Source organism: Pristiophorus japonicus, chromosome 13, assembly GCF_044704955.1.
Source record: "Pristiophorus japonicus isolate sPriJap1 chromosome 13, sPriJap1.hap1, whole genome shotgun sequence".
Classification (NCBI taxonomy): Eukaryota; Metazoa; Chordata; class Chondrichthyes; family Pristiophoridae; genus Pristiophorus; species Pristiophorus japonicus.
In genome coordinates, this window is record NC_091989.1 from 711,292 (window position 1) to 1,288,007 (window position 576,716).

The 576,716-nt window shown below is 47.1% G+C and overlaps 2 protein-coding genes across 2 annotated transcripts in view; both read right to left on the reverse strand.

Moving 5' to 3' along the window:
• The window catches only part of pcloa (piccolo presynaptic cytomatrix protein a), a 677,428-nt gene extending 658,573 nt beyond the window's left edge, over nucleotides 1–18,855 (reverse strand). The window contains exon 1 of the mRNA XM_070898375.1: nucleotides 18,460–18,855. Coding sequence (XP_070754476.1) covers nucleotides 18,460–18,855 — 396 coding nt within the window. The remainder of the gene's footprint in view (nucleotides 1–18,459) is intronic.
• A 116,453-nt stretch (nucleotides 18,856–135,308) lies between these two features.
• On the reverse strand, nucleotides 135,309–430,916 carry LOC139277933 (semaphorin-3E-like). Its single transcript, XM_070896556.1, has 18 exons — nucleotides 430,802–430,916; nucleotides 291,575–291,735; nucleotides 278,590–278,652; nucleotides 276,412–276,531; nucleotides 231,538–231,631; nucleotides 195,737–195,853; nucleotides 187,963–188,105; nucleotides 184,260–184,374; nucleotides 169,906–169,975; nucleotides 166,585–166,729; nucleotides 158,690–158,921; nucleotides 156,419–156,510; nucleotides 156,269–156,310; nucleotides 153,529–153,695; nucleotides 144,353–144,355; nucleotides 142,397–142,464; nucleotides 141,078–141,217; nucleotides 135,309–136,119 (listed from the first exon to the last, which is right to left on the reverse strand). Exons 1-18 carry the CDS (start codon nucleotides 430,914–430,916, stop codon nucleotides 135,661–135,663), a joined length of 2,346 nt encoding a protein of 781 aa, XP_070752657.1. The 3' UTR covers nucleotides 135,309–135,660.
• Nucleotides 430,917–576,716: the final 145,800 nt, after the last annotated feature.

Below are 576,716 nucleotides of genomic sequence, written 5' to 3' on the forward strand. Positions count from 1 at the left end.
ATTTACCAGAATGGTTCCAGGGATGAGGGACTTCAGTTATGAGAACAGATCGGAGAAGCTGAGGTTGTTCTCCTTAGAACAAAGAAAGTTAAGGGGAGATTTAATAGAGGTATTAAAAATTATGAGGAGCATTGATATAGTAGATAGGGAGAAACAGTTTCCACCGGCAGATGGGTCAATGAGCAGAGGACACGGATTCAAGAAAATTGGCAAAAAAGCCGGGGGTGGGGGGGGGAACGTGATGACATCTTTTTCTGCAGCGAGTTGTTACGATGTAGAATGCACCATGTGAAGGGTGGTGGGTGCAGACTAAATAGCAAATTGGATATATACCTAAAAAGGAAAATGTTCAGGGTTATGGGGCGGGGGGAGTGGGACTAATGGGATCCCTCTTTCAAAAAGCCAGCACGGGCACGATGGGCCAAATGGCCTCCTGTGCTGCAAGATGCTATATTGGTTGGAGTGCTATAATTGGCCACAATACACTGAGGCTGGGAAGGGAAAAATAAATCAGGCAGATTTCTCTTCCCTGATCCACGTCTAATGAACATTGTTGGAAGGTGTGTGTGAAGCCATTGGGCAAGGACAAAGTGGAATGGACTGTAATGTATATGGAGGGGAGCAGTGATTTATCTTAGTGCATACATGGGAAGGTTTTAAAACTTTATTATATTAATATTATTCAATTTTTCTTCACTTACAATATCGATTTTGTATTTTATTGTTCCTCCGCAGTGTGTCCTGTATGTAATTCAAAATGTGACATTGATGGTTTACCAATGGCCAGACTTACCCTTTTGAAATCCATGCTGATTATTCATGGTTATATTTTTGGTTTCTAGATGTTCTTCAATTATCTCTTTTAGTAGGGATTCCATTATTTTTCCAACAACCAATGTTAAACTGACTGGTCTATAATTCCCTGGACATTTTCTATCCCCCTTGCTAAATATAGGTATTACATTAGCTATCTGCCACTACTCTGGCACCATATCTTTTTCTAATGAATTATTAAGTATGTGTAGCAATGCCTCTGCTGTCTCTTCCCTACATTCTTTTAAAATGTGAGGATGCAATCCATCCGGACCAGGGGTTTTATCCTCGGAGTTTGATTAGTTTATTTAATATATCCCCTCTTTTTATTTTAAATGCACTTATCTCATTAGTAATCTCATCATTCAATGTTATGTCCACCTGTTCTATCTCCCTGGTAAATACTGAAGCAAAATAATGATTTAATATTTTTGCCATCTCTCTATTGTTACCTGTGGTATTATCCGATCTATCCCTTAATGGCCCTATTCCCATCCCAACCTTCCTCTCAATTTGCATTTATACAAGACCTTTAACACAGTAAAATGTCCCAAGGCACTCTACAGGAGCGATGGTCAAACAAAACTGGACACCGAGCCACTTAAGGAAATATTAGGACAAGTTGACCAAAAGCTTGGTCAAAGAGGTAGGTTTTAAGGAGCGTCTTAAAGGAGGAAAGAGAGGAGAGAGGCAAAGAGGTTTAGGGAGGGAAACAGAAGTTACAGGACTAAGTTACAGGCTTTATTCATTCTACTTCTAATGTAGTTTATCTATTATTATTAGTTCAAGAGTCTAAAAGCTTAATCCATAGCAAATCCAGTCTATCTGAATCAGCAAAACCTGGAGCGATTAAAACACGTGAGAGTCTTACCAGAGGGTCGTTTACATCACCAGTTTCAAAAAACAAATCTAAATTTGTCTCTGTCCATTTGTCTTTATATTAAAGTATCCTCAACAAATACACACTAGTGACACTGTGGCCGAAAGCAGGTTGGAAGATTATGGATTATTTCACAGTATATAATGAGTGACGCTAAAATATACTTTGGCAGCAGTCTTGTCTGTATCAGAAGGCTGTGGGTTCAAGCCCCAGTCCAAAGACTTGAACACAAAATCTAGGCTGACACTTCAGTGCAGTGCTGAGGGAGTACGGCACTGTCAGAGGTGCCGTCTTTTATGTGAGATGTTAAACCAAAGCCTTGTCTGCTCTCTCAGATGAATGTAAAACATCCCATGGCACTATAAAGAGCAGGGGAGTTCTCCACGGTATCCTGGCCAATATTTATCCCTCGGCCTGGAGTCACTATGTCCTCGCATGAGGAAGTTCCTGGCCTGTACAGTGCACATCCCTCTAGTGGCACAGCTGTTGCCAGAGGTTGACCATGGGGAAATTACATAAGAACATAAGAAATATGAGCAGGAGTAGGCCATGCGGCCCCTCGAGCCTGCTCTGTCATTTAATACGAACATGGCTGATCTGATCATGGACTCAGCTCCATTTCCCCGCCCGCTCCCCATAACCCCTTATCGTTTAAGAAAGTGTCTATTTCTGTCTTAAATTTATTCAATGCCCCAGCTTCCACAGCTCTCTGAAGCAGTGAATTCCAGATTTACAACCCTCAGAAGAAATTTCTCCTCATCTCGGTTTTAAATGGGCGGCAACTTATTCTAAGATCATGCCCCCTAGTTCTAGTCTTCTCCATCAGTGGAAACATCCACTTTGTCAAGACCCCTCATAATCTTATACGTTTTGATAAGATCACCTCTCATTCTTCTGAATTCCAATGAGTAGAGGCCCAACTTACTCAACATTTCCTCATAAGTCAACCCCCTCATCCCCGGAATCAACCGAGTGAACTTTCTCTGAACTGCCTCCAAAGCAAGTATATCCTTTCATAAATATGGAAACCAAAATTGCACGCAGTATTCCAGGTGTGGCCTCACCAATACTCTGTACAGCTTTAACAAGACTTCCCTGTTTTAATATTCTATCCCCTTTGCAATAAAGGCCAAGATACCATTGGTCTTCCTGATCATTTGCTATATTTGCATACTAACCTTTTGTGTTTCATGCACAAGTACTCCCAGGTCCCGCTGTACTGCAGCACTTTGCAATCTTTCTCTATTTAAATAATAACTTGCTCTTTGATTTTTTTCTGCCAAAGTGTATGACCTCACACTTTCCAACATTATACTCCATCTGCCAAATTTTTGCCCACTCACTTAACCTGTCTATGTCCTTTTGCAGATTTCATGTGTCCTCCTCACATATTGCTTTTCCTCCCATCTTTGTATTGTCAGCAAACTTGGCTACATTACACTCAGTCCCTTCTTCCAAAACGTTAAAATAGATTGTAAATATTTGGGGTCCCAGCACTGATCCCTGTGGCACCCCACTAGTTACTGGTTGCCAACCAGAGAATGAATCATTTATCCCGACTCTCTGTTTTCTGTTCGTTAGCCAATCCTCTATCCATGCTAATATATTACCCCCAACCCCGTTAAATGTTATCTTGTGCAGATTCATGAGCACAAATCTGCGGAACGTCAGTCTAATATTGCAGCACCCCCGTATGTCCTGTTTTCTTGTAAAACATAAAATAAACAAATCTCAATCATTTTGCAAGTCTAAATTGGCCTTGTGTCAACAATTTTGGTATTTTCTTGTGCGGAGAAGGGAAATCGAGTCAATAATTGCAATAATGGGAATAGTTATCGGCATAGTTACAGTCACATGCTTCTGAGTGAAAATAAATACTCTCGTCGGTTAAGACGAAAACAGGTCCGGTTACACTGATGCTGCTTTATATTTCACGAGGATTCTCTTCACAGTCCATTGAAATACCTGCAACAATCTGAGGTCTGTTGATTGTCACGGTCAGTCTGGACTGGGGCTTGACCCAGATACTTGCACTGGACTTAAAACCCAGACACAAGGAATGGTCACAGACACTAGGAATGGTCACAGACACTCCACAACATGTTAAATTTGATTCAGAAATGGAATCAAATAAGCCAATCCCAATTTTCACAATGTTGTTCAAAATTATACTTCCTGTGAAACTTACTGGAAACGTCTTTCCTCACCACTTTTCCAATACTATCAAAGTGGCTCCACTCAAACACAACATTCTGGTTTAGCATGCAATAAAACTCTATTTTACATGATAGAATATAGATTGTGTACAATATAGCAGAGGTGACATGAATAAATATATTTTTAAATTGATAATTTTTAAATTTACATATACTCAAACTACATGTCCAATTAAGTTCTGAGTCAAGCTCTACAAAAACAGCACTGTAGTGAAATCTAATTAATTCCATGTTTTGACACACCTTAGAATAGAATCATAGAATGGTTACCACATGGAAGGCCATTCGGCCCATCGAGCCCGTGCCAACTCTCAGCCAGTCCCCCTCCCCCAGCAATTTTTTTTCTTTTCAGATACTTAGCCAATTCCCTTTTGAAAGCCACGATTGAGTCTGCCTCCACCACCCTCTCAGGCAGCGCATTCCAGATCCTAACCACTCGCTGCGTAAAAACGTTTTTTTTCTTACATCACCTTTGGTTCTTTTGCCAATCACCTTAAATCTGTGTCCTCTAGTTCTCGACCCTTCCGCCAATGGGAACAGTTTCTCTCTATCGACTCTGACCAGACCCTTCATGACTTTGAACACCTCGATCAAATCTCCCTTTAATCTTCTCTGCTCCAAGGAGAACAACCCCAGCTTCTCCAGTCTATCCATGTAACTGAAGTCCCTCATCCCTGGAACCATTCTCATAAATCTTTTCTGCACCCTCTCCAAGGCCTTCACATCATTCCTAAAGTGTGGTGCCCAGAATTGGACAAAACCAGTGTTTTATACAGGTTCATCATAATTTCCACACTTTCTTGCTCCTTCATTGCTGAATTCTAAAATCCTCCCAGTCCTCAGACTTACTGCTCTTTTTGGCAACATTAGAATCCTCTTCCTTTGATCTAATACTATCTTTAACTTCTCTTATTCGGCAAGGTTGGGCCACTTTTCCTGTGGGGTTTTTGTGCCGAAAGGAATGTAGGTTTGTATGCTAGCTATTGCTTGTCTACTGTCATACCTTGTAATGTAGTTTCTCAATCTACCTTAGTCCACTCACCCCTCATACCTACATAGTTTGCTTTGTTTAGATTTAAGAGCCTAGTTTTGGATTTAACTAAATCACTTTCAAACTCAATATAAAACTGTTACATGCACCTAATTTCCTGATTTATACTGTGCTGTACATTACCACGACTGTTTGGGGGCCTATAAACAACTCCCACCAATGTTTTATGCTCTTTGCTGTTTCTTAGCTCCACCCAAACTGATTATACTTCTTGATTTTTCAAGCCAAGATCCTTTCTCTCTCCTGTCTTTATCCCATTCTTTATCAGGGCTACCCCTCCTCCTTTCCATTTTGACGATCTCTTCTAAACGTGAAGTATCCTGGACTATTTAGTTCCCAACCTTGGTCACTTTGCAACCACATCTCCATAAAGGTTATTCGATCGAATCTAATCATTTCTATTTGCGCTATTAATTCATCTATTTTGTTGTGAATGCTTCACACACTCAGATATTGTGCCTTTAGCTTTGACCTTTTTCTATTTTTCACGGATGTCACCTTAGTCTCCTGACTGTCTTACAACTCATCAACTCCCAACTGTCCAGCCTTTGGTCCTCCATTCACCGTGACATCCCTGCAGCTTCCGATCTGCTCAATCACACGCTCACCACCACCTTTGATACCCTAGTCCCTGTTATAACAATTACTCTCTCTCACACATAAGAACATAAGACTGTTAAGGCCATTTCCCTGGTACAGCTTAGATCTTCGCTCCCTTATGTCCAAGGGGCGTAGACTTGAACGGATATTGCGGACAACTAGTTCATCATTCACCGCCAGATCTAACTGAAACACAAAACATTATTGGGTCCTGCTCTCATCTGCCAAAATCACTCACTATTCCAGAACCATTCTGGAATGTAAAGATAAACCCCGGTTTCTATTCTCTATGCTAACCGTCTTTTTAAACCTCTCTCCCCAGTCTCCACCCTCACCTCCGACAATAAGTGTGAGGAGCTCATGGACTTCTTTGTCACTAAGATTGAGACCATCCATTTGGCCGCCTCTGCCTCTTCCCTTCCTTCCCCTAGCCCACGAGGTCAAACTTCCTCAAAGGAAGCCCCCTGCCCGAGCCCTGACCTCACATCTCTCTTCAGTTTCTCTCCGATCTCCCCGCATGACCTCTCCGAGCTCACCCTGTTCATGAGACCTACTTCCTGCTCCCTTGACCCTATTCCCACCAAACTGCTGACCACCCAACTTCCTTTTCTGGCTTCCATTCTTATCCATCTAGTCGTAGTCAGAGAATCACCTGCAACGGCTTCTCTTCCCGCCCCCGCATCGTTACCTCTGGTGTCCCCCAAGGATCTATCCTTGGCCCCTCCTATTTCTCATTTACATGTTGCCTCTTGGTGACATCATCCGAAAACACAGCATCAGTTTCCACATGTACGCTGATGACACCCAGCTCTACCTCACCAACCCTTCTCTCGACCCCTCCAAGGTCTCTAAAGTGTCAGACTGCTTGTCCGACATCCAGTTCTGGATGAGCAGAAATTTTCGCCAATTGAATATTCCGTTTCCTAGATACTGACTGCATCCATCGCCACAACTTCTGTCTGAGACTAAACCAGACTGTTCGCAACCTCGGTCTCATATTTGACCCTGAAATTACCTTTCGACCACAAGTGCGCAGCATATCTAAGACCGCCTATTTCCACCTCCGTAACATCGTCTGTCTCTGCCCTTGCCTCAGCTCATCCGCTGCTGAAACCCTCATCCATGCCTTTGTTACCTCTAGACTGAACTGTTCCAACACACTCATGGCTGGCCTCCCACAATCTACCCTACGTAAACTAGAGCTGATCCAAAAAGCGGCAGCCCATGTCCTAACTCGCACCAAGTCCTGCTCACCCATCACCCCCCTGTGCTCGCTGACCTACATTGGCTGCCAGTTAAGCAATGTCTCGATTTTAAAATTCTCATCCTTGTTTTCAAATCCCTCCATGGCCTCACCCCTCCCTATCTCTGTAATCTCCTCCAGCCCCACAAATCCCCCACCCACCCCCCCATCGAGATGTCTGCGCTCCTCTAATTCTGCCTGCCTGAGCATCCCTGATTGAGCGATTTACAACCATTGACAGCCATGCCTTGTGTTGCCTGAGCCCCAAGCTCTGGAATTCCCTCCCTAAACCTCTCCATTTATTTTTCCTTCTTCAAGACACTCCTTAAAAAAACCTCTTTGACCAAGCTTTTGGTCACCTGCGCTAATTTCTCCTTAGCATCAAATACTTTATCTCATAATATTCCTGTGAAGCGCCTTAGGACGTTTCACGACATTAAAGATGCTATATAAATACAAGTTGTTGTTGGTCACTGATGCCCTATTACCTTTGTTACTCTTTGTCCCTTCCTGACCCACTCTGCTTATTTTTACCCAAAACTCTGCCCTGGAGCAGTGACATTTCTCGTGCTCTTTCTTGAATCCACCGCCCCCAACCCCCCCTCCACCCCCCGTTTGAAGCTCTGCCATTGCCCAAGTTATTCGATTCACCAGGACACTGGTCCCAGCACGGTTTAAGTGAAGCCCATCCCAACAGAACAGCTTCCTCTTTCCCCAGTACTGGTGCCAGTGCCCCATGAAGTGAAACTCCTGCCTCTCACACCAATCTGTGAGCCACGCATTTAACTTTCTAATCTATTTATCTAATTGGCACATGGCTCGGCTAACAATCCAGAGATTATCTTTGAGGTTCTGTTTTTTAATTTGGACCCCAACTCCTCAAACTCTCTCAACAGAACCGTATTCAGAATTCTACCTATGTCGTTAGTTCCTACATGGACCACGATAACTAGATCCGCCCCTTCCAATTCCAAGTTTTCTCCAGCCGTGAGATGATGTCTTTAACCCTGGCACCGGGCAGACAACACAACCTCTGGAACTCCCGGTCACGGCTGCAGAGAACAGTACCTATCCCTCAGACTATACTGTTTATGTTGCTCCCAAGCATCTGCCCACCTCATTCTCGTGCTGACTTGGGATGAATTGTTGGAACATTCGCCCTCCCTCGGGGGGAACTCCAGGCTCTGCTCCGCCCTGAACATCACAGCTGGGATTAGGAAATTGGTACCATGGGAAACGGCCACGCTTCTAATTCCTCAAACCAGTCAGAGCAGCAGTTTGCAGCATGCCGTTTTAATTTAGTTTAAAACAAAAATGACACACTGATTATCGCAGATGCAAATGTTACTGGCTAATCTATTAATTGCAATCATTTCAATAATTAATCATTTCACATGGAGCATGTTATAAAGTAGCAGCAGTCAGAAGGACTAGGTTAGCCGTCCCTCAGTTTTTGGGACACAAGCTTGAATCCAGCTCAGAATGACTAAATTACAGACTCCTGGATGAAAGTTTCCTACATGAAGTTGGTGTGTATAGTCTCAGCAGAATCCTGAGTAAGTCCAAACTACTGGACTGGTAACCTCATTCAGAACAGTAACTAGGATGTTTGGTGTGGGAAATAGAGAAGGCTTACCGGTGTGTGCAGGGGAAAGCAGTTTGATGCACACTGGGGGAAGCTGCTCTGTGATGCAATGATCAATGTTCTTTGAAAAGGATTTCTCGCCCTGTCGTTGGAGCAGGGTACAGAGGATGTTTGTGTCAAACCCATGTTATACTGGACGTGAGAGCGCTTCATGTTATCAGTGGCAAAAAGTGGAACGTATTCCACTTCCCAATGCCTACAAGCCTTGACTGAGCGGAGAAAAGGTATGGCAAACACTCAAGTTTCCAACTTGGCCTTGTTGTGTTCATTCCCGATTGGTTTGGTGCAGCTCACAGGACAGGCAATTAGGACCCTGCAGGAGCTATTCACAGTTGCTCTATTCAGGCTGGTTCATGCCAGTTTGGGATACCATTTTGGGTTGTATAAAAGCACAATTAATTAAGTTAAGTTACATTACTCCTGGCTCAGTTTGTCAGTTATTTACATACACAACATAATTTGACGGTGAGGATGATTCAAATTAAACTCCCTACAACACCCCGCCACCCCCCCCCAACCGCCTTTCCTCTCTACAACCGGGGACCCTCCAATTCCATGGCCGAGAAGGATAAAAAGTTTTTCTACAGCAATCACAGCGAGTGGGTTAGATGGTGACAACTTAACACCAGCTCGCCACCGTGCAATACTTATCCACTGCCTTGGCACTGAAGGCCAACACATCTTTGACCAAATCGAAGACACAGAGTCCTACGACAAAGCGGAAAGCGCCCTAGAGAAATATTTTGGGCCAAAGAAAAGTATCATGATGGAGAAATACCAATTTCATCAAAGGGGGCAAGGGAACAGTGAACCAAACAATTGATAATTTCATTAACTGAACTGGCCGCTACGTGTAACTTTGGAGCACTCAGAGGAAATGATCAGGGATCAAATTATTGAAAAAACAACGATCGCCCACATTCGGGAACGCTTGCTAATGGAGGATGACAAATTGACATTGGACAAAGCAACTAATTTGGCCATCCAAATCGAATCAGTGCTTTCCGATTCAAAAGCAATCAGATCCCCTGCTCCCCCTGTGCAACAGACTGCAGCTACAGCCCTTGTGCAAGGTGTTCGTCCAAAGCGGAAATCACAGCAGAGACCCAGGGCTAGTAATAAGCCACCCATTTTGGATCGCGGGCCTAACTTCCTATCTGTCTCAAGGACTTTGTCTGTACATAGACTGTGGCTTTAAAAAGGGGGGAAATATGTTGTGTTCATACTCTAGTTATTTGTTATAGCTCACAGGACAGGCATTAGGACCCTGCGGGAGCTATTCACTGTTGCTGCACTCATGCTGGTGTGGGGACTCCATTTTGGGTTGTATAAAAGCACAGTGAAGTTAAGTTACATTACTCCGGGCTCAGTTTGTCAGTTAGTTACATGTACACAACAGTCCTGACTGTTGATAAAGTGCCTCAGGAGAGAACTGCAGCTGGAGTGAAAGTTCTTTGGACAAAATAAGTTAATTGGATAACTGGAATTTTTTGAGGATGTTTCCAGTAGAGTGGACAAGGGAGAATCAGTTGATGTGGTGTATTTGGACTTTCAGAAGGCTTTCGACAAGGTCCAACACAAGAGATTAATGTGCAAAGTTAAAGCACATGGGATTGGGGGTAGTGTGCTGACATGGATTGAGAACTGGTTGGCAGACAGGAAGCAAAGAGTAGGAGTAAATGGGTACTTTTCAGAATGGCAGGCAGTGACTAATGGGGTACCGCAAGGTTCTGTGCTGGGGCTCCAGCTGTTTACATTGTACATTAATGATTTAGACCAGGGGATTAAATGTAGAATCTCCAAATTTGCAGATGACACTAAGTTGGGTGGCAGTGTGAGCTGCAAGGAGGATGCTATGAGGCTGCAGAGTGATTTGGATAGGTTAGGTGAGTGGGCAAATGCATGGCAGATGAAGTATAATGTGGATAAATGTGAGGTTATCCACTTTGGTGGTAAAAACAGAGAGACAGACTATTATCTGAATGGTGACAGATTAGGAAAAGGGGAGATGCAATGAGACCTGGGTGTCATGGTACATCAGTCATTGAAGGTTGGCATGCAGGTACAGCAGGCAGTTAAGAAAGCAAATGGCATGTTGGCCTTCATAGCGAGGGGATTGGAGTACAGGGGCAGGGAGGTGTTGCTACAGTTGTACAGGGCATTGGTGAGGCCACACCTGGAGTATTGTGTACAGTTTTGGTCTCCTAACTTGAGGAAGGACATTCTTGCTATTGAGGGAGTGCAGTGAAGGTTCACCAGACTGATTCCCGGGATGGCGGGACTGACACATCAAGAAAGACTGGATCAACTGGGCTTGTATTCACTGGAGTTCAGAAGAGTGAGAGGGGATCTCATGGAAACATTTAAAATTCTGATGGGTTTAGACAGGTTAGATACAGGAAGAATGTTCCCAATGTTGGGGAAGTCCAGAACCAGGGGACACAGTCTAAGGATAAGGGGTAAGCCATTTAGGACCGAGATGAGGAGAAACTTCTTCACCCAGAGAGTGGTGAACCTGTGGAATTCTCTACCACAGAAAGTTGTTGAGGCCAATTCACTAAATATATTCAAAAAGGGAGTTAGATGTAGTCCTTACTACTAGGGGGATCAAGGGGTATGGCAAGAAAGCAGGAATGGGGTACTGAAGTTGCATGTTCAGCCATGAACTCATTGAATGGCGTTGCAGGCTCGAAGGGCCTACTCCTGCACCTATTTTCTATGTTTCTAAACTGTCTAATTATGGGAGGCAGATCAGTCGTGATCAATGGCAGCAATCGTACAGGCACAGTTGTGACCAGTTACGCACCTCGGCCACCCAAGTTCGATTAAAGTTATGCAAACACTTTCAGATGATACTCAGCTGTTAGGGAAAATGAGTTTGTGTGGGAAGTAATGTTATTGCTTCGATATGAGCACTTTCAGATACCACAGAGACTATTGGTGCGAAATGGTTATTGGACAACATACGTGAGTAGGTGTAGAAATTTGTAGCTTGTTGGGAGATGCTGCACTCTGCTGAACCAATAGTTATCTCATGTTTCACCAGAAAGCAGTAACATTTGGAGAAATAGGCAAAGACTGAGCAACTTGGCAGATGCATTCAAAACAAAATGTAATGCAGAGAAATGTAAAGTGATACAAACGATAGCAAGAGTAATAAATATTGCAGTGGCCTGAAGCAGTGGAACACACAGTCTGATCTTCCACATCACTGCATTGTTCTCAGCCTCAGTGCTGTGGGAAAATGCCATGGGACCTATTAACCACGGGACGGGAGGAACATTAGAGACCACTTCTTGAGTTTTGAATGGTCAATGCAGGGCAGCATTACTGGAGAGCTGGTAACAAGGTGAGCCACTTGATCTCTTGGTCAGTCCCTGCCAGGGAGTCCAGTGGACATTTTTTTTTAAACTAGCAAATATGTTTGCCTAATTAAGAGCATATTAATATTTAAGTCAAGAAAAAAAGATCGAGGTATGAGAATTGTCCAAAAACTGAAAACAGTGCTATAATGTTGGACAGCGATCAGATGTTAAATAAATGGATCCATAGAACATAAGCACCAGAAAGCGATGCCGACTGTTTAGCCTGTCGGATTGCTTTGGGCTGTAGTCACTGTACTTAAAATACGTATAAGGAAGTATCAGACACTCCACAAATCATGGGAGAGTACGTGCAGCTGTGGTCAATGCACTGATAGAAGGGACAGAGGCAATGGAAATAATTCAGAAGACAACAAGGAAGTTCACGGGGTTGGGAGCACTATTTTAGCATGGATAGAGGATTGGCGAAGTAACAGAGAGTTGGGATAAATGGGTCATTTTCAGGTTCGCAAACTGTAAACTAGTGGGGTGCCAGAGGGATCAGTGCTGGGGCCTCAACTATATTAATGACTTGGATGAAGGGACCGAGTGTAATGTAGCCAAACTTGCTGATGATACAAAGATAGGTGGGAAAGCAAGTTGTGAGGAGGACGCAAAGGTTCAAAAAGGGATATAGAGAAGACTAAGTGAGTGGACAAAAATTTGGCAGATGGAGTATAATATGGGACAATGTGAGGTTATCCACTTTGGTAGGAAAAATAAAAAAGCAAATTACTTAAATGTGGAGAGATTACAAAATGCTGCAGTACAGAGGGATCTGGAGGTCCTTGCACATGAAACACAAAAAGTTAGCATGCAGGTACAGCAAGTAATTCGGCAAAAATGGAATGTTGGCCTTTATTGCATGGGGATGGAGTATAAAAGCAGAGAAGTCCTGTTACAACTGTACAGGGCATTGGTGAGGCCACACCTGGAGTACTGCTTACAGTTTTGGTCTCCTTTAGCTTCACCATTATTCTTACCACAAAATTTGGCACAATGTGTTTAGCACAGAAGGGAAACTAAGCTTCATGAAGGCAGCATGAACAGAAGAGACATGGGAGATCCATTTATAGAGGTGATAGTGAGCCAATCACATCAATAGTTGGAGGACGAAGAATTAAGCCTTCAAAATACAACAGGTAAAAGCTGTATGTTTGACATGGTACAGACAACAAATGATCAGTGGAAAGTTGAAAGGTGAAAGGAACTAGATTTTTATTGCCCTGTGTAGCATGGATAGGAGATTAAGATGTGATGATTCCGTTATTGCACTGCCATAGGAATGGAGGATATGATCATAGTGTGCAATCTGAAAGACATTATGAATGTTGAATGGTGAATGGAATCAATAGAAAGAGAATGGAGACAGTTGAATGATTGTAGGATCAAATTGGACGCCGAGGTTGCGAACAGTCTGGTTCAGCCTCAGACAGTAGCCAGGGAGGCATTGCAAAACGATTGATCGGCTTTCTAGTGTAACACTCCAGTAGTGCATTATATAGGGGGAAATCATCAGGAGAACATCTAATAAACATTTTGGCAATCAAGGACTAGATTAGATTTTTCTAGGTGATGAATAATTTGAGAATTAACAGCTGTTTCCACACGTCTACAAAATGCTAATTTCTCAAAACGGATATTTGTTGTTCATTAGTACATAAAATAAGGCACCCCTTGGAAGATGAAATATTGAATGTATTTGTATGCATAAATTCAAAGGCACAATACTGGAATGTAGACAGAAAGCTAATGAATATACTGTACAAACAATGGCCAATATTCTATCCACATCCACATTATAACCCTCACATTCCCACATTATAATTATAAATATGAGAATGGGGCAAAACACCAATAAGATCCTTTATTCCCATCTGCTAATACCACATAGATTGAATCGTTGAGTACATTCAAGGGTGAGATCGATAGATTTTTGGACTTTCGGGGAGTTAAGGGGCATGGGAGTTGGACGAGAATGTGGCGTTCAGGTCAAAGATCAGCCATGATCTTATTGAATGGCGGAGCAGGCTCGAGAGGCCGTATGGCCTTCACCTTCTCCTATTTTGTATGTTCTTATAGATACGTCTACTGTTAGAATGTAAAGCAAGTTACCATTGACTGGAGTGGAAGAATATGTTTTGAATGCAAAGTAAAATGCACATATCTGATTCAATGTTTCTGCTTAAACTTGGCATCTTTGGTGCAGGAGATTTTATATGGTCCATCCATGTATTTTCTTATTTGCTCTTTCCTTGTGTTAAATAGCAAGTTTACACAAAAAATGTTTTTAGTGTTGAGGACTTCTGTCTACAGGACGAGCTGCACACTTGCACTCCTGAACTGGTGACCATCACATATCAGCATTCCAGCAAACAGTGATATTAATAAGACCATTCTCTGGCCAATGAATAACAGAGCCAAGGAGAACAGGAAAAGCCCAAGTTCAATCCCATCTGTGTATTGTTAATCCATCTGACAGGACGACAGTAAAGGTGCTTGAATTGACTCTACTCATGGGGTGAGGAGGGGAACATCAGCAAGGATTCCTGCTCCTGATTACTATTCAATAGCCCCTGCTAGAAACCGAGTTTGTGTGTTAATGTCAGCTGTGGACAGGGTCAGTTGCACCCACGATCAGATACTCTGCCAGCACTCAGTGCCAAGGCTCCCACACCAATAATATCCACTAGTCAGCTACCAGAGAGCACCTGTGCAACCATACTCCAGCAAGGCAGCAATATCTTCAGGAAAGGAGGGGAGGGCATTATTTTGTGGAATGCAGGTTGGTATAGTCAAGATTTGGGAACAGGGAGAAAGATACTGGAGTCATTTACTACCATGTGGAGGATTTGTATAGAGAATATTGTTCCCTCATCCCATCCGAGATCCTGCCAGATATCCATTCAACCTGGTGCAGGACTTGCATCTCCATACAGGTCTCAAATGGCCTGAAGACTGGGGAGTGCAATACGGGTGAGAAAGGGTTGATGGTGGATAGACAATGGCAAACATTTATAGTTCACATGGATGAACTTCAACAATTGTACATCCCTGTCTGGAGTAAAAATAAAACAGGGAAGGTGGCGCAACTGTGGCTAACAAGGGAAATTAAGGATAGTGTTAGATCCAAGGAAGAGGCATATAAATTGGCCAGAAAAAGCAACAAACCTGAGGACTGGGAGAAATTTAGAATTCAGTAGAGGAGGACAACGGGTTTAATTAGGAGGGGGAAAATAGAGTACGAGAGGAAGCTTGCCGGGAACATAAAAACTGACTGCAAAAGCTTCTATAGATATGTGAAGAGAAAGAGATTAGTGAAGACAAACATAGGTCCCTTGCAGTTGGACTCAGGTGAATTTATAATGGGGAACAAAGAAATGGCAGACCAATTGAACAAATACTTTGGTTCTGTCTTCACGAAGGAAGACACAAATAACCTTCCGGATGTACTAGGGGACCGAGGGTCTAGTGAGAAGGAGGAACTGAAGGATATCCTTATTAGGTGGGAAATTGTGTTGGGGAAATTGATGGGATTGAAGGCCGATAAATCCCCAGGGCCTGATAGTCTACATCCCAGATACTGAAGGAAGTGGTCCCAGAAATAGTGGATGCATTGGTGATCATTTTCCAACAGTCTATCAACTCTGGATCAGTTCCTATGGACTGGAGGGTAGCTAATGTAACACCACTTGTTAAAAAAGGGAGAGAAAACAGGTAATTATAGACCGGTTAGCCTGACATCAGTAGTGGGGAAAATGTTGGAATCAATGATTAAGGATGAAATAGCAGCACATTTGAAAAGCAGTGACAGGATTGGTCCAAGTCAGCATGGATTTATGAAAGGGAAATCATGCTTGACAAATCTTATGGAATTTTTTGAGGATGTAACTAGTAGAGTGGACAAGGGAGAACCAGTGGATGTGTTGTATTTGAACTTTCAAAAGGTCTTTGACAAGGTCCCACATAAGAGATTGGTGTGCAACATCAAAGCACATGGTATTGGGGGTAATGTACTGGCGTGAATAGAGAATTGGTTGGCAGACAGGAAGCAGAGAGTCGGGATAAACGGGTCCTTTTCGGAATGGGAAACAGTGACTAGTGGAGTGCCGCAGGGCTCAGTGCAGGGACCCCAGCTCTTTACAATATATATTAATGATTTGAATGAAGGAATTGAGTGTAATATCTCTAAGTTTGCAGATGACACTAAACTGGGTGGCGGTGTGAGCTGTGAGGAGAATGCTAAGAGGCTGCAGGGTAACTTGGACAGGTTAGGTGAGTGGGCAAATGCAGTATAATATAGATAAATGTGAGGTTATCCACTTTGGGGGCAAAAACACAAAGGCAGAATATTATCTGAATGGCGGCAGATTAGGAAAAGGGGAGGTGCAACGAGACCTGGGTGTCATGGTTCATCAGTCATTGAAAGTTGGCATGCAGGTACAGCAGGCGGTGAAGAAGACAAATGGCATGTTGGCCTTCATAGCTAGGGGATTTGAGTATAGGAGCAGGAAGGTCTTACTGCAATTGTACAGGGTCTTGGTGAGGCTTCACCTGGAATAATGTGTTCAGTTTTGGTCTCCTAATCTGAGGAAGGACGTTCTTGCTATTGAGGGAGTACAGCGAAGGTTCACCAGACTGATTCCAGGGATGGCTGGACTGACATATGAGGAGGGACTGATTCAACTGGGCCTTTATACACTGGAGTTTAGGAGGATGAGAGGGGATCTCATAGAAATGTATAAGATTCTGATGGGACGGGACAGGTTAGATGCGGGAAGAATGTTCCCGGTGTTGGGGAAGTCCAGAACCAGGGGACACAGTCTTAGGATAAGGGGTAAGCCATTTAGGACTGAGATGAGGAGAAACTTCTTCACTCAGAGAGTTGTTAACCTGTGGAATTCCCTGCCGCAGAGAGTTGTTGATGCCAGTTCATTGGATATATTCAAAAAGGAGTTAGATATGGCCCTTACGGCTAAAGGGATCAAGGGGTATGGAGAGAAAGCAGGAAAGGGGTACTGAGGGAATGATCAGCCATGATCTTATTGAATGGTGGTGCAGGCTCGAAGGGCCGAATGGCCGACTCCTGCACCTATTTTCTATGTTTCTATGTAAATTTGCTAGCCTTGTGGCCTTTTATTCGACGATATTTCGTCTTTTTTGAAAGAAAAAGCAGTTAACCTAAATTGGCTAAAATTCTTTCAGCGATTTGCTGGATAAGTGAATGTTTTGTGTTTTTTTATATTTTTTCCAATTGTGTGTGTGTTTCCCCCACCCCCCCAGGGCCTGCCTTTTTAATGGCAATCGGCCTCGGACCAAAGTTGGTAAGGACCGCGGTTTCCACCGTGAATCCTCGTGCAACGTGATTTTTATCGTCGGGCACATTTTTTTTCCCAATTTTAGGCCTTTAAAAAATACCGATATTTTAACGGAAAAATACTGAAAAAATCGCAATCGCCAAAAGACCAATTTCTAGCCCTTTAAAGTAGCAAACCTTAAAATGAAATTCGCAATGCAAATAAAATATTGATAAATTATGCAATAACTTATGGTGCTACTCTATATATTGGAATTAAATCTCTGCAGATTTACAAGTGTGGAGACAGTTGAAATGGAGCAGGCTCGAGGGGCCGTGTGGCCTGCTCCGGGTCCGAGTTGTTATGTTCCAAAGCGGCCTGACCCACTGATCAGGGTCCATGCTGCAATGCATTCCCCGGATTGAAGACACGATGCAATGTGCTTGAAATGCAAATGAGGGTTTTACAACCGAGGGCTCAAACCCAAAATAGCGTCCAACCAAGGCACGTGACTTTCAAATGACTACAGGTTCCGAGCGCCTGATTTGCACCAGATTCTCGGGTGGTTCCTGATCAGATTAACGGCCCGACTGTCCCCACCAAAGGAGCAGGTGGAGGACAGCAACTCTGCAATTACAACCGGGAAATATCAACTGCAGTGCAGGGTGTAACTGCCCCAAAGATATATATATCAGAGAGAGAGAGAGATTCTATATACACACACAATATACAGCTAGTGCAGGGTGTAACTGCCCCAAAGATATATATATCAGAGAGAGAGAGAGAGATTCTATATACACACACAATATACAGCTAGCGCAGGGTGCAACTACCCCAAAGATATATATATCAGAGAGAGAGAGAGAGATTCTATATACACACACAATATACAGCTAGTGCAGGGTGCAACTACCCCAAAGATATAACATTCTATATATACACAATATCAGAGAGAGATACAATATACAGCCAATGTAAGGGTGGAACTGCCCCAAAGAGATAGATATAGATATATAGAGAGAGACAGGCAATATTTCGCCATTGCAGGGTGTCAGTGATCGCCCCAAGCCCAGTACTCCGGGAATCTATCCCCATGGTGGTTGCACTGTGTGGGGAACAGTGTCTGAGGGTGATGCTTCATTCTGCCCGCACCGCACACGGTTTAATCTGCCCGGGGGGAGCTGCAGGGCACCACACGGGACAATATTCTCACTGATCATTCATTCATTCATAGTTCACCATTTTTCCCCGCTTCGCTGCCTGGGCGGGCAGAGCGGGCTGTGCTGGTCCGGTCCGGGCAATGCTCGCTCACTCTCTCTCTCTCTCACTCACTCACTCTCTCACTCACTCACCTGGGTGATGTGTGGGTTGGGGTTAAAGCCACACTGGCTGCACACCACAAGCTGGCATTGTGTGCACTGCTGGCAATTGGAGGTGTCCGGGAGCAGCTCTGTGATGGTGCAGACTGGGCACAGGGTGTTCCTGGGCACAGGAGCTATCTGTGGTACTGAATATTGCTGGGGCTGCTTGTGCTGCGGGCCCGGGGCCGGGGGTCTAACGCCTCGCTCCTCCGCCTTCACCGACTGTTGCGAGGCGGATTTGACGGGCGCTCGCTGCGCCGGTTCCGGCTTGGGAGCCGCTTTCTGCTTCCTGGCCGCCTCGTCGCCCTCAGGCTTGGAGTCGAAGAGGTTGAATTTGTTGACGACCGAGGACAGAGGGTTGCCCTCGGAAAGGAAGCTGGGCATCATGTTGGCCTCGCCGTGCTGTTCCGGCGGCGGGGAGCCGAGCGGGGGTCGCCCCCGGGGGCTGCGCCGTGTCTCTAGCCCCGCACCGGCCTCGTCTCTGTCTCCGCCATCCGCCCCGGGCTCCCTGCAACAACACAGAGTATCAGAGACCCACCGTCAGAGACAATACCCCACACACACACCGTCAGAGACCCCCCCCCCCCAAACACACAGAGCATGAGACCCACCGCCAGAGACAATACCCCACACACACACCGTCAGAGACCCCCCCCCAAACACACAGAGACCCTCCCCCAACACACAGACCGTCAGAGACCCTCCCCCCCCCGACACACACACACACACAGACCGTCAGACCCCCCCCGACACACACACACAGACCGTCAGACCCCCCCCGACACACACACACACACACACAACACACAGACCGTCAGACCCCCCTCACACACACACACACAGACCGTCAGACCCCCCCCCCCCACACACACACACACACACACACAGACCGTCAGACCCCCCCCGACACACACACACAGACCGTCAGACCCCCCCCCGACACACACACACACACACACAGACCGTCAGACCCCCCCCCCCCCCCACCCACACACACACACACACACACACACACACAGACCGTCAGACCCCCCTCACACACACACACACACACAGACCGTCAGACCCCCCCCCCCACCCACACACACAGACCGTCAGACCCCCCCCCCCACCCACACACACAGACCGTCAGACCCCCCCCCCCACCCACACACACAGACCGTCAGACCCCCCCCCCCCACCCACACACACACACACACACACACACACACAGACCGTCAGACCCCCCCCCCCCACCCCACCCACACACACACACACACACACACACAGACCGTCAGACCCCCCCCCCCCACCACACACACACACACACAGAGCCGGGAACACACACAGCGGCATTTTATGTCGGGCGCCTCACAGATGACTCCCCGCCATCCATTTTACAGAATATTGTGTCACTCTCTCCCAGACACACATCGATCGGAAATTTTCAGCATCAAACGGCGGCATTACCTTAAACACAGAATCAAATATTCCGCCTAATCAGTGCCCAGAAAAAGCGCTCAATGTGGAACGCTCAATCCCCGCAGCCGCTCTCTGCACACCCCGGGCTCTCGCAGCCGCCAGTGTCAGTGTCCCGGTCCGGTCCCTTCACACCGAGCGAGGGCAGCGCCACTCAACCAATGCCGGCTCCCAGCACAGGATGGCCAAACCCCAGACAGTCGCTGCACTCTGCAAACCTCCCTCCCCATCAGCAACATGCAACTCCGGCTCTGAGCATTGTGCAGGCAGCCCGCACATCCAGCGCTCCCTCCCTCCCGCAGGCTCCGCAATCGCGCAGCGCCTTACGTTCAGGCAATGCACTCTCTCAGGCACTGGGGGCTCGCTCATTCACCCTGTGCACAGCCTGGCCCTGAGCGACACATCCATTGTGGCACACTCAACACACGTCAGCCACAAAGCACAACACACCCCAACACCCCCTCCCCAACACTCCACACCCCAACACTCCACACCCCGCACCCCGCACCCCAACATCCCGCTCCCCAACACTCCGCACCCCAACATCCCGCTCCCCAACACTCCACACCCCAACATCCCCTCCCCAACACTCCACACCCCGCACCCCAACATCCCGTTCCCCAACACCCCGCCCCCAACATCCCGCACCCCAACACTCCACACCCCGCTCCCCAACACTCCACACCCCAACATCCCGCTCCCCAACACTCCACACCCCGCTCCCCAACACCCCGCTCCCCAACACTCCACACCCCACACCCCAACATCCCGCTCCCCAACACTCCGCACCCCAACATCCCGCTCCCCAACACTCCACACCCCACACCCCACCATCCCGCTCCCCAACACTCCGCACCCCAACATCCCGCTCCCCAACACTCCACACCGCAACATCCCCTCCCCAACACTCCGCACCCCAACATCCCGCTCCCCAACACTCCACACCCCGCTCCCCAACATCCCGCACCCCAACACTCCACACCCCGCACCCCAACACCCCACTCCCCAACACTCCGCACCCCAACATCCCGCTCCCCAACACTCCACACCCCAACATCCCCTCCCCAACACTCCACACCCCGCACCCCAACATCCCGCTCCCCAACACTCCACACCCCGCTCCCCAACACCCCGCTCCCCAACACTCCACACCCCACACCCCAACATCCCGCTCCCCAACACTCCGCACCCCAACATCCCGCTCCCCAACACTCCACACCCCACACCCCAGCATCCCGCTCCCCAACACTCCGCACCCCAACATCCCGCTCCCCAACACTCCACACCGCAACATCCCCTCCCCAACACTCCGCACCCCAACATCCCGCTCACCAACACTCCACACCCCGCTCCCCAACATCCCGCACCCCAACACTCCACACCCCGCACCCCAACACCCCACTCCCCAACACTCCGCACCCCAACATCCCGCTCCCCAACACTCCACACCCCAACATCCCCTCCCCAACACTCCACACCCCGCACCCCAACATCCCGCTCCCCAAAACTCCACACACCGCTCCCCAACACCACCTCCCCAACATCCCGCTCCCCAACATCCCGCACCCCACCGACCACACCCCAAACCCCCCCCACTCCCACACCCCTCAACACCCCCCACTCCCACACCCCTCAACACCCCCCCCCACTCCCACACCCCTCAACACCCCCCCCACTCCCACACCCACACCCCTCAACACCCCCCCCCCCCACACCCCCACCCCCAAACACCCCCCCATCCCCGCACTCCCATCCATCAACACCACCCTTCCCCGCACTCCCACCCCCCCATCCCCGCACTCCCACCCCTCAACACCCCCCCATCCCCGCACTCCCACCCCTCAACACCCTCCATCCCCGCACTCCCACCCCCGCACTCCCACCCCCCAACACCCCCCCCGCACTCCCACCCCCCAACACCCCCCCCGCACTCCCACCCCCCAACACCCCCCCATCCCCGCACTCCCACCCCTCAACACCCCCCTTTCCCGCACTCCCACCCCTCCCCCCCGCACTCCCACCCCCCTTCCCCGCACTCCCACCCCCCAACACCCCCCATCCCCGCAACACCCCCCATCCCCGCACTCCCACCCCCCAACACCCCCCATCCCCGCACTCCCACCCCCCAACACCCCCCTCCCCGCACTCCCACCCCCCAACACCCCCCCATCCCCGCACTCCCACCCCCCATCCCCGCACTCCCACCCCCCAACACCCCCCCTCCCACCCCCCAACACCCCCCCATCCCCGCACTCCCACCCCCCATCCCCGCACTCCCACCCCCCAACACCCCCCATCCCCGCACTCCCACCCCCCAACACCCCCCCATCCCCGCACTCCCACCCCCCAACACCCCCCATCCCCGCACTCCCACACTCCCACCCCCCATCCCCGCACTCCCACCCCCCAACACCCCCCATCCCCGCACTCCCACCCCCCAACACCCCCCCATCCCCGCACTCCCACCCCCCAACACACCCCCATCCCCGCACTCCCACCACCCAACACCCCCCCATCCCCGCACTCCCACCCCCCAACACCCCCCCATCCCCGCACTCCCACCCCCCAACACCCCCCCATCCCCGCACTCCCACCCCCCAACACCCCCCCATCCCCGCACTCCCACCCCCCAACACCCCCCCATCCCCGCACTCCCACCCCCCAACACCCCCCCATTCCCGCACTCCCACCCCCTAACACCCCCCTATCCCCGCACTCCCACCCCCCAACACCCCCATCCCCACACTCCTACCCCCCAACACCCCCCCTATCCCAGCACTCCTACCCCCCAACACCCCCCATCCCCACACTCCCACCCCCCAACACCCCCCATCCCCCAACACCCCCCCATCCCCCAACACCCCCCATCCCCCAACACCCCCCCCATCCCCGCACTCCCACCCCCCCCAACACCCCCCCATCCCCGCACTCCCACCCCCCAACACCCCCCCATCCCCGCACTCCCACCCCCCAACACCCCCCCATCCCCGCACTCCCACCCCACAACACCCCCCCATCCCCGCACTCCCACCCCCCAACACCCCCCCATCCCCGCACTCCCGCCCCCCAACACCCCCCCATCTCCGCACTCCCGCCCCCCAACACCCCCCCATCCCCGCACTCCCGCCCCCCAACACCCCTCATCCCCGCACTCCCACCCATCCCCGCACTCCCACCCCCCAACACCCCCCCATCCCCGCACTCCCACCCCCCAACACCCCCCCATCCCCGCACTCCCACCCCCCAACACCCCCCCCATCCCCGCACTCCCACCCCCCCCCCATCCCCGCACTCCCACCCCCCCCCATCCCCGCACTCCCACCCCCCCCATCCCCGCACTCCCACCCCCCCCATCCCCGCACTCCCACCCCCCAACACCCCCCATCCCCACACTCCCACCCCCCAACACCCCCCATCCCCGCACTCCCACCCCCCAACACCCCCCCATCCCCGCACTCCCACCCCCCAACACCCCCCCATCCCCGCACTCCCACCCCCCCATCCCCGCACTCCCACCCCCCAACACCCCCCCATCTCCGCACTCCCACCCCCCAACACCCCCCCATCCCCGCACTCCCACCCCCCAACACCCCCCATCCCCGCACTCCCAGCCCCCAACACCCCCCCATCCCCGCACTCCCACCCCCCAACACCCCCCCATCCCCGCACTCCCACCCCCCCATCCCCGCACTCCCACCCCCCAACACCCCCCCATCCCCGCACTCCCACCCCCCAACACCCCCCCATCCCCGCACTCCCACCCCCCAACACCCCCCCATCCCCGCACTCCCACCCCCCAACACCCCCCCATCCCCGCACTCCCACCCCCCAACACCCCCCCATCCCCGCACTCCCACCCCCCAACACCCCCCCATCCCCGCACTCCCACCCCCCCATCCCCGCACTCCCACCCCCCCATCCCCGCACTCCCACCCCCCAACACCCCCCCATCCCCGCACTCCCACCCCCCAACACCCCCCCATCCCCGCACTCCCACCCCCCAACACCCCGCACTCCCACCCCCCAACACCCCGCACTCCCACCCCCCAACACCCCCCCCTCCCACCCCCCAACACCCCCCCATCCCCGCACTCCCACCCCCCAACACCCCCCATCCCCGCACTCCCCATCCCCGCACTCCCACCCCCCAACACCCCCCATCCCCGCACTCCCCATCCCCGCACTCCCACCCCCCAACACCCCCCCATCCCCGCACTCCCACCCCCCAACACCCCCCATCCCCGCACTCCCCATCCCCGCACTCCCACCCCCCAACACCCCCCCATCCCCGCACTCCCACCCCCCAACACCCCCACATCCCCGCACTCCCACCCCCCAACACCCCCCCATCCCCGCACTCCCACCCCCCAACATCCCCCCATCCCCGCACTCCCACCCCCCAACACCCCCCATCCCCGCACTCCCACCCTCCAACACCCCCCCCATCCCCGCACTCCCACCCCCCAACACCCCCCCATCCCCGCACTCCCACCCCCCAACACACCCCCCATCCCCGCACTCCCACCCCCCAACACCCCGCACTCCCACCCCCCAACACCCCCCCTCCAACACCCCCCCATCCCCGCACTCCCACCCCTCAACACCCGCCCCCCAGGCACTCCAACATACACACAATCAACACCCCCACCCCACAAAGACTAACACCTCACACACCCCACCCCAGACCACAAACATTAATACCCCGACATACCCCCCCCCCCCCACACACACACACACACACACACACCCCCACCCCCCAATAGGGCGCCTGTTGCTGGGTAGAGCAGGGTCTGGACGTGCCTCAGTGCGGAGGGGACCTTCACAGCCCCCTGGGCCCGCCACATTACAGCCGCGATCTGTTTTCTCTCATCCTCCGTCAGTTGGCTCAGATCAGCATCACTTTGTGGAGGGACGTGGAGGCCTGTCAGACCTGCTGCGGCTAGCTGTCCCTCTCCCCCGACCTCCACACTCTGCTCATTCCCCATGGCTTTTGTTGCCTTTCTGATTATTGGAAATGTTTATTTTGCAGATTCTGTGCTTGCTCTGCCATGTTGCCCATGCCTTCCTCTCTCGCTGCCCCTGTTTCTAATATCTACACATTTCTCCTGCATCCGCAGCACGCATGCCCCGAGCAGGTAATCGCCCCTTGATCTCCTGCCAAAAGCTTTTAAAGCTGTAGCGAGCCTGTCTGTTAAATGTCTGGTGTTCATGCTGCAAACCACCGTGCTCATACCGGACACCGCTCCTGCACACTTCACAATCGGGAGCCAGTGCTGATTTTGAAGTGATGGTCTCTAATTCCTCGCAATATCAGACGCTCCCATTGCTGCTAGAGGTTTCTGCCTGGAAGGCCACTCCCTCGGCACAAACACATGACTCTTCAAAACAGGTGTTTGAATCTTTACCATAAGCCAGCTCCGATATACAACGTTAACTTAGTCAAATGGCTCAAGTGAATGTCGTATCTCAAGATCATCACATTCTGAGTGCAAGGTACTTCGGGGCGTGCAGAGGACACGAGGCGCTGGATGCATGCAAGTTTATCTTTATGTTCTCTAAAAGCAGCTCATAAAAACTCATACTGTTAAACTGAGAAACAAAATATGAGAAGTGAACCGGATTCTCGTTTACCAGCGAGACTTGTACTTGATGCAAACATTCCTCCCACGGAGAACAAAGTTTCACTTCTGAAATTTTATAAATTCTCTCTACAGATAACTAGTTCCAAATTGAGATTTGAATCGATTCTAATCCCACAACTGTAGAGGAGCACATTCGGGGTACAACAGGTTTTACAGGTACAAACCTAGTCATTGAATTGTCAGAGCTGATTCATTGATTATCAATTTACACTTTAATCAGTGGGTTCTGGGTGTGATCCATGTGTGTCCATGGCTACATATATCCATTCCCCCCTCCCCCACCCCCCCATACATAGACCATTTGTATGGCTCAACACCTGCATGTGCATACATGTACAGAGAGAAAGAACAAAAAACCATAGGAATAATTACATCACTGTTTGGATTCTGCAGTAGAAACATAGAAACATAGAAAATAGGTGCAGGAGTAGACCATTTGGCCCTTCTAGCCTGCACCACCATTCAATGAGTTCATGGCTGAACATGCAACTTCAGTCCCCCATTCCTGCTTTCTCGCCATACCCCTTGATCCCCCTAGTAGTAAGGACTACATCTAACTCTTTTTTGAATATATTTAGTGAATTGGCCTCAACAACTTTCTGTGGTAGAGAATTCCACAGGTTCACCACTCTCTGGGTGAAGAAGTTCCTCCTCATCTCGGTCCTAAATGGCTTACCCCTTATCCTTAGACTGTGACCCCTGGTTCTGGACTTCCCCAACATTGGGAACATTCTTCCTGCATCTAACCTGTTTAAACTCATCAGAATTTTAAACATTTCTATGAGGTCCCCTCTCATTCTTCTGAACTCCAGTGAATACAAGTTCAGTTGATCCAGTCTTTCTTGATAGGTCAGTCTTGCCATCCCGGGAATCAGTCTGGTGAACCTTCACTGCACTCCCTCAATAGCAAGAATGTCCTTCCTCAGGTTAGGAGACCAAAACTGTACACAATACTCCAGGTGTGGCCTCACCAATGCCCTGTACAACTGTAGCAACACCTCCCCGCCCCTTTACTCAAATCCCCTCGCTATGAAGGCCAACATGCCATTTGCTTTCTTAACCGCCTGCTGTACCTGCATGCCAACCTTCAATGACTGATGTACCATGACACCCAGGTCTCGTTGCACCTCCCCTTTTCCTAATCTGTCACCATTCAGATAATAGTCTGTCTCTCTGTTTTTACCACCAAAGTGGATAACCTCACATTTAACCACATTATACTTCATCTGCCATGCATTTGCCCACTCACCTAACCTATCCAAGTCGCTCTGCAGCCTCATAGCATCCTCCTCGCAGCTCACACTGCCACCTAACTTAGTGTCATCCGCAAATTTGGAGATACTACATTTAATCCCCTCGTCTAAATCATTAATTTACAGTGTAAACAGCTGGGGCCCCAGCACAGAACCTTGCGGTACCCCACTAGTCACCGCCTGCCATTCTGAAAAGTACCCATTTACTCCTACTCTTTGCTTCCTGTCTGACAACAAGTTCTCAATCCATGTCAGCACACTACCCCCAATCCCATGTGCTTTAACTTTGCACATTAATCTTTTGTGTGGGACCTTGTCAAAAGCCTTCTGAAAGTCCAAATATACCACATCAACTGGTTCTCCCTTGTCCACTCTACTGGAAACATCCTCAAAAAATTCGAGAAGATTTGTCAAGCATGATTTCCCTTTCATAAATCCATGTTGACTTGGATCTATCATGTCACCTGTTTCCAAATGCGCTGCTATGACATCCTTAATAATTGATTCCATCATTTTACCCACTACTGATGTCAGGCTTGCCGGTCTATAATTCCCTGTTTTCTCTCTCCCTCCTTTTTTAAAAAGTGGGGTTACATTGGCTACCCTCCACTCGATAGGAACTGATCCAGAGTCAATGGAATGTTGGAAAATGACTGTCAATGCATCTGCTATTTCCAAGGCCACCTCCTTAAGTACTCTGGGATGCAATCCATCAGGCCCTGGGGATTTATCGGCCTTCAATCCCATTAATTTCCCCAACACAATTTGCTGACTAATAAGGATTTCCCTCAGTTCCTCCTCCTTACTAGACCCTCTGACACCTTTTATATCCGGAAGGTTGTTGGTGTCCTCCTTAGTGAATACCGAACCAAAGTACTTGTTCAATTGGTCCGCCATTTCTTTGTTCCCCGTTATGACTTCCCCTGATTCTGACTGCAGGGGACCTACGTTTGTCTTTACTAACCTTTTTCTCTTTACATATCTATAGAAACTTTTGCAATCTGTCTTCATGTTCCCTGCAAGCTTCTTCTCGTACTCCATTTTCCCTGCCCTAATCAAACCCTTTGTCCTCCTCTGCTGAGTTCTAAATTTCTCCCAGTCTCCGGGTTCACTGCTATTTCTGGCCAATTTGTATGCCACTTCCTTGGATTTAATATCATCCCTGATTTCCCTTGATAGCCACGGTTGAGCCACCTTCCCTTTTTTATTTTTACGACAGACAGGAATGTACAATTGTTGTAGTTCATTCATGCGGTCTCTAAATGTCTGCCATTGCCCATCCACAGTCAACCCCTTCAGTATCATTTGCCAATCAATCCTAGCTAATTCACGCCTCATACCTTCAAAGTTACCCTTCTTTAAGTTCTGGACCATGATCTCTGAATTAACTGTTTCATTCTCCATCCTAATGCAGAATTCCACCATATTATGGTCACTCTTCCCCAAGGGGCCTCGCACAACGGTATTGCTAATTAATCCTCTCTCATTACACAACACCCAGTCTAAGATGGCCCCCCCCTAGTTGGTTCCTCGACATATTGGTCGAGAAAACCATCCCTTATGCACTCCAGGAAATCCTCCTCCACTGTATTGCTTCCAGTTTGGTTAGCCCAATCTATGTGCATATTAAAGTCACCCATTATAACTGCTGCACCCTTATTACATGCACCCCTAATTTCCTGTTTGATGCCCTCCCCAACATTACTACTACTGTTTGGAGGTCTGTACACAACTCCCACTAACATTTTTTGCCCTTTGGTGTTCTGCAGTTCTACCCATATAGATTCCACATCATCCAAGCTAATGTCCATTCTAACTATTGCATTAATCTCTTCCTTATCCTTCCTGAATGTTGAATACCCCTGGATGTTGAGTTCCCAGCCCTGATCATCCTGGAGCCACGTCTCCGTAATCCCAATCACATCATATTTGTTAACATCTATTTGCACAGTTAATTCATCCACCTTATTACGGATACTCCTTGCATTAAGACACAAAGCCTTCAGGCTTGTTTTTTTAACACCTTTTTCCTTTTAGAATTTTGCTGTACAGTGGCCCTTTTTGTTTTTTGTCTTGGGTTTCTCTGCCCTCCACTTTTCCTCATCTCCTTTCTGTCTTTTGCTTTTGTCTCCTTTTTGTTTCCCTCTGTCTCCCTGCATCGATTCCCATCCCCCTGCCATATTAGTTTAACTCCTCCCCAACAGCACTAGCAAACACTCCCCCTAGGACATTGGTTCCGGTCCTGCCCAGGTGCAGGCCATCCGCTTTGTACTGGTCCCATCTCCCCCAGAACCGGTTCCAATGCCCCAGGAATTTGAATCCCTCCCTGCTGCACCACTGCTCAAGCCATGTATTCATCTGCGCTATCCTGCGATTCCTACTCTGACTAGCACGTGGCACTGGTAGCAATCCCGAGATTACTACTTTTGAGGTCCTACTTTTTAATTTAGCTCCTAGCTCCTTCAATTAGTTTCGTAGGACCTCATCCCTTTTTTTTTTACCTATGTCATTGGTACCAATGTGCACCACGACAACTGGCTGTTCTCCCTCCTTTTTTAGAATGTCCTGCACCCGCTCAGAGACATCCTTGACCCTTGCACCAAGGAGGCAACATACAATCCTGGAGTCTCGGTTGTTGCCGCAGAAACGCCTATCTATTCCCCTTACAATTGAATCCCCTATCACTATCGCTCTCCCACTCTTTTTCCTCCCCTCCTGTTCAACAGAGCCAGCCACGGTGCCATGAACTTGGCTGCTGCTGCCCTCCCCTGATGAGTCATCCCCCTAAACAGTACTCAAAACGGTGTATCTGTTTTGCAGGGGAATGACCACAGGGGACCCCTGCACTACCTTCCTTGCACTGCTCTTCCTGCTGGTCTTCCATTCCCTATCTGGCTGTGGACACTTCACCTGCGGTAAGACCAACTCGCTACACATGCTACTCACGTCATTCTCAGCATCGTGGATGCTCCAGAGTGAACCCACCCTCAGCTCCAACTCTGCAATGCGGTCCGTCAGGAGCTGGAGGCGGATACACTTCCCGCACACGTAGTCGTCAGGAACACCGGAAGTGTCCCTGAGTTCCCACATGGTACAGGAGAAGCATAACACGTGACCGAGCTGTCCTGTCATGACTTAACCCTTAGATAGGCAACAACAATGCTAAGGTTTACTCACTGTTATCGAAGAGAAGAAAGAAAAACTACTCACCAATCACCAGCCAATCACTTACCCCCTTGGCTGTGATGTCACCTTTCTGTTTCTTTCTACTTCTTTTTTGCCTTCTCCCTGTAGCTGCACAAGTACGCCTCTCGCTGCCGCTGGGCCTTTTATAGGCCTCCGACCCCGGACTCGCGCCTCACCAACTGCCGCCGCCTCTCGCTGCCGCTGGGCCTTTTATCGGCCTCCGACAGTAATGGAACAAGTACATTTTACAGGTAAGGTACATACGTGGTATCACAGTCTTGCCCCTGGAGTGTAGGTGCAGGTAGGTGGGGACGCTAATTCCAGAGTAACCGGACTGTGTCCAGGTTGACTGATGGCAGCACTGCGCCCCCTGCCAGCTAGGTGGGCTCGGATAGCTCACCTGGCTGAGTCTCAGGGCCTGTGCCGTTGCCATGTGGTGGGCAAAGCCATAGGAGTGTGTGGCCTCCCTGTCCTCCTCTGAGGGCTGTGGTGTCTCCCTTCTGCCCTTCAGCGATAGTGGGAGCCTGGTCATCCCAGGTCCCGTTGGGAGGGCTGGAGGGTGCTAGCCTCTTGCTCCTGGTACTGCCCTGGTGGCCAGAGAGGTAGAGCCGATCAGGGTCTGGGTACCAGTAGTGGTGCCTTTGCAGTCTGCAGATCACTGCCCTGCAGCTGGTATGCTCTCTCTGTGTGTGGCCACGCTCCCTGGGGCATCGCATTTGTCCCGGAGGTGCAGGCTACATGATCGGGTCGCCCGCTGGACCTGGGTGCTTCTGATGGGAGGTTGCCCTTGGTTTTGTCAGCGTGCATGTAGAACCCGGCATCGCACATCGTTACTTCATTTACTGTCATACTACATTGGTTCTGACCGCAATCGCCTGACTTAACATGGTTAGTTACATTTACATGCTTGCATTTGTCAATTACATCGCTTCAATGTGTATCACCGGCATCGCTATATAAAGAGTGGAACTGTCCCTTTTAATTGTGATAGGTTGCCGCTCTCCTTTAAGAGGGCCTTGCAATCTTTACCCCAATCTGGTTCGCTGCTCGGCATCACGTGTTGCTCCATCAACGCTGCCCCTCGTGATCTAGCCATCGCCATCTTTACTTCAGACATTTCACCTCATGGTTCGGGCGCCATCTTCTTTCTCTCCACGAGGTAGGCTGCGGTGATCCTTTTCTCCCCAGGTTCTGCCACAGAAACAGGGAAGTTGTCTTCTGCGCTGATTCTCTTCCTCCGGAGTCCTGCCACTGGAGCCTGGAAGGTGAGGTCGGATCGTTTGGGCTGGATCATCTCGCCGTTGGGTTGAGCGGTCTGTGTCGTCTCCACGCAGTCGAATTGAGCGGCTGGTTTCTTAATTACTGTGCTGGATCCAACTTCGGGGCCGCGTAGGACATCAATCACTGGAGGCTGGAGGTTCTCCCAGCTCCAACGGATCTGTTTCATCCATCTTCTTCCTAGCAGCGTTGGACCATCACCAGCAACAATCCACAAAGGGAACTGGTGCATCGCGCCACCATGGGACACCTGGACATCCACGCTGCCAACAACTGGGATGGTGTCGTTTGTGTAGGTGAGCAGCTTCACTTGGATCGGGATCATTTCAGGTCGTTCGATTGGATTGTCACAGAGTTTCTCAAAGGTCGCCTGATTCATCAGTGATTGGCTCGCCCCTGTGTCCACCTCCATCGTGACTGGAACATCGTTGATTTCAACTTCCATTTTCAGTGGGGAACTCTCAGTGGAGCAGGTAAACACTCCGTACACCTCAGCATGAGGCTGAGCTGCCTCATGGACACTCTCTTCAGCGTTGCTGGAGTCCAGATGATCGGCCAACTCTTCATCGACTCGGTGAGTACAATTACTCATGCACGTTCACTGGAGGTGGCCCTTCGTGTTACAGCCTTTGCAAGTATAGTCTTTGTAGTGGCACTGGTGGGCCCTTTGATTTCCAGCACAGCGCCATGTGGCGGACTCAGGATTGTGGGATTCGGGGTTCTGTTCTCTCTTCCCTGAGAGAGACTGCGTGCAGCAGCCTTGCCTCTAAAAGGCACCAGTCGGTTCAGTACTTGCTGGGTTAGAGTCCTGGGGGTGAGACAACCACTTGGAATCGCAGGCCGAGGCCATGAAAACCTGACTCACATTAATTGCCTTCTGCAGGTTGACCGTGGTGTCCGCGGAGAGCAACCTGTGGAGAAGGCCCTCGTGGCCGATTCCAATAACGAAGATGTGCCGCAGTGCTTCGGTGAGGTGGTCGCCAAAATCACACGGTGCAGCCAATCGTCTGAGGTCTGCAGCATATTTTGTGGTTTCTTTGGCCTTCGGGCCGCCGATGTGTGTAGAACCGGTGTCTGGCTGTGAGGATGCTCCCTTTAGGGTTGAGCTGTTCCTGTATCATCGTTATGAGCTCCACATATGTTTTGGTCATTGTCTTCTTTGGGGCTAGCAGGTCCCTGATGAGGCCATAGACGGTGGGCCCACAACTGCTGAGCAGTATAGCTCTGCACTTATCGGCCAGCGGGGTCGGTGTGTCTCCCGCCAGGTCGTTCGCAATAAACACGTGTTCGAGCCTTTCCTCAAAGGCCTCCCAATCTGCCCCATCAGCGAATTGTTGAAATGTGCCAAGGTTAGCCATTTTTGCGTGGAAATTCATAATCTCGTCGGCAGTTATTGTGTCTGTAAGCAGTCTGTAAGTTGACTCTGCAAGGTAAGGTGTGGTGACCTTAGTCCATTTATTACAGCTCCTGAACGAGGGTACAGCATGGTGAGCTCCCTTTTATACCTGGTTACCTGTCGTGTACAGGTGACCCTGAGGTCTCCACCAGTTGCACCCTCTGGTGGTACAGGCATAGTGTATACAGTGTGAAGGAACATCCAGTAATCTTATGTAACTGTACATTGAGTGTACAGGGAACATACTTGTATTATACATACACAACAACCCCACTCCTACACTCACTCCTACTACCCAATGTGTCTCATTTATAAATCTACATCCATATGTTTAATTCCCTCACGGCCTTACCTCACCCCGTCCCTGCCTCCCCACCCCACCCCATCCCAGCCACCTTCTCCAATCCTTTGAGAACTCTGCGTTCCTCCAGCTCTCACCACTTGTACATATCCCACTCTTCGCCCCACAGTTAGTGGCCGTGCCTTGGGCTCGAATTCCCCCCTAAATATTACAACAGTAAAGTACTTCATTGGCTGTAAAGCACTTCGGGATGTCCTGAGGTCGTGAAAGGTGCTATATAAATGCAAATCTTCCTTTCTCAAATCTATCCAAAATCCTCTCCTCCTTTCCGACTCTCTCTCAAATCCAGTTTTTGGTTACCCCTCCTGCTGTCTTTCTTTGGCTCAGAGCCCAGTTTGGTCTGATTAACCCTCTTTGGGACTTTTTGTTACATTAACGCCACTGTAGAAGCAAGTTGTTGTCGGTTGCCTGAATTAAAAGCTTTGACAATTCAATCTCCACTTTCTTTCAACATCTTTTAGAAAGATACAAAGGAACTCTTACAGGTTAAGGGAATATACAATTTTGCCTTTCAATTCCTGTAAACACACAGATTGCATGCTGGAAAACTGCACGAACTGCATATGCTCAAAATCCACTGAGCTCTGGCCAACGATTGTGAAATAAAAATCTTCAGTTAGTTAACAAATACTTCACTGATGTATTAAAAGTCACACAAGACAATCAGTGTGTAAATCGAATCACCTTATTTTTGAATGTTTTTTTTGATTAAAACCTCAGTTTTGGACTGAATTTTAGTGAGTAAAAATGGATGATGGCTTTTTTGAAAAATATATTTTGAGTGATTCGATTGGCTTATCAACAGTGACGGTGTTAACTTGTCCCAATGGGTTTTTTCTTCATAAAGAAAGAAAGACTTGCATTTATATTGTGCCTTTCTCGACCACCGGACATTAGAACCAATGAAGCACTTTTGGAATGTGGTCACTGTTGTAATGTGGGAAACATGCAGCCAATTTGCACTCAGCAAGCTCCCACAAACAGCAATGTGGTCATGACCAGATAATCTGTTTTTATTATGTTGATAACATTGAGATAAAAGCATTACCAAAAAATCATGACAACAGAAAGTAAGGGTTGTGGACAGGAGTGTGTACATGTATAACATTTTTAATAAGATACTGTTTGACTCTTATAACTAAGACTATATTCTAAGACTAGATGCATTAACATAGCCAACTATCAACCAAGGGGGCCTAGTCAAACTGAGATAAAATTAATGGCACATCTGAAAAGAATGTCCTCGTGTCTTTTCTGGCTTGCTCCATAGTAAGCAAAACTGTTTCCCCAGGCTGTTGATTACACAGGTATTACAGAATGCACAGCACAGAAACAGGCCATTTGGCCCCACAGGTCCATGGGGTGTTCATGCTCCACACAGGATTCCTCCCACCTTGCTTTATCTCACCCCATCATCATATCCTTCTATTCCTTTCTCCCTCATGTACAGCTTCCAATGCGGTAGCAAGTTCCAAATTCGCACTACTTTTTGAGTAAAGAAGTTTCTCCTCCTTGGATTTATCAGTGACTATTTTATAGTTATGACCATATATATTTCTAGCCTTCCCTCGCCTGCACATGGTCCATTTCTGATTCTTCCCTTCCATTTCTCGGCTTCCCTATCTCAATTTCTGCGAATCATCTTCTTACGCAGTCCCTCAGAGTTGAGGATGACTTGCTTCCACACTAAAAATGAGTTCTCAGGTGACAGAGTCCGATGCGAGCATTCTGAAAAGGGAGGGTGAACAGTCAGTTGTCATGGTGCACATAGGTACCAATGATATAGGTAAAAAAACAGGATGAGATCCTACAAGATGAAATTTAGGGAGCTAGGAGCTAAATTAAAAAGTAGGACCTCAAAAGTAGTAATCTCAGAATTGCTACCAGTGCCATGTGCTAGTCAGAGTAGGAATCGCAGGATAGCTCAGATGAATACGTGGCTTGAGGAGTGGTGCACAAGGGAGGGATTCAAATTCATGGGATATTGGAACCGGTTCTGGGGGAGGTGAGACCAGTACAAAGCGGACGGTGTGCACCTGGGCAGGACTGGAACCAATGTCCCAGAGGGAGTGTTTGCTAGTGCTGTTGGGGAGGAGTCAAACTAATATGGCAGGGGGATGGGAACCTATGCAGGGAGACAGAGGGAAGTAGAATGGGGGCAGAAGCAAAAAATAGAAAGAAGAAAAGTAAAAGTGGAGGGCAGAGAAACCTAAGGTACAAAGCAAAAAGGGCCACATTACAGCAAAATTCTAAAAGGGCAAAGTGTGTTAGAAAGTCAAGCCTGAAGGCTCTGTGCCTCAATGCGAGGAGTATTCGGAATAAGGTGGACGAATTAACTGCACAGATAGCAGTTAATGGGTATGATGTAATTGGCATCACGGAGACATGGCTCCAGGGTAACCAAGGCTGGGAATTCAACATCCAGGGGTAGTCAACATTTACGAAGGATAGACAGAAAGGAAAAGGGGGCGGGATGGCATTGCTGGTTAAAGAGGAAATTAATGCAATAGTAAGAAGGGACATTAGCCTGGATGATGTGGAATCGTTATGGGTGGAGCTACGGAATACCAAAGGGCAGAAAATGCTAGTGGGAGTTGTGTCCAAATCACCAAACAGTAGTAGTGAGGTTGGGGACAGCATCAAACAAGAAATAAGGGATGTGTGCAATAAAGGTACAGTAGTTATCAGGGGCGACTTTAATCTACGTATTGATTGGGCCAACCAAACTGATAGCAATGTGGTGGAGGAGGATTTCCTGGAGTGCATTAGGGATGGTTTTCTAGACCAATATGTCGAGGAACCAACTAGGGAGCTAGCTATCCTAGACTGGGTGATGTGTAATGAGAAAGGACTAATTAGCAATCTTGTTGTGCGAGGCTTCTTGGGGAAGAGTGACCATAATATGGTAGAATTGTTTATTAAGGTGGAGAGTGTCACAGTGAATTCAGAAACTAGGGTCCTGAACTTAAGGAAAGGTAACTTTGATGGTTTGAGGCGAGAATTGGCTAGAATAGACTGGCAAATGATACTTAAAGGGTTGACGGTGGATAGGCAATGGCAAACATTTAAAGATCACATGGATGAACTTCAGCAATTGTACATCCCTGTCTGGAGTAAAAATAAAATGGGGAAGGTGGCTCAACCGTGGCTAACAAGGGAAATTAAGGATAGTGTTAAATCCAAGGCAGAGGCATATAAATTGGCCAGAAAAAGCAGCAAACCTGAGGACTGGGAGAAATTTAGAATTCAGCAGAGGAGGACAAAGGATCTAATTAGGAGTGGGAAAATAGAGTATGAGAGGAAGCTTGCCGGGAACATAAAAACTGACTGCAAAAGCTTCTATAGATATGTGAAGAGAAAAAGATTAGTGAGGACAAACGTAGGTCACTTGCAGTCGGATTCAGGTGAATTTATAATGGGGAACAAAGAAATGGCAGACCAGTTGAACAAATACTTTGGTTCTGTCTTCACGAAGGAAGACACAAATAACCTTCTGGAAGTACTAGGGAACTGAGTGTCTAGTGAGAAGGAGGGACTGAAGGAAATCTTTATTAGGTGGGAAATTGTGTTAGGGAAATTGATGGGATTGAAGGCCGATAAATCCCCGGGGCCTGATAGTCTGCATACCAGAGTACTTAAGGATGTGGCCCTAGAAAGAGTGGATGCATTGGTGATCATTTTCCAATAGTCTATCGACTCTGGATCAGTTCCTAAGGACTGGAGGGTAGCTAAAGCAACACCACTTTTTAAAAAAGGAGAGAGAAAACGGGTAATTATAGACCGGTTAGGCTGACGTCACTAGCGGGGAAAATGTTGGAATTAAGGATGAAGTAGCAGTGCATTTGGAAAGCAATGACAGGATCGGTCCAAGTCAGCATGGATTTGTGAAAGGGAAATCATGCTTGATGAATCTTCTGAAATTTTTTGAGGATGTAACTAGCAGAGTAGACAAGGGAGAACCAGTGGATGTGGTGTATTTGGAATTTCAAAAGGCTTTTAACAAGGTCCCGCACAAGAGATTGGTGTGCAAAATTAAAGCGTATGGTATTGGGGGTAATGTACTGATGTGGATAGAGAACTGGTTGGCAGACAGGAAGCAGAGAGTCGGGATAAGCTGGTCCTTTTCAGAATGGCAGGCAGTGACTAGTGGAGTGCCGCAGGGCTCAGTGCTGGGACCCCAGTTTTTTACAATATACATTAATGATTTAGATGAAGGAATTGAGTGTAATATCTCCAAGTTTGCAGATGACATTAAACTGGATGCCGATTTGAGCTGTGAGGAGGACTCAAAGAGGCTGCAGGGTGACTTGGACAGGTTAGGTGAGTGGGCAAATGCATGGCAGATGCAGTATAATGTGGATAAATGTGAGGTTATCCACTTTGGGAGCAAAAACACGAAGGCAGAATATTATCTGAATGGCGGCAGATTAGGAAAAGGAGAGGTGCAACGAAACCTGGGTGTCATGGTTCATCAGTCATTGAAAGTTGGCATGCAGGTACAGCAGGTGGTGAAAAAGGCAAATGGTATGTTGGCCTTCATAGCTAGGGGATTTGAGTATAGGAGCAGGGAGGTCTTACTGCATTTGTACAGGGCCTTAGTGAGGGTTCACCTTGAATATTGTGTTCAGTTTTGGTCTCCTAATCTAAGGAAGGATGTTCTTGCTATTGAGGGAGTGGAACGAAGGTTCACCAGACTGATTCCAGGGATGGCTGGACTGTCACATGAGGATCAACTGGGCATTTATTCACTGGAGTTTAGAAGGATGAGAGGGGATCGCATAGAAACATATAAGATTCTGATGGGACTGGACAGGTTAGATGCGATAAGAATGTTCCCTATGTTGGGGAAGTTCAGAACCAGGGGACATTGTTTTCGGATAAGGGGTAGGTCATTTAGGACTGAGATGAGGAGAAACTTCTTCACAGAGTTGTTAACCTGTGGAATTCCCTGCCACAGAGAGTCGTTGATGCCAGTTAATTGGATATATTGAAGAGGGAGTTATATCTAGCCCTGACGGCTAAAGGGATCAAGGGGTTTGGAGAGAATGCAGGAGTGGGGTACTGAGGGAATGATCAGCCATGATATTGAATGGTGATGCAGGCTCGAAGGGCCGAATGGCCTACTCCTGCACCTATTTTCTATGTTTCTATGTTTCTACAGTCTCTGTCACAGCTGGGGCAGACAGTGGTTGAAGGGTCATTGGTTGAAGGGACGGGAGGGTGGGGTACTTGAGTTGTCATGCGCTCCTTCCGTTGTGTGCGCTTGGCCTCTGCTTACCCCCTGGCGAAGAGACTCGAGGTGTTCGGTGCTTTCCCGGACGCTTCTCCTCCACTTTGGCTGGTCTCGGGCCAGGGATTTCCAGGTGCCGGTGGGGATGTTACATTTTTTCAAGGAGGCTTTGAGGGTGTCCTTCAAGCGTTTCCTCTGCCCACCTCGGCTCATTTGCCGTGTCCGAGCTCCGAGTAGAGCACTTGTTTTGGGAGTCTCGTGTCAGGCATGCAGACGATGTGGCCTGCCCAATGGAGCTGATCGAGTGTGGTCAGTGTTTCGATGCTGGGGATGTTGGCCTGAGAGAGAACACTGACGTTGGTGCGTCTATCCTGCCAATGGATTTGCAGGATCTTGCAGAGGCAGCATTGGTGGTACTTCTCCAGTGCAAATGGAATGTTAGCCTTTATTGCAAGGGTGATAAAGTATAAAAGCAGAGAAGTCCTGCTACAACTGTACAGGGTATTGGTGAGGCCACACTGGAGTACTGCGTACAGTTTTGGTCTGCGTATTTAAGGAAGGATATACTTGCATTGGAGGCTGTTCAGAGAAAGTTCACTAGGATGATTCTGGAGATGAGGGGGTTGACTTATGAAGATAGGTGGAGTAGGTTGGGCCTATACACGTTAGAGTTCAGAAGAATGAGAGGTGATCTTATCGAAACACATAAGATAATGAGGGGCTCAACAAGGTGAATGCAGAGAGGATATTTCCACTCATAGGAGAAACTAAAACTAGGGGACATAGTCTCAGAATTAGGGGTCGCCCATTTAAAACTGGGATGAGGAGGAATTTCTTTTCCGATGATTGTAAACCTGTGGAATTCTCTGCCCCAGTGAGCTGTGGAGGCTGGGTCATTGAATATATTTAAGGTGGAGGTAGACAGATTTTTGCGTGATAAGGGAATAAAGGATTCTGAGGAGTGGACAGGGAAGTGGAGCTGAGTCCATGATCAGATCAGCCATGATCTTACTGAATGGCAGAGCAGGCTCGAGGGGCCAAATGGTCTACTCCTGCTCCTATTTCTTATGTTCCCACTAATCTTGGCCACTTTGTATGCCATTGTTTTCAGTTTGATACCATCCCTTATTTCCTTAGTTAGCAGTTCCGTTCATTGCATTGGAGATTGGAGCTCCAGTACTGGCTTGCATTGCAGAGGAGTGAGGTTTCTTCAGACATACCAACCTCTTCTATTACAGATCAATAGCTGAGGATGTGAAGGAGGAAGAAAGAGCTTGTATTTGTTTAGCACATTTCACCATCTCTAGATGTCCCAAAACACCAGTCTGTGTGGTACTTTTGAAATGTAGTCAATGTTGTAATGTTGCAGCGAAGAGGGACGTCATCAAGGTCCAGGTCAGTGATTGGAGCGTGGGCAGGTACAGCAGGAGTGGCGAGAGATTGTAGATGGATGTGATCGGGGCCCAGGAGCGGCAAGAGTTCAGGGCCCAGAAGAGGCAAGGGCCCAGGGGCAGCACGGGCCAGCCCACACTGCGATATGTGTACGCACTAAGTCCGTGCAGCAGAGCTGGTCTCCAATCGTCTTGGGTATTCCTTGCCACTGGACCAAGACCTCGCTCTGTCAAGCCCGTGTGGTGGCTGGTGTGCAACGGCCACCCCACGTTAAAAAAATCCATGCACAGACAGCTTCCAATATGTAGTTCTGGACCGAGAATATTAGGTCCTTCATTGAAACACCTGTGAACTCACCCCTTTTTGGCGTGGAAGCAAGTCATCCTCGTTTCGAGGGATCACCAATGATGATGATGAGTTAGCCATGAATGGTATTTCCTTCTCTTATTGTCTTTCCTTCTCACTGGAATATATTTTTGTTGTAAGTTATGAAATAGCTCCTTTAAATGTCTGCCACTGCTTATCAACCGTCTTACACTTCAATCTATTTTCCCAGTCCACTTCAGTCATCTCTGCCTTCATACCTTTTTAATCACCAGGCTATGATCACTCTTTCCTAGAGGATCCTTTACTATGAGATCATTTATTAATCCTGTCTCATTGCACAGTAGCAAATCCAGGATAGCCTGCTCCCTGGTTGGTTCCGCAACATACTGTTCAAGAAAACCATCCTGGATACACTCTATGAACTCTTCCTCAAGGCTACCTGACGTTCCAGGTCCCGAACTTCATCTTAAAGAGTAGAAGATGCCTGTGCGTGTATTCTTGTAATGTGGGGTGACTGTTGCACACCAGCTATCCCACGGGCTTGACAAAGCAAGTCTGGGTCCAGTGGCAAGGTGATCCAGGACGACTGGAGACCATGCATGAGCCTAGTGTGTACACACACACATACACATACACACACACACACACCTCCAGGACTGTAATCCTTACCTTACCAAAGGTTGATGTATTCTGGTCCCTTTCTAGCAGCCTGGGTTCGAATTCCACTTCTGACATTACTAGTAATAGGCTGTCAACCAACATCTACCACAAGCCCACTGATTCCCACAACTATCTGGACTACACTTCCTTCCACCCCGCTTCCTGTAAGGACTCATTCCAGTCGCCCAGTTTCTCTGTCTCTGTTGCATCTGTTCTAATGACAAGTGCTTCCAATATGTCTTCCTTTTTCCTCAACCGAGGATTCTTCTCCACGGTTGTTGACAGGGCCCTCGACCGTGTCCATCCCATTTACAGAACTTCTGCTCTCATCCTTTCCCCTCCCTCCCAAAATCACAATAGGATTCTCCTTGTCCTCACCTTCCACCTCACCAGCCTTCACATTCAACGAATCATCCTCTGCTATTTCTTGCACCTCAACCTTGATCCCAGCCCCAAAACCATCTTCCCCTCCCCTCCCATTTCAGCATTCCTAAGGGTCCGTTCCATCCGTGACACCCTGGTCCACTCCCCACCCCATGGCACCTTCCCGTGCAAGCACAGGAGATGCAACAGCTCTTTACAGATGAGCACTGTTGGTCCCAACCATCTACCCCAGTGATTGAGACGGTATTGGGATCTCCCGACCATCCTACCCCCGTGATTGTGTATTGGGATCTCCCGACCATCCTACCCCCGTGATTGTGTATTGGGATCTCCCGACCATCCTACCCCCGTGATTGTGTATTGGGATCTCCCGACCATCCTACCCCCGTGATTGTGTATTGGGATCTCCCGACCATCCTACCCCCGTGATTGTGTATTGGGATCTCCCGACCATCATACCCCCGTGATTGTGTATTGGGATCTCCCGACCATCCTACCCCCGTGATTGTGTATTGGGATCTCCCAACCATCCTACACCCGTGATTGTGTATTGGGATCTCCCGACCATCCTACCCCCGTGATTGTGTATTGGGATCTCCCGACCATCCTACACCCGTGATTGTGTATTGGGATCTCCCGACCATCATACCCCCGTGATTGTGTATTGGGATCTCCCGACCATCCTACCCCCGTGATTGTGTATTGGGATCTCCCGACCATCCTACAGCCGTGATTGTGTATTGGGATCTCCCGACCATCATACCCCCGTGATTGTGTATTGGGATCTCCCGACCATCCTACCCCCGTGATTGAGTGTATTGGGATCTCCCGACCATCATACCCCTGTGATTGTGTATTGGGATCTCCCGACCATCATACCCCCGTGATTGAGTGTATTGGGATCTCCCGACCATCCTACCCCCGTGATTGAGTGTATTGGGATCTCCCGACCATCATACCCCCGTGATTGAGTGTATTGGGATCTCCCGACCATCATACCCCCGTGATTGAGTGTATTGGGATCTTCAGTTGCCATGATTAATTGACGATGAGAAGTAAATGCATAAATATCAGGAATGAGAAAAGTTACAATTTAAGTATTTAAGACATATCTCCAAAATATTCCAGCATTCACATTATCAAAAGCTTACTGTACCACACACATTCACCCTGGAGGATGAGGGAATAATAAAATGGCTTTACAAGTAGATGTAAAGAAATCCTTTGCCTGCGGTGTTCTGGTCTATCTTCCCACTTGAGGTTTCGTAGTGGCAAATAGCTTTGATGGAGCAATGACAAGAACCATGTTAACATGAATTGTCCATCGAGAGAGATAATTGCAGTATTATTTATAGCTAGATTGCATAGCTTAACAGAACAGTATATTACTAATGGATCACCTGTGATGTTGCTCATAACAAAATTGGAATCTGGATTGGAGATGTGAGATCAGATATTCCCTTTCGGAAATGGTGCAAATAATTGCGTCCTTGAGTCAATTACAGGAGAATTGTTGCTGCTGTTTGAGATTTACAGCTACCTACTCCTCTCCTTGGGGAAACGTAAGGTTATTTGAAAGTCAGAATAACAACAGTGCCTTTAATGTAGTAACCCCCCCCCCCCCCCCCCCAGGCACTTGACAGGACGGTAATGGGCAATAGGAAATAACCTCCCTTAAGATCGCTTCATTGTGATTTGTTGTTTTTTTATACAGAGTATGATGTCCAAGTATGACCAATGTTCCAAATGCAAAATTTTATATGCTAGCAGCCCTCCCTGACATTGTTCACCGTGGTTCAGAGAATGGACTTGAAATTGTCCCTTTCTGCGACGCTCCCAACCTCCCCTTTAACCTCCGTCCCGTGAGCGGATGTCACGACCTGCGAGGACACCGCTTGCAGCAGCTTCACGGGGCACAGGGAATATCCACCACGGGGCGGAAAAGGGTTGACATTTGGCGCTATAAGGTCACTGCAAGCGCCAATAACATCATCACCGGTTGTGTAGCAGCCCGGGGCGTTACCATGGCAGTGCCTCCGCTAACTCTCGCACAATTTCGCGGGAGCTTGTATCGCCCAACCCAGGCAAAAAGTGTTTCACGTCCTGTTGTTGCCCCCGGAGGCACTAATAGCGTCGCAAAAAGGGGAAATTTCGACCCCATTATATTATCAGGGTCAATGATTTATGCCGATTGAATGTGCCAAGTTGATTTTTCTAACATTGTATTCTGGAGTTTTGGAGATATTTTCAGGCTCACATTACGTGATTATGTTTTTGTGGAAATTATTAGCTTGGTGGCCATGACTGATACAGGTTTATTTCTTTAGCTATATACTAAATTTTAACCTTTACCCTTTTTTAAAGCTCATGATGTTCCTGGTTGCAGGAATATGGGAGGCACGTAGCAGTACTGGAGTAGGGCAGGATTTGGGGTTAGGGTTTGGGGCATGGTGCTGGGGTATGAGTGCCCAAGATGGAGTCTTTTTGGATAGGCTTGGGAAGAGCAGACTGACATTGGGGTCTCGGAGTATTGGAGAGGAAGTGCTTAGGTCTGGGAGTTCTGAGAAAGAGAGGGGGTTTGTAGGAGCAGGGCATCTGTGGTATACTGCATGTATCAGGAGAATAGCCTCAGGTACAGGAACGCTGGGGTGGTGATGGCAATGTGTGGGTGCATAGAGGAAGGGGTTTGCTGGGATGTGGCCATACTGAAGCCATACTTTTACACGTGCTGTGATGGTCATGCTGGGTGCTGCACCGGGTATTCCACGATATTGCTTACAGTACATCAGATGGTGTTTAATCTGGGCAAAGCTCATGCCCAGACAATGCGTAATGTTTCAGTCCATTGCGAAGTAACGCTGAGTCCCTTTAAGGCATTGAGTCTAATTGCTATTAGGTGATGTGACCGTTTAATTGCTGTATTGCTACGGGTCACTACTCTGTATTGATGAGGCAAATCGGACATGGCACACTTTCAGGCTTCGGTGCAAACTATTTTGTATTAATTCACGGGATGTGGGCATCGCTGGCAATGCCGGCATTTATTGCCCATCCCTAATTGCCCCTTGAGAAGATGGTGGTGAGCCGCCTTGAACCGCTGCAGTCCGTGTGGTGAAGGTGCTCCCACAGTGCTGTTAGGGAGGGAGTTCCAGGATTGTGACCCAGTGACGATAAAGGAACGGCCGATATATTTCCAAGTCAGGATGGCGTGTGACTCGGAGGGAAAATTGCCGGTGGTGGTGTCCCCATGCACCTACTGGCCTTGTCCTTCTAGGTGGTAGAGGTCGCGGGTTTGGAAGGTGCTGCCGAAGAAACCTTGGCGAGTTGCTGCAGTACATCTTGTAGATGGTGCACACTGCAGCCACGGTGCGCCGGTGGTGGAGGGAGTGAATGTTGAAGGTGGTGGATGGGGTGCCAATCATGTGGGCTGCTTTGTCCTGGATGGTGTCGATCTTCTTGAGTGTTGTTAGAGCTGCACTCATCCAGGCAAGTGGAGAGTGTTCCATCACACTCCTGACTTGTGCCTTGTAGATGGGGAGTCAGGAGGTGAGACACTCTCCACAGAATACCCAGCCTCTGACCTGCTCTTGTAGCCACAGTATTTATGTGACTGGTCCAGTTAAGTGCCAGGCCACACAAGTTCCAAGCAATGACCATCTCCAACAAGAGCAAGTCTAACCACCTCCCCTTGACATTCAACGGCATTACCATCAGCAAATCCCCCACCATCATCCACAGAGAGTTGATGTTGCCAGTTCGTTAGATATATTCAAGAGGGAGTTAGATATGGCCCTTATGGCTAAAGGGATCAAGGGGTATGGAGAGAAAGCAGGAAAGGGGTACTGAGGGAATGATCAGCCATGATCTTGTTGAATGGTGGAGCAGGCTCGAAGGGCCGAGTGGACTACTCTTGCACCTATTTCCCATGTTTCTATGTCTATGTTTGATGTCAAGGGCAGTCACTCTCACCTCACCTCTGGATTTCAGCTCTTTTGTCCATGTTTGGACCAAGGCTGTAAAGAGGTCTGGAGCCGAGTGTTCCTGATGGAGCCCAAACTGGGCATGAATGAGCAGGTTACATAAGAACATAAGAAATAGGAACAGGAGTAGGCCATGCGGCCCCTCGAGCCTGCTCCACCATTCAATAAGATCATGGCTGATCTGATCATGGACTCAGCTCCACTTCCCTGCCTACTCCCCATAACCCCTTATTCCCTTATCGTTTAAGAAACTGTCTATTTCTGTCCAAAATGTATTTAATGTCCCAGCTTCCACAGCTCTCTGAGGCAGCGAATTCCACAGATTTACAACCCTCTGAGAGAAGAAATTTCTCCTCATCTCAGTTCTAAATGGGCGGCCCCTTATTCTAAGATTATGTCCTCTAGTTCTAGTCTCCCCCACGAGTGGAAACATCCTCTCTGCATCCACCTTGTCCAGCCCCCTCATAATCTTATACGTTTCGATAAGATCAGCTCTCATTCTTCTGAAGTCCAATGAGTAGAGGCCCAACCTACTCAACCTTTCCTCATAAGTCATCCCCAGAATCAACCTTGTGAACCTTTTCTGAATTGCCTCCAAAGCAAGCATATCCTTTCGGAAATATGGAAACCAAAATTGCACGCAGTATTCCAGGTGTGGCCTCACCAATACCCTGTACAACTGTAGCAAGACTTCCCTGCTTTTATATTCCATCCCCTTTGCAATAAAGGCCAAAATTCCATTGGCCTTCCTGATCACTTGCTGTACATGCATACTATCCTTTTGTGTTTCATGCACAAGTACCCCCAGGTCCTGCTGTACTGTGGCACTTTGCAAACTTTCTCCATTTAAATAATAACTTGCTCTTTGATTTTGTTCTGCCAAAGTGCATGACTTCACACTTTCCAACATTATATTTAATTTCCCAAATTTTTGCCCGCTCACTTAGGTTATTGGTGAGTAAGTGCCACTTGATAGCACTGTCGACAACACTTTCCATCACTTTGCTGATGATTGAGAGTAGACTGATGGGGTGATAATTCGCTGGATTGGATTTGTCCTGCTTTTTGTGGACAGGACATACCTGGGCAGTTTTACACTTTGTCAGGTTGATGTCAATGTTGTAGACGTAATGAGACAGCTTAGCTAGATGCGTAGTTGGTTCTGGAGCACAAGTCTTCAGCACAACAGCCGGGATATTGTTGGGGATCATTGCCTTTGGTGTATCCAGTGTGCTCAGCCGTTTCTTGATATCACATGGAGTGAATTAAATTGGTTGAAGACTGGATTCTGTAATGGTGGGGACCTGAGGAGGAGGCCGATATGAATCATCTACTTGGCACCTCTGGCTGATGATGGTTGCAAAGGCTTCAACCTTGTCTTTAGCACTCACGTGCTGGGCTCCAGCACGTTGGGAATGGCGATTCGAGTTATTTTCAATTGCTTGGGGCATTTTTTTTGAAGTGTGATTGAAAGATTTATCGTATGACACTTGAAATCTGATTGATAAGAAATACATAGAAACATCGAAAGTAGGTGCAGGAGTAGGCCATTCGGCCCTTAGAGCCTGCACCGCCATTCAATATGATCATGGCTGATCATGCAACCTCAGTACCCCATTCTTGCTTTCTCTCCATACCTCTTGACCCCTTTAGCCATAAGGGCAACATCTAACTCCCTTTTGAATATATCTAACGAACTGGCCACAACAACTTTCTGTGGTAGAGAATTCCACAGGTTCACAATTCTCTGAGTGAAGAAGTTTCTCCTTATCTCAGTCCTAAATGGCTTACCCCTTATCCGTAGACTGTGACCCCTGGTTCTGGACTTCCCATAACATCGGGAACATTCTTCCTGCATCTAACCTGTCCAGTCCCGTCAGAATGTTATATGGTTCTATGAGTTCCCCTCTCATTCTTCTAGATTCCATTGAATATAAGCCTAATCAATCCAATCTTTCTTCATATGTCAGTCCTGTCATCCCGGGAATCAGTCTGGTGAACCTTCGCTGCACTCCCTCAATAGCAAGAATGTCCTTCCTCAGATTAGGAGACCAAAACTGAACACAATATTCAAGGTGAGGCCTCACCAAGGCCTTGTACAACTGCAGTAAGACCTCCCTGCTCCTATACTCAAATCCTCTCGCCATGAAGGCCAACATGCCATTTGCCACCTTCACTGCTTGCTGTACCTGTATGCCAACTTTCAATGACTGATGTACCATGACACCCCGATCTCGTTGCACCTCCCCTTTTAATAATCTGCCACCATTCAGATAATATTCTGCCTTCCTGTTTTTGCCACCAAAGTGGATAACCTCACATTTATCTACATTATACCGCATCTGTCATGTATTTGCCCACTCACCTAACCTGTCCAAGTCACCCTGCAGCCTCTTCGCATCCTCCTCACAGCTTACACTGCCACCCAGCTTAGTGTCATCTGCAAACTTGGAGATATTACACTCAATTCCTTTGTCTAAATCATTAATGTATGTTGTAAGTAGCTGGGGTCCCAGCACTGAACCTTGCGGCACCCCTCTTGTCACTGCCTGCCATTCTGAAAAGGACCCGTTTATCCCGACTCTTTGCTTCCTGTCTGCCAACCAGTTCTCTATCCACGTCAGTACATTACCCCCAATACCATGTGCTTTAATCTCTTGTGTAGGACTTTGTCAAAAGCCTTTTGAAAGTCTAAATACACCACATCCGCTGGCTCCCCCTTGTCCACTCTACTAATTACATCCTCAAATAATTCTAGAAGATTTGTCAATCATGATTTCCCTTTCATAATTCCATGCTGACTTGGACCGATCCTGTCACTGCTTTCCAAATGCGCTGCTATTACATCTTTAATAATTGATTCCAACATTTTCCCCACCACCGATGTCAGGCTGATTGGCCTATAATTCCCTGTTTTATCTCTCCCTCCTTTTTTAAAAAGTAGGGTTACATTAGCTACCCTCCAATCCAGAGGAACTGATCCAGAGTCCATAGAATGTTGGAAAATGATCACCAATGTATTTGCTATTTCTCGGACCACTTCCTTAAGTACTCTGGGATGCAGACTATCAGGCCCTGGGGATTTATTGGCCTTAAATCTCATCAATTTTCCTAACACAATTTGCTGACTAATAAGGATTTCCTTTAGTTCCTCCTTCTCGCTGGACCCTCGGTCCCCTAGTATTTCCAGAAGGTTATTTGTGCCTTCCTTAGTGAAGACAGAACTAAAGTATTTATTCAATTGATCTGCCATTTCTTTGTTCCCCATTATAAATTTTCCAGATTCTGACTGTAAGGGACCTACATTTTTCTTCACTAATCTTTTTCTCTTCACGTATCTGTAGAAGCTTTTGCAGTCAATTTTTATGTTCCCTGAAAACTTACTCTCATATTCTATTTTCCCCCTCCTAATTAAACCTTTGTCCTCTTCTGCTGAATTCTAAATTTCTCCCAATCCTCAGCATGCAAGTGGTCATATTTTTGTTACATTTCTAGTGGATCTTCATTGTGTTGCTCAGGTTTGGCCAGACAATATGCTCTATGTTCTATATAACAGTGTGTTTGGAGGACCACTGATCCACTGTGATTGAAAACGTCATTGTCTTTTTGTTAGTGTTTTGGGTCTAAAAATATTAGGAGGGGGGTGTCACGAGATCTGGGAGCATTGGGCTGCATGATGCGCCTGGAACAACTGGGAAGGGGATCGCGAGATTGGGAAGCACTTGTGAAGAGGCACCAAATTGTGCTAGAACAGTGACATTTGGAGGCGGGTCTGCTGTCAATATATAATAGATTGACAGCAGGACTAGATCCCGCTATTTACCTGCATCCATGTCAGTTTCAGCGCTTTACAGACCCAAAACCACCAGCAGGCCATTCAATTGACATGGGTAAGAGCTTTGTAAAAGGTACCTAAACAGCATTTTACCCTCTACTTATCATTTTTCTAGCTTTTTCATGAGTTTCATGGCGCTCGGGGATCACGTCAGGTATGTAGGTCCGGTTTTCAGCGACTCTCCATTCTTCTGAATAGGTGACAAACTGGTATAAATGCTACCATTTCACAGCTGTTCAGTTTCCAATGTTAGAAGCTGGATTTGGAATACACTTCAACTTTAGGAAGGTTGGAAGTGTTTGGAGTAAACACTCTATCCACTGTCACCTCTGGAGCAACCTCCCTCACCTTTGATAGATTGCTTCTGTCATCTGAACTTCAGCTGCCATCTATTCCATCAGCATTGGTGCCCTTGAAAAAATCTCACCTTAGTCCTCAGAATCCCACCACGATCAGCCACAACACCAACATCATTAGGCATCAAAGCATTCCTGCAATGCCCAACCCAAACCTTTCACACACATCACCATTGCGGGGCGTACCGTTATGTCTCACCATTCATTATAGCTCATTAAGCCACTTTTAAAGGTGATCACAAATCTGTTCAAGAACGCAAAGTGTTGAAATAAAGATTTCAATGTTTGGCAACACATCAACAGAAACTTCACATGAACATTGGTTAAAAGACTCGAGGGCTTACCCTTGTCTGTTGTATGATTGGACAAGGATGAGGGTGAGTGTGAAGGGGGCTTGTGAGATGGGGATGTGATAATGTAGATAGAGAGAGAAAGTTGGTGTGAGTAAGGATGTGCAGAGTAGGGTAGGGAAGGTAGAGTGATGGGGTTGTGATGAGTAGCACAGCAGGATGAGGTTGAGTGTGGTTTGCAGTAATGTTTCGTGATTTACTGAGATCATTGAACGGTTTGCTCCACTGCAGCCTGGTCCTCCTGACCACATCCCTGCGTGTGCCTTCCTGTGCAATGTGCAACCAAGCTGTGTTGGTCTCCTGGGGAGGTCTCTTCTGCCATTTGGAAAGGAAGAGAACCTCCCTGCTTGCTCTGACTCCCTCCATAAGCATCTGGAGGGAGTGATGGGAGAGCCTGAGTATAGCCGTTCCCCTCTATGCAGTGATTGTCAGCGATTGCACACCTCAATTCTTGTAGGTGGGGTGTTGGGGTGGGTGGGGTGTTGGGGTGGGTGCGGTGTTGGGGTGGGTGAGGTGCTGGGGGTGGGGTGTTGGGTGGGTTGGTGTGTGGGGTGGGGTGTTGGGTGCTGGGTGGGTGTGGTGTTGGGGTGGGTGGGGTGCTGGGTGTTCAGTGGGGTGGGGTGCTGGGTGGGCTTGGGTGTTGGGTGGTTTGGATGGGGTGCTTGGTGGGGTGGGGTGTTGGGTGGGGTTGGGTGCTGGGTACTAGGTGCTGGGCGGGGTGTAGAAACCAGTGCCGTGATAGAAGAGGCTGCTTGTCGGTGAGGGGTGACGATGTGGGTGAAGGTTTGAATGTGGGGGGGCAGGGCTGGGCAGGGGCTGCGAGATGCAGCAAGCGAGAATGTGGGGTGAGGTACAGTGTGTGATAGAGCAGCAGGAGCATTGAGTGTGGAACAGCAGACGGTCCAGGATCCAGCTGGGAGTCACCGTGGGCAGGGTGGGACTCTGGGCACCTGGTAGGGTGGCAGAGGGCTGCTGCCAGGAACTGGGTACACAGAGCCTCTGCCCTGCCCACTGGCAGATGGTCCAGGTGTGAGAATACAGCAGACAATGGGACTTCAAAAGAAAAGAGTTTGGAATTAAATAAAGAGACCCACTATCAGGCCTGGAAAAGAAAATGACAGCAGGAGAGGAGTGCCTGGGTGCATTAGAAGGGCTGGGGTGGGAGGTGTTCCTGCGGAGAGCTGCGGGTGATTGGATTACCTGAGGGAGAGTTGGGAGTCACCACTGGGAAGACTATCACAGTATCTAGTCAGCCAATCATGGATAAGTATAATTAATAACACAGCGCTGCTTAGCCTGTCGACTCAGCCAAGCTCTAAATAATAAATAGGAGAAATAGAAAGATAGGAAAGTGTAACAGGTATGTGTGGGTTACAGGAAGTGATGATACGTGCAATGTTCTCTGTATAGACGGAGATCAGTACCAGTCTGCACCCTGCCGACAGCAGACAAAAGACTGCCAGCAATTCTGTGACAGTCTATGGTGGGCTTTAATTACAAGTACAAACACTGATTGTCCGAGGAGTAATTATCCTCAAGAATCCTTTTAATTGGTTACCTTTCACGACATAAAGTATATTCAATAAACGTTTAATTATTTACTTGGACTCTCTGATCTGAGGACTATAATTAATTAAAACATTCTGTCATTGAAAGAAAGGAATAATCATTTTAAAAGAATAATTATTAATAGTTCCTTCCTCGCCACCCCCCTCACAGCTGAAGGTAGTAACATCGTGCTGGTTATATGAACAACCCATCAAACACTGCTCGCCCAATGCGACATTTAAAAAGATGAATGCAGTTCCTGGTTGCTAAAAATGTCATCTTCAAACCAATTTCAAGTTTTGAGCTTACAGATTTTTATCTCCCTTCAATTACTCTCAAATTTGCTCCAATATTTTAAATAATTTAATCACAAACCATCAGTATAAATTTCGGCCGTTTGCTCTGATTAATTACAAACAATCTCTGTGAGCATCTACCAAATGCGTTGGTCACTGAAGCATTTTTTTATCAATCTATAAGATCATCAAAACCTCCAGCGTATTTTGGTTTAGGCAAAGAGGCAGTAAATTGCTTTATTTCTTCCCGAACTAACTGCTGTCAGAAATTGATAATTCACAATATTGAGTCTGGCTTGGAACTGCTCACAGTCTGTATCCAGGCTTATGTTTTAAGCCCATCTTGATTAGATGTGGACATCGCTGGCAAGGCCGGCATTTATTGCCAATCCCTAATTGCCCTCGAGAAGGTGGTGAGCTGCTGTTCTTCGTAGTGGCTTGGTATAACGGAGTGTCTCGCTGGGCCATTCCAGAGGGCAGTTAAGAGTCAAGCACATCGCTGTGGGCCAGGAATCACATGTAGGCCAGACCGGGTAAGGACAGCAGATTTCCTTCCCTAAAGGACACCAGTGAACCATTACAACAATCTAATAGTTTCATGGTCACTAGCTTTTTATTCCAGATTTATTTAATTAACTGAATTTAAATTCCCCAGCTGCCGTGGTGGGATTTTGAACTTATGTCTCCGGATCATTAGCCCAGGCCTCTGGATTATTAGTCCAGTAACATAACCACTATGCTATTGTTCCAGGTAATTTATAAGTCTCAGAATGACGCATCGACTGCCAATTAGCGGCACCTATAATACCGGAGATCCATTTAATACACATTTTGAACTGACCAGAGAGCAGAACTTTCTTTGGGTGAAATCGCATCCTGATTACAGAGAAATGTGTCCAATGGTAAACCGTGAGGCGGCTTTTTATTCAAAGCCGCGGCTACTTTTCAAACAATAGACTTTATTTTAGGGGAAATCACAACGGCCTCACCAATAACAATCTTCTGTCCTGACTGCTGGGGACAACCACACAGGTAAATACCCACATGCATGCCCTGATCTCTTTGTGCCCGGACCCTCTATACCTGTGTTAAAATAGAAGAGAGGGGGATTTAACGTGTGCACTATGGGCCCGATTTTAACTCCAGGCCTGAGTTAAAATTGCAGTCGGGTTTCAATTATGTCATCGAGCCGCCACATGTTGTGTAATGAGGGACCCTGCTGGCTCTGGGCGGGTGTCCTTGCCCGCAGATGTTGCGATCCTGGCAGTTTTTGGGCAGGTCCGAGCCAGGGCGACTGCAACTGCCCGCCCACCCGGCAGGTTAACGCTGAGCGCGCAGGGTTAAAATCGTCCCCCTGCGTGTTTGTATGATAACATTGTCCACAATAATTTCCAGACTATTAATAACTATTTTGAATGTAGTTTGATTATTTTTCATTGAGTTGTAAGTGTAACTCTGACCACAGGCTGGAGTTTGTTAGCTCGACATTAAAAGCTGATCCTTCCTTACAATGCCTAAATCACAGCAATTCATTTTTTCCAGAAATGATTAGTTCGGATGAAGGAACAAATATGTGTCAAATTACAATGTGCCAATTTAAAAATAAATGTCTTCGAACTTGCTGAGCAGTGCCGAGAGTCTTTCAGTTACAACAAAGACCACGGTAGCCTTTTGGTGAGGTTTTTGCACTTTGAGAAATGTCTCCACTTGAATGTTTAACCGGGAATATTCCGATACTTAAAAAAACTGTCTGTTGGGGGAATGGATGTTGTGGAATAGAACACCTCCCAGTGTTAGATTCAAGCACTTCCAAGCAGATGTCGGATAAAGCTCCCGTACTCTATCTCCACAGCATTCCTCAGCTACCGAAGGCCCGACTATTCTAGTGCAACCGTTTTTCCAGTTCCCGCATGAGTCACATTCGACTTTCGGAATAAGTTTGCCAATTAGTGTCAGTTCTGAGCTATAGACACATGGAACCAGAGGGAGACCAACCCAAATGTATATCACAGAGGACCCGTACAGCCAGAGGTGGCAGAGATCCCATCACCTGGGCTCTCAATCCAGCTCTCAAAGGCAAAAGGCCAGTGTCTGATCCATTGCTGCACCCAGTTCTGTTCTCTTTCTTTCAAAAGGTTTGTGAACATGAAGAATATACACGCTCAGAAAAATCTACATAAACTTTCCGTTCGTCTAGTCCCTACTGAAACCCGGTTCTTGTTTCTGTCTACCAGGATTAGGTTCAGACACGTTTACCTCTAACCTTACTGGACATTGGCCATCGCTCATCAATGAGGTTTCCAAGCTGATGGTCATACCACTGATAATGGAATCAAATGAAAATGACATCCCACAGCCAATTGCATGAGCGTGAGGCCCACATCACTTTGCTGACTCTTTACTGCGATGGCAATTGGCCACATCCATGAAAGTGGATGATCTGGGTAACCAATCCCACTGTAACAATGTGTGTATTTTTGATATTGATGGAAACCAGGAGGGTTTAAATGTTTCTATTATTGAAAAAGAAGGAGACGGCAGTGTCGTTATTTGAGTGCCGGCTTTCCTCGGTGGGTACAGGTGATGCCGACCGGCCACCCAATCAAAGTGCTCAGAGCCTCGAACCCATTCTTCTGGTTGGGCCTCATTTTAATACAATTGTTGAGCTCCCGGCATCCAATGAGCACTTTCTGCAGTGCACCAATGGGGGGGCGGGAGATCCGGGAGCATTGTTGGCGGTGCACCAATGGGGGGGGGGTGGGAGATCCGGGAGCACAGTAGGCAGTGCACCAATGGGGGGGCGGGAGATCCGGGAGCATTGTTGGCGGTGCACCAATGGGGGGGGGGGGGGTGGGAGATCCGGGAGCATTGTTGGCGGTGCACCAATGGGGGGGGGTGGGAGATCCGGGAGCACAGTAGGCAGTGCACCAATGGGGGGGGGGTGGGAGATCCGGGAGCATTGTTGGCGGTGCACCAATGGGGGGGGGGGGGGTGGGAGATCCGGGAGCACAGTAGGCAGTGCACCAATGGGGGGGGGGTGGTGGGAGATCCGGGAGCATTGTTGGCGGTGCACCAATGGGGGGGTGGGAGATTTGGGAGCACAGTAGGCAGTGCACCAATGGGGGGGTGGGAGATCCTGCCACCCCTCCAGCATCGTGGGGGGGAAGGGGGGCGGTGGTAATATCTGTGGGGCCAGGAGGAGCATTGATCATTAAAAACACCAGGTCTTTGGTCTGGCCTTCAGTGGAGGCGGCAGCAATAATATTGCTCTGAGGACAGTCGAGACTGTGTCCCACAAATGCAAACTGAAATCTTTGGGGAATCCAGGTCAGACTGCAGGGGTTGAATGAAGAGTCACTCATTAGGAAGTTCCAATTCTGTGTTCAGGACCAGGTGACCGATAGAGATTCAGCCATTTTGTTTCTTGGCATCAGTGGAAATGAGATAAATGTGTTCATGTTTGCCTGACCTTCCAGTCTCCTCACCTGGGCTGCATAAACAATGTCAGGCATATGGTTCCAATCTTGTGTGCAAGATTTCTGTCTTGCTTATGATTTGCAGTTTATATAACATAAATTGCCATACAACATTGCAGTAGAATACAGGACTTTTGAAATTAATTTTTGGTGGTGCTTGTCATAAAAATACTAAATTCTGTGACCCGTCACATTAAAGTGTTACCTGCTTTTAGTCACTGATCTGTTTCCATCCTTAAGAATTTTTAGGAGCAGACAAAGACCATGAATGCTAGAACAGTTTCCTTTTTCATTGATCAACCCCACATATTGTCTTCTAGATATTAGGGGAAGAAGAGATCTTCTCAAGAAGACGTCTTAATGCATTCATGATGATTTCTAGGGGTTTCTACCAAACCGGAGAAATGTTTTCCTCCGATCACTCAATCCCTTCTCCCTTTAGAAATGTATCCAATTGTTTCTCTGAACCGTCCTCTTCAGTGACCTTCCCTGGCAGATTATTCCACAAACTTATCCTTTGGGAGGGAAAATTCCACTGGATTTCGCTTCTTCCTCGTTTTTAGCTTGTTTCCTCGAGTATTTGAATTCTTTTATCATATCCATCATTAGAGTAAACAATTTGCATAGATCGATTTTGACAATTGCTGTCATAATCCTGAAAATCCCAATTAGACCCGTTGAAATCTCCGCTTTCCAAAGAGGCCAAGCATGCTTTCCTGAACTGTTCCTCATGATTTCAATTCTTGGTCCGTGGAATAACCTTTGTGTTTGTGACTTTACCCTTTCAAGGATGAGAATATTTTCTGAAGCAGATCTCCACACAATAATCAGATGGCCCGAGAGCTTAGACCCTGGAATACAACCTCTTTAGCTGGCACTCTCTCCCACTGTCTGTAATGCACTATTTGTTTTTTGACCAATCTGCTGAAGAGGAACATTGTGCTGATGGTTTTAGATTTATTCACTGTAATCCCTCGATCTCTTTGTAGTTTCACAGCTCCCTGATATACTTCCCATTTGATTACGATAAACCTCCGGACCATTCTTATAATCCATTTTCTGAACTCGATTTGTTCTACTCAATCTTTCAAAAACTCAATATTTCTGTGTCACGCTCCTTTTTTCATACCTTCGTGATAATTTCAGCTCTGATGATATGATCACTTGCGCCTTCAATGCTGCAATGCTTCTGCCTTGTGTATCACCCGGGTTAGTGTTATTTAGATCCAGAGCACCGTTGCGATTTAACAACCTGAACAAGGAAACACTCGCGTACTACCTCAAGACACACACATTCTGTGCTGTTTTCTCAGTTGATAGCCGAGTGAGTGAACCCCACCTGCATGACTAACATTATGATACCAGACCTACCTGTCTGTCTATCTTCTCCTTATCCAGGAAGTCCATAATAACCACCAATTACTACCTTTTTATTTTACTATCTTTTTCTTCAGTCCAAACTGCTAGTGTTGTATCAGATCAGACATGTCCTCCTACACCAATCCTCAAGCTGCTTTGTTACTACATTAGATTACACGGGATATACGGCACAGAAACAGGCCATTTGGCCCAACCAGTCCATGCCGGTGTTTATGCTCCACTCGAGCCTCCTCCCGTCTTTCCTCATCTAAATCTATCAGCATAACCCTCTATTCCCTTCTCCCTCATATGTTTGTCCAGCCTCCCCTTAAATACATCGATACTATTCGCCTCAACCCCTCCCTGTGGCAGTGAGTTCCACATTCTCACCACTCTCTGGGTAAAGAAGTTTCTTCTGAATTCCCTATCTTATTTCTTGGTGACTAATCTTATATTGATGGTCTCTAGTTATGCTCTTCCCCACAAAGGGGCGTGGACACGATAGGCCGAAATAGCCTCCTTCTGTGCTGTAAATTTCTATAATAAGTGGAAACACTCTCTAGTAACTCCATCAAAACCTTTCATAATTTTAAAGATCTCTATTAGATCATCCCTCAGCCTTTTTTCAAGAGAAAGGAGACCCAGCCTGTTCATCCTTTCCTGATATGTATACCCTTGCATTTCTGGTATCATCCTTGTAAATCTTCTCTGCACCCTCTCCAATGGCTCTATATCCTTTTTACAGAATACTTGCCTTTATTAGCCGAGGCATAGAATACAAGCAGGGAGGTTAAGCTTGAACTGTACAAAACTCTAGTTAGGCCACAGCTAGAGTACTGCGTGCATTTCTGGTCACCACGTTACAGGAAAGATGTGATTGTACTAGAGAGGGTACAGAGGAGATTTACGAGGATGTTGCCTGGACTGGAGAATTTTAGCTATGAGGAAAAATTGGGGGGCTGAAATTGCCCACTGTCCGCCACAGTGCATGGAGCAGCCCATCGAGAGAAATTCAGCACATTGTGCTTTTGTTTGAAATGGCCTCATTATCGAGCTGGAAGTGGGGGCAGGGCAGAGTAGCCGACGCTTGAAGTCATCAGCACCATGCTGATGTCATCGCGCTGGTGCATCACAATGTCCTTCCCCTTCAGTTCAAGGGGAGGGCCGCTGCAAACTCTGCAACCACTTCAGTAGCAAACACTGGGCCACCAGGGAAGGTTTCGGCCGGACCAGCAGCCTAGCACCCAAGAGTCTAGCCAACCCGTGGGCATCATAGTCGGCACGACCTGGCTGTTGGCCGACAAATATTATTAACATGGCGTCCGCTGCACTGCGCCCATCCCATGGGGGAAAGCTGTTGGTGGCACCAACTGGCGGCAGCGGGGCAATATCCCACGCGGAGTGGAAAGGGGATCGCCGTTGGTCGGTGAGGGGGTCTGCGTGTGCCCGACAAAGTGGGAGCACGGGTGGCGTGGTAGCGATTACCGTTGAAAAACCCAGGTAGGGCAATTTCAAAAAAGGTCTTTATTCCACACCGACTAGGCGGAGAGTCATTAGCGACCCCGGGCTGCCTCTTTGAGGCAGTCTGGGCTCTTTAAGGGGGCAATTTCAGCCTCTATATCTTCATATTCTCCCATATCATGCACTCCCCTGCTGTCCATTTACTTAATGTATGCCTCTTTCATTACCTTCAATTGTTCCTTTTATAGAAACATAGAAAATAGGTGCAGGAGTAGGCCATTCAGCCCTTCTAGCCTGCACCGCCATTCAATGAGTTCATGGCTGAACATGAAACTTCAGTACCCCCTTCCTGCTTTCTCGCCATACCCCTTGATCCCCCGAGTAGTAAGGACTTCATCTAACTCCCTTTTGAATATATTTAGTGAATTGGCCTCAACTACTTTCTGTGGTAGAGAATTCCACAGGTTCACCACTCTCTGGGTGAAGAAGTTTCTCCTCATCTCGGTCCTAAATGGCTTACCCCTTATCCTTAGACTGTTACCCCTGGTTCTGGACTTCCCCAATATTGGGAACATTCTTCCTGCATCTAACCTGTCTAAACCCGTCAGAATTTTAAACGTTTCTATGAGGTCTCCTCTCATTCTTCTGAACTCCAGTGAATACAAGCCCAGTTGATCCAGTCTTTTTTGATAGGTCAGTCCCACCATCCCGGGAATCAGTCTGGTGAATCTTCGCTGCACTCCCTCAATAGCAAGAATGTCCTTCCTCAAGTTAGGAGACCAAAACTGTACACAATACTCCAGGTGTGGCCTCACCAAGGCCCTGTACAACTGTAGCAACACCTCCCTGCCCCTGTACTCAAATCCCCTCGCTATGAAGGCCAACATGCCATTTGCTTTCTTAACCGCTTGCTGTACCTGCATGCCAACCTTCAATGACTGATGTACCATGACACCCAGGTCTCGTTGCACCTTCCCTTTTCCTAACCTGTCACCATTCAGATAATAGTCTGTCTCTCTGTTTTTACCACCAAAGTGGATAACCTCACATTTATCCACATTATACTTCATCTGCCATTAATTTGCCCACTCACCTAACCTATCCAAGTCACTCTGCAGCCTCATAGCATCCTCCTCGCAGCTCACACTGCCACCCAACTTAGTGTCATCTGCAAATTTGGAGATACTACATTTAATCCCCTCGTCTAAATCATTAATGTACAATGTAAACAGCTGGGGCCCCAGCACAGAACCTTGCGGTACCCCACTAGTCACTGCCTGCCCTTCTGAAAAGTACCCATTTACTCCTACTCTTTGCTTCCTGTCTGACAACCAGTTCTCAATCCACGTCAGCACACTACCCCCAATCCCATGTGCTTTAACTTTGCACATTAATCTCTTATGTGGGACCTTGTCAAAAGCCTTCTGAAAGTCCAAATATACCACATCAACTGGTTCTCCTTTGTCCACTTTACTGGAAACATCCTCAAAAAATTCCAGAAGATTTGTCAAGCATGATTTCCCTTTCACAAATCCATGCTGACTTGGACCTATCATGTCACCATTTTCCAAATGCGTTGCTATGACATCCTTAATAATTGATTCCATCATTTTACCCACTACTGAGGTCAGGCTGACCGGTCTATAATTCCCTGCTTTCTCTCTCCCTTCTTTTTTAAAAAGTGGGGTTACATTGGCTACCCTCCACTCGATAGGAACTGATCCAGAGTCAATGGAATGTTGGAAAATTACTGTCAATGCATCCGCTATTTCCAAGGCCACCTCCTTAAGTACTCTGGGATGCAGTCCATCAGGCCCTGGGGATTTATCGGCCTTCAATCCCATCAATTTCCCCAACACAATTTCCCGACTAATAAAGATTTCCCTCAGTTCCTCCTCCTTACTAGACCCTCTGACCCCTTTTATATCTGGAAGGTTGTTTGTGTCCTCCTTAGTGAATACCGAACCAAAGTACCTTTATTGATCCATGGAGTCACATTAGTGTTTCGTTTGTTCTTTCCTTTTAGCAGAATCTATTTTTTCTGGACCCTGTTGAACACTATTTTAACTGTTTCCCTTTGCTGGTCTACATCATTAATTGCCAATATTGTTGGCCATTTCATTTTCCCGATTTCTACTCTCAGCCTTTCAAAATCTGCTTTTCTCCAATCTATTATCCTAGTTTTTGTCAGGCTTGTGGCCTTTTCAATTATTATCTTAAACCATATTATATTATGATCACTATTGTCTAGATGTTACCCTACTTTTACTTATCTTATCTGTTCTGGTTCATTCCCCATTACTAGATCCAATAGCGAATCTTCCCTTGTTGGGCTTCTTACATACTGGGTTAGAAAGGACTCCTGTACACACTGTAGGAACTCCATTCCCTATCCCTTTACCTACCTCTTCTGTACAATTAATATCCTGGTAATTAAAATCCCCCATGAATGTTATTTTGTGTTTTTTACTAATTTCCCTAATTTGTCTGCATATTCCTTCCTCCACTTCCCTTCCACTATTAGGTGGTCTGTAGCCAACATCTATTAGTGTGATTGATCTTTCATTATCTTTTATCTCTTATCTCTCTCCACGTGGATTCTATTTCTGTCTTGTTGATAACTGCGTCACATTTTTCTACTGCCGTTATGTTATCCCTGATAAGTACAGCTACTCCACCTCCCCTTTTCCTCTCTCTATTTTTCCTAAATATGTTATACCATGCAATGTTTAATTCCCAGTCCTGATTTATCTGTAGCCATGTCTCAGTAATCCCTACTATGTCTGGTTCTTCGCAATGCATGAATGCCTCCAGCTGCCCTGTGTTATTACGGACACTGTATGCATTGCTGTACAGACAGTTTAACTCACTTTTAATAGCAGTACTTCTCACTTTATTTAGTCTCTTGTTCTATAGCTCTATTTATTCGCTGGTCATGTCCTCCCTTACTTTAGTCTGTCCATGCTCCCCTTTCCTGTTTCATTTATATTTAGGCGTGTTTCGTTTCTTGTAGAGCCCTACACCATCTTACTAGTTCAAAGCCTTTGCCACCTCCCTACTTACCCTTTCCGCTAGGACACGGGTCCCCTCCCAGTTCAGGTGGAGCCTGTCCCATCGGTACAGCTCCTTCCTGTCCCAGACCTCGTGCCAGTGTCCCATGAAAGGCATCGCTCTTTCCCACACCAGCCCTTTAACCACGTGTTAACTCTCCTGATCTGTCTGTCACTGTTCCAATTTGCACATGGCTCAGGCAGTAATCCAAAGATTATTACCCTTGAGGTCCTGCTTTTTAATTTAGCTCCTAACTCCTTAGATTCCCTGAGCAGGACCTCTTGACTGTTCCTACCCGTGTCGATTGTTCCGACTATCACTATCCTGTTTCCAGTAACCCTTTATTGTAATTTCCCGGTGAATGTTCGTGTTTAATCATGTCTGTTTCACTTCATCTTCAGCAAGTTTCTAATTCCCAAACCTGCTTCAGAAACTTCTGTTCTTTGTATAAAAATAGCCTTTCTTTCTCCGTTTTTAGCATTTCTCTCTTTTTGCCTTTTGTGATTTCTCCACATTTGTTTGTAAATATTTGTCCTTGTGGTCCAGGGTTCCTGCATGGTGTTACTGCAGCCCCAGAAATTAGTACACAAAATAATGGTAGGAAGTTACTGCCTTCCCTGGAAGAACCCAAAATATATCCCTTTTCCTGCATTTTCCAAGCAAGTTATGAGTTTTTTGTGTGCCACTGACTGTGTCTCTCAATGTTGTTGATTCCCACATGTTCAGTCCACTCCTGCTCCTCGTACAAACTAATTCACCATCTCATAAATAAATAAATAAAGACGCATTTATATAGCGCCTTTCATGACCACCGAATGGCCCAAAGTGCTTTACAGCCAGTGAATTACTTTTTGGAGTGCAAACACTGTTGTAATGTAGGAAACGTGGCAGCCAATTTGCGTACAGCAAGCTCCCACACACAGCAATGTGATAATGATCAGATCATCTGTTTTTCAGTGATGTTGGTTGAGGGATAATTATTGACCCCAGGACACTGGAGTGAACTCCCCTGCTCTTCGAAATAGTGTCATGGGATCTTTTACATCCACCTGAGAGAGCAGATGGTGCTTTGGTTTAATGTCTCATCTGAAAGAGGGCCCCTCCGACAGTGCGGCGCTCCCTCAGTACTGCCCCTCCGACAGTGCGGCGCTCCCTCAGTACTGCCCCTCTGACAGTGCGGCGCTCCCTCAGTACTGCCCCTCTGACAGTGCGGCGCTCCCTCAGTACTGCCCCTCCGACAGTGCGGCGCTCCCTCAGTACTGCCCCTCTGACAGTGCAGTGCTCCCTCAGTACTGCCCCTCTGACAGTACTGCGCTTCCAACTGTGCAGTGCACTGGGGTGTTGGCCTAGATTTCCTGGCAGATAAGTCGTTCCCCTGTTAGCCTTATTTTAATGGCAGAAGGAGCTGTTCACATAACGCACCAGAAAATCTCCTACCACCATTACCTCTCTTCACTTTCTCACTGCTCTCTTGATTATTCCATGAGCGGTTCCACTCCCCTGCCCCACCTCAGCAACACCTTCAGTGTTGTCCAATATACGGGATCTGGTAGACACTCCAATTCCCTGCATTACTCCCCTGATTTCCCCACTTCACTCACTGCTTCCTCTCAGTGCCCCATCAGCCTGACGCTTCCTCCTCTCCTATTTCCCCAGACATATCTTCCTCGTCCACCCTCTCATCTGTCATAGTCAGCTGAATTCAATACCCACTGATCTCTCAATGCACAGCTACCCTCTCTCCAACGCTGCAATCCATTCCCTTAGAACCTTAATTAGTAGCAAAAATCCTATTGAACTCTCAGTAGCACTGAGCATACACAGTGATATAACAACAACTTGCATTTATATAGTACCTTTAACATCGTAAACTGTTCCATGGCGTGTGATACAAGCAGATTGCGGAACTAATTTCCCACTGCCTTTCATATGTCACACTAATTTGAAAAGAAGTCACCATTTAATCACCTAGGGACGTTTTACTATATTAAAGGCGCTATATAAATGCAAATTGTTATTCCAATGATCGCTACGTTGTTTTGAAAAAGGAAGAAGCGGTCACTTACCGGCACTTGTCTTTCACTTCAGGTGACTTCTGGAAGAATTATCTGATTGCAGTACCTGGTGAAAAATGAGCTCGAGATGCACTCATATGCGCATTACCACTTGCGTTTAATCATATCATTTATATTAACAACAGATAAAATGCAGTAAAATGCCGCCTTCACTTCATGGCTTCTCTTGTGAGGTAGAAGATAAACCAAGTGTTGCATTTCCGTGGGGAGACGGGCAGGCAAGTCGCAAGGCTTTTATCTCCAGGCAAACTCTCTCTGTTCTATTGTCTACACTGCTGCAGGAGTACAGTCATGGTAACGGCACAGTCTATAAATGAATAATGAGATACCTGATCCAGTTTGAGCTGCACAAAGCATCAGGTGAACTATTTGTAGGGACTGTTTATTTCAAGTCCCTGCTTAAGATGATACAAGAAGAGGTCTTGGAAACAACCTTTAAAAGTTCAAAGATCCACTTCAGTCGCTCTCGTAAAAGTATAATGGAGATTAACTGACATCTGACAAATTAAGATGGAATATTAATAAATAAATATTAATGTGATGTACTCCATCATTACTCTTATTCCCTCAGTATAATCCTCCCATTGCAAATGCATAAAAATATAATCTTAGTCTTTTCCCTATTGCCTAAAACTTAAGGAAGTGGTCCTAGAAATAGTGGATGCATTGGTGATCATTTTCCAACAGTCTATCGACTCTGGATCAGTTCCTATGGACTGGAGGGTAGCTAATGTAACACCACTTTTTAAAAAAGGAGGGAGAGAAAAAATGGGGAATTATAGACCGGTTAGCCTGACATCAGTAGTGGGGAAAGTGTTGGAATCAATTATTAAGGATGAAATAGCAGCGCATTTGGAAAGCAGTGACAGGATTGGTCCAAGTCAGCATGGATTTATGAAAGGGAAATTATGCTTGACAAATTTTTTGGAATTTTTTGAGGATGTAACTAGTAGAGTGGACAAGGGAGAACCAGTGGATGTGGTGTATTTGGACTTTAAAAAGGCTTTTGACAAGGTCCCACACAAGCGATTGGTGTGCAAAATCAAAGCACATGATATTGGAGGTAATGTACTGACGTGGATAGAGAACTGGTTGGCAGACAGGAAGCAGAGAGTCGGGATAAACGGGTCCTTTTCAGAATGCCAGGCAGTGACTAGTGGAGTGCCGGAGGGCTCAGTGCTGGGACCCCAGCTCTTTACAATATACATTAATGATTTAGATGATGGAATTGAGTGTAATATCTCCAACTTTGCAGATGACACTAAACTGGGTGGCTGTGAGGAGGACGCTAATAGACTGCAGGGTGACTTGGACAGGTTAGGCAAGTGGGAAAAATACATGGCAGATGCAGTATAATGTGGATAAATGTGAGGTTATCCGCTTTGGGGGCAAAAAAACGAAGGCAGAATATTAGCTGAACGGCTGCAGATTAGGAAAAGGGGAAGTGCAGTGAGACCTGGGTGTCATGGTTCATCAGTCCTTGAAAGTTGGCATGCAGGTACAGCAGGCGGTGAAGAAGGCAAATGGTATGTTGGCCTTTGTAGCTAGGGGATTTGAGTATAGGAGCAGGGAGGTTTTTCTGCAGTTGTACAGGGCCTTGGTGAAGCCTCACCTGGAATATTGTGTTCAGTTTTGGTCTCCTAATCTGAGGAAGGATGTTCTTGCTATTGAGGGAGTGCAGCGAAGGTTCACCAGACTGATTCCAGGGATGGCTGGACTGACATATCAGGAGAGACTGGATCAACTGGGCCTTTATACACTGGAGTTTAGAAGGATGAGAGGGGATCTCATAGAAACATATACGATTCTGACAGGATCGGACAGGTTAGATGCGGGTACAATGTTCCTGATGTTGGGGAAGTCCAGAACCAGGGGACGACAGTCTTAGGATAAGGGGCAGGCCATTTAAGACTGAGATGAGGAGAAACTTCTTCACTCAGAGAGTTGTTAACCTGTGGAATTCCCTGCCGCAGAGAGTTGTTAAGGCCAGTTCATTGGATATATTCAAGAGGGAGTTCGATATGGCCCTTACGGCTAAAGGGATCAAGGGGTATGGAGAGAAAGCAGGAAAGGGATACTGAAAGAATGATCAGTCATGATCTTATTGAATGGTGGTGCAGGCTCGAAGGGCCGAATGGCCTACTCCTGCACATATTTTCTATGTTTCTGTGTTTCTATGTTTAAATAGTTTTCTCTCTTTCTCCAAAATCTTGCCGTGCTCTCCACGAGCCAGACACCATCCGTTGCTGTGGGGGTGGAAACTCAACCAGTCTTTGTGCCTCCTCCAGTGCTGTTCTGTGGTTGGCCTGTCAGAAGAGTATGTCTTGAGGTTACTCCCACTACACTTTCCAATTGTGTGAGATGTGTTCATTCCAGTGGAAATGATGGGAAAAGTGGTCTATCACACGAAGCATATCACGATATAATATCTTGCTTTTGCTGATTCACTTTCCTGAGCTTTCCAATAATGAACAGACTAAAAGAACAGGATGAGTGTTTTTTGCAAGGCCTTTGCCAACGCAAATCTGAGTAAGGTGCAGCAGAGAGACTTACCGTGATTGCAGATAAATCAATGTGAATGGTCTAGAGACGTTTATTAATGACTTGGAGTGTTGTGGAAATCATGCTGCCGTGATCTTGATGGATGAGATAAGCTCTAAAGTCTAAACTCTAATTCTTCTATAACTGGACAGCCAGAAAGCTGGCTAATTTGTCACTATGTTCATCGTATAGCTGCTTAGTGTAGTTCAATAAATCCTCTGCTCTGATGGTTAGGAGGCATGAGAGCAGGTCAGACAATGGTTCGTTGTGTACACTCTCTGTAGAGTTAATCTTATCCTCAAGCTCCATTGTTTAACAAAATTGGTCGTCTTTCAATCTTCTGACAAGTAAAAGCAATAATTTGGTGCATTAGGATCTTAGTTTCCAACAGCAATGATAGCGATACTTCTGGGGAAGCATTAATGGCAAAAATAAAATCAATTACTTACAAATTCAGTTCATCTAGCAACAAGAACTGAACTGTCAGAATCCTAGGCTGCAAGTTTGCCGGTGCTCAATGGATGAGATGGGTGGTGGGTCAGTCGGGAACCTGCTGTCAAAACGCGACAATGGCATTTCCCCCAGTCAGCAGCGGGGAACCCAATTCAAATCATTAGTGGCCTGTTTACAGCCACTTAACAACGCTTTGTTCCCCAGCTTTTTGATTTTGACAGGTCGCCCACTAATTTCCCGCTGTGCCTAGGCTTCCTTTGTGAAGCTGAGGCGGGAGGTCATTGGCCATTGGCCAATGATTCAGCTGATGAGTTGATAGCTTCAAATGTTAAGCTCCCAGCTGATTGAGAAATGTTCCCTTAACCACTAGCTTCTCTAAACTATTTCCATTACAGATTCAGAATGCTGTAAGGCTTTACGCAAGTCGTGCGGTCTGACCTCATTACCTCTCTCACCATTGACAAATTGCTTCTGCCATCTCTATTTCACCTACCATCTATTCCATCAGCATTGGTGCACATTGTACTCTCTCACCTTGGTCCTCAGAATCTGACCAGGACCAGCCTTAACACCATTATCACCCGACACACCCAACAGCACTAAACGTCTCCGCAATCACCTGATGCTGCACAGGACACAGGGCATCAGCAACTTGCCATATTGATGCCAGGGATGCCCCACCATGGCCACATTTACTTCACTTGACGCTGTACACCCTGGCTGTCACATGATGCACCAGGTTGGCACCACCCCACACCGACAACATAAAGCATCCCTACAATGCCCAAGCCATTCCTTTCACACCCATCACCATTGCGGGGGGTAACGTTATGTCTCATCATTCACTACAACTCAGTAAGCCACTTCCAAAGGAGAGCACAAATCTGTCCAAGAACACAAAGTGGTGAAAATAAAGTTTTCAATGTTTGAAAACAACATTAACAAAAAAATCACGTAAGCATTGGCGAAAACACACAGGTGCCTACCCTTGTGCGTTGTTTGTTGGTGTGATTGGACTAGGATGAGGGTGAGTGTGAGGGCTGGCTAGTGAGATGGGGAAGTGACAATATAGATAGAGAGGGATGGGTGGGGGTGCAAGGTCAGTTGGTGTGAGTAAGGATGTGCAGGAGTAGGGTAGGGAAGGCAGAGTGATGGGGATGTGGGATGTGGCACAGCAGGATGAGGTTGAATGTGGTTTGCAGTAACATTTCGTGATCTACTGAGATCATTGAAAGGTTTGTGCCACTGCAGCCTGGTCCTCCTGACCACATCCCTGCGTGTGCCCTCCAGTGCAATGTGCAACCAGGCTGCATTGGTGTCCTGGAGAGATCTGTTCCGCCCATGGGAAGGGAAGAGAACCTCCCTGCGTGCTGTGACTATCTCCATAAGCATCTGGAGGGAGTGATGGGAGAGCCTGGGTGCAGCCCGGCCCCTCTGTGCTGATAGTCAGTGTTTGCAGCACCTCAATGCTGTAGACCACAGACAGCACAACAATCAATTTGCGCATGGTCCCTTTAAGGAAACCGGCTGATGACGCGTCAGCAAAGGATGTCATCAGACCCGTTGCCTTCAATTGGCCAGGAAGCACGCTGAGCAGAGCTTAACCAGCCCAATCAGGAGAAAGTCGAATTGGCAGCCAGGACCCACCCCTGACGTCGCCTGCAACAGACCCGCCGAGGTGGGGAAAATCACGGCCGTAGATTCATAGACATTTACAGCACAGGGGCGGCCATTCGGCCCATCGTGTTTGTGCCGGATGTAATATCTTGTTCATAGTATAGTCAGGTTAGGTTCTGTTTGTGGAGGGTGATTACTTAACTCCAACACTGAATCACTGGGCATGAATTTATCTTGATCTGGTTTGCTTGGGCCTTAAAGCCGCCAAATCGGCAATCCCTGAGACCCACAGGAGGCGGCCACACAAAGGTCAGTAACAAACTGTGGAGCCAGGAGAACAGGAATGTTGCTGGCCTTCACTGTCCTCCTCCCCCCCACCCACACCCCGCCAGGCTCCTTGCCAGCTGCGATTCACCAATCTAGGACCCAGCGCACTGCCCCCTGGGATGTGAAGGTGCCCCAGGACGCCAATCCTGTCCCAATGACGTGGTCTATTTCACGCTGCTGCTTGCCACCGCTGGGTTCACGTTGAACTTTGTCTGTGAACCAGATCCTACCCATGTGCCATTTCACAGGTTGGACATCCTGTTCCTCGGAGGCCTTTCCCCCCCCCCCCCCCCCATGCTGTTTTTGGCTCTGATTGTGTTTTCTGTGGTAAAAGGAATATCAAAAATTGCCGGAGACGTTTTATGCCATTGCTGTGCTCCATTCTGCAAATCATGCTTAGGATGAGATGTATGGGACTGCACCAGACAGATGCAGATAGCCCCTGTGGGATGGGGATGGCAACAGATGCCTCTCCTGGAGGTGACAGTGTTCCCATGATATATTGCTGCTCTCTCCCTTGGTGCTAGAAGTCACAGGGGAGGAAGGTGCTGTCGGAGTAAACGCAATGAGTTGCTGCAGTGCATTCGCAGTGCACCGGGAGCGTACACTGGGACACCGGGAATGTACATTGATGCACCGGGAGCGTGTAGTCAGTCTAGCAGCAGGGCGCTGATCAAGCAGACTGCTTTTGTCCTGGATGACGTTGAGCTGTTTGTGTGTGGTTGCATTTGCACTCATCGAGGCAAGTGGTGGGTGTTCCATCGCACTCCTCACTTAGAGCATTATAGATGATGGAGCGTTGAGATGTCGGAAGGGGAGCCACTCATTCAAGAATATCCAAGCCTACCTTGCAAGTAGCCACGGTGTTGTTACAGCTGGTCCCGATCAGCTTTCGGCCAGAGGTGACACCCAAGATGTTGATGGTGGGGACTATGCTGTGGGCTGCCTCGAGTTGTTCCATTATCACAGGAGATGTAAATGTAGCTGAACTGTGTGGCAACGAAGGAATTCTGGAAGTAATATCTGGAATTAAGATGACCCCCAACCATCCATCGTTCTGTGTGTCGCGCATGATTCCAAACACTGCTGGGTTTCCCTTGGACCCCGATTGATCTTAGTTTTTCCAAGTTTCCCTGATGCCACATTCAGTCCAGAGCTGCCTTAATGCTGAGGGCAACGACTCTCATCGCTTCTCTGACAGCTCTTGTATACATATCTGAGCCCATGATCAGATCAGCCATCCTCTTATTGAATGGCGGAACAGGCTCGAGGGGCCAAATGGCCGACTCCTGCTCCTATTTCTTATGCTCTTATGAATCAAGGCTGATGAGGTCTGGAGTTGAGTGGTTCGGGCAGAACCTGAAGTGAACAGGAACAGGGCGAGCAGCTGATTGCAGTGGTGGTCGGGTACTTCCTCCTGCGTTCCTGCTCGCTGCCATTTTCACATGTTTTTTAGTTGCAGCAGAGATGTCTACGTGTAAAGTTATGCTATACTGAAGTCATTAGGCGAAAAGGAGTGTTGAGTGAGCTGGAGAGTTGACGAGCTATACTCACCCTTGCTGCTCTTGCAAGACCATCAACCTCTTCCTCCATTGCACCTCGGTCATTGGGCTTATGCTGCTGACACCGACACTTCAGCTGCCTTTGTCCAGGCCTGCCTCACACTGGCCTTGAGGATACTGAGCAACAGTTACTCTGTCCTGGCCCTCACCTGCAGGGAAAAGGAGAGAGGGCTGCCTTGCCCTCTGTGCTGCCACCATCTGATCCAGCATTCTTCCAGTAAAGATCAAAGTGGGTACCATGACCTGACTTCAAGATGTGTATCTCCCTTTAAATAGGCATCAGGAGGCAGGACAGTGATTGGCTGCAGCAGGTGGGCGGGCTGCCGTATTGCCAACACAATCGGGAGGGCAGTCCATGGGTCTGAGTAATGAAGCCTGGGAGATAATGGCAGGGCGGGGGCTTCCTGCCCCACCCCCACCCCCACCTCACCCGCACCTCATCCCCGCCCTCATCCCCTATCCCTCCCTCACCCCCACCATGCTCTCTCCCCACCCCCCACCCCCCATGGACTTTAAATCAGCTCTGAAAGGTTATTGCCAAAATACTCATCTGTTAAAGGAATTAGTCTTTGTCGAGTGGTCCGACAGATAATGCCTGGCGGAGACACAGCCAGGACATTAAGTGTTGGGAACAGAACAAGGATGATGAATTAGCAATGAAATGTGTCGCATTCCAAGTAATCTTATTTTAATGTAGAACTCATTTGTTTTAACAATACTGAAGAGCTTTCTTGGTAATCATTTGGTGAGATAAAGAATTAATTCACATTTAAAGAATTCAACCCGACTTCAGCCTGTGGCTGAGATGCCAATATCAATTCAGTGATAAGGACATTCGAAACCTTGAACCAAGAAAGACATTCAGCCCATCGAACACTCTCATGCCACGGACCACATTCCATTTTCCTTATAATGGGAGTTACCCGAGTTATTGCAACTCCTTTGGGAAGTTCTGAACTTTTTTTTCACTGACCTGCAAAGATAATCAAGCAAACCTGGAATATCTAACCTTACACTCCATTATTCATTTCTGGTGACTCGCTTTCCACATCTGACATTTCCATGGCCCAGCACCAGAGGTCCAATAGTGTTCCACACAGTAACTGATCATTTGTCTGCAGTTATCTTTGTAACGTTCAAACACATTCCAAGCAGAAATTTGGCCAGCTTTTTAAGGAGCATTGAGTGTTTTTCATTGTTTGCTGCTTATGTTGTTCCCGATATTGGGGAAGTCCAGAGCCAGGGGACACAGTCTAAGGATAAGGGGTAAGCCATATAGGACCGAGATGAGGATAAACTTTTTCACCCAGAGAATTGTGAACCTGTGGAATTCTCTGCCACAGAAAGTTGTTACGTCCAGTTCATTGGACATATTCAAAAGGGAATTAGATGTGACCCTTACTGTCATGTATGTAACCACAATGTAACACCACTGTATTACTGTATACACTCAACTTAGATTCGCACCTTTACCACAAGGGGTGAACTTGTGGGAGACACTCCTTACCTGATCACTCAGGTATAAAAAGGGAGGTCCCATGCATCACCTTTGGAGTTCTATGAATAAAGAGTTCAGGTCACAGAGTGACCTTGTCCCCAGAAGGTGCCTCGTGTAGTTTCATGCTGTAAAGTAAGGACTTTACACTTACGGCTAAAGGGATCAGGGGGTATGGAGAGAAGGCTGGGGTGGGATACTGAGGTTGAATGATCAGCCATGATCATATTGAATGGTGGTGCAGGCTCAAAGGGCCAAGAGTACTCCTGCACCTATTTTCTATGTTTCTATGTTCTCTGGGAGGGGAAAAATCACACTTTGAATCATTTGTTTCACTTGAAGATTATTAACGTTATGTCGAACCATAAATTGTAATCTGGGGAAGAGGTAGATGATTTATTTCTAGATAGGAATTTCCTGTCACAAAGCTCTTCATGTAGAAGGGCATTTGGTGATCCTGGTTTGTCGTTCCTCGGTAATACTCACTGCAGGATATAATTCCTTTTCTTGTCCTACAAATTTGTAGGCCACACCTGGAGTATTGTGAACAGTTTTGGTCTCCTAACGTGAGGAAGGGCATTCTTGCTATTGAGGGAGTGCAGCGAAGGTTCACCAGACTGATTCCCGGGATGGCGGGACTGACCTATCAAGAAAGACTGGATCAACTGGGCTTGTATTCACTGGAGTTCAGAAGAATGAGAGGGGACCTCATAGAAACGTTTAAAATTCTGACGGGGTTAGACAGGTTAGATGCAGGAAGAATGTTCCCAATGTTGGGGAAGTCCAGAACCAGGGGGCACAGTCTAAGGATAAGGGGGAAGCCATTTAGGACCGAGATGAGGAGGAATTTCCTCACCCAGAGAGTGGTGAACCTGTGGAATTCTCTACCACAGAAAGTTGTTGAGGCCAATTCACTAAATATATTCAAAAAGGAGTTAGATGAAGTCCTTACTACTAGGGGAATCAAGGGGTATGGTGAGAAAGCAGGAATGGGGTACTGAAGTTGCATGTTCAGCCATGAACTCATTGAATGGCGGTGCAGGCTAGAAGGGCCGAATGGCCTACTGCTGCAGCTATTTTCTATGTTTCTATGTTTCTATGTACTTCCCTCTACCTACTTTAGACTTTGCCGGGGTGTAAAGTATGTGCTTCATGGGTTATTTGCTTAGGAATTCATAGCAACACATTTGCTATTAAGAACTAGATGGGTTATTAACAAAGGTTTAACAATCATACTACACATTACCAGTTCATCCATTAAGCTCACAACTGCATACCTCATCGTGGATGACCTAGACCTAACTGGCTAGGGTTTTATTCAGTCTTCTGAACACCATGTGACTGGCCAAGTCACTCACAATGCAACAGCTCTACAACTATTTCTGTAAAATATTAAAACAATTGCCCCCTTTTGTAAGGGCACTACAATCCACAAATTAACAATGCAACCTTATCAAATCAAATTAAAATTTGATTGCCGGGGGTGATGATGCACTCCAGTCCCTCCGGTGCCCACCTCTTGCGGAAGGCCACAAGCATACCGGTGGACACCGCGTGCTCCATCTCCAGGGACACCCTGGCTCGCACGTAACAGTGGAAGAGAGGCAGGCAGTTGGGTTGAATGACCCCCTTGATCGCCCACTGCCTGGACCGGTTAATGGCCACCTTGGCCAGGCCCAGGTGCAGTCCTACGAGGAGGCCCTCCGACCTGCCCGCTCCCCTCCGCACAGGGTGCCCAAAGATCAGGACCGTGGGACTGAAGTGCAGACAAAAATTGAGGAGCAGCCCCTTTAAATAGTGGAAGGGCTGCAACCTCACACAATGTATATAGACAAAGAACATGGACTCCTCCAGACCGCAGAAATTGCAGGTGGCCTGGGAGTCACTGAAGCGACTTAAAAACTTATTGCACGGGATTGCTCTGTGCAACACCCTCCAGGCCAAGTCCCCAATAAATAGAGGGAAGACTCCTGCATAGAGAAAACCATTAGGGACCCGCACCTCCTCCGGATGGCAAGCTGGTGTGCCCTGGCGTGTCCGGACCGCAGATAAATTGGCAAAATGGAGGGTGTGCAAGAGCAGCCGTACAGGAATCCTCTCTGTGCAGAACTGAAAGGGCAACAGCTCTCCAAACATGTGAGTATCCTCACAGGCGCATACATCACACGGGGCCCGGTCACACAGGCTGGTTGTCCTCCAAAACTTTTATATGTGAAGGATGGGAAGTTATTTTATCTCGTAGTTTCATAGCCTAATTGTGACTTCAACAATATCCACATCCAGATGTGCAGCAGTGAATACTGGAAAGTACCCTTCCTATATGTCCTTACTATACAGTATAAATGCACACGAGGCCCATACTTGAGAGAAGGTCACTCTGTGACCAGTTACCTTTATTACCAAGACCTCAAGTGATGGAGGTGGGTGGAGCTTCCCCTTTTATACCTGAAAGTCCAGGTTAGGAGTGTCTCCCACAACTGCACCCCTTGTGGTCAATGTTCTCAAGGTGTACAACTTAGGTCAGCTTATACATGGGTTACAATGATAGTTGAATACATGACACTTCCCTAGTGCAAGGACACGGGGTAAATTATAGCGCCCTTTGTGTGACCAGCATGACTGATCAGAAAAAAGGTAATGCTCCCAAACTCTTGCTTTATAAAATACAAAGCAAGCTGCCATATTATGCTCGTGCCTGCTTATTGCACCATTGATCAAAGACCAACACAGACTGACATTAAGGTCAACACCATTTTAATTATCGAGAAGGCCTTCTAAAACATTTTTATGTGAATTGCTTCATTTCCAGTTTTGATTGTACTGAGTTCTTTCAGAAATGTGCTGCGTGAACTCAGCATGGGTTCCAATCATTTGTTGTGCATTGGCTGTCTCTGAAAAATACCGTGAGCTTCTCTCTGGCTGAACTGCTTGTTATCTGTTGTTGCAAAACACCATGTACCTTCAATCTAACAATATTTAATTATTGGCCAATCTGTAATGAAAAGATAACACATTTACTATTAACTCATCTAAAAAAAAAAGCTATATACCCAAAAGATACCAACAGTGTTTTAAACCAATTTAATTAGTAGCTGACACAAAATCGTATATCTTACTTATCATTTTTTCTGTAAGTTAAAAGAAGTGCTTTATATTGTTCTACAAACATAAGTAAATTAATAAGTATTGGGTAAGGTCCTGAACAAATTATTGACTTCAATTACCCAAATACTGTTAGTTTTTAATCTAATATTTATTCTCTGCGAATAAATATCTTTGCAATTACAAAGCAATGAGGTGCAAATGGTAAGTGAACGATGAACTCCCGAAAGGATTAGACGTGATATTTCCTTTGATAAAACTAGTGAGGAAAGAAAATGATGTGTCTGCATTGTGAGCTCTGTAGGTCCCTGCTCTGGATCCAGTGCTGCTCACACTGATGTCGTTTATTCATCAATGCCAAGAACAACTTGTATTTATATATCGTCTTTAATGTAGTAAAATGTCCCAAGATGCTTCACAGGAGTCTTATCGATAGAAAATTGACAACGAGCCGCGTAAGGAGATATTAGGGTTGGCGAAAGAGAAAGAAAGTCTTGCATTTATATAGCGCCTTTCACAGCCACCAGACGTCTCAAAGCGTTTTACAGCCAATGAAGTTCTTTTGGAGTGTAGTCACAGTTGTAATGTGGGAAACATGGCAGCCAATTTGCACACAGTAAGCTCCCACAAACAGCAATGTGATAATGACCAGGGCAATTTCGCCCCTGGGTCTCTAGCTATTAATTTTTCTGATGCTTTAGAAAGCAAGAATAACTAATTGTAGGAATAAGATATATATGGGTTTCCCTTGTTCTCTGTGGCACGGTAATTTTCAAACTGCCTGGGAAAGTTGAACCTGATTCTTCTGCAATGTCTTACTTGGGACTTCAGCCAGAGTCTGGAGAAATAAATGTTGGTCACAAATGTGAGGTGTTGGATGGGACAGGCTTTGTCTAAAGCAAACTGATTCCAACGTCATTGCAGAGAAAGCAAATCGGCAGTAGGGATGGGTATCAATACAAACCAAATTAATCATAAGGGATCGGCTCAGTGCAGAAGGAATAAAATCTTGGAGTTATAGATATATGCAAAGAGAGAGACCACTGACATTAGTGACATTTTCGAAATGTGACTGATGGCAGCTGATGACAAAGAGTGGAGAGGGTATAAAATGTTTCAGGAAGATAGAGCTCCAACCGATGCTTAGTTACCCAGTGGGCATCGTCTGATCATGTTCAGCAATGTACGGGCGAGGAGAGGTTCCTGGAATATGTACTCCAGAAGGTGTTTACCTCATCGAGTGAGGGCAATATGGAAGCAGAGGAATTAATGATCTGTTGTCTTCCATGTGTCGTGGTAAGAAACATAATGGAATAGGTTAAAAAAGGAACACGTTCAGCCCAAAGTTATGGTTCGTGCTAGAAGCAGCAAGATATTAAAGAGGTCGTAACTAAAGGCTTGTAGGATGAGATTGAGGAGTTTGGACTAAAGCAAAAGAGCAAGACCTCAATGGGTGTATCTCGGGACTTACCCTGATGTCACGCCTTAGGCTACGTGGGAAATCTGTGGCTTAAAAATTGGAGCAAAATCATAGGCCCCGATATTGGTGGCCTTACCGCCCACTGCCGCTGAGTACTGCTGCCATTTTCCTCTCTCCCAGTTTCCACTTGGGCTGGAGCGGGTGAGAAGGGAGCACCGCCAGGAACCGCTCACTTACGTCCTCTGGCGGCCGAGTAGCGCAAGTGGCCTTCCACTGCCGAGATGCCAGATTGGTGCGTGCGTGATTTGGTGGGAGTCAGCAGGGGGAAGGGCCGCTGCCTGGATACTCTTCTTACCCCGACGGTAAGTATGATGACCTGCAAAAGAAGGTTAGTGAACATCTTAAAAAAACATTTTTTACAGCATCTTACCTGGATGGGGTCCTCTGAAGGTGTTGCGGTATGTTTTTTTGGGAATGTTGTTTACTTTTCAGAGTTTCCCCCCCCCATCCCTGGGCCCGACTCCATCCTCAGCGGCACTTGGGCAGCAAGCTCATTTGCCGCCGAGATTGAGAGCTCCCGCCTGTTGCCGTCCAGATTGACGGCGTAAGCCGTTATTTTGCCGCTGGGCGCTACCACCACCACTTTTAGAGGAATCTTCCTGGCAAAGTACTGCCCGGGGTCTCGGCGACTATTGGCAGTCCTTTGGGCAGCACTTGGATGGGCCATATAGCTCATGAAAAGTGGGGCCATAGAAATTTACAGCACGGAAGGAGGCCAATTTGGCCCATTGTGTCCGTGCCAGGCGACAAAGAGCTATCCAGCTTAATCCCACTTTCGAGCTCTTGGTCTGTAGCCCTGTAGGTTACAGTGCTGCACATGGTTACTGCACAACATAAAAGTTCATGGGGTTAGTGGAAAATATTAGCATGGATAGAGGATTGGCTAACTAACAGAAAAGAGAGTCGGGATAAATGGGTCATTTTCCGGTTGGCAACCAGTAACTAGTGGGGTGTCGCAGGAGTCGGTGCTGGGGCCTCAACTATTTAATGATTTGGATGAAGAGACCGAGTGTAATGTAGCCAGGTTTGCTGATGATATAAAGATGGGTGGGAAAGCAATTGTGAGAAGGACACACAAAATCTGCAAAGGGATATAGACAGGCTAAGTTAGTGGGCAAAAATTTGACAGATGGCGAATAATGTGGGAAAGTGTGAGGTTATCCACTTTGGCAGAAAAAATAAAAAAGCAAATTATTATTTAAATAGAGAAATATTACACAATGCTGCAGTACAGTGGGACCTAGGAGTTCTTGTGCATGAAACACAAAAAGTTAGCATGCAGGCACAGCAAGTGATCAGAAAGGCAAATGGAATGTTGTTCTTTATTGCAAGGGGGATAGAGTATAAAAGCAGAGAAGTCCTGCTACAACTGTACAGGGTATTGGTGAGGCCACACCTGGAGTACTGCGTACAGTTTTGGTTTCCATATTTACGAAAGGATATACTTGCTTTGGAGGCAGGTCAGAGAAGGTGCACTAGGTTGATTCCGGGGATGAGGGGTTTGACTTCTGAGAAAAGTTTGAGTAGGTTGGGCCTCTACTCATTGGAATTCAGAAGAATGAGAGGTGATCTTATCGAAACCTATAAGATTATGAGGGGGCTTGACAAGGTGGATGCAGAGAGGATGTTTCCACTGATGGGGGAGACTAGAACTAGGGGGCACGATCTTAGAATAAGGGGCCGCCCATTTAAAACTGAGATGAGGAGAAATTTCTTCTGAGGGTTGTAAATCTGTGGAATTCTCTGCCCCAGAGAGTAGTGGGTGCTGGGACATTGAATAAATTTAATATAGAAATAGACAGTTTCTAAAATGATAAGGGTATAAGGGGTTATGGGGAGCGGGAGGGGAAGTGGAGCTGAGTCCATGATCAGATCAGCCATAATTTTATTAAATGGTGGAGCAGGCTCGAGGGGCCGAATGGCCTACTCCTGTTCCTATTTCTTATGTTCTTATTTGGCCCCTCGAGCCTGCTCCGCCATTCAATAAGATCATGGCTGATCCAATCATTGGCTCAGCTCCACTTCCCTGCCCGCCCCCCCCATAACCCTTTACTGCCTTATCGCTCAAAAATCTGTCTATCTCCACCTTAAATATATTCAATGACCCAGCCTCCATAGCTCTCTGAGGCAGAGAATTCCACAGATTTACAACCCTCTGAGAGAAAAAATTCCTCCTCATCTCAGTTTTAAATGGGCGGCCCCTTATTTTGAGACTATGTCCCCTAGTTTAGTTTCCCCTATGAGTAGAAATATTCTCACTGCATCCACCTTGTCGAGCCCTCTCATTATCTTATGTGTTTCGATAAGATCACCTCTCATTCTTTTGAACTACAATGTGTATAGGCCCAACCTACTCAACCTATCCCCATAAGTCAATCCCCTCATTTCTGGAATCAACCTAGTGAACCTTCTCTGAACAACCTCCAATGCAAGTATATCCTTCTTTAAATACGGAGACCAAAACTGTACGCAGTACTCCAGGTGTGACCTTGCAAATACCCTGTCTAGTTGTAGCAGGACTTCTCTGCTTTTATTTTCCATCCCACTTGCAATAAAGGCCAACGTTCCATTTGTCTTCCTGATTACTTGCTGTACCTGCATACTAACTTTTTGTGTTTCATGCACAAGGACCCCCAGGTCCCTCTGTACTGCAGCACTTTGCAATTTTTCTCTATTTAAAATATAATTTGCTTTTCTATTATTTCTGACAAAGTTGATAACCTCACATTTTCCCACATTATACTCCATCTGCCAAATTTTTGCCCAATCACTTAGCCTGTCTATATCCCTTTGTAGACTTTTTATGTCCTCCTCACAATTTGTTTTCCCACCCATCTTTGTATCATCAGCAAACTTGGCTACAATACACTCGGTCCCTTCATCCAAGTCATTAATATAGATTGTAAATAGTTGAGGCCCCAGCACCGATCCCTGCGGCACCCCACTATTTACTGTTTGCCAATCGGAAAATGACTCCCGACTCTTTGGTTTCTGTTAGCATGGATAGAGGATTGGCTAACTAATATATAACCCCCAACCTCGTGAACTTTTATCGTGCAGTAACCTTTCATGTGGTAACTTATCGAATGCTTTCTGGAAATCCAAATACACCACATCCCCCTTATCACCTTGCTCGTTACATCCTCAAAGAACTCCAGCAAATTTGTCAAACATGATTTCCCTTTCATAAAACCATGCTGACTCTGCTTGATTGAATTATGCTTTTCCAAATGTCCCGCTACTGCTTCCTTAATAATGGACTCCAGCACTTTCCCAACGACAGATGTTAGGCTAACTGGTCTGTAGTTTCCTGCTTTTTGTCTGGCTCCTTTTTAGGGTTCACAAGGTTTAATTCTGAGATGAAGGGTTTAAATTATGAAGATAAGTTGAGTAGGTTGGGTCTATACACATTGGAGTTTAGAGCAATTGTAGGTGATCTTATTGAAGCATGTAAGATAATGATGGGGCTCGACAAGGTAGATGCAGAGAGGATGTTTCCACCCATGGGGGAATATAGAATTCGGGGGGCTTAGTTTCATAAGGGGTCGCCCAATCAAAACTAAAATGAGGAGGAATTTCTTCTGACGGTTGTAAATCTGTGGAATTCTCTGACCCAGAGAGCTGTTGTAGAATTTACCAATATCTCGCAAAGATTCCAGGTTCCTTTCCCCTACAGAGGAGAAGAATCCCTTTCTGGGCTTTTAAAATGAGTTTAAAGGGGCAGACGAAGCCTGCGGGGGATAAAAGGGGATGCATTCATGGAGACCCCCCCCCCCCCCAGTGTTTGGACTCATAGGAAAGGGAATTCAAAATGGACCTAAATTACAGAAGCTTGAGATCCCCTAAACATCTATGGGAAGGAGCATATCAATTTTAAGATTCTACAACATTTTGGCTGCGAAAAAGAGTTACCAAATACAGGAGGTGGAGCCAACGTCTGAAGCAAATCCATGTATTAAGGATCCCAGACTGTCTGGGGGAACTATTCACCCCCTAAGAGATAATGGAATTACCCAATCAAGCACAATGGAAATCATGGTCAGAAAAACTGGACAATCCTAGAACAATGCAAACCTAGTGATAGCACATTCTCACACCCTAATCGAGTTACTGCTGACAAAGGAGACATTTGAAAAAAAATGGACAGAACAGTTTAAACAGAGCCCAAGAGATTTGATGGGAGATAACAGAGCCTTTTTTTGGGGGATATATCTATCTCCCAGTTTTACAAGGAAAGACTAGCAGAAGACAGACTCGAACAAAGACACAGATGGGAACACAGAGACAGACACAAGCAGCCGGAGTGAAGAAATGGAATAGTGAAGGAACCTACAAGAAATCGTCAAGGACCGACTGAGCACGAGGCCCACGAAATGGAAGGTTGTCAGCAACCAAATTGACAAACCCGGGCCACCACAACCAGCGAAACGACCAACCGAAACCAACTCAGCAAAAACCGAAGAATCGACATTTATTCAGCTACAATCTACAATCTACTTCTGAACGGCTAACTGGTGAGAAATTACCTAAAAGGACTAACTAAAACTAAAGAAAGTGGGTACTTACCCCATACATCCAAAACGCAACTTAGCGCATCAACGGACGCACCCCAACGGAAGACTACGCAGTCCGAAGTCCTCTCCTCCATCCGGGGTGCGGCTCGCCTAGAAGGCCAAGTGCAGCGAACCCCGAAACCGTGATTCACCGGCAACTGTCTAAAGGGATTGGTGAGCATAGCCCCTGAACCCTCAGAGCTATAACTTAGTTAGTTAGGGGAATTGGGAGGGTGGGGGGGAGGCTGGGATAACTTGTGTAAATGTATCGGCATTCTCCTTTTTACCCCATTTAGAGTTTAAGCTGTATTCTTTTCCCCACAGGCTGTAATTTGACATTTTATTCAATGTGTTGTACCCTTCAGTGTGTATTCGTCTGTGTGTGTGTGTTATTAAAGGTGTGCCTTTTACTTCTTTTTAAACACAATAAAGCCATACGTGCTTCCTACCTTGAAACTGATTGTCTGTCCAAGTCTGTCACAGTCCCTTCATAATTCCAGTGTCTAGAACCAAGGGTGTGGGAATGATTCGGAGCCGCTCATATAAGGTCAGAAGGGAAAGCTGACCCCCTGCAAACCACCCCTTACACTGTGGAGGCTGGGTCATTGAATATATTTAAGGTGGAGATAGACAGATTTTGAACGATAAGAGAGTGAAGGGTTATGGGGAGCGGGCGGGGAAGTGGAACCGAGTCCATGATCGGATCAGCCATGATCGTATTAAATGGCGGAGCAGGCTCGAGGGGCCGTATGGCCTACTCCTATTCCTATTTCTTATGTTATGTTCTTACTTCAAGTGCACATCCATGTATTTTTAAATGCGATGAGGGTTTCTGCCTCTACCACACTTTCAGAGAGTGAATTCCAGACTCCCATCACGCTCTGGGTGAAGACATTTCCCCTCCAATCCCCTTTAAACCTCTTGCCGATTACTTTAAATCTATATCCCCTAGTTGTTGACCCCTCTGCTAAGGAAAACAGGTCCTTCCTATCCACTCTATCCAGGCCCCTCATAATTTTAGACACCTCAATAAGGTCTCCCCTCAGCCTCCTCTGTTCCAAAGAAAACAACCCCAGCCTATCCAATCTTTCTTCATAGATAAAATTCTCCAGTCCAGGCAACATCCTCGTAAATCTCCTCTGTGCCCTCTCTAGTGCAATCACATCTTTCCTGTAATGCGGTGGCCAGAACTGCATGCAGTACTCTAGCTGTGGCCTAACCAGTGTTTTATACAGTTCGAGCATAATCTCCCTGCTTTGGTAATCTATGCCTCGGCTAATAATGGCAAGCATTCCATATTCCTTCTTAACCACCTTATCTACCAGACCTGCTTCCTTCAGGGATCTGTGGACCTGCACTCCAAGGTCCCTTTGTTCCTCTACACTTCTCAGTGTCCTACCATTTAATGTTTATTCCCTTTCCTTGTTAACCCTCCCCAAATGCATTACCTCACACTTCTCTGGATTGAATTCCATTTGCCACAGTTCTGCCCACCTGACCAGTTCATTGATATCTTCCTGCAGTTTACAGCTTTCTTCTTTATTATCAACCACACAGGTGATTTTTGTATCATCTGCAAACTTCTTAATCATACGCCCCTATATTTAAGTCTAATTCATTGATGTATATCACAACAAGCAAGGGACCCAGTACTGAGCCCTGCGGAACCCCACTGGAAACAGCCTTCTAGTCACAAAAACACCCATCAACCATTACCCTTTGCTTCCTATCTTTGAACCAGTTCTGGATCCAACTTGCAACTTTGCCTTGGATCCATGGACTTTTACTTTTGTGACCAGTCTGCCATGTGGGACCTTATCCAAAGCCTTGCTAATGTCCATATACACTACATCGTACGCACTACCCTCATCGACCTTCCTGGTTAGCTCCTCAAACAATTCAATCAGGTTAGTCAGACACAACCTTCCCTTAACAAATCCATGCTGACTGTCCTTGATTAATCCATGTCTTTCTAAATAAAGATTTATCCTGTCCCTCAGAATTGTTTCCAAAAGGGACAGTCACAGATTGCTGTGCTAATTGTGCAAATGGTGGAACTGGTGGAAGCTGTACAAAGGTATTTAGACTGATTCAAGAAATGTAAAGAATAAAATTGGGGAAGTAAAAGCAATAATTGTGTAACAGAAAAACCATTGTTGGTTGAACTAAAAGATGGCTTCACCCAAAGCACGACTGGGAACAAAGAAAAAAATAATGCAATCCAAAATAAATGTATTTAATTAGAGAGAGCCCCACAGCAGAGCTCTGAAGGAGGATGTAGCCTAAATTGTTTGGGAGGAGACTGGGTGGAAAGATTAACTGATTAAACGATAGAGCCACAGTTGGAAATATTTGAGTGTGAAATTGATTCAACAACATCTCAAAACATCCTGCGGTAGAAAGGTTATCAGGACCTGATCTGCATATTTAAAGAAGGACCCCACCAGATTCGGGCTGGTGTCCATAACACCTGCAATTTAAAATTAAAAATATGCGGGATTGAGGTGGGAAGCCAGAGGGTAAGCTTCCTTGTTCATTTTAACTGCTCCCCCCACCCCCCCCCAACCCAGATTGCCCAGGTGAGGGGAGTTAAAATTGCACCCCACCCCACAGGGTAACCGCTGTATTGTCGCGGGAGAAACGCTGATAAAATGCAACAAATTCTCGACTATTAGGGGCAAGGTTAAAACACTCACTTTGTCCATTGTTCTTGAAGACTATATCAGTCATTGTGATCAGATCGCAATAAATTACACAATCCATAGTCAATATTGCACTATTAGGCTTAACAAGATTCATGCCATAGTAATCTAGTTTATCTAATATTCTCGTGTAATACAAAAACTATAACAAAGGTTACAGTAAAAATCAGATAACAAAAGAATTGTATTTGTGTTGCATACAAAAGTGGCCAAGCTCGCTGACAGAATGAAGAGAATCTAGATCAGTGACCTAGTTAAGTCAGTTATGCTCTAGTGGGCTCCTCCTACAGTTTATGTACTTACAATTCTCTGCATAGGAACAGTTAAAAGTTACCAATCATGTGTTTTCTCATTACTGGGTGAGTATATTTAATGTCCATACAGTTTGTGCAATGAGGCCTTCAGCTGGCTGGAAGTATATATTTGCAAAGCAGCACCAATAATTAGGGCATTCAGCATGCCATTACTTGGATGAGAGTTGAGATTCAGCCTGTCAGTTCCACGGAGCTGAATGTCTGTTGATGGCAGCGCTCTCCTGCTGGCACTGAGCCTGCTGGGAATATTACAGCTCAATGAAATGTGTTCGAAACCAATTGTTGCTGGGCAAAAGACAATTTAATCAATTCATGAAAAAACTTCAGTTTTGTGGGAAACACATGATTATATCCTTCAGTATTAATACATTTCTCATATTCTCAAATGCCTGATCAGGATCAGACAGATTTAATGCAGCTAAATCCCTTCTTTCTGGACTGGATGAAGAATCAATTTGGAAATGAATAATATTGATGCTGAATGAGAATGATTGACATCACCATATCCTCACTTCATAAAAATCTTTCAGCTCACTGAAAATTCTTAAGGCGTTATAATAATTTTCATTAACTGAAATCCTATTTTGCTTGGAGTCTTTTCTGACTAAATATAGTTTGATGTTGCGACATTTGAGGTTATGAATGTTTAGATTATTTTTGCTCCTATTGTTTCAGCAGGCATTATATTTTGACATAGTAGTACATTGATCAAACCAGCATTAATATTTACATGGGTCAAAGCTTAAAGCAATTTAGTTTTAAACGTGAAACAGATTAGATAGATTGATTCTATTTTGTGCAACAATGAGTTGAGTTGAAATCGCTGAGGAAGATTTATTTGCTTTTGGCTGTGTTTCTGTCACCCAATATCTGCATTCCTTTCCGTCTTTAGAATCTGATTCTCCTTCCCTGATGCTTCAGTTTGACAAAATTAATCATGGATCTCCCACTGGCCACATCCATTGGCTCTTAGTCTAAAAATACATTCCTGAGGGATGCCAGCTGTATAGACACTTCAGATAGTATTCAGCAGTAATTGCGTTTGTTTAGCAGTGTCTTGCTAATGGGTCATGTACTAACCCATCGCTTCTTAATTTGTCATCGGTGGTCGGACACCAGTGGTTGCTGATATTGTTCAAAGTTACTCTGCTCACAAGTGGAAATTAGCAACTTGGAATAAGAACAAAAATAGGGCCATTTGGTCCCTTGAGCCTGCTCCGCCATTCAATAAGATCATGGCTGATCTTCGACCTCAACTCCACGTTTCCGCCCGATCTCCATATCCCTTGATTCCCCTAGACTCCAAAAATCTATCGATCTCAGCCTTGAATATATTCGGAGACAGCATCTACAGCCCTCTGGGGCAGAGAATTCCAAAGATTCACCCCCTTCTGAGTGAAGAAATTCCTCTTCATCTCAGTCTGAATTGGCCAACTGCTTATCCTTAGACTGTGACCCCTGGTTCTAGACTCCCCAGCCCGGGGGAAACAACCTCTCAGCATCTACCCTGTCAATCTCCCTCAGAATCCTGTGTGTTTCAATGAGATCCCCTTACACAAAATGAACAGCCATACCTTCATGTTTTGCGGAGTATTTGGTTGCTTAGGCCCACTCACAGTCCTTCAACTTATTGAGCACAAGATTATGTCTTGTGAAGTTTTGTGAATTGTTTCACCACTGGGCAAGGCATAAAACGGCAAGTCCCAGGTTTGAATAACTTGGTTACAAATTTCAGAGCCATGTCTTCCACCGTTTAGCTGGAACCTGCAATCGTGGCATCGGACAGAGGAAGCAGGTACGCAACTGCGATCCTATTCATTTTCTGAATGAAAGCAACCTCAACATTGATCCTTTGCCCACGGTGCAATAATAATCAGACTTCAAATGTGGTTCGTCCATTTGGTGAAATAAGCCAAAAAGGTGTGTGGTGCTTTTGGTGGGATATAAGTGTTGGAGGGAAATTTGGAGGCTTTATATCTTAGTACAGGAATATAACCCAAGCATTTTATAATCTTAGTACAGGAGTGTAACTTGAGCACTTTATAATCCTAGTGTTGGAGTACAATTGGGCACATCATAGTCTTGGTGTTGATGGTTTTTAAAGCTAGAGGGACTGTTTCCCTATTTTGCCCAACATTGAACAATGCCCCCAGCGGAGTGGAGCTCTGCACATTTGTATAAGCACATCTACCTCCTGACGGCAGAGTAAGGCACGATGCACAGTATAATTCAGGTTTTGCTCCTTGCACTTTACAGATCCGAAACAATGGTTCCTGAGCGATTTGGACCAGTCATAGCATGTCAAGGTTCAGAACATTCAATGCTGCCTGTAATGTTACATGGATATTGCGGAGATCTACGTTTAGAAGTTGGGAGGGGCGGGGGGAGGGCCGAGGTGCAGGGATGGGGGGGGGCAAGGTGCGGGGTGGGGGGGGCGAGGTGCAGGGGTGGGGGTCAAGGGGGAGGGGCGAAGTGCGGGGTGGGGGAAGGCGAGGTGCAGGGGTGGGGGTTCAAGGTGGGAGGGGCGAAGTGCGGGGTGGGGGGGGCGAGGTGCACGGGTGAGGGAGGGGGCGAGGTGCATGGGTGGGGGTCAAGGTGGGAGGGGAGAAGTGCGGGGTGGGGGAGAGAATTAGAAGAACATTTTCAGAACTTTCTCTCAGGAGATTGAACGGATTGGGTGGAGTCGGTGACGGAATGGATTATACAGGGTCTGTGGAAGGGATGCCCTGATGGGCTGAATGGCCTTTGTGACGGTCACACACTCCCACCTACACACTAGTCTGGGTGTGCACATGTCCCTGTTCACTAGCGGCAGACTTCCATTTTAATTGACTTGCCCAGTGATAAGCAAAATCAATTCTAATTCCAATTTGATAGCTCCTGCTGTGAAGCCTCCAATTTATTTTGTTCATGATTCGGAGGTTTGGCTTCGTGCAATCCATAAAATGAAATAAAAGCTGTGAATGAAAAAAGAGGATTGCATTATCTAGTTATAACCGAACAGAATGGCGTGTGAGCAGAAGGGGCTGTCTAATGCTGAGAGAGGAGGCTGTGCCAGGTTTGTGCCAGCTGCAGGTTTATGATGTGACTTGTTGCTGCTGGAGGTTGTGAGTTGGCTCAGTGCTGGCGAATTACAGGCTGTCTGAGGGGGCAGCTATGGGTCAGACAGGTCGGGGCTTGCCTGTTGGTCATTTTGGTTGGCTTGCTCTAAAGATCCAATGTGATCACTCTGGGCAGGTTTAAACCGGGGGTCTTTCTAATCTCCATTTCACGCTTTTCACCGTAGAGGTGATTCCACTCATGGTCAGGGCATTGGGCTCTGTACTGTAGTTCTATCTCTGCCCTGTATTCAATGCAAGCGTGGCATCCTCATTGTGGGCACACAATACCACTGGTCGGGTTTGGGAGTGACCGATGTACTTTGTTTAATATTTTAGGTCACATTTTTAATATTTATGTAGTTTTCTTTTGGTTGTTGCTATTAACTCTTTAAAACTAAAAGTAACTTCTGGATTTAGCACATGCACATCCGAACATGGAAATGCTGAAGTTGTGGTCGGTTATTCACAGCTCCGACACCCTGCACTGTGACCCCTCCCCACAGAGCTGTGTGACCCCCGCCCCCCAACCCCCCCAACGGAGCCGTGACCCCTCCCCCCCCCCGGAGCCGGCAATCAGCCACATCTGGGAAACGGGCTTTTTGTGGTGATATCGCTGTTGTACACCCCATTACAAGTTAGGCCTTGTGGGATGACGTGTAACAGGGGTGTTAACAGTGCATTGACTGGTAAACAAACATTATTCATTTTAATTTTGTAGAGTGTCAAACTTATCCATTTTAATAAATATACAATTTTTAAGAAATTTCCAAAAACATTTTGTTGTTATATTTTTTAGAGTTTGTTCTTTATTTCAGATTAACCTTTCTCCCATGTGGGAGCCCCAATCTTTGTTTTGTTTTGTAAAATTTTTTAAAAGTCACAATAAAAGGATCTCCTTCACTTCCTGATTCCCGGTCTGTGAAAATTCTGCGTTGTGATTGGCTGCTCAGACGCAGCAGCTCGCGTTAGGGATTCCCCATTAACTCGCACTGATCTCGACTGAACGCCGGAAAAGCCGAACTTCTCACCACGGAGATCGTGAGACCTTTGTGCGAAGCTTTCTTCCGGCCCAGCAGTGAGCACCTTTGCTTCCCCACCGACAGCAAATTATGGGCCAAGGTGTTTGTTGAACTTTATCCAGATCTTTCATTAGTTTAAAAACCCTCAATCTTCTCTTCAGCAAAACAAAAACAATTTAGTTGCTTCAACCTTCATTCTCCCTGCTTTTGGAAATTGGTTTTGGTGGCAGTGGTGGATGAGGGTTTAATGTCTTCAAATAACATTTCTTTCTCTGCTATTTTAAGTCACCGTTAACCCATTTCCTGTAACTGGATGAGCATCTCTGCTGCACTGTTGAGGATTTGTATCGGTAGCATTCATTTCCAAGCTCCAATTCCCAAGATGGGAACATCTGAAATATTAACTGGAAGACACTGATTTCTGAATTGCTTTTGGGATTCTCTTTCTTTCAATGAATCTTTGTGCTGAGGGTTTGTGTGTTAATCAGAATGAGGACATTGGTGCTCGCCCATGGAAACGTTCCCATTTCAGGCACTCACTGGCAACATCCAGTATTCTGGGGTCGGGTCACACGGTAACTCTCTGCTCGGCCCAACACTGTATTTCAGCCTCCACCCCAGAACAGCTTCTACTACATCAACCCTTCGTGTAAGAGAGATAGCCAACTTCCTGCCAATTGGAGGCAGTTTGGTGCAGTGGGTTCATAAAATCATCGAACAATACCGCACAGAAGGAGGCCATTCGGCCCATCGTGCCTGTGCCAGCTCTCTGGTAGACCGATTCAATCAGTCCCACTCCCTGAGCTCCTTCCCCGTAGCCCTGTAATTTCTCCCCTTCAAGTATTGATCCAATTGCCTTTTGAAAGTCACTATTGAATCTGCTTTCAGGCAGCGCGTTCCCGATCACAACAACTCACTGTAAAAAGTTTTTCCTCATCTCGGCCCTAGTTCTTTTGCCAATCACCTTAAGTCTGTGTCCTTTGGCCGTTTCTCCTCATTTACTCAATCAAACCCTTCAAGAGTTTAAACATCGCTATCAAATCTCCTCTTAACCTTCTGTTAATATGTTGATGTTATTTATTTGATGTTAATGAGCATCAATGTGACTGGGACTCCCGCCCGCTGCTGCTATTTGCTGGTCGCTTGAGGTGATCCTCTTCACTCACAGGACTCTCTGATGGTGGCGGTACCCTGAGAGCTGTCCTTCAGCTGGGAGATTCCTGCATATTAACGGGAATGAAGCCCCCGCGGGGGAAGTGCTGAACTGGAAGATTTCCCTCAGGTACCCCGCTCTCCAGCACCTCGGGGCCTGCAACACCCCCACACCCACATCACGGTGGGGAGATTGCAATCAAGGCCGAGGAGGGAGGGAGGGAGATTGTGGACTCCTCCTGTACACATCCTCACAGTGTAGTGACAGAGGGACAGGAACAACCTAGTGAGGCACTCCATCCCCGTGTATCACTCATGATCAGGAGACACCCTCACAAGGCGATGGAAAGGATTCGGACACCTTAAACTGATAGCTGGCTTGAGACCCTGAGTGATGAGAGGCTGTGGAGATTGGCAGTGTTTACATTTGGAAAGGGAGCACTCAGCAGAGAATGTGGTGAAGTATTCATGAATAAATACTCTTATTGAAGGATTCAAGAGGTTGTAGAGAAATTGAAACCTAATATGTTTCATATAGTCTCAATTCTCAGTAAGGGGACATGGAATCCTATCCGGAGAGGAACGGTGAACAGTTCTTAACTTCACAGAGGCAATGGTGCAATGGGACTGTCCAGGAAGGCTGTGCAGACAGACTAAGTTCAAAATCCATGAGAGAACATGAAGGATATTTGCTGAGTGAAGCAACTGATGGAGAGAGTGAGAGAGAGATGTATAATATTATCTGGACTTTAGAATCCTGTTGTATCATAATGGCTTCTTCTGGCATATTCCTGATTAATATAGCTGCATTTATTGTATCTCACAACTTCACCTTGGGGGGCGGCACGTCCGTGCCCGGGCAACAGAAGGCACGGCCACCAGTGGTTGAGCGATTATTATCAGGGATGCTCAGGAGGGCAGAATTAGAGGAGCATAAATATCTTGTGGGCTGGGGGTGGGTTTGTGGGGCTGGAGCTGGAGGAGATTACAGAGATAGGGAGGGACAAGGCCATGGAGGGGTTTGATAAAGCTGGGAACAGAGCTTTGTTGTGCTGTTCTGCAGGTGAAGCAGTCCACAGTTATGTGCAATACTTTCAGAAAATGAATACCTGAATGGCTGTGATGTAACTGTGTGAAAGATCAATAGATATTTTATGCCAAAGAAAGAAATGTGTTGCAATAAGCCAAGAACCCAGTGAGACTTTGGACATGTGCCATGAGCAGCTCAGAGCGCATGCCACATGTGAATCCAATGATATGGATGAGAGAAATTCTCAGATTAACCGAAACTGCATATCCTTGAGCTTACACAGATGCACATTGCAGGACCCCAATGTTGTCTGACGGAATTTGACGAAAGCTTTAGAAATATCATAAATCCAGGCTCCAGGCATTGATCAAACAACAATGGGGCAATTTTCACCTTTGGGGGAAACAGGCTGAGTACGTCGCTTTACACAACCCGTCTGATTTCCATTTCTACTGACAGCAGCCTGCTGCATATCTCTGACACATTCCTGTATAATGTAGCTTAAAGATGGAGGGGCAACATTGCTATAATTTGTAACCCCGTTAGCGCCTCTGAGGGGGCGCTGCTGACTCCCGGGAAATTGCCGACGAGTTTGCGGAGGGGCTGACATGGCAGCGCAGTGACCCCTCACCGCCCCACGCTGACCCTTTACTGCCCGGCAGGAGAACTTGCCCCTCAGGCCGTGTGGCTAGCACGAGAGGATGTCAGCACCAGCTTCCTGTGTCGTTTGTCGGCCGACTCTCGGGTCCGGCTCTAACGATGGTGGGCCTGGCGTGGTCCGGGCCGCTATCATACTGCCCGGTGCTCTGTCCTGGGTGCGGGGCTGCAGGCCTAGGGCCGTTGGAGGCCATGCAGAGTGCGCAGCAGACTAATCCTTTAAGCAAAGCGGCAGGGCATTGAAGCGCGTCAGCGCTACGTGGAACATTCTCCTCGCGCTGCTTTCATCGCCCCAGTGGCCTCTCGGGACCCACCCCCAAAAGGAATTGGCACACGGGAGATTGCACTCCACTTCCTTTCAGGGGCAGTGCGGGCAATTCCACCTTAGGGGGCGGCACGTCCGTGCCGGGCGCTTAAACTCCCGGCCCTGGAAGCTTATGTCCCGATCTGAGTGCGGAGCAATTTCATCCCCAAAGAGTTCCACCCCAAAAAAGGAAGTCTTCAAAATAAAATACATTCCTATTGTGCAACAGCAATGACAGAGACACAGGCCGTTTATTGTTGGTGATGTGGTATTGTTGGGCCAGACATTTTCGTTGAAAAAAGGATCTGACAGAAGATGACAGTGTTCAGGGAGCAAAGGTCACACATCAACCAGGAGCTGAGCATATGAGCTGAACTACCTGGCCACTCTTCATATGCTGCAAGTGACAGGACGGGACATAATGTAGAACACAAAGGGACAGAACATAAATACCAGGAACCAACGCTACATGCTGTGACTGGAGATCAAACCAAACATCTGGCCAGAGGCAAAAGCTGCAGTTCCGAAATGCTGCAGCTGTAAATCAGCAGACAGCTCAGGAACAGACTGCACCTGGAACTCGGTACGAGGAAAACCATGGCATGTGACCAAACACAGCCAGGGAACAATGCGACCAAACACAGCCTGGGAACAGTGCGACCAAACACAGCCTGGGAACAACGCGACCAAACGCAGCCTGGGAACAGTGCGACCAAACACAGCCTGGGAACAACGCGACCAAACGCAGCCAGGGAACAGTGCGACCAAACACAGCCTGGGAACAACGCGACCAAACGCAACCAGGGAACAGTGCGATCAAACACAGCCTTGGAACAACGCGACCAAACGCAGCCAGGGAACAGTGCGACCAAACGCAGCCAGGGAACAGTGCGACCAAACACAGCCTGGGAACAACGCGACCAAACGCAGCCAGGGAACAGTGCGACCAAACACAGCCAGGGAACAATGCGATCAAACACTGCGACCAAACGCAGCCAGGGAACACTGCGACCAAACAATGCGATGAAACACAGCCAGGGAACACTGCGACCAAACACAGCCAGGGAACAATGCGATCAAACAATGCGATGAAACATAACCAGGGAACAATGCGATCAAACAATGCGACCAAACGCAGCCAGGGAACAATGCGATCAAACACTGCGACCAAATGCAGCCAGGGAACACTGCGACCAAACAATGCGATGAAACACAGCCAGGGAACACTGCGACCAAACACAGCCAGGGAACAATGCGATCAAACAATGCGATGAAACACAGCCAGGGAACAATGCGATCAAACAATGCGACCAAACGCAGCCAGGGAACAGTGTGACCAAACACAGCCAGGGAACAACGCGATCAAACATTGCGACCAAACGCAGCCAGGGAACAATGCGACCAAACACTGCGACCAAACACTGCCAGGGAACAATGCGATCAAACACTGCGACCAAACACTGCCAGGGAACAATGCGATCAAACACTGCGACCAAACACAGCCAGGGAACAATGCGATCAAACAATGCGACCAAACACAGCCAGGGAACAATGCGACCAAACGCAGCCAGGGAACACTGCGACCAAACACAGTCAGGGAACAATGCGATCAAACAATGCAATCAAACACAGCCAGGGAACACTGCGATCAAACACAGCCAGGGAACAATGCGATCAAACACTGCGACCACACACTGAAAGGGAACAATGCGATCAAACAATGCGACCAAACATAGCCAGGGAACAATGCGATCAAACACAGCCAGGGAACAATGCGATCAAACACTGCGACCAAACACAGTCAGGGAACAATGCGATCAAAAATGCAATCAAACACAGCCAGGGAACACTGCGACCAAACATAGCCAGGGAACAATGCGATCAAACAATGCGATCAAACACAGCCAGGGAACAATGCGATCAAACACAGCCAGGGAACAATGCGATCAAACACAGCCAGGAAACAATGCGACCAAACACAGCCAGGGAACAATGCGATCAAACACAGCCAGGAAACAATGCAATCAAACACAGCCAGGAAACAATACGATGGAACATAGCCAGGGAACAATGCGATTAAACAATGCGACCAAACACAGCCAGGGAACAATGCGATCAAACACAGCCAGGGAACAATGCAATCAAACACAGCCTGGGAACAATGCGATCAAAGAATGCGATCAAACACAGCCAGGGAACAATGCGATCAAACACTGCGACCAAACACAGCCAGGGAACAATGCGACCAAACACAGCCAGGGAACAATGCGACCAAACACTGCGACCAAACGCAGCCAGGGAACAGTGCGACCAAACACAGCCAGGGAACACTGCGACCAAACACAGCCAGGGAACAGTGCGATCAAACAATGCGACCAAACACAGCCAGGGTAAAATGCGATCAAACACAGCCAGGAAGCAATGCAACCAAACACAGCCAGGGAACAATGCGATCAAACAATGCGATCAAACACAGCCAGAGAACAGTGCGATCAAACAATGCGACCAAACACAGCCAGGGTAAAATGCGATCAAACACAGCCAGGGAACAATGCGATCAAACAATGCGATCAAACACAGCCAGGGAACAATGCGATCAAACACAGCCAGGAAACAATGCGACCAAACACAGCCAGGAAACAATGCGATCAAACAATGCGACCAAACACAGCCAGGGAACAGTGGACCAAACAATGCGATGAAACACAGCCAGGGAACAATGCGACCAAACACAGCCAGGGAACAATGCGATCAAACATTGCGACCAAACACAGCCAGGGAACAATGCGATCAAACAATGCGACCAAACACAGCCAGGGAACAATGCGATCAAACACAGCCAGGGAACAATGCGACCCTAATACAGCCAGGGAACAATGCGACCTAATACAGCCAGGGAACAATGCGATCAAACACAGCCAGGGAACAATACGACCAAACACAGACAGGGATCAATGCGATCAAACACTGCGACCAAACACAGCCAGGGAACAATGCAATCAAACACTGCGACCAAACACAGCCAGGGAACAGTGCGACCAAACAATGCGACCAAACACAGCCAGGAAACAATGCGATCAAACACAGCCAGGGAACAACGCGACCAAACACAGCCAGGAAACAATGCGATCAAACACAGCCAGGGAACAATGCGATCAAACAATGTGATCAAACACAGCCAGGGAACAATGCGATCAAACAATGAGACCAAACACAGCCAGGGAACAATGCGATCAAACACAGCCAGGGAACAATGCTATAAAACAATGTGATCAAACACAGCCAGGGAACAATGCGACCAAACACAGCCAGGGAACAATGCAATCAAACACAGCCAGGGAACAATGCAATCAAACACTGCGACCAAACACAGCCAGGGAACAATGCGACCAAACACAGACAGGGAACAATGCGACCAAACACAGCCAGGGTACAGTGCGACCAAACACAGACAGGGAACAATGCGACCAAACACTGCGACCAAACACAGCCAGGGAACAATGCAAATAAAACAGGCCACACCAATACTGACTGTTATGTATGTAAACTTTACTAGTGTGTAAGACTTGCCACCAGGGGGCGCACCTGTGGGAGACCCAAGGGTCACCTGCACACCCTGGGCAAGCAGGTATAAAAGGCAGTCTACCATGCTGCTTCCTCACTCTGGAGTTACAATAAAGGGACCAAGGTCACAACAGTTTGAGCTGACAGTGTACAGTCTTGTGGAGTTATTCTGAATATAACACCAACTTATTCAATGTAGGCAATGGAAGAGACTTCCATCCCCCTCGCACCACATTTCTGTGCATGAATGGGTCGGACCAGGACACAAATCCCCATCCGTTACTAACCCAGATATTCGAGGTTTGATGGCATGGCATTAACTCCCAGGCACCACCATTGGTGGCTGTGCCTTCAGCTGCTCAGGCCCTGACCCCTGGCATTCTCCTTAAATCTGTCCAGTCCTCCTTCCTCCTTTAAGCCGCTACTTAAAACCGACCTCTTCGGCCAAGCTTTTGGTCACCTGTCCTAGCATCTCCTTTAGGCTCGGTGCCAAATTTTGTATTTTTTTGATAACTCTCCTGTGACACGCTTTGGGACGTTTTATTATGTTAAAGGCGCTATATAAATATAAGTTGTTTATGATCTATATGTTTGAAAATATTCTGCGGGGTGCATGCCTTCTGCCCAACAAACCTGACTTCCTGTTGTCCCAATTTTGAGCCACACTTTTTTGTCAATGATCGCACTTCAGGAAACATTTGCAATTTTGCTTTTTCAAAGCCTTCTTGCAATCTTGCTAGAAATAGCGCGCACACTTTTCACAAACCCAGATACGATTTTTGCTGCATGTACCCATCGCAGGAACTCTCCCACTTGTGCTTTTCCTCGTGACTCGATACTGTTTCCCCGAGCATTCCTTGTGCAAATAAGCAACATCAAACAAAGAAATGATTCAGTAAAATATTTGGGAAGGATCAATATATGGCAATAGAAGGGTTTGCGTTGCTCCAAGGCATGTTGCAAAGAGACTGCACTTGTATTAAACGCCACAACTAATCCCAGTCAGTATTGAGTTCAAGCTGAATAATGACACTCATCCTTCACAAACACAAATGCAATTGCACTGCCCTGCGGAAGTCCCATTAACCCCCAATGCAGACCGACAGCGCTGTATGACAAAACAGTCAGACTCTTGCTTCGGACTGGACTGCACTCCGTGTGAAGCACAAATATAAATGACATTTCTCCAAGAAATTAAATCAGTACCATTCTCTAACAGACCAGAACAGCACTTGAGGCGACAGAATGTGATGAATCAAAAATGGAGTTTCTCTCCCCCTCCTCTCCCCGATGGCTGAAACATAATACTACCGCAAGCTTATGTCCCACCATTACAGCTACTTATTATGTGCCTGCCGATGTTAAAGGACTCCCAGGGTCTCCCACTATGGTGGTTGGTGCATCCTGCAGGTGGCCCATGATACAGCCAGTGATGGTCATGGAAGAGAAGGGGATGTTGGTGATGTGATTCTGTGAATACAACAATGTCCATCTGTGGGATAGCTCTCCAGGTGTTAGTGAGGAGGACACTACAGGGGCAACTGGGCTGAGATAGCTTTAGTCTTATTCTGGTGAAATGCCTGGATCATTGTTGCTAGGTATGTCCAATTTTCTTCCTAGTATGGTTATTTGCAACTGGGTGGCTTGCTTGGTCACGTCAGAAGAGATTAGGGGCTGGAATTTCACCGACTCACCGCCACCTTTCACCAGCTGGTGCCGGGTCTCATGGCGCATGCCATATTCATGTCCGCCTTTGTGCTGCCGGTGACTGGCAGCGCCCTGAAAGAAAAAAGTGGTGACGTCAATCGGCATGCAACAGCGACTAAATGTCACCAACGCGCACTTCAACCCCAGCGCTGGGTCCTAAGCACACCAGGTTAACCTTGTGTTGGTGGCTGGGAATGTCATCCATTTTCTTTTGTTTTTGTTCTTCATCACTCTCCTCTCTTCCTTCTTGGTCACCCATTGGCTGGGCAGGCTGCATTTCTTGCGAGTGTGAAATGAGGAAGGCACAAGGGTGGAGTTGTGGTGAGGGGAGAGTGGAAATGCTTGAGGTGCATGCCAGAAGGTGGATACCAGCATCTTGTCTCCTTTCAGCCCCGTCACCGGCCAAGGGCTCAGTTATGCCCCTGCCAAGAATGGCCTGCACCGTCTCCTGCACTGGGGGGAGGCAAGGAATGGGAGAAGTGCCTCATGATTGGTGCAGATTGTTGGTAGTTGAGTGACTGCGGGTCGTGCATTGAGCAATATGTGAGACCAGTGATGCAGTTGGTAGGAGACAGCTTTTGAAGATGCATTCACTGACCTTGACCAGTGGCCTGAGGTCATGAAGCTTCTCTGGGCACTGGAGCCAGATGGTGGGGCAACACTGCTGGCCGTGACAGCCTTGGTGATGTGGTCCCACATCGTTCTTTCTGGAGAGTCTCCTGGCCCCTGTGGTTAGAGGGCCGCTCTTGCAGTGTTGGCCCCCTGCACAAAGGAAGGATGCCCCTTCCCCAGCTTGCTGAGCCACTTGCGTTAGTGCTTTCCCCATTTGTTGAGGTTAGGAAGGCACTTCAGCTTTAAGAGCAATATTCGCATTAGGTACTTTTTTTAACAAAGTATTTTTAAAAGGCAGAAAGGGCTGAAAACTGCATTTTTTCACGTCAGTTTAATTTGTATTGTTTCAGTGTGCATGGCCCCTTTAATTCTCAGGCCTCTTCATTGCCCACAACTCCTTGTGAGCTCCATAGCCTCGACTCCAGAGATTGTGGGAATGCTGGACCTGGACAGAATTGCCAGCAGGGCGGCTTTGCACGGAATATAAGTGTTGCGCCATCAATTTCCATCCCCCAGGCAAACTTTGCCCCTATGTGTTGCCGCCCTTTTCAGCCGCTGCTAACTACTTTGCTGGCGAACACGAATTTCTCCCCCCAAGAGTCGACTACATAGTGTGTAAAGGAACCATATACATGCTTCTTTGCTGAAGGACATAAGTGAATGAGTTGGGTTTTTGCAACAAATTACCAGATGCTTTTTGGTGGGATTTGAATTCATGACCTATGGAATGCTGGTCTAGTTGCATAAACTCTAGGCTAGCAAACCAGTTTATCTCACCGATCCTGGTTACTGGTTTAAGTTTGTTTATTTTGTGTGCACCCTCTTTTGGTTATATTTGTTTCATTTGTTTCTGATGGTTTGTCTGAGTGGATCCTAAACATGCACCGGCAGAATTGCGCCACAGTAGGGAAATTGTTACTGACAACTGCCTCCTCCTTTCATCATCTTCCAGCTTCCTGTGTCCAGTACAGGTTACCCTGACTGGATAGCGTAAGGCTGAAAGTCCGAGTCGAGGTATGAAGATACCTCTTTCATCATTGACAGATGTTGGAACCTTCACAGGCATTGCAGATTGTCCCCAGAAAGGTATTGGGGAAAACAACGACACCACCAGCAAGTATTCAGCCTGTCTTTGCTCTTGTCTGAGGCCAGGACATCAGTCTATCTATAGTAAGGCCAGAGGTTGTATAAGTTCAGACGGAAAGCAACGCCATGGGATCCATGCAGTGGGTCGTTGTGGGTTTATACTTCCTTTCATCTTTCCCAAAAAGGTCCCATGGCAATTCAAAGCTATAGTTACAGAAATGGGAAACAGTCATTGACTGACTAAAATTGGACCACAAGAAACTGTGAAGCCCAAGAGGAGGGACAATTAGCCCTGGCCCTGGCAGTAGGTTGTACTTACATGCAGGTACAGCAAGCAATGAGAAAGGCAAATGGTATGTTAGCTTTTGTTTCAAAGGGATTAGAGTATAAGAGTAACAAAGTCTTACAACAATTATGCAGGGCATTGGTGAGGTCACACCTGGAGTACTGTGTACAGTTCTGGTCTCCTTAACTAAGGAAAGAGATACTCGCCTCAGAGGGAGTGCAGCGGAAGTTCACCAGGCTGGTTCCTGGGATGAGTGGACTGCCTTATGAGGAGAGATTAAGTAGTAGAGGCCTATATTTCTGAGAGTTTAGAAGAATCAGAGATGATCTAATTGAAACATGTACAATTCTTAAGGGGATTGACATGGTTAATGCTCAGAAGATGTTTCCCCCAGGCTGGAGAGTCTAGAACCAGGGGTCACAGCCTCAGGATCAGGGGTCGGCCATTTAGGACTGAGACGAGGAGGCATTTTTTCACTCAGAAGGTGGTGAATCTTTGGAATTCTCTGCTCCAGAGGGCTGTGAATGTTCAGTCACTGAGTATATTCAAGACAGAGGTCGATAGATTTTTGGGAACAAAGGCAATTAGTGGATATGGGGATTGGGCGGGAAAGTGGAGTTGAGGTCAAAGATCAGCCATGATCTTATTGAATGGCGGAGCAGGCTCGAGGGCCCAATGGCCGATTCCTGCTCCTAATTCTTGTGTTCTTATGTAGGCGGAGGAAAAGTCCAGACAGATCTATTAAAATGCCTGCAGGTCCTGTATTGTTTTAATGCAAACTGTTTTGGATCGCCTGGTGTGATAAAGTACTATTTAAATGCAAATTCTTTTTCTTGGATTAAGTAAAAATAAAGAACTTGCATCTATGTAGCAATTTTTTTATCCTGAGGACAGCCCAAAGTGCTTCGTAGCCAATGAGCTGTGTTTTTGAAAGTGTAATCACTGTTGTAATGTAGAGAAATGTGTCAGAGTTTGCACATAGCAAGATCCCACAAGCTGCGATGAGAGAAATGACCAGATCACTTGTTTTAGTGATGTTAGTCATGGGATAAATATTGGCCAGGACACCAAGAGAATGCCCGTACTCTTTGAATAATGCCATGGAATATGTTACATCCCCTGTGAGGGTTTAATGTCTGATCCAAAACACGGCACTGCCAGCAGTGCTGCACCCCCTCAGTACTTCGTCTAGATTATGTGCTCTCGAGTGGTGCTTGAACCCATGACCTTTGGGCTGATGGATTTGTCAAGCTGACAAGTGGTGGCACCCTGGAATTATTTCATTATTATATCATTCCGTTATTTGAAAGACCTGCTGCTCACTGTGTTGCAGATTGGTTGGCCCATCGCTATGGTGGGTTCTTCTGATGACTGAGAGAAACCCTTTCTGTTGGAAAACATTGGAAGATAACACGAGGAGCACCTGAAGCAGTCTACACTCCCCTCGGAAACAATGAGCATGTGATTAGTTCTCGGGGCCGCACAGTGAGTCGAGGGGAAGGTATGCTGGAAATGCATGAATGAACGGAAGCCCGTCACTTTGGTTGTCACCGGGTTAGACGTGCAACTTCACAGACAATGAGATTTAAGATGTGAAAGATGCCGCCAGTGCTTTGCAGGCTGCTTGGTAAAAGTCACGGCAGACGGCCTCCTTTGTGTATGGTGCCACCTTTGCTTTGAGCGGGTGCCAATGAAAGATTCACTACCATGGCATACTTCCTCAGTCTGGAGAACATTTTCCCCAGTTGCTCCCAAAAGTATTGCACAGAGGAAACAACTTTGGTCCGATTGGCCACCTCTTGCTAAGCCAGCTGCACTGTAGTTCTGTTAAAAGGGTTCCCAATCGTTTCAACCATGGGTACTTTCCCAAGTGCCACGCCTTCCAGCAGGCCTTCCAGCAGGCCCTCCAGCAGGCCTTCCAGCAGGCCCTCCAGCTGGCCCTCTGGGAGAGGGAAGGTCCTGCTGCTTGTCCGGCCGTCTGCTGGCCCGAACTTCCAACCTTCACCATAACCTGTGCCCAGGACCGGTTCGTTTTGGGCCGATCATAAAACAGGCCAAAAATGTGTTGATCGCCTGAAGATTCTGGTCACGGAGAAACACAGAAGGGCTACAATTTTGGGATCCTAACTGAAGCATAGTAATGTTTAACTTAAAAATGTTTGAATCCATTTGGCGCTCTTGATAATGTGCAACAATACAGATGATCATCTATGGATTAAAAATGATAAATTACATTGGCCGCAGTAGCTGTAAGGGTAAAGAATTATATAACGCAAAGCCGTTTCCATCAAATACATAACACACAAAGTGATCAGACCCGCAGCATAGCGTACTGCTCCCGCTGAGTTACAAGCTGGCATGTTCATGCCTCTCACACTCACTTATGTTGGAGCTTATGTTAAGTCGAGCTCTGTCTGCCTGCTCTGATCATTCAAGTGGATGTTAAAGATTCAATGTTAATATTTGAGGAAAAGCAGGGAGTTCTCCTCGAGCCAACATTCTTCCTCAACCAATATAGCCAAGAGCAGATTAACCAGTTCTTCATCTACTTAGTGTTTGTTTGAAGAGCAGTGAGAGATCGTGGCGGAGGTGCAGCGAATGAGGGTACGGGGCCCAGAAGAGCCGAGGGCCCAGGGACAGCACGGGCCCAGCCCACACTGCGATATGTGCGCGCACTAGGTCTGTGCAGCAGAGCAGGTCTCCAGTCGTCCTGGTTAACCCTTGCCACTGGATAAAGGCTGAGCTCTGTCAAGCCCGTGTGGTGGCTGGTGTGCAACGGCACGTTAAAAAAAATCCATGCACAGTCATCTTCCACCCCCTCAACTGGAGTTCAGGACTGGAACATCGGGTCCTTCATTAAAACATCCGTGAACTCGTGGAAGCAAGTCATCCTCGCTCGAGGAACTGCCTGTGATAATGATGATGTTTGTTGGATTTAGTAAGTATATATGATAACTGCTACGTTTGCCTACATGAGGGTCACTGGGCTAAAAATCCGCTTGCCCCCGAAACGGGCGAGAGGATCGTGGTACACGATCAACCCGCCCCTGTTCAAAGTGATGCACTGTCTGGGTAAGAGAGTGAGAGCTCCAATTTCTCCAATGCAGCACTCGAGGTCTTGGTGCAGGGGGTGTATATGAGGAAAGAGGTGCTGTTTCCACAGGGGGCCCACCAAATGCTCCAGGCAAATACATACATTCCAATGGGAGTGTTTTGCAACACCATGTATTCAGCATTTCTACCACCACCAGAGGGCGTTTATGTTGGAGTCCCAAGGAATCCCAACATCCCTTGGGAGCACTGTATATACGCAGGCCTCCCATGCTGTACCAGCACTCTGGACTCCGAATAAAGAGACTAAGGTCACACTTACTCAAGTCTACAGTACTCAGTCACATTGCTTTATTCGAGACATAACAGGGAGAATATAGCTTCTGGTTAATGCCAGCAGCATAGCCTTGAGGACCTGGACGCAGTGCAAGAAGAAGTTAATGACCTCACAGGAATAGTCGGTCAGCGAATTTATATTGAAATGCCATATCCCACCATCTGCACCACGAGCCTCACACGCTGCTCGATTCACCACACCCCCACCATTCATCTACTGACAGTCACAACCAAACATGACTCCTGCCTCAGCCACTCACCACCACTGCAAGCCTCACACCCACATCTTGCACACACTGTCAGCTATTCAACCACAACCGGAATATCGCTCAAACACATTGCACCACACTCACTGACACACTTTCCTTTCTCTTGCAGGTCAAGGTGGCTCACAACCGGTGTCAACAGTGGGAACAGGCGCACCTGCATAAGCAGACGCCCATGGAGAAGGTGCTGGCCATTATTGGGAGGGCCATTGCTGAGCCCGTGGTCAGCAGCGGGGCAGAAAGAATCCCAGATGCTGCTATCCACATACGTAATCATCCTTCTCAAATCGCACTTCCCCCTCATCCCGCAATCACTTCTGATTTACAAGCTGCACATGGTACAAGCGTGCACCAGAACCCTACCCTTGTGCCTTTCTCCTTTCAGATAGCCAAGAAGAGCCTCCAGGCGCTGGTGGAGGAGCATGCACTGACGATGAGGACACTGCACTGTCACTGATCTCACACTCGCAGCCACCAGCTCAGATACTGACCCTGCACATAGAGGATCGGTTAGACACGGGATCTGCACGTGGTGAGACACCAGGCATGAGTGGCCTGCAGCCCGAGCAGGGTGCCAGGGTAGCACAGGTGACACCCGGAGGGTGAGGTTGCACACGAGTTCGACTGCAGAGGACTCAGATGATGACTACAGACGACTGCTGATGGGTCTGCACAGTGAACTGTTTGGTGCTTTGGCAGGCCTGGCAGAAAGCCTGAGTGCAACGTCAAGGACTCCGGCTCCGACCTTGCACCGGGCTTTGGGCAGAACCTGCAGCCCACCCTTTCCAGCCTGGAGGAGGAGGACAACTCCATCAGCGCACTGTGGGCCCAGCCACGATTCAGCGTCTGATGGCTGATGTCCCAGCTTCCATTGTAGCAACCCAACGTCTGAGTGCTGCAGTGGAAGCTCAGATTGCTGCCATCATCGCTGGGTTTACCAGTGTGGAGAGGGGCTTGCAGGGTGTCACCGTGTTCCAGTGATCTGACCCCCAACAGATGGCTAGGAATGCTGAGGGGCCACCCTGGGGGAGTGGCAGTGTCTCCGTGGAGCACGAACCTGCTAACCTCTCTCAGGATCACAGCATTCGTCCTCCCACCACTGCCACTCCGCCAGTGCCCTTGCTGTTGACAGCCCGTCCAGATTGCTGCTGCCCATGCAGCGGTGGTGCAGTCTGCAACCGGGCCTTCTAGGCCCAGAGCTGCTCGAGGTCATCCGGCAAGGCCACCTGTAGTGTCCCCACTGAAGGTTAGCAGCCTTTCAGCAGCCTTGCTGCAACCACCGGGGTAGCACTGTGTAGAATCACTGGGACAGGCAAAGGCAGGTGGGAGGCAGGCATTAAGGAAGTGCACGAGGGTGATTAGTTGACTTTTCTGTGTAATATTGGATGAATTGATGGATAAAGTTGTATTGAAATGTTTATTTTGTGATGGCTCTTATTTCATCATAGTGGTCAAGAGGGCGCTATGATGGTCAGTAACTGAGGGAAGGGAAGGTGTGGGACTATTGTTGAATGGGGAATTGGGATTGCATTCACTGGTACCGCTGTCAATAACGGACAGCCCAGGCGGAAAGGGCCTGTCTGGGTTGGCTCCTCCCTTCCACTTCCTCATCCTCCTCCTCCTCCTGGTGGCAAGGGCTGTGCCCTTATGATGGTGAGGTTGTGGAATGTGTAGCACGCAATGACGAATCTCGAGATGTGTTCTGGTGAGTACTGCAGGGCTCCTCCAGTGCGGTCCAGGCAGCAGAAGCGTTGTTTGAGGTCTCCAATGGTCTGCTCTATCTGATTCGGTGTGGCAACATGGCTCTCACTGTACACATGCACCCACCTGTGCTTTGGTTGGGGTGTGGAGTCATGAACCAGGTGCTCAGCAGATGAGCTTTATCACACACTAACCTCCCACTGGTTTGTCGTTGTTGCTCAAAGTCCGAGGGAACAGTGGACTGGCGATGGCACCGGGCATTCACTGCCATGTTGTGCTGAGCTTGGTCACATTCACTGCGTGGTTGCCTTTGCGATTGTGGCACATGCAGAGCTACGTGCCTGCTGTCAATTGCAGCCAGCACAGTGGGGAAGCCCGCTATCCTGACACGTGCACACTCCGTCTGCTTTCCTCTGGCCAGAGAGAAGACAATGAAGTCGCTCTCCAGGCATAACGAGCGTGTGTCACCTCTCTCACGCCCCAGTGGATGACGAACCCAGAGATGTTACAGGTGTCGCCTGCTCAGCCTGGAAGGATCCTAACACGAGAGAGTTCAGGGACACAGTCACCGTCACAGCCTCTGGCAGCATTGTCCATGCCCTGGAGTGAGGCTGCAGGGCTGGCTGCAAGAGGCGCAGATGCCTCACACACTGCTCCTGGCTCAGGCTGAGGCCAGAGAATTGCTTTCGGAAGACCCTAGGTGGGTCGGGCTCCTGCTGAGAGCTCTAGTCTCTCTCCGCTTCCTCCCTCTGCGAGCAGCTTGTTCCCTTCACTGCCTCTGCTCCATCCCCGTGTCATGCTGCAGGCCAAGGGGGATGAGAATTAGAGCCCCCGGGACTGGGAGCAAGTGGTCTGACCCTTGAAGTCAGATCCAAGGCCTTCTCCGCTTGCAGTACCCCTCGATGTCACCTCACCACCATTAAACAACTCTGGAAAGCACCAAACACTCCCACAAATGTACACAGAGCTAGTGGAAATTAATCATCAATTAACCTGGCAGTGGTTGCTGATCCCTTTAACTATCGCTGCTGCTGAACGCATGTCCAGCTGTGCGAGGTTAAGACCGGGCGTTAGCTCCAACGTTGAGGACGAAAATGGCAGCACTACTGTCAAATTAGCATTGCACACTGATTGGCGTCACAACATATTCCGGCGCGTGCTTCTAATGCCCGCTCTCTCCACGATGGCGCCCACACAGCAGGCACCGCCAAGTGCCCCAAAATCGGTCGCTACTGAGCCGAATTTCTAGCCCAGTTTCAAAAATTATTCATTTTCGGTGAAGCATTTTGGGATGTTTGCGAACGATGATCAGATGGTTAGTAGATACAAGTTTTTAAAAGGGTATAAGGACTATTGCAGACTTTGTTGGCTTTGCTGTGCTTGAACCAATTTAGTCTCCAGTGCTGGATTCCCAGTTGGCAGAGTCGAGTTTCAATCTAAATACATTTATATCTGCACTCCAACACGATGAGACATTTCATCAGTCGCAGCCAAGCTTCCCTGGGAGCTGGAGAGAACCTGGTGAGGGCTCCTTCCCCTCCCACTCATTACATCATTGGCACTCTCCCTGAAAGCTGCCTCCCTTTCCCCACCCCACCCAGCATGAGCTTCTTTGCATTAAAACAATGAGCATGAATCTTACCACACATGCCGATGTGAAGCGTTTCAGTCTCCCCACGTATTTGCCTGATGCTGGGCGAAATTTCCTCTGTGCGCTATACAAACATGGGCACAGTTTCATAAGCACATAAAAAATAGCAGCAGGAGTCGGCCGTTTGGCCCCTCGAGCCTGCTCCGCCATTTAATAAGATCATGGCTGATATCATGGACTCAGCTTCACTTCCCCGCCCGCTCCCCATAACCCTTTACTCCCCTGTCGCTAACAAATCTGTCTATCGCCACCTTAAATATATTTAATGATCCAACCTCCACAGCTCTCTGGGGCAGAGAATTCCACAGATTTACAACCCTCTGAGAGAAGAAATTCCTCCTCATCTCAGTTTTAAATGGGCGGCCCCTGATTCTGAGACTATGTTCCCTAGTTTTAGTTTCCCCTATGAGTTGAACTATCCTCTCTGCATCCACCTTGCTGAGCCCCCCCATTATCTTACATGTTTCGATAAGATCACCTCTCATTCTTCTGAACTCCAATGAGTATAGTCACAACCTACTCAATCTATCTTTATAAGTCATCCTCCTCATCTCTGGATTCAACCTAGTGAACTTTCTCTGAACTACCTCCAATGCAAGTATATTCATTAAATACAGAGACCAAAACTGTACGCAATACTCCAGGTGTGGCCTCACCATGTACAGTTGTAGCAGGACTTCTCTGCTTTTATACTCTATCCCCCTTGCAATAAAGGCCAGCATTCCATTTGCCTTCCTGATAACTTGCTGTACCTGCATACTAACTTTTTGAGTTTCATGCACAAGGACCCCCAGGTCTTTCTGTACTGCAGCATTTTGCATTTTTCTCCATTTAAATTATAATTTGCTTTTCTATTTTTTTCTGCCAAAGTGGATAACCTCACATTTTACCACATTATAATCCAGTTGCCAAATTTTTGCCCACTCACTGTTTATATCCCTTTGCAGATTTTTTGTACCCTCCTCACAACTTGCTTTCCCACCCATCTTTGTATCATCAGCAAACTTGGCTACATTACACTTGGTCTCTTCATCCAAGTCATTAATATAGATTGTAAATAGTTGAGGCTCCAGCACTGATCCCTGCGGTACCCCACTAGTTACTGTTTGCCAACCGGAAAATGACCCACTTATCTCGACTCTCTGTTTTCTGTTAGTTAACCAATCCTCTATCCATGCTAATATATTACCCCCAACCCGTGAACTTTTATCTTGTGCAGTAACCTTTTGTGTGGCACCTTATCGAATGCCTTCTGGAAATCCAAATACACCACATCCACTGGTTCCCCCTTATCCGTCATGACGCTGAATGTAGAGAGAGACCCTTTCACCATGGAGACTTCAAGTTTAGCTTCAGGGTTTTAAAGAAAAATACCGAGAAACGCCGCACAACCTTTTGGTGCGAATCAGATGAATGTGACCAGTATTGTGGTGAAGGCAATCTTTTATTTTGTTTGTTTTCCATCTGAAGAAAAGGTGATCAATAACTCTCAAATGTTCAGCTTCTGATGTGGTTGCACTTGCTGGCTGTGTCACTGAATCACTGCTCCATTCATGGCTGCCTTACTCAGAATGGAATAATTTCTGTTATTATGTTCGAAGCACAGCAGGTATTCGCAAATAGAACTCTGAGATGTAACCTGATGTGTTGGCAAGGTCATTGAGCCTGTAATTATTGCCAGTTAATGTCTTTTAATGAGATGTATGAAATTTCTCTGACACTTTATAAAATCTATCTCAGAAAGAAATGAATTTATTATCATGCGTAGGATATTGAGTAGGTAAATAAGCTGGCTCGTGTGGGAACAGTGAGGGGTTAGGCAGGAAAAGAGAAAACACGAGAAGGTTTGTACAGGCTGATATTTGAGGGAGACCACTTGTTGATCCAGCTTAATTCTGTCTTCAGCGATGAATCTCCTTACTCACACTGTACGGATTGTGTGTGAGGATATATATTTTAATGTCACATATTGAGATCCATTTCACATTCATGGATGTTTCGATATATTTCTTGAACTGATTCCCTTGAGTGAAAAAACAAAATGATTGTGAATCACCCGTTGTTTTCCTCCATTATGGAAAAAGCTATGGCAAAGTGTTTACTGCAAAAGCAAGATTTATCTTGTAAAGCTCAGAAAAAACTGCAAAGTAAACGTGAAACAAGGACCCGGATGTTATGGTGGTAATAACAGCAAAGCTGTCAGCATTTGCCATAATTGCCCCTCTGAAACACCCTAACTTCAGGATTTAGCGCGTGTGCAGATAAAGGCAAAAATCCTGAAGTTGTGGTCAGTATTTCCGTGCTCGGCTTTTGGCGCAGAGCCAACAATCAGTGAAATCAGTTACATTGAGTTAAAACTAGAATGCAACTCACCCTAGAATCTTGATGGTGAATTTTCCAGGCTTGGTCCACTGAGGCTGTGTGTGACGGGCACAGAGATGCCAATTGTCTTGAGATTTGCGCAAATTCCCTTTTGAAAGCAGTGATTGAGTCTGCTTCCACCACCCTCTCAGGTCGTGCATTCCAGATCCTAACCACTCGCTGCGTAAAAAGGTTTTCCTCATGTCGCCTTTGGTTCTTCTGCCAGTCGCCTTAAATCTGTGTCCTCTGGTTCTCGACCCTTCCACCAATGGGAACAGTTTCTCTCGATCTACTCTGTCCAGACCCCTCATGATTTTGAACACCTCTATCAAATCTACCCTCAACCTTCTCTGCTCCAAGGAGAACAACCCTAGCTTCTCCAGTCCATCCACGTCACTGAAGTCCCTCATCCCTGGAACCATTCTCGTAAATCTTTCCTGCACCCTCTCTAAGGCCTTCACATCCTTCCTAAAGTGTGGTGCCCAGAATTGGACACAATACTCCAGTTGAGGCCGAACCAGTGTTTTATAAAGGTTCATCATAACTTCCTTGCTTTTGTACTCTCTGCCTCTATTTATGAAGCCCAGGATCCCGTAAATTTTTTAACCGCTTTCTCGACCTGCCCTACCACTTTCAGCGATTTGTGTACATACCCCCCCAGTTCTCTCTGTTCATGCACCCCCTTTAGGATTGTACCCTTTAGTTTATATTGCCTCTCCTCGTTCTTCCTACCAAAATGTAGCACTTTGCACTTTTCTGCATTAAATTTCATCTGCCCCGTGTCCGCCCATTGTACCAGCCTGTCTGTGTCCTCTAGAAATCTATCACTATCCTCCTCACTATTCACTAGACTTCCAAATTTTGTGTCATCTGCAAGTTTTGAAATTGTGCCCTGTACACCCACATCCAAGTCATTAATATATATCAAAACGTCCACCTCCATAATATCACCTGCCTCCATCTCTATCGCCACTGAAACCCGTATCCGTGGCTTGGGCACGCCCAGCCTTGACTTTCCCAATGCTCTCCGGATTGGCCTCCCATCCTGCACCCTCCATAAACTTTAACTTGTTCACAGCTCCCCTGCATATATCATATGCCTGCACCAAATCCCATCTTCCATCATGCCTGTCTCTGCTGACCATACATTAGAAACAGAGAAAATAGGTGCAGAAGGAGGCCATCTGGCCCTTCGAGCCTGCACCACCATTCAATAAGATTATGGCTGATCATTCACCTCCGTACTTCTTTCGTACTCTCTCTCCATACTTCTTGATTCCTTTAGCCATAAGGGTCATATCTAACTCCCTCTTGAATATATCCAATGAACTGGCCTCAACAACTTTCTGCGGTAGAGAATTCCACAGGTTAACAACTCTCTGAGTGAAGATGTTTTTCCTCATCTCAGTCCTAAATGGCTTACCCCTTATCCTTAGACTGTGACCCCTGGTTCTGGACTTCCCCACATCAAAAACATTCTTCCTGCATCTAACCTGTCCAGTCTCGTCAGAATTTTATATGTTTCTATGAGACCCCCTCTCATCCTTCTAAACTCCAGTGAATATAGGACCAGTCGATCCAGTCTCTCCTCATGTCAGTCCTGCCATCCCGGGAACCTTCGCTGCACTCCCTCAATAGCAAGAACGTCCTTCCTCAGATTAGGAGACCAAAACTGAACACAATATTCCAGGTGAGGCCTCAAAAGGCCCTGTACAACTGCAGTAAGACCTCCCTGCTCCTATACACAAATCCTCTAGCTATGAAGGCCAACATGCCATTTGCCGCCTTCACCGCCTGCTGTACCTGCATGCCAACTTTCAATGACTGATGTACCATGACACCCAGGTCTCGTTGCACCTCCTCTTTTCCTAATCTGTCACCATTCAGATAATATACTGCCTCGTGTTTTTGCCCCCAAAGTAAAAAACCTCACATTTATCCACATTATACTGCATTTGCCATGCATTTGCCCACTCACCTAACCTGTCCAAGTCACCTTGTATCCTCTTAGCATCCTCCGCTTAGTGTCATCTGCATACTTGGAGATATTACACTCAATTCCTTCATCTAAATCATTGATGTATATTTTAAATAGCTGAGGTACCAGCACTGAACCCTGCAGCATCCCACTGGTCACTGCATGCCATTCTGAAAAGGACCCGTTTATCCCAATCTCTGCTTCCTGTCTGCCAACCAGTTCTCTATCCACGTCAGTACATTACCCCCAAAACCATGTGCTTTAATTTTGCACAAGAATCTCTTGTGTGGGACCTTGTCAAAAGCCTTTTGAAAATCCAAATACACCACATCCATTGGTTCTCCCTTGTCCACTCTACTAGTTACATCCTCAAAAAATTCTAGAAGATTTGTCAAGCATGATTTCCCTTTTATAAATCCAGGCTGACTTGGACCAATCCTGTCACTGCTTTCCAAATGCGCTGCTATTTCATTTTTAGTAATTGATTCCAACATTTTCCCCACTACTGATATCAGGCTAACCGGTCTATAATTATCCGTTTTCTCTCTCCCTCCTTTTTTAAAAAAGTGATGTTACATTAGCTACCCTCCAGTCCATAGGAACTGATCCAGAGTTGATAGACTGTTGGAAAATGGTTACCAATGCATCCACTATTTCTAGGGCCACTTCCTTAAGTACTCTAGGATGCAGACTATCAGGCCCTGGGGATTTATCAGCCTTCAATCCCATCAATTTCCCTAACACAATTTCCCGCCTAATAAGGATATCCTTCAGTTCCTCTTTCTCACTAGACCCTTGGTCCCCTAGTATTTCCGGAAGTTTATTTGTGTTTTCCTTCGTGAAGACAGAACCAAAGTATTTGTTCAACTGGTCTGCCATTTCTTTGTTCCCCATTATAAATTCACCTGATTCTGACTGTAAGAGACCTATGTTTGTCTTCACTAATCTTTTTCTCTTCACATATCTATAGAAGCTTTTGCAGTCAGTATTTATGTTCCCAGCAAGCTTCCTCTCATACTCTATTTTCCCCCTCCTAATTAAACCCTTTGTCCTCCTCTGCTGAATTCTAAATTTCTTCCAGTCCTCAGGTTTGCTTCTTTTTCTGGCCAATTTATATGCCTCTTCCCTGGATCTAACACTATCCTTAATTTCCCTTGTTAGCCACGGTTGAGCCACCTTCCCTGTTTTATTTTTACTCCAGACAGGGATGTACAATTGTTGAAGTTCATCCATGTGATCTTTAAATGTTTGCCATTGCTTATCCACCGTCCGCCTTTTAAGTATCCTTCGCCAGTCTATTCTAACCAATTCACATCTCATACCATCGAAGTTACCTTTCCTTAAGTTCAGGACCCTAGTCCCTGAATTAGCTGTGTCACTCTCCATCCTAATAAAGAATTCTACCATATTATGGTCACTCTTCCCCAAGGGGCCTCGTACAACAAGATTGCTAATTAGTCCTTTCTTATTACACATCACCCAGTCTAGGATCGCCACCCCTCTACTTGGTTCCTCCACATATTGGTCTAGAAAACCATCCCTAATACACTTCAGGAAATCTTCCTCCACCGTATTGCTACCAGTTTGGTTTGCCCAATCTATATTTAGATTAAAGTCGCCCATGATAACTGATGTACCTTCATTGCACGCATCCTTAATTTCTTGTTTGATGCTGTCCCCAACCTCACTACTACTTTTTGGTGGTCTGTAAACAACTCCCACTAGAGTTTTCTACCTTTTGGTATTCCACAGCTCTACCCATACAGGTTCCACATCATCCAAGCTAATGTCCTTCCTTACTATTGTGTTAATTTCCTCTTTAACCAGCAACACTACCCCACCTCCTTTTCCTTTCTGTCTATCCTTCCTGAATGTTGAATACCCCTGGATGTTGAGTTCCCAGCCTTGGCCACCCTGGAGCCATGTTTCCGTGATGCCAATTACATCATATTCATTAATTGCCTCCTGTGCAGTTAATTTGTCCACCTTATTCCGAATACTCCTCGCATTGAGGCATAGAGCCTTCAGGCTTGTCTTTTTAACACACTTTGCCCCTTTAGAATTTTGATGTAATGTGGCCCTTTTTGATTTTTGCCTTCGGTTTCTCTGCCCTCCACTTTTATTTTTCTTCTTTCTATCTTTTGCTTCTGCCCCCATTCTACTTCCCTCTGTCTCCCTGCATGGGTTCACATCCCTCTGCCATATTAGTTTAAACCCTTCCCGACAACACTCGCAAACACTCCCCCTAGGACATTGCTTCCGGTCCTGCCCTGGTGCAGGCGGTCCGGTTTGTACTGGTCCCACCACCCCCAGAACCGGTTCCAATGTCCCAGGAATTTGAATCCCTCCCTTCTGCACCACTCCTCACGCCACGTATTCATATGAGCTATCCTGCGATTCCTACTCTGACTAGCACGTGGCACTGGTAGCAATCCTGAGATTACTACCTTTTGAGGTCCTACTTTTTAATTGAACTCCTAGCTCCCTAAATTCAGCTTGTAGGACCTCATCCCATTTTTTTACCTATATCGTTGGTACCTATATGCACCATGACAACTGGCTGTTCACCCTCCCCCTCCAAAATGCCCTGCACCCGCTCTGAGTCATCCTTGACCCTTGCACCAGGGAGCAACATACCATCCTGGAGTCTCGATTGCGGTCGTAGAAACGTCTATCTATTCCCCTTACAATTGAATCCCCTATCACTATCGCTCTCCCACTCTTTTTCCCTGCCCTCCTGTGCAGCAGAGCCAGCCACGTTGCCATGAACTTGGCTGCTGCTGCCCTCCCCTGATGAATCATCCCCCCAACAGTACCCAAAGCGGTGTATCTGTTTTGGAGGGGTTTGACCGCAGGGGACCCTTGCACTATCTTCCTTCCACTTCTCTTTCTGCTGGTCACCCATTCCCTATCTGGCTGTGTACCCTTTACCTGTGGTGTGTCCAACTCACTTAACATGCTATTCACGACATCCTCAGCATTGCGGATGCTCCAGAGTGAATCCACCCACAGCTCCAGAGCCACAACGCGGTCTGTCAGATGCTGCAGCAGGATACACTTCCTGCACATGTAGTCGTCAGGGACATATAGCACAGAAGGAGCATGACATATGTCCAAGCTCTCCTGCCATGACTTTACCCTTAGATTAACTTAATTTGGCAACAATGCTAAAGGTTACCTACTGATAAAGGAAAAGAAAAAGAACAACTACTCACCAATCACCAGCCAATCACTTACCCACTTGGCTGTGACGACACCCTTTGATTTCTTTCTTTTTTTTTTGCCTTCTCTCCCAGTCCCTCAACACCTCAAAACTAAAATTCTCATCCTCATTTCAGTCCCTTCACTGTCTCACCTCTCCCTATCTCTGTAACCTCGTCTGGCCCTACAAGACCCACCCAGCCCAAACTCTCCCTTCTTCTCACTCTGGCCTCTTGTGCATCCCTTCATCTCACGATTGGCCTTGTCTTCGATGCCTCTCTAAACTTCACAACATCTTGTCCTTTGAGACCCTCCTTAAAACTCACCTCTTTTGACAAGCTTTTAGTTACTTTGCTGAGAGCTCTTCTTTGATTTGCTGTTTGTTTTCTTGGTAACACCTTGGTGATGTTCTATGGGATGTGTTTCTACGTTGAAGGTGCAATATAAATTCATGTTGTTGTTAGAGCTGAGAAAGGCAATTGCTGACTTAGCTCGCAAAATTAAACCATCAGTTTATGGTAAGTAAAGGCAAGTAGCAGGGTGGGGGTGCAAGTGGTATGGGGGTGTGCGTGCTGAAACATCTATCCTGGACATCAAGAACCAAAACACCAAGCAATGAGAATTTTTTTTAAAGCACCTTTATTTCTAATTCGAGTTTTGGAGAGGAGATTGATTGTGTGAGAACTGACTGCCTGCCTTGTCCAGCTTGAGAGACCGTAGGTGGTTGGCCACCTGGCCTGATTTTCTGTCCCATTGATGTCAATGTTATAGTTAATCGGGATGTATGACGGGTAGTTGAACCAATATCGCCTCGTTTTACACTATCGGCTGAAGTTAAAATGACCCGCACTGACTTCCCCATCAGATCAGTCTTGTATTTGATTCGTGATGTGTTACACTCGGTACTTTTGCTTTTATAAGAACATAAGAACATAAGAACATAAGAACATAAGAACATAAGAATTAGGAACAGGAGTAGGCCATCTAGCCTCTCGAGCCTGCTCTGCCATTCAACAAGGTCATGGCTGATCTGGCCGTGGACTCAGCTCCACTTACCCGCCCGCTCCCCATAACCCTTAATTCCCTTATTGGTTAAAAATCTATCTATCTGTGACTTTAATAGATTCAATGAGCTAGCCTCAACTGCTTTCTTGGGCAGAGAATTCCACAGATTCACAACCCTCTGGGAGAAGAAATTCCTTCTCAACTCGGTTTTAAATTGTCTCCCCCGTATTTTGAGGCTGTGCCCCCTAGTTCTAGTCTCCCCGACCAGTGGAAACAACCTCTCTGCCTCTATCTTGTCTATCCCTTTCATGATTTTAAATGTTTCTATAAGATCACCCCTCATCCTTCTGAACTCCAACGAGTAAAGACCCAGTCTACTCAATCTATCATCATAAGGTAACCCCCTCATCTCCGGAATCAGCCTAGTGAATCGTCTCTGTACCCCCTCCAAAGCTAGTATATCCTTCCTTAAGTAAGGTGACCAAAACTGCACGCAGTACTCCAGGTGCGGCCTCACCAATACCCTATACAGTTGCAGCAGGACCTCCCTGCTTTTGTACTCCATCCTTCTCGCAATGAAGGCCAACATTCCATTCGCCTTCCTGATTACCTGCTGCACCTGCAAACTAACTTTTTGGGATTCCAAAAAGAGTTTCATGCACAAGGACCCCCAGGTCCCTCTGCACCACAGCATGTTGTAATTTCTCCCTATTCAAATAATATTCCCTTTTACTGATTTTTTTTCAAAGGTGGATGACCTCACACTTTCCGACATTTAATTCCAGCTGCCAAACCTTAGCCCATTCGCTTAACCTAACTAAATCTCTTTGCAGCTTCTCTGTGTCCTCTATACAACCCGCTTTCCCACAAATCTTTGTGTCATCTGCAAAATTTTGTTACACTACACATGATCAATATTTTATCGTCAAAGGAGAACTAAAACTAACTGATAAATGCCCACGAGGTGACAGATAACTTGTTTATCACCAGCTGAGTTCAGGCTGTAAACTGGATGCGTCCAATTTGGAGTTTTAAAAATCAGTTGTCAGTCCATTAGACCGCCCTTTGTTGGAGCTGGTTAGAGCTACAAGTGTCATATATTCTCATTACACTCTCCTGTGATGGATAGGGAAGTCTTATTGTTACCACCTACATTTTAATAAATAAACGTTACAGACAGCCTGGTGGAACAGACACACAGTGTCCTTCAGATGCTGGGAATTGCAGAACAGTCCACAACGTACTGTGGAAACACACTCTTTGACTCCCCTCACTATCTAAACTCACTTCCCATTTCAAAACATTCTAAACCCATCATTGCGAAAGTTATGCTTTGTGTGTTTTACTTCTTGTGTTTGTCACACAAATGAAGGAATATTGAGCATAGCTGCAGCTTAAGCCACAACTAATTCGCACCCACTCCCATTGTAACTCATTACTTTTACATGTTTACAGTGAGTTTTGATTTTCACTGAAGAATCTGAATTGTGGAATATAATCCCAAGAATTATAAAAATCCTGAAATCCAATGTAACCATCACATTCAACATGGAAAATGTCCAGCAGATCTCTGGGGAGCCACCTTATAATGACAGGTGCGTTATTCTATGTAACGCAATTTGTGTATTGTTCTACAGCTAAGGTGCAAATCTATTTAACTTCATCTGGGCAAAAGTCTAATTGTTGTAAATTAGCAAATCCTAAAGTCAAATTAGTGATAATTGTTCTAAAGCAAAACACTGCGGATGCTAGAAAACTGGAATAAAGCACTCATCAGGTCAGTCTGCGTCTGTGACGTTAGGCGTTTGTAAAATCACAGCTCCAGCTTGGAAGAAACCATGATAAACCTAAAATAACAATAGTCACCTGTACATACCTTGTATTTTGCCAAGCGCGGTGAGTGACTCACCTCCTGACTCCCCAAAGCCTTTCCACCATCTACAAGGCACAAGTCAGGAGTGTGATGGAATACTCTCCACTTGCCTGGATGGGTGCAGCTCCAACAACACTCAAAAAGCTCGTCACCATCCAGGACAAAGCAACCGCTTGATCGGCTCCCCATCCACCACCTTCAACATTCACTCCCTCCACCACCGGCGCACCGTGGCTGCAGTGTGTACCATCTACAAGATGCATTGCAGCAACTCGCCAAGGCTTCTTCGGCAGCACCTCCCATACCCGCGACCTCTACCACCTAGTCGGATAAGGGTAGCAGGGGCATGGGAGCACCATCAACCTCTTGTTTAACCCCTTGTAACCTGTATCACACCACCACCAGAGGGCCTATCTGTTGGATTCCCAAGGTATCCCAGCATCCCTTGGGAGCACAGTATATAGGCAGGCCACCCACAAAGTACCTGCACTCCGGAGTCTTATTAAAGGAGCTAAGGTCACACTTGCTCATTGTACACAGTATTCAGTTTCATCCTTTATTATGAGCATAACAATTGGCGATGAGGTAACGAACAACCACGTGAAAATGCAAAGCACAGTTGGTATCCTGGAGAAGTTCTCAGAAGGGGACAGTTGGGAGGCCTTCGTGGAGAGACTCGACCAATACTTCATGGCCAACGAGCTGGAAGGGGACGAGAATGCTGCCAAATGAAGGGCGATCCTCCTCACTGTCTGTGGGGCAACAACCTATGACCTCATGAAGAATCTTCTAGCCCCGGCAAAACCAACAGAGAAATCCTATGAAGAATTGTGTATGCTGGTCCTGGAGCACCTAAATCCTAAGGAAAGCATTTTGATGGCGAGATATCAGTTCTACACGTGTCAACGATCGGAGGGCCAGGAAGTGGCGAACTATGTCGCCGAACTAAGGCGCCTCACAGGACATTGCGAATTTGAGGGATTCCTAGAGCAAATGCTGAGAGACTTTTTAGTACTGGGCATCGGACATGAGACAATCCTTCGCAAACTGTTGACTGTAGAAACTCCGTGTCTAAGTAAAGCCGTAACGATAACCCAGGCATTTATGTCCACCAGCGACAACACCAAACAGATTTCGCAGAGTAAAGAGGTTTCGGCCAGTACTGTGCATAAAGTAACATCGGTTTTGAGCAGAAATATACATGGCAGAACGTACACACCGGCTGCTGCTGCCTGACCTCAGATGACCCAGAGTCCGCCATCAATCATTAATGCGAGGCAGTTAACACCTGGTGGACCTAAATGCCTGGGCTATCGTTATGGCTTTACTTAGACACGGAGTTTCTACAGTCAACAGTTTGCGAAGGATTGTCTCATGGCCAATGCCCAGTACTAAAAAGTCTCTCAGCATTTGTTCTAGGAATCCCTCAAATTCGCAATGTCCTGTGAGGCACGTTAAGAGCGTTAACACCTTGTTGGCACTGTGGAGGTGATCATCGGTCACATCAATGCCGCTTCAAGCACTGTGCGTGCAACGGTTGCAGAACAATGGGACGCCTCCAGCGAATGTGCAGGCGAGCTGCAAACCCTGCAAACCACCACATTATAGAGGAAAATCGATCCACTGGAGATCAGGCTGAATTGGAGACTCGTACAGAGGAGGCAGAAGTGTACGGGGTACACACGTTCACTACGAAAGTCCACCAATAATGTTGAAAGTTGAACTGAACGGAATTCCAGTATCTATGGAACGGGACACGGTGCGAGTCAGTCCATAATGAGCAAAAAGGCACACAGGCCCAAGCTCAGTCCCATTCACACCAAACTAAGGACTTATACCAAGGAACTAATTCCTGTAATTGGCAGTGCAGAAGTCAAGGTCTCCTATGATGGAGCAGTAGACGAACTCCTGCTGTAGATTGTGCCAGGGGATGGTCCCACATTGTTTGGCAGAAGCTTGCTGGGAAAAATCCGCTGGAACTGGGATGGCATCCGAGTATTTTTGTCCGTCGACGACACCTCATGCCCAGGTTCTGAGCAAGTTCCCATCGTTGTTCGAGTCAGGAATTGGAAGCTTCTCAGGTGCGAAAGTGCAGATCCATTTGGTTCCCGGTACGCGACCCATTCACCACAAGGCACGGACGGTACCGTACATGATGTGTGAGAAAGTAGAAATTGAGCTGGACAGGCTGCAGTGAGAAGGCATCATCATGCCGGTGGAATTCAACGAGTGGGCCAGTCCAATTGTCCCGGCACTTAAAGAGGATGGCACAGTTAGAATTTGTGGGGATTATAAAGTAATGATTAACTGTTTTTTGCTACAGGACCAGTACCCGCTACCCAAGGTAGACAACCTATTTGCGACCCTGGCTAGAGGGAAGACGTTCACCAAGCTGGACCTGACCTCGGTCTACATGACGCAGGAGCTGGAGAAGTCTTTGAAAGGGCTTACCTGCATCAACACGCACAAAGGTCTGTTCATCTATAACAGGTGCCTATTTGGGATTCGGTCGGCCGTGGTAATCTTCCAACGGAACGTGGAGAGCCTGCTAAAGTCGGTTCCTCGCACCATGGTTTTCCAGGACGACATACCCGTTATAGGTCGGAACACCATTGAGCACTTGAAGAATCTGGAAGAGGTTCTTAGTCAGTTGGATCGCGTGGGGCTCAGGTTGAAACGCTCGAAGTGTGTTTTCCTGGTGCTGGAGGTCGAGTTCTTGGGAAGAAGAATCGCAGCAGACGGCATCAGACCCACCGACGCCGAGACGGAGGCCATCAAGAATGCGCCGAGACCACAGAACGTGACGGAGCTGCGGTCGTTCCTGGGACTCCTTAACTATTTTGGTAATTTCCTACCTGGGTTAAGCACCCCGTTAGAACCCCTACATGAGCTACTGCTCAAGGGAGATGACTGGGTATGGGGGAATTCACAAGAGGCTTCCTTTAAGAAAGCCAGAAATCTGTTGTGTTCAAACAAACTGCTTGTCCTGTATAACCCTTGTAAAAGATGAATGTTGGCTTGCGATGCATTGTCATACGGGGTCGGGTATGTGTTACAACAGGCTAACGAATTGGGGATTTTGCAACCGGTCACGTATGCGTCCAGGAGTTTGTCCAAGGCCGAAAAGGCTTACAGCATGATTGAAAAAGAGGCTCTGGCGTGCGGTTACGGGGTTAAAAAAAAAAATGCATCAGTACTTATTTGGCCTCAAGTTTGAGCTTGAAACTGACCACAAGCCGCTCATATCATTGTTCTCTGAGAGCAAAGGGATTAACACCAATGGCTCTGCCTGCATCCAAAGATGGGCACTCACGCCATCGGCATACAACTATGTAATCCGCCACAGACCAGGCATAGAGAACTGTGCAGATGCTCTCAGTTGGCTACCATTGCCCACCACCGGGGTGGAAATGGCACAGCCAGCGGACTTGCTCATGGTCATGGAGGCATTCGAGAACGAAAAGTCCCCCGTTACGGCCCGCCAGATCAGGACCTGGACCAGCCAGGATCCTTTACTGTCCTTGGTAAAAAACTGTGTCCTCCATGGGAGCTGGTCCAGTGTCCCAGCGGAGATGCAGGAGGCGATTAAGCCATTCCACTGTGCTTCACCAGTGCTGAATTCAAGGAATTCATGACCCGCAATGGGATCAAACACGTCACATCTGCCCTGTTCAAGCCCGCATCCAATGGCCAGGCAGAACGAGCAGTTCAGACCACCAAGCAAAGCTTGAAATGCGTGTCGGAAGGCTCCCTGCAGACCCGGCTGTCCCGAGTGCTATTCGGCTACCGTACCAGACCCCACTCATTCATCGGGGTTCTCCCAGCCGAGTTGCTTATGAAAAGGGCACTAAAAACAAGGCTCTCTCTTGTCCACCCTGATCTCCCTGATCACGTGGAGGGCAAACGGCATCAACAGAGTGTGTACCCTGACCGCGCAAATTTGTCACGCGATATTGAGATCAATGATCCTGTGTTTGTGTTCAGTTATGGACGTGATCCCAAATGGCTCACTGGCAAATTCACAGCCAAAGAGAGGAATAGGGTGTTTCACGTCAAATTGACCAATGGACAAACGTATAGAAAACATTCAGACCAAATCAAATTGCGGTTCATCAACAGCTACAAAAAACCCGAAGAAGACACTACCAACTTTGACCCTCCAACACACACACAAGTGGCAACTGACATCATGTAGACAGTCCCTCGGAATCGAGGAGGAATTGCTTCCACTCCCAAAGTGAGTTCTTTGATGGCTGAACAATCCAACACGAGAGTCACAGACCCTGTTACAAGTGGGACAGATATTTGTCGGGGGAAGGGGTGGGTGGGGCTGGTTTGCCGCGCGCTCCTTCCGCTGTCTGCGCTTGACCTCTTCATGCTCCTTGCATCGAGACTCGAAGAGCTTAATGCCCTCCCGGATGGACTTTCTCCACCTCGGGCGATCTGTGGCCAGGGTCTCCCAGGTGTCAGTGGTGATGTCGCACTTTACCAGGGAGGCTTTGAGGGTGTCCTTGTAACGTTTCCGCTGTCCTCCTTTGGCTCATTTACCATGAAGGAGCTCCGCATAAAGCATTTGCTTACGGAGTCTTGTATCTGGCATGCGAACAATGTGGCCTCCCCAGCGAAGCTGATCGAGTGTGGTCAGTGCCTCAATACTGGGGAGGTTAGCCTGGACGAGCATACTGATGTTGGTGCACCTGTCCTCCCAGGAGATTTGCAGGATGTTGCGGAGATATCGTTGGTGATATATCTCCAGCGACTTGAGGTGCCTTTGATACATCGTCCATGCCTCTGATCCATACAGACCATGAGCTTGGTGGTAGATTTGAGGGCCTGGTCTTCAAACACTCTTTTCCTCAGATGGCCGAGGGTTGCACTGGCGCACTGGAGGCGATGCTGAATCTCCGCATCAATGTCTGCCTTTGTTGATAAGAGGCTCCCGAGGTATGGGAAATGGTCCACGTTGTCCAGGGCCACACCGTGGATCTTGATGACTGGGGGGCAGTGCTGTACGGCGATGACAGGCTGGTGAAGGACCTTTGTCTTACGGATGTTAAGCGTAAGGCCCATGCTTTTATATGCCTCAGTGAATACATCGACTATATCCTGGAGTTCAGACTCTGAATGTACACAGACGCAGGCATCGTCCGTATACTGTAACTCAACGACAGAGGTTGGGGTGATCTTGGACCTGGCCTGGAGGCGGTGTAGGTTAAACAGCTTCCCACTGGTTCTGTAGTTTAATTCCACTCCAGCGGGGAACTTGTTGATTTTGAGGTGGAGTATGGTGGTGAGGAAGATTGAGAAGAGGGTTGGAGCGATAACGCACCCTGTTTGACCCCGGTCCGGACGTGAATTGGGTCTGTAATGGATCCGTTGGTAAGGATCACGGCCTGCATGTCATCGTGATGCAGGCGAAGGATGTTGACAAACTTTTGCGGGCATCTGAAACGGAGGAGGACGCTCCATTGTCCCTCACGGTTGACAGTGTCAAAGGCCTTTGTAAGATCGAAAAAGGCCATGTATAAGCGCTGGCGCTGCTGCCTGCATTTTTCCTGCAACTGGCGAGCTGCAAAGATCATGTCTGTTGTGTCCCGTAGGGGACGAAATCCACATTGTGATTCCGGGAGGAGCTCCTCGGCCACAGGGAGAAGACGATTGAGGAGAACTCGAGCGACAACTTTCCCAGTGGCTGAAAGCAGGGAGAATCCCCTGTAGTTGCTGCAGTCGGACTTGTCCCCTTTTTTAAAAATGGTCACGATCACTGCATCTCTCAGATCTCCCGACATGCTCTCCTCCCTCCAGATGAGAGAGATGAGGTCATGTATCCGTGCCAACAGCGCCTCAGCAGGGATTCCATCCGCACCCGTAGCCTTGTTGTTCTTGAGCTGTTTTATGGCTTTGCCAACCTCGTGCAAGTGGCAACTGACATCATGTTTGACTACGAAGCCGAACTCTCTCCATCCCCATCAGCCCAGCAATGCTGTCTGCCCAACAGCCCAGTGAAGAACTGACCAACTCACTCACACCCACATTTGTACCGAGATGATCAACAAGGGAGCGAGAAATCCCAGATTGTCTCACCTTGTAAATAAGTGTACTGTTGACTTCACGGGGGAGTGATGTTATATATTGAACCTCTTGTAACCTGTATTACACCACCACCAGAGGGCCCACCTGTTGGAGTCCCAAGGAATCCCAGCATCCCTTGGGAGCACGGTATATAAGCAGGCCACCTACGAGGTACCTGCACTCTGGAGTCGCATTAAAGGAGCTAAGGTCACACTTGCTCATTGTACACAGAACTCAGTTTCATCCTTTATTATGAGCATAACAACCTCTACATTCCCCTCCAAGTTACACACCATCCCGACTTGGAAATATATCGGCCGTTCCTTCATCGTCGCTGGGTCAAAATCCTGGAACTCCCTCCCTAACAGCACTGTGGGAGCACCTTCACCACACGGACTGCAGCGGTTCCAGAAGACGGCTCACCACCACCTTTTCAAGGGGCAATTAGGGATGGGCAATAAATGCTGGTCTTGCCAGCGATGCCCATATCCAATCCTTTCTTAGCTAAATCTGCAGAATTGAGGCACAAATTGGCCATAGCTCAGACTTGGGACCACCAAATCTACACGGCATTGTGAGCAAACATTAATCTGCTGAAACCACACAGCTCCCCAGAACACCGAACTGGTAAGGTTCCAATGCTTTTCCAAGTGGGACTATCTGAATGGTCAATCATCGAGAGTGCTCTGGAGTACTGCGGACCTGTCCCACTCTGGGATTAGACTCTGCCAGCAAAAGCTGATTCAGCTTGAATCTTCCGTCACTGGGATCCTCACCTTGGAGTCAACTCGATTCCAAAGAAATTCTGCTTACCCACTCCCACCCGAACTGAGAAAGAAATGATAAGGATTTATCCCAACTATACCAGTGGTGTATGATTTATGCATTTTTTTTCACTGCTAGTCTTACAATTCTTGAGGGATTTATTTTTGGTGAAATATCAAACTGCGTGTCTGAGTTCTGGAATTTTTTGAAACATCAACCTGATAATGTACAGAATATAACAGAATATTACACTGTGCTTGGCATATTCCAGTTATTCACTGGTCAACAAATTCTTCATAATTAATTTATAATTACGGTTCTTAATAACTTGTGGTTTTCACAATCCTAGAATGATAATTGGAATGCTGTATGTTCCACAGTTAATTAAACTAACTCAGTGGGCAGCACTCTCTCACCTCGGAGTCAGAGGGTTGTGGGTTTAATTCCCACTCCAGGGACTTGAGCACAAAATCTAGGCTGACACTCCAGTGCAGTGCTGAGGGAGTGCTGCACTGTCAGAGATGCCGTCATTCGGATGAAATCTTAAGCCGAGCCCCTGTCTTCCCTCTCGAATGGATGTAAAATATCTCATGACCACTATTGAAAGAAGAGCTGGGAGATCTCCATGATGTCCTGGCCAAAATTTATTCCTCAACCAACATCACTAAAAATAGCTCATCTGGTAATCATCACATTGCTGTTTGGGGGAGCTTGCTGTGCGCAAATTGACTGCCCTGTTTTCCTTAAATTACAACAGTGACTACACATGTCTCACAGACATGACAGGTGCTATAAACACAAGTTATAAAACCCAGTAGTTACATTGAATAAGATGCAACTTGCTCTATTGTGGTGGAAGGTGAGGATGGAGTCTGCTGGAGCAAAGATAAACTAAGTGTTATATTCTCAATAGAGTCAGAAGAACACAGTCCTTTGACTTCTCAAAAGTCATTCCAACTTTGTGTTTTGTTGCATAAAGATAGAAAGTATGCCAGGAGAGACTTCCACATTGTACAGTGCTGAAGGAGTATATTAAGTTTATAATTGTTGGGATTTGGGGCTAGACTTTTCATTGGTATCACTATTGCCCATATATGTGCGATATTTCCGGTGCTAGTGGTTCATTTTTCAGAACCACCGGAATATCGCCCATTTTAAAAACCATTAGTTTCGCCTTTTTAATTTGGGCGACAGCGGTAGCGATGTGAAATGGGCGATAGCAATGTAATCAGTCGAGCATGGCCAGCATCCATAGCAACGGCCGTTCTGCGCGTGCACGTTTTTTTTCCAGACAATTAACTTTTCACGCGATTCGGGAGGTCACGGGTCATCTGTGTATGCTCAGAAGACAAAAGGAGGGAGAGAGAGAGAGAGAGAGCACATTTTTGTCTTTTGAGCCTGGCATTGAAGGTTGTGTAACTCGAGGCTGAGAGAATACCGATCTGATACTTATTTTCCAAAAAAATGGAAATGGATTATGAAGAATCCGGAGTGAGTGATGTGGGTGAGGTGGCAGATGTGGGTGAGGAGAGTGATTTGACGGAGGTTGAGTGGAGAAGGAAGTCAAAACACTTCTCTGATGAGGCGAAGGCAGCCCTGGTTCACGAGGTGGAGACTCGGTGGGGCCAATTAACCCGGGGCGGGCGTGGACATGTTTACTGACCGACATGAGACCAGCAGTTTGGGAAGCGATGAGGTGCATGAATTCCTGCCTCGGGGTTGTCTCTCTCCTAGTAGGTTGACGTTTAGCCAAGACGTAATCTTTAAATCGGGAGCCCAAAACTTCACTGTGAACATTCACGAGAAATGTTACCCTACACCACTGGGAGCTCAGTGACAGGTGCATCCCAGACAACTATTGGGTATCGCAGGAGAGATGAGAACTACGTCGACCCCTACCCAAGAAGAGCAGGAGAGTTCTCCGAGTGTCCTGGCCAGCATTTATCCTTCAACCAACATTACTAAAAATAGATTATCTCGTTAATTATTTGGGAGACCTTGCTATGCACACTGCCTTGTTTCCTTATATTATAACAGTGACTAAATTTCAAAAGTACTTCATTGTTTTTGAAGTATGTTGGGATGTATTGCGGTCATGAAAGGCACTATATAAATGCAAGGTCTTTTGAACTCCTTCAAAAGCATAAACATGTTCTTTATAATTGCATTCATTATTTCAGTACATGTATTCCAGAGAAGGAATTACAATGGCAGAAACTATTCTGGAATAAATGAGAATAGTATATCTACTTCAGTTATTTACCGAAGCTTTCATTCTAATTTACTGAGCTATGTTTATTAATAATTATTCAAATAGACAATTTGAGGCATAGGATATGGATGTTCCCGAAGATCTAAGCTGCCTGGTACAGAGAGTGAAAAGGACACTGTTCGGTGCAATCTGGAGATTCATTGAACTTACACAAGGAACCCAGCTGCTTAAAAGCTGGGGGGAAGAATTTAATTTGCTGATATCTATTTGCTTTCTCAGCAGGTTGCAACAATGTGAAATATATAATCTCCTGTCAGATTATCTTTGATGGGCGGAATTCACAGAAATGCATCCTGAATGGTGGTTCGTATTTATTTATAATCATCTTTGCAGTTTGATTTTAAGATTTAATTTTGTTTTCTTTAATTCTCTTCATTGTGATTCCTTGAATATTGGATGTGCTCAAATCAACCAAACGTTAGATGACACACAATACCTAATGTTTTATAGCCAAAGCTCCTTTTTATATGGTGAAATAATTGAATTATACATAAACGTTCAGCGGTGCAGCTTCAAGTATCTCCATCCTTCAGACGAGTACTGCACCATGCTGAGTTACATATTTCCAACTTTCATGAATTGATGGGAAATGATGATTTCCACATTCTCCCCATCGCGCTCGGAGGTTCTCGCCTGAGGTGACCAGTTGCCATTGTTTACATACAGAGGCATTTTCTCATCTGCTGAGGGAATGGAAACGGAAAATCTAAATGTCACTTTGGTGTGGAAAAAGCATCTTCTGAGGTTGCGAATTTGACTTGCCGAGTCAAAGAGTTGCTGCCTCAGTATTTCTTAAAACCAATGCAGTCAATGCCTGGTCAAGGGGGTTAACATCTCCACTGCCAGTGTAATGGGAAAGTTCCAATACTGGGGAACAGTTCCTCTATTCGCTATTTGTAGCAAATGTGCATCTAAAGACCCCGTAACAGCCAGTGCTGGACGTACCACCCTGGCAATGCTCGCTGCTGCATTGCTGGGGCCTTGGCAATGCTGGCCCAACAACAACAACTTGTATTTATATAGCACCTTTTAATGTAGTGAAACGTCCCAAGGCACTCACAGGAGTGTTATAAGACAAAAAAATTGACACCAAGCCACATAAGGAGAAATTAGGGCAGGTGACCAAAAGCTTGGTCAAAGAGGTAGGTTTTAAGGAGCGTCTTGAAGGAGGAAAGAGAGTTAGAGAGGCGGAGAGGTTTAGGGAGGGAGTTCTAGAGCTTGGGGCACAGGCAACAGAAGGCACGGCCACTGATAGTGGAGTGATTATAATCAGGGATGCTCAAGAGGGCAGAATTAAAGGAGCACAGACATCTCAGGGTTGTGGGGCTGGAGGAGATTACAGAGATAGGGAGGGGCTAGACCACGGAGGGATTTGAAAACAAAGATGCGAATTTTGAAATCGAGGCGTTGCTTAACCAGAAGCCAATGTAGGTCAGCGAGCACAGGGGGGATGGGTGAGTGGGACTCGGTGTGAGTTAGGACACGGGGCAGCCGAGTTTTGGATGAGCTCTGGTTTACGTAGGGTAGAATGTGGGAGGCCAGCCAGGAGTGAGTCGGAATAGACCAGGCTCCTGCCTGTTTTAGTTGGGAGCCACATTCAAATTGTGGGCCTATGACGTTAATAAGACCCGAAAGCAAATTTCAGTTAACAATGCGCAGAGTGAGCGCTGCTCTCACTATTCCCATTGCTACCAGGCATTGAGTGGCCCAACCAACCGCCCTGAAAAGGACCAGTTCAGGCCACTTGGGAAAAGTGAAGTTTTATAGAAAATAGGTGCAGGAGTAGGCCATTCGGTCCTTTGAGCCTGCACCACCATTCAATATGATCATGGCTGATCATGCAACTTCAGTACCCCATTCCTGCTTTCTCTCCATACTCCTTTAGCCGTAAGGGCCACATCTAACTCCCTTTTGAATATATCCAACGAACTGGACTCAACAATTTTCTGTGGTAGAGAATTCCACAGGTTCACAATTCTCTGAGTGAAGAAGTTTCTCCTCATCTCAGTCCAAAATGGCTTACCCCTTATCCGTAGACTATGTCCCCTGGTTCTGGACTTCCCCAACATCGGGAACATTCTTCCTTCCTGACCAATCATTTTGTTTTGATTTTTGTGGGGCCAGGAAACCCCACCCAGGTTAAAAGTTCCAGCTTGGCCCTGCATGGAAGATCGGTGTTCCCGCTCTCTTCCTGAAGTGCTTACAGCTTGTTGACCCACGATGTCTCTCTGGTCTCCTCAGGGACTTTGCTTGGTTGCCAGGTGGTGCGATCATGCTGCCCACCCAAAGTCCACCCAAACTTACAATCAATTCCAATGTGTTCATTATTTTACTATAAAAGGTTAACAACAGAAATATCCCTGGACTGTGGCCATGAAGAGGACCCAATGGGGTAGAGAGTATATCCAGTGAGGATGTGAAGCACACACAAGCCAGACTCCAGCCCTTGTATGTGCTGAGTTCGGTGAGCTGAGGTGGGATGGCAATAGGCCGGCCTCTTCCCTTGGCTCGGGGAAGGAGATTCACCAAGATCTCCTGTTCCAGATTGCTGGACATGTGCATTCAATGTCCAATGGGTGTGAACATGATTTGGCTCAGTTATAACGCACCTTGTGGTTGAATAGCCTACTGATGCTCACCATCAAAGCTCACCGATGAAGAATAGATACTTGGCACTCATTGAACTCAGAAAGTAGGCAACATCATCAAGAGAAGACAGGGAAACCAGACCTATTTCTGGGGTGATTTGTGAGCCAGCTAACTACCTCGATGCTTGTTATTGTTAATTATTCCACAGTCCTGTCTAATCAATGGTGATCTGTAACGCAATATAATTCTTATGCAGCAATATAATTGTTATACCAGACAGAATTAACTTGCAACATATGGGGGTGAAATTGCCCCGATTTTCAAGAGCTGTTAGCGCCCCCTGGGGGCTCTCGGGCGCTAGTTAAAGGGGAGGGCACCGGCTGGCATCGTTTTCGGATTGCCGAGTGGCGGGTCGGCTCCAGGATGGCGGCTCTGGGGTGGTCTGTGCTGCTATCGTGCAGCGCGGTGCTCCGTATTGATGGCCCAGTCACATGCTGCCCTGGATGCTCAGTGGAGGCCGTGCAGTGCGCACAGCGGCCCACGCCATTAATTGAAGCATTCGTGTAGTGCCTTGGGGACCGCCCCCAAAGGCAGTGGAGTGAGCAATATTGGGCTCCGCTCCCTGTGAGGGGCGGGAAGCCGAATTCATAGTGGGGGAAGGACTTCCCTGCCAACTACAGGAAGTCCCGGCCCAGATGGTCGCCTAAATCGCGGTGCAGCGTGATTTCGCCCCATAATTTCCTGTATCTTGTGCTCTGCAGAGAGTGGTAATTCCTACAAATAACCCATTGGAGATTCAGATTGTAAAAAGTCAGGGCCTAGAAATCCAGGTTGTTAGCGCCCCTGGGGTGCAAAAGGCTTCTTGCCCGGGAACGGTGCCGCAAACGACTCCAGCTAAATGTGTCAGGGGTCTAGCCGCGGCGGTAACCCATAGTGCCCTGCTCCGCTGTGCCAGCGATGAGAAAATCCACCCGCTAGTGCCCCAGAAAGGAAGAGGAGGGCGGTATTTTGCGCTCCTTTCGGGGGCAGTAACCCCAATATTTCACAAGAGGCTAGATGTCTGTGCCTGACGCAAAGTCTCACTCCTCGTGTCCCCGTAAAGAGCGCGATGGAATTTTCCCCCCCAGGTGTGTTATACTTTCCAAATCACCCACCACGTGTGAGGTGAAGCTAAATGACCATTCTGGGGGGCACCCAGAGACAACTTGTTATATACCTTTCCTTGTAGCCTGGCCATCTTTGTGTTTATTGAGGACTTTCTTACTGAATCATTACTGACCAATGAATACTCTGTACGATATTTAAGGATTTATTTAAATGCAACTGAAATTCCCGAACTGACTAGATCAATCTAAACTAGTATGATTCTGAAATTTGTTGAAATTTTGTTTATTTTCCCACTTTTGATCTAACTGTGTGTAACCTACTGATGCTACTTCTGACTGTTAGACCAGAGTTAGTGATCCTCATTGATGCAATCTGTGTACTCGAAATCAGTTAAAGCACCACTCAAACAGCACTTGGATTAGAGGCAAGACTTACCTCCCAAGTCGTCTCTGCATGTGTGGACTTCAGAGAATGATAGAAATTTACAGCACGGAAGGAGGCCATTCGGCCCATTGTATCCACACTGGCCAACAAAGAGCTACCCAGCCTAATCCCACTTTCCAGCTCTTGGCTCGTAGCCTTTTAGGTTACAGCACTTCAAGTGCACATCCAAGTACTTTTTCAATGTGGTGAGGGTATCTGCCTCTACCACGCTTTCAGGCAGTGAGTTCCAGACCCCCACCACCCTCTCGGTTAAAATATTTCTCCTCAAATCCCCACTAAACATCCTACCACTTACTTTAAATCTATGCCCCCTGGTTATTGACCACTCTGCTAAGGGAAATAGGTCCTTCCGATCCACTCTATCCAGGTCCCTCATAATTTTATACACCTCAATCAGGTCTCCCTTCAGCCTCCAAGTTCCAAAGAAAACAACCCCAGCCTATCCAATCTTTCCTCATCGCTAAAATTCTCCAGTCCAGGCAACATCCTTTTAAATCTCCTGTGTACCCTCTCCAGTGCAATCACATCTTTCCTGTAATGTGGTGACCAAAATTGCATGGAGTATTCTAGCTGTGGCCTAACTATTGTTTTATGCAGTTCAGTATAACCTCCCTGCTCTTATAGTCCATGCCTCGGCTAATAAAGGCAAGTATTCCGTATGCCTTCTTAACCACCTTATCTACCTGGCCTGCTACCTTCAGGGATCAGTGGACATGCACTCCAAGGTCCCTCTGTTCCTATACACTTCTCAGTGTCCTACACAGGCAACTCTAGATTATCGTTGCTGGTTAAAGGGGAAAATAATGCAATAGTAAGGAAGGACATTAGCTTGGATGATGTGGAATCGGTATGAGTGGAGCTACGGAATACGGAAAACACTAGTAGGAGTTGTGTATAGACCACCAAACAGTAGTAGTGAGGTTGGGGATAGCATCAAACAAGAAATAAGGGACGCGTGAAATAAAGGTACAGCAGTTATCATGGGCGACTTTAATCTACATATTGATTGGGCTAACCAAACTGGTAGCAATGTGGTGGAGGAGGATTTCCTGGAGTATATTAGGGATGGTTTTCTAGACCAATATGTCGAGGAACCAACTAGAGGGCTGGCCATCCTAGACTGGGTAATGTGTAATGAGAAAGGACTAATTAGCAATCTTCTGCGAGGCCCCTTGGGGAAGAGTGACCATAATATGGTAGAATTCTTTGTTAAAATGGAGAGTGACACAGTTAATTCAGAGACTAGGGTCCTGAACTTAAGGAAAGGTAACTTCGATGGTATGAGACGTGAATTGGCTAGAATAGACTGGCGAGTGATACTTAAAGGGTTGACGGTGGATAGGCAATGGCAAACATTTAAAGATCACGTGGATGAACTTCAACAATTGTACATCCCTGTCTGGAGTAAAAATAAAACGAGGAAGGTGGCTCAACTGTGGCTAACAAGGGAAATTAAGGATAGTGTTAAATCCAAGGAAGAGGCATATAAATTGGCCATAAAAAGCAGCAAACCTGAGGACTGGAAGAATTTTTAATTCAGCAGAGGAGGACAAAGGGTTTAATTAGGAGGGGGAAAATAGAGTATGAGAGGAAGCTTGCTGGGAACATAAAAACTGACTGCAAAAACTTTTATAGATATGTGAAAAGAAAAAGATTAGAGAAGACAAACATAGGTCCCTTGCAGTCAGATTCAGGTGAATTTATAATGGGGAACAAAGAAATGGCAGGCCAGTTCAACAAATACTTTGGTTCTGTCTTTACAAAGGAAGACACAAATAACGTTCTGGAAATACTAGGGGACCGAGGGTCTAGTGAGAAGGAGGAACTGAAGGAAATCCTTATTAGGCGGGAAATTGTGTTAGGGAAATTGATGGGATTGAAGGCTGATAAATCCCTTGGGCCTGATAGTCTGCATCCCAGAGTACTTATGGAAGTGGCCCTAGAAATAGTGGATGCATTGGTGATCATTTTCCAACAGCCTATCAACTCTGGATTAGTTCCTATGGACTGGAGGGTAGCTAATGTAACACCACTTTTAAAAAAAGGAGGGAGAGAGAAAACGGGTAATTATAGACCACTTAGCCTGACATCAGTAGTGGGGAAAATGTTGGAATCGATTATTAAATATGAAATAGCAGTGCATTTGGGAAGCAGTGACAGGATTGGTCCAAGTCAGCATGGATTTATGAAAGGGAAATCATGCTTGACAAAACTTCTAAGAATTTTTTGAGGATGTAACTAGTAGAGTGGACAAGGGAGAACCAGTGGATGTGGTGTATTTGGACTTTCAAAAGGCTTTTGACAAGGTTCCACACAAGAGAATGGTGGGATAAACGGGTCTTTTTCAGAATGGCAGGCAGTGACTAGTGGGGTGCTGCAGGGCTCAGTGCTGGGACCCCAGCTATTTACAATATACATTAATGATTTAGATGAAGGAATTGAGTGTAATATCTCCAAGTTTGCAGATGACACTAAACTGGGTGGTGGTGTGAGCTGTGAGGAGGATGCTAAGAGGCTGCAGCGTGACTTGGACAGGTTAGGTGAGTGGGCAAATGCATGGCAGATGCAGTATAATGTGGATAAATGTGAGGTTATCCACTTTGATGGCAAAAACACAAAGGCAGAATATTATCTGAATGGTGGCAGATTAGGAAAAGGGGAGGTGCAACGAGACCTGGGTGTCATGGTTCATCAGTCATTGAAAGTTGACATGCAGGTACAGTAGGCAGTGAAGAAGGCAAATGGTATGTTGGCCTTCATAGCGAGGGGATTTGAATGTAGGAGCAGGGAGGTCTTACTGCAGCTGTACAGGTCCTTGGTGAGGCCTCACCTGGAATATTGTGTTCAGTTTTGGTCAAATCTGAGGAAGGAAATTCTTGCTATTGAGGGAGTGCAGTGAAGGTTCACCAGAGTGATTCCCGGGATGGCTGGACTGATATATGAGGAGAGACTGGATCAACTGGGCCTTTATTCATTGGCGTTTAGAAGGATGAGAGGGGATCTCATAGAAACATATAAAATTCTGACGGGACTCGACAGGCTAGATGCGGGAAGAATGTTCCCGATGTTGGGGAAGTCCAGAACCAGGGGACACAGTCTAAGGATACGAGATAGGCCATTTAGGACTGAGATGAGGTGAAGCTTCTTCACTCAGAGAGTTGCTAACCTGTGGAATTCTCTACCACAGAGCGTTGTTGATGCCAGTTCGTTGGATATATTCAAGAGGGAGTTAGATATGGCCCTTACGGCTAAAGGGATCAAAGGGTATGGAGAGAAAGCAGGAAAGGGGTACTGAGGGAATGATCAGCCATGATCTTATTGAATGGCGGTGCAGGCTTGAAGGGCCGAATGGCCTACTCCTGCACCTATTTTCTATGTTTCTATCCTCACACGGATGCAACGGGAAACCGTTGTAACGGTATTTAAAATTCTCTGTGTGTGACGTCACTTTAAAACTCTGATGTTCCTTTGATGCTCGCACACAGATCCACTGCCTGTCGAGCCTGCATTTGCCGCGCTGTTTTTAAGCGCTCTGCCTTGCCTCAGCTCCCGCTGCTGCTCCCACACAGGTCCACTGCCTCTCGTAATTCATTAAAATGCCATGAACAGTCACAGGATGTAATCAACAAGCCTAATGTTCTTTAGATCTAGAGGACGAGAATTCAAGGATTAGAAGATACGCTACAGCTGTTGGTTAGAGCATACCTGCAGTTACTTTAAGCATTAAATGTAATGTCAACTCCCTCTAACGGCAAAATCGTTTAACCAGCACAGCCCAATCCCCGAGGGACCCGGATAATTGAGAGTTGCCTGCATTTATTGTTTATTTCCTTGGCTTGTTGGACCTCCCCAAATGCATTACCTCACACTTATCCGAATTGATTTCGATTTGCCACTGTTCTGCCCAGCTGATCAGTCCATTGATATCTTCCTGCAGTCCGCAGCTTTCTTCTTCCTTATCAATCACACAGCCAATTTTTGTATCATCTGCAAACTTCTTAATCGCACGCCCTACATTCAAGTCTGAATAATTGATATATACCACAAAAAGCAATGGACCTAGTACTGAGTCCTGCGGAACCCGCTGGAAACAGCTTTCCAGTCACACAAACACCCAGCAACCTCTGCTTCCTGCCTCTGAGCCAATTTTGGATCCAACTTGCCACTTTGCCCAGGATCCCATAGGCTTTTACTTTCGTGACCAGTCTGCCATGTGGGACCTTATCAAAAGCCTTGCTAAAATCCATATACACTACATCATACGCACTGCCCTCATCGACCCTCCTGGTTGCCTTCTCGAAAAATTCAATCAAGTTAGTCAGACACAACCTTCCCTTAACAAATCCATGCTAACTGTCCTTGATTAATTCGTGTTTTTCTAAATTAAGTTTTATCCTGTGTCTCAGAATTGTTTCTAATAATTTTTCCACCACCCAAGTTGCGCGGTCTATCCCTTTCTCCCTTCTTAAACAAAGGTACAACATTAGCAGTCCTCTAGTCCTCTGGCACCACACCAGAAGCCAGACAGGATTGGAAAATGATGGTCAGAGCCTCTGCTATTTCCTCTCTTGCTTCTCTTAACCTGGGATACAGTTAATCTGGGCCTGGGGATTTATCCACTTTCAAAGCTGCTAAACCCCTTAATACTTCCTCTCTCACTATGTTTATTTCATCTAATATTTCACACTCCTCCTCCCTGATTGCAATGTCTACATCGCCCCTCTCATTTATGAAAGCAGACGCAAATTATTCATTAAGTACCATACCCACATCTTCCGCCTCCACACACACATTACCTTTATGGTCTCTAATGGCCCCCACTCTTTCTTTAGTTATCCTCGTGCCCTTAATGTATTTATAAAACATCCTTGGGTTTTCCTTGCCAAAATGTTTTCATGCTCTCTCTTTGCTTTCCTAATTTCCTTTTTAATTGCATCCCTGCACTTTCTGTACTCCTCTTGTGTTTCTGCAGTATTGAGCCCTCGGTATCTTCCCTTGTTTTCTTTATCCCACACTGTATGCCGCTTGGTATCCAGGGGGTTCTAGATTTGTTGGCCCCACCCTTTTTCTTTAAGGGAACATACTTGTTCTGAACCCTCAGGATCTCCTCCTTGAATGCCTCCCACTGCTCTGACACTGATTTATCTTCCAGTAGCTGTTTCCAGTGAACTTTGGCCAAATCACATCTCAACTTAGTAAAATTGGCTTTTACCCAATGGAGAACTTTTATTTATGGTCTATCTTTGTCCTTTTCCATAACTACTCTGTATCTAACTGAATTATGATCACGAGCACCAAAATGCTCTCCCACTCATACCCCTTTCACCTGCCCAGCTTCATTCCCTAAAACAAAGTCCAGAACCGCCCCCTTCCTTATTGGGCTTTCTACGTACTGGCTAAAAAAGTTCTCCTGAAATTGACACGGTATTAGGACTATTGTTTTTCTTATATATAAATAATTTGGACTTGGTTATAGGGAGGCTAATTTCAATGTTTGTGGATGATACAAATTTGGTAATGTAGTAAATAATGAACAGGATCGTAGCAGACTTCAGAGGACATAATGATTGGGCAGACACACGGCAGCTGCAGTTTAATGTGGATAAGTGTGAATTGCTGCCCTTTGGAACATCATGGAGAAGCAGAATCTAAATGGCACTATTTTGAGGGGGTGAAAGTAGGGAGAAACTATTTCCTCCGTTAAGTGGGTCAGTAACCAGAAGTTACCAATTAAAAATAATAAAATAATTGGCAAAAGAACTAAAGGGGAAATGAGAAATGTTTCCACACACGGGGTTTTTAAGATGTGGAACCCTCAGCCTGAATGAGATTCCATAGGAACTTTCAAAAGGCAATTGGACATGTACGTGAAGAGGACTAATTTGCAGGGTTATGGGGAAAGGGCAGGAGGAGGTGGGACTAATTGGATCACTCTTTCAAAGAACTGGCACAGGCATGCTGGACTGAATGGCTTCCCTCTGTGCTGTGTTGTTCTATGATTCTATCTGCATCGCCCAATGTTCAGCTGGTACACCTGTTATACTGAACTCCACAACAAAGCTTTGCACTTGCACACTTGGGCATAAATCCCGGGGTGCCTAATGTTATTATTGGGAGACCATGTGAGGACACAATCACTTCACTTAAAATATTAGAAATAGCCAAAGGGATGTTTATAAGGTTCCTTGAAGTTCCACAGTAGTACTTGGCCAATTTCACAATGTGACTTGTACCAGGCTGGTTACCTACTGGAGAGAATCTCAACACTTGGCTGAATGCACGAGGGAGTCAGATCGTTCAGATAACTCTCGAGTTCTATTGCCGCTTTTATGTCATTGTTCTTCAGAAACTGTTCAACATAAAAGTTATAGTATATCTGCAGCTCAATAAACACTTCAGTCTTGCTTCAGTTTTGTTTTTCAGCATTCAAATATTAAAAGGTGAAAAATGCAACTGATCATAGCTTTCACATGAACTTTGAATATCCTATAGAAAATATAAAGGACATGTTCTGTATTGTAATTCCCTGGTTCTTTTGCCTTGAACAAGGCAATTTTCTCTCTCGTGTAATGAGTAGATCCTGGTTGTATTTAATAAAATGTAATTAACAAAAAGCAAACATTGGGATTTTAATCAAGAAGAATAAAGAGACAAAAAGAATCAAATTCAGCCAATCCCTCTCAAACATCAATTAATAACTTGTTCTGGTCTATTTTGTAAACGTTCGTTTGCCAATGCATTCATATCTCAATAGGTATTCTGTGAATATTTAAAAACTAACATAACAGCAATTCATATTTGGATATAAACATGTTACCCACCTGGTATTTATTATATTATAATAGCTGTTTTTTAATTGTCAAATAAAGCCACGGGTTAGTCGAAGATTAGCATTTCTCTCTTCATTTGATCTTTGCTCTAATTGAAATTGTTTTAATGTTGACTGTCATTCAAAGTAATATAGAAAGTTGTATTTAATTAACTATATTTGTTAAAGGAACCTTAATTGGTGCAGAAAGCCAAAAGTAATGTGTATCATTTTTATCATGAAGGTGCCACGAGCAAGTGAAGCGTTTCAAAAAACAAAATAAAGACTTGCCATATTGTCACAGAGATAATTTAATAATTTTGTTAAAACATTAACCCAACGACAAGTGTATTAGAAAGACCTTAAAATATTGGAGAATCAGCAGCTGTGGCACGATGGAGATAACTACCTGGGGTTAATTGAGAAGCTCTGCGGAATTATATACAACACTGGACCTGAATCTTAAAAAGCATGTTAACTCTAAAGCATACACCTTATGATGTTAACAGCACCAGTGACACACACACCGTGGATTAATGAACGTTTAAGCTCTGGAATTCAATTGTGTAAAATAGATACCTGTAGTGCATCTTGTAAACAAGACATATGTTTCCTAAAACATTCCTCTGACCCTTTTAACACAATTATATCATCCCGTTTTGTCTTAAAACACTGAAATGTTTATAGTCTCTCCTCATGTGTCTAAAACATGTCTTGGTGTTCTCCGGTGCTGTGACTGAGCCCGAGGTTTCAGTTTTCTCTCCTGCACGCTGCTGTACCTCCATTTATTCCCGGCTCCTTTGTTCTTCTTTCTCTTCTTCTCAGTGCACCACATTTTCTGGCAGTACTCCTCCACCCGCTGGAAGTTGCTGTAACCGATCAGCTGGAGGAACTCTTTGTACCAGGGTCTTGTTCCTTGATGGCTGCCATGTTGTACCGCGCAGGGCATTTTGCGGGGTGCCTCCTCTTCATCGTCTTTGTGAAATATACCGTCAATCTGCTCCTCTTCCAACACATCCAGCCGGATTTTTGTTACGGTCTGTATGAAGCCATGTTCCCTTGCTTTGCACAAGTATGTCCCAGCATCCATTCGGTGCAGTTTGAGAAACAGCAGCCCCAGGTCTGTTTTAATCACCCGATCATCGGTTTTGACCTATAAGTATATCAAAATAAGAAAGTCCTTTCAATAGAGTTCTGATGAGGCTTGTATAGCCTTCAGGATAGAACCAGAGGTCATCAACATGGAGCATATTCAGTGGAGTACTAGATTAATGGACACAATCTGATTAATACCATTACAACTAAAACACAACAAAGAGAAAAAAATGTGGGCAGGGGTTATGGTCTGAAATTGTTGAACTCGATGTTGGGTCCAGAAGGCTGTAAAGAGCCTAATCGAAAGATGAGGTGCTGTTCCTCGAGCTTGCATTGAGCTTCGTTGGAACAGTGTAGGAGGCCGAGGACGGAGAGGTCAGAGTGGGAGTGGAGCGGGGAATTAGTGACAGGCGACCGGAAGCTCAGGGTCACACTTACAGACTGAACGGAGGTGTTCCACAAAGCAGTCACCCAATCTACACTTGGTCTCCCCAATGTAGCAGCGAATACAGTATACTGCATTGAAAGAAGCACAAGTAAATCGCTGTTTCACCTGGAAGGAGTGTTTGGGGCCCTGGACAGTGGGAAGGGAGGGGGTAAAAGGGCAGGTGTTGTATCTCCTGCACTTGCACGGGACGGTGCCGTGGGAAGGGGAGGGGTGCCTGCGGAATGGACCAGGGAGTCGCGGGGGGAGCAGTCCCTTCGGAACGCTGAGCGGCGAGGGGAGGGGGAGATGTGATTGGTGGTGGGATCACGCTGGAGGTGGCGGAGGATGATCCGTTGAACGAGGAGGCTGGTGGGGTGAAAGGTGAGGTGTTGTCAGAACAGATGTGACGGAGACGGAGAAACTGTGAGAATGGAATGGAGTCCTTACAGGATGTGGGTGGGAGGAAGTGTGTAGTCCAGGGAGCTGTGGGAGTCAGTGGGCTTATAGTGGATACTGGTCGAAAGCCTAGCCCCAGAGATGGAGACGGAGAAGTCGAGGAAGGGTCGGGAAGAGTCGGAGATGGATCATGTGAAGGTGGGGGAAGGGTGGAAATTGGATGGAAAGTGAATGGAATTTTCATGTTCAGGGCGAGAGCAGGAAACGGCATCAATACAGTCATCAATGTTCCAGAAAAAGTGGTGAGGGAGGGGACCCCAGTAAGACTGAAACAAAGAATATTCCACATATCCCATGAAAAGGCAGGCATAGCTAGGGCCCATGCGGGTTCCCATAGCAACACCTTTAATTCAGCTCACTTTCTCCAAATTAAAGGAGAAGTTGTTCAATGTGAGAACAAGTTCAGCTGGGCAGAGGAGGGTGGGGGATGGGGACTGGTTGGGCCTGTGCTCGAGGAAGAAGCGGAACGCCCTCAGGCCATCCTGGTGGGGGATGGAAGTGTAGAGGGATTGGACGCCCATGGTGAAAAGGAGACGGTTAGGGCTGGGAAAGTGGAAACTGTTAAAGTGACGGAGGACATCGGAGGAGTCACGAATGTAGGTGTGAATAGAGTGGGCACGGGGAGGAAAAGGAAAAATAGAGTTGAGATAGGAAGAAATAAGTTGTGTGGGGCAAGAACAGGCTAAAACGATGGGTCTACCGGGCCAGTCCTGTTTGTGGATCTTGGGAAGGAGGTAGAAGTGGGCTGTGTGGGGTTGGGGAACTATGAGGTTGGTGGTTGTGGAGGGAAGATCTCCAGAGGAGATGAGGTCAGTGACGGTCAGGGAAACGATGGCTTGATGTTCAGTGGTGGGTCATGCAAGGTAGAGGTCAGTTCGCGAAACAACAACAGCGCCACCCTGGTCAGCAGGTTTGATGACAAGGTTGGGGTTGGATCTGAGCGAGCGGAGTGCTGCAAGTTCAGAGGAAGGGAGGTTGGAGTGAGTGAGGGGAGCAGAGAAATTGAGACGGCCGATGTCCCACTGGAAGTTTGCAATGAAGAGGTCTAGAGAGGGTGAGAGGCCAGAGGGAGGGGTCCAGGAAGAGCGAGAATTTTGAAAACAGGAGAAAGGGTCAGCTGTGCGGGGGGAAGACTCCTGGCTGAAGAAGTGGGATAGAGGCGAAGGTGGCGGAAAGAGAGCTCAGCATCGTGCCGAGCTCGAAATTTATTGAGGTGGGGGTAAGGGATGAAGCTCAGGACTGATCGTTCGGGGTCAGAGAGGGGAAGGTCAGAGGGCATAGTGAAAACATGGCAGGAGGTGAGATTGGATGGGATCAGAGGGAAGGAAAGATGAAGGAGGTTCTGGAGGGACGTTGGTGTCCAAGAGTTGTTGAAGTTTATGATCCCTGACACCTGAAAGGAAGGAAAAAGGTTTTTTGTTAAAGTGTTGGATGAGGCGAAGGATGAAATGGAATTAATACCATGATTCCTTTCACAACAATATTTCTGGTGTCTCATTTCAAGAGAATGTTTCAGTCACTCTCCTCTATGTACACTCAGTGCATCTATTTAACATTGAAATTGGGGTCATTGAATTTTAGCAAAATGATTTCCTTCATTAAAGTAGTGGGACAAAGGAATTTCATGCAAACATGCTCAGTTTTGGTACATTAATGATCAAATCATCTCATTTCAAGCAGTATTATGTTGTTTGACAAAATATTTACATCATTTATATATTCTCAGCAAATATTTCAAAGTGCATAAGAATTCAGATGACTCTTAAACAAATAATATTTGAAGATATGACAATGTCAGTATTGCTGAGCAACATTTTAAGGATGGAACGACCAAAATATTCCACCAATATATCCAGGCAGTTGAGTATTTTAGATTCTGTCAGGGTATGAAGCCATTGTCCTAACATTATTTAACTATCGTGCGATATAAATCTTTATCATTCTATTTTTTTTTCTTAGTAATATTTACTAGAGGGGTGCAAGACACTTTTAGTCTGGGGGAGGGAGGGGAGGGGAGGGGAGGGGGGGTTACCGTCTCCTTGGAAACTGCCCGGGAGTTTGCTGTGTGCGGTGACCACGCTCCGACCCCTCACGGTCCCGACCCCTCACCGACCCCTCGACCCCTCACCGCCCCGCGCTGACCCCTCACCGCCTCGACCCCACAACCCCTCACCACCCGCCCCGACCCCTCAACCCCTCCCCATCCCGACCCGACCCCACAACCCCGGGGAGGAAATTGCCCCGTGGGCTGCAAAGCTGGCCGACATCCACTCTCGGGGCGCTCCTTAACGTGGCGGGTGCCAGTGCCCCGGGCCGCCATCTTTTTCATCTGCCGACTCTCGGGCAGGCTTGACCATGGCGGCCCAGCGTGGTCTGGACCGCCATTGTGCAGCGCGGCACTCTGTTTGGGTGCTGGGCTGCTGCCCTGGGAGCCCAGTGGAGGCCACGCAGAGTGCACAGCGGCCCTCCCCTTTAACCGAAGAGGAGGGGCTTGAAGCGCATCAGTGCTGTACGGAGCATCCGCCTAGGGCTTCCCTCACAGCCCCAGTATTGCTCCGGGAACCACCCCCAAAGGAAGTGGATTGTGTGAGACCGCGCTCCAACTCCTTTGAGGAGCAGTAAGGGCAATTCCACGGCGGCGGGACGGGGTGAGGTGGGCGGGGGGGGGGGGGAATTCTGTGCTGGGCACGGAATGTTTGGCCCCAGAAGATTACCGCCCCCCGGTAAGTTCATCCTCGAGTCTTGCTGTGATTTGTTTTCATGTTTATGACCTTCCATTTCAAAATGGCACCTTGATCAATAATCTGTTTGTTGTATAGCAGCTAAGTATGCTCAACATACCATCGCCTCACCGATTACAGTGCTAGCGTCCGAAGCACTGGACTGTAAGTGAAAGAAACATGGCGTATCAATGACCAGCACCCAACATAAAGAGGCAAAAATGAGTATAAATACAACAGAATAAAAGAATTGGAAATAATGAAACAAATGGCATCCATGTAAAACAAGACTCAAGTGAAACGGTTGTTGGTGTGTCGTGGAGAATTGTGTCCGTATTTCCACAGCGAGGTGGTCAGTGGTCGGGGTGCCCTGAGTGAGAGTGACCAACTGACATGGCTTTGAGGAAGAAATGCTAAGGCAAAGGCCTCATAGGAAACTAATGCCAGGAAGGGTGGCTAATGATCTGATAACTGTGAAAATTCAAATTAACTGATCTATTTGTCCAGACTCTTGGGTTTAAGTTGAGCAAAGATGTTTACGAGATATGGCATGTCGGGTTATATTCACTTGGAAGATGAATCTGAGTATGTGGAGATGCTATTAACTCAAAATGGAAAAGCTTGTAAAATGATTAAACATGATCCTCATCCAAATTAATTGAGGCATTTACCCCGTTTGTCTTGGGAAGGTTGGTAAATGTCACACGAAGCCTCATGAATACAAATAAACATCACTGGAAACAATTCCCCCAAACCGCGGGATATATCTGACATCTGCACTTGGTGCCAAAACCAATCCCATGAAATGACATTTGTTGTCAATAGTTCAAAGGGTGTAACATTTCCGAGTGCATGTCAGTTTGGAATAGTCTCATATTCTGATAGGTTCATTTATCACACATTTATCTGTATTATTTTTTTTCAACAGCTCAATATTTGGCTTGATCTTAACACCAGTTTTATCAATAGCTCCAGCTTCAATCTCCATCAAGGTTGCGTTTATGTGACAATTGTTGAGTTGGTGTAAAGTGATTCCATTTCACACCAGTATAGCAGCCTGACCCCAGAGTCACTCCCGGTCTGACCCCAGAGTCGCTCCCGGTCTGACCCCAGAGTCGCTCCCGGTCTGACCCCAGAGTGAGGCGCACTGAGACTCCCTGGAAAGGGGTGTTTCACTGATACTAAACTTATATGAATGCTCAAAAATTGATAAAATTAAAAGTAGAATCAGACAGGTTTACAAACTGTTGCCACCATGTACTTGAACAACGCAGATTTAGCAATACCCGTGATCAGCACATGCTGGATCACAAAGCAACTCCAAAATAATGCTCAACATTATTTGAGCTTATGTAAAATTTATTATTTTTAGCATTTTAATCTAGGGAAATATTTAGCTGACAAATAACTTACCTCATCTTGTGCCATATTATGGGAACTTTCCACGACCCACAAGACTTTAGCCTGTGGCGACCTGGGGCTGCACTCCAACAAGGTACTGTTTTTCTCAATACCATATAATAGTCTTTCCTCCGCTTTTGTAACTGTCTCGTCTGAGTCATGGAAGAAAAGACACAAGCGTTTTGTATTTATAAGCACTAAGGTACCAGTGATGAATATAAGATGATATTTAAACTTTTAGCATCACACCATCAAACCTAACTCACTTCCACAAACCCTCTTTCACCTGGTACTGAGACCACAGATTTCGTGACTTACAGAATTCACGTATTGCTGATAAATATCTATCATAATGGAGTAAACCAAAACTGTACGTTGTATTAATTTTAGACAATGTGTTTTATTAAAAGACAGATTGCATTTCTCTGGCATCTTTCACGACCACTGGATGTCCCAAAGCGCTTTACAGCCAATGAAGTACTTTGTGAAGTGCAGTCATTGTTGTAATGTAGGAAACATGGCAGCCAATTTGCGTACAGCAAGCTCCCACAAACAGCAATGCGATAACGAGCAGATAATCTGTTTTAGGTGTTGGTAAAGGGATAAATATTGGTCGGGGGAGAACTCTTCTGCTCATCACCGAATTAATACCACAGGATCTTTAACATTTATCTGAGAGAGTAGACAGGGCCTCGGTTTAACATCTCATCCGAAAGATGCACCTCCGACAGTGCAGCGCTCCCTCAGCACTGCACTGGAGTGACTGACGAGATTTTGTGCTCAAGTCTCTGGAGTGGGACTTGATCCCACAACCTGCTGAAACACTGTTTCTGACCAGTGTGATCCATCTCTGATGAAAGTGAAAAATAATAGCACCTCTCTCCAGGCGTATTATAGACACATCCAGGGGTGGAAACTGTGTGGACATTTCGATCTACAGACAAACAGCACCGGTCTTGAACATTTCACTGACCGAATGACATGACACCAGTGGGTTGACCAGTGAACTATTACATTACTCTTGCAATATTGTGCAATATTTCAGACTTATTCCACAGTTCCAATATCCTTACATTGTCAGTTTCAAGAAGATCTTGATTTGAAATTAAGGTGGGTCCAAACATTCGACATGTGGAGTATACTTTCAGAGACATCTTGCCAGGTATCAGAGAGATGACTTTGATAGCAGGAAGTTGTATGGAAGTGAGATATTTCAAATAAAAAAGGGAATATTATTGGGGTGAAAGCAGTCAGGAAACATGGAGAATGGGTTTTAGAAACAATCAGCCAGCCAGTGTTACAACAACTTTAGCCATTGGGTGGTCACATACCGTTATGTTGCTGGCCGAGGCACTGCTGAACTGCATCACCATGTCGAATATCTTGTCTACGGAAACGCCTGCAGGAAAGGGATGGAGGTGATATTTTATTATTCAAGGTTGCACAATCTTCTGATATCTTAAGGTACATTACTTCCAATGCATTTTCTTAAAATGAGGTTTCATAAATCTATGCCAATAAGTGCAGATATAATTCTTCTCCCATATAGTGGAGGAGTCATCGAACTGATATTAATTCAACATTTCGGCCTATTTCATATCATGAGACTTCCGGTCAAATTTCATCTCAATTGGGAAGCCTGTGTTTGAAATAAATATATAAATAATAATGTTTGATTGGGAAAAGGGTAATGAAAGTGAGGCATTTTATGGGTGATACAAGTACTGTAGCACATAACAATGTCAGGTTGGGTTGGGTTTTGAAGTTACCGGCCAGGCAGAAGTGGAGGGCTTGGGATTTTGATTTTTAAAACTATAATTACCCCCAGGCTCCTAACCCATCCATTTTTTCATCTTAAAATTCCCACCAATGTGTCATTGGAAAAGACCTAGCACCATACTATCCTTTGTAAACTGTAGTGGGAGTTTAACACCTACATATAAAGTGAAAATAGTTCTGTGAAAATTGTAGATGATGGAAGCTAAACGTGCAGCTCATGGTGATGTCGTTTCTCAATGGGCCTCCTCACCAGCGCAGCTATTTCCTGGACACACAGAAGGAATAAATGCTTCTTGTGTGTACTATAAAAGGCAAGCACTTAATCGAGGGATGAGTTCGGTTTGTGTGCTGTCCTTTCTTCACTCTGGACGAGGCAACTAACTGAGCCAAAGTATTTCTCATTTGAGAAGCAAGTTCCATCATGATTACAGAATCATCGGATGTTACAGCGCACACACTGGTCACTCCGTCCATCGAGTTTCTGCCAATATATATCACCACACGAGCCACCCAGCCTCTGTTCCTGCTCACTCCCCACACCTTTTAACATCCTTCTTTCTCAAGCAATTATCAAACTCTCTTTTTAAAATCATGTATGGACTCTGCCTCAGCAATGTTTTTTGGCAGATAATTCCACATTCTAATCACCCTCGGTGCAAAGAATTATTTTTGCATGCCTGCTTTAATTCTTAGTGATTATTTTAAATTTATGCCTCTTCATTATTGCCATTGGAAACAACCTATCGTTATTTGCCTGATCATAACCTTCCTGATTGGGAACATGTCGATCAGGTCACCCTTTAACCTTGGTTCCAGTGAAAGCTCTAACTTCTCGGGTCTGTACTCATTCCAAGAACCATTTCTCCCCGGCAACACCGAGTAAATCTAGGCTGCACCTTTTCCGTTGTTTCATTACCCTTCTTACACTGATGTCCAAACCGTATGCAACATTCCAACTGATGGCTGTGTAGTGGGGATGAGGGGGTTGACTTATGAGGAAAGGTTGAGTAGGTTGGGCCTCTACTCATTGGAATTCAGAAGAATGAGAGGTGATCTTATCGAAACATATAAGATTATGAGGGGGCTTGACAAGGTGGATGCAGAGAGACTAGAACTCGGGGGCATGATCTTAGAATAAGGGGCCGCCCATTTAAAACTGAGATGAGGAGGAATTTCTTCTCTCAGAGGGTTGTAAATCTGTGGACTTCGCTGTCTCAGAGAGCTGTGGAAGCTGGGACATTGAATAAATTTAAGATAGAAATAGACAGTTTCTTAAACGATAATGGAATATGGGGTTATGGGGAATGGGCAGGGAAGTGGAGCTGAGTCCATGATCAGATCAGCCATGATGGTATTAAATGGCGGAGCAGGCTCGAGGGGCCGTATGGCCCACTCCTGATCCTATTTCTTATGTTCTTATGACTCGCTTCTGACCTCCTTTCATCACTTTCAGTTAATCAGACAAGACATCAGATATTCCAAAATGACATAAATGTATAATCTTTCACCTACTGTGTGTACATTATGCAGAACCTAATATTGCAGTAATGTCTCTTGAGATAGATACTGCTCTTATAAGTGTTGTTGAGATAGTTCAAACAGATTACTAATGGGAACAGATGGAAACTGGTATTACAGGTGATCAGAAGATCGTTACTATACTAAGCTCAATTGACAGGCTCTGCTGCTCAGGGGGTTTCGCAGATAAAGTACACAAAGTTAAAATTAACTTTGTTAGTCTATGAGCAAGTGCTTGTGTGTGTGTATGGACACAGATGTGTTCAGTCAGTGGGAGATGGGGAGAATGTTTTTACACAGAGAATTGTTGTGATCGGGAACGCGCTGCCTGAAAGGGCGGTGGGAGCAGATTCAATAGTAATTTTCAAAAGTGAATTGGATAAATACTGGAAGGGGAAAATGTACCGGGCTGTGAGGAAAGAGCGGGGGTGGGACTAATCGGATCGTTCTTTCCGAGAGCCGACACAGGCACGACGGGCCGAATGGCCGGCTCCCCTGCTGCAAGATTCTATGAAATGTCCCTCACTGCTTCATAAATAAATATCAGTTAAAACAAGGCTGAGGGAGACTATGACGTGTGACTGAAAGCTAATCAAAGAGATGGGTTTAGCGGCTGTGACGAGGGAGATCGATGAGAGGGTTGAAGTGGATGGAAGCTCGGTCACTAATGATGGGATAAAGCAACGGGATTGCATAGAAGGCTAGAGTCAGAGGTACATAATGTCAGGAGGCTACGTAAAGCTGGAGGAGATTGCAGGGTAGGGAGAGATTTATAGACCTGGGCGAGGATTTTGAGCTTAATGTGTTGGGAGATGGGGAACCTGAGCTGGTCAGTGAAGGGGTGGGGGATGGACGAACAGGATTTAGTGTGCGACAGGAAATGAATGGTATAGTTTTGGACCAATGGGAGTTGCTGGCCGGTGGCTGATGGGATGCCAGAAAGGCAAGTACTTGTCTAGGGGGGTTGCGGAGGCAGTAATATTGCGGAGGAGTAATTAAGCTGTTTTAGTGATAGGATGTCGGTATTAAAGCTCATCTCAGAGTTAAGCAGGAGACCAAGATAATCTATTTGGTTTGGCCTGTGGTCAGGGAATGGAATCAGTGCAAGGGGTTGGAATGGGGGCCAAAGGCGATAGTTTCAGTCTTCCCGGAGGAAGGTGATTCATCCAAGGTTTAATTTTGGGAAAGCAGTCTAGCACCACACATGAACCAAAGTTTCCTCCAGTTTAATGTTGACAGAAATAAACCTGTCTGTCCCCTCTGGCTCCTTCCAGCTTCCTGACGCCTCTGGTTTCTTGTCGATGTCTTGGCTGCCACTCGGAAGTTGGAGATATGGAACCTTGGTGCAACGCTTGATGCCAGACTCTGTTATTCCTCACAAGGATATACTTGCTGTGAAGGCAGTTCAGAGACGGTTCACTCGGTTGATTCCGGAGATGAGGGGGTTGACTTATGAGGAAAGATTGAGTAGATTGGGCCTCTACTCATTGGAATTCAGAAGAATGAGAGGTGATCTTACGAAAAGTATAAGATTATGAGGGGGCTTGACAAGGTGGATGCAGAGAGGATGTTTCTACTGATGTGGGAGACTTGAACTAGAGGGCATAATCTTAGAATAAGGGGCTGCCCATTTAAAACTGAGATGAGGAGAAATTTCTTCTCTCAGAGGGTTGTAAATCTGTGGAATTCGCTGCTTTAGAGAACTGTGGAAGCTGGGACATTGGATAACTTTAAGACAGGAAATAGACAGTTTCTTAAACGATAAGGGATTAAGGGGTTGAGCAGTGGTGCAGCAGGGAGGGATTCAAATTCCTGGGGCATTGGAACAGGTTCTGGGGGAGGTGGGACCAGTACAAACCGGACAGTCTGCACCTGGGCAGGACCGGAACCAATGTCCTAGGGGGAGTGTTTGCTAGTGCTGTTGGGGAGGAGTTAAACTAATATGGCAGGGGGATGGGAACCAATGCAGGGAGTTTGAGGGAAACAAAATGGAGATAAAAGCAAAAGACAGAAAGGAGATGAGTAAAAGTGGAGGGCAGAGAAACCCAAAGCAAAAACCAAAAAGGGCCACTGTACAGCAAAATTCTAAAGGGTCAAAGTTTAATAAAAAGGCAAGCATGAAAGCTCGGTGCCTCAGTGCAAGGAGTATTCGGAACCTAGGACAGGGCTCTGAGCTAGTTAGAGTGGGTGAGAGCTCAGATGAACAGGACCCCAAGAAAGAATGCAAAAGGCAGGAGGCAACAGAGCAGAGTAGCACTGGGGTAAGTGTAAACCACAAGGTGATAGGAAGGGACAATATGTATGAATATAAAGGGGCTGCAGGAGGGGTCAAAACTAAAAATCATGGTTTAAAAACTAGTATTAAAACACTCTACCTAAATGCACGCAGCATTCGAAATAAAGTAAATGAGTTGACGGCACAAATCATTACAAATGGGTATGATTTGGTGGCCATTACGTGGTTGCAGGTTGGCCAAGACTGGGAATTAAACATGCAGGGGTATCTGACAATTTGGAAAGATAGACAAGAAGGGGTAATAAAGGATGATATCAGGGCAGTTGTGAGAGATGATATTGACTCGAATGAACAAAATGTTGAATCATTGTGGGTGGAGATTAGAGATAGTAAAGGGAAAAAGTCACTGATGGGCGTAGTTTATAGGCCCCCAAATAATAACTTCACGGTGGGACGGGCAATAATCAAGGGAATAATGGAGGCATGTGAAAAAGGAACGGCAGTAAGCATGGGGGATTTTAACCTACATATCGATTGGTCAAATCAAATCGCACGGGGTAGCCTTGAGGAGGAATTCATAGAATGCATACGGAATTGTTTCATAGAACAGTATGTTACAGAACCGACAAGGGAGCAAACTATCTTAGATCTGGTCCTGTGTAATGAGACAGGAATAATAAACGATCTCCTAGTAAAAGATCCTCTCGGAATGAGTGATCACAGTATGGTTGAGTTTGTAATACAGATTGAGGGTGAGGAAATAGTGTCTCAAACGAGCGTACTATGCTTAAACAAAGGGGACTACAGTGGGATGAGGGCAGAGTTGGCTAAAGTAGACTGGAAACACAGACTAAATGGTGGCACAATTGAGGAACAGTGGAGGACTTTTAAGGAGCTCTTTCACAGTGCTCAACAAAAATATATTCCAGTGAAAAAGGACGGTAAGAGAAGGGATAACCAGCCGTGAATAACCAAGGAAATAAAGGAGAGTATCAAATGAAAAAACTAATGCGTAGTTAGTGGGAAACTAGAAGATTGGGAAAATTTTAAACGACAGCAAAGAATGACTGAGAAAGCAATAAAGAAAGGAAAGATAGATTACGAAAGTAAACTTGCGCAAAACATAAAAACAGATAGTAAAAGCTTTTACCGATATATAAAACGGAAAAGAGTGACTAAAGTAAATGTTGGTCCCTTAGAAGATGAGAAGGGGGATTTAATAATGGGAAATGTGGAAATGGCTGAGACCTTAAACAATTATTTTGCTTCGGTCTTCACAGTTGAAGACACAAAAACCATGCCAAAAATTGCTGGTCATAGGAATGTGGGAAGGGAGGACCTTGAGACAATCACTGTCACTAGGGAGGTAGTGTTGGACAGGCTAATGGGACTCAAGGTAGACAAGTCCCCTGGTCCTGATGAAATGCATCCCAGGGTATTAAAAGAGATGGCAGAAGTTATAGCAGATGCATTCGTTATAATCTACCAAAATTCTCTGGACTCTGGGGAGTTACCAGCGGATTGGAAAGCAGCTAATGTAACGCTTCTGTTTAAAAAAGGGGACAGACAAAAGGCAGGTAACTATAGGCCAGTTAGTTTAACATCTGTAGTGGGGAAAATGCTTGAAGCTATCATTAAGGAAGAAATAGTGGGACATCTAGATAGGAATAGTGCAATCAAGCAGACGCAACATGGATTCATGAAGGGGAAATCATGTTTAACTAATTTATTGGAATTCTTTGAGGATATAACGAGCATGGTGGATAGAGGTGTACCGATGGATGTGGTGTATTTAGATTTCCAAAAGGCATTTGATAAGGTGCCACGCAAAAGGTTACTGCAGAAGATAAAGGTACGCGGAGTCAGAGGAAATGTATTAGCATGGATAGAGAATTGGCTGGCGAACAGAAAGCAGAGAGTCGGGATAAATGGGTCCTTTTCGGGTTGGAAATCGGTGGTTAGTGGTGTGCCACATGGATCGGTGCTGGGACCACAACTGTTTACAATATACATAAATGACCTGAAAGAGGGGACAGAGTGTAGTGTAACAAAATTTGCAGATGACACAAAGATTAGTGGGAAAGCAGGTTGTGTAGAGGACACAGAGAGGCTGCAAAGAGATTTAGATAGGTTAAGCGAATGGGCTAAGGTTTGGCAGATGGAATACAATGTCGGAAAATGTGAGGTCATCCACCTTGGGAAACAAAACAGTAAAAGGGAATATTATTTGAATGGGGAGAAATTACAACATGCTGCGGTGCAGAGGGACCTGGGGGTCCTGGTTCATGAATCCCAAAAAGTTAGTTTGCAGATGCAGCAGGTAATCAGGAAGGCGAATGGAATGTTGGCCTTAATTGCGAGAGGGATGACGTACAAAAGCAGGGAGGTCCTGCTGCAACTTTATAGGGTATTGGTGAGGCCGCACCTGGAGTACTGCATGCAGTTTTGGTCACCTTTCTTAAGGAAGGATATACTAGCTTTGGAGCGGGTTCAGAGACGATTCACTAGGCTGATTCCGGAGATGAGGGGGTTACCTTATGATTATAGATTGAGTAGACTGGGTCTTTACTCGTTGGAGTTCAGAAGGATGAGGGGTGATCTTATAGAAACATTTAAAATAATGAGCGGGATAGATAAGATAGAGGCAAAGAGGTTTTTTCCACTGGTTGGGGAGACTAGAACTGGGGGGCACAGCCTCAAAATACGGGGGAGCCAATTTAAAACCGAGTTGAGAAGGAATTTCTTCTCCCAGAGGGTTGTGAATCTGTGGAATTCTCTGCTCAAGGAAGCAGTTGAGGCTAGCTCATTGAATGTATTCAAATCAGAGAAAGACATATTTTTAACCAATAAGGGAATTAAGGGTTTAGGGGAGCGGGCGGGTAAGTGGAGCTGAGTCCATGATCAGATCAGCCATGATCTTATTAAATGGTGGAGCAGGCTCAAGGGGCTGTATGGCCGACTCCTGCTCCTATTTCTTATGTTCTTATCCTTTCCACTACCAACATTGCTTTGTCCCACCCCTTCGCCACTGTCTGCTTTTACCCTGACTACTTTCCTCACTGCCTTTGTCACTGGAGGCCTCTCCCTTTCACAATGAGCTCAGGATGTTGCGTCCAGCAACCTTGGCATGTACAAAGTGCCGCACTTCCATTAGCTCCGTGCTTGCCAAGTTCCACAACCTTCAAATCCTCAAAGATTTCCCCTCAAGATCCTTGCCCTCAGTGTTTATACCTCCCTGTGGGCCTCCTCCAGCCCCTGCGGGACACTGGGGTGCTCCTTCGACTTCAGTTTTGGGGCAACTCGCAGAAGCACCATCCCTGTGCTCTGGAACTCTCTCTCTGGATCCTTAACCTTGCATCCTCATCTCCCAACTTTCCAAAACCTTTCTCCACTTCCCCACACTTCTCTCTCTTTGTTTTCTTGCTCTACGATTGGCATCTCTTGCATTTTTGAGACATCACCCGGTCTATAAGGAGCTGTGGAAATGCTAATTGTTGTGGAAATTAGAGTTTTCAATTCATATTTTCATTTTGAGTACCCAAAGTGGTTAATTTTCTTAAAGTAATTAAGGATGCACTGCAGATCCAATGGTCAATAAATCCACCCAATGCTCAAATCAATTAGATTATCACAATCGCCAGAGTTGAGTTTTTGGCGATGTTAATGGAGGCGGACCTGCAGTGTAGTGGACGATGGGCGAGGACCAACACTGGGTGTAGTGGACGATGGGCGAGGACCAACACTGGGTGTAGTGGACGATGGGCGAGGACCAACACTGGGTGTAGTGGACAATGGGTCAGGACCAACACTGGGTGTAGTGGACGATGACCAACACTGGGTGTAGTGGACGATGGGCGAGGACCAACACTGGGTGTAGTGGACGATGGGTGAGGACCAACACTGGGTGTAGTGGACGATGGGCGAGGACCAACACTGGGTGTAGTGGACGATGGGCGAGGACCAACACTGGGTGTAGTGGACGATGGGCGAGGACCAACACTGAGTGTAGTGGACGATGGGTCAGGACCAACACTGGGTGTAGTGGACGATGGGCGAGGACCAACACTGGGTGTAGTGGACGATGAGAAAGGACCAACACTGGGTGTAGTGGACGATGGGCAAGGACCAACACTGGGTGTAGTGGACGATGAGACAGGACCAACACTGGGTGTAGTGGACGATGAGACAGGACCAACACTGGGTGTAGTGGACGATGAGACAGGACCAACACTGGGTGTAGTGGACGATGAGACAGGACCAACACTGGGTGTAGTGGACGATGAGACAGGACCAACACTGGGTGTAGTGGACGATGAGACAGGACCAACACTGGGTGTAGTGGACGATGAGACAGGACCAACACTGGGTGTAGTGGACGATGAGACAGGACCAACACTGGGTGTAGTGGACGATGAGACAGGACCAACACTGGGTGTAGTGGACGATGAGATAGGACCAACACCGGGTGTAGTGGACGATGAGATAGGACCAACACTGGGTGTAGTGGACGATGGGTCAGGACCAACACTGGGTGTATTGGACGATGAGATAGGACCAACACTGAGTGTCGTGGACGATGGGTCAGGACCAACACTAAGTGTAGTGGACGATGAGATAGGACCAACACTGAGTGTAGTGGACGATGAGATAGGACCAACACTGAGTGTAGTGGACGATGAGATAGGACCAACACTGAGTGTCGTGGACGATGGGTCAGGACCAACACTAAGTGTAGTGGACGATGAGATAGGACCAACACTGAGTGTAGTGGACGATGAGATAGGACCAACACTGGGTGTAGTGGACGATGGGCGAGGACCAACACTGAGTGTAGTGGACGATGATGGCCGGGTTCTCCATGGGACAGGACCAACATTGCCACCTTCAGCTCAGCAGCTGCTACTGCAGCCGGCCACAAATTACAATATAAAGTTTTGACCCATTGATGCACCAAAGTACTTCTTAAATATATTTGAAGATTACAAAATATTTCCAGGTCTTTGACAGCAGGTGCACTTTCCTCTAATTAATTACAACTTCATTCGGAGAAGACGGAATATTGCTGTCAACTATTCCTGTTACAGCTTCACTTGTTTTCACAACCAGTTTTTCTGATATTTCTGGACTAATTATGCATCTGTCTATTTATAATTAACAGCAAGTTGGGGGATGGGTTGTTTGCTTTCTGACAATTGTCAATTCCATCATTTTCAATCTGATACCCAAAATCAGATGGGGGCATCAGCAGCCTTGACCTAAGACAACGTAGACAGTTTAACGTCCTCCTCTGGTGAGAGGGGACCATATTTAAGGATTTGAGCCACCTACATATATTGGCCACTTGTCTGACATCAACAAAGAGAGTACGGACATACTTTGTGAGAAAAACATCAGCTGTGACAGAGAGACACTGTCCGTAGTGTTTACAATTTCAGGGCAAGAATTGTATCTCAATCCAACAATCTTTGAGCTGGTCCAATGGCAGGTATTCATAAACTAACTCAGTCACTTGATTTGTTTTACACTGGATTCCAATGATTCATGTTTCTATTTACGTATGCATATATATTTACATTATACATATACCTATAAACATAATACATTATACATATACCTGTACACCTATATATGAAGAGAGCTTACACACATATCATCAAACAAATTACGTACAAACTCTCCAGGCAACCTGCAGCTCGGTAATATCGAGGAGAGGATTCTATGTTTTACAATAAGAAAGTTTTGTCCAATTTCAGAGATATAGTGCTTCATGGAAAAGCTTATACAGAGTCCAGGGACCTCCATCTTACATCTACACTGACCCACATTGCCACTCGGTCTCCCAATTCCTCCAATTAAACATTCTCATCCTCGAGTTTAAATCACATGGCTTTGTCCCTCTAATCTCAGTAATCTCCACTAGCCCTATATTCACCCAGAACTTTTTCTTCCTCCGAATCTGGCCTCTAGTGCCTCCCCCTTAGCCCTACCATTGGCCGAGCATTCAGACACTGAGGTCTCGCGCTCCGAAATTCCCAACGCCTTTACACCCCCCTCTTTTCCTCTACCCGTGTAAAACACAGCTTTCTCACCGAGGTGGCCATGTCGAACATTTCCTTCTCTGGCCCAGTTTCAGTGTTGGTCTGATTGAGCCGCTGTGACATAGCTTGGGATGTGCCTGGTGTCAAAGTCCAGCATCAATGCAAACTGTTGCTGTTACTCTGCTTTCGACAAGCCTCAAAGAATATTCCTTGAACATTATAGAGAACCTGCATGTTTTATTTGTATCTCTGACAATATGAAGTGGTCTGAATGGAGAGGTTTGGATGACATTATACAGACACTGCCATACGGCAGATCCTTAATAAACCCGCATTAGTCAGGGACATTTGCTGGCGATGGGAGGGATCATGGCATCCAACACACCCACGAAACTCTCTGCAATTCTATGTTTCTAACATGGAACATATTCAGTCACTATCAAATAGTAGCCCAATGGTAAATGGACGGAATTGCAGAATGTGATCCATAAAACACTGATACAAATCCTCTGAATAAAAATGTAACTTAGCCTCACTCGGTCACTGCGAGCCAGTGCTGCTCATTCTGGAATATTTCCACTCTCATCTCTGAGGGTTTTCTCATCTCCTTGTCTACTTGCACCAAGGATCATGAACAGAGCAATGATAGGTAATGCAATATTCTCATCACGTTAACCACTAAAAATGTTCTACCTTATAATAAAACGCACTTAAAGGCTGGTCTAAAAATAGCCATCGCACTTGATACGCCAAAAACATTCTCCGAGAACGAACAGCGAGTTTGTGAAGGTTCTATTCCTGGAACCAGATCCTGTTGACAATATCCACAGCTCTGCATTAATAGCCTAGCTCACATTACATGTAGCCGGTGTAGCTAAAAGAAGCCAGTTACCTTTTTGTAGGTGTCCCGGATGGGTAATACCTGGTACAGGACACTCCATCCCAGGCACAGTACGGGTCTCTGGCCAAGCAACAGTCAGTGCAGGCAGACCCATACATATCGCACTGATGGAGCTTCACCTGAGCAATGCCCGATTTGCAGCCAACATACAAGCTTTGCTATAGTAAAAGGAAAGAAAAGGAAGTATTCAGGCCCTTCAAACAGGTGATTAATTCCTTCAAACAATGAATGTTAGAAAATGTCGGTGACGACAACACACTGGGTTGTCTGCAGCCTGCACAGACACACAGACAAACCGATGTGACATCTACCGTATATACTCGCGTATCCTGCGATCTCGCGTATCATGCGACCCCTAAATTTTCGTCCCCAAAACATGATTTTACCAAATATCTCATGCATCATGCGAGTCACTTTTTTGAGATCGAATACAGACCTTAACATGAAACATCGAGTGGATTCTGCTGTGAAAGCTGTTCGCGAATCGAACACCGATACAGCAATCGTTCCAGCTGGTTTGACTAGCGTCGTTCAGCCACAGCCTCTACTGTGTTTGGGAGTTGTGGGTGGCGGAGGTCGGGTCGCCGGGGGGTGGGGTGAAGAGGAGGTCGGGTTGGGTCACCGGGGGGAAGCGGAGGTCGGGTTGCCGGTTGGGGGGGGGGGGGGGGGGTAGTTGGGGGAGCGGAGGTCGGGTCGGATCCGGTCCGGTCTCTTTCCTCCCCCCCCCCCCCCAACCTCCGCGACTCTCTCTCCCCCCCTGACCTCCGCGACTCTCTCTCATCCCCCCCGATACAGTACAAGCGACAATAGAGGCTGCAATCCAGCCCAGGAGATACCTGCCGAGATTCAGCGTGGATACGGTCTGCTTAACAGCCTAACAGCCTAATCTTGGCCAGCACTTCACACCAGCAAATTTTGTATCTCGCGTATCATGCGACCCCCCAAATTTAGGTTACAATTTAGGTCTTGAAAAGTCGCATGATACGCGAGTATATACGGTAATTAAAAAAATTACAAATGCTGAAAATAAGAAATAGGAGCAGGAGTCGGCCATTCGGTCCCTCGAGCCTGCTCCGCCATTCAATAAGATCATGGCTAATCTTCTACCTCAACTCCACTTTCCCGCCCGAACCCCATCTCCCTTGGCTTCCCTAGAGTTCAAACATCTATGGATCTCAGCCTGGACTATACTGAGAGACTCAGCATCCACAGCCCGCTGGGGCAGAGAATTCTAAACATTCACAAATCTGAAATGAAAACAGCAAAAGTTGGGAATACACAGCAGGTCCATCAGCACCTTAAAGAGAAAAAGCATTTGACGGTTCGGGTGAGGATCCTGCTCAGGCGCTGACAGGAGGTCCAGACCCGAAACATTAATCTGTACTTTGTTCCTCAGACACTCAGTGACCTTCTGCATAATTCCAGCATTGTCTGTCTGAACTTGGCGGGGATAGCTTTTAGCTTCTGCCCAAAATGAGCCTGAATTCGCCACTGCCTGAAATCGGTTTTGTTCAAGGTGTTGGTTGCCTTGGTGTTTGCTTTTTGTGGCAGGTCACGTGACCCCCATCGTCCAACAGGGGGACCCTTCAATGGCTGCTGATCCCAATGGCCCTCCATGTGTGAAGGACCATCTCAGATGGGGTCATTATTTCCAATCCCGTGTGTGCATGCTTTGTGGAAAAGCACCTACTGTCCATTGAAACCACAATCTGGAGATTCAGTTCCAGGAATTATCTATTATTGCTCATTAAGATCACTTTCTGATCTTTGCTTCCACCACATTTGCACATCCCCAAGTTTGCAGATGACACTAAGCTGCGTGGTGGTGTGAGCTGTGAGGAGGATGCTAAGAGACTGCAGGGTGACTTGGACAGGTTAGGTGAGTGGGCAAATGCATGGCACATGCAGTATAATGTGAGGTTAACCACTTTGGTGGCAAAAACAGGAAGACAGAATATTATCTGAATGGTGACAGATTAGGAAAAGGGGAGGTGCAATGAGACCTGGGTGTCATGGTACATCAGTCATTGAAGGTTGACATGCAGGTACAGCAGGCAGTGAAGAAGGCAAATGGCATGTTGGCCTTCATAGCTAGAGGATTTGAGTATAGGACCAGGGAGGTCTTACTGCAGTTGTACAGGGCCTTGGTGAGGCTACACCTAGAATATTGTGTTCAGTTTTGGTCTCCTAATCTGTGGAAGGACATTCTTGGTATTGAGGGAGTACAGCGAAGGTTCACCAGATTGATTCCCGGGATGGCAGGACTGACATATGAGGAGAGACTGGATCAGCTGGGCTTGTATCCACTGGAGTTTAGAAGAATGAGAGGGGATCGCATAGAAACGTATAAATTTCTGATGGGATTGGACAGGTTAGAGGCAGGAAGAATGTTGCCGATGTTGGGGAGTTCCAGAAGCAGGGGTCACAGTCTAAGAATAAGGGGTAAGCCATTTAGGACTGAGATGAGGAGAAACTTCTTCACTCAGAAAGTTGTTAATCTGTGGAATTCTCTACCGCAGAGAGTTGTTGATGCCAGTTCATTGGATATATTCAAAAGGGAGTTAGCTATGGCCCTTACGGCTAAAGGGATCAAGGGGTATGGAGAGAAAGCAGGAAAGGGATACTGAGGGAATGATCAGTCATGATCATATTGAATGGTGGTGCAGGCTCAAAGGGCCGAATGGCCTACTCCTGCACCTATTTTCTATGTTTCTATGTTTCTAACTCTTACCCGTTTAACGGAGAGCTCCATAGCGATAATTGGAATCGGCACCTGAAATGGAAATCAGTGTCCCAATTACTTGGAGCTCATCAATATTCACTGTCAGCAGTGCAAAGGAGCCCGAGAATACCAACACAGAAAGTACATGTACTTTCTTACCTTAAATACTTGCAGCTCCTCCAACACCACCTCCTCCATCGTTTCAGTTTCCTTATTGTAAATTGTAATAATTTTTAACACCACCCCTGCATCTGTGGAAGGAAAGAAAGCTTTCATTAAATATTTTTAAAAGTCATTTCAAAGCAAATTACTGCCAGATATATTTCAATTAGTAGCTTTATTTTGCTTGGGAAGTATTCACTGGTTTGAAGTTTTATTGAACCTGAATCCTAAGAATGCCGGAAAATGGCGGTAGTGCCTGTCCGCTGTGGTTACGCACTGCCTTTCTGAGTAGGGTTCCGCGATGGGTGGCTAGAGTGCCTGCCTGCTTCAGGTGGGAGGCCAGTTGCACTATGCCGGGCCTCTCTGACGTGCTCTGCACACGCTCCTTCATTTGTTGAGCGGCCTGATCGACAGTCCTTGAACAGACGGCCAGAAGCCACTCAGACAGCTGACGCAGTCTCTTTTGACCGTTGGTGTTTATTGGGGCCAGGAGCAGGACTGGTCCTCCAGAGCCCAGTAACTGCCTGTTCATGGCCCCGCCTCAGGCCCCCCTCTCTGGATCCCCTCACCCCTCCCCCAGCCAAGCAGCTTCACATCACAGCCGGCCTCCTCACTCACTCACTGCCACATGTAACGCGGCCGGGGTAACCCGGGGATAACGAGGTCACGCGGGGGTCACAGGTAGTTGGTCCAAATGCAATTTACAATAAATGAAAACCCACCAAAACGGCAACTTTGGTTCAATCCAATTGGCCTGAATTTGTCCCGTTAACAGTCGCAAACATGCTGAATCAATGAGAAAATTACGTAAGTTGAGATCAATTTGTGACCAGAGAGTAGGTACTGCCTCCTCCGGAAGCTGCATTAAGACGTGTTCTCACAGTAAGAACTCACTCCATCGAGCGCTCGGCCCAATCTGTGCCCAGGTCCGAAAGGAGGAGAGACTTTTGCACATTGTGTCTTCAACAGGAACAGGAGGCCCATTCAGCCCCTCGAGCCTGTTACACAGGAACAGGAGGAGTCCCATTCAGCCCCTCGAGCCTGTTACACAGGAACAGGAGGAGTCCCATTCAGCCCCTCGAACCTGTTACACAGGAACAGGAGGAGGCCCATTCAGCCCCTCGAGCCTGTTCCGCCATTCAATGGGATCACGGCTGATCTGCGACCTAACTCCATAGACCTGCCTTTGGCCCGTGTCCATTAATACCTTTGGTTAACACAAGTCTATCAATCTCAGATTTAAAATTAACAATTGATCTAGCATCAATTACCGTTTGCGGGAGAGAGTTCCAAACTTCTACCGCCTTGTGTGTGTAGAAGTGTTTTCTAATTTCACTCTTGAAAGGTCTGGCTCTAATTTTTAGACTGTGCCCCTAGTCCCAGACTCCCCAATCTCTCTCTCGACCCGATCTGATCCATTAACCAATCAGATCGCCCCTTAATCTTCTACATTCCAGGGAGTACAAACCAGTTTGTGTAATCTCCCCTCGTGACTTAACCCTTGGAGGCCAGGTATCATTTTGGTAAACCCACGCGGCACTCCCTCCAAGGCCAATATACCTCCCTAAGGTGTGGGACACAGAACAGCTCACAGTGCTCCAGATGTGGTCTAACCAGAGCTTTGTACAGCTGCAGCATAACCTCTACCCCCTTGTACTCGAGTCCTCGAGATATAAAGGCCAGTGTTCCATTAGCCTTTGTGATTATTTTCTGTAATTGTTCATGACATTTAATGATCGATGTACCTGGACCCACAAGTCTCTTTGGGCCTGCACAGTTTTTAGCCTTTCACTATTTAGAAAGTACACTGTTCTGTCCTTTTTTGGTCCAAACTGGATGACCTCACATTTGCCGACATTGAAATCCATTTGCCACAATTTTGCCCATTCACTAATCTGTCGATATCCCGCTGTCATTTCATGCTTCCCTCTACAATGCCGCCTATCTTTGTGTCATCGTCAAAGTTGGATATATGACTTTCTATGTCATCATCTAAGTCATTAATACATACTGTGAATAGTTAAGGCCCCAACACAGATCCCTGCGGGACCCCACTAGTCACATCCAGCCAATTGGAGAACCTACCCTTTGTCCCCACTCTCTGTCTCCTGCCGCTCAGTCAGTTTCCTAACCAGGTCAGTAATTCGCCTTCAGTTCCATGGGTTTCAACCTTAGTTAACAGTCTCTTATGTGGGACTTTATCAAATGCCTTGCACCCTAACATTTCATCCTAATTTCCACAGCACTGTCCTGTAAACTCTCCTTTACCTGTGCCGATAAACAGGACATCATATTGACCATCTTCGGCCTCCACACGGTCAACCACAATCTGCTCCAGGTTATGTTTCCCATCGACCCTCAGCAGCTCCGGCCTCTTGTGCACAGGACGGATTGGCTGGTACATAATGGGATGACTGCGCACGAAGCGAAGGACATCGTCTGGGTAATCCTTTGTCGTGCGATATGTGCTTCCAGGAGGGGCATTAATCTGACTGGCACACTGCAACGCAGACCAAAGCATTCACCAGTTATTGTCTCTAGTCACAAACGATTCATCCATTTTGCCATGTGGACTTTGCACAAAGTGTCCCATAAAATCAAACCAACACACATCCTTTTGCCCATTTGAGCATAAATCATGTCTACTACAACATACAAATGAAGAATCACATTTTTTTGGAATAACACACAATCTGGCTGCTAAATAAGCAGCTTCACTTTATTCCAGTTATGCATTGTAATGCAGTGGGAATTCAAGTCACATCAGACAAGATGTTTATCGTCGATGCACTGACTCTTGTATAATGGACCAGTTGGTCAGTTTTACCATTTCAGAATCAAACACTTTGCTGCTGTGGTGGGTTCGGCATTGAAGCTGCATAGCTCCCCTAACGGTAAAGCACGCACAATCCTCAGTCGATCTGTACAGCGGTCAATGCCCAGTCGATCTGTACAATGCTCAGTCGATCTGTACAATGCCCAGTCGATCTGTACAATGCCCAGTCGATCTGTACAATGCCCAGTCGATCTGTACAATGCCCAGTCGATCTGTACAATGCCCAGTCGATCTGTACAAGGCTCAGTCGATCTGTACAAGGCTCAGTCGATCTGTACAATGCCCAGTCGATCTGTACAATGCCCAGTCGATCTGTACAATGCCCAGTCGATCTGTACAATGCCCAGCCAGTGACCATATTGAAGCCACATGATCAGCTCGACTCTCTCTGGATTAGAACAGGGCAAGACCCTGCCTTGTGTTTCCGCACCGGATAGTGACCCTTGCTGGGCAGCCTGGTGCTGAACAGCCCATTTGTGGACATCAGGTGGGAAAAGGAATGTTCTAGACTGTGATGGCATCCTGGGGCAAGCAATGTGCCAATACTCGTGGGGTGGGTGGGTGGATTTTAACTGAGAGCTGGATCGGTGCGTGTGGGGGGGAGGGAGGGGGAATAATGAATAGCCACTGGTGGGGCTATGGAGGGTGAGCACTGATCTGGAGCCTTCATCCCTGCTCAAATCTGGGCCTTCGGGAGGAGGGCAGGAAAATATAAATTAAACTCGGACTAACTGCGCAAATTATTAGCGGGACTAAAGTGAGTTAAATAAATCCGTTTTGTGTGTGACTCCGCTCAATACAAGATGGGAATAGTCTGCAGAAAGGAACCTTTTCAATTTGAAACCCAAACATTCCTGGATTGGGAACATCACGGACCAGACTCCAGGCAAGGCTGCGTCACATTAACTGTAGAATGGTGTGTGAGATTAACAGGCCATTCCCATTATCCACATTCTCGATCCTATAGATCCATTCTGGTACAACAGTTAAAATGAATGGAAATCATATTTGTTTGCAGATTGGTAAATGCTTATATCTGCCGGTACTTTCACTGGACATGCCCAAACACTTCATTTAGATAATAAGCAGCTACCTGAGAGGAGGCCGTCACCCCTTCTGTTGGGACCTGATCCCCCGAGTGAAACAGTAGTTTATTAAACCATCGAAAAGGAGTTAGATGTAGTCCTTACTACTAAGGGGATCAAGGGGTATGGCGAGAAAGCAGGAATGGGGTACTGAAGTTGCATGTTCAGCCATGAACTCATTGAATGGTGGTGCAGGCTCGAAGGGCCGAATGGCCTACTCCTGCACCTATTTTCTATGTCTATGTTTCTATGAACCATCATGCCCTCCAGCCCCTGAAAACAAATCTAACCAAATAGAATATTTTGATGTGTATAAATACGATGCAATTATAGATTTCAGGGAAATAGTTTAAACCGCTTTACATCTTTCCCCAACACAGGAGCTTGCGATGTTTGAGGGTCGAGGTTGCTGTTTGTAGGGCTCTCTCAATATGCTGTTTCAAAGTTGCCCTCGAAACCTGCGTTTATATTGTGCGAGTCTTGTGGGAATACACTGGTCAGGATTCGCTGACATCAGCAACCAGGAAGATTCATTGTTACCTGATCTTCCTGACAACTAGCCAGAGCAATCCCAACAAGTCTCGTTTTACAGAGGATTACACGGGATATATGTCCAAGAAACAGGCCATTCGGCCCAACCAGTCCATGCTGGCGTTTATGCCCCACTCGAGCCTCCTCCCATCTTTGCTCATCTAAATCTATCAGCATAACCCTCTATTCCCTTCTCCCTCATGTTTGTCCAGCCTCCCCTTAAATGCGTCGATACTATTCACCTCAACCCCTCCCTGTGGCAGCGAGTTCCACATTCTCACCGCTCTCTGGGTAAAGAAGTTTCTCTGAATTTGACTATCTTATATTGATGGCCTTGTTTTGAGTTATTTTGAGTTGTAGCTGGCTGAGTGAAACATAGAAACAGAGAAATTTACAGCATAGGAGGAGGCCATTTCGGCCCATCGTGTCCGCACCGGCCGACAAAAAGTCACACGGCCCTCGGTCAGCAGTCCCAAAGGTTACATATAAACCCATGAACAATGATGGAAAGGCAAAGAGCACCCAGCCCAACCAGTCCACCTCACACAACTGCGACACCCCATATACTGAAACAGTCTACACTCCACCCCAACCAGAGTCATGTGATCTCCTGGGAGAGGCAAAAACCAGATAAAAACTCAGAACAATTTAGGGAGAAAAAATGTGAGAAAATACCTCTCCGACCCATCCAGGCGATCGACACTAGTCCAGGAGATCACGCTGGCCGTATTCTATTCCCTGCAGTACTTACCATTATATCTGCGCCATCCAATGAAAGGTCATCCAGTCTAATCCCAATTACCAGCTCTAGGTCCGTAACCCTGCAGGTTACTGCACTTTAAGTGCCCATCCAACCATCTCTTAAAAGTGGTGAGGGTTTCTGCATCTACCACTCTTCCAGGCAGCGAGTTCCAGATCCCCACAACCCTCTGCGTAAAGAAGCCTCCCCTCAAATCCCCTCTAAACCTTCCACCAACCACCTTAAGACTATGCCCCCTCCACCAATGGAAATAGACCCTTACTATCCACTATGTCCAGGCCCCTCAATATTTTGTACACCTCAATGAGGTCTCCTCCCAACCTCCTCTGTTCCAAGGAGAACAAACCCAGCCTATCCAATCTGTCCTCATAACTAAGATTCTCCATTCCAGGCAGCATCCGAGTAAATCTCCTCTGCACCCTATCTCGTGCAATCATGTCCTTCCTATAATACGGTGACCAGAACTGCACGCAGTACTCCAGCTGTGGCCTAACAAAGTATTATACAATTTAAGCATAACCTCCCTGCTCTTATATTCTATGCCTCGGCCAATAAAGGCAAGCATTCCGTATGCCTTCTCAACCACCTTATCCACCTGGCCTGCTACTTTCAGGGATCTGTGGACAAGCACTCCAAGGTTCCTTTGCTCTTCTACACTATTGTGACCTACCGCTTAATGTGTATACCCTTTCCTTATTAGCCCTCCCAAAGTGCATCACCTCACACTTCTCTGAATTAAATTCCATTTGCCACTGCTCTGCCCACCTGACCAGTAGATGGCTATCCTCCTGCAGCCCATGACTTTCCTCTTCAGTATCAACCACAGGTGTTGGGGCCGGAACCAGTGGGACCTGCTTTTCCGCACACCTTGTGGGACGAGGGCTGGGCTTCACTTGGACAGTCTGGGTCACAAACCTGGGACAGTGGGGAATTAAGCCTGCACCGCCCCCCCCACAAACTGCTACATTTTACAAAGCAGCAATAGTGTTTGTACTGAACAAAAATGGAAGTCTGGGAGTCAGGCAGACGGCTGATTGTGAAATAACTTGATCAATCGCGATACATTGTATAAAACAGAAAGAAAGTAATTAACGGTTATTTTAACAATGTTATTTGAATTTCCCTCAATTTAAAAAAAAAACAACAAATTTGCTGATGTTTCAGTGCTTTGCTTCACAGGTGCCTTTCAGACATGGCTAGCAGCTCTGTGCAGTTGTGACTTCCCTTTGGATGAAGCTCACTAAGTGAACAAGGGATGTCTGTAACATGGGGAGACCGGACATTGTAATAGAATTGCAGGGACATTGCTTAGAATCAGTTTATATTTTGTAACGGCAAACAACATTTTTAGGAGAAAGTGTTTTCCCGATAAACATTAAAATCAAGCCTGATAAGCTCTCCAATTGGACAGGAGCAATTAGCATATGCTGGAGAAGAGACAAGAGACATGTGTCAGATGTCCCAGTGACAACCGATCAGCTCTGGTGTACCTGGTGCTTCCCTCTTGGGGCAGCTCTCATTCGGGTATGTGCGGACTCTTGCTCAGCCTGAATGGCGATCCTCTTCCGTCAACGTGATTCGAAAGCTGAGTCCCAGCCAGAACCGACAGACTGAACTGTTTACCTGTCGGGACCAGCATGGAAACTCGGGAAAATGGTGATTCCATGCAATGTATCGCGAGATGACCAAAGATGGAGTAGTGAGTGTGTCACCTGAGTGGGTACAGGGGGGAAATCGCCCCTTATATTGTCGAGGGTACTGGGGGGTGAGAGGGGGAACTTGCCCCTTATATTGTCGAGGGTAGTGGGGGGTGAGAGGGGGAACTTGCCCCTTATATTGTTGAGGGTAGCAGGGGGTGAGAGGCAGCGAGGAACGAGAAATGGCCTTGTTCTGTTAATTACGTTTTAAAAGGACTAAGGAGGGTTACACCCAGTTGCTATGAATCTAATGCCGGTAAATCGTGTTGTTGACTCAGTGGAACACAGACAGTCTGTTGGAACAGGTTGTGCCTTTTGACCTGTTTATTACGGAGCCCCCTTGTGGTTCCGCTGAGAATGTAATATTCTCAGGATTATAAAGAAGATACTTCGGCCACTGGAAGGTTAATAAACTAACTGGCCCACAGCAAAGGATTGTCTCTGGCCTTTCAGAGGTTTATAAATTCACTTGGATTTCCTCCGATTAGTGATCAGAGCAAAGTTGTACATTTTCTTTTTGAATAGGTTTATGCTTTCTCTAGAAATGCTGGCATGATTGAAGTTCCATTGAGGTTTGTACAATGTCACGACACGTAGTGACTAGAGAAATAATCCCCCCCAAATGTGGCTAAAATATAATTGAGAATAAATGAGTGAGACGCCTATGGAGACAGATTTACTGCCCATTCTGCTGTTATACATTTTCACATCGGGGAAAGTCAAGTATAAGAAATAATTAACCTCCAGCACTAGAAAGTGTGATGATTTTAATGTATCTGGATATTCGTTTCCTGCACAAAGTTTACAGCATTGCGGTCACTGTCCTCGGGAGTGCACTGATCAATAATTAGCGTATGACGTATTTTAGGATTTTACTCAAACAACTACTCATGGAGTAACGATACAAATGCTTTGTTAATGTGAACTCTTAGGGCCTGAAATTCATCATATTACCGCCCACATTCCCTCCGACGGTAAATTCATCAGATATTTACCGCCGGTGGTAGTCGATACTGCCTGCCCTTCGGAGAAGATCCCAAAACGCAAATTCGATCAGTAAGATCCATTTACCGCTAGACCTAAATACCGTCCTGAAAAGTAAGGTCTTAGCTGGCTTAAGCGGACAGTACGGATGCCATTTTGAAAATGGGAATATTTGATGAAAGGCTGCAGGAGACGGAAGAGGAGGACAAGGAGTTTCGAACAGAAGTCAGCCCAGAACGGAACCTTGAGGGGCACCACTACCCACTTCCAAACACTCTTAAATGCTGGCTTTAACAACTTCCCTCTTTTCGCCCTTCTAACCAATCTTTAAATCCAGTTTGCTGCTCCTCAAGTCCCTGATTCCACATCCCTTGATCTTCACCAGTGATCATCTCCTGTGAGATAGCTTATCAGAGGTTTCCCTAAAGTCCATTCTCTGTGTTTCCCCGATATTACCACATCACACATTCTGTGAAATCTGTCCAGAGCGATCGTTCCTTTTGAAATTCCTGCTGGCAACTTCGAACTATTTTCTCTCTCAATATTTGGTAATTTCATCCTGAATTAATGACACTAAACGTTTCTCTACCACCGATGTTAAGCTAACTGGCCCTGTAGTTATGTCTTCCTGTGTCTGCCCACAATGCTCTGGACATCAGGTGTTCAAGCCTCCAACGTATTCGAACACTTCCCATTCATTCCGTGCACATTTCCTCATCCAAGTACAAAATCATCTTCCCAGTTAGTTTTTTTTCATGTTTTTATTAAATAAAGTTGGTCACTAAGAGTTAGCAGTACATTTTAGAAGTCTTAAAGACAGACATAATCGTGTTGCTCTTTTGTGTTGTTTGGATATTTAATTGGTCCATGGCGAGAGTGTTGGAACTGCAGCCCTCGGACCACATACAGCCCTGGTCGCTGGCAACACAGCCCTCGACTCCCTCCCGGGCAACTCCTTTATATTTATGCTTCTGTTTCTTCTTCGTTGGTTTGTCCTGTTTGAATTGTGAGGGTCTGGAGATTTGGGAAAGTGCTGCTCTTGGTGCTGTCGCCTAATTGCTGGCTAAATCCAGTATTGGCTAAATCCAGCACCGGCTAAATTAAATTAATACAAATAGGAATGTAGATTTAAGCTACGTATGGCCCTGGAGCCCATGGTATACATCTATATGGCCCACAAATATAAAAGATAGGCTGCCCCTAGTCAATGGTACAAAGATCTCTTGAGGTTGTTCTTAACTTTGGAACTTTCCAAAAAACTGACCTAGTGTACTGGTGCTGAGCGTTTGGGATTGGTGTTCGGTGTGGTGTGACGCAGTACAGCAGGTACACTGGCTGTAGTGTCACGGGAAGGGTCGCGCTTTGATCGCGCATGCGCAGAGCTCGACCTCCGATCTTTGCTGAATCTAATGGCCTGCACCACCCGCTCCCGTCCGCTACATCCTGCCCCCGCTCCCACCCACCAGCCCCGCTCCCGCCCCCACTCCCACCCGGCCCCACCCACTGCACCCCGCTCCCGCCCCCGCTACACCCCACCCCCGACCACTACACCCCGCTACACACCATCCCCTCCCACTACATTACCACCAAAGTCGACCTGGAGGATCTGAGCAGGAGCGGGCGGTAAAAACCACGAACCGCCCGAATACCACCGAGAAACGGGTGGCTACGGGACATCATCAATTTCAGGCCCTGAGCCGTTAAATTCTGCATTCTGAATCCTACATCAGTTATCTTTGAGCATATTTGTATGATTTCAATAATGAGACAAGTGTAAAATACTGTTTACCTTCACTCTCAGAACGTTGAATTCACAGAAGAATGTGCCTGTGGTACGAATGATGTGTGTATTAGTTAATGCTGGTTAGACTCCCGATGTTCAGGTATTTCACTCCTGTTACCTGTCACTTCAGTTTGGAGGGCAGTGGACTGAGCCAGTGCCAGTTATTCCCAGGTACTGTTTTATAACCAATGACTGGGACCTATGTGAGACCAGCGCTTGGTGACACTCGTGTACAGCCTCTGCCTGGAGCCTTCCCGAGGCTGAAGTTGGGAATCAATTACAGAGAATCACTCCAAGCCACAATACACTGCCTCCTAAATTCACCGTGTCACTAAGTATTATACTACATCTGCAAACCGCTGACTGTTTAAATTCATGCTTGCGTGAAATGCTTACGTGGTACATTCATTTGCTATTCATAATTCTTTGGGTTTCTTTACATTTTTTGCACAAATAAAATATTAATTTCAGTGCAGACTCCACTTACACAGCCTGGTCTTGGGTAAGGCACCTTTCCCTCATAAGCTGCCCAGTGATACTCAGGTCCCTCTTTATGTGCGTAGGGTCCATTAAATGCTTCTCGGATAGCAGACATGTGATACACACAAACAGCATAGCCCTGGAATACATTGCTGTAACAAAGAGTATGAATTAATAGTCTCAGTATCAATATACTTTTAAAGACTTGCATTTCTGTCGCACTTTTCACAACATCAGGATGTCACAAAGCGTTTTACAGCCAATTCAGTACCGTTAATGTGTAGTCGTCGTTGTAATGTAGGAAACACAGAAGTCAATTTGAGCACAGCAAGCTCCCACAAATGCAAGTCTTTTTTAATATGCATTTAAAAGTACAGGAACTCTCTATATTTCTATCTAAGCTACTTACATAAGAACATAAGAAATAGGAGCAGGAGTAGGCTACCTGGCCCCTCGAGCCTGCTCTGCATTCAATAAGATCATGGCTGATCTGATCATGGACTCAGCTCCACTTCCCCGCCTACTCCCCATAACCTTTTATTCCATTATCTCTCAAAAATCTGTCTATCTCCACCTTAAATATATTCAATGACCCAGCCTCCACAGCTCTCTGAGGCAGAGAATTCCACAGATTTACAACCCTCTGAGAGAAGAAATTCCTCCTCATCTCAGTTTTAAATGGGAGGTCCCTTATTCTGAGACTATGTCCCCTAGTTTAAGTTTCCCCTATGAGTGGAAATATCCTCTCTGCATCCACCTTGTCAAGCCCCCTCATTATCTTTTTTGTTTCGATAAGATCACCTCTCATTCTTCTAAACTCCAATGTGTATTGGCCCAACCTACTCAACCTATCTTCATAAGTCAACCCCCTCATCTCCGGAATCAATCTAGTGAACCTTCTCTGAACAGCCTCCAATGTAAGTATATCCTTCCTTAAATACGGAGACCAAAACTGTATGCAGTACTCCAGGTGTGGCTTCACCAATACCCTGTACAGTTGTAGCAGGACTTCCCTGCTTTTATACTCTATCCCCCTTGCAATAAAGGCCAACATTCCATTTGCCTTCCTGATTCCTTGCTGTACCTGCATATTAACTTAGTTTGGGCATTGCCTGAATGCTCATGGTGCTTTACCAATGTGCCTTATTATGGTGTGTAATACATCGGTTTGTACATGAGCTTCCTCCCACGGTGAGTTTTCAGTGGCGGTTGGTATAAGAGATAAGTTGGCCTAGAAATTCGGGTCGCTTGCACTTCTACTTTCCCACCCCCAGGGGGCACTAACAAGCGCGGCGCCGCTAACAAATCCCATTAAATTCCGCAGGAGTTTAGTGGCGGTGGTAATTGTTAGCGCCGTGCTCCGCTGCATCGTCAATAACAACATCACCATGCGCGGTGCCGCGGAACAAACATTGGGGAGCGCCCCCTGATGCTGTGGCGGGCGGCATCAGCAACATGTTCAGGTGACACAACCCTCCGCTTGTGGGGCGATAGTTTAAAGGAGGTGTCGGCCAGTGAAAAAACCCTCCTAACGGCAGCGCTACGCTGCGCGCGCTCCCTACGCGTACACTCCGCTCACGTTATTTTGTGCTCCACTTCCTCTTGGGGGCAGTTATCCTAAGTTCGTGAGTGGGGCATGATTATCGTGCCCGGCGCAGAATGTCCCACACACCCCCAGGGTGTTACCGCCCAAAACAGGGGGCAACGGAATATCACCCCCTAGGTGCTCCTGCTCACGGAGAGAAAGTTAGGAAGGAGGGCCAACAGGCAATGGTTGTGATGGCTCACTATCAAGTGCCAGCGGCAGAATGATCGGGACAGGTCTGTCATTGGGACACAGAACAAAAATACACGTTGTGAAGTGGGAGGATTAAAATAGTTTGATACTAAAAATGGAGCGAAATCAACTATATTTTTGCTATTTGAAGAAATAACACATCAAGTGCTTGACATACTTTCCTTCTGTGTTCCCTTTAAGCTGCTTTAAGGACAGTTTTCAGATTGTGAGGCTTTTTGCTAATTCAGTCAAATTTACACTCTGTTCAATCGTTGGCTCCGCTGACGATGGTGGGGTATAACATTGGTCTGGGTGTAAGTACAGCTCCCTCGCACACCGAGAGGTCTGAGACTTCCTGCAGTGTGTCAGCACTAAGGTTCGAGTTTGCATTGCGCACAGTATAGTTCCAGAGTGCTCTGACGCTGCAATTTAAACTGGGTGCTGCGTACTTTGCAAACTTATTTTGCAATGTTTTTCTCATTGTGAAAGTGGATGGGTTCCTCCCCACACTCTCCCGACATTCACAACTTAGCGACTAGGTAGCACCCATCGGCAGAGCGGCTTTGTGCCTGACCGTGGAGCCCCAGGACCCAGCGGGCACCGCGGGGAGCAGGGGGAGCCCCCCCACCGTGGGGAGCAGGGGGAGTCCCCCCACCGTGGGGAGCAGAGTGAGCCCCCCCCACCGTGGGGAGCAGAGTGAGCCCCCCCCACCGTGGGGAGCAGGGGGAGCCGGCTGGAGAGCGCGACGAGGGCAAAGCGAGCGACACAGCATCCCATGTAACGGATTGGTTGGCGATTCTTGGTGTGAGGTGGACCCAGTGGCTGGTTCGGGGCCCAGAACAGGCCAGAGGTGGGAGGGCGGCCGGAGGTCAGAGGTCAGAGGACAGCTTAAAGTTCTGCCTGGAGCAACAAGAAGTGAACATAAGGTGTCGAGAGGGGAAGTGATTGAGATGCTGAGGCATGTTGACCATGAATCAATACAAGCACAGGGCTTGCAGGAGGCCATGAAGCTTATTCCCTCTCTGGGTCTGGGCCAGTCGCTCTAATGGTGTCACAGACTAGGCTGTAAGAGGATGTGCCAGAGGTATTACACTGTGCTGCATTAGCCGGAAATCCGCGATATCCTGAGCCAATTAACCTGAACACCCACATTAATGGGAAATGGGAAACTAAGCCCAACAAAGATTTGCAAATATCAGACTGTGCGGTGAAAGGATTCTTGGTCCAGATCAGATCCAGGTTTGCCTGAGCTAGATTTTAAACTGCAAAAATGCCATTTTTTGAGTTATGAGGGCGCCACGATATACACTCATCCATGGAGGGAAAGATGAAGACAAAGTGGTTTTGTATTTTTTTTAAATCTCTTGTTGCTGGTTTCAATATTCACCAATTTCTGTGTCAGCGAAATCAGCCAAAGGGATAACAATAAAAAGGCATAACTTCAGCCTGTACCAGAGTAACATGATTCCCCCTCATGTCTTAACTTGATCCTTCAAACGCCCATCAGAAAGGCCAATTACACAGGAATTGCCACCAGGAGATGGTGCTCACCTTGTCGTTCTGAACAAGACGTAGATGTCTGGGTTTTTATGATCTCTGGTCTGCAACAGAAACACGTCCTCTGTAAAACAGAAATGGCAAAGGAATTACAGAGAATGCAGCAATAAGCTGTGTTACTCTACGAAGGTCACAACCGCACCCAGGAGCTGATGGAAGTCGCCCTTTCCCCAAGGATTGGACGATGAAGGTGCTCACCCTCGGAGACAGAAACAAGCAACAGTTGGTAGTAACGGTTACCCCTCCTCCCTCACTCGGTTACCCCTCCCCTCCCTCACTAGGTTACCCCTCCCCTCCCTCACTAGGTTACCCCTCCTCCATCGCTAGGTTAACCCTCCTCCCTCACTAGTTTCCCCCCCTCCATCGCTAGGTTACCCCGCCTCCCTCACTCGGTTACCCCTCCTCCCTCACTAGTTTCCCCCCCTCCATCGCTAGGTTACCCCTCCTCCCTCACTCGTTAGTAAGTTTCGGGCTCTTTGCTCTAGCCGATGAGACCGAAGAGTAAGGCAGGTAAACAAATAAAGAAGCATACTCGCTCATTGCCGTGCAGACTTTGGATACAAGGAGGAAAATCCATACAACTAACAAAGCAAAGGGTGTCTGGGTGTTCGGATTGGAACAATTTGTTTCAAGCAATTCTAATTGGTCTATCATTCTATCAAGTAGTTGAGGCCAATTCACTAAATATATTCAAAAGGGATTTAGATGAAGTCCTTACTACTCGGGGGATCAAGGGGTATGGCGTGAAAGCAGGAAGTGGGTACTGAAGTTTCATGTTCAGCCATGAACTCGTTGAATGGCGGTGCAGGCTAGAAGGGCTGAATGGCCTGCTCCTGCACCTATTTTCTATGTTTCTATGTTTCTATTCTTGACCTGAAAATATTATTGCCTGTAGATAATGGAACCTTTAATTTTGCATCTTATTACAACAGCATAAAATATATGCAAATAATGGTTTTAAAAGTGTATATATTCGAGCCTGGCAGCTGCAGATGGCTCACGTGGATGGAGGAGGCAGAAGTGCTTGTTAATGTGAGTATTATCCAATATACCTCGACGGAAGCTTTTACATAAATAAAAAAAGAGACTTGCGTTTATATAGCGCCTTTCACAACCTCAGGACACCGCAAAGTGCTTCACAGCCAATGAAGTACTTTTGAAGCGTAGTCACTGTTTAAATGTAGGAAATGTGGCAGCCAATTTGCACACAGCAAGCTCCCACAAACAGCAATGTTTTAGTGATGTTGATTGAGGATTAAATATTGGCCAGGACACATGTCGCTGCCTGCTGGTTCCATGTAAACTCTTGCCTTTGCAGACCAGGCCCAGTTTACTATTCGCCTTGTTCAAGGAAGAAATGTGAGGAACAATAGAAAAAGCAAATGTTTTTCTGACACGTGTTTGACTCGGCACCAAGGGCTACTTCTGTCCATAAACTAGGTAAATATTTCTGCTCGTTCTCACCAGTACTCCTTCATTTCAAATAGATTTTGCTGGCTGTGCCAATGCCACCCGTCACAAACTCCAATGCCCCCAATGGCTCATGTTTCCTGTTATATATGTAAACTTGTACTTGCTCTGTACAGCCACCAGAGGGCTCATCCCCTGGAGTCCCAAGGGATCCCATAATCCCTTGGGAGCACAGGTATTTAAGGAAGCCTCACAGGTTGGAGAGGCACTCTGGAGACCTGCAATAAAAGACTAAGGTCACATGTTACTTTGAGCTCAGTCTGACTCTTTCTACATACACAACATTTCCGACTGCACAAAGCCTCACAAAGACATCATCCACAGCGTTATCACGCACCATGGCAAAATGGCCTCAACATCCTTGTCCTTGTTTTCAATTTCCTCCACGGCCTCAATCCTCCCAACCTCAGTGACCTCCTCCAGTTGTATGCACCTTCCCTTCCGCTAACCCCAGTTGCTGCTTGACTCCCACCCCCAATTCACCAATAGACACTGTTCCTTTGGTCAGAACATCATAAAAGAACATAAGAAATAGGAGCAGGAGGAGGAGGCCATTCAGCCCCTCGAGGCTGCTCCGCCATTCAATATGATCATGCCACAACTCCACGTTCCCGCCCGATCCCCATATTCCCTTGCTTTCTTTAGTATCCAAAAATCTATCGATCTCTGTCTTGGATATTGTCAATGTGCCTCTGCCCACCGCCATTCGCTTCATAAACCACTTCTCCCTCATTCCTTACTTCCTCCTTTCAGAAGGCTTCCAAAGTTCTTGCCTTTGGCTGTCATTTCCCCCTCCTTTTTACATGTTTGGCATCTGCCTCGGGCAACATGCTAGGCTCAGGCACGTGTGAGGTGAACTATAAAAGCAGATGTCGCTGTTTTAACAATTTACCGGCTGTGACTTAGCTCTGCGAATTATCACAGGCAATCACAGGGAAGCCATGAACATCGTGCATTCTCAACAACTGGACACGAGTACATTAGATCAGTCATCTGACATAATCTCTTACACTTAACTTCAACCCAAACTCATCAAGGTATTGTATGTCCCATTTAAAGGTGATCGGAACTTCCAGTTCAGTGTTTGGATCAGTGGTCTGCCTTTGTTGCCTCCTCGATAATGTACTGCATGAGAAAAGTATTCAATCTTATTAAAGATTAAATTCCCCAATGCTGTGGTCTTGGCTTTTTATCCATTTATTATTTTTTCTCAAGATTATAGACACTCTTTGTTTTGGCAAGCAGCCAGGAAAACCATTTAAGTGAGTCAGCAGAAGCAATAAGATGCTTCAATCTTGAAAGGATTAAGGAGTTGATGTCGGTTACAATAAGTAAGAGGATTATCTATAGGCCAGGGGATAGCCTGCAGGTACACTTTTGGAAAAGTTACTGTCTAGACATTCGATCAGTTTCTTGAGTGGGTTGTCATGAGATGTCAAAAATACAAGCTGAACCCGGGGGGGGGGAGCGGGTGGTTTGGAGGGGGGAGGTGGGAGAGGAGAAAGGTGGGAGAGGAGAAAGCGGTGGGGGGGGTTGTTTGGAGGGGGGGGGGGGGGGAGAAAGCGGGGGGGGGGGGGTTTGAAGGGGGGGTGGGGGGGGGAGGTGGGAGAGGAGAAAGCGGGGGGGGGGGAGTTGGGGGGGTTGTTTGGAGGGAGTGAGGGATTTGGGGGAGTGAGGGGAGAGTGTGGGAGGTGGGGGGGGCGGAGAGAAACGAGTGCGGGGGTAGTATGGGGAGTGCGGGGGGGAGGGGCTGGGGGTCGGAGTGTGGGGGGGGCGAGGGAGGAATGTTTTCTCTGTGCTCGGTGCAGCAAAAACAAAAGGGCCATTTATGAAGAAGGAGGGGTCTAAATGCAGTGTCTCGGAACGACCCGTTTGTGGAATCCCGTGGCTGCCACTTTGTGGGCAACTGGCCGCCCCGACCAAAATACAGCTCGGGGATTGTTCGGTCTGGGCCCGATTCCACCCCAGTGCTGATAACCACCGCAAACACATCATCAGAACATGCACCCCGCCCTCCCTCACCCCAGCCCCCCCTCGCCCCCGCCCTCCCTCGCCCCAGCTCTCCCTCGCCGCCCTCCCTCACCCCCTCCCTCCCACAACACCGCCCCCCCCCTCGCCTCCGCCCTCCCACCGCTCTCCCTCACCTGAAAAATAAACCGACATGCAGCTCACAAAATGGACACCCCGCCGTGCGCCCGACAGCTTTCCCCAACGGTGCAGGGTATCCGCAGTGAGTGCAGCCCAGCAGCACGGCAGCCCTTCAAGGGGAGGGCCCACTGCCGCGGCCGCCATTTATTTATTTTTGCCGGCCGACTTTCCGAGTGGCCGGTGAGGCAAATGCCCCGGGTTCGGCTGGGCCGCCAATGGGCAGCCTGGCACACACCCCCCCGTACCCCCTCTCTTGGGTGCCAGGCCGCTGGCCTGGCCCGGCCCAAACCCTCCCTGTTGGCCCAGTGGCCGAAGACGCAAACTGACCGATTCTCTCCCCTTTAACGGAGGGAGGAGTGACAGTGGTGGAGTCCCGGTCCGATCCAGATTCAGCCCCCCAGCCTAACTTCCTGTCCATCCCCCGCCCCCCCCCCCAGCCTGACTTCCTGTCCATCCCCCGCCCCCCAGCCTGACTTCCTGTCCATCCCCAGCCTGACTTCCTGTCCATCCCCCGCCCCCCAGCCTGACTTCCTGTCCATCCCCCGCCCCCCAGCCTGACTTCCTGTCCATCCCCCGCCCCCCAGCCTGACTTCCTGTCCATCCCCCGCCCCCACTGTGACCCACTCTCGGTGGGACTTTGAAATTTCAAAGTCCTGAAAATCGATCAGAAGGCCGCCTCATGGATCCCAGCGGTAAAAACTCACAGGTGCACCAGCTTTCTTGCGCGACTGAATTTCCGCCCCAGAATCTCTTACCCACCTCCCCAAGAAGTCCAATTGTTACAAACAGAAATATGTTTTATCTGCCCACTTCTGTATGTGATAGCGATATTGGGGGTGACATTGCCCCGCGCCCCATTTGGGGCGCATCATTTGAATTAAATAAAAATTTATGGCCCGGCGAGAAGAGGTTACTGACTCATGTCTTTAAAATGAGAAAAATTGTTGGGGCAGCAGCGAGGCGCTCTGCATCACCTCGGGGCGCGGTGGGGGTGGGCGGGATGGAAGTGGGGGTGGTGTTGGGAGCGGGGGCAGGGGGTGGGTGGGGGCGGGGGTTGGTGTTCGGGACGGGGCGGAGCGGGGGCGGGGAGGGGTCAGTATTGGAGAGGCGGGGCGGGGAAGGGGCGGGGTGTGGAGGAGGCGATGTCACTCAGTGCTGATGATGTCACCACATCCCTCCCCCTCAGTTAAAGGGGCAGGCCGCTGCAAGCTGTGCAGCCATGTTAGTGATGCCCACTGGGCCACCAGGGAGGGTTTCGGCCAGGCCAGCGGCCGCCATTGTTGGACCGACTGAAAAGTCGTTCGGAAAAAAAAAATGGCGGTCACAGCGCAAAGCCCTGCCCTTTATGGGCGGACTGCAAAGCCCCGCGCCAACCTCGCTCCCGTGGCTCGCAATGGGGTCAGCGCGGGGCGAGTAGTGGTCGGCGCACAGGGTTATGATGTCATCGCCATGTGCGCCACCTGCCCTCGCACGAAAAGTCCTTATCGCCCCATTAGCGCCTCCCAGAGCTGCTTACGGGTATTTCGGAAAGGGGCAATTTTGGCCACATTAGCAATTGAGGTTTTTAAGATTTTCAATGAATTTGCATCAACATCAAAGAATTCAAGCTACGATTCCATACTTATCCTGTTTTATGGCAAAGAAGGAAGCACCTTAGCTTCAACCTGTTTTCAGCCAACATCTTCTGACATCTCCATGTTTGAGGGTAATTTGCTGTCCCTCCCTGTCTCAGCTTCCTCACATATTTACCTCCAAACCTTGTTGCAAAAGCAGCAATTACTGTCTCGACCTTAGTCAACAGAACTCAAACTGGTCCACAGAAGGTGCCTGAGAGTAGTTGATTGAGGGGAGGTCTTTGGGCAGGTCCACATGTCCAATGCCTGTGTTGCTACACTGTCGGGACAAATGCCACAAATATCCCAGTTACCCAGAATCACCACCTGGGGAAATATGCCGATATGTTTTGATGATTTTCTCCCTATTTCTAAATGCTGTTTTACCCCCATTTTGTAATTGTTGATTAATTTATTATATTTTTCAGATTACAAAATATGCTAATCAAGGAAGATATGTGTATCAAACAATGTTTTGTAAATTTATCCTGAATACAGATTTAAAAGGATGTTAAATAAATGCCTTCATGATTGGCGTTGATAAATGCTATGTATAATTTCCCTACAGAATTCATGGCTTCGGTTTCCGAACCGATTTTTTGCCAAAAGGTTTAGAATGTTATATTTCTTTTTGTTTATATATTAATTGCATTTACCTCTGTCCCTTTCCTTTATACTTCCATCGTCATCCGACATCCACTTGGCAGAAAAGTGTAGCTAGCTGATGGTCTCGGGTGTCTATTGATGCAATGGGGTTAGTCAGTAGAAGGTATAAAGCTGTGGCTTGTGGGTAACTGCATGGGAATGTGTGGGTGTGGATCAGGGTTGTAACTCTTGCTGCAGTGGCACACTGACAATACAGGACTGTTTCTGTACAGCTTTAGAATGTTTCGGTTTCAGATCAAAAGTGTCTCTCTGTTTATCTGTTCTTGCAGGACTGCAAAATAATTCTTAGTATTGTGACACTTTCCAAATGTGAATGGGTTATGGGAGAGATTTCTATTGAATATGTGAAGGAGAGAATGCACAGACTGTTTGGATTGAAATACTGCGGGAGGGGTTTGGTATATTACTGCAAACATTCCTTCATTAGTTCCAGATTGGTTGGCCAACAGCATAGGCTTAAGATACTTTAATATATGCAAGGTTGCTGCAGTGAGAGAAATTACTGTTGTTATCCCTAATCATTATCCCCATCACTAATAAGCTGTGTTTTTCCAACACGAGCTGGGTGCTCATTATGTCAGAATATGACTGAGTAAAGCAGAGTATTACTCCCAAACCCTGTGCTACGTGAGCCATCTCCTGCCATGGTGTCTTTATTCTGGTTTGCAAAGGACAGCTGTCTCCAGATGCTGTGAATAAATAATTCAACTGCAGGCAATTAATGCAGTTTACATGATTCCATCATTTAGTGCCAAATTGCAATGGTGAGCCAAAATTTCACACAGCCTACCATTCCCAAGATGATGTATTTTTAAAACGCAATTATAAGAATTCTGTTATAAGAACTCTATTATGTTGGATTCAGAAAACCATTTAAAGCATCAGTGAAGGTTAATCTGCTGATCTATTTTTGATTTTGTATAATCTTACTTCTTAATAAACCTTGGCAATAGTTTTTAGCCTGAGCTATAAAGTCTGGCACAGGATGTTTTGCATTGTTTTGAGTCAATGCCTTTAAAAGAGGAAGAATAATGGAAAAGAATAAGATAGGCTGTGATGAAGTGCTATGATTGTGGAGATCTGGCACAATCCTCCCAGTGCCTGTAGTCCAGGCTCAGTGAGCACCAGTGTAAAGGTGCTTTTACATTGGCTTTAGTGATGAACTAGCCCCTCCACTCCTGAAGCTAAGGCTTTCTGCAGCTCCCAATAGCATTAAAGTCAATTTTACAGATTTACTATTAGCGGCTCATGTTTTACCATGTCTTCCTGTTTGTTGGCCTCTCTGAATCCGGCACGGTCACTTTGAGGTCGATGCTGGCTGTTTGAGACCTGTGTGTCAGGGACCATCATCAGCCTGTTGCCTAATTATCCCTCAACCAATGTCGCTAAAACAGAGTATCTGCTCATTATCACATTGCTGTTTGTGGGAGCTTGTTGTGCACAAATTGGCTGCCGCATTTCCTACAGTACAGCAGTGACTACAAAAGTACTTCATTGGCTGTAAAACACTTTGGGATGTCCTGAGGTCAGGAAAGGTGCTTCATAGATGCAAGTCCTATTTTATTTTTAATCTTACTAAAGCCAATATAAAAGTAGCCTAAATGTGTCTTTTGTCTCCACTCATTGGGTATTCCTAATGCCCAGCTGGGATCAGCGACTTGCCATCAGTGGAAATCTGGGGTACAAACTCACATCAAACCACTCCTTGGCACAGACCATGCCATCCTCAATCTTCACTCATTGTATGTTCTCACGGCTACAATGCGGCAGATGCGTGTTGGGACAGGAGATGCCACAATGCTGACTGACTTATTATGGCCAGCGCCTTAAGTTAGGCCCCCAGGAAATCTAGGCACGGAGCTAAGCGATGGGATGTTGGCACAAAACTGGCACTTCGATATGTATGGGGGTCGATTGTTATCCGGAGAGGGTTTCCCGTGATCGAAGGTGAGGACCAGCGTGAAACACACACACTGTTTAAACTTTAGTCACTGGGGAGGGAGCTAGAAATTAATTGGTGTGAAGGAGCCAATACGGCGGGCACATTCTGCACTGGAAGTGCAGCGTCTGACAGCGTCTGAAGCATAGACAGCCAGGGCTGTACTGAAACAGGCGTTAGGCCCTTTGCTAATGCAAATAGAGGCCCCGAACTCCTGGTTCAGGACACCTTCCCAAAATTGGGCTGCCATGTGTCAGGATAACCAGGTTCTTAAAGGGACTGCTGGAGGCCACCATCAAAAAGGTAAGTTTATTCAAATTACTTATTTCAATGTCGAGGCTGAAGGAGCAGGAGCAGGAGACCATTGCCAGCCTGTCCTCCCTGCCCCCCCCAACTCCGCACTCTTAATGCATCACCTGCCCTGCCTCCCCTCCCGCACACACACCCCACCTGGGCTCTTGCAGCAGGCTTCCAATATTCAATTAACTGCGGCCCGAGGTCCGATATTGGACGTGTTTTGAACCGACTAGTCCCAGCATGGACTATTCCATTTCATCCTCGGGGTATTAAATCAAAAAGCACTTTTTCGCACCAAGAGGAGTTTAATCGGGATCTCTTGCCCCAAAAAGGCTGTGGTGCTGGGGGTAAATTGGTGCTTAGAAGACTGAAATCAATCAAGAGATATGGAGATGGGCAGGTACATAGAGTTGTAGCACAGATTGGCCATTATCTGAAAGCATGGTGGAATACGCTCGAGGGGCTGAATGACATGATCCTGGAGTACTGTGGACAGTTTTGGTCTCCTTACCTAAGGAAGGATATATTTCCCATTGAGGGAGTGCAACGAAGGTTCACCAAAGTGATTCATAGGATGGGTGGATTGTCCTTTGAGGAGAGATTGGGTAGACTAGGCCAACATTCTCTCGAGTTTAAAAGAAAGAAAGATGATCTCATTGAAACATACAACATTCTTACAGGGATTGACAGGATAGATGCAGGGAGGATGTTTCCCCCGGGCTGGGGAGTCTAGAACCAGGGGTCACAGTCTCAGAATAAGGGGCCGGCCATTTAGGACTGAGAGGGTGGTGAATCTTTGGAATATCCTACCCGAGTGTTTTGGAGGCTCAGTCTTTGAGTATATTCAAGGCTGAGATCGATAGATTTTTGGACTCGAGTGGAATCAAGGGATATGGGGATCAGGCGGGAAAGTGGAGTTGAGGTCGATGATCAGCCAAGGTCTTATTGAATGGTGGAGCAGGCTCAAGGGGCTGAATGGCCGACTTCTGCTCCTATTCTTTATGTTTTCATGAGATCTGTCACTCAGTATTTGCACAGCGAATGAAGGCCTCCAACCGGGATCCTACGTGCCTCCGGGACCAACAGGTTGATTTGTAGATTTTTTCCGGGTCTGAGGCGGTCGTTCGAAGGAAGCCTCTGACCACAATTTTAGCCCCATTAGGTTGCCCCTCGCATCCAACAGTGGATTTGGAATTGAGGATATAGTAAGCCCATCCCCATTTGTGGCTGCATGTATTGGCTGCCTGTTTCTCGCCCGTCAATGGGGCATATGGCCATTGTACCATTGGGCGGGGTGGGGGGGGCATGGTGGGGGAGGATGGGGGGCGGCGGGTTGGGGGGGATGGCGGGGTGGGATGACATGGTGGGGGAGGTGGGCAGTGTAGTCGTCCCATTGCTCTGCCTGATACAACTTTCAGGAAGGTATGTAAATGGGCGAGCAGTTATAGGCCGATTGCAATTTTCCCAGTACTAGAGGATCCAGCGGAGGCTGTTCTACAAACAGGAGTGTTGACAGCTGCTCCTCCTCCCAGTCCTCCCCGCCCACTCCCCCACCGTCCAGCTCAGTGTGGGACCCTCCGCTTGCTGCCTGCACTTCACCTCATTCAAATCGGGCGCACAGAGGAAACTGTTCCGGCCTTCCGCCGCCCGATTCGGGTGGAAGTCGAAGAATCCCCGCAGTGCGTGTTTACCCCAAATACAGCGCCAATGGGATAAGGGATCGGGACCTGGCTGTCTGGGCCCTGCCCACTCTGAGGACAATGTTTCTATGCCGATTTGGATGTTGAAATTCGGGGTCAACGAGATTAGACTAACGTCATGACCACTCTTTAACAAATTTTAACTGAAGCAGGGTGTGCATGAACAGAGAGACCGGGGGGTATATGGGCATAAATCATTGAATGTGGCGGGGCAGGTCGAGAAATCAGTTAAAAAAAGTGTGCAGGATCCTGGACTTCAGAAATAGAGGCATAGAGTACAAAAGCAAGGAAACATAGAAACATAGAAAATAGGTGCAGGAGTAGGCAATTCGGCCTTCGAGCCTGCACCACCATTCAATAGCTGATCATTCCCCTCAGTATACCTTTCCCACTTTCTTTCCATACCCCTTGATCCCCTTAGTCATAAGGGCCATATCTAACTCGCTCTTGAATATATCCAATGAACTGGCATCAACAACTTTCTGCGGCAGGGAATTCCGTAGGTTAACAACTCTCTGAGTGAAGAAATTTCTCCTCATCTCAGTCCTAAATGGCATACCCCTTATCCTAAGATTGTGTCCCCTGGTTCTGGACTTCCCCAACATCGGGAACATTCTACCTGCATCTAACCTGTCCCATCCCGTCAGAATCTTATATGTTTCTATGAGACCTCCTCTCATCCTTCTAAACTCCAATGTATAAAGGCCCAGTTGATCCAGTCTCTCCTCAAATGTCAGTCCAGCCATCCCGGGAATCAGTCTGGTGAACCTTCGCTGCACTCCCTCAATAGCAAGAACGTCCTTCCTCAGATTAGGAGACCAAAACTGAACACAATACTCCAGGTGAGGCCTCACCAAGGCCCTGTACAATTGCAGCAAGACCTCTCTGCTCCTATACTCAAATCCCCCAGCTATGAAGGCCAACATACCATTTGCCTTCTTCACCGCCTGCTGTACCTGCATGCCAACTTTCAATGACTGATGAACCATGACACCCAGGTCTCGTTGCACCTCCCCTTTTCCTAATCTGCCGCCATTCAGATAATATTGTGTCTTTGGTGTTTGCCCCAAAGTGGATAACCTCACATTTATCCACATTATACTGCATCTCCATGCATTTGCCCACTCACCAAACCTGTCCAAGTCACCCTGCAGCCTCTTAGCGTCCCCCTCACAGCTCACACCGTCACCCAGTTTAGTGTCATCTGCAAACTTGGAGATATTACACTCAATTCCTTCATCTAAAATCATTGATGTGTATTGTAAAGAGCTGGGGTCCCAGCACTGAGCCCTGCGGCACTCCACTAGTCACTGCCTGCCATTCTGAAAAGGACCCGTTAATCCTGACTCTCTGCTTCCTGTCTGCCAACCAGTTCTCTATCCACATCAGTATATTACCCCCAATACCATGTGCTTTGATTTTGCACACCAATCTCTTGTGCGGGACCTTTTCAAAAGCTTTTTGAAAGTCCAAATGCACCACATCCATACTGGTTCTCCCTTGTCCACTCTGCTAGTTACATCCTCAAAAATTCCAGAAGATTCATCAAGCATGATTTGCCTGTTATAAATCCATGCTGACTTGGACCGATCCTGTCACTGCTTTCCAAATGCGGTGCTATTTCATCCTTAATGATTGATTCCAACATTTTCCCCACTACTGATGCCAGGCTAACCGGTCTATAATTACCCGTTTTCTCTTTCCCTCCTTTTTAAAAAGTGGTGTTACATTAGCTACCCTCCAGTCCATAGGAACTGATCCAGAGTCGATAGACCATTGGAAAATTATCACCAATGCATCCACTATTTCTAGGGCCACTTCCTTAAGTACTCTGGTATGCAGACTATCAGGCCCCGGGTTTTTATCGGCCTTCAATCCCATCAATTTCCCTAATACAATTTCCCGTCTAATCAGGATATCCTTCAGTTTCTCCTTCTTACTAGATCCACTGTCCCCAGTACATTCGGAAGGTTATTTGTGTCTTCCTTCGTGAAGACAGAACCGAAGTATTGGTTCAATTGGTCTGCCATTTCTTTGTTCCGCATTATAAATTCACCTGAATCCGACTGCAAGGGACCTACATTTGTCTTCACTAATCTATTTCTCTTCACATATTTGTAGAAACTTTTGCAGTCAGTTTTTATGTTCCCTGCAAGCTTCCTCTTGAACTCTATTTTCCCCCTTTTAATTAAACTCTTCGTCATCCTCTGCTGAATTCTAAATTTCTCCCAGTCTTCAGGTTTGTTGCTTTTTCGAGCCAATTTATATGCCTCTGCCTTGGCTTTAACACGATCCTTAATTTCTCTTGTTAGCCATGGTTGAGCCACCTTCCCCGTTTTATTTTTACTCCAGACAGGGATGTACAATTGCTGAAGTTCATCCATGTGATCTTTAAATGTTTGCCATTGCTAATCCACCGTCAACCCTTTAAGTATCATTCGCCAGTCTATTCTAGCCAATTCACGCCTCATACCATCGAAGTTATCTTTCCTTAAGTTCAGGACCTAGTTTCCGAATTAACTTTGTCACTCTCCATCTTAATAAAGAATTCTACCATATTATGGTCACTCTTCCCCAAGGGGCCTCGCACAACAAAATTGCTAATTAGTCCCTTCTCATTACACATCACCCAGGCTAGGATGGCCAGCTCTCTGGTTGGTTCCTCGACATATTGGTCCAGAAAACCATCCCTAATACACTCCAGGAAATCCTCCTGCACCGCATTGCTACCAGTTAGGTTAGCCCAATCAATATGTAGATTAAAGTCGCCCATGATTACTGCTGTACCTTTATTGCACACATCCCTTATTTCTTGTTTGATGCTGTCCCCAACCTCACTACTAGTATTTGCTGGCCTATACACAACTCCCACTAGCGTTTTCTGCCCTTTGGTATTCCGTAGCTCCACCCATACCGATTCCACATCATCCAAGCTAATGTTCTTTCTTACAATTGCATTGATTTCCTCTTTAACCAGCAACACCACCCCACCTCCTTTTCCTTTCTGTCTATCCTTCCTAAATGCTGAATACCCTTGGATGTTGAGTTCCCAGCCTCGGTCACCCTGGAGCCATGTCTCCGTGATGCCAATCACATCATATCCATTAACTGCTATCTGCACAGTTAATTCATCCACCTTATTCCGAATACTCCTTGCATTGAGGCACAGAGCCTTCAGGCTAGTCTTTTTAACACACTTTGTCCCTTTAGAATTTTGCTGTAATGTGGCCCTTTTTGATTTTTGCCTTGGGTTTCTCTGCCCTCCACTTTTACTATTCTCCTTTCTCTCTTTTGCTTCTGACTCCATTTTATTTCCCTCTGTCTCCCTACATATGTTCCCATCCCCCTGCCATATTAGTTTAACTCCTCCCCAATGAGCAAACACTCCCCCTCGGACATTGGTTCTGGTCCTGCCCAGGTGCAGACCGTTCGGTTTGTACTGGTCCCACCTCCCCCAGAACCAATTCCAATGTCCCAGGAATTTGAATCCCTCCCTGCTGCACCACTGCTCAAACCACGTATTCATCTGAGCTATCCTGCGATTCCTACTTTGACTAGCCCATGGCACTGGTAGCAATCCCGAGATTACTACTTTTGAGGTCCTACTTTTTAAATTTAACTCCTGGTTCCCTAAATTCGTCTCGTAGGACCTCATCCCATTTTTTACCTATATCATTGGTACCTATATGCACCACGACAACTGGCTGTTCACCCTCCCTTTTTAGAATGTCCTGCACCCGCTCCGAGACATCCTTGACCCTTGCACCAGGGAGGCAATATAGCATCCTGGAGTCTTGGTTGCGGCCAAGTTATGATGAACCTGTATAAAACACTGGTTCGCCCTCAACTGGAGTACTGTGTCCAATTCTGGGCACCACACTTTAGGAAGGATGTGAAGGCCTTAGAGAGGGAGCAGAAAAGATTGACGAGAATGGTTCCAGGGATGATGGACTTCAGTGACGTGAATAGACTGGAGAAGCTGGGGTTGTTCTCCTTGGAGCAGAGAAGGTTGAGAGGAGATTTGATCGAGGTGTTCAAAATCATGAGAGGTCTGGACAGAGTAGATCGAGAGAAACTGTTCCCATTGGTGGAAGGGTCAGGAACCAGAGGACACAGATTTAAGGCGATTGGCAGAAGAACCAAAGGCGACATGAGGAAAAATGTTTTTACGCAGCGAGTGGTTGGGATCTGGAATGTGCTGCCTGAGCGGGTAGTGGAGGCAGACTCAATCGTGGCTTTCAAACGGGAATTGGATAAGTACCTGAAGGGAATTTTCAGGGCTCCGAGGAAAGGGCGGGGGAGGGGGACTGGCTGAGGTGCTCCTGTGCTGTAACCGTTCTGTGATTCTATGATTTAAATGGGACTAATTGGACAGCTCGTTCAAAGGGGGCTGCCACACGATCGATGGGCAGAAAGGCCTCATTCTGTGCTGTATGATTCTATCAGCGGGCCTTCACATTTTTACTAATCTCACCTGAATCCCATCTGCATTGCCGGCAGTCATACTGCACTTACCCATTTGATCAAAATGCGTGTCAATGCCATTCGGTCCCTGCACTGAGCACATCAGCCGGCTTTTGACAAATGTGCTCCACTTGTTCACCAACACTCGTTGGCCTCCAATGTCATTCTGAGGAGAAACACATCTGCAAATTAACATATCAATACCTCATCAGGGAATCATCAGCATCATTTATTTTTATCCTTCCACTTAAACTCATTATTGTTGTGATGGAAATGTGCATTAATTAATGCTACAGTTACGCTGATAAAGCCGGTGAGGGGGGATTGAATTAAAATCAAATAAATTCAGCAGAGCCATTCATCATTTCATTTGGTATTGATTTGAACACATTGGCTGTACACAGCCCTGCTCTGAATAAACGATTCCAACAGATCCTCAATATAAAATCTCGGCTGTGAATATTTACAGTACAGACGGACTTTAAATGAATTCCAGATTTCTAGAGGGATTAAAGTTAATTAGTAAAGTGCAGGTTTTCTGATATCAGAATTCTGAAAGGAATCCGTGGTCTGTTTGCTCGCTCGCTCACGAGTTGAAATGATTTTCTTGCGATCAGCGGTGCGGATAGGCGGCGATGTCATTCAAGACGGAAATGTGTCCAGATTCATTGCTGACGGAAATATGTCTCTCGGGGTTATAAGTCTCGCGTTTGGCAAATATGGAACGTGAATGTAATAGGAGAGCAGATAGTGAGCTGAATAAAACGTTCAGTTTACCATAGCTACATATAACAACAAATATTGCCACAGAATGTGGGGGGAAGGAGAATATTGGATATTTCTTATCTTTTGAAATGTGGTATTGTATTAATTCTGAATTTCAAAGTGTCTTTTGAAAAGTTATCCAAGCTCGAGACTGAGAGAAAAGAAAGGAACATTGGGGCTGGATTTCAGGCTCTTCTGTTTTTGCGGCGAAATCGGCGTTGGGGCGGGACAAATCCCGGCCAGGAATAGTTTGTGCTTTAGACAGACATTCTCACCATCTGGGCCCTGCGCCAGGGCGCAGCGCGAAGGGAGGCGTTGTGCAACGTTCGTGGTGTAAGGATGGCAAACTCCCGCGCTAAAGTGCCGGGCCGTGAGCGCTCCGAGAGAGGCCGGGGGAACCTTAAACACAAAACCGTTCCCAGAACATCGCCCACCACCACGACACAAATCGCTGAATATATTAAAAGCACCAACCCTCGCACTGACCATTACCGACTTTACCGTCCTCACCGCCCCGGTTTCCCAGGGGTCAGTGTGAGATGTGATTCCAGGCGGATGGGGCGGTGCCGTGACCAGAGGCGTTACATACCCGGCGCAGCTCTCCCCGGCGGTGCTGCTCAGTGTCACCGCAAAACTGAGCGGAGGATCGCGGCCGGACGCTGGAGACCTCGCCGTCCCGTTTCACACCGCTCCGGGGCGAGACCCCGGGCACAAAGGACCCGAACATCCGGCCCGTGGATTTATACCTTGCCTGTTTTAGTGATGTTAATTGGGGGATAAATATTGCCAGAACACCGGGGATAACTCCGCTCTTCTTTGAAATAGTGCCATGGGATCTTTTACATCAATCTGAGAGAGCAGACGGGCCTCGGTTTTACATCTGATCTGAAAGACAGCATCTCCAACAGTGCGGCACTCCCTCAGTACTGTCCCTCCGACAGTGCGGCACTCCCTCAGTACTGTCCCTCCGACAGTGCGGCGCTCCCTCAGTACTGCCCCTCCGACAGTGCGGCGCTCCCTCAGTACTGCCCCTCCGACAGTGCGGCGCTCCCTCAGTACTGCCCCTCCGACAGTGCGGCGTTCCCTCAGTACTGCCCCTCCGACAGTGCGGCACTCCCTCAGTACTGCCCCTCCGACAGTGCGGCGCTCCCTCAGTACTGCCCCTCCGACAGTGCTGCGCTCCCTCAGTACTGTCCCTCCGACAGTGCGGCACTCCCTCAGTACTGTCCCTCCAACAGTGCGGCGCTCCCTCAGTACTGTCCCTCCGGTCCCTCCGACAGTGCAGCGCTCCCTCAGTACTGTCCCTCCGACAGTGCGGCCATCCCTCAGTTCTGCCCCTCCGACAGTGTGGCACTCCATCAGTACTGCCCCTCTGACAGTGCGGCGTTCCCTCTGTACTGCCCCTCCGACAGTGCGGCGTTCCCTCAGTACTGCCCCTCCGACAGTGCGGCACTCCCTGAGTACTGCCCCTCCGACAGTGCGGCACTCCCTCAGTACTGCGCCTCTGACAGTGCGGCACTCCCTCAGCACTGCCCCTCCGACAGTGTAGTACTCCCTCAGCACTGCCCCTCCAACAGTGCAGCACTCCCTCAGCACTGCCCCTCCAACAGTGCGGCGTTCCCTCAGTACTGCCCCTCCGACAGTGCGGCGCTCCCTCAGTACTGCCCCTCCGACAGTGCGGCGCTCCCTCAGTACTGCCCCTCCGACAGTGCGGCGTTCCCTCAGTACTGCCCCTCCGACAGTGCGGCACTCCCTCAGTACTGCCCCTCCGACAGTGCGGCGCTCCCTCAGTACTGCCCCTCCGACAGTGCTGCACTCCCTCAGTACTGTCCCTCCGACAGTGCGGCACTCCCTCAGTACTGTCCCTCCAACAGTGCAGCGCTCCCTCAGTACTGTCCCTCCGGTCCCTCCGACAGTGCAGCGCTCCCTCAGTACTGTCCCTCCGACAGTGCGGCCATCCCTCAGTTCTGCCCCTCCGACAGTGTGGCACTCCATCAGTACTGCCCCTCTGACAGTGCGGCGTTCCCTCTGTACTGCCCCTCCGACAGTGCGGCGTTCCCTCAGTACTGCCCCTCCGACAGTGCGGCACTCCCTGAGTACTGCCCCTCCGACAGTGCGGCACTCCCTCAGTACTGCGCCTCTGACAGTGCGGCACTCCCTCAGCACTGCCCCTCCGACAGTGTAGCACTCCCTCAGCACTGCCCCTCCAACAGTGCAGCACTCCCTCAGCACTGCCCCTCCAACAGTGCGGCGCTCCCTCAGTACTGCCCCTCCGACAGTGCGGCACTCCCTCAATAATGCCCCTCTGAGAGTGCGGCGCTCCCTCAGTACTTTTTCAACTTGAAGGTGTTGGAGATGTGGAACCAGCGAAGGACATGGTTGCACTTGCTGTGCTCTCCTGGGGCAAACATTCCAACCTGGAGGAAGCAATGTTTGAATTGTGGTCCTGGTTCTGTGTGGTCTGGGTTGCTAACACTGTAGTCTGGGCCTGACTGGAAAAACCAAACCTCCCCTCTTGGGGTTTAGTGACCCGTAAAGCTATAATTGGGTCTGAGAAAGGGTCTTGCTCTCCATTAATAAGCAGTTATTGAAAAATGCTACTTGTGAGATTTTGAAATGTTTTTTGTAAAGTAAGAGACATGGGAAAAGTCATTGACCATTTTGTATTTGAAAGGAAATTGAAAGCGGGTCTGATGAAGAGATGCCTGGATCTGTACTGTTTTGTGTTTAGGTTGTGTTTCCATTCTTTGGGCAGAGTGAGTATGGAGAGCAGGAAACATCTGTGTAATTTCTGATGTTACTTCCAGCGGCTTGTATTGGGTCAACAATGTGTTCACTTCTTTGTTCTTCTGGTTAACTGTTTTTTAAATTAATTAACAAATTTGAATTTGAATTAAGTTATAAAATGTTAGTTTTGTTCAGACGCCAGGTGGGATATTTTGTCACGGGTGTGATGAGCATCGGCAGTTAATGGCAGGCACTCCCTTACCGCACACAGCCGTCCCACTCTGGAGTAAATGGCGAGGTCCCCTCCCTCAGCTTCCAGGGCCTTCTCGGTGAAGAAAAAGTAAACTTTGTCATCATCTGTATCTTCATTATCAGCAATCAGGTGAGCTGCCACAAACTTGGGCTCTGTCAGGAAATGTAATTATTCATCTTAGTGACATACTTCGGAAGGATAATATATTTTTAGAAGCATAATATAGGTGGCTCTTCCAGACGTGATGGAGCTTGTGCCGAGAATCCGAGCCACTTAATCCTACTGTCAATGCTTTATGCATTTCCCTGCTGTATTACTGTTGATTTACTGACGTAGTCCCATGTTCGAGTTACGTCACTCAAATATCAAAAGATTGCGGTTGAAGCCATTTACTGACATGCAAATTGTTACATTTTAATGTTAAAGAACTAATCACCAGCTCCGTGTTAACATTAAACTCATTGAGGAAAATCTTCTAAAAAGGTGATTTGCACCTATTACACTGCCACGCTGAAATAATGAGACTATTTGCTCGAGGAAGTCCCACACTGCTTGCCTAAGTGTGATTCAGACGACCTCGTTCCTAAGCGACACGGCAGAGTTTGCAAACTGGAAATGTGCGGTATAAGAAATAATTGAATATTCACTTATATTTTTTATTATGGCTCTTCCTGTAAACTTCTCTATGCAAGTTCTCCTCTTTACATTAGACATGCCAAATCTTACACAGGATATGGAAGCATTGTATCTTGCTAATTTTATAAAATTCTAAAATAAATCAAACAAAATGAATAAATTAGCCTCGTGATCTCCAGCAGAATGATCAAGGAGTTAACTGAGTGATCAGGTGATAAATGATGTGTGCTTGGTATCAGTGACAGCGATGTTGCTACAGCAGCGTAGGAATCTTTCTCTCCCACATACCCAGTATTGGAAATTATTTTAGCTTCACTCTACCTTTTATGAACGAAAGAGAAACCTTTTGTAGCACACAGTCCATTTAACCATTCCCAACATGTCTGAATCATCATAGGCAGTCCCTCGGAATCGAGGCAGACTTGCTTCCACTCAAAGTGAGTTCTCAGGTGACTGAACAGTCCAATACGGGAATTTCAGTCTCTGTCACAGGTGGGACAGACAGTGGTTGAAGGAAGGGGTGGGTGGGGAGTCTGGTTTGCCGCACGCTCCTTCCGCTTGGGTGAATGTTTGAATAATCAATGTACAAAGGTAGAAAGGCCAAAGCTGCCTACGCAGCAGGTGGGACCTGATACTATTTAACTGCAAACAGGTTGTGCTAATGTTAAAGAACGAATTCACTGCCGAGTGACATTTGGTCAGTGTGGACAGCAGGGGTTTTCAAACCTTCCTGTGTGGGGTTCCCCTCCCAGAGACCACCCTTTTCTAAATTCCAAAGACAATACCAGCTACCCAAACTAAAGCAATGCTATCATTGCAGAACAAAATCGGTAAACAGCAACAGAAATAATGTGCCGATAAACCAATCGATACAGAAATCCGATACACCGATCGAAATGTGCCGACTTTGCCGTGGTGTGGTGTGGGGTGAGACTGGTCTGCGGGGCCCGAAAGCTCCGTGTTAACTCAATGCCTTGCCTCAGAGTTTGAACCTGGAGAAAGCACTGTGTGAACACAAGGTTACTAACGCGTTCTGCTCGATCCAGAGAGCCTGGTTGTGGAGTTGCTCTTTAGAAAGTTCTAAAATGTAAAGCAAACACCAAGAAGATTATTTTGTCCATTCCCCTGTGTGCTTCATGAAATGGCAGTAGATTTAATGAAAACACAAAGTTAATTTAATGGTCTACTTTTGCCAGGGACATGAGCACAGGTTGGAGATAGCCTTCCGACAGCATTGGCTGACTGTATACTGACCGTGCACCAAGTAATGCTCCGGAGAACTTTACACAATCACTTGTCAGAACTCATGGTATTATACCAACCAATTCTCTCGTTCATTCTTTGACATAGGAATTACGAAGAATGTACAGCACACAAACAGGCCTTTCGGCCCATCTGGTCCGTGCCGGGGTTTATGCTCCACACCAGCCCCCTCCCACCCCTCTACATCTCACCCTATCACCATATCCTTCTGTTCATTTCACAGTCATGTGCTAATCCAGGAGGAAAAATTCTCCTGTAGCTAGAACCATAGCTGGTTGTTTGATGCACTGCAAGGCCATTGCCCCCGGGTCTCCCTTACTGTGTCAGGCAACATGTCACTGACTGATTGTGAACATCGATGTAAAGGCCTCGGAGAGGGAGCACTAAACATTTAACAGAATGCACCATGAGTGACTTCCTGAAGTATTCATTTATAGAGGAGCTTTTATTGGCTAAAAAATCTTGTGACATTTACTAGATTTTGCATAAATCTTTCAACTTTTCAAAGTTCTGTGATTTAGATAAGGAAGATATTTCTTGTAATAAGGTTTAAAAAAAAAGCTCAGAATGATTGTTGGTACAAATGTATCGAGAATGATGGAAGTTGATTTTGGAGACAATACTGATAGTGTGTGTTGGGGAAGGGGGATCTGTACCTGGTGGTATTGGAAGGAGGAGCAGATGGATTGAGGAGTAACAGTCAGGGGGGGGCAGAGTGGGCTTGACTGATTGCTTCGGCTTTATCCCCATCTGGTTTCACGGTTCTGTTTTTTGAATAAAATGAGCTTTAAAGGGTTGCATACAGAAAATATTGCGTAATATAAATCAGCAACATGAAAGGAAAGAAAATGAAGGGTTTTCTGAGGGTCTTTGGTTAACTGCTGTCTGACTTGTGAGGATTATATATTGAACGTTGCTGATGGATGGAATATGTTTTACAAGAAAAATGGTCTTGTATGTGTGTGGAAATGTGTTTAGTCAGCACTGATCAAGTGAGCTGCTTCAAGGACATGAATTCACCTCACTTTACGATCAAAGATTTCTGGATAGTCCGTCAGTGCTTTTCGGCTGCCAGGTTATATCTCATTAATAATTTTGCTCTTTCATGACGGACTCCCCAGAAATCCCCAGCATTTCTCCCAGATACAGCAATAATGTCGGACACTCCAGGGGCCCCGGCATTTCTCCCAGAGATACAGCAATAATGTCGGACACTCCAGGGGCCCCAGCATTTCTCCCAGAGATACAGCAATAATGTCGGACACTCCAGGGGCCCCGGCATTTCTCCCAGATACAGCAATAATGTCGGACACTCCAGGGGCCCCGGCATTTCTCCCAGATACAGCAATAATGTCGGACACTCCAGGGGCCCCAGCATTTCTCCCAGAGATACAGCAATAATGGTTAAATATTCCCAAATTCAGGTCATTACTAGTGTTGTGTTTTATAATTCTGGATCATGTCCAGGCCTAGAATATTGCAATAATCACTTATATTACTTTATGTTGAAATATCGTAATGTGTGTTATATTAATTTTGTGATCATGTGTTACAAATGCCCAGAATGTAATATTATTTATTTGGGGTTTTGGGGCCTACTTGTCCAGCTTCTGAAGTGCTGGACGCTAACCGAAATCACAGCTGCTGGAAGCTGGGATGAAGTATATTTACTGCCCCAACACTGTCTGTGCCATAACGTGTAAGTTTTGAACATTTTTATTACCATATTGGTTCTTATCTGTAGTTGTTAAGACTGTTAACACTGTCATCACAATTGACAGCACTCCCTTGCCACAACCTTTGAACTCTTGGTGATCTGAAATTGAGATGTGAGATTACCGAGTGACATGGACATCTCTGGGCACTTGGCTGCTAAGTTCTCTCTTTTTTTAACCTTGTTTAAATTAATGATTGGTCCTGGAACTTTCCAATAACGTTGTTTTACATCACCTCGCTCTGCAGGCTGATGATCATGGTTCCATGGTGTGTTTCCAGCTTGGCCTCGGAACTACAACAGTAGCTGCCGTGTGTGTGAACGGGGCCGTGTGCGCGATCGATGCCCCGGGTAAAAGTGGCAGCTTAGGAATCATTCTGTCGCTATAATAAAAATCAAGTTCCTGCAACAGGTCATAGCTTCTTCTGTTCAATACCATCACTGAAAGACCATGACAGACAACAACAAGCTCCCTGTAAATAGATACCAAACACACGAAACTATAGTGGCACGCGACTAATACAGGCAGAGAAATTCCACACAAGCTGAAAATTCAAAAGAAGGCCTGTACACCCAGAATTTCGGACATTATGAGCTTTTCAGGGGTCAATGGGATGCTGCTGGGACAGACAAACTCCCAGCAATCGTTACATAAAAACACAGAAATATAGAAAATAGGTGCAGGAATAGGCCCTTCAAGCCTGCACCACCGTTCAATATGATCGTCGCCGATAATGTAACTTCAGTACCCCAGTGTCGCCCTCTCTCCATATTCTTGATCCCGTAAGGGCCACATCGAACTCGCTTTGGAATTACAGCCGTTTTCAAAAGAGCAACTGACGGCGTTCTCTGTAACCATGCCATGTTTCTAAACATTGCTCCCATTTCTCTCCCTTTCTCCACTGGGCATTGCCCCTGACACCCGCTGGGCATTGCCCCTCACCCTGCTGGGCATTGCCCCTAACACCCCGCTGGGCATTGCCCCTAACACCCCGCTGGGCATTGCCCCTAACACCCGCTGGGCATTGCCCCTAACACACCTACAATACTTTGCCCAAATGCACATTCTTTATGCGTGAGCCTAGTCAAACTATTTGACCATGGGGATAGCATGATTGAGCCTGTAGTGCAGTCACGGCCTGATTCCTTGTTGTGTCATGTGGCATGTGACTTTGTGCTGCTTCTGTGTATGGCTGATCCCCAATAAGGGAGTAGAGCCTATGTCGATATAGTAAAGCATGAACTGTAGAAAGTGATGAAATGATGGGCATAATGGGCTTTTTTACTTCACAGCATCCTGATGTGCGATGTTCTGACAGATGAACTTTATATCGTCTTGTAGTAATGCTGCATAGAATTTTTTTTTTAGAAATTTACAGCGAGGAAGGAGGCCATTCGGCCCATTGTGTCCGCGCCAGCCGACAAAGAGCCGCTTTGTCCCACTTTCCAGCTCTGGGTCCGTAGCCCTGTAGGTTACAGCACTTCAAGTGCACATCCAAGTACTTTTTAAATGTGGTGACGGTTTCTGCCTCTACCACCCTTTCAGGCAATGAGTTCCAGACCCCCACCACCCTCTGGGTGAAGAAATTTCCCCTCATATCTCCTCTAAACCTCTCCCAATTACTTTAAATCCATGTCCCCTGGTTGTTGACCCCTCTTCCAAGGGAAACAGGTCCTTCCTATCCACTCTATCCAGGCCCCTCATAATTGTATACACATCAATCAGGTCTCCCCTCAGACTCCTCTGTTTCAAGGAAAACAGACCCAGCATCTCCAACCTTTCCTCATTGCCAAAATTCTCCAGTCCAGGCAACATTCTTCTAAATCTCCTCTGCACCCTTTCCAGTACAATCACATCTTTCCTGTAATGTGGTGACCAGAACTGCACACAGTACTTCAGCTGTGGCCTAACCAGTGTTTTATACAATTCAAGCATAAATCCCCTGCTCTTGTATTCCATGCCTCGACTAGTAAAGGCAAGTATTCCATATGCCGCCTTATCCACCTTATCTACCTGGCCTACTACCTTTAGGGATCTGTGGACCTGCACTCCAAGGTCCCTTTGTTCCTCTATATTTCTCAGTGTCCTACCATTTAATGTGTATTCCCTTGCCGTGTTAGACCTCCCCAAATGCATTACCTCACACTTCTCTGGATTGAATTCCATTTGCCACTGTTCTGCCCACCTGACCAGTTCATTGATATCTTCCTGCAGTCTGCAGTTTTCTTCTTCATTATCAACCACACAGGTGATTTTTGTATCATCTGCAAACTTCTTATTCATGCAAGTCGAAGTCATTGATATATACCACAAAAAGCAAGGGACCCAGTACTGAGCCCTGCGGAATCCCACTGGATACAGCCCTCCAGTCACAAAAGCATCCATCAACCATTACCCTTTGCGACCTGCCTCTGAGCCAATGTTGCATCTCCATGATCCGCGGTAGTTGACTGAAGTAGTGATGAGAAATAGTGGACGTATTCCCTTGATTATGGTTCCCTGTTCAACACACATCTCTAACACATTGAACATGGCAGCTAAGTTACTGGGTTCCATTTCATAATATAAGTTAAGAAGCGCTGTAAATTGTTTTGAGAGAGATGGAATAAGAATTAATTATCCTGCTTCAAGTGGGCTGCAGTTATCCCCGTGTTCCCTTTCCTGTGCCCGGCTCCCAGTGCAGAGCGCCCACATTCATCGACTTCATCAGGACAATGCTCCGATTTGTGTATTGATTAACTTTTATACGTCATTGGGGAAACTTCCACAAATGTTAAATGAGAGTGTTACAGGAAACGGTATTATATAAGTCACAGCTTACTGTATTATATGAGTCATAGATTACTGTATTATATAAGTCACAGATTACTGTATCTGGTGCGAGTTCCGATTGAGAAAGAAAGGATTGCTGCGTTTAAATATTGAGAATTATTCCCAGCAAATTTAGGAGCAGTTGAATCGTACAATATGCTCAGATATCAGACCCATAAATATTTTCCAGTGTTAGTTTCAATTTGAGAGCATTTGTAATTAGAAAACCTAAACTGAGCCACTTACATATTCCAGTTTCCCCCTTGTTGTGGTCGGGAAGACTTTATGTCATTGCATGTTCTGCTTATCTGTTAATGAAAGCACTGAATCCCCATGCTACAAATTTGGGTGTGCAGCAAATATTTCTCAGGTCCCCTGGTGTCAGCCTATATGTTTTATTTGTATTGGCGTTGACTCACTCTGCCCTGTATTTACTTACACAGAATTAAATATCTTTTACAGCACAGACACAGGCCGTTCGGCCCAACAGGTCTGTGCCCGTGCCTCCTCCCACCCATTCCCTTCTCCCTCATGTCTTTATCCAACTTCCCTTTAAAGGCATCTATTCTATTCGGCTCAGCTATGTTTATTGGAGCTAGTCGAGGACATAATCTTCAGAGATATTCTCCACTTTCTCCTATGTTACTCTCAATTACTCTCATTGCCATCTTTGTATCTCTGTTTTGACTTTAACTCTTTGTCTCATCCTTTCTGGAGATCAGCCCTTCCCATCTCCTGTGTAATCACAGGTTCAATCCAACACCCGAGCCCCTCTGTCAGGTCTTGGAATCACCGGCCCTTGGCCCCTAGTGATAAAAATGCAGCTCCCTGTCTGGGTGAGTCTGGGATGAACAGTTAGCTCTGATTGAGGATAGGCACACTCGATGTTCCAGCACATGATGCCATGTCGATAATCAGCCCCTTCAGCCCTCGAGGTTTTATAGTTACTCTAGGGAGAGGTGAGTGAGGGGGAGTAGAGGGAGAGAGGAGAGGGGGTGGTGAGGGAACAGGGAGGGAGGAGGAGATGAGGGAATTGGGAGGGAGGGAGAGATGAGTCCATGATCAGATCAGCCATGGTTGTATTAATTGGCGGAGCAGGCTCGAGGAGCCATATGGCCTACTCCTGCTCCTATTTCTTATGTTCTTATTTAAGCCCAAATTGTAATCTTTGGAAACAGAAATGGAGCAGAAAAACAATCGAGTAGTTTCAACTGCAGCAAAACTGTGATCAATGAGTCACAATCTGCGCGTCTCGTCTCCCAGAGAATCCAAGCTAGGATCTTGCCTGAACTTCCCTTTGTACTGTACAGGCCGCTGATTAGTATTAACTGAATTTGGGATCAAGTGTAAAGGATTACCTTTCAGCAATCGTTGATCGTGCTCAGTTCTGGTTGTGGATCGATAGCCCAAGCTTCTAAAGATTGCAGGATCTTCTCCAAAAAAGTCCGTGTAGAGGCCGATGTACAACTGCCCATCTAAAGCACACAAAGTTTAGACGATGTTTTACAAGTTGCTGACAAATATAATTTTTTATGTTTCTCTCTTCCTATAACTCTCTGCTTTTCTCCTGCTCTTTTTTCTGTTTTCCATCTCCCTCCAGGTCTGTCTCTCTTTCTCTCGTTACTTTCACTGCATCTCTTTCTCACCCTTTCTGTAAATTCCTCTGCCTTGTCTGTTTCTGTACATTTCTCACTGTAGCTGTAGGCCGCTCATGAGAGCTGCTTTACCGATTTATTGACCTTAATCTTTTACTTTTTTTAGAAAGAGTAGGGGATTGGCCTGAGGTGTCAACAGGTTAAAGCTGGGAGAGACCTGTCTGCAAAGCACGAGTGTTAGAGAACATGGGCTGGGATCGGTAGGGGGGCTTATACTGGGGGCCGTTACACAGGGGGCCGTTAAACTGGGGGCAGATATTATTGTGTTCCTAACACAGATGAGACTGCACATAGGGAGGTTAAAGTAACAGTGACCTCAGTCTTTATTAAGACACTCCAGAGTGAGGAATAGGCCTTAGGTGCCGGTTTATATACAGTGCTCCCAAGGGATGCTGGGATCCCTTGGGACTTCAGAGGATGCGCTTCTGGTGGCGGAACATGGGAGTGCATGCTTTACAGATACACCAGTTATACCGGGGGCCGCTAATACTGGGGGCCGCTAATACTGTGGTCCGCTTATACTGGGGGTGCTTACATTGGGGGCTGTTATACTGGGGCCGTTATACTGGGGGGGGGGGGGACTGGGGGAGGTGATTGGGGGGTGAATGTGCAGGTAGATGGTGTGGATTGTACTGTTCAGCCATCTAAGAACTCATGCTAAGTGGAAGCAGGTCTTCCTCGATTCCGAGGGACTGCCTATGATGATGATGAGTTAGTGTGGCACACACAGAGGTTCTGATCTTTCAGCCCCCCTCCAAACTAATTTGGGGACTTGGGAATTGGAGGTGGGCTGGAGGGGGGGGGGGGGGCAGGGGGTGTGGGGAGGAGATGGCCCTGCAGCCAAAGCATGCGGCGTAGATCGAAGGTGTGTGGAGGGGTGCCTGGTGCACGGGGCACAGCGGGAAGCCCGGTGACTTCTCAAACTCCTTGGTGAGAGGCAGCAGAGCTGGGCTACATGGGGAGGGTCTCCCTGGGATAGACAGAGTGGAGCTGGAGCACAATGGATAGGTCTGGGACACAGTGGAGTAGGAGGTCCTGCTGGGCCCAGTTACTGGGCTGGGGCTGGGCCCAGTTCCTGAGCTGGGCTGGGGCTGGGCCGGGGCCGAGCCCAGTTCCTGGGCTGGGCCGGGGCCGGGCCCAGTTCCTGGGCTGAGACGGGGCTGGGCAGTGAATGGGTGATTAATGGAGGGAAGGATTAGGGAACTGCAATAGGTTGACTTTTTCCCTGTGTTATGATTGGTCCATTCTAACCATGTGATATTGTCAACCTCGGCACTAATCAGCAATACACTGCAATATTGCAGAATCACAGATAAAAAACATTAAGGGGTGAAACTGCACCTTGTTATAGACCATTAGCATTTCCGGGGGCTAATGGGATGGAATGAGGTTATTGTCTGGGGGAAGGGGTCACCCGATAGTGCCTCTGGGGAAATTGCCCCGGAGATTTGGGGGCGTTATGCCGATATTGGAGCGCCCCGCGATTAACACCTCGGGCTGGTGCATGCTGACAATTCCGTCATCACCATGTACACCGACCCCTCACCGCCCCACGGGGGAAATTGCCCCACGGGCCGCGAGACTGGCAGATATCCACCGCCGGTGTGCCCCTTAAAGGGGAGGCCGTTTGTGCCGTGGGCTGCCATATTGTTCTGTCGGCCCGACAATAACGGCCCTCGCCTCGACCGGCAGCCCAGCGCTCCGCTATGGGATGGCCTGTTTGGGGGCGTCCCTGGGGGCCCACCAGCGTTACTCGGAGCATGGTGTCGTTGCCAGCAGGATGCTGGGATCCAGAGCGGGATGCTGGACTGTGCTGTCACTCTGGGACAACCCCGCCACCAAGCATCTCCAATTGTGTTCCACCTCCGTTGACGGGTGGAAGGCTGAATTCCATACCAGGGGCTGAATTTCCGGGCCGGGTGATATATATCCCGGCCCCGGAGTGTTACCGCCACCAAACAGGGTGCGGGGTAATTTCACCCTCTCACAATTTTCATTTAATTTGTTGATCATTTAATTCATTTTATATTTTTCTATGTAATTGTCCACCTCTGACCTTAACTCCCGACAAGACCGATGGTGAACAAGTTACAGATTTCATGCAACTCTGAATTATTGGATGAATTGTAAAGATTTATAATCTGAAATCCCCCTTGCTGCTGATGAATGAAATTATTATATTAATTCATAAACGATGTTTTCAGCTTTCTCAGCACCAGAGGTTAGGATGGTGGAGGATTCCCAGAGTTGGATCTGCCTAAAGGTGAATGGTTCATTGCTCCTGGGCCACATCTGACCTTTGCCCTTCAACATCAAACCTGTCCCACATGCAATGCACATGAAATGCAATTGTTTTCCAGGAGCAATGTTTGTTTGAATTGTTTGTTGTATGATGAGTTTATCCAATCCTGTTACGATCCAGTGAGTATGTGGAAGAATGCTCGAGTTCTGTTGCAGATGGGAATTCACGTTTAGAGACATCAATCAGGGCTCGAAACATGTGCAAGGAAAGCATCCACATTGGGAAAATGGACACCACCTGAACATAAGAGTAAAGTTCAGAAAAGTGACTGAAGGCAGGTTGATGTGGAGTCTAGGGGGCCGCAATTGGCCCCCGCTGGAAATGGGGTGCACCTCCCCTGGTTCCACTGACTTTACCGGCGCAGTTGTTACGGTGACCTCCCGCTCTTTGGCTCTTTTTTTTTCGGCAGACTGGAAGTCGGTGACAATGGGGGCAGTGAGCGGCGGTTCGCAGTCCAGAGGGGCGGACGTTGGGAGCGGATGAGGTGCCCGCCGCTGTCACTCGTGATATCGCGGTGCTGCGTCACCACGCGCTCCCCTTCACTATGCGATTCTTGGGCCGACATGGCAGTCAGCGTACAAAAAACAACATGGCGGCCACGGCAGTGCACCCTCTCCTTTAACGGGAGTCGCACCGCCATTTTAGAAGGACTCCAAGCTCAGTGCAGCGGCAGGAACAGCAGCTTTTGGAACCGTTTGATGAGGGCAAGATTTCTTTGCCAGAATTTCGCCATCAGAGGGGAACATCGGTGGTGCGTGTTCTGATGACGCACTTAGGATGGATCGGCAGCAGGGGGGCGGGGTGGGATGAGCGGGTCACCACAGCGCTACCACGGACGGAATTTTCAAAATGGTGGCCATTCCACTCGCAGCGTGGCCGCTGATTTCTGGCAGTAACGGGCCTTAAGGGAACGGGTAATTTCGGCCCCTAGATGTCTGCAGAGCAGAATGAAAACAGGGTCTTGGAATCGTGCTAAGCTGCAAAGTCCCTAGTTTGGTTTCTGGTTTCAGGATGTTCGGCGAGTTTGAATCAATCAGTTCACTGCAGAGATTTGTTGGTTGTTCACAATTACCGTAGATCATTCGAGATGGAACCTTGGCCAGCATTGAGCAGCTCCACAAAGTAGGACTATGTTACTGAACATTCCACGGGGATGGATTCCTCTGTGTAGGGTCATCATTAATGTGCTCTTTATAAATGAGGTTACAATTTTATTCTGCGCAATAGCCCGAGGAAAGTTCCCCCTCCCCCCACCCCCTCCCTTCTCCCCATGTGTCAAATGTCAATGTAAATGAAGGAAGGCATTCTTGAAATGATTTACTTTATTGCTTTAACCAGATGTCCACTGTTGGCCAGGACACCAGGATGGTTTGTGCTGCAACCTTTCCCATAGCACCATCAATGCCACTCTTCAACTGAACATATATTCCTGACTATACATGTCAGCCGTGGCTCAGTGGGCACCACTCGCCTCTGAGTGAGAAGGTTGTGGGTTCAAGTCCCACGCCAGAGACTTTGAGCACATATATCTAGGCTGACACTCCCAGTGCACTGTCGGAGGGGCAGTACTGAGGGAGCGCCGTACTGTTGGTGGGGCAGTACTGAGGGAGCACCGCACTGTCGGAGGGGCAGTACTGAGGGAGCGCCGCACTGTCGGAGGGGCAGTACTGAGGGAGCGCTGCACTGTCGGAGGTGCCGTTTTTCGAATGAGATGTTAAACCGATGCTCCTTTTGCTCTCTCAAGTGAGCGTAAAAGATCCCACGGCCATTATTGGAAGAAGAGCAGGGGAGTTCTCCCCAGTGTCCTGGGCCAATATTTATCCCTCAATCAACATCACTAAAGAAACAGATTATCTGGTCATTATCACATTGCTGTGGGAGCTTGCTGTGCACAATTTGGCTGCCACGTTTCCCACATTACAACAGTGACCACTCTTCAAAAGTACCTCATTGGCTGAAATATATTTTAGGACATTTTGAGTTCATGAAAGACGCTATAGAAATGCAGGACTCTCTGTTTCCTTTTTACTCGTGTTTTGATCAGACACCTCCTCCCGGGACAGTAGTTGTCTATTAGAGCAGTGCCCCAATGAGCAGCCCATCGGGAAACTGCCAGGACTTACCATGAGGCCATTGGCGGTCAGGAAATCTAGTGGAAACGCTGTTAGAGACCACCACAGAGAATTATTCTTAAATTAATTAAGTTTAAACTAACAGTATTTCTTTTCTGTGGCCTATTTTATACTTCCAATGTTAATTATAAAAATATTCCCTGTAAACTCTGTTTTCCTGAACATTAAAAGCAATATTTCTGTGATTCACACAGCAGATCGTTTAAATAGATTACTATGATTTTCAGCTACGATACTTTTCCAGTTAAAGCGAAAGATACTTTTTCCAAGCACAATCTATTTTGTTCCTTTTGCACAAGGATAACCCGGAACATATGTCAGTAATTGTGTAATGTAGAATGTTTTTAAATGTTGTACAATGCAACTGAAAGAGATACTACCTTATTAATCAAAATGACAATATTAAAAGTCTAGTGCCACTGGGATTGACTGTTTTTCAGAATGAAATATTATCCAGGTGTTGTCACCAGTTTTCTGCCCCATATGAAGTCAGTGTAGCAACGATGGTCTCTGCGATGGTTTTATTAACCAGTGTGTCTGGCTCAATACAGGCAAAATTGAAGCCATAAAATTCGACTCCTGCCAGCAACTCTGCGATTCTGGGTCTAACTCTCTCACCACCTTGGCTTGTTCCCATAAACTGAGTACAGTGGTGTGTGACATCATTGGCCTGTTTCAGCCTGAGCTCAACCATCTGTGTCACGCACTGCGTCACGTACGTGTCGGTCTCCAACCGGCCAGCAGGTTGCCCACACATACCAGCTAAACCCTCTTCCACATGTTCATCATCTCCGGGATTGATTTATCGAACGCTCTACCTGCACCCCTCACTAACCCAGAACCCCACAGCTCCAGCACACTCCCAGCACTAAGCCCAGCACACTCACCCCCGTGACCTTGCAAAGCTCCATTGGCTCCGGCACTATCTTATTGCACCCTGACCTTCCCGAGACGCCCCTCTCAGCCCTTGCCCTGTATCATTGATTGTTCCCCTCTCCCGCCAACTCAGCAGCAGATCTATCGTAGCTCATCTCCAAAATTCTCTTCCAGAACCACTCTGCCTTGATTGCATATTATCGTCACCTGAATTCCTTTTTATGCCTCGTGTTCATCTATCCGCCTTGTAAAGTGCCCGGAGATGCTCTTTTCAACGAGCAGCACTATATACAGTAGGTCGTTGTTCTCATACCTTCAGTAAATGGAGCAAAATACAAATAGGAAACGTGGCGATCTGGCGTTTTGTCAAAGGGATAAATTGGTTCATGTGGAAAGAGAAACAGGAGGACCAATCATCCAACTGCTCACATCTCATATGATCAAGAAATGCATTGAGAGAAAACTAGAAGGAGGTTGCTGTCTTGATCCTCATCATAGGCGATCCCTCGAAACGAGGATGACTTGCTTCCACGCCAAAATGGAATAAGTTTACAGATGTTTCAATGAAGGACCTAATATTCCTGATCCCGAACTACATCCTGAAGGGTGGAAGATGCCTGTGCATGGATGTTTTTAACGTGGGGTGACCGTTGCACACCAGCCACCACACGGGCTTGACAGAGCGAGGTCTTGGTCCAGTGGCAAGGGTTACCCAGGACGACTGGAGACCTGCTCTGCTGCACGGACCTAGTGCGCACATATCGCAGTGTGGGCTGGCCCGTGCTGCCTCTGGGCCCTCGCCTCTCCTGGGCCCCGGTCACTTCCTTCTACAGACTCTCGCCGCTCCTTCGCCCCTCCTGCTGTGCCTGCCCGCACTGCAATCAGCGACCTGGCTTCACAGCCATCGCCCTCCTGCAGCAGCACACGTTGCTCCCTGCAGTGGTATACCGCTGCACGCTGCTCCCTCTAATGCAGCCTTTCAATCACAGTAAATCCTCTTTACTTCACTAACATGGCCTTTTGATGGAAGAGAGTTTAAGGCACAGCGAGAGGTGGATGAATTTCCTGGTGTATAAACTACGTAGTAATTTCCTTTAGTGAGAATATTCGGGTGGATGTGAGTTACAACACGTACCCCGAGTTTGCTCACATTTTCTGAGTCTTCCTATGATCCACCCGCTAGCCTCGTTGGCATATGTCCGAGCCAGTGGTACACAGGCGCGCGTTCCCTGGGTATGTTCCAACAGCGGGGAGCAGCGTCGTTTGTGAGGCAGCGTCGGGAGGCCTATAAAGGCCAGGCGCGTCAGTGAGGCGGCAGTCGGAGGAGCTCGGGCAGTACGGGGGCGTCGGGAGCCTATAAAGGCCCAGAGCGTCAGTGAGGCGGCAGTCGGAGGAGCTCGGGCAGTACGGGGGTGTCGGGAACCTATAAAGGCCCAGCACATCAGTGAGGTGGCAGTCGGAGGGGCTCGGGCAGTACGGAGGCGTCGGGAGGCCTATAAAGGCCCAGCACATCAGTGAGGCGGCAGTCGGAGGGGCTCGGGCAGTACGGGGGGCGTCGGGAGCCTATAAAGGCCCAGCACATCAGTGAGGCGGCAGTCGGAGGGGCTCAGGCAGTACGGGGGGCGTCGGGAGCCTATAAAGGCCAGGCGTGTCAGTGAGGCGGCAGTCGGAGGAGCTCGGACAGTACGGGGGTGTCGGGAGCCTATAAAGGCCCAGAGCGTCAGTGAGGCGGCAGTCGGAGGGGCTCGGACAGTACGGGGGCGTCGGGAGCCTATAAAGGCCCAGAGCGTCAGTGAGGCGGCAGTCGGAGGAGCTCGGGCAGTACAGGGGGCGTCGGGAGCCTATAAAGGCCCAGCTGGTGCAGCTGCAGCAGGGTGAGAAGTCAAAAAAGTAGAAAGAAATCGAAAAGTGACATCACAGCCAAGGGGGTAAGTGATTGGCTGGTGATTGGTAAATAGTTTTTCTTTTTCTTTATCAGTAAGTAACCTTTAGCATTGTTGTTGCCAAATTAAGTTTATCTAAGGATTAAGTCATGGCAGGAAAGCTTGGACACATGTTATGCTCCTCCTGCACTATGTGGGAAGACAGGGACGCTTCCGGTGTCCCGAACGACTATGTGTGCGGGAAGTGCATCTGCCTGCAGCTCCTGACGGACTGCATTGCGGCACTGGAGCTGCGGGTGGATTCGCTCTGGAGCATCCACGATGCTGAGAATGACGTGAATAGCATGTTTAGTGAGTTGGTCTTACTGCAGGTAAAGGGTCCACAGCCAGATAGGGAATGGGTGACCAACAGGAAGAGCAGTGCAAGGAAGGTAGTGCAGGGGTCCCCTGCGGTCATCCCTCTGCAAAACAGATACACCGTTTTGAGTACTGTTGAGGGGGATGACTCATCAGGGGAGAGCAGCAGCAACCAGGTTCATGGCACCGTGGCTGGCTCTGCTGCACAGGAGGGCAGGAAAAAGAGTGGGAGAGCGATAGTGATAGGGAATTCAATTGTAAGGGGAATAGATCGACGTTTCTGCGGCCGCAACCGAGACTCAAAGATGGTATGTTGCCTACCTGGTGCAAGGATGTCTTGGAGCGGGTGCAGGACGTTCTGAAAAGGGAGGGTGAACAGCCAGTTGTTGTGGTGCACATTGGTACCAAAGATATAGGTAAAAAACGGGATGAGGTCCTACAAGAAGAATTTATGGAGCTAGGAGCTAAATTTCAAAAGTAGGACCTCAAAAGTAGTAATCTCAGGATTGCTACCAGTGCCACATGCTAGTCAGAGTAGGAATCGCAGGATAGCGCAGATGAATACATGGCTTAAGGAGTGGTGCAGCAGGGAGGGATTCAAATTCCTGGGACATTTGAACCGGTTCTGGGGGAGGTGGGACCAGTACAAACCGAACGGTCTGCACCTGGGCAGGACTGGAACCAATGTCCGAGGGGGAGTGTTTGCTAGTGCTGTTGGGGAGGAGTTAAACTAATATGGCAGGGGGATGGGAACCTATGTAGGGAGACAGAGGGAAGTAAAATGAGGGCAGAAGCAAAAGATAGAAAGAAGAAAAGTAAAAGTGGAGGGCAGAGAAACCTAAGGCAAAAAGCAAAAAGGGCCACATTACAGCAAAATTTGAAAGGGGCAAAGCATGTTAGAAAGACGAGCCTAAAGGCTTTGTGCCTCAATGCGAGGAGTATTCGGAATAAGGTGGACAAATTAACTGCGCGGACAGCAGTTAACGGATATGATGTAATTGGCATCACGGAGACATGGCTCCAGGGTGACCAAGGCTGGGAACTCAACATCCAGGGGTATTCAACATTTAGGAAGGATAGACAGAGAGGAAAAGGAGGTGGGGTGGCGTTGCTGGTTAAAGAGGAAATTAATGCAATAGTAAGAAAGGACATTAGGCTGGATGATGTGGAATCTGTATGGGTGGAGCTACGGATTACCAAAGGGCAGAAAACGCTAGTGGGAGTTGTGTACAGACCACCAAACAGTAGTAGTAAGGTTGGGAACAGCATCAAACAAGAAATTAGGGATGCATGCAATAAAGGTACAGCAATTATCATGGGTGACTTTAATCTACATATTGATTGGGCTAACCAAACTGGTAGCGATGCAGTGGAGGAGGATTTCCTGGAGTGTATTAGGGATGGTTTTCTAGACCAATATGTCGAGGAACCAACCAGAGAGCCGACCATCCTAGACTGGGTGATGTGTAATGAGAAAGGACTAATTAGCAATCTTGTTGTGCGAGGCTCCTTGGGGTAGATTGACCATAACATTCTTTATTCTTTATTAAAATGGAGAGTGACACAGTTAATTCAAAAACTAGGGTCCTGAACTTAAGGAAAGGTAACTTCGATGGTATGAGGCGTGAATTGGCTAGAATAGACTGGCAAATGATACTTAAAGGGTTGACGGTGGATTAGCAATGGCAAACATTTAAAGATCACATGGATGAACTTCAGCAATTGTACATCCCTGTCTGGAGTAAAAATAAAAATGGGAAGGTGGCTCAACCGTGGCTAACAAGGGAAATTAAGGATAGTGTTAAATCCAAGGAAGAGGCATATAAATTGGCCAGAAAAAGCAACAAACCTGAGGACTGGGAGAAATTTAGAATTCAGCAGAGGAGGACAAAGGATTTAATTTAGAGGGGGATAATAGAGTACGAGAAGAAGCTTGCCGGGAACATAAAAACTGACGGCAAAAGCTTCTATAGATATGTGAAGAGAAAAAGATTAGTGAAGACAAATGTAGGTCCCTTGCAGTTGGATTCAGGTGAATTTATAATGGGGAACAAAGAAATGGCAGACCAATTGAACAAATACTTTGGTTCTGTGTGCATGAAGGAAGACAAATAACCTTCCGGACATACTAGGGGACCGAGGGCCTAGTGAGAAGGAGAAACTGAAGGATATCCTTATTAGGCGGGAAATTGTGTTAGGGAAATTGATGGGATTGAAGGCCGATAAATCCCCGGGGCCTGATAATCTGCATCCCAGAGTAGTTAAGGAAGTGGCCCTAGAAATAGTGGATGCATTGGTGATCATTTTCCAACGGTCTATCGACTCGGGATCAGTTCCTAGGGACTGGAGGGTAGCTAATATAACACCACTTTTTCAAAAGTGAAGAAGAGAGAAAGCAGGTAATTATAGACCGGTTAGCCTGACATCAGTAGTGGGGAAAATGTTGGAATCAGTTATTAAGGATGAAATAGCAGTGCATTTGGAAAGCAGTGACAGGATCAGTCCAAGTCAGCATGGATTTATGAAGGGAAATCATGCTTGACAAATCTTCTGGAATTTTTTGAGGATGTAACTAGTAAAGTGGACAAGGGAGAACCAGTGGATGTGGTGTATTTGGACTTTCAAAAGGCTTTTGACAAGGTCCCACACAAGAGATTGGTGTGCAAAATCAAAGCACATGGTATTGCGGGTAATATACTGATGTGGATAGAGAACTAGTTGACAGGAAGCAGAGAGTCGGGATAAACGGGTCCTTTTCAAAATGGCAGGCAGTGACTTGTGGAGTGCTGCAGAACTCAGTGCTGGGACCCCAGCTATTTACAAATATACATCAATGATTTAGATGAAGGAATTGAGTGTAATATCTTCAAGTTTGCAGATGACACTAAACTGGGTGGCAATGTGAGCTGTGAGGGGGACGCTAAGAGGCTGCAGGATGACTTGGACAATTAGGTGAGTGGGCAAATGCATGGCAGATGCAGTATAATGTGGATAAATGTGAGGTTATCCACTTTGGGGGCAAAAATGCGAAGACAGAATATTAGCTGAATGGCGGCAGATTTGGAAAAGGGGAGGTGCAACGAGACCTGGGTGTCATGGTTCATCAGTCATTGAAAGTTGGCATGCAGGTACAGCAGGCGGTGAAGAAGGCAAATGGTATGTCGGCCTTCATAGCTAGGGGATTTGAGTATAGGAGCAGGGAGGTCTTACTGCTGTTGTACAGAGCCTTGGTGAGACCTCACCTGGAATATTGTGTTCAGTTTTGGTCTCCTAATCTGAGGAAGGACGTTCTTGCTATTGAGGGAGTGCAGCGAAGGTTCACCAGACTGATTCCTGGGATGGCAGGACTGACATATGAGGAGAGACTGGATCAACTGGGCCTTTATACACTGGAGTTTAGAAGGATGAGAGGGGATCTCATAGAAACATATCAGATTCTAACAGGATGGGACAGGTTAGATGCGGGTAGAATGTTCCTGATGTTGGGGAAGTCCAGAACCAGGGGACACAGTCTTAGGATAAGGGGTAGGCCATTTAGGACTGAGATGAGGAGAAATTTCTTCACTCAGAGAGTTGTTAACCTGTGGAATTCCCTGCCGCAGAGAATTGTTGATGCCAGTTCATTGGATATATTCAAGAGGGAGTTAGATGTGGCCCTTACGGGTAAAGGGATCAAGGGGTATGGAGAGAAAGCAGGAAATGGGTACTGAGGGAATGATCAGCCACGATCTTATTGAATGGCGGTGCAGGCTCGAAGGGCCGAATGACCTACTTCTGCACCTATTTTCTATGTTTCTATGTTTCTAAATAACTCTGGGTAACGTAGACCGAGAGTTGAGAGGCCAGAATCAGCTGATGCATGCGGAAGTGAGGAGTTGCTGACACAGGGGAGACTGGACATTGCGAATATAGATTTGTTCACTTATTGACACCTGGGGCAGAAATTCACCCCCGCCATTTCTCCTGTGTTCTCACCGCCGCGATGGGTGACGTGGCCTCCTGCGCAAAATTCAGCTCTTTGGCGTTTTTTTCGAGCAGAGCAGAAGTTGGTCATAATGGGGGCGGCAGTGCGGCGGTGAGCACACTCGAGGGGCGGTAGTGTGGCAGTGAGCACACTCGAGGGGCGGTAGTGCGTCGGTGAACACACTCGAGGGGCAGTAATGCGGCGGTGAGCACACTCGAGGGGCGGAAGTGCGGCGGTGAGCACACTCGAGGGGCGGAAGCGCGGCAGTGAACACACTCGAGGGGCGGCAGTGAGCACACTCGAGGGGCAATCGTGCGGCGGTGAGCACACTCGAGGGGCGGTAGTGCGGCGGTGAGCACACTCGAGGGGCGGTAGTGCGGCGGTGAGCACACTCGAGGGGCAATCGTGCGGCGGTGAGCACACTCGAGGGGCGGAAGCGCGGCAGTGAACACACTCGAGGGGCGGCAGTGAGCACACTCGAGGGGCGGTAGTGCGGCGGTGAGCACACTCGAGGGGCAATCGTGCGGCGGTGAGCACACTCGAGGGGCAATCGTGCGGCAGGGAGCACACTCGAGGGGCGGAAGTGTGGCAGTGAACACACTCGAGGGGCAATCGTGTGGCGGTGAACACACTCGAGGGGCGGTAGTGCGGCAGTGAACACACTCGAGGGGCGGAAGTGCGGCAGTGAACACACGAGGGGCAATCGTGTGGCGGTGAGCACACTCGAGGGGCGGTAGTGCGGCGGTGAGCACACTCGAGGGGCAATCGTGCGGCGGTGAGCACACTCGAGGGGCGGTAGTGCGGCGGTGAACACACTCGAGGGGCAATCGTGTGGCGGTGAGCACACTCGAGGGGCAATCGTGCGGCGGTGAGCACACACGAGGGGCAATCGTGCGGCGGTGAGCACACTCGAGGGGCGGAAGTGTGGCAGTGAACACACTCGAGGGGCGGTAGTGCGGCGGTGAACACACTCGAGGGGCGGAAGTGTGGCAGTGAACACACTCGAGGGGCGGTAGTGCGGCAGTGAACACACTCGAGGGGCGGCAGTGTGGCAGGGAGCACACTCGAGGGGCGGCAGTGTGGCAGTGAACACACTCGAGGGGCGGCAGTGTGGCAGGGAGCACACTCGAGGGGCGGTAGTGCGACAGTGAACACACTCGAGGGGCGGTAGTGCGACAGTGAACACACTTGAGGGGCGGCAGTGAGTACACTCGAGGGGCGGCAGTGCGGCAGTGAACACACTCGAAGGGCGGCAGTGAGCACACTCGAGGGGCGGCAGTGCGGCAGTGAACACACTCGAGGGGCGGTAGTGCGGCAGGGAGCACACTCGAGGGGCGGCAGTGTGGCAGTGAACACACTCGAGGGGCGGTAGTGCGGCAGGGAGCACACTCGAGGGGCGGCAGTGTGGCGGTGAACACACTCGAGGGGCGGTAGTGCGGCAGGGAGCACACTCGAGGGGCGGCAGTGTGGCAGTGAACACACTCGAGGGGCGGTAGTGCGGCAGTGAACACACTCGAGGGGCGGTAGTGCGGCAGTGAACACACTCGAGGGGCGGTAGTGCGGCAGGGAGCACACTCGAGGGGCGGCAGTGTGGCAGTGAACACACTCGAGGGGCGGTAGTGCGGCAGTGAACACACTCGAGGGGCGGTAGTGCGGCAGTGAACACACTCGAGGGGCGGCAGTGAACACACTCGAGGGGCGGCAGTGTGGCAGTGAACACACTCGAGGGGCGGTAGTGCGGCAGGGAGCACACTCGAGGGGCGGCAGTGCGGCGGTGAACACACTCGAGGGGCGGTAGTGCGGCAGGGAGCACACTCGAGGGGCAGTAGTGTGGCAGGAAGCACACTCGAGGGGCGGCAGTGCGGCAGTGAGTACACTTGAGGGGCGGCAGTGCGGCAGGGAGCACACTCGAGGGGCGGCAGTGAGTACACTCGAGGGGTGGTAGTGCAGCAGTGAACACACTCGAGGGGCGGTAGTGTGGCAGGGAGTACACTCGAGTGTGGCAGTGAACACACTCGAGGGGCGGTAGTGCGGCAGTGAACACACTCGAGGGGCGGTAGTGCGGCAGGGAGCACACTCGAGGGGCGGTAGTGTGGCAGGGAGTACACTCGAGGGGCGGTAGTGTGGCGGACGGAATCTCTGCTGCTCATGACATCATCACGAGTGTGTATCATCACATCTTTCCCCTTCACTTAAAGGGGCAGGTCGCTGCGAGCTCTGCCATTATTTTAATTCGGTTCACTGAACCACCAGGGAGGGTTTCGGCCGGGCCAGTGGCCTGGCACCCAAGAGGGGATGGCAGGCTGCCCGTTGGTGGTCCGGCCGAACCCGGGGGCATAATTGTCAGCCCAACCTGGAAGTCGGCTGAAAAATAAAATAAGATGGCGGCCGCAGCAGTGCGCCCACCCCTCTAATCACGGCCGCACCGCCATTTTGCACACACGGCAAACACCGTGCACGGGGGCACCTCACAGCGGGCACAAGGTTTTTTTCCTGAATTTTGTTAGCGGGCGGGAGATCGACGGTGTGCACATTGATGATGCAGTGAGAAGGGTCGGTGGCAGTGGGGCGGAAATGGGGAACTCCAGAAATACGCCCGAGGAGTATTTCTCGAGCAGCCATGCGACTCCACCCCGTGGCCGCTGCTCTCTGGCGGTAACAGGCCTTATTGGGAGGCTGAATTTTGGCCTCCCTGGGCTTGCTTCTCACCCAGTCAGGTTTTTGGGTCGATCTCAGCCCCACGCGCCCGCTGACTGCACACACAGGATATGTTCTACCTTCACAGGGTAGCTAATGTAACACCACTTTTCAAAAAAGGAGGGAGAGAGAAAGCAGGTAATTATAGACCAGTTAGCCTGACATCAGTAATGGGGAAAATGTTGGAATCAATTATTAAAGATGAAATAGCAGCACATTTGGAAAGCAGTGACAGGATCTGTCCAAGTCAGCATGGATTTATGAAAGCATGCTCGACAAAGCTTCTAGAATTTTTTGAGGATGTAACTAGTAGAGTGGACAAGGGAGAACCAGTGGATGTGGTGTATTTGGACTTTCAAAAGGCATTTGACAATGTCTCACAGAAGAGATTGGTGTGCAAAATTAAAGCACATGATATTGGTGGTAATGTACTGACATGGATGGAGAACTTGTTGGCAGACAGGAAGCAGAGAGTCGGAATAAACGGGTCCTTTTCAGAATGGCAGGCAGTGACTAGTGGGGTGCCGCAGGGCTCAGTGCTGGGACCCCAGCTATTTACAATATACATCAATGATTTAGATGAAGGAATTGAATGTAATATCTCCAAGTTTGCAGATGACACTAAGCTGGGTGGCTGTGTGAGCTGTGAGGAGGATGCGAAGAGGCTGCAGAGTGACTTGGACAGGTTAGGTGAGTGGGCAAATGCATGGCAGATGCAGTATAATGTGGATAAATGTGAGGTTATCTACTTTGGTGGCAAAAACAGGAAGACAGAACATTATCTGAATGGTGACAGATTCGGAAAAGGGGAGGTGCAACGAGACCTGGATGTCATGGTACATCAGTCATTGAAGTTTGGCATGCAGGTACAGCAGGCGGTGAAGAAGGCAAATGGCATGTTGGCCTTCATAGCTAGAGGATTTGAGTATAGGAGCAGGGAGGTCTTACTGCAGTTGTACAGGACCTAGGTGAGGCCTCACCTGGAATATTGTGTTCAGTTTTGGTCTCCTATTCTGAAGAAGGACATTCTTGCTATTGAGGGAGTACAGCGAAGGTTCACCAGATTGATTCCCGGGATGGCAGGACTGACATATGAGGAGAAACTGGATCAACTGGGCTTGTATCCACTGGAGTTTAGAAGAATGAGAGGGGCTCTCATAGAAACATATAAAATTCTGACGGGATTGGACAGGTTAGAGGCAGGAAAAATGTTCCCGTTGCTGGAGAGTTCCAGAACCAGGCTCACAGTCTAAGGATAAGGGGTAAGCCATTTAGGACCATGATGAGGAGAAACTTGTGAACCTGTGGATTTCTCTACCACAGAGACTTGTTGAGGCCAGTTTGTTAGATATATTCAAGAGGGAGTTAGATATGGCCCTTACGGCCAAAGGGATCAAGGGGTATGGCGAGAAAGCAGGAAAGGGGTACTGAGGTGAATGATCAGCTATGATCTTATTGAATGATACTGCACCTATTTTCTATGTTTCTATGTTTACAAACCCTGGAATTAAACTCACTTCCTTTTTGTTTATTTTATAATCAGAAATGCTAAAGCTTCAGTTTTCCATGAGTGAGTCAATGCAATTAGATTTCTCTCCATTGGGAATATATCAGCAATTATGCTCATTTTGTGCCTCTTGTACCAGAACAGCCACTTAACTCGTCAAGGATTTAAACTGGCTCTGGAGAATGGGAAACAGCAGCAAGTTAACTCAGTGATGAAGTTGTAACTTTTCTCGACCTTGAAAGGCTGATTTATAGTTCTCGATATCAGAACCAAAGCATTTGTTGTGTGCATGTAATCAACCTTTTGAGTCCAGATATTAGAAAGCTTCTTCAGCTGCTTCATTAATGATCTTCCCTCCATCATAAGGTCAGAAGTAGGGATGTTCGCTGATGATTGCACAGTGTTCAATTCCATTCGCAACTCCTCAGATAGTGATGCATTCCATGTGTCTCAATGCGAGGAGCATTCGCAATAAGGTGGACGAATTAACTGTGCAGATAGCTGTTAACAGATATGATGTAATTGGGATTACTGAGACATGGCTCCAGGATGATCAGGGCTGGGAACTCAACATCCAGAGGTATTCAATATTCAGGAAGGATAGACAGAATGGAAAAGGAGGTAGGGTGGCGTTGCTGGTTAAAGAGGAGATTAACGCAATAGTAAGGAAGGACATTAGCTTGGATGATATGGAATCTGTATGGGTAGAGCTGCAGAACACCAAAGGGCAGAAAATGTTAGTGGGAGTTGTGTACAGACCACCAAACAGTAGTTGTGAGGTTGGGGAGGGCATCAAACAGGAAATTAGGGATGCGTGCAATAAAGGTACAGCAGTTATCACAGGTGACTTTAATCTGCACATAGATTGGGTTAACCAAACTGGTAGCAATACAGTGGAGGAGGATTTCCTGGAGTGTATAAGGGATGGTTTTCTAGGCCAATACATCGAGGAACCAACTAGAGAGCAGGCCATCCTAGACTGGGTGTTGTGTAATGAGAGAGGATTAATTAACAATCTTGTTGTGCAAGGCCCCTTGGGGAAGAGTGACCATAATATGGTAGAATTCTTCATTAAGATGGAGAGTGACACAGTTAATTGAGAGACGAGAGTCCTGAACTTAAAGAAAAGTAACTTCGATGGTATGAGACGTGAATTGGCTAGGATAGACTGGCGAATGATACTTAAAGGGTCGATGGTGGATAAGCAATGACAAACATTTAAAGATCACATGGATGAACTTCAACAATTGTACATCCCTGTCTGGCGTAAAAATAAAACGGGGAAGGTGGCTCAACCGTGGATAATAAGGGAAATTAGGGATAGTGTTAAATCCAAGGAAGAGGCATATAAATTGGCCAGAAAAAGCAGCAAACCTGAGGACTGGGAGAAATTTAGAATTCAACAGAGGAGGACAAAGGGTTTAATTAGGAGGGGAAAATAGAGTATGAGAGTAAGCTTGCATGGAAAACTGACTGCAAAAGCTTCTATAGATATGTGAAGAGAAAAAGATTTAGTGAAGACAAACGTAGACCCTTGCATTCAGAATCCGGTGAATTTGTAATGGGGAACAAAGAAATGGCAAACCAATTGAACAAATACTTTGGTTCTGTCTTCACTAAGGAAGACACAAATAACCTTTCGGAAATACTAGGGGACCGAGGGTCTAGCGATAAGAGGACCTGAAGGAAATCTTTGTTAGTCAGGAAATAGTGTTCAGGAAATTGATGGGACTGAAGGCTGATAGATCCCTGGGGCCTGATAGTCTGCATCCCAGAGTACTTAAGGAAGTGGCCCTAGAAATAGTGGATGCATTGGTGGTCATTTTCCAATATTCTATAGACTCTGGATCAGTTCCTATGGATTGGAGAGTAGCTAATGTAACCGCACTTTTTAAAAAAGGACGGAGAGAGAAAACAGGTAAGTATAGACTGGTTTGCCTGGCATCGGTAGTGGGGAAAATGTTGGAATCAATTCTTAAAGATGTAATAGCAGCGCATTTGGAATGCAGTGACAGGATTGGTCCGATTCAGCATGGATTTATGAAGGGGAAGTCATGCTTGACAAATCTTCCAGAATTTTTTGAGGATGTAACTAGTGGAGTGGACAAGGGGGAACCAGTGGATGTGATGTATTTAGACTTTCAAAAGGCATTTGACAAGGTCCCACACAAGAGATTAGTGTGCAAAATTAAGGCACATGGTATTGCAGGTAATATATTGACGTGGATAGAGAACTGGTTGGCAGACAGGAAGTAAAGAGGAATAAACGGGTCCTTTTCAGAATAGCAGGCAGTGACTAGTGGGGTGCTGCAAGGTTCAGTGCTGGGACCCCAGCTATTTACAATATACATTCATGATTTAGACGAAGGAACTGAATGTAATATCTCCAAGTTGCAAATGACACTAAGCTGGGTGGCGGTGTGAGCTGTGAGGAGGATGCTAAGAGGCTGCAGAGTGACTTGGACAGGTTAGGTGAGTGGGCAAATGCATGGCAAATGCAGCATAATGTAGATAAATGTGAGGTTATCCACTTTGATGGCAAAAACACGAAGGCAGAATATTATCTGAATGGTGACAGATTAGAAAAAGGGGAGGTGCAATGAGACCTGGGTGTCATGGTACATCAGTTGTTGAAAGTTGGCATGCAGGTACAGCAGGCGGTGAAGAAGGCAAATGGTATGTTGGCCTTCATAGCGAGAGGATTTGAGTATAGGAGCAGGGAGATGTTACTGCAGTTGTACAGGGCCTTGGTGAGGCCACACCTTGAATATTGTGTACAATTTTGGTCTCTTAATCTGAGGAAGGACATTCTTGCTATTGAGGGAGTGTAGCAAAGGTTCACCAGACTGATTCCTGGGATGGCAGGACTGACATATAAAGAAAGACTGGATCGACTAGGCTTATATTCACTGGAATTTAGAAGAATGAAAAGGGATCTCATAGAAACATATAAAATTCTGTTGAGATGGGACATGTTAGATGCAGGAAGAATGTTCCCGATGTTGGGGAAGTCCAGAACCAGGGGACATAGTCCAAGGTTAAGTGGTAAGCCATTTAGGACCGTGATGAGGAGAAACTTCTTCACTCAGAGAATTGTGAACCTGTGGAATTCTCTACCGCAGAAAGTTGTTGATGCCATTTCGTTAGATATATTCAAAAGGGAGTTAGATGTGGCCCTTCCGGCTAAAGGGATCAAGGGGTATGGAGAGAAAGCAGGAATGGAGTACTGAAGTTGCAAAAATGATCAGCCATGATCATATTGAATGGTGGTGCAGGCTTGAAGGGCAGAATGGCCTACTCCTGCACCTATTTTCTATGTTTCTATGCCTGTAGTCAGCAAAACCTGGATGACATTCAACCTTGGGCTGATAAGTGGCAGTACGATTCGCACCACACACGTGCCAGGCAATGACTATCTCCAACAAACGCGAGTCTAACCACCGCCCTTGACATTTAACAGAATTACCATCGCCGAATCCCGTAACACCTTGGGGGTCACCATTGACCAGAAACTTAACTGGACCAGCCACATGAATACTGTGACAACAAGAGCAGGTCAGAGGCTGGGTATTCTGCGGCAAGTGTCTCACCTCCTGACTTCCCAAAGCCCTTCTACCATCTACAAGGCACAAGTCAGGAGTGTGATGGAATACTCTCCACTTGCCTGGATGGGTGCAGCTCCAACAACGCTCAAGAAGCTCGACATCATCCAGGACAAAGCAGCCGTTTGATTGGCTCCCCATCCACCACCTTCAACACTCACTCCCTCCACCACCGGCGCACCGTGGCTGCAGTGTGCACCATCTACAAGATGCACTGCAGCAACTCGCCAAGTTTTGAAAATTGTGTGCACCATTTACCATGTCTTGTAAATTATATTTAAACACTTTGGTCTAGAAATTGCATAGCACCCTGTTTGGGGGGATAACTTTTCAGGGGGTGCAAAAGTATTGCCGGGCAGAAAAGATTTGCTTCAGCCGGGCACTTCCGCTGTAGTGATCCAAGAGGGAAGTGGCGCGTTACATCAAGCGCTAACCACTTCTCTCAGGCCGTTAAAGGGAGTGTGTGGGGCGATGGTGGCAGAGCGCTGAGCAACGTTCGGGGCAGCGCTGCCCGATTCACAGGCTCCTCCCCTCGCTTATAGGGAGGGGCCAATGCTGCGCTGAATCTTCGGGCTGTGTGTGTTGGGCCATGGCACCTGTGCAGCCCCGAGCACTTCAAGAGAGCCGGACTGAGCGATAGCGGGGGCAAGAGAAAGCAGTGCGTGGAATAAAGTTTGCCCTACCTGACCTCCAAGGCCTTGAATTACCGCTCCCCAAGCGGCCGGCCAAGTTGGCAATGCCTCCTGCCGCCTGGCGATGCTGCAGGGGGCGGGACCGAATATCGCATCTGGGGCGGTAACGGGGCGCAAGACAGTGAGGCGATGAGTGTTAGCGCCAGCGCAAAACCGCCAGGATAATTTGTGGGCATCGATGATTTTGCCGCTCTTGGTTGGTAAGCTCTTAGCACCTGCAGGGGGCGGTAACGGGATGCTAACGGGAACCGCAAACCAGGCCAATGTCTCCCCCTTTGTGCTTTACTTAAATATCTAAAGTAGAGATTCCAACTTCTTATCAATAAGAATTGAAAGCACAGCTTAGCAATACATTGGAACAATTAACCAATTTCCTGCTCATCAGCCGAAGTGCAGTGAGCGGAGTGTGCTCTTGGTTAAAGTTGATGAGTGCAACAATAAACTATTAATGGCAGTAGGTGGGTGAGCACATAGTCTCCACTGGAACGTATGGTTCCGGCAGCATTACCTGCCGATGCTGACACTGAATACGTTAATATCGCAGTTACACCAACAGCAATGTTCGTCATCAGTTCCGCCAAAACCCTCAGCTGCTCCACCGTCCAATTCATTGCCTCTCAGTGGGTGAGTTAATTTCCTCGGTGGTAAACTGCTGAATCTTTCTCACAAGGCTTTCTTCAAAATCAAATGCCCAAGAATTTCTCTCCCCCTTTTCTGGCTGTAAAACGAGTCGAGCAGAGGAGACAACAACGGGCCATTTCAGTTTATCTCCCATTTCATCTCCACAATCATTGCCCTAACTTGCACCGAGTCCCGCTCACCCATCACCCTGTGCTCACTCATCGACATTGGCTCTCGGTTAAGCAACGCCTCAATTGAAAAATTCTCATCCTTGTATTCACATACCTCCATGGACTTGCCCCTCCCTATCTCTGTAATAGACTTTTTAAAATAGGAGGGAGAGAGAAAACAGGGAATTATGGACCGGTCAGCCTGACATCAGTAGTGGATAAAATGATGGAATCAATTATTAAGGATGCCATAGCAGCGCATTTGGAAAGAGGTGACATGATAGGTCCAAGTCAGCATGGATTTGTGAAAGGGAAATCATGCTTGACAAATCTTCTGGAATTTTTTGAGGATGTTTCCAGTAGAGTGGACAAGGGAGAACCAGTTGATGCAGTGTATTTGGACTTTCAGAAGGCTATCGACAAGGTCCCACACAAGAGAGTAATGTGCAAAGTTAAAGCACATGGGATTGGGGGTAGTGTGCTGACATGGATTGAGAACTGGTTGGCAGACAGGAAGCAAAGAGTAGGAGTAAATGGGTACTTTTCAGAATGGCAGGCAGTGACTAGTGGGGTACCACAAGGTTCTGTGCTGGGGCCCCAGCTGTTTACATTGTACGTTAATGATTTAGACGAGGGGATTAAATGTAGTATCTCCAAATTTGCGGATGACACGAAATTGGGTGGCAGTGTGAGCTGCGAGGAGGATGCTATGAGGCTGCAGAGTGACTTGGATAGGTTAGGTGAGTGGGCAAATGCATGGCAGATGAAGTATAATGTGGATAAATGTGAGGTTATCCACTTTGGTGGTAAAAACAGAGAGACAGACTATTATCTGAATGGTGACAGATTAGGAAAAGGGGAGGTGCAACGAGACCTGGGTGTCATGGTACATCAGTCATTGAAGGTTGGCATGCAAGTACAGCAGGCGGTGAAGAAAGCAAATGGCATGTTGGCCTTCATAGCGAGGGGATTTGAGTACAGGGGCAGGGAGGTGTTACTACAGTTGTACAGGGCCTTGGTGAGGCCACACCTGGAGTATTGTGTACAGTTTTGGTCTCCTAACTTGAGGAAGGACATTCTTGCTATTGAGGGAGTGCAGCGAAGGTTCACCAGACTGATTCCCGGGATGGCGGGACTGACATATCAAGAAAGACTGGATCAACTGGGCTTGTATTCACTGGAGTTCAGAAGAATGAGAGGAGATCTCATAGAAACGCTTAAAATTCTGACGGGTTTAGACAGGTTAGATGCAGGAAGAATGTTCCCAATGTTGGGGAAGTCCAGAACCAGGGGTCACAGTCTAAGGATAAGGGGTAAGCCATTTAGGACTGAGATGAGGAGAAACTTCTTCACCCAGAGAGTGGTGAACCTGTGGAATTCTCTACCACAGAAAGTTGTTGAGGCCAATTCACTAAATATATTCAAAAAGGAGTCAGATGTAGTCCTTACGACTAGGGGGATCAAGGGGTATGGCGAGAAAGCAGGAATGGGGTACTGAAGTTGCATGTTCAGCCATGAACTTATTGAATGGCGGTGCAGGCTAGAAGGGCCGAATGGCCTACTCCTGCACCTATTTTCTATGTTTCTATGTTAATCTCCTCCAGCCCCACAACCCCCTGAGATGTCTGCGCTCCTCTAATTCTGCCCTCCTGAGCATCCCTGATTATAATCGCTCCACCAACAGTGGCCATGCCTTCAGCTGCCTGGGCCCCAAGCTCTGGAATTCCCTCCCTAAACCTCGCTACCTCTCTACATCTCTTTCCTCATTTAAGACACTCCTTAAGATCTACCTCTTTGACCAAGTCACCTGCCTTAATTTCTCCTTATGTGGCTTGGTGTCAGATTTTGATTAATAACTCTCCTGTGAAGCGCCTTGGGACATTCCATTATATTAAAGGGGCTATATAAATACAAGCTGTTGTTAAAATAATAACACAGTGGAACTCAGGCCCCAGTTGTGTCTCCAGAATCTTATCTCACTGTCTTGTCAACCCACTTACACTGAATACTTCAATGGTGTTCACTGGTCAGTTATTCCATGAGCCTATTGCCCGCCAATATAAACATTTCTCTGATTTCTCTTCTTACTCCGACCTGCCTGATTGTGTGGTTGAACCGTTTGGCAGAGTGGACAATTTGCCCCGATTATCATGACCAACCTCCTTCAGAATCTTGACACCATCACAGTCAACCCAAACATTCCTGTTTCTCAAACAGCACATCCACCTTTCACAATCTTTCCTCATAACCGGGATTCCAATAACTGATTAATCTTAATACTGGATTTTATTCTATACTTTTCACACCACAGTTAACAAGAACATGCCTTGTGCTTTACCGATTAGTGATTGTGAAATGCGGTGCTTGTCACGTAGTCAAACGCAGCACCCATTTTACAGAGAAAAGAGTGCCAGTTATCTCAGTGATGAATGACCAGTTAATCTACTTTGGGTGGTGTTGGCTGAGAGAAGAATGTTTTGTATTTCCTTCCTCAAATAGTTGTGTGTGAATTTTAATATCCACCTAAACTGGCAGGTGGAACCTCAACTTACCATCTCACTGGAAGGGTGACACTGATTACAATTCAGCACTCTCTCTGCAATACTCAAGCCTAGCAATGGAACTTTGACTCTCAACCTTTGACTCAGAGGTGAGAATGCTACTAACGGAGCTAAGCTGACATTCTTTCTAGTTAATAATGTCATAAATTACTTTTGGTCTCCTTACCTAAGAAAGAATATACTTGCCATGGAGGGATTGCAACGAAGGTTCACCAGACTGATTCCTGGGATGGGGGGATTGTACTATGAGGAGAGATTGAGTAGACAAGGCCTATATTTTCTATATTGTATGTTTGAAATCAATTTCTACTGTTGCTAACTGTAGGTGTAATAAGTATGAGTTTAGAAGAATGAGAGGTGATCTCATTGAAACACAAAGAATTCTTACAGGGCTTGACAGGGTAGATGCTGAGAGATTGTTTCCCCCGGCCTGGGGAGTCTAGAACCAGGGGTCACAGTCTCAGGATAAGGGGTCGGCCATTTAGGACTGAGATGAGGAGAAATTTCTTCACTCAGAGGGTGGTGAATCTTTGGAATTCTCTGCCCCAGAGGGCTGTGGAGGCTCAGTCGTTGAGTATATTCAAGACAAAGATCGATAAATTTTTGGATATTAAGGGAATCAGGGGAGATGGGGACAATGCAGGAAAGTAGAGTTGAGGTCGAAGATCAGCCATGATCTCATTGAATGGCGGAGCAGGCTCGAGGGGCCGAATAGTTGACTCCTGCTCCTAATTCTTTTGTTCTTACTGCAGTCGACCAAACGTTGAATGGAACTTACCAAGAATATAAGTCAAGAGCAATTACTATAGGGGCTCGAGTTCCTGAGCTCTGGGATTAGTTTCTGCTTTCTCATCGGTATTATCAGCTAGTTACTTAATTATTTTAATGCACTCATCATGATGCATTTATGGGGAAGCTAGAAAAACACATGAGGGTGAAAGGAAGAGAAGGTTTTGCTGAAGGGCAAGATGAAGAGGGGTGGGAGGAAGCTCGTGTGGAGCAGAAACACTGACAGTGACCCGATGGGCCGAATGGCCGGGTACTGTGCTGTAAATACTGTGTGAACAGGAATCATGATTGTATGTTTGAAATCAATTTCTACTGTTGCTAACTGTAGGTGTAATAAGTGTGATTTGAAGATCTGTTCATTACATAAATACAATATTTCCCCAGTTGTTCGGTCCATACAAAGCTATATTCTCATCCCCTGAGGTTAAAATTCAAAGCCTTTTCTAGGGCTCTGTCCCAACCCAAAAATAACACTCTCCTGGGAATTGTCAGCTCTGCAGGTACCCGGGGGAACAACAGGGTCTCCTGATGCTTACAAATAAACAACAGAAAATGCAGGTTAAAAAGTGAATGACGTAAAGTGAAATATCTTCACCCAGAGGGTGGTGGGGGTCTGGAACTCACTGCCTGAAAGGATAGTGGAGGCAGAAACCCTCACCACATTTAAAAACTACTTGGATATCGGTGAAGTGCCGTAATCTACAGGGCTACGGACCAAGAGCTGGAAAGTGGGATTAGGCTAGGTAGCTGTTGGTCGGCCGGCGCAGACACGATGGGCCGAATGGCATCCTCCTGTGCTGTAAATAGAATAAGTTCGAATTAACAGGCAATGAAATGCATTGCCATATTAAACTTTGTCTAGTGTGTTTTCATAGAAGGTTGCGGCACAGAAGGAGGCCATTCAGTTCACTGCTTTCATTTCCACTGTAGAATGGGATGTTGGGGGGTCAATTGCAGTAACATTTAAGGAAACTCAAGCTTTTGCTCCATCTCAGAATATTCTTCCTTGGTCATTTACAAAGTTTCACCATTAGGTGCTGCTCATACATACAGTTAATGAGGCTATTCCGTAGGGTTTTCAGTCAATCGCCAAACCACTATCGAAGAATCTCTCACGGCTTTGAAATGTAGTTTCACTGACAGCTTATTTCACAGCGCGCAGTTTGGAGAATTTATAACAGTCTCCAGCTGAAGTTTATATTGTGCAAGAGTAAATCGAATTAACGTATTGCAGAGCAGTGGCTGTGTGAGGGTATATTGTATTACATCCTGCTCTTCACTGTAAAGGTCCCCATTCTCAAACAAATATGTGAGCAAACCTTTCTGAGATTGTTTCCCAAAGACACCAGACAACAATGTCCATCAAAGCGTGGGATGACGGCACTGCCAGTGGAGTACTTCTTGGAAGCTCAAAGTCAGCTTCAAACATTCAAACCAGGTGTAGCGTAAAACTCCCAGTGCCTGGCCTCAGGGATTGCTCTTTTCACCCGTATAACGGCATCGTAAATATGTTCAAATAGAATGCTTATAATTTTGCTGCACATAATGGCGGGGATTTCGCCAACAGAGGCGATTCCATGCAGGCAGCACTGGTGCAGTGTGGGAAACCGCTCCAAACTGCAGCCCGCACGCCCCCTTCAACCTTCCGTGGCTGGGCTTTAGCCCGCCAATTAACTGGAAGCGGGTCTGATGATGTCATCTGATGACGCGTCATCAGCCAGTTTCCTTAAAGGGACCATTCCCATCTGTTTTTGGACAGTTGTACTGTCAGTATTTTGCAGCATTGAGCTGCTGCTAACACGGAGAAACACTGCACAAAGCTGCACGGCTACACCCAGGCTCTCCTATCGCTCCCTGCCATATGCAGACTGCAGGGAGTCCTCGTCCCTTCCCATGGGCGGAACAGACCTCCCCAGGAGACCAACGCAGCCTGGTTGCACATTGCACAGGAGGGCACACGCAGGGATGTGGTCAGGAGGACCAGGCTGCAGTGGCACAAACCTTTCAATGATCTCAGTAGATCACGAAACGTTACTGCAAACCACACTCAACATCATCCTGCTGTACCACATCCCACATCCCCATCACTCTGCCTTCCCTACCCTACTCCTGCACATCCTTACTCACACCAACTGACCTTGCACCCCCACCCATCCCTCTCTATCTATATTGTCACTTCCCCATCTCAATAGCCAACCCTCACACTCACCCTCATCCTAGTCCAATCACACCAACAAACAATGCACAAGGGTAGGCACCTGGGTCCTTTAGCCAATGTTCATATATAGTTAATGTTGATGTGTTGTCAAACATTGAAATCTTTATTTTCAGGACTTTGCATTCTTGGACAGATTTGTGCTCTCCTTTGGAAGTGTCTTAGTGAGTTGCAGTGAATGATGAGACATAATGGTACCCCCCACAATGGTGATGAGTGTGAAAGGAATGGGTTGTACATTGTAGGGATGCTTTATGTTGTCGGTGTGGGGTGGTGCCAACCTGGTGCATCATGTGGCAGCCAGGGTGTACAGCGTCAAGTGAAGTAAATGTGGCCATGGTGGGCCATCCCTGGTGTCCCGGGCAGCAATGTGGTCGGGTGCTGATAGCCTGTGTCCTGTGCAGCATCAGGTAGTTGCAGAGAAGGTTGGTGTTGTTGGTGCTGCTGGTGTGCCTGGTGCTGCTGGTGTTGGGGCTGAGCGTGGTGGGATTCTAAGGACCAAGGTGAGATTTTTTCAAGGGCATCGATGCTGCTGGAATAGATGGCAGGTGAGGTTGAGATGACACAAGTGATTTGTCAGTGGTGAGAGAGGTTGCTCCAAGGGGGTGACAGTGAATAGAGAGTTCACTGCAAACACTACCAAATCGCATAGAGCTCAAATGTCTCTTCCAAATCCTGAAGGCTTCAGCTTTTGACATTGGAAAGTGAACAGCTGTGAAATGGTAGCTTTGATACCCTTCTGCAGCTGTCAACTAACCAAAGCAATAAAGTTACTGAGAACCCGACACAATTACCTGGCGTGAAACTCGAGGGTCAGCAAACTCGTTAAAAGGTTGGTAAAATTGTACGTGCTTTTAAACCTCTTAACTCGCATTTAAGTACTTTTAATGATATTAATGACCTGTCCTGCCGCTTACTGTCGGGTCTGCGATCTGAACGCCGATCTGACAGCTGAGAAACTCACACGGAGGCGGGTTCAGAGCGGGATCCCGCCCTGTCAATCACAGCCATTCTGACAGCGGGCCCACCTCCAAACCCACACTGGCAGGGCGGGGACAATGCCGGCCAATGAGTGTGCCTTGACCCTAAGCTCAGAAGAGCATCATCTACTTTACTGGCGTATCAATCCCCACAACTATCGTCCTTAAGGCTAGTGTCGGTAAATTAAGCGGTTTAGCTTCCACTTTGTGCAGTTTTTAGTGCATTGGTTATAGCATTGATCTTACATTCTAATGATACTGTTGATAAATGAGTATCAGACTATCACTGGCAGGATGGACTGCAGATGTGTTAATAAGTGTGCTAACAAAACTCACAAGAAATGAAACTTCTGAGCCTCAATTGTGCTGAACTTATAACGAGTTTGTATTCTGGACTGACAACTACTAGAAGCTGGGTTTGGACTGGACAAACTCCTTAAATAAGGCTTATTTATCTTTATTGCAAATGTGTTTTTCGCCTGATCACACTAGACTATCCGCTAATGATATAATGGGTTGAATTTCAGTCATATTCTTTGCTCGATCTGTGAATGTAATCCTAGGCTACAATCTGGTATTGATATTGCTGTTCTATTCTTATTAAATATAATTGCAATTAAAATGTATGTACTGTCTGACTCCGCAGACTGATGGTACCAATTAGCCTTTCGTGCTGTTTGTAATGTTTCTGTATTATATCGAGAACTGGCTCCGTCACTGAGCCATTCCTCTCCAATGTTCTATCCCATGAAAGGACATTGGAAAATCATTACAATTCTGACCCTTAACTCTGTGTGCAAAGCTCTGTGGCATTGTGTTCGAGAAACCACGGCACTGCCGATACTGTGGCGTTGTGTCTGAGAACCCACGGCACTGCCGATACTGTGGCGTTGTGTCTGAGAACCCACGGCACTGCCGATACTGTGGCGTTGTGTCTGAGAACCCACGGCACTGCCGATACTGTGGTATTATATCTGAGAGCCCACGGCACTGCCGATACTGTGGCGTTGTGTCTGAGAACGCTCGGCACTGCCGATACTGTGGTATTATATCTGAGAACGCTCGGCACTGCCGATACTGTGGCGTTGTGTCTGAGAATGCTCGGCACTGCCGACACTGTGGCGTTGTGTCTGAGAATGCTCGGCACTACCGATATTGCTCTGCATACAAACAAGATAAATAAAAATACTGCTCTTGAATTTTGACGTATTCGGTAGATGTCCGAATTGATTGGCCATGCAGGTAATGCAGACGTTCATGTTTCAAAGAGGACTCTTGGACCCTAAGGTCTTCTCCATAAGACATACATCACTGAGATGCTTCACAATGTGGGAATGCACATCGCAAACCACAACAGGTAAGTGTTTTTCCTCTACAGTAGTACCTGGTCTATTATGAATTACAGACATATATAAATCATGCAGTTATGCTGAAAGAGAACCATTTTGGCACCAGAGAGTGGAATCCAGCACTGTACCAATCAAAGGCAACTGCCTCGTTTTTGCTATAAGATTACTGTATCTTTTGGTTTGGAACCATGGGGCCGGGGCAGTTAACCGGTAAGTCTCTGAGTATTTGCTGGTGACAGGAACCTTGCCTGCTGCCAGTGCACTTCAGACAATGACCTCCAGCATGCAGGGCATCACCAGGGCTGGAAAGAGTAGGAGAGATGACATAAATCAGGAAGCAGTGGTCTGCAGATACACAGCCCAATCAGCAGCTCTATATGTGTATATCTCCCCCCACCTTCAGATAGTTAGTAGGTGAGGTAATTGGTGGCTGTGCCTTCAGCAGCCTCGGCCCGAAGCTCTGTAATTCCCTCTCTCATTCTCTGCACCTCTCTATCTCTCTCTCCACCTTTAAGACGCTTCTTAAAACCTACCTCTTTGACCAATCCCTGACCCAATATTTCCTTACGGGCTCGGTGTCAAATATTGTTTGATAATGCTCCTGTGAAGTGCCTTGGCATGTTTTACTATGCCAAAGGCACTATATAGATGCAAGTTGTTGTTGTATTACAACGCGTCTCAGTCTGGTCTGCCCACGGCTTGACACAGAGTGCTGCAGTAACCACGGCTACTCAGAACTATTGCAACAGCTGCAGCAGTAGTTCTTATAAGAATGAATAATTTTCTGGGACTTGCACTGAGTGATTTCTGAGACTCACTGAAGGAAAGCTGCAGGTGGGAGCCAGTATTCAAAACCTTTTAATAAATCGTTATCTGCTGCATAAATCACCATTTCTGTTACTTCTCTCAGCACTCGAACCATGACCAAAGTCAGATAAGTATCTGCTATAGAATTCATGCCAGAATGAATTTACAAATGTAGCATATCATCAGCTTGGTGTCCATTACACAAGGCAGGGCTGTGTCATCACTGCAGAAAGTATAAAATAAAAATAGGAGGCCTGCATATTGCGGCAGGACTAACAGTGAGGCTATCAACGGTCGCAGTTATTAAGGAGTAAATCGTACAGCAGCTTCCGGAGTCCACACAAGTGCAGCTGAAGGTGTAAATCCAGAAGTTACCCCGTTCCTCCACAAGCTTTGCTACACTGCTACCTCGCCGAGAGATTCAACATTCACACACATGCAGGGCATGAAGTTGCCATGCGTCTCCTCCTGATACCCACTAAATATGCCAAATAAAGTTAGGGCTGGTGCATTCAGGTGTAAGTGAATGTTTAACAGTGTGATCAGTCATAATTGCTGCCAAACAACTTCTCTGGTCCTGAAAATTAACTTTAGCAAATGTGGAGTCTCATTTCTTCAGAATTTAATTATTGTTGGAGATTTAGAAGAAAGAACAATAATTTTGTTTTTACTTTTTCTCTCTGTACCTTTTATCCCTATATGTGACTCCAGACCCACAGCAATGTGGTTGCCTCCCTGAATTACCCTCTGAAATGGCCTAGCAAGCCACTTGGGCAATTACATCCCGTGAATGAATTTTAAAAATCTGACACAGAATATAAGTGTCCTGTTTCCCCCCCCCCCCCCCCGACCATCAGTCTGAGACCAGGGCATGACAAGTGATTTAAAACAATGGCACTTAACTGATATTGTTGCTTCAGCCATAGTTACAAAAATATTACTGTGCAAATATTCATAACTTTATTTAAAGGGTTTGACATCTAAAAGGTGTCCATTGTTCTAATTAGGCACAGCGTCCAAAATTCAGCTACCCATCCTTCATCATTTTGATCCTTGAAATATGGCTTTTACTCGTCATTTTTTTTTAAGCAGAAATTATTTCACTGGAGAATAGAGAACGTCTGGTTGTTTCATGGTTTTACAAATATAGTTAATCAGTGGGGCAGAACAAGAATGGTTGTGAGTCTTTTGCATGTGGGAGATAACTTTGTGTTAATAATCTGTGAAGAGCGAGCTAAGCTAGTTTATTCCTGGGGGATTTGTGAATCGGAACACGATATCTAGGTGCCAGCGAGGAGCAGCACTCAATGAGAACGTGTGTTGGAGAATTTGGGCTAAAATGCTGGAGCCTTGTCTCTGGCTGACATTCCCACTGAGTGCATGTTCCTCACTGGGAGCTGGGTGACCCAGTGAGGGAGCTGGGTGACCCCGAGAGCATTATGTAACACACGTACACGCTGAACGCTATTATTTCCAAATAATTTAAGAAAAGATTATTCCAGATGTTCAGAATGCTTGTTTTCTAATCTTACTTAATTGTGAAATTATCATCTACACAAAAAATGACATTCTCGATTTGTTCCTTTCTGAGCACTTCTGCTGGCCTGAGATTTTGCCCTCCATCATTTTCCAATAATTGAAGAATCTGTTGCTGCTGGGGGTGGGGAGAAGCGATAGCCCCTTCCATAAAGATTTAGGTACCATATGATCATGTGCACAGCAACATATTGAACGCCTGGTTTCAGGCACCTGGTTTTGAGTTTGAACATTCTGCAACCATTCAGGGTTAAAACAACAGTAGCATCTCATTGAGCCACAATCTGGGAGCAAATGTATTTCATATTTTGCTACTTTCTTTGCCAAGAACATGATGCAAAATATGTAAAAAGGAAGATGGGAAACAATAATAAGACAAGGCCACTTGGAGATCTTTGAGATAACAGTCTTTGAGAGTGGGATAAATAATACTTTACTCTGGAATTAAATATTAATAAAGGGATCTCTGGAAATCCCAAACAAGTTGCCATTGGAGAAAGGTCAGCAGCACTGAAATTTGTATATTTATTTTGTATCCTTGGCGCTAACAGTGTGCAGGAGAGATATTCCTGGAGGAACATTGAACACTGATGGGTAATGCAGACTCTTAGCCACACACACAAGTGACTCGCTTGCCACATTATTCTTTCCTCTCTCTCTCTCTCTCTCCCCATCAATATTATTTTTTATGAGCTCCACAAATCATTGAATAGTGAGAGTTGTGAACATTGCCGATATCTCTGAGGTAATGTAAATGCATATGAAACGTGAAAAATAATGATTCTGTTTACTAACTCTGTCATCCTTCCCCTCTGGAATACTGACTGTTCATCTGGAATCATTCAACATTGTTACCGTGCAGGGGGACGGAAGGTTTCAGAGGAGGGATGAGTATCAGGAACGGCTGCCCACATTTGACTTACCTTGGAGATATACATTTCATTGTTATTTTTATAGCGACTGATATTACACGGCAGAAGAAATGAAAACATAGAGCTATAAGAATGATCTGTACAGCAATTATTTCAACCTTACGAAGCACGGCGAAACCTTCTTGCATTGTACAAAGGTAACAATGAATATTCGAGTCACTAACAGAAATACATCACAACTTGAACAGTAAATCTTTCAATGCTTTAAAAAACCTATCATCATTAAATAATTCCAGCTGTCAACTTGTCTTCATAGAAAGATAGAAACATAGAAAATAGGTGCAGGAGCGGGTCATTCGGCCCTTCGAGCCTGCACCGCCATTCAATATTATCATGGCTGATCATGCAACTTCAGTACCCTTTCCTGCTTTCTCTCCATACCCCCTGATCCCTTTAGCTGTAAGGGCAACATTTAACTCCCTTTTGAATATATCCAACGAACTGGCCTCAACAACTTTCTGTGGTAGAGAATTCCACAGGTTTACAATTCTCTGGGTGGAAAAAGTTTCTCCTCATCTCAGTTCTATATGGTTTACCTCTTATCCTTAGACTGTGACCCCTGGTTCTGGACTTCCCCAACATCGGGAACATTCTTCCTGCATCTAACCTGTCCAATCCCGTCAGAATTTTATATGCTTCTATCAGATCCCCTCTCATTCATCTAAATTCCAGTGAATATAAGCCTAGTCGGTCCAGTCTTTCTTCATATGTCAGTCCTGCCATCCTGGAAATCAGTCTGGTGAACCTTTGCTGCACGCACTGAAAAGCAAGAATGTCCTTCCTCAGATTAGGAGACCAAATCTGCACACAATATTCAAGGTGTGGTCTCACCAAGGCCCCGTACAACTGCAGCAAGACCTCCCTGTTCCTATACTCAAATCCTCTCGCTAGGAAGGCCAACATGACCGGGAGAATGCAAACTGAGGGTAGAATTTGCCCCGCTTTCAAACAGTATTGGACATAGTAAATAGAATATTGCGTTACTAGCATTATTTCATCCTTGGGAATAACCCATAACTTACACTTGTGGATTGGAGGTATGTGTGTGTGAAACAGCCCAGAAATAAATTGTTACTGGTGCAATATCCACTTTTCATAATTTTTGCTGCCAAATCATAGAAACAGATTGGAACAAATTTATCTCGGATTCAGAGATCTATACATGGCAGTGAGCTCTGATTGTAACATGGAAACTGGTAACGTTTCAGAGACAGAGGCCGGTATCTTCCCGAATGTCAGTGGGCGGGATCGGTGGGAAAGTGTTTTTTTTATTGATAGCGGATCAGGAACTCGCTGTCAACCTGCCGCAGCGCACCTCTGCCCATGCCGGATCTGAGCGCTGGGCAGACCTGACCGGCAGTGGCGGACAACCCAATTATAATCATTATAATGTACTTAGTGGACCCTCACAGGCTTTTTGAACTTGCATTTTTACTTTAACTTCATGGCTACGGGAACCACACTGTTCGGGGACCACGGCTGTCAGCCTGAGGCAGGAGTTCAGTGGCCATTGCTCCAACTGATTCCTTGACAGCATCAAATGTACAGTAAAAGCTCCCACCTGACAGATCATCACTTTCCTCAGCCACAAGCTGTTTCTCAGTCCATTTCCAGCATAGATTCTGCAGGTTTTCCACTTTCCACTCTCCATCCACTCTCGCCTCATTGGAAGAATTCTCTCAACATTCATTGATTGCTTTTGTCATCTCTACTTCACCTAAGATTTATTCCATCAACATGGGTGCCCTTTATACTCTCTCACCTTGGTCCTCAGAATCCAACCATGATCAGCGCCAACACCAGCATCACCACCAACAACACCAACCTTCTCCGCAATCACCTGATGCTGCACAGGACACAGGCCATCAGCACCCGACCACATTGCTGCCCGGGACACCAGGGATGCCCCACCATGGCCACATTTACTTCACTTGACGCTGTACACCCTGGCTGCCACATGATGCACCAGGTTGGCACCACCCCACACCGACAACATAAAGCATCCCTACAATGCCCAATCCATTCCTTTCACACTCATCACCATTGTGGGGGGTACCATTATGTCTCATCATTCACTGCAACTCACTTCCAAAGGTGCACACAAATCTGTCCAAGAACACAAAGTGTTGAAATTAAAGGTTTTAATGTTTGACAGCACATTAACAGAAACTTTACATGAACATTGGATAAAGGACCCTTGTGTTGTTAGTTGGCATGATTGCATTAGGATGAGGCTGAGTGTGAGGGGTGGCTAGTGAGATGGGGAAGTGACAATGTAGAGAGACAGAGGGATGGGTGGAGGTGCAAGATAAGTTGGTGTGAGTAAGGATGTGCAGGAGTAGGGTAAGGAAGGCAGAGTGATGGGGATGTGATGAGTGGCACAGCAGGATGAGGTTGAGTGTGGTTTGCAGTAACGTTTCGTGATCTACTGAGATCATTGAAAGGTTTGTGTCACTGCAGCCTGGTCCTCCTGACCACATCCCTGCTTGTGCCCTCCTGTGCAATGTGCAACCAGGCTGCATTGGTCTTCTGGGGAGGTCTGTTCTGCCCATGGGAAGGCAAGAGAACCTCCCTGCATGCTGTGACTCCCTCCATAAGCATCTGGAGGGAGTGATGGGAGAGCCTGGGTACAGCCATGCTCCTCTGTGCTGATAGTCAGTGTTTGCAGCACCTCAATGCTGTAGACCACTGACGGCACAACTATCAAAATGAATGTGGACATGGTCCCTTTAAGGAAACTGGCTGATGACGCGTTGTGAATGATGTTACCAGACCCGCTTCTTGTAATTGGCCGAGAAACACGCTGGGTGGAGCTTAACAAGCCCATTCAACGTAAGTTCATTTTAGGCAGCGGATGGAGCCAGTGCAGGGCAGTGACCCGCCACTGATATCGTCAACACCGGACCCGCCGAGGTTGGCAACATCCTGGCTCATGAGTTCAAATCTTCCCAGGGCAGTTTAAGAATTCGAATTCCGTTTTTAAAAAGCTTTTATGAATCTGTAAATAAAAAAACAAGTTGGTATCAGTAAAAGTGACCATGAAGCTGTCAGATTGCCATAAATATCTGTTGCTTCACTGATGTCCTTTGGAGAAGGAAACCTGCTGTGTGGCCACATTGTGACTGCAATGCTGCATCAACATGATTGACTCTGATCTGCCCTGAAATGGCCTTACAACTGATGGGCTTTGATCAAACCCCGACATTTCAAGAGGCCCTTGGCCACCTTCTCAGGGCTCTGTGGGTTGGCAAAAAATGCCGGCCATGCCAGCGACACCCATGTCCCGAGAATGTCCCGAAAATTGCCTCTTCAGCCCTCACGGAGGAGTATGTTTTTCGAGTCACCACTGCAGCATACTTGGAAAATATAGATCATAATGTCCATTTCAAGGGCCTTCCTTGAGAAGTGATTCCCGAACTCGATTAATCTTTGAAACAGTTGCATTTAAATTGCATTCCCTTGTCTGAATCAAGGTTGCCAATTGAAAGTCGAGCTGTGTTATCTCGCTCACTGATTGCTAACATTTACTTACCAACCAAAGTGGAGGTACAAGATTTGCTTGGGTCGTAAGGGCACTTGTTTCGGCCATACTCAACCGGCTGAGACTCCAGCTTGAAGACTCGGTCCTGTAAATGTAATAAGGAAACAAACAAATTAATAGCCGCTTATAATTCAATTAAACAGAGACAGAATCACCAACATGGGACTAACGGGACAAATTCTTCCTCTGCATCAAATGCCAGGAACACACATTTTATAATTACGTACTCTCAGCTCATAGGAAAACTATTAAAATGAATGGACAGAAATTGCAGATGGGTGTGTGTAATTTTGCAATATGTGTTGTTGGCATATGTTGCGAGAACTAACATGGAATTTTAACTCTCAATTGTCAAGTTATTTAATACTTTACATTCAGGGGAAAATACCTCGGGTCACGAGCCAGTGTAACGAAGTAAGATTCGGGAAGCTGAAATCTACAATCTCAAAGCAAGGCTAGAAATTCTGTCGCAGCCCGTTTCGGGTGATAACTTTTGAACAGTGAGAAAAATATCGCTGGCCGACAATTCCGAGAACTCCAGCTTTAGCGCTCCATGAAGGAAGTGGAGCTAAATCAAGCGCGAAGCACTTCTCCCAGGGTGCTAAAGTGTGTGAGGGCGTTAGCGACAGAGCGCTGAGCAGTGCTGCCGACATCACAGGCTCCTCCCCTCGCTTATAGGGAGGGGCCAATGATGGTTTACAACATTCTCCTACACAGCTCTGTGGGGCCAGGGGGCTGCACGACTGCCAGTATAGCCCCGATCACTCAGAGCGGAGGGCTGAGCCATCGCGCAGCAATACTGGACTGGTGCGAAGAAGTTTGCTCTGCCTGCCCACCATCGCTGTCTTTAAATATCACTCCGCGAGCGGTCGGCCGAGGTGACACCGCCTCCTGTTGCTGCCATTGTTGACGCCCGGAGATGCTGCAGGGGGCGGGACCGAATATTGTTGAGTTAATATTTTTGAATTCTAAATTGGTTGCAGTTGTAAAGTGATAATTACCGCACTAAACTAAATGGGCACGTGATTTATTCTGATTTAATTTACCGGACAGTAACGGGGTGCTGCGCACCGAATGATGTCATGATCTAGGTGGATCAATGATCAATAAGACTGAGGCGATGAGTGTTAGTGCCAGCACACAACCACCAGGGAAGTTCACTTTGGGGGAGAAATTCAGCTGCTTTGCGCCTCCCGTTATTGCCTGTAGGGGGCGGTAACGGGACGCTAATGGGTTAGCAACCGGCCGTGGAGAATCCACCGACACCTGTTTTTAGCTGCACGGATCATTCCTCAGCTCTCTGCCGCTAACCTGTTTTTAAACTACTTCTCACTAATGTGAAGTTGGCGGGTGTCGGTGAATTTGCCGAGCCCGGTCGCTAACCCCTTAGCGTCCCATTACCGCCCCCTGCAGGCGCTAACTTGAGGGGTAAAGCAGCCGAATTTCTCCCCCATGTGTCTCCAGGGGATGTATATAAAATATTAATGGCAGAAGACTGACAGACATTGGTAAGAAGTAGTTTAAAAACAGATTATTTGGAAGACTTGCTTTGCTCAGAGAACGATAAATGTATGAATCGGCCAGCTGGGTAGAGGCAGAAACATTGAGGTGTTGCAAGTTAGGCTGCAGGTTGTAATGGGAGAATTGGAATACAGAGCGTCTTTGGATTGAACGAGCTTTCCTTCTCCTTTCCTGTTGTGTATACCTTTCCTTATGGTGTCAGTCGTAATTACAAGGTCCAGCTTGAGCAAAACTTGGGTTTTTGAATCGCGTGCTCTGAATATGTATATGTTTGAAACTTGGAAAGGACAGCGTTGGATTTTGTTCCAATACTTTGTATATTATAGAGAAGTACTTTGTATATTATAGAGAAGTACTTTGTATATTATAGAGAAGTACTTTGTATTTTATAGAGAAGTACTTTGTATTTTATAGAGAAGTACTTTGTATATTATAGAGAAGTAGCCACAGATTCCAGTGACAAATTCAGGACTTTGACATTATCTTATAAACACTAATAAGAGTTCTTTGTTCAGTTTCAAAGTTTGTGTAGACTTTGCTAAGGGCTTCATGACGTACGGCATTAACCATTACTACATCTTGAGACCTTGCTTCTGTTTTGTTACTCCCTGCGTCAGGGGGCGCAGCGGGAAGGGAGGCGAGGACACCTTTCGGGGCGCAAGGATGGGAAACTCGGCAACTCAAGTGCCGGGCCGTGAGCGCCGGGTCGCGGGGGGACCTTAAACACAAACCATTCCCAGAACGTTGCCCACACCACCATGACACAAATCGCTGAATATACGCAGGCGAGACCCCGAGCACAAAGGACCCAAACATCCGGCCCTTATGCTGAAAATTCCTTTCGAAAGCGTAACCTATTCCCGACGGGTAATTTTCCTGTCCGCCTCCGTTTTCACCCCGAGAACAGATGAGCCTAAAATCCAGCCCTTAGTGTACAATTAGCCCGCAAAATATATCAACCAAATGGGATTGTTTTTGTGCCTATAAACAGCATGAAAATACCATATTAATATTTTGACATTCCTTTTACAAACACTTCTCACTAAATGTATCCACTGACAGATCACGACAGTGCTAAGTGGTTTAATTTCCTGGCTTGCTTTCTGTTGATTTTGTTGGAACGTGTGCCGTGGGCAGGTCAGAACTTTTCATGGAACTGAAAGTTAGACAAACCGGTGCTCGAAAGGGAGAGGTTAGTAGTCACTGAATCATCCAGAACCCCGCACTTCAGGGCAGGATACTCTTCAATGTCTCTTGCTGATAGATTGCTGAATCATTTAATGTTAACGCATTGACAAAATGATTTGTGATTTATTTCAGTATAACCCAGTTGCCTGGATTAGACAGTTCTGGTTGAAGAGCAAGAGCAAGTTGCATGTTTTCTATCAAACAGCATTTGCAAAGATGAGTCTTTGGCCATTGTTAATGCAGAGTGTTCATCAGTTTCCAATTCTTCTCCAAGCAGAACAGCATGGTTAATATTTTATGATGTTTAAGACTTTCCTCCAATACTCATATGGTCTTTCAGAATCTTATTAAAATTAATATTTGTCGCCTTACATTGATACTGTATTTGAAAAACTACAGAATTTGGTAGAAATGACTGTTGTAATTGTACGAACGTATCGTGCTCATACAGAACACCTTCCTATTTTAGCTGAAGATAAATAAACTAACAGCGCCATTAGTGGCAGGGGTTTTTTCCCGAAAACATTTTTACCTTTTGGAAAGGGCCAGTGCTTTTTTTAAAAGAAATGTTCGGCACACAGTTTTTGTTTGCTTAAGAAAGAGATGAATGATCCTGTCCTCAGGATGTCCCACAGCACTTTACAACCAGCAGGTTAGTTTTTTTGAAGTGCAGCCACTGTTGTAAACACAGCAACTTGGGTATAGCAGAGTCCCACAGTCACCAGTTTCTGATAGTGTTGGTTGACAGAGGAATGTTGGCCAATGTCTCGGGAGAATCCCCTGCTTCTCCACAAATAATGTCACAGGAATGTTTACATCTGCAGGCACGGCCTTGGTTCAACATTTCATTTTAAAGGCAGCAGGGCTGATTCTAACTGCCGCTGGGATCTCTCTCTCTCTCTCTCTCTCTCTCTCTCCCACCCAATCTCTCTCTCCCTCTCCCCCTCTCCCTCTCCCTCTCCCCCTCTCCCTCTCTCTCCCTCGCCCCCCCCATCTCTCCCTCTCCCTCTCTCTCTCTCTCTCTCTCTCTCTCTCCCATCCCTCGCCCCCAGTCTCTCCCCCTCGCTCCCAGTCTCTCGCCTCCAGTCTCTCCCCCTCGCCCCCAGTCTCTCCCCCTCATCCCAGTCTCTCGCCTCCAGTCTCTCCCCCTCACCTCCAGTCTCTCCCCCTCGCTGAGGGCAAGATCATTCATCTCTTTCTTAAGCAAACAAAAACTGTGTGGCGAACATTTCTTTAAAAAAAAGCACTGGCCCTTTCCAAAAGGTAAAAATGTTTTCTGGACAAACGGAGAACACAAGTTTCTACCCCTGTCACTAATGGCGCTGTTAGTTGATTTATCTTCGTCAGCTAAAATAGGGAGGTGTTCTGTATGAGCATGGTACGTTCGTACAATTACAACAGTCATTTCTACCAAATTCTGTAGCTTTTCAAATACAGTATCAATGCTATCATCGACCCACCTCCACCAAAACCAGGGGGTTCTTTTCATTCTCAGATTTATGGGAATGGAGCGGGAAAAAGAGCCTCCACCTTTCCTGCAGATCGGGGAATGTTAATATTCCCGAGTATCCGTGACAATACAGCACTCAGTTAGCACTGCACCCAAATGTCAGCCTGAGATGTGAGCTGAAATTTCCAGTGGGTTCACTCCACCTGACCGAATCGCTGACATATCCCAGACTGGTTCAGCACTGAGCATGTTGGCAGCTGAGCCTAGCTGACCCGAAATAGTCACATTAAATAGTGCTGACAGATCCCATGATGCCATCATATAAATAGTAATAAAATGCATCATCACATCACATTGTTAGATTGGGATAATAATTGCTCTGTTTACTAGGTGTAGCAAAATGATAAATATGTCGGGGCAGAATTTGCGGTGGGTATAATGGCATGCCCTCGGAGTGCACCGACATATTGCCTTTCAAATGCACAGCAAGTTTGGGATTTCCACATGCGCTAAATCCTGATCATGTGATCTGTCAAGTTCCGAATTAACAGAACATCCGCTCCGAATGTATTACCCTCAGCGCCGGCACAGAGTTGGGCAAATTGCCCACCAACTGCCCAGCAATTAGGCATGAACATTTCTCGCCTAAAGGGACACCAATCATGATAAATCTTCATCTGATGCTTTTTTGGTTCAAATTGCTATAAATATGTTTGCCCTTTACACTGAGCATGCCCGATGGATTAGTAAACCCCCAAAAGTTCAGTATGTACATCTAGACCGGGGGCAAGGGGGAGACCCGGTGCGAGGGGGAGACTGGGGTTGGGAGGGAGAGAAACCGACGGGGGGGAGAGAGAGAGACCGGGGGTGGGGGGAGGGAGAGAAATCGGGGGTGGGGGGGGGGGGGGGGAGAGAGAGAGACCGGGGCGAGAAATGAGGAGAGCGGGGGCAAGAGATGGGGAGAGCGGGGGCGGAAGAGCGGGGGCGAGAGAGAGGGAGAGCGGGTGTTATGTATTGTCCAGGTACATTAAATGTATGGTTACAATGGTGCACCACAGAGGGCGCTGTGGTAGGAGACCTGGAAGTACCTGCAAGACAGAGTATAAAAGGCTGCCCACCACACCTGCGAGGCACTCTGGAGTTACACAATAAAGGACTGAGGTCACAGCAGTTACTACAACACCAGACTGTGTGGAGTCAGTGATTTGCGTGCTACATACATCACATTGGCGATGAGGACACGGACGAACTTCACGCAACCATGGCCACTCTGGGCTCGCTAAAGGATTTTACAGTGGGTAATGATTGGGAGGCCTTTACGAAAAGGCTCGAGTACTACTTTATAAGCAAACGACCTGACGGAGGACACGAACACACTGAGAGAGAAGCATAAGGCGATATTGCTGTCCAGTTGTGGCAATGAGGTTTACTGTCTCGTCAGGGATTTGCTGGCCCCCGCGAGCACCAAGGACAAGTCATATGAGGAGCTGATCGCACTCATTTGTGACCAACTGAAATCGAAGGAGAGCATCCTCACGGCCAGGCACAAATTCTACCACCACTGCAGACCTGAGGGCCAGGATGTCACCAAATATGCTGTGGACATCAGGAGACTCGCGGCGCCGTGTGATTTTGGCGCACACCTTGACGAGGCGTTGCAAGACATTTTTGTTGTGGGGATTGGCCATGAAGGTTTCCTTCACAAGCTGCTATCCGCTGAACGTACAGTCACCATGAAGCAAGCCATCACCATCAGCTGGGCGTTTATGACCTCGACTTGCAGCACCAAGCTGATGATCCACACGGTCTCGAACCCGGCAGGCACTGTCCACAGGATAGCGCCCGTCACGGACAAAACTGCAGAACGTGGCTCTGCCCAGGGCAGAGAGCACGGACCTCGGGATCCTGGAACTCAGAGTCCGCCGAGGGGGCTAATCGAATAGCACCATGCTGGCGCTGTGGAGGAAGCCATGGGGCTCACCGGTGCAGGTTTGCGGAGTATACATGCAATACCTGCCGCACGAAAGGCCACCTTCAGCGTATGTGCAAAAGAAACCTGACTCACTGTGTGGCTGAGGAGATGGGGAATGATCTGTTATCCAGCGAGGAGCAGGCAGAAGAAGATGATGCGTTTGGACTATATACTTGTACCAACGATTCGGTCCCAGTGGTTTTGGAAGTCAAGATTAACGGAGTCCCAGTGAATATGGAAGTGGACACTGGATCGGGTCAGTCGCTGATGAGTCAGGAAACTTTTGATAAACTGTGGATCAACCCAGCTGCACGACCCAAGCTGGTCCCGGTCACGGTGAAGCTGCGTACCTACACCAAGGAACTGATCCCTGTTCTTGGCAGAGCGGATGTACAGGTATCTCACGGTGGCGAGACACACGGTTTACCTTTGTGGATCATTGCAGGCGATGGGCCGATGCTACTCGGCAGGAGGTAGATGGGGAAGGTCCGTGGGAGCTGGGAAGACTTCATTCCTCCACAGACCGCTGTCCCCCGTGTTCCCAAAGAGCAGCGCCGACCGAGCTGGAGGAGAAAGAAGGGCTTCGATGGGCTGCACCAGCAGGCACTGTTGGCCTGCAGGCAGAGGCTGGTTCCGGAGGATGCGGTGGTGCGGGGGCCGGTGCGTTGTGGCTCCCCGGTACGGTCGAAGTGTGGTGGGTCCAGAGAGAGTCGAGAGCGAACTGGTAGGCAGCAGCAGGCTAGAGTTCAGCAGGGAAACCAACCTCGCAAGAGGGTCCGGAGAAGGAAAGCTGTTCATCGGCGGTCTAAACCTCGACACAGATGAACAGGCCCTGGAAGAAGTGCTCTCCAGGTACGGGCAGGTCTCCGAGATGTGAGTGATCACGGACACCCAAGCGTCCCGCGGTTTCGGCTTCAGCACAAATGTTCTTGGCCGTTTTTTTTTGCTGACACCTAATCCTTCTTTAAACTCAACCCCATCCACAACTGCATGAAGAGAGTAACATGTCATGCCAGAAGCCTCTGAATCTCCACCTCTTGGAAATGCAGACGGCATCCTCTGCGCTTGCAAAACAGATGTAGAGCAGAAACGGGATTCACATTTTCCTTCTCAAACTCGTTCAGCAGTGCGGTCAAGCCACTCACATCCTCAATTGTTCAGTAATTGTAGGAAGCTCCTCCTCAACAAAATGAGCGTTTAACCTACGCCTTTTCTGTACCATTTCTTCAGGCACACTACGTCTCTTTTGGCTTGGAACCTCCTTTTCTGTAATCGGCTGCAACTGTTGGCGGAGTTATTTCTAGGTAAAGGGGCACAGCGAGCTCAAGATGGTGGCGAGCCTCATGGCAGCAGAAGTCTGCAGAAAAAGGCAAGCAGAGCACCTAAAATGGCGGCGCCCAGTGGAAGCCTCATGGGAACAACAAGATGGCATCTTAAAAGGGAAATGTACCTGGGAGTCTTAAAAGGGCCTTACACCATTGGCGGTCCCCACAAAGAAACTTTTGTAAGGCAAGAGCGAGTCTAAATGAGTAATGTGATTTGTATAATGGCGTGATTTAAGACAGGAGTTAATATTTTGATGCTGAAATGATCACTGTGTTTAAAATGATGGGTGATTTACGAAAAGAGTTAATACCACGAGGTACAAGTAAAAAGGTTAATGGATCTGTGACTAACATGACTAATGGACTAATGCAATTGCCGATTTTATTTGATTCATGCAATGGTTCAGCAGCAGCAGATGAGCCGCAAAGGCGAATACATTCTGAGAACAGAGGCAACGCACTAGTTGCAATACCCTGTCTCAGTGCAGCCCATTACCTCGGGCAAAAAGGGGCAGTATACCACCACCGTACCTCACCCAGTGGAGCTGGGATTAAATAATTGTTCAGTGTACCTGCAACCTTTTGTTATAATTCTTCAATGCATCTATATGTACCATACAAATGCATTGTCTATGTATACCTGCTTTCTGTTGGAGGTTATGCTCGTGTACTTCATCACTCATGTAAGGACTGCAAACAGCACGTGCTTGCACCGGATCGCAAGCATAATTTCCACATGGGGGAGAAGAGGGAAGTGAAATGTCATGGACTCTCACTCACAAATCAACCAGGACGAACAAGGCCGAGGTTACCGGCAATGGCTTTTGGAACTGGGGGGGAAGTGAGATGTTATGTATTGTCCAGGTACACTAAATGTATGGTTACAATGGTGCGCCACAGAGGGCGCTGTGGTGGGAGACCTGGAAGTACCTGCAAGACAGAGTATAAATGGCTGCCCACCACACCTGAGAGGCACTCTGGAGTTACACAATAAAGGACTAAGGTCAGAGCAGTTACTACAACACCAGACTGTGTGGAGTCAGTGATTTGAGTGCTACATACATCACAGCAGTGGCAAGAGGGAGGGAGAGCGGGGGCGAGAGGGAGGGAGAGACTTGGGATGGGGAAGATACTGGGGGGGGGGGGGGGGGGGTGAGACCTGTTTGCTGATTGGAGCACCGTCCCATGTGACCCCAGGTACACTCACGCACACAGTGCGCCCTGGGATCTGTGAACAACTCCGCAGCATCTGACAGCAGCATCTCGGAGCAGGGTTCCCAGCGGGTCAGTGTGCATTCGGTTCAGAGGTCGGCGGCACACTCCGCAGCCAAGCCACCAGCCAGTTTCAGGGCCATCCTATTTGAATGGATTTACAATGTTGCTGCACAGAGATTACGAGGAACATGACTCCTGTCATGTGTCACTGCGAGACCCGTTTTCTGACTGGTTCAGTTGGCTGGGTGAGGTAATGGGATCGATAATGTCGCTGACGTGAGCAACATCACAAACTTAAACTGACAATCCTGATAACCCTTCAAACCGCTGAGTGAAATACATGGATTGGGGGAAGTGGTTTTTACAAGGAGCCACGAAGCAATGCTACCAATGCTGCAAGTTACAGGGTGTCTCCAGCTATCTGAAGGCTGCTTTTGCCATCATGTCTTCTCAAAGGGTGGCGTTTCCTATCACCTTTACTTCCTGTTTTTGAGTAATATACTCACAATGACACATTTGATTTAATCTTTGTTTCATTAGGATTTGTTACGCAGATTTCTTTACCAAACTACAGAAAACCGAGACAGAATATTTATTTATTATATATTATTGGTACCATTCCCTCACTTTCCACGACAAGCAGCTTCCGTCATCTCTCAGTGCCCCACCCTGCTTCCATCTCTCTGTGCACCCCCCCCTCCCCCCCACTTTGTCCATCCTATTACAGTGAATGTGCCCAGAGAAAGCATTTTGATTGGTCTTTATGAAGGTGACATTAACTTCGGCAGGGGCAGAAAGGACCAATGGAGAGGGAGGAGGGAGGGGTGTATAATGGGCGTGTCACACCTCCGCTGAGCCTGAACTTTACCCCCAGTGTCTTTTGTTAATTATCTCTCTCTTCCTGTTGGCTTGCCTCACATTCTGTTTTGCACCATTTCGACAATATTCATCTTAGTCCCGGCTTTGATGTTATCACAGAGAGCTTTATCCAAAGTTATATAATCTCTCTGTGAAGCCCCAGCCTTCAATGCACTTTGTCTCCTGACTGGAATCTAATGGTTTGTCCATTTTCGCTCGTTGTGTAAATATTTCCCAGTGATGATGGATCTTTACCTCTTTTGCCTTGGTAACTCTGCCAACTTTTCTTTCTGTTAAATCTGAGCAAGGCCCTTCATTATCTCACTACTTTTCCAGTCAAATGTCCTTGTCCTTGACTTTTGCCTTTTCCTATACAAAGCATAATTATATTGTGCTGCTATATTTATGGGTTCCAGATCTTGGTCACTGTAGAAAGGTAGCAGTTTATATTCCAAATACCAGATGCCTTCAATCAAGGTTTGGATTTACGTCCGTGAATGATAAATGACTCAACGATCTAATCGAGACTTGAGCTGAGATTTTATCCCTTGGTGGGAGTCGTGCTCCTGCTCCCCCAGGTCCACAAGGAAACTTTTCTGGACCTTTTCTGGCCCAGGATCCACTTTCCGCCCAGTGGGGCGAGCTTCCCCTCGCCGTCGTGGGTCAAAACTGCAGTTGACCTCTGATGACCAATTTACATATTTAAGTCGGATCTTCTGCTGGATATCCCACAAGCCTGCTACAAACAGCAGGCGAAAATTACATCCCCTGGGACGGCAGCAGGACCAGGCCATATAGGGTTAAAGTCAGGCCTCTGGTTTGGAACACGCGTGAGGTGAGACCCGAGCCACTTCACCGCACTGACCGAGGACCCACTTCACCGCACTGACCGTTCACCGGACTGACCACGGTACCACTTCACCACACTGACCGTTCACCGCACTGACCGAGGAGCCACTTCACCGCACCAACCGTTCACCGGACTGACCACGGAACCACTTCACCACACTGACCGAGGACCCACTTCACCGCACTGATTGTTCACCGGACTGACCACGGAACCACTTCACCGCACTGACCGAGGACCCACTTCACCGCACTGACTGTTCACCGCACTGACTGTTCACCGCACTGACTGTTCACCGCACTGACCGCAGACCCACTTCACCGCATTGACCGTTCACCGCACTGACCGAGGAGCTGGTGCTGGACGAAGAAAACATAGAAACATAGAAAATAGGTGCAGGAGCAGGCCATTCGGCCCTTCGAGCCTGCACCACCATTCAATAAGATCATGGCTGATCATTCCCTCAGTACCCCTTTCCTGCTTTCTCTCCATACCCCTTGATCCCTTTAGCCGTAAGGGCCATATCTAACTCCCTCTTGAATATGTCCAATGAACTGGCCTCAACAACTCTCTGCGGCAGGGAATTCCACAGGTTAACAATTCTCTGAGTGAAGAAGTTTCTCATCATCTCAGTCCTAAATGGACTACCCCTTATCCTAAGACTGTGTGCCCTGGTTCTGGACTTCCCCAACATCAGGAACATTCGTCCCGCATCTAACCTATCCCGTCCCATCAGAATCTTATATGTTTCTATGAGATCCCCTCTCATCCTTCTAAACTCCAGTGTATAAAGGCCCAGTTGATCCAGTCTCTCCTCATATGTCAGTCCCGCCATACCGGGAAGGATGGTAGTGTGAGAAATGTAAACCGGCTGGTCAAGTGGGGAGCGGTTTAAGAACAATGATCAGTGCGGCACACTATGGACTTTGAAGCACTGTAAATATTGTGGAAATGGACCATAAAAAGATCAGGAAACTAGCTTTTATAGCTAATAGACTTCGAAAACTAAAGCACATTTTTGTTGAAATACTCCTCCAGAAATGGCATTCCTCTGCTGAAGGCATTCTGGAAACTTTACCCAGAATGAATCAAGTCTTTGATTTTGAGTATTTATTTTACAGATCAGGCTCACTAATTAATCCTGACAGATCAAGACACCAGTAAGTGCCGAGGCTTCATTACCTGCCCCATCTGCTGTTTTTATTGGGTGCATTAGAATGTGGCCAGTGCACCTTGTGTAACTGGAGAACGGTCCCAACGGTTGAATCAACATGATGTTGGTCGGGATAGAGTTTAACAGCACTGCTGACTTCTGCATAGCCCCATAATTTAAAGCTGGATATTATTCAAAGTTGCACCCTGATTGAATATTCAATCATATAATAACAATGTATTCATAAGACGGGCTGAAGGTTTATTTTCACTGTAACTTAGCCAGCGAGCTGACTGAAGGTTCTGAATGAAAAGGATGGATTACCTCCTCACATGTTTCCTATCATCTCCCTGAGAAAAAAAACAGTGCCCATTCCTGAACTTTCCATTTAAACTGTTCTCAACACAAAAACAACTTTCATATTGATAATAGACCAATTCTTACAACAATTTTAAGTGAAATGAACCGTTTCAGTTTACAGAAATGCTGTACAACATCGTTCCCAATACCATTCATAAAAAGCAACTTGGCCAAGGGAATTGGGAGAAAGCCCATAACTCATTTACTGTCTGTGATCAATAACAGTATTTCTCATTATGAACTGAAATATAAAAATTGAAAATCCGGCTCATGTACATGTCGCCACTGACTTGGTGACTAACTGTGCTTCTTTGAAAGATTTTCCAACATTAATCTGTTGGACAAATTTTGCAAGTGTCTCTCTTGACTGAAGCCAAGGATTGGAGAGTCATGCTCGAGATCTTCTCATTGTAAACCAGAACATTGTGAAGACCATGAATTGAATGTGCCAACGTTCGCATCCAGTACTCTGGTCTGCTGTCCGGTCAGACCCTCACAGAACTTGCCCGCACCTGAAGCTAATAACGCGGATTAACATCGGCAAGTTCAGCAACCAATTTGCATAGTTGGCTGATACCATTGAACAGAAGCACCTAAATTTTAAATTATTTTCAGAATTTAGGTGGTCCCTAAGATGAGTTTCCGTGAGTGCAGCCCGCAATGTGCTTGAGGGTAAATCAATCCTACAGAAGGGGGCCTCAAATAAGCATTGGGCCCCGTGTTTGCGTAGGTAAAGAGTCTAACACCTTCTGCAGGCATAGGTAAAGGAAGCCTCTAGATTGTCCTTACCCAATATGGCGGGTGATGCACTTCCGGCCGGGAATGTGTGCTTCATGCCTGCTATATTGTGAGTAGAACATAAGAACATAAGAATTAGGAACAGGAGTAGGCCATCTAGCCCCTCGAGCCTGCTCCGCCATTCAACAAGATCACGGCTGATCTGGTCGTGGACTCAGCTCCACTTACCCGCCCGTTCCCCGTAACCCTTAATTCCCTTATTGGTTAAAAATCTATCTATCTGTGACTTGAATATATTCAATGAGCTAGCCTCAACTGCTTCCTTGGGCAGAGAATTCCACAGATTCACAACCCTCTGGGAGAAGAAATTCCTTCTCAACTCGGTTTTAAATTGGCTCCCCCGTATTTTGAGGTTGTGCCCCCCTAGTTCTAGTCTCCCCAACCAGTGAAAACAACCTCTCTGCCTCTATCTTGTCTAGCCCTTTCATTATTTTAAATGTTTCGAAAAGATCACCCCTCATCCTTCTGAACTCCAACGAGTAAAGACCCAGTCTACTCAATCTATCATCATAAGGTAACCCTCTCATCTCTGGAATCAGCCTCGTGAATCATCTCTGTACCCCCTCCAAAGCCAGTATATCCTTCCTTAAGTAAGGTGACCAAAACTGCACGCAGTACTCCAGGTGCGGCCTCACCAATACCCTATAAAGTTGCAGAAGGACCTCCCTGCTTTTGTACTCCATCCCTCTCGCAATGAAGGCCAACATTCCATTCGCCTTCCTGATTACCTGCTGCACCTGCAAACTAACTTTTTGGGATTCATGCAATGGTTTCATGCACAAGGACCCCCAGGTCCCTCTGCACCACAGCATGTTGTAATTTCTCCCCATTCAAATAATATTCCCTTTTACTGTTTTTTTTTTTTCCCCAAGGTGGATGACCTCACACTTTCCAACATTGTATTCCATCTGCCAAACCTTAGCCCATTCGCTTAACCTATCTAAATCTCTTTGCAGCCTTTCTGTGTCCTCTATACAACCTGCTTTCCCACTAATCTGCAAATTTTGTTACACTACACTCTGTCCCCACTTCCAGGTCATCTATGTATATTGTAAACAGTTGTGGTCCCAGCACCGATCCCTGTGGCACACCACTAACCACCGATTTCCAACCTGAAAAGGACCCATTTATCCCGACTCTCTGCTTTCTGTGAGCCAGCCAATTCTCTATCTATGCTAATACATTTCCTCTGACTCCGCGTACCCTTATCTTCTGCAGTAACCTTTTGTGTGGCACCTTATCGAATGCCTTTTGAAAATCTAAATACACCACAGTCATCGGTACACCTCTATCCACCATGCTCGTTATATCCTCAAAGAATTCCAGTAAATTAGTTAAACATGATTTCCCCTTCATGAATCCATGCTGCGTTTGCTTGATTGCACTATTCCTATCTAGATGTCCCGCTATTTCTTCCTTAATGATAGTTTCAAGCATTTTCCCCACTACAGATGTTAAACTAACCGGCCTAGAGTTACCTGCCTTTTATCTGCCCCCTTTTTTAAACAGAGACGTTACATTAGCTGCTTTCCAATCCGCTGGTACCTCCCCAGAGTCCAGAGACTTTTGGTAGATTATAACGAATGCATCTGCTATAACTTCCGCCATCTCTTTTAATACCCTGGGATGCATTTCATCAGGACCAGGGGACTTGTCTACCTTGAGTCCCATTAGCCTGTCCAGCACTACCCTCCTAGTGATAGTGATTCTCTCAAGGTCCCCTGGTTGGGGAGACTAGAACTAGGGGGCACAGCCTCAAAATATGGGGGAGCCAATTTAAAACCGAGATGAGAAGGAATTTCTTCTCCCAGAGGGTTGTGAATCTGTGGAATTCTCTGCCCAAGGAAGCAGTTGAGGCTAGCTCATTGAATGTATTCAAGTCACAGATAGATAGATTTTTAACCAATAAGGGAATTAAGGGTTACGGGGAGTGGGCGGTTAAGTGGAGCTGAGTCCACGGCCAGATCAGCCATGATCTTATTGAATGGCGGAGCAGACTCGAGGGGCTAGATGGCCTACTCCTGTTCCTAATTTTTATGTTCTTATGTTCTTCCCACATTCCTGTGACCAGCAATTTTTGGCATGGGTTTTGTGTCTTCCACTGTGAAGACCGAAGTAAAATAATTGTTTAAGGTCTCAGCCATTTCCACATTTCCCATAATTAAATCCCCCTTCTCATCTTCTAAGGGACCAACATTTACTTTAGTCACTCTTTTCCGTTTTATATATCGGTAAAAGCTTTTACTATCTGTTTTTATGTTTTGCACAAGTTTACTTTCATAATCTATCTTTCCTTTCTTTATTGCTTTCTTAGTCATTCTTTGCTGTCGTTTAAAATTTTCCCAATCTTCTAGTTTCCCACTAACCTTGGCCACCTTATACGCATTGGTTTTTAATTTGATACTCTCCTTTATTTCCTTGGTTATCCATGGCTGGTCATCCCTTCTCTTGCCGCCCTTCTTTTTCACTGGAATATATTTTTGTTGAGCACTATGAAAGAGCTCCTTAGAAGTCCTCCACTGTTCCTCAATTGTGCCACCGATTAGTCTGTGTTTCCAGTCTACTTTAGCCAACTCTGCCCTCATCCCACTGTAGTCCCCTTTGTTTAAGCATAGTATGCTCGCTTGAGACACTACTTCCTCATCCTCAATCTGTATTACAAATTCAACCATACTGTGATCACTCATTCCGAGAGGATCTTTTACTCGGAGATCGTTTATTATTCCTGCTTCATTACACAGGACCAGATCTAAGATAGCTTGCTCCTTTGTCGGTTCTGTAACATACTGTTCTAAGAAACAATCCCGTATGCATTCTATGAATTCCTCCTCCAGGCTACCCCGTGCGATTTGATTTGACCAATCGATATGTAGGTTAAAATCCCCCATGATTACTGCCGTTCCTTTTTCACATGCCTCCATTATTCCCTTGATTATTGCCCTCCCCATCGTGAAGTTATTATTTGGGGGCCTATAAACTACACCCACCAGTGACTTTTACCCCTTACTATCTCTAATCTCCACCCACAATGATTCAACATTTTGTTCATTAGAGCCAATATCGTCTCTCACAACTGCCCTGATATCATCCTTTATTAACAGAGCTACCCCACCTCCTTTCCCTTCTTGTCTATCTTTCCGAATCGTCAGATACCCCTGTATGTTTAATTCCCAGTCTTGGCCACCCTGCAACCACGTTTCTGTAATGGCCACCAAATCATACCCATTTGTATTGATTTGTGCCGTCAACTCATTTACTTTATTTCGAATGCTGCGTGCGTTTAGGTAGAGTGTTTTAATACTAGTTTTTAAACCATGATTTTTAGTTTTGGCCCCTCCTGCAGCCCCTTTATATTCAGTGGCCCTTTTTGTTTTTTGCCTTGGGTTTCTCTGCCCTCCACTTTTACTCATCTCATTTCTGTCTTTTGCTTTTGTCTCCTTTTTGTTTCCCTCTGTCTCCCTGCATTGGTTCCCATCCCCCTGCCTTATTAGTTTAACTCCTCCCCAACAGCACTAGCGAACACTCCCCCTAGGACATTGGTTCCGGTCCTGCCCAGGTGCAGACCGTCCGGTTTGTACTGGTCCCACCTCCCCCAGAACCGGTTCCAATGCCCCAGGAATTTGAATCCCTCCCTGCTGCACCATTGCTCAAGCCACGTATTCATCTGAGCTATCCTGCGATTCCTACTCTGACTAGCACGTGGCACTGGTAGCAATCCCGAGATTACTACTTTTGAGGTCCTACGTTTTAATTTAGCTCCTAGCTCCTTAAATTCGTCTTGTAGGACCTCATCCCTTTTTTTACCTATATCCTTGGTACCAATGTGCACCACGACAACTGGCTGTTCTCCCTCCCTTTTCAGAATGTCCTGCGCCCGCTCCGAGACATCCTTGACCCTTGCACCAGGGAGGCAACATACCATCCTGGAGTCTCGGTTGCGGCCGCAGAAACACCTATCTATTCCTCTTACAATCGAATCCCCTATCACTATCGCTCTCCCACTCATTTTCCTGCCCTCCTGTGCAGCAGAGCCAGCCACGGTGCCATGAACTTGGCTGCTGCTGCCCTCCCCTGATGAGTCATCCCCCTCAACAGTACTCAAAATGGTGTATCTGTTTTGCAGGGGGATGACCACAGGGGACCCCTGCACTATCTTCCTTGCACTGCTCTTCCTGCTAGTCTTCCATTCCTAGCTAGCTGTGGACCCTTCACCTGGGGTAAGACCAACTCGCTAAACGTGCTACTCACGTCATTCTCAGCATCGTGGATGCTCCAGAGTGAATCCACCCTCAGCTCCAATTCCGCAACGCGGTCCGTCAGGAGCTGGAGGTGGACACATTTCCCACACACGTAGTCGTTCGGGACACCGGAAGTGTCCCCGAGTTCCCACGTGGTACAGGAGGAGCATATCATGTGACCAAGCTCTCCTGCCATGTCTTAACCCTTAGATACACTTAAATTGGCAACAACAATGTTAAAGTTTACTCACTGTTATAGAAGAGAAAAAAGAAAAACTACTCACCAATCCAGCCAATCACTTACCCCCTTGGCTGTGATGTCACATTTCTGTTTCTTTCTACTTCTTTTTTGCCTTCTCCCTGTAGCTGCACAAGTCACGCCTCTCACTGCCGCTGGGCCTTTTATAGGCCTCACCAACGATCTCCCGACGCTGCTCCCGACTGCCGCCGACGTTGGGCCCCGGACTCTCTGCTGTGCCTTTTATAGGCCTCACCAACGAAGTAGGAAACGGCTAACCCCAATGATGGAGAGTCAGTAATGAGGGGTCAACAATTTCAAATTGTCAGAGAGTAAAGCAAAGGGTCATGGTTGATGGATGTTTTTGTGACTGGAAGGATGTTTCCAGTGGGGTTCCGCAGGGCTCAATGCTGGATCCCTTGCTTTTTGTGGTATACATCAATGATCCATACTTGAATATGGGTGTATGATTAAGAAGTTTGCAGATTATACTAAAATCGCCGATGTGGTTGATAATGAAGAAGAAAGCTGTGGACTGCAGGAAGATATCAATGAACTGGTCAGGTGGGCAGAACAGTGGCAAATGGAATTTAACCTGGAGAAGTGTGAGGTAATGCATTTGGGGAGGTCTAACAAGGAAGGGGATGGTATGACATTGAAAACTGCAAAGGATCAAAGGGACCTTGGAGTGCATGTCCACAGATCCCTGAAGGTAGCAGGCCAGGTAGATAAGGTAATTAAGAAGGCATATGGAATGCTTGCCTTTATTAGCTGAGGCATAGAATACAAGAGCTTGAAATGTATAAATCACACATTACAGGAAGGATGTGATTGCACTGGAGAGGGCACAGAGGAAATTTACAAGGATGTTCCCGGGAGTGGAGAATCTTAGCTATGAGGACAGATTGGATAGGCTGGATTTGTTTTCCTTGGAACAAAGGAGGCTGAGGGGAGACCTGATTGAGGTGTATAAAATTATGAGGGTCCTAGGTATAGTGGATAGGACGAACCTATTTCCCTTAGCAGAGGGGTCAACAAACAGGGGGCATAAATGTAAAGTATTTGGTAGAAGGTTTAGAGGTGATTTGAAGGACAATTTCTTCACCCAGAGGGTGGTGGGGGTCTGGAACTCACTGCCTGAAAGGGTGGTAGAGGCAGAAACCCTCACCACATTTAAAAAGTATTTGAATGTACACTTGAAGTGCCGTAACCTACAAGGTTACGGACCGAGAGCTGGAAAGTGGGATTAGGCTGGATAGCTCTTTGTCGACCGGCACGGACATGATGGGCCGAATGGCCTCTTTCTGTGCTGTAAATTTCTATGATTCTATGAGCGAGTTTAGGAGAAATGGCTTTAGACAGAGGGTGACTGAAACATGGAGAGCTTTGTCACAGCGAGTGGTTAAGGCAAGATCCACTGCATCTTTTATAGGAAAATTGGATAGATATTTGATGAGAGAAAGGTACATGGCCATGGGGAGACTGCGGAGCAGTGGGTTTAGTTCTGGCTTGCTCGAACCAGGAATTACAATGGCCCCAATGGCCCTATTCTATGGTGTATATTACCATGGTTATTGGCCTCTGTTTAGTAATTCCTGATGAGAAAGTAGATGACCTTTGCTCAGTATTACCTCATGGGAAGCTCAGTGAAACAGACAGCGCACGAGTGCAGAATTGTAGATTGTGACCACAACTGACCTCCTCACAGTGCGGATTTGGAGCATCAAATGCCACATGACCACTCTGCCCATCAATCCCCATTTAATTTAATTTCAATTTTTTTTTGCTCCTGTGTTACTTCATAAGCTCAGCTCCTCGACAAAATATGGGACATAAGAATACAAGAATTTTTAGTATCAATAAGATGATCCTTTCTCAAAGACAAACTCCACCTACAATATGCTTCAATCTATTCTCTTTATACTGTCCTGTTCAATGACAACTCTGTTACACTGTCAGTGAAAAGGTTCCTTTTGCCGGCCTTTCAAGCTCTGGGACTTCTTCATTTATTACAGTCAGCGGGTGTAATTGACAAGTATATAATTAAAATATTAGCAAGTTTGTATTATAAAAAATAAACCATTCATAACTCAACAAAAATATATCCCAATGAGAATGAGAATGGCTAACTAAGGAAATAAGGGAGGGTAGATGGAGTATAATGTGGGAAAATGTGAGGTTATCCACTTTGGCAGAAAACAATAGAAAAGCAAATTATAATTTAAATGGAGAAAAATTGCAAAGTGCTGCAGTACAGAGGGACCTGGGGGTCCTTGTGCATGAAACACAAAAGGTTAGTATGCAGGTACAGCAAGTGATTAGGAAGGCAAATGGAATGTTGGTCTTTATTGCAAGGGGGATAGAGTATAAAACCAGAGAAGTCCTGCTACAACTGTACAGGGTATTGGTGAGGCCACACCTGGAGTACTGCATTCAGTTTTGGTCTCCGTATTTAAGGAAGGATATACTTGCATTAGAGGCTGTTCAGAGAAGGTTCACTAGGTTGATTCCAGAGATGAGGGGGTTGACTTATGAAGATAGGTTGAGCAGGTTGGGCCTCTACACATTGGAGTTCAGAAGAATGAGAGGTGATCTTATTGAAACATATAAGATAATGAGGGGGCTCGACAAGGTGGATGCAGAGAGGATGTTTCCATTCATAGGGGAAACTAAAACTAGGGGACATAGTCTCAGAATAAGGAGCTGCCCATTTAAAACTGAGATGAGGAGGAATTTCTTCTCTGAGGGTTGTAAATCTATGGAATTCTCTGCCCCAGAGAGCTGTGGAGGCTGGGTCATTGAATATATTTAAGGTGGAGATAGACAGATTTTTGAGCGATAAGGGGTTATGGGGAGCGGACAGGGAAGTGGAGCTGAGTCCATGATCAGATCAGCCATGATCTTATTGAATGGCGGAGCAGGCTCGAGGGGCCAAGTGGCCGACTCCTGCTCCTATTTCTTATGTTCTTATTTTGAAAATCATAGAATCGTACAACACATTTGGCCCATCGTGTCTGTGCCGGCTCTTTGGTAGAGCTACCAATTAGTCCCACTCCCCTCGCTCTTTCCCGGAAATTTTTTCCTTTTCAAGTATTTATCCCATTTCCTTTTGAAAGATACAGTTGAATCTGCTACCACTGCCCTTTCAGGCAGCGCGTTCCAGATCACAACAACTCGCTGTGTAAAAACATTCGTCTCATCTCACGCCCTGGCGTTATTTCCAGTAGTTTAAAATCTGTGCCCTCTGGTTACCGGCACTTCTGCCACTGGAAACAGTTGCTCCGATCTGCTCCATCAAAACCACTCATCAATTTGAACATGTATATTAAATCTCCTCTTAACTTTCTCTGCTCTGAGGAGGACAATCCCAGCTTCTCCAGTCTCACCCTGGAACTGAAGTTCCTCATCCCTGGAACCATTCTCGTCAATCTCCCTCTGCTCCCTCTCCGAGGCCTTCACATCCTCCCGAAAGTGCGGGGCCCAGAATTACACACAATACTCCAGCTGGGGCCCAACCCGTGATTTTGAAAGGTTTAGCATAACTTTCTTGCTTTTGTACGATATACGGCTATTCCTAAATAAATAAATAATTTAAAAAATTATTTTAAAATAAATTTAAATTAGTTAAAAAAAGGAAAAGTGTTCTTGCATATCATAAATATGTATTTTGTTGTCAAGTACAATTATTTCTCTTCACATGTACTGGCAGAGCCAGCCATGTTAAGTAGAGGCCTGATGATGTAAATGCGTTTGACCCGCAGTATCGAACAGGGTTGCACAAGTTGCACCAGTAATGGTTACAGCAGCAATTGTCGATCGCAGACCGACACGCAATTAGTCTCCTGGAAACTCGCAGAGCAACACCCCAACAAAAGCAAACATATCAGAGACACCATCAAATGTTTTGTTTATCTTGCTTGAGGATTTTTTAACATAAATATTACCAAAACAATTAACCAGTGAACAGTTTAAAAAGTTGCAATAGTTTATTGAGTGGAACGCGGCTGACAGTGCAGTATGTGGGGCTGAGTTAATCCGACATCTATTATTTACATTTAGGGGCTAAGAAGTTGCTTGAGAATCTGGTAAACTGTTTTCAGCTTCTGTTTTACCATTTGTCTTTCATCTTATTGATATCCTCCCCATCTCCCTTTTCCCCTTCTCCCCTTTCCCCCTCCTCCCTTTTCTCCTTGCCACCCCACTTTGCCCTCCCTTCCCCTTGCCCCTACTCCACCCCCTCGCCTCTCTTGCCCCCACCCTCCACGTTCCCTTCTCGCCTCGCTCCCCCTTCAGCTTGTCCTTTCCCTGTCCCCCCTCGCCACCCCTCCTTTCTCCCACCCCACACACACACACACACACACACACACCCACACCCCCACACACACACACACACACACCCCACACACAACCACACCCACACCCACACCCACACACACACACACACACATATACACACACACACACACACACACACAACCACACACACACACACACACACACACATATACACACACACACACACACACACACACACACAGACACCTTTGCGGAATAATGGAAAACAGATGTTCAGCTACTTCAGCATCATTCGTTTCTTGGACATCCGCAAAGACTGAACTGTAATGCCCTTAAAGAAAAAGGGTGGGGCGAACAAATCTCAAGCCCCCGGGATGTCAAGGGACATACAGGATAAGATAAAGACAAAAGGGAAACTTATGACAGATACCGAGAACTCAACACTGCAGAAACTCTAGAGGAGTATAAGAATTGCAGGGGTGCAATTAAAAAAGATATCAGGAAAGCAAAGAGAGAGAAAGAATGTTGACAAGTAAAAATCAGGGAAAGCCCAAAGATGATTTATAAATACATTAAGAGCAAGAGGATGACAAGAGAAAGAGTGGGGCCTTTTAGAGACGGTAAAGGAAATATGTGTGTGGAGGCAGAAGACATGAGTATGGTTCTTAATGAATACTTTGCATCTGTTTTCACAAAAGAGAGGGGCGATGCAGACATTGCAATGAGGGAGGAGGAGTGTGAAATATTAGACGAGATAAACATAGTGAGAGAGGAAGTATTAAAGGGTTTAGCAGTTTTGAAAGTGGATAAATCCCCAGGCCCGAATGAAATGTACCCGAGGCTGTTAAGAGAAGCAAAAGAGGAAATAGCAGAGGATCTGACCATCATTTTCCAATCCTCTCTGGCTACAGGTGTGGTGCCAGAGGACTGGAGGACTGTTAATGTTGTACCTTTGTTTAAAAAGGGACAAAGGGATAGACCCGAATAATTGCAGGCCAGTCAGCCTAACCTCAGTGGTCAGAAAATTAATGGAAAAATTCTGAGTGACAGGATAAATCGTCATTTGGAAAGACATGGATTAATCAAGGACAATCAGCAGGAATTGGTTAAGGGAAGGTTGTGTCTGACTAATTTGATTGCATTTTTTGAGGAGGTAACCAGGAGGGTCGATGAGGGCAGTGTATATGATGTGGTGTATATAGATTTTAACAAAGCTTTTGATAGGGTCCCACATGGCAAAGTGGCAAGTTGGATCCAAAATTGGCTGAGAGGCAGGAAGCAAAGGGTTGCTGGGTGTTTTTGTGACTGGAAGGTTGTATCCAGAGGGGCTCCACAGGGCTCAGTACTGGGTCCCTTGCTTTTTGTGGTATATATCAATGACTTGGACTTGAATGTTGGGGGTATGAAGAAGAAGTTTGCAGACGGCACTAAAATTGGCCGTGTGGTTGATAACGAAAAAGAAAGCTGCGGACTGCAGGATGATATCAATGAACTGGCAGAACAGTGGCAAATGGAATTCAATCCAGATAAGTGAGAGGTAATGCATTTGGGGAGGTCTAACAAGGCAAGGGAATACACATTAAATGGTACGACACTAAGAAGTGTAGAAGAACAAAGGGACCTGGAAGAACAAAGGGACCTGGGAGTGCAGGTTCACAGATCCCTGAAGGTAGCAGACCAGCTAGATAAGGTGGTTAAGAAGGCATATGGAATACTTGCCTTTATTAGTCGAGTCATGGAATACAAGAGCGAGGACATTATGCTTGAACTATATAAAACACTGGTTAAGCCACAGCTGGAGTACTGCGTGCAGTTCTGGTCACCACATTACAGGAAAGATGTGATTGCACTGGAAAGGGTGCAGGGGAGATTTACAAGAATGTTGCCTGGACTGGAGAATTTTGGCTATGAGGAAAGTTTGGATAGGCTGGGTTTGTTTTCTTTTGAACAGAGGAGGCTGAGGGGAGACCTGTTTGAGGTGTATAAAATTATGAGGGGCCTGAATACAGTGGATAGGAAGGACCTGTTTCCCTTGGCAGAGGGGTCAACAACCAGGTGGGCACAGATTTAAAGTAAATGGGGGGAGGTTTAGAGGAGATATGAGGGGAAATGTCTTCACCCAGAGGGTGGTGGGGGTCTGGAACTCACTGCCTGAAAGGGTGGCAGAGGCAGAAACTCTCACCACATGTAAAAAGTACTTGGATGTGCGCTTGAAGTGTTGTAACCTACAGGGCTACGGACTCAGAGCTGAAAAGGGGGATAGCTCTTGGTCAGCCAGCGTGGACACGTTGGGCTGAAATGGCCTCCTTCCGTGCTGTAAATTTCTAAGATTCTATGATGCAACGTGAATTGGAAGCTACCTTCAATAAATCTCCTGGACCTGATGGCTTGCATACTAGGGTCTTAAGAGAAGTAGCGGCAGGGATAATGGATGCTTTGGTTGTAATTTACCAAAATTCCCTGGATTCTGGGGAGGTCCCAGCAGATTGGAAAACTGCAAATGTAACGCCCTTTGCAAAAAAGGAGGCAGACAAAAAGCATGAAATTATAGACCAGTTAGCCTGACATCTGTGGTTGGGAAAATGTTGGAGACCATTATTAAAGTAGCAGGACATTTGGAAAAGCATAATTCAGTCAGGCAGAGTCAGCATGGATTTATGAAGGAGAAGTCATGTCTGACAAATTTGCTGGAATTCTTTGAGGATGTAACGAACAGGATGAATAAAGGGGAACCAGTGGATGTGGTGTATTTGGACTTCCAGAAGGCATTTGACCAGGTGCCATATAAAAGGTTACTGCACAAGATAAAAGTTCACGGGGTTGGGGGTAATATATTAGCATGGATAGAGGATTGGTTAACTAACAGAAAAGAGAGAGTACGGATAAATGGTTCATTCTCTGGTTGGCAATCAGTAACTAGTGGGGTGCCACAGGGATCAGTGCTGGGACCCCAACTATTTACAATCTATATTAACGACTTGGATGAAGGGATTGAGTGTAACGTAGCCAAGTTTGCTGATGATATAAAGATGGGAGAAAAAGCAATGTGTGAGGAGGACACAAACAATCTGCAAAAGGTCATAGACAGACTAAGTGAGTGGGCAAAAATTTGGCAGATGGAGTATAATGTTGGAAAGTGTGAGGTTATGCACTTTGGCAGAAAAAAAATCGAAGAGCAAATTATTTAAAGGAGAAAAATTGCAAAGTGCCGCAGTACAGCGGGACTTGGGGGTACTTGTGCATGAAACACAAGATGCAGGTGCAGGTACAGCAAGTGATCAGGAAGGCCAATGGAATCTTGGCCTTTATTGCAAAGGGGATGGAGTAGAAAAGCAGGGAAGTCTTGCTACAGTTATACAGGGTATTGGTGAGGACACACCTGGAATACTGCGTGCAGTTTTGTTTTCCATATTTACGAAAGGATATACTTACATAGAGAAGGTTCACTAGGTTGATTCTGGGGATGAGGGGGTTGACTTATGAGGAAAGGTTGAGTAGGTTGGGCCTCTACTCATTGGAATTCAGAAGAATGAGAGGTGATCTTATCGAAACGTATAAGATTATGAGGGAGCTTGACAATGTGGATGCAGAGAGGATGTTTCTACTGATGGGGAGACTAGAACTAGGGGGCATAATCTGAGAATAAGAGGCCGCCCATTTAAAACAGAGATGAGGAGGAATTTCTTCTCTGAGGGTTGTAAATCTGTGAAATTCGCTGCCTCAGAGAGCTGTAGAAGTTGGGTCATTGAATAAATTTGAGAGACAGTTTCTTAACCGATAAGGGAATACGTGGTTATGGAGAACTGGCAGGGAAGTGGACCTGAGTCTATGATCGGATCAGCCATGACAGTATTAAATGGCGGAGCAGGATCGAGGGGCCATATGGCCTACTCCTGCTCCTATTTCTTATGTTCTTATGTAATAATACACCATGTTGGGAATCCCCAACACAGTGCTGCAGTGACGTCAACAAGCTGTCTAAGCAGCTAATCTCATTGTAGAATTTTCACAGACTGCAAACCAGGAAATAAAAAGCAGTAGTTAGCCTCATTTTAAAAAAATGAGAGTGAAATAAAGATTGTGACTTTCACATGTGATAAGGTAACACTTGAAATATCATGAACTTTTTTTTAAAGTTTTTAAAAAATTAAAATCATAATGAGAAATTTGACACTCCACAAATATAAAAGATATGTATTTCAAGGCCACAACATTTGTGAGCAGTGAATATGATGTTAAAACCCCAGTTATACCTATTCCATCAAGGTCTAACTTTTAATGAAGAGTTTTACAGCGATATTACTGTGGAAAAGCCCATGTTTCTATCAGTTTCACTGATTTAATTGATTACCGGCAATGGGGGCGGGGGGAAGGAGCGTGGGGGTGGGGGAGGGGGTGTTTACAACGCAGCCGGTGTCGGGGCAGTGAATGACTGACCACAACTTCAGAATTTCCACTTTTCGATGCACATCCGTTCCTTCCCGAACTTATGTTGAGTTTCGGAGGGTAATGACAGTGAACGTTGACTGTTTGCCATCATTACCCACCTCAAAGTCCGGGCCAATGGGTTCCTAGCTTGCTGTTTCTCTCCTGCCACGCTATAACTTTCAGTTTCTCTCATGTGATCAGCTCATACTATAAAGAACTACAGCAGCTGGATCAATACAAGCAGCAGGGCACCAGTCTGTAGTTAGCTGACTCCAAAATGGTAACCTTAAATCACAAGCATTTTCATAGTAAGGAACTACTTAATCAAAAAAAATGTCCCGTTGATTTAAATGGTTGTGGAATGCTGGACCTAGTCCTGAGCAGTGATTATTGCCCATTGATAAACCGCTCCTCACTGGTGCTGACAGCAGCACAGGGAACCAATTTAAGAGACAGAGGGAAGGGATTGTGCGGCCCTGGAACAGCAGCGATTGTCGCTTGAACCTTGAGCAATTGAGTGAGGATCGATGGTTGAGCTTGGCAAGGCACTTTCAGATGATCTTTCTAGAACTGACAAGCTCCTTTTTTCTGGCTATTTATTTAACTTGGCATGTACATCTCTAACCCAACCGAAGAACTTACAAGAAAATACATTGAAGTGACAGCCAGGGTAATAGCTGTACATGTGAGTCTCAACTGAACATTTATAGAGTGTGTCCGTAAGAAAAAAAAACATAGTGGGGGCGAAATTGCCCCTCCACCCGATCGGGGGCCGGGACATTTATCGCCCGGTCTGGAAGTTGCGCCCCTCCCGTGGAATTGGGCGTTGCGCCGCTCAAAGGAATTGGAACGCTGTCTCCGGCACTCTGCTAGCTTAGGGGGCGGGTCCCGGGACGGTAGCGCGATGCGGAGTCCAGTACTACACGGTTCCGTGTCGCGCTGACGTGCTGCAACCCGCCTCCCCTTCAATTAAAGGGAATGGTCACTGCACACTCTACATGGCCCTTTGGTGGCTGCCACTGGGTCCCAAGTGAAATGAGGGCCTGAGCCCCATGTCCCCAGGGACATGAGAGACTGAGCCCCAGGGAAATGAGAGATTGAGCCCCAGGGAAATGAGGGCCTGGGCCCCATGGCCCCAGGGACATGAGGGACTGAGCCCCAGGAACATGAGGGACTGGGCCCCAGGGACAAGAGAGACTGGGCCCCAGGGACAAGAGAGACTGGGCCCCAGGGACAAGAGAGACTGAGCCCCAGGGAAATGAGAGACTGAGCCCCAGGGAAATGAGAGACTGAGCCCCAGGGAAATGAGAGACTGGGCCCCAGGGACACGGGCTTGACAGAGCTAGGTCTTTATCCAGTGGCAAGGGTTAACCAGGACAACTGGAGACCTGCTCTGCTGCACGGACCTAGTGCACACACAGATCGCAGTGTGGGCTGGCCCGTGCTGCCCCTGGGCCCTCAGCTCTTCTGGGCCCCGTACCTTCATTCACCGCCCCTCCACTACGATCTCTCGCCGCTCCTCCATCACAAACATTCGCCGCACCTCCGTCACGATCACCCACAATCCCTCATCACTCCTCCGCCCTGACCTTTCCGCTCCTCTGCTGTACCAGGGCCCCGCTGATGCTCCTGTCCACGCTCCAAACGGCGACCTGGGTTCTGATGGCATGACCCAGTTGCCCACCTCGAAGCTGTTGCACATTTGTGTCGGCTCGCACTGGAAGCTGCAGTGGCTTCAGCTCTATAGCCCCGGCCTGTGGTGGTGTTCTCGCGCAGGTCGAGATGGCCCAATTTTATACACCTCAGTAAGGTCTTCCCTCAGTCTTTTCTGTTCAAAGAAAACAACCCCAGCCTATCCAATCTTTCTTCATAGCTAAAATTCTCCAGTTTGGGCAACATCCTCGTAAATCTCCTCTGTACCCTATCTAGTGCAATCACATCTTTCCTGTAATGTGGTGACCAAACCAGTATGGATGAAAGGATATAGTTGCATTGGAGGCAGTTCAGAGAAGGTTCACTAGGTTGATTCCGGAGATGAGGGGGTTGACTTATGAAGATAGGTTGAGTAGGTTGGGCCTCTACTCATTGGAGTTCAGAAGAATGAGAGGTGATCTTATCGAAACATATAAGATAATGAGGGGGCTCGACAAGGTGGATGCAGAGAGGATATTTCCACTCATAGGGGAAACTAAAACTAGGTGGCAAAGTCTCAGAATAAGGGGCCACCCATTTAAAACTGAAATGAGGAGAAATTTCTTCTCTCAGAGGGTTGTAAATCTGTGGAATTCTCTGCCCCAGAGAGCTATGGAAGCTGGGTCATTGAATATATTTAAGGCGGAGATAGACAGATTTTTAAGTGATAAGGGAATAAAGGGTTATGGGGAGCAGGCAGGGAAGTGGAGTTGAGTCCATGATCAGATCAGCCACGATCTTATTAAATGGTGGAGCAGGCTCGAGGGGCCAAATGGCCTACTCCTGCTCCTATTTCTTATGTTCTTATGTAGAACTGCATGCAGTACTCTAACTGTGGCCTAACTAGTGGTTTATAGAGTTCTAGCATAATCTCCCTCCTATTGTATTCTGTGCCTCAGCTAATAAAGGCAAGCATTCCATATGCCTTCTTAACCACCTTATCTACCTGGCCTGCTACCTTCAGGGATTTGTGGACATGTATTCCCAGGTCCCTCTGTTCCTCTACATTTCTCAGTGTCCTACCATTTAATGTGTATTCCCTTGCCTTCTTAGCCCTCCCCAAGTGCATTACCTCACACTTCTTTGGTTTGAATTCCATTTGCCACTGTTCTAACCAGTTCATTGATATCTTCTTGCGGTCTATAGCTTTCTTCTTCATTATCAACCACATGGCCAATTTTTGTATCATCAGCAAATGTTTTAATAATACCCTGTACATTCAGGTCCAAATCATTGATATATATCACAAAAAGCAAGGGACCTTGTACTGATCCCTGGGAGCACCTCTCCCCGGATCTGGAGTGCCACTGATATCGTATCGGTCCGCTCTGTTGAGGGGTGGAAGGTACGAATTCTGAATCGGGGGCTGAACTTCCGGGCCGGGTGATAAATGTCCTGGCCCCAGAACGTTACCGTCTCCAAACGGGGCGCGGAGCAATTTCGCCCCAAAGTTTGTTGTCAGCTTCTTTTAAGTTTCTTATTTTGTCTCTATGTTGTCTGTGACATGATTACATTGTAAACTGCACTGATGGGCAAATGGAATAAAAGAATGTGTGGCGGGGGGGGTTGGGATGTTGGGGTGTGGGTTGTGCGGGGGGGGGGATGGATGTGGGGTGTGGGGGGGGATGGATGTGGGGTGTGGCGGGGGGGGTGTGTGTGTGGGGGGGGGAATTGATGTGGGGTGTGGGTGTGTGGGGGGGTGTGGGTGTGTGGGGGGGGTGTGTGTGTGGGGGGGGGAATGGATGTGGGGTGGGTGTGTGGGGGGGGGGATGGATGTGGGGTGTGTGTGTGTGTGTGTGTGGGGGGGGTGTGGGGGGGGGAGTGTGTGTGGGGGGGGGGAGTGTGTGTGGGGGGGGGGGGAATGGATGTGGGGTGTGGGGTGTGTGTGTGTGGGGGGGGGGGAATGGGTGTGGGGTGTGTGTGTGGGGGGGGGGAATGGATGTGGGGTGTGGGGGGGCTGTGTGTGTGGGGGGGGGGGGATGCTGGGTGAAGGAGAACTCCTGCAACATTGTAAAACCTCCCAGACTGGAACGATTCTGCTGCCTCCTTTACTGAAGCATTGTTCCAGTCGGGATCGCTGAGCTGTGATCAGGAGCAGCACCGTGAGCTATGGACACCTGACATTACTCTAGCGGAGACTGGTTAATGAAATACAGGCGACTGAGGCATCCACCTGGTCCCTGGGGCTCAGTCACTTACTGGATGAATGTGCTGAGCCATCAGGGGCGCTCAGAATGAAGATGCTTAGTAGGGTTAATAACTTTTTCTCCTTCAGTGCTTTATTTTGCTCTGAAGTATGTTCAGCGGCTGCACAGCCCACTTGCAATCAGCACCATTTCCCTCGCCGGTTGTTAAGGCGAGAGATTTTTACGGCGGCCCATATTTTCACACTTGATGCATAAGCTCTGGAGGTAACCCTTTCTTGCGTTTACTCATTTCAGTGCTCCTCTGCAGAGCCCAATCCATCAAACGGACCGCTGTACACTCTCAGATTTTCAATCTCCTTGTTGTTTTTGTGGAATTTACTGACCCACAGAGTACTGTAAAAGAACTCATTATTCTCCAGGCAGAGATGGACGTATCTACAAGCTGCACAATGGCACACTTCAGTGAACATTTTTCTCATTTGCACACTTCCTTCTGTTGAGGCAAAATCAAAATACTGCAGATGCTGGAAATCTGTAATAAGAACAAAAGATGGGGAATAACCCATGTGGAATATAAACACATTTCCAGTTTGAACTCCCAATGACTCCTGGCATTTGAAAGAGTTACGGACACAAAGCGGGGGATGTGGGCTAACACACTACACAGGACAGGCACAATGGGCCAAATGGCCTCCTGTGTTATAAGTTTCTATGATTCGATGATTCTAATATCCAAGTACCAAGACCACTGTCAAAAATAAGGTGGCAGGTTCGCAGGACACAAGGGATAGTCCTGCTTACATACCTGACCTGATCCTCACTGCCAGATCCAAACTAATAGTGACAGGATCGGACCTGAATAATGTTTGCGATCTCGCTGCGACAGTACTAGGCATAGCACCTCAACCAGCATGTTATCTTCCAATGTGACTCAACAGGATCCCCATCAGGTTTTTGGGTCATTATACAAGTATTAATACTTTCAGATGCATTTATTACACTTAAAATATCAAACAAAACAAGCTTTCTTCATAGTTTTCTGAATAGAAACTAGCTTTGATCCTCTCTGTCACCAGCAGTCAGAAATTGCTGAACTGGAAAGCCGGATGCAGCAAGCACTGGCAATTCATATGTTATGCCTTTTTTCTTATTCTATTGCATATCATTTTAGCTTCGGAATGGTTCCTGTAATATGTTGGTAGATAAACATGAATTACAGAGCTCTTGCCCCAGTGAGTGCTGCCTATTTCATTAACAGTGAATAGATGAATCGGTAATTCACTGTTTGTGTGTGTTACAGTTACTTTGCATCGAAAGGATTGAATGTCACGTTAGAATGTAAAGTGCTTTTTGTGCTGCTACATCAAGTACAGATATGGCGAGATCTCAAAGACGCACAGGAAGTATGGAATTGCCTTATTTGTTGTCTAGAATTATCGCCATTGCTGTCAGTTGTGCTTTCTGCTATTCTTGTTTACCTTGTAGGGTTCTCTCATCATTCTGCAGACAGACAGAACATCTCCTTTCCATCAAACTTAGTTTTCAGAGGGTTAAAGCTGCATGCAGCATCAACTGTACGTGCACAATTGAGCACCTTGACAATGGATCTTAATTCCATAACAGGATCAATGTTTGCCTCAAACATTCACTCACTGCACCACCGCCACACCGTGGCTGCATTGTGTACAATTTACAAGATGCACTGCATTTAGAAGGATAAGTCCCCTCCCAGTCACACACCATCCTGACTTGGAAATATATCGGCCGTTCCTTCATCGTCACTGGGTCACAATCCTGGAACACCCTCCCTAACAGCACTGTGGGAGCACCTTCACCACACGGACTGCAGCGGTTCAAGAAGGTGGCTCACCACCACCTTCTCAAGGGGCAATTAGGGATGGGCAATAAATGCCGGCCTTGTCAGTGACACTCACATTTCATGAATGAATAAAAAAGTGAGGATATTGAACTGAGCACCATCACTTCCCTTACATTGCCTTAATCTGGTTATCTGAAGGTGTTAAGTATACTCGATACTAATCATTCTTTGGTGAGTACCTAACCAATTGATAAACTTTAAGTCAACAATGATAAAATTAAAATTTCCATAAATCCATGTGCCGATTTCCATGAATGAAAAGCAGAGTTCAGCAAGCACGAGTATTAAATGTAACAATCCTAATCACACTGAATTTATGACTAAAGGTATTTGAAACTATTATTTAATGAACAAAAAAATGTAAAATCTTGCAGATGCTGAGCTGAGTTTCTGCGGTTTGACAGGAAACGAGGTATTATTCTCACATGGCATACCCCAAGAATGAGGTGAATGTGTGTTTTATGAAATAAATGTCTCCCTGTGGAAGGCCTGGGTCTAGTGCTCAGACCTGTAATAGGGCACACCTCACAAAGCGCATGTACGGAGCAAAGTGCAACTACATTAACTTCAGGATATGACACATGATGGAAAGTGATTCCCAAGTATTGTCTGGGAAAGTATTGGCTTCAAAGTTAAGAGAAACCTGTTATTTATGTTTTTGGTAATTTCAGTAGACAGGGCAGACGAGAGCTACTTGCCAGATACCTTCTCCAACTAATAAATCCCTTTGAGTGGCTGTGGATTGGAGATAGACTAAAGTAATCACTTTCATGAAAGTCACTGCAGTCCTTCCTCCTGGGATTTATTGGGAATCCATCGCAGCAATAATGAGAGAGCAGAACACTGTGGGTGCTGGAAATCTGCAATTAAAACAAAGTGCTGGAAATACTCAGCGGGTCAGGCAGTGTCTGTGGAGAGAAACAGAATTAACGGGCTGGATTTTTCCGCCCTCGGCGGGTCCCGCCTGCTTTGTGAAATGACTTCCCCTTATTGGTTAAGCCTCGCCCAGTACCTTTCCCAGCCAATTGAAGGAAGCGGGTCGAATGATGTCATTTGATGAAGCGTCATCAGCCGCTTTCCTTAAAGGGACCATGCCCACATTTATTTTGACAGTTGTGCTATCAGTGTTCTACAGCATTGAGGGGCACTGCTGCACCCAGGCTCTCCCATCACTCCCTCCAGATGCTTATAGAGATAGTCACAGCACGCAGGGAGGTTCTCTTCCCTTCCCATGGGCGGAACAGATCTCCCCAGGAGACCAACGCAGTCTGGTTGCACATTGCACAGGAGGGCACAAGCAGAGATGTGGTCAGGAGCACCAGGCTGCAGTGGCACAAACCTTTCAATGATCTCAGATGATCACGAAATGTTACTGCAAACCACACTTAACCTTATCCTGCTGTGCCTCTCATCACATCCCCATCACTCTGCCTTCCCTACCCTACTCCTGCACATCCTTACTCACACCAACTTACCTTGCACCCCCACCCATCCCTCTCTCCATCTACATTATCACTTCCCCATCTCACTGGCCACCTCTCACACTCACCTCATCCTAGTCCAATCATACCAGCTAACAACACACAAGATTAGGCACTGTATTTTAGCCAATGTTCCTGTGAATTTTTTGTTAACGTGGTGTCAAACATTGAAATCTTTATGTTCAACACGTTGCTTTCTTGGACAGATTTGTGTGCACCTTTGAAAGTGGCTTAGTGAGTTGCAGTGAATGGTGAGACATAACGTTACCCCACCCTGCAATGGTGACGGGTGTGAAAAGAATGGCTTGGGCATTGATTGTAGGGATGCTTTATGCAGTTGATGTGGGGTGGTGCTAACCTGGTGAATCATGCGGCAGCCAGGGTGTACAGTGTCAAGTGAAGTAAATGTGACCATGGTGGGGCCATCCCTGGCAGCAATGTGATTGGGTGGTAATGCCCTGTGTCCTGTGCAGCATCAGGTGATTGCGGAGAAGGTTTGTGTGATTGTTGGTGCTGCTGGTGTGCCTGGTGCTGCTGGTGTTGGGGATGATCATGGTGGGATTCTAAGGACCAAGGTGAGAGAGTTTCAAGGGCACCAATGCTGATGGAATAGATGGCAGATGCAGTAGAGATGACAGAAGCGATTTGTCACGGTGGGAGAGGTAGTGAGGTTACACTGGATGGAGATTTGTGTAAGAACTTGGAGCATCCTGACTCTGTGGAAATGCAGTTTAAAGAAGCTAGTGCTTAAGGAAACATTTCTCAATCAGCTAGCTGAGGGCTTTGACTTGATATTTGAAGCGGTCAACTCATCAGCTGAAACAATGGCCACTGCCCTCCCGCCTCAGCTTCATAGGCAAGGTCTACGGCACAGCAAGAAATCGGTGGGTGACTTGTCAAAATTTTAAAAAGCATTGTTAAATGGCTATAAACAAGCCACTAATGATTTCAATTGCCTTCCCTGCCGCTGGGTGTCGGGTCTGCTCAGTGCTGGCAGACCTGACGTTTCGGAAAGGTTCGTGGCGGCCAGCTGACAGCAGGGTCCTGAGATGTAACAGGTTTTAAGCAAGTGCAGAGGCAGGGGGAGGGGAGGAAAGAACAAAAGGGAAGGTCTGTGATAGGGTGGAAGGCAGGAGAGATTAAATGACAAAAGATATGATGGTGCGAGGCAGAAGGAGACGGTAATGGGACGAGTAAAGAAACAACTGATGGGTCGCGAGGGGGTGTAAATGGGAATAGCAGCAACAGCTGCTATCTGAAAAAATGGGGGAAGAGGTTATGATCTGAAATTGTTGACTTCAGTGCAAGCTCGAGGAACAGTACCTCGGCCTCAATTTTCCCCAGTTATCTGCGCCGCTTTTTTGGCGTAAATCAAAATCTCCAAGTTTCCCCAAAGTTTCTGCACCAGCATAACTCAGTTAGTTGCGATTTTTTTAGGTTAGTATTTTTTTTATGTCATACGGGGCGTAACCTGATATCTGCGCCAGTTTTTCACATTTAAGCAAGTTTGGCCAACTTACATTTTCCTAGGATGGCGTATGTCACCACTCCCAAAAACCTTCTGGGCACATTAGAAAAACCAGCGTACATTAAAAAATCGACGCAGAAAGACGCCATTATTTTTGGGCAAAGTTTTGGAGGAGTCAGGAAGTCAAAGAATATATATCACGAAGCTTCATTTTTTCAAAGTGAAAAGGGAGAAATGGAAGTCTAATGCAGTTCTTTATTTTTGATTATTTTTTAAAATACCAGGCCACCACCGAACGTCTCCTCACCGGGCTCGAGGGTCGGAGTGTCGGTCGCCAGAATCGCTCCCTCGCCCGGCCACAGGGGCTCGGGGCTCGGTTTCAAAAGAAGCCCGGGGGGGGGGTGGGTGGAAGCCGAACTGAAGGGATGAGAACCCTTAGACATACAGCAGCTTCAAAAGAAGCCTGGGGGATAGTGGACAGTGAGCCCGTGTCCGGGTGAGGGAGCGATTCTGCTGACCGACCCTCGAGCCTGGTGAGGAGACGTTCGGTCGGTGGTGTGGTGCTGCTTTGAAAAAAATCCAAAAATTAAAGAATTGCATTAGAGTTCGTTGCCCCAACTGTCTTCATTGAATGCCTAGCTTCCCGTTCTAAGCAAGCCTATTGCGCATGCGCAGACCAGGGTGTGGTCCATACCAGGGTGGTGACCTTGGGGAGAGAGAGAAAAAAGAAGGTTTAAGTCCTCTGTCCTGTTTTGAGCTTCTTGTAAAGCTACAATTTAATTATGGGAGCAATAATGACAATGCCATACTGCGTGCAAGCCTTCTGCATGAAGGTGCTGTGGAGGAGACGATTGATTAGATGGCCAGGAATCGCTACAAGTTCAGTGACCTCATCAACGATCGTCACTATTCTACAGCGTATGTTCATGAAGTGTGGCCTCCCAGAGGTCACAGTCACTGACAATGGACCACAGTTTGTGTCCGAACAGTTCACGGATTTTCTCACTCGTCGGTACAATCCTCAAACCATGGAGGTGTTGAGCGATTTAACCGCGACATCATATACGGTTTGAAAGCCGGCCTCGCAGCAGGCCAAACAATCGATGAAGGGGTTCAAAACATTCTCTGCACATACCGTTCGACAAAGCACTCACTAACGGGGAAGACACCCGCTGAGCCCATAATTGGGCGAAATCTTTGCTGGCTACTGGACATTCTCAAAACCTCAGCCAAACCTAGCACGAAGATAACCACACTCGGATCCCAGGTTTCGGAACAGCAACGAAAAGCGAAGTCGTATACTGACGCAAAACAATGCGCTCAAAAGCCCCAACTGAAGGATGGAGAGTGGGTCAGAGTTAAGCGCCCAAACCAGAGTCATAAGCTTGCATCTTCACTTTCGCCTCCACAACAGATCGGGCGAAAGTTCAGCACTCACATGTACCAGCTCCATGATAGAACTCGATGGAATGCTCGTAGTCTGATCCCAACTCACAGGCCAACAAACCAGCAGGATGGAACAGAGGCACCGTTCTGTTTCCCAACCAAAAACCTTGATCAAACATCACAAGCTCCATGCTGGTCTCAGCATATCAGAACATGGCCTGGCTATCTCAGGGCCTTCGTCTGTACATAGACTGTGTTTTCAAAAGGGGGGAAATATTTTGTGTTCATACTCTTTGTTTGTTGTACAAACTTTCACAGGACGGGCATTAGGACCCTGCGGGAGCTATTCACAGTTGCTGTACACATGCTGGTTTATGCTGGTTTGTGGATACCATTTTGAGAGTTGCTATCGAGCACTCAGCTAAGTTACCTTACTCCTGTTTCAGTTAGTCTGTTTATTTACATACACAACACCGTTCACAATCTCAACAAGTTGCAAAGTGCTTCCTAGTCAATGAATGATTTGAAGTGTAGTCGCTGTTGTTTTGAAGGGGTAGAAGGTGGTTGAAGGCATACAATAAGTGCACAAAAAGCAGGACTCCACAGATAACGTGTTTGGGCAGTGTTGGTGAGGCTGGGACACCAGTGGAATTCCCTGTCTTTCCTCAAATGGTGCCATGGGATCTTTTGCCTCCACTTGAGCAGGCAAATAGGACCTCAGGTTAGCATCTCTCCTGAACGAAACAGCACTCCCGCAACTCCAATGTCCAGTTATCAGCCTAGGTTACGTGCTCAAGTCCTGGAATGGGGCTTGAACCCAAAGCCTTCTGGCTCAGGGGTGAGGAAATCTGACACTATGATTCGCTCGGCCTTTTGTCAGGTCCGCCTCTCTCAAGATTTAGGGAGGAGACAGTGGTTGGTGTCATTGCAACAAGGCGCTCTCTCCAGCTTGCCCATCGTCACAATCGGGCGAGACTGAGTGACCCGGAGCCTAGGGCTTTAAACTGTTGGTTTTACTTACAGAATCGTTGTGCCAAATGGGCTATTCATTATAGGTAATAAAAATCCACCGGGTCAGCCCCTCATGAGCCACGTATACGATTAGGAGTTTTACAAACCAACTTTATCAATAGGGATATTTTATTTTACCATTCCTAATGTCTGTGGCAACATTTTATGCTGACAGTAAAGTAGTTATCAAAGTTAGAATTATTTAAATGTTAATCTCAAAAATGTAATGTTAAAATAACACGGTCAGATAGTTTGCCACTGAATTCAAGAGTTACATCACTGCAAATCTCATCTTTCTTTCACACAAAGAATATTATAGCAAGTGCTGCAAATTCTTCGCCTGGTCTGTGGGATAAAAAGGATAAACATGTAATGACTCAATAAATCAGAAAAATACATTTTTCTCTCGCTTTAACTGTCAAACATTCTTATCACCTAGCTTTGGATTTTCAATGACAATAATACCTGGCAGCACAATGCTTTGTATTTATATTGCCAATGTTCGCAACTTGCACACTCTAGTCCAAGCACACTCCGCAGTTTTCCGACGTTAATAATTCACGATTTGGCCAATAAAATTTTATCGAATTTTACATCGGGAAAAGGCGGCTGAGAGTCCCAGATAACAAAACATTCTATTTTTATGCCCTCGTAAATCTGACCTGTAACTTGCCACTCTGACAGAATGCTACATCTCATGTTCCGGGACTTGTTTGTATTTGTAAAGAAATTTTACACAATGCATACAGTGCCTTTTTATTTACATTTCCAATGTTTCACCCTTATTTTGTTTTGCTACAGGCTCTCTGGCCAAGGTGCTGTCCTTGTGAAGACGATCTGCCTGGTGTTGTGTTCCAAGGCTGATGTTTTCCTGGTCTGGAGGAGTTTGAGGAAACACTCTGCTCCATTCCTGCCTATGGGGCAGGGAAAGGTCGGAGGTCGCACCTTTGCTGTGTGGCGTCGACTGGAGACATTCAAAAAAATCTCTCGAGTCTACATTAATTTCAAAATGATTTGAAATATCAACTTATATACATCACAAACCTGACTTTTTACTCTTTTTATAGAAACATAGAAACACAGAAAATAGGTGCAGGAGTAGGCCATTCGGCCCTTCTAGCCTGCACCGCCATTCAATGAGTTCATGGCTGAACATGCAACTTCAGTACCCCATTCCTGCTTTCTCGCCATACCCCTTGATCCCCCGAGTAGTAAGGACTACATCTAACTCCCTTTTGAATATATTTAGTGAATTGGCCTCAACTACTTTCTGTGGTAGAGAATTCCACAGGTTCACCACTCTCTGGGTGAAGAAGTTTCTCCTCATCTCGGTCCTAAATGGCTTACCCCTTATTCTTAGACTGTGACCCCTGGTTCTGGACTTCCCCAACATTGGGAACATTCTTCCTGCATCTAACCTGTCCAACCCCGTCAGAATTTTAAACGTTTCTATGAGGTCCCCTCTCATTCGTCTGAACTCGTGAGCGGAGGGAAGCCTCCAACAGCAACCGATCGGTGGTGGGCGTGGAGTGTAGAGTGTAATCATTAGCCCTTTAGAAATAGCCGATGATTTCCACACCTTTACAGGTAAAATATGATCACATTACATAGTGTACTAGAGCAACGATTACCTGGCTAGATATCTTGCCCGCTGGACGCACATGTCGGCACAGGGGGAGATGTTCCTTCCATGGAAATACAATAACCTTCGAACCCACTGCAGCAGGGTCTTCCGTACCCTGGGGAAAGTTATTGGGGAGGACAGGTGAGCGTGTCTGCTCTGTTCGTTCTCCACCACCTTCCTGATGCATCTGTCTTTGCTCACGGAGTGGGAACCGGTGTCCTGCATCGTCCCTCGTCGAGGCAGGACTGCCAGCAAGGTGCCACACAACAGAGTTCCTGCCAGCTCCAGCACTGGTGGCCATGGAGCAGGCGTACGGTACTGCCAGCTGGCCAAATTGGGGCCCACCACCGATCGGTTGCTGTCGGAGGCTTTCCTCCGCTCACTGTCAGGTATCCGAGCTACGCCAACACTGGAGTCTGTGCCCGTCCATCGTATTTAATTATCTTTCACCTTGAGAATTCTGACAGGGCCCGGGGCCATGAACAGTAGTCCTGCCCCGCCGTGTCATGGCAGCACTGTCAGACCAATATTGCAGCTCTTGTGTTCAGCACAGCTCTGGACCGCAGCATTTGGGCTGAGTGTAACAAGACACAGAATTGGTGTCACACTGCACGTCCTCCACACGATAGAATGCAGACTCGGTGAAATAGCTCACAGGACCAAGATAATGAGCATGCAGTCTCACTATCACAGCCCACATGCCTATTATAACAGATCAGAAGCTCAGTGGAGCATCCTGCGGACCTATTAAGGCACTGAGCAGCCTCAGTATAACGGTTATGTGCTCACAACATTGGTCACCAGGAGCCTCCACAGGCAGAGTCAGGGTCACGATCCAACACACAAGGGTAATGTGGGACAGCACTGCAGCACTGCATAATCGGCTCGGTTTGTTTCAACTATCTGTTGAATTTATTTGCAACATTAACACATTACAGAAGTAAATTGCAGTTCCTTGGTATCTGTGAAGGGTTTCGTTACATGAAGAACTTGGGCCTAGAAATTCAACTCATTTGTGTGACCGCGGTAACTGGGCGCAAATTCCTTACCGCCCGGGCGGGGCGCTGACATCAACTCCCGCCATACCGGCACGCGCCCTGATCTCCTGCGCCCGGAGATCGTGACCTCATCGCCGCGCGCATCGCCCATCAGCGCCATGGACCCGGAATTGACCGACGGCAAAAGGAGGCACGGATCGGGCGGTTGGCTGTTACTGGGGTTTCCCGCTGCTGCTCCGGTTTATTCGCGGAGTCCTTGCCGCGATGGCTCAGCCCGGTACTCTGCCGATCGCGTGGCCCCCCGCTCCCCGCAGGTCCAGCCCGGTACTCTTCCGATCGCACGGCCCCCCACCCCCCCTCTCCCCGCAGGTCCAGCCCGGCACTCTGCCGATCGCGTGGCTCCCCACTCCCCGCAGGTCCAGCCCGGTACTCTGCCGATCGCGTGGCCCCCCGCTCCGCGGTGGTCCAGCCCGGCACTCTGCCGATCGCGTGGCTCCCCACTCCCCGCGGGTCCAGCCCGGTACTCTGCCGATCGCGTGGCCCCCCGCTCCCCGCAGGTCCAGCCCGGCACTCTGCCGATCGCGTGGCTCCCCACTCCCCGCAGGTCCAGCCCGGTACTCTGCCGATCGCGTGGCCCCCCGCTCCGCGGTGGTCCAGCCCGGCACTCTGCCGATCGCGTGGCTCCCCACTCCCCGCGGGTCCAGCCCGGTACTCTGCCGATCGCGTGGCCCCCCGCTCCCCGCAGGTCCAGCCCGGCACTCTGCCGATCGCGTGGCCCCCCGCTCCGCGGTGGTCCAGGTCGGTCCTGTTTCACTTTGCAGAGTCAGTAGCGTGGGCCCTTTGGGTAAGGGAGGGGCCCCTCGGACATGGCAGTGCTGCACGGCCCAGTGTGCACCGCTGCTGAGGCACCGCCCCACTAACGCTCCCGGACGGAAGCGGAGCGTTTGATTTAGCTCTCCTCTTCCTTCCGGGGTCGGTAACCCAAATTTTTGGAGAGGAGCGAGACTTCAGCGCCTGGTGTTAATTCTTACACCTTCCAACTGTTACCTCCCCCGAACAGGGCGATACTGAATATCTACCCGTTGGAATATTATGTGATGGTTTGGGTAACTTTGCATGGAGGGGGAGTAATGCTTTAGACTGAGATCGGGGAGAAGTGGCAGAACTTAAAACAGTAAAATATGAGGGCAGACTGACAAAATTGTATTTATAATTAGAATTGTAAAAAACAATTATGAGGTACTGATATCATTGATGAAAGTAATTGTGACAAAACTCCAATTGTAAACCAGGGAACAGGAACTAGAAGCTCGCAGTCTCGTGTGTGACTGTACGAGGAATGCTGAACACCATTTCAGTGTTTCGTTTACCCATTTAAAATAAACAGGTTGAAGCAGCAGACTTTGGAATATCCTCCAAGTGCAGTAGGTCAGGTAACGTCGCCACCAGTCACTTCGAGATTCAGCTTCCAGAAAACAGTCTCTTTGCGACAAAGTCGCAGAGTGAAATCGATTCCCGCGAAGCTTGGTAATTCTGTGCTGAGTAACTCCTGGGGAGAGGAGCTACACAAACGACGATTGCAAAAGCATTGGCAATCTCGATCTGCCCAGCTCCGGCCGCCAGTCCCCCCGTCCCCCCGAGCACAATAATGGAATCTGTACAGCACACCAGGTGGGAGCTGGAGGTTAGCTCGATGTACCGCGGATTTTAGTTTCATTGCTTCTGGGATCAAGGATTGATTTCTGTTTCATCGTAAGCTTTAGCTGTGCTTACTCAGCTTCCAGGCAATTAACTCTGTTTGGGGAAGTGCATCATTGCACATTGAGCACACGCTGCCAGAAGCTGTCAGCTTATCCGGCAAAATGGGCCCTTCTTTTCTACAATCATTTTCTTATACGTTCTTGTGTAATACGTTCTAGCACGATTGGACGCTGCCCGGACTATGAAGGGCCCAATACGGCGCGCAGGAAGCGTGCGCCTTACCGGCCGGAGATACGCAGCTACCATCTTGGTTACAGAGGATGCACACCAGCTGATTGGGAGGAGCAGGAGGAGGGGGAGGAGGAGGTCACCAGTGTCCCGAGCTCCCAGGGCAGCTCATCGAGGAGTGGATCCCCGGAACCAGATCTCCTATCCCCTATGCACCAACAGTCCAACAATCCTGAGCACTGTCCTGACAACCACCATCCCATTGGTTTCCTTTAGTTCAGATTGATGGGTCTTACCCTAAAACTTCACACCAAAGACAAGCACCATGCAGAACCACCCTTGTGCTAGCCCTGTGCAATGGCTTGCGACGTTGGAGCTGGACTGGTCCATGCTTCATGACAAGTGTTCCGTCGGCCACACCCATCAGCCTTCCTCCCTCAAAGTCAGCATCTGAGTCCCCTGCAGCAGGAGGCGAGGCAGTAGTGAGTGTGTGAGAATGAGGAGCAGGGGGCATGCTGAATTGTGGGGCGGCTCGGAGTGTCATCAGGTTACTAAGTACATTTGTAAAAAATATATTGAAATTAATATGTCCTTACTATACAGTATAAATGCACACGAGGCCCATGCTTGAGAGAAGGTCACTCTGTGACCAGTTACCTTTATTAGCCAGCACTGAAGTGATGAAGGTGGGTGGAGCTTTCCCTTTTATACCTGACAGTCCAGGTTAGGAGTGTCTCCCACAAGTTCACCACCTGGTGGTCAGTGTTCTCACGGTGTACAACTTAGGTCAGATTATACATGGGTTACAATGACAGTTAAATACATGACAGAAATGAGTCATGGAGATCACTAAATATATTCATTGTACATCTCTGAATTGTTGACTCAGTCAAATGCACCATTTCCCGTGGTGTTGTTATGAATATACTTGTTTTCCTCAAAATGAAGCAATGATACTAACACAAGCTGGAGTTTATTTCAGTTATGGGGAAAGACAGCACACAGTCAGATCTTTGATCACTCAGTCTACCACTCCGAGTCGGAGCATTTGCTGTCATTAAAGTTTCCTAAAACAGCGTTTCACTGCCATCTGAACTTAATAAATAATTTCAAACTGAATTTTAAATCAGAAACATTTATGAGTTTGAGAAACAGCCCGATCTTCCCCACATAGAAGCAGACTTGGGATATGAATACATTGCACTGCCTTGATTATAGGAGAGTTAATCTCGGGAGCTGTAAACTCAGGGAGCTTTGTCGTTTATTAAATACAAAGAACTTCTGCCTCAATCTGAACATCAGGAAACAAATCATCTGCGATACTCCAGCCTGAAGACAATTAATGGCGACGGGAACCTTGGGGCAGGAATAGCAACAGAATTCGAGACGAGATTCTGAGTCTGTGAGAAGCAACAAAAGGCGGGATTGTTATCGAGTTGTGAGTTTTCAGAAATACTGAATTGTTTGACCAGATAAGAACTAATTACTGTCCCAAACCCGGCCATGTTGGCCAGTGCAGAAAGTCTGAAGACGCTGGGGCTGAAATTCAGGCACGCCACAAACCCTGGCGCACTGACGATTCGTACCTGGTTTTACCGCCGCACGGGAAGAGGTCGCCTCCTGATCGATATTCAGGTCTTTATTGTTTTTTTATCGACAAGACCGGAAATGGGTCATAATTGGGGCGGTAAGTGCTGGTGAGGGGTGGGAGTGGGGCCGGACCGAGTCTCCGCCGCTGTCACTCAGCGACGGAGCGATGGTGACATCACAGCGCGTGTGCGTCACCACATCTCTCCCCGCATTTAAAGGGGAGGGAATCGGCGAATCTTCAGCTTCAGCCACAGGACCACCAGGGAGGGTTTGGGCCGGGCCAACGGCCTGACATCCAAGAGGGGGTGTGGGGGGGAGCCGGGCTGCCTGTTGGCGGCCCGGCCAAACCCGGGTAATAATTGGCCGGCCGATTGGGAAGTTGGTCGGCAAAAATAAAAACATGGTGGTGGCGGCAGTGCGCCCTCCCCTTGAAGGGCCGCCGCACTGCCGGAGTCACAGACAAAGCTGTCGGGGCACCACACGGCCGAGCAAAGGTTTTTGGAGGTAGGTTTGGGGCGGAGTGTGCTGGAGGTGCGGGGAGCGGCGGTGTGCGCTTTGATGATGCGCTTGCGGCAGTTGGCAGCAGCGGGGCGGAATTAGGGACAGGCCGAAAAATCCCCATCGCCTGCAATGCAGTGCCACTCGAGTCCGTCGCCGCAAATTTTGCCCCACACTGTGAAGTAGCTTTTGCGTTAATTTTATTGTGGATTTCGAGGAATGTTTTAGACAGTTGTCGATGTACCTATAACTCTGTTTTCACTGATAATTTCTTCACAATCCATCCAAGATCAACTATTGAACATACAAGACCTGAAATGGTGAGGAAGATACGACTGTACAAACATTTCATTCATTCACCTCAAATTCCTCTCTCTGCTGCTGAGGGCCCCACAGCATCAGTTCAGACCCAGCATTTAATCTGTTGGTTTAACATATTTCTTCCGGACATTTGGGCTTTCTCTGTTGCTATAGAATTACTTTAATAAATATGGCAGTGCCAAACCCATCAAAAATGCTGCCTGCAAAGCCCGAATGATTATAAGCCATGTTTTTGTCTGGCTCCAGTGAGCAATATCTCACAACCAGGCCTTTCCTAGCAGGGTGTAGGCTAGGAGCGTGCCCGGGTTAGAAGTGTAAACCGCAGGGCTGGATTTTAGGCTTTTCTGAATGTTGGGTGGGAAAGTTAGCGGGCGGGAATAGTTTGCGCTATATTAAGAAATTTTCACCATCTGGGCCCTGCGTCAGGTGCCCAGGGCGAAGGGAGGTGTACCACCTTCGAGGCTCAAAAAAGGGAAACTCGTGAAGTAAAGTGCCGGGCCGTGAGCACTGAGAGAGCCCGGGGGAGGAGGGGAAGGGGGGTGGGGAGAACGTTAAAACCATTCCCAGAACATCGCCCACCACCACGACACAAATCGCACAATATATTAAAAGCACCAACCCTCGCACTGACCATTACCGACTTTACTGTCCTCACCGCCCCGGCAGGGCGGGACCGCGCCGGTTTCCCAGGGGTCAGTGTGAGATGTGATTCCAGGCGGATGGGGCGGTGCCGTGACCAGAGGCGTTACATACCCGGCGCAGCTCTCCCCGGCGGTGCTGCTCAGTGTCACCGCAAAACTGAGCGGAGGATCGCGGCCGGACGCTGGAGACCTCGCCGTCCCGTTTCACACCGCTCCGGGGCGAGACCCCGGGCACAAAGGACCCAAACATCCGACCCGTGGCCTTACACTGCCCAGGGCGGCATGTTTCACACCGCGATTTGCTCTCCCTTACCTCGGCCCAACGACCCACTCTGATAAAGGCACAGCCTGGATCAAATGCCCCTGTCCCACATGCCAGCAGGTGAGTCCGATTGTATGTATGAAGAACACGGATAAAATTTGCACATTCAGACTGCAGAAAAAGAAAATGAATGATATAAAACAGTGGGAGGATACTTTCTAGACATTGAGCTAATTTAGCTCTTAACAGTAAGATATATAATAATTAAACAACAACATTATTCATATATTGCAGTGAAACGTCCCAAGGCGCTTATTATAAATCAAAACATTTGACACCGAACCGCGCAAGGAGAAATTAGAACAGGTGACCAAAAGCTTGGTCAAAGAGGTAGGTTTTATGGAGCGTCTTGGAGGAAAGAGAGGTTGAGAGGCGGAGAGGTTTAGGGAGGGAGTTCCAGAGCTTGGGGCCCAGGCAACAGAAGGCACGGCCACCAATGGTTGAGCGATTATAATCAGGGATGCTCAGGAGGGCAGAATTAGAGGGGCACAGACATCTCAAAAATGCCATTTTTACTAATTAAAATACAGAATTAAATTAAACAATTTTAAAATATGACGAATTTCGAGGTGGTACTTATGGTTTTAAAGCTTAGTTTGATTAGCCTGAAACTTCGGCACCGAAAGATGAATCAAAAACCCGGATAAAATGCAATAAAACTCTAAAATGCGAAACTTAATCTACAAGCTGAAAAAATTACAAGATTATAGAAACTTTGCTCACTTTTGCTCTCTCCACAAATATTCAGGGCAACTCACAGCTCACACATACACACACACTCACACACACTCACACACACTCACACACACATGCACACTCACACTCACACTCGCATACACTCCTCATCATCATAGGTAGTCCCTCGAAACGAAAATAGATGAGTTCACAGGTGTTTCAATGAAGGACCTGATATTCCAGATCTCAGACTACATGTTGAAGGGTGGAAGATGCCTGTGCATGGATTTTTTGCACACCAACCACTACACGGGCTTGACAGAGCTAGGTCTTGGTCCAGTGGCAAGGGACCCAGTGCGCACACATATCGCAGTGTGGGCTGGCCCGTGCTGCCCCTGGGCCCTCGCCTCTTCTGGGCCTCGATCACATCCCTCTGCAATCTCTCTCACTCACTCACTCTCACACACACACACACACACACACACACACTCTCTCACACACACACACCCTACTGGATTTTTATGACTTGCTCCGATTCCTAATGAAATCCACAGTTTTCTGATATTAGGCATTTGCTCATTGCAGAATTTTCTAATGTTTTTGAATCGGAGAGTAAAATGAACTGTAAAGGTGAGGAGGCCTTTTATCCAGGAGCCTCATCTGCCCAGATGCCTGTGCATTGGCAGGTCGTCTCCTCGAACCCAAGACCCGCGGCCAAGAAAGGCAGGCATCCAAAAACAATGTAAATATTGTAACTCCCGACAAACCATTTCAAGTATCGTTTGCTTTTTTTAAATCGCTAATTTCTCAGAATGAAATATCAAGTATTTTTCCTTTCCTATCAACTTCATCTCTGGGTTTATGTGGTCAGATAGAGTCCGCAGGCATTGTGCCCAGTGTCAGCACGGAGTAACTGAACGCCTGTATCTATCGTTCTGAAATAATTTTTTTACATTGGAAAATTAGAGTCCGTCACTTTAATTGCTTTAGAATTTTTCACTGGCATAAAGCCAGAGAACCACAGACATTTACAACAGAGAGGGAGGTCATTTGTGTGTGCCAGGACTTTGCTCAATCAATCCAATACTAGTGTTACTGCCCTGTGGCCTCTCCCCACAGCCCTGGCACCTGGCACCTGGCACCTGATATCAGAACATCAAGTCAAAGGGGTTCTGCGGCAAACATTTGTTTTGGCTTGTTTGCAAACACAGAGTGAAAACCTGAGTGAAATGCTTCATTGCATCAGGACATGTCCCATTCTTCACTTTCCCAGAAATAAAACATCTTTTCTCATGACAACAGTGAACTTTAAGACAGGATTCTGAAAATGTGTGTCCTCACCAGTCTTTAACTGGTGCCCCACTTCTCCCTATCCTTGGAGATAATAGCTGTGCCTCATTTATCAAATTGTTTACACTTTGCACGGTTAAACATTTATTCACTTTATAAACAAGGAACTTCTCTTTTAGATTTGATGAGATGATGAGAACGTACCACCGAGTCCCTGCCTTTCATACTGCATCCTTCTGTCTGGCTGGGTGTGCTAGGCCAGTGAATCTGAAACCGGAGAAAGAAAACAATGGTGATTAGAAAAACACACGCTCATCTCCCAGGGCCGAGCAAATTCAGAAAGCTGGATCCTCTCCCAGCACCACAGGCCAAGTGAACAGAACAACATAAGAAGTAGGAGCAGGAGCAGACCATTCAGCCCCTCGAGCCTGCTCCGCCATTCAATAAGATCATGGCTGATCTTCTACCTCAACACCACCTTCCTGCACTATCCCCATATCACTCGATTCCCTTAATATCCAAAAATTTATCGATCTCAGCCTTGAATATACTCAAAGACTGAGCCTCCACAGTCCTCTGGGGCAGAGAATTCCAGAGACTCAACCCCCTCTGAGTGAAGAAATTCTCCTCATCTCAATCCTAAATGGCTGACCACTTATCCTGAGACTGTGACCCCTGGTTCTAGACTCTCCAGCCAGGGGTAAACATCCTCCCTGCATCTACCCTGTCAAGCCCTGTAAGAATTTTGTATGTTTCAATATAACTTGCTCTTAAGAAAAAGGACCTTTCATATTTTTAACATTCTTATTTTTCACAAACTTCTTCTATTACTAGTCATCCATCTAAATTCTCCAAATTGTTCAAAAACGTTAAAAAGCTGTTCAGGTCAGTTTGTTTGTCACATAGGATGATGCAGAGTTACCCCTTTAAATTGGCACTGTCGATATTTGGAACGTTGAAAGATGTTACAGTGTCAAACCTGCAGGTATTTGATGTCGGTCGACCTTTCAAACCGCTGCAAGTTTTGCAATAATGATTTTAAACCTTTTCAATTCAATATCTCACATTTCTGAAATTGTTCAGAACCGATATTATGGAAGTGGTGATGAGTCACTGCAAACAGTAAACCTTGCTGTGTGTTTTGGGAAACAATGCTGCCCCTTTAGGATTAATTCTTACTGTAAATGCAGTTTGGTTTGCGAGAAATGACATTGCACATGGGCAGAGTGGTCGGGGCACTGAGTGATACTGGAGAGCCCAGAACTGGAGATCTGAGCAACCGGCAAATCAATCGTAGTCACAGAGTTCAGGGGAAGAAATAATCAGCACTCAGGGTTCACTTGAAAGTCAATTTTTGAGCTGCAGGATGATTTTATTTTAGCTGTTTTACTCCTTCTATTGTGAAAACACAGACTCTCGTTTCAAGGTATCTGCTCGTCAAGTGCAGCCCAAACTGCAAACGGTTTGGAACAACCTGCACGTGTTACTCTAATAAATAACTCACAACGAATGTCTCCTGTGTTACTGGAGAATTTTCCTTTTTGTCTTTCTTGCTGATCGGTGTGTCTGTAATGGAAATCTCCGCAATCTTTATTCAACATGGAAAATGGGAGCTACGGGTTGATCTTATCGGAGTGCGCCACGTAAGGGTTACAGGAAAGCTGCCATTATGCATTAGCTGCTGTGCAGTGCTGTTGATCGCAGGAAGTGTGGAAAGGTAACTTCAGTGGTGGGTTGACTCGGGACAACTACAGCAAGAACTCTCAGTAACATCACCATTAAAATCCACCTCTGCTTATTGCAATGTAAATAAGTATATTGTGTCTGTGTTTTAACAGTAACAAACCCATCCAGCTGTGAATCAACTGAGTACACTGGGTATACCATTTTTCAATTTAGCATGAAATTAAAATATGACAAATATATTATTTTGCGCTTTTATTTTCAAGTGACTCTTTTCCAGAATTTTAAAATAATTTTAAAATATCAGCAGTTCTGAAGTAAAGTAGCAGTGGAGTGTGAGTGATTTATGAGGGGTCAAAATTTGACTTTGTATGCTGCCCATTACCATGCACAGGAGAAGGCGAACGACCATCGATGGTAAGTGGCGTCTGTGCCCCGGCATAAATTCAGAGGGTGCCAAGAGATTCACCACACGTGGTGAGGTCACCCAGCGTGCAACACCTCCCTGGCACCTCTGTCGCGATATTTGCTTTGGACGGTTGCCGTACCGACAGGCGGTCGTACAGCCTGAAACAGCGGTGGTTAAACAGTGGAACTCGGGCGGAATCGCCCAGAAAGGAAGGCAAACTTTTCTCTTTATTTATTTCTGCATCTTTTCATTAGTTTTAAGAGTTGCGGAAGTTTGTGTGTGGATCGGAGAAGTTTCAGTTATTTTTTTTTCTTCACGTTTTTTTGTAGCGTGGCGGCAGTCTCTGGGTGGGGAAATTCCGTCAGCCCCCTGAGCTCCCGCCTGAAGGTGAATGTGCAACGCCTCCTTTAGTGTTGCTCTCTCATCTTCGGGCGTAAGAACTGAATTTAGAACTTTGAGGCTGCGTCTAACGTCCGGCGCTACAATCAGCATTTGGGCAGTAACACCTTCTCAAACAGGGCGGGGCCGGATTTTGACCCCTGAATGTGGGCAAGTATTGAAACTGCTCAAGTAACTGACCGAACAGCCAGTAATGAATTGAATGAAAGAAGTGCGTGTTTGATAGAAGTGTAGGAGATGTGTTACTGAGTGAAAATAGCTTTTATGATGTCTGCCCATTTTAAGGTCTTTTACCCTTGAATGAGAATCTCACCAATCTTACTCTACTTTTTAAAAATTAACCAATCACGAAGAATTGCAATGTACTATTTGGATTTTTTTCATATTTGTTCATGGAATATAGATAGTGCTGCCAGGATGAGAGAAGTTACTGGTCCCCAGTTGCCCTGAGGAGGCGGTGGAGGGCCTTCTCCTGGAATGACTGCCCTCACCGCGGTGATGGAGTGCCGATGATACGGTTAGGAAGGTAATTCCAGGATACTGACCCAGTGATGGAAATATACATCCAAGTGTTGGAGTTCCAGCTGATGGTGTTGCCAGAGCACTGCCGTTCTTGTCCTTTACTGCAGAGTTCAGGAGAGGAAGGTGTTGTTAAAGTAACTGAGAGTTGCTGCAGTGCATCCTATAACTCACATGTATTGCACCGGGGACATGTGATGTGGATACTGAGTCCAGTAGCAGGGACCCCGGTCAGGCAAACTGCTCAGTCCTGGAGTTCCTGGCTCCACCGATCGTGGGTGAGAGGTGAGGAATCGATCACACTCCTGATCAGAGCCTTGCAGGTAGTGGAGAGGCATTGAGGAGTTAGCAGCTACACCGTTCCCTGCACAAATCCAGCATCGGCCTTGTTCTTGTGTCCCTGCTGCTGCTGGGGCTGGGCCACTTGTACGTCTGGTCAATGATGAGCCACAAGATGTTGATAGCGGTGAGATGGGCATTACCCGGTACGTGTGTGGGGTGAGTTACCCAAACCTGGGGATCTGGGGAGTTGTGAATGGAGCTGAACAGCCCCCCTCCCCCCCTCAGTATCCGCCCTCCGCCCCCTCAGTAACCCCCCACTCCCCCCCCTCAGTAACACCCCTCCCCTCCTCAGTAACCCCCGCCCTCCCCGCCTCAGTAACCCCCCCCATCCCGCCCTCAGTAACCCCCCCTCAGTAACTCCCCCCTCCCACCTCAGTAACTCCCCCCTCTTGCCCTCAGTAACCCCCCCTCCTGCCCTCAGTAACCCCCCCTCAGTAACTCCCCCCTCCCCCCTCAGTAACGCCCCCCTCCCCCCTCAGTAACCCCCCCTCCTGCCCTCAGTAACCCCCCCTCAGTAACTCCCCCCTCAGTAACTCCCCCCTCCCCCCTCAGTAACTCCCCCCTCCCCCCTCAGTAACGCCCCCCTTAGCGCAATCAGTGAAGCAGCATCGGAGGTTGTCTGTGTTGGGGTCACGTCCCTCAGGGGTTTTTCCTCACCCTGTGGGATTTTAAGCCGTGAGACGGTTTAAACATCACTGGGGCAATTGGCTTGAATAGAGGGGGGACGAGGGGAGAGCGAGGGGAGAGAAAGGGGGGGTGCGAGGGGAGAGAAAGGGGGAGGCGAGGGGAGAGGGGAGGGGGGCAAGGAGAGGGGAGAGAGAGGGGGCGAGGGGAGAGAGAGGGGGCGAGGGGAGAGAGAGGGAGTGCGAGGTGAGAGAGGGCGAGGGGAGAGGGAGGGCGAAGGGAGAGAGGGCGAGGTGAGAGAGGGCGAGGGGAGAGAGAGGGGGTGAGGAGAGAGGAGGGGAGGGGCAGAGGGTCAAGAGTGTAACTTCAGTGTATAGCGCCCTCTAGCTGGGAGGTATAGCACCTTCGATCTGTATGAGGAATAGCATTTTAACTACAGATGGCTGAATGATCTCCAGAATAAAGAGAGTTAAATTTAACTTATGAGTTGTTCAAGAGACTATAAAATACAGAGAGTGGGGGAGGGGGTGCGGAGGAGAGATCTGTCACCAAAAGAGACCCAAACAGTTTCTTTACTTTCCTTGTGGGGCCAGAAGAAGCAGGCATGCTCCCCTGGAGGTCACATGGAAGGTTATGGCCTCTCCTTGCCCCGAGCAGTGCTATAGTTGGGACATTTGGTTCTCTCGCACTGGGGGGGGGTGGGGGGGGAGCTGATCGCACTGCCGGTGACTAGCAATGGATTGTGGGTACAAACACCAAACGTGCCGAGTTGCAAGTGGGTCAGGTTGATCAGCGGGTGAAGGGACGAGACGCCACACCTGTGGTCTCACTCATCCTCTGGGTGTTGGCTGAAGGTTCACACATGGAACGTGAAGCGAGGCTGCTCTGACCCGTGTACACCATTGTGATTCTTCTTTCAGATTTACAGCCCTTTTTCTCTCAGATATATTTGTTGATTCTGTTGGATTTGGGAAGAAAATATTTGGCAATGCCGTACATTTGGCACTCAGCAGGTGGTGTGCTGAGCAAGACCCTGTCATTAACCCTGTCACTGCTACAGATTTCACAAGGGGGCATTGTTAGGGACATCGGCCTTTTTAAGAAGTGATCCCAGCAAAGCCTGTCACATATTATTCTGATATCAGTGCTTATTGTGGTCACTAGATTAAAAAAAGACAATTTGTAATGCTCTCCAGAATTGTCACCTTGGATAGAAATATTGAGAACCTTGGACAATGGAGCCAGATTATTATTGCTTCAGCCATGGCTCAGTGGGCAGCACCCTCGCCTTGGAGTCAGGAGGTTGTGGGTTCAAATCCACTCTAAGGACTTGAGCACAAGTCTAGGCTGACACTCAGTGCAGTGCTGAGGGAGTGCTGCACTATTGAGGTGCCGTCTTTCAGATGAGACGTTAAACCGAGGCCCCATCTGCTCTCTCAAGTGGACGTAAAAAATCCTATGGTACTATTTCGAAGAAGAGCAGGGGAGTTATTCCCCACTGTCCTGTCCAATATTTATCCCGCAACCAACATCATTAAAACAGATTATCTGGTCATTATCACATTGCAGTTTGTGGGAGCTTGCTGTGCACAAATTGGCTGCCGCGTTTCCCATACTGCAACACTGACTACACTTCAAATAGTAGTTTATTGGCTGTAAGCACTCTGAGTTGTCCGGTGGTCGTGAAAGGAGCTATAAAAATGCAAGTCTTTCTTTAGCCAGCAACCAGGTGTTTGACTGATTCAGAAGACAGCAGGTCCACGTTCTGGGGTTAGCCATTGGTCAGACGTGTTCAGGTTCCAGTCCTGGGGTTAGCCATTGGTCAGACGTGTTCAGGTTTCAGTCCTGGGATTAGCCATTGGTCAGATGTGTTCAGGTTCCAGTCCTGGGGTGAGCCATTGGTCAGACGTGTTCAGGTTCCAGTCCTGGGGTGAGCCATTGGTCAGATGTGTTCAGGTTCCAGTCCTGGAGTGAGCCATTGGTCAGATGTGTTCAGGTTCCGGTCCTGGAGTGAGCCATTGGTCAGATGTGTTCAGGTTCCGGTCCTGGAGTGAGCCATTGGTCAGACATGTTCAGGTTCCAGTCCTGGGGTGAGCCATTGGTCAGATGTGTTCAGGTTCCGGTCCTGGAGTGAGCCATTGGTCAGACATGTTCAGGTTCCAGTCCTGGGGTTAGCCATTGGTAAGATGTGTTCAGGTTCCAGTCCTGGGGTGAGCCATTGGTCAGACGTGTTCAGGTTCCAGTCCTGGAGTGAGCCATTGGTCAGACATGTTCAGGTTCCAGTCCTTGGGTGAGCCATTGGTCAGATGTGTTCAGGTTCCAGTCCTGGAGTGAGCCATTGGTCAGACATGTTCAGGTTCCAGTCCTGGGGTGAGCCATTGGTCAGACATGTTCAGGTTCCAGTCCTGGGGTGAGCCATTGGTCAGATGTGTTCAGGTTCCAGTCCTGGAGTGAGCCATTGGTCAGACATGTTCAGGTTCCAGTCCTGGGGTGAGCCATTGGTCAGATGTGTTCAGGTTCCAGTCCTGGAGTGAGCCATTGGTCAGACATGTTCAGGTTCCAGTCCTGGGGTGAGCCATTGGTCAGACGTGTTCAGGTTCAGCTCCATGGGCTGCCAGCACACAATACTATTCGTGTTCCATTCTCTTGGGCTATTTGTCACTCAATATGCTGGAGCGTTTAGGTTTTTTGTTGAAACTAATTATGTTTGAGTGACAGAAAGATTTTTGTGCCAGGGCCACCCATAACTAACACATGCAATGGTTTGTGTCCACAGTCTGTCATCGGAACATGTTTGGGCTCAAGCCGCAGTGTTGTAACACTCACAGATTGCTGTCCGTGTACTGCCTGTGACTGAAACACGCTTTGGGTTTAAAAGCCAAGACGCACTTCCATTTGTACACACTGAGCTCAAGGTCCCAGGGCTGATGTTTATTTAAAGGTGCTGAGCTTCTAGCTCCCCACAGGAAACGCTTATCTCACTTGGCTCAGTGTGCACAGCCCTTGATCGATTGGTGATGAGAACATTGGAGAATGGGGGAACTGGACATTTAACCACTCACTCTATAGGAACACAGCAGGGTGTGGAGACTGCCGGTTAAAACATTTTCAACTCTTCGAAGACACGGGAGGTCATTTCCAACTGCTGCCCATGTAAAACTGGCCTTGGGGGCGATGCCCATACAGAAAGCGCCCAGTATTCCTCTCCATTGATCGCACTCGACCCCTGACCCCAGCTTCATGCTCCAGTGCAAAGTTCATGCTTTCTTCAGGCTTCTGGGAAATCAAACCAACTCGCTCCTACTTTGGGTATGTCTGCCTCAAGAAGCTGGGCTTCTTTATTTTCCTCCACACTAAAACTTTTCCTTCAACCACTCTCAATGGTTAAGCCCGGGTTTGTGGCTGACTGAGATTAGAATGTTGTTCTGATATCTGGCCATGTGATTCTAACACAAAAGCAAAATACTGCGGATGCTGGAAATCTGAAATGTAAACAGCGAATGCTGGGAATACTCAGCGGGTCAGGCAGCATCTGTGGAGAGAGAAACAGAGTTAACGTTTCAGATCTGTGACCCTTCACCAGAACATCAGGTGGCCGGCCTGAAACATTAACTCTGTTTCTCTCTCCACAGACGCTGCCTGACCCGCTGAGTATTCCCAGCATTCTCTGTATTTATGTGATTCTACGTCTTAGATAGGACGCATGAAAAAATTTGTCTGACAATGGTTCTTCTCTAATCTCCAACTCGCAACCCTTGGGGTCAGTTTACCTGTTCCTGGCCCTGGCGATATTGGCTCAGCTAGGTCCACCACACAGAGGGAAATCAGTCGGGAGGATTGCAAACCCAGCTCGGATTTTCCATCCAATAATTAAAATGTGCCCAATATTTCCAGGGGCAGGAACGGCCTCAAATCTGTGGAACCGCTGCTGCCCCCCAGTCTCTCCCTCCTCCTACAATCTGTGGACATCTAAAACCCATGTTCAGTATCACTTAACTGTTGCTTCTCGAGTAATGCAAGTTTCCCCACTCCTCTTTGCTTTGGTGATGCGGTCTTATACCATAAACTGTGGCCTTTTATCCCGGTTAGAATCATAGAAGTTTACAGCACGGAAGGAGGCCATTCGGCCCATCATGTCCGTGCCGGCCGACAGAGCCATCCAGTCTAATCCCACTTTCCAGCTCTAGGCCCATAGCCCTGTAGGTTACTGCACTTCAGGTGCACATCTAAGCACTTTTTTAATGTGGTGAGGGTTTCTGCCTCTACCATCCTTTCAGGCAGTGAGTTCCAGACCCTCACAACCCAATGAGTGTAGAAATTTCCCTCAAATCCCCTCTAAACCTCCCTCTAATTACTTTAAATCTATGTCCCCTGGTTATTGACCCCTCTGCTAAGGGAAACAGATCCTTCCTATCCATTCTATCCAGGTCCCTCATAATTTTATATACCTCAATTAGGTCTCCCCTCAGCCTCCTCTGTTCCAGAGAAAATAACCCCAGCCTATCCAATCTTTCCTCATAGCTAAAATTCTCCAGTCGAAACAACATCCTTGTAAACCTCCTCTGTACCCTCTTTAGTGCAATCACATCTTTCCTGTAATGTGGTGACCAGAACTGCATGCAGTACTCCAGCTGTGGCCTAACCAGTATTTTATACAGTTCAAGCATTACCTCCCTGCTCTTGTATTCCAAGCCTCGGCTAATAAAGGCAAGTATTTCATATGCCTTCTTAACCACCTTATCTACCTGGCCTGATACTTTCAGGGATCTGTGGACCTGCACTCCCAGGTCCTTTTGTTCCTCTACACTTCTCAGTGTCCTACCATTTAATGTGTATTCCCTTGCCTCGTTAGCCCTTCCCAAATACATTACCTCACATTTATCCGAATGGAATTCCATTTGCCACTGTTCTGCCCACCTGACCAGTTGATTGATATCTTCCTGCAGTCTGCAGCTTCCTTCTTCATTATCAACCATACGGCCGATTTTAGTACCATCTGCAAACTTCTTAATCATACCCCCTACATTCAAATCTAAATCATTGATATATACCACAAAATGCAAGGGACCCAGTACGGAGCCCTGCGGAACCCCACTGGATACAGCCTTCCAATCACAATTGACCATTATCCTTTGCTTCCTGACTCTGAGCCAATTTTGGATCTAACTTGCCACTTTGCCCTGGATCCCATGGGCTTTTACTTTCATGACCAGTCTGCCATGTGGGACCTTATCAAAAGCCTTGCTAAACTCCATATACACTGCATCACACGCACTGCCCTCATCGACCCTCCTGGTTACCTCCTCGAAAAATTCAATCAAGTTTTTCAGACACGACCGTCCCTTAACAAATCCACGCTGACTGACCTTGACTAATCCGTATCTTTCTAAATGAAGATTTATCCTATCCCTCAGAATTGTTTCCAATAATTTTTTCACCACCGAGGTTAGGCTGACTGGCCTGTAATTATTGGTCTATCCCGTTCTTCCTTTTTAAACAAAGGTACGACATTAGCAATCCTCCAGTCCTCTGGCACCACACCTGAAGCCAGAGAGGATTGGAAAATGATGGTCAGAGCCTCTGCTATTTCCTCTCTTGCTTCTCTTAACAGCCTGGGATACATTTCATCCGGGCCTGGGGATTTAGCCACTTTCAAAGATGCTAAACTCTTTAATACTTCCCCTCTTGCTATGTTTATTTCATGTAATATTGCACACTCATTACAATGTCTGCATCGCCCCTCTCTTTTGTAAAAACAGGTCGCTGCGCACTGTGATGATGTCATCGACGGCACAGTGGAGCGGTCGCTACCGGTTACCGCCACCGCTAAACTCCCGACGAACTTAACGGGAGTCGTTAGTGGCGCCGTGCCCAGTGAAAAGTCGTTAGTGGAAGGGTACCGGGCACAAACGGGAAGCACAAATGACCCGAATTTCTCCCCGAGTGTTGCAGCTGGAGGCAATATATATACGTATAGCGGGCACATCGCGCTAGTGCCAATGTGCACGTTCTAAACGCTGGAGACGGTACTGATCCCTCCGGACAGTCAGTCAGAGACAGGCCAGGGGCACATTAATGGCTCCCATTTGCATCTTTCCAAATTCTAGTCAGTTACTTGTTCACCTAAACAAATCAGTTCAACATGTAATTCCCTAAATCCTGGAATCGAACCAGTGTAAATATCAGATTTATGATCCTTTAAGCTGTTCTAAATTCTCCTATTAACTTCTGACCTGTGGTGTGTGGGCTTGTGCCAGGCAGTGCAATGAGGGGGAGATTCGGTGTAATAGAGAAATACAATTCTCTAACATTTATGCTTTTATAGCATTGCAACCTGCCTACTCAACAGTTAGTGGGTTTACTGAGTACTTTAAACCCATTAGAAACTCATAAAAAGTGCAGTTACATTTATAGACTCTGGATCATTTTCTCTCGTCTGAACTATCCAGACATTGCCGACCAGGAGAATTCTCTATACACAGTGGGCCCAGCACCTGTGCATTGTCTGATGGTAGGACACAGGGCATTGGTTAGCCTGGTCTGAATATTAAGCTGTTGCTAAATTGAAATAGAGAATAGGACAGTCGATAGTGCATGAAGGTGGGTGCAGAGGGTGCAGGTCGCATGTTGAGCTAGTGGCAGGTCCCTGACAGCAGTTGGGAATAATATCTGAAGGGAGTACCTTCTCTCGCCTTGCCGTCAGCCGGTAACCGGACTGGCAGGTTGGAATAAAGATGGCACAGAGGGTGACTGATCACGAGTGCTGCCCAGACGCCGGGCACAGAACCAGGTGATTCGCTGCCAGTGGGCACAAGCAAGCAGGACACCAGGGAGGGCAGTCCCTTTTTATTCCGATGTCAGGAAGGTGATGGGGAGCACACACAGCAATGTGGGTGCTGGGACTCCGGGGAGCCCGCAATATGGGTGCTGGGACCCCGGGGAGCCTGCAATATGGGTGCTGGGATCCCGGGGAGCCCGCAATGTGGGTGCTGGGACCCCGGGGAGCCCGCAATGTGGGTGCTGGGACCCCGGGGAGCTTGCAATGTGGGTGCTGGGACCCCGGGGAGCTCGCAATGTGGGTGCTGGGACCCAGGGGAGCTCGCAATGTGGGTGCTGGGACCCCGGGGAGCCTGCAATGTGGGTGCTGGGACCCAGGGGAGCTCGCAATGTGGGTGCTGGGACCCCGGGGAGCTCGCAATGTGGGTGCTAGGACCCTGTGGAGCCCACAATGTGGTACAGCCAATGCCCCCCTATCCTGCGTCATCCTGTCCATCAGGGAAATGATGTTCCTCTTGGCGTAGAGAGTTTGGGTGACGTTCCGGACACAGAGGTACACAGCATGCTGGGAGATGTCAATGATGGCAGCTGCTGCATGATGGAACGGGTCTGTTGTATAAATGCTCAGAGCCACAGTGACCCTGACAGCCTCAGCCAGTGCTGTGCATAGCCAGCTGTGAGGTTCCGCTGGTGCCAGCAGTGCTTGTTTTTTTATTTTATTTATTTATTTATTTATTTTTTTATTTTTTTAATTAATTCGTAGCCAATCGTTCCAATTCTTTGTCAAATCACAAACGCCAGAGGTCACCTTGCACATGCCAAGGATCACTCTGCGCCAATGCTCTTAGCCAAAAGGCCTAGAGCCACTGCACCGTTCCTGGAAGTACTGCAATACCAGGTTCGTGCCATGGAGGTGGATGGGTCAAGCCACCCCACACACCTCTGTGGAGGTGGATGGGTCAAGCCACCCCATCCACCTCCTGTTTCCAAAAAAGCAAGCATATACCTTCCTGACCAGGGAGAAACCACCCGGAGGTCATGGTGGCTGGTCAGGTCAGTTACGCATGATCTTAGCCAAAAGGCGCAGTGCTTGTTGCTAACCCTCCTGGTGAAGTGAAGGTTGCTGACACACTGCTCCTCAGTGAAGGAGGTCGGAGACGTGTTCTGTGAAAACCTGTTGTGGGTCTGGCTTCCCACCCAGTGCCTTCCTCCTCCCTCATCCGCCAGCCGCCCCTGTTCTCTCCTGTCTCACTCACTCCTCCGCCAGCCGCCCCTGCTCTCTCCTGTCTCACTCATTCCTCCCTCGTCTGCCAGCCGCTCCTGCTCTCTCCTGTCTCACTCACTCCTCCCTCGTCCGCCCCTGCTCTCTCCTGTCTCACTCACTCCTCCGCCAGCCGCCTCTGCTCTCTCCTGTCTCACTCATTCCTCCCTCGTCTGCCAGCCGCTCCTGCTCTCTCCTGTCTCACTCACTCCTCCCCCTCATCCTCCAGCTCCAAAGGCAGATCGACCAGACCACCCAGGACTGAAAGCAGACAAAAGCAGTCCAGCAAAAAACCAGTCCACCGATGTCAGAATTCCATGCCTGCCAGCAGAGAATAGGCCAAATAAATACCAAGAAGTTAATGAGCAGCTGCTAGGGGCAAACTGCAATTAACATGTTTGGAGCGACAGGTCCTTTAAATATCGCTGCTGCAGGCTCCTTGTTGTTGAGCGAGTTTATCACAGAGTCTGGCACTGGGGCGGAACCATTTCACAAATGAGTTCTGTAACAAGCGTCGGACATTTAATTAAATATTAGAACGGGTTTTTAACACTTGCACCATCGCCATGGAGCCCATGGAGCAGCACCATCCAATAAGACGGGAGGCGAACCTCCGGCACACAATGAGTGAATGCGTGCTGCCCCGAATGGTACCCATTGTACGCCTGTGAAATGGACCCTGCTTGACCGAATTTCTAGGCCAGTAGATTTAAATCAGTTTGTTTCGTTTTTAAGAAAGACTTGCATTTCTATAGCGCCTTTCACAACCACCGGAAGTCCCAAAGCAATTTACAGCCAATGAAGCACTTTTGGAGTGTAGTCGCTGTTGTAATGTGGGAAACGCAGCAGCCAATTTGTGCACAGCAAGCTCCCACACACAACAATGTGACAATGACCAGATAATCTGTTTTATATACCAGTTAAAGAATGCTGAATTATGTCCTTCAGAGTTATAATTAAAATTACGCACCTTAGGACATGCAGCAAGATTATCGAATATCATGTCTATAGTACAATTGTTATCTCAGAAAAACTATTGATGTGTTTGACGATTTGATCCTTTGACCTGATTTCCCAAATGTCGAGCCAGTGTAAAGTGAAGCAGAAGTTACGGAGGAATGATTCCCACCGTGGACAGGCCCCCAAGCTTGGGCAGGAAGTTTGAACTACCTTACCTCACGGTAATCCTGATCCACGCTCTCCAAGCTGAGCGAATACACCAGGTCTCGCCCTCCCACAAACAGACGCTCCTGATACTCATCCAACAGCACCGTCCGCAGCTCCAGGAATCCTCGAGGGCCATGGAACATCGTGGTCCTGTTCAGCTCCCACAACTCTGGAACAAAAAAACACAAGGATCAGATTGTAAATAAACTCTGGAGATTGAGCCAAGAGTCAGCTGGAGCAGCGAGAGCACTTGTCAACAGTCTGGGGTCAAGTCCCACTGCAGAGGCTGCAGGACTCAATCTCCCCGACACTCCAGTGCACTCGAGCAAGTTCTGCATTGTCAGAGGGGCTGTGTTTCACAGGAGTCCCATCTACCTGAGGGGGCCTTTGGCCCATCATTCACCCTCCAGCCATCACCAGCTAAACCGGTTTCTGGCCATTTCTCTCATTTACTGTTTGACGTGTAATCGCTGTCATTTTGTAGACAAAGTAATTCATTAGCTGTGATCACTTTACAACATCCTGGGGATGTGAAAGTGAAGGTTCTTCTTTGTGTAAAGATAAATCTCTATTGTTTTTATGTTCTCTTGATAAGGAAATGAGAAAGCAATTAGTTTCTCATTATTGGACGGCTGGTGATTTGCAGAAAATGCTGGACAGGCTGTAAGTCTGTAACCGGCAGCAAAATAAATCCTGATATCATGGCTGAACAAAGTGTGTGTGGGAAATCTCACCGTTCACAAGATGGATATGGCTCAGGATAGTCACTCGGCCCATCTCAGCCTATCCGTGCAGAACCAACCTCCCACCTCCCCACCACACCACCTAACTTCCTGAAATAAAGCGACAACTTCTTCCCGGACATCAGTTTTGCCTTTTGCTCGAATCTGGGTGTGAACCCGGTATAGCATGTCCTGCACACGCCTGATCAGGCACCAAGTAACACTCTGAACACTCCATGTATCTCAGGCTATAAACTGTGGGTCAGGTTTATATCATTAACAGGAGGATAAATCAGTGACTTAACTTACAAACTGTGTTTCAAAATATCAAAATGTCTTCAAACGTCACCAATTGCTCATGACTTGGAACACACGGATGTAAGGAAAAGCTTTGTGTGGCCTTGACCATAAACAGCTGGCCTGCTCTGGCCTTGACCATAAACAGCTGGCCTGCTCTGGCCTTGACCATAAACAGCTGGCCTGCTCTGGCCTTGACCATAAACAGGTGGCCTGCTCTAGCCTTGACCATAAACAGCTGGCCTGCTCTGGCCTTGACCATAAACAGCTGGCCTGCTCTGGCCTTGCCCATAAACAGCTGGCCCGCTCCAGTTTTGCCCATAAACAGCTGGCCTGCTCTGCCCTTGCCCATAAACAGCTGGCCTGCTCCAGCCGTGACTATAAGCAGCTGGCCTGCTCTGACCTTGACCATAAGCAGCTGGCCTGCTCCAGCCGTGACTATAAGCAGCTGGCCTGCTCTGACCTTGACCATAAGCAGCTGGCCTGCTCCAGCCTTGACCATAAGCAGCTGGCCTGCTCTGGTCTTGACCATAAACAGCTGGCCTGCTCTGGCCTTGACCATAAACAGCTGGCCTGCTCTGGCCTTGACCATAAACAGCTGGCCTGCTCTGGCCTTGACCATAAACAGCTGGCCTGCTCCAGCCTTGACCATAAACAGAAGGCCTGCTCTGGCCTTGACCATAAACAGCTGGCCTGCTCTGGCCTTGACCATAAACAGCTGGCCTGCTCCAGCCTTGACCATAAACAGCTGGCCTGCTCTGGCCTTGACCATAAACAGCTAGCCTGCTCTGGCCTTGCCACAGTCTGATGAGAACCGATCAGAACGAGTGAATTGGGGAGGTGTTCTCCAATGATACTGTACCGGGATCGCACTCACAACATCAGCCTCTGGCTCGAGTGGTCTATCAGAACATATCGAGTATCAGCGCTCGCTCCCTCAGAAACCGGTCTAACAATTACTATAATGATCAACAGCTACTGGGGCTTCATTGTAATTCTCAATCATGAAAATGCCTTCCATCACCTCAGTGACTCACAATAAACTAATTAAGTTACCACCAAATGCAGCAATGCATTCTCCACGTGATGCTTCCTGTTACTGTTCTCAAATCTCTTTGTACCATTAAAATTGAACAATGCCCATGTTGTTAATTCATGCCACGAACAAATTGTGCAACAAAAATGATGCAATATTTGAAGAAAAATTATGGACAGCTGGCCCAAAGTGGGTCCAAATGTTGGAATGTGCTCCAATATTGCCCCTGCCCCGGTGAGCAGGCGCTGTGGGTCCTGTGGTGTTGTTTGTGTTTGAGTACCTGTACATGCGCTCAGGGGTCAGTGAGAGCAGGCCGACATGTGGAAGCGAGCGGCATGCAGCTTCCTGCGTCTTTAGTCAACTTACGGCGGGTCATTGTGCAATGTAAATGATGTTTGGAAACAGGACTGTCCAAAAGCTGGTGCCATTTCAGAGAATCAGAGCCATTTAAGGCACAGGAGGAGGCCATTTGGCCCATCGTGTCCGTGCTATTTCTGTAAATTACGAACATGCGAACAATGACGAATGGTAAAGACCCTCTGGTCCATCGAGCCTGTCCCACACAATCCCGATACCTTGTGTATCACAACTTATACACTCCACCCCACCCCAAACCACGTGATCTCCTGGGAGAGGCAAAAAAACCAGATAATTAACCCAGGCCAATTTGGGGAAAAAATCTGAGAAATTTCTCTCCGACCCATCTCGACGATCGAAACTAGTCCAGGAGATCACTCTGGCTTTGAATTCCCTGCAGTACCGACCTTCTGTAAGAGGTGATCTCTGCCACAGCCAGAAACAAATCCAGCTTTTGCTTGAAGGAGTTCAGCAAGTCTGCATTCACCACGTGAGAGGGCACCTTGTTCCAGAGGTCCACTGTTCTCTGGGAGAAGAACCACCTCCTGACATCTAACCTAGATCTAGCCTTACACACAACTTAACTTTGTGCCCCTGGTCCTGCCTAACCTATTTAATTCAAATAAATGGTCAGCTGGCACACTATCTATTCCCTTCATTATCTTATAAACCTCAATCACATCGCCCTAAGTCTATGCTGCTTTAAGGTAAAGAGTCCCAATTCTTTTAACCTATCTTGATAAATAAGATGCTTTAGACTTGGAATTAGTCTGGTGGCCCTCTTCTGCACCCTTTCCAGAGCCTCAATATCACCCACCATGGGAAAGCGGGTTGTGTAGAGGACACAGAGAGGCTGCAAAGAGATTTAGGTAGGTTAAGCGAATGGGCTAAGGTTTGGCAGATGGAATACAATGTCGGCAAGTGTGAGGTCATCCACCTTGGGAAAAAAAACAGTAAAAAGGAATATTATTTGAATGGGGAGAAATTACAACATGCTGCAGTGCAGAGGGACCTGGGGGTCCTTGTGCATGAATCCCAAAAAGTTAGTTTGCAGGTGCAGCAGGTAATCAGGAAGGCGAATGGAATGTTGGACTTCATTGCCAGAGGGATGGAATACAAAAGCAGGGAGGTCCTTCTGTATTGGTGAGGCCGCACCTGGAGTACTGCGTGCAGTTTTGGTTACCTTACTTAAGGAAGGATATACTGGCTTTGGAGGGGGTACAGAGACGATTCACTAGACTGATTCCGGAGATGAGGGAGTTACCTTATGATGATAGATTGAGTAGACTGGGTCTTTACTCGTTGGAGTTCAGAAGGATGAGGTGTGATCTTATAGCAACATTTAAAACAATGAAAGGGATAGACAAGATAGAGGCAGAGAGGTTGTTTCCACTGGTCGGGGAGACTAGAACTAGGGGGCACAGCCTCAAAATACGGGGGAGCCAATTTAAAACCGAGTTGAGAAGGAATTTCTTCTCCCAGAGGGTTGTGAATCTGTGGAATTCTCTGCCCAAGGAAGCAGTTGAGGCTAGCTCATTGAATGTATTCAAATCACAGATAGATAGATTTTTAACCAATAAGGGAATTAAGGGTTACGGGGAGCGGGCGGGTAAGTGGAGCTGAGTCCACGGCCAGATCAGCCATGATCTTGTTGAATGGCGGAGCAGGCTCGAGGGGCCAGATGGCCTACTCCTGTTCCTAATTCTTATGTTCTTATAACCCTGCACTTATCCAAGTTATATATCAGTTCCCAATGATATTATTTGAATTATTCAAAATTGGGCCATCCAAATCCTGAATGCCAATGCTCACCCCAATTAAATGAACTGTTTAATTCCCCACACATCTACATTACCATTCAAGAGTTTCAAATATTTCTCCCTTACTTCTCATGTAAACCTATTTAAAACAACAACTTGTATTTATATAGAGCCTTTAACTTCGTGAAACGTCCCAAGGTGCTTTACACGAGTATTATGAGACAAAAGATTTACCTGAATAAATTTACATAAATCAGCTTGTTTCCAGGGATATTTGATATGTTTACATACTTTATCTAATCAATGGGATCACAGACGTTGATTGGCCTGACAGACACAGACAGAATTGCTCCGGGCAGTCACATTAACAAAGAATGAAAGGGCCTCACTGGTCAACGCTTCGTGTTCTGTTTTTAGAGAACTGTCCAAAGACAGAAAGATAGACTCGTGTTTCTCCAGCATTTTCCACCATCTCAGGACCTCACAAAGCGCTTTACAGCCGATGAGCTAAGTTTTTGGAGTGTAGTCACTGTTGCAATGAAGGAAAAGACATGCACATCATTCTCGGTACAGAGGAGTTGCAATCTTGCTCTGCTCTATGGACACGGCTTCATTTCGTGTCATTTAATGAAACAATCGTTTTTCAAAAGGCTCACAAATCCAAGCTTTGTTAGATCGAGTGTCACGGGTGGGGGAGCATCCGAATACTTTGTTTCTTGTGTTACCCAGTTACTGATTGTAGGCCACATATAAAAAGCTCGACCCCACTACTACCAATACTCGAGCATTAACAGGACAATCAGATTGGGACAAAAGCAAAATACTGCAGACCGTGGACATCCAAAATAAACACTGAAAATACTGGAAGCACTCAGCAGGTCAGGCAGCCTCTGTGGATAGAGACAGATGTCGATGACCTTTCATCAGAAAGGGATATTGGGAACGTGTTTAGCATGGCGCAGGGTTTTATACTCATTTGTTCTTTGGCATTTTTTCTCCACTTGCCCCCTGTTCCTCATCCTTCTATGGGTGAATCATAGAATCGTAGAAATTTACAGCACGGAAGGAGGCCATTTTGGCCCATCATGTCCATGCCAGCCAACAAGAGGCTATCCAGCCTGATCCCACTTTCCCGCTCTCGGTCAGTAGGCCTGTAGGTTACAGTATTTCAAGCGCATATCCAAGTACTTGTTTAATGTGGTGAGGGTTTCTGCCTCTATCGAGGATCCATGTAGACTATGCGGGCCCATTCCTAGGCAAAATGTTTTTGGTTGTCATGGACGCTTACTCAAAATGGATTGAATATGCAATAATGTCTATAAGCACATCCACGGCCACCATTCAAAACCTACGAGCCATGTTTGCCACACACGGCTCGCCTGATGTCTTAGTCAGCGAGAATGGTGCTTCACCAGTGCTGAATTCAAGAAATTAATGACCCGCAACGGGATCAAAGATGTCACATCTGCCCCATTCAAGCCCGCATCGAACGGTCGGGCAGAACGGGCAGTTCAGACCATCAAGCAAAGCTTGAAACGTGTCGGAAGGCTCCCTGCAGACCCGGTTGTTCCAAGTGCTGCTCCAGCTACCGCACCAGACCCCACTCACTCATTGGGATTCCCCCAGCTGAGCTGGTCAATGAAAAGGGTGCTTAAAACAAGGCTCTCTCTTGTCCACCCTGATCTCCATGATCACGTGGAGGGCAAGTGGCATCAACAAAGCATGTACAGTGATCGCGCAAATTTGTCACCCGATATTGAGATCAATGATCCGGTGTTTGTGCTCAATTATGGACATGGTCCCAAATGGCTCGCTGGCACGGTCACAGCCAAAGAGGGAAGTAGGGTGTTTCAGGTCAAATTGGCCAAAGGACACATGCACAGAAAACACTTGGACCAAATCAAATTGTGGTTCACCAATAGTTACGAACAACCCGAAGAGGACACCACCAACTTTGACCCTCCAACACACACACACACACACACACACACACACGTGGCAACTGACATCACAGTCGACGACTAAACTGAACTCATCATCCCCAGCAGCCCAGCAAGGCCGGCTGCCCAATAGCCCAGTGAAGAAGTGACCAACCCACCCACTCCCGCATTTGTATCGAGACAATCGACAAGGGAGCGCAAAGCCCCAGATTGTCTCACCTTGTAAATAAGTGTACTGTTGACTTTATGGGGGAGTGATGTTATGTATTTAACCCTTTGTAACCTGCATCACACCTGGCCACCAGAGGGCCTACCTGTAGGAGTCCCAAAGGATCCCAGCATCCCTTGGGAGCACAGTATATAAGCAGGCCACCCACGAGGTACCTGCACTCTGGAACCTTAATAAAGGAGCTAAGGTCACACTTGCACATTACACACAGTACTCAGTCTGACCATTTATTATGAGTGTAACACAAAGTATTCATTATTCTTGATATTCTTGATACCCATCCAACAGCACGGTACACACATCCCAGCAATGGCTTCCCTCGCTAAACAGCTCGTGCCAGCACTGTGCTCAGGCTCGAATTTGGCAGCAATTCTCTCCTGTCCTCAAAAGGCTTTTGGCTCCTTCCCCAGCTGCTGATTCCCTCCTCCTTCGTGAGAAATCTCACAGCAGGGTGAGGGGCCAGCAGCGTGAGGGGGTCTTCAATCATTTGGGGCAATAACTCAGAGCCGAGTGCAGCAGGAGGAGTGCGGATGGGGGAGGTGGGCAGGGTCTGGACGGGCCGACAATGTATTCCAGGGGCTCGGGTCAGAGCTGATCGGCTGGATTCACACCTCAGCCTAATGCTTACTCACCTCTGAAATGGAACATTCCACAACTATGGAAGGCTTTGAGAGAATAATAGTGAATAGTTATTTCAATGACTGGTATATTTGTAACAAGAGGGCATTGACTCAGGATTACAACTCAAAGAACAGAAGGGAAGTCAGAAGATTTTATTTCACAAAGGATGTTATTGGGCTGGATTCTTCTGTCAAAATAACAGTGAGGCTAATGACACTCGCCATTACAGCAACTTCAGGCGAGGGCAGATGTGAGGTTAAAGGCGGATATCCAACGTTGCTGACCGATGTACTGCTCCACCGTTAGCTTCGTGAAAACAGCATCTCGCTGCTGCCTCGCCACGGAACGGCGTGATGTTGCTGTATTTGTGCGGTAGATACAAACTAAACTCGTCACAGAAAGTTACGTATTGTCATTTCAATCCAAGTACGCTTTAAACAATGTGATAAATGTTCATTACTGCCAAACGCACTCTCTGGCTCTGACAATTAACCATTACCAGTGTGGTGTCTCATTCCTTCAGATGTTAATTGTTTTTGGAGATTTTAAAATGTAAAATTTAATGTTTTTAACTTTTCCTTTCTGACTCTTTTTCCTCATTCTCTTAATCCAATCTTTCTTTCCCTCTCTTTATTTCTCTCTCTGATTTGACATTGAATTTACCCGCTCTAACTTTACTTCCTGCTCAGTCCTTGCACTGTTAATTTCACAATCCTTCAGTCGGATTGGCTAAAGAGATGCCCAGTTACTTGCCTGGTTTCCCTCAGCTCACACTTTCAGCAACTTGTCACCTAAATTTACAAGGGCAAGAGTATGCAACATAATATGAAAAGGAATTGGATAATTATTTAATAAGAAAGAATATAAAAGTTTATGGGGAAAGAATGAGAAAAGGGAATTTGAATAGATGGCTTCACTTGAAGAGCCAGCACCAACACAGGTTCAATGGTCTGAATGACCTCCTTCTGTGCTGTCATTTCGATTATGCTATTCTATGTTTAATTGGATAATGTGCAAAGAATAGGGAAAATATAGAAGCATTTAGACAATCTCATCCCATAGATCACCGTTCCAATAAGGAGTGTAAATCAGTAGCACCGATCCCACGGAGTAGGCAAAGAGCATTATCAGTAGTCCCAGGTCATTGTGACGGTCACAACAGTGTCTGCTCAGCGAGGATACCTAATGGCACAAGCTCTTTATTAAAATTTGAGAAATCTAGGTGAAAGGCCGGAGTTCATAGTGCAGATCAACACCAACCCTAAAAAGAGAAAACACAACCTATTTTGGAGGTACCCTAAAAATAAAATAAAATACCTAATTTTGGAAAACAAAGAAAAATATTCACTTTAACAAGAACTAGACTAGCATTCGTGAATCAGTTTCTGTCTAGTAACCACTTGCTCAGGATCCCTACACCCCATGGCTCAGTCTGGGGTCCTTATACCCTATAACTCAGTCTGGGGTCCCTACACCCTATAACTCAGTCTGGGGTCCCTAAACCCTATAACTCAGTCTGGGGTCCCTACACCCCATGGCTCAGTCTGGGGTCCCTACACCCTATAACTCAGTCTGAGGTCCCTACACCCTATAACTCAGTCTGGGGTCCCTACACCTTATAACTCAATCTGGGATCCCTACACCCCATGGCTCAGTCTGGGGTCCCTCCATCCTGTAACTTAGTCTGGTATCCCTAAACCCCATGGCTCAGACTGGGGTCCCTACATCCTACAACTCAGTCTGGTGTCCCTAAACCCCATGGCTCAGTCTGGGGACTCAACACCCTATAACTCAGTCTGGGGTCCCTACACCCTATAACTCAGTCTGGGGTCTCTATACCCTATAACTCAGTCTAGTGTCCCTGTCCCTGCACCCTATAACTCAGTCTGGGGACCCTATCACTCAGTCTATATGAAGTCACTATTAACGTACGGTGCCCTCATTACAAAGTTCATTGTATTAATTTTTTATTAAAAAAAAGAGTATTTTTCCCTGCATTGGTGGAAGTACAGAGACTAAAACTGTCTTTCTTGTTTTGTAGTTTATAATAAGAATGTGGCTTCAAAAGTGAATAGAATATCTTGGGATTAAGACTTAACTGATTTTAACAGGAAATTTCTACACAATTTGTTTTTCAAAGAGTTTGTAAACTACTCTGTACAAGGAAGTATGGGCTGATTTATTTTTTCAACCAATTTTGTACATATATTAAACACTGAGTGAGTTGTGATCAAACCCGCTCCTTCAGCCCCTTCGCCATGCCTGCTGATTTTTTAAATCTTTCCCTTCAGTTTGTTGAAAGTTGGATTATTTGCCAATATTTGAAGCAAAACTGTTGCTCTGCAGCATTTTTAATGCACCATTTTTTCCAGACATTAAGGCAATGACCTCTCAATAATGTCTCCCTTCACTTTACAGTGACACGAATAAACCATTATCGCTAGTACACGAGCGTGTTATCACCTGCCAGTGCAGGTTGGCTGCAATTAGATTGGGCCAATTGTAGACTACAGTTTGGTGAAACACAGGCTGCTACGCGGCCCTGTGTTGTAATGCAGCCTCCGTGCCATTTGGAAACGGCATCAATGGATCCAGGAAGTGCAATGGGGAGAGCTCGTTCTGGCAGGCTCTGTTGCAATTCACTACACAACTGAATCAATGTAAGCCCGCTGAGATCACTGTGTGGGCCCTTTCAGGGTCTGACTCTGCTAAATGCTGGCCCTGAATTACCACAGACTATGGGCCACTGGAACTTCATCGTACGTGCAGCAGAAACCCCGTCTCCGATACACTTCTGACAAAGTTATAGCGTCGCAGACAGAAAGCCCGAGGGAATTCAGGCTCTCTGCTACAGCTTCACCATGGCAAAAAGTTCACCTCTGAATTCTAACCAAGGGGGCGGGGGAGAGAGGAGAACAGGAGGTGGAAGGAGGGAGGGAGGGAAGGAGGGGAGGAGGAGGGGGGGAAGGGGAGCGAGCTGGAAGGGTGTAGGACTTAGTCAATGTCAATAGATTTGTTTGAACTAGTCACGCCTCTAGCCAAGCTGTTCCAGTACAGCTACAACACTGGCAGCGATCTGACAATGTGGAAAACTGCCCAGGTATGTCCCGCCCACAAAAAGCAGGACACATCCAATCCGGCCAATGCTATCAAGCAGCACTTACTCACCAATACTACGACTGGGCAGTCCCTCGTGACGAGGATGACGCTTTTCACACCCAAAACAAAAAGGATGGGTTCACAGGTGTTACAATGGGTTATATGTTGAAGGCTGGAAGATGCCTATGGGTGGATTTTTTTTTTTTAAGTGGGGTGGCCATTGCACACCAGCCACCATACGGGCTTGACAGAGCGAGGTCTTGGTCCAGTGGTAAGGGTTAACCAGGATGACTGGAGACCAGCTCTGCTGTGCCTTCCCTGGGCCCCGACCCAGCTGCTGTTAAATGCTGCGCCGCCGCCCCCCCCCCCGCTGGGCTCGACCTCTGCCCCCCTCGCCGGGCCGACCTTCGCCCCCTCGCCGGGATCGACCTCTGCCCCCCTCGCCGGGCCGACCTTCGCCCCCTCGCCGGGATCGACCTCTGGCCCCCTCGCCGGGATCGACCTCTGCCCCCCTCGCCGGGCCGACCTTCGCCCCCTCGCCGGGATCGACCTCTGCCCCCCTCGCCGGGCCGACCTTCGCCCCCTCGCCGGGATCGACCTCTGCCCCCCTCGCCGGGCCGACCTTCGCCCCCTTGCCAGGCTCGACCTCCGCCCCCCCCTCGCCGGGATCGACCTCTGGCCCCCTTGCCGGCATCGACCTCTGCCCCCTTGCCAGGCTCGACCTCCGCCCCCCCCTCGCCGGGATCGACCTCTGGCCCCCTCGCCGGGATCGACCTCTGCCCCCCTCGCCGGGCCGACCTTCGCCCCCTTGCCAGGCTCGACCTCCGCCCCCCCCTCGCCGGGATCGACCTCTGCCCCCCTCGCCGGGATCGACCTCTGCCCCCCTCGCCGGGATCGACCTCTGCCCCCCTCGCCGGGATCGACCTCTGCCCCCCTCGCCGGGATCGACCTCCGCCCCCCTCGCCGGGATCGACCTTCGCCCCCTCGCCGGGATCGACCTCTGCCCCCCTCGCCGGGATCGACCTCTGCCCCTCTCGCCGGGATCGACCTCTGCCCCCCTCGCCGGGATCGACCTCCGCCCCCCTCGCCGGGATCGACCTTCGCCCCCTCGCCGGGATCGACCTCTGGCCCCCTCGCCGGGATCGACCTTCGCCCCCTCGCCAGGCTCGACCTCCGCCCCCCCCCTCGCCGGGATCGACCTTCGCCCCCTCGCCGGGATCGACCTCTGGCCCCCTCGCCGGGATCGACCTCTGGCCCCCTCGCCGGGATCGACCTTCGCCCCCTCGCCGGGATCGACCTCTGCCCCCCTCGCCGGGATCGACCTCTGGCCCCCTCGCCGGGATCGACCTCTGCCCCCCTCGCCGGGATCGACCTTCGCCCCCTCGCCGGGATCGACCTCTGCCCCCCTCGCCGGGATCGACCTCTGGCCCCCTCGCCGGGATCGACCTTCGCCCCCTCGCCGGGATCGACCTTCGCCCCCTCGCCGGGATCGACCTTTGCCGGGCCTGGCCCTCAGCCACTACTCACCAATAACCTGCTCACCGATGCTCAGTTTGGGTTCTGCCAGAATCACTCGGCTTCAGCCCTTATTACAACCTTCATCCAAACATGGACAAAAGAGCTGAATTCCAATGGCGAGGTGAGAGTGGAAGCATCTGACCGAGTGTGCCATCAAGGAGCCCGAGTAAAACTGAAGTCAATGGGAATCGGGGAAAACTCTCCACTGGCTGGAGTCACACCGAGTACAAAGGAAGAGGGTTGTGGTGGTTGGGGGTCAATCATCTCAGTCACAGGGCATCGCTGCAGGAGTTCCTCAGGGCAGTGTCCTAGGCCCAACCATCTTCAACTGCTTCATCAATGACAGAGAAACATAGAAACATAGAAAATAGGTGCAGGAGTAGGCCATTCGGCCCTTCGAGCCTGCACCGCCATTCAATAAGATCATGGCTGAACATGTAACTTCAGTACCCCATTCCTGCTTTCTCACCATACCCCTTGAGCCCTTTAGCCGTAAGGGCCACATCTAACTTCCTCTTGAAAATATCCAATGAATTGGCATCAACAACTCTCTGCGGCAGGGAATTCCACAGGTTAACAACTCTGAGTGAAGAAGTTTCTCCTCATCTCAGTCCTAAATGGCCTGCCCCTTAACCTAAGATTGTGTCCCCTGGTTCTGGACTTCCCCAACATCGGGAACATTCTTCCCGCATCTAACCTGTCCCGTCCCATCAGAATTTTATACGTTTCTATTAGATCCCCTCTCATTCTTCTAAATTCCAATGTATAAAGGCCAAGTTGATCCAGTCTCTCCTCATATGTCAGTTCTGCCATCCCGGGAATCAGTCTGGTGAACCTTTGCTGCACTCCCTCACTAGCAAGAACGTCCTTCCTCAGATTAGGAGACCAAAACTGAACACAATATTTCAGGTGAGGCCTCACCAGGGCACTGTACAACTGCAGTAAGACCTCCCTGCTCCTATACTTAAATCCCCTAGCTGTGAAGGCCAACATGCCATTTGCCTTCTTCACCGCCTGTTGTACCTGCATGCCAACTTTCAATGACTGATGTACCATGACACCCAGGTCTCGTTGCACCTCCCCTTTTCCTAATCTGTCACCATTCAGATAATATTCTGCCTTCGTGTTTTTTCCACCAAAGTGGATAACCTCACATTTATCCACATTATACTGCATCTGCCATGCATTTGCCCACTCACCTAACCTGTCCAAATCACCCTGCAGCCTCTTTGCATCCTCCTCACAAGTCACACCGCCACCCAGTTTAGTGTCATCTGCAAACTTGGAGATATTACACTCAATTCCTGCATTCAAATGGTGTCCAGCACTGAACCTTGTGGCACTCCACTATTCACTGCCTTCCATTCCGAAAAGGACCCGTTTATCCCGACTCTCTGCTTCCTGTCTGCCAACCAATTCTCTATCCACGCCAGTACATTACCCCCCATACCATGTGCTTTGATTTTGCACATCAATCTCTTATGTGGGACCTTGTCAAAGGCCTTTTGAAAGTCCAAATACACCACATCCACAGGTTCTCCCTTGTCCACTCTAATAGTTACATCCTCAAAAAATTCCAGAAGATTTGTCAAGCATGATTTCCCTCCATCATAAGGTCAGAAGTGGGGACATTCACTGATGACTGCACAGTGTTCAGTTTCATTCACAACTCCTCAGATAATGGAGCAGTCCGTGCCCACATGCAGCAAGACCTGGATGACATTCAGGCTTGGGCTGATAAATGGCAAATAACATTTATACCACACAAGTGCCAGGCAGTGTGCACCATCTACAAGATGCACTGCAGCAACTCGCCAAGGCTTCTTCGGCAGCACCTCCCAAACCCGCGACCTCTACCACCTAGAAGGACAAGGGCAACAGACGCATGGGAACACCACCACCTCCACGTTCCCCTCCGAGTCACACACCATCCTGACTTGGAAATATATCGGCCGTTCCTTCATCGTCGCTGGGTCACAATCCTGGAACTCCCTCCCTAACAGCACTGTGGGAGCACCTTCACCACACGGACTGCAGCGGTTCAAAAAGGTGGCTTACCACCACCTCAAGGGGCAATTAGGGATGGGCAATAAATACCGGCCTTGCCAGCGATGCCCACATCCTGGAATGAAAAAAAAATCAGAGTTCTTTGAAATCATTGAATGGTCAGCTGTAATAATGTGGTTTTACCATCGCTGTATTCGTGTACCTGCATTTTACTAGTTATATAAAAAGCTGCATTTGTGAGATTGAATATTATAATACAAAACATTATAGAGCTTCTGCTCCACAACCTCGGCTTAACGTCTCATCCGAAAGACGACACCTCCGACAGTGTGGCACTCCCTCTGTACTGCCCCTCCAACAGTGCGGAGCTCCCTCAGTACTGCCCCTTCGACAGTGTGGCACTTCCTCAGTACTGCCCCTCCAACAGTGCGGCACTCCCTCAGTACTGCCCCTCCGACAGTGCGGTACTCCCTCAGTACTGGCCCTCCGACAGTGCGGCATTTTCTCCGTACTGACCCTCCGACAGTGCGGCGCTCCCTCAGTACTGCCCCTCCCACAGTGCGGGGCTCCCTCAGTACTGCCCCTCCGACAGTGCGGCACTCCCTCAGTACTGCCCCTCCGACAGTGCGGCACTCCCTCAGTACCGCCCCTCCGACAGTGCGGCACTCCCTCAGTACTGCCCCTCCGACAGTGCGGCACTTTCTCAGTACTGCCCCTCCGACAGTGCGGCACTTTCTCAGTACTGCCCCTCCGACAGTGCGGCACTCCCTCAGTACTGCCCCTCCGACAGTGCGGCACTCCCTCAGCACTGCCCCTCCGCAGCACTGCCCCTCTGACAGTGCGGCGCTCCCTCAGCACAGTCCCTCCGACAGTGCGGCGCTCCCTCAGCACTGTCCCTCCGACAGTGCAGCACTCCCTCAGCACTGCTCTGGAGTGTCAGCCTAGATATTTGTGCTCAAGTTCCTGGAGTGGGACTTGAACCCACAACCTTCTGACCTCGAGGTGAGTGTGCTGCCCACTGAGTCATGGCTGGCCCTATAACTCATGCTGGCGCTGACTGCCTATAGAGGGAAAGTCTTGTGTTACACAGCACTAACATTCATTACTATGAAAAGTGCCAAACTGATGGAAAATAATCCAGACATTATAATATCAATGTTGGATTTTTGTGCTGGGTCTGTTGCATGCAAGGAGGTGCGAGAATGGTCTGGCTACGACTGACTCACCCTGTCTGCTGCGGTCTGATGGATGCTGGCTTGTGACTACAATTCCCCACACAGCGTTGTGAGGGCGAGGTGTTGAGTGAAGGGCAGACTGTGGAGGGCAGTGGGTGAGAGCTCTTTCCGGGACCCTCCCTCCTCTCGCTTGTTTAGTTTGGAAGCAGTAAGGGTAGTGTGTTGCATACATGTACAAGGGAGCTCTGGCCGAGTGGGCGCTGGGAAAAAATCAATCCTTCACCAATAGTGAAAAAAATACAAAGTTATAATAATGTAACCTTTAGATAGAATAGAATACCATCCATGTCATTTATTTAATGTAAAACCACAAAATGCTTATTTTTGGATCACGGATGTGACTGCAATACCTTGTGTGTAGGTTCTCTGCAGGCTGAGCGAGATCCCGGCCAGGGAAGGTGGATAGGATTTGTACGGCCATAGATTCAATGGTTCTGATGATACACCTCATGCCTGATGCACCTTGATTGGATTAGCACCTCAGGTTCACTTGCAGATATATGAAATTATATTAAATTAGCAATTTTGCTTTTCAACACCTCACTATTGGCCAGTCCGGGGTAACTCCCCTCCCCCTGTCACACTGCTAGTTTGTGTTGTTGGTTTTGCACCATGACACTGCAGTAATAACCGCCCTCCTGTATGGCTCAGAGACGTGGACCATATACAGTAGACACCTCAAATCGCTGGAGAAATACCACCAACAATGTCTCCGCAAGATCCTACAAATCCACTGGGAGGACAGGCACACCAACGTCAGTGTTCTCGACCGGGCCAACATCCCCAGCATTGAAGCACTGACCACACTTGACAAGCAACATTGGGCGGGCCACATTGTTCGCATGCCTGACACAAGACTCCCAAAGCAAGTGCTCTATTCAGAACTCCTTCACGGCAAGCGAGTCCCAGGTGGGCAGAGGAAACATTTCAAGGACACCCTTAAAGCCTTCCTGATAAAGTGCAACATCCCCACCGACACCTGGGAGTCCCTGGCCAAAGACCGCCCTAAGTGGAGGAAGAGCATCTGGGAGGGCACTGAGCACCTCGAGTCTCGTCGCCGAGAGCATGCAGAAACCAAGCGCAGGCAGCGGAAGGAGCGTGCGGCAAACCAGTCCCACCCTCCCCTTCCCTCAACCACTGTCTGTCCCACCTGTGACAGGGACTGTGGTTCCCGTATTGGACTCTTCAGTCACCTGAGAACTCACTTTTAGAGTAGAAGCAAGTCTTCCTCGATTCCGAGGGACCACCTATAATGAATGAACAAAGCCCGATATTATGTAAAGACTAGCTTTATTACTGAAACATTAACCCTGAAATACAAAAATCAAATCCTGAAAAATAATTTTAAATTATAAAAATTATGTTCGTCTCGAGTTGCTCTCCCGCCTCTTGCACCCCTCATTCCCCCCCCTCGCACCTATTTCTTCCACCCCCTATTTTTACTTATTTAATTTAGATTTCCGCCCTTTTCTATTCACTTGTTAATTCACCTCCCTCTGTTCCCAGAACCGCACTGCAGTTTCTGTTATTTCCAGGATTACACGGCAGATTTGTTCTTAATGAAGTTGTCATCGGCAGAGCTCTGGATGACGCAGGGTTTGGTCACACCCTTGGGCCAGTAAACCGCAGACAGCTGATCATTCACTATTCCCTGTGACTGGTTCTGAGCTCCGCCTCAAAGTACCTCACAAACATCTCTGTATCTGAGCTCATCACGGTCACTTAGTGACACCGAGAGAAACCAGACCCGAAATATCACCAAGAATCTCATTGAACGGCTTAAACTGTAAAATGCTGAAAAACAAAATCTTTTACTTTTTGTGCCCCCCACACCTCACGGTTCTGAAATATATTTTATAACAGGTTGTCCTCATTAACCTGGATATTGTAGCTTGATGAAGGTCCCACGCTGTGTCTCTGAAAGAATTTGTCGCACTTTCAGCAACTACCTAACTCTCAGTACAACAGTGACCACACTCCAAAAGTACTTCATTGGCTGGTGGTCGAGAAAGGTGCTATATAAATGCAAGTCTTTCTTTCTTTCTCTCCAATTTCCAAACTGTGGAGTAAAGCAAGCTTCACTGACCCAGTCCCGAGAGAGGGCACAGGGCAAACCTCCCTGACCTCAGGCCCAAGAGAGGGTGAGAGGTCACAGGGGAAACCTCACTGACACCAGGCCCGAGAGAGGGCACGGGGTCACAGGGGAAACCTCACTGACACCAGGCCTGAGAGAGGGTGAGAGGTCACAGGGAAACATCGAAATATAGAAAATAGGTGCAGGAGTAGGCCATTCGGCCCTTTGAGCCTGCACCACCATTCAATGAGTTCATGGCTGAACATGCAACTTCAGTACCCCATTCCTGCTTTCTCGCCATACCCCTTGATCCCCCGAGTAGTAAGGACTACATCTAACTTCTTTTTGAATATATTTAGTGAATTGCCCTCAACGACTTCCTGTGGTAGAGAATTCCACAGGTTCACCACTCTCTGGGTGAAGAGGTTTCTCCTCATCTCGGTCCTAAATGGCTTACCCCTTATCCTTAGACTGTGACCCCTGGTTCTGGACTTCCCCAACATTGGGAACATTCTTCCTGCATCTAACCTGTCTAAACCCATCAGAATTTTAAATGTTTCTATGAGATTCCCTCTCATTCTTCTGAACTCCAATGAATACAAGCCCAGTTGATCCAGTCTTTCTTGATATGTCAGTCCCGCCATCCCGGGAATCAGTCTGGTGAACCTTCGCTGCACTCCCTCAATAGCAAGAATGTCCTTCCTCAAGTTAGGAGACCAAAACTGTACACAATACTCCAGGTGTGGCCTCACCAACTGCCCTGTACAACTGTAGTAACACCTCCCTGCCCCTGTTCTCAAATCCCCTCGCTATGAAGGCCAACATGCCATTTGCTTTCTTAACTGCCTGCTGTACCTGCATGCCAACCTTCAATGACTGATGTACCATGACACCCAGGTCTCATTGTACCTCCCCTTTTCCTAATCTGTCACCATGCAGATAATACCACCAAAGTGGATAACCTCACATTTATCCACATTATACTTCATCTGCCATGCATTTGCCCACTCACCGAACCTATCCAAGTCACTCTGCAGCCTCATAGCATCCTCCTTGCAGCTCACACTGCCACCCAACTTAGTGTCATCCGCAAATTTGGAGATACTACATTTAATCTCCTCGTCGAAATCATTAATGTACAATGCAGGGAGACAGAGGGAAACATAAAGGAGATAAAAGCAAAAGACAGAAAGGAGATGAGTAAAAGTGGAGGGCAGAGAAACCCAAGGCAAAAAAAAAAGGGCCACTGAATATAAAGGGGCTGCAGGAGGGGTCAAAACTAAAAATCATGGTTTAAAAACTAGTATTAAAACACTCGACCTAAACGCACGCAGCATTCAAAATAAAGTAAATGAGTTGACGGCACAAATCATTACAAATGGGTACGATTTGGTGGCCATTACAGAAACGTGGTTGCAGGGTGGCCAAGACTGGGAATTAAACATACAAGGGTATCTGACAATTCGGAAAGATAGACAAGAAGGGAAAGGAGGTGGGGTAGCTCTGTTAATAAAGGATGATATCAAGGCAGTTGTGAGAGACGATATTGGCTCTAATGAACAAAATGTTGAATCATTGTGGGTGGAGATTAGAGATAGTAAGGGGAAAAAGTCACTGGTGGGTGTAGTTTATAGGCCCCCAAATAATAACTTCACGGTGGGGAGGGCAATAATCAAGGAAATAATGGAGGCAAGTGAAAAAGGAACGGCAGTAATCATGGGGGATTTTAACCTACATATCGATTGGTCAAATCAAATCGCACGGGGCAGCCTGGAGGAGGAATTTATAAAATGCATACGGGATTGTTTCTTAGAACAGTATGTTACAGAACCTACAAGGGAGCAAGCTATCTTCGATCTGGTCCTGTGGAATGAGACAGGAATAATAAACGATCTCCTAGTAAAAGATCCTCTCGGAATGAGTGATCACAGTATGGTTGAATTTGTAATACAGATTGAGGGTGAGGAAGTAGTGTCTCAAACGAGCATACTATGCTTAAACAAAGGGGACTACAGTGGGATGAGGGCAGAGTTGGCTAAAGTAGACTGGAAACACAGACTAAACGGTGGCACAATTGAGGAACAGTGAAGGACTTTGAAGAAGCTCTTTCATAGTGCTCAACAAAAATATATTCCAGTGAAAAAGAAGGGCGGTAAGAGAAGGGATAACCAGCCGTGGATAACCAAGGAAATAAAGGAGAGTATCAAATTAAAAACCAATGCGTATAAGGTGGCCAAGGTTAGTGGGAAACTAGAAGATTGGGAAAATTTTAAACGTCAGCAAAGAATGACTAAGAAAGCAATAAAGAAAGGAAAGATAGATTACGAAAGTAAACTTGCGCAGAACATAAAAACAGATAGTAAAAGCTTTTACAGATATATAAAACGGAAAAGAGTGACTAAAGGAAATGTTGGTCCCTTAGAAGATGAGAAGGGGGATTTAATAATGGAAAATGTGGAAATGGCTGAGACCTTAAACAATTATTTTGCTTCGGTCTTCACAGTGGAAGACACAAAAACCATGCCAAAAATTGCTGGTCACAGGAATGTGGGAAGGGAGGACCTTGAGACAATCACTGTCACTAGGGAGGTAGTGCTGGACAGGCTAATGGGACTCAAGGTAGACAAGTCCCCTGGTCCTGATGAAATGCATCCCAGGGTATTAAAAGAGATGGCGGAAGTTATAGCAGATGCATTCGTTATAATCTACCAAAATTCTCTGGACTCTGGGGAGGTACCAGCGGATTGGAAAGCAGCTAATGTAACGCCTCTGTTTAAAAAAGGGGGCAGACAAAAGGCAGGTAATTATAGGCCGGTGAGTTTAACATCTGTAGTGGGGAAAATGCTTGAAACTATTAAGGAAGAAATAGCGGGACATCTAGATAGGAATATTGCAATCAAGCAGAAGCAACATGGATTCATGAAGGGGAAATCATGTTTAACTAATTTACTGGAATTCTTTGAGGATATAACGAGCATGGTGGATAGAGGTGTACCGATGGATGTGATGTTTTTAGATTTCCAAAAGGCATTCGATAAGGTGCCACACAAAAGGTTACTGCAGAAGATAAAGTTACGCGGAGTCAGAGGAAATGTATTAGCATGGATGGAGAATTGGCTGGTGAACAGAAAGCAGAGAGTCGGGATAAATGGGTCCTTTTCGGGTTGGAAATCGGTGGTTAGTGGTGTGCCACAGGGATCGGTGCTGGGACCACAACTGTTTATAATATACATAGATGACCTGGAAGAGGGGACAGGGTGTAGTGTAATAAAATTTGCAGATGACACAAAGATTAGTGGGAAAGCAGGTTGTGTAGAGGACACAGAGAGGCTGCAAAGAGATTTAGATAGGTTAAGCGAATGGGCTAAGGTGTGGCAGATGGAATACAATGTCGGAAAATGTGAGGTCATCCACCTTGGGGAAAAAAGTGAAAGGGAATATTATTTGAATGGGGAGAAATTACAACATGCTGCGGTGCTGAGGAACCTGGGGGTCCTTGTGCATGAAACTCTTTTTTTTTGAATCCCAAAAAGTTAGTTTGCAGGTGCAGCAGGTAATCAGGAAGGCGAATGGAATGTTGGCCTTCATTGCGAGAGGAATGAGTACAAAAGCAGGGAAGTCCTGCTGCAACTGTATAGGGTATTGGTGAGGCCGCACCTGGAGTACTGCGTGCAGTTTTGGTCACCTTACTTAAGGAAGGATATACTAGCTTTGGAGGGGGTACAGAGACGATTCACTAGGCTGATTCCGGAGATGAGGGGGTTACCTTGTGATGATAGATTGAATAGACTGGGTCTTTACTCGTTGGAGTTCAGAAGGATGAGGGGTGATCTTATAGAAACATTTAAAATAATGAAAGGGATAGACAAGATAGAGGCAGAGAGGTTGTTTCCACTGGTCGGGGAGACTAGAACTAGGGGGCTCAGCCTCAAAATACGGGGGAGCCAATTTAAAACCGAGTTAAGAAAGAATTTCTTCTCCCAGAGGGTTGTGAATCTGTGGAATTCTCTGCCCAAGGAAGCAGTTGAGGCTAGCTCATTGAATGTATTCAAATCACAAATAGATAGATTTTTAACCAATAAGGGAATTAAGGGTTACGGGGAGCGGGCGGGTAAGTGGAGCTGAGTCCAAGGCCAGATCAGCCATGATCTTGTTGAATGGCGGAGCAGGCTCGAGGGGCTAGATGGCCTACTCCTGTTCCTAATTCTTATGTTCTTATGTTCTTATGTTCACAGAATCTTGCGATACCCCACTAGTCACTGCCTGCCATTCTGAAAAGTACCCATTTACTCCTACTCTTTGGTTCCTGTCTGCCAACCAGTTCTCAATCCACATCAGCACACTACCCCCAATTCCATGTGCTTTAACTTTGCACATTAATCTCTTGTGTGGGACCTTGTCGAAAGCCTTCTGAAAGTTCAAATACACCACATCAACTGGTTCCCCCTTGTCCACTCTACTGGAAACATCCTCAAAAAATTCCAGAAGATTTGTCAAGCATGATTTCCCTTTTACAAATCCATGCTGACTTGGACCTATCATGTCACCTCTTTCCAAATGCGCTGCTATGACATCCTTAATAATTGATTCCATCATTTTACCCACTACTGAGGTCAGGCTGACCGGTCTATAATTCCATGTTTTCTCTCTCCCTCCTTTTTTAAAAATTGGGTTCCATTGGCTACCCTCCACTCCATAGGAACTGATCCAGAATCTATGAAATGTTGGAAAATGACTGTCAATGCATCCGCTATTTCCAAGGCCACCTCCTTAAGTACTCTGGGATGCAGACTATCAGGCCCTGGGGATTTATCGGCCTTCAATACCATCAATTTCCCCAATACAATTTCCCGACTTATAAGGATTTCCCTCAGTTCCTCCTTCTTACTAGACCCTCTGACCCCTTTTATATCCGGAAGATTGTTTGTGTCCTCCTTGGTGAATACCGAACCAAAGTACTTGTTCAATTGGTCTGCCATTTCTATCTTCCCCGTTATGACTTCCCCTGATTCTGACTGCAGGGGACCTACATTTGTCTTTACTAACCTTTTTCTCTTTACATATCTGTAGAAGCTTTTGCAATCCGTCTTAATGTTCCCTGCAAGCTTCTTCTCGTACTCCATTTTCCCTGCCCTAATCAAACCCTTTGTCCTCCTCTGCTGAGTTCTAAATTTCTCCCAGTCCCCGGGTTCGCTGCTATTTCTGGCCAATTTGTATGCCACTTCCTTGGCTTTAATACTATCCCTGATTTCCGTTGATAGCCACGGTTGAGCCACCTTCCCTTTTTTATCTTTATGCCAGACAGGGATGTACAATTGTTGGAGTTCATCCATGCGGTCTCTAAATGTCTGCCATTGCCCATCCACAGTCAACCCTTCAGTATCATTCGCCAATCTATCCTAGCCAATTCACGCCTCATACCTTCAAAGTTACCCTTCTTTAAGTTCTGGACCATGGTCTCTGAATTAACTTTCATTCTCCATGCTAATATAGAATTCCACCATATTATGGTCACTCTTTCCCAAGGGGCCTCGCACAATGAGATTGCTAATTATTCCTCTCTCATTACACAACACCCAGTCTAAGATGGCCTCCCCCATAGTTGGTTCCTCGACATACTGGTGTAGAAAACCATCCCTTATGCACTCCAGGAAATCCTCCTCCACCGTATTGCTTCCAGTTTGGTTAGCCCAATCTATATGCATAAAACCTCACTGACCCCAGGCCCGAGAGGGGGCAGGGGTCACGGAACCTCTCTGACCCCAGGCCCGAGAGAGGGTGAGAGGTCACGGGAAACCGCTCTGACCCCAAGCCTGATAGAGGGTGAGAGGTCATGGGAAACTGCTCTGACCCCAGGCCCGAGAGAAGGTGAGAGGTCACGGGAAAGCGCTCTGACCCCAGGCCCAAGAGAGGGTGAGAGGTCACAGGGGAAACCTCACTGACCCCAGGCCCGAGAGAGGGTGGGGGTCACGGAACCTCTCTGACCCCAGGCCCGAGAGAGGGTGAGAGGTCACGGGAAACCGCTCTGACCCCAGGCCCCAGAGAGGGCGAGAGGTCACAGGGGAAACCGCTCTGACCCCAGGCCCGAGAGAGGGTGAGAGGTCACAAGGGGAACCTCACTGACTCCAGGCCCGAGAGAGGGTGAGAGGTCACAGGTGAAACCTCTCTGACATTCTAACATTCAACCATTTATTTCAGTGCAACGTTTGGTGACTTTTTTTTAAACAATTGTGTAATTTACTTATGTATTTGTTGTCTTCTGAACGTTATTTTTAATGAGAAATATTGACCTGAGTGAGGTGAGCACATGGTATTGACACACTTTGAAAACTCTTGTTTGAGCAATTTGCCTGAAAAAACTTCCCTGGGAAAGCTGAGCTCCTCTCTGCCACCTGGGGGGGTGGAGCAGGACGACCCCAACCGAGCGTTTTAATCGTGTGTTCCAGCCAGCGACTCAACCAAACCCGACAAAGGGTCGAGGGCAGAACAGGGGAAACCTCGGGTCGAGACCGGGAATCCATGGGAACCAGGGGACAAGCCTCGAGCTTACGTATGCACTGAATTAGATTAAATATCAGAAGGTTTCTCTTTCCACAGCGAGTCATCGACCGTTGGAACAAATTGTTAGCTTGTGCAGTGAGTGAGGAGTCACTGAACATATTAAAATGGGAGCTGCACGAGTATCCGGCGGTGCCCGATATCACAGCGTAACAAAGGCAGGTCGGCTGTTGGGTGACGTGTCCCAAGGGCACTGTGCTCTTCTGGAACTCCGGTGGTCGAGGAATCACAGATTTTCTCCTCCCTCAGTTGGCTGCGGTTTCTTATCTTTTCTCTCCTTTCCTTGGAGATTATTTTGCTGCGAAGGTGTACATATTGGGAAATGCGAGGGTGTACATATCGGGAAAGGATGAACAGGCTGGGTCTCTTTTCTCTTGAAAAAAGAAGGCTGAGGGGTGACCTAATAGAGGTCTTTAAAACGATGAAAGGTTTTGCTAGAGTGGATACAGAGAGAATGTTTCCACTTGTGGGGAAGAGCATAACTAGAGGCCATCAATATAAGATAGTCACCAAGAAATGCAATGGGGAATTCAGGAGAAACTTCTTTACCCAGAGAGTGGTGAGAATGTGGAACTCGGTGCCACAGGGAGTGGTTGAGGCAAATAGTATCGATGTATTTAAGGGGAGGCTGGACAAGCCAATGGGGGAGAAGGGAATAGAGGGTTATGCTGATAGATTTAGATGAGGAAAGACGGGAGGAGGCTCGAGTGGAGCATAAACACTGGTATGGACTGGTTGGGCCGAATGGCCTGTTTCTGGGCCATATATCCGGTGTATGTAGTCCAATGGTTGGTGGGGGGCTTTGGGTATCATATCGCTCTATTGCACCGTGACTGTATGAGACACGGTCCATGGGCTGTATGGGACACGGTCCATGGGCTGTATGGGACATGGTCCATGGGCTAGCTAGTCTGCTCCTGTCCGTCATTTCCGTATGTTCATATCAAGGATCATCTTCCACTGATTAGCATCAAACAATCCGTCACGGACAGGATGGGCTGAACTCTCCTGTGCTGTAAATTTCTAGGAATCTATGAACTTTTTGATGTGGCAGATAGTATTAATGTCCAATACACATTGTGTGGAGTACTGATTGTAATTGGTTATGTGAATCGATAATTTAATATGTCAGCCAACAAGCCTATAAGTGCCCAGCAACTCTCAAATATGTTGTCAATCAGATTTATGTTGACTTCAAACTGTTACACAGCGAGTTGAAAGATGCTGTAAATGGCTGTTCATCTGCCAAAGTTTTACTCCAGTACGGGTTTGGAGTAGTAAATGCCAAAAGATTTGAAGAGTGAATAGGAAAAGGGCTTGTTCGAATAAATCCCCATGCTGCAGCAATCAAACCTTAACCCTGCTTCCAGCCACTTTCCAAAAGGTTATCCTATGTAATCTGAGGGTGTGACTGCGCAGGCCGGGGCCATTGGAGGGAGCAGCGTGCAGCGGCCCGGCCTGGAAATCGGTACGTTCCCGGCCTGCAAGACCATCAGCAGGCCACGGCCATTACAGGGAGCAGCGTGCAGCGGTATACCACTGCAGGGAGCAGCGCGTGCTGCTGCAGGAGGGAGACTGTGAAGTCAGGTTGCTGATTGCAATGCGGGCAGGCACAGCAGGAGGGGCGAAGGAGCAGCAAGAGTCTGTAGAGGGAAGTGACTGGGGCCCAGGAGAGGCGAGGGCCCAGGGGCAGCACGGGCCCAGCCCACACTGCGATATGTGAGCGCACTGGGTCCGTGCAGCAGAGCAGGTCTCCAGTCGTCTTGGTTAACCCTTGCCACTGGACCAAGACCTAACCCTGTCAAGTCCATGTGGTGGCTGGTGTGCAACAGCCACCCCATGTTAAAAAATCCACGCACAGGTATCTTCCACCCTTCAGGATGTAGTTCGTGACCTGGAATATTAGGTCCTTCATTGAAACACCTGTGAACTCATCCCTTTTTGGTGTGGAAGCAAGTCATCCTCAATACGAGGGACTGCCTATCATGGTGATGGCCACACAATGGAGCCATTTATTTCCAGCTGACAGAATGGAAAGTTATTTCCTCTGATCACCTCTGTCCTTTTGTGTTGCGCACAACACTTTGATGATCATTATCTCTAATTTCCTGAGTGGCAAATGTGGCACAAATTGTTCAGTCTGGTACTTTACAATGACGTTTGCAATTTAGAGAGAATACGTGACACAGATGAGGAAGTCGCTCATCAATTTGGCCCAATTGCTCTGTACACGAGCTTCCTCCTTCCCTGCGCCGCCTCACCCCATCGCACAACCTTCTGTGCCTTGCTTTCCCATGTGCAGCTGTGGTTCAGTGGGTCGCACCGAGTGTCAATGAGAGAAAGCTACTGAGGTCCCCCTCCCCACGGGAAAGTCTACATTGTTCCAAATAGGACAAAATTAACAAATATTTGCACTTTGCCTGAATGGTTGTCACTGTGCCTGAAGGAAATTCTTTTTGTGCAATGCTTCACGATGTAGGGGTCCGTTCGCTGAGCGAGTGGTCTGGTATGGACAATGGTCACAGGAAATTGCTGGCCTACATGAGCACAATTTTACATCCATTTAAATTAAATCAATGTTTGTGAGCCCGGGATCTCCAGTCAGTGCTCACCTGGATCACTCACTCCGTGAATCAGCTCGGTTTTAATGTGATGAGGTGTTACATAAATACAAATATTATTCATGCAAAATTAAAATCCTACGGGGTTTAGATTGTCTGATATGAATTCAATAACAAGCAATTTCCCGATCTTATGCAGTAAATTAAAAAAAACAAAATCTTATCCCCATCATAATGGTTTTCTTCAACTAAACCAATACAAAGCACTGCGCGCTTATTAATATGTTTATTTATTTTACCTAATCCTTTTTCAGTTAAAATAACAGATTATTAATCAAAAAAGGCAAGTTCTTGAATATAGTGATAACAAGTAAAAGGTAAATATTAAATATTAATATTTATATCATTAATTTCATCATCACAAATCTCTATGTATGAGGAGGATATCTGCTGTTTTAAGTGGAGATATTAATCCATTTACAATAAACGGGGTAATGCCTTTGTTAAAATAACATGAATTGGTTAATCGTTTGCTCACTAGTATCACCAGCAGTAATGTCCAGCCTTAACTTGGCAACAGTTAGTTGCAACATTTGCTGTAAATTGTGCAGCACACAGCGCTTCAGGGAACTCGTGAAATACAAAAAGCGCACACGCACGGTATATTGGTACGGTATATTGAATGACCCTGTGGCTCAGAAGAGACGAGGGCCAGGGGCAGCACGGGCCAGCCCACACTGCGATATGTGAGCGCACTAGGTCCGTGCAGCAGAGCTGGTCTCCAGTCGTCTTGGTTAACCCTTGCCACTGGACCAAGACCTCGCTCTGTCAAGCCCGTGTGGTGGCTGGTGTGCAACGGTCACCCCACGTTAAAAAAATCCACGCACAGGCATCTTCCACCCTTCAGAATGTAGTTCGGGATCAGGAATATTAGGTCCTTCATTGAAACACCTGTGAACTCATCCCTTTTTGGCGTGGAAGCAAGTCATCCACTCTTTGAGGGATCGCCTATGATGATGATGATTGAATGGCCCACACAGCCTCTTAAAGGGTCCCACACTGGGGTAAACGTTAGATGTGAATATTAATATTAACTAGAAATTAAAGTGAAGCACAGGTTCTGGAATGTTTATGATGTTGTCACTTTTCTTCTCTATCGCTTCTCTATCTCAATGTCACCTCCACGAAACCCTAAATATAATTTGTAGAGCTCAAGTTCATTCTGAATCTTACAGTGAAAATTGATAGATGGGTGATTTATGAAACTGATTTCTGCCTCGCCAATAGGATGGGCCATCAGCAATCACCATGGCTCACAATGGCTGTTGTGTAGCTCGGCAATAATTCTCAGGGTCAAAGGTGAATCCGTTTAGCGTGGGCCATTTATAGCGAAAAATGGGAGACAAACTTTTAACTGTACCCGACCCTGGTTACGATTATAAACAGGGTGTGCGCACAGTGTCCTCGAAGTCACATGTCCATCTGTACTCAATCAGGACCCACATGGTGTAATCGCTTTAATTATGCAAACTATTCAAGTGCACTGTTGCTCATTTGTTCGCCGTGAGCTACCAGCTATGGAACAAAATAAGCATCTCACACCAATCCAGAGCAAATGTTATGGTGCCTCAGCTCCACAACTGAAAGGTTGGGTTGCAACAAACTGCACATGAAGCAAATGCAATTTAATACTAACAAAAAGTTCGAAGAACAAGAGAAAATATAAAACTGACAGTGATATCAATCAACGCTTGAGCCCAACTATCTTAATGTCAAGTGTTTGCAAAGCAGCACAGTTTAACAACGGGTCGGAATGTTTGCTTTACCCATACATCTGTTTTGCCTTCGCAAGCTGCCCAGTCTTCCTGCAGAAGAAACACTCTGCCTTCACACATGGACAACTTTGAGCAATGTGTTGTTCAGGCACTGATAGCACGACTTCGATGCTCTGTTACCTGGGCCAGGTGCTGAGGCCTTGCGGCCTAACTGCTTTTACTTTTAACCTGCCGGCGATTCACAGCGGTTGTCTGATGACTGGAAATGGTACAAAATTCTTGGGAATATCGCTCAGCCATGTCCATTGACATAGCTGTCTGACAAGCTAAATCAAAAGCCAAGTTACAACCTTTTTCTGATCGCTTCATTTTTCATCCCACAAACAAAGCGGTCACGTAATGCTCGGTCCTGAAAGTTTCTGAAATGGCAGTGAATCGATAGCTTCTTTAATGCTACAATGTGCTCACTGAGGGTTGTGAATCTGTGGAATTCTCTGCCCAAGGAAGCAGTTGAGGCTGGCTCATTGAATGTATTCAAATCACAGATAGATAGATTTTTAACCAATAAGGGAATTAAGGGTTACGGGGAGCGGGCGGGTAAAGTGGAGCTGAGTCCACGGCCAGATCAGCCATGATCTTGTTGAATGGCGGAGCAGGCTCGAGGGGCTAGATGGCCTACTCCTGTTCCTAATTCTTATGTTCTTATGTTCTTATACTTTCATCGGTTAACTGATCTCATATTCCGAAACGATAACTTTCAGCAATTTTCAGGGGCTCAGGACTGTAGTGCTGTTCTGACTTGCTTAGAATCTCCGTAAGTGATGTGTCCTTTGGCTTGACGGGAACAAGCACATTATTCAGGGTTTCATACACCTCAGGGCCTGCTTCAGCCAGGAAAATAGCCTGTTTTCTTTCCAACACCACCCGGTTACGGTTTTCATCATCGGGGACTTCGATGATATTATTCGCAGTGAAAAACATTTCTAGTCATTCCACATATGCTCCGAAAGTTTCGCGGTCACGATGGAATTCACCCAAGTGCCCCATTATACCCATAGATGCGGCCATCTGGATTCTGGCAGTTCAGCCAAGTGTGCTTGTAATTTACCTTGGATTTTTAGCGGTTCTGCAAACAATGGACTCTCTAGTCTCTCTGTTATTTGGCTGGAATCATCCACCAACAAAAATTTCAGCTAGTGTATCCGATTATCCCATCCTTCATCACCAATGTGATATTTTCTTTACCAGCTCACAAACACACAGACTCCAGGAACTTGTCAGCTGACCTGACCTGTTTATTCTTGTAAACAGTAATGGCTGCATTACCACAGTAGTCCACTACGTAGAACTATATTACAACAACCTTCTGACTCAGAGGCGAGTGTGCTACCCACTACATCAAAAATACACAATAAATGGTAGGACACTGAGATGTATAGAGGGACAGAGGGGCCTTAGTGCGCAAGTCCACAGATCCCTGAAGGTAGCAGCACAGGTAGATGCAGGGCAGGTAGATAAGGTGTTTAAGAAGGCATACAGGATCCTCGCCTTTATTAGCTGAGGCATAGAATATAAGAGCATGGAGGTTATGCTTGAACTGTATAAAACACTAGTTAAGTCACAGCTAGAGTACTGCATGCAGTTCTGGTCACCACATTACAAGAAAGATGTGACTGTACTAGAGAGGGTGCAGAGGAGATTTACGAAGATGTTGCCAGGACTGGAGAATTTTAGCTGTGCAGAAAGATTGGATAGGCTGGGTTTGTTTTCTATGGAACAGAGGAGGCCGATGGGATGTGTATAAAATTATGAGGGGCCTAGATAGTGTGGATAGGACAGATCACTTTCCCTTGGCAGAGCGGTCAACAACCAGGGGGCATAGATTTAAAGTAATTGGTAGGTTTAGAGGGGATTTAAGGGGGAATGTCTTCATCCAGAGGGTTGTGGGGGTCTGGAACTCATGGCCTGAAAGGGTGGTAGAGGCAGAAACCCTCACCACATTTAAAAAGTACTTGGATGTGCACTTGAAGTGCCGTAACCCACAGGGCTACGGACCTAGAGCTGGAAAGTGGGATTTTGCTGGATAGCTCTTTGTCGGCCGGCACAGACACGATGAGTCGAAATGGCCTCGTTCCGTGCTGTAAATGTCTATGATTCCATGATTGATTTACATCTTCTGTTCATTGGCCAACTGAGACCTTGTTGGTAAAACAATTGAAAATGTCACGTGAGTGGTGCTGGAAGCTGGAATCTCCTGCGACAATGACCGAAAGGAGTGCTGCTTGCTTGGGCTGTTGGATGGGCAGTATCATTGTCTTAGCTCATTCGTGCTTGGGCAACGAGATAAAACACCTCTAAACCGGCTTCCATCTCAGGGCTGTGGGGAAAGCTGTACGGAAATACGGGGTGGTGTTGGCAGCCTGGACTGCCCACTTGGCCAACTGCAGCAGATGGGTACCAAGGGTATAAATAGTGAGGAATTTACAATTAATGCAATTATAAAAATGGCAAAAATTCTATCAATATTTTTCAAAAAATTGCCTTTAGTTAATTATTTGGAGAGAATCCAAGTGATTTTGCAAACAGACTGTTATTGAGCATTAGATAATGTTGGTGCTTGGCTGCGATGTTTTTGCTTCCATGAGCGAAGAAATGATCTCAAGTTCACCATTTCTGTTTTCAATCTCATGTGGAGATTGCATTATGTGGGCCAATATTTCTGTACATTCCTTCTGTATTAATAACGTTCCACCCTGGTTATAAATAATTAAACACTATTTTTCAAATATATTTTTACATGGGCACAGCGAGATAGAGCAAAATCCAAAAATACCCGGGCACAGCAAGTTACCCCCGGGCACAGCATTACCTGCCAGGCACAGCGAGATACACCCCCCCCCCCCCCGGGCACAGTGAGATACCCCCCCCCCCCCCGGGCACAGCGAGATACCCCCCCCCCCCCCGGGCACAGCGAGATAGCCCCCCTCCTGGGCACAGCGAGATACCCCCCCCGGGCACAGCGAGATAGCCCCCCCCCGGGCACAGTAAGATAGCCCCCCCCCCGGGCACAGCGAGATACCCCCCACCCCCGGGCACAGCGAGATACCCCCCCCCCCCCCGGGCACAGCGAGATAGCCCCCCCCCCGGGCACAGTGAGATAGCCCCCCCCCCGGGCACAGCGAGATACCCCCCTGGGCACAGCGAGATACCCCCCCCCGGGCACAGTGAGATAGCCCACCCCTGGACACAACGAGATACCCCCCCCTGGGCACAGTGAGATAGCCCCCTGGGCACAGTGAGATAGCCCCCCCCCCCGGGCACAGCGAGATAGCCCCCCCCCCGGGCACAGTGAGATAGCCCCCCCCGGGCACAGTGAGATAGCCCCCCCCGGGCACAGCGAGATAGCCCCCCCCCGGGCACAGCGAGATACCCCCCCCCGGGCACAGCGAGATACCCCCCCCCGGGCACAGTGAGATAGCCCCCCCCCGGGCACAGTGAGATAGCCCCCCCCTGGGCACAGCGAGATAGCCCCCCCCCTGGGCACAGCGAGATACCCCCCCCCGGGCACAGCGAGATACCCCCCTGGGCACAGTGAGATAGCCCCCCCCCCCGGGCACAGTGAGATAGCCCCCCCCCGGGCACAGTGAGATAGCCCCCCCCCGGGCACAGCGAGATACCCCCCCCCCCCCGGGCACAGTGAATTACCCGGGCACGAAGCTGAACTGTTTCCTACCCGTCAGATTGCACGAATTGCTGGCTCGACATCGCGAGGACTCAGGGCTGAATACAACACTATTAAATCGTTCTGTTTCGATTGGACAAGGGTGAGTGCATGAGACAGGGTAAAGTCATCCTTTCACCGTTTGCTCATTTGAAGCATATGTCTGCGGACACCAGTTAAAGGTATTTCATGTGTGGTCTCTGAATGAGCTTGTTGCAAGGCACCTGGCAGCGTTTCCCACACCCACCGAATGTACTTCAGGGACTTGAGAGAATGAAGTCCTCACAAAGTCAAAGTACGCGAGATCGACAGTGTGTCAGTTAAACAGCATGCACTGTGTCAAGCTGCAACAACACATTGCATTGGCTTTAAACTGTTGTTACTGGACTTTACTGGAGAATGTCTCACGCAGTAACTCAGTTTCTCCCACAGGGTACACTGAGGAATTCAGCTCAATATCTTTATGGTGCATTAAGAAGCAGCAACAACAAGGGAGTATTCCTATCAGTGAGGTATAGACATTATTGTAGCATTTTGATTTAGGCTTGCAAAATTATTCTTGAAAAAAATTTAAAATGGCTTTTCAAGCACTAGGTGACACAATGTGATCAGTACACTGAATGTTACAGTGCAGCAAAATAACACAAGGTCCTATCACTCCTACATCCTGCCAATGAAATGGACAAGGATCGGCATTTTATAATGCGGTGGTTCATCAAATGACTAGCTTGCTTTGCACGAGAGATTTGACTCTGTATTATAGTATATGCACATGGGTAATTTCCCCAATTAAACAAAGATATGATGTACAAACTCAGCACATATTATATTTGTGTGTTTAACTTGTTGACATCTAAGTGGTAAAGAATTGGCAATTAGGTCCACCATCCAATGTATGTTTAATGTTCTAGTTATCAGATTGCTTACAGTGCCCAGCGTGAGGCAAGGTATTTACCATCCATGAGAGAAAGCTGTCACTTTGTCCATCTCACGTCAATAGCAGACTTGCCATTGGCTAAAGCACATTGTGTCATTAATGCCTGCAGGTGTGCCGTCTATTGGCCCAAACTTTGTACTGCAGGGAGGGCTGACATTTTCTTTGGTCACTTGCATATCTGTGGTTTTGGAGAACTTTCAGCGTTGGGGCAGTGGGATTGGTCTTCGATTGGTGCAGACACTCTGGCCAGAGAGCTTCCTCCTCACACGTCTGCTTTCTGCAACTGCTCATTTATTGGTTAAAAAAATACTGAAAATAATGACAGGCCTCAAAATTCCCACATCCATTATTGGAATTTCCAAAAAGAAAATGGTAAATGATTGAGGATAGACTATCAAGCACTTAAATAGTGATTATCATGTACATTCTGTGTATGTGACAGGTATGTGGGTCAGAATTCTAAGTTTTTGACCCGACTGGAGCAGTGGGGGTGGGGGGTGGGGTGTCCGGGGAAACCTGGAAATCCGGGTTTCCTGTAACATGCATGGTGGGTCGGGGTCATAAGAACATAAGAAATAGAAACAGGAGTAGGCCATTTGGCCCCTCGAGCCTGCTCCACCATTCAGTAAGATCATGGCTGATCTGATCATGGACTCAGCTCCACTTCCCCGCCCACTCCCCATAACCCTTTATACCTCTATCGCTCAAAAATCTGTCTATCTCCGCCTTAAATATATTCAATGACCCAGCCTCCACAGCTCTCTGTGGCAGAGAATTCCAAAGACTTACAACCCTCAGAGAAGAAATTCCTCCTCATCTCAGTTTTAAATGGGTGGCCCCTTATTCTGAGACTGGGGCCAAAATTTGCCCAGGAGTTGCTCCGTTTGTTTTGGAGCAACTTGATTTTTCTGGAGTATCTTCAAAATCCCCATTCTGCACGTTTAATTTGCGCCAGTGTAAGTGAGTTAGTTAGGAATTTTTTTAGTTCAGTTTTTTTTCCAAAAGGGGGCGTTACCAGCCACCTACACCTGTTTTGGCCGTTTAAGCCACTTTGGACAGCTAATAGTTGCTCCAAACTAACTTAGGGCAGCGTATGTGGCCACTTGTGGCTGCACAGAAAACCCTTGCGGAGAGTTAAGAAATCAGTGCAGGAAGGTACATTTAAAGCACCAAGCACTAAACAAAGCACAAAAATAAGCATTCAATAACAAATAAAAAATACAAGGAAGCTGAGAGGACCTGCACCTAGCACCAAGACTTACAAAGCACAAAACAAAACACAAAAAGTAATAAGCAATTAATTAACAAATAAAAAATAGAAGGAACCCTGCACCTAAAGCACCAAGACCAAAGTCATAAGCAATCAATCAATCAATAACAAATAAAAGATAGAAATCCTACCAAAACACAGCCCGGGAAGGCAGCAGGCCGCCAATGAGGGAGACTATTCGGCCAGGGATAGGGGTGGCATGCTTCAGCCCTTCCCACACAGCCTGCAGTACACACTATCACAGATTCTGGGAGCGAGGAGCGACTGCACATGCGCGCATACTCTAGCACGCATGTGCAGAGGTCCCGGCACTGTTTTCAGCGCCGGGACCTGGCTCCACCCCCGAATCCAGTGGCCACGCTACGCCACCATCGAAGAGAGGCTGAGGAGCGGCCAAACTCGGCCCGAAGATTTTTGGAGCACTTCAAGGCGGACAAAAGTGCCGCATCTCTGGTGAGTGCGCCAGAAATCTGTACTGGCCAAATTCTACCCCAAAGCCCCTAGTTTTAGTTTCCCCTATGAGTGGAAATATCCTCTCTGCAACCACCATGTCGAGCCCCCTCATTATCTTATGTTTCGATAAGATCACCTCTCATTCTTCTGAACTCCAATGAGTATAGGCCCAACTACTCAACCTATGTTCATAAGTCAATCCCCTCATCTCCGGAATCAACCTAGGTGAACCTTCTCTGAACAGCCAAAGCAAGTATATCCTTCCTTAAATATGGAGACCAAAACTGGACGCAGTACTCCAGGTGTGGCCTCACCAATACCTGTACAATACCTGTTCCCTGCTTTTATACTCCATCCCCCTTGCAATAAAGGCCAACATTCCATTTGCCTTCCTGATTACTTGCTGTACTTACATACTAACTTTTTGTGTTTCATGCACAAGGACCCCCAGGTCCCTCTGTACTGCAGCATTTTGCAATTTTTCTCCGGCTTTATATTTTTATTACTTTAACCTTCCACCCGACCCCAACCCACCTGTTTTTTGGGGTTAAAGTTCCCACTTACCACTTTTGGACACTCTAATAATTGTAAAAATATATTACCTTGTAAGTTGGACTTTTTGAAACACACGAGATAGCGGTGATTCTCTTTTGCGGCAGATTGACATCAAATTTACAGTTTAAAATGGGGAGTATGCTCAAAACAAACAAAGTGCAGATAATTGACCTGTACTCAAAATATTCATTTATCTTTTTCCCTTTTTCCACAGTTGACCAGTTTGCTGTGTGTATCGTCAGCATTTTGTGGTTTTATTTCAGATTTTAATTTTTCCCTTTTGTCGCTGGTATACTTACAGCAGAGGCCATTTGTTATGTTGAGACCCCGTGTCACCCAGTGCAAAGCCTAACCCACAGCATTGTTCTGTGGCAACCCCTTTAACGTTCCACCAAAGTCACGCACCGTTCATCCAAAATAAAACCTCCGACAAAGAATGCACAAATGATTTCTATTAATTTATTTCACAGTCGTTCAAAGCAATTTAGTTTTAATCATTTTCATCTGATGATAAATGAACCAGATATAACTATTTTACCAGAGCTAGATTGAGCTGTTTAACAAAAAGAAATGTCAAGCAAACTGCTCCTCTTGTAAAGGCAGCCCACGCACGCCCCAAACCAACACAGTAAATAATCTTGAAAATACAATTTGGTTCCTCATCATTTCTGCAACTTCGATTAACCGCAGTCGGAAACAATGCTGACAGGTGTAGAGGCAAGAAGCTGCTTTTAAAAGAAACATTGCAGAAAATTTTGCGGCATCCCACAAGACATCATTATACCATCGAGGCGAGATTCAGCATATGGCTTTACACTTGGTCGCAAGGGATGTAGACCAATGTTCCCCAAAGATGAGACATGAATTGGCTAGAACACACAGGTGAGTGATACTTAAAGGTTTGACGGTGGATAGGCAATGGCAAACATTTAAAGATCACATGGATGAACTTCAACAATTGTACATCCCTGTCTGGAGTAAAAATAAAACGGGGAAGGTGGCTCAACCGTGGCTAACAAGGGAAATTAAGGATAGTGTTAGATCCAAGGAAGAGGCATATAAATTGGCCAGAAAAAGCAACAAACCTGAGGACTGGGAGAATTTTGTAATACAGCAGAGGAGGACAAAGGGTTTAATTAGCAGAGGGAAAATAGAGTATGAGAGGAAGCTTGCTGGGAACATAAAAAATGACTGCAAAAGCTTGTATAGATATGTGAAGAGAAAAAGATTAGTGAAAACAAACGTAGGTCCCTTGCAGTCAGAATCAGGTGAATTTATAATGGGGAACAAAGAAATAGCAGGCCAGTTAAACAAATACTTTGGTTCTGTCTTCACGAAGGAAAGCACAAATAACCTTCCGGAAATACTAGGGGACCGAGGGTCTAGTGAGAAGGAGGAACTGAAGGAAATCCTTATTAGGTGGGAGGGAAATTGTGTTAGGGAAATTGATGGGATTGAAGGCCAATAAATCCCTGGGGCCTGATAGTCTGCATCCCAGAGTACTTAAGGAAGTAGCCCTCGAAATAGTGGATGCATTGGTGATCATTTTCCAACAGTCTATCCACTCTGGCTCAGACTGGAGGGTAGCTAATGTAACACCACTTTTTAAGAAAGGAGGGAGAGAGAAAACGGGTAATTAAAGACTGGTTAGCCTGACATCAGTAGTGGGGAAAATGTTGGAATCAATTATTAAAGATGAAATAGCAGCATATTTGGAAAGCAGTGACAGGATCGGTCCAAGTCAGCATGGATTTATGAAAGGGAAATCATACTTGACAAATCTTCTAGAATTTTTTGAGGATGTAACTAGTAGAGTGGACAAGGGAGAACCAGTGGATGTGGTGTATTTGGACTTTCAAAAGGCTTTTGACATGGTCCCACACAAGAGATTGGTGTGAAAAAGTAAAGCACATTGTATTGGGGGTAATGTACTAACGTGGATAGAGAACTGGTTGGCAGACAGGAGCAGTGAGGAGGATGCTAAAAGGCTGCAGGGTGACTTGGATAGGTTAGGTGAGTGGGCAACATGTGGCAGATGCAGTATAATGTGGATAAATGTGAGGTTATCCACTTTGGGGGCAAAAACACGAAGGCAGAATATTATCTGAATCGTGGAAGATTAGGAAAAGGGGAGGTGCAACGAGACCTGGGTGTCACGGTACATCAGTCATTGAAAGTTGGCATGCAGGTACAGCAGGCAGTGAAGAAGGCAAATGGTATGTTGGCCTTCATAGCGAGGGGATTTGAGTATAGGAGCAGGGAGGTCTTACTGCAGTTGTACAGGGCCTTAGTGAGGCCTCACCTGGAATATTGTGTTCAGTTTTGGGCTCCTAATCTGAGGAAGGACGTTCTTGCTATTGAGGGAGTGCAGCGAAGGTTCACCAGACTGATTCCTGGGATGGCAGGACTGACATATGAGGAGAGACTGGATCGACTGGGCCTGTATTCACTGGAGTTTAGAAGGATGAGAGGGGATCTCATAGAAACATATAACATCCTGACGAGACTGGACAGGTTAGATGCAGGAAGAATGTTCCCGATGTTGGGGAGGTCCAGAACCAGGGGACATAGTCTAAGGGTAAGGGGTAAGCCATTTAGGACCGAGATGAGGAGAAACTTCTTCACTCAGAGAGTTGTTAACCTGTGGAATTCCCTGCCGCAGAGAGTTATTGATGCCAGTTCACTGGATATATTCAAGAGGGAGTTAGACATGGCCCTTATGGCTAAAGGGATCAAGGAGTATGGAGAGAAAGCAGGAAAGGGGTACTGAGGTGAATGATCAGCCATGATCTTATTGAATGGCGGTGCAGGCTCGAAGGGCCGAATGGCCTGCTCCTGCACCTAATTTCTATGTTTCTATGTTTCTATGTAAGGTGTGCGGCCACACTCCAATCACACAATCCCGCGCAGGCCACTCACCGAGTTACCACGTAGCACATTGAATGGAAGCGCGCACGGAAAGCAGACTCGAGAGAACATTGATGGACAGAACAAACTGTTGGAGCTGCCTTGAGTACGGTGGAACTAAAGGCAAAGAAATTGCAAATTCTGAAAACTAAAATAAAAGCAAAAAATTCTGAAAACACACAGCAGGATGATTTTGGAGAAGCAGCAAAGAGAAGTCACAGTTTGGCTGCAAATCTTTGATCAGAACTTAATTTGCCAAGAACATGGAGCCCATGTGACCAACCTTTTATAGTTTAGGTTATTTAAAAAAAATAAGAAACTGCAATCTTACTGCCATTAATGGCAAAGAAATGAGTCATTTTTCAGAAGGGCTGAGCCAGTAACAACTGACAGTGGGGATTTTGTTACCGATTATGATAGAAGTGTTCATAATTGTGAAAGAATGGAAGAGGGTTGGTGTAAGCATTTGCCTCCAGTAGCCGAGGGTTGAGAACGTGTGGCCAGAGATACAAGACTGAGTGGGAGATTTAGGGCGAGAGTAACAGAAACAGCTTCACAGAGAGTAGCGAGGCTGGGATTCACTCCCAGGGTCAGTGGTTGAGGCACAAACTGTGTCAACCCTCAGGATCAGATTGGCGAGGGGATGATGGAAAAGGGGCTGAAGGGATTTGAAGGCAGGGAGGTCAGGTGTAATTAGGATAGTTCCTTGTTTGGAGAGTAAATGCCAATATGGACACTTTGGGCTAAATGGGCCCGAAATTCATCGACATACCACCCACCACTGCCCGTTTAGTGTCCGCTTACCGCCAAAAAATACAAGTTTAGTCAAAAAACAGGTACATACCGCCCACATACCGCTCGGCAGAAGATTCATGAGTGACATAACGCTGGGCAGTCTGCATACTGCCCTCCCATGTAGAAGTGCCCACATACCGCCGGAAATACATACCGTTCGGGAGAAGGTGCTTTAAGTGGATCTTAAGTGGGCAGTATGTACACAGAGCTAACAGGTATAATTGTTTCACAGAAGTGTGACATCTTTGATATTACACAGATCTTTAAAGTTCTCCACACTTTGATGTACTTTTAAATGGATTGTAGTATTTTCTAGTGTTAGCCATTGATGCAGTTTGAATAACAATATAACCAACGAGTCTGGAAATTGTGTGTGTTCACTAGAGTGATCTTATTTTATAAATGTTCTAATAAAGTCTTATTTACTCTTTTATTAATGAACTATAATAAAAAATGTATTAGCCTCTCCCCTGCCCCCGCAAGTCTCACTCCCCACCCCCCATCCCCAGTCAGTCTCACTCCCCCCCAGTCCCCAGTCTCTCTCTCCCCCCTCCCCCCAGTCTCTCTCTCTCCCCCCCCAGTCTCTCGCTCTCCCCCCGCTCCAGTCTCTCACCCCACCTCCAGTCTCTCACTCTCCCACACCCCAGCCAGTCACTCTCTCCCCCCGCAGTCGCTCACCCCCTCCCCCCGCAGTCGCTCACCCCCTCCCCCCCCAGTCGCTCACCCCCTCCCCCCCCAGTCGCTCACCCCCTCCCCCCCCAGTCGCTCACCCCCCTCCCCCCCAGTCGCTCTCTCTCCCTCCCCCCCCAGGTCTCTCTCTCTCCCCCCTCCCTAGTATCACTCTCTCTCCCCACCCCAGTCTCTCTCTCACCACCCCCCCAGTCTCTCTCTCACCACCCCCCCAGTCTCTCTCTCTCCCTCCCCCCAGTCTCTCTCACCACCCCGCCCCCAGTCTCTCTCTCAGCCCCCCCAGTCTCTCTCTCACCACCCCCCCCAGTCTCTCTCTCTCCCTCCACCATTCTCTCTCTCTCCCTCCCCCCATTCTCTCTCTCTCCCCCTCCCCCCCAGTCTCTCTCACCACACCCCCCTCCAGTCTCTCTCTCTCCCCCTCCCCCCATTCTCTCTCTCTCTCCCTCCCCCCAGTCTCTCTCCCCCCCCAGTCTCTCTCTCTCCCTCCCCAGTCTCTCTCTCTCCCTCCCCCCATTCTCTCTCTCACCCCCCCAGTCTCTCTCTCTCCCTCCCCAGTCTCTCTCTCTCCCTCCCCAGTCTCTCTCTCTCCCTCCCCAGTCTCTTTCTCTCCCCCTCCCCCCAGTCTCTCTCACTCCCTCCCCCCCCAGTCTCTCTCACTCCCTCCCCCCAGTCTCTCTCACCCCCCCCAGTCTCTCTCTCACCACCACCCTCCCCAGTCTCTCTCCCCCCCCAGTCTCTCTCTCACCACCACCCTCCCCAGTCTCTCTCCCCCCCAGTCTCTCTCTCTCCCTCCCCCCATTCTCTCTCTCACCCCCCCCAGTCTCTCTCTCACCACCCCCCCAGTCTCTCTCTCTCCCTCCCCCATTCTCTCTCTCACCCCCCCCAGTCTCTCTCTCTCCCTCCCCCCCCAGTCTCTCTCTCTCCTCCCCCCAGTCTCTCTCTCTCCCCCTCTCCCCCAGTCTCTCTCACCACCCCCCCAGTCTCTCTCTCTCTCCCTCCCCCCAGTCTCTCTCCCCACCCAGTCTCTCTCTCTCCCTCCCCCCATTCTCTCTCTCACCCCCCCCAGTCTCTCTCTCTCCCTCCCCAGTCTCTCTCTCTCCCCCTCCCCCCAGTCTCTCTCACTCCCTCCCCCCCCAGTCTCTCTCACTCCCTCCCCCAGTCTCTCTCTCACCACCCCCCCCCCAGTCTCTCTCCCCCCCCCAGTCTCTCTCTCTCCCTCCCCCCATTCTCTCTCTCACCCCCCCCAGTCTCTCTCTCTCCTCCCCCCAGTCTCTCTCTCTCCCCCTCCCCACCAGTCTTACTCTCTCCCCCTCCCCCCATTCTCTCTCTCACCCCCCCCAGTCTCTCTCTCTCTCCCTCCCCCCAGTCTCTCTCCCCCCCCAGTCTCTCTCCCCCCCAGTCTCTCTCCCTCCCCCCATTCTCTCTCTCACCCCCCCCCAGTCTCTCTCTCTCCTCCCCCCAGTCTCTCTCTCTCCCCCTCCCCCCCAGTCTTACTCTCTCCCCCTCCCCCCATTCTCTCTCTCACCCCCCCCAGTCTCTCTCTCTCCCCCTCCCCCCCAGTCTTACTCTCTCCCCCTCCCCCCAGTCTCTCTCACTCCCTCCCCCCCCAGTCTCTCTCACTCCCTCCCCCCAGTCTCTCTCACCCCCCCCAGTCTCTCTCTCACCACCACCCTCCCCAGTCTCTCTCCCCCCCCAGTCTCTCTCTCACCACCACCCTCCCCAGTCTCTCTCCCCCCCAGTCTCTCTCTCTCCCTCCCCCCATTCTCTCTCTCACCCCCCCCCAGTCTCTCTCTCACCACCCCCCAGTCTCTCTCTCTCCCTCCCCCCATTCTCTCTCTCACCCCCCCCCAGTCTCTCTCTCTCCCTCCCCCCCCAGTCTCTCTCTCTCCTCCCCCCAGTCTCTCTCTCTCCCCCTCTCCCCCAGTCTCTCTCACCACCCCCCCAGTCTCTCTCTCTCTCCCTCCCCCCAGTCTCTCTCCCCCCCAGTCTCTCTCTCTCCCTCCCCCCATTCTCTCTCTCACCCCCCCCAGTCTCTCTCTCTCCCTCCCCAGTCTCTCTCTCGCCCCCTCCCCCCAGTCTCTCTCACTCCCTCCCCCCCCAGTCTCTCTCACTCCCTCCCCCAGTCTCTCTCTCACCACCCCCCCCCAGTCTCTCTCCCCCCCCCCAGTCTCTCTCTCTCCCTCCCCCCATTCTCTCTCTCACCCCCCCCAGTCTCTCTCGCTCCTCCCCCCAGTCTCTCTCTCTCCCCCTCCCCCCCAGTCTCTCTCACCACACCCCCCCCAGTCTCTCTCTCACCACCACCCTCCCCAGTCTCTCTCCCCCCCAGTCTCTCTCTCTCCCTCCCCCCATTCTCTCTCTCACCCCCCCCCAGTCTCTCTCTCACCACCCCCCCAGTCTCTCTCTCTCCCTCCCCCCATTCTCTCTCTCACCCCCCCCCAGTCTCTCTCTCTCCCTCCCCCCCCAGTCTCTCTCTCTCCTCCCCCCAGTCTCTCTCTCTCCCCCTCTCCCCCAGTCTCTCTCACCACCCCCCCAGTCTCTCTCTCTCTCCCTCCCCCCAGTCTCTCTCCCCCCCCAGTCTCTCTCTCTCCCTCCCCCCATTCTCTCTCTCACCCCCCCCAGTCTCTCTCTCTCCCTCCCCAGTCTCTCTCTCTCCCCCTCCCCCCAGTCTCTCTCACTCCCTCCCCCCCCAGTCTCTCTCACTCCCTCCCCCAGTCTCTCTCTCACCACCCCCCCCCCAGTCTCTCTCCCCCCCCCAGTCTCTCTTTCTCCCTCCCCCCATTCTCTCTCTCACCCCCCCCAGTCTCTCTCTCTCCTCCCCCCAGTCTCTCTCTCTCCCCCTCCCCCCCAGTCTCTCTCTCTCCCCCTCCCCCCCAGTCTCTCTCACCACACCCCCCCCAGTCTCTCTCTCTCCCCCTCCCCCCATTCTCTCTCTCACCCCCCCCAGTCTCTCTCTCTCTCCCTCCCCCCAGTCTCTCTCCCCCCCCAGTCTCTCTCCCCCCCAGTCTCTCTCTCTCCCTCCCCCCATTCTCTCTCCCTCCCCCCATTCTCTCTCCCTCCCCCCATTCTCTCTCTCACCCCCCCTAGTCTCTCTCTCTCCCTCCCCAGTCTCTCTCTCTCTCCCCCTCCCCCCAGTCTCTCTCACTCCCTCCCCCCAGTCTCTCTCACCCCCCCCCCCAGTCTCTCTCTCACCACCCCCCCCCCAGTCTCTCTCTCAACCCCCCAGTCTCTCTCTCACCACCCTCCCCAGTCTCTCTCTCTCTCCCTCCCCCCCAGTCTCTCTCTCTCTCCCTCCCCCCCGCCAGTCTCTCTCTCTCTCCCTCCCCCCATTCTCTCTCTCTCCTCCCCCCAGTCTCTCTCTCTCTCCCTCCCCCCAGTCTCTCTCTCTCTCCTCCCCCCAGTCTCTCTCTCTCTCCTCCCCCCAGTCTCTCTCCCCCTCCCCCCCAGTCTCTCACCCCCCCCCCCCCAGCGATCTCAGGCCAGCAGACTCTGGCGTCTCGTCGGTGCCTCTCGGGGATCGGAGCTTGAGAGCTGCGTGCCCGTAACTCGGGAGTTGATGATTCCCCAGTCGGAAGGGCTCCTGCCCGCTGCCCCCTGCAATCCGCTGCCACTACTGCTGAGAAATGTGGGATGGATCTCCCACCCACTCGGCCCCAGCGGTACCGGGCGGTAAAAAAATCACTCATCGCTCGGGGACCGCCGAAAAACGGGCGGAACTTGGCTTTGACCAAATTTGGGCTCGATTTGTTTAAGGATACAGTTTCTGAGGCCTTGTAGACAACATGACTCTTTGGAAGATCAGGCGCTAGACTTTGCATGACTGATTTTATGGCGATTTTTCGCCCATAAACGAGGCTACCCTCCCAGCAGACACAGACTCTTCAACATGGAGAACAGGCGAAGATTTCTCTGTCTGATGGTGATCTTGGGTCACTTGACTGTCAGTACAGAACGCTGTTGTTTATATAACTTCACCACTATTTCTGTCATGCTCACTGTTGCTGGTTTCATTACTAAAAGTACAGCCTCAAGCAGTGCACAGAAATCATGGCCATGCGACGGAGACACAGAGGCACATTATTTGTTGTTTTTGGCACGGAAGGTTGCCAGTCAAGGCAAAAGAGACGATGAGAAGTTTGGGATCATAATAGGAAATACTCCCATTTATATACTGCTTTATCCCATTATCAAAGCACTTTATTACATGGTGTTAATTTTGGATGAATTGTCTGTAGACAAACACTCAGCCGTTTCTGCACCAGTGACATTCCAGTAGTATGAGGAATGGCCAGATAGCCTGTTGCTGCAGGGGAAACGTTGCCCAGGACACTTGGAGAACTCAGTGCTCTGCTCTCAATACTGGTGTGACAACACTTCAACAGGACCTCAGACATCACACCCAACAATGCAACACTCCCTCAGCATTACTGTGCAGCATCAGTTTGTTAATGTACGCAAGTCCTGCAGTGCAGCGACAATACCCAATCTTCCTGCCCTGAGGGGGCAGCACTATGAACAAGTAATTCAGATGTTTGGACAAAATAGCGATTACAGTTTAAACTAAACTAAATTGAATGAGATTAACTCAAGAGCGAGATTCATTTTTTTGCTTTTGCAGAAGGCAGTAGTTTTGTTGCTGGCAATAACAGGGGTAATATCAAAACAAGCACTCTATTCGGAACTCCTACACAGCAAGAGAGCCCAAGGTAGGCAAAGGAAATGTTTCAAGGACACACTCAAAGCCTCCCTGATAAAGTGCAACATCCCCACCGACACCTGGGAGTCCCTGGCCAAAGACCGCCCTAAGTGGAGGAAGTGCATCCGGGAGGGCACTGAGCACCTCGAGTCTCATCGCCGAGAACATGCAGAAAGCAAGTGCAGGCAGCGGAAGGAGCGTGTGGCAAATCTGTCCCACCCTCCCCTTCCCTCAACCACTGTCTGTCCCACCTGTGACAGAGACTGTAATTCCCGTATTGGACTGTTCAGTCACCTGAGAACCACTTTTAGAGTGGAAGCCAGTCTTCCTCGATTTCGAGGGACTACCTATGATGATGAACATCAGGGGGGAATCTAGCCCACACTCCCCACCCATTCCAATGGTCTGCCCCCGGGAGCACAGGGAGATTTACAGCTCTGTTATCGCAGTGAGCTAGCTGAAGCCTGAGGAACTGCACAGTCGCGAGCAAAACAAATTCTCAGCACAAAGCAGCCTGTGTACAGCCGCAATGATTGAACCAAATATTCTCTTCACAGATTGTCCTGTGTTCCAGGGATGAGGGATGATAACATTTCTTGTATTTGTGTTGTTCCATGATCTGAAATGGGGCATCATTTGTTCCACAGATGCTGCATTTCATAATCTTAGTTCAGTATTAGTCAGGTTTCACTGGGCTTTACTGCCAGAGGATTTGGAAGCCACTGCTTTGGTCAGTGATATGTTGTCCTGCAAAAATGGCCCAGACACTGGGATTTACGGTGAATATAATGGCGGGTCTCAATGTGCATTTTTTTAGTTTGGTAAATTCTACGGCCGTAAAATTCGGCCTTTTACAATGTTTACAGTATTAGAACATGGGCTAATTCTCTGAGACTTTAAGCCGTTGAATTGTTGCAACACTTCAGCCACTCCTAGATACTCTGTGCAGATAAACATGGCCAGAATTATTACATTACACACAAAGCAGGAACTGCCTTTTACAGAACTGGCTCTGTTTGTTAGAAAAGTTGCTCTTGGGCCTTACATTTTAACAGTGGGTGCTGAATGTCGGTGTTCCTGTAGCTGGAATGCATATGGATAACCCAGCAATGTGCTGCAGGGTGTAAGATAACTTGGATCCAGTACAGAGAGGATTGAATACATTTGATTTTAAATAATTCCATTTAATCTGCTCCATTGCAATTAATTTACATTGTGCTGAGCTCCTGACCAAATATAAATACAAAAAAATATATTTTCAAAGCACAAAATATAGGGAGTATGATTACGAAGTTTGCAGGTGATACTAAAATCGGCCGTGTGGTTGATAATGAAGAAGAAAGCTGTAGACTGCAGGAAGATATCAATCAACTGGTCAGGTGGGCAGAAGAGTGGTAAATGGAATTCAATCTGGAGAAGTGAGAGGTAATGCATTTGGGGAAGGCCAACAAGGAAAGGGAATACACATTAAATGGTAGGACACTGGGAAGTGTAGAGGAACAAAGGGGCCTTGGAGTGCAGGTCCACAGATCCCTGAAGGTAGCAGGCCAGGTAGATAAGGTGGTTAAGAAGGCATATGGAATACTTGCCTTTATTAGCTGAGGCATAAAATACAAAAGCAGGGAGGTTATGCTTGAACTGTATAAAACACTGGTTAGGCCACAGCTGGAGCACTGCATGCAGTTCTGATCACCGCATTACAGGAAGGACGTATTTGCTCTGGAGAGGGTGTGGAGAACCTTAGCTATGAGGACAGATTGGATAGGCTGGGTTTGTTTTCCTTGGAACAGAGGAGGCTGAGGGGAGACCTCATTGAGGTGTATAAAATTATGAGGGGCCTGGACATAGTGGATAGCTAGGGCCTATTTCCCTTAGCAGACAGGTCAACAACCAGGGGGCATAAATTTAAAGTAATTGGGGGGAGGTTTAGAGGGGATTTGAGGGGAAATGTCTTCACCCAGAGGGTTGTGGGGGTCTGGAACTCACTGCCTGAAAGGGTGGTAGAGGCAGAAACCCTCGCCACATTTAAAAAGTACTTGGATGTGCACCTGAAGTGCCGTAACCTACAGGGCTACGGACCGAGAGCTGGAAAGTGGGATTAGGCTGGGTAGCCGCTTGTCGGCCGGCGCAGAAATGATGGGCCGAATGGCCTCCTTCCGTGCTGTAAACTTCTGTGATTCTATGAAAATACTCTATGATCTGATTTGAAAGCCATAGAATCACAGAATGTGTCATGTATGTAACCTCTATGTAACACCACTGCAATACTTAAGCAATGCACACCTTGACCACAGAGGGTGAACTTGTGGGAGACACTCCTTACCCTGGTCATCCAGGTATATAAAGGGAGGTCCCACGCAGGGTCATCTCTCCTTGATCCTGTGAATAAAGGTTCAGGTCATAGAGTGACCTTGTCCATAGAATGTGCCTCGTGTGGGTTTTGTGTCATTGAGTAAGGACATGACATTGGCGACGAGAAACAGAAATCAACGACCCAAGAGAATGGCCACCGGTAGCACAGAGGAACAGTACTGTGTTGGTGAGGACTGGGACGATTTCATTGAGAGGCTCCAGTAAAGCTTTGTCACGAAAGAATGGCTGGGAGATGCACCGGCCGACAAGCGAAGGGCTCATCTGCTGACCAGCTGCGGACTTAAGACTTACGCGCTCATGAAGGACCTACTAGCACCTGAAAAGCCAGCGGACAAAACCTTTGAAGAGCTCAGCAAACTAATCGGTGAGCACCTCAAACCGGCGAGCGGCATACACATGGCCCGACAGAGATTCTATACCTACTGACGTCGTGAAGGACAGAGCATAGCGGACTTCGTTGCGGACCTCCAGTGTTTGGCCAGCTTCTGTAAGTTCACAGATGCCTGCAGCGGGGAGATGTTAAGGGACTTCTTTATTGAGGGCGTCGATCATGCGGGGATTTTCCGAACGTTTATTGAGACCACGGACTTCACTTTGGAAGCGGCAGCGTTGATGGCTCAGACTTTCATGGCGGGGGAGAAGGAAAGCAAAATAATATACGCGAGCAATTCTGCCTCCAACGCGGCGGGGGATCAGGGAGTCAATATCATAAACGCGACTCAGAGCCCCGCAGGCAGGCAAGGGCAGTTCAACACACCCCAGGCAGCAATAGACCCCCAGAGCAGATTTTCAACAGAGACAATGGCAGGCTGAATGGACATTTACGCCATCACAGTGGACAATGCGGTCCGGGATGGGGCCATTGACACCCACTAACAGGGTACTCAAGAGCAGTCAAAGGGACAATCAGCGAGGAATGCCGGGTCATAGCTCCTTTGTTCACAACAATGGGAATCTCAGCTCATGCTGGAGGTGTGGGGGCAAACACTGCCAGGACTTGCAGGTTTCAACAATTTGTCTGCAGAAATTGCAACCTCAGTAGCCATTTAGCTCGAACGTGCAGGAAGCCTGTAACCAGGCTAATTTACGAAGCGGATGGACCAGAAGAGGGATCTGTGAGGCAGGATGACTCTTGGGGCAAATCAATGGACGCTGAAGTTCAGCGGGTTCATGTGGTAAACATTCACAGCTCATATACCAAAACGCCACCAATGATGATGAATGTTTTATTAAACTGCATCCCTGTACACATGGAGCTGGACACGGGGGCCAGCCAGTCACTCATGAGCGTTCAACAATTCAAAAAGCTATGGCCACTCAAAGCCAGTAGACCCAAACTAGAACGCATTGAGCCACAACTACGGACGTATACCAAAGAAATCATTCCAGTGCTAGGCAGTGCAATGTTGGCGGTCACACACAATGGATCAGTGAACCGGCTGCTGCTCTGGATTATCCCGGGCAATGGTCCCACACTGTTGGGGAGGAGCTGGTTAGCTGAGATGAACTGGAAATGGGGGGATGTGCATGCAATGTCATCTGTGAAGCGAAGTTCGTGCTCACGAGTCCTACAACAATTTGAGTCACTATTTCAACCTGGCGTCAGGATGTTCAAAGGTACCAAGGTAGTGATACGCATCACCCTGGATGCCAGACCAGTGCACCACAAAGCCAGAGTAGTGCCATATGTAATGCGGGTGAAAATTGAGAGCGAATTGGAACGTTTGTTGAGAGAGGGCATCATCTCGCCCGTTGAATTCAGCGACTGGGCGAGCCCCATCGTTCCCGTCCTAAAAGCTGATGGCTTGGTCAGGATCTGTGGCGACTACAAGGCCACTATCAATCGGGTGTCCCTACAAGATCAATACCCGCTCCCGAGAGCGGGAGATCTTTTGGCCATGCTGGCAGGCGGCAAGCTGTTCACCAAGTTGGACCTCACTTCAGCCTACATGACCCAAGAACTGGCCGACGAATCTAAACTACTGACCACCATCACCACACACAAGGGATTGTTTGTTTACAACAGGTGCCCGTTTGGCATTCGATCGGCGGCTGCGATTTTTCAAAGAAACATGGAAAGCCTGCTCAAATCCATTCCTGGAATGATCGTATTTCAGAACGACATCCTCATCACGGGTCGTGACACCGAGGAACACCTCCACAACCTGGAGGAGGTGCTACGCCGACTGGACCGAGTAGGCCTGCGACTCAAGAAGTCTAAGTGTGTGTTTTTGGCTCCTGAGGTTGAGTTTCTGGGCAGGAGGGTTGCTGCAGATAGGATTCGGCCCACCGAATCCAAAACAGAGGCGATTCGACAAGCGCCCAGGCCCGGCAACACATCAGAGTTGCGTTCATTTCTGGGACTCTTGAACTATTTCGGGAACTTTCTGCCGAACGTAAGCACGTTGTTGGAGCCGCTACACGTGCTCCTGCGTAAGGGTTGTGATTGATTTTGGGGGGACTGTCAAGAACGGGCTTTCAATCGGGTGCGGAACCTACTTTGTTCAAATAAGTTATTGACCCTGTACAACCCCTGTAAGAAATTGGTTCTGACATGTGATGCATCATCCTATGGGGTTGGGTGCGTGTTGCAGCAGAGTAATGCTGAGGGCCAACTACAACCTGTGGCTTATGCTTCCAGGTCGCTCTCTCAAGCAGAACGGGGATATGGGATGGTTGAGAAGGAGGCACTCGCATGTGACTATGGTGTAAAAAAAATGCATCAGTACCTTTTTGGCAGGAGGTTCGAATTAGAAACGGACCACAAGCCGTTAACATCCCTGTTGTCAGACAGCAAAGCTGTCAATACCAATGCGTCAGCTCGCATACAGCGATGGGCTCTCACGCTGGCTGCTTATGACTACTCCATCCGGCACTGGCCTGGCACTGAAAATTGCCCTGACGCGCTCAGCAGGCTCCCACTGGCCACCACTGAGGGGGCAGCGGAGCAAAGCGCTGAGATGGTCATGGCTGTTGATGCCTTTGACAGCGCAGGCTCCCCCATCACAGCCCGCCAGATCAAAATCTGGACAAACAGAGATCCCCTCCTATCTCTGATTAAGAAATGTGTCCTGACTGGGGATTGGGCGCCCGCACACGGAGCATGCCCTGAGGAGGTCAGACCGTTTCACAGGCGGATGGATGAGCTCTCCATCCAAGCCGACTGCCTACTATGGGGCAGCCGGGTAGTCATGCCCCAGAGGGGCAGGGAGTCATTCATCAGGGAACTTCACAGCGAGCATCCAGGCATCGTGCTGATGAAGGCCATTGCCCGATCACATGTTTAGTGGCCTGGAATTGATTCATATTTGGAACACTGTGTTCGCAGGTGCACGACGTGTGCCCAGCTGGGTAATGCCCCCAAGGAGGCCCCACTCAGCCGTGGCCCAGGCCCACCAGGCCATGGTCACGTATTCATGTAGATTACGCGGGCCCGTTCAAGGGAAAAATGTTCCTCATTGGGGTAGATGCGTACTCAAAATGGATCGAGTGCATCATTTTGAATTCGTGCACGACATCCACCACTGTGGAAAGTCTACATGCGGCCTTCGCAACCCACAGCTTGCCGGACATCCTGGTTAGCGATAATGGCCCATGTTTCACGAGCTACAAATTCCGGGAGTTCATGTCGGGCAATGGCATCAACCATGTCAGGACAGCACCGTTCAAGCCGGCCTCCAATGGCCAGGCGGAATGTGCGGTCCAAATCATTAAACAAGGCATGCTCAGGATTCAAGGACCCTCCCTTCAATGCCGCCTATCGCGCCTCCTGCTGGCCTATAGGTCCCGACCGCACTCGCTCACGGGGGTCCCGCCCGCTGAACTATTTATGAAACGAACACTCAAAACTCGGTTGTCCCTCATTCACCCAGTCCTGACCGACATAGTTGAGGGCAAGCGCCAGTCCCAAAATGAGTACCATGACCGAAATTCAAGGGGGAGATGTATAGCAATAAATTACCCCATATTTGTCCTCAATCACGCCATGGGGTCCAAATGGCTTGAGGATACTGTAATAGACAAAGAGGGGAATAAGGTCATAGTGGTTAAACTTAACAATGGGCAGATATGCCGTAAGCATCTGGACCAAGTAAAAAAAAAGGTTCGGCATGGACACTGAGGAACCTGAGGAAGACCATGAGATGCTGCTCACACCACCGCCAGTGAACGAGCAACAAGAACATTCAGCAGCATGCACAGTCCCTGCGGTCAGCCTGGACAGGCCGGAATCACCACAGGTGACAGACACCTATACCAAGGCTCAACAACCAGAGCCCCAACTGCGGCGCTCCACGAGGGAGCGTAGACCACCTGAAAGACTTAACCTATGATCCCAATAAGACTTTGGGGGGGGGAGGGGGAGGTGATGTCATGTATGTAACCTCTATGTAACACCACTGCAATACTGTTATACTTAAGCAATGCACACCTTGACCACAGGGTGTGAACTTGTGGGAGTCTTCCCTTACTTGGTCATCCTGGTATATAAAGGGAGGTCCCATGCAGGGTCATCTCTCCTTGGTCCTGTGAATAAAGGTTCAGGTCATAGAGTGACCTTGTCCATAGAATGTGCCTCGTGTGGGTTTGGGGCCATTGAGTAAGGACATTACAGAATGGTTACAGCACAGAAGATGGCCATTCGACCCGTCGAGCCCGTGCCGGCTCTCTGCAAGAGCACCTCAGCCAGTCCCATTCTCCCGCCCTTTCCCCGTAGCCCTGTGAATGTTTTTTCTTCGGGTACTTATCCAACTCCCTTTTGAAAGCCACGATTGAGTCTGCCTCCACCACCCTTTCAGGTCGTGCATTCCAGATCCTAACCACTCGCTGCATAAAAACGTTTTCCCTCATGTCATCTTTGGTTCTTCTACCAATCACCTTAAATCTGTGTCCTCTGGTTCCCGACCCTTCCACCAATGGGAACAGTTTCTCTCGATCTACTCTGTCCAGACCCCTCATGATTTTGAACATCTCGATCAAATCTCCTCTCAACCTTCTCTGCTCCAAGGAGAACAACCCCAGCTGCTCCAGTCTCTCCACTTAACATTGAAACATAGAAACATAGAAAATAGGTGCAGGAGTAGGCCATTCGACCCTTTGAGCCTGCACCGCCATTCAATAAGATCATGGCTGATCATTCCCTCGGTACCCCTTTCCCGTTTTCTCTCCATACCCCTTGATCCCCTGAGCTGTAAGGGCCATAACTAACACCCTCTTGAATATATCCAATGAACTGACATCAACAACTCTCTGCGGCAGGGAATTCCATAGGTTAACAATTCTCTGAGTGAAGAAGTTTCTCCTCATCTCAGTCCTAAATGGCCTGCCCCTTATCCTAAAACTATGTCCCCTGGTTCTGGACTTCCACAACTTCGGGAACATTCTTCCTGCATCTAACCTGTCCAGTCCCGTCAGAATCTTATATGTTTCTATGAGATCCCCTCTCATTCTTTTAAACTCCAGTGTATAAAGGCCCAGTTGATCCAATCTCTCCTCATATAACAGTCCAGCCATCCCTGGAATCAGTCTGGTGAACCTTCGCTGCACTCCCTCAATAGCAAGAATGTCCTTCCTCAGATCAGGAGACGAAAACTAAACCAAAACTGAAGTCCCTCATCCTTGGGACCATTCTCGTAAATCTGTTTTGCACCCTCTCTAAGTTCTTCACACCTCTTTGTCGCTTACAACAGATTTTGACCCCGAGCATGAGGAGAGTTTACAATCCAATCGTAGCTCTCACAATTGCACAGTAGCTAAATACATCGTTTGTAAGGTCCCACATGCATTGCTGAGCCAGCACGACAGGAGTGCTGCTGGCATTAGCCTCAGTGTCCGCTGGCTCGGTAACGGCAACATCAGGCTGGGCTACAGGTCTTTGGCTGTGACCTGGGGGTGAAACGTGCTCATTGGCTAAGCACAGGATTGGTGGAGGTGCCGCTGCAATAGTCAAATAGCCTGCCCACACCCACAGTCTAGACACCCACATTAAACATGGTGTTGGTGAAGGTCGGCAAGTGTGTTATTGTACCCCAGCAGGACAGGAGCAGAGATATTCAGATTTTAATGATGAATAATTTATTTGGTATTACTGGTATTTTCTTGTTCATTTTGTTTAGCGTTTTCCACACAACAATTGAGATTGTTCCTCAAAAAGTGTTTTATTGGATTTGATTTGAGGACGTGATAAAACACTGCATTAATACTCATTGTTTAGACTGAACAGTTGACTGAAAGTATTCAGTGGAGAGAAATAACAGGACGCTAGTGATGGAGTTGTGCAAAGTGATACTATCGTTGACAATCCATTGACGGAACTAAAGTTGGGCTTTTCAACAAGCTTGTTAATCTTTTTATCTTGAATGACTTGAACCACATTGATGAGTTAGTTTCTCTCTCCTCCCTTCCCCTCCCAAAGATCTTGTTCAAATGGGCATGCTCACTGAGTGAATGACTAGAGGATATTCCACTTTTAGCTGGCTAAAATTTGACCTGGGGGCCACAACTCCAGCAGGGGTTGTTGGACAGTAATCGGCAATGGGAACCATATTGGATTTCCCTCTTTCTAATCCTGGATGCTGTTATTAATTATGTCACTCTCACTGTCACCCTGACTGAGATCATTTTATTCAGTGCTGCAGATTCAATGTGGCACCTCCCTGGGTTTACAGCTCGCTTACTCATTAACCATCAGGGGCTTAACTTTCTATTTCAAAGATGCATATATAAACCAGCTTCCTCACGCTGTCGGACTACTAACCCTCTCATCGCTATCCCTAATACTTTCAGCACTTACTGCGTCAAAAAAGTATTCTGAAACATCAGTGGAAATGGACAGGGATAAAGCAAATTATATTTAAGTTAATTCTATGTACTGGTTCAATTCTTATCTTTTGATTGTTAAGAGAGATACTTAAGGTCAGACTCCTCATGTAACTTCAGTACAAAAATACAAACTCCCAATAGATTCAGCCACAATCTGATTCACCACCAAATTCTAGAAATGTCGAGGAACCAACTAGGGGGGAGGCCATCTTAGACTGGGTGTTGTGTAATGAGAGAGGATTAACTAGCAATCTTATTGTACGAGGCCCCTTGGGGAAGAGTGACCATAATATGGTGAAATTCTACATTAGGATGGAGAATGAAACAGTTAATTCAGAGACCATGGTCCAGAACTTAAAGAAGGGTAACTTTGAAGGTATGAGGCGTGAATTGGCTAGGATAGATTGGCGAATGATACTTAAGGGGTTGACTGTGGATGGGCAATGGCAGACATTTAGAGACCGCATGGATGAACTACAACAATTGTACATCCCTGTCTGGCGTAAAAATAAAAAAGGGAAGGTGGCTCAACTGTGGCTATCAAGGGAAATCAGGGATAGTATTAAAGCCAAGGAAGTGGCATACAAATTGGCCAGAAATAGCAGCGAACCCGGGGACTGGGAGAAATTTAGAACTAGGCAGAGGAGGACAAAGGGTTTGATTAGGGCAGGGAAAATAGAGTACGAGAGGAAGCTTGCAGGAACATTAAGACGGACTGCAAAAGCTTCGATAGATATGTAAAGAGAAAAAGGTTAGTAAAGACAAATGTATGTCCCCTGCAGACAGAATCAGGGGAAGTCATAACGGGGAACAAAGAAATGGCAGACCAATTGAACAAGTACTTTGGTTCGGTATTCACCAAGGAGGACACAAACAATCTTCCGGATATAAAAGCGGTCAGAGGGTCTAGTAAGAAGGAGGAACTGAGGGAAATCCTTATTTGTCGGGAAATTGTGTTGGGGAAATTGATGGCATTGAAGGCTGATAAATCCCCAGGGCCTGATGGACTGCACCCCAGAGTACTTAAGGAGGTGGCCTTAAGGATGCATTGACAGTCATTTTCCAACATTCCATAGACTCTGGATCAGTTCCTATGGAGTGGAGGGTAGCCGATGGAACCCCACTTTTTAAAAAAGGAGGGAGAGAAAACACAGGGATTTATAGACCGGTCAGCCTGACATCGATAGTGAGCAAAATGATGGAATCAATTATTAAGGATGTCATAGCAGCGCATTTGGAAAGAGGTGACATGATAGGTCCAAGTAAGCATGGATTTGTGAAAGGGAAATCATGCTTGACAAATCTTCTGGAATTTTTTGAGGATGTTTCCTGTAAAGTGGACAAGGGAGAACCAGTTGATGTGGTGTATTTGGACTTTCAGAAGGCTTTCGACAAGGTCCCACACAAGAGATTAATGTGCAAAGTTAAAGCACATTTGATTGGGGGTAGTGTGCTGACGTGGATTGAGAACTGGTTGGCAGACAGTAAGCAAAGAGTAGGAGTAAATGGGTACTTTTCAGAATGGCAGGCAGTGACTAGTGGGGTACCGCAAGGTTCTGTGCTGGGGCCCCAGCTGTTTACATTGTACATTAATGATTTAGACGAGGGGATTAAATGTAGTATCTCCAAATTTGTGGATGACACTAAGTTGGGTGGCAGTGTGAGCTGCAAGGAGGATGCTATGAGGCTGCAGAGTGACTTGGATAGGTTAGGTGAGTGGGCACATGCATGGCAGATGAAGTATAATGTGGATAAATGTGAGGTTATCCACTTTGGTGGTAAAAACAGAGAGACAGACTATTATCTGAATGGTGACAGATTAGGAAAAGGGGAGGTGCAACGAGACCTAGGTGTCATGGTACATCAGTCATTGAAGGTTGGCATGCAGGTACAGCAGGCGGTTAAGAAAACAAATGGCATGTTGGCCTTCATAGCGAGGGGATTTGAGTACAGGGGCAGGGAGGTGTGACTACAGTTGTACAGTGCCTTGGTGAGGCCACACCTGGAATATTGTGTACAGTTTTGGTCTCCTAACTTGAGGAAGGACATTCTTGCTATTGAGGGAGTGCAGCGAAGGTTCACCAGACTGATTCCCAGTATGGCGGGACTGACATATCAAGAAAGACTGGATCAACTGGGCTTGTATTCACTCGAGTTCAGAAGAATGAGAGGGGATCTCATCGAAACGTTTAAAATTTGACGGGTTTAGACAGGTTAGATGCAGGAAGAATGTTCCCAATGTTGGAGAAGTCCAGAACCAGGGGCCACAGTCTAAGGATAAGGGGTAAGCCATTTAGGACCGAGATGAGGAGAAACTTCTTCACCCAGAGAGTGGTGAACCTGTGGAATTCTCTACCACAGAAAGTTGTTGAGGCCAATTCACTAAATATATTCAAAAAGGAGTTAGATGTAGTCCTTACTACTAGGGGGATCAAGGGGTATGGCGAGAAAGCAGGAATGGGGTACTGAAGTTGCATGTTCAGCCATGAACTCAATGAATGGCATTGCAGGCTCGAAAGGCCGAATGGCCTACTCCTGCACCTATTTTCTATATTTCTATGTTTCTAAATACAAATCTTTGTGGCAGGGAGGAGAGTCTGGTAATGCCTATTTCCCAAAGGCATTTGTCTAGCACGTTTCCATGTTTGGAGCCCCCAGTCCTATTGTTGAAAATAGCCTCAGTCCTTGGATCCAGGCCATCAAACATGAACCTCTGGCCTTGCCCTTCCCCATCTGCAGCCTCCCTGTTTCAGTGTCATGCTCGGAACCTTCAGCAGAATGATCGATCAAGCCTGTGGTTCCTCCAAAGCTGAGCAAGAGTCAATCACGTTGAGCAGTGTTAACACTCAAATGATTAGTAATGACGGCCTTGCTGATGATTAAACCCGTGATCGCAATTGGGACCAGTTCGTCAGTGAGATTAAATATATCCCAATCCATTGGTTGCAACTATTTAAATAATACATTTCGACCAGGTTCCCCCTTGGTCGGGATACAACCACTAGAACCCACAAATTAACAAATAAACGTTAAAGGGAACCTTAAGAAATCAAATTAAAATTCTGTTCCCCATTGTAATGATGCACACCAATGCCTCTTGTGCCCACCGCTCGCAGAAGGCCACTGTTGGTTGCAAAGTGACATAAAACAGCTGTTAACTGTCGGCTTGGAGGCAAACTTGGAGCCATTTTGCACATGGCAATATCACTCAAACTGCAAGGAGCTGAATGATAATTCATTGCTTTTCATTATGTTGGTTGAGGAAAGAAATATCAGTTGCTACATTTCCCTGCACATCTTCAAAAAAATGTCTTGGAATCTTCAACGCTGATCAAAATAGGTGGACAGGCCTCAATACCTTGCTTCATCCAAGGGCAGCACCTGTGTAGCACTTTGTTCAATAACACTGCACTGAAGTAATTGCACCAGTGAGCTTCTGACTCAGATAATGAGTAGAGCTAGAATGATATCTCGGTAATGGATCAGACCATTACAATCTGGTCTAATTAGAATAAGCTTTTTTGATTCTATTTACTTGTTTTTACCTACCTACTCCCTCCTCACAAAAATCCTTTATTAAACTGAGTATGATAAGTTCGAACAGTGACTCTACTTTCCCTGCAAGAACAATGCTACTTAACTCCACTATGGCTTTAAATTAAAGGGCAGCCCAGGCACATATCTCCAGTTACTGCACAGAACCCTGCAGTGTGCTTCTTGTGTGTGCGAATGCCTGAAATGGCTGACAGGGCTTTGATTGATTTTATACATCACATTCAGTTTTTCCTGTTAATACAATGTGCCAGCGGACAATGCGGCCCACGGTAAACTGTTAGTGTTGGCCCGCTCAGTGATATACCAGAACAATGTTTGGCTACTTCAGCGGAAAGGAACCCAAGTCAAAACTAACCAAAATACTGCTCATGTTCTTTATTTAACATAACTGTTAAAAATAATCATTCTTGAATGATATTTTACAGCCAAACAAATAATTGGGTTTATCTTAAGGGAATCCCAGAACCCTGAAGAGAGAAATGGAAGTACAGGACTCTGGGTTCTGCTCCTTATCTGCCCCCCAGTACGTCTCAGTCCCTCACTCTGGTCCCTGCTCAGTCCCAGTTGTGGAAACTAGTCACTCCCTTCCCGGCTGTTAACCCGTTATCGGTCAGACAAGTAGCCCAAACACAGAATAAAGTAGCATGGGTCTTGTGCTACAGATCAATACCACAGCACATTACGTACATATGCAGATACACCCATTCAGACACACTGCGCTGTATATATCACTTATTGTACTCTTTCTCCAAGGTCTTCAGTACCCAGCTGCATGCCAACCTCTCTCTTCAGTCTGGCAACTGTCCCGCCCCCAGCAGTGAGACCACGCTTGCCAGAATCTCTAACATGACTTGTCGCCATTTGCATTGTCTTTTCTCCTCCCCAACTCTCTGCAATTTTCAACGTGGTTGACCCCAGCGAATGTAGGACTACCTCTTCCACGGCGTTCTGTGATTGGCTTGGTGCCCCAAGTGATGTAACATCAATGCCTAGAAATAGCACAAGATCTACTAACTTTCATGGAGCATTCATTGAGTTTATTGCTCGAGGCCTCGGGAGCAGCGTGGATGCCCCGACCTGCGTGAGAACACCAGCGGCAGGTCAGGGCCATTAAAGGAGCGGAGGTGCGGTGGCCTCGGGAGCAGCGTGGAGGCGTATTCCTCCAGGGAGCAGTGCGAGCTGGTGCAGGAGGGCAACGGCAGCGAAGAGTGACGTCATCAAGGTCCAGGTCGGTGATTGGAGCGTGGGCAGATACAGCAGGAGCGGCGAGAGACTGTGGAGGGATGTGATCGGGCCCAGGGGCGGCGTGAGTTTGAGGCCAGGGGCCCAGGGGCAGCACGGGCCAGCCCACACTGCGATGTGTGTGCGCACTAAGTCTGTGCAGCAGAGCAGGTCTCCAGTCGTCTTCGGTAATCCTTGCCACTGGACCAAGACCTAGCTCTGTCAAGCTCGTGTGGTGGCTGGTGTGCAACGGCCACCCCACGTTAAAAAAATCCACGCACAGGTATCTTCCACCCTTCAGGATGTAGTTCAGGTCCTTGATTGAAACACCTGTGAACTCATCCTTTTTTGGCGTGGAAGCAAGTCATCCTCGTTCCGAGGGACCGCCTGTGACTGACTGACTATTGATGATGATGATGATGATGATGATGATTGCTAGATACCAGGCTGTGGGATTAGTTCCACCTTCACACTTCCCTACTTTTGATAAGATTTTAACATCAAAACTTGACCTGGTTGTGTCTATGATGGGATCATGTGACTCCTCCAAATCTAAGTTTTCCATTGAACAGAAAACTGACTATATTACTAGCTTTAGTTTGGGATTACAGCGCCGGAGACAGGAGTTTGCCCAAAGCTGCAGGCACTAAGAGCTGAGGTGCATCCTCCTCTAGTTGAGGAAAGGTGATGATATTGTTCCCCCAACATGCACTCAGTCCCAGGACTTGGAGCTGTAACTATGTGTGAATGATTTACCACAACCCAAGTATCGCCCCATTGTTGCAGTGCAACATTTGCATTTCTCACATCAGTTGTCCCTGTACATTCTCAGAGGGCAAATGTTAAGTCCCAGCACCAAAGGAGTGGAACTGGAGTGCGGTGAGCTTCACAGGAACGGCTCGCACCATTGAGAGGTTGCGACTGATGTACATGCTGCAAATGATGTTACTTCATCAAATAACAAATTATAAATTGACTTTTCTTCACTCAAAGAAGAATTTAAATCAAACTCTTGAACTATTTAGCAAATATTGTCACCAAACAGTGGAGGCTACCACAAGTGTGGCCATCTTTAAGATGACCTTATGGATTGGACCTCCAATGCCATCAGATAGGATTATCCATTTCAAGTTTGCTGACAAAATGGTTCATTTTCTCTTTCTGAAACAGTCTAAGTACATCAACTTATTTCACAAGCACAAGTTGACAATGAATGGATTCTCAGTTGCCAACATGTTTAATAACATGGTGGAGCAGGCTGAGGAGACTGAATAGCCGACTTCTGTTCCTGTCTTCAAGCATTTTTGACTGAGGGTTGCTATTATTATGGGATGCCTTACCTGCTGAAGACCATCACTTGACATCTTGATTAACCTAATCTCAAGACTTTGGTCCAAATTGAAATGTATGCTTCAGTATATCTCACATTCAGAGAACTCATGAAAAGGAAATATTCTGTGGAGGCACATTTCCAAATGTGCTGTAATGATCGAAAAACCAATTTTCATCCAAACTCTACTATATACAGCGTTACTCACTGAAACAATTGAATGACTCTCCTGCAAATCTGAAACCTTACGGATTTTGATTGGATAATAGGCAATCCTGACAATGTCTCCTCCCACTCTCCACCTCAAGAGCATAAGAACATAAAAATTAGGAGCAGGAGTCGGTCATTCGGTCCCTCGAGCCTGCTCCGCCATTCAATAAGATCATGGCTGATCATCGACCTCAACTCCACCTTCCTGCCAGGGTGACTTGGACAGGTTAGGTGAGTGGGCAAACGCGTGGCACATGCAGTATAATGTGGATAAATGTGAGGTTATCCACTTTGGAGGCAAAAACACGAAGGCAGAATATTATCTGAATGGCGGCAGATTAGAAAAAGGGGAGATGCAATGAGACCTGGCTGTCATGGTTCATCAGTCATTGAAAGTTGGCATGCAGGTACAGCAGGCGGTGAAGGCGGCAAATGGTATGTCGGACTTCATAGCGAGGGGATTTGAGTATAGGAGCAGGGAGGTCTTACTGCAGCTGTACAGGGCCTTGGTGAGGCCTCACCGGGAATATTGTGTACAGTTTTGGTCTCCTAATCTTGCTATTGAGGGAGTGCAGCGAAGGTTCACCAGACTGATTCCCAGGATGGCTGGACTGACATATGAGGAGAGACTGGATCAACTAGGCCTTTATACACTGGAGTTTAGAAGGATGAGAGGGGATCTCATAGAAACATATAAAATTCTGACGGGACTGGACAGGTTAGATGCGGGAAGAATGTTCCCGATGTTGGGGAAGTCCAGAACCAGGGGACACAGTTTTAGGATAAGGGGTAGGCCATTTAGGACTGAGATGAGGAGAAACTTCTTCACTCAAAGAGTTGTTAACCTGTGGAATTCCCTGCCGCAGAGAGTTGTTGATGGCAGTTCATTGGATGTATTCAAGAGGGAGTTAGATATGGCTAAGGGGATTAAGGGATATGGAGAGAAAGCAGGAAAGGGGTACTGAGGGAATGATCACCATGATCTTATTGAATGGTGGTGCAGGCTCAAAGGACCGAATGGCCTACTCCTGCACCTATTTTCTATGTTTCTATGATCGCCAAATCCCTCGATTCCCTGAGAGTCCAAAAATCTATCGATCTCAGCCTTGAATATACTCAACGACTGAGCCTCCACAGCCCTCTGGGGCAGAGAATTCCAAAGATTAACCACTCTCTGAGTGAAGAAATTCCTCCTCATCTCAGTTCTAAATGGCCGACCCCTTATCCTGAGACTGTGACCCCTGGTTCTAGGCTTCCCAGCCTGGGAGAAACAACCTCTCAGCATCTACCCGGTCATGTACTCTATTGCGATGAAGTACTTTATCAAAGGATCCAGACAAGATCTCGCAAGGCAAGAATTCAAATAACAGTCAGGCTGGGATAATAATTTGCCTCCCCCAGCTCGGAGTAGGCTGTTGACCCCTCTGTCGCACAGCTCTGGCGGATTACAGCGGATATTGGTTATTTTTCTTTAATACTTTTTACCACAGTTCTTGATCCAGCCTGCAGAATTTGATCCACAAATATATTATGATTATGGTCTTTTTTTCTTTCAAAGAATAATACCATTCTTGCCAGTTGTGGAAAATGTTCATCCTGTTCTCTTCCCTGTCCTAACCCTAATGTCACTCGTTTAATGCGCCTGAGTGACGCCTGTGTACTTCTAAAAGCTGATTTCTCAATGAGGAACCCAACAATGTTCAGAATGTTCTATAATGATCAGGGAACATGGCATCATTTATTTCTCTGAGACCAAGGTCGTTACACCTAGATTTCAAGCCCTTTATTATTTGTGTAAGTATTTGCAGTCTTTTGTGTTCATCACCATAATCCAGTTAAATACCAGTGTTACACAATTCACCAGAAACAGGTCAACTAATTGAAAAGGCACAGCTTTTGCCACATTTTTTATATCCATGCTGCACTGGGACTGGAAATGTATTGAAGTCATGTCTACAATCGACCATCAGATCAGCTTTTTGACATGCCGAGTCTCTGCTCCACCTCACTACGTCTGTCAGGAGGAATAAAGTGACACACGTTCTCAATTATACTCAACGTTTGTGAGGTTTAAGCGAGTTAACAAGTGTGCACATTTAAAAAAAAATCAGAATTAATGTTTCAATGCGGAAACGCATTTCATCTTATTTTTGCTATATCCTAAAATGAGCAAGCTTTTTAACCTCCCACATTGGTGCTATCTATTCCAGATTGTGTTGGCCGCAGTTGTGGTTGATTCTGGTGTGTAAACGGGGGGCCAGTGTAATGCTGAGCATTGGCTGAGACTGACACAGAACATCAGAAACCGAATGGGTTACAGCTGCTAAAGAAAGATTCTCACTGTGAGACATTTTAATTGATAATCACATCTGGTTCTTTCAGTCTATATTGTTTTCCTGTCCTACTTCTGAAAGTATTGAACTGTTTTTGAAAGATTCCAATAATCAGTTTCAAAATCCTGATGGTATTGTTTAAGTTTACAATGCTAGAATCTGAAATCACAAACCGAAGTTTCATAAAAGCAGTTACAAGTTTCACTACAAATCTCGGAGTGTTGGACTACTTCCTCCAGGTTCTCAACACTCATCAAAAAAGGAACCGTTTAATCCTTTCTTAACCAGTCGCAAGTAACCAGATAGAACTCATCTAATTCAAACTCTTTTAAATGGTTACCAACATTGTACCTAAGGTGCACAGTGTGGAAATGCGTTTATAAAACTGCAGTGCCCCTTAGCAAGTTTTTTCTATTGATACGATAATCCTAAAATATAGTCTCACTCTTGAAAACGTTGGTCTGGATTTTATGGTGAGGATAACACAGCCCTCCGTTATAAATGGTGTAAATCAGACAGCAACTTCGGGAGGATGCACATGCGCAGTTAGATGCGGAAATCCAGATGTTGTTGTCAGAGATACCCCGCTCCTCCACAGGGGGCGCTGCAACAGTCCTCACCGATAGGCTAGGCACTGAAATCAATGCAGTGACCTTGGGGTACTTGCCCTTTATATCCCCACTAAAGATGCTAGCACTCAGGACTAAATTAATTTTTAACAGCATGGTAAGTGATAATTATTGCTGAACAATCTCTCTAGCCCTGAAAATTTGATCTTACAAGTGTGGAGGTTCATTACTTCAGAAGTTAATTAGTGTTGGAGATTTAAAAAATAATTAAAATACCTTTTGTTAACTTTTTCTGTCTGTCTCTTTTATCTCTCTCTCTCTCTCTCTCTTAATCCCATCTGTCTTTCCCAAACTTTATTTCACTTTCTGTACATGATTTAAATCCAATTTAAATTTCCTGCTTTATATTTCCTGGTTTAGACTCTGCGTGTCTCAGTGAAGATTCTTCAGTCTGATTGGTTGATGAGCCTCGCTTGGCCTGCACACATGCCACAGATCCCTGTAGACGCACTGGCTCAGACGCCGGATTAGAGAAAGTTTCTGCTCTAAAGCCCGAGAAAGCTCTGTGGGCGGCTGTCAGTGAGGTGAATGGCAAGCACTGATCCTTCTCTGCTGACTGTGAAATCTGGGCCATTGTATGGGGCATGTGATGAGGAAGTGGCTAGAAATGATTCAGTGGAAATATTGTGTTACATCTTCCAGTGTTGACCTCTGTCGTCAACTTCTATTCCTGGTTCTGTGATTGGCCAAAGATGAGGCCAGTGCTTTGATGAGCAAGCCTATCCACTTGATGAATCCAAATGTCTTCCATGTGAATCATTTAAGGTGTGTTTATTTTGTTGGTAAAGTTTTTAGGCTTCAATTATATGTAATGAAATAAGTGACTGTGGGGCACAGCCCTTTTAATTTATTCTGGTTTTCAAAAATGGTACTTGAGACTGTTACAATAAAGCTTTAATTCATAACATTTTGGAGAGTTTAATGCACCATGTAACACAGAATCATGAAAACAAACAGCAATATAAAATTACTCTCCTTTAGTGCTACCTCAGTTAGGGATGGTGTTGGAGAAGGGCGAAAACAGTAATTTTAGAAACAGGTCTTATATTACAACTTCAACTTTAAGTACCAACGTGGCTTGGTTGTTGGTGATTTTGCTGCAGAGTCAGAATGGATTCAATGACCGGATTGAACACACAATCTAGGCTGACGCGCCAGCGTGGTACCCGGGCACTGGCGATTGGTCACCAGTTCGTCTCTAGGCCTGTTCGGGTGGACGTAAAAGAACCGTGACACCACTGAAAAAGATCACAGCAAAGATTCTTTTCTCAACAAACACTATTAAAAACAGATACAGCACTGGCAAGTTTGTGAGGTTTAAGCGAGGTAACTGCGTAGATTTCTCAGTGGGAATGCCTCTAGTTTGATGTTATGAAGAGGAGGGGGTTGGAGATATGGAAGTATCTAGATGGGAGACTCTTAAATTCAGGCATCACTGAAAGCACTTTAACCGTTCGTGTACTGCAGCATCTCACAGCAGTAAAAGGAGAGGGAGGGGAACAGGAGAGCTCAACTGATGGCCAAGAATTGTCAATGAAGTCCTCCTGCGGACTGAGGGTTGCAACGATGGTCTCCTTCGGTGGAGCTGGCTCGATGACATTTTTGTTGCATTGGAGGGTTAAAGATCAAAGGTCAAAGGCTGGGATTTTGCGGGAAGAGTAACGGTAAGGCTCACTTTTATTCAGGAGTAAATCGGACAGCAACTTCTGGCATGATGATGGGAGGTGAAGATGTCTTATCCTTTTAAATTAAATGTCCTGGTGGCAGCCAAACTGGTTTCAGAGAGAGGTTTGCGTACACAAGCTACTTTAGTGTTTGGAAAGGGAGCTCCTTGCGGAAGGGAGTCTCCCCGACATGCAGGTGCTGAGAGAGATGATCGGTAGGAGCTGGGGGAAGCGATGTGAGCGGCAGGGGATTTGTCTAGTCACCAGGACCTTTGTGTGGCCATTGAAGCTCTGTGCACAGTGTGCCCGTTGCTGTGACGGCCTTTGCCACTTCCCTACAGACAGCCGACCTATCTCTCCAATGGGACTCCATGCCCTTGGGGAGCATCAGATGGTCCTCCCTCCTTCCCCTCCCCTCTGCCAGCAGTGCCTCCATGGACACATTGGAAAATATAGGGCTCTTCCAGCTGCTTGTTCTCCCATCTTCCGAAAAATGGTGCCCCCCTTCAATTAGCACCATATACAGTGAGCCAATAACGGGGGCTTTCCCGAGCTCCAGTTGTGGCCTCTTGCGTACCCCCGACTTCTGTTGTTCCGTCTTCAGCTGTCGAGGCCTAAAGCTGCTCTGGAACTCCCTCCCTAAACTTCTCCACCTCTCTACCTCTCTCTCCTCCTTGAAGACGCTCCTTAAAACCTCCTATTCTGCCCTAATATCTCCTTATGTGGCTCGGTGTCAAATTCTGTTTGATAAAGCTACTGTGAAGCGCCTTTGGACTTTTTAATGCATTAAAGGTGCTATATAAATGCAAGTTGCTATTGCTGTTGTTGTTTAAACTGCCCTGCCAGGCTACTAAGGATTCTGGGAGCAATTTCAGTGGTGACTTGCGATTTCCCCTCGCTGGACACAAGCCACAATTCAACAATGGGCGGAGAACCATGCTACGTTCTTTAGATAAATCAGTGGAAGAAAGACTCCTCGAATGCAATCTTCTGGCAGCAATGACCAAGAACTCAATGTACTGCACACATCCCTGGCACTGTGGGAGCACCTTCACCACACGGACTGCAGCGGTTCAAGAAGGCGGCTCACCACCACCTTCTCGAAGGGCAATAAATGCCGGTCTTACCAGTGGTGCCCACATCCCAGAATGAATAAACAAAAATAAAAATAATCGTTACTCAGGACATCGACCTCCCTCAGTCAGGGGAGACTATTACCCTCATACTCCAGGGGTGAAAGGTCACTCCTTCTGGTCACCTGATCCTTTGGTTAAAATGTACCATACATTGCTAGATGACAAACTTTACTTTCTTCCAGACATTGCTTATAAATCCTGCTTTCTATCTTTTTCAATCCTTGCAAATCAATCTGAATAATTTCCAATTGTTAATAAATAAATAAACAATATTGACAAGAATTCATCAATAAATAAAAAGAGAGAGATTCGGCAGTGTAAAGTTTTGAAAGAGGTTATGACAAAGCTCTCCTGTAGGTCATTCTCGAGATGCACCACCTGCCCTGGCACTAACTGATATTGGCAACAAGGCTGTCGGTTCAATTCCCAGTCACTGCTGGGAGAGCGAGAATGGACGCAGCATCCCGAGCTGAATAAATGTGGAAAGGACAGCCTCTTCCTCACCCCTCTAGAAAGTGGACATGCCAGGACATTGGGCGAGGGCAGGATTGGGCAGGACTGTGAATCTCTCTGCGGTTGAATAGCCGACTGAGTCACGCTGTTTAGGGTCTCGCGTGAAGAATGCCATTTAGATGAAGTACTACTGGCTGTTGGAACCTGCATGCCTCAGAGAGAGGAGAGAACAGGAGACTATTTACTCCTGCCTGAACATGTAAAATGAAATGTATATTGGGCACACCTCTAGCTCGAGTCAATTTTAATTTCTATAAAGCATGCTCTTTCATCTTGAATCATTGTAAACTCTGGGATTCTTGTGCAATCCTGCACTATTCCTGCTGGGAAAAGGTGTTCCCTCTGCTTATAAAACTGTCGCCGGCCTTTTACATCGGATTTAAAAATAAATGGATAGATTTGGCACCATCAGCATGTGCTTAAATGCGTAACAAAGGCTGACTGGGCTGATGAAAGGGAGCAGTGAGAGGGGCTGCTGCAGCTTTGACACTGATTTCTATTGCTCGGTGCACAGTACAGGCACATGCCAGGACCTGCTTTGTGGTGACCTCCTGCTCGAGTGAAACCCTTTTGTTACACAACGATTGAGACAGTTATTGTGGCAGCAGTTATTATCATATTGTAATCAGAGCTTATTTCCTTGGCTTTTGCACAAGTGTTGGATCTCCTAAATTTAGATCATACTCGCCTTACTTACATATAAAACACATTGTTACTTTCTTTGTGCAGTTTCTTGTCAAAAACAAGCAGGGTTTACAAGGCCTCTTCGACCGTCCCATGACCATGTTGTTCCTCCTCAATGGATATTTTGTACAAAGCCAGGAAGTGCTGACCTACAATAATCTATGAATGTCCACCTCTTTCTGAAGAATAGGCTTCTCAGTGTTAGTGACATGAATCAGGATCGGGCAGTTACCACCACGGTGAGCAGGGTGATGGTATTTTGGAGCGTGATTACTGGTGAAGAATGAATCCACAGGCTGCTCCATTGGCAGTGCAGAGATTGCTAAACGTCGTTTTGGATGCTTCAAATATAGCTCAGCGTTCTTTGTATCCCAAAGTTACACAGAGAATCGGCTTTGATATTCCGAGGGGGAAATTTCCGAATAAAGTTTTGATCTTAGAGCCCCTCCCTTTTATTCCTCCTGTGTCACAGAATGGTGGGCGGCGTGTGACATGGAAGGGTTCACAGATGGAGCGCACAAACACATGATAGGACGGGGTAGTGAGATCTCAACAAAGCAAAAAATCTTTGATGCAAAATTCATCGGAGCCGAAATTGACCCTTCCCTTAAGGCCCATTACCGCCGGAAATCGGGCCACTCTGCGGCGTGTAATGGCCGCCGATTTCTCGTGTAATGGCCGCCATTTTGAAAATTCCGCTCCTGCGGTATGCCGGTGGTGACTCGCTGCCCCCCCCCCACTAGCGCCCCGCAGCTGCCAATCCGTCCTAAGTGCATCCTCAGAGCACGCACCATCGATATTCCCCTCTCGATGACAAAGTTACGCTGAAAAAAATCTTGCCCCCGCCGAGCAGTGCCAAACGCTGCTTTTTTTCTCCCAGTGCAGTGAGGCTGTAGTCCTTGTAAAATAGCGGTGTGGCTCCCGTTAACGGAGAGGGACCACTGCCTCTATCACCATGTTTTTTTAAATTGGCCGACTCACAAGTCAGGTCGACAATTCTGCCCCCAGGTTCAGTGGCAGCCTGGCACCCCCTCTTGGGTACCAGGCCGCTGGTCCGGCCAAAACCCTCCCTGGTGGCCCAGTGGGCCAAACTTAAAAACAAAATCGCGCAGGCTCTCTCCTTTAAGTGAAGGTGTCATCAGCGCTACGCTCTGCCCGCCCTCTAGACTGAGAACCTCCGTACTGATGGCCCCATTATAACCAACTTCCAGTCCACCGCAAAAAAAGCCAAAGAGCAGAATTTCGCTCAGGAGGCCACCATATCCGCCACGCTGGTAAAATCAACAGAAACAGGGTGGGTGTGCCCCTTTCAGCCCCCGACATTCAGTTAGATAAAATATATCTTCACAAATCACAATTAGAACCAGAATTTTGACTCAAACGGAGTTCCCAGCACCCAAACCTATCGACCATTGTCCTTCACATGTGGCTGAACAATTTGCAACAATTTGGAGTCACCACACGCAGGAAAGGTTGTGACACATGTGGTGAGTGGTATCACTGCACATTAATGTTGCTAGGTTATAAATCTGGAATGTTGAGCTTGCGTGAGTGCGGTGTTCTATAACATAACACGTGTGCTCTGTAGCCGTGCAAGCAATTCGCAGAGCTAGTCCGTTATGTGGAAACCACAGATCACTCGGGGTTACAAGTATCAGCAATAACATTTGAAAGCATGCGATGCTATTTGTATTACCATTTGAAACGTATAACTGGCCTGGGAGCAGTGCGACACGTGGAAACAATTCAACCTGTGATGTTGAGAAGCAACCACTCAGCCTGCAGGCTTCTGGTTCAAAACTAAACCAAGCATGCCACTGTTCCCCACCGAGTGTTTGAAGATGGCTGGAGGTCTGTTGCATAAGTTCACTTATGTGTACGATAGGAAGCTGGGCAGGCCAGTGTGCCGGACGACTATCACTGTAAAATCACAAGTCCAGGTCGGAGAAAGGAAACTTGCATTTGCATCGCTTGTTTAACAGGCTTCATAGGGACAGGAATGGATACCAGGTAGCATTAATAATTCAGATTCTGAGGGGGCTTGACAGGGTCGATGCTGAGAGGATGTTTCCCCCTTGTGGGGGAATCTAGAACTAGGGGGCATAGTTTCAGAATAAGTGGTCGCTCATTTAAGACTGAGATGAGGAGGACTTTTTCTCTCAGAGGATTGTAAATCTTTGGAATTCTCTGCCCCAGAGAGCTGTGGAGGCTGGGTCATTGAATATATTTAAGGTGGAGATAGAGAGATTCTTGAACTATGTGGAAGTGAAGGGTTATGGGGAGCGGGCAGGGAAATGGAGTTGAGGCCAAGGTCAGATCAGCCGTGATCTTATTGAATGGCGGAACAGGCTCGAGGGGCCGAATGGCCGACTCCTGCTCCTATTGCTTCTGTTCTCATCGTTAAGGGACGTGACTGCCAGCCGGGTTGAAAGATGGATTTTCAGCAGGCTTTTGTATTTGTTTCTTTTGAAAAGTTTTTGACTGTAAATTTTAGATAACTTTAATCTGGTCTCAATCACACTTGATCGGGGTTTACTGGTCTAGAGTTGTCTGGAGCCAATGTAACTATTGCACGGTTTCAAGTACTATATCATGCATTTCCTTAGACAAGAACTTAACTTGTACAAGCTTACGATTACTGTTGGTGATATTAGTGAACACAAGTTAAATACATTCATGCGTCATTCCTCGGCCCAACATTTTAGAATAAATGGGTTAATGTCAGGAATAATTCATTAATTATAATTTATTATTCACCAAACTTCTTTTGGGCAACAATTCGAGAACAATTTATTTATTTTATTTCCAAACATCCCGCTCCAGAGGTGAGGATTCAAACAAGATTCATTACTTGACTTTCAATCATAAATCTGTCTTTTCTACAGAATCACTCCAGTTCGAGGATCAAGTCGAACGATGTGGGAGTGGGAGTTTGGGCTTTCATCCAAACTGGGCGAGGTTGCTGTGGACAAAAAGGTGACATCATTTGGAATTTCTTGCTCTGAGTTTTGCCCCAGATGTTGCTTCACATCATTTCCTCGAGCACAAACTCAACTTCTTTGCAGCCAATTTTTTCAATTTGCTTGTAACAAAATTACATTTAAACAAACAGCAAAAAAAATCCAAATTTAAAGATTAAAGAGCCAGTGATTTGAGATGACTATCGATGACACAAAGGAGTGGTCGGACAGGCAGCCACACTGTCCGAGCCTTTCATTGTGCACAAGCGCCAGGGGCAGTTTCCGAGAGCAGCGGCTTTGATCAGTCTGCCAGGAACAACACACAATAGTGCCTGTCAGTGACCCTGCACCTTACCTACAATCAGGGTGGGTCACCCCTTCACAATGGGAAGGATTGATATACAGTTCTATCCCGAGTTCATGTATTTATTTTGACAGCATTGCCTGGGATAGCTCTATACTGTGAGTAGCGTATGTTGACAGTGTCACAGCACCAGAATTGTGCAGCGTGAACAGACATTCCAGGGTTAAACTGCAGCAGTGGATCATGGAATAATTATTATGTGAATGAAGGTTTATTAATGACTAGATTAAACAACAGCATTGCACCTGAATCCTATCCCAAATAGCTATTGCCTATTAACCCTGTACTTGCCAACGTCCATCGTCTTTGCAATTCCCAAAGCACCATGTTCAAATTCTTGTCTTTATTTGCAAATCCTCCCCATGACTTGCACTGTCCAGCTCTGCGACCTCTTTTTAACTTTTTAACCATGACATCAGTCACTTCCACCGACTCTTCTTGTACCTGCAGCTCAGGTGTGTTTACATATTTATGAATCGTCCTGGGAAGTTTAACTACGTCCAAGATGTTATATAAATGTTAACTTGGCCTGGAGATTTGGGGGCTGATAATGTGATGGCCATCGCCCAGTGAGTGAGGATCGCTGCCAGAAACTCAGTCAGAAAATTAACCACAACATTTGCACATTTACAATTTAATTAAACTAAGGCTACTCCTGATAAGCAGCCCATGGAAGGGAAGAGGACCTCCCTGCATGCTGTGACTCTCTCCATGAGCATGGGAGAGCCTGGATGCAGCCGTGCCTCTCTGTGCCCCTCTGTGCAGTGTTTGTCAGTGTTTGCAGCACCTCAATGTTGTAGAACAGTGACAGCACAAATGTCAAAATAAAGTTGGCCATGGTCCCTTTAAGGAAACCAGCTGATGTGTCATCAAACCCGCTTGTTCTAATTGGCCTGGAAAACATGCTGGGTGGGGCTTAACAAGCCCAATCAGGGGAAAGTTGTGAGGGAAGCTGACATGGAGCAGCCAGGGTGTACAGAGTCAAGTGAGGTAACTGTGGCCATGATGAGGCATCCCTGGCCTTCCAGGTAGCAATGTGGCCAGGTGGTAATGCCCTGTGTCCAGTGCAGCATCAGGTGATTGCGGAGAAGGTTGGTGTTGTTGGTGCTGCTGGTGTGCCTGGTGCTGCTGGTGTTGGGGCTGATCGTGGTGGGATTCTGAGGATCAAGGTGAGATTTTCCAAGGGCACCAATGCTGATGGAGTAGATGGCAGCTGAGGTCGAAATGACAGAAGCGATCTGTCAATGGTGAGAGATGTTGTTCCAAGGAGGTGAAAGTGGAGAGAGAGTTTACTGCAAACACTTCAAACCTCCATAAGGCTGAAAAGTTTATTCCAAAGCCTGAAGGCTCCAGCTTCTTTGACTGGAAATTGAAGAGCTGTTACTTCTGCAGCTGTCAGTGAGTCTCAGCAATCCAGAATTGTTGAGAACCCGACACACTTACCGGACATGATACTCGAGAAATGTGAACCTCGTAAAAAATGTCGAAAAATCCTTTGGATCTGGTAAAATGCTGCTTAAATAGCTTTAAGCAGCGTTATAAGTAGCACAATTGCCTGACCCGTTGTTCAGTGCCGGTTCTGCAAACCCCAGGCATTGTCGGTACTTGGGAAATTAACAAGGATTCCGCCCCGCTGTCAATCATGGCCATTTTGACAGCGGACCTGCCTCGAGACTTGTACTCACAGTGCCGGGAAGATTCTGGCCCTCGTGTGCCGTCTCCCACAGATTGTAACCATGTTGTACAGACCGCTGGCAACGTCTGCAGTTACGCACGTGTTTACTGAGTCGTCGCAAATTGTCCTCAAACTGGTGATTACTGGGATATCCGTTTAAATTACTTATAAATATAAATCTGATTATAAGCAGTATTTGAGGATGTTTCCTTTCTTTAACTCTTTTAATTACACAATAGAACAGATTAAGGTTATGAATGGCCCAAAAATTCCTCTGGGGGTCCTCCCGCGGGCAATTGCTTCCTCGCTGGAGAATTATTACGTAAGTACCCGGTGGTGTAGGAGGCACCCTGGATCCCGGTGGGGAAGCCTTTTCCTGCCGCGCTGCGAAGCGTGCTCCCGTCCCGCGCAGAAGATGCAGTCACGTGTGACTGCTCAGCCAATCAGGTAAATATTTCACAGATTCCCATTAATAGCACCGAGACTCGTGTATCTACCAGTTCTCTGCTATTAATGGGAACAAAACCAATCACACAAAATAATAAAAAATAAAAAACTGACCACACATATTTAAAATTAATTGAAATTAAAGTTATTGGGCCCAAGTTTCCACATGATTTGCGCCTGATTTTTAGGAGCAACTGGTGGAGAACGGACTATCTTAGAAATCGCAATTCTCCACATTTTTTTTCTGCAGTTCTCGTCAGGTAGAACAGTTCTACTTTGGAACAGAATTTTTTCTTCAAAAGGGGGTGTTTCCGGCCACTGACGCCTGATTTGAAAGTTCCCACAGTGAAAACGTACTCCAAACTAAAGTAGAATGGAGCAAGTGAAGATTTTTGTAGAACTGAAGAAACCTGTTCTACACATTAAAAAATCAGGCACAGGTTACAAATTAGGCGTAGGGAACAAGGGCGGGAGGGGGAAGGGAAGTCATTAAATTCTATAATAAATCCTTATTTATACTTATACAAATATATCCAACCTGAATAAACATTTATAAGCAAAGAAAAGATTAAATAAACCATCTTCCTACCTATGTGAAAGTGCTTCAGGCAGGCCTTTCGGGACCGAAGGCTGAACGGGCCGGCCCGAGACTTCGGGCAGGGCCCGTCCCCAGCACCAGATTTACAGGTAGGTGGCGTTGGGTTGGGTCGGGTCGGTTCGGGTCTGGGGGGAGAGAGGGAGAGAGGGGGGAGGGGAGAGAGAGAGAGTGAGAGTGAGAGTGAGAGTGAGAGTGAGAGAGAGAGAGAGAGAGAGAGAGAGAGGGGGAGGGGGGAGGAGGAGGAGGAAAGAGAGAGAGAGAGAGAGAGAGAGAGAGAGAGGGGGAGGAAGGGGGAGAGAGAGAGAGAGGGGGAGAGAGGGAGGGGGGGGGTCAGGACAGATCCAGTCCGGGAGTCGGGTCGGGGGTCGGGTCCAGTGGGGGGGGAGGTGGGGTTGGGTCGGGGGGCGGGAGCGCGGGTCGGGTTGGGTCCAGTCGGGGGGGCGGGGAGCAGGAACAGGAGCGCGGGTCGGGTCGGGTCAGTCGGGGGTGGAGGGGCGCGGGTGTCGGGTCCGGAGGCGGGGGGGGGGGGCGGGGAGCGGGTGTCGGGTCTGGTCAGGGGGGGGAGCAGGAGCTGGCCGTGGGAGGAACCTTATTCACGCAGCCTCAGTGAGTCCATTGGGCCAGGGCTAGGGGCTGCGTGCTTCGGGCCCCTCCCACACAGTTTCGGGCGCCTGGAGCTACTGCACTTGCGTGCCCACTGTAGCGCGCATGTGCAGAGGTCCTGGCACTGTTTTCAGCGCAGAGACCTCGCTCCGCCCCCTACAGCTCCTGCTGCGCTGCGTCGAGGGCCAGAGGACCTGCAGGGAGGTGGAGAATGCAGAGGATTTTTTTAGGCACACTTTGTGACGCGAAAAACGGGCGTCCAGGTCGGGACTGCGCCGTTCTAGGCTCATTCTGGGCCCATTATGTCTAATAAAAATAAAATATTTTCCTGATTTTTTAAAGAAGTTTTTTTAATTATTGTTAAAAATAAACTTACCATAGTGGAGAGGGTTTTTAAACAATAAACTATGTTTATAATTTAATTTTATCGTGTTTTTGTGTGTTTTAAACACTTGTGCCTGTAACAGTAGGCTATGCGCCTGCTTTTTCAGGCACAAGATTTTTGAGGACATTTGCTGGGCAAGATATGGATAAATCCCGCAATCTCGCCCAAGAAATGTCCTCGCTCCCGATAAGTCTACGATCTGTTGAGCTCCAGCTTGACAGATCGGAAAAGCTGGTTTTCTGTGCATGAACATTGCGTGCTGAAAACCGGCTTTTCCGATGCCTTCCCAAGTCCGTAGAAACTTCTTGCAGGCACGGGACATCGGAATATAAACTAAAAGTTCTGAAGCTATAAAGGGAAGGGGTAGAAAGCTTTGTATCAAACTTCCAATTCATTGAGGATTTGTGATTTCTCAAAATGAACGTATGCAGAGCAGCAGAAGTTTAATCCTTATTGCCTACCTTACAGACAAAATATGACTCATTTAAATGAAACATTTAATCAGCGGTTTAAGTCTGTCCTAACCTATTACCTATGAGAGAAGTCCAATTTTACTTCTCAACATGCAAAAGCAAATGAAGGTCGTCCAATATTGAATAGCTGCGAGAGAGTATCAGGGGGACACGTATTGTATTTTCTATGACTTATTGCAATTGTTCAGGTAAAGTGAAGTCAGTTTTGGCATCATATTAGGTTTTGAATTTCGTGAATTCATTGTCCAGACGGAGCATTGAACCATGATGCTCATTTCCCTCTGCGACCTTTGGTGGTGACCCCGAGTGGATTTACTGCTCGACGTGAGCTTTTTAAGAACAATTGGTAGAAGCAGCGACATCAGGTAGAGTTAGTAATCCTGTCCCTACAGCTGGTGATAAGGGACCATCAACAACTTGTATTTATATATCGCCTTTAATGTACTAAAACGTCCCCAGGCGCCTCACAGGAGGATTATGAGATAAAAAATTTGACACCAAGCCGCATAAGTGGAAATTAGGGCAGGTGACCAAAAGCTTGGTCAAAGGGGTAGGTTTAGGCAGGGAATTCCAGAGATTGGGGCCCAAACAATAGAAGGCACGGCCACCAATGGCTGAGCGATTATAGTCAGGGATGCTCAGGAGACCAGAATGAGAGGAGCACAGACTCTTCGGGTGTGGGGGGGGGGGGTTTGCTGGAGAAGATTGCAGAGATAGGGAGGGGCGAGGCCATGGAGGGAAATAAGGATGAGAATTTTGAAATCAAGGCATTGCTTAACCGGAAGCCAATGTAGGTCAGTGAGCACGGGGGGTGATGGGTGAGCGGGACTCGGTGTGAGTTAGGACACGGGGCAGCCGAGTTTTGGATGACCTGGAGTTTACGTTGGGGAGACTGTGGGAGGCTAGCCAGAAGTGCGTTGGAATAGTCAAGACTGGAGGTAACAAAGGCATGGATGAGGGTTTCGGCAGCGGATGAGCTGAGGCAGGGCCGGAGACGGGCGATGCTAGTTATGCTGGGAATATAGTCGAAAGCTCATCTCAGGGTCAAATATGAGACCAATGTTGTGAACAAGCGGTTTAAAGCGGTGAATAAGGTGACAGGGATTGGTTCCGTGGAACTGCTACATCATTAACTGATTGGATGTGAAGCTCGCCGCGGGGCGGGGGGCATTATTTCTCAAACTGGACTGGAATCTCATGTCAGACCACAAAGTTCTTCATAAACCATGTCACGGACTAGCTGTTCAATGTGACATTCTACAAGAGAGAATATTGTACAAAGGCAGGATAAAACCTTACGCCATTTGCTCTTTACTTAAAAATGAGGGTTTGATGGATAATGTTAGGTGGAATAAAGTAAAAGATGCTCTTTAACTCGAGTCAAATTGATGAGGGAAAAATATTGGCCACAAGCTAACTAACTCTGCATCAGATCCGATAACATGGAAAATGGGAAAGTTAAAACTAACAAAAGAACAAAGGCAAACTGCACTGCACTGTGCATATGGCACATAAATCCACGGTAACCCGAGGATATAATTTTGTACAATGGCATTTATTAAAAAAATGTGAATAATTGGACCAATTTGTGAATTGCAGTTCCAGTACAAACATGGCTTTAGTTCCAACTTAAGTGCTTGTTTTTTCTATTTTTGGCACACTTCTACTTAAGTGTACATTGTTTCCCCCTCAGAGGTTACGGAGAGGTGAGGGAGGTAAAATTGTCACTGGAACACCACCAGACCAAATCCCGAACTCAAAATAATCCCAAAACCAAATTCACCAAAAGCCTGCTTAACCAACAAAACCATGGCCTGTGTACAGAGGGACAAGTGTACTCCAGCATATGCACATTGTGGTTCGAACTATCCCGGTGCAAAATTCCCGACTGTAACAGTTGTTCAAACAATGGCCACGGTTTATGACTAGTGACACAAGGCGAAAGATAAGAGTTTGTGTTAAAATAAAATGATGATTTAAAATGTACTTAAAAAAAAATTCTGTAGTCATAGCTAAGATTGGGATTAGATCGGAACATCCCTGAAGCAGGGCCACACAACCAAGGGCCTTAAAACTTTGGATTTTTAAACAATGTATTAGTTTGTGGGACAAGGCCGGCATTTATTGCCCATCCCTAATTGCCCTCAAGAAGGTGCTGGTGAGCAGACGCCTTGAACCGCTGTTCTTTGTGCCGGTTTGGTACAACAGTGTCTCACTGGGCCATTCCAGAGGGCAGTTCAGAGTCAACCACATCGCTGTGGGTCACATATCGGCCAGACCGGGTAAGGGTGGCAGATTTCTTTCCCTGAAGGACATTCGTGACCCAGATGGGTTTTTACGACAATCCGGTCGTTACATGGTCACCATTACTGACACTGGCTTTTTATTCCAGATTTATTTAATTAACTGAATTTAAATTGCCCAGCTGCCGTGGTGGGATTTGAACCGAGGTCTCCGGATCGTTAGTTCCGGCCTCTGGATTACTGTCCAGTAACAGAACCACTATGAAGAACACGGGGCTGAAATTCAGTCCCACCAGAAATCTGGCGCTCCGACCTTTTAAAGTGTTTTTACCGCTGCTTCGGAAACGGTCCACTTTTTGCAAAATTCACCTCTTTGACTTTTTAAAAAAACCGTCTGTGAAGTCGGTTATAATGGGGGGCGGAATCGCGGTGGTAAGTTCCGGTGAGGGGCAGGAGTGGAGGCGGGACAGATCCCCCGCCTGTGTCACTCAGCAGCAGAGCGGTGGGGACATCATTGCGCGTCTGAGTCACCGCGTACCTCACCTCCGTAAAGGGGAGAGAATCGGCCATCAGTCACCATCGGGCACTGGGCCACCAGGGAGGGTTTCGGCCGGACCAGCGGCCTGGCACCCAAGAGGGCTTGCGGAGAGTGTCAGACTGCCCGTTAGCGGCCCGGCCAAACCCGGGGGCTCAATAGGCCGGCCGACATGGAAATGGCGTCCACGGCATTGAGCCCTCGCCTTTAATGGCCACTGATAGAGAGAGAGAGCGGACACGATGCACTGATAGAGAGAGCGAGAATGAGAGAGAATGAGAGAGAGAGAGAGAGAGAGAGAGAGAGCGGACACGATGCACTGATAGAGAGAGAGAGAGAGAGAGAGAGAGAGAGATAAAGAGAGCAGACATGGTGCACCGACAGAGAGAGCGAGAATGAGAGAGAGAGAGAGAGAGAGAGAGAGAGAGAGAGAGCGAGCGAGCGCGTGGACACAGTGCACCGACAGAGGGAGAGAGAGCAGACACAGTTCACCGACAGAGAGAGAGCGGACACGATGCTTTGATAGAGAGAGAGAGCGCGAGAGAGATAGAGAGAGCAGACACGGTGCACCGACAGAGAGAGCGAGAATGAGAGAGAATGAGAGAGAGAGAGAGAGAGAGAGAGAGAGAGCGAGCGCGTGGACACGGTGCACCGACAGAGCCAGAGGGCCCAAGTTTCGGGTGGAGTTGCTCCTAGTTTTTTGGAGCAACTAGTTTAGTTTGGAGTATGTTAGAAATTGCAATTCTCGGATATTAGTTTGCTCCAGTTCTAGTGAGTTAGTTTAGGTTGGCTTTAGGTAAAGTATTTTTTTTTCAAAAGGGGGTGTGTCCAGCCACTCAGGCCTGTTTTGCAAGTTTCGGCAGTGTAAACTTATTACAAACTAACTTAGAATGGAGTAAATGTCCACTTTTGTAAGTTCTGAAAAACCTTACCTAGAGTTAAGTTTAGTGCAGGCACAGCCAGAGACGGGGGGTGGGAAGCATTAAACACAAAGGACCCATCAACATCACACGGGTGGGGGGAAGGGAAGTTAGAGGGTTTTCCATAAACACCTTTACAACATTAAAGAAGCAAAGTACATTTAAAGCACCAAGCACTAAACGAAGCACAAAAAGTAATAAGCAATCAATCAATAAAAAATATAAGTCCTACCCTTATGTGAAGGGACGGTGTCTCTGTCAGTGTCTCTCTCTCTCTCTCTTTCTGTATCTGACAGTGAGGGGTGAGGTGTACGTGGTATGTGTTTGTGTGTGTGTGGGGGGTGGGGGTGCTGTGTGTGTGTGTAGGGGTGGGGTGTGTGTGGGAGGGGGGGTGTGTGTGGGAGGGGGGGTGTGTGTGGGAGGGGGGGGTGTGTGGGAGGGGGGGGGTCTGTGTGTGTGTGTGTGGGGGGGGTCTGTGTGTGTGTGTGTGGGGGGGTCTGTGTGTGTGTGTGGGGGGGTCTGTGTGTGGGAGGGTCTGTGTGTGGGGGGGGGGGTGTGTGTGGGTGGGGGTCTGTGTGTGTGTGTGTGTGGGGGTCTCTGTGTGTGGGAGGGTCTGTGTGTGTGTGGGGGGAGGGTGTGTGGGAGGGGGGGTCTGTGTGGGAGGGGGGGTCTGTGTGGGAGGGGGGGGGTCTGTGTGTGTGTGGGAGGGGAGTCTGTGTGTGGAAGGGGGGAGGTGGGTGGGGGGGGGGGAAAGAGGCAGGAAGGAGGCACACCTGCTCCCTCCTCCAGCCCTTCAATCATTGAGTGCCCCCCAACCCACGCTCCTCCATCCCTTGCCACGCTCCCCCTCCCCGGTACCCACGCTCCCCTGAGCCATTGCGCAGGCGTGCATGCTCCAACACGCCTGCACAACACTGCCGGCACTGACAAGAAGGCATGATCCCTAGCCCCACCCCCCTGCAGGCTGCAATCGGCTTTCTCCGCCCCAGGGAGACTACACTGCGCCATGTCACGGTCCATGAGGACCAGAGAATTGCTGAAGGTAATTCTGGTGCACCTTCGAGCCCAGGCAGGTCAGATAGGTCTGAGGTGCGGTGTTTTCGCCAGAACCGGAAACTTGGGCCCAGAGAGTGGACACAGTGCACCGACAGAGAGAGAGAGAGCGTACATGGTGCACCGACAGAGAGAGAGAGAGAGAGCGTACACGGTGCACCGACAGAGAGAGAGAGAGCGTACATGGTGCACCGACAGAGAGAGAGAGAGAGAGCGTACATGGTGCACCGACAGAGAGAGAGAGAACGTACACGGTGCACCGACAGAGAGAGCGGGAGAGCGTACATGGTGCACCGACAGAGAGAGAGAGAGCGTACATGGTGCACCGACAGAGAGAGAGAGAGCGTACATGGTGCACCGACAGAGAGAGAGAGAGAGAGCGTACATGGTGCACCGACAGAGAGAGAGAGAGCGTACATGGTGCACCGACAGAGAGAGAGATCGTACACAGTGCACCGACAGAGAGAGAGAGAGCGTACATGGTGCACCGACAGAGAGAGAGAGAGAGAGAGAGAGCATACACGGTGCACCGACAGAGAGAGAGAGAGCGTACATGGTGCACCGACAGAGAGAGAGATCGTACACAGTGCACCGACAGAGAGAGAGAGAGCGTACATGGTGCACCGACAGAGAGAGAGAGAGAGAGAGAGAGCGTACACGGTGCACCGACAGAGAGAGAGAGAACGTACATGGTGCACCGACAGAGAGAGAGAGAACGTACATGGTGCACCGACAGAGAGAGAGAGAGAGAGCGTACACAGTGCACCGACAGAGAGAGAGAGAGAGAGAGAGCGTACATGGTGCACCGACAGAGAGAGAGAGAGAGAGAGAGAGCGTACACGGTGCACCGACAGAGAGAGAGAGAGAGAGAGAGCGTACACGGTGCACCGACAGAGAGAGAGAGAGAGAGAGAGCGTACATGGTGCACCGACAGAGAGAGAGAGAGAGAGAGAGAGCGTACACGGTGCACCGACAGAGAGAGAGAGAGCATACATGGTGCACCGACAGAGAGAGAGAGAGCGTACACGGTGCACCGACAGAGAGAGAGAGAGAGAGAGAGCGTACACGGTGCACCGACAGAGAGAGAGAGAGAGAGAGAGCGTACACAGTGCACCGACAGAGAGAGAGAGACGTACATGGTGCACCGACAGAGAGAGAGAGAGAGAGAGAGCGTACATGGTGCACCGACAGAGAGAGAGAGAGACGTACACGGTGCACCGACAGAGAGAGAGAGAGCGTACATGGTGCACCGACAGAGAGAGAGAGAGCGTACACGGTGCACCGACAGAGAGAGAGAGAGAGAGAGAGCGTACACAGTGCACCGACAGAGAGAGAGAGACGTACATGGTGCACCGACAGAGAGAGAGAGAGCGTACATGGTGCACCGACAGAGAGAGAGAGAGCGTACATGGTGCACCGACAGAGAGAGAGAGAGCGTACATGGTGCACCGACAGAGAGAGAGAGAGCGTACATGGTGCACCGACAGAGAGAGAGAGAGAGAGAGAGAGAGCATACATGGTGCACCGACAGAGAGAGAGAGAGCGTACACGGTGCACCGACAGAGAGAGAGAGAGCGTACATGGTGCACCGACAGAAAGAGAGAGAACGTACACGGTGCACCGACAGAGAGAGAGAGAGCGTACATGGTGCACCGACAGAGAGAGAGAGAGCGTACATGGTGCACCGACAGAAAGAGAGAGAGCGTACATGGTGCACCGACAGAGAGAGAGAGAGCGTACATGGTGCACCGACAGAAAGAGAGAGAGCGTACATGGTGCACCGACAGAAAGAGAGAGAACGTACACGGTGCACCGACAGAGAGAGAGAGAGCGTACATGGTGCACCGACAGAGAGAGAGAGAGCGTACATGGTGCACCGACAGAGAGAGAGAGAGCGTACATGGTGCACCGACAGAAAGAGAGAGAACGTACACGGTGCACCGACAGAGAGAGAGAGAGCGTACATGGTGCACCGACAGAGAGAGAGAGAGCGTACATGGTGCACCGACAGAGAGAGAGAGAGCATACATGGTGCACTGACAGAGAGAGAGAGAGAGAGAGAGCGAGAGAGCGTTCACGGTGCACCGATAGACAGACACCGGACATGGTACACCGATAGAAAAGGCTATCGGGGGCCCCGCTTGGTGGCAATAAGATTTTGCTCGCTAAATTTGGCAGGAGCTGGGGGGTCCTGGTGGTGCGCGCACTGATGACGCTCGCACGACCAGTCGGCGGGACGGAAGTGGGGACCGCCAGAAAACCCCCCGACCTGAATTAGCGGCGGCCAGTCGAGTCCGCCATATGGCCACCGCTCACCTTATCAGGGAGTTGAATTTCATCCCCGTGTTTTAGACAGAGGCCCAAATGTTTCTGAATGCCAGACATAATGGCAAGGCCATTCAATGCCTTTAACGTGACCGGTGTTCTTTAGCTGACAGTAACTGTCTGATCCAGGTTAGCAGCAGGCTGCTTGTCCCTGCTTATCTTTTTAAAAAATGTAAATGGCGTGATCTTCAAATAAAAGCTTCCAAATGTACTTGGGCCGTTTATCTTCATCACAAATTCCATGGTTGGAATCGCAGGGGCTTCACAGTTTTATCATGTTACAGATTTTCAGCCCAGCAAACCATTTTTTACATCAGAATCCCTTTCTGTCCCATTGACTTTGGATCAGGTTTGCAAGCCAACAGTTTGTGAAAACAATGCCCCTTTACCATGAAGAGCATGCTATATATATTCTTAGCTCCTGTTAGATTTTTCCGAATTGCATTGTGTTTAAGCAGAAATACTATATTCCAGCAAGATCGAGTTTTTTGGCAGAGCATAATATGATTTTGAAAAGAGCAAATATATAATCCTTCACATTAAACAAATGGTTTTGGTCAAATGTCAACAGATTAATCTTTATGATCGTCATGCAATTGCAGCAGTGTTTATATTACACCAAAATACGAGTGGAAAATTAACTCATTAGCTGACTCAGTTACAGTCTCCACAATGCGGACATGTATTACCAGTCAGGCCCGGAAGGACATCTCTGAGCAGGTCAATGGCGGCAGCTTTACCCCACCCCTTCAAGGCTGCAAGAAATGTAACCACCTTGCAGCAACCTTCAGTGGGTGCCCCTTTAAATATCCCGGGTTACCTCCTCTCCCGCCCACCATCCTCAGCGAAACCTTCACCGGCGGCCATGACTTTTCCTGTAGACATCGGTGGGATTGTCTCCGCTGGATTAGACCTTGCTGTTGCTGCCTGACCTGAACCACTCGGGTCCTTCCACCAATCCAAATGCAGCAGAACCCATGGGGGCCAATCAGAGTAATGTCACTGTGCCGCCAGCGTCAGTCTGTTAGCGCCAGGCGAAGCAGGCAAAAATCGACCAACATATTCTAAAGCAGGCACGTAAGGGACTGTAAACTCCCAAAGACAGTCGGCACACGGTACTACACGCTGTTTCAACAAAGTGAGATTTAACTGCTGGTAATAGCACATTACTGTTATGCCACTGACTATTTATAACTAAATTACACTGGAAGTATCTTAAATACACTGTCTGGAATCGCCAGACATTTGAGATGGTTTGCAATTCTGCAACAGCCAGAAAGAGTGGAGGTTATTTGCAGTAATTCTGTACCTCCCACTGTGAGCGTATTGTTAGACATGGACACAAGCAACAAGAGGGCAGCGATGGTTCGTGACGTCAGCACACTGGAATATACGATCATATCTTCTTCCTTACAGGCAGGGATCCCACATTCAGCCAAGTATTGAATTACACTCGTGGATAAAGGACAGACTTTTATTGGAACCACAAACTCCGTGCATGAATTCTTCATTGTACGGTCACCACCAGGCTGGGCCTTGAGCCCACAGGGTCTCTGGTGTGTGTTATGTCTCCATCCTCTTACCGTCAGCCCGCTTACATACTGGATTCTTTTGTCTAATATTCATCTTCCACCCAGATGAGTTGCTTGTTAATATTAGGCTTTTAATGTCAACGTACCAGAGTTCTATTTCCATTTTCTTTTAGCTCTTCTGCCTCATCTTGACCATTTGCGATGTGACACAGTGCAGGGTTCTTGCTACTGAAGTTTTCTCACCTCTCGAACAATAGTAAAAATAACAAAGTTCTCCACAAAATATTGATCCCATCTAATAAATATTGGAAGTTCTTCAAATATAGCACTTACACTTTGCCTCAATTCCATTCCCAGTTTTACCCTCTAAATGTTACGTATAGAGAAGTTATGTTTAACCAGGCACTGACGAATTTCTATCCTGCAACGTTTGTGCCTTCATCAGGATTAAGCATTATTAGACTTCCAGAGAATATCCTCCACACTTTCATCGTTAAGGATTACGGTTTATAAACTGTCAGGATCAGACATGGAGTCCTTCCTGACTGACCGGCTCACAAATTATCTCAGGAAAATAGAAATATAGAACCATAGAAAATAGGTGCAGGAGTAGGCCATTCGGCCCTTAGAGCCTGCACCACCATTCAATGAGTTCATGGCTGATCATGCAACTTCAGTACCCCATTCCTGCTTTCTCGCCATACCCCTTGATCCCCCTACTAGTAAGGACTACATCTAACTCCTTTTTGAATATATTTAGTGAATCGGCCTCAACAACTTTCTGTGGTAAAGAATTCCACAGGTTCACCACTCTCTGGGTGAAGAAGTTTCTCCTCATCTCGGTCCTAAATGGCTTACCCCTTATCCTGAGACTGTGACCCCTGGTTCTGGACTTCCCCAACATTGGGAACATTCTTCCTGCATCTAACCTGTCTAAACCCATCAGAATTTTAAACGTTTCTATGAAATCTCCTCTCATTCTTCTGAACTCCAGTGAATACAAGCCCAGTTGATCCAGTCTTTCTTGATATGTCAGTCCCACCATCCCGGGAATCAGTCTGGTGAACCTTCGCTGCACTCCCTCAATAGCAAGAATGTCCTTCCACAAGTTAGGAGAGCAAAACTGTACACAATACTCCAAGTGTGGCCTCACCAAGGCCCTGTACAACTGTAGTAACACCTCTCTGCCTCTGTACTCAAATCCCCTTGCTATGAAGGCCAACATGCCATTTGTTTCTTAACCGCCTGCTGTACCTTCATGCCAATCTTCAATGACTGATGTACCATGACACCCAGGTCTCGATGCACCTCCCCTTTTCCTAATCTGTCACCATTCAGATAATAGTCTGTCTCTCTGTTTTTACCACCTGCCATGCATTTGCCCACTCACCTAACCTATCCAAGTCATTCTGCAGCCTCATAGCATCCTCCTTGCAGCTCACACTGCCACCCAACTTAATGTCATCCACAAATTTGGAGATACTACATTTAATCCCCTCGTCTAAATCATTAATGTACAATGTAAACAGCTGGGACCCCAGCACAGAACCTTGTGGTACCCCACTAGTCACTGCCTGCCATTCTGAAAAGTACCCATTTACTCCTACTCTTTGCTTACTGTCTGCCAACCAATTCTCAATCCACGTCAGCACACTACCCCCAATCACATGTGCTTTAACTTTGCACATTAATCTCTTGTGTGGGACCTTGTCGAAAGCCTTCTGAAAGTCCAAATACACCACATCAACTGGTTCTCCCTTGTCCACTTTACAGGAAACATCCTCAAACAATTCCAGAAGATTTGTCAAGCATGATTTCCCTTTCACAAATCCATGCTGACTTGGACCTATCATGTCACCTCTTTCCAAATGCGCTGCTATGACATCCTTAATAATTGATTCCATCATTTTACCCACTACCGATGTCAGGCTGTGACCGGTCTATAATTCGCTGTTTTCTCTCTCCCTCCTTTTTTAAAAAGTGGGGTTCCATTGGCTACCCTCCACTCCATAGGAACTGATCCAGAGTCTATGGAATGTTGGAAAATGACTGTCAATGAATCCGCTATTTCCAAGGCCACCTCCATAAGTACTCTGGGATGCAGTCCATCAGGCCCTGGGGATTTATCGGCCTTCAATCCCATCAATTTCCCCAACTCAATTTCCCGACTATTAAGGATTTCCCTCAGTTCCTCCTTCTTTCTAGACCCTCTGACCCCTTTTATATCCGGAAGGTTGTTTGTGTCCTCCTTAGTGAATACCGAACCAAAGTAGTTGTTCAATTGGTCTATCATTTCTTTGTTCCCGGTTATGACTTCCCCTGAAATGGATATATCCCCAGAGTAGAGTGCCAAGGAAAACAAGATCAAGGATCAAATGTCACCAATAACCATTACAATTCATGTTCAATACTCCCTTTCTTGCGGTTTCCTCCAGCAATGGAGATAACTCCTTGCACCTATAACGGTGAAAACATTAGCAAAACACGGAACCTTTGCTGATCTGTGGATTATCGCCAGTTTCCCTTTATGTTCTTAAAAGGAGGTTCTATTAAGTTACAAATAATAACTGTGAAGCATTACATTTTTGGAGGAAGAATAGGGAGGTCACTTATTACTGGGAGGGTGTGAGTCTGGGTGGGGTAGAGGAACAAAGGAATCTCGGATACAAATACACAAATCACTAAACGTTGCAACACAGGTTAGCAAGGCCGTAAGAAGTAAACCAAGTTTATTTCTAGAGGGATAGAATTGAAAAGTAGGGAAGTTATGCTAAACCTAGTATCGAACCTTGGTTAGACCGCACTTGGAGCACTGCGCACAGTTCTGGTCGCCATATTATAAAAAGGATATAGAGGCACTGGAGAGGGTGCAGAGAAGATTTACAAGGATGATACCAGAAATGCGAGGGTATACACATCGGGAAAGGATGAACAGGCTGGGTCTCTTTTCTCTTGAAAAAAGGCTGAGGGGTGACCTAATAGAGGTCTTTAAAATGATGAAAGGTTTTGCTAGAGTGGATACAGAGAGAATGTTTCCACTTGTGGGGAAGAGCATAACTAGAGGCCATCAATATAAGATAGTCACCAAGAAATCCAATGGGAAATTCAGGAGAAACTTCTTTACCCAGAGAGCGGTGAGAATGTGGAACTCGCTGCCACAGGGAGTGGTTGAGGCGAATAGTATCGACGCATTTAAGGGGAGGCCGGACAAACATATGAGGGAGAAGGGAATAGAGGGTTATGCTGATAGATTTAGATGTGGAAAGACGGGAGGAGGCTCGAGTGGGGCATAAACGCCGGCATGGACTGGTTGGGCCGGATGGCCTGTTTCTGGGCCGTATATCCGGTGTAATGTAATTTTGTGTAAAGTCTGGAGCTGAACCACGAAGATCAGAAATGCCTCAAATTGAAGCTGGAATGTGGGTCAGTCACCACCTGCAATGGCCACGCCAAGTCCAGGGTGTTAATGTGTAGCACAAGAGTCTGTTTATTCATGTGCAGATTAACATGAATGGAACCTAGGAAGACATTTCCAGCATCAGGAGATCGGATGTCGAGGAGTCGGAGTTCCTTCGGCCTTTTCCCTTGATGGTGACAATACAACTGTTGACCTTTTGGATTCAGTGAACGAGACCCAACTCAAGCAGCTGTTACTCTGGTTTACTCACGGTTGTCATAGAAATGGTTAATAATGTACTTAATTTGAAGAATTTAGATTGTTGATGAAATACCTCAACCAGGAACAAATAGAGAGACCCTTACAACTCCAATAAGTGCTTTGGGTGGAACTGCTTCTACCTCAGTGACTCTAGCCTGAAGAGGATATTGGCCGAGGGGTTTCAGCATTGTTTTGCACTGAAAAGGAATTTATAGACAATTCAAAAGGTTGGTGTAGATAAAGAGGAAAACTAATGTGGTGAGAAATCCGACAATTTCACTTTCGGTTCAAGATGTCGTTACAAGTGATGATTTTACCCACACATTCAATGCACCCTATTTTCTCTCAGCTAATTAAGGGCATGACCTTTTGAAAATAAGATGGCCCAGTGCTCAGCACTGAATGCAGCAATGCAAGCGAAGATCTTTCACCTTTGACCAAGGCTACGGTTACGTCAATCATTCTTTTCCAGCAAAGTTAGTCTTTGAATTGAAGACAAGTAGTTAATAAAATGAATGGTAATTAGCGGGGATGTCTCGAGGGTATTCAGGCTGTACTCAGGTTATTTACAGCTATTTAAAGGTTTATGTTAATGCTATACCTCGAGTGCTTATTTAAGATTATTTATGCAAGTGTTGCCTCAAAAATATGCAAAGTTGCAAAAATTAATGCAATGTTCCAGTAAAATCTCATTTAAATGTGGTAAGCATTCCGAACCACTTGAATAGCAACGGTGCAATTCAATAATTTTGGTCACATGAATTAAATTTGTTTCCTGTTAAAATCTGGATGGGAAAGTTTTAAAAATGGAGTTTTGGTAAATTACCAATGTAGCCATGACCTAATTATCTAAAGAACATAAACTTATGGACCATTTTGAGACAAACTCTGGTATCTGAATGAACTGTAAAATGCTAACTTTGTCCCAATCATCACCTTGGAACAAAAGCAATACATTGAATCATCATGCCTTCAACAAGAGTCTAAAGGAATGGTGCATCTTTTCCATGCCCACATTTCCAAGCTCCCTTCCATTGGACCAGAGTGTTACACAACTGAAATCATTCCAGATCCAAGAGTGTTCTCCAACAAGAGAAACTGTGGGCAGCAGCCAGAGAAAGGCTTGTGTTAAATCTTTATTGTAAATCCCAACCATGAGGACAAAACCCACAGGCTAATCTGTTGTTTGAAGGCTTGCTTTGGGAAAACCAAGGCAAACAAAATCAAAACATGTGTCGAATTGTAAAACTGTCCTCGTGGAGCATTAATATGGGTTTAATGCATTTGTAGCAGAATAGAGAGGCACCAGGATCTACAATATTAAACTCCAAGAAAAGAGATGTGAATTTCCACTTCCCATTACTCATACAGTCATGTCCCAGTAAAGTTAATCTAACTATTTGTAGATCACTATTGAGGCCACATCTAGAATACTTTAGCATTTGGAGGAATGAATATTATGATTCTAGACCGAGAGCTCGGAGCTGAGAGCTGGCATGAGTCCTGCTGAAGGCCTTCCTACGGCCCCAAGACTGCACCAGGGAAAAGTGGGGGTTCCTGGAGGGGACCAGTTACCTTTGATTCCAGGCCTGCTCGCAACAAGAGGATCAGAAGCAAAGAACTTTAATGGGCCCTTCCTGTGCATTTCTTCTGCCCTCAGAGCCATTTGGTGCCGAAAATACGAGGGGACTGAGGGTCTAGCGAGAAGGGGGAAATGAGGGAAATCCTTATTAGTCAGGAAATGGTTTTAGGGAAATTGAAGGGACTGAAGGCCAATAAATCCCCAGGGCCTGATAGTCTGCATCCCAGAGTACTTAAGGAAGTGGCCCTAGAAATAGTGGATGCATTGGTGGTCATTTTCCAACATTCCATGGACTCTGGTTCAGTACCTATGGATTGATGGGTAGCTAACGTAACACCACTTTTAAAAAAAGGAGGGAGAGAGAAAACAGGGATTTATAGATTGGTTAGCCCGACATCGGTGGTCGGGAAAATGCTGGAATCAATTATTAAAGATGTAATAGCAGTGCATTTGGAAAGCAGTGATAGGATCGGTCCAAGTCAGCATGGATTTATGAAAGGGAAATCATGCTTGACAAAACTTCTGGAATTTTTGAGGATGTAACTCGTAGAGTGGATAAGGGAGAACCAGTAGATGTGGTGTATTTGGACTTTCAAAAGGCTTTTGACAAGAGATTAGTGTGAAAAATTAAGGCACATGGTATTGGGGGTAATGTATTAACGTGGATAGAGAAATGGTTGGTAGATAGGAAGCAAAGAGTCGGAATAAATGGATCCTTTTCAGAATGGCAGGCAGTGACTAGTGGGGTGCCGCAGGGTTCAGTGCTGGGACCCCAGCTATTTACAATATACATTAATGATTTAGACAAAGGAATTGAATGTAATTTCTCCAAGTTTGCAGATGACACGAAGCTGGGTGGCAGTGCGAGCTGCGAGGAGGATACTAAGAGGCTGCAGGGTGACTTGGACAGGTTAGGTGAGTGGGCAAATGCATGGCAGATGCAGTATAATGTGGATAAATGTGAGGTTATCCACTTGTGGCAAAACTAGGAAGGCAGATTATCTGAATGGTGACAGATTAGTAAAAGGGAAGGTGCAATGAGACCTGGGTGTCATGGTACATCAGTCATTGAAGGTAGGCATGCAGGTACAGCAGGCAGTAAAATAAGCAAATGGCATGCTGGCCTTCGTAACGAGGGGGTTTGAGTATAGGAGCAGGGAGGTCTTGCTGCAGTTGTACAGGGCCTTGGTGAGACCACACCTTGAGTATTGTGTACAGTTTTGGTCTCCTAATCTGAGGAAGGAAATTCTTGCTATTGAGGGAGTGCAGCGAACGTTCACCAGACTGATTCCCGGGACGGCAGGACTGGCATATGAGAAAAGACTGAATCGGCTAGGCTTATACTCACTGGAATTTAGAAGAATGAGAGGGGATCTCATAGAAACATATAAAATTCTGACGGGACTGGACAGGTTAGATGCAGGAAGAATGTTCCCAATGTTGGAGAAATCCAGAGCCAGGGGACACAGTCTAAGAATAAGGGGTAGGCCATTTAGGACCGAGATGAGGAGTAACTTTTTCACCCAGAGAATTGTGAACCTGTGGAATTCTCTGCCACAGAAAGTTGTTGATGCCAGTTCATTGGATATATTCAAGAGGGAGTTAGATATGGCCCTTATGGCTAAAGAGATCAAGGGATATGGAGAGAAAGCAGGAAAGGGGTGAATGATCAGCCATGATCTTATTGAATGGCGGTGCAGGCTCGAAGGGCCAAATGGCCTACTCCTGCACCTATTTTCTATGTGCCGCTCCTGGTGCAGCAGGTGGAATGCCACTAGCTCTGGCATGGACCACCGACCCTGAGGATGTACATCACCATGGCCCCCACAATTCTGGGGTGGTCTCGGCTCTCTCACTTTGGCTCCACTGCATTTCCACCAGTGGCGTGTCCGATTGAGATTTTGGGTCTCATATCTTTAAAATGAGAATATACGAGGATAATGCAATTATAGGCAGATTATTTAACTTGGATTATTGCAGAGTAAGGGAACAGGAGTACAAAATCAATGAGATGCCAAGAAAATCTATAAATTTAAAGAATTCTTGATTTCCTGGTGTAATGGATGTGGAATAAACTCCCAGTCAAAATGACTTGATATTTGAATCAAATCCTTAAAAAAAATCCAGGTAAATGTTTGGTGAAGAGATTTAAATATTGTAAATATGGACATAGATAACTGTATTCTAAGGAGCATATTGATGCTATGATCATTGGGGTTGTCACCTGTGGAATGTGCTTAGTTTGGTTGAATTGTGTGGGCTGCAGGTTTAGATTGACATCCTGGAGAAATTGTAGAGCTGAGGGGTTTCAGCTCTGGTTGGGTGTCTGATACAGGGAGAGGCACCGGTTATAGACTCCCAAGCCTGCTCTCGCACCATGCACTCCAATAGTCAACCGGCTGGGCAGTGAAGGAATTCAAGGAAGGAATTGAAAACTATCATGCATTGCACCATTGAAAGAAAGAGTAGATAAGCATTTACATAGACATAGAAAATAGATGCAGGAGTAGGCCATTCGGCCCTTCGAGCCTGCACCACCATTCAATAAGATCATGGCTGATCATTCACCTCAGTACCCCTTTCCCGCTTTCTCTCCATACCTCTTGATCCCTTTAGCCGTAAGGGTCATATCCAATTCCCTCTTGAAGATATCCAATGAACTGGCATCAACAACTCTCTGCGGTAGGGAATTCCACTCTCTGAGTGAAGAAGTTTCTCCTCATTTCAGTCCTAAATGGCTTACCCCTTATCCTTAGATTATGTCCCCTGGTTCTGGATTTCCCCAACATCGGGAATATTCTTCCTGCATCTAACCTGTCCAGTCCCGTCAGAATTTTATATGTTTCTATGAGACCCCATCTCATCCTTCTAAACTCCAGGTGAATACAGGCCCAGTCGATCCAGTCTCTCCTCATATGAAGCAGAAAATGATGCCGTGATTCAGTGGGCTGTGTTTGGATTCCACGGGGCAACCAGGATGTCTGGAGAGCCTCTCGATTCTGATACTGCTCACCACGGAGGCAGGATTCCCATCCAATCTCTAGGTACGGGGGCACTTTGGGTGGACAATTCGGCCCAATTGTGGCTTCCTTTCACAGTCAGTAATTGGTATAATTATGAGAAAGTAGCACAAGTTCTTTTATATAGTCGGTGTGTATTAATAATTCACATTTAATGCTTTAGGAATGACTTCAGTTCATCGGCTGCAAAGTGCTTTGGGACATCTGGAGGTTGTGAAAGGTGCTATAGAAATGCAAGTCTTTATTTTCTTTTGAAGAATGTCTAGTATTTTGAATGTAGTGCACTGTGCCTTCGATCCAGTGGCGCAAAGGATGGGAGAAATGTGCAGCTTGGGCAGTTGAGATGCAATTGCTGAAAATGCCCACGTTGCCCATAAGTGGAGGTTGGATCATAAACCCACAGATCACAGGCAACTCCCTTGCTCTGCACTGCTTTTCAGAGGTTTTGAAATCCTATTATTTTCCGGAACCTGTACTTTACTGGTTGTTACAAACCATTTGAGAGCTGCAATTGTGTTTATGATTCTCAAATAGATATAAATAGAGCAGATTAAATGTTTAGAGCACTCTGCAAATTATGGAGCATCCTTTGATATAGTACTGTACATTTACACATTTAATTGAGTGAATGCACCCTGTAATTAATGATATATCTTTATTTTCTCTCAATGTTGGTCTTCATTGGATCATTTGATCTCAGATCATTTCCTGCATCTGAGAAGGCAGCAGAATAAAGCCAGCTTCCAACCCACCACGGATATTGTGAGTGGAGCATGGATTGGAAAATTCCAATCTAAATTTACCCCCACCCCAATCTTGGCCATGGGGGGATGCCTAGCCCAAGGGTTCTTCATCTCTGTGAAAAATGTGGAATGATTGGGAATTCAGATCAGAGAGGGAGTTGAATCTGTGCACACTGCTGATCTCATACACTTGAATTATTCTCGTTGATCAAAATTTTACATAAGACGTATTGCTAAAAAATAAGTATGTGCAACTTGTTGGAAAAATGTATTTGAAAGCTGAAAAAGCAACATGGTATTAAAGGAAATCTGGGTCACAGATCAAATGTGTCTCTTCAAAACACCATCACAGATTCTAGAACGGTTGTGTTTTTCAGAAATACGGAGATATTTTCTCTTTATTTAGCTCCTTTTGTTTTTGACAACCCTTTAATTTCTTTCGGTACCTTTTAGTCTTCTGTGCAGGTCGCACTGTAATTAGGTTTTGCCCTGTGTCTATTTGGGAAGCTGGATTCATCAACGCGGAGATGATTATCCGGAGGAAACTATTCATTTAGGACAAAAAGAGCACATTATAGGCAATGCACCATTCCACAGTGAGAGTCGGTCTTAAATGTAATTTATATCCCGGGAGCGTGGGGGTTGGGAACAGTCGGATTCGGCTGAATGCAGCTAGAGCGATGGGGGTGATTTTAGCCTAACCCACGGGCTGGGGTGGAACGGGGAATTTACACCCCGCCTAAAGTTGCTCTCCATTGACTACAATTGTCACTAATTTTAACTTATTATTATGGCTGCTGGCTCCAGAGATCCCGAGATCGGCCCAAGGTTTTACAGGAAGGAAGTGACATAGCGAGGCAGACAATGGTAGTCACAATAATGACCACTATCCACCAAATATTATAAATTGTATTAAATAGCTTTAACTCTGGTAAAATCTCTTAGGATGTTTTATCTTTATTCTGTGATTTATGGCGTTTGTGAGTTTAATTTCCTCCTTGAAACTATTCTGTGCTCTGGTTATCAGATTTACAATCAATCCCGATGTACATTATTTTAATACATCCATAAACCCATTGACAATAAGCAGGTCGCTCGTTGCAGGAAAGGTCGCCGAGAGTTGGCTGAACATTCGGATGTCTCCCCCACTGATTGGTTCTCTCTCCAACTGAGCTCACTCCTGGGTCTCCGGCTATTGCCTCTCCACATCAGTCTCAGTGAGATTGTGAATTGAACATTGTGTGGAGTTCCCAGCACAAATCACTTGTCCTCCGTTATAAATGGCAGAATGCCTGTTTTTATCCAATGTATCGCTGTGAAATGTGTGATTTCTGAGAATGCAATTTTGTTAATGACGTGTATAATTATAGAGAACAAAACATTTTGTCCTGTTTCCATGATTAAGAGAATGCAAGCTGGTCTGTTCCATGACGTGTCCTCCTTTATTAACAACAACAACTTGTATTTATATAGCGCCTTCAACGTAGTGAAACATCCCAAGGTGCTTCACAGGAGTATTATGAGATTAAAAATTTGACACCGAGCCGCATAAGGAGAAATTATTGGTCAAAGAGGTAGGTTTTAAGGAGCGTCTTGAAGGAGGAAAGAGGGGTAGAGAGGCGGAGAGGTTTAGGCAGGGAGTTCCAGAGCTTGGGGCCAAGGCAACAGAAGGCACGGCCACCAATGGTTGAGCGATTGTAATCAGGGATGCTCAAGGAGGGCAGAATTAGAGCACAGGCATCTCGGGGGGGTTGTAGGGCTGGAGGAGGTAACAGAGATAGGGAGGGGAGGCAAGGGAGGGATTTGAAAATAAGGATGAGAATTTTGAAATTGAGGCATTGTTTAACGGGAGCCAATGTAGGTCAGCGAGCACAGGGGGGTGACGGGTGAGCGGGATTGGTGCGAGTTAGGACACAGGCAGCCGAGTTTTGGATCACCTCTAGTTTACGTAGGGTAGAATGTGGGAGGCCAGCCAGGAGTGCATTGGAATAGTCAAATTTAGAGGTAACAAAGGCATGGATGAGGGCTTCAGCAGCAGATGAGCTGAGGCAAGGGCGAATACGTATGATGTTACGGAGGTGGAAATAGGCGGTCTTAGTAATGCTGCGGACATGTGGTCGAAAGCTCATTTCAAGATCAGATATGACACCAAGGTTGTGAACAGTCTGGTTCAGCCTCAGACCAGGAGTTCTGGAGAGGGATGGAGTCAATGGCTGGGGAATGGAGTTTGTGGCGGGGACCGAAAATAATGGCTTTGGTCTTCCCAATATTTAATTGGAGCAAATTTCTGCTCATCCAGAACTGGATGTCGGACAAGCAGCCTGACAATTTAGAGACCTTGGAGGGGTCGAGAGAAGTGGTGGTGAGGTAGAGCTGGGTGTCATCAGCGTACATGTGGAAACTGACGCTGTGTTTTCAGATGATATCACTAAGGGGTAACATGTAGATGAGAAATAGGAGGGGGCCAAGGATAGATCCTTGGGGGACACCAGAGGTAATGATGCGGAGGTGGGAAGAGAAGCCATTGCAGGTGATTCTCTGACTACGATTAGATAGATAAGAATGGAACCAGGCAAGTGCAGTCCCACCCAGCTGGACGATGGTGGAGAGGTGTTGGAGGAGGATGGAGTGGTCAACCGTGTCAAAGGCTGCAGACAGGTCGAGAAGGACGAGGAGGGATAGTTTGCCTTTGTCACAGTCACAAAGGATGTCATTTGTGACTTTGATGAGAGTCAACAAGCTGACTAACTCTCCCATGTTGACCCAGCCCTTCATTACACGACAATCGAATTAAAACTGTTGAAATCAGTAAGTGAACCAGGTCCCAATCTACCCGTTACTGTCACTGATTCTGTTATTTATGGATAGGTTTGATTTACTATTAATGGATAGATCTGATCATCCCTGATATGTGGAAATCACTGACGCGCTGGTCTACTGCCATGTACAATTAGTTTCAATGCACAGCGGGTCAGTGCTAATTTTATTCTTGATCGCCTGCAGTTTTATGGTAAACCTTTCTCAATCTAATTTATGTTAACATTGTACCCCCATAAAAAGAGACTTGCTTCAAAGATTAAACAGTGTACAAATGACCCACTGTTACAGTAAAATGCCCCAAACCACAGGAATCTTAATAACAGATTTTATTTCCATTACACTGAACGCAGAAAAAGAGTTTACTTTGAAGTTCATTGTCTGTAAAACTTACTATGTGATAGTTTCAGAGTAAAGCCACAATTGCAATCAACATTTTTATAGATTAGTTATGACTAAATATTCCAAATTTGCCCTTACGGAATAAACAGTCTAAAGTTATTGACAGCATGCTACTATTGGATTCACTCAATGACTTTCATGTTTACGTCAGTAATTTTGCAGGCAGCTGCTCTTCAAACAATTACTGCTTGAAGGAAAGCACTTAGGCCTAGAAATTCAGTACATTTGCACAGGGGGCCGTTAATGAGGTGCAAATACCTGTGTGACCGGGCGTGGCGCTGACATTGGCTCCCACAATATTTGGCGGGAGTTTAACGGCAGCGCTACGACACATGCCCCATCTCCTGCGCCCAGAGATCATGACATCATCAATGCGCGCGTCGCCCCCTTAGCGCCCCGGAATTCACTTTCGCCCCCTGCAGCAGCGCCGGGCGCAAACACAGACAGTGGCAGGAGGTGCGGATCAGGCGGCTGGCCGTTACCAGGGTGATGGTTAAAGGCCAGGTGGCCGAGGTAAGTTTAACAAAACTTACCTTTGTTTTCACTGTTTTACTCCATTTTCTTGGCAGGGTTGTGCCCGCAATGGCTCAGTTCGGAGCTCTGCTCGAGTGTCGGGCTGATCACGGACCCCCACTCTCCGGTGGTCCAGGTAAGGGGTTCTTTATTTGCCAAGCCAGCTGCGTAAGCCCTTCCCTTTCCGGGCAGGAAATGCCCCTTGAACACGGCAGCGCACGGCCCAATGTGCAACGCTGCTGAAGGGTGCACCTGTTAGCGGTACAAGAGGGAAGTGCAGCGTTTGATTTCGCGTTCCTCTTCCTTCCTGGAGCGCTAAACCTAATTTTTTGAGAGCAGGGAAACATTAGCACCTGCTGCCAAGTTTCCTGCCTTAAACGTTACCGCCCCCAAACGGGCCGATAATCAATTTCTCCCTCTTAGCTCCGGAATCAGAAACAGTGTCCTCACTTTACAGGATAGATGTTTGTTGGGTGAGGGCACTGAGGGAGATGGAACCAAGGCGGGTAAATGTTGAGATACAGAGCAGCCGCGATATAATAGAATGGCAGAACAGGCTCCAGGGGCAGATTGGCCTCCTCCTGTTCCTTTGTCATTTCACATGAACTTTAAAGTAAAAGTTTTCCTTTAGCCTGGTTAAAATATTTTACCGAAAAGAATTGAATCATTGTGGTTCATAATTTCTTACATTACAGCAGTGTCTACATTTCATTGGCTGTAATTGGGATATCCTCAGGCCGTGAAAGGCGCTATATAAATGTAAATGTTATTTCTTTTCTTTCTATAATATCTATATGTTCTTGGTCACACTGAGGTTGCAAACCCCCTGGTCTCCTGGGCCACAGCACGACTCAATGTCCCACTAATCCGAATCAGTCTCACGCCTACTGCCGCTCCTTGCTGCCAGAACACTTGCTAAACGTTTCTCACTGATTTACAAGTTAATGAGGCACCATTATTGAAGAGGACCTGTTTTATGTCATTGTTAAACAGAAAACATCCAAGATGTGAAATGTGCATCCAAAAATCAATAAGAACCGTCTCTTTGCATAAAGAATAAACGGCAGCTGGAGTATATTAAAGTGTTTCTGTAACTTTGACACACAATCCCCATCTTGCCCCAGATTTATACGTGCTCACTTTATTCTCTCCTGAAAGTAAAATTACTCATTGAAAAACAAGGACAGGAATTTCCTTGGGGTTCCCGATGTCTCGACGCAACTTTCGTGGAAGTTTGGTGAAACCCTGCGAAAATGCCGTAAGAATGTTTGCGCTGGTTCTCGGGATTTGCACCGGAGTTACAGCAGATAAGAACATAAGAAATAGGAGCAGGAGAAGGCCATACAGCCCCTCGAGCCTGCTCCGCCATTTAATACGATCATGGCTGATCCGATCATGGACTCAGGTCCACTTCCCCGCCCACTCTCCTTAACCACCTATCGTTTAAGAAACTGTGGAATTCTCTACCGCAGAGAGTTGTTGATGCCAGTTCATTGGATATATTCAAAGGGGAGTTAGATATGGCCCTTACAGCTAAAGGGATCAAGGGGTATGGAGAGAAAGCAGGAAAGGGGTACTGAGGGAATGATCCGCCATAATCCTATTGAATGGTGATGCAGGCTCGAAGAGCCGAATGGCCTACTCCTGCACCTATTTTCTATGTTTCTATGTTTCTATGTCTATTTCTGTCTTAAATTTATTCAATGTCCCAGCTTCCACAACTCTGAGGCAGCAAATTCCAGAGATTTACAACCCTCTCAGAAAAAAATTCTCCTCATCTCAGAATAAGGGGCCGCCCATTTTTAACTAAGATCGTGCCCTCTAGTTCTAGTCTCCCCCATCAGTGGAAACATCCTCTCCGCATCCACCTTGTCAGGCTCCCCCACAATCTTATACGTTTCAATAAGATCACCTCTCATTCTTCTGAATTCCAATGAGGAGAGGCCCAACCGCCTCAACCTTTCCTCATAAGTCAACCCCCTCATCTCTGGAATCAACCTAGTGAACCTTTTCTGAACTGCCTCCAAAGCAAGTATATCCTTTCGTAAATATGGAAACCAAAACTGCACGCAGTATTCCAGGTGTGGCCTCACCAATACCCTGTACAGTTGTAGCAAGACTTCCCTGCTTTTATCATAGAATCATAGAATCATAGAAAATAGGTATAGGAGTAGACCATTCAGCCCCTCTAGCCTGCACCGCCATTCAATGAGTTCATGGCTGAACATGCACTTCAGTAACCCCTTCCTGCTTTCTCGCCATACCCCTTGATCCCCCGAGTAGTAAGGACTTCATCTAACTCCTTTTTGAATATATTTAGTGAATTGGCCTCAACTACTTTCTGTGGTAGAGAATTCCACAGGTTCACCACTCTCTGGGTGAAGAAGTTTCTCCTCATCTCGGTCCTAAATGGCTTACCCCTTATCCTCAGACTGTGACCCCTGGTTCTGGACTTCCCCAACATTGGGAACATTCTTCCTGCATCTAACCTGTCTAAACCCGTCAGAATTTTAAACGTTTCTATGAGGGCCCCTCTCATTCTTCTGAACTCCAGTGAATACAAGCCCAGTTGATCCAGTCTTTCTTGATTTCTCAGTCCCACCATCCTGGGAATCAGTCTGGTGAACCTTCACTGCACTCCCTCAATAGCAAGAATGTCCTTCCTCAAGTTAGGAGACCAAAACTGTACACAATACTCCAGGTGTGGCCTCACCAAGGCCCTGTACAACTGTAGCAACACCTCCCTGCCCCTGTACTCAAATCCCCTCGCTATGAAGGCCAACATGCCATTTGCTTTCTTAACCGCCTGCTGTACCTGCATGCCAACCTTCAATGACTGATGTACCATGACACCCAGGTCTCGTTGCTTTTCCTAATCTGTCACCATTCAGATAATAGTCTGTCTCTCTGTTTTTACCACCAAAGTGGATAACCTCACATACATTTATCCACATTATACTCCATCCCCTTTGCAATAAAGGCCAAGATTCCATTGGCCTTCCTGATCACTTGCTGTACCTGCATACTAACCTTTTGTGTTTCATGCACAAGGACCCCCGGGTCCCGCTGTACTGCAGCACTTTGCAATCTTTCTCCATTTAAATAATAACCTGCTCTTTGATTTTTTTCTGCCAAAGTGCATGACCTCACACTTTCCAACATTATACTCCATCTGCCAAATTTTTGCCCACTCACTTAGCCTGTCAATGTTCTTTTGCAGATTTTTTGTGTCCTCCTCACACATTGTTTTTCCTCCCATCTTTGTATCATCAGCAAACTTGGCTACGTTACACTCAGTCCCTTCTTCCAAGTCGTTAATATAGATTGTAAATAGTTGGGGTCCTAGCATTGATCCCTGCGGCACCCCACTAATTACTGGTTGCCAACCCGAGAATGAACCATTTATCCCAACTCTCTGTTTTCTGTTAGTTAGCCAATCCTCTATCCATGCTAATATATTACCCTCAACCCCGTGAACTTTTATCTGGTGCAGTAACCTTTTATGTTTCACCTTGTCAAATACCTTCTGGAAGTCCAAATATACCACATCCACTGGTTCCCCTTTATCCACCCTGTTCGTTACATCCTCAAAGAATTCTAGCAAATTTGACAAACATGACTTCCCCTTCATAAATCCATGCTGACTCTGCCTGACCAACTTTTGCTTTTCCAAACATCCTGCTGCTGCTTCTTTAATAATGAACTCCAACATTTTCCCAACCACAGATGTTAGGCTAACTGGCCTATAGTTTCCTTCTTTTTGTCTGCCTCCTTTTTTAAATAGGGGCGTTACATTTGCATTTTTCCAATCTGCTGGTACCTCTCCAGAATTCAGGGAATTTTGTAAATTACAACCAATGCATCCACAATCCCTGCCGCTACTTCTCTCAAGACCCGAGGTTTCAAGCCATCAGGTCCAGGGGATTTATCTGCCTTTAGTCCCATTATCTTACTGAGTACCAACTCCTTAGTGATTGTGATTGTGTTAAGTTTCTCCCCCCTTCTAGTCCTTTGACTGTTGGAATATTGTTAGTGTCCTCTACCGTAAAGACTGATACAAAATATTTGTTCAGTTTCTGCCATCTCCATGTTCCCCATTACTAATTCCCCGGTCTCGTCCTCTAAGGGACCAACATTTACTTTAGCCACTCTTTTCCTTTTTATATATCTATAGAAACTCTTGCTATCTGTATTTATATTTCATGCTAGTTTACTTTCATAGTCTATCTTCTCCTTCTTAATCATTTTTTTAGTCATTCTTTGTTGGCTTTTAAACCCTTCCCAATCTTCTGTCCTCCTACTAGTTTTGGCCACTTTGTATGCCCTTGTTTTTAATTTCTTTCGTTAACCACGGATGACTATCTTTTCTCTTACACCCTTTCCTCCTCACTGGAATATATTTTTCTTGAGAATGGTCGGAGAAGCCCTGCACAAAGTGCTTCCTGTAATGTCATTTCAGTTTGCGAATAAAATCCAGTTACATTTCGGAGCCAGCGAATAACCTCGCCTGTGTTTTGTTGGCAATTAGAAAAGGTCAGTGTCAATGAGGGATTCTGATTTCTAACACTTGAGCTAAAGGGAGAGAGAGAGAGAGACGGAGAGAAAGGTACAAAGAGAGAGAAATTCAGACTGGTAGAATGTTTCTTCATTCTAATTTGATGTATACTTTTAGCGTTCAATTAAAAAAAAAATAAAGCCTTTTAAGGGAAACTGTTAGGAAGGAAAGCTAAGAGGGAGAGGCGACTAGTTGACTGAGAAGTTATCTGCACACTTGCCCCCTGCAGGAGTGAGTGGGAAAAGTGGCGAGAGGGTTGAAGGTGGAGCGTGGAACAAAGGGAAGGGGAGAATTCAGCGAGTGTTGTTCAATGGGGAAGCGGTAGGGATAGTGATGGAAAGCGATGGGGGTAGGGACAGGATAGGAAGCAAGAGTGATTGGGTGAGGGGCTGGAAAGAGAGCCACGAAGGATCACATTGTCTCCAACACCCCAATTCCAAATTCAGCCTGAAAGCTCCTTGCATTGCCATCAGGTATTTTCAATGTTAGATTCTCAGTCACACAGTGTGATGCACAGTAGCTGCTATTTTAGAGTGAAACTTCACCTTGTGATTGTCTGGCCACACAATCCCCACTATTTTGTCAACATGCCTTCTGTATTTTTTCATCCTCAGTAATTAAAATGTCTAATGTCCAAAATAAGGATCGAAACAAATTTTATACTACAATTATAATATTTCATAATAATCTATCCATTGAATTGATTTATGAGAGATAAAGGTAGGTTGAGAAAGAAAGAGGGAGTGATGGGATTGAAAGATAGATGAGAGGGTTAACAAAGAGAGAGATGGGGTTGAGAGAGAGACAGACAGAATCTGTTGAGAGAGGAAAGGGGGCTTGAGAGAGGCGGAGGGAGGGAGCTTGAGAAAAGGGACTGGGTTGATAGAGAGAGCGTTGAGAGAGAAAGGAAGGGAGCATGGAGATCGAGGGGTGCAATGAGAGAAAGGAGGTTGAGTGAGAATCAGGGAGGCTGAGAGAATGAGAAAGAGGGGTTGCAAGAGAGAGCGAGGAGTGTTTGAGATGAGGTTTTGGAGAGAGAAAGGAGACAGAGAAAGAATGGAGGTGTAATTGTAGCATGACCGGTTTACAGGGGCAGTTCTCATTATAATGTGGACATAAGAGTTTATAATTGCATATAAAAATTAGGATAGAATTTATGACTTCAATATGGGGACTGAATTACTTAATTATAAGTAGATGTTAAGTTGGCTTGCAAACATCCCTCATCAGGGAACTACCGGCAACAGCTGTACCCACAGCATGTTTTAATTCTGTGTAGATTTTATAGACACTGGAAATTTTACACGCTTCAATTGGATTAGGAGCTAAACATAGTTCGCTGGAAAGAAAGGTTAATAAAGGGAAATTTCACTAACAGGCTCAATGTAATTTTGAGGTCTACAATATTGTAGGTAAATGAACAATAGATTATAATAACAAGTATGAAGCCATAGGCCTATATAACAAATCCTGCAGCATTGGCCAACATTAAAACGAGCGACCTGTATGATCTATTCCTCAGTGGACTGATGCTCAGGGTTGGTTTGGAAGCACTTTTCTGCATTGCCTCTAAAGCTTGAACGTTTAATTAGCTTCCTGGTGGAAGATCTGCTCACAATACTAACAGTGACCAGAGCACCATGCAATTTAACAATGGCTACTTCTCAATTGTATTCTGCGGTTCTGGTTATTAAGCGTTGGCTCCCAGATCTCATTCAACTTCAGCTTTGCCCATGGGGTGGCCATCATGTTGCCCCAGGGAAAGATTCAGTTCCTCAGTGCTGGAAAATCTTCTCTGATGAACACAGAAGAGAACTTTGGCTCACGTTCCTGTCGAAGTACAATAACCCGTGTAATTTATTGGTTTTCTGAGAAAATCCATTGATAATTCATTCTGAAGCTTGAATACAGATCTGCAAACAATCCCCTTTTTCAATTGGAATTTATAGCCAGAACATTCCTTAAATTTCAATTAACCAGGAAACCGCAACTGTGCTTCACACAGGAAGAAAGAAAGACTTGGATTTGTATAGCGCCTTTCACGACCACCAGATGTCTCAAAGTACTTTACAGCCAATGAATTACTTTTGGAGTGTAGTCACTGTTGTAATGTGGGAAACGCAGCAGCCAATTTGCACACAGCAAGCTCCCACACACAGCAATGTGATAATGACCAGATAATCTGTTTTTTTGTTATGTTGTTTGAGGGATAAATATTGTCCATGACACTGGGGATAACGCCACTGCTCTTCTTTGAAATAGTGTCGTAGGATCTTTTACATCCACCTGAGAGGAAGCAAGGATACAAGTCCAGCTCCCTGCACCAGAGAACACACCGGGGATTCCCGAGGTCCCAGCGCCCTGCACCGGGGATTCCCGAGGTCCCAGCGCCCTGCACCGGGGATTCCCGAGGTCCCAGCGCCCTGCACCGGGGATTCCCGAGGTCTCTGTTATCGCAAGCATGGTGGAGACAAATGGAACCGTGCAACCTGCTGTCAAAGTGGTGACTGCCGGCAATGTTTAAAAGCTCGAAATTTTCACAAGGTCAAAAACAAAGGCCTTCGAAGACTTGCTCAACAGTTTAAACAAATAACTGGAGTCGGTGAGGTCAGTGGGACAAGTGTCCAAAAGAAAGCCAGCTTTGGTTTCTGGGGGTAAGAATTCCTCAGGTTGTTGTATGCAGCAACATTGTAAATTAGTTTGTGTAAACTTTCCCTATTCGTTGCTCCTGGTGAATCGTAAACATTTATACATAGTTACCGGGGGGAATTCCAGCTCAGTTCACTGGAGTAGACAAAGTGTTCTCTATACTTACCTTCATATGTCTATGGCTATATAAAAAAAATATTTTCACATTTTTGATGGGGTAAAAGTATTTACAGCTAATGGTATATACGTAATATAGAGGTCTTAATATTCAGAGGTGGAGACTTCTTCCTGAGGTTTATATAACAGCTTTTTACTGGTGTTACACAATTGGAACTGATCTTTCCCTCTAGATTAATAAATACTTCTGGCCTTATTAAATTGAACAGCATGAGCCTCATGCCATTAACAGCTCAGAGACTATTGTTCTCTGTGTTGTTTGCTGTGACTAGGAACATAGCAGCAGGAGGAGGTCATTCAGCCCCTCGAGCCTGTTCCGCCATTCAATCAGATCGTGGCTGACCTGCGACCTAACCCCATATACCCCCCCCCCCGGCCTTTGCCCCCTATCCCTTAATACCTTTGGTTAATAAAAATCTATCAATCTCAGATTTAAAATTAACAATTGATCCAGCATCAATTGCCTTTTATGGAAGAGAGTTCCAAATTTCTACCACCCTTTGTGTGTAGAAGTGTTTCCTAATTTCACTCCCGAAAGGTCTGGATCTAAGTTTTGGACTCTGCCCAACCAGCGGAAAAAGTTTCTCTCTATCTACTCTATCTGTTCCCCTTAATAGCTTGAAAACTTCGATCAGATCACCGCTTAACCTTCTACATTCTAGGTAATACAACCCTGATTTATGTAAACTCTTCTCGTACCTTAACCCTTGGAGTCCGGGTACCTTTCTAGTAAACCTACACAGCACTCCCTCCAAGGCCAATATACCTCCCTAAGGTGTGGGACCCAGAACTGCTCACAGTGCTCCAGCTGTGGTCTAACCAGGACTTTGTACAGCTGCAGCATAACCTCTACCCCCTTGTACTCGAGTCCTCGAGATATAAAGGCCAGTGTTCCATTAGACTACCTCAGCATTCTGAAAAGGTTGAACACCTCCAGCCACTTCTCTTCAGTTTGAAGGGTTATTTAAAGGCTCCAGCTGGTGCCATCACCTAATAACACAAACCCACAAACCCACGCTAATGTGACAATACTCGTTAACATCCTCCACCCACACCCCCTAACCTTGGCACCCATTACTCCTGCTACACTGCTCATTACCCCAGGCTTCATCTGCTTTTAACCGGAAAGCTACAGGCGGCAGGCGGTTATTGGCAATGACTCGCCGGCACAAACCTGGGCCCGCTGCAGACACAGAGTCACCAGTGATAAGCTGCTCGGTCCTGTGAGGGCTGGGGAGGGAATGCCATGAGGGGACGAGTCCAGGGTGTCATTGGTTTGTGGAGCCAGCACAAGCACTCCTCATCCTTCTAACTCCAAAAATTAAAAAAGGTTCAAAGCTGATTGGCCTGCTGCTTTGTGGCCTCCAGCTGTCTGGCTAAGCAACGCTGGTTACACCGCTCTAGTTGGAGCTTGTGTCCTAAAGGTTCTGCCTCCTGCTGTCCAATTTCACATCAGGGTCTTCCAACTTTTCACCTGATTTTGAAGCAGTTCTATTTTACTAATTATACTATAAAATTCTCACAATAAAAATCATTACATATATGATTTTCCTGCTTTTTGAGGATATTTTTTTATGATATCATTATCCACATTCAGGGATACCTCCTTGACTTTACCATCTCACGTGCTCTCTCCACTCCTACGGTCTTGATCACAGACAAGGCCATCACCAACCACGTCATTCCATCCCTCACTATCCATATGTCCTCTCTGCTTCCAACCCGACCTCATTCCGCATCTGCCTTTGGAAAAAACGCTCCCCCAAGACACTTACAAAAGCAATTTTAACGTCCCAACTGTCTAGAGTTTAACCTTCCGTTTATCTCGATACTTCTTCTGCGGACGTAAAACTGCGCAACCAAGCCCTCATCTCCACCCTTGATGCTCTTGTCCAGGTTTAAAGCTTTATTCTTTCCCATCCTGGTTGCTACCCTAGTCTGGCCCTAGCTTTGTTGCCTAAAGTCCAAGAGGCTTAGACATAAGAGCATAAGAAATACGAGCAGGGCAACGAACAGGGTGGATAAAGGGGAACCAGTGGATGTGGTGTATTTGGATTTCCAGAAGGCATTTGACAAGGTGCCACATAAAAGGTTACTGCACAAGATAAAAGTTCATATTAGCATGGATAGAGGATTGGCTAACTAACAGAGAGTAGAGAGTAGGGATAAATGGTTCATTCTCGGGTTGGCAACCAGTAACTAGTGGGGTGCCGCAGGGATCAGTGCTGGGACCCCAACTATTTACAATCTATATTAAGGACTTGGAAGAAGGGACCGAGTGTAATGTAGCCAAGTTTGCTGATGATACAAAGATGGGAGGAAAAACAGTGTGAGGAGGACACAAAAAATCTGCAAAAGGACATAGACAGGCTAAGTGAGTGGACAAAAATTTGGCAGATGGAGTATAATGTTGGAAAGTGTGAGGTCATGCACTTTGGCAGAAAAAAATCAAAGAGCAAGTTATTATTTAAATGGAGAAAGATTGCAAAGTGCCGCAGTACAGCAGGACCTGGGGGTACTTGTGCATGAAATGCAAAAGGATAGTATTCAGGTACAGCAAGTGATCAGGAAGGCCAATGGTATCGTGACCTTTATTGAAAAAGGGATGGAGTATAAAAGCAGGGAAGTCTTGCTACAGTTATACAGGGTATTGGTGAGGCCACACCTGGAATACTGCGTGCCGTTTTGGTTTCCATATTTACGAAAGATATACTTGCTTTGGAGACAGTTCAGAGAAGGTTCACTGGGTTGATTCCGGGCATGAGGGGGTTGACTTATGGGGAAAGGTTGAGTAGTTTGGGCCTCTACTCATTGGAATTCAGAAGAATGAGAGGTGATCTTATTGAAACGTATAAGATTATGAGGGGGCTTGACAGGGTGGTTGCAGAGAGGATGTTTCCAGTGATGGGGAGACTAGAACTAGAGGCCATGATCTTAGAATAAGGGGCCGCCCATTTAAAACAAAGATGAGGAGAAATTTCTTCTCTCAAAGGGTTGTAAATCTGTGGAATTCACTGCCTCAGAGAGCTGTGGAAGCTGGGACATTGAATAAATTTAGGACAGAAATAGACAGTTTCTTAAACGATAAGGGAATAAAGGGTTATGGGGAGCGGGCAGGGAAGTGGAGCTGAGCCCATGATCAGATCAGCCATGATCTTATTGAATGGTGGAGCAGGCTCGAGGGGCCATATGGCCTACTCCTGTTCCTATTTCTTATGTTCTTATGAGCAGGAGTCAGCCATTCGGCCCCTCGAGCCTGCTCCACCATTCAATAAGTTCATGGCTGATCTTCTACCTCAACTCCACCTTCCTGCACTAACCCCATATCCCTTGATTCCCTAACCATATCTGACACATAATTGGTCTGACCCGAACATTTCTGCTGTGAGAGATGCCAATTTACATTTACCTCCCCCAAACTAGCAACGGCCTTCAATCTTCACTCTGGTATCTCCTCCGCTCCTCCTCCCCCCTGCCCCATTTCCCCAACTCTTCCCCCCCGCTCTCTCACTCTCTTTACCCCCTGCCCCATTTCCCTATCTGCCCCCCCGCTCTCTCACTCTCTTTACCCCCTGCCCCATTTCCCTATCTCCCCCCAGCTCTCTCTCTCTCTCCCATATCTCTTCCCCCCCCGCCCCATTTCCCCATCTCTCCCCCCCAGCTCTCTCTCCCTCCCCTGCCCCAACTCTCTCTCTCCCCATCGCCTCTCTCTCCCCCTGCACCATTTCCCCATCTTTCCCCCGCCCCATTTGCCCATCTCTCTTCCCCCACTCTCTTTCCCCCTGCCTCTCTCTCTCCCCCTGCACCATTTCCCCATCTCTCCCCCTGCCCCATTTCCCCATCTCCCCCCTGCCCCATTTCCCCATCTCCCCCCCTGCCCATTTCCCCATCTCCCCCCCTGCCCCATTTCCCCATCTCCCCCCCTGCCCCATTTCCCCATTTCCCCCCCTGCCCCATTTCCCCATCTCCCCCCCTGCCCCATTTCCCCATCTCTCTGCTCCTGCACCTTTCCATGGTGTTCTTGCCCTTCCCTGATGTGTTCAGCACCAAAGACTCCAGTTTCCAATTCTGATAACGGTTCTACCCCCGAAATATTAACCTTCGTTTCCCTTTGCCGATGTGTTTGCTGTGCTTTTCTAGCCTTTTCGGTTTTTATTTCAGATTTTCCGTATTCTCAGTTTCTTCTTCGGGTTGTGTTTTACGATTTATAGCCCCCGTTAAATTGAGAAATTGCAGACAGCAACCTGGGTGTGCTTACCTCGAATAGTAACTCAAAATGCTGGAATCACTGAGCAGGTCAGGCAACATTTGCCGGGAGAGAAGCAGAGTTAACGTTTCAGCTCGATGGCCTTTCATCACCTCTGTACCTCATATGTGTAAGGTTCTACACTGGGAACGCTGGACGGTAACATTGACCTGTTATTTGTATGAGAATCACAGAGCTGGATTCCTTTCCCCATTAGCAGAGGGAGTCACGGGCCTTGGGTCCAGAGGGAGAAGTAAATAGGTGACAGCAGCATCATTCCCCAGGGTCATTGTAATATTTAAATGCATAAATTGAAACCTTTCTGTTGCTAATGAGACAGCATTATCCTTTCAGGGCATTCATTGACAGACTCAATCCCTTACTCAAGGAACTTCAGAAGGAAATTATACTTCTTTAATATAATTTCCAAAGCTGTTACTTTTGGGGGAATCTACAGTGATGTCATTGTGTTGCAGATGATGTCATTGCACCTGGACACATGACGCTGAACGACTTTCAGTGAAGGTATTGCCTTTCAAACTCGGATTTCTCCTGATGCTATAATTTAGTGCCCGGGTTTGAAGTGTACCAGGAGCGATGAACTCATCTCTACTGGGAATAGGATTAGGATTGGTCAAGGTCATCTTTCCCTCAGAAACAATAAAAAGGAGTTTCAGAGAAAGGAGATCTTCATTCCATCTGTCCCGCTGAACTCCTGGTCTCAGGTTAAAGTACAGTGTTCCAACATGCTAACCGTCCCAATACATTGGGGCGCAGAGATGCCATTCAGTCAATTTAAACTTAGCAGCAAGTCCCAACACCAACATTAAAAGTCATTTACAGCGAACACTGTAGCTTCTCATTATTCCCGCCAATTTTCTTCAAAACGTCTCATTTTTTGTGACCTCCACTGATTTGTATTTTGAATGAACAGAGTAAATGAATACTCAAACATCATTCATTGTACACCACACAGCTACCTGAGCACAGCAGCCTTTAGTTAAGCCTCTTGTCTAATTAGTGTTTACGAGAAAAGCGATATGTGAAATGGATGGAGTGGAACCCACATCAAGCTGGAAACTGCCAATGACTTTTTAATGTATGGAATCAATCTCATGAACCTAATATTATGGGATGCAATCATGGTCAGAACTCTTAAACACAGAACATCGCTTCATAATTAGGCATTCCCAATTCACTACTTGACTTGTGAAGTCTTCCTGGGATAACCACAAAACATACTCAGTCCAGAAATCTGATTTTCAGTAATTGGGCTGTCACTCTCCTCACAGCAGTTCCCGTGGATGGATGCGTTTAACAGCTGTGTTCATGGTTGTTTCAAAATATATGGCCTTGTTCAATCCTCGAGCCCTGGAGTCAGTTTAAACTGAGGGGTTGAGTTGGAAATTCTTCTCCTTTCATTATCAGACGTATTTCATTCTCCCTTTCCCCCCCTCTGTCTCTCTCCCCTACGCCCCCTCTCCCTCCCTCTCCACCATTAGAAGAATTGGATAGAATTTACAGGTCAGAAATAGGCTTTTCGGCCCAAATGGTCTCGGTGGGCCTTCTCCCACCCTACTTCATCGAAGCCTCCCCTTAAATGCATCCATACTATTCGCCTCAACCACTCCCTGTAATGAAACTTCTCTTGAATTCCCTGTTGGATTTATTAGTGGCTATCTGATATTTATGATCTGCAGTTTTGGACGCCCCCGTAAGTGGAAACATCTTCTCTACATCGAGCCTATCAAACCCCTTCAGTATTTTAAAGACCTCTATTATGTCACGTAAGAACATAAGAATTTGGAGTAGGCCATTCGGCCCCTCGAGCCTGCTCCGCCATTCAATATCATGGCCGATCTTCCATCTCAACTCCACTTTCCCTCGATCCCGATATCCCCTTGATTCCCTTAGTTCCCAAAAATCTATCTATCCCAGTCTTGAATATACTCAACGACTGAGCCTCCACAGCCCCCTGGGGTAGAGAATGTCAGCTTACATTCCCACCTAGATTTGTCATGCTTCAGACATCTTTTTTCTAGAGAAAAGAGCCCCAGTCTGTTCAGTCTATCCCGATAGTTATAATCGCTCAGTTCTTATTGTAATTCTTATAGAGACACTGGAAAAGGTGCAAATATCCCTTTGGTGATATGGAGACCAGAACTGCTCACAGTACTCCAAGTGTAGTCCAACCAGGTTCCACATTAATTTAACATAACCCCACTACTTTTCAATTCTAATTCCTCTAGAAATGAACCTCGAGACCAGCAGGAACATTTACACTGAGATAACACTTTGACAAGAAGTTGATTGTTTTGGAAAGTGCTTTTATGCCATTGTGTTTCACTTTATGATTGGACTCCAACCCCTGCCGCAATAGATAAATTCAGGGGTTCATTCCTTCTGTATTTTTTGAGATCCTTGTTTTTCCTCAACCCACTGATATTCTCCCAAAAGGTGCGAATTCATGCTGGTCTGCTATTGCACGGGTCCTGTGACCCAGTGACTGTCAGTAGTCCATTCACTCATACAATGCCTCAAAGCTGGATGGCATCTGTCTTCATGGGCTGGTTCTCACAAGTGCGGCCGCAACCATTGAAATGTGGGCCAATTTCTTCCATCCTTAGTTCCGAGGCACTGAAGCCCCTGCACTCGACAGGTTGTCTCTATGGCTGAGATCAGGAAGCGACACTAACCCCTTACTTTTCCGGGTGCCTCAGTGTGTCATGGGTCTTTTTTCCCGAAAAGGCAGATCTTTGTGCGTGTGTGTTATTGTGTGTACATGGGTGTCTGCTTGGCAGCATGCAAATTCTGGTCCAATTGTAATCTTACAGGGCTGCTGAGAGAGCGGTCTCTTTGCCAAAATTCAACATTATAAATTACGTTTATAACTGTTTGCAGGCAATCTATTAAATCGGCAACCTTTTTACGGTTAGTTTCACATCAGTTGCAGTTGTACCACCAGGTGATTGTAATGTCTGTAAGCTTGTAATGTTTGTAGCTCCATACTGTGGATGTGGACGTATCGTGTACTGCAAGTGCAGGGTTAATAATAAACAGAACCAGGCAGATTTCCGGAGACTTCCGAGAGAGCTGCCTGCCATGTTAGGAAGCTGTGTATGCTGTGCTCTAATATATCATAGTGATGTAAATCGATTTTTTGGCAGTGCACTGACTGCGACGATTCGGTTTGGCGGAGGTGCTGAGACACAAAGCTGAAACCGCTTTGCATTAATACAAACGGTAAATGCCATTGGCCTGTAACTCATCTTCACCTACTCCTGCTCCTATTTCTTATGTTATGTACCCATTTTGAGGCATTCTGTAATTTTTCTTCAACAAACATTTTCTAAACGATCTTTTGAAATTTGAGGAGACCAAAGAAAAATAACAATTTCTCCTTTTTCACACTTTGTGAATAATTTCTAATTTTGGATTAATAGGCCAAAGTAGCCATTAACTCGATAACCAGCATTCTCTCGACACCACAATATCCTCATTAATATGTTGCCGCGAGCATCCAACCTACTGGAGTTAATCAGGCGGCACGAGGCTTGTTTTAAATTTTACAACTTATCCGTACACTCTCCATGGATTTCCCCGACAGCCTTTTTCTGGATTTTCCATCTTTCCACTTGCTTCATTTTGAAAATAAATCCTCGTCCTTTGATGGTTGAGATGGTTACGAGATTGAGTATCGGAGCCATACAGATCGGGGAGATTCTGGGTTTGATCCACGGGCTGTTCTAAGCTAACTAATCGTAATGTATTTGCTTCATGGGTTCTTTTCTTCAGAATTCATGGCAACACATTGCTATTAACAACTAGTTGGTTTATTAGCAAAGGTTTAACAATCACCTTACTAGTTCATCCACCAGGCTCACAACCATCTGACTCATCGTGGATCCCCCGAACCCAACTGGCTGGGTTTTATTGAGTCTTGTAAACATCATGTGACTGGCTAAACCACTCACAGTGCAACAGCTCTACAACTATTTTAGATGTGAACATTAAATAAGTGCCCCCCCAACCCCCCACTGATTAAAGAGGGGGGAGGTTACACTCAAAAATTTTCAAGTGCCCGCTTGTTTTTTTTTCAGGGGCACCAAAAACACAAATTATACAAGTGTCCCTGGCTAAAAGGGGGAGGGGGCACTAAAGCGGACAAACATAGACTAATTAAACTTTAAACATTAAATGATCAAATTAAAATTTGGTTGCCGGGCGTGATGATGCACTCCAGTCCCTCCGGCGCCCACCTCTCGCGGAAGACTGCGAGCGTACCGGTGGACACCGCGTGCTCCATCGCCAGGGACACCCTGGCTCGGATGTAACTGCGGAAGAGAGGCAGGCAGTTGGGCTGAATGACCCCCTCGACCGCCCACTGCCTGGACCGGCTGATGGCCCCCTTGGCCAGGCCCAGGAACAGTCCTACGCGGAGGCCCTCGGACCTACCCGCTCCCCTCCGCACAGGGTCCCAAAGATCAGGAGTGTGCGACTGAAGTACAACCAGAATTTGAGGAGCAGAACCTTTAAATAATGGAACAGTGGCTGCAACCTCACACATTCCATAAAAACATGGAACACGGACTCCTCCAGAAATTGCAGGCGGCCTGGGAGCCTATGAACCGACTTAAAAATTTATTGCACGGGACTGCTCCATGCACCACCCTCCAGGCCAAGTCCCCGATAAATAGTGGGAGGACTCCCGCATAGAGTGCACTCCATCGGGGACCCCCGCCTCCTCCTATTTAGGCAAGATGGTGCGCCATGGCGTGTCCGGACAGCAGACGAGGATGGCAAGGTTGAGAGTGTGCAAGAACAGCCTGTACAGGAAACCCCTTCGCACAGAACTGAAAGGTACAGAGGGGATTTCCTCGAGGCGGCTCAAGTTGTGAGGCGCTGGCTCCCGAGGGAGGTTTCAGGGCTTAGTGCCGATGGGGAATTCTGTCTCAACAGCTCTACAAACCTCTGAGCATACTCACAGGTACGTACATTATACTAATCTTTTTCAGAGCAACAGAAGAAATGTTACAATTATCTCCAAAGTGCTGGTCGGGGTGGGGGGAGGTTAGTTGGTCAAAATTCCTCCTCTTGATCACTATCCAGTGATTCCTGCTGTGAAGATATGATCAGGCTCAAAGTCGTTGGATGAATACCTTGCTGACAATCTCTGTGTAAGCTCACAGAGGAAGCATTACCATTTGGAGAGAGGCTGGAGAGTGACCAGCACCAAGAAATCAAAGCCTTCAGAACAGAACATAAGAGCAAGAGTTGGCCATTCGGCCCCTCGAGCCTGCTCCGCCATTCAATAAGATCATGGCTGATCTTCGACCTCAACTCCACTTTCCCGCCTGATCCCCGTATCGCTTGATTCTCTTAGAGTTCAAAAAATCTATCGATCTCTGTCTTGAATATACTCAATGACTGAGCCTCCACAGCCCTCTGGGGCAGAGAATTCCAAAGATTCACCACCCGCTGAGTGAAAACATTTCTCCCCATCTCAGTCCTAAATGGCCGACCCCTTATCCTGAGACTGTGACCCCTGGTTCTAGACTCTCCAGCCCGGGGGAAACATCCTCCCTGCATCTACCCTGTCAATCCCCCTCATGATCTTGTATGTTTCAATGAGAGAAGGCGACACTGAGAGAATATTGATGGACAACAAAATAAACATCGACTGCTATTTTGGATCCATGAAGGAAATTATTTGCCGCTTAGGTTACAGAAATGACCTTGGAGGCGCACAATATGTCAATCACTTTTCAAATGCTTGGGTTAATCATTTACCATGTGGTTCTCAATGTGTAGGATGGAAAGTAGTTTTTTTTAAAGTCGATAAAAGGGAAATGGAATGAATTGTCACATGATCCTGACTATTACAAACACAGATTTCATTGTTAAACATGTTGAGACATTTTCATGTGAAATGGCATGGCAAGTTACTGCAATTCTCTTGTATTGATTTTTAATATTGTTGGTTAATATTGTTTGAGGCAGTCTGGGAGCAGACAGTTTATCTTTAATGCTCTGTAACTGTTAGTGCAGATTGCAGTACCATTGATTTCAGGAATGGGAATGGATGCTTGTAGCAGTATTGTATGCGCCCCAATAAGGAGGGGTTCCTGAGGTGACTTAACAATAGTTTGCATGTTGGGAAAAAATGTAACAAGGTGAAATCCCTGGGAGCACAGAAAGCCTGAGAAATACTGGGTTATCAAAGAGTAAGTCTCAGATGCCCCATCACCCAAGGCATGTTCACCTTACTGACTTGGACATATAGAGGAAGATATTCGGCTGCGTACTGCCCCCCATTAGTGCCTGGGGGGCTCAGGCAGGAGTGCCGCAGTGAGGCGAATCCCACGCCGAATGTCACATTCGCCGGCTCCATAGCGCTGCGATAACCGTTACCTCCGTGGCACCTTTCGCCATGCCGATCATGACGTCAGTGAGTGCGCCGCTCACGGAGCACCCGATCTGCAAACTTCAGTAGCTCCCCCCGCCTTACCGCCTTGCGCCGACAGCGCCAGGGAGTGGAGGCGTGAACCAGCCGGCTAGCGGGGCGCTATTTAAAGGGACGCGCCCCAGTACTTCCGTTCCAAATGTAATTTGTGCATGCCAGAGAGCGCAGGATGTTTCTGCAGCCCAATAAAGGCTGCTGAGTCCCCGGAGCGTTGTGGGACTTTACATTCCATCCCACAGAATATTGCCGTTCTACACGCCCAGAATCACTGGGGGTGGGTGTGCAGACCCCAGCGACCCTCCCCTGTAATGCCAACGCTCACTCCTGATTACACATCTCATCGTCATTACCGCTTCGGGCCAAACGGCATTCATCCACACCATTAGCGCCAATTCTTTCAATGCAGAGACCAATTTCACATGCGTGAAGATTGATCCGTACCTGGCGCTAAACTTACAACTTTTCAATTGTGCGATACAGTTTCTAGCCCATATTGTCATTCCTTCATTAGCCTTGGAATTCCATATCTAACCCCACACGGACTGCAGGAGTTCAAGGAACAGACCAACAACCACCATCGCAAAGCAATTACAGATGGGCACCAAATGCGGCCTTGCCAACATTGCCCACATCCCCAGAATAAATGAAGAAAAAGAGTATGGACATACACGTCTGCTTTAAACACCAGAAACTCATCTGTTGAGGGCTGATATTCCGGTCACATCTCTCTGAAGTTCCTAATAGTAGTGCAGTGGACTTGATAAAGAGTCTCTTTGGATCTGTACGGAGTCTAGAAACAGTAATAATACTTTCTCTAAAAATGAAACTACAATATTTCACGAAATGGATTTATGTTTTGTAGAAGATTAAAGTTGTCGACAATGACGAACGACGTCAGATTTTGAGATTGCAATAAAATATCTGCTCCAGACGGAGCCCCTGACTGGTAATCTAAAACACAAGCAGGAATACTGGCCAATATTTACAGCTTTCCCGATAGGGCATAGGATGTATTCAGAAGAATACATTTGCTCCATTAAACATTACAAATGTGATTTAATTTTGCTGTCGAAATGATGTGCTATGCCAACACAAAGTAATATAACTACTTAGATTAGGGTGTATTTGATTCTGTCAGGCCAGTTTATTCTGATCCTCTTCGGCAGTACTGAAACAATAGGCCTTTTCAGAATGGCAGGCAGTGACTAGTGGAGTGCCGCAGGGCTCAGTGCTGGGACCTCAGCTCTTTACAATATACATTAATGATTTAGATGAAGGAATTGAGTGCAATATCTCCAAGTTTGCAGATGACACTAAGCTGGGTGGTGGTGTGAGCTGTGAGGAGGACACTGAGAGGCTGCAGGGTGACTTGGACAGGTTAGGTGAGTGGGCAAATGCATGGCAGATGCAGTATAATGTGGATAAATGTGAGGTTATCCATTTTGGGGCAAAAACACGAAGGCAGAATATTATCTGGATGGCGGCAGATGAGGAAAAGGGGAGGTGCAACGAGACCTGTCACTGAAAGTGGGCATGCAGGTACAGCAGGTTGTGAAGAAGGCAAATGGTATGTTGGCCTTCATAGCTAGGGGATCTGAGTATAGGAGCAGGAAGGTCTCACTGCAGTTGTACAGGGCATTGGTGAGGCCTCACCTGGAATATTGTGTTCAGTTTTGGTCTCCTAATCTGAGGAAGGACGTTCTTGCTATTGAGGGAGTGCAGCAAAGGTTCACCAGACTGATTCCAGGGATGGCTGGGCTGTCATATGAGGAGAGACTGGATCAACTGGGCCTTTATTCACTGGAGTTTAGAAGGATGAGAGGGGATCTCATAGAAACGTATAAGATTCTGACGGGACTGGACAGGTTAGATGCGGGAAGAATGTTCCCGATGTTGGGGAAAGTCCAGAACCAGGGGACACAGTCTTAGGATAAGGGGTAGGCCTGTGGAATTCTCTGCCGCAGAGAGTTGTTGATGTCAGTTCATTGGATATATTCAAGAGGGAGTTAGCTATGGCCCTTACGGCTAAAGGGATCAAGGGGTATGGAGAGAAAGCAGGAAAGGGGTACTGAGGGAATGATCAGCCATGATCTTATTGAATGGCGGTACAGGCTCAAAGGGCCGAATGGCCTACTCCTGCACCTATTTTCTATGTTTCTATTTTAACCCTGCCCATTCCCCGGGCCTCACAGTGAAACCTTGGGTCATAGAAACATAGAAACATAGAAAATAGGTGCAGGAGTAGGACATTCGGCCCTTCTAGCCTGCACCGCCATTCAATGAGTTCATGGCTAAACATGCAACTTCAGTACCCCATTCCTGCTTTCTCGCCATACCCCTTGATCCCCCTAGTAGTAAGGACTACATCTAACTCCTTTTTGAATATATTTAGTGAATTGGCCTCAACAACTTCCTGTGGTAGAGAATTCCACAAGTTCACCTCTCTCTGGGTGAAGAAGTTTCTCCTCATCTCGGTCCTAAATGGCTTACCACTTAGCCTTAGACCGTGATCCCTGGTTCTGGACTTCCCCAACATTGGGAAAATTCTTCCTGCATCTAACCTGTCTAAACCCGTCAGAATTTTAAATGTTTCTATGAGATCCCCTCTCATTCTTCTGAACTCCAGTGAATACAAGCCCAGTTGATCCAGTCTTTCTTGATAGGTCAGTCCCACCATCCCGGGAATCAGTCTGGTGAACCTTCGCTGCACTCCCTCAATAGCAAGAATGTCCTTCCTCAAGTTAGGAGAGCAAAATTGTACACAATACTCCAGGTGTGGCCTCACCAAGGCCCTGTACAACTGTAGTAACATCTCCCTGTACTCAAATCCCCTCGCAATGAAGGACAACATGCCATTTGCTTTCTTAACCGCCTGCTGTACCTGCATGCCAACCTTCAATGACTGATGTACCATGGCACCCAGGTCTCGTTGCACCTCCCCTTTTCCTAATCTGTCACCATTCAGATAATAGTCTGTCTCTCTGCTTTTACCACCAAAGTGGATAACCTCACATTTATCCACATTATACTTCATCTGCCATGCATTTGCCCACTCACCTAACCTATCCAAGTCACTCTGCAGCCTCATAGCATCCTCCTCGCAGCTCACACTGCCACCCAACTTAGAGTCATCTGCAAATTTGGCGATACTACATTTAATCCCCTCGTCTAAATCATTAATGTACAATGTAAACAGCTGGGGCCCCAGCACAGAACCTTGCGGTACCCCACTAGTCACTGCCTGCCATTCTGAAAAGTACCCATTTACTCCTACTCTTTGCTTCCTGTCTGCCAACCAATTCTCAATCCACGTCAGCATACTACCCCCAATCCCATGTGCTTTAACTTTGCACATTAATCTCTTGTGTGGGACCTTGTCGAAAGCCTTCTGAAAGTCCAAATGCACCACATCAACTGGTTCTCCTTTGTCCACTCTACTGGAAAAAATTCCACAAGATTTGTCAAGCATGATTTCCCTTTGATAAATCCATACTGACTTGGACCTATCATGTCACCTTCTTTCCAAATGCGCTGCTATGACATCCTTAATAATTGATTCCATCATTTTATCCACTACCGAGGTCAGGCTGACCAGTCTATAATTCCCTGTTTTCTCTCTCCGTCCTTTTTTAAAAAGTGGGATTCCATTGGCTACCCTCCACTCCATAGGAATTGATCCAGAGTCTATGGAATGTTGGAAAATGACTGTCAATGCATCCGCTATTTCCAAGGCCACCTCCTTAAGTACTGTGGGATGCAGTCCGTCAGGCCATAGGGATTTATTGGCCTTCAATCCCATCAATTTCCCCAACACAATTTCCCGACTAGTAAGGATTTTCCTAAGTTCCTCCTTCTTACTAGACCCTCTGACCCCTTTTATATCCGGAAGGTTGTTTGTGTCCTCCTTCGTGAATACCGAACCAAAGTACTTGTTCAATTGGTCTGCCATTTCTTTGTTCCCTGTTATGACTTCCCCTGATTCTGACTGCAGAGGACCTACGTTTGTCTTAATAACCTTTTTCTCTTTACATATCTATAGAAACTCTTGCAGTCTGTCTTAATGTTCCCCGCAAGCTTCCTCTCGTACTCTATTTTCCCTGCCCTAATCAAACCCTTTGTCCTCCTCTGCTGAGTTCTAAATTTCTCCCAGTCCCCAGGTTCGCTGCTATTTCTGGCCAATTTGTAGGTCACTTCCTTGGCTTTAATACTATCCCTGATTTCCCTTGATAGCCACGGTTGAGCCACCTTCCCTTTTTTATTTTTACGCCAGACAGGGATGTACAATTGTTGTAGTTCATCCATGCGGTCTCTAAATGTCTGCCATTGCCCATCCACTGTCAACCCCTTAAGTATCATTCACTAATCTATCCTAGCCAATTCACGCCTCATACCTTCAAAGTTACCCTTCTTTAAGTTCTGGACCATGGTCTCTGAATTAACTGTTTCATTCTCCATCCTAATGTAGAATTCCACCATATTATGGTCACTCTTCCCCAAGGGGCCTCGCACAACGAGATTGCTAATTAATCCTCTCTCATTACACAACACCCATTCTAAGATGGCCTCCCCCCGAGTTGGTTCCTTGACATATTGGTCTAGAAAACCATCCCTTATGTACTCCAGGAAATCCTCCTCCACCGTATTGCTTCCAGTTTGGTTAGCCCAATCTGTATGCATATTAAAGTCACCCATTATAACTGCTGCACCTTTATTGCATGCACCCCTAATTTCCTGTTTGATGCCCTCCCCAACATCACTACTACTGTTTGGAGGTCTGTACACAACTCCCACTAATGTTTTTTGCCCTTTGGTGTTCTGCAGCTCTACCCATATAGATTCCACATCATCCAAGCTAATGTCCTTCCTAACTATTGCATTAATCTCCTCTTTAACCAGCAATGCTACCCCACCTCCTTTTCCTTTTATTCTATCCTTCCTGAATGTTGAATACCCCTGGATGTTGAGTTCCCAGCCCTGATCATCCTGGAGCCACGTCTCTGTAATCCCAATCACATCATATTTGTTAACATCTATTTGCACAGTTAATTCATCCACCTTATTACGGATACTCCTTGCATTAAGACACAAAGCTTTCAGGGGTCTCCTCTGCCCCGGTCTTCGCTTCACCGATCCCCTCCGCATCTCCCCCTCGCCACTTACCTTGTTCCAGGGACTGTTGCCTTGGATTCGCGGAGGCGACCCACAACCACTCTTGCTCGCACTCTCGCTCCCCACCCGCTCTCTTCCCCCTCCCCGCCGCCCCGCTCTCTCCCCCACGCTCTCTTCACCCCCCCCCCACCGCCCTGCTCTCTCTTCCATGCTCTCTTCCCCCCCCCGCCGCTCCGCTCTCTCCCCCACCCCCAATCCCCCCACCCCACGCCACCCCCTACACCCAACACCCCCCACACCCTCAACCCCCCCCCCCCTCTGCCCCACACCAGAGCTAAAGTCAGGGTTTGATAACCAAAAATATCCTTATGATGACTTCTACATAATTTTCATTTGTAGTGAAAGAGTTGGACTATGTTCCACGTAAGGAATTTACAACCATTCTGATCCAGTTTGAAGTTTTGTCTACACTATTGTACATTGCATCTTGCAGCTTATGGAAAAGCGTAAGGTATAAAACTCTTCGACTGTGAAAGTTACAAAAGGACAATGCTGTTAAATGTTACAATCTCAATAAATCACTGGGGCTTTGCTGTCGTGGTTTAGATGGTGCAATTTTTGAAATTTGCCCTTTTGATGGTGAGCTTGCCTCTGGAAGCTGCCAGTGCGATGCACCATGGTCGGAGTGTAGACGGACGTTCAGAAATGTCTTTCAATGGGCAAGGCTCCAAGTCAGGAACTTGTCCCTGGAATATTATCTCCTGAATGTGTAGCTCTGGGAGCACTCCAGGTTCTATCTGCGGCACATCATGTGTATGTTCGGCACGTATGTCACATTCTGCATGAGGAGTGTTTAGATGTAGTAATATCAATATTTATTTCCTTTCAAATATTATACTTATTCATCATTTCTCCATTTCGCTGTCATACAGACCAAACACATCTGTAGCAACTCTCAAGAACTGCCAAATGCATATAGAACACTTACTGTGACAGCACAAATGTAAACTTTATGTTACAAGTGTGAACATAAGAAGAACATAAGAATTAGGAACAGGAGTAGGTCATGTAGCCCCTCGAGCCTGCTCCGCCACTCAATAAGATCATGGCTGATCTGGCCGTGGACTCAGCTCCACTTACCCGCCCGCTCCCCGTAACCCTTAATTCCCTTATTGGTTAAAAATCTATCTATCTGTGACTTGAATACATTCAATGAGCTAGCCTCAACTACTTCCTTGGGCAGAGAATTCCACAGATTCACAACCTTCTGGGAGAAGAAATTCCTTCTCAACTCGGTTTTAAATTGGCTCCCCCGTATTTTGAGGCTGTGCCCCCTAGTTCTAGTCTCCCCGACCAGTGGAAACAACCTCTCTGCCTCTATCTTGTCTATCCCTTTCATTATTTTAAATGATTCTATAAGATCACCCCTCATCCTTCTGAACTCCAACGAGTAAAGACCCAGTCTACTCAATCTATCATCATAAGGTAACCTGCTCATCTCCGGAATCAGCTTAGTGAATCGTCTCTGTACCCCCTCCAAAGCCAGTATATCCTTCCTTAAGTAAGGTGACCAAAACTGCACACAGTACTCCAGGTGCAGCCTCACCAATACCCTGTACAGTTGCAGCAGGATCTCCCTGCTTTTGTACTCCATCCCTCTCGCAATGAAGGCCAACATTCCATTCGCCTTCCTGATTACCTGCTGCACCTGCAAACTAACTTTTTGGGATTCATGCACAAGGACCCCCAGGTCCCTCTGCACCGCAGCATGTTGTAATTTCTCCCCATTCAAATAATATTCCCTTTTACTGTTTTTATTTTCCAAGGTGGATGACCTCACATTTTCCGACATTGTATTCCAGCTGCCAAACCTTAGCCCATTTGCTTAACCTATCTAAATCTCTTTGCAGCCTCTCTGTGTCCTCTACACAACCCGCTTTCCCACTAATCTTTGTGTCATCTGCAAATTTTGTTACACTACACTCTGTCCCCTCTTCCAGGTCATCTATGTATATTGTAAACAGTTGTGGTCCCAGCACCGATCCCTGTGGTGGCAGTCCGAGAGACAGGAGTGCATGATGTTGATGAGGCCTATAAAGGCCCAGCGGCAGCGAGAGGCATACTTGTGCAGCTGCAGCGGGGAGAGAAGGCAAAAAAGAAGTAGTAAGAAATCAAAAGGTGATGTCACAGCCAAGGGGGTAAGTGATTGGAGAGTAGCTTTTCTTTTTATTTTTTATATCAGTAAGTAACCGTTTAACATTGTTGTTGCCAATTTAAGTGTATCTAAGGGTTAAATCATGGCAGGAGAGCTCGGTCATGTGATATGCTCCTCCTGTACCATGTGGGGAACTCAGGGACACTTCCGGTATCCCTGACAACTACGTGTGCGGGAAGTGTATCCGCCTCCAGCTCCTGACGGACCGCGTTGCGGAATTGGAGCTGAGGGTGGATTCACTCTGGAGCATCCACGATGCTGAGAATGACGTGAGCAGCACGTTTAGCGAGTCGGTCTTACCGCAGGTGAAGGGTCTACAGCCAGCTAGGGAATGGAAGACCAGCAGGAAGAGCAGTGCAAGGAAGGTAGTGCAGGGGTCCCCTGCGGTCATCCCCCTGCAAAACAGATAGACTGCTTTGGGTACTGTTGAGGGGGATGACTCATCAGGGGAGGGCAGCAGCAGCCAAGTTCATGACACCATGGCTGGCTCTGTTGCACAAGAGGGCAGGAAAAAGAGTGGGAGAGTGATAGTGATAGGGGATTCGATTGTAACCGAGACTCCAGGATGGTATGTTGCCTCCCTGGTGCAAGGGTCAAGGATGTCTTGGAGCGGGTGCAGGACATTCTAAAAAGGGAGGGAGAACAGTCGGTTGTCGTGGTGCACATTGATACCAACGACATAGGTAAAAAAACGATGAGGTCCTACGAGATGAATTTAAGGAGCTAGGAGCTAAATTTAAAAAGTAGGACCTCAAAAATAGTAATCTCGGGATAGCTACCAGTGCCACGTGCTAGTCAGAGTAGGAATCGCAGGAAAGCGCAGATGAATACGTGGCTTGAGCAGTGGTGCAGCAGGGAGGGATTCAAATTCCTGGGGCATTGGAACAGGTTCTGGGGGAGGTGGGACCAGTACAAACCAGATGGTCTGCACCTGGGCAGGACCGGAACCAATGTCCTAGGGGGAGTGTTTGCTAGTGCTGTTGGGGAGGAGTTAAACTAATATGGCAGGGGGATAGGAACCAATGCAGGGACACAGAGGGAAACAAAAAGGAGACAAAAGTAAAAGACAGAAAGGAGATGAGTAAAAGTGGAGGGCAGAGAAACCCAAGGCAAAAAAAAAAGGGCCACTGAATATAAAGGGGCTGCAGGAGGGGTCAAAACTAAAAATCATGGTTTAAAAAGTAGGATGAAAACACTCTACCTAAATGCACACAGCATTCGAAATAAAGTAAATGAGTTGATGGCACAAATTATTACAAATGGGTATGATTTGGTGGCCATTACAGAAACGTGGTTGCAGGGTGGCCAAGAGTGGGAATTAAACATACAGGGGTATCTGACGATTCAGAAAGATAGACAAGAAGGGAAAGGAGGTGGGGTAGCTCTGTTAATAAAGGATGATATCAGGGCAGTTGTGAGAGACGATATTGGCTCCAATGAACAAAATGTTGAATCATTGTGGGTGGAGATTAGAGATAGTAAGGGGAAAAAGTCACTGGTGGGCGTAGTTTATAGGCCCCCAAATAATAACTTTATGGTGGGGCGGGCAATAATCAAGGGAATAATGGTGGCATGTGAAAAAGGAACGGCAGTAGTCATGGGGGATTTTAACCTACATATCGATTGGTCAACTCAAATCGCACGGGGTAGCCTGGAGGAGGATTTCATAGAATGCATATGGGATTGTTTCTTAGAACAGTATGTAACAGAACCTACAAGGGAGCAAACTTTCTTAGATCTGGTCCTGTATAATGAGACAGGAAAAATAAACGATCTCGCAGTAAAAGATCCTCTCGGAATGAGTGATCACAGTATGGTTGAATTTGTAATACAGATTGAGGGTTAGGAAGTTGTGTCAGAAACGAGCATACTATGCTTAAACAAAGGGGACTACAGTGGGATGAGGGCAGAGTTGGCTAAAGTAGACTGGAAACACAGACTAAACGGTGGCACAATTGAGGAACAGTGGAGGACTTTTAAGGAGCTCTTTCATAGTGTGCAACAAAAATATATTCCAGTGAAAAAGAAGGGTGCAAAGAGAAGGGATAACCAGCCGTGGATAACCAAGGAAATAAAGGAGAGTATCAAATCAAAGACCGATGCGTATAAAGTGGCCAAGATTTGTGGGAAACTAGAGGATTGGGAATTGCTGGTCACGGGAATGTGGGAAGGAAGGACCTTGAGACAATCACTATCACTCGGGGGGTAGTGCTGGACAGGCTAATGGGATTCAAGGTAGACAAGTCCCCTGGTCCTGATGAAATGCATCCCAGGGTATTAAAAGAGATGGCGGAAGTTATAGCAGATGCATTTGTTATAATCTACAAAAATCTCTGGACTCTGGGGAGGTACCAGCGGATTGGAAAGCAGTGAATGTAACGCCTCTGTTTAAAAAAGGGGGCAGACAAAAGGCAGGTAACTATAGGCCGGTTAGTTTAACATCTGTAGTGGGGAAAATGCTTGAAACTATCATTAAGGAAGAAATAGCGGGACATCTAGTTAGGAATAGTGCAATCAAGCAGACGCAGCATGAATTCATGAAGGGGAAATCATGTTTAACTAATTTACTGGAATTCTTTGAGGATATAACGAGCATGGTGGATAGAGGTGTACCGATGGATGTGGTGTATTTAGATTATCAAAAGGCATTTGATAAGGTGCCACACAAAAGGTTACTGCAGAAGATAAAGGTACGCGGAGTCAGAGGAAATGTATTAGCATGGATAGAGAATTGGCTGGCGAACAGAAAGCAGAGAGTCGGGATAAATGGGTCCTTTTCGGGTTGGAAATCGGTGGTGAGTGGTGTGCCACAGAGATCGGTGCTGGGACCACAACTGTTTACAATATACATAGATGATCTGGAAGAGGGGACAGAGTGTAGTGTAACAAAATTTGCAGATGACACTAAGATTAGTGGGAAAGCGGGTTGTGTAGAGGACACAAAAAGGCTGCAAAGAGATTTAGATAGGTTAAGCGAATGGGCTAAGGTTTGGCAGATGGAATACAAAGTCGGAAAGTGTGAGGTCATCCACCTTGGGAAATAAAACAGTAAAAGGGAATATTATTTGAATGGGGAGAAATTACAACATGCTGAGGTGCAGAGGGACCTGGGGGGTCCTTGTGCATGAATCCCAAAAAGTTAGTTTGCAGGTGCAGTACGTAATAGAAACATAGACACATAGAAAATAGGTGCAGGAGCAGGCCATTCGGCCCTTCTAGCCTGCACCGCCATTCAATGAGTTCATGGCTGAACATGCAACTTCAGTACCCCATTCCTGCTTTCTCGCCATACCCCTTGATCCCCCTAGTAGTAAGGACTTCATCTAACTCCTTTTTGAATATATTTAGTGAAGGCAAATGGAATGTTGGCCTTCATTGCGAGAGGGATGGAGTACAAAAGCAGGGAGGTCCTGCTGCAACTGTACAGGGTATTGGTAAGGCCGCACCTGGAGTACTGCGTGCAATTCTGGTCACCTTACTTAAGGAAGGATATACTGGCTTTGGAGGTGGTACAGAGACGATTCACTAGGCTGATTCCGGAGATGAGGGGGTTACCTTATGATGATAGATTGAGTAGACTAGGTCTTTACTCATTGGAGTTCAGAAGGATGAGGGGTGATCTTTTTGAAACATTTAAAATCATGAAAGGGATAGACAAGATAGAGGCAAAGAGGTTGTTTCCACTGGTCGGGGAGACTAGAACTAGGGGACACAGCCTCAAAATACGGGGGAGCCAATTTAAAACTGAGTTGAGAAGGAATTTCTTCTCCCAGAGGGTTGTGAATCTGTGGAATTCTCTGCCCAAGGAAGCAGTTGAGGCTAGCTCATTGACTGTATTCAAGTCACAGATAGATAGATTTTTAACCAATAAGGTAATTAACGGTTACGGGGTGAGGGCGGGTAAGTGGAGCTGAGTCCACAGCCAGATCAGCCATGATCTTATTGAATGGTGGAGCAGGCTCGAGGGGCTAGATGGCCTACTCCTGTTCCTAATTCTTATGTTCTTATGTACTAACCACCGATTGCCAACCCGAAAAGGACCCATTTATCCCGACTCTCTGCTTTCTGTTTGCCAGCCAATTCTCTCTCCATGATAATACATTTCCTCTGACTCCACGTACCTTTATCTTCTGCAGTAACCTTTTGTGTGGCACCTTATTGAATGCCTTTTGGAAATCTAAATACACAACATCCATCGGTACACCTCTATCCACCATGCTCGTTATATCCTGAAAGAATTCCAGTAAATTAGTTAAGCATGATTTCCCCTTCATGAATCCATGTTGCGTCTGCTTGATTGCACTATCCCTATCTCGATGTCCCGCTATTTCTTCCTTAATGATAGCTTCAAGCATTTTCCCCACCACAGATGTTAAACTAACCGGCCTATAGTTACCTGCCTTTTGTCTGCCCCCTTTTTTAAACAGGCGTTACATTAGCTGCTTTCCAATCTGCTGGTACCTCCCCAGAGTCCAGAGAATTTTGGTAGATTATAACCAATGCATCTGCTATAACTTCCGCCATCTCTTTTAATACCCTGGGATGCATTTCATCAGGACCATTGGACTTGTCTACCTTGAGTCCCAATCGCCTGTCCAGCACTACCCTCCTAGTGATAGTGATTGTCTCAAGGTCCTCTCTTCCCACATTCCTGTGACCAGCAATTTTTGGCATGGTTTTTGTGTCTTCCACTGTGAAGACCGAAGCAAAATAATTGTTTAAGGTCTCAGCCATTTCCACATTTCCCATTATTAAATCCCCCTTCTCATCTTATAAGGGACCAACATTTACTTTAGTCACTCTTTTCCGTTTTATGTATCTGCAAAAGCTTTTACTATCTGTTTTTATGTTTTGCGCAAGTTTACTTTTGTAATCTATCTTTCCTTTCTTTATTGCTTTCTTAGTCATTCTTTGCTGTCGTTTAAAATGTTCCCAATCTTCTAGTTTCCCACTAACCTTGGCCACCTTATACGCATTGGTTTTTAATTTGATACTCTCCTTTATTTCCTTGGTTATCCACGGCTGGTTATCCCTTCTCTTACTGGAATATATTTTTGTTGAGCACTATGAAAGAGCTCCTTAAAAGTCCTCCACTGTTCCTCAATTGTGCCACCGTTTAGTCTGTGTTCCCAGTCTAATTTAGCTAACTTCGCCCTCATCCCACTGTAGTCCCCTTTGTTTAAGCATAGTACGCTCGTTTGAGACACTACTTCCTCACCCTCAATCTGTATTACAAATTCAACCATACTGTGATCACTCATTCCGAGAGGATCTTTTACTAGGAGATCGTTTATTATTCCTGTCTCATTACACAGGACCAGATCTAAGATAGCTTGCTCCCTTGTAGGTTCTGTAACATACTGTTCTAAGAAATAATCCCATATGCATTCTATGGATTCCTCCTCCAGGCTACCCTGTGCGATTTGATTTGACCAATCGATATGTAGGTTAAAATCCCCCATGATTACTGCCGTTCCTTTTTCACATTCCTCTATTATTCCCTTGATTATTATTTGGGGGCCTATAAACTACGCCCACCAGTGACTTTTTCCCCTTACTATCTCTAATCTCCACCCACAATGATTCAACATTTTGTTCATTATAGCCAATATCATCTCTCACAACTGCCCTGATATCATTCTTTATTAACAGAGCTACCCCACCTCCTTTCCCTTCTTGTCTATTCTTCAGAATTTTCAGATATCCCTGTATGTTTAATTCCCAGTCTTGGCCACCCTGCAACCATATTTCTGTAATAGCCACCAAATCATAACCATTTGTAATGATTTGTGCCGTCAACTCATTTACTTTATTTCGAATGCTGCGTGCATTTAGGTCGAGTGTTTTAATACTAGTTTTTAAAACATGATTTTTAATTTTGACCCTTCCTGCAGCCCCTTTATATTCATACATATTGTCCCTTCCTATCACCTTGTGGTTTACACTTACCCCAGTGCTACTCTGCTCTGTTGCCTCAAGCCTTTTGCATTCTTTCTTGGGGTCCTGTTCATCTGCGCTCTCACCCACTCTAACTAGCTCAGAGCCCTCTCCTGGGTTCCGAATACTCCTTGCATTGAGGCACCGAGCTTTCGGACTTGCCTTTTTATTATACTTTGACCCTTTAGAATTTGCTGTACAGTGGCCCTTTTTGTTTTTTGTCTTCGGTTTCTCTGCCCTCCACTTTTACTCATCTCCTTTCTGTCTTTTGCTTCTGTTCTCCATTTTGTTTCCCTCTGTCTCCCTGCATTGGTTCCCATCCCCCTGCCATATTAGTTTAACTCCTCCCCATATTAGTTTAACTCCTCCCCTGTGACAGTGATTGGGCCATTGGTTATTCACAATTGCTGACTTGTTGTCACGAACAGTTATTCTTGTCCTGGCAGATTAACACGGTTTTGGTGCAGGGCGGTGTATTAAGCAGGGTCTCCCCAGCATGATTTATGGTTTTGATATCCGTGCCCAAGCCAGAGTGGGCAATTTGGGCTTGAGTTTAACTGCCGGCTGAGAACGGGTTCAAACAAGGGATGTGCCTGTCCAGGATCGGCAGCAGAAGAGCTCGGCCGATTTACCGATCCGGCCTCAGCGTCATGCCGTTTGCAGACCCGTCTAGCCATTAAAGTCAGGTGGGGGTGTGTGGGGCGGGGGGTGGTATGAGGGTCCGGGCAGGGGTCAGGGGTCAGGGCGGAGGTCGAGGCAGGGTGGAGGGGTCAGTGCGAGGGTCAGGGTGGGGGTTGGGGTCAGGGCGGGATTCAGGGCGGGGGGGCGGGTCGATTCGGGGGTCGGGGTCAGGGCGGGGGTCGAGGCAGGGTGGAGGGGTCGGTGCAAGGGTCAGGGTGGGGGGGTTGGTGCGGGGGTTAGGGTAGGGGTTGGGGTCAGGGTGGGGGTCACGGCAGGGGATCGGAGCGGGGGTCGGAGTCAGGGCGGGGGTTGGGGTCAAGGCAGGGGAGCTCGGTCCAGGTGGGACCTGGAGCAGCACACCTGTTCCTTCTGGTCCACAAGGAACCAAATAACATTTAAAAAATCTCCCTCACTGGGCCTCTTTGGGCCCTGCCTGCTGTTGGTGCCAGGTTGGCCTGGTGTGGAAGCAATCACTGCTGCCCCATTCAGGCCTCAGGGTAAAGTAGCAGATTTTATCTGCATATTTAATGAGGACTCCACTGGACGCACTCCCCAATTTATCCAGTGTGAGTGTGATACGGGGGGGAGGGGAGTGGGGTATAGAATCCAAGGTTATTGTGACCGACACAGGAAAACTGCGCAATGGGAAAAAATCCAATGATTTTTCTGTGATGTGAAAAATATGGAAATTGCCCAAGTCCCACCTGACATCGCGTCTCTGTGTTGGGGGGAGCTCGATGTCCAGCTCACTGGCCAGCCTCTCTGCCCCTCGCCCCCTGCCTCTCGCCCCCATTAAAATAGGGGCTTGTGTTTCCCCTTCAGTGAGAATCATTATCCACAAATGATGGGAAATCTGGCATAATGTGGGGCCTCTCCTCAACTGGGGTCAGGGGTCACGAAGGATGGGGGGGAGAACATGCGTAATGGGGCAAATTCATTTCCCATATCATCTTTCAAACAATGATTAGCTGAGAACGCACGTGTTATTGATTTCAAAATTCTCATCCTCGTTTTCAAATGCCTCCATGGCCTCGCCCCTCACTATCTCTGTAATCTCCTCCAGCCCCACAACCCCCCCCCCTCACCCCCACACCCCCGAGATGTCTGTGCTCCTCTAATTCTGCCCCCCTGACCATCCCTGATTATAATCGCTCCACCATCGGTGGCCGTGCCTTCTGTTGCCTGGGCCCCAACCTTGGAACTCCCTCCCTAAACCTCTCCACCTCTCTTTCCTCTATCAAGACGCTCCTTAAACCCTCCCTCTTTGAACAAGCTTGCAACACTGTAATTCAATGCAAATATCCTTTAATGATTCCACAACAGGTAGCCGTCTGGAGAATGATTGATTTGTCTTTCATCAAATCTCGAGGATTTGCAAAGCACTGAAAAGAATGTAAAAGAATACGGAGCAATATTTTTCCACAGGGGGTCGTGGGGAGGAGGGGTGGGGGTGGGGAGGAGGGCTGGGGGTGGGGAGGAGGGGTGAGAGTGTGGAAGAGAAGGACGGTTGGTGATCAATTGGCACTGTTCTGTGGCACTACAATTTGCGTTATTTATGTATGCTTACAGACGGCAAGAATTGAGTTGCACAATTGCTGCTTGGAGGAGAGAGAGGGGTAATCAGCTGGGGGCTGATCGATTGTCTCCATTGAGTGTTAAAGAATCCCCAAGAGTATCGGGAAATTTTATCTGACCTCCTCAGTACTACACCCTTTGCAAAGAATGTTTGGATAGAACGTTTGGAACTATTGACAATTTGGGCTGCCCAGACATGGTAATGTGAGGTTAATCCGATAATTCTTAAAACACACTGAGAGCTAATCCCGCCGGAAATGTCACATCCGCTGATGGAAGGACCAAGACTTCGCTCAGACACTAGGCCACAACATGCAGATAGCCATCTTAGAATATCATTTCTGCTCAAAGCGAATTTTAATCTGGTTTTGATTTGTAATTTACCATAGCAAAATAGAGAAAGCAATCATGACTGGAGTAACACAACCCCTTCTGCACTGTAGACTGGACACAATGGTAATTGTTCAGGGTTTGGTGTTACAGAAACATAGAAATTTACAGCACAGAGGGAGGCCATTTCGGCCCATTGTGTCCGCGCCGGCCGACAAAGAGCCGCACGGCCTTCGGTCAGCAGCCCTGAAGGTTACATATAAACCTTTGTACAATGACAGAAAGGTAAAGAGCACCCAGCCCAACCAGTCCGCCCCACACAACTGCGACACCCCTTATATCGCAACATTCTACACTCCAACCCAACCGGAGCCATGTGATCTCCTGGGAGAGGCAAAAACCAGATAAATACCCAGGCCAATTGGGAAAAAAAATCTGGGAAAATTTCTCTCTGGCCCATCCCGGTGATCAAAACTAGTCCAGGAGATCACCCTGGCTGTATTAGAGTCCCTGAAGTACTTACCATTGTATCTACGCCAGCCAAGAGGTAATTAGTCTAATCTGGTGAGGGTTTCTGCCTCCACCACCCTTCCAGGCAGTGAGTTCCAGACTCCCACAACCCTCTGCGTGAAGAAGCCCCCCCTCAAATCATCTCTAAACCTTCCACCAACCACCTTAAAAATATACCCCCACGTAATTGACCCCTTTACCAATGGAAATAGGCCCTTGCTATCCACTATATCCAGGCCGCTTAAAATTTTATACACCTCAATGAGGTCTCCTCTCAGCCTCCTCTGTTCTTAGGAGAACAAACCCAGCCTATTCAATCTGTCCTCATAGCCAAGATTCTCGATTCCAGACAGCACCCTCATAAATCTCCTCTGCACCCACTCTAGTTTAATCACGTCCCTCCTATAATATGGTGACAAGAACTCCACACAGTATTCCAGCTGTGAGCTCTAGAATTTTGGTCCCACCCTTTTATAGCCCCTGATATCTGAATTAACACCGAGAATTACTACCACACATCTCTGACCTCAAAGACATGGATGTGCAACAAAATACACTCTGATAGCGGAACAAAAGGGACATAGGCTAAAACTGGTCAATGAGTAATTTGGGACAGATGTCAGGATGAACTCGTTTTGCAAAAGATATAATCAAACCTCGGAATAGTCATTGGATTAGGGTAGCCCAAATTAGAACCTTAGAGAGTCGTTCAAGAACCAGTTAGGATGTAAGAACGCAAGAATTAGGAGCAGGAGTCGGCCATTCGGCCCCTCGAGCCTGCTCCGCCATTCAATAAGATCATGGCTGATCATTGACCTCAACTCCACTTTCCCGCCCAATCCCCATCTCCCTTGATTCACCGAGACTCCAAAAATCTATCGATCTCAGCCTCAGGTGACCTGATGGGGAACTATTATTATTTTCATAGATGGACAATCTGGGATGGGTCAAATGGCCTGTGTTGTCTGTGTTTGGGATTCTGTCAAAGCTGCTCAGTGACACACCCGGGGGCTGAGATTGCACTGCGCTGTGTAGGGGGCAGTTGCCAATTTGGACTGGTTGAACAAAAGAAATGTTGCATGCGGTAACGGAGCGTTGTCCCGGCTGAGCGCGGAGTGCTGTACCACACTGACCCCTCCCGTTAAAGGGCCGCTTTAGTGGTGCCCACTGGGCCACCCGGGGAGGGTGTCGGCCGGGCCAGCGACTGAAATAAGGTGACTGCTACCTGCACTCCCACCTCCCCTGTATCGGCCCACGCTGACCTTGCGTCCCGCGGGGCAATTTCCTCCGAAGGCCGCAAATGGGTCGGCGCACGGCGATAATGCTGTTGCTGTGCGTGCGCCACATCAGGGCGCTAATCGCAGATCGCGGCGCAAACCACCTTCCGCCGACGCAGCCCCGGGGGCAATTCCGCTTGGGTGGATGTGGCCAGCGTGCCCGCGCGCTAACTCGTTAGCACTCCGTTAGCGCTGGTCCTGCGCACAGGGCCAATTTCGGCCCCCAGGTGTGTTTGCGTGGATGGTCTCCCAGAGCTGCTGTATTCTGTTGCTGCGCACAGCTCCCTCTGGTGGCCTTTTGGGAACTGCTGATTGGTGACTGTCACTCCAGGTTGGGATCGCAACTTATTCAGTGTTTGGAGTTGAAAAACACATCTTTAAGTTTCTGAAAATGATTTGATTCTCAGTGATTTTCAAAAATACATTTATGATTTATTGCCGCAATCCATAACATAAATTGATCACCAGGCGATTTATAACTTGTAGACTTGTCAGCGTTCTGGCCACTCGATGGATCGGAGTAAATCCCAGGCTCAGGATTACAAAACTCAACCACCGTTTGCCAGGAGAAGAATAGGAAGCAACGGATGTTAAGGCCGACAGTTACTGACATTGTCGATAATTGCAAAGATGGTACTGAACGCCTTGGAATAATTTATAAACTATTTGTCTAACCAATTCCAACTACAGTCAAATCATTGCACTTATATAAAATAACTTATAGCACCTTTAACATAGTGAAACATCTCAGGGCACTTCACAGCAGTACTGAGATAAAAAAAATGACACCGAGCCACATAAGGAGAAATTAGGACAGGTGACCAAAAGCTTGGTCAAAGAGATGGGTTTTAAGGAGCGTGTTGAAGGAGTAAAGAGAGGTAGAGAGGTTTAGGGGGGAGTTCCAGAGCTTGGGGCCCAGGCAACAGAAGGCACGGCTACTGATGTTGAGTGATTATAATCAGGGATGCTCAAGAAGGGCAGAATTAGAGGTGCGCAGACATCTCTGGGGGTTGTGGGGCTGGAGGAGATTACAGAGATAGGGAGGGGCGAGGCCATGGAGGAGTTTGAAAATAAGGATGAGAGCTTTGAAATCGAGGCGTTGCTTAACCAGGAACCAATGTAGGTCAGCGAGCACAGGGGTGATGGGTGAGTGGGACTTGGTGCGAGTTAGGACACGGGCTGCCGAGTTTTGGATGACCTCAACTTTACGCAGGGTAGAATGTGGGTGGCCAGCCAGGAGTGCATTGGAATAGTCAAGTCTAGAGGTAAGTGGCATGGATGAGGGTTTCAGCAGTGGATGAGCTGAGGCAAGGGCGGAGACGGGCCATGTTATGGAGGTGGAAATAGGCGGTCTTAGTTATGCTGTGGATTGCTTTCTAGGAACAATGTTGCTCAATGGATCAGTTATAGTACCAGTATCTGCAGCAATCCAGGCATTTGGGTTTCATAATAACACATGATGTCATTTGGGTGCAAAGTCCCCTGAACTGTACCTAGACAATAGATGTGGGCGTATCTCCAGCAGTTACTGACGCCACTCTGACTGTCTCCCAGAGCCAGTGTAACCCGAGATGGGACAAAGCAAAGTTCACACATAATTAACTGCATTTTTAATATTGACATCTGGCCCTCACATAACATTCAAATCGAAGAGTCGTTCCACTGCTGGTGAGCAGTGTGCTGTGGATCTGTCCTGCGTCACGTGGCCAAGGCTCTCTGTCCCCGGGGAGAGACATCCTGCCCATTACTGTCCCTCAAGTCCCAAGACCCGGCCTCGTTACAGGAGCTGGTCTCAGATTGCAATAAAGTATTGACATTACATAGATGTACATGATCAATACTCGCACTCTACTGCACCTATAACATAGCAATATATCTTGGGACCCTTCACAAGGAGTGGCGTCAGGCACTGGGCAAGAACGCGGAGAAAAGACTGAGGGTGAAGTGGAAGAGGTTTGCTTTGCTTGGATCTCTGAAGCTGGCGTTAGATGTAGCAAGTGAGCAGAATTGAGGAAAACAACTCCAGAGATCGAGGACACAATGGTGAAGATTCTGCACCTTTAGGACAAAGTTAACAAGAGTCTGAAGAAGGGCGGGTGTGAGTATGATATGGTGGGTGAGGGGGGTGGGGCGGGTGTGTGAGTGGGTGTGATACGGGGCGGTGCGGGGGGGGGGGGGGGGGGGAGTGTGAAATGGGGTGGGGGGGAGTGAGTGTGATACTGGGTGGGGGGATGGGTGTGATACAGGAGGTGAGTGTGAAACGGGGGGGTAGTGAGTGTGATACGGGGGGGTGGGGGTTAGTGTGATACGGGGGGGTGGGGGTTAGTGTGATACGGGGAGGGGGGGTTAGTGTGATACGGGGGGGTGGGGGTTAGTGTGATACGGGGGGGTAGTGAGTGTGATACGGGGGGTGGGGGTTAGTGTGATATGGGGAGGGGGGGTTAGTGTGATACGGGGAGGGGGGGTTAGTGTGATACGGGGAGGGGGGATGGGTGTGATACAGGGGGTGAGTGTGAAACGGGGGGGTGGGGGTTAGTGTGATACGGGGGGGTGGGGGTTAGTGTGATACGGGGGGGTGGGGGTTAGTGTGATACGGGGAGGGGGGGTTAGTGTGATACGGGGGGGTGGGGGTTAGTGTGATACGGGGGGGTAGTGAGTGTGATACGGGGGGTGGGGGTTAGTGTGATACGGGGAGGGGGGGTGAGTCTGAGAGATGCGGTAGCGTAGGACAGTATTTTGAAACTATCCAGTGATGATTCGCAAGGACAAGGGCGATCAGTGAGTGGGATTTATCGATCAGTGATCGGAATGTATTGATCAGCGATCAGCGAGTGGGTTTTGTCGATTAGTGATCAGCGAGCGGGATTTATTGATCAGTGATCGGGATGTATTGATTAGTGATCAGTGAGTGGGATGTATTCTGGGGTAGAGTATGTTGATGTTCTGGGTAGGGTGAAGTTTTGGAGTCTGTGAGGGGATCACCTGTATGGCCTACTCCTGCTCCTAATTCTTACGGTCATTGTATCAGGTGCACCTGGAGGCAAATAATATGAACACGTTTTTAACAATGCTGGGAATGACGTCGGCGATATTTGGAAGTTTTGGTGCTGAGGTGCTGTGGGTTTGAAACTCGGAATATCAGATGGAGCCAACAGGAAATGTGAAGTTACACGAAACAGACCAACAGATTGCACCGAGTGAGATTTCTGCTGCTAAATGTAACAAATACAGTGGCTGCATTTCTGGAACTAACCCAATATAAACAAATAAATGGCAGTGATATGATATTGTTTATTTAACTCTTTGAAGACCATTGTAATAAAACAATTATTTTTAAAATCGCATCACAAATGTTTAGTTTATTCAATGAAATTGAAAATATGACAAAAGAGTGTTTATGTTATGTGATACTCGATTCTACTTCATATCATCAGGTATCGGGAGATTACAGTACGCTGGTCTTTGCAAAGAGCAAATAAGGAAAGAAAGACTTGCATTTCTATAGCGCCTTTCATGACCACCGGACATCACAAAGCACTTTACAGCCAATGAAGCACTATTGAAGTGCAGTCACTGTTGTAATGTGGGAAATGCGGCAGGTAATTAGTGCACAGCAAGCTCCCACAAACAGAAATGTGATAATGATCAGATAATCTGTTTTTGTGATGTTGATTGAGGGATCAATATTGGTCAAGACATTGGGGTAACTCCCCTGCTCTTCTTCGAAATAGTGCCATGGAATCTTTTATGTCCACCCGAGAGCAAATGGGGCCTCAGTTAAACGGCTCATCCAAAAGAGGGCACCTCCGACAGAGCAGCGCTCCCTCAGCACTGCACTGGAGTGTCAGCCTAGATTTTTGTGCTCGAGTTCCTGGAGTGGGACTTGAACCCACGACCTTCTGACTCAGAGGCGAGAGTGCTGCCCACTGAGCCACAGCTGGCAGTGTCAAATGACAGATAATTGATTAAAGATTGTAATGGGAACAATGTATTCCATTGTTAGAATCCTCGTGTTGTCCACAAAACTCACGATGCTAATCAGTTGAGGTTTTCAGGACTTTTGTTTCCTGAATCCACTTTTTTCGAAGAACTGCCAGGCAATCCAGTTCTCAAGGGATTCATGAAATGAGTTGCTTCGAATGCTTAGTGTACAAAACATCTGCTGTTTTTGCAAAGCCATCTGACTCAGAAATTGGCCTCCTTAGTGCCTCCTGTTATCACCTCCGGGGGGCACTAACAGGGCGCTATCCACTTATCGACGGGGTAGCGCGATGAACCACTCCCGCTAACTGCGGTGGGAGGTTTGCAGCGGCAGGGGCTGATTGGCCGGATAGCGGGAGTGCGTGGGGCTGATTGGCCGGATAGCGGGAGTGTGTGGGGCTGAGCGGCCGGATAGTGGGAGTGTGTGGGACTGAGGGGCCAGATAGTGGGAGTGTGTGGGACTGAGGGGCCAGATAGTGGGAGTGTGTGGGGCTGAGGGGCCCGATAGCGGGAGTGTGTGGGGCTGAGCGGCCGGATAGCGGGAGTGTGTGGGACTGAGGGGCCGGATAGCGGGAGTGCGTGGGGCTGAGCGGTCAGATAGCGGGAGTGTGTGGGGCTGAGCGGCCGGATAGCGGGAGTGTGTGGGACTGAGGGGCCCGATAGCGGGAGTGTGTGGGACTGAGGGGCCCGATAGCGGGAGTGTGTGGGACTGAGGGGCCGGATAGCGGGAGTGTGTGGGACTGAGGGGCCGGATAGCGGGAGTGCGTGGGGCTGAGGGGCCCGATAGCGGGAGTGTGTGGGGCTGAGCGGCCGGATAGCGGCTGCTGTCGGGGACCAGCTCACTGGTCCCAATGTGGAGCCAGCAACAATGGTCTTTCCCTTTAAGGGAGGGGAGGAGCCTCCGATCGCGGCAGCACTGCACACCTACCGCCTCACTGCATCCATTAGCGCTCCAGGAAGGAAGTCTAGACTTTGATTTAGCGCTCCACTTCCTTCCTGGACCAAAAACACCAAATTTTTTTAAAGTTCAAAATCAATAGCGCCGGGCGCTAATTTTTTCAACTTTTAAAGGTTAACGCCCCAAACAGGACGCTCCCTAATTTCCCCCCCATTGGGTACGACTCTTTGCAGAGGTTGCCAGCGTTCTCCTGGGTTGGCCTCAATCTTTCGCTGAGGTTACAGGAGAACCCGATGCAAATAACGAGCGACGGTAACAGGAAATTTTTTAAAAAGAGGAAGAAAATATGCAAATCCACAAGACAAACAGAAAACACTTGGCAGCCCGGTCTGTGCCCGACAGATACTCGCTGCTGAATATCTCGGGAAGCAGCCCAGCACCAACAGTGAGAGGGAATGGAGGGCCAGAGTTTTCTCTTTGCATTACATGGTGGACGGGACTTGGATAATCACAGACAGTAAACAGCCACACACTAACACCTCTGCTCATCGCCCACACTGAGAATACACTGGCAAGGAGCAGATTACTCTCGTGTCTTTGAAGATTTCAGAGTCCTGTTAAAGAAGGAGCCAATTAAAAACAGTTAATACCTTAAACTTCTACATATTTAAAGATAGGAGGGATCTTAACTCCCTCCACCTGGCACAGACCCACGTTAAATAGGAAAGAAAGACTTGGATTTATATAGTGCCATTCACCACCACATGTCTCAAAGTAATTTACAGCCAATTAAGTACTTTTGAAGTGGAGTCGCTGTTGTCACGTGGGAACCACAGCAGCCAATTTGCACACAGCAAGCTCCCACCAACAGCAATGTGATAATGACCAGATTAATCTGATATTTTTATAATGTTGATTGAGGGATAAATATTCGTCAGGTCACTGGGGATAATTCCCCTGCTCAAGTCGCTGGAGAACTACCACCAACGATGACTCTGCAAAATCCTGCAAATCCTCTGGGAGAACAGACTCACCAACATTAGTGTCTTCGACCAGGCGAACATCCCCAGCATTGAAGCACTGACCACACTCGATCAGCTCCGCTGGGCAGGCCACATTGTTCGCATGTCAGACACGAGACTCCCAAAGCAAGCACTCTACTCGGAACTCCTTCACGGCAAATGAGCCAAAGGTGGGCAGAGGAAACGTTACAAGGACACCCTCAAAGCCTCCCTGATAAAGTGCAACATCCCCACTGACACCTGGGAGTCCCTGGCCAAAGACCGCCCTAAGTGGAGGAAGTGCATCCGGGAGGGCGCTGAGCACCTCGAATCTCATCGCCGAGAGCATGCAGAAAGCAAGCGCAGACAGCGGAAGGAGCGTGCGGCAAACCAGTCCCACCCACCCCTTCCCTCAACCACTGTCTGTCCCACCTGTGACAGGGACTGTGGTTCTCGTATTGGACTGTTCAGCCACCTAAGGACTCATTCTAAGAGTGGAAGCAAGTCTTCCTCGATTCCAAGGGACTGCCTGTGATGATGATTTTCTTTGAAATAGTGCCGTGGGATCTTTTACATCCACTCGAGAGAGAGCAGACGGGGCCACGGTTTAAACTCTCATTTGAAAGACGGCACCTCTGACAGTGCAGCATCCCCTCAGCACTGCACTGGAGTGTCAGCCTAGATTTTTTTGTGCTCAAGTTGAACCCGCAACCTTCGAACTCAGAGGCGAGAGTGCTGCCCAGCAAGCCACGGCTGAACTGACTGAAGGCGGTAGACTGAGCACTGGGTTTTCACCGTCACATCTCCCTAACACTGGATGAGGTGCCCGCCTGACACATGAATAGATTTAAATTCAGGGCATATTATGTGAAGACCCCGGAGCCATGTTTACAGCCTATGGGGCAGAGTGAGCACTGGCCAACACTCCGCTCAATAACGGCCGATGGACAAGAAGCATAGCCTCTTAAAGTATTTGTGAAGCCAGAAGGAACAGGAGTGCTGGACTGGGCCCCACAGAGATAATCTGGGCCACTGTCACCCTGGACCCCCACACCCCTGCCAATCAGACGACCCGATGGTGTGCTGGCCTGGATTGATTGAGCTGCCTCAGGGCGGCAGCTTGCCAGTTGTATTTAAATGAGGCTGTGTCCTGGAAATGCCCCACGCTGCACCTCCCAGGCACTGTCCCCAACCGTCCATCTAAATGATACAAGTACCCCCTGCACGATCGGGAGAATTGTGAGGGTGTCAGAGTTGTGGAACCCCCAAGTTGTTCACTTGCTGGAAAACTGCAAAAATTAAAATTCCAGCTCAGAGAGCAGCGTTTAAATCCTTGGCCTCGGCTGCCACCCACAGTGTGCCCGAGGGAAATATCTGACAGTCCACACTGTGTGCCCGAGGGAAATATCTGCCATCCACACTGTGTGCCCGAGGGAAATATCTGACAGTCCACACTGTGTGCCCGAGGGAAATATCTGACAGTCCACACTGTGTGCCCGAGGGAAATATCTGACAGTCCACACTGTGTGCCCGAGGGAAATATCTGACAGTCCACACTTTGTGCCCAAGGGAAATATCTGACAGTCCACACTGTGTGCCCGAGGGAAATATCTGCCACCCACACTGTGTGCCCGAGGGATCGATGAGATGGTGGGCCTGTGTCAATGCAGCTTGCCCTCTGGCCAATGAGCATGACATGGTCCACTGGGACATCTGTAGAGTGGACCATCTTCTCTCAGCCCAGAGGTGTGTATGTGTGAAAGGGGAGGGGTAGAAAGCTCTTCGAGGTAAACTGAGTAACAAAACCACCACAAAAAAGAGTTGAAGCAGAAAGATACCTTCCTGAGAAATCTGACAGTGTTGTATTTACCAACTTCTTCACATCCCAAAGTTAAAATGATTGCTGCTTGTGTCTACATCAACATTTCAATTATTAGCAACGTCCCCAGTACCGAAGCTGAGCTCCACATATCATCAATAAACATAAAAGCTCATTTTGCAGAGACACTGAAGAATATAAGTTGATACAGAGGCACACATACCGCCACCAATTTGGGACATGCTGGAGTGACGCCATACAGCGACAGAGTGCTCCAGGATATCAATTGGGAGAGAATTCCATTGAAGGCAGCTGGGACCCGTCCAGTGGATTAACCCACTCATTTCAGTTGTCAAACATGATCTGTGCAGATTTACAGAAAGATGATACTATTAGCCCCATAAAATGCCAGTGCTCAGAAAGTCCAAACGCGTGCTTAAAGCAAAGATTAAAATTCCCTTCCGCTCATAAGATTAAACAAATGTCTTTAAGCGGTGAAATCTGATGTATTGCTTTTTCAGTGGTCGGAGCAAAATCCTCTGCGACACTTTTGCAAACACATGCTGTGATGCTCTAACAATTAGTACACATGGAGGCAATATGAAGTAACTGTTCAGCAAACAGAATGTAACAGTATTAGTTGAGTTTGTTGGTTTTGGCTGCTCTTGACACAACACCTTGTCTTACCTTGATGTGATAGGCGCAATCTTGGGCGGCTGGGGTCCCGAGAACAGCTGGAATATCGGAAAGTCAGGCCACACATAAGCAGCACTGTGGCCACAGTACTGGCAGCCAGTGACATCCTGAGTCTGCCACTTCTCCCTGCTCCAAGTGAAGTGCAGTTTTATTCTCTCCCTCTCACCCACTCCTTCCCTTCAGCTGCCTGACTGACACTGCTGGTCGCATTGACCAGTGCTTTTTATGTTAAGCCTCAGGCTCTTGTGGCAGATTAGCTGTCCCTCCCCTGCGCTTTCCCAAATCCTTCCACTTGCCAGCACTCAGCCCTGCCAAGCATTGAGCCTGACTTCAGCTTTTACCTCGCCTAATGAGAAGCCCTGGTACTGAGGAACCAGCCAGTGTCCCACAGCTCGCTGCTTGCTTCACACAAGGCAGCAGCTCAGCAAACGATGAGGTTTTGCTCCACAGAAATACACGTATTGAGCACTGATCCTCCCTATTCTCGTCCCCATCCAAGCCCCCTGGTGTTACGTGGAAGAATGCCAAGATACATTTACGGGTCAATGAATAAAAGACAGATTAGTCTGAGCTCCTCGTGGCATATTTAAACTGCACTTGCTTCCAATATCAAATCTGTTTTTAATTATTTATAATTAAACATTTCTTTTTTTTTTGGGAGGGGCACTCCGTAAGTTTTTAAAACTGACAATAGTTTGTAACCGACACTGCGGTTTCTTGGATAAAGCTCAGTTAATTATATAGCACATCGAGTCCTCATAAAGCTGCAATAAATACAAAGAATGCTGGAAATCTCAGCGGGTCAGGCAGCCTCTGTGGAGAGAGAAACAGAGTTAATGTTTCGGGTGGATGACCCTTTGTCAGAACTGGAGTGTCTATTTTGCTGATCTGCTTCGGTTAGCTCCGAATTCCTGAAGACTTTGTTTGGTAAAACTATGCCAAATACAATTTAACTTCCCCTTAATTACCACAAGCAGCTTTATAAGAACATAAGAATTAGGAGCAGGAGTCGGCCATTCGGCCCCTCGAGTTTGCTCCACCATTCAATGAGATCACGGCTGATCTTCGACCTCAACTCCACTTTCCCGCCCGATCCCCATATCCCCTGATTCCCATAGTGCCCAAAAACCTATCGATCTCTGTCTTGAATACACTCAAAGACTGAGCCTCCACAGCCCTCTGGGGCAGAGAATTCCAAAGATTCACCACCCTCTGAGTGAAGAAATTCCTCCTCATCTCAGTCCTAAATGGCCGACCCCTTATCCTGAGACTGTGACCCCTGGTTCTAGACTCCCCAGCCCGGGGGAAACATCCTCCCTGCATCTACCCTGTAAAGCCCTGTAAGAATTTTGTATGTTTCAATGAGATTACCTCTCATTCTTCTAAACTCTAGAGAATATTGGCCTAGTCTACTCAATCTCTCCTCATAGGACAATCCCCCCATCCCAGGAATCAGTCTGGTGAACCTTCATTGCACTCCCTCTATGGCAAGTATATCCTTCCTTAGGTAAGGAGACTAGAACGGTACTCAATACTCCAGGTGTGGTCTCACCAGGGCCCTATATCATTGCAGTAAGACATCTTTACTCTTACACTTAAATTCTGCACACTATTTGCTTTCTTAATTCCTTTCTGTCCCTACATGTTAACTTTCAGTGATTGGTGTACAAGGACACCCAGGTCCCTCTGAACACCAACATTTCCCAATCTCTCACCATTTAAAAAATACTGTTTTTCTATTTTTCCTACCAAAGTGGATAACTACACATTTCTCCCCATTATATTCCATTTGCCATGTTCTTGCCCACTCACTTAGCCTGTCTATATCCCCTTGAAGTCTCTTTACATCCTCCTCACAACTTACATTCCCACCTAGCTTTGTATCATCAGCAAACTTAGATATATTACATTTAGTTCCCTCATCCAAATCATTGATATATTGTGAAGATTGTGAATAGCTGGGGCTCAAGCACTGATCTGGGTGTCATGGTACATCAGTCATTGAAAATTGGCATGCAGGTACAGCAGGCGGTGAAGAAGGCAAATGGTCTGTTGGCCTTCATAGCTAGGGGATTTGAGTATAGAAACAGGGAGGTCTTACTGCAGCTGTACAGGGCCTTGGTGAGGTCTCACCTGGAATATTGTGTTCAGTTTTGGTCTCCTAATCTGCGGAAGGATGTTCTTGGTATTGAGGGAGTGCAGCGAAGGTTCACCAGACTGATTCCCGGGATGGCAGGACTGACATATGAGGAGAGACTGGATCAACTGGGCCTGTAGTCACTGAAGTTTAGAAGAATGAGAGGGGATCTCATAGAAACATATACAATTCTGATGGGACTAGACAGGTTAGATGCAGGAAGAATGTTCCCGATGTTGGGGAAGTCCAGAACCAGGGGCCACAGCCTAAGGATAAGGGCTGAGATGAGGAGAAACTTCTTCACTCAGAGAGTTGTTAAACTGAGGAATTCTCTACCGTAGAGCGTTGTTGATGCCAGTTCGTTAGATGTATTCAAAAGGGAGTTAGATATGGCCCTGACTGCTAAAGGGATCTAGGGGTCTGGAGAGAAAGCAGGAATGGGGTACTGAGGTGAATGATCAGCCATGATCTTATTGAATAGTGGTGCAGGCTCGAAGGGCCGAATGGCCTACTCCTGCACCTATTTTCTATGTTTTTATGTTTCTATGATCCTTGCGGTACCCCACTAGTTATAGTCTGACATCCCGGAAATGACTCGTTTATCCCTACTCTCTGTTTTCTGTCCGTTAACCAATCCTCAATCCATGCTAGTATATTACCCCCAATCCTTTGTGATATAGTGTACAGAAACAGGAGCATATCAATGTATTCTGTGCTGGTGGTTGTCACGTTATCAGTTTTGGTATCACTGGAGGTTGTTTAAATGTTCTTTGCTCTGGTCCTGATCACAATATTTGAATATTACTGATGTAGTGGCTTTTGAAATCCTGGGCTGGTGGAATGCAGAAGGTAGGAGTGTGGATGTGAGTGTAAGCTGGTTGTACACTTGTTTAACAATGAGGGTCTACTGTGTCGCCCGATGTCCTGCTGGGTTACTGTGACTGGCCCTGCATTATTCAATGGGGAAAGCATTGGAGGAGTGTGATATGAAGCAAAACAGGGTAAGTTTGTGAGTGCTGGTGCTACAGGTGGTGCAGGGCTAAGGATAGAGTAGGAGAGATATGAGTAGGTGTCTTACCTTAGCAGCTCTGGTGAGATCATTGAATTGATTGCAGCTAGGTCCTGGGTGCAATGCCTGGCAGCTACCCTGCTCCGTCATCTCTCAGTGGGAGGACTATGGAGAACTGTAAGAAGCAGAGTGCTTCTCACACTATTGATGGTCTGCTCGCCGATTGGGCAGGGGGTGGATAATTGATGCCTTTACAGGCAGCCTGAACCTCTTAAAGGGACATGCAGCTTGGCTGCTGATTTCCTCCAGACAGCGACAAGTGGCAGACAGAGGTGCTGGGGCGATGGCCCCCTGATTCTTCCACACTGCCAGGTGACTTGCCAGGTGACTCTTGTGCCAAATGAGGTAAATATCAGCTCACTCCTCCTGATGACCTCCTGCACCAACAGCCCCAGTGCAGTGTGGAAGAATCAGAGGGCCATCGCCCCAGCACCTCTGTCTGCCACTTGTCGCTGTCTGGAGGAAATCAGCAGCCAAGCTGCATGTCCCTTTAAGAGGTTCAGGCTGTCTGTAAAGGCATCAATTATCCACCCCCTGCCCAATCGGTGAGCAGACCATCAATAGTGTGAGGAGCATTCTGCTTCTTACAGTGTGGCACTCACAGCAATCCTCCATAGTCCTCCCACTCACATCAGCGGGTGCGGTTTCAAAGCATCGCCGATTTTGCTGGTTCCGGGCGATAACCAAATTTCTGAGCCTCACTGTCTTGTTTCAGACATGAAGAATGACGACTTTCTGAGTTCCTGCCTTTGAGAGGAAAGACATCTTTGTGCTGATCCAGTCACTCATTGAGGGAAAGACCCTTGCTGTATCTGGAAGTGGAGGTGCCTACAGTGTGAAATACCATCACAATGGGATCTGAGCAATCTGCCAGGGTAAGCACTCCAAGCTCACAGCTAACTGGCAATCCGTAACAAGCGGCCAAAGGTGGAGCTGAGGCATAGGGAACGCGACCACATAATTTCACCATGAGCATGGAGCAGAGGATTGAAATCCCTGGATTGTAGAAAGCTGTGTCCACCTTGTTCAGTCGGTAGCCCTTCCATTTCTGTTCTGAAGATTGTGGTTTCAGCTCCATGCCACCGTTTGATTTTACAATCTTGGTCAACACTCCAGTGCTATACTGTGAATGCTGACCTTGTTTCCCACATTACAACAGTGACTACACTTCAAAAGTACTTCATTGGCTGTAAAGCACTTTGAGACGTCCAGTGGTCGTGAAAGGCGCTATATAAATGCAAGTCTTTCTTTCTTGTTAAAGCTGACAAGTGTATACAGGTGGATAAGAAACCCAATCGAAGATCGGTAGTGCTCTGGACAACAATCCCCCCTCAAACAACTCCACCAAAAAGCAGATTGACGCGGGATCATTGCTGTTCACGGATGCTGCTCGCACTGAATGGAAACCACATTTGCTTATAGCCAATGGACAGATATCTCAAACTTCCTTTCCAGGTGAGACAAGGACAGACTCCAAGTAACAGAGTCAGAACCAGACCTTTGGGTATCTCTTTATAAAAGCTTCATTTTTGTGGATAAAATCCATCAAAACTCGATCACTATTCGGTAATTAATATCTTACTGGTGCCTCTCAGTCTCACAATGTGGTGCATTATGACTGTCACACTTCTTCATCCAGCCACACAGGTAAAGATATCCTGGACTAAAGACTTCTCCAAGTCGTGGTTTATGCCACAGCAGATTTTCAAGTTGGAACATGTCACCCTGCTGTAGTTTGTGTGTCTGACATGGAGTGCTCGCCTCAAGTAAGTGGCTCCCTCTTGTGGCACAGCCAAGAACTAACCCAATAAGTTTACCTGTTGGGGAGTGAAGCCTGTTTCAGAATGAAATGCCTGCATATATTGACAATATTTCTGTTTGTTCAGTCAATGTTCCTGGTTCAATGTAGCCTCCTGTCTGATCTTCCTGAGTCGTTCGATGTTTCTATTGATTGTGATCATAGAATCACAGAACGGTTACAGCACAGAAGGAGGCCATTCGGCCTGTCGAGCCCATGCCGGCTCTCTACAAGAGCACCTCAGCCAGTCCCACTTCCCGTAGTCTTGCACTCAGATACTTATCCAATTCCCTTTTGAAAGCCACGATTGAGTCTGCCTCCACCATCCTCTCAGGCAGCGCATTCCAGATCCTAACCACTCGCTGCGTAAAAACGTTTTTTCTCATGTCGCCTTTGGTTCTTCTGCCAATCGCCTTAATCTGTGTCCTCTGGTTCTCGACCCTTCCACCAATGGGAACAGTCTCTCGATCTACTCTGTCCAGACCCCTCATGATTTTGAACACCTCGATCAAATCTCCTCTCAACCTTCTCTGCTCCAAGGAGAACAACCCCAGCTTCTCCAGTCTATCCATGTAACTGAAGTCCCTCATCCCTGGAACCATTCTCGTAAATCTTTACTGCCCCCTCTCTAAGGCCTTCACATCCTTCCTAAAGTGCGGGGCCCAGAATTGGACACAATACTCCAGCTGGGGCAGAAGTAGTGTTATATGAAGCCCAGGACCCCATAAGCTTTTTTAACCACTTCCTCGACCTGCCCTACCACTTTCAGCGATTTGTGTACATACCCCCCCAGGTCTCTCTGTTCATGCACCCCCTTTAGGATTGTACCCTTTAGTTTATATTGTCTCTCCTTGTTCTTCCTGCCAAAATGTATCACTTTGCACTTTTCTGTGCGAAATGTCATCTGCCCCGTGTCCGCCCATTGTACCAGCCTGTCTGTGTACTCTCGAAATCTATCCCTATCCTTCTCACCGTCCACTGTACTTCGGTGTCTGATCAGTGTCTGTTTGTGATTAAATGACCAATCACATTGCACTTCAGTCACCGTGAGAGTTCCCAGCATCCTGGCTGCTATTAAATATGCAGATTATAGATTATAGTACTGAACACCTGTCACTGCTCTATAATGAACCTCACTGTTGTGCTTCTCTCTCTCTCCCTCTCTCCCCCTCTCTCCCTCCATCTCCCTCTCTCCCTCTCTCTCCCTCTCTCTCCCTTTCGCCCTCTCTCTCCCTCTCGCCCTCTCTCTCTCTCTCTCCCCCTCTCTCCCTCTCGCCCTCTCTCTCTCCCTCTCTCCCTCTCTCTCCCTCTCTCCCTCTCTCCCTCTCTCCCTCTCGCCCTCTCTCCCTCTCTCCCTCTCTCTCTCTCTCTCTCTCCCTCTCTCTAGATCCCCCCTTGGTGTGAGGCCGAGTGACCGACATATTGGGGATTGGACCCTGGGCTTGGAGACTGGTTCCCCCCCCCGGGATTGGGGATCAGACCTCCGGAATCGGACATATTGCCTGCTGATGTTCCCTTTCCCCTCCCAGATTGATGTTACGTGCAGACGTCACACTATCTAAGCCCTTCCTGCCAGTCCCCTGACCCCTGCCCCAACACCCTGTGGACCATGAGCAATAATTTATATCACTAAAATGTAACAGTACAGACCAGTCCTTGGGTCTTGAAGTTCGAGAGCGACTATTTCTTCAGGTATCTGCTGGTCTGAACTCCAGATTTGGAGAAGTGGATCGATTGAGATTGGGCCTGACACCTTCGGGTGACCCTAATCCAATTAAACCCAAATCCCAAATCATCACTAATACAAAAGCAAAATGCTGGGGATGCTGGAATCTGAAATAAAAGCAGAAAATGCTGGAAATACTCAGCGGGTCAGGCAGCGTCTGTGGAGAGAGAAACAGAGTTAACGTTTCAGGTCGAAGACCCTTTGTCAGAGCTGGAAAACATTAGAGAAAGAACAACAGGAACAGGGCCCATAATCCCTTTTGTCTCTCTGATCTCTCCTGCCTTCCACCATCACCGACTTTCCCCCTCCCCCTTTCCCCCTCCCCCTTTCCCAGCCCCTCCCCCTTTCCCCCTCCCCCTTTCCCCCCTCCCCTTTCCCCCTCCCCCTTTCCCCCTCCCCCTTTCCCAGCCCTTCCCCTTCCCCCTCCCCCTTTCCAAGCCCCTCCCCTCCACCCTTCTCCCCACCCCCTCCCCTTTCCCTCCCCTCTTCCCCCTTTACCCCTCCCCCTTTTCCTCTCCCCCTTTCCCCCTCCCCCTTTCCCAGCCCCTCCCATTTCCCCTCCCCCTTTCCAAGCCCCTCCCCTCCACCCTTCTCCCCGCCCCCTCCCCTTTCCCTCCCCTCTTTCCCCTCCCCTCCCCTTCCCCCCTTTCCCCCCTCCCCGTTCCTCCTCCCCTTTCCCCCTCCCCTTTCCCCCTCCCCCTTTCCCCCTCCCCTTTCCCCCTCCCCTTCCCTTTCCCCTTCCCCTTCCCCCTCCCCTCCCCCTTCCCCTCCCCCTTTCCCCCTTCCCCCTCCCCTCCCCCTTACCCTCCCCTTTCCCCTCTTCCTGCCCCCCTTCCACCCTCCCCGTCCCTTTCTCCCTCCGTCCCCTCTCTCCCCCCTCCTTCTCCCCCTTCCTCCCTCCCCCTTCCTCCCTCCCCACTTTCCCAGCCTCTGCACTTGCTTAAACAGCTGTTACATCTCCAACCATTTCCAGTTCTGATGAAGGGTCATTGACCTGAAACATTAACTCTGTTTCTCTCTCCACAGTTGCTGCCTGACCCGCTGAGATTTCCAGCATTTTTTGTTTTTATCCCAAATGATCACACTACTTACTCTGCAGTCCCGCCTCTGGTCTTTCGAGGAAGGTAATCAGGTCACAGAACTCTTTTTGCTTCACTGACTCAACAGAACTGGATATTATCACTTCTTCAGCACTTTGAAAACTGCTGCTGCTTTTCTGCACCTAATGAATAATATAATATGGTTTGTATAGTTGAGTTTATTCAAAGCATACAATAAATAACAAAACAGCTTTGCTTTCTTTACCCTGAGGCCTTCTGTTATGGAAGCCATATGAAGGAAGGCCCTATTTATTCAGTGGTAACTCAAGTATCAGTCTCTGATGGATCAAAGCAGGAAACGGGGCAAAGTTCATTTGATTAAATGATTTCTTTCAGTCTTTTCATCCATCTCGCAGAATCAGACGTGTTCTTTCACGTTTTTATAAAATAAATATAGTTAACTTGAAATAACTAGATAAAGGAGCATAGCTGTAAGGTTACATGGCACTGGTGGGCTCATACGATTGGAGCTTGAGCAATCACGGAAGTTGACCAGCACTGGCTGGGATCGCAATGGGCAGAGGCAGGTTCTAGACATTGGGGGCGAGGTTTAGGATGGGTAAGGTGTTGGGGCGGACAGTGAGGAATCGCTGTCACAGTTGGCCGTCACAGGCCTGGAGCGCCAGGGGGAGTTACAACGAGGAGCATTGTGTGGGATGGGTCTCTGAGCAGGTTTGGTGTTTGCAATAACTTCAGTATCAATGCATTCAACAGCAGCTCTGTACAACAATCTAATCATTATAAAATTCTAATCAGAACAACAGACTTTTCTCAGAACAATTATATATTGTCACTCTTAATTGGCAGTTAAATGTCGAAACAATTTCCCATCAGATTATTCGGTTGACGGTTGGATGTTGAAATCAAAGGAAAGGACAAGGATTGAGCTGTGAGACTGCTCCTGATTGTGCTGTCGCCGAAGACCAATTTCATCCCCATTCAGCTGTTGCAGTTTGGGATTGATAGCTCACACTTGCAAACTGCTTTTGGAAATTGTATCGTGAATCCAAAAGGCAAAGACAATGGGGCAAAACCACCCTGCGCCCCGATTGGTGGTGGTAACCATCAGGGGGCGGGACTTCCTGTCCTCTTTGCCCTTCAAGTCCCTCCCCACCCCTTTCTCCCTCCCGTCACACAAGTCCCGCCCCCACCATGGAATTTCCCTTACCGCCCCTGAAAGGAAGCGGAACGCAATCTCACGCGTTGCACTTACTTCGGGGGCGGTAACTGGGGCGGTAACCGGGGCGGTAACCGGGGCGGTAACCGGGGCGCTGAGGGAAGCTTAAACAGGAGGGTCGACTCCCAGGACGGAGTGTCGCGCTGCACGATGGTGGTGCGGACCACGCATGGGCTGCCATCCTGGGGTCAGCCCGGGAGTCGCAGGCAAACAAAGATGGCGGCCCGGGCACTGATGCCCTCCCCTTTAAGGAGGGCCCCGAGAGCGGATATCCGTCAGCTTCGCGACCCGCGAGGTTTTGAATAGAAGAAAGTATGGGAAAGTGAAATGGAGAAAAACAGGAGGAAGCAGAAAGATGCAAAGCAATGGAGAGGCCCTGGAAAGGACTGGGGCCGAGAGAGAAAGCAACAGAGTAAACTAAAGGAGGAAAGGAATAAAAGAGAATGAATGATGCCACTATCTATTTATTGATCAGTTTTATTTTCCTCCCCCATTTTCTCCCCAGATGGCTGGTCCCAAAGGGAGCTTACTTCAGTTTAGAACCTTGTTCGATGGGCAGTTATGGGTGGCGCCCATGCCCTGCTGTATTGTGGCATGGTGTGTCAGCTTTGGGCTACGTGTACAACGAAGCCAGTCTTTGCCAGCCTCCTCCTTGTTGCGCCTGTCCCTTCAGATATTTTCACCGAAAGGGTTTGCAGGCACAGTTAGTACGGCGGGCTTCATATCAATTGAATTAGTTATCATAATAGACTCTAAGTTTGAGCACGTTTAACCAGCATAGGTATTGCGTTCCGATGTTACATTTCAGGAGCCTTGACAAAATGCTAGAAATTCAGCTAGGTTACATACACAGAGGTATTTGTACCGCCTCCCATTATAAGCAGCTGAAAAAGATCACTTTCTGCAAAAGCCATGAAGCAGAAAGCCTTGTGAAGGAGAGTGACGGCCAAGTTACTGGATCGGGAACAATTACAGGCAGCTCTAAGTGACCGAGCTGGAAAAAACCTGTTGAACAGTCGCAGAAAGGCAAAGAGGAGGCTGTGGATACACAGAGCTCTGACAGAGGCCAGAGGGCAGTGCTGGGCAGGGCATCGGGTGCTTTAATTTCGATATTAATGAGCTACTGCTCAATGTTAGCCGTTAAATATCTGTACTGGGACCAGGTTATAATCGCAGCTAGGGTGAAAGGTCACCTCACAGTCTGGCTCCCTATGATTGGACCCAGCTGACCTGGTGTATGGTGTTAGAAAGTGTGTGTAGTTTGTTCATGTTATTGGACCCAGGGGACAGGAACTATTTTAACTTTCTGCTACTGAACAATACTCAGGAACCTTCACTCATCATATTTCAGGAGAGCAGAATATCTGATAGGTGAAGTTTGTAAACGAGTGTGCTACACGCCCATACTATATTGCTGTGCACAATATTTACACCGCTGTTAACGTGTATATTTTAAATGAGTAGTGTGTGGACAGAGTAGAGAGAGAGAAACTGTTCCCATTGGTGGAAGGGTCGGGAACCAGAGGACACAGATTTAAGGCGATTGGCAGAAGAACCGAAGGCGACATGAGGAAAATGTTTTTATGCAGCGAGTGGTTAGGATCTGGAATGCGCTGCCTGGGAGGGTGGTGCAGGCAGACTCAATCGTGGTTTTCAAACAGGAGTTGGATAAGTACCCGAAGGAAAAATATTGCAGGGCTATGGGGAAAGGGCGGGGGAGTGGGACTGGCTGAGTGTTGGCACGGACTGTGCTGCAACCAGCCTATGGGCCCAAGTTTTGGGCCGCGCCTAAAACGGCACAGCCCGAACCTGGACGCCCGTTTTTCGCGCCAGAAAGTGCGCCTAAAAAAAACTTAACTATTCTCCGACTCCCTGCAGGTCTTCTGCAGCTGGGCGCAGCGCAGCACGAGCTGTAGGGGGCGGAGCCAGGTCCCTGCGCTGAAAACAGTGCCGGGACCTCTGCACATGCGCGCTACAGTGGGCGCGCATGTGCAGTAGCTCCAGGCGCCCAAAACTGTGGGAGGGGCCGAATGGCCTCACTGGGGCTGCGTGAATAAGGCTCCTCCCACCCGACCCGATCCCCGCTCCCCCCCCCCCCACCCCGGCGACCAAACCTCCACTCCCCTCCCCCCCCTGGACCTCCGCCACTCTCTCTCCCCCCCGCCCCCCCCGGACCTCCGCGACTCTTCCCCCCCCCCCGGGACCTCCGCAACCCCACCGAGACCCAACGCCACCTACCTGTAAATCCAGCCCGAGATCTTGGGCCCGGCCATTCAGCCTCCTTCTCTCCCTCCCCCCCCTCTCTCCCTCCCTCCCTTCTCTCTCCTTCCCTCCCTCCCTTCTCTCTCCTTCCCTCCCAACATCCCCCCCTTCTCCCCCTCTCCCCCCTCTCCCCCTCTCCCCCTTCTCCCCCCACCCCCTTCTCCCCCCCACCTCTCCTCTCCCCCTCCCCTTCTCCCCCTCCCCTCGCTGTCAGAAACACAGACACCGACAGACAGAGAGACACACACACACACAGACAGAGAGATAGAGACACTGACAGAGACACACTGGGGGGGCCGTCCCAGCACGCTGTTGGAGGACTCCCGGTGCTGCAGTCGGTAAGTAGAAAATGTTTTATTTATTGATTTTTAATTTTTTTTAAAATTTTTTATTAATTTTTTTTGGTTGATTTATTGGTTGATTTATTGATGTATTTATCATTTATTATTGATGATGGCTCTTTATTTGTAAAACTGAAGTGTTTAATGTTTGTAAACTTCCCTTTAAACCCCCCCTTCCCCCCCATTCCCGACGCCTGATTTGTAACCTATGCCTGATTTTCTAAAGTGTAGACAAGGTTTTTTCGAACGTACAAAAATCTTCACTTACTCCATTCTAAGTTAGTTTGGAGTAAGTTTTCACTGCCGAAACTTTGAAAACAGGCGTAAGTGGCCGGACACGCCCCCTTTTGAAAAAAAAATTCTGTTCCAAAGTGAAACTGTTCTAACTGACTAGAACTGGAGCAAACTAAATGCCGAGAATTCAAATTTCTAAGATACTCCATTCTAAACCAGTTGCTCCAAAAAACAGGAGCAACTCAGGCCGAAACTTGACCCCTATGATTCTATGAATGGAGGTCACGCAGCAATGTACAACAGGCATGTCACACGTTTGTTTGGGAATTCCACCAATCAGAGAGTCTAACCTCAGTTTTGGAAATGCCGTTCAGATCAGCAGCGGAGCATGATGTCATTACTCATCATTCTCTGCTCGGGGATTATAATCTCCGTTATGCTTTCACCGAAGAAAGACATGGGCTGAGTTGCCCCTTCCGTTACCCTCGTGTGCCGTGAGGCACAGGGAGCGATTGTTTATAAAAAAGAAGGAAAAAAATAAGTTTCAGCGACACTGAAGATAAGACAATCTCATCATCATTACAGTTGCTACGCACTGAACTTGGCAAAACTCCTCACTGTATATTATGGCCTGTAACTCTCACGCGCCTGTGGGAAATCGGCCCGGAGGGATGGGGGGCCAGTTAGATGGAGCTGGGGACTGACCCACCCCTCTCTGACCCCTCTCTGACCCCAATCTGACCAAGTGCGAGAGCTCCTGCTCCAAGCCACGGGTCCTTCTTAAATCCTTCTGATGATGTCACTGGGGCCTGAGCGGGGGACCAGTACCGGGCCTGACCATCCAGGGCCGGGAGGCTAGGCCGAAGGAGCAGTACCAGGCCTGACCACCCAGGGCCGGGAGGTTAGGCCGAAGGAGCAGTGCCAGGCCTGACCATCCAGGGCCGGGAGGCTAGGCCGAAGGAGCAGTACCAGGCCTGACCATCCAGGGCCGGGGGCTAGGCCGAAGGAGCAGTACCAGGCCTGACCATCCAGGGCCGGGAGGCTGGGCCGAGGGAGCAGTACCGGGCCTGACCATCCAGGGCCGGGGGGCTAGGCCGAGGGGGCAATACCAGGCCTGACCATCCAGGGCCGGGAGGCTAGGCCGAAGGAGCAGTACCAGGCCTGACCATCCAGGGCCGGGGGGCTAGGCCGAGGGAGCAGTGCCAGGCCTGACCATCCAGGGCCGGGGGGCTAGGCCGAAGGAGCAGTACCAGGCCTGACCATCCAGGGCCGGGGGGCTAGGCCGAAGGTGCAGTACCAGGCCTGACCATCCAGGGCCGGGGGGCTAGGCCGAGGGAGCAGTACTGGGCCTGACCATCCAGGGCCGGGGGGCTAGGCCGAGGGGGCAATACCAGGCCTGACCATCCAGGGCCGGGAGGCTAGGCCGAAGGAGCAGTACCAGGCCTGACCATCCAGGGCCGGGGGGGCTAGGCGGAGGGAGCAGTGCCAGGCCTGACCATCCAGGGCCGGGAGGCTAGGCCAAAGGAGTAGTACCAGGCTTGACCATCCAGGGCCGGGGGGCTAGGCCGAAGGAGCAGTACCGGGCCTGACCATCCAGGGCCGGGGGGCTAGGCCGAAGGAGCAGTACCGGGCCTGACCATCCAGGGCCGGGAGGCTGGGCCGAGGGAGCAGTACCGGGCCTGACCATCCAGGGCCGGGGGGCTGGGCCACAGGACACACAGGAAGATACGTTATGTCTCGTTTTATGTTTCCTGTGGGCCAGGATTGCTCCTCCACACCTCACAAAGAAACCGAAGGACTCCCCGCTCTGGAATTCTCCTCTCACCGGGATATGCCCCCCACCCGTCTCCCCGCACTGCCGACCCACCGACCCTGGTGCTGACATTTGCTCCCTCTAGTCCCCGACTGCACCATTTCAACAGCCGGGCAGCTTTGGTCAGTGAGTTGGCAAGTGGTACAGGTGGCCATTGAAATTGGCAGAGCCTGCCTGCTGTCGCTCCTGGACATACATCCCCCTCCCCTCCCCTACCTCCCTCCTTCCCACTCCCCCTCCCCTCCAGTCCCCTAACCCCTCTCCCCTTTCCCCTCTCCTCTCCTTCCCCTCCCCTCCCTCTATCCTCCTCCCCCATGCATCCCCCTTGCCTCCCCTCACCTCCCCTCTCCTCCCCTCGCCCCCTCTCCCCTCCCGACCGTGCCCAGTGCATTTCCCTCCCCTCCCTCCTCTCGCATTTCCTCCCCTCCCCTCTCCTCACCTCCTCTCCCCTCGCTCAGTGCATTCCTCTCCTCTCCCCTCCCCTCCCCTCGCCTCGCCTCACCTCCCGTCCCTTCCCCTCTCCTCACCTCCCCTCTCCTCACTCAGTGCATGCTCCTCCCCTCTCCTTCCCTCCCCTCACTCAGTGCAGTCCCTTCCCCTCCCCTCCCCTCCCCTCCCCTCTCCCAGTGCATTCCCCTTACTTGGCCCGGGGGAGTGCGGGCTATTATCCAAGCCCTATAATGTGTACAATAACCTTTGCAGTGAGACAGGGCGAAGTAATATGGAGTCAGAAACAGATGGTAGAAAGGTAAAAAGAAATAGTGGAAGGCCGAGTAAACAAAGAAAAGAAACAAAAAGGGCCACACTACGTCATAATTCTAAATGACAAAGGGTGTTAAAAAAACAAGCTTGGAGGCTTTGTGTCTTAATGCAAGGAGTATCCGTAATAAGGTGGATGAATTAACTGTGCAAATAGATGTTAACAGATATGATGTGATTGGAATTACAGAGACGTGGCTCCAGGATGATGAGGGCTGGGAACACAACATCCAAGGGTACTCAACATTCAGGATGGATAGAATAAAAGGAAAAGGAGGTGGGGTAGCATTGCTGGTTAAAGAGGAGATTAATGCAATACTTAGGAAGGACATCAGCTTGGATGATGTGGAATCTATATGGGTAGAGCTGCAGAACACCAAAAGGAAAAAAACGTTAGTGGGAGTTGTGTACAGACCTCCAAACATTAGTAGTGATGTTGGGGAGGGTATCAAACAGGAAATTAGGGGTGCATGCAATAAAGGTGCAGCAGTTATCATGGGTGACTTTAATATGCATATAGATTAGGCTAACCAAACTGGAAGCAATACGGTGGAGGAGGATTTCCTGGAGTGCATAAGGGATGGTTTGCTAGACCAATATGTTGAGGAACCAACTAGGGGGGAGGCCATCTTTGACTGGGTGTTGTGTAATGAGAGAGGATTAATTAGCAATCTGTGTGAGGCCCCTTGGGGAAGAGTGAGCATAATATAGTGGAATTCTACATTAGGATGGAGAATGAAACAGTTAATTCAGAGACCATGGTCCAGAACTTAAAGAAGGGTAACTTTGAAGGTATGAGGCGTGAATTGGCTAGGATAGATTGGCGAATGATACTTAAGGGGTTGACTGTGGATGGGCAATGGCAGACATTTAGAGACCGCATGGATGAACTACAACAATTGTACATCCCTGTCTGGCGTAAAAATAAAAAAGGGAAGGTGGCTCAACCGTGGCTATCAAGGGAAATCAGGGATAGTATTAAAGCCAAGGAAGTGGCACACAAATTGGCCAGAAATAGCAGCGAACCCGGGGACTGGGAGAAATTTAGAACTCAGCAGAGGAGACAAAGGGTTTGATTAGGGCAGGGAAAATAGAGTACGAGAGGAAGCTTGCATGGAACATTAAGACGGACTGCAAAAGCTTCTATAGATATGTAAAGAGAAAAAGGTTAGTAAAGACAAACGTAGGTCATAAGAACATAAGAACAGAAAAACATAAGAATTAGGAACAGGAGTAGGCCATCTAGCCCCTCGAGCCTGCTCCGCCATTCAACAAGATCATTGCTGATCTGGCCGTGGACTCAGCTCCACTTACCCGCCCGCTCCCCATAACCCTTAATTCCCTTATTGGTTAAAAATCTATCTATCTGTGATTTGAATACATTCAATGAGCTAGCCTCAACTGCTTCCTTGGGCAGAGAATTCCACAGATTCACAATCCTCTGGGAGAAGAAATTCCTTCTCAACTCGGTTTTAAATTGGCTCCCCTGTATTTTGAGGCTGTGCCCCATAGTTCGAGTCTCCCCGACCAGTGGAAACAATCTCTCTGTCTCTACCTTGTCTATCCCTTTCATTATTTTAAATGTTTCTATAAGATCACCCCTCATCCTTCTGAACTCCAATGAGTAAAGACCCAGTCTACTCATTCTATCATCATAAGGTAACCCCCTCATCTCTGGAATCAGCCTAGTGAATCGTCTCCGTACCCCCTCCAAAGCTAGTATATCCTTCCTTAAGAAAGGTGACCAAAACTGCATGCAGTACTCCAGGTGCGGCCTCACCAATACCCTATACAGTTGCAGCAGGACCTCCCTGCTTTTGTACTCCATCACTCTCGCAATGAAGGCCAACATTCCATTCGCCTTCCTGATTACCTGCTGCACCTGCAAACTAACTTTTTGGGAAGAGTTTCATGCACAAGGACCCCCAGGTCCCTCTGCACCGCAGAATGTTGTAATTTCTCCCCATTCAAATAATATTCCCTTTTACTGTTTTTTTTTCCAAGGTGGATGACCTCACATTTTCCGACATTGTATTCCATCTGCCAAACCTTAGCCCATTCGCTTAACCTATCTAAATCTCTTTGCAGCCTCTCTGTGTCCTCTACACAACCCGCTTTCCCACTAATCTTTTTGTCATTTGCAAATTTTGTTACACTACACTCTGTCCCCTCTTCCAGGTCATCTATGTATATTGTAAACAGTTGTGGTCCCAGCACCGATCCCTGTGGCACACCACTAACCACCGATTTCCAACCCGAAAAGGACCCATTTATCCCGACTCTCTGCTTTCTGTTCACCAGCCAATTCTCTATCCATGCTAATACATTTTCTCTGACTCCGCGTACCTTTATCTTCTGCAGTAACCTTTTGTGTGGCACCTTATCGAATGCCTTTTGGAAATCTAAATACACCACATCCATCGGTACACCTCTATCCACCATGCTCGTTATATCCTCAAAGAATTCCAGTAAATTAGTAAAACATAATTTCCCCATTCATGAATCCATGTTGCGTCTGCTTGATTGCACTATTCCTATCTAGATGTCCCGCTATTTCTTCCTGAATGATAGTTTCAAGCATTTTCCCCACTACAGATGTTAAACTAACTGGCCTATAGTTACCTGCCTTTTGTCTGCCCCCTTTTTTAAACAGAGGCGTTACATTAGCTGCTTTCCAATCCGCTGGTACCTCCCCAGAGTCCAGAGAATTTTGGTAGATTATAACGAATGCATCTGCTATAACTTCCGCCATCTCTTTTAATATCCTGGGATGCATTTCATCAGGACCAGGGGACTTGTCTACCTTGAGTCCCATTCGCCTGTCCAGCACTACCCCGCTAGTGATAGTGATTATCTCAAGGTCCTCCCTCCCTACATTCCCGTGACCAGCAATTTTTGGAATTGTTTTTGTGTCTTCCACTGTGAAGACCGAAGCAAAATAATTGTTTAAGGTCTCAGCCATTTCCACATTTCCCATTATTAAATCCCCCTTCTCATCTTCGAAGGGACCAACATTTACTTTAGTCACTCTTTTCCGTTTTATATATCGGTAAAAGCTTTTCCTATCTGTTTTTATGTTTTGCGTAAGTTTAATTTCGTAATCTATCTTTCCTTTATTTATTGCTTTCTTAGTCATTCTTTGCTGTCCCCTGCAGTCAGAATCAGGGGAAGTCATAATGGGGAACAAAGAAATGGCAGACCAATTGAACAAGTACTTTGGTTCGGTATTCACTAAGGAGAACACAAACAACCTTCCGGATATAAAAGGGGTCAAAGGGTCTTGTAAGTAGGAGGAACTGAGGGAAATCCTTATTTGTCGGGAAATTGTGTTGGGGAAATTGATGGGATTGAAGGCCGATAAATCCCCAGGGCCTGATGGACTGCATCCCAGAGTACTTAAGGAGGTGGCCTTGGAAATAGCGGATGCTTTGACAGTCATTTTCCAACATTCCATAGACTCTGGATCAGTTCCTATGGAGTGGAGGGTAGCCAATGTAACCCCACTTTTTAAAAAAGGAGGGCGAGAGAAAACAGGGAATTACAGACCGGTCAGCCTGACATCGGTGGTGGGTAAAATGATGGAATCAATTATTAAGGATGTCATAGCAGCGCATTTGGAAAGAGGTGACATGATAGGTCCAAGTCAGCATCGATTTGTGAAAGGGAAATCATGCTTGACAAATCTTCTGGAATTTTTTGAGGATGTTTCCAGTCGAGTGGACAAGGGAGAACCAGTTGATGTGGTATATTTGGACTTTCAGAAGGCTTTCGACAAGGTCCCACACAAGAGATTAATGTGCAAAGTTAGAGCACATGGGATTGGGGGTAGTGTGCTGACGTGGATTGAGAACTGGTTGGCAGACAGTTAGCAAAGAGTAGGAGTAAATGGGTACTTTTCAGAATGGCAGGCAGTGACTAGTGGGGTACCGCAAGGTTCTGTGCTGGGGCCCCAGCTGTTTACATTGTACATTAATGATTTAGACAAGGGGATTAAATGTAGTATCTCCAAATTTGCGGATGACACTAAGTTTGGTGGCAGTATGAGCTGCGAGGAGGATGCGATGAGGCTGCAGAGTTACTTGGATAGGTTAGGTGAGTGAGCAAATGCATGGCAGATGAAGTATAATGTGGATAAATGTGAGGTTATCCACTTTGGTGGTAAAAACAGAGAGACAGAGTATTATCTGAATGGTGACATATTAGGAAAAGGGGAGGTGGAACGAGACCTGGGTGTCATGGTACATCGGTCATTGAAGGTTGGCATGCGGGTACAGCAGGAGGTTAAGAAAGCAAATGGCATGTTGGACTTCATAGCGAGGGGATTTGAGTATAGGGGCAGAGAGGTGTTACTACAGTTGTACAGGGCCTTGGTGAGGCCACACCTGGAGTATTGTGTACAGTTTTGATCTCCTAACTTGAGGAAGGACATTCTTGCTGTTGAGGGAGTGCAGCGAAGGTTCACCAGTCTGATTCCCGGGATGGCGGGACTGACATATCAAGAAAGACTGGATCAACTGGGCTTGTATTCACTGGAGTTCAGAAGAATGAGAGGGGATCTCATAGAAACGTTTAAAATTCTGATGGGTTTAGACAGGTTAGATGCAGGAAGAATGTTCCCAATGTTGGGGAAGTCCAGAACCAGGGGTCACAGTCTAAGGATAAGGGGTAAGCCATTTAGGACCGAGATGAGGAGAAACTTCTTCACCCAGAGAGTGGTGAACTTGTGGAATTCTCTACCACAGGAAGTTGTTGAGGCCAATTCACTAAATATATTCAAAAAGGAGTTAGATGTAGTCCTTACTTCTGGGGGGATCAAGGGGTATGGCGAGAAAGCAGGAATGGGGTACTGAAGTTTCATGTTCAGTGAATGGCGGTGCAGGCTTGAAGGGCCGAATGGCCTACTCCTGCACCTATTTTCTATGTTTCTATGTTTCTATATACAGACATACACCAGGAAAGCTGAGAAATCGGTAACTCATTTCTATTTTCCTATTCATTTTAAAGGGATACTTTTAAAATGAGTTTGCCTTTGTTGAAAAAATATTACCTTTCAAATACCAGTTTATGTCTCTTATGAGCAATTGCACGATGAGAGGAATTATTGAATGGAAAGGTAATGGGGAGCTTCGGATGAATGTTAACAATTACATGCATCAGTGCTTTTTGCTCAATAAGATGTGACTCCGAATGGTGAGTGTTGTGTATCTGTAAAGCATGCACTCCCATGTTCCACCACCAGGGACTGCATCCCCTGAAGTCCCAAAGGATCCCAGCATCCCTTGGGAGCACTGTATATAAGCCTAAGGCCTGTTACTCACTCTGGAGTGTCTTAATAAAGACTGAGGTCACTGTTACTTTAACCTCCCTGTGTGCAATCTCATCTGTGTTAGGAACACAACAACTGGCGACGAGTACACAAATCCAACGCAAAGATGCAGCAAACTGTGGGCATCCTAGAGAAGTTCTCGGCGGGTGAGGACTGGGAAGCCTATGTCGAACGGTTCGACCAGTACTTTGTAGCCAACGAGTTGGACGGAGAAGGAAGCGCTGCAAAAAGGAGAGCAGTCCTCCTCACGGTCTGCGAGGCACCAACCTCCAGCCTCATGAAGAATCTTCTAGCTCTGGGGAAACCCACAGATAAGTTGTATGAGGAGCTGTGTACACTGGTTCAGGAGCATCTTAACCCGAGGGAGAGCGTGCTGATGGCGAGGTATCGGTTCTATACGTACCAGCGATCTGAAGGTCAGGAAGTGGCGAGCTACGTCGCCGAGCTAAGGTGACTTGCAGGACAATGTGAGTTTCATGGCTACCTGGAGCAACTGCTCAGAGACTTTTTCGTACTGGGCATTGGCCACGAGACCATCCTACGTAAACCTTTGACGGTAGAGACACCGAAACTCAGTAAGGCCATTGAGACAGCACAGGCGTTTATGTCCACCAGTGATAACATCAAACAAATCTCTCAGCACACAAGTGCTAGCAATGTTCATAAATTAACTGGAACTGTGTTTGCGAGCAGAAATATACAGGGCAGAAACCACGAGTCTGCAACTGCCAGCAGGCCTCAGGTGACCCAGATGACTCAGAGTCCGCAACAAAGGATGAATGCAAGGCAATTCACACCTTGTTGGCATTGTGGAGCCTTACATTCAGCCTATTCATGCCGCTTCAAAGGGTATGTTTGCAAGAGCTGTGGAACAATGGGGCACCTCCAACAAGCTTGCAGACGAGCTGCAAGCTCTGCAAAACCTACTAACCACCACGTGGCAGAGGAAGATCGGTCCATGGTGGATCAAAGCAATTTCAAGCCTGAGAGAGAGGAGGCAGATGCTGAAGTACATGGGGCACACACATTTTTGACAAAATGTCCACCTATAATGCTAAACGTAAAATTGAATGGCTGACCCGTAGCCATGGAACTGGACACTGGCACTAGCCAATCCATCATGAGTAAAAAGATGTTTGAGACTGTGGTGCAACAAAGCACTCAGACCAGCCCTGAGTCCCATCCACATGAAACTGAGAGTGTACACCAAAGAGCGTATCACTGTCCTGGGCAGCGCCATGGTCAAGGTCACCTACGAGGGAACGGTGCACGAACTGCCACTCTGGATTGTCCCGGGTGATGGCCCCACACTGCTTGGAAGGAGTTGGCTGGGAAAAATCCGCTGGAACTGGGATGACATCCGAGTGCTATCACATGTCGATGAGGCCTCATGTACCCAGGTTCTTTACAAATTTCCTTCCCTTTTTGAGCCAGGCGTTGGAAACTTTTCCGGGGTGAAGGTGCGGATCCACTTGGTCCCAGAGGCATGGCCCATTCACCACAAGGCACGAGCGGTACCTCACATGATGAGGGAGAGAGTGGAAATTGAGCTGGACAAGCTGCAACATGAGGGCATCATCTCTCCAGTGGAATTCAGCGAGTGGGTCAGCCCGATTGTTCCAGTACTCAAAAGTGATGGCACGGTCAGGATTTGAGGCGATTATAAAGTAACATGGAAACATAGAAATATAGAAAATAGGTGCAGGAGTAGGCCATTCGGCCCTTCGAGCCTGCACCGTCATTCAATGAGTTCATGGCTGAACATGCAACTTCAGTACCCCATTCCTGCTTTCTCGCCATACCCCTTGATCCCCCAAGTAGTAAGAACTTCATCTAACTCCTTTTTGAATATATTTAGTGAATTGGCCTCAACAACTTTCTGTGGTAGATAATTCCACAGGTTCACCACTCTCTGGGTGAAAAAGTTTCTCCTCATCTCGGTCCTAAATAGCTTACCCCTTATCCTTAGTTATTAACTATTAATCGTTTCTCGCTATAGGACCAATACCCGCTACCGAAGGCAGACGACCTATTTGCGATGCTTGCAGGAGGCAAGTCGTTCACCAAGCTCGACCTGACTTCGGCCTCCATGACGCAAGAGCTGGAGGAGTCTTCGAAGGGCCTCACCTGCATCAACAGCACAAGGGACTGTTCATCTAGAACAGATGCCCGTTTGGAATTTGGTCGGCTGCAGCGATCTTCCAGAGAAACATGGAGAGCCTACTCAAGTCAGTACCACGCACGGTGGTTTTTCAGGACAAATTATTGGTCACGGGTCGGGATACCGTCGAGCACCTACAAAACCTAGAGGAGGTCCTCCAGCGACTGGATCGCGTAGGGCTGCGGCTGAAGAAGTCGAAATGCATCTTCATGGCAACAGAAGTGGAGATTTTGGGAAGAAAGTTCGCGGTGGACGGCATTCGGCCCACAGACGCCAAGACAGAGGCTATCAGGAACGCGCCCAGGCCACAGAACGTCACAGAGCTGCGGTCGTTCCTGGGACTCTTCAATTATTTTGGTAACTTCCTGCCGGGGTTAAGCACCCTCTTAGAACCCCTACATGTGTTACTGCGTAAAGGTGAGAACTGGGTATGGGAAAAAAAACAAGTAATTGCTTTTGAGAAAGCCAGAAACATTTTATGCTCCAACAAGCTGCTTATATTGTATAACCCGTGTAAAAGACTTGTGCTAGCATGTGACGCGTCGTTGTACGGAGTCGGGTGTGTATTATAACAAGCTAACGTTGCGGGGAAGTTGCAACCTGTCGCCTATGCTTCCAGGAGCTTGTCTAAGGCCGAGAGGGCCTACAGCATGATTGAGAAAGAGGCATTAGCGTGTGTGTTCGGGGTAAAGAAAATGCATCAGTACTTGTTTGGCCTCAAATTTGAGCTGGAAACCAACCACAAGCCCCTTATATCCCTGTTCGCTGAAAACAATGGGATAAATACTAATGCCTCAGCCCGCATACAAAGGTGGGCACTCGCGCTATCAGCGTATAACTATACCATCCACCACAGGCCAGGCACTGAGAACTGTGTGGATGCTCTCAGTCGGCTACCATTGCCCACCATGAGGGTGGAAATGGCGCAGCCCGCAGATTTGTTGATGGTCATGGAAGTGTTTGAAAATGATAAATCACCTGTCATGGCCAGCCAGATTAGGACTTGGACCAGCCAAGATCCTTTGCTGTCCCTAGTAAAAAACTGTGTACTGCATGGGAGCTGGGCCAGCATCCCCGTTGAAATGCAAGAGCTAATCAAGCCATTCCAGTGGCGAAACGACGAGCTGTACATTCAGGCAGACTGCCTATTTTGGGGTAACCGTGTAGTGCTGCCCAAAAAAGGGCATGGAGACGTTCATCTCGGATCTCCACAGCACACACCCGGGTACAGTAATAATGAAAGCGATAGCCAGATCCCACGTGTGGTGGCCCGGTATCGACACTGACTTAGAGTCCTGTGTACGACAATGCAGTGTATGTGCTCAGTTGAGTAACGCGCCCAGAGAGGCACCACTAAGTTTGTGGTCCTGGCCCTCCAGACCATGGTCGAGGATCCATGTCGACTATGCGGGCCCGTTTCTCGGTAAAATGTTCCTGGTGGTGGTGGATGCTTTTTCAAAATGGATTGAATGTGAAATAATGTCGGGAAGCACCGCCACCGCCACCATTGAAAGACTGAGGGCCATGTTTGCCACCCACGGCCTGCCTGACATACTGGTCAGTGACAACGGGCCATGTTTCACCAGTGCCAAATTTAAAGAATTCATGACCTGCAATGGGATCAAACATGTCACCTCGGCCCCGTTTAAACCAGCCTCCAATGGGCAGGCAGAGCGGGCAGTACAAACCATCAAACAGAGCCTCAAACGAGTCACAGAAGGCTCACTCCAAACCTGCCTGTCCCGAGTACTGCTCAGCTACTGCATGAGACCCCACTCACTCATAGGGGTGCCCTCGGCTGAGCTACTCATGAAAAGGACACTTAAAACCAGACTCTCGCTGGTTCACCCCAACCTGCATGATCAGGTAGAGAGCAGGTGGCAGCAACAAAATGTAAACGATGATCGCACCACTGTGTCACAGGAAATTGATCTGAATGAGCCTGCGTCTGTGCTAAACTATGGACATGGTCCCAAGTGGATCGTGGGCACGGTGATAGCTAAAGAAGGGAGTAGGGTGTTTGTAGTAAAACTAGACAATGGACAAATTTGCAGAAAGCACCTGGACCAAACGAGGCTGTGGTTCACAGACTGCCCTGAACAACCCACAGCAGACACCACCTTTTTCAAGCCCACAACACACACCCAAAGGATCAATGACACCACGCCGGACCAGGAAATCAAACCCATCACGCAAGGCCAGGCTCACCCAGCAGCCCTGCAGGGCCAACAGCACGCCAGCCCAGTGAGGGCACAGCCAACACACCAGAACAGACATTTGTACCAAGGTCCACCAGGGAAAGAAGGACTCCCGACCGCCTCACCTTGTAAATAGTTTTCATTTACAATGTTAGATGTAGTCCTTACTACTAGGGGGATCAAGGGGTATGGCGAGAAAGCAGGAATGGGGTACTGAAGTTGCATGTTCAGCCATGAACTCATTGAATGGTGGTGCAGGCTCGAAGGGCTGAATGGTCTATTCCCGCACCTATTTTCTATGTTTCTATGATTCTATTTGACTTTGGGGTGGAGTGATGTTGTGTATCTATAAAGCATGCACTCCCATGTTCCGCCACCAGGGAGTGCATCCCCTGAAGTCCCAAAGGATCCCAGCATCCCTTGGGAGCATTGTATATAAGCCAGCCCCTTAAGCCTGTTACTCACTCTGGAGTGTCTTAATAAAGACTGAGGTCACTGTCACTTTAACCTCCCTGTGTGCAGTCTCATCTTAGAACACAACAGTGCGTTATTACAAGAAACAGACCAGGTGAAGACAATGAACGTCACAGCGGAGGGGGCTGGGACTGAATTTCTCCAGTGCACAACCATGATCGGATCATTCTTCAAATCTGGTACATTAGACAGTCTGAAATGTGACAGATGCGTGCTGGATGCAAGACTCTATATATATTTATATAGTTATATATTAGTGCAAAAGTGCTCAGTGAAGATAATATTTGTAATTTAGGGGCAATTGTATGATTTAGCACACTTGGCAAATGACAGGCGGCAGAGAGGTCAGTTTGCTGATTTGTGACCCATATGATTCTCTTCCTATTAATATTAATTTCCAGTGAATCTCAGTCGCTGATATACACGTTCTGTGATAACGCTGCCAGGGGGACTAAACCATCAAATTCACATCTGAGCTTTTCACTTTGTTCTAATCTGTTGTAAAGATATTCTTCAAAGTTTTACTCCCTAACCATGAGGTTTCTTCAGCTCACTGGCCAGAATGAAATCTCAAGTTTTGACCTAGTTCTGTACTTCAGACTCTTCTACTTTACATACGGGCTTCTGGTGTGAGGGAGTGATCATTGATCGACAAAAACCATCCTTGGCTTCCCTGTCTTTCATAGTGCTCAACAAAAATATATACCAGTGAAAAAGAAGGGCGGTAAGAGAAGGGATAACCAGCCGTGGATAACCAAGGAAATAAAGACTGAGGTCAGAAACCAATGCGTATAAGGTGGCCAAAGTTAGTGGGAAACTAGAAGATTGGGAAAATTTTAAACGACAGCAAAGAATGACTAAGAAAGCAATAAAGAAAGGAAAGATAGATTACGAAAGTAAACTTGCGCAAAACATAAAAACAGATAGTAAAAGCTTTTACCGATATATAAAACGGAACAGAGTGACTAAAGTAAATGTTGGCCTTCATAGCGAGGGGATTTGAGTACAGGGGCAGGGAGGTTTTGCTACAGTTGTACAGGGCCTTCGTGAGGCCACACCTGGAGTATTGTGTACAGTTTTGGTCTCCGAACTTGAGGAAGGACATTCTTGCTATTGAGGGAGTGCAGCGAAGGTTCACCAGACTGATTCCGGGATGGTGGGACTGACATATCAAGAAAGACTGGATCAACTGGGCTTGTATTCACTGGAGTTCAGAAGAATGAGAGGGGACCTCATAGAAACGTTTAAAATTCTGATGGGTTTAGACAGGTTAGATGCAGGAAGAATGTTCCCGATGTTGGGGAAGTCCAGAACCAGGGGTCACAGTCTAAGGATAAGGGGTAAGCCATTTAGGACCGAGATGAGGAGAAACTTCTTCACCCAGAGAGTGGTGAACCTGTGGAATTCTCTACCACAGAAAGTTGTTGAGGCCAATTCACTAAATATATTCAAAAGGGTGTTAGATGAAGTCCTTACTACTAGGGGGATCAAGGGGTATGGCGAGTAAGCAGGAATGGGGTACTGAAGTTGCATGTTCAGTCACGAACTCATTGAATGGCGGTGCAGGCTAGAAGGGCCGAATGGCCTACTCCTGCACCTATTTTCTATGTTTCTATGTTTCTATGTTGGTCCTTTAGAAGATGAGAAGGGGGATTTAGTAATGGGAAATGTGGAAATGGCTGAGACCTTAAACAATTATTTTGCTTCGGTCTTCACAGTGGAAGACACAAAAACCATGCCAAAAATTGCTGGTCATGGGAATGTGGGAAGGGAGGACCTTGAGACAATCACTATCACTAGGGAGGTAGTGCTGGACAGGCTAATGGGACTCAAGGTAGACAAATCCCCTGGTCCTGATGAAATGCATCCCAGAGTATTAAAAGAGATGGCGGAAGTTATAGCAGATGCATTCGTTATAATCTACCAAAATTCTCTGGACTCTGGGGAGGTACCAGTGGATTGGAAAGCAGCTAATGTAATGCCTCTGTTTAAAAAAGGGGGCAGACAAAAGGCAGGTAACTATAGACTGGTTAGTTTAACATCTGTAGTGGGGAAAATGCTTGAAACTATCATTCAGGAAGAAATAGCGGGACATCTAGATAGGAATAGTGCAATCAAGCAGACCAACATGGATTCATGAAGGGGAAATCATGTTTAACTAATTTACTGGAATTCTTTGAGGATATAACGAGCATGGTGGATAGAGGTGTACCGATGGATGTGGTGTATTTAGATTTCCAAAAGGCATTCGATAAGGTGCCACACAAAAGGTTACTGCAGAAGATAAAGGTACGCGGAGTCAGAGGAAATGTTTTAGCATGGATAGAGAATTGGCTGGCTAACAGAGAGCAGAGAGTCGGGATAAATGAGTCCTTTTCGGGTTGGAAATCGGTGGTTAGTGGTGTGCCACATGGATCGGTGCTGGGACCACAACTGTTTACAATATACATAGATGACCTGGAAGAGGAGACAGAGTGTAGTGTAACAAAATTTGCAGATGACACAAAGATTAGTGGGAAAGCGGGTTGTGTAGAGGACACAGAGAGGCTGCAAAGAGATTTAGATAGGTTAAGCGAATGGGCTAAGGTTTGGCAGATGGAATACAATGTCGGAAAATGTGAAGTCATCCAGCTTGGAAAAAAAAACAGTAAAAGGGAATATTATTTGAATGGGGAGCAATTACAACATGCTGCGGTGCAGAGGGACCTGGGGGTCCTTGTGCATGAATCCCAAAAAATTAGTTTGCAGGTGCAGCAGGTAATCAGGAAGGCAAATGGAATGTTGGCTTTCATTGCGAGAGGGATGGAGTACAAAAGCAAGGAGGCCCTTCTGCAACTGTACAGGGTATTGGTGAGGCCGCACCTGGAGTACTGCGTGCAGTTTTGGTCACCTTACTTAAGGAAGGATATACTAGCTTTGGAGGGGGTACAGAGACGATTCACTAGGCTGATTCCGGAGATGAGGAGGTTACCTTGTGATGATAGATTGAGTAGACTGGGTCTTTACTCGTTGGAGTTCAGAAGGATGAGGGGTGATCATATAGAAACATCTAAAATAATGAAAGGGATAGACAAGATAGAGGCAGAGAGGTTGTTTTCACTGGTCGGGAGACTAGAACTAGGGGGCACAGCCTCAAAATACGGGGGAGTCAATTTAAAACCGAGTTGAGAAGGAATTTCTTCTCCCAGAGGGTTGTGAATCTGTGGAATTCTCTGCCCAAGGAAGCAGTTGAGGCTAGCTCATTGAATGTATTCAAATCACAGATAGATAGATTTTTAACCAATAAAGGAATTAAGGGTTACGGGGAGCGGGCGGGTAAGTGGAGCTGAGTCCACGGCCAGATCAGCCATGATCTTGTTGAATGGCGGAGCAGGCTCGAGGGGCTAGATGTCTTACTCCTGTTCCTAATTCTTATGTTCTTATGTTCTAACTGCGTTACAGAGCGGGATCAGTAGTTTAGGAACGTATGATGTCATACCCACTCCGGCTGCATTCACTTAAGGTCAGGGTGACTCGCTGCAGCCCGAATGTGACTCTCCAGTTTTATATTTAGGGCTGTGTCTAATCAATCCTCTTGCCAAGTGATATTAAACACATGGGCCGATTTTGAACTTTTGTTTGATTCGCCAAAGAGATTTATTTATTCTAGCGTAATGCAAATTACTTACTTTATAGTCCAGAACAAATCTGAGGGGAAAAGTGACATCATAACTCAAAGAAGACTACTTTAATATTGAGCTGGTTGCTATGACTTGTAGTGCAAATTCAACAGAAATGTAACTCTTGTATCAGCGGGCATTGGCTGCTTTGGTTTTATATGGAATCTATTCGAATAGATATCGTAACAGCCCAGAACATAAGAAAACACAGAACAATTGTTCCACCAATTCCGCAGGCTGCTTACAACCTAGCCTATCAGGAACTGTGCCTGATCTATTGGTAGACGATAGTCAATAAGACGATGCAAGGCACTACACATTCCAAGAAATGATGGAGGAATACTTTATTCATTGCTGCACTGTCTAGGGTAGAGGCCAGAAGATACCGGGGAATGATAGCAGGCTCAGCACCTGGAGGGCAGTGTAAGAAGATTCAATAACAATGTTCCAAAGGGAATTATATATATACTTGAAAAGGAGAAATTTGCCGGGCTGTAGGGAAAGAGCAGGGGAATGGGACTAACGGGACAGCTCTGTCAAAGAGCCAGCACAGGCACGATGGGCCGAATGGCCTCCTTCTGTGCTGTTGGATTCTACGAACACTTAGTATGTCCAGTCACAGTGGAGACACAATCGGTGAAGTGGACGGAATGGTACGCTATGTTGGTAAATCATAGACAACAAATCTGAGGCCATCACGCTGTGGCTGAGTGGAGCTCTGCTCAGATCACAGGCTGGATTCTGCATTTTATTCTCATCACTGAAGCACAAGGGGACACCCCAGGCGTGAGAAGGGTCACAAGGCTGATTCCTTCAGTCCAAGAATCAAGTTATAAAAAAGTACGAGAACAATTTAGTCTCTTCAGCCTCAAAATCAGCCACATTAAAGGGAACCTAGAATGGCCTTCTGAGTACCACACTTGGAGAAGGCAAGGACGTAAACGCGATTTACGAGAATTATTTTTTATGCAGCGAGTTGTTGTGATCTGGAATGTGCTAACCTGAAAGGGCGGTGGAAGCAGATTCATAACAACATAAGAAATAGGAGCAGGAGTAGGCCATTAGGGCCCTCGAGCCTGCTCCGCCATTCAATAAGATCGTGGCTGATTTGATCATGAACTCAGCTCCACTTCCCTGCCAGCTCTCCATAACTCTATATTCCCTTATCGCTCAGAAATCTGTCTATCTCCGCCTTAAATATATTCAATGACTCAGCCTCCACAGCTCTCTGGGGCAGAGAATTCCACAGATTCACGACCCTCTGAGAAAATAAATTCCTCCTCATTGAAATTCCATTCAATCATAACTTTCAAAAGGAAAGAATACTCTGATCATGGGTGCATACATTTCTATGTAAGACAGAATTACATGATCCACATCTGTACAAATCCTTATTTAATGTTCTATAAAGTGTTTTGCAAGCTCAGTCTCTACTGTCCCCACAACCTCAGAAATTCTCAATTCTAACACATGGTGGCAGGTATTGGTTCCTGAACCCCCCGACAATAATTCCATCATATCTATGTGCATTTAAATATGTCCATTTTCCTTTCTTTGCACATACCGTGAGTATAGATTTGCTTGTGATGTATGTGCAGGCCGCTTTAAGAGTAGCAAGGTTTTAAATATTCATCAAATAACCAAGTGTTGCAGTCAACCTCCTTATTAGTCCTGCACTGGCAGAAGATGCAGAGGAGAATCAGCACTGTGAAATGTGTGGAGGTTGCTGGAAGGACAGAACAGGTTTGAACAGGCATCAAACAAAAATTGCCCGGAGTCAACTTACTAATCAGGACCACACATATCCAGTGAGGTTGGGCCGAAGGAGCGGCGAGAGATTGTAGAGGGACGTGATCGGGGCCCAGAAGAGGCGACAGTTCGGGGCCCAGGAGAGGCGAGGGCCCAGGGACAGCACGGGCCCAGCCCACACTGCGATATGTGTGCGCACTAGGTCCATGCAGCAGAGCTGGTCTCCAGTCGTCCTGGTTAATCCTTGCCACTGGACCAAGACCTCGCTCTGTCAAGCCCATGTCATGGCTGGTGTGCATCAGCCACCACACGTTAAAAAAATCCACGCACAGGCATCTTCCACCCTTCAGGATGTAGTTCGTGAACCGGAATATTAGGTCCTTCATTGAAACACCTGTGAACTCATCCCTTTTTAGCGTGGAAGCAAGTCTTCTTCGCTTCAAGGGACTGCCTATGAGGATGATGATATCACTAGATAGAAAGACCGAGGAGGCCATTACAGAGTTTCTCTGCCCAAGCAAGTATCAGATAGCAAGAGTCAAGTCAACGCTTCTGCCATGAGGGAAAAATGCAAGTTCCTGGTCAAATATCACCAACATTGAATAGATATTTTTCCTTATGGTGTGTGATGCTGAGAAGTGATTAAATCATTGGGATTAGTTCTGTCTGGAGATGTTCAGTATAAAGGAGGATAATGGAAGTTCGAATGAGAAATTGTCAAGAAGAGGGAAAGAGCTGAAATGTGAGAAATTGAGTCAGGGAAACACGATGAGACGAAATGGGGCCCAAGGTGACGCAGATTGTTCACAATCTACTGAAGGACTAGAGTTGACAGGCCAAGTAATCGTTCAAGCTCCACCATTTCGTTTCACGTTGGGGGCGAGGTGAGTGAGTGCAAGAGAATGGAACACTTGAGATGATGTGGACATTCAGTTTCAGTGCAAGAGAGAGTAAAGGGCTTGGAATCAAAGGATGCCAAAAGGCTGCGGTGTTCAGGAGGCTGGATAAGGTGATGGAGCTGGCAAAATCCACAAGCAGTATTAGTCAGCCGATGCAGCAGGGGGCTGTAATTGGAGATCAATGCCATGCCTCGCTGGGGTCACCATGCCTGCCACAAACAGTGCCTGTTGGGCAGACTCCCTGACTGAGGCCTGATGCTAAAGCATTGGCAGGGACATGAGCAGAGGCTGGTGGGGTGGGGGGGGGGGGGGGAGGTGTGGGGGAGGGGGGAACACAGAGGCCCATGGGTGGGAGTTCTGTAACATTACACCAAAATGGAAAATCATGGCCACTCAAAAAATTACATTATTCCTCAAAAAAATCATAAAACTTCTCTGCCCAATTGCTTTGTGTTTGAAATCTCACAACAATAGTTCCCTTTGAGGGGCATTCCCATCTTTCAGGCACTGTACAGCACTCACTTCACCTCGCCCCCAATTAAATGAAATGTTGGAGTTAGCGAGTCTTCCCAAGGTTATCATATTGTCAACAGAGTGACGAGCTTGGGTAGTTGATCAGAAGTCCCAGATTGCACCAATATACCACTCTGTGTACGCGCCCTGCGGCCTGAAACTCCACTTGCCTCCCATCTGAGTCTAGTTAGCATTGCCACATTTCACCATAACACACATGGGGGCGAGAAATTCAGTTTTTGCTGAACGCGGCATTTTTTCGCCAAAAATACAGCTTTCACTCACTCCGTTACCGCTACAAGGACTAAAATTCAGGCTTCAATTCGTACAGCGGTAAAAATCGGCATTGCACGAGGATTCGTGGTGCACATCGCAAATTTTCTGCAACTTTTCTCCGAGGACACTGCCGCCGCGAGAGCAACCTTGGGAACGGGAAAAGCACTAAAAAACCCAAAATAAAAAATCACAAATCATTCACAAAAGACTTAGCTATCGAATCGCTGAAAAGAATTAAAACATAAAAACTCAACTTACCTTTTTTGCAGGTCTTCACATCTACCGCCGATCCAAGGTCTGCATCGCAGCTTTTTCCCGAGCGTTTTCTTTTGCGATAAACATGGGTGCACGTGATTGATCATGATTGACTGCAATCGTGATCTTTTACTGGGACTTGTAAAGCTAACAACCTGCCCCACAGCAATTGAATAGAACTGATGACATTAACACCCAGGGCAGCCTTGATTTGGGCTGGAGAATCTTTGAATTATTTTAGTCTAAAATCAAGAAAACAGAGTTAGCATGAACTTCTGAACTCCAGCGAAAGTAATTGGGAAAGAAATATCACTTTATACAACAATAGTAACAATATGATGCACAGAAGTGACCCTGCTGCTGTAAACAGCCTCAGCCCCAGGAATTCCTCAGGCCCAAGTAATGCCATGGCTTTCAACAGCAGCCCCACAGAGCTCCCCCCAACCCCCGGCCAACCCACGGAGCTCTCCCTCTCTTCCCCCCCAACCCACGGAGCTCTCCCCCCCACCCCCGGCCAACCCACGGAGCTCTCCCTCTCTCCCCCCCAACCCACGGAGCTCTCCCCCCAGCCCCACAACCCACGGAGCTCTCCCCCCAGCCCCACAACCTACGGAGCTCTACCCCCAGCCCCACAACCCACGGAGCTCTCCCCACCACCCCGCCAACCCACGGAGCTCTCCCCCCAGCCCCACAACCCACGGAGCTCTCCCCCCCCCTCCAACCCACGGAACTCTCCCCCCCCTCCAACCCAAGGGAGCTCTCCCCCCCCTCCAACCCACGGAACTCTCCCCCCCTCCAACCCAAGGGAGCTCTCCCTCTCCCCCCCCGACCCCCGCCAACCCACAGAGCTCTCCCCCCAGCCCCACAACCCATGGGAGCTCTCCACCCAACCCACGGAACTCTCACCCCCACCCAACCCATAGGAGCTGCCCCCCGCCCTCAACCCATGGGAGCTCAAACCCCCCACCCCCACACTCAGCCCATGGGAGCTCTCCTCCTCCCCCTCAACCCCCCCAACCACTGAGAGCTCTCCCCCCCACCAACCCACAGAGCTCTCCCCCCCCCAACCCACGGAGCTCTCCCCCCCCCAACCCACAGAGCTCTCCCCCCCCCCACCAACCCAAGGGAGCTCTCCCTCTCCCCCCAACCCAAGGGAGCTCTCCCCCACCCCCCCTCCAACCCATGGAAGCTCTCGACTCTCCCTCAATCCTTGGGATATCCCCACATCCCCTCAACTCCAGGAAGGGCTCTACTCACAGTCTCAGCCCCAGGAAGGCATTCAGTCCAACACTCACCCCCCAAAACCCTACAGTCCTGGCATCACCCCCAGGAAGGGCTCTGATTGCTGGCAGCTTTAGCAATTGTCAGGATGTGGGTGTCGCTAGTAAGGCCGGCAATCATTACCCATCCCTAGTTGCCATGACAGTGAATCTGAGTGGTATGCTAGAACACTTCAGAGGGCAGGCGATGGACTGGAGTCGCGGATAAGGATGAAAGGTTTCCTTCCTGAAGGAACATCAATGAACCAATTATGTTTATATGACAGCTTCACGATTCCCTTTTACTGATATCAGATTTTTATTTTCAGACTTTTTAACTGAATTCAATTCTAAAACTGCCATAGTGGGATTTAAACTCTCGGCCTCTGGATCATTAGCCCAATACCACAGGCATCACACTACCGTACCGAGGGGCCGAATGCCTCAGGCTATGCCTTCCCCCATGTCAGAAAACCAGGAAACAACCTTGATTCATCCCTGCTTCAAATTGGGGTACATGTCCTGATCTACGCCTCCTTAAGATCCCACTCCACCCGAGGGCCGTGGCATTGTCCCAGTGTTACATTCCTTGTCTATCTGCTCCTCCCCTCAAGATGCTGCGATCTCCACCCAGCCTCTGCCCTTCCCAGCCCAAGTCAGATGAGCAGGGGAGTTCTCCCAGTGTCCTGGGCCAATAGTTATCCCTCAATCCATATCACAAACAGATTATCTGGGCATTATCACATTGCTGTTTGTGGGAGCATGCTGTGCACAAATTTGTTGGCATGTTTCATACATTACAACAGTGACTACACTTCAAAAAGTACTTCATTGGCTGTGAAACGCTTTGGGACGTCTGTGGTCGTGAAAGGCGCTATATAAATCCAAGTCTTTCTTTTAAGTCCCAGATCATCTATGAGCAATGCCACAGGAGATCTACTCATATTTAATTTCATTTAAAATTCAGCCTAATCTTATCTCTAACCCTAAGAAGGTTTGCTCGTGAAATCGTTCCTCCAGGACACAATAAGAATAACACAAAACCAAGCCTTCGATACCGAGTTTGTATTTTTTATATATGTGCATATGGGGTGGAGATTATGGCCCCAAGTTTCCACATGATTTGCTCCTGATTTTTAGGAGCAACTGGTGGAGAATGGAGTATCTTAGAAATCGGAATTCTCCACATTTAAGTTTTCTGCAGTTCTAGTCAGGTAGAACAGTTTCACTTTTGAACAGAATTTTTTTTTCAAAAGGGGGCGTGTCCGGCCACTGACGCCTGATTTGAAAGTTTCCACAGTGAAAACGTACTCCAAACTAACTTAAAATGGAGCAAGTGAAGATTTTTGTACGCTTGAAAAAACCTTGTCTACACATTAAAAAATCAGGCGCAGGTTACAAATTAGGCGTCAGGAACGAGGTGGGGGGGAGGGGGCGGGAAGGGAAGTCATTAAATTCTACAATAAATCCTTAGTTACACTGATACAAATATTATACAAATAAATCCAACCTGAATAAAAATTTATAAGCAAAGAAAAGATTAAATAAACCATGTTCCTACTTGTGTGAAAGTGCTTCAGGCAGGCCTTTCAGGCAGCGTGAAAAACGGGCGCCCAGCTCGGAGGGGGGCCTGTTTTGCCGCGTGTGGAAACTTGGGGCCATTAATCCTGCCAATATATGCGATGGTTTATGTCCTTGCCCATAGAATGTAACGTTGACACCTCATAAGGGAAATCAGCTCTGTATCATTTTCTGTATAGACTTCCAAAGTTCTTTCAACCATTGTTACAGTCTGCAATACTTCCATTCTTAATCATAGCTTCCTGCTGAAATAAACCGGAGCAGTATGATATAGTATAGTGTGAGTAATGTACAGGGACCTGTCACCTGTCACAGTAACAGTCCACAGTCAATGTGCTTAATATCCTGCCTGTGCTATCAAAACAAGCTGGTTCACAACCTGCCTCTCACCAACACAAAACTCACGCTTAAATTCAGCAACATTTTAGTCCAAACAATCCTGAAGAATCTTTCATGAACCACAAATACAGAAGTGTCTGTCACTTTTGCCAAGAATGTCAGTAATAACATTTCTTTACACTGCGGCCTGACACACGGCAGACTCTTTAGTCGCATCGATCACTGTTTCTTGCACTTTGCGACTGGAAGGGTCAGTTGGCATTTATTGAAAATTAATTTTAAAAATACTAAATTGCCAGCCACGAACACTGCTGCGCTTACACTGCTCCCTCGGCCAACATACATATTGATGTATCAGTTGTGCATCTCGCAGAAACACTGTGATTAATGATTAGGGTCAATCTACCATTAAGTGATGGATTCCCATCCTACCTGTCAGGCCGAAACCAGGCGGGGCAGGCAGTTAAAATCCACCCTGTGACCCACCCACTGAGATACCACCAGTGGGTCCCACCCTCTTCACTCTTCACTTGCTCCCCGAGGGGCCGTGATCCCTGATCCCCCGAGGGGCAGTGATCCCCCGAGGGGCAGTGATCCCCTGATCCAATGAGGGGCAGTGATCCCCTGATTCCCCGAGGGGCAGTGATCCCCGAGGGGCAGAGATCCACTGATCCCCCGAGGGGCAGTGATCCCCTGAGGGGCAGTGATCCCCTGATCCCCCGAGGGCAGTGATCCCCTGAGGGGCAGTGATCCCCTGATCTAATGAGGGGCAGTGATCCCCTGATCCCTGAGGGGCAGTGATCCCCTGATCCCCTGAGGGGCAGTGATCCCCTGATCCCCCGAGGGCAGTGATCCCCCGAGGGCCAGTGATCCCCTGATCCAATGAGGGGCAGTGATCTCCTGATCCCTGAGGGGCAGTGATCCCCTGATCTCCTGAGAGGCAGTGATCCCCTGATCCCCCGAGGGACAGTGATCCCCCGAGGAGGACAATTCGGGCCACCACAGCCCCGGACTCACCCCCAGCACCCCCCCCTGCCCTTCCCTGCCGCGAGACCCCCCCGGATCCCCCAGACCCTGGTCCCCACACTGAACGAGTGCCAGTGGGCAGCCAGGGTGCAGCCACAGTCCAGCCACCCCATGCTGCCCACTCCCGGCTGCTCCGTCCCAGGCTGCCGCCGTCGGTATTTGGTGAACTCACCGCTAAATTCTCGCACCTGATTCTGCCGCGAGCGAACGGGAATTTAAGTGAAAACTGCGGAACCCCACACAAACCAGTTGAAATCCCCTCAAAAGTTATATTTTAACACAAAAAATTACGCTTCAGCTTACATGATGTTGATATCTGGCTAAATATCCAAAAGCAACACAGTTTTAGCTTTGGTAGTGAACTCCACAGACACTAATTTTGCAGTGGCTCAGTGGGTAGCACTCTCTCGCCGCAGAGTCAGAAGGTTGTGGGTTCAAGTCACAAATATAGGCTGACACTCCAGTGCAGTGCTGAGGGAGTGCCGCACTGTCGGAGGTGCCGTCTTTCAGATGAGATGTTAAACCGAGGCCCCGTCTGCTCTCTCAGGTGGATGTAAAAGATCCCATGGCACTATTTTGAAGAAGAGCAGGGGAGTTATCCCCGGTGTCCTGGCCAATATTTATCCCTCAATCAACATAACAAAAACAGATTATCTGGGTCATTATCACATTGCTGTTTGTGGGAGCTTGCTGTGTGCAAATTGGCTGCCGTGTTTCCTACATTACAACTGTGACTACACTCCAAAAGTATTTTATTTGTTGTATAAGGCGCTATATAAATGCATTTATTTTCAGAGCCATACAGTTGTCCGTCACTGAAGTAGTCCCATGTTTGTTGTGCCTCATGAAAAGGTAGATCTGAAATGGTGAAATATCAGGAGAATGCACCAAAGGTTGATTTGTTTATACTGAGCCTGCTTTCAGCTTTTCCAACCAGCAAAAAATGAGTAAACATATGATAGCAACAAAAGGGAGAGCAGAGCCTTGACCCCACTCTCAGCATCTGAACCGTAAGCCCCAGGATTCAAGCCCCAGCCCATGACCCTGAGCATATAGGGGATGGTTTTGTGAGGCTCTGATGCTGGGGCGGAGGTTCACTGGTGCGGAATGTAGATCGGAGAATCGGGGTTAAGGGGCCGGACTTTCCATAGAGGCCCTCAACGCTCGATTGCCCACTGAGAAGCATCGTTAATGCTCGGCAGAAAAACTGGCAAGAATTTTCATTTATAGGGAAAAGATGTGTGGAAATGATCGGCTGGCGGAAGAAGTCAGTGTTGCACACTCATTCTCGGCGGTATCTCAGTGAGTAAGTGGAAAGTCAGCCAATGGGCGGTCGTTACCAGAATGGACGGTAAGTGCAAAAATTTAGGCTGAGGCTGCGGTTGGGCCTAGGGAGTTGGAAAACCTAAATAAAAAAATGATAATAAACCCACAAACAACGCATTCGCAAAACAGTTTTAAGCCTAATCGCCATGGTAAAATGTTAAATAAATAATTAAATAACCTTTCACTTACCTTTCTTTGCAGGGTCCCCCCTTACCGCCCTGTTTTTGCCAGTTGGGTCTCTCGGCGATGTGGACGCCGGCGGTTAAGGCCCAAACTTACGCCCTGGCGGTTATTCGAGGCATTGCACGTTAGCGGTCTGGTCCCAGCGGGCAACTTCAGGTGTGGGCAATACCAAGCAAAAAACTGGCGTGCAACCTCTCGCCAGGCAAAAAAACAGCTGCAACGCCGAGAAAATCACCGACAATGAAGCCGAAGGTCTGGTCCAAGGTCTTTTAGCTCTCGCTCTGATCAGCAATCGTGCCTTGTGAGGTTCTGCAGCAACAGTGATGTTCAACAGCGAGGGTGTGCTGAATTGTCAGAGATTTCATTTTCTTCTCCTTTGGACAAGACGTGAAAACCAGGCCCCATCTACTATTACAGGAGGATTCCCGAAGATTCAGGAGACCTATGGTTAGAAGATCACCGAGTTATCCTACAACCAACACCACAGAAAAAACTGATTGACTGGTTATCTATTTATTGGTGTTTGTGGTGCCTTACGTTTCAGTAAATGGAGACTCTATTGGCTTAGCGAACAACAATCACTGCTCTTCAAAGTAATTTGTGAAGTGTTGAGGATGTCACTGCGAGAGGAAATCGCCTCATGATGCCCACTGATCTCCCTGCACTAGAGTAGTAATAACATAAGAAATAGGAGCAAGAGTCGGCCATTTGGCCCCTCGAGCCTGCTCCGCCATTTAATAAGATCATGGCTGATCTGATCATGGACTCAGCTCCACTTCCCTGCCCACTCCCCATAACCCTTTACTCCCTTATCACTCAAAAATCTGTCTATCTCCGCCTTAAATATATTCAATGACCCAGCCTCCACAGCTCTCTCAGGCAGAGAATTGTCGAAATCTCGACCTCCGAAAAGAATGACTCCGACACTTACAGCTCCGGCAGAAGTTTCTTTAATTCGCTTGCTAGCAAGGGGCAGGTTACACTCAGTCAAGGGCTAAGTGAACACCTCCGAAATGGTACAGTTTAACAAGATATTTATACAGTAAAACCCAAGTTATGGCCTCTCCCTGTGTATTGCTCTGTCTCACAGTCAGTGAATACAGATAAAGAGTTAATTATTATATCCTGGTCCTGACATGGTATCCAGATATTTCCTTTTGTCAGGGTTATCAGTTGGCCAGCCGGCCATTACTCCATGAGTCATAGGTAATGGGCTATCACCTGTCTTGTATTGTGTCAGGATAGTTCAATTTCCTGGTCAGTTTATCTGTTTGCATCAAATGGATGAGGTCTCTGCAAGAGATAATGGCTAGAAGATAAGGGTGGGGTGACATGGAACTTGTGTCGTGTAGACAATAGGAGAGCACCATGGGGGGGTACTTGTCTCAGCATGACTTGTCTCCTAGCTGTCTGATGGCCATCAGCCATCTCAAACCAGGTTTAGCTGTTTATGCAAGCTGACTGCTAAAATGCAGAAAGTTCTGGAAGGGCCAGGACTCCATTTTGATATATATATATTGCAAAGGGCACACAAATACCGTATGGTATCAGCTTAGATAAAAATACATTTCCACAGAATTCCACAGATTTACAACCCTCTCAGAGAAGAAATTCCTCCTCAACTCAGTTTTAAATGGGCGGCCCCTTATTCTGAGACTATGCCCCCTCGTTCTAGTCTCCCCTATCAGTGGAAATATCCTCACGGTATCCACCTTGTCGAGCCCCTTCATTATCTTATACGTTTAAATAAGATCACCTCTCATTCTTCTGAACCCCAATGTGTATAGACCCAACCTACTCAACCTATCTTCATAATTCAACCCCGTCATCTCCGGAATCAACCGAGTGAACCTTCTCTGAACTGTCTCCAATGCAAGTATATCCTTTCTTACGGAGATCAAAACTGTACGCAGTACTCCAGGTGTTGCCTCACCAATACTCTGTACAGTTGTAGCAGGACTTCTCTGCTTTTATACTCTATCCCCCTTGCAATAAAGGCCAACATTCCATTGGCCTTCATGATTACTTGCTGTATCTGCATACTAACTTTTTGTGTTCCATGCACAAGAACCCCAAGGTCCCTCTGCACTGCAGCACTTTACAATTTTTCTCTATTTAAAAAATAATTTGCTTTTCTATTCTTTCTGCCAAAGTCGATAACATCACATTTTCCCAAGGTATACTCCATCTGCCAACTTTTTGCCCACTCACTTAGCCTGTCTATATCCCTTTGAAGATTTTTTGTGTCCTCCTCACAATTTGCTTTCCCACCCATCTTTGTATCGTCAGCAAACTTGGCTACATTACACTCGGTCCCTTCATCCAAGTCATTAATATAGATTGTAAATAGTTGAGGCCCCAGCACCGATCCCTGCGGCACCCCACTAGTCACTGTTTGCCAACTGGAAAATGATCCATTTATCGCGACTCTCTGTTCTCTGTTAGTTCGCTAATCCTCTATCCATGCTAATATATTACCTCCAACCCCGTGAAATTTTATCTTGTACAGTAACCTTTTATGTGGCACCTTATCGAATGCCTTCTGGAAATCCAACTACAAAACATCCACTGGTTCCCCTTTATCCACTCTGCTCGTGACATCCTCAAAGAATTGCAGCATATTTGTCAAACATGATTTCCCTTTCATAAAACCAGGCTGACTCTGCTTGATTGAACAATGCTTTTCCAAATGTCCCGCTACTGCTTCCTTAATAATGGACTCCAGCACTTTCCCAACGACAGATGTTAGGCTAACTGGTCTATAGTTTCCTGCTTTCTGCCTGCCTCCTTTTTCAAATAGGGGCCTTACATTTGCTACTTTCCAATCCGCTGGGACCGCCCCAGAATTTTGGTAGATTACAACCAATGCATCCACTATCTCTGCAGCCACTTCTTTTAAGACCATAGGATGCAAGCCATCAGGTCCAGGGGACTTGTCCACCTTTAGTCCCATTATTTTACCGAGTACTACTTCTTTAGTGATAGTCATTTTTTAAGATCCTCCCTAAATTGGCCTGGGTTTTTATCTGGTTCTTGCATCTCCCAGGAGAACACATGGCTCCGGTTGGGGTGGAGTGTAGAATGTTTCAGTATCAGGGATGCCGCAGTTGTGTGGGGCCGACTGGTTGGGCCGGATGCTCTTTACCTTTCCGCCATTATTCATTGTTCAATGGTTTATATGTAACCTTCAGGGCTGCTGACCGAGGGCTGTGCGGCTCTTTGTTGCCCAGCACGGGCCGGAATGGCCCCCTATGCTGTAAATATAGCAACATAGAAAATAGGTGCAGTAGTAGGCCATTTGGTCCTTCGAGCCTGCACCATCATTCAATTAGATCATGGCTGATCATTCACCTCAGTACCCCTTTCCTGCTTTTTCTCCATACCCCTTGATCCCTTTAGCCATAAGGGCCATATCTAACTCCCTCTTGAATATATCCAATGAACTGGCATCAACAACTCTCTGCGGTAGGGAATTCCACAGGTTAACAACTCTCTGAGTAAAGAAGTTTCTCCTCGTCTCAGTCCTAAATGGCTCACCCCTTATCCTTAGACTGTGTCCCCTGGCTCTGGACTTCCCCAACATCGGGAACATTCTTCCTGCATCTAACCTGTCCAGTCCTGTCAGTATTTTATATGTTTCTATGAGATCCCCTCTCATTCTTCTAAACTCCAGTGTATAAAGGCTCAGTTGATCCAGTCTCTCCTCATATGTCAGTCCTGCCATCCCGGAAATCAGTCTGGTGAACCTTCGCTGCACTCCCTCAATAGCAAGAACGTCCTTCCTCAGATTAGGAGACCAAAAATGAACACACTATTCCAGGTGAGGCCTCACTAAGGCCCTGTACAACTGCAGTAAGACCTCCCTGTTCCTACACACAAATCCCCTAGCGATGAAGGCCAACATACCATTTGCCTTCTTCACTGCCTGCTGTACCTGCATGCCAACTTTCAATGACTAATGTACTATGACACCCAGGTCTTGTTGCACCTCCTCTTTTCCTAATCTGCCGCCATTCATGTAATATTCTGACTTCGTGTTTTTGCCACCAAAGTGGATAACCTCACATTTATCCACATTATACTGCATCTGCCGTGTGTTTGCCCACTCACCTAACCTGTCCAAGTCACGCTGCAGCCTCTTAACATCCTCCTCACAGCTCACACCACCACCCAGCTTAGTATCATCTGCAAACTTGGAGATATTACATTCAATTCCTTCATCTAAATCATTAATGTATATTGTAAATAGCTGGGGTCCCAGCACTGAGCCCTACGGCACGCCACTAGTCACTGCCTGCTTCCTGTCTGCCAACCAGTTCTCTATCCACATCAGTACATTACCCCCAATACTATGTGCTTTAATTTTGCACACCAATCTCTTGTGTGGGACCTTGTCAAAAGCCTTTTGAAAGTCCAAATACACCACATCCACTGGTTCTCCCTTGTCCACTCTACTAGTTACATCCTCAAAAAATTCTAGATTTGTCAAGCATGATTTCCCTTTCATAAATCCATGCTGACTTTGACCGATCCTGTCACTGCTTTCCAAATGCGCTGCTATTTCATCCTTAATAATTGATTCCAACATTTTCCCCACTACTGATGTCTATAATTACCCGTTTTCTCTCTCCCTCCTTTCTTAAAAAGTGGGGTTACATTAGCTACCCTCCAGTCCATAGGAACTGATCCAGAGTCGATAGACTGTTGGAAAATTATCACAAATGCATCCACTATTTCTAGGGCCACTTCCTTAAGTACTCTGGGATGCAGACTATCAGGCCCCGGGGATTTATCAGCCTTCAATCCCATCAATTTCCCTAACACAATTTCTATCCTCCCTCCCTATAGCCCCTTGATTATCCACTATTGGGATGTTTTTAGTGTCTTCTACTGTGAAGACCGATACAAAATATTTGTTCAAAGTCTCTGCCATTTCCCTGTGCCCCAATATTAATTCCCCAGTCTCATCCTCTAAGTGACCAACATTTACTTTAGCCACTCTTTTCCTTTTTATACACCTGTAGAAACATCTGTGATTCTTCTGATCCCTACATTGTTTTTATTAACCACTTGCGATCCAACTAGAAGTTTTCCGTGACAATATTCTGGTGTTTGGACCTTATTGGACCTTAATAACTTGCTCAATAGCAGAATGAAGAGCTTCTTAACTCCATTTACCCGCTGTGGATCCGCAACCGTTAATGCCCTCACCTAACAAACATCTCTCACTTGCAGTTTTGAAAAAGTCATTGACTCCCAGCTGCATCAGCTTTTTTGGGGAAAGAGTTCAAGATTTGCACCCCCCTTTGTGTGAAGAAGTGCTTCCTGACATCACCCGTGAACGGCCTGGCTCTAATTTTAAGATTAACCCCCTTGTTCTGGCCTCCCCCACCAGAGGAAATCGTTTCTCTGTATCTACCCAGCAACCCCTTTCATCATCTTAAACAGCTCGATTAGATCACTGCTGATCTATATTCAATACAAGCCTAGTCTACGCAACCTATCCTAATAATTTAACCCTTTCCGCCCAGGTATCAGTCTGGTGAATCTGCACTGCTCCCCCTCCGAGGCCGATCTACCCTCCCTGAGGTGCAGGGGCCAGAACGGAACACAGTTACTTCAGATGGGGTTTAACCAGAGCTCGGTACAGCTATAACATAACTTCCTCAGCTTTGTACTCCAGCCCCCTCGAGATAAAGGCCGACATTCCATTATCCTTATTAATTATTTTTTGTACCTGTCCACTCCAATTTATAATTTGGAGATTGTCAATGACCTGACATTGCAGTTGTTCTCCCACCATAACCAGGCTGATATATATATCATTGGGCATTGATTTAAAGTAATTGGGAGGAGGTTTAGAGGGAATTTGAGGAGAACTCTTTTCACCCAGAGGGTGGTGGGGATCTGGAACTCACTGCCTGAAAGGGTGTAGAGGCAGAAACCCTCACCGCATTTAAAAAGTACTTCAATGTGCACTTGAAGTGCCGTAACCTACAGGGCTATGGACCGAGAGTTGGAAATAGGATTAGGCTGGGTAGTTCTTTGTCGGCCGACATGGACACGATGCGCCGAAATGGCCTCCTTCTGTGCCGTAATGTTCTATGATTCTATAATTCTATATTAAAGCTATTGGTAGCAGTATTATGTGAGCACTGAAGTTAGGGACAGAACCACAGAAACACTACTTTCATATTGTGTGTCTAAACAAGACTCAATTCAGAACAGTTAGCCTGATTACTGCAATTTCATTGTAGAGGTGGCATGGTGGGTACTTGATAGCACAAAATGCCATTAGCAAGGTATGATTGTAACCGTTTTCCTATAGCTCTGAAAAATTGTTCTATTAATTACAACAGTGACTACACTCAAAATACTTCATTGGCTGTAAAGCGCTTTGAGACGTCCGGTGATGGTGAAAGGCGCTATATAAATGCAAGTCTTGTTTAGGAAGGTGCAAGTACTGCAAAAGCAAAATACTGCAGATGCTGGCAATCTGAAATAGGAATAGAAAATGCTGGATTGCATTTATAGCAAGTGCATCCAGATCCATTTATCAACCTGTAGAATTAGAATCTAGAGTAACCATACAATTAGAAACGAGCACAGTAACCATGTAGCTGTGCGGCTGGGCAGAAGTCTGCACCTCCCATGCAGGCTGCTGCCCCGTTTCTCCGCTGAAAGACCGTACGTGTGCGGGGCTTTCTGTGGGCCGCGCTCCCAGAGAACACTCGCGGGAACTTTGATAGTAACAAACTTACTTGAATTTGTTTTTGCATTTATAATGTTTTTGCTGTGAGTGGCGTGATAAATATTCCATAGTTGGAATACTAAACTTTTGATTCATTAAAGGCAAGCTGACAGTTTAATACGGGTTATGGTAGTATGCCAAAGGTGTCAAACGCTGCTCAAGGAACGGCGCCAAACAGCTTGGTGCAGAATTCCTAACTTCAATTTTGCTTCAATATTGGGGACGTGATGAATAAATTGTGACTGCCTTTTTATTAAGATTACAGAATGAAATTAGAACTGCTAACATCGAGTCGCATGCTGCTCTCGTGCTTCGTTACGTGTGTTGCATATCAGTTCTAAGAAAATGCTTCTAATTGGCAGATAGAATAAATATTTATATATACATTTTAAGTTTTAATGTATTACTTCAGCAATTGAATAGGAAAGAATTCACATAAGATCATCATCATCATAGGCAGTCCCTCGGAATCCAGGAAGACTTGCTTCCACTCTAAAAGTGGTTCTCAGGTGACTGAACAGTCCAATACGGGAATTACAGTCTCTGTCACAGGTGGGACAGACAGTGGTTGAGGGAAAGGGTGGGTGGGAGTCTGGTTTGCCGCACGCTCCTTCCGCTGCCTGCACTTGCTTTCTGCATGGTCTCGGCGACGAGACTCGAGGTGCTCAGCGCCCTCCCGGATGCTCTTCCTCCACTTAGGGTGGTCTTTGGCCAGGGACTCCCAGGTGTCAGTGGGGATGTTGCACTTTATCAAGTAAGAACATATTATGTATTAGGAGCAGGAATAGGCCATTCGGCCCCTCGAGCCTGCTCTGCCATTCAGTAAAATCATGGCTGATCTTCTACCTCAACTCCAGTTTCCTGCCCAATCCCCATATCTCTTAATTCCCTTAGTGCCCAAAAATCTAGCGATTTCTGTCTTGAATTTATTCAATGACTCAGCATGCACAGACTTCTGGGGCAGAGAATTCCAAAGATTTACCACCCTCTGAAAGAAAATTATTTCTCCTCATCTCAGTCTGAAATGGCTGACCCCTTATTCTGAGACTGTGACCCCTGATTCTAGACTCTCCAACCAGGAGAAACAGCCTCTCAGCATCAACCCTGTCAATCCCCCTCAGAATCTTATGTTTCAATGAGATCACCTTTCATTCTTCTAAACTCCAGAGAGTATCGGCCCAGTCTACGCAATCTCTCCTTATTGGATAACCCTCTCATCCCTGGAATCAGTCTGGTGAACCTTCGTTGCACTCCCTCTAAGGCAAGTATATCCTTCTTTAGGTAAGGTGATCAAACTGTACACAGTTTGTGTGTGGTCTCACCCAAGCCCTACATATTTGGAGCAAGACTTAATCTTATACGCCAATCCCCTTGCAATAAAGACCAACATACCATGTGTGTTTCTAATTTCTTGGTGTACCTGTATGTTAACTTTCTGTGATTCGTGTACAAGACCACCCAGGTCCCTTTGAATACCAGAGGGATGTCATAATCACATTATATACATACAACACTGTCCAGTCAATCACTGCCCTATCAGTTTCAACCACTGCAGACACGTTATGAATAATAATTTAATTCTATAGTTTAGGCCAATGGGCTAATCATTGCGATTAGTTTGACGTATTTGGGATATTGACTAGCAATAGATGAAACAGTGAGAAGCTCTCAGTAAATCACTAGTGTTTAATAACATTTTAACATGTCATAATGTTCCGTCATCTGCTGGGAGGGATTTATTTTTGCTTGACATGCCTTTTAATCAACTGATGTTTCATTGCATTTATATATAAACACGGGTAAAATTTATAAGTTGTTTATATACGCTTGCCATGCTCAAATGATATTGAACTATCAATGAACTATTCAGTGCAAAATATGTGCAAAAAATATTTTTGGGCTTACATATTACATCATATAAACTCACAATAATTAATGTTAGCCTTCAAAATATAGCACAAGGTTACAATAAAAATGTTTCTAAATGGCTAGGTACAGTGATGTTACAATACCTGTCACATGTGGTTTTGAGTTTAAAAAGAAAGATTTGCATTTCTATAGCATCTTCATGACCTCAGGATGTCCCAAAGCACTTTACAGCCAAACAAATACGTTTTGAAGTATAGCCACTGTTGTAATGTAGGAAATGCAGCAGCCAATTTGCGCACAGCAAGCTCCCACACACAGCAATGTGATAATGACAAATAATCTGTTTTAGTGATGTTGATTGAGGGATAAATAATGGCCAGGACACCGGGGATAACTCCCCTGCTCTTCTTTGAAATAGTGCCGTGGGATCTTTTACATCCACCTGAGAGGGAAGACAGGGCCTCCGTTTGACGTCTCATCTGAAAGACAGCACCTCCGACAGTGCAGCACTCCCTCAGCACTGCACTGGAGTTTCAGCCTAGATTTTGGTGCTCGAGTCCCTGGAATGGGACTTGAACCCACAACCTGCTGACTGAGAGGTGAGGATGCTGAGCCAAGGCTGACAACTGGTGCTTTATGTTTCTGAGGAATGGTCACGTTTTGTGATGCATTGATAGGGCACATTAATGTGCACCATGTCAGATGTATCAAATGTTTAGACATCAGCAGGCAATGCCATGTGTAGTCGTGAATGAATTCTTCAATCTGAAATAGAAAATATACCTGAAAACAGCAATAAGCAATTCCAACACTATTAAAAGTTACAAATAAGGAATAACGTGATATGTAGACATTGATATCTGCCTATCCACCACCGCCTCAAACCATTCACATGCAAATGGCAGTGTCAGCATTCAAATAATAAAAACAGCTAGCCACATGATTGTCGAGTCTGCAGAAATTGAACTGAAATCAGCCTGAAGTATGTGGATTTAATCTGCTGTGAACATCTGCCCAGCTATTTTTGAAGTAAACTGTCATGAGGTTTCCAGTCCCAGGAGCCTGGAACCTCCCATTGTTAAAGCAAACTTAACATTCCTTGGAGTTCATTTGCATCCCAATCACCAGGGCCACGTGGGCCTATTCCCAGTTCTGAGATTTTGAAAACATCCCCTTTGTTAAGATCTGGATTTGACCAGGAGTGAAGTACTCCATGTTTTTTTGACTGTACATCTGTGGAATGTTACATGGGTTCATCATTAATGACCTTAGCAATGCCTTAACAAGCACAAAACCTTATGTTTCGTGCTGTCTTGCGGATTCCTACACTTGAAGTAGCACGAAACACAGAAAGTACTCTGTCAGTGTTTCAACTGACATTAGACACTTAACTCCATTTATTGTTTTGTTAAAATTCTTCACAAATGAAAATATATTCCTAAATAACTTGAGTACAACACAGATACCTGAGACTAGAAATGATGTGACAACTGGTGCATTGTTCTTGCAGCCTATAGTATTACACAGCCCCAGGACATCGCTGCAGGAGTTAACATAGAAACATAGAAATTAGATGTAGGAGCAGGCCATTCGGCCCTTTGAGCCTGCACCACCATTCAATAAGATCATGGCTGATCATTCAACCTCAGTATCCCTTTCCTGCTTTCTCTTCATACCCCTTAATGCCTTTGGCCATAAGGGCCATATCTAACTCCCTTTTGAATATATCTAATGAACTGGCCACAACAACTTTCTGTGGTAGAGAATTCCACAGGTTAACCACTCTCTGAGTGAAGAAGTTTCTCCTCATCTCATACATAACATAAGAACATAAGGTCCAAAATGGCTTACCACTTATTCTTAGACTGTTACTCCTGGTTCTGAAACTCCCCAGCAATGGGAACATTCTTCCTGCCTCTAACCTGTCCAATCCCATCAGAATTTTATATGTTTCTATGAGATCCCCTCTCATTCTTCTAAACTCCAGTGGATACAAGCCCAGTTGATCCAGTCTCCCCTCATATGTCAGTCCTGCCATCCCGGGAATCAATCTGGTGAACCTTCGCTCTACTCCCTCAATACCAAGAACGTCCTTCCGCAGATTAGAAGACCAAAAATGTGAGGTTATCCACCAATGTGGAAAACCTCACATTTATCCACATTATACTGCATCTGCCATGCATTTGCCCACTCACCTAACCTGTCCAAGTCACCCTGCAGCCTCTTAGCATCCTCCTCACAGCTCACACCGCCACCCAGCTTAGTGTCATCTGCAAACTTGGAGATATTTCATTCAATTCCTTCATATTGATGTATATTGTAAATAGCTGGAGTCCCAGCACTGAGCCCTGCGGCACCCCACTAGTCACTGCCTGCCATTCTGAAAAGGACCCGTTTATTCCAACTCTCTGCTTCCTGTCTGCCAACGAGTTCTCTATCCATGTCAGTACATTACCCCCAATACCATGTGCTTTAATTTTGCACACCAATCTCTTGTGTGGGACCTGGTCAAAAGCCTTTTGAAAGTCCAAATACACCACATCCACTGGTTCTCCCTTGTCCACTCTACTAGTTACATCCTCAGAAAATTCTAGGAGATTTGTCAAGCATACCCTTTCATAAATCCATGCTGACTTGGACCGATCCTGTCACTGTTTTCCAAATGCGCTGCTATTTCATCTTTAATAATTGATTCCAACATTTTCCCCACCACCGATGTCAGGCTAACCATTGTATAATTCCCCGTTATCTCTCTCCTTCCTTTTTTTAAAAGTGGCATTACAGTGCCCCTCCAGTCCATAGGAACTGATCCAGAGTCAATAGAATGCTGGAAAATGATCACCAATGCATCCACTATTGCTAGGGCCATTTCCTTGAGTACTCTGGGATGCAGTCTATCAGGCCCTGGGGATTTATCTGCCTTAAAAAAAACATAAGAATTAGGAACAGGTGTAGGCCATCTAGCCCCTCGAGCCTGCTCCATCATTCAACAAGATCATGGCTGATCTGACCGTGGACTCAGCTCCACTTACCCGCCCGCTCCCCATAACCCTTAATTCCCTTATTGGTTAAAAATCTATCTATCTGTGACTTGAATACATTCAATGAGCTAGCCTCAACTGCTTCCTTGGGCAGAGAATTCCACAGATTCACAACCCTCTGGGAGAAGAAATTCCTTCTCAACTCTGTTTTAAATTGGCTCCCCCGTATTTTGAGGCTGTGTCCCCTAGTTGTAGTCTCCCCGACCAGTGGAAACAACCTCTCTGCCTCTATCTTGTCTATCCCTTTCATTGTTTTAAATGTTGCTATAAGATCACACCTCATCCTTCTGAACTCCAACGAGTAAAGACCCAGTCTACTCAATCTATCATCATAAGATAACCCCCTCATCTCCGGAATCAGCCCAGTGAATCGTCTCTGTACCCCCTCCAAAGCTAGTATATCCTTCCTTAAGTAAGGTGACCAAAACTGCACGCAGTACTCCTGGTGCGGCCTCACCAATACCCTGTACAGTTGCAGCAGGACCTCCCTGTTTTTGTACTCCATCCCTCTCGCAATGAAGGCCAACATTCCATTCGCCTTCCTGATTACCTGCTGCACCTGCAAACTAACTTTTTGGGATTCATGCACAAGGATCCCCTCTGCACCGCAGCATGTTGTAATTTCTCCCCATTCAAATAATATTCCCTTTTACTGTATTTTTTTCCAAGGTGGATGACCTCACATTTTCCGACATTGTATTCCATCTGCCAAACTTTAGCCCATTCGCTTAACCTATCCAAATCTCTTTGCAGCCTCTCTGTGTCCTCTACACAACCCACTTTCCCACTAATCTTTGTGTCATCTGCAAATTTTGTTACACTACACTCTGTCCCCTCTTCCAGGTCATCTATGTATATTGTAAACAGTTGTGGTCCCAACACCGATCCCTGTGGCACACCACTATCCACCGGTTGCCAACCTGAAAAGGACCCATTTATCCCGACTCTCTGCTATCCGCTAGTTAGCCAATTCTAGATCCATGCTAATACATTTCCTCTGATTCCGCGTACCTTTATCTTCTGCAGTAACCTTTTGTGTGGCACCTTATCGAATGCCTTTTGGAAATCCAAATACACCACATCCATCGGTACACCTCTATCCACCATGCTCGTTATATCCTCAAATAATTCCAGTAAATTAGTTAAACATGATTTCCCTTTCATGAATCCATGTTGCGTCTGCTTGATTGCACTATTCCTATCTAGATGTCCCGCTATTTCTTCCTTAATGATAGCTTCAAACATTTTCCCCACTACAGATGTTAAACTAACTGGCCTATAGTTACCTGCCTTTTGTCTGCCCCCTTTTTTTAAACAGAGGAGTTACATGAGCTGCTTTCCAATCCGCTGGAACCTCCCCAGAGTCCAGAGAATTTTGGTAGATTATAATGAATGCATCTGCTATAACTTCCGCCATCTCTTTTAATACCCTGGGATTAAAACCTTCAATCCCATCAATTTCCCGAGCACAATTTCCTGACTAATAAGGATTTCCTTCAGTTCCTCCTTTTCGCTAGACCCTCAAACCTCTAGTATTTCCAGAAGGTTATTTGTGTCTTTCTTAGTGAAGACAAAACCAAAGTATTTGTTCAACTGGTGTGCCATTTCTTTGTTCCCCATTATAAATTCACCTGATTCTGACTGCAAGGGATGTACGTTGGTCTTCACTAATCTTTTTCTCTTCACATATCTAGTTTTTATGTTCCCTGCAAGCTTCCTCTCATACTCTATTTTCCCCCTCCTAATTAAACCCTTTGTCCTCCTCTGCTGAATTCTAAATTTCTCCCAGTCCTCAGGTTTGCTGCTTTTTCTGGCCAATTTATATGCCTCTTCCTTGGATTTTACACTATCCCTAATTTCCCTTGTTAGTCACGGTTGAGCTACCTTCCCCGTTTTATTTTTACCCCAGACAGGGATATAAAATTGTTGAAGTTCATCCATGTAATCTATAAATGTCTGCCATTGCCTATCCACTGTCAACCTTTTAAGTATCATTTGCCAGTCTATCCGAGCCAATTCATGTCCCATACCATCGAAGTTACCTTTCCTTAAGTTCAGGACCCTAGTCTCTGAATTAACACTGTCACTCTCCATCTTAATAAAGAATTATTAAGAGTTATTAGGAGTTCCTCAGGGCAGTGTCCTAGGCCCAACCATCTTCAGCTGCTTCATCAATGACGTTCCCTCCATCATAAGGTCAGAAGTGGGGATGTTCGCTGATGAGTGCAAAGTGTTCAGTTCCATTCACAACTCCTCAGGTAATGGAGCAGTCCCCATGCCCGCTTGCAGCAAGACCTGGACAACATTCAGGCTTGGACTGACAAGTGGCAAGTAACATTTGCGCCACACAAGTTCCAGGCAATGACTATCCCCAACAAGCGAGAGTCTAATCACCATCCTTCGACATTCAATGGCATTACCATCGCCGAATCCCCCACCATCAACATCCTGGGGGTCACCATTGATCAGAAACTTAACTGCACCAGCCACATAAATATTGTGGCAACAAGAACGGGTCAGAGGCTGGGTATTCTGTGACAAGTGTCTCACTTCCTGACTTCCCAAAGCTTTTCTACCATCTGCAAGGCACAAGTCAGGAGTGTGATGGAATACTCTCCACTTGCCTGGGTGAGTGCAGCTCCAACAACACTCAAGAAGCTCGACACTATCCAGGACAAAACAGCCCGCTTGATCGGCACCCCATCCACCACCTTCAACATTCACTCCCTCCACCACCGACGCACCGTGGCTGCAGTGTGTACCATCTACAAGATGCACTGCAGCAATTTGCCAAGGCTTCTTCTGCAGCACCTCCCAAACCCACGACCTCTACCACCTAGAATGACAAGGGCAGCAGGTGCATGGGAACACCATGGGACGGGTTAGGATTCCTTGGGCAGTATGTAACGGAACCAACCAGAGGGTAAGCTATCTTAAATCTGGTCCTGTGTAATGAGACAGGATTAATAAATAATCTCCTAGTAAAGGACCACCTTGGAATGAGTGATCATAGCGTGGTTGAATTTCAAATTCAGATGGAGGGCGAGAAATTTGGATCTCTAAGCAGCGTACTAAGCTTAAATAAAGCAGACTACAAAGGTATGAGGGCAGAGTTGGCTAAAGTGGCTGGGCAAATAGATTAAAGTGTAGGACGGTTGATGAACAGTGGTGTACATTTAAGGAGATATTTCATAACTCTCAAGAAAAATATATTCCAGTGAGGAGGAAAGGATGTAAAATAAAAGATAGCCATCTGTGGCTAACTGAAGAAATAAAGGACGGTCTCCAATTAAAAACAAGGGCATACAAAGTGGGCAAAACCAGACGATTGGGAAACTTTTAAAAGCCAGCAAAGGATGACTAAAAAAATGATTACGAAAGGGAAGATAGACTATGAAAGTAAACTAGCACAAAATATAAAAACGGATAGCAAGAGTTTCTATTGGTATATAAAAAGGAAAAGAGTGGCTAAAGTAAACGTTGGTCACTGCGAGGACGAGACCGGGGAATTAGTAATGGGGGAACATGGAGATGGCAGAAACTCTGAACAAATATTTTGTATCAGTCTTCACGGTAGAGGATACTAAAAATATCCCGACAGTGGATAGTCAAGGGGCTATGGGAGGCGGGGGGAGTGTGGGGGGAAGGTATTTAACACAATCTCAATCACTAAGGAGGTGGTACTTATTAAAAATAATGGGACTAAAGGCAGATAAATCCCCTGGACCTGATGGCTTGCATTCTAGGGTCTTCAGAGAAGTAACGGCAGGGATTGTGGATTCATTGGTTGTAAATTACCAAAATTCCCTGGATTCTGGGGAGTCCCAGCAGATTGGAAAACTGCAAATGTAATGCCCCTATTTGAAAAAGGAAGCAGACAAAAAGCAGGAAACTATAGACCAGTTAGCCTAATATCTGTGTTTGCGAAAATGTTGGAGTCCATTATTAAAGAAGCAGTAGATATTTGGAAAAGCATAGTTCAGTCAGACAGAGACAGCAAGGATTTATGAAGGGGAAGTCATGTTTGGTAACTTTGCTGGAATTCTTTGAGGATGTAATGAACAGGGTGGATAAAGGGGAACCAGTGGATGTGGTGTATTTGGACTTCCAGAAGGCATTGACAAGGTGCCAGTGAGGCATACAAAAGCACGAGCCTTACACTGAACATCCGTAAGACAAAGATCCTCCACCAACCTGACCCTGCCACACAGCACTGCCTCCCAGTCATCAAGATCCACAGCGCAGCCCTGGACACCGTGGACACTTTCCATACCTTGGGAGCCTATTATCAGCAAGGGCAGACATTGACGATGAGGTTCAACACTGCCTCCAGTGCGCCAGCGCAGTCTTTTGCCGCCTGAGCAAAAGGATGTTCGAAGAGCAAGCCCTCAAATCTGCCACCAAGCTCATGGTCTACAGGAATGTAGTGAAACCCACACTCCTGTAAGGCCAAGGCTGGGAACTCAACATCCAGGGGTATTCAACATTCAGGAAGGATAGACAGAAAGGAAAAGGAGGTGGGGTGGCATTGCTGGTTAAAGAGGAAATTAACGCAATAGTAAGGAAGGACATTAGCTTGGATGATGTGGAATCGGTATGGGTGGAGCTGTGGAATATCAAAAGGTAGAAAACGCTAGTGGGAGTTGTGTACAGACCACCAAACAGTAGTAGTGAGGTTGGGGACAGCATCAAACAAGAAATTAGGCATGCGTGCAATAAAGGTACAGCAGTTATCATGGGCGACTTTAATCTACATATAGATTGGGCTAACCAAACTGGTAACAATACGGTGGAGGACGATTTGCTAGAGTGTATTAGGAATGCTTTTCTAGACCAATATGTCGAGGAACCAACTAGAGGGCTGGCCATCCTAGACTGGGTGATGGGTAATGAGAAAGGGCTAATTAGCAATCTTGTTGTACGAGGCTCCTTGGGGAAGAGTGACCATAATATGGCAGAATTCTTCATTAAGCTGGACAGTGACACAGTTAATTCCGAGACTAGGATCCTGAACTTAAGGAAGGGTAACTTCGATGGTATAAGATGTGAATTGGAAAGTATAGACTGGCAAATTATACTTAAAGGGTTGAGGGTGGATAGGCAATGGCAAACATTTAAAGATCACATGGATGAACTTCAACAATTGTACATCCCTGTCTGGAGTAAGAATAAAATGGGGAAGGTGGATCGACCGTGGCTAACAAGGGAAATTAACGATAGTGTTAAATCCAAGGAAGAGGCATATAAATTGGCCAGAAAAAGCAGCAAACCTGAGGACTGGGAGAAATTTAGAATTCAGCAGAGGAGGACAAAGGGTTTATTAGGAGGGGAAAAATATAGTATGAGAGAAAGCTTGCCAGAAATATAAAAACTGACTGCAAAAGCTTCTATAGATATGTGAAGAGAAAAAGATTATTGAAGACCAACGCAGGTCCCTTGCAGTCAGATTCAGGTAAATTTATAATGGGGAACAAAGAAATGGCAGACCAGTTGAACAAATACTTTAGTTCTGTCTTCAGGAAGGAAGACACAAAGAACCTTCCGGAAATACTAGGGGACCGAGGGTACAGTAAGAAGGAGGAACTGAAGGAAATCCTTATTAGGCGAGAAATTGTGTTCGGGAAATTGATGAGATTGAAGGCTGATAAATCCCCGGGGCCTGATAGTCTGCATCCCAGAGTACTTAAGGAAGTGGCCCTAGAAATAGTGGATGCATTGGTGATCATTTTCCAACAGTCTATCGACTCTGGTCAGTTCCTATGGACTGGAGGGTAGATAATGTTACACCACTTTTTAAAAAAGGATGGAGATAAAACGGATAATTATAGATGGGTTAGCCTGACATCAGTAATGGGGAAAATGTTCGAATCAATTATTAAAGATGAAATAGCAGCGCATTTGGAAAGCAATGACAGGATCGGTCCAAGCCAGCATGGATTTATAAAAGGGAAATCCTGCTTGACAAATCTTCTAGAATTTTTTGAGGATGTAACCATTAGAGTGGACAAGGGAGAACCAGTGGATGTGGTGTATTTGGACTTTCAAAAGGCTTTTGACAAGGTCCCACACAAGAGATTGGTGTGCAAAATTAAAGCACATGGTATTGGGGGTAATGTACTGATGTGGATAGTGAACTGGTTGGCAGACAGGAAGCAGTGAGTCGGGATTAACGGGTCCTTTTCAGAATGGCAGGCAGTACTAGTGGGGTGCCGCAGGGCTCAGTGCTGGGACCCCAGCTATTTACAATATACATCAATGATTTGGATGAAGGATTTGAGTGTAATATCTTCAAGTTTGCAGATGACACTAAGCTGGGTGGCGATTTGAGCTGTGAGGAGGATGCTAAGAGGCTGCAGGATTAGTTGAGTGAGCAAATGCATGGCAGATGCAATATAACGTGGATAAATGTGAGGTTATCCACTTTGGGGGCAAAAACACAAAGTCAGAATATTATTTGAGTGGCGGCAGATTAGGAAAAGGGGAGGTGCAACGAGACCTGGGTGTCATGGTACATCAGTCATTGAAAGTTGGCAGATAGAGCAGGCTGTGAAGAAGGCAAATGGTATGTTGGCCTTCATAGCTAGGGGATTTGAGTATATGAACAGGGAGGTCTTACTGCAGTTGTACAGGGCCTTGGTGAGGCCTCACCTGGAATATTGTGTTCAGTTTTGGTCTCCTAATCTGTGGAAGGATGTTCTTGCTATTGAGGGAGTGCAGCGAAGGTTCACCAGACTGATTCCCGGGATGGCAGGATTGACATATGAGGAAAGACTGGATTGACTGGGCCTGTATTCACTGGAGTTTAGAAGGATGAGAGGGCACCTCGTAGAATCATATAAAATTCTGATGGGACTGGACAGGTTAGATGCAGGAAGAATGTACCCGATGTTGGGGAAGTCCAGAACCAGGGGACACAGTCTAAGGATAAGGGGTACGCCATTTAGGACTGAGATGAGGAGAAACTTCTTCACTCAGAGAGTTGTTAACCTGTGGAACTCCCTGCCGCAGAGAGTTGTTGATGGCAGTTCATTGGATATATTCAAGAGAGAGTTAGATACGGTCCTTATGGCTAAAGGGATCAAAGGGTATGAATAGAAAGCAGGAAAGGGGTACTGAGGTGAATGATCAGCCATGATCTTATTGAATGGTGGTGCAGGCTCGAAGGGCCAAATGGCCTACTCCTGCACCTATTTTCTATGTTTCTATGTTTCTATGGCTGAGAGACATGGACCATATACAGTAGACACCTCAAATCGCTGGTGAAATACCACCAACGATGTCTCCGCAAGATCCCGCAAATCCCCTGGAAGGACAGACGCACCAATGTTAGCGTCCTCGATCAAGCCAACATCCCAAGCATCGAAGCACTGACCACACTCAACCAGCTCCATTGGGTGGACCACATTGTTTGCATGACACAAAACTCCCATAGCAAGCGCTCTACTCGGAACTCCTACACGGCAAGCGAGCCCAAGGTGAGCAGAGGAAACGTTTAAAGGACACCCTCCTTGATAAAATGCAACATCCCCACCGACACCTGGGAATTCTTGTTCAAAGACCACCCTAAGTGGAAGAAGTGTATCCAGGAGGGCGCTGAGCAGCTCGAATCTCTTCGCCGAGAGCATGCAGAAAACTAGCGCAGGCAGCGGAAGGAGAGTGCGACAAACCAGTCCCACCCACCCTTTCCTTCAATGACTGTCTGTCCCACCTGTGACAGAGACTGTAATTCCCATATTGGACTGTTCAGTCACCTAAGAACTCACTTTTAGAGTGGAAGCATGTTTTTCTCGATTTCGTGGGACTGACATAAAAGGTTATTGCACAAGATAAAAGTTCACAGGGTTCGGGGTAATATATTAGTATGGATAAAGGATTGGCTACCTAACAGAAAACAGAGTGTCAGGATAAATGGTTCATTCTCGGGTTGGCAACCAGTAACAAGTGGGGTGCCGCAGGGATCAGTGCTGGGACCCCAACTATTTACAATCTATATTAACGACTTGGAAGAAGGGACTGAGTGTAACGTTGCCAGCTTTGCTGATGATACAAAGATAGGAGGAAAAGCAATATGTGAGGAGGACACAAAACACCTGCAAAATGGGATAGGCAAGATAAGTGAGTGGGCAAAAATTTGGCAGATGGAGTATAATGTTGGAAGATGTGAGAAACATAGAAACATAGAAACTTACAGCGCAGAAGGAGGCCATTTCGGCCCATCGTGTCCGAGCCAGCCGACAAAAAGCCGCACGGCCCTTGGTCAGCAGCCCTAAAGGTTACATATAAACCTATGAACAATGACGGAAAGGTAAAGAGCATCCAGCCCAACCAGCCCACCTCACACAACTGCGACACCCGTTACACTGAAACATTCTACACTCCATCCCAACCGGAGCCATTTGATCTCCTGGGAGAGGCAAAAACCAGATAAAAATTTAGGGAGAAAAAATTTGGTAAAATTCCTCTCAGACCCATCCAGGCGATCGAAACTAGTCCAGGAGATCAACCTGGCCGTATTCTATTCCCTGCAGTACTTACCATTATATCTGCGCCGGCCAACAAAAGGTCATCCAGTCTAATCCCAATTACCAGCTCTAGGTCCGTAACCCTGCAGGTTACTGCACTTTAAGTGCCCATCCAACCATCTCTTAAAAATGGTGAGGGTTTCTGCATCCACCACTCTTCTAGGCAGTGAGTTCCAGATCCCCACAATCCTCTGCTTAAAGAAGCCCCCCTCAAATCCCCTCTAAACCTTCCACCAACCACCTTAAATCTATGCCCCCTCGTAATAGATCCCTCCACCAAAGGAAATAGGCCCTTACTATCCACTATGTCCAGGTCCCTCAATATTTTGTGCACCTCAATGAGATCTCCTCTCAGCCTCCTCGGTTCCAATGAGAACACACCCAGCCTATCCAATCTGTCCTCATAACTAAGAATTTCCATTCCAGGCAGCATCCTAGTAAATCTCCTCTGCACCCTCTCCAGTGCAATCACGTCCTTCCTATAATACGGTGACCAGAACTGCACGCAGTACTCCAGCTGTGGCCGAACCAAAGTATTATACAATTTAAGCATAACCTCCCTGCTCTTATATTCTATGCCTCGGCCAATAAAGGCAAGCATTCCGTATGCCTTCTCAACCACCTTATCCACCTGGCCTGCTACTTTCAGGGATCTGTGGACAAGCACTCCAAGGTCCCTTTGTTCATCTACACTATTACGTGGCCTACTGCTTAATGTGTATACCCTTTCCTTATTAGCCCTCTCAAAGTGCACTTCTCTGAATTAAATTCCATTTGCCACTGCTCTGCCCACCTGACCAGTAGATTGATATCGTCCTGCAGCCCATGACTTCTTCATTATCAACCACACAGCCAATTTTAGTGTTGTCTGCAAACTTCTTAATCATACTCCCTATATTCAAATCTAAATCATTGATATGTACTACAAAAAACAACGGGCCCAGTACTGAGCCCTGCGGTACCCCACTGGAAACAACCTTCCAGTCACAAAAACATCCATCAATCATTACCCTTTGCTTCCTTCCTCCAAGCCAATTTTGGATCCAACTTGCCATTTTGCCCTGAATCCCATGGGCTTTAACCTTCATGACCAGTCTACCATGTAGGACCTTATCAAAGTTTTACTAAAATCCATATACACTACATCATACGCACTACCCTCATCGACCCTCTTGGTTACTCCTCAAAAAATTCAATCAGGTTAGTCAAACACAATCTTCCCTCAACAAATCTGTGCTGACTGTCCCTAATTAATCCTTATCTTTCAAATGTAAATTTATCCTGTCTTTCTGGATTTTTTTCAATAATTTTCCCACCACTGAGGTTAGGCTGACAGGCCTGTAATTACTCGGCCTGTCTCTTTCTCCCTTCTTAAACAAGGATACTACATTAGCAATCCTCCAATCGTCCGGCATCAAGCCCAAATCCAAAGAGGACTGAAAAATGATGGTCAAGGCCTCTGCTATTTCCTCTTTTACTTTGCTGAACAGCCTGGGATGCATTTTATCCGGGCCTGGGGACGTATCCACTTTCGAAGCTGCTAAACCCCTTAATACATCCTCTCTCACTATATTTATTTCATCCAGAATATCACACTCCTCCTCGATAGCAGTATCTGCATTGCCCCTTTCCTTTGTGAAAACAGATGCAAAGTATTTGTTAAGAACCTTACCAACATCTTCCTCCTCCACACAAAGATTACCCTCATGGTCTCTAATAGGCCCTACCCTTTCTTTAGTTACCTTCTTACTCATTATATTTATAGAACATCTTAGGGTTTTCCCTAATTTTACTAGACAAGAATTTCTCATGCTCTCTCTTTGCATTCCTAATATCCTTTTTAATTTTGCCTCATAACTTTCTATATTCCTCTAAAGATTCTATACTATTTAGCCATTGGTATATGACATAAGCTTCCCGTTTTGTCTTTATCCTCCCCTGTAAGTCCCTAGATATGAGACATGAGATTATGCACTTTGGCAGAAAAATCAAAGCAGAAGTTATTATTTAAATGGAAAAAAATTGCAAAGTACTGCAGTACAGCGGGACCTGGGGGTACTTGTGCATGAAACACAAAAGGATAGTATGCAGGTACAGCAAGTGATCAGAAAGGCCAATGGAATCATGGCCTTTATTGCAAAGTGGATGGAGTATAAAAGCAGGGAAGTCTTGCTACAGTTATACAGGGTATTGGTGAGGCCACACCTGGAATACTGCGTGCAGTTTTGGTTTCCATATTTACGAAAGGATATACTTGCTTTGAGGCAGTTCAGAGAAGGTTCACTGGGTTGATTCCTGAGATGAGGGGGTTGACTTATGAGGAAAAGTTGAGTAGGTTGGGCCTCTACTCATTGGAGTTCAGAAGAATGAGAGGTGATCTTATCGAAATGTATAAGATTATGAGGGGGCTTGGCAAGGTGGATGCAGAGAGGATGTTTCCACTGATAGGGGAGACTAGAACTAGGGGACATAATCTTAGAATAAGTGGCCTTTCATTTAAAACTGAGATGAGGAGGAATTTCTTCTCTCAGAGCGTTGTAAATCTGTGGAATTCACTGCCTCAGAGAGCTGTGGAAGCTGGGACATTGAATAAATTTAATACAGAGATAGACAGTTTCTTAACCGATAAGAGAATAAAGGGTTATGTGGAGCGGGCAGGGAAGTGGACCCGAGTCCTTGAATCGGGCAGCCATGATCATATTGAAAGGCAGAGCAGGCTCAAGGGGCCGAATGGCCTACCCCTGCTCCTATTTCTTCTGTTTTTATTCTTATCACATGCAACTTCTCCTCCAAGTCACACACCATCCTGACTTGGAAATATATCGGCCGTTCCTTCATCGTCACTGGGTCAAAATCCTGGAACTCCCTCCCTAACAGCACTGTGGGAGCACCTTCACCACACGGACTGCAGCGGTTCAAGAAGGCGGCTCACTACCACCTTCTCAAGGGGCAATTAGGGATGGGCAATATCCTGATGGCCACCTTTGTGTACGGCTGCATCAAGCTGTGCACAGACCCTCAGTACGCAAACACCAAGTGTCACTACGTGCTGAGGTTCTACCTGTCCCCGGTGTTGCGAAGGATGGGTCTGGCCACGCTGCTGCGAATTGCCCCCACCAGTTGGACCATGCCTGTCCACCTGTCCTTCGTGGAAAAGCTTTTCACAAAAAATCCCTTTGACCACAAGGCCATAAAACAGTGGTCAGCACGTAAGGTCCTGGACGCCCTACGAAAGAAGAAGAGGGTGGACCCTGTTGGGTGGTGCCCTGAGCGGACTATCGAACTTGTTTGGCAGAACGTCTCATCGCCAGAGCTTTCACACAAGCACCAAGACGTAGCTTGGTTGGCGGTGAGGAGGGCCTTACCTGTCAGAGCGTTCATGCCGACGTATCATCAACACGGCACGGTGCCCCCGAGTCGGCTGCAGGGCGGACGAGACTGTCACCCATCTCCTTCAGGATTGCACCTTCACAAGGCAGGTCTGGATGGAGATGCAGTGGTTGCTGTCGAGGTTCACATCGAGCAGCTCCGTAACACAGGACTCTGCTCTACGGGCTGTTCCCAGGGACACACACCGAGACAGACATCACCTGCTGCTGGAGGGCCATCAACTTGGTCAAAGACGCTCTTTGGTCTTGCCGAAACTTGCTGGTCTTCCAGAGCAAGGAGATGTCCACGTCTGCGTGTTGCAGACTGGCGCAATCCAAGATCCAGGATTACGTGCTGAGGGACGCACTTAAAATTGGTGCAGCCGCCGCAAAGGCACGGTGGGGAATGGCCACAGTTTAAAGCCCTTCCGCCGCGGTAAACCCGGGGGCAGGAATCAGTACAAACTCCCCTCGGGCTGTATTTGTAATTTACTTTTTGTGTACATGGAGCACCATGATCTGTAAACACCTATGTAGTGCCATGGTCTGTTGCGAAATGCATGTTGAAAAGAAAAAAATGTAAATGTACCGTCACCCATTCCGTGTCCCGTATAGTGACACGTGTAATGTAATTTGTTGAATGTACTACAATGTATCCCGTATTGGGCCGAATTGCATTTGAACTAGAAAACAAGGAAATGTAACGAACGGAACTGCCGTCAGCACCCAAATAATAGTGTATGGGATTGCTGACCGCAGCTAAATGTATTGAAATGCCTTTGAATGTACTGTACAGATTTTTTTTATGAATAAAGTATATTTTGAAATAAAAATAATAAATGCCGCCATTGCCAGTGACGCCCACATCCCATGAACGAATAAAAACATACATCATTAAAACAGATAATCTGTCCAATTATTTCATTGCTGTGTCCAAATGTTGTTATTTTGTAATTATTTGTTGACGGGGAGTAGGTTACTCGCCCAGCAACATAAACCACTGTCTTACCTTTCCCTGTGTCGCAGTTGCATTTCCTACATTACAACAGTGACCACACGTCAATAGTAATTCATTGGCCCTGAAGTATTTTGGGACGTCCTGTGGTCGTGAAAGGTTCTGTATGAATGCTAGTTCTTTATTTCAAAGAATAGGAAATTCATCCCAATATTTACTTTGAATCCCACTTGGAGGTATGAATTTGTGTGAAAGCATAACAAGAATGGATTGTTACTGATGGTGGCAGAGGATTCGGGAAAGCCAATGTGATCGATCACACGAGCAGCAGCAGGTGGGGGTTACCGGTGACACACTTGCCCCGGGAACAGGGCTTTGCCAAAACTGGAATCTTTTCCCTGGTGCAGCAAAGTAAAACCCTTCATTTATTGACAGCTCCCTCTTTATTAAACCTGTTGGTGCGGTCCTTGGGGTCCAAGCCTGGATGTGTGACTCGGAGTGAGTCGCAGCACGATGAATGTCCACTTCCTGGTTCTTTTAATATCCTTCCTTGGGCTTCCAACACGTCTGTGGAAATCGCTAAAGCAAGGAGCGTATTGCCTTGGTGTGAGGTGTTTTTAGTGTACCCTTACCGCGAGATTTCTTCTGCAAATTCTCTCTCACTGACCCATTGAATCGGTTTATGAGCACAGTAATTAAAAGGCGATTGAGTTTGAAGTTGCTGTGAATTTGAAAAGTAGAGTGGAAGTTGTAGAATAGCCTGCACCAGCTGTGTACAGCTGACCAGGTGTCCTCTATGTGTTCAGACACGGAGCTGGGCAGCCCAACATGGGGCCGAGGAGGCGACTGCAGTCAAACCATTATTCTTGGACTAGCTTTCCAAAAGATGGAGGCCAGGCTCCCGCACACCGTGCCTCCTTCTCTCGAAGCTGCATCGTTCCCACAATAATTGAACTAGAAGATTAATGGAAAGAGTTGATGAGGTCACTGTGTGAACGCGTTGGTCCGCGGCTCTCCGCCCGTCTTTCCTAACCTTCTGAGTCATTGCTGCATTTTCTGATTGTTTCAGATTTCCAGCATTAGTAACTTTTAGCTGTCTGTTCCAAAAAGTTTAGCTAAACAGTGACTAGAACAACCCCCCCCCCCCCCCCCACACACACACACACTCACTCACACACACACACTCACACTCACACACAGTCACAGCTTCTCATCATAATCATATCATCACACACACTCACACACACACACTCACACTCACTCATACACACCCACTCATCATAATCATATCATCACACTCACACACTCACACTCACACACCCACTCATCAAAATCATATCATCACACTCACTCACACTCACACTCACTCACAATCACACTCACAAACACACTCACTCACACTCATACACATATACACACTCACTCACACTCATACACACACACAGTCACACATCCGCACACACACTCTCATCAGAATCATATCATCACACACACTCACACACACACACTCACACTCACTCATACACACCCTCTCATCATAATCATATCATCACACTCACTCACAAACACACTCACACCCACTCATCATAATCATATCATCACACTCACTCACACTCACACTCACTCACAATCACACTCACACTCACAAACACACTCACTCACACTCATACACATATACACACTCACTCACACTCACACACACACAGTCACACATCCGCACACACACTCTCATCAGTATCATATCATCACACTCACTCACATTCACACTCGCACACACACACTTTCACACTCATTCACAATCACACACAAACACACAAACTCACACACATTCAGTCACTCACACTCATTCACAATCACTCACTCACAATCATTCACTCACTCATACACAGACAAATTCACACACACTCACTCACACTCACACAAAAACACATCCACTCACACACGCACTCACTCACATACACACTCACATGCACTCATAAAAACACACGCACACACACACATTCATACAAACACACTCACTCACACACTCACAAACTCACACACACTTACAGTCACAGTCTCACCCACACACACACACACACACTCACACAAACACACTCACACTCCCACACATACTCTCAAACTCACACACAAACACACACTCACTCACACTCACCCAAGTTTGTGCACTGTGGAGCAAGTCCATTGTTGTACTGATCGTATCTGACAGAATTTAAGATTAAAGCTGAAAGTTACAGGTAGAAGTGACCAAACACTGAGGGCAGCGCCGCTGACATGGGGAAACACATTTAAACTTCATTGATCTGTAATTTTTAAAAATGAATTTTTAGTTGTCTGGCTCATAACATAGTAGTTAAGTGTTATAAAAGCAGGTATCTGTGCATTGTCTAGTGTGTACCTGTTCCCTGTGTTACTCTCCCTGTCTCCAGTATTGCCCAGTGTCCGCCGTGGGTAGCACACTCACCTCTGAGTCAGAAGGTTGTTCCACTCCAGAGACTCGAGCATAAAATCCAGGCTGACACTCCAGTGCAGTGCTGAGGGAGCGCTGCACTGTCGGTGGTGCCGTCTTTTGGATGAGACGTTAAACCGAGGCCCCGTCTGCTCTCTCAGGTGGTTGTAAAAGATCCCATGGCACTATTTTGAAGAAGAGCAGGGGAGTTACCCCCGGTGCCCTGGGGCCAATATTTATCCCTCAATCCACATCACTAAAACAGATTATCTGGTCATTATCATATTGCTGTTTGTGGAAGCTTGCTGTGTGCAAATTGGCTGCCGCGTTTCCCACATTACACTCCAAAAGTACTTCATTGGCTGTAAAGCGCATGGGGACATCCTGAGGTCATGAAAAGCGCTATAGAAATGCAAGTCTTTTTCTTTTTTGGAAGGAACCAGAGACAAAAAAAAAAATGAGGGCGCTGTTGACTTTCGCAGCCACTGGTAATGTGTGGCCACCAGGTTCAGCAGTGAGAGCTTTTCTTCTGGGAGGCTGAAGATGTCTGTGCGCACCTGATGTGACAATCTGAGCCTGTGGAAGCAATGCTGTTCCGAGACATCAAGGAAGTGGAGCCTCTGGCTGTAGACCCTGTTGGTGGGCAGTGCCTCCCTTTGTCTGTAGACCCTGTGGGTGGGCAGTGCCTCCCTCTGTAGACTCTGTGGGTGGGCAGTGCCTCCCTCTGTAGACCCTGTCAGTGGGCAGTGCCTCCCTCTGTAGACCCTGTCAGTGGGCAGTGCCTCCCTCTGTAGACCCTGTCAGTGGGCAGTGCCTCCCTCTGTAGACCCTGTCAGTGGGCAGTGCCTCCTTCTGTAGACCCTGTCAGTGGGCAGTGCCTCCTTCTGTAGACCCTGTCAGTGGGTAGTGCCTCCCTCTGTAGACCCTGTCAGTAGGCAGTGCCTCCCTTTGTAGACCCTGTGGGTGGGCAGTGTCTCCTTCTGTAGACCCTGTTGGTGGGTAGTGCCCCCCTCTGTGTATACGTTGTTGGGTGGGTTGTGCCCTCCCTCTGTAGACCCTGTGGGTGAGTAGTGCCTCCCTCTGTGGACTCTTTGGGTGGGCAGTGCCTCCCTCTGTAGACCTTGTCAGTGGGCAGTGCCTCCCTCTGTAGACCCTGTGGGTGGTTGTGCCTCCCTCTGTAGACCCTGTGGGTGGTTGTGCCTCCCTCTGTAGACCCTGTGGGTGGGCAGTGCCTCCCTCTGTAGACCCTGTGGGTGGGCAGTGCCTCCCGCTGTAGACCCTGTGGGTGGTTGTGCCTCCCTCTGTAGACCCTGTGGATGGGCAGTGCCTCCTGCCATCTCTCTGTTGTCCGCTGCTCCCTCCACGCCAGGCCCTTGATGCTCATGATGCAGATTGTCTTCCACAACTGAAGTCCAATCCGATCAGCCATCCGTTTCCCGCTTTTGACAATTTCATCCCCCACCATCTCCCGCCTGACGTGGTGCGGGGAGGGGGTTAACGTTCCCCCCAATGTGCCTGTTCCTCCTCTGACAGGAAATTAATTACAAAGTAAAGGCTGCTTATGAAATTAGAATGTAACTGTTTGTGTTAAAAGGCCACAAAACATGTGAAAAATGAGCTTAAGCTCTTTGTCCATCTTGGGTTTCTAACATATTGAAGATATGAGGGAGTGTCGGAGTGTTTTCTGGTACACTGATACAGCACATTGTTAGCACCAAAGGGCAGGCTGCTTCTCCTCGTATGTGGAACCATCCGAAAGCAATCTGGCTCCGTAATACTTTCATTCTTTGCTGAAAGCGAATACTTTCCTGCAAGCTCGGAAGAGTAGTCGGTGAGGATTACTGTGGTGCTTAAAAGTACTTTAAAGAAAGCCATTTAATAATAAATATTTCAAGAAACCAAATATTACAAACAAACAGATGCCACGTTGAAGCAGCAAAACTGACAAATATTTATTCCTCTGCAGTCCATGGATCAACCTTAGAATGTGAAGGTTTTATTTTTTGTAAAAAAGCAGATTCTGATCCCGGTCCAGATGGTTCGAGCTATGATGTGTTTGTGCGAGAGAGATTTGTGAACATTCCCTCTGCCCTACAGGATTACCCATTTGCCAGAAATATGGAGGTCAGATTGTTTTGGTAATGAGAGATTTATTTTTGAATGTGTTCATAATCCAGATCGGAAGAGCAACATAGAGACATCTGCGTGGATACATTTCCATATCACTAACCTTTGACTAGAGCAATCCTTCCCTCCAATGTGACAACAGAAATTCCATCCACCCGTATAAATGTGGATGGAAAACAAATTTGTTGATCTTAATTTCAGACTTTGACAATTCTCCGTCACGGGTCAAAGTCACAATCTAATATAATCGTAATATAATCACGGTTATTTTATTTTTTTATCTAATGTTAATAGCTGGACGAGTTTCAGAAAAAAGTAGTTTCAAGTACTAAATATGACTTTTTATAAATCATCATCATAGGCAGCCCCTCAAATCGAGGATGAATCATGGCACTTCAGAACATAGGCGCAAAGATAACCCGTGGGCCAAGACAATCTCCCGGTACTGCCGAGAGTTAGACATACCCTTGCATATTTAGGCATTTAAATATGTTGCGTGGCGAGTTGCTGAAAGTGCGAGCTGAGAACGTCGCAGCGAGGGGAAACCGGGAATCTGGGACCCGGGTAAACAGGGAAAGCAACTGAGCATCTCCTTAACCAATCAGACTGCAGGATTGTGAAATTAACAGCACAAGGACTGAGCAGGAAGTGTATGTTAGAGCAGGTAAATTCAATGTCAAATCAGGTACAGAAAGAGAAATAAAGAGACGGAAAGAAAGAGCGGATTAAGAGAAAAAAGACAGAAAAGAAAAGTTTTAAAAAGTTAAATTTAACTTTTACGCTTTTAAAATCTCTAACAACAATTAAAACCTAAAGGAATGAGACTGCACATTGGTAATAGTTAATTTTCAGTGCCAGAGAGGTTGATTGGAATTAATTAACCTTATCACGTCATTAAAAGGACAATTAGACTGAAATGACTTGGCTTAACTTTCTGTGGGGCGTTTAGTTCTTCGCTACCGTGCAAATACAGCAACCTCACGCTGTTCAATGCATTTCAACCAGACGTATTGCCCTCGCCTGAAGTTGCTGTAGCATTTGCAAATAAATAATTTTATTTTGTCAACATATCTATGACAAAGGATTGGCAATATATCACCGCTTGCTGCAGTCCTTTAGTGCATTAATATTGGAACAGTACAGTAACAGTAAGTAGACTAAAAAGCATTGCAGCTCTGCGCTTTTAAACAGGAGGTCGAAAAACAAACAAAAGCTACAATGGCAGGCTTAAAAAGTAGGTTCACGTCAGAGCTGTGAGATTTCATTGTTCTGGATACGCTCTCTGCCCCTCTACTGTGTTTTACACATTCGGATGATACAATGGGCTTATTGTAATCTTGGCTTATACATTCCAGCACATATTCATGTGTACAAACACTGAGGTAGAGATGTTTCAGTATTTAGCCACATGTACAAACTTGAGTGGGAATGAATTTTTGGCTTAGTAATAGCATTCCCACCTCTAGGTCAGGGGTGAAGGATTAAGCCTCACTCCAGACAGCCCCGGCAAGTGTAGAGGAGAATATGGTTCAAAATACAACAACATCTTGTATTTATATAGCAGCTTTAACACCTAAAACATCTAAAACTAGGGTCCTGAACTTAAGGAAAGCTAACTTCGACGGCATGAGGCGTGAATTGGCTAGAATAGACTGGCAAGTGATACTTAAAGGGTTGACTGTGGATAGGCAATGGCAAACATTTATAGATCACATGGATGAAATTCAACAATTATACATCCCTGTCTGGAGTAAAAATAAAAAAAGGAAGGTGGCTCAACCGTGGCTAACAAGGGAAATTAAGGATCGTGTTAGATCCAAGGAAGGGGCATATAAATTGGCCAGGAAAAGCAGCAAACCTGAGGACTGGGAGAAATTTAGAATTCAGCAGAGGAGGACAAAGGGTTTAATTAGGAGGTGGAAAATAGAGTATGAGAGGAAGCTTGCTGGGAATATAAAAACTGACAGCAAAAGCTTCTATAGATATGTGAAGAGAAAAAGGGTAGTGAAGACAAACGTAGGTCCCTTGCAGTCGGACTCGGGTGAATTTATATTGGGGAACAAAGAAATGGCATACCAATTAAACAAATACTTTGGTTCTGTCTTCACGAAGGAAGACACAAATAACCTTCCGGATGTACTAGGGGACCGAGTGTCTAGTGAGAAGGAGGAATTGAAGGATTAGGAATTGCCTAATTAGGCAGGAAATTGTGATGGGGAAATTGATGGGATCGAAGGCCGATAAATCCACGGGCCTGATAGGATGCATCCCAGAGTACTTAAGGAAGTGGCCCGAGAAATAGTGGATGCATTGGAAATCATTTTCCAACAGTCTATCGACTCTGGATCAGTTCCTATGGACTGGAGGGTAGCTAATGTAATACCACTTTTTTAAAAAGCAGGGAGAGAGAAAAGGGATAATTATAGACCAGTTAGCCTGACATCAGAAGTGGGAAAAATGTTGGAATCAATTATTAAGGATGAAATAGCAGCGTATTTGGAAAGCAGTGACAGGATCGGTCCAAGTTAGCATGGATTTCTGAAAATGAAATCATGCTTGACAAATCTTCTGGAAGTTTTTGAGGATGTAACTCATAGAGTGGACAAAGGAGAACCAGTGGATGTGGTGTATTTGGACTTTCATAAGGCCTTTGAAAATGTCCCACAAAAGAGATTGGTGTGCAAAATCAAAGCACATGGTATTGAAGGTAATGTACTGGCATGGATAGAGAATTGGTTGGCAGACAGGAAGCAGAGAGTCGGGATAAATGGGTCTTTTTCAGAATGGGAGGCAGTGACTAGTGGGGTGCCGCAGGGCTCAGTGCTGGCACCCCAGCTCTTTACAATATACATCAATGATTTGGCTGAAGGAATTTAGTGAAATATCTCAAAGTTTGCAGATGATACTAAACTGGGTGGCGGTGTGAGCTGTGAGGAGGATGCTAAGAGGCTGCAGGGTGACTTGGACAGGTTAGGTGAGTGGGCAAATGCATGGCAGATGCAGTATAATGTGGCTAAATGTGAGGTTATCCGTTTTGGTGGCAAAAACACGAAGGCAAAATATTATCTGAATGGCGGCAGATTAGGAAAAGGAGAGGTGTAACGAGACCTGGGTGTCATGGTTCATCAGTCATTGAAAGGTGGCATGCAGGTACAGCAGGCGGTGAAGAAGGCAAATGGCATGTTGGCCTTCATAGCTAGGGGATTTGAGTATAGGAGCAGGGAGGTCTTACTGCAATTGTACAGAGCCTTGGTGAGGCCTCACCTGGAATATTGTGTTGAGTTTTGGTCTCCTAATCTGAGGAAGGACATTCTTGCTATTGAGGGAATGCAGCGAAGATTCACCAGACTGATTCCAAGGATGGCTGGATGGACATATGAGGAGAGACTGGATCAACTGGGCCTCTATACACTGGAGTTTAGAAGGATGAGAGGGGTTCTCATAGAAACATATAAAATTCTGACGGAACGGGACCGGTTAGATGCGGGAAGAATGTTCCCGATGTTGGAGAAGTCTAGAACCAGGGGACACAGTCTTAGGATAAGGGATAGGCCATTTAGGACTGAGATGAGGAGAAACTTCTTCACTCAGAGAGTTATTAACATGTGGAATGCCCTGCCGCAGAGAGTTGTTGATGCCAGTTCATTAGATATATTCAAGAGGGAGTTAGATATGGCCCTTATGGCTAAAGGGATCAAGGGGTATGGAGAGAAATGGGGAAAGGGGTACTGGGGTGAAGGATCAGCCATGATCTTATTGAATGGTGGTGCAGGCTTGAAGGACCAAATGGCCTACTCCTGCACCTATTTTCTATGTTTCTATCCCAAGACGCTTCACAGCAGTGTTTATAAAACAAGCATTTGACACGGACCCACATAAGGATATATTAGGGCAGGTGACCAAAAGCTTCCTCAAAGAGGTAGGTTTTAAGGAGTGTCTTAAAGGAGGAGAGAGAAGTGGAGAGATTTAGGGAGAGAGTTCCAGAGTTTGGGGCCCAGGCAGCTGAAGGCACGGCCACCAATGGTAGAGCGATTAAAATCAAGGATGCTCTAGAGGGCAGAATTTGAGATTAGAGACATAGGGAGGGGTGAGGCCATGGAAGGATTCGAAGACAAGGATGAGGATTTTGAAATCGAGGGGTTGCTTAATCGGGAGCCAATGTAGGTCAACGAGCAAAGGGGGTGATGGGTGAGCGGGACTTGGTGCGAGTTTTGGATGACCTCAAGTTTACATAGGGTAGAATGTAGGAGACCAGCCAGGAATGTGTTGGAATAGTCAAGTCTAGAGGTAACAAAGGCATGGATGAGGGTTTTAGCAGCGGTTGAGCGGAGGCAAGGGGCGGAGAGGGGTGATGTTACAGAGGTGGAAATAGGCAGCCTTAGTTATGTTGTGGATATGTGGTCGGAAACTCATTTCAGGGTCAAATATGATACCACGGTTGAGAATAGTCTGGTTAAGCCTCAGAAATACTGATTTTTTTTTGTATTATTATGCCAAGTTAAGTTGTTGTGATTGAATTAAGTCAGTCTGACCAGGAGTGCTGGTCTGTATGTTTATCTAAATGTGAAATAAAGCCAATTAAAGATTTATACCTGCCGGTTTCTCGTCAAGGTTTGCGCCGTCTGCCTTCGGAGGGAAGCACACACTGGTGATGTCAATGTACATGTAGATAATGGGCCGTGTGAGTCAACTCTCATAAAAGTAAATGTTTCAGGCTGTTACATCAGCAACTGATGCAAAGAAGGTATCTCTGGCAAACCTGAATGTGTAATGTACCAACACACACTTTTATCTCCTTTGCTCTTCTCCATGTCTTTGCTCTCTATCGTAGTATTTTGACATTTCCTCTTATACCTGCTTGTTATAAATCTTCAGCTTTCCCAGTTTTCTCACCTCTTAGTCTCCAGCCCTGGTCACCGATCCATAGCTCTCAGGTGGTTTTTTTGCATTCAACCACTTACCTGGCTGGTTTCCCTTGAGAGCTTTCTCCAACCTGGATTAATAGTCTTCACTTATCTCAGTACCTCAAACTGGGTTAAGGCCTTACACCTCACTAGAGATAACCAGCTTTGCAACAATTTCTTTGCAATTTCTTCCAACACTATTTAATATTTTATACTTGATCCTAGCCTTAACTATTAGCAAGCAGTGATCAATCCTGATACCAGTTCTCTCATAACTTTGGGCACCATGATGGTCTTACACAACTCCTATCAATACATTATGAGCCCATTCTGTTACTTTGCCACTTGTCTTCCATTTCGTTTAAATATTACCATGTTCAAACTTTGCATCGGTGACAATCAAGTTTATGACAAACATTTCTCATTATTTATCTGATGTCTGACCCCACATGGTCAGATGACTTTTCCTGAAATTTTGGGCCACGTGATACTTTTCAGATGCCCCATTGTTGTTGCAGCAAGTTCATACACGGTGCAGCACACCCTCTAAAGTGCCTTGTTTTGCTTATTGCTGTTCTCCGTTTGTGCTCACCACAATGTGGATATCTTGGGTACTTGCTCTTATTGAACGTAGATCGATTGGGTTTCATTCCATTAGTTAATGCTGGTTGAACAGATCACTCCTTCACTGTGAATGTCAGCATCACGTCCACTGCATAGAGCTGTCAATATTCTGCTTTTGGGCCAATGTGTCCAAGTTAATCTTGAAATGTTCATAGATGTGTAATTCCAGCTGATATGTTCTGCCCTCCAAGGTCCAGTTTAGTTATTTATCCGACTGGAATATCATATCTGTTATCTGTTATGCAGCAGTTTTTCTTTTCTTTTCCTCTAATTTCTTCCCTTCCCCCTCGACCAGTGAAGATTCTGACTTCTTGCTGGGTTCAATATCTTACGAATGGTCTGACTGGACATCTGCTGCTACCTTGCTGAAGAGGCCATAATTCATGGAAGCCTCAACAGTGAATGTTAGAAGGCTCAGCCCGCTATTATTCTCATCTGACATTCACATGTGCACTTCCAGCAGGAGTCACTGGATGGCAATCATAAGCAGGAACCGTGACCAATTTCCCTCCCTAACCTAGACGTAGACAGTAATTGCCCAATTGCCGTGCTGAGATCCGCACACCGGACTCGCCGGTGTGGCTGAACCGCTCACTGGACAAACTCGCTGAGTCCTCGGGGCGTCTTGCCTTTCAGAGGATCATGGGTTCAAGCCCCATTCTAGAGACCTGAGCATATAATCTAGCCTGTCACTTAACTGCAGTATTGTCTTTCAGATGGCATGTTAAACTGAGACCCTGTCTGTTTTCTCACACAAAGGATCCTAGATCGGATGGCACTATATAAAGAGTAGAGTTCTCCTCGTGTCCTGGTTATCATTTATCCCTCAACCAATATCGGATTATTTATTTGCTAACTATTTTGGGATCTTGCTGTACGCAAATTGGCTGTGCCAACATTATAACAGTGATTACTCTTCACAAATATTTCAATGGCTGTGAAGTGGTTTCGGATATCCATCCATCTCTATCTATCTATCTATCTTTCTCGTTCTTTCTTTTTCTTTAATATTTTCTGGAATATTAATGTGGCTATTTTATTAAATGAATAATACAATCCCAGTCTCATTTCCACCACTGTGGAAATGAGACTGGGATTGTATTATTCATTTATTCTTTATGATTGCAATGGGACAGACTGACCAACACAGGGACCATTTCCCCGCTATCTGTACACACACACAAATTACAATCAGTTGTGGGATCCCGACTGAGGATAAAAGCCTTTTTGTCGCGCCTTTAATATATCACTTTCATTAATTTATATTGAATCTTTCACTCATGTTCAGTTATTTTACTTCCCTTCCCTAGATACCTTGTGCACAAATGAGTCACACACAGATGAGCCCAGAAACCTATATTCAGGTCTGTGTTAATGTCTTTCTGTCGGAGATACAGGAAGCTGGCCTGAGTTAATTCAGCCTCCCCAACCCCAACACATTTCCCATCCCTTGAATGTTCCCATCTCTATTTAATACCTTCTCTTGAACAAAAACAATTGGGAAATCACAAGGTGACGAATGGTGTCACAGACCCACGCGTTGCCTATTGATTGGACAGCCCTTTACTGGGATATCTCTGTGTTTAGTAAAGTTAAAGAGTAGTACATTGGGTTGACAACACTATCGTTTTATGTCATCAAGACAAAGCTATTACCACGATCAGAAAAATCTAACATTATTGTGCTAGCACATACCCAGCCGCGCCAGGATTCTGTCCCTTCCCACAGTTGATATCGCGTTTAATGACGCCCAACACAAAAGCCATAAAATTAGGTCGACAGCCTTTGCTGGATGAAAACCTTAGTACGACAAGGTTTTTCGCACAATATCAAGTTCATTTTGGCAAAGCTTCAGTCGTTTCTTTCAGTGTGCAAGCAATAAAGCTGCTGTCGCCGGGAAATGTTCCGGGAATTGGGCAGATGGAGAATGCAGCAGGTGGCCGGTCCCTTTACTTCACTCGCCAGCGAATTGGTTTTAGAGTTCAGTGGCCCAGACTCAATTCTAAATTATTTTCAATTTGCACTGCAGGATTGCTGAATACAATTTGAGGTGTTCATTAATTATGTTAAATGAGGGGGTTGACACAGAACTGCCGAAGGTACAGGTCCCACTTTGATTGTTTCATCCTATTAAACAATTCTCTAAGATCAAAATGAACAATATAACCACACGGCTGGGAAAATGGTGCTGAGCTCTCGTTCAGTCTCCGGGACCAGAAAGACAGGATTAACCTTACTTGGAACAGAAAGCGAGAAGACACAGGTTTGATGTTAGCAAGTCTCAAGTGTGACTTGAGATCAGAAGAAATTTTATTTTTCCCACAGAATGTTTGATGTTTGGAAAAGCTGAGGGAGTTAACGCCTTTATACATATCTGGATGGGAACAGAATTGAGAACTGTATAAGATTGCAACATACTGAGCTGATCCAAGATTCTACAGGTACAATGCTTCCTGTGGGAGCCGAGGAATGATGTCAGGGAGACAGCGGGCCTGGGTTCAATAGTGGAGATGTGAAGGTAGATAAATATTCTGGAGTTTGCTTGCCAACCTTTGGGGAGTGTTGATGCAAAATCTTACCTCAGGAAATTAGAAGGTTGCACCAGAGTCCATGGTCCCTGATAGATTGTGCAAGGTCTGTAGAAGCACTGTTCAGCCTCTGTTGTTCCAAACTTTCTTGTATATTTGTCACACTGGGTAAGGCAAGAAACGTGTGGTGGAGGAACAAAGGATTCAAAATGTCTATAAGACCAAGTGCTCTACTCGGAGCTCCTTCACGGCAAACAAGCCAAAGGTAGGCAGAGGAAACTTTACAAGGATACCCTCAAAGCCTCCCTGATAAAGTGCAACATCCCCACCGACACCTGGGAGTTCCTGGCCCAAAGACCGCCCTAAGTGGAGGAAGTGCAACCGGGAGGGAGCTGGGGTCCCAGCACTGAGCCCTGCGGCACTCCACTAGTCACTGCCTGCCATTATGAAAAGGACCCGTTTATCCCGACTCTCTGCTTCCTATCTGCCAACCAGCTCTCTATCCATGTCAGTATATTATCCCCAATACCATGTGCTTTGACTTTGCACACCAATCTCTTGTGTGGGACCTTGTCAAAAGCCTTTTGAAAGTCCAAATACACCACATCCACTGGTTCTCCCTTGTCCACTCTACCAGTTACATCCTCAAAAACTTCCAGAAGATTTCCCTTTCATAAATCCATGCTGACTTGGACCGATCCTGTCACTGCTTTCCAAATTTGCTGCTATTTCATCCTTAATGATTGATTCCAACATTTTCCCCACTACTGATGTCAGGCTAACCGGTCTATAATTACCTGTTTTCTCTCTCCCTCCTTTTTTAAATGGTGATAGTTATTTGTATTTTGCAATCGAATCTATTGAAACTGGATTCTGCTGATGTTCAAGTTAAAAGCTAACCCAGCAGCTTGGCACCTAATATGCATCTCGCACCCTACACCTAATGTTGGCTTGCATGGCCACTGTGCTGCCATTTCCTCACAACCTCAGCTCCCCAATGATAGTCAAAGGTGAGAGTGAAAATGTCTATCCTGTCACCCAGAATGTCAGTGAAGAATAGAGACCTTTTCCACCTGTGTCCAGATATGATGGGAAAGGGACTCCCAGCATGGTCCGGATCATCAGCCCATCTTACTGAGTGACCAGTACCCCCCAGCCCCGTTACCTGCACATGGACAGCGGGAAATACTGTTCAGATGAAAATATGTTGACTCGCCCTTAAGGGTTAATTTGTCAACGTTACCAATGCCACTCAAATGAACTTTTGAAATTGTGAATATTCTATTTCAGTTCAAGTCAGCCTCTCTGTGTTTGGAGAGTTTGGACATATTTGGTATATTATACAGCTTGTACACTTCTTGTCAGTGAAATGAAGAGAATCGCTGCATGGTTTCCGTGAAATGAATGAATATGAATGTTAAATGTCAGTGACAACAATAGATTATTGAGGCGCACATTTTCATGCAAGTTAATTCCTTTCTGCAGTATTTTGTGAAGACTAATAATATGTCACAGTCATTTGATTTACAATGTAAGCACCCTCTGTACAAGTTTATCAAATACATGTGCATCATGTTGCTGAGAGTGGCAGTTTGGGCTGCAGAAAAATACCAAACTGCGGTATGTCACATACTTCACGTTCATTAGCAGTTTGTTCAAGCTGTTAGTGACAGTAAAAGTCAAGTCCCAGCGAGAGCAGAACCAGTTTGTTGTCTGGCACAGAACCATATCACCATATTTAAGAGTTTCCAAACCAAGCATGCAGGTAGAGTTTTCATTTGTTGATAAAACATTCTAACTCCACCAAACACACCCCCTTTACCAGACAGCTCAGACACGTCCAGGCCATTTAGGCTCAGGTTGGCAGAGCTTAGACTTTGGGACTCCGAATAGACGTTATGCTAATCTTGTATTGAACCTTGGTTAGACCACACTTGGAGAACTATGCACAGTCTGGTCGACATATTATAAAAAGGATATCGAGGCACTGGAGAGAGTGCAGAGAAGATTTACAAGGATGATACCAGAAATGTGAGGGTATACATATCAGGAAAGGATGAACAGGCTGGGTCATTTTTCTCTTGAAAAGAGAAGGCTGAGGGGTGACCTTAAAGAGATCTTAAAATTATGAAAGGTTTTGATAGAGTGGATAGAGAAAGAATGTTTCCACTTGTGGGGAAGAACATAACTAGAGGCCATCAATATAAGATAGCCACCAAGAAATCCAATGGGGAATTCAGAAGAAACTTCTTTACCCAGAGAGCGGTGAGAATGTGGAACTCGCTGCCACAGGGAGGGGTTGAGGTGAATAGTATCGATGCATTTATGGCGAGGCTGGACAAGCATATGAGGGAGAAGGGAATAGAGGGTTATGTAGATAGGATGAGATGAGGAAAGATGGGAGGAGGCTTAAGTGGATCATAAACTCTGGCATGGACTGGTTCGGCCGAATAGCCTGTTTCTGTGCTGTATATCCTGTGTAATCCTCTGTAAAGTGTGCATAGTGATACTGATGAAGCTTAACCGACTCAAATCATGCAGCTCAGGAATACAGAACAGAGCTGTGGTCAGCTTCCTGTTGCTTGTTGAGCCACAAGTTAAGGCACTGGCTTTCAGGATCGTTCAGAGTCATATGGGATGAATTCCAGCCTCCAGTGTCTAACCCTGCAGTTTCCATTAGTGAAACCAACTGCCTTGACGTAATGTGGACCTTCCTGCCTCAAATATCAGAGACTGCCACAAAGGGTTGACTTGGCTTCAATCTTGTCATTTTAGATAATCTCAACCTCAAGGAGACTATGCTTATCTCCCTAAAGAGGGATGGTCCCTAGTTTGCCATTTGACAACTGAAAAGTGTGGATTCGATGTCTCGTGAGGTATACTGTAAGGACCAACATGACTCGCCATCCAGCTGACCACAGCATGGAGCCAACTACACCCCATCGAATGGTGGCAGCCCCAGTACCTCAGCATGGAGCGCACTACACCCCATCCAATGGTGGAGTACCTCAGCATGGAGCGCACTACACCCCATCCAATGGTGGAGTACCTCAGCATGGAGCGCACTACACCCCATCCAATGGTGGAGTACCACAGCATGAAGCGCACTACACCCCATCCAATGGTGGAGTACCACAGCATGAAGCACACTACACCCCATCCAATGGTGGAGTACCACAGCATGGAGCGCACTACACTCCATCCAATGGTGGAGTACCACAGCATGAAGCACACTACACCCCATCCAATGGTGGTAGCCCCAGTACCTCAGCATGAAGCACACTACACCCCATCCAATGGTGGAGTACCACAGCATGGAGCGCACTACACCCCATCCAATGGTGGAGTACCACAGCATGGGGCGCACTACACTCCATCTAATGCTGGACTACCACAGCATGGAGCGCACTACACTGTAAGGGGGTGATCTCAGGGGTCAGGTTCACCTCTGGCCTTCTGAGCCGTTCGAATCGCTCCCCTCCCTTTGGTTCTCGACTCTGGATTTATTTGGGGAATGTGATAAAGTGCAAGGGACAACTGGTTTGGTGCAAAATAAATTTGATTTTATTAAAGACAAGAAAATACAATGTCAAACTTATAATTACTCTGATAAAGAACAGGACATCACACATTCAAAGGGGTTACAGTGAATAATACACCTCCCACCTCCCAGTGCCTAACACTGACTAGATTAGACTCTAGGTCAAACAAGGACTATGCTTACCAATCCTTTATGGTCAGTTGGCAGTAGTCCGCGATTTCGGGGTTCGCTGGATTCTGTAGGTTCTGCTTGCCGTACCCCGAATGTCGGAGAAGACTTCTTACTGCGCAATCTTCAGTTGGGTGGTGTCTGCTGAAGCAATAGGGCACATTTTGGACTTATGGGGTAAATACCCGTTTTCTTTCGTTAGAAATAGGTTTAAAGTCTCTTTAGGTAATGTTTTCACCTGTTGGTAGTCAGGACTTGATTGTAGAGTGGAAACTTTCGATTCTTCGGTTTCTTCCTTGTGGAGCTTTGTTTCGAAGTTGGTCGATCGCGGTGCTTTTGGTGGTACCACGTTGGCTGTGGTCGGTTGCTGCCGCGATGGTGATGTTCTCCGCTCCTTTTCCGATTTCAGGACATCGAGGCTGGAGACATTAGTTACAACTGCTGCGGTGGTCTCACTCCCTTATTGATGCTAAGCGTCCCCAGCAGTGTCTTCTGAGGCAGTAGCAACTGCATAGCATACCCTTTGTTAAAGCAGGGCCCAGTTATGCTGTTGGAGCTGTTCTAATCTTCACGTCAAATCAGCCTGGATTCTTTGTTTAAATTTTGGCTGGCTTACTATTTCTTTGTCATATTTTGGCAGGCTCATTAAAATGTTAACTTGTCTCGGGTGTGTCGATCTTCTAAATCTCTTTCTTGATGGAGATATTAGCTTGGTATTGGCAATGTCTGTTTGTGGTTGGGTTTTTTCATGCGGGCTGGATGGGCCTTTGTTTGTTATGCATATGCTGAAATGCCTTTCCAGATTCAGGCTGATGGTTGGCTATCCCTGGGTTAATTGTTGCTATGTTAATGTCTCCTGTGGAGAAGGATTTTCGAGTATCCATAATTCTCCAGACAATTTGCTTTCGTTTCAATACCCAGACAGCTTCAATACTCAAACTGATTTCTTTGTAGGATAACCATCCTTTAGTTCTCTAGCCCGGTCCACACAGACGAAAGTTGTCTCGTAAAATACCAAATTCGATTAAAGTTTGTCGTTTCTTCCATGTGTATTTTAGGATTTCAAACTTTCTGGTAGATAGTTCCAAATTAAATTTCCTTTCCAATGAGTGCAAACATTGGGGGGGGGTGGGAGGGGCGGGGGCGGGGGGGGGAGTTTCCCACGAATTTTATTTCCCGAGATTCAACCTTCCCTGTATTTACCTAGCCAAAACTTTAACATGCATCCCCCTTTGAAATGCAATGCAGTTTGTAGGCAAATACAATCATTTCAATTCTATTACAGATAGAGGGGTCCGACACCCCTCCGTTACACTGTTTTTACAGTAAAACAAAGGTACATAGTCAAACACATTTTTAAGTAACATTCTTACAACACTCGATGTCTGCGTTTTACAGCAGGTAAACTTATAACAAATCAAACATGGTAACATGGTGTCACCCCTCCCTGTGCGATTCCCAAGTTTGGACAGGGAGCGTGCCTGACTTGACGGCCTCTGCATTTCACTCAGCAAGTGAGACACCATAAGTCAAGAATAATCGCTAGTTGACAGACAACCAAAATGTGGGAGGCTATTCTGATCCCGGTTGGAACCTCTATATTTCTGAAAATGTCCCACCAAGGCGGAATTGTGATCTCTAGAATCTTTCTCCCTATTTCAATGGTTTTCTGTTCTAGAGTATAGAAATGTTTTTGTGAGATTACTACAGCTGCTAGCAGGGCGGTAAGATGTTCGGGTAGAAGGGGAATTATATAGACAAAATGTACAACATAGTCCTGCAGGTTTGTAATGTTTTCCTTCATAGTGAGGTGGACAGTGGAGGGTTCAGGAATGGGGACAATCCGTTCCTGGGCCACTTGAACTGATGCCTCAGGTTTAAAGCAAAAATTGCTGTCACTCACCGGACACCAGAAGTGTCCATGTTGGTAGTGGGGCGCACTGGTGGTGACACAATATGTCCCAGCCCCTATGTATGCTACCTGTGGAGGGACCTGGTCTTGTGTCATTACTTCCATGGTGCAGTTAATAGGCTGTGCGCCAGCAGCTTTAAACCCACACTGTGATTTAGAATTGGCGTTCAAGTGCTGGGGACACAGTATTATGTGTGCACCCCGGCTCCGGCACCCGGAGAGGTCAGTACCCGTTACAGTGTGCTCCCACTTTATGACATAGGGTGGGACCACTGCGAAACAAATGTGTGCACCTCCCTGAATAACTCCAATGTTTTCCACTCTGTATACCGGTGCGGGTCGGGCTGTCCCACCCATGACCAGCATCCTTAACACTATCCCCATGATGGTGTGGTTAGATTTCCCACAGTCTACTGGGACAGGGTAGGCTTCAGAGGCTAGGCGGAGCTGGCACTGGTTTAGTGAATTACCGTACGGGTGGAGGGCTGCGAGGTGCTTGTTACTGACCCAGGAGGGGACTACACCTTGTTTTAAATCCTCCAGGTTGTTGCAGCTCTCGCCCAACATCCCTGCCCCATACAGCACGCACACCTCGTTCTGTGCAGCCTGGTCAGAAGCGTTTCTATCCTCCCGTCTGAGTGCATTCACTGTCGGTGCAGGTTTTTCCAGCTCAGCCACTAATTATTTTAAATGGACCGTCATAGCCTGGTCCTCGTGTAGCTCTGAGCCTACTGCTGTTTTTTCCTGTTTCAGGATCTTTCTCTATAGGTTCTTTAAACCATTTATCTGCGTTTGCAGTTCTATATCATCCAGGCTATTTATCACAGAGGACTCTGTATTATATGCAGTAAAAATGTCGTTCAAGGTTCCCCTTCTAAGTCTCCCCGTGCCCATGGTGTCCCTAACGTGTAGGGTGTATAGATCTGCTTTGTTTACATTCCCAAAGTCTAACTCGTAAAATTTATTAAACATTTCTCTAAGTAGGGCCTGGTATAGCTGCTCTGTTTCCTTCGGGCACCATGCAGGTAGATGCACCTCAGTAAGGTTTAAGATAACTGAAGCTACTGGATTGTGTATCCCCTGGTATAAATCCTTTTCGGTCGGTACCAATACTAATCTGTTCCCAGGTCCCTTGGTCGTGGTAGGACACCTTTCTATTATTGTGTGTATTGGCAGGGTCGTGGGCAGGGGTTTCTTAATGTGTGCTCTTAGTTCGGTGGCATTACTTGGGAGTGGGGAGTGTGGGACCGCACACCCGTGTAGGCTAGAATCCCACCCCATCCCTTCCCCAGCATCTTGCCATTGCCTGGCGAAGGCGATCAATATGCCTGCAGGACAGATTCTCCTCTGACCCCCACATGCAAATGTAAATTCCCTGTTCAGACTCCCACTACTTGTCCCAACACACCTTCACTCCTCCCCGTGTCCCCGTGATGGTACGGTACCTGTCATTACTGAGTCATTCCCAGTCAGATTCCTGGTCTCCCGCATCCTTGCTCAGCTTCCTGGGCCACCACCATCTACCCAGGGGAACCTTTCCATTACGTCACACATACCCGTTCTCCCTCCGTAACACTGACCCGCGCAGCAATGACCCATATCCTGGAGCATGGAACGGAGGCCTCCCCATAGGTAAACCCTTCCTGGCTGGAGTAGCGGGTGGAGTTAGATCCCAGCCACCCCGGCCACCTTCCCTCATGGGCGTAAACGGCGAGCTCCTCCACACCCGGTGTGCCACCCCCTGCAGTCACGATCGGTGCTCTCTCTCCCGAGCACCCATAAATGAGGGATTCTTCCACGTCTCCTCGGCCGTTGCTGCTCATCCTTATCAGGGTGAGCAGGAACAGGACCCTTCTCATGTTGTTCTCCTTCCTGTAGGGGCACATAAAACAGATTGTCTAGCCCTGAGAAAAGCTCTCTGGCTTGACAAAGATGACCGAGTTCCAATATGGGCTCATTTCTTCTCAGACACAAAATACAGTCTTTAATCGGCCGGCTGTCTTATTCAATTCCTAATGGAACTGATGTCTGCTTTTAACTGTTGTCTCACAGCCGTTTTACTCTTATCTCACCGGTGCTTCCTTTAATAGCTATACCCGTAGATTCTTCCTACTCCTGGGTGTTACCCGGCCTGTACCTCTTTTAAATAGCTGCACAGGTGTATTCTTTCTCTTACCCCTGGATAGGCTTTTACATGTTTTCCCCTATAACTATTACATATGTCACTATCATTACACAGATAATCCTACACTACGCTAGATCCTTACTAAACATACTTAAATTCATATCGTGCTATATATGTACAAGTGCCACCCGTCTCTGGGTGGCCAGGTTAATTCCCATCCTTCTCCTTTCTTCTTTGGTCTCTGGGTTTCCAGCGGGGCCGGTAATAGGTCGGCCTGTACCACAGGACCCAGAATCGGAGGTGGGTCTGAGTCCCACACTATTGGGGGAACGTTCCCTCCAGTGCTGCAGCACACCGCTCCTTTGGGGGTGGCTGCCCGGTTCATTTCATCCCCTGGGGATTCTGCCTGGTCAAGGGCTGCAATTGGTGGTTGGTCCACCACTATGTCTTCTGGGGGTCCCTCGTTGCCCGAGGCTACTGGCTGGGGGTCCCTGCTCGCAGGCTGATCCCTAATTTTAGGTACCCTTTCGCGGCTGGTTCCTCTCCCTGGGCTGAACCACTTAAATTGGGGCGTTGGTGACCATGGTGTCTTAGGCCGTGGTGTGCGTGGAGTCCCACTGGGGATGTGTCCGAGTCCCCAATGATTCCCAATGGCGACAGCTCCTCCAGTAACACAGTCCACCGCCCCTCTAGGTACAGTCTGTGGGTCTGCCATGAGCCCTGTGGGATTTCCATAGTCGGGGGCTGCTGGCTGGGGGTCCCTGCCTTTAGTACGGTTCACTGTTTTTGGCTGTCCCTTAAGTTTAGCTGCTGCCCCGGGGTTGAAAATTTTACACTGGTTTATGTGGAACCACTTTGCACGGTAGGGCAATTTTATGGCATAGACCATGGGGTTTGCCTTGTCGACAATGTGGTACAGTCCCATGTACAGTGCCTCAAAAACTACTATTCGATCGTAGTTCCTCACCATGACCTGGTCCCCTATCTCCCATTCGTGGTGTTTGCGGGGTTCTAACAGCAGTCGGTTGCTCCGATGCTCTTTTCCCATGTTATTAGCAACCTGCCACTGAACCTGTTTAAGCTGTTGAAACAGATTCCTGACAAAGCTGTCCCGGTTCGCTTCTCTAAGCTGACCTTTCGTGAGTCCCAGGGCTAACACATGGGTGGGGGTTCGCATGGCTCTGCCGGTCATGAGCTCGTATGGGGAGTATCCCGTGCTCTTTGACTGGCTGGCCTGGATCCCCATGAGGACCAATGGTAGGACCTCTACCCACCCTTTGGGTGAGTCCCCTGTCTCTTTGTGCAGACTTTCTTTGATGGTGCGGTTTAAACTCTCCACAGGCCCGGATGACTGCGGGTTGTGGGCGACATGCCATTTCCCTTTGATGCCGAGCACCTTAAGGGTTTCCTGCATCACCTGCCCGGTGAAGTGACTCCCCTGGTCGGACTCCACGTATTGTGGTAGTCCCCATTGGGAGAACACTTCCCTGACCAGGATCCTGGCTGTTCCCAGTGCAGTGGCTGTTCGGCATGGGAAGGCTTCCACCCATTTGGTGAATACATCCACCAATACTAGGCAGTACTTGTAGCCTCCCTGGGCAGTGGGTAGGGTCCCGATGTAGTGGATCTGGATCGACTGCCAGGGTCCCTCTACCCTCCTGATATGTCTCATAGACACCTTTCTTTTCTGGGGGTCAGGGTTGTTGGCCGCGCACACCAGACAGCTAGCACAGAACTCGCGGACATCTTCCCTGAGTCCTGGCCACCATCCTGTCTGTTCCACTCGTTGCCAAGTGGTCTCAGGTCCAGGGTGTCCTGCTCCTGGACCCTCGTGGGCCAGCTGGACGAATTCTCTCTGGTGTTGTTGTGGTACTACCCATTGCTCCCCCCTGAACAGCATGCCTTCTTTAATGGCAATTGCTGGGTGCCATACGGGCCGGCTATCCTTTCCCCTTTAGCTAGCATGCTCAGGACAGTTTTGAGGACGGGTCTTTGGTCTGAACCATTTTTAGGTCCAGGGGCAAAGCTATTCCTGCCTTTCCTGCCGTCCCCCCATCCTGCCTCTAACCGCTGCGATGGGTCCTGGGTTGTACGGATCCCAGAGCTTGCCCGTGCGGGCCCCTTGCTTGGCTAACATGTCAGCCTGCTGGTTTCCCTCGCTACGGGGTTCTGTGGTGGAATGTGCCTTCACCTTATGTATATAGATATTCCCCTACAACTTTCATGATCTTTTCCAGCGGTGGTTTAATTGCCAGGGGTCTCCCGTCTGCGGATGTGTATCCGCGGCGGGACCAGATAGCCAGGTACTCCGTACACGAATTGCATGTGAACATACTGTCCGAGCAAATCGTGAATGGGGCAGAGAATTCTTCGGGGTGTGTGACTACGTACACCACCGCAGACAGTTCAGCGTGCTGGGTGCTCATAGTACTGGGGAGTTTAATCACCAGGGCAATGCCTGCCTCGGGGTCATAAACTCCGCAGCCTGTGAGTCGTTCACCCGCAGATACTGTGCTTGAACCGTCCACATAGATCTCTCAGCCTGTGGGGTGTAACCCAGCCCGAAAGCCTATGTTAATTTCCCATACCCCTTCTACGCAACACTGGTGGGCTGTCCCTGGATAAATCATGTTGGCTGTGAGTCTTGGCTCGCAGAGACCCTTTACCCTTAGGTCCATTTGAGAGAGGAGCAGGGTCCAGCGAGCAATGCAGGCACTGCTCACTGTCCCGTCCTTGATTCTCCCGTCCAGGAGCATTTTGGTGGGAGTATGGTGGGTAAGGAGTGTGATAGGGGACCCCCTGTGAAGATCAGTGATCTTTTCACAGCCCAGTGAGTGGCTAGGAGGTGCAGTGCACAGTTGGAGTATCCCTTCTCCATGTCCGTGAGTATCCTGGAGGAATAGACCACTGGTCTCAGCCGGCTGTGCCGCTCTTGGAGCAGTACTGCACTCAGGCTGTCCCCACTGGCTGCTACCTCCAGGAAAAACTCTTTACCCCCATCGATGGCCCCTCGAGCTGGTGCGGTCTGCAGGTCTTTCTTGAGTTGGATAAGTGCTGCCTCGCAACCTTTGTCCCATTCCCACTCCACTCCCTTGTGTAGGAGTCGGAGCAGAGGGGCTGCTGTGGCTGCATAATCCTCAATTAAATCTCTGCAGTACCCGGTTAGCCCTAGAAAAGATCTTACTCCAGTAACAGAACAAGGGGCTGGCAATTCCTGCAATGCTTCTCTCCTGGCTTTATCTATAGCCCTCTCGCCTGCGCACAGCCAGTCCCAGGAATTTTATTTCCTTCTGGCCGATCTGTGCCTTCTTGGGGTTTACTTTAAATCCTTCTTCTTTCAGCAGCTCCAGCAGCTCAGCCAGCAGTGGGCCATGCTCCTCCCCCTGATCGGTGAATAGAAGCAGGTCATCCACATACTGCACCAACTGCTGGGGTCTGCTGAAACTCTTTAAACAGTTGGCCATACATTGGTGAAAAATGCTAGTGCTGTTGTGGAAGCCCTGAGGGAGACAGTTCCAAGTGTATTGCTGTCCTTTAAAGGTAAACGCTAACTTGTTCTGATCTTCCCTTCTTAAAGGTATGGACCAGAACCCGTTGGAAATATCCAGCACCGTGAAGGTGGTCGCGGAGGCTGGGATACTTCCAATGAGGTTGGCGACGGCAGCAACAGTGGGTGCACAGGCGGAGATGTTACGGTCGAGTACTCGATAGTTCACTGTCGCTCCCCAGGAGTTGTCCGGTTTCTTAACCGGCCACAATGGAGAGTTCACATGGGTAGCTATTGGTCTCAATACCCCCTGTTTAACCAGAGAACCCAAGGCTGTTTCCATGTCTGCCTCCGCCTCCCTGGGGAAGTTGTACTGTTTCTGTGGTCGGGTCATGGGGTCTCCATCTATGCTAACCTCGACCCCGTTTATCCTCCCACAGTCGGGTTTGTGAGTGGCAAAAGCTGCAAGGTTTTCCCTCACATACTCTTGGTGCTTGATCGGAGTGTTACTGACCAGTGATTCAAGGTCCTAACACTTTCCTTTGGTTTCATGGTGCACACCGTCCCTTTTCCCCGTTTTTCTGGGATAACCATCATCTCACTCTCCTATCCCGTACATACTGACCTCCAAAGACAGTGGTTTCTTAAATCCACTAGGATCCCGTGGCCTAGAATGAATTCAGCCCCCAGGATCCCTCTCCCTTCCTGTTCCCAATTCATCAGGACACAAGTCCACTTGCTGTGGAGTGTTCCTAAATGAATGGAGAGTGGAATGGAGAATGAGCCAGCACGCTCAGCGCCTGTGAAACCCACCAAGCTGTAGGGGACCCCACATGACAGAGGTGAGGCGGCGGGGTTAGCTGCATAGACAAGGATGCTTGAGGCACCGGTATCCAGCAGGTAAGTCCCTTTCACCCTTTCCACTTCCATCTGAACAGTCGGTCTCCCCCACGCATCATACTCGAGGGAACACAGGTTGTCCTCGTCACTGTTTTGGTTGGGATGGGGCAGATGGGATTTTGGTACCAGTGGCGGTGGCTACTCTCCCAGGGCCCTCTAGTATTGTTCGGAGGGCAGTCAGGAAGGTATCAAACGTGTGGGGAGGGACTGGCTTCTCAGTCTCGGTCTTTTGGGCAGGGGCAGGAGAACTCTTCCCTGCACTATTCTTCCATGGGTTTCTACAATTCTTTCTCCAGTGCCCACTCTTTCCGCACCTGAAGCAGGTACGTTTTGTATCGGAGGGGTTGCCCCCCTCGTGGCGCCATTCCCTCTTGTCCTGACTAGGTCTGATTTCGTGGACCCTTCCCTTGGGTGGGTGCTCTTCCGTCCCCCTGCAGTTCCAGTAGGCTAGGGTCAGTTAGCTGACCACTCCCTGTTCGGTGGCCTGGGGATCTCTCTGGTCAAACCAGGCCTCAGCCTTTGTTCTTATACGTGGTAAACTGTTTGCCACCGGGCTTCGGAGCCAGTGGGCTCTCTCGTCCTGGCTTAAATGATTCTGGTTGAGGTCCCCTCCACAGACGCTCTGGTACACAGGCCACAGCCTGTCTGCGAAAGCCTGTGGGGTTTCCCCTGTGAGCTGCCCTGTCTTCTCTACTCTGGAGAAGGGACTCCCGTCATTACAGCCCATGGCTTCTCGAATGTCTTCCTGGACGGCGGCACATGCCCCCTTTTGCTCTCGGAAGAGAGGGACTGGTACAGCTTCCCCTCCAGTGAGAGGAGGTGCATCTTTGCTATCTCAGCATCATCACACCCGTTAATATTCCCTGCCTGTTCCACTTCCATAAAGTGAACCGAGAGGTCTCCCTTTGGAGTGAGCTTTCCCAGGTGACTTATCATAGCCCTTAGCTGTTGGGTCATGTGGGGACCACAAACTGACTTTCCAGGGACCCCAGACCGTCACTCAACGGTCTTGTCTAGGAGATGGATCTGTCGCTGTAGACAGACCAATCAAATTGCCTTTTCTACCGATTCTTTATGGTCCTTGCTTGCTGTCCACTGGGCAGTGTCGGCTGGACGCTCAGCGTGCAACAGACCAAGCACCCACTCTTTAGTGACATTCACTTTCTTATACACACAGGAGGAAATCCTCTCTTCCATCTTGGTTCTTTCTACCAAACCAGCACTCTCTGCATCACACCCCTTGTACCAGAGTCCTGCCGCAGTCGCCATTTTGTAAGGGGTGGTCCCGGGGGTCAGGTTCACCTCTGACCTTCTGAGCGGTTCGAATCGCTCCCCTCCCTTGGGTTCTTGGCTCTGGATTTATTTGGGGAATGTGATAAAGTGCAATAGACAACTGGTTTGGTGCAAAAGAAATTTGATTTTATTAAAGGCAAGGAAATGCAATGTCAAACTTATAATGACTCTGATAAAGAACAGGACATCACACATTCAAAGGGGTTACAGTGAATAATACACCTCCCACCTCCCAGTGCCTAACACTGACTAGATTAGACTCCAGGGCAAACAGGGACTATGCTTACCAATCCTTTATGGTTAGTTGGCAGTAGTTCGCGATTTCGGGGTTCGCTGGATTCTGTAGGTTCTGCTTGCCATACCCCGAATGTCGGAGAAGACTTCTTACTGTGCAATCTTCAGTTGGGTGGTGTCCGCTGAAGCAATAGGGCACGTTTTGGACTTATGGGGTAAATACCCATTTTCTTTCATTAGAAATAGGTTTAAAGTCTCTTTAGGTAATGTTTTCACCTGTTGGTAGTCAGGACTTGATTGTAGAGTGGAAACTTTCGATTCTTTGGTTTCTTCCTTGTGGAGCTTTGTTTCGAAGTTGGTCGATCGCGGTGCTTTTGGTGGTACCACGTTGGCTGTGGTCGGTTGCTGCCGCGATGGTGATGTTCTCCGCTCCTTTTCCGATTTCAGGACATCGAGGCTGGAGACATTAGTTACAACTGCTGCGGTGGTCTCACTCCCTTATTGATGCTAAGCGTCCCCAGCAGTGTCTTCTGAGGCAGTAGCAACTGCATAGCATACCCTTTGTTAAAGCAGGGCCCAGTTATGCTGTTGGAGCTGTTCTAATCTTCACGTCAAATCAGCCTGGATTCTTTGTTTAAATTTTGGCTGGCTTACTATTTCTTTGTCATATTTTGGCAGGCTCATTAAAATGTTAACTTGTCTCGGGTGTGTCAATCTTCTAAATCTCTTTCTTGATGGAAATATTAGCTTGGTATTGGCAATGTCTGTTTGTGGTTGGGTTTTTTCATGCGGGCTGCATATGCTGAAATGGCTTTCCAGATTCAGGCTGATGGTTGGCTATCTCTGGGTTAATTGTTGCTATGTTAATGTTTCCTGTGGAGAAGGATTTTCGAGTATCCATAATTTTCCAGACAATTTGCTTTAGTTTCAATACCCAGACAGCTTCAATACTCAAACTGATTTCTTTGTAGGATAGCCATCCTTTAGTTCTCTAGCCTGGCCCACACAAACAAAATTTGTCTCGTAAAATCCCAAATTCATTTAAAGTTCGTAGTTTCTTCCATGTGTAATTTAGGATTTCAAACTTTCTGTTAGATAGTTCCAAATTAAATTTCCTTTCCAATGAATCCAAACACTGGGGGGAGAGGTTTCCCACGTATTTTGCCGCCTTCAACACCCCATCCAATGCTGGAGTACCTCAGCATGGAGCGCACTACACCCCATCCAATGGTGGAGTACCTCAGCATGAAGCGCACTACACTCCATCTAATGCTGGAGTACCACAGCATGGAGCGCACTACACCCCATCCAATGGTGGAGTACCACAGCATGGAGCGCACTACACCTCATCCAATGGTGGTGGCACCAGTTAGAGCTATGCAGATTCAGCAACAGCTGCTTTCCTCTTCACAACCTAATTGTAGTAGGCCCCATATCCTGGATATACGAGTCTGTGGTCACAAAGCCATCTTCAGGCTAATGCATTATAATAGATGTTGTCAAACGTGGCAAAAGTTATTCATCAGCTATATGATGGCTATCATTATAGTGGAAAGATCTACCTAGGGGAGCTTGAAACTTGCATTCACCTTGATGTTCTCGACATCTAAATCATGTGCTGTGCATCAGGCTTATTCATCACCAACTCCTTAACCACGTTCTCAATTGAAAGCTTTGGAAGTACAAGCCTGCCTTGAAGCTGACCCTCCTCCAGGGCACACAGTGATAGGTCAGTGAAGGCTGGAGCTTTTGTTCCCTAAAGGCCACCACACTGTTTGGTCCTAGATCTTGCCCTTGGCTGGAAGAAACCTTTGCACAGGAGATAAGGACCACGAAGGAGTGATCAAGGACTACGCCTGCCAATGGGACTAGGGTTGTTAGCTATTAACGATTTCAGTTTAGCTAAACCGACTGGTGCCTTTACCAGTTAGATAGATCTTTAGGGAGGTTCAGCTTGAACTGTATAAAACAAGGGAGGTTATGCTTCAAATGTGTATACCACTAGATAGGCCACTGAGAGAATGCGGTGTACAGTTCTGGTCACCACATTACAGGAAAGATGTGATTGCACGAGAGAAGGCACAGAGGAGATTTACGAGGATGCTGCCTGGACTGGAGAATTTTAGCTATGAGGAATGATCGGATAGGCTGGGGTTGTTTTCTTTGGAACAGAGGAGGTTGAGGGGAGACTTAACTGAGGTGTGTAAAATTACGAGGGGTGCAGATAGAGTGGATAGGAAGCAGTGATTTCCCTTAGCAGAGGGGTCAGTAAACAGGAGGCATAGATTTAAAGTAATTGGTAGGAGGATTAGAGGGGATTTGAGGGGGCAGTGATGGTTTGGAACTCATTGCCTGAAAGGGTGGTAGAGACAGAAACCCTCACCATATTTAAAAAGTACTTGGATGTGCACTTGTGAAGTGCCGTAACCTACAGGGCTACGGACCGAGAGCTGGAAAGTGGGATTAGGCTGGGTAGCTGTTTGTCGGCTGACGCGGACATGATGGGCCGAATGGCCTCCTGCCGTGTGGTAAATTTCTATGATTCTATGATTTAAATGCTTGACAAATTGAAAAGTTTCTCACAAGAATGAACTGCTAGTAGGACACCTGGGATCCTCTCCAGTTTGATTGATGCTAAACATGACCCAAAACAAGTTCTCTCATGCTGAGAACTTTTTGCCAAATATGATTTATTTTCTCCAGCATAAAGACAAGCATGACGGCAAAATTAAACCCATGTTATGGTGGTGTACTCATACCTCTACACCGTAATTTAGAAGGACAAAAGGATGAATATTTTTTGACACTAAACTGTCAACAAATTAATTTAACAAAACTATTGAAGCCACACCTACCTTATGGCAGTTGAAAGGAATACTGTTCAGATATTTAAAACAGATATTTACCTGGGGATCTTTCTGAAAGTGTGATTATTTTAAACTACAGTATTACATTTTCCTCTTTAAATGAATCCAGATATTTTACTGAGCGAAGTTATGGCTTTGAAGATCTCAAGCACTGACAATCACAGATATCAACGCTCACAAATGTGATTTATTTTGCAGTTTCCCCGGACTGTTTCTTTAAAAACATGCGTGGAATGTTCCAAGATAAGTGTTCCTTATCAAAACATTCGCCTGCAAGTTTAAAAAAAAGAGAGACCGTTTTTAAACCATTTAATATAAATTGTGCACATGCATTGCCTGGCCTCCGGATCACAGCCATTAGTTTCCTTCCACTGGCCTCGGCTCCACAGGGCTGGTGGGACTGAAACACAATGCTGAATTTTGCTCATTTATAATGGCTAGGATATAGGGACGAAATTTTCTGTGCACACGTAATTGTAGAAATGTTATTTTTATATTAAGTTGAGATGTATATTTCCATTTCCTAAAGTGACCACTTTTTAAAAAGTACTTCATTGGCTGGAAAACGTTCTGGGATGGGCTGAGATCATGAAAGTTGTTGTATTAATGCAAGTCTCTCTGTCGGTCTTTCTGGTTACGTGCAGTACCGTTCAGAGAGGAGGAGCAAAGTTGGTGGGAAAGGGATGAAAAGAATTAACCCACCTTATCCTCCCACCATTCTTATCTCAATTGACAGCTACTTACTCATTCTCGCACCCTGGGCTCAGCCAGACATGTGTGGGCAGTCCCTGCCAAGCACTCTGCATTTGCTTATGCTATTTTTATGGCATATACAATCAATGAAACAATGTTTTGGAATGAATCATGGGCCGTTGCTTTTTACCTGTATAGTTGTAGCAAGCTTCCCTGATGTAATCAGCCCGAATGTCACAGCTCCGACAGCTTTTCCTTCAAAGATTTTATTGGACAGAAAGTTTAGTTGGTGAAAAGGATTTCAGTGCTGATTACTGGGTGAGCATGGATTAGATAAACTCGAACTGACCTCCCGGTCTCCTGGTCCATGGCGTTCACTCTCCTACCTTGCGCTGCCCATCTCTCCCCAGCGCTGTTTTACATTCAATGACAGTGACCGCTTGTCAGGCAGCGCTGTGTCCTGTGTGGCCCAATTTATCCCTGTCCTCCCCACGGGAATGGGCTGAGTGGTGGGCGAAATGACAGAGGATGCACCCCGCTGTCATCCCATCACCTTCCTGCCGCTGGGTGCTGGGCAGCTCTGTTCCACCTGCCGCCTGATTCACATGTAACACTCGGGGTGTGATGGTACAAGTGATGACCATTGCCGAACCAGCTAGTGGAACCTGAAGCAGAGCTTGACGAGGCCCAGGTGGAATGTTTATGTTTTAAGGATTCCTTGTGGCCCAGAGCACCCTCCCGTACCCTGATCACCTCCGGACGCCCCCCCCCCCACCCCCTTAGCCCATTTCCCCGGGTCCCCGCCAACCTCCTGGTGTGCGGAATCCTGCTCCCACCGGCCAGCCGCAGGGATATAGGCCAAGCCACCTCACCATTCCCGCTGGGTTTGGGCAGAGCCCATCCTCAAATATGGTAATGAGATGCAGGAGTTAAAATGGCATGGGCCTCACACTATTGCCGTCGCAGGAGTTCCCGCTCTCTCTGGCCCCGGTAAAATCTTTGGAATTCTCTACCCCAGAGGGCTGTGGAGGCTCAGTCATTGAGTATATTCAAGGCAGAAATCGATAGATTTTTTGATATCAAGGGATATACAGATTGTGCAGGATGATGGAGTTGAGGTAGAAGATCAGCCATGATCTCATTGAATGGTGGAGCAGGCTCAAGGGGCTGAATGGCCTACTCCTGCTCCTAATTCTTCTGTTCTTATGTTTGAGGCACAATACCCATTAAAAGTTGCTGTTATTGGCCAGAAAAAGGAGCTCTTTGGCACACTGTGTATTTTAAAGGTTTTTAAAGTAGCCGTCATATAATTTCATGGCAGAGGACAGGAAGATGGAAGGAGGCAAGCGAAGAAGGCCAATAACATCGCACTCCCCCGGCCGTACCTGAAGGCCCATGCACCACTGGCTCAGGTTTCTGTGTGAAGCCTTTTACAGGTGACAGTTTTGCAATGGATTTATCTTTATAAATTGTTATTCTTTGTGATCTATTAGTGTAACCTGTCTCTGTGATTGAATGGTTTTCCTTGCTCTAAAGACAAGGACTTTGCTTCATGGCGTCCTCCTTAAATCTGTCTGCCACGTGGACCTCCAAACATTCCACATGTCACAGGATTCCAGGTGCAGTTGGATGTGAGCCCTCCTTTAATACAGCCTTGCAGTGAAAGAGCATGAGGTTTGTGAGTGATTTGTTTGGTGCTGTGATCAGTGTGAGAAGAAGCACTTTGTAATGTGTGCGTTGGGCCGCCTTGGTTTTGGGAACAGATAGCGAGCCAGGCAGCCCAGGTATTCAGGTGTAAATCACATTTCCAGATGAGCTCATTTAGATAACATTTATGGAAATGATTCAATAAATTCATGTTTTATGAGCCATCAGGTATGTTTTCCTAAATTCTATTCCCATTCTATTGTGTAGTGTATTTTCTGCACCTAATACACTTTTCCAAAATGATACTGACCAGACAAGCTGCATCAAAACTTTCACTACATTCTTTCATGAACTCGCTTCAGAATTCAACAGGTTTTACACATCTGGCTCTGCTTGTCTTTCTCTGGAGTGCTTTGATTTTATTCGCAATAGTTGCTGAACTAGAAGAGTTAAGCCTGTCCTCTCCGACCCGAGCCCTGAAGCTTACCTGCAGTTATTGTTGATCCTCAAGCCAGAACGTTATTACACCATGGTGACCCGAGCTCAGACAACAGCTTTGGTTAGATTCCCCTCAGCAATGTGTTCCCAAGGGCAGCTTCCTGTATTTTTTATAACTGTGAATCTTCATTCTGACAATCTTTTGTTTCTCGAACTCTCTCAAATGTAATTGTAGTTTATTTAGTTTCTCGTCAGCCTTTCACAGATGGGTGAGCAGGAACTGGAGCAGAAACGTCTAGAAAATGACAGGCTATCTGAACTCTGTCTATAAACGACCCTCCTTATGAACTATGAACATGAAAATATAAGAACATAAGAAATAGGAGCAGGAGTCAGCCATTTGGTTCCTCAAGCCTGCTCCACCATTCAATAAGATCATGGCTGATTTTCTACCTTAACTCCATTCGCCTGCACTGTCCCAATTTCCCTGGATTCCATTAGACTCAAAAATCTATTAATCATTCCTGAATATACTCAGAGACTGAGCCTCCACAGCCACAGAGAATTCCAAAGATTCCCCACCCTCTGAGTGAAGACATTTCTCCTCATCTCAATCCTAAATGGCCGACCCCTTAACCTGAGACTGTGACCCCTGGTTCTAGACTCCCCAGCCCAGGGGAAACATCCTCCCTGCATCTACCCTGTCAAGCCCTGCAAGAACTTTGTACGTTTCAATGAGATCGCCTCTCATTCTTCTAAACTCTAGAGAATATCGGCCTAGTCTACTCAATCTCTCCTCATAGGACAATCCCCCCATCCCAGGAATCAGTCTGATGAACCTTTGTTGCACTCCCTCTATGTCAAGTATATCGTTCCTTAGGTAAGGAGACCCAAACAGTACACAATACTCCAGGTGTGGTCTCACCAGGGCCCTATATAAGTGCAGTTAGATGTCTTTACTCTTACTTAAACAGGCCACAACTCAGCCTCCCGAAAAGGCCTGACCGTTGGAAAGCGACGGCCACCTTGTGGGATTGAATGGCCGCCACCAGCAAGATTCACCTCGTTGAACTTTCCGGCAGTTTGCACTTCTGCCCCGCTGCATCATCAAAGCAGGCACCACCATTCTTCCACACCGCCATCAAAAATCTTCCAGCCACCGAGTGGTGCCACCGACAGCTTTATCTGTCACTGCTCTGTGTTCGCTGTGTGTGCGACAAGGCGGTGCGGCCGACAATTATACCCCTGGGGTTGGCCAGGCCATCAACAGGCAGCCTGGTACACAACCCTTCTTGGGTACCAGGCCGCTGGCCCGGCCAAAACCCTCCCTAACTAAAGTAATGGCAGAGCTCACAGCGGCCTGCCCCTTTAAGTGAAGGGGGAGACTTACGCTTAATGACATCATCAGCGCCAGGCTGAAGACTGACAACAGCGGAGACTCCATCCCGCCTCCACCTGCGCCCCTCGAGTGTGCTCACCGTCTCTACCTCCGCCCCTCGAGTGTGCTCACCGCCTCCACCTGCGCCCCTCGAGTGTGCTCACCGCCTCCACCTGCGCCCCTCGAGTGTGCTCACCGTCTCTACCTCCGCCCCTCGAGTGTGCTCACCGCCTCCACCTCCGCCCCTCGAGTGTGCTCACCGTCTCTACCTCCGCCCCTCGAGTGTGCTCACCGCCTCCACCTGCGCCCCTCGAGTGTGCTCACCGCCTCCACCTCCGCCCCTCGAGTGTGCTCACTGCCTCCACCTGCGCCCCTCGAGTGTGCTCACCGCCTCCACCTCCGCCCCTCGAGTGTGCTCACCACCTCCACCTCCGCCCCTCGAGTGTGCTCACCGCCTCCACCTCCGCCCCTCGAGTGTGCTCACTGCCTCCACCTGCGCCCCTCGAGTGTGCTCACCGCCTCCACCTCCGCCCCTCGAGTGTGCTCACCGCCTCCACCTCCGCCCCTCGAGTGTGCTCACCGCCTCCACCTCCGCCCCTCGAGTGTGCTCACCGCCTCCACCTCCGCCCCTCGAGTGTGCTCACCGCCTCCACCTGCGCCCCTCGAGTGTGCTCACCGCCTCCACCTCCGCCCCTCGAGTGTGCTCACCGCCTCCACCTCCGCCCCTCGAGTGTGCTCACCGCCTCCACCTCCGCCCCTCGAGTGTGCTCACTGCCTCCACCTCCGCCCCTCGAGTGTGCTCACCGCCTCTACCTCCGCCCCTCGAGTGTGCTCACCGCCTCCACCTCCGCCCCTCAAGTGTGCTCACCGCCTCCACCTCCGCCCCTCGAGTGTGCTCACCGCCTCCACCTCCGCCCCTCGAGTGTGCTCACCGCCTCTACCTCCGCCCCTCGAGTGTGCTCACCGCCTCCACCTCCGCCCCTCGAGTGTGCTCACCGCCTCCACCTCCGTCCCTCGAGTGTGCTCACCGCCTCTACCTCCGCCCCTCGAGTGTGCTCACCGCCTCCACCTCCGCCCCTCGAGTGTGCTCACCGCCTCCACCTCCGCCCCTCGAGTGTGCTCACCGCCTCCACCTCCGCCCCTCGAGTGTGCTCACCGCCGCACTACTATCCCTCGAGTGTGCTCACCGCCTCCACCTCCGCCCCTCGAGTGTGCTCACTGCCTCCACCTCCGCCCCTCGAGTGTGCTCACCGCCGCACTACTATCCCTCGAGTGTGCTCACCGCCTCCACCTCCGCCCCTCGAGTGTGCTCACCGCCTCCACCTCCGCCCCTCGAGTGTGCTCACTGCCTCCACCTCCGCCCCTCGAGTGTGCTCACCGCCGCACTACTATCCCTCGAGTGTGCTCACTGCCGCACTACCGTCCCTCGAGTGTGCTCAATGCCTCCACCTCCGCCCCTCGAGTGTGCTCACTGCCTCCACCTCCGCCCCTCGAGTGTGCTCACCGCCGCACTACTATCCCTCGAGTGTGCTCACTGCCTCCACCTCCGCCCCTCGAGTGTGCTCACCGCCTCCACCTCCGCCCCTCAAGTGTGCTCACCACCTCCACCTCCGCCCCTCGAGTGTGCTCACCGCCTCCACCTCCGCCCCTCGAGTGTGCTCACCGCCGCACTACTATCCCTCGAGTGTGCTCACCGCCTCCACCTCCGCCCCTCGAGTGTGCTCAATGCCTCCACCTCCGCCCCTCGAGTGTGCTCACCGCCGCACTACTGTCCTCATTATGACCGACTTTCGGTCCGCTCCAAAATAAAAGGCCAAAGAGCTGAATTTTGCGCAGGAGGCCACCTCATCCATCGCGTTGGTGAACACACATCAGAAGCGGGAGGACCTGTTTCGGGCGTGCTGAATTTCTACCCCAACTGCTCTTGCAAAAATAAAGGCCAACAAACCATTTACTCTCTTAATTACTTGCTGTACCTGCATGTTAACTTTCAGTGATGGGAACAATTGCTACACTGAAGGGTTTATAAGCAGAATCAGAGCTTCTCTGGACATTTACTGTATGTTCTGATCACGTTTCCTTGCTCTGTGTAGGAACCTGTATTAGCAAATTCTTAGGGCACGAAATTGGGGAATGCCAAGGACCGGCGATGGCTGCCAAGAGACCGGGCGGTACTTTGCCAGGAAGATCCCTCTAAAAGAGATGGCAGTACCGCCCAGTGGCCAAATAACAGCTTAAGCCGTCAATCTGGGCGGCAGAGGGCCGGAGCTCCCAATCTCAGCGGCAAATGCAATTGCCGCTCAAGTTCCAACAAGGATGGAGTAGGGCCCAGGGAGGGTGAAAGACCTGAAAATGAAAATCACCACCAAAACACCCACCAGAAAACCTTCAGGGAGCCCATACAAGTAAGATGCTGTAAAAAATGAATGAAAAGATGTTCACAACCCTTTTTTTGCAGGTCTTCATCCTTACCGTCGGAGTAAGACCCACCCCCACGCAGCACTCCTTCCCCCTGCTGCCGCTGACTCCCGCCTGCACCAAACGGGCAGCTCGGCGGGCGGGAGGTCACTTACACGACTTGGCCGCCAGCAGCCGTCAGCGGGCGGTTCCCGGCGGTACTCCCTTCCCGCCCGCTGCAGCCCGAGTGGAAAGTGGCACAGAGGGAAGGCTTGCGGCAAACCACGGCGGTAGTCTGCAGCATCCAGCGGCAGTGGGCAGTAAGGCCACCCATTTCGGGGCCTTAGTTTATTCTGTGTTAAACTGGCCTGGAAAAATATTTTTTAGCCATTGGAATATCTCATGATAACTGGCATGGTGGTGGGGGGAAGTCCCAGACTAAGTGCTACGATATGGCCCCTGCGCGACCCCTGCTGCTAATCCCATCAAAATTCAATGGGTGGCTCCCTTATTTTCCCAGCCAATGCCAAATACATCGCTCAGGTGGCCCCACCAAAAAGACCAGAAAATCTAATTGAAGGGTGCGTCAAGCGACCCCATTTGTAAGGGGGCCGCATTTAAATATCTTTTCCACAACCAAAGTTCCAGGCCCACATTGTGGGGTCAGACGTGATCTGGACTCCAGCCAGGCTCCACCTCCACGGTTCAGCGGCTTGCTATAGCGGTCTCAACCACCAATACTGTTCCCAGCAACGGAGGAACTGGACTCAGGAACTCTGATGTTCAAAGGCCCCACTGCCTCATGCACTACTGGCATAGACTGGGCTGCTTACATGGCCAGGCAAAAATTCACAGGCAAGTGATGGTGGCCGTACAGCATCATCATCATCATCATAGGCAGTCCCTCGGAATCGAGGAAGACTTGCTTCCACTCTAAAAGTGAGTTTTCAGGTGACTGAAGAGTCCAATACGGGAATTACAGTCTCTGTCACAGGTGGGACAGACAGTGGTTGAGGGAAAGGGTGGGTGGGACTGGTTTGCCGCACGCTCCTTCCGCTGCCTGCGCTTGGTTTCTGCATGCTCTCGGCGACGAGACTCGAGGTGCTCAGCGCCCTCCCGGATGCTCTTCCTCCACTTAGGGCGGTCTTCGGTCAGGGACTCGCAGGTGTCGGTGGGGATGTTGCATTTTATCAGGGAGGATTTGAGGGTGTCCTTGAAATGTTTCCTCTGCTCACCTGGGGCTCGCTTGCCGTGTAGGAGTTATGAGTAGAGCGCTTGCTTTGGGAGTCTTGCCCGACACATGTGGCCCGCCCAGCGGGGCTGGTCGAGTATGGTCAGTGCTTCGATGCTGGGGATATTTTAACATCTGTAGTGGGGAAAATGCTTGAAGCTATCATTAAGGAAGAAATAGCAGGACATCTAGGTAGGAATAGTGCAATCAAGCAGACGCAACATGGATTCATGAAAGGGAAATCATGTTTAACTAATTTACTGGAATTCTTTGAGGATATAACGAGCATGGTGGATAGAGGTGTACCAATGGATGTGGTGTATTTAGATTTTCAAAAGGCATTCGATAAGGTGCCACACAAAAGGTTACTGCAGAAGATAAAGGTACGCGGAGTCAGAGGAAATGTTTTAGCATGGATAGAGAATTGGCTGGCGAACAGAAAGCAGAGAGTCGGGATAAATGGGTCCTTTTCAGGTTGGAAATCGGTGGTTAGTGGTGTGCCACAGGGATCGGTGCTGGGACCACAACTCTTTACAATATACATAGATGACCTGGAAGAGGGGACAGAGTGTAGTGTAACAAAATTTGCAGATGACACAAAGATTAGTGGGAAAGCGGGTTGTGTAGAGGACACAGAGAGGCTGCAAAGAGATTTAGATAGGTTAAGCGAATGGGCTAAGGTTTGGCAGATGGAATACAATGTCGGAAAATGTGAGGTCATCCACCTTGGAAAAAAAAACAGTAAAAGGGAATATTATTTGAATGGGGAGAAATTACAACACGCTGCGGTGCAGAGGGACTTGGAGTCCTTGTGCATGAATCCCAAAAAGTTAGTTTGCAGGTGCAGCAGGTAATCAGGAAGGCAAATGGAATGTTGGCCTTCATTGCGAGAGGGATGACGTACAAAAGCAGGGAGGTCCTTCTGCAACTTTATAGGGTATTGGTGAGGCTGCACCTGGAGTACTGCGTGCAGTTTTGATCACCTTACTTGAAGGATATACTAGCCTTGGAAGGGGTACAGAGCCGATTCACTCGGCTGATTCTGGAGATGAGGGGGTTACCTTATGATGATAGATTGAGTAGACTGGGTCTTTACTCGTTGGAGTTCAGAAGGATGACGGGTGATCTTATAGAAACATTTAAAATCATGAAAGAGATAGACAAGATAGAGGCAGAGAGGTTGTTTCCACTGGTCGGGGAGACTAGAACTAGGGGGCACAGCCTCAAAATATGGGGGAGCCAATTTAAAACCGAGTTGAGAAGGAATTTCTTCTCCCAGAGGGTTGTGAATCTGTGGAATTCTCTGCCCAAGGAAGCAGTTGAGGCTAGCTCATTGAATGTATTCAAGTCACAGATAGATAGATTTTTAACCAATAAGGGAATTAAGGGTTACGGGGAGTGGGCGGGTAAGTGGAGCTGAGTCCACGGCCAGATCAGCCATGATCTTGTTGAATGGCGGAGCAGGCTCGAGGGGCTAGATGGCCTACTTCTGTTCCTAATTCTTATGTTCTTATGTTCTTGTGTATGTTGGCCTGAACGAGAACACGGACTGGAGTACTCCAGACGTGCTGCAGAATTTCAGTGCCAAAGTCTATTGTGCAATAGCTTAGAATGCAACAAAAGTTTGTGTGTAGATAGTGAGTGTAGATTGAAATGGTTGCACATCTCCCGTGATCTGTTGGCCAATGTGTTGGGGAGGAATAATGCTGTAAATAAAATATCCAGTACTTAATAGTTGAACTGGTGAGTTTACCTAACAGAGGCATGCTGCTACAGAGTATTAGAATAGCAGGACAAAGGACAAACCACAATTATATGCAGAGTTGTCAGATTAGTGATGGGAATGACCTTCAAAAGGTAGAGGGACATGTGAGAAAATGAGGAAGCAATAGGAGAGGGCGCTACGAGGAGGACTAAGGCTCGGGCAAGGTGTTCTCAAACCATTCACACCATTGTCTGGGCGATTGCAGTACCTTAATCGGCAACAGTGTGACTCTTGCCCAGAAGTTAAAACCACAATCATATATATATATAGATATAGATATAGATATAGACATATTATATGCACAGATATATATCCACGGATGCTGCCTGACATGCTGAGTCCATTCTGATTTTCTGTTTTTTATATATATTTTTCCTTTTAAGAGATTTTAAAAATTCATTAAAACACAGAATAAATCATTGCCCTGACCACATGTTCTCTCACTGTCTCAAATATCGTCAGGGACACAGCTTATGACACAGTACTGCAAGGCATCTCTGGCCAAAAATGTAAACTTAACATTTATTCGGTTTTCCACAAAGGAGATATTTTTCTATCACTGGATTTGCAATACCTTTATCAACAGGCGTTCCACATTTTATTGATGTAGTTATCTCTATTCTTTTACTTAAGGATTTTTTGAATTGTTGCTATTTCTGCAGCAGTGACTAGATTCTGGCTACATTTCAATGCTCTTTTCTCTCTCCATTCCGCTAGCGTGCAGCATGCACTATTTTTTGTCCAGGAAGGCAGGAAGCCAACTCATACATTATTGCCAGGGCAACAACCATGGGACAAATGCAGTACGACTCAAGCTCTGACTTTCCTCCCCTCCCTGAGGGCTCTGTGCAGTGGTTAGGTACTCACCATGCAGGGAATCGCATGCATGGTGCAGTGGGTAGGTAGGTACTCAATGCAGGGAATCACATGCATGGGTGCAATAATCGGGTGTAGCCAATTCAACCAAGCTGCTAGAACCTCAATACAAGTAGCTCAAAAAGAAATACATTATTACTTTACGTAAAACAAATGTATATTTCAATTGAAAGAAAGATTTTCATTTATATAAGAGCTCTTTCCATCTGTCAAACATGTTGAACTATGTCATTAACACTGGGTTTGAAATTCAGTGGCTTTAACTATGGAGGCAGATATGGTAACAATTTGCATAGAGTTCAATCCTACAAATTGCAATCAGATGAATTATCACAATCTATCCATGGTGTTGGTTGAAGGGGATTATTCACCAGAATGCCTGAAGAACCCCCTGGTTTTCTTCAAATAGTGCCTAACAGGATCTCTAGAATGGAGAAGCAGGACCTCAGTTTAACCTTTAATTCAAGGGACAACACCTCTACCACTGTGGCACTGGCTCAGTATTGGACTAAATAATGTTCCTCTGGAGCGACACTTTAACCCAAACCTTTTGACTCAGCAGTGCGAGTGCTGCAAACTGCAAATATTCTAGTTATCAAATTTTAACCAACTTTTAAACTTATTAAACAATTTGGGAGAACTTTTAAAACTAACATTTTAGACTCTCAATTGAAATACTTTAAAAAATCTTTTATTAATCTACATCTCTGACTTTTAACAACTTTTTGAAACTTTTTAAATTGGGGAAACTTTTATAATCTATTATTGATTTACATCTTAGACTTTTAACAACTCTTAGAAACTTTAAAAAAACTTTTTAACAACTCTTAGAAACGTTTGAAATAAATTGGGAATCTTTATCAACTTTTAACTTTTAAAATAACTTTGGAAGTCACCTTGCTCCCCAACCTAGCCTCGGGCCATCTAGCATCAATGGCGCTACCCGGCATCGAGCTTGCGGCCAACACTTCGCCGTAGGCAATTAGGCTTATCGAGCCTTGCCTGGTCTCCAGTAGTCTTGGATCCCCTTGCCACTGGACCAAGACCTTGCTCAGCTAAGCCCGTGTGGTTGCCGGTGTGCACAGGCCACCCCACGTTAAAAGAACTCGCGCACAGGCATCTTCCACTTCGTCAGTATGAAGTTCAGGACCTGGAACATTAGGACCGTCATGGACAATCCCAACAGCAACAGGCCGGAACGCCGCACCATCATAGTTGCCCAGGACCTCAGACGCTTTGACATTGACATCGCCGCCCTAAGCGAGACCCGACGGGCAGGGGAAGGCCAGTTGAAGGAACATGGTGGAGGTTACACCTTTTTCTGGAAAGGGAAACCAGAAGCAGAATGCCGCCTTCATGGAGTAGGCTTGGCTGTCAAGAATTAACTGGTCGACCGTCTTAAAGACTCCCCTTGTGGGGTTAACGAATGCCTCATGACTCTCCGTATCACTCTATCTCGGAACCAATGTGCCACATTCATCAGTGCGTACACCCCTACACTCGATGCAATGGATGAGGTTAAAGAGAGTTTTTATTCCAATCTTGAGACATCCCTGTCCCGCGTCCCCACGGGTGACAAATTGATCCTCCTAGGTGATTTTAATGCCAGGGTTGGCAAAGGCACAGCCCTCTGGGCAGAGGTAATTGGCAGAGAGGGGGTAGGAAAAGCCAACTCCAGCGGTACCCTACTCCTGACAAAATGTCTAGAACATGAACTCATCATCACCAACACCCTGTTCCTCCAGAGGGACAAATATAAGGCATTGTGTCAACACCCTCACTCCAAACACTGGCACCTGCTCGATTATGCCATCGTCCGAGCCAGGGATCGCAAGGATGTCCGCATCACCCGCGCCATGACAGGAGCTGACGACTGTTGGACAGACCATCACCTAATCCGATCCATCATCAACATTAACATAGCCCCAAAGGAGAGGGGACGGCAGAAGCAGTTCCACAAACAAGTTAATGCCGGGGCACTTAGAGACCCAGCTAAGAGAGCCCTATACAGCCAGCGTCTCACAGCCAATCTGGCGTGCCTTGATGACCCTGAGATGCTGAATGTCCACAGCGCTTGGTCTGCCCTCCAGGCCTCTATAACCAGTGCCTGTGAAGAGACACTTGGTCACTCAACCAGAAAACATCAGGACTGGTTTGATGAAAATGATCAGGAGATTGAAGAACTAATAGATCGCAAGCGCAAAGCATTTCTGAGCCTCAAGCAACAGCCCAACTCGGCAACCACAAAGCAACGTTACAGACGTCTCAAGGCTCAGGTCCAAAAAAAAACTTGGGACCTAAAGAACAGGTGGTGGATGGAGAAAAGCACAGGAGATACAACAACTGGCCGACAGCCACGATATGCGAGGATTCTTCGCTGCAGTCAAGGCCACTTACGGTCCAAACTCCCAAGGCCCCACCCCACTCCTGGCCAAGAACAGGGAAACACTCATCAAGGATACCGAGACTGTCAGGGCCCGATGGAAGGAGCACTTTGAAAATCTCCTCAATCGAGACTCTGCCTTTGACTCGAGTGTTCTCGACTCCATCCCGCAGCATGCGACCCGCCACCAACTCAGTGAGACCCCAACGTTGCAAGAGGTTGGTAAAGCCATAAAACAGCTTAAGAATAGCAAGGCTATGGGTGCTGATGGAATCCCTGCTGAGGCGCTAAAGTATGGCGGAGAGGCGTTGTTGGCGCGGATACATGACCTCATCTCTCTCATCTGGAGGGAGGAGAGCATGTCGGGAGATCTCAGAGATGCAGTGATTGTGACCATTTTTAAAAAGGGGGACAAGTCCGACTGCAGCAACTACAGAGGAATCTCCCTGCTTTCAGTCACTGGGAAAGTTGTCGCTCGAGTTCTCCTCAATCGTCTTCTCCCTGTGGCCGAAGAGCTCCTCCCGGAATCACAATGTGGATTTCGTCCCCTACGGGACACAACAGACATGATATTTGCAGCGCGCCAGTTGCAGGAAAAATGCAGGGAGCAGCGCCAGCGCTTATACATGGCCTTTTTCGATCTTACAAAGGCCTTTGACACTGTCAACCGTGAGCGTCAATGGAGCGTCCTCCTCCGTTTCGGATGCCCCCAAAAGTTTGTCAATATCCTTCGCCTGCTTCACGACAACATGCAGGCCGTGATCCTTACCAACGGATCCATTACAGACCCAATCCACGTCCGGACCGGGGTCAAACGGGGCTGCGTTATCGCTCCAACCCTCTTCTCAATCTTCCTCACCGCCATGCTCCACCTCACAATCAACAAGCTCCCCGCTGGAGTGGAATTAAACTACAGAACCAGTGGGAAGCTGTTTAACCTACGCCGCCTCCAGGCCAGGTCCAAGATCACCCCAACCTCTGGCATTGAGCTGCAGTATGTGGACGATGCCTGCGTCTGTGCACATTCAGAGGCTGAACTCCAGGACATAGTCAATGTATTCACTGAGGCATATGAAAGCATGGGCCTTACGCTTAACATCCGTAAGACAAAGGTCCTTCACCAGCCTGTCATCGCTGCACAGCACTGCCCTCCAATCATCAAGATCCACGGCGCAGCCCTGGACAACGTGCTCCATTTCCCAAACCTCGGGAGCCTCTTATCAACAAAGGCAGACATTGATGCGGAGATTCTGCATCGCCTCCAGTGCACCAGCGCAGCCCTCAGCCGCCTGAGGAAAAGAGTGTTCGAAGACCAGGCCCTCAAATCTACCACCAAACTCATGGTCTGCAGGGCTGTAGTAATACCCGCCCTCCTGTATGGATCTGAGGCATGGACGATGTACAGAAGGCACCTCAAGTCGCTGGAGATATATCACCAACGATGTCTCCACAAGATCCTGCAAATCGCCTGGGAGGACAGATGCACCAACATCAGTGTCCTCGTCCAGGCTAACATTCCCATTATTGAGGCACTGACCACACTCGATCAGCTTCGCTGGGGAGGCCACATTGTTCGCATGCCAGATACGAGACTCCGTAAGCAAATGCTTTATGCGGAGCTCTTTCATGGTAAACGAGCCAAAGGAGGACAGTGGAAACGTTATAAGGACACCCTCAAAGCCTCCCTGGTAAAGTGCGACATCACCACTGACACCTGGGAGACTCTGGCCGAAGACCGCCCGAGGTGGAGAAAGTGTATCCGGGAGGACGTTAAGCTCTTCGAGTCTCAACGTAAAGAGCGTGAAGAGGCCAAGCCCTCGACCCCTTCCCTCGACGAATGTCTGTCCCACCTGTAACAGGGTCTGTGGCTCTCGTATCGGACTGTTCAGCCATCAAAGAACTCACTTTGGGAGTGGAAGAGAGTCCTCCTCAATTCCGAGGGACTGTCTATGATGATATGATATCAAAAGAGTTCCAAGAAAACAAGAATGAGTTGAAGTCTGATCCGTGCAATGTCCGTTATCTCCTCCCTGTTGTTGCCTGTTTAATTCCTGCCCATGTGTCACCTCCCCACATCTTTCTGCACCATCTGGCTTCTGGGAGTTTCAGTAGAACATAACAATGATCAGTAACACGAAATTGCAAATGATTTGCTGGTTTATTGCTAATGTGATTGATTACTGCTTTCTCATACACCATGTGAGGTGGTAATGTGAATGTTATGAGAGCTTGGTGCAATTAGTAGAAAGAGTGGTTGGTTAATTGTCCAATGATACACAATACCCGGTCCAATCATAAAACTGAAACATTAATGAACCCACGGCAGGCTGGTACCCTCTAGCGTGAGAAAACATGTTCAACTCAGTCATTACTGTTTGTAAGATAATATTCTTTGACTAATGAATTTCATTTCAAAACTTAAAAATATTACCAACTAGTGTCCTTGTAAATATTATATGATGGATGACATGTAATCTAAGTATTAGTGTAAATACAACAACGAGGCCTCTATGTTAATTCAGTGGTTCTCTGCGCATTCAATAATAAGTTAGGTCACGAAATCACACAGGGATCAAGAAACAGACACATGCACAGGATCGTAGGAAGAACCAAGAGAGAAAAAAGTCCATTTATTTCATAATAATTCAGTACTTCCTGCACTGACACGCACCTCATTTACTTTACACAGGTCATATTTTTTAGAATAACCTACAGACAAATTATTTCATTTCTTGAATGGTAACTCCACTTTCCCACCCGATCCCCATATCCCTTGATTCCCCTAGACTCCAAAAATCTATCGATCTCAGCCTTGAATATATTCAGAGACTCAGCATCCACAGCCCTCTGGGCAGAGAATTCCAAAGATGGAAGATCAGCCATGATCTTATTGAATGGCGGAGCAGGCTCAAGGGACCAGATGGCCAACTCCTGCTCCTATTTCTTATTTTCTAACAAAGTTAGTTTGAGATATTCTTGTGATATTTTGTACTCCTTAAAACATAGGTAAATATTTTTTGGCTTTCACATTACCCGCTTACAGCCAGGACTCAAAGGGCTGCCTTGCTCAACTGTAACGAAAACATGCTGCTGTTCCTTATCTGAATCACGATGACACAGAACCCCAAGGTGATCGAAGATCAGATGGGAAATGTTAGCGGCTTGACCATGCTGGATAAAGGAGTGATCTGTAATTAGATATCGCCCATCACGTGAACCTTTCTGCTGCCAGTAAGGACCCAGTTGTGACTCAGCTTGTACAGTGTTTCAATCAGACCATTCTCACACAATTCATCTCTTTCTGGTTTTTATTATCACTGTATAAAAGCTGCAAATGAGCACCGAACATAAATTGACCCCTTCAAAAAGAAGCTTAACTGCACTATTCTTATCATGAACGTTTTATCGTGTGCTAAAGGCCAAATGCAAATCAAAGCTATTTGAGTAATTTCAAAGGCCACTCTCATTATATTATTTTCCTGCTCCGATACTGTTAGTTCTGGGGTCCGGTAAGGCCCTATCCCAGATTGCGAGAATCTCTCTGGTCTTGTTCCATGTCATATCTCCAACATGTCACAATACGCTTCCTTTGGTTACTATAGAAACAGGAAAACATATGAAAAGGACGGGTCCATCAAGTTTACCCATATAGTACACCTCAACTCAATCCACCACCCCTCCCCACAGCCTGCTGGCCTTCTCGAGGGCAATTAGGGATGGGCAATAAATGCTGGCCTTGCCAGCGATGGCCACATCCCAGAACAAATAAAAAAAGACAAAAAAAACGGTTGTCAATTTAAGGAATAAATCTGGGAAATTTGTTCGGATTCTCTCAGCAGCTATCCTGCCAACTACCTTTTACAAATTGAAGTGTCCTCCTCGCTTGGGAAGTGTACCGTTCTCTTTTGAAAGATGGAGAGGAATTTATACTGACAACGGCACAATACCACATCATCAGAACATTCTGAAGCCTGAAAGAAAAGGTCTAAGGACCTCAATCAACAAACAAAAAACAGATTATCTGGTCATTATCATATTGCTGTGTGTGGGAGCTTGCTGTGCATGAATTGGCTGCCACGTTTCCCATGTTACAACTACACTTCAAAAGTACATCACTGGCTGTAGAGCACCTTGAGTGGTCATGAAAGGCGCTATATAAATGCAAATCTTTCTTTCTTTCATTCATTCATTCATTCATCATCATAGGCAGTCCCTCAGAATCGAGGAAGACTTGCTTCCACTCCTGAAGTGAGTTCTTTGGTGGCTGAACAGTCCGATATGAGAGCCACAGACCCTGACACAGGTGGGACAGATAATCGTTGAGGGAAGGGATGGGTGGGACTGGTTTGCCGCACGCTCTTTCCGCTGCCTGTGCTTGATTTCTGCATGCTCTCGGCGATGAGATTACAACAGTGACTACACTCCAAAAGTAATTCCCTGGCTGTAAAGTGCTTTGAGACGTCTGGTGATGGTGAAAGGCGCTATATAAATGCAAGTCTTTCTTATGAAATCTTGCTCCCGTGCTGAGCTTCATTCGACGGGAAAGCCTATTGTCTTTTCTTCTGCTGTCTGTGTTTTTTTGTAATTTAAAAACAAATGGAAAGAGAGAGCGAGATCAATACTAAAAGAAAAATGACAAAATGTATCATATACGCAAGGAGTATGCGTTCTAGCCCCTGAGATTAACCAAAATATGGACCGTTTCATATAGAGCAGAACTGAGGTAGCAGTCTCTTCTGATCTCCCTCTGTTTTGAAGCTAACTTTAACATCCTCAAGAAACAAGAATGTGTTGACAATATGCCGGTACCCTGAATAGTCAGAAATAAGCAGCTCGTATGTTATCGGTTTGTGAAAAATTGCTGAAGAATGCTTTGCTTGTGCAATGCTAAAAGGAAGTGTCAGCCCCAGGGAGACTGGGATGAATAATGCCATGCACATGCTTTCACAGTCCTTTCCTGTGACACGTGTTGTAAAGCACTTGCAGAGTAAGCAGGAATAGGCAGGGGTGGAACCCTAGACATGCTGCAGCTTTAAGGTTTGCACTGATTCTATCCGCCCCATCACTGGGTTCTTTATTGGTGAACTCATTGGATCTCAATGTCACGGCACTTTCGACACTGAGGACAGTAATATGGGAGTAGGCTGCCAGTGGAATGTTTCTCAGTGCTCTAAGAACAAACACAGCGTAAATAATGCTGCCGTCAGGCACAAAGATCAATGAGATAGATTTTTCTGTGTGTGGAAGGTTATAGGGAAATTATTTTACTAAACTGCGAAAAGGAGGCAGACAAAAATCAGGAAACTATCAGTTAGCCTAACATCTGTCGTTGGGAAAATGCTAGAGACCATTATTAAGGAAGCAGTAGCGGGACATTTGGAAAAGCATAATTCAATCAAGCAGAGTCAGCATGGCTTTATGAAATAGAAATCATGTTTGACAAATTTGCTGGAATTCTTTGAGGATGTAACGAGCAGGGTGGATAAGGGGGAACCAGTGGATGTGGTGTATTTGGATTTCCAGAAGGCATTCGATAAGGTGCCACATAAAAGGTTACTGCACAAGATAAAAGTTCATGAGGTTGTGGCTAATATATTAGTATAGATAAAGGATTGGCTAACTAACAGAAAACAGAGAATCGGGATAAATGGGTAATTTTCCTTTGGCAAACAGTAATTAGTGAGGTGCCACAGGGGTTGGTGCTGGGTCCTCAACTATTTACAATCTATATTAATGACTTGGATGAAGGGACTGAGTGTAATGTAGCTAAGTTTGCTGATGACACAAAGATGTGTGAGGAGGACACAAAAAATCTGCAAAGGGATATAGACAGGCTAAGTGAGTGGGCAAAAATTTGGCAGATGGAGTATAATGCGCGAAAATGTGAAGTGATCCACTTTGGCAGAAAAAATAGAAAAGCAAATTAAAATTTAAATGGTGAAAAATTGTAAAGTACAGCAATACAAAGAGACCTGGGGGTCCTTGTGCATGAAACATAAAAAGTTAGTATGCAGGTACAGCAAGTAATCAGGAAGGCAAATTGAATGTTGGCCTTTATTGCAAGGGGGATAGAGTATAAAAGCAGAAAAGTCCTGCTACAACTGTACAGGATATTGGTGAGGCTACACCTGGAGTACTGTGTACAGTTTTGGTCTCCGTATTTAAGGAAGGATATACTTGCATTGGAGGCTGTTAAGAAAAGGTTCACTAGGTTGATTCCGGAGATGAGGGGGGGTTGACTTATAAAGATAGGTTGAGACTATACATATTGGAGTTCATAAGAATGAGAGGTGATCTTATCGAAACATATAAGATAATGAGTGGGCTCGATGCAGAGAGGATATTTCCACTCATAGGAGAAACTAAAACTAGGGGACATAGCCGCAGAATAAGGGGCCGCCCATTTAAAACTGAGATGACGAGGAATTTCTTCTCTCAAAGGGTTGTAAATCTGTGGAATTCTCTGCCCGAGAGCTGTGGAGGCTGGGTCATTGAATATATTTAAGGCGGAGATGGACAGATTTTTGAGCAATAAGGGAGTGAAGGGTTATGGGAGCGGGCAGGGAAGTGGAGCTGAGCCTATGATCAGATCAGCCATGATCGTATTGAATGGCGGAACAGGCTTGAGGGGCCAGGTGGCCGATTCCTGCTCCTATTTCTTACGTTCTTATTAATCTCAATTCAGTAAAATAATTTTCATTTAACTTTACTTGTAAAACAGAAAAATATAGCCATATTAAGAATGAATTCTTTATAAAGATTTTATGGGATAATTAGGGTTCCATGGTGCACTAATTAGTGCTGCTGCGTTTGACACTGTTGGAACCCACATTAATGAGTTTTCCGTGGCCCCTGAAACACAAATGCTGTAAATGCTATAAGAGTAGGACTATTGAAAAGTTTGGTATTTGCAACATCCATTTTCTGTACAGTAAAGATATTCCGTGTTAATTATGAACAATCTCATCAGAAAAGATCGTGAATTGGGCATTTGCGAAAAGATTCAGTAATACCTAGAAAAAATCTGCACTAACCCATGACAATCAGGTTTGATTCTTTGAATTGTCCAATTTTAATTGGCTTCATCTGAAGCAGTTTATCCGTTTGAAAATGAGCGACCTACAAATGAGATGAGATTGCAACAGTTACAAACTAATTCATTCCGACTTGAGTGGACATCACAAACCTGATTTGACGATCAGTGGTGCCATTCATTATGATTACACTTGCCCACAAAGTTTCTGTGGCCTTTTGCACTGAAACTTGCAGATATTAGAAACCCCAAACAGCATGGCCCCCTCTACAGGGCATCTGGGACCTGTGTGAATAGGCCAAGCAAGAGCGTGGCTCTTCAACCAATCAGATTGAAGAATCATTAATGAGGCACGCAGAGTATGAACCAGGAAGTGTGCGTTAGAATAGTTCATTCAATGCCAAATCTTGTACAAGGAGTGAAATAGAGAAAAGGAAAGAAAGATGAGATTAAGAGAGAACAAAAGTAACAAAGAAGAAGGTTTTTAAAAAACTATTTATTTTTTTATTTTTCTAAATCTGGAACAACAATTAAAGTCTGAAGGAATGGGACTCCACACTGGTAAAATTTTATTTTCAGTGCCAGAGAGGTTGTTTGGCAGTAATTACAACTTATCACACAAGATTGGACAAGCTTTAACTTTTTCCGGTGAGTTTAGTATGATTTTAGTGGGTAAGTGCAGCAACTTCACACGCTCCAGGTGTGTGAACACTGAGTCCCTTGGTGCGATGCTGTGGAGCAAAGCGGACAGCAACTTCCTGATTAACGCATTTAACTGCCTGATGTGCGGACGTCGGAATTGCTGGCCGATTTACGCTGTAATCATGGTGAGCGCTGATAACCTCACTGTTATAATTACCACTAATCCCAGCCATGTGATTTTCTCTGCAGCAGGAATAAATTTACATAAAAAGACACATTATCCATGCTTCAAGAAATCAATCGTCCATAAAAAACTCCAACACTAAATAACTTCTGAAGGAATGAGACTCCACACTTGTAAAATTAAATTTTCAGCACTAGAGAGGTTGTTTGGCAATAATTATCACTTATCATGCCTCTAATAATTCACTTAGTCCTGAATGCACCAGCCCAAACTTTTTCTAGTGTCTTTAGTGGGGAACTAGTGGGTATGTGCCCAAGGCCACGTCACTGCATTGATTTCAGTGCCGAGCCAATTGGTGAGGACTGTTATGGCAGGCAGTGACTAGTGGAATGCCGCAGGACTCAGTGCTGGGACCCCAGCTATTTACAATATACATTAATGATTTAGATGAACGAATTGAGTGTAATATCTCCAAGTTTGCAGATGACACTAAACTGGGTGGCGGTGTGAGCTGTGAGGAGGACGCTAAGAGGCTGTAGGGTGACTTGGACAGGTTAGTTAAGTGGGCAAGTGCATGGCAGATGCAGTATAATGTGGATCAATGTGAGGTTATCCACTTTGTTGACAAAAACATGAAGGCAGAATATTATCAGAATGGTGGCAGATTCGGAAAAGGGGAGGTGCAATGAGACCTGGGTGTCATGGTACATCAGTCATTGAAAGTTGGCATGCAGGTACAGCAGGCGGTGAAGGCGGCAAATGGTATGTTGGTCTTCATAGCGAGAGGATTTGAGTATAGGAGCAGGGAGGTCTTACTGCAGTTGTACAGGGCCTTGGTGAGGCCTCACCTGGAATACTGTATTCAGTTTTGGTCTCCTAATCTGAGGAAGGACGTTCTTGCTATTAAGGGAGTGCAGCGAAGGTTCACCAGACTGATTCCTGGGATGGCTGGACTGACATATAAGGAGAGACTGGATCGACTGGGCCTGTATCCACTGGAGTTTAGAAGGATGAGAGGGGATCTTATAGAAACATATAAAATTCTGACGGGACTGGACAGGTTAGATGCAGGAAGAATCTTCCCGATGTTGGAGAAGTCCAGAACCAGGGGACACAGTCTAAGGATAAGGGATAAGCCATTTAGGACTGAGATGAGGAGAAACTTCTTCACTCAGAGAGTTGTTAACCTGTGGAATTCCCTACCGCAGAGAGTTATTGATGCCAGTTCGTTGGATATAATTAAGAGGGAGTTAGATATGGCCCTTACAGCTAAAGGGATCAAAGGGTATGGAGAGAAAGCAGGAAAGGGGTACTGAAGTTGCATGTTCAGCCATGATCTTATTGAATGGTGGCGCAGGCTCGAAGGGCCGAATGGCCTACTCCTGCACCTATTTTCGATTTTTCTATGTTTCTATGTTACAGCGCCCCCTGTGGAGGAACGGGGTATCTCTGACAGCAACACCCAGATTTTGGCGTTTAACTGCGCATGTGTGTACTCCAGATTTACTCTACTATAATGGCCAACGCTGTTTTCCTCACTATTATTCTCAATGCAAAATACAGGCCAGAATCATCTTCTAGCATCTATCTAAAAAATGAACCCAAATTTATTGTGACAGTTCCTGATATATTTCCATTATAAATCACTTGACCTGTTTTGGGAGCAATTGATGTAAAATGAGCTCCACTTCTATACAACAGACAATTATTATTAATGACTCTTCTTAAAAAAGCATTTCGTTTAACGTCACTTTGGAAATCTTTTCTTGCTGCATGTGTTGGATTTTTGCCATAACTATAACATACCAGAGCAATCTTCCTGGATTAATTCATTCTGTGTTACATTATGTACAGTGCCAAGAAAATGCAATAGTTACAGAACACACAGCAGACAATGCCAAAACCAAGAAAATAGCACGCGGACAAAGCCAAGAGTTGGGACAGCACAAGCCTTTACATCGTAACTGCACAATCATCCTTTGCAATAATATACATTAAATATGAATGAAAGTGAGTGAATGTTGTACTAATTTGCAATATGGAAAATCATCTTTCCGTAAGATAAGCGTTCTCTCCCTGTTATAACATTTCCCCTCGTGTTGCAAACTCTAATATAATTCAGTATTGGCTCAGCTTATGAAATGCTGACACTAAATTGCAGAACGGAAAGATTGTTATTTACAACATGCGTTTTCAATACAATAAGAATATTTATTTGAATCACAACCTTTGCAGGTCCACGTTTTGGGGTGAATTGCACATCTATAAATGTCTGCCCTGGAGGGATGTTTTGTGAAAAAATTAAAGTACCAGAATTTTTAAAAGACTGGCTTGCAGCATTACTGTTGAAATAAAATGCTTTTTACCTCAATATCTTATTTTAGGAACATATTGGGATGTATTGTGATTTATCTAAATTTTCAAAAGGCCTTCGACAAGGTTCCCCATAATAGACTGATGAACAAGGTTGAAGAATGCAGAGTCAGGGACAAGCAGCAGAATGGATCGCGAGCTGGATTCAGAAAGCAGAGAGTGGGGGTAAAGGGTTGCTATTCACAGGGGCAGAAAGTGTTCCACAAGGACCAGTGCTGGGACCATGTTGTTCACAATTTATATTAACAATTTAAACTTTGGAATCAAAGGCACAATTTCTAAATTTGCGGATGACACCAAATTGGGGACAGTACTGAGGAGGACTACAACAAATTACAGGAGGACATTAATAAACTTGCAGAATGGGCAAGTAGTTGGCCAATGAAGTTCAACACAGGTAAATGTGAGGCATTACATTTTGGTAGGAAGAATAGGGAGGTCACTTATTACTGGGACGGTGCGAGTTTGGATGGGGTAGAGGAACAAAGGGATCTTGGAGACAAATACACAAATCACTAAATGTTGCGACACAGGTTAGCAAGGTCATAAAAAGTAAACCCAACACTAGGGTTTATTTCGAGAGGGATAGAATTGAAAAGTAGGGAAGTTATGCTAAACCTGTATCGAACCTTGGTTAGACCGCACTTAGAGCGTCATCATCATCATCATCATAGGCAGTCCCTCGGAATCGAGAAAGACTTGCTTCCACTCCTGAAGTGAGTTCTTTCGTGGCTGAACAGTCCAATACGAGAGCCACAGACTCTATCGCAGGTGGGACAGATAGTCATTGAGGGAAAGGGTGGGTGGGGAGTCTGGTTTGTCGCACGCTCTTTCCGCTGCCTGCGCTTGGTTTCTGCATGCTCTCGGCGTTGAGACTCGAGGTGCTCAGCGCCCTCGCGAATGCACTTCCTCCACTTAAGGCGGTCTTGGGCCAGGGACTCCCAGGTGTCAGTGGGGATGTCGCACTTTATCAGGAAGGCTTTGAAGGTGTTCTTGTAGAGTTTCCGCTGCCAATCTTTGGCTCATTTGCGTGAAGGAGCTCCGAGTAGAGCACTTGCTTTGGGAGTCTCGTGTCTGGCATGAGAACTATGTGGCCTGCCCAGTGGAGCTGATCAAGTGTGGTCAGTGCTTCAATGCTGGGGATGTTGGTGCTCCTGTCCTCCCAGGGGATTTGTAGGATCTTGCGGAGAAATTGTTGGTGATATTTCTCCAGCAACTTGAGGTGTCTACTGTACATGTTCCATGTCTCTGAGCCATACAGGAGGGCAGGTATTTCTACAGCCCTGTAGACCATGAGCTTGGTGGCAGTTTTGAGGGCCTGGTCTTCAAACACTCCTTTCCTCAGGCGTCCGAAGGCTGCACTAGCGCACTGGAGGTGGTATTGGATCTCATCGTCTTTGCCTGCTCTTGTTGATAGGAGGCTCCCGAGATATGAGAAGTGGTCCATGGTGTCATAGGCCGTGCCGTGGATCTTGATGACTGGGGGACAGTGCTGTGCGGTGAGGACAGGCTGGTGGAGGACCTTTGTCTTCTGGATATTTAGTGTAATGCCCATGCTTTTGTACGCCTCAGTAAATACGTCGACTGCATGAGAGCACTGCATTGGTTGCCATGTTATAAAAAGTAAATACAGGCACTGGAGATGGGGCAGAGAAGATTTACGATGATACCAGAAATATGAAGGTATACATATCAGCAAAGGATGAACAGGCTGGGTCTCTTTTCTCTTGAAAAAAAGAAGGCTGAGGGGCGACCTAATAAAGGTCTTTAAAATTATGAAAGGTTTTGATAGAGTGGATACAGGGCGAATGTTTCCACTTGTAGGGAAGAGCATAACGAGAGCATAACTAAGATAGTCACCAAGAATGTGGAACTCGCTGCCACAGCGAATAGTATCGATGCATTTAAGGGGAGGCTGGACAAGCCAATGGGGGAGAAGGGAATAGAGGGTTACGCTGATAGATTTAGATGGGGAAAGACGGGAGGAGGCTCGAGTGGGGCATAAACGCCAGCATGGACTGGTTGGGCCGAATGGCCTGTTTCTGGGCCATATATCCGATGTATGTATGTAATGTAAAGGTGCCATCAGCAATGAATTAGAGATATCAACTAACATGCAAAGTATGACTTTCAATGAGTAAGAGTTAGAACAAGGACACGACAGTGCAAAAAGGAACTGAAGATCTGCAGAGGTCCATCAAAACATGTTTTATATTGTGATGATATTTAGGAAGCAATGAGTGGAAATGCTGTGCTGTGTTTGACAGCTGCTGTCTCCAAGCAATACTGGTATATGGTGACGATTATGTCCTTGATTTATTGCTGGTTTACCTAAAAATGCTAAGAAGATTTGGACATCTGTCGAGGAAAAATGGCCTGCCGAAAATAGAAAAGCTTTGGAGATCTGAAGGAAATCTTGCCTGAGTCTGTCTGACATGACGCTGTTGTTAGATTGGGACCCAGGTTACAGACACATTATACTCACTTCAACTCCGAAAGTAAATGAGTTGACGGCACAAATCATTACAAATGGGTATGATTTGGTGGCCATTACAGAAACGTGGTTGCAGGGTGGCCAAGACTGGGAATTAAACATATAGGGGTATCTGACAATTCGGAAAGATAGACAAGAAGGGAAAAGAGGTGGGGTAGCTCTGTTAATAAAGAATGATATCAGGGCAGTTGTGAGAGATGATATTGGCTCTAATTAACAAAATGTTGAATCATTGTGGGTGAAGATTAGAGATAGTAAGGGAAAAAAGTCACTGGTGGGCGTAGTTTATAGGCCCCCAAATAATAACTTCACGGTGGGGCAGACAATAATCAAGGGAATAATGGAGGCAAGTGAAAAAGGAACGGCAGTAATCATGGGGGATTTTAACCTACATATCGATTGGTCACATCAAATCGCACGGGGTAGCCTGGAGGAGGAATTCATAGAATGCATACGGGATTGTTTCTTAGAACAGTATGTTACAGAACCTACAAGGGAGCAAGCTATCTTAGATCTGATCCTGTGTAATGAGACAGGAATAATAAACGATCTCCTAGTAAAAGATCCTCTCGGAATGAGTGATCACAGTATGGTTGAATTTGTAATACAGATTGAGGGTGAGGAAGTAGTGTCTCAAATGAGCGTACTATGCTTAAAGAAAGGGGACTACAGTAGGATGAGGGCAGAGTTGGCTAAAGTAGACTGGAACACAGACTAAACGGTGGCACAATTGAAGAACAGTGGAGGACTTTTAAGGAGCTCTTTCATAGTGCTCAACAAAAATATACTCCAGTGAAAAAGAAGGGTGGTAAGAGAAGGGATAACCAGGCATGGATAACCAAGGAAATAAAGGAGAGTATCAAATTAAAAACCAATGCGTATAAGGTGGCCAAGGTTATTGGGAAACTAAGAGATTGGGAAAATTTTAAATGACAGCAAAGAATGACTAAGAAAGCAATAAAGAAAGGAAAGATAGATTACGAACGTAAACTTGCACAAAACATAAAAACAGATAGTAAAAGCTATACTGATATATAAAACGGAAGAGAGTGACTAAACTAAATGTTGGTCCCTTAGAAGATGAGAAGGGGGATTTAATAATGGGAAATGTAGAAATGGCTGAGACCTCAAACAATTATTTTGCTTCGGTCTTCACAGTGGAAGACACAAAAACCATGCCAAAAATTGCTGGTCACGGGAATGTGGGAAGGGAGGACCTTGAGACAATCACTATCACGAGGGAGTAGTGCTGGACAGGCTAATGGGACTCAAGGTAGACAAGTCCCCTGGTCCTGATGAAATGCACCCCAGGGTATTAAAAGAGATGGCGGATGTTATAGCAGATGCATTCGTTATAATCTACCAAAAGTCTCTGGACTCTGGGGAGGTACCATCGGATTGGAAAGCAGCTAATGTAATGCCTCTGTTTAAAAAAGGGGGCAGACAAAAGGCAGGTAACTATAGGCCGGTTAGTTTAACATCTGTAGTGGGGAAAATGCCTGAAACTATCATTAAGGAAGAAATAGCGGGACATCTAGATAGGAATAGTGCAATCAAGCAGACGCAACATGGATTCATGAAGGAGAAATCATGTTTAACTAATTTACTGGAATTGAGGATATAACGAGCATGGTGGATAGAGGTGTACCGATGGATGTGGTGCATTTAGATTTCCAAAAGGCATTCGATAAGGTGCCACACAAAAGGTTACTGCAGAGGATAAAGGTACGTGGAGTCAGAGGAAATGTATTAGCATGGATAGAGAATTGGCTGGCTAACAGAAAGCAGATAGTCGGGATAAATGGGTCCTTTTCGGGTTGGAAATCGGTGGTTAGTGGTGTGCCACAGGGATCGGTGCTGGGACCACAACTGTTTACAATATACATAGATGACCTGGAAGAGGGGACAGAGTGTAGTGTAACAAAATTTGCAGATGACACAAAGATTAGTGGGAAAGCAGGTTGTGTAGAGGACACAGAGAGGCTGCAAAGAGATTTAGATGGGTTAAGCGAATGGGCTAAGGTTTGGCAGATGGAATACAATGTCGGAAAAAGTGAGGTCGTCCACCTTGGAAAAAAAAACAGTAAAAGGGAATATTATTTGAATGGGGAGAAATTACAACATGCTGTGGTGCAGAGGGGCCTGGGGGTCCTTGTGCATGAATCCCAAAAAGTTAGTTTGCAGGTGCAGCAGGTAATCAGGAAGGCGAATGGAATGTTGGCCTTCATTGCGAGAGGGATGGAGTACAAAAGCAGGAAGGTCCTGCTGCAACTGTACAGGGTATTGGTGAGGCCACACCTGGAGTACTGCGTGCAGTTTTGGTCACCTTACTTAAGGAAGGATATTCTAGCCTTGGAGGGGGTACAGAGACAATTCACTAGGCTGATTCCGGAGATGAGGGGGTTACCTTATGATGATAGATTGAGTAGACTGGGTCTTTACTCATTGGAATTCAGAAGGATGAGGTGTGATCTTATAGAAACATTTAAAATAATGAAAGGGTTAGACAAGATAGAGGCAGAGAAGTTGTTTCCACTGGTCGGGGAGACTAGAACTAGGGGGCACAGCCTCAAAATACAGGGGAGCCAATTTAAAACCGAGTTGAGAAGGAATTTCTTCTCCCAGAAGATTGTGAATCTGTGGAATTCTCTGCCCAAGGAAGCAGTTGAGGCTAGCTCATTGAATGTATTCAAATCACAGATAGATAGATTTTTAACCAATAAGGGAATTAAAAGTTATATGGAGCGGGCGGGTAAGTGGAGCTGAGTCCACGGCCAGATCAGCCATGATCTTTTTGAATGGCGGAGCAGGCTCGAGGGGCTAGATGGCCTACTCCTGTTCCTAATTCTTATGTTCTATATTCTAACCCTTTCACAGAGTCTCTTATCTCCCTAACCTCCCCTTTAATAATGGCACCCTTCCCCCTCTCTCCACCTGAGCTAGCAATCTTACCCTCCCCACAATTCAAGATGCACGCTCCTTCCTCCAACTCACAAAGAATGCTCCCTCCCATTCAGTGTCTGCACTCTCTTCCACCACCCCCCCCCCGCCCCCCACCTTCCCAAAGCACTGATTCTAGCTCTTGCCCCACGTCCCTCTCACCTTTACTAACATTTATTTATTTAATTGACATGAAATTACCTCCCCCTTCATTGCCATGGATTTCACCCTTTTTCACTGCCAGCCACCCCACCTCTTCTTTCACTGTTATCCATTTTCCTTCTCCCTCCCTATCCATTCCTCCTTTGCCATGCATTCTGCCATTTCCCCTCCAGCTGCCAAGCATTCTTCTCTGCCCTCCCTTTCCATTCCCTCCCTTTCCTTGCCATGCATTCGCTCTGCTCCCACTCCAATCCCAGTCCTACTACTTACTTCACAGCACTTTTGGTGCTAATGCCTGGCGTTGCTGCCTGTGTGTGCTGGGGTGGGGACTCCAATTCTTGCAAGGGTTTCTCCTTTCAGTATTCACTGCTAGTTTTCTGGCCATTACCACAAGTACTGGTGTGAAGGAGGAGCAGAATCTCTTCAGTGCATTAAGAACTGGTTTTGGGAAGTGGGGTGGGTTAGCGGGGGGAGGGGGGGTGTGATGGAGTGGGGGGGTGGATGGAGGGGAGGGGATGGAGGGGAAGAGGGGGGTGCAGGTCAGAGAGCAGCTCTGCTTGTGCTAATTAGTGCTGAGAATGCTGACACACTGATACCGACCCCAGATTGCTGATTTTCGGTGTGACATGCTGACTGTGTGTATAGACCATGAACAAAATTAACATGATTTTTGTATCATGCAATATTTTGTAATAACATTAATAAAGGAAATTAGGAGCGTGTGGATCAGAAGCCAAAACACTTCATAAAGTTTTCCCAATGCAACATTTGCTGAGGTTTCATGGGTCGGACTGTAAATGGTCTGGAGCCTCAGACTATCGCTAAATGCATTCTAACCATGGAGTTAGTGAATCCTGGCTACACACAGGAATATATCACTGGTTTCAAGACCTCAATTTGAATCTCTCTCTCTCTCTCTCTCTCTCTCTCTCTCTCACACACACTCTCTCTCACGCTCTCTCTCTCTCACTTTCTCTCTTTCTCACTCTCTCCCTCACTTTCTCTCTTTCTCACTCTCTCCCTTACACTCACACACACATTCTTCACACACTTTCTCTCTCTCTCTCTCTCTCCCTCACACACTCTCTCTGTGTCACTTTCTCTCTCTCTCACACATGGTTTTCTGCTGGAGTTTTTTTTCATTCCTTATTTTAGTTTTGAGTATTTCAGATTTAATATGCAGGATATCCTTCCTATCTGTATCTCTCCCAGTGGATGTTGAATTCTATCATTTCAGATTTTGACTTGCAATATAGCATCATTGCATAGCTGGACCCATTTCACATTAAAAATTGATAATTTATTATTAAAAGTTAAAATGAATCTACAAAAACTGCACTGTAAACATTTGGTCGAGAGTGTTGGGACTCGCTGCTGAGTTTTCTGAGTAAGTTCTCCTGCAAACTCAAAGCTCCATTTGCGACCCTTTAAATAGAAAGCATAGTTTTGAAACTTTTTCGAACGTGAACTTGCAAAAAGAAAGTGAGGTGACACAATATCTACAGAGGAAGACGGCCATTTGGGCTGTTAGTTCATCCATACAGAAAGGCCGAGATGCGTGACTCCCCACCCCAGTCCCAGTCGCACTATCTCCTTGTTTCAATGATTTAGTATTTTGGCTTCAATTATTTGACTTGGAAATCCATTCCAGATACTGAACACTCTTCCAATCAAAAACTTCCTGACATCAGTCCTAAGTTTGCCATTTACTAATTTGGGCCCATGTCCTCTTCCCTTAATTATCTAATTTAATGTGAAGTAATATTCTGGGTTTCCTGTTTCCATACTGTTTACTATCTTACCTGTCTCGGTAAGATCACTGCTCAGGCTCTTCCTCCCAAAGCTGAAAAATGATAGGCCCTCCAGTCTTGCTGCATAACTCAGGGCTTCAACACTGGGGATTAACCTGGGGGCTCAGGGCTCCGACAGTGGGGATTAACCTGGGGGCTCAGGGCTCCGACACTGGGGATTAACTGGGGGCTCAGGGCTCCGACACTGGGGATTAACTGGGGACTCAGGGCTCCGACACTGGGGATTAACCTGGGGGCTCAGGGCTCCGACACTGGGGATTAACTGGGGGCTCAGGGCTCCGACACTGGGGATTAACTGGGGGCTCAGGGCTCCAACACTGGGGATTAACTGGGGACTCAGGGCTCCGACACTGGGGATTAATTGGGGGCTCAGGGCTCCGACACTGGGGATTAACCTGGGGGCTCAGGGCTCCGACACTGGGGATTAACTGGGGGCTCAGGGCTCTGACACTGGGGATTAACTGGGGGCTCAGGGCTCCGACACTGGGGATTAACCTGGGGGCTCAGGGCTCCGACACTGGGGATTAACTGGGGGCTCAGGGCTCCGACACTGGGGATTAACCTGGGGGCTCAGGGCTCTGACACTGGGGATTAACTGGGGGCTCAGGGCTCCGACACTGGGGATTAACCTGGGGGCTAAGGGCTCCGACACTGGGGATTAACTGGGGGCTCAGGGCTCCGACACTGGGGTTTAACTGGGGGCTCAGGGCTCCGACACTGGAGATTAACCTGGGGGCTCAGGGCTCCGACACTGGGGATTAACCTGGGGGCTCAGGGCTCCGACACTGGGGATTAACCTGGGGGCTCAGGGCTCCGACACTGGGGATTAACCTGGGGGCTCAGGGCTCCGACACTGGAGATTAACCTGGGGGCTCAGGGCTCCGACACTGGGGATTAACTGGGGGTTCAGGGCTCCGACACTGGGGATTAACCTGGGGGCTCAAGGCTCCGACACTGGGGATTAACCTGGGGGCTCAGGGCTCCGACACTGGGGATTAACCTGGGGGCTCAGGGCTCCGACACTGGGGATTAACCTGGGGGCTCAGGGCTCTGACAGTGGGGATTAACTGGGGGCTCAGGGCTCCGACACTGGGGATTAACCTGGGGGCTCAGGGCTCCGACACTGGGGTTTAACTGGGGGCTCAGGGCTCCGACACTGGGGATTAACCTGGGGGCTCAGGGCTCCGACACTGGAGATTAACCTGGGGGCTCAGGGCTCCGACACTGGGGATTAACCTGGGGGTTCAGGGCTCCGACACTGGAGATTAACCTGGGGGCTCAGGGCTCCGACACTGGGGATTAACCTGGGGGCTCAGGGCTCCGACACTGGGGATTAACCTGGGGGCTCAGGGCTCCGACACTGGGGATTAACCTGGGGGCTCAGGGCTCCGACACTGGGGATTAACCTGGGGGCTCAGGGCTCCGACACTGGGGATTAACTGGGGGCTCAGGGCTCCGACACTGGGGATTAACCTGGGGGCTCAGGGCTCTGACACTGGGGATTAACCTGGGGGCTCAGGGCTCCGACACTGGGGATTAACCTGGGGGCTCAGGGCTCCGACACTGGGGATTAACCTGGGGGCTCAGGCTTCAGCTGTAAGCCACCATTCGATTTGTCTTCATCGTTGCTCTGCAGAGGTCGGGTGTGCAGAGCACTCGCTCCGCGAAAACCCCTGGAACTCTTTTCGGTTAATCCTTAGCTATTTTCACTATTCGTGGAGCAAATCTAACATCTATATTTTCTTAACAAAAGCAGAAAATGCTGGAACTACACAGCAGGTCAGGCAGCATCCGTGGAGAGAGAAATAGTTAACTTTGCAGGGTCGATAACCCTTCGTCAGAACTGGAAATGTTGGAGATATAACAGATTGTAAGCAAGTGTCGGGGCAGGGAAAGGGGGGAGGGGAGGAAGGAACAAAAGGGAAGGTCTGTGATAGGGTGGAAGGCAGGAGAGATTAAATGCTACAAATGGGAATGGCAGAATCATCGACAGCTGCCGCATGACAAAATAGGAGCAGAAGTTATGGCCTGACATTGTTGAACTCGACGTTGAGTCCAGAAGGCTGTACTGACCTGAAACGTTTGCTCTGTCTCTCACCACAGACGCTGCCTGACCTGCTGAGTGTGATACGTCCTTACTATACAGTATAAATGCACACGAGGCCCTGTCCTTTATTCCTTAGCACTCAAGTGATGGAAGTGGGTGGAGCTTCCCCTTTTATACCTGAAGGTCCAGGTTAGGAGTGTCTCCCACAAGTTCACCACCTAGTGGTCATTGTTCTCACTGTGTACAACTTAGGTCAGATTATACATGGGTTACAATGCTGGTTGAATACATGACATCACCTCCCCCCAAAGTCTTATTGGGATCACAGGTTGAGTCTCTCTGGTCGTTTACGCTCTCTTGTAGAGCGCCTGAGTTGGGGCTCCGGTTGTTGGGCGCTGGCCTGAGTGTCTGCTGTTTGCGGTGCCTCAGGCCTGTCCAGACTGCCCACAGTGACTGGGCTCTCCTCCCTTTGGTTCCGGTGTTCGGTCACCTGTGGTGGAGTGAACTCTATATCGTGTTCTTCCTCTGCTTCTTCTATTGGGTTGCTGAACCTCCTTTTTATTTGATCCACGTGTTTGCGGCAGATTTGTCCATTGGTAAGTTTAACTACCAGAATCCTATTTCCCTCTTTGGCAATCACAGTGCCTGTGAGCCATTTGGGCCCTGCAGCTTAGTTGAGGACAAAAACAGGATCATTTACATCAATACATCGCGCCCTCGCATTCTTGTCATGGTAGCCATATTGTGACTGGCGCCTGCTCTCGACAATTTCTTTCATGGTGGGGTGTATGAGGAATAACCGGGTTTTGAGCGTCCTTTTCATTAGCAGCTCTGCGGGAGGAACCCCTGTGAGCGAGTGTGATCGGGATCTGTAGGCCAACAGGAGGCATGATAAGCGGCGTTCTAGGGAACCCCCTTGGATTCTGAGCATCCCCTGTTTGATTATCTGCACTGCTCGTTCTGCCTGGCCATTAGAGGCCGGCTTGAACGGTGCCGTTCTGACATGGTTAATTCCATTGCCTGCCATGAAGTCCTGGAATTCAGTGCTTGTGAAGCACGGGCCATTGTCGCTGACCAAGATGTCCGGTAGACCGTGGGCGGCGAACATTGCCCATAAACTTTCTACCGTGGCAGGGGATGTGCTTGAATTTAAAATGTCACACTCGATCCATTTGGAGCAGGCGTCTACTACAACCAAAAACATTTTTCCCATGAAAGGACCTGCATAGTCCACGTGGTTGCATGACCAAGGCTTGGCGGGCCATGACCAGGGGCTAAGGGGGGCTTCCCTGGGCGCATTGCCCAGCTGGGCACACGTGTTGCACCTGCGAACACAAAGTTCCAGATCTGCGTCTAAACCTGGCCACCAAACGTGTGACCTGGCAATTGCCTTCATCATGACAATGCCCGGGTGCTCATTGTGGAGTTCTCTGATGAACACCTCTCTGCCCATCTGGGGCATGACTACGCAGTTTCCCCACAGAAGGCAATCGGCCTGAATCGAGAGTTCATCCCTGCGCCTGTGAAATGGTTTAAATTCCTTAGGGCATGCCCTATGCGTGGCTGCCCAGTCCCCATTCAGGACAAATTTCTTGACTAGAGACAATAGCGGGTCTCTATTTGTCCAGACTTTAGTCTGACGGGCTGTCACGGGTGAGCCTTCGCTTCCGAAAGCTTCAACAGCCATGACCATCTCAGCACCATGCTCGGTAGCCCCCTCAGTGGTGGCTAGTGGGAGCCTGCTGAGTGCATCGGCGCAGTTTTCGGTGCCTGGTCTGTGCCGAATTGTGTAGTCATAGGTGGCTAACGTGAGTGCCCACCTCTGTATGTGGGCCGATGCGTTTGCATTTATGGCCTTGATGTCGGCCAAAAGGGATGTTAGGGGTTTGTGATCTGTCTCCAGCTCAAATTTCCTGCCAAACTGGTACTGGTGCATTTTCTTTACTGCATATACACATGCGAGTGCCTCCTTTTCTACCATCTCGTAGCCCCTTTCTGCCTGGGACAGACTTCTGGAGGCATAAGCTACTGGCTGTAACTGACCCTTGGCATTGACATGCTGCAACACACACCCGACCCCATAGGACGACGCATCGCACGTTAACACAAGTTTCTTACATGGGTCATATAGCATTAATAGATTGTTGGAACATAACAAATTGCGTGCTCTATTAAAAGCCCTTTCCTGGCTGTCCCCCAGACCCATTCACGACCTTTGCATAGGAGCACGTGTAACAGCTCTAGCAGCGTGCTCAATTTGGGGAGAAAGTTCGCAAAATAGTTCAGGAGCCCCAGGAATGAATGCAGCTCCGTCGTGTTACGGGGTCTGGGTGCTCTCTGGATCGCTTCCGTCTTATACGCAGTCGGGCTGATCCCGTCTGCTGCTACCCTCATCCCAGGAATTCTACCTCTGGAGCTAGGAAGGCGCATTTCACCTTTTTCAGTCGCAGCCCTACCCGGTCCAGTCTGCGTAGCACCTCCTCCAGGTTGTAGAGGTGTTCTTCAGTATCGTAACCCGTGATGAGGATGTCGTCCTGAAAAACTACCAGCCCTGGAATCGACTTGAGGAGGCTTTCCATGTTTCATTGGAAGATCGCGGCGGCCGAGCGAATCCCGAATGGATATCTGTTGTACTCAAACAACCCCTTGTGTGTCGTGATGGTGCTCAGCTTCTTCGACTCATTCACCAGCTCCTGGGTCATGCAAGCTGAGGTCAGGTACAATTTTGAAAAAAATTTGCAACCGGATAGCGTCACAAAGAGGTCCTCCGCTCTCGGTAGCGGGTACTGGTCTTGGAGTGACACCCAATTGATGGTGGCCTTGTAATCACCACATATCCTGACTGATCCATCCACCTTGAGCACTGGCACAATCGGGCTCGCCCAGTCACTGAATTCGACTGATGAGATGATGCCTTCCCTCAGCAGGCGGTCCAATTCGCCTTCTATCTTTTCCTGCATCACGTACGGCACCGCCCTGGCCTTGTGGTGCACTGGCCTGACGTCCGGGTTTATGTGAATCACTACCTTGGCCCCCATGAAAGTGCCAATGCCGGGTTGAAATAATGAGTCAAATTTGTCCAGGATCTGTGAGCATGATACTCGCTCCCCAGAGGAAATTGCATTGACATCGCCCCATTTCCAGTTCATGACAGCAAGCCAACTTCTCCCCAGTAGTGCGGGACCGTCCCCCGGGACAACCCAGAGTGGCAACCTGTTCTCCGAATCTTTGTGGGTCACGACTACAGTGGCGCTGCCTCGCACCGGAATGATCTGCTTTGTGTATGTCCGTAGCTGTGCGTCAATCGGCGATAATTTTGGCCTCCTGGCCTTGGACGGCCACAACTTTTCGAACTGTTTGATACCTATCAGGGACTGACTGGCCTCCGTGTCTAACTCCATTGATACTGGGATGCCATTGAGGAGCACTTTCATCATTATCGGTGGCGTCCTGGTGTATGAACTGTATACATGCTCCACATGAACTCGCTGAACTTCAGCTTCCAGCGATTTCCCCCAGCATTCATTTCTGCAATTTTTGCAGGTATTTTACTCATCTCTGCAAACTCCGGCTGAGTGTGTGCCTCCACGCCTCCAACATGAGCTGTTGTTGGAAACAAAAGGTCCCTTGCCAGTTGATCGTCCCTGACTGCCCCTGTCCTTGAGTGCGCCATTAACAGGTGTTGATGGCCCCATTACAGGCCGCATTGTCCCTTGCAATGGCGTGAATCGCCGTTCAGCTTGCCATTGTCTCTGTCGAACTCCCCCTCTGGGTTCGACTACATGTTGGGGCATGCCCGATTGCCCTTGTCTGCCTGGAGAACTGTGTTCTGTTTTAACAATGTTGAATCTCTGTCCCAACCATTCCTTAACACAGTGCCTCTCGTGTTTGGAAAGAGGTGACATGATAGGTCCAAGTCAACATGGATTTGTGAAAGGGAAATCATGCTTGACAAATCTTCTGGAATTTTTTGAGGATGTTTCCAGTAGAGTGGACAAGGGAGAACCAGTTGTTGTGGTATATTTGGACTTTCAGAAGGCTTTCGACAAGGTCCCACACAAGAGATTAATGTGCAATGTTAAAGCACATGGGATTGGGGGTAGTGTGCTGACATGGATTGAGAACTGGTTGTCAGACAGGATCAAAGAGTAGGAGTAAATGGGTAATTTTCAGAATGGCAGGCGGTGACTAGTGGGGTACCGCAAGGTTCTGTGCTGGGGCCCCAGCTGTTTGCACTGTACATTAATGATTTAGACGAGGGGATTAAATGTAGTATCTCCAAATTTGCGGATGACACTAAGTTAGGTGGCAGTGTGAGCTGCGAGGAGGATGCTACGAGGCTGCAGAGCAACTTGGATAGGTTAGGTGAGTGGGCAAATACATGGCAGATGAAGTATAATGTGGATAAATGTGAGGTTATCCACTTTGGTGGTAAAAACAGAGAGACAGACTATTATCTGAATGGTGACAGATTAGGAATACGGGAGGTGCAAAGAGACCTGGGTGTCATGGTACATCAGTCATTGAAGGTTGAAATGCAGGTACAGCAGGCGGTTAAGAAAGCAAATGGCATGTTGGCCTTCATAGCGAGGGGATTTGAGTACAGGGGCAGGGAGGTGTTACTACAGTTGTACAGGGCCTTGGTGAGGCCACACCTGGAGTATTGTGTACAGTTTTGGTCTCCTAACCTGAGGAAGGACATTCTTGTTATTGAGGGAGTGCAGCGAAGGTTCACCAGACTGATTCCCGGGATGGCGGGACTGACCTATCAAGAAAGACTGGATCAACTGCGCTTGTATTCACTGGAGTTCAGAAGAATGAGAGGGGACCTCATAGAAACGTTTAAAATTCTGATGGGTTTAGACAGGTTGGATGCAGGAAGAATGTTCCCAATGTTGGGGAAGTCCAGAAACAGGGGTCACAGTCTAAGGATAAGGGGTAAGCCATTTAGGACCGAGATGAGGAGAAACTTCTTCACCCAGAGAGTGGTGAACCTATGGAATTCTCTACCACAGAAAGTTGTTGAGGCCAATTCACTAAATATATTCAAAAAGGAGTTAGATGTAGTCCTTACTACTCGGGGGATCAAGGGGTATGGCGAGAAAGCAGGAATGGGGTACTGAAGTTGCATGTTCAGCCATGAACTCATTGAATAGCAGTGCAGGCTAGAAGGGCTGAATGGCCTACCCCTGCACCTATTTTCTATGTTTCTATGTCTATGTCTGTTATGCTAGTGGCCATGCTCGCATGGTTTAAATCCCATCCTTGTCGCCATTGATACGTCCTTACTATACAGTGTAAATGCACACAAGGCCCATGCTTGAGAGAAGGTCAGTCTGTGACCTGTCCTTTATTCCTTAGCACTCAAGTGATGGAAGTGGGTGGAGCTTCCCCTTTTATACCTGAAGGTCCAGGTTAGGAGTGTCTCCCACAAGTTCACCACCTAGTGGTCATTGTTCTCACAGTGTACAACTTAGGTCAGATTATACATAGGTTACAATGCTGCTTGAATACATGACAGAGTGACTCCAGCATTCTCTGTTTTTGTTTCGGATTCCAGCATCCGCAATGTTTTGCTATTGATCCACACTTTCTTCCTATGTGTAATAGTTTACACTTGTTCATATTAACTTGCACCTGCCGTTGTTCTACCCACTTATATCACTTGTTTGGCTTATATTTATTCCCCAAGCTACCTCCTCAGACTCAACCTCCCCTTTTAGTTTGGCCACATGCAAATTTGACCATCGTGCAATGAATTACCGAATCCAGGTGAAGTAGCCATGCAGTGGCCCCAGCACTGATCCCCGGATCACCCAATTCGCCTTCACGCTAACACAACTCCTTTGGCAAGGATTCACTGTTTCCTACCCTTCAGCCAATTTCTTTGCCATTCTCAAAGATTTACCTCAAGTCCTTACAGCACTGAGCTTAAATAAGAGCCTTTGAGGAGAACTTGCCAAATGTCCTTTAAAAGTCTAAGTTCACTTGGAATCTCACTTCCTCCAAACAGCCCAAGAGATTAGTGAAGGAATATAGTTCCCTTCTGCTAACTGCTGTTCACTAGCTGATTATACAGTTAGTACTCAAGTTAACTTCTGATAACTGATTGCATTATTTCTGCATGGTATTGAGGTAAGACCATTGGGTGTAGAGTTGCCAGATGAGAGTTTACCTGGAAGACCCTCATTAAACAAGCCAAGGACAGATTGGGTTTGCCTCAATTAGGAAGGAAAAGTGAATAAGATATCCTCTGCAACTTCTCTGTATTAATCAGAATAGAGGAGACAATAAAAGCTATTCGCGAACATGCAGAAGATCGGAGCCAGTCAGTGCGTGCAATGACTCCTCAGCAGGTGGTACTGATCACAATGGCTGCATTGAAGATTTGTGAGTGGTGTAAGCCTCTAATCCCTGCACTTATATCATTATAAATAATGTCTCACTGCCATTTGTGGGTACTTTGCTTCTTGATCTTTAAATCTGATACTTATACTTTCCTTCCTTGTTCCCAATGACACAGCAGCCAGCTCTCTGTGACAATTAAAACCCAATGAGCAACATTAACATTTGATTATCTTCATCAATATCTTCAAAATATCTTTTAAAATAATTTCAAAATGCAACTAGGAAAATGTCAATCACATCATAATGATGTAAGTTCTGATTAAACATATTGCATCAGTACAAACGACCTCTTCATTTAACCCCCCTGGCCTATGCTGATTATGTGGATCCCGGCCAGGGCAGGGCAAGGGTTAATACTCGTGTGCCAAACACAAGGGAATAAAATCAGCCAGAGATCTCGCTTCTGCTAGCTTCCCTGTAACCACTGCTGGACAGGGCAGTGTGTGGATTCTCGGCAACGGGGTCAGGGTCAGGGCTAATGCCCTCTGTAGCCCAATAGCTTGCTAACACTGAAGAAACAGAGTGTAAAATTCTTACTTTCAACTTGTTTTAACTTTCATTGTGATCCGAGAATGAATGATAAGGGAATGTGTTGTATTAAGGTTTAGAATAACTTTATTATTATGCAGTGCAGCAGCTCCTGCAGTTCCAAGTGCTGTCCTCCACCCTCCAAAGCTCAGGCCCGAACTCCTCATCTCCAGTCAATGTCGGCGCTGGCCTTCCTCTCTCACCCAAAGACCTGCACCTAACTTTGGAAATCTTCCTCCATCAAAGCACCGCTCCTGAATTCCTGTTACCATCCTGAGGTGCTGCTCCCACCTTCCCTCTCCTTCCCCTCCCCCTCTTCCCTCTCCTTCCCACCACCCCCCCTCCCCATCCCCAGCTTCCCCCTCCTTCCCCTCTACAGCTGGACGCTGCTCTCGGACTCTGCCCCTTTTCCTCCTCCCCAAGGTGCCACTTTCTGTTACTGTTCACTACAAAGCACTGCTCCCAACTTCATCCTTCCCACTCCTGCCGGAGTCCTGCTGTTCATGCTGTTCCCACTGCTGCCCATATGGTCCAGTCCACTCTGCACATTATCTGTGAGCAGCACCAAACGTGCCAGACACCTGAACAGATTGTTCATGGCTCACATGGATGGCTGGCACGTACAGTGTGAAGAAATACTTTCGGTACTACGTTACTTCCTTTATCTGGTTAAGTATTTTTTACATCTCCTAAAAAATATTCTTTGGAGATAATTCTTTTTTCAAAGTCCTTGCTCACCAAGATGTTGCTCATGGGTCTCGCTCTGACATTGGAGATAAGACGCATTGCTCTCCTCCAGAGTCTGGGTGACCCCCTCTTGACGTGAGGAACAGAGCGGTATTGCAGTACTCCAGGAGTAAACGTACAGAGCATGTGCGGCACAGAAACAGGCCATTCGGCCCAACTGGTCTGTGCTGGTCTGCTCCACACCAGCCTCCTCCCACCCTAATTCCTCTCACTGCAACAGCACTTTCCAGCTTCAGTCATACTTTCTGACCACGTGAACTCTGCTCACCTGACCACACGACCAGCTTCCTATTGGTTTGGTTCTTAGCCATCTCACAGGACTTCAACATGAGCCTGGAAATTCGCATCAGTGTAAAATCTTCCACTGACAGTAACTCAGGGCCAAGTGGCATGAACATTGAAAGTGTGGCTTTGAACATGTTTCCAATCAGTCTATGATGTGTTCCACATTACTGCCAACATGGGTGTAACTACAATTCAGGCAATTAATACCAGCATGATTGCTGGTCAAGAGGAGGATGAGTGATATTCATGCAATGCGTGATTCATTCCGTGTAATTCATGTATTAAGAACATAAGATATAGGAACAGGAGTAGGCCATACAGCCTCTCAAGCCTGCTCCACCATTCAATAAGATCATGGCTGATCTGATCATGGACTCAGCTCCGCTTCCCTGCCCGCTCCCCATAACCCGTTATCCCTTTATCGTTTAAGAAACTGTTTATTTCTGTTTTAAATTTATTCAATGACCCAGCTTCCACAGCTCTCTGGGGCAGAGAATTCCACAGATTTACAACCCTCTGAGAGAAGAAATTCCTCCTCATCTCAGTTTTAAATGGGTGGCCCCTTATTCTAAGACCATGCCCCTTAGTTCTAGTCTTCCCCATCAGTGGAAACATCCTCTCTGCATCCACCTTGTTAAGCTCCCTCATAATCCTTTACATTTCGATAAGATCACCTCTCATTCTTCTGAATTCCAATGAGTAGAGGCCCAACCTACTCAACCTTTCCTCATAAGTCAACCCCCTCATCCCCAGAATCAACCGAGTGAACCTTCTCTGAACTGCCTCCAAAGCAAGTATATCCTTTCGTAAGTATGGAAACCAAAACTGCACGCAGTATTCCAGGTGTGACCTCACCAATACCTTGTACAGCTGTAGCAAGACTTCCCTGCTTTTATATTCCATCCCCTTTGTAATAAAGGCCAAGATTCCATTGGCCTTCCTGATCACTTGCTGTACCTGCATACTAACCTTTTGTGTTTCATGCACAAGTAACCCCAGGTCCCGCTGTACTGCAGCACTTTGCAATCTTTCTCCATTTAAATAATAACTTGCTCTTTGATTTTATTGAAGCCGAGACATGTAGGTTTCCCAGGCAACAACTGATTTGGATAAACAGCACAATGGGGATGCAATCATTGCACCCCGAGCTCTGGACCTGGCTGAGGAGGAAGAGCTGGAATGGACAGTCAGAGCTGTAAGGTGTAGCAAATGCATACTGTCCAGACCTGTTCCTACACTAGCCATGGAGTGCTTTATCTCAGGGACAGCTATTGGGGATTTGCTGAAGAGCAGTGTGTCGGGCTATACTTCAGCAGGTAGGAGGTAGTGACCAGGCTAATGCAGAAACTCGACATTTGGATTAGCAGCCTGTAATTGCAATGCCACCCAGTTTGTAGCTCACAGGTGCATCAGAGAAGTGACTGATGCTTTATCAGGAATTACTGAGCAGTAGCTTGGACGCAATGCATTATTCTACCTCACTACTGGCATTCCACATTGTTTGGTTGCACACAAAAAGGCATTTGGGGTTGTGCTCATAATAGTATGGGTGACATGAACAAAAAGCAATTCTATTCTCTGCGTTTCCAACTGGTCTGTGGCCAAGAAAACTGGATCAGTCCTGCTCTCCCTCCACCCACCATAAAGCATTTACTTTTTGCCTATCATGGAGGAGAAAATGATTTGAATGGGAAAGTTAAGTGGGAGGAATGCTCCTGGGGGAGATTCCCCTCTTAGGCCTTGGGGATTGGCATCTTGTGGCAGCCACGGACATAACCTAAGCATTGATACAATGCGGCCCACACAGCTATCCCAGATCCTTGTTGGGCATATCACTGATGTCATGAGGCAAAGCCCCACCTGCAGGACAAGGTGTCATGTATCCAAAGGGAGCAGGCCTCGACATCCAGGGGGAACAATTGGCCTGGTGTGCGCCTCCTGTTAGTGCCTGTGGGGGGCGATAATGGGGCGCTAAGGGGTTCCCGACCGGGCGCGGTGAATTCACCGACACCCGCCAACTTCCCTGGCGGTTTTGCGCTGGCACTAACACTCACTGCCTCGCTCACTAGCGCCCGACTGCTCGTGATGTCATCTGATGCGTTGCGCCCTGTTACAGCCCCAGATCAGAAATTCCCTCACGCCTCCTGCGAGCGCCTGTCGTCAGCAACGGCAGGAGGAGCAGGCGGTGTGCAGTCGGATCGCCGTTGGAGGAGCGGTATTTAAAGGCATCAGCATCCGCTTTATTTATAGTCGGCAAAGACTGCTGCCTTGTCGGCCTGAGATCGGCAAACAGATGTTTTGAGCAATTTCATTGTTTTTCATTTTCAAGAGTATTCAGCCTCAAGATAATTATTCAGCATCATTCAGGCGAGATTTTAAAGTGTTACATTTCCATGTGTTAATAGGGGCTATACAAGCACTGGGCCTCGCCTTCCAGCATCAATGTCGGAGGCAGCCGAGGCAGAAAGAAAGATTGCAAAACATGGCCAGAGGGCTCACAACAGGAGGCCTTACCCTCCCAGGGTATTCCAGGAACGCTTCTTCTACATCAATTTCACTGAGGAGCAGTGTGTTCGAAGGCTCCGATTCACCAAGGATGTGGTCACAGAGCTCTGTACTCTCCTACAACCAGACCACGAGCCTCAGACCAGGGTGACCACAGCTCTCCCAGTGATAGTCAAGGTCACTGTCACCCTCAATTTCTACGTTAGCGGATCCTTCCAGCCTGCAACCGGAGACATCTCCAACATCTCCCAGTTTTCTGTCCATTGCTCATCCGCGAGGTCACAGATGCTCTGTACAGAAGGAGGAGGGATTACATCTCCTTCCCCATCACCAGAGAGAAACAGCATGAGCATGCATGGGGCTTTGCCAGGATAGCGGCCTTCCCCATGGTGCAGGGCGGCACTGACTGCATCCACCTCGCTTTGTGGGCACCGCACCACAATCCTCAGGTATTCCGTAACCACAAAGGCTGCCACTCACTGAATGTGCAGATGGTCTGCAACCACACATGGCAAATCCTCATCGTCAATGCCGCTATCCTGGCAGCAGCCACGAAGCCTTCAACGGTTCAGCTGCCTTATCCGCCCGGAAGGAGTACTCCAGTACTCAGCTGGGCGGGTCTCCCTTTTCGTCGTCATCTGCTGCATCATGGCCATCATGAGGACAAGCCATTGCCAGCAGGCATTGCCGCACCACTTCAGGAGGAGGAAGAGGGAGACGAGGAGGATGAGGAGGACAAGGAGGAGGAGGAGGACAAGGAGGAGGAGGAAGAGCAGCGAGGGAGGAGGCAGCCACTCCATCGGCCTTGTGGAAAGGCGGTCCATGACCGCCTCATCAGCCTTCGCTTCCAATGAATTTGAGATCATGTCCTGGTTGCTCAGCCGTCCCCATCATTCCATCAGTTTCTCATTCCAAACCACACCCCAAAGCTGAAATGAGGCACAGCACCAAGTCTGCCACATTGCATTAATAAATGTGTCTAAATTCAGTAACCACATATATACAATATCAATATTAACTAATCACACTTGTGCAAACTGTTACTTCCCCTCTTTACAGTCCCTATTCCTAGTCTACTGTTCCTACGCAGTGTCTCCCCTGTGGCTGCAGCAGGGTTGCTGAGTGTCATGGCCAGAGACTACAGATGGTCTTGCAGGATGCCCTCGACCAGCTCTGGGCCTGGAAGGCCCGGCTGTAGGCTGTACCACCTCAGGCGGCGGCAGTCTGGGCTGGCTGGGTGCAATGGCGGAGAGGCAGTGGTGGGGTCAGGAATGATGTCATCCTGAGAGAGGACAGCAGGTTCCTGCTCCACTGACCCACTGCCACTTCCCCGGGGCAGCACCTCAGCATCCCCACCAACCAGCTGGAGCACAGATTGGTGGCCTGCTGTGACCCCATGAGATTCCCAGCGGACTGTGGTGGACCCAACGGTGATGTTAGCAGTCGGAGCTCGCGTGGCATCCAGCTGGGACAGCATGAGAGCAGTCTGAGACTTGATGCCACCAACCATTGTCTGCATTACAGCTCTAAGATGTTGTGTTGCCTGCACCTGTGCCGCAATGGATGCTGCCACATCGCCCATGACAGGCATCATGAGGTCTGGATCTGCACGGTCTCTCTGGGAGTCCACCATCCTCTGCAGAGTGGATATGATGAGCTCCATGGTGTGTGCAGAGCTCTGAGCAATGTTGGAGGTGGACTCCTCCATTGCCGAGAGGCTCTCAGGCACCCTTGCCATTGCACCTATCATGTCGGAGTGCATGGCCATCACCCTTCCTGTGGACATCTCCCCATCGAGGTCGTCATCTGAGTCCTGTGCAGCAGAACTCGTGCACGAACTCGTCCTCCGGGGAGCTGAAGCAAGACCTTTCCCCATGGACTTGTTTCAGCCCACTCATCTCCGGTGCATCACCCAGTGCAGACCCCTCTGCTAAACTTGGCTCTAATGATTGCGTCGTGCCGGTCTCTGAGGAGGTGCCTGCGGGTGAGAGATGCAATGACTCGGCGCTTCACTGAGAGGATCACGCTGCACATCTGGTTGCTGATTAACTGAAAGCACAAATGCACAAGACTTACATTAATGTGAGGGCAGGGCGGCAGGAATGGAGCAAGGAATGCAGACAATATCAGGAGCTGGAAAGTGAGAAAGGCTTGTGCTGTGAGGGGGAAGTGGGAGGAGAGAAGGGTGAGTTACAGCACTTGCTCCTCTAGGATGGAAAGTTGCTGGAGCTGCCATCCCCCCTGCCTGTTGTGGACTATCTTGGCCTGCAAGATAAACTAATGTGTGTGAGTCAGAGTGCAGCTATGTGTTAGGGAGATGTGCCTGTCATCGCTGAATAGCTGTAATTGTAGGCAAGGCATGAGATGTGGATGTGAGTTTGAGTAGGTGGAGGTGCTTGGTGAATGGATGGTGGGAGTATGGAGCTTTGTGCAGTGTGTACACAGAGGTTCAGATGCTGGTATGTAGGACCTATTGAAGCATGTACTCACCCTGACCACCCGACTGAGGTCATTGAATTTCTTCCGGCACTGTGTCAGGCTCCTCACGACTACATTACTGGCCGAGACCTCCTGGGCCACTTCCCTCCACATAGCCCTGAGGACCTGGGGCAATGACTTCCTTTCAGTAGCCAGGAATAGCCCTGCCCTCCTTCGCTCCACTCCTGTGACCAAGGCATCCAATGCCTGGTCTCTGGAACAATGAACTTTCTCCCTGGGAGTGGATCAGCCATGAGAATTATCAGATTCAGTTGCTTGCAGGTCGCTTTCACAGCCAGCAATGTAGATAATGAGGATTTGCACAGTGATGCTATCTCCCCTTTAACAGCTGGAAGGAGCCTGGATGAGTGCAGCTCCAGCAATACTTGAGAAGCTCGACACCATCCAGGACAAAGCAGTCCGCTTGATTGGGACCCCAGCCACCACCTTCAACATTCACTCCCTCCACCACCGGCGCACCGTGGCTGCAGTGTGTACCATCTACAAGATGCACTGCAGCAACTCGCCAAGGCTTCTTCGGCAGCACCTCCCAAACCCGCAAACTCTACCACCTAGAAGGACAAGGGCAGCAGGCGCATGGGAATACCACCACCTCCACATTCCCCTCCCAGTTACTATCCTGACTGGGAAATATATCGGCCGTTCCTTCATTGTCACTGGGTCAAAATCCCTCCCTAACAGCACTGTGGGAGCACCTTCACCACACGGACTGCAGCGGTTCAAGAAGGCGGCTCACCACCATCTTCCCAAGGGGCAATTAGGGATGGGCAATAAATGCCGGCCTTGCCAGCTATACCCACATCCTGTGACCGAATTTAAAAAAACAATGTGAATGATTATTCCTGATTGCATTGCACCTGAAATTCATTATCGCCCTGCTGGTACTCCCCTGTAGCTCCCGTGTGCGGTAATTAGCACTTGATTTAGCACGCCAGTTCTTTCTTGGAGTGCTAACTGCCAATTTAGTGAAGCTCAGAATCATTAGCGCCTGCTGCTAGGTTTTCAGTATTTTGACTTTCCAGCCCGAGCTCATCTCTGAGTGCCTTTGAAGATGCCTACCGGAAATTCCAGAATTGCGAACACATGAAGAGTGGGATGAAGCCAAAGGTCTTTACTGTGCTGTAGGCTGGCACCATGCTTTGCATATTGTTCCCTGCCTACGCACACACTCCTCACACAACTCAAAACAATTTACTTTCTTTCAAGTCTGCCTTCCAATTCAAGTAGCCCATGCACAGAGACTGCCTGAAAATACAATAATTATGACTGCTGTCTGGGAGGTGGTCTTCAATCCGCATGATCCTGGTCATCTGGGCATTGATGAAGTGAAAGCCTTCGGAATTTCATGGAAGGAATTAGGTTGTGGTTAAGATTACGGACATGCACTAAGGTGCTCTCAGTAATGTCCTGGAGTGTGGTAAATCTGCAAAGTGAAGGTTTGCAGCCCTGCAATGTTACTCTCATTTTGTCATGGGGAAAGCTGTTTGACCTGGTCAACAAAGCATTATCGACCTGCATGATGCATCTGTGCACAGCAGAAAATTGATGGGTTTTTTAAATTATTTTTTTAAAAACATTTTTATTTTTATTTTTTTAATTTTTCGTTGCCAATCTTTCCAATTCTTTGTCAGATCACAAACGCCAGAGGTCACCTTGCACACATCAAGGATCACCCTGCGCTAATGCTCTTAGCCAAAAGGCCTAGAGCCCAAGCACCGTTCCTGGAAGTACTGCAATACCAGGTTCGTGCCATGGAGGTGGATGGGTCAGGCCCCCCACACACCTCCATGGAGGTGGATGGGTCAAGCCACCCAACCCACCTCCTATTTCCAAAAAGCATAGGAGAACCACCTTCCTGATCCAGGGAGAACCACTTTGGGGTCATGGTTACTCCCCTGTCAGGTCAGTTACACATGATCCTGTACCAGCCTCAAAACAAATGGTGGCAGAGAACTTGAGGGCGATAACCCTGCCTGCCACTAGCAGTGACGACCCTGATGGTGAGGCTGTCTGTAGGTCAGTTTGCAACAGATGACACACCTCCATCACCATCTGCCCCATAGTCTACTTTTGATGGTCCTGTGAGGTTGCACCTGTTTCATGTTCAGGCCAACCTCCCAGGCCTCTCTTTCTTCATCCCCTTTTCCAACCTCCCAAAAAGCACAAGGATACAGGACCACTAAAGGTCATCTCCATTTTAAAAGAAAGAAAGACTTACATTTATATAGCGCCTTTCATGATCACCAGGCATCCCAAAGCGGTTTACAAACAATGAAGTACTATTGGAGTGTAGTCATTGTTGTAATGTAGGAAACAAGCCAACCAATTCATGCACAGGAAGCTCCCACAAACAGCAATATAATAATAAGAACATAAGAAACAGGAGCAGGAATCGGCCATTCGGCCCCTCGAGCTTGCTCCGTCATTCAATAAGTTCATGGCTGATCTGATTTTGGCCTCAACTCCACTTCCCTGCCCGCTCCCCATAACCCTTGACTCCCTTATCATTCAAAAATCTGTCTATCACCACCTTAAATATATTCAACGATCCAGCCTCCACAGCTCTCTGGGGCAGAGAATTCCAACGATTCATGACCCTCTGAGAGAAGAAATTCCTCCTCATTTCCATTTTAAATGGATGACCCCAACAAGCTATGCCTTCTTGTTCTAGATTCCCCCATGAGGGGAAATATCCTCTCTGCATCCACCTTGTCGAGCTCCCTCAGTATCTTATATGTTTCAATAAAATCACCTCTCATTCTTCTAAACTCCAATGTGTATAGGCCCAACCTGCTCAACCTATCTTCATAAGTCATACCCTTCATCTCAGGAATCAACCTTGTGAACCTTCTCTGAACAGCCTCCAATGAAAGTTTATCCCTCCTTAAATAAGGAGACTAAAACTGTACGCAGTACTCCAGGTGTGGTCTCCCCAATGCCATGTACATTTGTAGCAGAACCTCCCTACCTTTATACCCTATCTCCTTTGCAATAAAGGCCAATATTCCATTTGCCTTCCTAATTACTTGCTATACCTGCGTACTAAATAATGGGCCAAAAGTTCCGGCCTCTCCGGCTGTGTACGGAGTGCATACGGACCCGGCGAGGCTTCGCAAAAAAACGGTTCTCGGGGGACGATGCACGTGCGGCGAAAACCGGCTTTTCCGTTCTGTGAAGATTTCTCTTGACAGATCCTCTGCCTCCCTGGGAGTAGAACATTTGCGAGGGAGAGATTGCGCTCTTTGCCCAACTCATGCCCAGTGAATGTCCTTCAAACTCTTATACCTGGTAAAAGTAAGCATGGCTTACTTTTACCGGCATAACACTTTTAAAACATGGAACAATTAAATTTAAACGCTCATTTTTATATTAAAAACCCTGTCCATTAAGGTAAGTTTATTTGTAACACTAATAAAACACAAACAAAACTTTTAGTTACATTTTATTTCAACTAATTTTAAATATGTGGTGTTTTATTTATTTATTGTGCTGTGTTTCATTGTTTTGGGGGTTTTCTCATTGATAGTAATGGGAGCTCATACAAACGTAGTTCCCATTTTTATCAATGAGAATGCTGCATGGCGATTGGTGGTCCAGGCCCATGTGACTCCAGCATGTCCGTACATACCTGAAAGGCATCGCCCCGTGCACTGCACAGCGAATCTCAGCTTCCGACCGGGATCCTACATTCCTCTGGAACCACCAAGTACTTTTGTAGATTTTTTTCGAGTTGGAGGCGTTTGTACCGAGGAAGCCTCGGGCCCCAATTTCCCCCCCCCTTTGTGTTTCATGTACACGGACATCCAGATCCCTCTGCACTGCAGCATTTTGTAATCTCTCCCCATTTAAATCATTTGCTTTTTTGTTGTTCCTACCAAAGTGGATAACCTCACATTTCCCCACAATATACTCTATCTGCCAAATTTTTGCCCACTCACTGAGCCTGTCTATAACCCTTTGCAGATTCCTTGTGTCCTCCTCACAATTTGCTTTCCCACCCATCTTTGTATCATGAGCAAACTTGGCTCCATTACACTCGGTCTCTTCATCCAAGTCATTAATATAAATTGTAAATAGTTGAGGCCCCATCACTGATCCCTGTGGCACCCCACTAGTTACAGTTTGCCAGCCGGAAAATGACCCAGTTATCCTGACTCTCTGTTTTCTAATAGTTAGCCAATCCTCTCTCCATGCTAATATGTTACACCCAACCCCATGAACGTTTATCTTGTGCAGTCACCTTTTATGTGGCACCTTATCGAATGCTGTCTGGAACTCCAAATACACAACATCTACTGGTTCCCCTTTATCCACCCTGCTCGTTACATCCTCAAAGAACTATGATCAGGTAATCTATTTTAGTGATGTTGATTGAGTGATAATATTGGCCAAGACACTGGGGATGGCTCCCCTGTTCTTCTTCAAAATTGTGCCGTGGGATCTTTTACATCCACCTGAGGGGGCAGACAGGGTTTCACGTCTCATACAAAAGACAGCACCTCCGACAGTGCAGCACTCGCTCAGTACTGCACTGGGCGTGTTAGCCCAGATTTTTGTGCCCAAGTCTCTGGAGAGGGACTTGAAGTCACAACCTTCTGACTCAGAGGTGAGTGTGCTGCCCACTGAGCCAAAGGTGACACCCATTTGTTTGTGTCCAGCAAAAACATTTCAATCTATTCATCTTTTTAAAAAAACATTCACTAAAAGGGCAAAACATGATTGGTCTTTAAGGATGATGTGAATCATAGAATCATATAGCACAGAAGGAGGCCATTCAGCCCATCGTGCCTGTGCTGGCTCTTTGGTAGATCGATCCAATTAGTCCCAATCCCCCTGCTCTTTCTCTGTAGCCCTGGAAATGATTCCTTTTGAAGTATTTATCCAATTCCCTTTTGAAAGTTACTATTGAATCTGCTTTCACGGCCCTTTCAGGCAGCGCGTTCCAGATCATCATAAGGCACTGAGTAAAACAATTCTCCACATCTCCCCTCTGGCTTTTTGGCAATTGTCTTAAATCTGACTCCTCTGGTTATCCAACCCTCCTCCCAGTGGAAACAGTTTCCCCCGATCTACTCTATCAAAAACCCGCAGAATTGTAAAATAGGCATTGTTAGCCTATGAGATTGCAGAGTTTTTGCAGCATTTGTCTGAGAGCATTGAGCTTCCCAGGAAATCACGCAATGTGTGAGTGATATGGGCAGACAGCGAAATGCAACCTTGAGCCTTTTCCCGGTCTCCAATCCTCATTTGTCTGAAAACCCACGGGCAGGAACAATCCTGACAGGTGATAATCTGAGATTTTCAGTAACCCCTGAATATTGCACCAGCAGCAATCTTTCCGTTAATGATGAGCAACGGACGAGGTGACTCAGCTTACAGTGGAGTCCATGACGACACCAAGCTGTTCCTGCATTCCCCTTCAGGACTTGCATTTAACAGATGCAGAAAACTCCTTCTTCCAGATTAACTTTCCTCCCTCCCCCAGACCGCTCAGTCAAAGCTGGAACCCCACCACAGGTCTTATCTCAGAGGCTTTTCTCAAATTTCACATTTAAGATGCTCACTTTTTCCTTTAAAAATCAGCTCCCACTGGCTGGTCTCGGCATCCTTTGTTGGACACGATGGGCCGAAATGGCCTCCTTCTGCGCTGTAAATGTCGATGTTTCTATGTTTGAGTTTACCGTTGCATTGCTCAGTTTTTACCAGGTGGATTCTGGCAGTCCCGGTGAGCCGTGCCTCAGCCGGGTACGGTTAGAGGAGAAATGGGCGGCGGGGTAACATTTGTGCCAAATTAGCAGCATTTAAAAAAATTAAATTCTTTTTTTACCAGCGATGAAAAGTACATTTAATCTTAAAAGATTGACATGACTGAACATCTTGATAACATCATGACATGCAGTGACAGAGCAGATGGAATCACTGTTTCACACGAGTTGCTTCAGTAGTTGCAGCAGGATGTCTCTATGAGGTCAAATACCTCTTGTATCTAAGAAGAAGATCTTCTGTGTCAAAGAAAGATTTTATCTTTGTTTCATTCAAAGTGAAGTTGCATTATTATATAGAAACATAGAAAATAGGTGCAGGAGTAGGCCATTCGCCCCTTCTAGCCTGCACCGCCATTCAATGAGTTCATGGCTGAACATGCAACTTCAGTACCCCATTCCTGCTTTCAGTACCCCTTGATCCCCCTAGTAGTAAGGACTTCATCTAACTCCTTTTTGAATATATTTAGTGAATTGGCCTCAACAACTTTCTGTGGTAGAGAATTCCACAGGTTCACCACTCTCTGGGTGAAGAAATTTCTCCTCATCTCGGTCCTAAATGGCTTACCCCTTATCCTTAGACTGTGACCCCTGGTTCTGGACTTCCCCAACATTGGGAACATTCTTCCTGCATCTAACCTGTCCAACCCCGTCAGAATTTTAAACGTTTCTATGAGGTCCCCTCTCATTCTTCTGAACTCCAGTGAATACAAGCCCAGTTGATCCAGTCTTTCTTGATAGGTCAGTCCCGCCATCCCGGGAATCAGTCTGGTGAACCTTCGCTGCACTCCCTCAATAGCAAGAATGTCCTTCCTCAGGTGAGGAGACCAAAACTGTACACAATACTCCAGGTGTGGCCTCACCAAGGCCCTGTACAACTGTAGTAACTCATCACTGCCACTGTACTCAAATCCCCTCGCTATGAAGGCCAACATGCCATTTGCTTTCTTAACCGCCTGCTGTACCTGCATGCCAACCTTCAATGACTGATGTACCATGACACCCAGGTCTCTTTGCACCTCCCCTTTTCCTAATCTGTCACCATTCAGATAATAGTCTGTCTCTCTGTTTTTACCACCAAAGTGGATAACCTCACATTTATCCACATTATACTTCATCTGCCATGCATTTGCCCACTCACCTAACCTATCCAAGTCACTCTGCAGCCTCATAGCATCCTCCTCGCAGCTCACACTGCCACCCAACTTAGTGTCATCCGCAAATTTGGAGATACTACATTTAATCCCCTCGTCTAAATCATTAACGCACAGTGTAAACAGCTGGGGCCCCAGCACAGAACCTTGCGGTACCCCACTAGTCACTGCCTGCCATTCTGAAAAGTACCCATTTACTCCTACTCTTTGCTTCCTGTCTGACAACCAATTCTCAATCCATGTCAGCACACTACCCCCAATCCCATGTGCTTTAACTTTGCACATTAATCTCTTGTGTGGGACCTTGTCGAAAGCCTTCTGAAAGTCCAAATATACCACATCAACTGGTTCTCCCTTGTCCACTCTACCAGAAACATCCTCAAAAAATTCCAGAAAATTTGTCAAGCATGATTTCCCTTTCACAAATCCATGCTGACTTGGACCTATCATATCACCTCTTTCCAAATGCACTGCTATGACATCCTTAATAATTGATTCCATCATTTTACCCACTACCGATGTCAGGCTGACCGGTCTATAATTCCCTGCTATCTCTCTCCCTCCCTTCTTAAAAAGTGGGGTTACATTGGCTACCCTCCACTCCATAGGAACTGATCCATAGTCAATGGAATGTTGGAAAATGACTGTCAATGCATCCACTATTTCCAAGGCCACCTCCTTAACTACTCTGGGATGCAGTCCATCAGGCCCTGGGGATTTATCGGCCTTCAATCCCATCAATTTCCCCAACACAATTTCCCGACTAATAAGGATTTCCCTCAGTTTCTCCTCCTTATTAGACCCTCCGACCCCTTTTATATCCGGAAGGTTGTTTGTGTCCTCCTTAGTGAATACCGAACCAAAGTACTTGTTCAATTGGTCCGCCATTTCTTTGTTCCCCGTTATGACTTCCCCTGATTCTGACTGCAGGGGACCTACGTTTGTCTTTACTAACCTTTTTCTCTTTACATATCTATAGAAACTTTTGCAATCCGTCTTAAAGTTACCCGCAAGCTTCTTCTCGTACTCCATTTTCCCTGCCCTAATCAAACCCTTTGTCCTCCTCTGCTGAGTTCTAAATTTCTCCCAGTCCCCGGGTTCGCTGCTATTTCTGGCCAATTTGTATGCCACTTCCTTGGCTTTAATACTATCCCTGATTTCCCTTGATAGCCACGGTTGAGCCACCTTCCCTTTTTTATTTTTACGCCAGACAGGAATGTACAATTGTTGTAATTCATCCATGCGGTCTCTAAATGTCTGCCATTGCCCATCCACAGTCAACCCCTTCAGTATCATTCGCCAATCTATCCTAGCCAATTCACGCCTCATACCTTCAAAGTTACCCTTCTTTAAGTTCTGGACCATGGTCTCTGAATTAACTGTTTCATTCTCCATCCTAATGCAGAATTCCACCATATTATGGTCACTCTTCCCCAAGGGGCCTCGCACAACGAGATTGCTAATTAATCCTCTCTCATTACACAACACCCAGTCTAAGATGGCCTCCCCCCTAGTTGGTTCCTCGACATATTGGTTTAAAAAACCATCCCTTATGCACTCCAGGAAATCCTCCTCCCCCGTATTGCTTCCAGTTTGGTTAGCCCAATCTATGTGCATATTAAAGTCACCCATTATAACTGCTGCACCTTTATTGCACGCACCCCTAATTTCATATTTGATGCCCTCCCCAACATCACTACTACTGTTTGGAGGTCTGTACACAACTCCCACTAACGTTTTTTGCCCTTTGGTGTTCTGCAGCTCTACCCATATAGATTCCACATCATCCAAGCTAATGTCCTTCCAAACTATTGCCTTAATTTCCCCTTTAACCAGCAATGCTACCCCACCTCCTTTTCCTTTTATTCTATCTTTCCTGAATGTTGAATACCCCTGGATGTTGAGTTCCCAGCCCTGATCATCCTGGAGCCACGTCTCCGTAATCCCAATCACATCATATTTGTTAACATCTATTTGCACAGTTAATTCATCCACCTTATTGCGGATACTCCTTGCATTAAGACACAAAGCCTTCAGGCTTGTTTTTTTAACACCCTTTGTCCTTTTAGAATTTTGCTGTACAATGGCCCTTTTTGTTCTTTGCCTTGGGTTTCTCTGCCCTCCACTTTTCCTCATCTTCTTTCTGTCTTTTGCTTTTGCCTCCTTTTTGTTTCCCTCTGTCTCCCTGCATTGGTTCCCATCCCCCTGCCATATTAGTT

Excerpts from the sequence above, each read along its gene's own strand:
- LOC139277933 (XM_070896556.1), bottom strand. The coding sequence starts at position 430,916 with ATGTCACTGGCTGCCAGTACTGTGGCCACAGTGCTGCTTATGTGTGGC. Across the intron at positions 166,730-169,905 it reads GTCTTGTTCAGAACGACAAG|CAATGTATTCCAGGGCTATG; the intron begins GTGAGCACCATC and ends TCTTTGTTACAG. Across the intron at positions 141,218-142,396 it reads CCTCGGCCAGCAACATAACG|ACGAGACAGTTACAAAAGCG; the intron begins GTATGTGACCAC and ends TCCATGACTCAG.